The sequence below is a fragment of the Spea bombifrons genome, chromosome 4, assembly GCF_027358695.1.
Source record: "Spea bombifrons isolate aSpeBom1 chromosome 4, aSpeBom1.2.pri, whole genome shotgun sequence".
NCBI lineage: Eukaryota > Metazoa > Chordata > Amphibia > Anura > Pelobatidae > Spea > Spea bombifrons.
This window is the reverse complement of record NC_071090.1, coordinates 19,881,952-20,453,616: the sequence shown is the minus strand read 5'-3', so window position 1 is coordinate 20,453,616 and position 571,665 is coordinate 19,881,952. Positions and strand designations below refer to the sequence as shown.

Genomic DNA, 571,665 nt, shown 5'->3' with positions numbered 1-571,665 from the left:
CATTTCCACATAAGAGTGTAGCCTCTGTGAACCACCCGTGCAGCCTGTGTCCTGATTAGACACTACGTTGGCCTGGAATAAAGGTGCCCAGGACAGTTCCTCAAAATGTGTGATTGTCCCAAGGCATCCAGGACATGTGGACACCCTACCTAGTAGTTAGTTGCCATCCAAGTATAGGTTTCAGAGAGATTGCGGAACTATTTTGATAAGCTTTTTTTCCCTTTGTTTGACAGTCTACCTCGCTGCCTCAATATAAGCAGGCCCACCATTAGCTTAACTATAACGATTTATATACTAAATAGACCTATTGAATGTTGTTTACATTTTTTTTAAAAAAAATCAATATACACTACTGTTCAAAGGTTTGGGATCACTTAGCTGTTTTCATGGAAAACATAAAATGGTTTTCTAATGATCAATTAACCTTTTAAACTTAAACTAGGTTTAGCAAACACAATGTGCCATTGGAACAAAGGAGTGGTGGTTGCTGATAAAGGGCCATATGAAGATATTCCATTAAAATAATCATATTATTGTTAAGCAGCTGATTGGCTTTGCCAGACTCACCTCGCTTCCCTCTAAGGGGAGCAAGGTGAGGACTCCTGGACAAAAAGATAATGCTGGCCCAGTCACAGGCTGCTGCTGAGGTTAGTTCCATAAAGTTAACCTCCAAAACAATTACGCTGGTAAAGAAAATACATAAGCTCAAGGTAGTGTCAATTAATTAATTTAGTTGTTTCAAAAACTCTGATGCTTCACTGTAAAATCAACTGGAAATTACAAGTACTGTAAGTGACTGCGTTATAATATCTCACAACGATGACGTGAACAGACAAATTCTCAAAATAATCCGAAAGTCCAAAATAATAATGAGTATAATAAACATTTAATTAATGTGAAAAAAGAAACAGAACAGATAATTAGATTGTTCTAAACACATACATCAAAATATAATCTGATAATAACATAAAGGATATGTTACAGAGATGCCCATTCTGTGAATAAATATACACATATATTTCATGAAAATACTGTCCAATAATAAAAAAATAAATAACATTGAACTCGGCAGAAAAACACTCTCTGGATGAGGGTTAGGAAAGAGTAACTAAATAGTTATTTTATCCAACAGAATGTATTCCAAATATTACTCTATGCATAAAACAATATAATAAATTTAAATAATTTTTGCAATCCCAGATGTTTTTTATTGATAAATAAAGTTGATATCCTACTGTATTTTTTAACCAGACCTTTATCACAGAAATGATTAAAAATTATCTACAAATATGCAATGCTGAACACACTGAACTCAGCCAATGAAACCTCCACATTTTTAAGTTTGTTTTATAGTACAGTTGTGCAAACGAAAATTGCCAGTTCAGAAAATTCAGCATGATTCATCCATTCCTTGCCTTGTGTAGCTGCCACCGTTACAAGCCATTTTGGTGCCATTACAAGCTGTTTTGGCGCTCATTGATGAGGTAGGTGGGGGGGTAGATATCAATGACTGATAGGTACAAGTAGCCAAAATATGAGAGGTGGTCTAATTGATGGTAATTGCTTTGATCGGTGGGTCCAACAACCTGTGAGAGCTTTTCCTTATTTTTTTAAATCTGCATTTACAAGGGGAAGGGGCAAGCATTAGATATGTAAGTGTGCTGACGCCATTTTAACTTGTCAGAAGCAGCAGTTACAGACTGATGGGAGTTGGAGTGTGAGACAGTGATAGTTAGTTTAGCAGAGGCTGAGATTGAGTCTCATGGCTCACCTACCATACTGCCGGTTAATTAATAGTTTATTTTGGTGCAAAACATTTACTGTTGTAGGGTGCATTGGAGGAGATGTAGTGTCATCATCTGCCGGTGTCAGCCTGCCCAGGCCCTACTACTTCTGCAGCTCCTGCACCTCTTTGACAGCCCTAACTCTGGGGAAACCTTTTTTATTTATTTTTTTTAATCTATAATAAGACATGAGTCCAGGTATCAGGGACTTCCCCGTTTTGGAATACCCTTGAATATGAAAAAAGGCCCCCGAATTCTGTTCGAGCCTAATGGTCTGGAAACTAAATTCATTAGCTGAAAATGAACGCGGAAAAAAAGAAACAAAAATGCTTTATGGCATTTGTCTAGGGCCTTGCTTCTTTAAGATGATCAATTGGCAAACTGTTCTTCGAATGGGCATTGCACTACACTATTGCGTTGCCCCAGGGGGACAGGAACGCAGTGCATGGCTGGGTCCAAAATGATTTACAAAGGATTGCTCAGACTTGGACCAAGCTGTCCAGAAAGAAAACTGCAAGCGAGGTAAGGGAAGATAGTGGGAGGTAGTATTCATGAATGTATGTATGTTAGAATGAGGATGTATGTATAAGTGTGTTTGTGTGTTATCATGTATGTGTTAGTGTTTGTGTGTGAGCATGTATGTGTAAGGGTTTGTGTAAAAGCATGAATGTGTAAGTGTGTGAGCATAAATATGTAAGTGTGAGCATGCATGTGTATGTGTGTGATCCTGGGGAGGTTGGGTACCCTCTGGCCCAGAGGGCAAGTAAAGCCTTGTCCCCCCAACACACTCACGCTAACACAAACTTACACTAACATACAAAATGTGTATGTGAGCATGAATTTGTGTGTGTTTGTGTGTAAGCATGTATGTGTGTGAGCATGAATTTGTATGTGTGCTTGTGTGTGTGTGAGCATGAATGTGTTTGTGTGAGGAGGTGTGAGCATGAGTGTGTAAATGTGTGTTAAATAGGAGTACGTGTATGTTAACATAAACGTGAGTGTGTTGGGGTCCAAACAGCCCATGTGCTTTACTTGACCCCCGGGTCAGAGGGTGCCAGACCTACCCAGGATAAAAGTGCATAAATGTTATTAAGTCTAATACTGCTAGGGGACCCCAAATCACTACTTGGTATGTTTGTTACTGGGGTTGTCCCTGACATTTACTGGGGAGACATAGAAAACTTCAGCCTAAGTGGCACAGATCTCCCAAATGTACTATTCACCAATTTTTATGCTTCAACAATTACGCTTAATGGGTTATCGAATGGTTCACTCACCTCAGGGGACAAATACAAAGAGAACTGTGATGACAGTATATGGAAATCACAGAGGGTACATAAAGACCAGACTCTTGGAGCTTTACTACTGATTGCATCTGTACCTCCTGAGACCCCAGTAAACGAATTATGCAAAAGTCAATCTACACTTTAAGGTTCCTCTGAGCAACCATTACATGATGTTTAATTAACATGGCAAGAATTATTTTTCTCACTAGAATTTACATATAATATGAAACAAACCTTGCTGTTGAAGATGTCTTCCTCTCCATCTATTGCTAAACAAAATATCCCTAACTGTGAAACAAAAAAGTGTTACTTGGCATCTATTGTTGGAAGACTGTTACCAACGCTAAAGTACATACTAACATTAATACATAATATTGCTACAATGTTAAACATAAATTCCACTACCTCTCATTCCCACCTTCTAGGCTTCCACTTCCTCCTATCTTCCTATAATCAAATAAAGAATAAAGACCAAATCTTGCACCTCTTATACTTGTTTCTAATCTGTGATCTGGTATTTACGTAATACTGATAGACATACACTGGGTAGTAAAAATACGTACATTTAGTCTAGAAGAAAGGTATGCAATTTGTTGCGAAAAAAAAAGGTTATCCCATTCATCTTGCATGGGTTAGCTGCGAGGAATGAGAATGGTAGGGAAGTCTGATTTAGACAATTAGAGATCATGGCAGGATGAAGGCAGATAAAGTTAGAGCATTAGCAGAGCTGGACACTGCTATATCTGTCTGGAGCTGTCCACCCGGCAATTCTATCATGGAACCAGTCTGGACAGCTCCAAGGCATAATAGCTTTCTTCCAGTCTAAAGGAACTATGGAAATATGGGTGGGGTAACTACCTATGGTTCTGCTTCCAGCCTAGAAAAATATTTACCTGATAAAGCCCTTTGAAGTCATATGTTACATTCATATCACTAGGGACTGGTGCTTTTAAAAAAACCTCACCATGACTAAACATGAAGATGCAACAAAAAGGTCTATGACAAACATCTGCAAGTTATGTTTTGTAAAACTGGGTTAATTATTTGATCCCTATATCCGGACATTGTCTGTATTAAAAACTTTAGTAACACCATCAACACATTTGTGGTCACCTGTACTAATACATCCTAAAAAAGGACATTAAGGTAACAGGGGTTCACCCAAGCACAAAAACGTGTACACACAGAGTCACAAATTTTGTGACATTACCAAAATAGGACAACCACAAACCAAACAAAGAGCTACCAGGTGATAGCATGTTTTAATCTAAGACCTCTTTCTGGAGAGGCCAGGTTGGGCACATTACTAAGGATAGTTAGGTCCTTTGTATGGGAAGCATGATCCAGCCCTGGAGGGAGAGAGGCCTCATTATCTTACTGAGTTCCACTGCCTCACTCTTCAACATCACATCATGGATTCCTTTTCTATCTCTTTGTCAACTTCAATAGCTGTGTTCTCATAACTTGTTATTCCTCCATATTTCCGCATGTGGACCATCAGTGGTTTGGGTGACTGACTGCCAGCCAATGTGTTCACATACATGCCTGTCCTGTTTTCTTCAAGGGAAGGACCCCAGTCCATAGCTGGTCGGATGGCTTGTTGTATTCTCTGGGGGGAGAGGTCAACATAAATATGTTAATTATCTGAAACATTTATATATAACTTTGAAAGCATGCTGGGGGTTGTGGCCCAAAGAAATACACAAGCTACAGTTGCTCAATCTCCATAACGTTTATTAATATTTTTAAAATGTACATTTTGTGTGTCTCCTCTGTGTTCCTCGCTCTTTGTGCTTCTAATGCCTCTAGCTATAGAACCTACCACCCTCCTTACTTTTTCCAATGCTTTTTGCTTGTCACTAACAGAACAGTGCCCCAATGCTATATTCTGCCTTGGGATTTTTATGTTCCAAGTTCATTATTTTACATTTATCAGCATTAACTTGCAGCTAACACACCCCGACCATTCTTCTAACTCCAAAGTCTCTTAGAAGCTCTTCTACTGCTTGCAGCTGTGTGGTAAGTAATATAGTTATTTGTGAGGCCTTTAGCCCACCAAGAACTTGCATGAGAAGTGGTTAAGAGGTATAACAACTGTTTATAAGGGAACAACAGAGCCTTTTATCCAGTACAAATTAAAGGAGAGCAATAAAACACGCATAAAATAATTAATAGAAGGAATTCAGACAAGACAATAAAAATGAGGGTTTACAATAAATATAGGTGGGCCTATAGGGAGAGAGCCAGTTCTTTAAACAGCAACCAATCAGAGGGCCTCATACCTTTCCAATGTTATACTATTAGAATGGACTACCAATCATCTTGTGCTATTAAAGGGGGATGAGGCGACCAATTGGAGTAGCATCTACACTCTCCATATTACTCCTGGGGGCTCAGCACACACAGGCTGGCTTAAAGTTTATTTTATGCAGCTGCCTGATGCCAAAACTGTGGACCTGCTCACAAATGCTTTTGCTCCCATCACGCCTATTCTGCCATGCTATTTAAAGGTTTTGCTTGATTATTTTTCCTTGTTTCCCCTATTTTTTACCTTACTGCCCTTCTTTGGTGGCAGAGGAATTGCTCGATTTCCAATAACGATAGTATTATACATACAGCAAACTTTGCCTAATTTGAACAGTTTTGCAAATGCTAAATTACTATTTGACACTACTTAATTGTTCTATAAAACTATAATCTGTGCCCAGCTTTTGATAGGAACAGCAGTGCTTGGCCTCCCCCCTCCGTCTGCTTACAGCTTCTACAGAAGCTCATTAAAACCCGGCTACGTCAGTGTACAGACTCATTAGCCTCACTTACTGCTAAGTCCACCGAACATGTTACTGAACGTCCTGCTGTCTATTTATTGATTATCCCATTTAAAATAACGTTTCTGCGGAGGGATTCAGATGGAATTTTTCCAACAATGACAAAAGCTGAGAGTTAGCTGTGATAAGCTTCATCTATTCAAAAATATTATTTATTTTTTAATTCAACCTCCAAAAAATAATTTATTAAAATTACCTTTAGCTTGTGCTTTTTGTTTGTTAATCGGTGTAATTCTCCTCTACTTACTCATTCTAAAATCATCAACAATCAGCAATTTAACAATAAAGATTACATAATTTAATGAGGAGGAGTATTCAACCTAAGATTTCAAGGGCTGCTCTCATGATAAACACATGAGGTGGGTTTTTAACATTTAGGAACTGCTTACTGTAAATGTGATATTATTACAATTTTATATTACCTAAATAATAGTACAAAAGAATACTTTTTTCTGTTTTCACTGATGCTTTTTTTTTTTTTACGGACAAACTGACCATCCCTATGTAAAATTTTCCTAAGCTCTATATGATTGCATGTTATATGTTAGATTTCAAATATTTTAACCTGTGAACACCTTTACTTATGTTTTTTAGTAATCCATTGTTAGATGTACAAACCCCACAACATTTCAATTTGCCATTTTAGATTAGATGAGTGGCTAGAAATGTGGCTAGTCCAGGGCGCTGTTTTAAAGAATTGAAACTTGCTGGTTGTCCTGTGACATCATTGAGGCCTGTCTGTTTGCAATACACATCTTTACAGCTCTCAAAGTATTGGTGACCTAATGAAGCAGAATGCAAGGATATGATGTCATATCCTGGTGTTTTGCTTGAGTAGGTTGTGAAGTGACAAATTGGGATGAAAGGCCTGTGTTGCCGATGCAAAGACCCCAGTCATTTTTACAGATCAGTGGGCTGCTCGGGAGAAATCCTCGGACCTCCACAAGCAGCCCATTAACCACCACTGCAAATCAGGAAACCAAAATGGCTCGGCATAGAGGGCTGAAATACCTGGACTGTCCCACTTAAGATTAGACAGTCGGTATGAATATAAGATCCGCATTAACTTATCTAAAATCTTTCATAAAATGAAAAATGTTGCTAAAATAAAATAAAATAAAAAAAAGCATAAAAGTTAAATAAAGTTAATAAAGCACTAGTTATTTTCAGTGCCTTATTTATTAACAACAGGGCATACCATGATCACATATAAACCCATTTAACTGTGAAAGCCATGCTTGATGCGAACACATGGCTCTTGTACCAGCTCAAGAGGGGTACAAGACAGAACCTCACTCCTCCTTACAGTGATTACCTGCATCTCTCCAGGCTTTTGTAGACATGTCCATCCTTTATGGTTCCATTCATCAGCAAGCAGATTGCAAACTATTTTAAGAATACATATGTTGGTCTAGAAAAGCTATGCTTAGGATAGCAGGCCCAAGGGGGGGGTGCATATTAGGCAAAGAGGCTTCAGTTCAGATGTAGCTAGTGATTTTAATAGTATCTGGTCCATATACATAAGCCACAAACTCTTGAGAAGGCCTATGAGTCTCTATACATTCCAGGGGTCCTTGCTTCAGCTGGCGGTGATCTCAGTATTATCTGTCTCTCACACCACACAACCTTTTAAGGCACAGCCTCAGGATACAACAAATAAGTGCTAGATACTAGAGAAGCCCCTTCTCCAAGGTAAGTGCAGAGGGAGGAGTGGGGTACTAGCCTAGTGCAACTTGCTCCTATTAACATAAGACTGTATATACTGCTGAAACAGGTATTGGATACCACCAGAAAATACTCCTTTTTTACCAGTAACGAATATTTGATGTAGCCTTACACGTTTCATCTAATTTCAGAGCTGCATAGTGAATATCTGGTCCACTGGATTATTTCTGATCACAGATATTATACTATGGCTGTAACGTAGGAAATATATCCGGAGATACTGATCTGTCCGTAACATTGCGTGTATTGTGCTTTGAATAACAGGCAAATGATGACTCAAGACCTATTGGTGTTTGAGTCGCTCTGCATTCATGTGTTTCCAGAAATGCTCTTTAGATTAGACAGGGTTATATTTCAACGCTTCCTCTCTGAGTCTTGGTCCCCAGCGCAATAAGCAAGAAGCGATTAACTCTGTAAGTCACACTGTTATTATGATTCATAAATAACAAGAAATGGTAACAGAAGACTCACTAAATGTGTGGTTGCCATGGCAATGTAGCATGGAACAGCCTGCAGAAAAACGGTGTGTGATATATATCTATGGGGGGATGGAAATTAATTCTCCATATACAGGTAGTAAAAGGTGAATCAGCTGCTAAAACTCCATCTTATGTATATATACATGGCCCATATATCGGCATTCATTTTTACAGGGGAGGGATTTTCCTGTGCCCAATGCCCTTAAGTTATTTCAAATGATTAGCTTTTCTAAACGATTTAACCAAATTTACATACTTCTGCTCCAGTCTGTGGACCCTCAATTAACAGAATTCTGATTTTTTTACTGTTTATAATTGTCAAACCTTAATGTAATGATCATGAAAATAGAATTTTCGAGATTCTGACTTTAAAGGGACTCATTTTATCTTCTAAGCAGTATTTATATTTACAGCATTAATGTATAATATAAAAATGAATATGTGCAGAAAATGTAAAGATTAGTTAATAGAAAAATGTCATTATCATACAGATGGCATACACAACTTAATTGTTCAGATTTGTAGCATACATGGTGTTTCCTAATGAGGTACCATACAGGACAGTTAAAAACATGTAAGACTCATTCCATTCCCACAAGTTATACAAAACTGTGCTAGAATTAACATACATATGGGGAGATTACACCAGACAAAATTAACCAGATCTCTCGTCAGCCACCCAAATGCAAAAAGAGGCCCACAGTCCAAGAATAAGAACAAATCATGAAAAAACCTTGAAACTTACCTCCCAAAACGTTCCTTCTTCCTGTAGAACAGCAACCAACATCCCAATGGGGATCATCATGCAAGACATGAGCCCCATGAGAATACCCAGAGCTTCTGACCATAAAGGGAACTGGTAGCTTCCATACTGAGATGGTTGATATTTTATTATACTGTAAGCCAATAAGCCCTAAGGACACAAAACAGAATGTGCATTTCAAAACAAACAGAACTTAACTTTGTTTTCATGATTGTGTTTCGCAAGATAAGTAATGTTCTTCTTTGTTAATCTTGGCGGATTTTAACAGATCAAATGTGTCAACTACGTTGGTTAATAATGATGAGCTGCAACAGAAACTGCAGGTGTTCCAGGTAGGTGTAATAGAAAGAAAAAAGAAGGCCTTTTATGTTCCCAGTTAGACAATAATTTAAATAAATATTGTGGTGTGACCATCACTTTGCAATTATATAAAAGGCTTATGTAATTTTAGCCTGACACAGAATCATGTAGGTTGAGATGTACCTTATGGATCATTGCAATCAATGGAAGAGAGACACTGGTACAGAAAAGTAGAGCAAGAAGAAGAAGGCAGAGGTAAAACGGGGTTATATCAGGCGAGCGGGGGAAGGTGAGATTCTGTGTATGAGTCACAGTTGTTAATGCCCAAAAACAAAGTAAAATGATCTTAACACCCATTACCTGCTTTATGACATATTTAATCAATATTTGCAAAGATTATAAGACTCAATCTAGAACACCGAATCTAGGAGTCAGATGAGAAACCTGATCATATCCTAATGCTGGATATGGCACTTTTAGGTCAGAGAAGGGGATAAGTACTAATGTCCATAACATGACCTTATAGGTTCTATATTAAAAAAAAGGGATTAAAAATAAAGCTGTGCGTACAAAGCCAACAAAGTTTTTTTCAACCTTTACCTTTTCTAGAAATAAATCAATATTTGAAAGCAGTAATTTCTCTTTAAATATATTTTTGATGGAAAATTCTGCGCCACATACAAGCTGTTTTTTTTACATTTATTTACAATTCTATTGCACGGGGCAGGTTAAATGAGGACACAGATAATGTCAAAGCAAATCACTCTGCTCCACGTAAATATTTTCACAGAGAAGTGGTACAAAATAGGTAAATAAATGATAAAAATACAAATGATATTCACAAACACACATATTATTTCTCCAATACAGTAAATATAGACAGATGAAAGGCAAAGATTATATAAAATGCTGAGCAATGAATGAGCGCCTGCTGCTTTTCTGTAGATTATGATGTGTAAATGATGCAATTAACCAATCGTCCAAGGCAGAATGTATTTATAGATAGATATCGCAATGCGTTTGCCTATTCAGAGATGGGGAGTTCTTTGACCCAAGGCACAATGCAATCTGTCACACACACAGTTGAGGCTTTCCTAAACAGTCCTGCTACCTGCACACTTTTCTGCATCTGTCTCTCCGATTATATGGCATGTTCCAATCCGACTGTGTTTTTTGACCCTCCATCACTTGTGGATTCCATTCTCCATATATAGTCATATATCACCTCTGTATGAATTTATCAGATGTCTTTGTGGCCTCACAGACACCTAATGTGGGCCCGTAGCTTACCGCTGTGGAGTTTGCACACTGTACGAGTAAACACTATTTTCTCATCCAGGTTCCTGCTTCCCTTGGGCAATAAAAGAGAGTTTCCTCACACAGTGAGCGGGCACCACGACAGTAAGCTGTGGGCCTGTGTTATGTGGCTGTGATGGGGCAGAGGCCTACCATATCAATGTCTGGCTCAGTATATAGTGATGGGAGTTATGCTGTACCATATCTGTTCAGTAAATTTTATTTATTTAAACGTATTTAATTTATAAATATTTTTGCCAACATTATTTTCTCTTGTGGGTGTCTTTACATTTTAAAGTGTGTGGGGGGTGCCACATACAGGATCCACCCCAGGTGTGAAATACTGTGGGTGCGCCCCTGAATTTGGGTTCTAGGGCACTGGATGCACTCTGGGTGCAGGCGCAAGTCCTATGGGTGCCATCTGGATGTTGGGGCAAGCCTTATGTGTGCAATCAGAGTGCTGGGCATGTCCTGTGGGCAGTAGTATATTTATGTTTTGTGCTGCCATAGGCTTGACTAAATGTATGTGTCCCCTAATCTTAATTTGCCCAACCCTTTTCTAACTAGGACACACCTCTTCCAGTGTAAACCCCACCCCTTCCTCTATCTAGGTTTCAAGTATTCCTTGTTGTATATAAAGCATGGATACTGAGTATCTACTTGTATATTTTGTTGTTTTGTGCACCATTTCCAATGTTTATCTATTATTTTGGTAGATGATAATTTTTTATTAAACTATATAAGGAGTGCAATTTTTTATATTTGCACCAAGATCAATCATCCATGTCATCTATACTAGAAAGATCACAGATACCCAAATTAATGAGAATGTTTTTTTTATCAACAGTGTTGTTCCACCCACTCTGTTGAATGTTAAATATTGTGTCATTTTATTTTAATTTTTTAGCCACAAATAATAAATTGTCATGTAAAACAAAGGCAGCCACTGTTGCCATAGAAACACAGAAAGGCTTCTAAAAACGAAAAAAAATCTAAAATGACACATCTGCTAAGGTTATTTTGAATTCAAGATAGCATATCCAATGTTTTATCTTAAACAACCTTTTAAATATCAAATGGCCATATCTGAAGCTTACCAATAGTGTAACTGGTGATAGAAAGGTCCAACAAGCTTTGAAGTAGATTCCTGGCTTGAATCCAAGCATCATTTGGATATCTCTGCAAAAATTCTTCATTCCTGGAGGAAACACGTGAGCTGTTCAATTGCTTTTATTATAATAGAAGTTGTATAACTAGGCAATAATTGCATTGATTAATTGTACATATATGGATCCTAATATGGGTCTCCAAAAGGACTACAATCATAGAGAGTATATTTGACCAAAATCAAATCATTACAGCTCTTATAGTCAAATTAGTTATACCGGTATGTTTTTTTTTAATGGAATCCTCAAATCCATTTTATTGACTTCATTGTATTGACTACAACCATATATATAACACAGAGTTAATCTGAATTTCGCTGACAATAAATAAGCCTGTGGGTGACATTAAATGGAAAACAGAAAACTAAATTAAAGAGCTTGGGCAGATGGCTGTTCTAAGAAAGGAAACATGCAGGGGAAGGTGAAAATCAAGAAATATTCTTTCCGCGAAATGTGGGTGGATCAGTAAACCTGGGTCTCCCCCTTCTACGACTGTATTGCCTCGATGATGTTGGGCCCCAAGAAGTTTGACCAGTCAGTGGGTAAGGAATACACTAATATAGTGGCTTTGGAAAGTTGCGAAGTACGTCTGGAAATGTTTTTTCTCAAGGTTGTGTCCATTATCAATCGGCCGATACATACGGCTGGTGAATGCAGTAGCCTTTCAGTTATGAGAACTATCATTCATAGCCCTTTCTATCTTTAACCGCTTAATGACAAAGCCCGTACAAAATGCATTGTTTTCAATGGGTTTAGGGACCGCCCATTGTCCTTAAGGGGTTAATTCTGTATATAATCTTTTCTCACTGTCGGGCAAACGTGTCATGTGACAAGCAGGCATTGATAGATTGTTTTCATAGAAACTAGAAAGGCTTCTTAAGCGTTTCTGTGTTGATATTTTGAAATTATACCTTCAAGGGAAATAATACAGTGAGAGATCTGAAATATTTATTTGTTTAACCTACAGAGTGCAATAAATGAAACCACACATTTAAGTAAACATGAAATTAACATGAAGGGTTATGTTCTTACCATACACTCGAGAGACCACGAGACAGAAGGTGATTACTAATACCAGAAGGCCAAACCCGGCACTGTAGTCATCCAGCAACACCAACCAATACATTCCACCCTGAAGAGAGAAACAATTTAGAATCATGCTTCCATTCAGACAATGTACATTGTATAGTGTTACACTTTGTAATTTGACATCAAGTGGCTTGTTCAAGTAGAGGCCCTCTAAACACATATTAATTAATATGGAACTCTCAGCTTCTCTATGGCCTGTTATTAAAAAAGGCTTTTCTATAGAAGTAAAACTTACATCTGTTGTTAGAATTAGCCCTAGCAGGAACAAAATAATGCAGATAATAGCAGAAAAGAAAGCCTTCTTTGGTCTTAGGTAGTACGGAAATTCATCTGTGATGGCCGTTACAATGGTCTCCATGAATGCAAACTGCAAGGAGAACAAACAATTACATTGATGAATACAGCACATATATGATGAGATGTAGACGTGCATTTTCTATGAAGACTTACTTGGCTGTCCAAGCCGAGTGTTAGAAGCATGAAGAAGAAGAGGAAGGACCAGAAAGGAGAGAGAGGAAGCATTGTCATAGCCTGTGGATAAACAACAAAGGCAAGGCCAGGACCTACAAGATACAAAGTATTGCTTTCATTATGTTAAATAAATATCTCAGTGGGGAAGAGAACCATTAATAACATACACACGTATACAATTACACACACTTACTCATACTCACTAACACACATTCATTCTAACACGAATGCCATCTCACCCTACTTATACATATAAGCTGACACACAAACACTTACACATCTATGTTCGCTCACACACACACAATTACATATATCCATGCTCACACACACAATTACACATCCATGCTCACACACACAATTACACATCCATGCACACATACACACAATTACACATCCATGCTCACACACACACAGTTACATATCCATGCTCACACACACAATTACACATCTATACTTATACATATAATTAGACATCCTTGCTCACACAATTACACATTCATGCTCACACACATAATAACATATCCATGCTCACATACACATACACACAATTACACATACATACATACAAACACATATACATACATCCCCCCTCCCGCCGCTCACTCGGCTTTCTGTTTCCGCTGTGATCCAGATACATTCCCGTCTCCCCATGCCGATTCAAAATAGGTTAGATAGGGCCCTTCGACATGGACCACAATTTTCTAAAAAGTTTTGAACTGGTACGAGGAGACAGACACAAGGGGTCATAGGGGTCACACCCTGTAGTTTCAACACTGATTCTTCCATTTATGCATAATAACAAATACTTTTAGATTGGACCTCCGGGGAGGGGTAATGCAGATGTGGATCCCATGCTTACAGAGGCCGCAACAACAGCTGAACTGTACAAGGACCATATTCTTTTTAGGCGAGACAAAGCATTTGTAGAATATTAATATGTGTTAAATGAATTGTCTTTTGATATTTTTATTACATGTGGTATATGTATACCACCAGGTGGAGAACAAACTTACAAACTAATGGTTTTACAAAAGTTAAAAAGTTATTCAAGGCCAGTGGTACACAACTCCAGCCCTCAATGACCTTAAACAAGCCAATAACTATGTGTATACTTCCCTGAAAACTATTTGTTTAATAAATTTTTATTGAGATGCATGTGATCAAGCTGTGATATTAAAAAATGACAGCCTGTTTGTGACTGGTCTAGACCAGTCATTACAGGTTTATATAGTTTTTTTATTCTAGGTTAAAGTTTTACCATTTACCATTATTTCATCTACATATACATGAAAATTATAACTGTGGCTACACAATCCCAACATTTCAAATGGTCAAAGGGGGAAATGTTTCATAGTTTTGTAGCCTAATAATAGCTAACTAAAGTAATTTAGTAAGACATTATAGAAAAAAAGATGATGTGTTGTTTACGGTCATTTTTTTCTTCTTGTAAACATATTATTGCATGTCACTTTAAATTGGACAAGATGGAGATGAGGGCATGCAAGTTGAGCTCAACTCACATGCCCCCACTTGCAACTTGCACACATTTTTTAAGAAAAAATTACAATAATGAAAACATAATAAAAATTGATTATTTTAAGCAAGGGAGTCATTACTGGATGTCCTTCCTGGTGTCAACTTCTTTTATTGATTTTTATTTTTTGTAAATTGATTTTTCTTAATCAATAAACTCTCTCATTCGCATCTTACAATCATCTAGAAGGTACATGGATCTGCAAGTTGCCAACCTTTTTCAACTCAAATCAGCTTCACTCTCCTTCTAATCAGTGTATGCCAGCGAAGTGTTGTTTCTTTTGCCAGTACACATACACGTTTGCAATTGCAAAATTGCTAGATGGACGTCAATCCAACTTGTGAAACTTTGCTACAGTATACATCGTCTACAAACCCATATTTTAGTAAATAGACTTCACTATCACTGTGATTTTCATATTAAATGTGTTGTTATAATAGAACTCTAGTGATACCTATTTATTGAGTTTGTCCTTGCCGAAAATGATTCAAGATTCTTTTGTAAATGCATTGCTTTGATTTTGTACAAGTTTATGTGGGATATATTACACTATTGTTCCTAATATTATTTAATGTATTTATGAATGATGCTCTTATAAGAAATGGGTTTGTATATACCACCAGGTTACAGATTGCCCTTAAAAGTCCCTATGGAGAGACCCCCAAAATAACTATAATTCTATAAAATGTCAAATTTGATACATAGATATCAAATATCTTGATTTTATATATTTTAAAAAGTTGATAAAACAGGAACAAAACAAAGGTAGAATGATAATAAAAAGGAAGATGGAAATAAATCAGTGGGCTGTGTATTGGTGAGGTGTATATAATTTGTGTTGGCAGGCAATTAAACTGGGAAATAAGTTCTGTTTAAGTATGAAAGATTAGAATCTGTATGTACAGAATCTGTGTGTGATCATCAGTAAGTCAATCAAGGGCAAAAACATAATTAAGGATAATAATGGTTAAGGGAAACATAAGACACTTTTAAATCTTGTAAAATCTTGTAAAACTTGTAAAAGCCAAGACAAGAGTTGTCACGGTCAGGACTACTTGCCAAGCCGTGACTGTGTGGAGGGCATGGGCATGAAGGGGTTAATAGCACCAGGCCTCTGGATTTACTAACTAGACCCCTTAACAGGGCATAAGTTACACCAAATTAACCCCCAAATCCTGCCTGTATCCCCCCAGGTAGTCTGCCACCACTCACGATTTTGATACCGGATTCGTGAGAAATCCGAATTAGAGCCTTTATCTCTATATATATATCAACCCACCCCAGGCAACCAACATATATATATATATATATATCCTGTAGAACTCAATAACAATACGGTAACGTGTTATACTCTCTTAGGGTTCGTGGATATCGATACTAGAGCCCAAAGACAGACTTGGATTATGAATATTTTAATAACAAAAATACAAAGATTACACAGTGCCAGAATTACAAAAAACAAGACATACAAAATAAAAATAAAACAGCAAACAGTTCTTAAAAGCAAAAGGACTTAAACACAGGACCCTCACTCACGAGTTTCTCCAATAAGCAGGCCTGTGGGAACTACTTAAGTCCAGATGGTTTCTTACGATGTTGTTCTGATCAGAGTATATCGTGGAGTTCTGCTTTGAGGTCGCTGCATTGTCCCTAAATCAGACTTTTGCAAGCAAACGCCCCTCTGACCACATGACTGATTATATGACACCATCCCCAAGAATCGGGTCCCATCTTTGATGTGCCAATAAGTTATGGTGGGGTAAAGGTGATGGAAACCCCCCCACTTAAGAAAGGAATGGAATTCCTATAACTAAGGATCCTTATCAGTTGGGCCATGAATCACCACAGGGGTCCTTTGGGAAGATGACACCTCTAGCCAGAACAGATACAGAGGGCATTCACAAAGAAACACATTAAATCAACCTCAGATTAACTCATTGAATGTTTAAACAAAGAAACTAACCACCTCTGCTTGGTTACCCTTCCATGCATCCACTACATTATATGAGTTAATCATGACAAGAGTTATTTAATTAAATAGAAAAAAGATAATACAAAGGAAGGGATAGAACTATGAAAACATGGATTCAGTTTCCTCTGAAGTATAGTTATTCATCCAAATTATGTACAAGACAAAATTCTACACAATTAAATATTTGAAGTTTTTGACTATTTAGCAGTACTATGACTGATTCTCTCACTCTGCAGGTGTATATATTATAAAAGCACTAAATTCAGCAAAGTAGGTGGAAGGTTTAAGCCCAGATAAGCCAAATACAATGGAGGCCAAAATCCTAGGGCACCTTCCTACAGACCAATTGTATCTGGGGTTGACACCTTTTACCGTACCATTTCCTGGGCATTTATTGAAAAGGTATTTTGGGGGTAATCGGGTGTGTTAAGGGTGTGGTTAGCAGAGAGAAAGACAATATAGAAAAGAAAGAAAATAGATGGAACAAGGGAAAAGGAAGAGAAAAAAACGAGAGAGAAGACAGAAAAGTAGCAGAATGACAGAGAAAGGAGAGAGGAGGGAGAAGGAAGACAGAGAAAAATGATCCATATGATGAAATAGAAAAAAAACAGATGAAAGGAGAGAAAAAAGGAAGGGGAGGAGAGGAAAAACATTTAACTGGCAGATAGTGATGAGTTTTGGACACCCAGTAGTTTCATCAAAAAAATAATCTAGTCATTTTAACTTCCCGTTCCCTAGATTTCGTTGATTAATTATCCCCTTTAGTTCTTCTTTTAAGTTAAGTTACTGCTCCTCTTTGTTGGCAGTCTTTGCACACTTTCGTTGATAGTATTCTGTTTTTCTATGGAAAAACTAGAGTGATAAAAAAAAGTTATGCCTTGCCAGAACAGTGATGATAATAATGACATGTGGAACTCTAAATAATTAGAGCAAGAGCAGTGGAATTAACAGAAAGGAAATGTAGAGACTGCCAAAAAATGTGAATCCCAGCAGAATCCAGCATTAGAAGAAAGAAACCATCTGGCTAGTTGAATGTGTAACAACAACAGGCAACCCATGTGGGATGCAGACAGTTATAGTATTAAAGGGATAGTATAAGTATATGACAAGTGTTAGGAAATGGGTGATTAGGGGACTGGACCATGGTGCTGTAACATTAATGGTGCTCTGTAGCTAACTGGTGCAATCTGGCTCTTCAGGTAAGGTGGGCAGGTTGTTATTGTCCTGTTACCACACACTTTAGTCTAGGGCTCCACTCTTCGTGTCTCTTGTCACACACCACAACATAGGTGTCCCAATCTGTGTAAGAGGATACACTTAGAAGCTTCTGGACATCTAAGAGATCAAAACCTGTTCATAGTCCTTGGTTATAACTTGTATTACAAACCAAAGGTTCAGGCAGCTCTAAAGCAGGTAGATCCAAGCTGTGACACCGGCCTGGCTAGTTGAATCTGTACACCATCATACCTGCTAATGTTCATGAGGTCAAAGAGTAGCACTTGCATTCCAGGGCTTGTGGCTATGGGCAAGTGCTTTACAGAGACTTTTTGTCACGTGTGACCTATGTATTTAATTTAATAAGATATTTACATAAAAAATACCATATTTCATATTTAATTTCTCAACGCGTTTTGTGCTATTTCTTGGCTTTTATGTAGTGATATACTCATTTAAAAACCTTCAAAAAGATGTGGAAAAGGTATCTGGGTCCAAAAGATCTTTCCTCTATAGGAATGTATTACAGAATTTATACAGGCCTGTATATTGTTGTCCTGGGATCAGTTGTAACACATTTCCTTATTGCCAGAAAGATTTATGCATTTCACTGACTCTGCTGGCTTAATGGAACTACATATGGATTCCGCCTGAGGGCTCGAGAATCACGGTTATGAGAACTTCTGAACTTACAGTTATGAGAATGAGCTGAATGGCATTTATTGTGGAACAACAGAGCACTGTGGGAGGCTGCAGAGATAAACCACCTGCAGACAGCTTTAGCAACAAATGTGATGTTTGCTCAAGTGACAATAAAATATTCCTGTACAGAATAAAATGTCCCCACACCATGCACTCTCCTGTAGAGCCAGAAAGTAGGCTAGGTCCAGATATCAGCCAGGACATAGAATGGCAATTAAAGGTTAATTTCCTAAACCTGTGACTTTTTAAATTGCAATAAGTGCCTTTGTATAAATAGTCAATGAGTTTGTTTGCTCTCACGTGGATGCATTGAGTAGGCTATACACTGAGCCTTGGGGAGCAGAAAAGAACTGTCAAAAGACCTGCGTAACGGGTAATGGGACTTTATAAAGATGGAAAAGGATTTAAAAAGATATCCAAAGCCTTGAAATACCAGTCAGTACTGTTCAATAACTTAAGTAGAAAATTCTGGGATCTCTTGATACCAAGCCAAGGTCAGGTAGAGCAAGAAAGCTTTCAGCCACAACTGACAGAAGAATTGTTCGGGATACAAAGAAAAACCCACAGGTAACCTCCAGAGAAATACAGGCTGCTCTGGAAAAGGACAGTGTGGTTGTTTATAAAGGAGCACAATATGATGAGACCGGAACAAAAGTGAGCTGCATGGTCGAGTTGCCAGAAAGAAGCTTTTAGTGCGCCAATGCCACACAAAATCCCTGTTACAATAAGGCCGACAACACCTTGACACGCCTCACAGCTTCTGGCACAGTGTAATTTGGAGTGACGAGACCAAAATAGAGCTTTATGGTCACAACCGTAAGCGCTATGTTTGGAGAGGGGTCAACAAGGCCTATAGCAAAAATAATATCCATCCCCATTGTGAAGCAGGTGGTGGCTCACTGATGTTTTGGGGGGATGTGAGCTCTAAAGGCACAGGGAATCTTGTGAAAATTGATGGCAATATGAATGCAGCATGTTATCAGAAAACACTGGCAGACTATTTGCATTCTTCTGCACGAAAGATGCGCATGGGACAGTCTTGGACTTTCCAGCACAACAATGACCCTAAGCACAAGGCCAAGTTGACCCTCCAGTGGTTACAGCACAAAAAGATGAAGGTTCTGGAGTGGCCATCAGTCTCCTTAATATCATCGGCCAATCTGAGAGATCTGGGGCCTCAGACAACTATTACAAAAAACTGCACACTGAAAGATGTACCAAACATGAACTATTCCTGTGCTGAGTCATTTAGCATAGCTTAATAAGGAGTTACAATTACATCTATATTTTAAACTATTTATGCTAAATCAGTTGGCATACTGAGTTGGCATATGAGGTTAAAATTTAAGTTTAATACTCACAGTGCTGCCATGGCATCTTAAAATAATCTTATATATATTGTATGTATGTATACAATATATATCTATCTATCTATCTATCTATCTATCTATCTATATATATATATATATATATATATATATATATATATATCATGGCTACTAGATCTTTCTGATCTGTGGATACAAATGAATTTGTACGTCAGATGTTTGCTTTCCAAAGGATTTTATATAAACAAAAGAGCACAAGGTAAGCTAAGACAATTTCTATAATAACACTGGAAACCAGCATTTCTATTTTAGAGGAAACATATTGATCGAAGCTTCAATGAATACATTAGCTACTCCGAGCTTTGTAACATATTGTTCCATCACGTAAAGGCTCAAGATTTCTATTGTTCAGGCACTTCAGAAGACCACAGCCTATTTTTGGTAAATGAAGCTCAAGCAGGGAACATGCAATTTGTATTATTTACCGACAACAAATTTCCAATGTTCTAGTTGTATTACCGTATTTGCTTGATTATAAGAGGACCCCCCAAAATTTGAATAATACCGTATTTGCTCGATTATAAGACGACCCTGATTATAAGACGACCCCCCAAAATCTGAATATTAACTTAGGAAAAAAAGAAAAAGCCTGAATATAAGACGACCCTAAAGGAAAAAAGTTTTACCAGTAAATGTTAATTCATGTAAACTATTTTTTTTAATAAAAGCTATGATTGAGAAAAATATTTTTTTTGTTTTTATTTCCTTGTATTTTCCAACCTGCCCCCAGTTACGCACATCTGCCCCCAGGCTTGCCACACCAATATGGCACTGTGGCCCATGATATGCCTTTTAACCCTCTATATGCCACTGTGCCCCATGGTATGCCTTTTGACCCCCTATGTGCCACTCTGCCTCCAGAAATGCCTTATACCCCTATATCCCATTCTGGCATTTAGGGGGTTAAAATGCATATTATGGGGCAGAGTGGCATATAGGGAGGTATAAGGCATTCCAGGAGGCAGAGTGGCATTAAGGGAGTTAAAAGGCATTATATAGAGCACTCTGCCTCCAGAAATGCCTTATACCCCTATATGCCACTCTGGCATTTAGGGGGTTAAAAGGCATATTATGGGGCAGAGTGGCATATAGGGAGGTATAAGGCATTTCAGGAGGCAGAGTGCTCTATTAAATGCCCCCTTAACGCCACTCTGCCTCCTGAAATGCCTTATACCTCCCTATATGCCACTCTGCCCCATAATATGCCTATTAACCCCCTAAGTGCCAGAGTGGCATATAGGGGTGTAAGGCATTCCAGAAATGCCCTACACACACACACACACACACACACACACACACACACACACACACACACTTACTTACTTACCGGTGCTTCCAATTTCCTGCTGTATTGCCGGGGCAGCGGGTTGACGTCTCATTCCGCGGCAGCCGGGAGGAGGTGGAGTTGGCAGCGGGGGTTTGTATGCGTCCGTCGCAAATACCTTCCCCGGCTGTCAGCGATCAGGAACTCTGGAACTCTGATCTCTGACAGTCGGGGAAGGTATTTGCGACGGACGCATACAAACCCCCGCTGCCAACTTCACCTCCGGAAGCACCGGTAAGTGCGTGCGTGCGTGCGTGCGGGGGGGGGGGCGACGATAGGAGGATCCAGGTCCCCTGCAGCGGTGCGGGGGATCTGGATCTTAGTCTCCTAATCAGACCTCTATTTGAGGTCTGATTAGAAGACGACCCCGATTATAAGACGAGGGGTATTTTTCAGAGCATTTGCTCTGAAAAAAACCTCGTCTTATAATCGAGCAAATACGGTAATTTAGGAAAAAAAAGAAAAAGTCTGAATATAAGACTACCCTATAAGAAAAAAGTTTTACTAGTAAATATTAATTCACATGTAAACTATTTTTTCATATTTAATACTATGATTGAGAAAAATGCATTTTTTTATTTCCTTTTCTTTGCCAACCTGCCCTAAGTTATGTACATCTGCCCCCCGTATATGCCTTATACCCCCTTATATGCCAGTCTGCCTCACTGATATGCCGCTTTGCCACCAGATATTCCTTTTAACCCCTATATGCCATGCTGCCTCCCTGATATTCTTTTTAACCTCCCATATGTCATTCTGCCTCCCTGACATTCTTTTTAACCCCCTATATGCCACTCGGCCTCCAGATAACCCTTATATCCCCCCATATGCCACTCTTTCCCTCCCCCAACTCACCAGGGCTTCCCTAGACTTCTCCCCATGCTTCAGATTCCTTGGTGTCTAGCGGGAGCAGCCGGTGAAGGTCTGCGCGATGCGCACAGACAACCGCTGCTGCCGGCACTTCCGCCTGGGCTTCTATGAATGAGCACCAGAAGGTCATGTGACGCCGGTGCTACATCATAGAAGCCCCGGCAGAAGTGCCGGCAGCAGCGGAGGTTGTCTGCACACATCGCACAGACCTCTACCGCCTGCCGGAGAGGAGGAGCCAGGTGCCCTGCAGCGCTGCGGGGGATTTGGATCTTAGTCTCTCTCCACCTAATGTATCGGTTTTTCTTAGCGTAAATTGTTGGCGCTATATAAATAAAAGATAATAATAATAATAATAATAATAGTCTTGTAGTCAGACCTCTGTTTGAGGTCTGATTAGAAGGCGACCTCGAATATAAGACGATGGTTCTTTTTCAGAGCATTTGCTCTGAAAAAAACCTTGTCTTATAATCGAGCAAATACGGTAGTGCATGAACTTATAGGGGTTTTCTATACTAAGATCAAAACTAATGTAATATAGATTTCTGAGTAACAACCCATAACTTTCCCTAGACACACGACCATACTACAGAAGTCCTAAGTCATTGAGTCTCCCGAAAATGTGATTTTTTTCTCCCATCTCCCTGACGGACACAAGAATATCCCTGACGCACAGTGTCTCTCAATGTCTCCCTACCTTCTCTGCCAACCACTTGTCCCTGTCAACTTTTTCGCACCCCTCCCCCCGACCCCAAGAAGCCAGAATAATGCAGATGGATTTGCATTTGAGAAAGAGAGGTGGAAAAAAAGCTTCTATTTCTTCACTGATCCGTCTGTATTATTTTGGCCTTTTGGAGTAGTTCCGCAAAAGAGTGCAGCAACGGTGCCCCACGAGGACAGCCTCTCCCCGTTCTTTCAATGGGGAGAGGGTGTGCACGGAGGCTCCGCTCTTTTGAGGAAGCGTTCTCGGAAGCCTGGTTAACTGAGATGATAGCGGGGAGAAGCAAACTATGAAAGGTGATAGAAGAACAAGAAGTGAAAAGAGAAGAAGCAGAGCTTTTGAAGAGGACATGGAAGTGGTCGGCAGAGAAGGTAGGGAGACATTAAGAGAGAGTGTGAGAGAGAGTATCAGAAGGAGTAAGAGTGAAAAAAATTGTGAGACAGTGTGAGTAAAAAAGCAACACGCAAACAAAAATTCGTTCTCTGCTTCTTCTTCGTTTGTTTCTTTCGGGTTTCTCCTCGTTTTCAGATATTCGTACAAATTAATGAAATATACAAGTCTAATTTGGACTAAAAAATACCACATGCGATTCCATCAGGTTATAATATATAATACATATATTATATATACCATAATATACCATATATTCCATCAGGTTATAATATATAATATATATATTATATATACATAATATACCACGCTGTAACATGCAAACTTGTTATAACCACTACACATACAGTATGTAAATTTCTCTTCTCCATCCCCATACCTTCTACCAATCTCCCTAAAGCCAATTTTCCAAACTCTTGACATCTGATACTGGACTAAATACTCTACACTATTTTATTTAATTTAGAAATAAAAACATGATGCATGTGATAAAAGATGGTATTGCTTCTCCTTAATTAATCATTGCTATACACAGATCATCTTAAAGAGGCATAGTAAACAAGATGCACATTGTATTAACAAAATAAAAATGACTTAGTTAAGTTGTACAATTAATAAACTGTTGTAAATTAAAAGTTAAAGTAAAAATAAATACCTGCTTTTGCAACTTGATCAACAGGGACCCCAAGTTCCTTAGACATGTACCCCAACACTGAGAATATTGCAAATCCAGCTATTATACTTGTAAAGGCATTTCCAAGAGTAACAATGAACGTGTCTCTGTAATGTCAACACAAAAAAAAGCCCAGATTAGCGACCAGCACTATATAATTTTAGCACCACGTCAACACACAGGTGCTATCTGAAGGCAAATCTATTAATGTACTAGCGTAAAGAGCACATTGGATATTTTGCATAATGGAATAAATTACTCTGAATGTTAAAGACCTTAGAGAATTTGTTGAAAAATAATATTGCAATTCATTTAATCTACATTACTGCGTCTCCTGAGACAGAAATATCTTTAGTTATATTTGCCTGATTAAACATTAATTAGGGATTTTTTGTAAGCATTTTTTAAAATGATGAGCAAGTATTACCTCCCTTCTTCATCAATACATATCTGTAAACTTTTACATTGACTTTTGCTTTAAAATTCACTGGAATTCCATTAAATGTGAAGCAACTCTGAGCTTTGTAGTGTTCTACCTGTTCCAGTCATGATGGTACTCTCAGGATCAGTAGGGACATTTTGCTATCACTGAGCGATGAATAACTGTAATGTTCTGTAATTCGAGTGTTTTTCAGATTCTAAAAGAGCTTGGTACAGATGGAACACATTAGTAAATGATCCAGATGTTCAACTATACTACAAGTGATATCATATGTCACAACCATACCTGAAACTATCCAGTGAACCTCTGCCTTCTTGGGTCTCCCAATGACTTCCCCCCTACTTCACTTCCACTAAAGGGTGTCTGAGACTAGTCCTGCCCCAATATGTGAATAACTCATCCCTTGAGGTGGCTGGATGTGCCATTTCATGAAGGCACAGCCCCAAAGAGTAAAGAATTTATTCTTATGGAAGTTCCCATGTATGGTCAGAACATTTTACATAGATGTCCTGTATAATGATGGATACTGGGAAACTCCAGGCTATGATAGAGAGGCTGAGATAAGATTTTTGGACAGACAGGATTAGTCTCTATAATACATTGATATTACAGAGAATAACACCACACTTACCTGTAAATGTTCTGATGGAATGTGTTATATGAGGCAAACGTGAGAAGACCACCAAACCCGACTCCAAGGGAGTAAAAGATTTGTAGGGCTGCCTCTATCCACACCTATATCAATGACAATAAAATAAAAACCAGACCACTGAATTACAGACATCCTACCTTGGGAAAATGTTTAATTGGTTTAATGTCTCTCATTTACAGGACTGTATATTAAGTTCAAATATCTATAGATACTATAATCCTGCCTACTTCATTAAAAAAGAAATACTAGCGATAATAATCAGGACAGGCAGTTAATCCTTTATTTATAGATACATAGAAAAATATTCAAGCAACTTAACTTCTTTACTGACTTAGCCCTAAGGGATATTCTATCTGTTCCCAACGCACTCACAACAAGTACATTATTTATTTAGCTATATGAAATGGGATCTATCCATCACACCAATGTTTTTACCTTTGAAGACAAAAGGTGGTCAAACTGGGGGGTAAGGTAGAACTTAATTCCTATCCACGCACCATCTAATGTTGCTCCACGAATTAACAGCATGACCAGAATTAGGTAGGGAAAGGTGGCTGTAAAATAGACAACCTGCAAGAAGAAAAGGAATGAGCAAACTTCCACACTGTTCACAGCAATACATTTAGTACTATTTTGTATTATCTGTAAGGTGCCAGATATTCTGTGCCATATTGCAATGGAATGAAGGGAAATGCACACAGATACCATGATGACAACTGCAAGGCAATATCAGGAAGAAACTGTCTCAAGCCCATACGTGTAAACAGTGATCACTGCATAAAAAAACCCTTAGACATTAAGGTTAAAGGAGGCAATTATTTCATTTTGTAGCATTTGTTTGTTGATGTTTTGTACTGTTTTTACAACTACAGTCCTTAACAAACTTTGGAAAATTAAAAACTTAAATTATCCTTACCTTGCCAGATGATTTTACCCCCTTTAATATGCAGAGATACACAATGGTCCAGGATAGGAGAAGACACAGACACAATTTCCACCTAATCTGTCCTGGATCTCCAATTCCAGTGCTTCCTTGTATGTGAAGAACATAGCGACTGTAAAAAAAGCGATCACTGTAATGAGTATTAACAAAATACATAGGTAGATAGATCGATCTATCAAAAAATGGAAAGTAACATGCCACAACAAGGTTTGTGGAATCATTTGGTAATATTAGGCATTTACTGAAATGTCATTGCCAACAATGTCAATTGGTATCCACAATGGTTGATAGATAGATAGATAGATAGATAGATAGATAGATAGATAGATAGATAGATAGATAGATTGATAGATAGACAGACAGTATCCTCTGATTCCCATTAGGGGATATATCTATGATTATTCATGGTCTAGATTTCCAGGCAGAACCTCCTATCTCTCCACCACTCTCACCTCCAGTACTCCTCGCTGGGGCTTACTGTGCTGCTCATGTTGATTGGCAGCGCAGAGTTGCTGGCCCGGATTACATGGTGGTCCAGGCAGAGCTCAGTGTTCCACCAGTTGCCGCAGTGCTCCCAGGGTAGGCTGCTGGTCAGAGAGGCGAAGAGGTAGAATAGCACATAGGCTATTATCATGTTGTAGTAGATGGCCACCAGGGCCACAATTAGGAGCATTCCCATCCCAACACCTGTGAAGTACACAGGAAGATACAACAAAAGTTCACAAAATGTTCTTTTTTTACAAACTTTGTATAATTAAAGACATTTTGGAAATTATTACATTGTGCATGAAAATATAAATATATAGATTGAATATATGATTACATATCTATTTATAGCATGTACAATTATCAAAAATAGTCTAGAAATGTCTACAGTTGTATAAAGATCAGTATCCATTACCAATACCTATGCGGTTATGTGGTGAGGAAATACGAATTTTCACGAGCAAACTCACTAGTTTGACTCCAACGCACAAATTTACAAGCATACACTCTACTACAGGATAGTGAAGTTGATGCATATTAAAAAAGCAAGAAAATCAGGGATTCATTAACCTGCAAGTTGCAAAATCATACTGAAACCTCAAAAGGTACAGGAACAGGACAAGATTGGAGAGTTTTATAATATTTAATGATATTTAATGATATTTAAGTTACTATACCCTGAACCACCACACATGGGGGGGTCAGACCTTGTTTCATGTCAATGTTTTTGTGAGTTAAGAATAATTGAGTGCATTTACAATGATGCTTTAGTCCAACTCTTGTGAGTTGCTGACAGTTTAGTGAAAAGACCTGCCACCATGAGTCTCACCACAGCCCTTTGCTCAAGATGTGTGCCTATGAATAACTAAATTGGAAAATTGCATTTCTCTTTCATGGAGATTAATATATATATTTGGAAATTGAATATATTTGTGAAGTGCAAATCAATACTTAATATTGTTCTCCATGAAATTTTTTCCTGGGTATATAGAAGGAATGGATCAATTATGAGACTGCTTATCAATGAATTAGTGTATAATATAAACAAATGAGAGCAGAATAAGTCTCATTAACACACAAAACAGACTTATGAGCACCAATAAGAGGCTCTTCTTAATCAATTGTATTATTGTGTAGTTGGAAGCGGGCCAAATTTGATAGTCTGGTAATACAAATTTAAAGCCTTTTACTTAACTTTGATCATCATTCTAGAATGATGCATTAGATGCTCCTTGTGGAACTAAAACAGATAGGGTGGTGGCCAAAATGTTGAACAAATTTTTTGTCATTGTCTTTTCTTTACATGTGTACTATACAAATATTATCTAAATAGTTTACATAGTGTTCTTTTGCATGTTTTACTTTTTGTTTATTAACAGTTTTTTGGTATTTACTTTCATGGTTACATATACTATTTTAGTGCTTGCATCCAATTAATTACAAATTTTATTACATGTGTCACAGAAAATGTTCCTTCTACTATTACTGCAGCACACTTACCTTTGAAAAGTGGGCTTATCTTCCACACAGCCAGTGGCCCAAGACTCGAGAACTGCCCGAGAGACAGCTCCATGAAGAATAGAGGGATACCACAAACCGCCAGCATGATGAAGTATGGAATGAGGAAAGCCCCTGGAACATGAAGTAGACTTAGCAGGGATAATATTATAACATAGTAACTATGGAAGCCTTTTTGGCTTAACTAACAGGCTGTGGAACTTGTCTTTGTTTATACTTCAGCACAGCGGCATGAGGATACATAATACATTATCCAGCTATCTGCCTGTAATAGATAGTTTGTTAGCACAACTAAGTTGCTCCCATTCTCCAGGTTTGCCCATGTGGGGTCTCCCAAACCTAAGGCCCAACTGCAACAGCCCTTTTGCTCCACCAACTTCATATGTCACAACGAGGTATTTAATGCCTGGTATGTTTTCCTGATTACTCTTGCACACAGAAAAGCTTCACTGGTTGTACCATCAGATATACAATAACTGGTGTGAAATTATCTCATCTATTTATGCGTTTTCTACAAACAAACCTATGATAATTTTAAAATGTAATTGTACCAATGAAAGCTTAGAACTGTGAGGAGTTTAATTCAATCATCTGGAAATCTATAAGGAAAAATTAGAGCCATAATTGAAATTAAACTGCCTATGCCCAGTAATTACATGTTACGCATATGAATTTGTCTCATAGTCACATCTACTGTAGCATTGTCTGGTGGACAGTCAAGGCTTATTGTATTGGGTGGCATAGGTCCATAGCATTAGTACCTAGCAATAGAACAAGATCTATTGATTTTTCCAAGATTCTATATTTCATAGTTCTATATGTTTAAAAAATCTAAGTAGTGGCATTTACAGAGCAAAGCGAGAAATACATATGTATTAAAATGTGAATTACAAATGTACCCTGTATCGATATTCAATTGGGTCAGCCATCTTAACTTTCTGTTAACTGATTATTTCTCTCCAATAACTTATCCCATCTCTGTTTAGTTATTGTTGTTGGTTGGTTTAGGAATACTTTGTAAGGATGTGATAAGGAGAATCTTCTTATAGTGATTTTCAGGACAGCATACTGATTAGATACCATTAGTTGGGTGGCATTACCCCCAATGTGGTAACATTTAAATCTTTAAAATCACAGACTGGAGATTCTTTCAATAAAGGCTTTGATGGAGGCTACTTTTCTTTAAATATTAAGTTGCAAATTACATAAATATTACATTGCGACATTAGTACCATGCATTTCTGTCATTTTAATGTCTTGCTAAAAGGAAAATGCAACTCATTCAATGGTGGACAGAACTTCCTTATCAGAAGCAAAGCATTCAATACTGGCTACCAATTAGTTATCAGAGACTTAGTTCCACCAGGATCCAAGATGGCTGCTCATTGTCATGTTATGATTTATCAACTTAAATTGTCTAATTATTTAGGCAAAAAATCCTGTCATATGTCTGACAGCATCATTATATGAAATTAGTGGATGCCCTGATGTGGTGTAAAGATATATAAAATAATGTTTACCACTGAGGTATATTATCGCCTAGAAAAATCTCACAAACCAATAACTTGTGACTAAAGTGTATAGCCTTGTTGCTATCTGATTCACATATCCCTGCATGTTTTGCACACAATATGACACAGTCAGAGACAGAATTCAAGTATGATTTGACAGATAGTAAAACAAATTACAGTGGATAGCAATAAAATCATTATCGAAACTCTACACCCCTGGAGTAGAATCTAAGATCAGTTCCATGTAGATGCAATTTCCTAATAATCATATCACTGTGCCTGTACCACATTAGTAATAAATTATGTATTCAGGGAATAAGAACCATAGTTATTATGATTTTTCCTTCAGACTAAATACAAAAACTAATGTGTGTCACAAGGACATGGAAATTGTTTGATGGATATATTTTTTAGTCAATAGAAGGGAAACAGAATAATTATAAACTGTTTTCTTAATAGCTTTTAGTATAAATAAACTAATTCCTTTATTAAAACTACCTATTGGAGACTTCTGGGGTAGGACAGAATGGCGATGCCTGCATTTTGCAGAGCTCTTCCAAACCACAGGCAATCAATGATGATCTGTAGCTCTGCTGTCCTTTTTCCAGCTAACCCACCATCATGTCAGGCCCTACTGGGGATTGAACAAGCAGCCTTTCTTTTGGGAGGCACTATACCTAACCACTAGGCTAGCCGACCACTTTTGGGTTGCAGGTCTCTGCCTCTCCATTGACATTGGCTCATTGGCTGCAGGCCTGCCTCAGCTGCGACCTTCGCAAGAGCAAAATTGCAGCCAGAGGCCATCTTGGTCCAGGGACTCCCCTTCATCCTCTTGCTACAGCAACACTTCTCTCTGGTGCTGAACAAAAACCCTCAGCAAATCCTCTTTGATCCAGTGTACACAAAAACAGCGGAGACACAACTGTAAGGTCTGAGTAGAGTAACAACAGGCCTTGAGCCATGTGAAACACAACAGGGGATCACCTTCAGAACAGGATAAATACAGCTAGTCCCAAAGAACATCCCCTCCATATCATTAGTTGGAGCCTGCATTGTTTGGCCATATACATCTTATACAAGTAGTGCCAGAGACTTAACCTCCCTGGGGAACCCCCCACCCCATCTCTATCGGATCAGTGTATTCTGACTATCATTTCCTAACAACACTGAATAACTGCTAACATAAAGAATTGATACAATTACATGGAAACCGACCTCCAGATCTATATCATAAACTCAGAACTTGTTTCTGCAATAATAATCATCCAACAGAAATGCCAATACACTTTCACTTATTATATTAGTGAGCCACAGCTGATTTCACAGCTGATGTTCTGATTATACCTCCCTGACCTAATGTAAATGGTGCAACATATCTTACTGTGACAATCGTTTTGTTGTTTGTTTTGCAACATTGATCAGCATTCTAGGAATAAATGGTTAAAGACCACAATATTCACTACCATATCTGGCACCCCACGTAATGGTCCCACTCTGCTCCCGAAACTCTGAAACACGCTAAAACCCCTATGCTGCATAAACAAATACTTTCTAACATTACATCTAAACCTTTGACCAGTTCATTTTATTTTATGAACTTTATGATAGTTTTAGCAATTAGCTCTTCAAACAACATCCACTTACTATCCATTTTCCTACACATGCCTGTAAAGCATTTTATGTAAAAATACTTTTATAGTATTTGAATTAGGTACTGGTAGATTTTAAGCTTGGGGTGTAAATCCCTGAAGCCCTGACAAAAAAAATGTCTATACAGGTACTGTCAGTGATATGGCGGGTCACTTACCTCCTCCATTGGTATACGCTCTGTATGGAAATCTCCAAACATTTCCAAGGCCAACACAGTATCCAATGCAGGAGAGCAGAAAATCCAACTTTCCAGTCCAGTTCCCTCTCTCCTCTGGGTATTCCATGTCCAATTCATTCTCATCTCGATCACTTGGGCTTATCAGCAGATCTGGTGTAACCGGCTGTAAGGAAAGTAATAGCAATGGGAAAAAAGCATATTCGCAGCCATCTTTAAGGAAGAGCAAAAAGTTGGTCAGAACCCAAGCACTTCACTAAGGCCCACAGCAACTAGCTTGACAAAGGCCTAAATCACCCAAAGGCAAACTAATTCCAGAAACTGAGGCTTTAACAAGTAAGCATTGGTGGGAACAACTTAAAATTATAACATACAATACTCAAGAGCATCATTGTTCCCTTAACGTGTATATTTCCATTGTGGGATAAATGTCTTTGGTAGTCCCAGTCCTTGAGTAGAGGCATGAACAACATTACAGAGCGTGCTCATCCTCCTGGCACTCACAAGGTTACAACAGAGTCAACAACTACCTATAATTATTCTATTAAGAATCAAACAAATCCGTTTCCATAGCACTAAACAAGAGAGTCACATCAACAAAAACATGACATGCAATTTAATTCAAAAGTCAATTGAACCACAAGTGATACACAGGATAATTATGATGGCACACAAACTGCCGAAGACAAAATTGTGGGTGTATGATAAATAATTACAGCTGTTGATATTTTATGGAAATTCTGGGGGGGGGGTCTTTTATTGAGACTATGTTAATTAGCGTTTTTGTACAATGCATTATACCCTAGACAAACCCTGTAGAATACAACTGGCCTCGTGGCTAATGAACGCTGGGTGTTTTGATGTCTGTTTAAGGAAATGAAGGCTGTAGCTGGGACACCAGGAGAAAAAAATTGCTCTTGTCTTATTTCCTCTTTTTGATCGTTAGGCTGCCTTTTTAACAGCAGGTTGTGGTACAGCTGTGTCGGCTGCTCTGTTTCCATGGAAACACAGACATTTTCAAACAGCTGGTTACACACGTGTGTACGAGCAGTGTAACTGTATAAAATAAACCCGGACACTTATCTGTGCTAGATGACACAAAAACATAATTCCTGCCCTATTTGGCACATTTGATTCGTCCCCATTAAAAAATGAATCGTCTCCCCAGCCTGATAAAATTTTCACAAACAAAATAGTAGAGAAACAAAATCTTATCTAAAATGATTCCCTACTGCTTGCCTCAAAATCCTTTGTAAGGGTCTGTCATAACTATGCCCATTGCCATGGTCTAAATGACAAACAGTACCACATTTTCAAATGGAAGAGTTAGCAGCTCGGGTTGAGGATAATCAGGAAACGTTTTATGGATGCTGGGGAGGAGAAGCCGTGGTCTATGGCCAGAAGGAGATCTATAGCAAAGATGAGTTTGGGATGCTGTCGGTGAAGCTCAGTGTTTAGAGGACCATAGAACAACTGGTTGGTTGAGAGGTCTTTGATGTGGGTGGTTTGAAGTGTTTGAATGTATCTATAGTTCTCATCAAGTAAAGAGTGATTATTTCTGCTATCGGCAGGGCCGGCCTAAGACATTGTGCTGTCCGGGTTTGAGGATGAAATTATGCCTCCCACCACCACAAACACGCCCACCAAAATCACTCGCACAACAATTATATATACATGCTCATACACACTTAACATCCATGCTCTCACACACACACATCTATATCCATACATGCATGCATGCTTACATACTTTTTCACTCACCCCCTTACCTTAAATGCTGCTTTCCCTCCAGCTGTGAGCAGTCTCGCATTTAACCACAGGGTCATGTAACCTTGCGTTACGTGACCCCTCTATGTTCCTGGTTGCCCCGCAGTATTACTCTGCTCCTGCTGCAGTTATGCAAAAGGTAGAACTTCTGGGCGCAGCTTCTTCCCCCGTAGCTCTCACTTTTTGCAGAAGCGCATGAGATGCCAGAATAATACAGATAGATTCATGGCGAAAGAGAGATGTAGAAACTCTTCTCTTTCCCTACAAATCTATCTTCGTGCAGCAAATTACCACCCCTGTCAAAGTGCCAGATTCATTTTAAAATGAAGACATTTTACTCAGGACTGAGTAGATTATCCTCACACCTTGTTTACTTTTCCTTTAAAAATTTTTTTTAATTATTGCAAAAAAAAAACCTTTGTCAATCCCAACCTGCCAGGGGGACTTCCAGCTTTACAAATAAAATAAAGTGAGAAAGGTAATAAGGTCAAATAATCTTTCCCTCTTTTACATCATTGGTCTGCCCTGACCCATCGAGGCATGGACTCACTAGACCTCTGAAGATGTACTGTGGTATCTAGCAGCAAGACGCTAGCAACAGATCATTTAATTTCTGTAAATTGCGAGGTGGGGCCTCCATGTGTTCTCCAGGTAAGCGGCGTACATGTACCCGGCCATCCACTTGATGTAAAACAAAACGTATACAAAAAACAAAATACACTGTTTTTTGCAGCATGCTTACACCTGTTTGGTAGGCCTCGTATTATACATTTGTATTATTTGAGCCTGTGACTAGCTTAGCGCACCGACATTTTTTCTTTTCCCTGTAAAACAAAACGTGTTTATCAGACCAGGCCGCCCTCTTCCATTGCTCCGAGGTCCAGTTCTTATACTCATGTGCCCATTGTAGGAGCTTTCAGCAGTGGACAGGGCTCAGCATGGGCATCCTGACTACGCATGCCCCATGCGCAACAAACTGTGATGCACTGTGTTCTCACGCCTTTCCATCAGAACCAGCATTAACATTTTCAGCTGTTATGGCTGACCGATGTGAAAATAGGCCAATAAAGCCCTTCAAACTGTTCATTGTAAAATTGTCATATACAATTGTCCTAACAAACTTCTTTGGGAACCAAATCTCTCTGTCCCTCTTCACCTTTCTCTGATGTTCTGCGTCTGGCACTGAAACTGTTAAAGGACCGTTTGAGACAATTATAATTGTTTACATAACTAAACACATTTAATGGCATAGTAAGGTTTCAAGTCCATTACTCGATAATGAATGGCTTACATGTATCCCCGGAGCTAATCCTTCAAGCTGTGTTCTAACATATGATATAGGTTATCAGTGCTTTAACTTAGCTCCTCCTGTTGTACAAATGGGAGATAACATTTTACCCATGTAGTCTCTTTTTTAGTACTCGTCATGATATTTTCATAAACCTTTAAAAGATAAGTCTGTGCCAAATTTACTGGGTGCCTTAATATGATCTGTAATGGTAAGTGATCAATTTTCTTGGAATAGGTCTAGGTCTATGCTAAAACAGAGGTCCTTGTTTTTAGGAGACATCGAAACATAGAATTTGACAGTAGATAAGAACCATTTGGCCCATCTTGATACCCATCCCCCTGATGGAGACTTCTGTCTGTAATATTACTTTGCATCCCGAGTGGTCCATTAAGCCTAAATGTAAAATGTGTATTAATGCCATAAAATGTGTTTAGCATAATCAGTGCCATTATAAAAAACATATTACACAATATGTTCTGAATATTACAATTAAATTTGGGGTATATATCTAATTGAAACAAACATCCCCAAGTTCTAGTTAAACAATCTGGCCGATTAACTATGCTATACCAGGCCTGGAGTGGCCATCTGCAAACACCCAGTGGACCATTGATGAACAGAAATCCTAAACACTATCTTGGTAACATTTTTTTTCCCTTTCAGGTCATCGGAAATTAGAGTCGCCCAGGGTCATTGGAAGATATCAAAATGAGATAGAGCGCTGGTTTAAATATTCTCCACATTTGCATTAGCAACGCTTCCCTGATTAGCTACTGCAATAGCCAGATTGCAAATTTTGCTTTATTTTGACCCAAATGTCATCAAGCAACTCATATGGACATTACAGCAGATACACAGAAAAAATAGCATCCGTGCTAATTGGAAGATCTACTATCCTATGCAAATACCCCAAGGCTTGAACTATAACAGATTTGTAGAGGGACGGGAAGTATGATTAGGAGTGACATACTTGGGGCACACCTCTTAATTATTGAATTCAGGTGTTTCAATCAGACCCATTGCCACAGGTGTATAAAATCAAGCACATAGCCATGCAGTCTGCATTTACAAACGTGTGAAACAAATGGGTCGTCCTGAAGAATTCAAGCGTGGTACTGTGATAGGAGGCCACCTTTGCAATAAGTCAGTTTGTAAAATCCCATCCGCGGTCATATGGTATTATTGGAAAGTGGAAGTGTTTAGGAACAGCCGCAACTCCAAGCCACGAAGAGGGGTCACTGAGTGCTGAGGCGCATGGCAGATAAATCTTAGGTCTTCAGCATTCCAAGACATTTTGGACAATGCAATGCTTACAACGTTATGGGAAAAGTTTGGGGAAGACTTTTTTTTTATTTCGGTACGGCTGTGCCTCAGTTTACAAAGCAAGGTCCATAAAGACATGGTTAGATGAGTTTGGTGTGGAAGGACATGACGGACCCGTACCTCAACCCCATCGAACACCTTTGGGATGATCTGGAATGGAGTTTGTGATCCAGACCTTTTTGTCCTCATCAGTGCCTGACCTCACAAATGCTCTACTGGATGAATGGGCAAAAATCCCCATTGTAGACAGCCTTCCATGAAGAGTGGAAGCTGTTTTAGCTGCAAAAGGAGGACCAACTACATACTAATGTATATGTAGTTAGAATGAGATATCATCTATCTATCTATCTAGCCACAGAGGTGTGTTTACTTTGGGCGCTACCATAGGCCTTACCCACTATGGAGTGCCAGGATATAAAGTCATATCTGGGCACTCTGTGCCTTAATGGTACTCAGCACCTTTTTAAAGCAGTATATGGAGGCTGTGCCAACTCAGCACATCAGGAATCTCCCTTGTAACCACTCCATTGATCAGCTGCACCCTAAGGAGCCTGATAATTCAAGAGGGTACATGTTCCCCCTCGTTTTGAGGTGAGGGATTGTCATCCCTGGATCTCTCGGCCTAGGCCAAAATAAGTTGCTGGCTACCTACCTACAGTATCTATTAGTATCAGGAGCGTAAAGGAAAGAAAGAAAAAACATAGAGGGATGAAAACCTACCACTGCGCATGTGTGGAATTGATTCTCTCTCTTACGTGGCTATATTATAGAGCAAGTAAATGCCAGTTTTGTACTAAAATAAATGTGTTAATAAACACCTCTACTATTAACAGAAGTCCTTAGAAGATTGTGTCATTAGTGCCAAGATCAAGAAGCCTTGAGTCCTGCATAAATCAGGGACCCCTTGCAATACAGAAACTGCAAGGGTCTACATTACTGTGCAGGAGTAAAATAAATAAAAAGGAAATCAACAATCAGAACAATAGACAATACCAAATTTCCTTTTTAATTATTATTTTTTTATTTTTACAAAAACCTTTTATTTGTTTTGCCCCCTATGCTGGTATCATAGGCTCACATTTCACTAGTGTGTTGATTAACACTAGTGTGTTGATTAAATCACATTTAAGAACATGGCTAGTTAGTATCATGTGTTGTTCATTCACACACCTGAAATAACCCCCTTTCTGTTTCACTTCCAAAACAAGCCATAGGTTTTGTTATTGCTATTATGTATGTTTAATTACCTGTTGCCATGTTATAAATTGTTAGCCAATCTAAACATTCATAAAAAATCTATTCTCTTCAAATTGCACAAATATCTCACATGAGGATGCATGACTGACACACAAAATTGCTTCCTAACGAATACATAAATCAGAGTAATGGCTGTAAAATGAACATATAATATTCCTTACATTTTTATTCTAATCAATGCAGAACAGTTTCACACATGAATTTTAATAACCATGCATTGGTAATTGGATGTGTAGATATTTGGCTCGCGAATTATAGCGTCAATTGGCTTTTTAACTCTTTCAAACCAGATGGCTGAGCGACATAGCCTACTGAGAGCGTTAAACCAACTATCGGTCTACTGCAGATCCCCAATCTTACAATCCTAAACAAACCCAAATACAGGTTCGCTCTGTCAAGTATACTAACCACTCAATAGGCAATACAATTTCTGCTGATTTTACACGAAAAAAAGAACTATCAGTTCATATTTTTTCTTCCCCTATGACATCATTAGATTTCCAGTTTCCATACGTATATACGGTACATATATATATATATATATATATAAATATACAGTGTTGCAGTCATATGTTCATTTATACATGCATATCACATATGTATAAAGAGGTGTGTGGCTGAATATATGTATCTGTACGTGTATTAGTTGAATACAGAGGATCATCCCTTTGGGCTCATGCCTGTGATCAGATGAAGCTGTTTCTTCCCTACCTGCTGCAGATGGTCCTTGTACCTCTTCATCCTGTTGCTCTCTCCTTCGGATTCTGTCCCCGGCACTTGGAGATGCGAGAGCAGCTTGCCTGAAAGAACAGCTCCTGTTTCTTGTTCCTTGCTCTCTCTCTCTTTCTCTCTGTGTCTCTCTCACATTCAGGTGACTGACACAGAATGGGGATGAGCTTGTAATGTTAACCCCTCTTGTAATAGACTAAAAATATGCAGGCAGATGGATAGTGATAAGACAAGAGGCCTGTGCAGCAGGCACATCTAGAGAAGGATAGGGGGAGTCTGATCATTCACAGACCTATACTGAAGACTGAAGCACACTATGCACATGTATTCAGTTTTTAAAAGGATCATTGCATTCGCATTAATGCACCCTAAAAAGACATTCACTGCCAGAAATAGTAGGAACAACATAATTACATATGTAGATGTAAAATCAAAGGCAATCACAGGCTTACAGAGGTCATGTATTAGTAGCCACTTTGCGGATTTGCATACATATAACACCCAACAATGAGATTAAGTTATTCCAAACTCAAAGGCATTCAAATCTACAGTCTGAATCATAGAACCAAGGACATCCATTTATTCTTTGGCAAAACTGTAAGGGATGCTGGGGACTAAATATCCCACTTGCACAAATCTTATGTACAATTAACGTAAATATATAACTCACATTCCTGGAGTTACGTGCCACATAGATGATGCAAGTTAAAAACTGAGGGATTATTCTCGAGTATCTGGAGCTGACTTGAAAATGTGTTCCATATAGGACATGTAGTTGAGTTTATGCAACCTGGCAGTTGAGTTAACCAATTAACTCAACTTCTGACTTGACGTTTAATGAAAAGATCCCACTGGAAAACCATTAGACTGTTTATGTCCAAGGGCTGAGTTTGTTAGATGAGGATTTGTAGCAAGATTTTTTTGCTAGGGTGTGATTGTACTAACTTTTTCCACTCACTAACTCACTGTGTCCTGTGTAAGGCATTTACACAATTTAATTTATAAACCTGTTTTTGATTTAGACTTTTTGGATTGGATATGGACTGATGCAGTCTTCAGTCGAAGTTGATACCTATTATTGGGCCAACATAGAAAAATATCTAAAGTTACATAACTGCAAATTGTACGGCTGTAATAGACCGTGATAATACATTTTTTACACCCGCTAAAAAAATAAAAAATTTTAAAAGAGGGACATCAGTAGCAAAAAAGGATAAAGACTTTGTCCCAAAGAGAGACTGTATCTTCTAGTCAGGCATATTAATAAAGTAAAAATTATTTCCGAGGCTTGTGTTTAATTGCCAGAAACCCTTTTGAAAAAAATGCACTTTATCTGAATACACTTTTGTGCTCTATGTTATAACATTCTATTAGTGTATTCTATTTTAACCTGGTTCTTTGTGATCAATCCTGTGTACTTTGTCCATTCTGCATTTCTGTACTTGCTGCTTCTTTTACTCTCCTCCTTCATTCATTTGCAGCCACCTTGTATCAGCAATGTGCATGAAAAGTCTAATTAAAGAACTTGTGAATGACGTTATCTCTCGACACCTATACACGAAAGGCATTTGTGTGACAAATGGAATGCTGCCAAAGTGTACCCTCTGCTGGTGAAACACTGGTACTGCATGCAATCACATATTAGTAACAGTAGTTTGTCCTGCTTCAACAAAGGGCTTACAGACTTAACGTAATAAACACATATGATCTTTATAGGCACATTAAATGTTTAGAAGTGTGCCCCTTGAGCACTGCATGAAAATCAATTAAAATCTTTTATGTTTTGCATGGTCCATTCACAACTTTTGACAACTAAAATTAACGAAATTAATTTATTAAAATTACCTACAGTCTGGGATTTTTTGTTTTTCAATCAGTAAAACTGTTTTAGAGGTACTTGGGTTAAAGGGATGCGCCAGTCATCATATGGACTTTAATGCATATGATAGCTGTGTTCATCATTCATCAACTCCATAAAAACAAAAGGGGAGGAATCACATTTAAGCAAGGTATAATCACAATTGATTGGACCTTCCCAGTGTAGGCTACCTGGAACTTTCTTTCGCATTTGAGGGTCGCTTCTCGTGAAGAATGGGCTAACCAGATATGGAGGTGGGGCTAGCCACACATTGGGGGCTAGTCACAGATAGCCTTAGATTAGTTGGGTGTAGGAATGGAGTGGGTATGGCCAAACACCAATCCTCTGTTTAGGAAAAGAGTAAAGTGAGAAGGGGTCTGGGTAAGCAGGGTCAAACACAGGAAAGTTCTAAGGTATGATAATCCCAAATCCTAGGAAAATGAAATTAAGATTGCTCCACAGGTACGCAGAACATGCATTCTTACTAGACTTGCGCGCCGGCCAACTCTTCGTGTTCGTCTTCGTGGGGGGGGGTCTTCGTATTCCACGAATATTCGCCCGTTCCTGTCTTCTTCGTGTTCGTTTTCATGTTCGACCTAAGACGAATGCACAAGTCTAATTCTTACCACTATAGAGTTATTTTAATCTCCAAATATTTTACCTGGATTTATTTAATGTACTGAAATGTAAATGGTAGGATTTGGGAGTAGTACATCAGTGAAAAATCTAGCCTCGGTATCACCACTGGCCACATAGCTTGACACCCATCAAGTTAGCTTTACAACTTAACTATGGTTAGAAGATGTGGGACCCGAACAAAATCTGTTAAAGGGGCAGGATATTTTCACATCCAGAGCTCCTAAAGATGTAATATCAGGGGAGGAAAGAAATATAGAAAAAGGGTGTCCCAAACAGAGATACTTTGAAGCAACGCTAATATTCTTTAGGTAGGGGGAGTAGCAAGTTCCCTTTATGCATAAATAACATTTAAAATTGGTCCAGCTCCCTCAAAGGTCTGTTTTCAACTCTTTTGTAGCTAGATGTACAGATTAAATATTCAGCCATTAAAAAAAAATCCCTGATTGATCTACGTCAGACACATAATGTCATGTGTGCGGGAACATCAACTTTTCTTCCATTTCCTTCCTTATCGTAGATTTATTATACACTTGGCATCAAACAAACGTTAACTCTAAGCTATTACATACCGAACCTTAGCAATAAAAAACGTCCACCAATGTCTTTGCTTAAAAATAATCTAGATATCAAACAAAAAGGTTGTGGATCACTTCAGAAAAGTTTTGGATCCCAGGACAGTGGTAGTGTATTTAGTTGGCAGTTATCCAAACAAAGACAGTAAATATATAACCATAAGACAATATTTCTAAAGGTCTATATTTATAGTCAAGCAGTACTTTCCACTGTTCCTAGTTTTAGTCTAAGGGACACACTTTTTTTCTCAAGGTAACATTTTATGCTTTTATGCACTTGCTTCCTAGGGGACCACAATTAATAAAAACGTGGGCACCATTAGTGATCAGTAGATTACGGCTTTTTAAATATATATATTTATTGAGGGCAATCACTTCTGGTAGCATTTCAATGTCTATGTTTGATTAAATCAGAATAAAATACGGAGGAGTCAGCTCCAAAATATGTGGCTCTGAGTATCTGCTTATTGAGTGTATCGTTTTAACCTTTAAACTTGGGCTGAATCCCAGGGAGAATTCCCAGCACTGGCGTAACTTCAGGTTAAACCCCTTCTTCCTGTCTCCTCGTGCCTGTTCAAAATAGTTTAGGAGGACCCTCCTCTGACCTGGACCTCACCGATCCAGGTCAGAAGGGCCCTTTCTAAACTATTTTGAACAGGCACGAGGAGACAGTTGCATATCGTGGGTCACGTGACGTTACATCACTCCGCGGCAAAACTGAGACTGCTCACACAGCATGTGGTAAGCGGGGGCGGGATGTAGGCCGGTGGGATGTATGAATATAGCAATAACCTCAAACAAGCGTTTCTGGTAGCTGCAGATCACACCTGCACAATGTTCAGGAGGAATTTGAAACAATTCTTCCTTACAGAGCTGCCTCGCAAAAAAGTGGTGCCAATTAGAAACAAGTTCTTAAGAGGGACACTCTAGACAGGTATTGCATTTAACTATACAAGCAATGGAGCTCAGCTTACTAGTCGAAATGTGATTAATTAAAATTTTAAAAAAATACAAAAATAAGAAAAAAAATAGTTTAAAACAAAAAATTGATAAAATGTTAAAATAATTCCCCGCTGATGTCACCATCAGGGGAACTATCCAGTTTAAACATTTTTTTTTTTTTTTTTTAAAGTTTATTTGTAAACTTAGCACGAAATCAAGTCCTAAAATGAGCACTATATTTGAACAAAAAATCTTACATTTAAAGAGTTAAAATGCTCTCATTTTAAATGCCCAGTTAAAAAATATATTATTTGATGGGGTAAATCAAGTTGATAATTTTCAAAGATGTCCCAAATATACAACATGGGCAAAGTCTGACCAGATGTTGAAATAAAAAAAATATGCACACCTCGCTAAGGTGGCCTTTTACCTCCCAAAGAACCTGACAAACCTGTGCATGGGTACCATTGCACTCAGGAGATGATGCTGAACACACATTGGGGTGTTGTTTGACAGTGACATATACCAGGAATGGTAAATTCATACCTGAATTATGTGTATGAAAAAAAAATGACCACAAATTTGACAAAGGCTGGAGGTAAAATTAGTGCCTAGAAAGAGTTAAAATAGCAGCATTTGAAATACTCTGGGGTGTCCTGTTTTCAAACATATATGTTTGATGGGGTAAGCTGAATTGGCCAGCTTCAAAGATGTCCCAAATAGGACATGGAGGCTGAATCACCATATATGAAAAAAAGGTTTTGAAAAAGAAAGCCCTTTTTGTCCTGAAAAATCAATACATAACAGAAAATTATAGCTAAACACGAGCACCGCAGGAATGTTAAAACAGCCATTGTTACTAAGGGTAAAAAAATTAAATCAGCCATTCTCATGAAGGGGTTAAACACCTTTGTTCCTTCACGTTCCTGCTGGTCTTATAAAAATGGTAATACAAGCAGTGCCAGCCATACCCATATTAGAATCTTTTTTACTGACTAAAGGAAAAATATGTTGATCACGAATGCATCTCTGAAAAATATGAACTTTTAGTTCTTCCAATAAATAAAATTGATTTGCTCGTGGTTACTACCCTCATTTTATAGTTAGTTAGAAGTGTAGGTTAGGCGTGGGAATTTCCTTTTGGCTGTAACATATCTTTTGGTCAGCTAAGGTTCTACATTTCAATCTATAAATATATACAGAAGTACATTATAAATGCATAAACGGGTTAAACAAAGTACAGGACAGGAAGTATTTTTAAAAGGCTGATAATTGCTTGGATGAGGTCAAAGTCTAAAAGTACAGGGTTAGAGTCTTGTATGTAATATTAGTTCATTGATGGTGGATTAGTGGAATAGCTTTCTAGTAGAGGTGGTAAATGTTAAAACAGTCCAGGTGTTTAAGCCTAAACACCTAAAGTGTCCTAAAGATAGGCAGGACAATGGACTATTTTTTTAGGTTTACAAGAGATAAAATAACGGGCAAATTATTATCTGCCTTATATATTTCTATTGTTCTATGAAATCAATGGTATAGTATAATATGCTTTATTTGAGCAGCCATAGTGGAATTAATGCTCCCTAAAGTCAGTTAGAAGGAAGTAAGAATAGCAGTCATACCAATGGAACTAGAAAGACAAAGGAGTGGGAAGGGTCATTAAAATATAAAAGGAGGATAGGGGGAGTGCCACACATTCATGAGAGAATGTGGAAATTAAATAGGGATGGATTGAAAACACCGAAATGTCCACAGGGAATGAAGGCAGTAAAATGTGTAGTAAATGTACAGGACTAAAAAATGTTATCAGAAATAGTAATTATTAGACTTGTGCATTCGTATTCGGGCGAACATGAAAACGAACACGAAGGGTGCGTTTTCGTTGTACAGCCCGAATACCGAACATACAAACATGGCGGCGGCAAAATGTATACGAAGACAAAGACACACAACACGAAGAATCAATTGGCTGATGTTAGAGGAGGTCCCTGCGACCAATAAAGTCGTTCTTATGGCCCTTTAACTGCTGCCGAAAAACCTACGGATTTCCGCTCCCGTTAACCCCTGCCATGCTGCGTAGATAACGGCACCTTTAACTCTTGGAGCGGGGAGACAGGCCAAGTTCCCCATCAGGAATTAAAGGGCCGTGCAAGCGACTCTATTGGTCGACCATTGGTCTCCCCACTCAAAGAATTAAAGGTCCGTACGACCAATAGACTCGCTTGTACAGACCTTTAACTCCTGACGGTGAACCTCCGCCTGGGGAGTATGAGGGCACGGGTAAGCAGGTCAGGTAAGAGCCCAGTAGCAGGGGATATCAGAGGCTCAGTTTGTACTCCACGATGCATCATTACCAGGAGGTAGGTACAGACAGGCAAAATGAAACACACAGCAGGCTGGATCTTAATAAGAGATGGTCTGTATTGAAGAAGCCGGCATGACAGACAAGTACAGGCTGTAGACACGACTGACAGCCCTCAGGCAGGGCATACGGCGAGAAACCCTCAGGCCCCCAATATTCGGTGGGTCCTAGCACTAAACCCTGCCTACTGAATTTGTAATAGGCTAAAACTAAACATTAAATCTAAACACAGAACAGAGATAAAGACATACCTAGAGAGTGCAGACTGAGACAAACATAACAAATGGGTGTGGCACATATAAATATACAAACAAAAGAGGAGCAAAGAAACAAAGCAAGACCAGAAACACAGCAAGAAGGTAAACCTGGAGAAACCTCGCAGTAGACGTTACAGGGAGACCATTTGAGTTAAAGGTCTGTACGAGCGGACGGTTGATGGCAGAGGAGCACCCTACCGGCGACCAATAGAGGTGCTCCTACAGACTTTTAACTCCTGACGGTGAAACGCCACCTGGGCCTGCTCCAGGAGTTAAAGGTCCGTACGAGCGACCACATGAAAGACAGATCATGATTATTTCCCTTAGCAATAGGAAGATGTCGAGCAGTGCCACCATCTCAGCATTGGCAGACAACAGTGGGACCCTGGTTCACCCATCTACTATCTGGGGAAGACTTGCAGACAAAAAGCCATACCTCTGATGTGGAAACAAGGCAAAGTCACTGCAATGTTCATGAAAGACTATAAACTGGGTTCATATGCCCCCAAAGAGCCCAGATCTCAACAACATTGAGTGTGTCTAGGATTACATGAAGAGACAGAAGGTACTGAGGCTGCCCAAATCCACAGAATTGTGTTCTCCAAGATGTTTAGAACAACTTACCTGTGTGCAATTGTACCTAGAAAAATTGATGCTGTTTTGGAGCAATCCAATTTTATTTTGATGTTCATTCAATTTTGTAAATCATAGGAAAATAAACTATTAACATATATATATATTTTTTATTTTATAAAGAAACCCCTGGAGGCCTTAGAAGGAGCCTCAAATGTCCCTCATAGTCATAAGGGGTACATGGCATGGCCATGACTCCAAGCAGGTCATCTTTGGGTGGTGGGAAAAGAGGCCTATCAGGCCCTTGGAGACAAGTGAAGCGTGAAAAAGAGTGGATTTAAGTTTATTATAAATATTAGCCCTCTTCTAGTTAGCTGATTATTTTGAACTGTCCCCCTTCTCTATTTTATCAAGTTATTTATGAGGGTTGCAGGTGATGGTCTTGTTTTAAACATATGATTTTGGTAATTATAAAAAGTTTGGTGTTATAAGGGGCAGGTGAGCGTTTGAATAATAGAATATAGAATTGACCGACTCTGCTCTCTGCATGCCGCTCCGGCGGCGGCGGTACCCGCCGGCAAGGAGCAGCCTCCTTGACGGTTCGCTTACAGGAGTGACACGTATTTGTGACCTCGCATGACCCTGTCTGACCTCCTGTGCCTCATTCTCTGTCCCTACAGCCTATGTAAACACAAGACTTTCATTATTTTGTTACCTTTGGTTGGTGTAAGTTGTGCTTTGTGCTGCTGCTCTATTTTGATCTCATTAACCCGTTTTGACCCTCAGAGCTGTGGCAACTGGCATTTAATGTGGATAAATGCCAAGTACTGCATCTAGGGCATAAAAACCCAAGGACAGAGTATAGAATATTTGATAGTGTCCTAACCTCAACGTGCGAGGAAAGGGATTTAGGGGTAATTAGTTCTGAGGCTTTTAAGGTAATGCTAGCAGAATGCTTGGTTGGATAGCGAGAGGTATTAGCAGTAGAAAGAGGGAAGTGCTCATTGCCATTGTACAGATCACCGGTGAGACCTCACTTGGAGTATTGTGTACAGTACTGGAGAGCGTATCTCCAGAAGGATATGGATATGTTGGAGAAAGTTCAGAGAAGGGCTAATAAAATGGAGTGGCAAAGGTTTCAAGGTAACATCAGGAAAGGGTAGTGGATGCATGGAATAGCCGTCCAGTGGAAGTGGCAGATGTTAATACAGTGAAGAAATGTAAGCAAGCATGGGATAGGTATAAGGCTAAGCTAGATACAGGATAAGGCCAGATACTAAGGAAAGTATTCAGGGTTGGGCAGACTGGATGGCCCAAATGGTTCTTATCTGCCGTCACTTTCTGTGTTTCTATATTCAGTAGACCTAAATCAAGATGCATCTGTGGTGTAAAGAACAGAACAATAATGCAGGACACCTCAACTTATAATAAATGTAAATAATACGGTTATAATTGAGCAGTGGCGTCTCCAGCTTTCATATTTAGTGGGGCCCATGGGGGGACAGGGACCAAAGTGTGGAGGGGGGCAGCTATAAAACGCTACATATAAATATATATATATACGTTAGACATGCATTTTTAACTACATAATATGTACTTATCTCTTAGAAGTAAAGACCGTGACTGAAATACGATTTTTACAATAACAGCTGAACTGGCGGTTAGTTTTCATTCTTTAATATTACCCCCTGCTGCCAATCAGTGGCGTCTCCAGCTTTCATATTTAGGGGGGGCACATGGGGGGCCAGGGACCAAAGTAGGGGGGCCAATTATAAAACGGGACATATAATATATATATATATATATATATATATATATATATATGCGTTAGACATGCATTTTTAACTACATCATATGTACTTATCTCTTTGAAGTGATTGAAATATGATTTTAAAATAACAGCTGAACTTGCAGTTATTTTTCATTCTTTAATATTAGCCCCTGCTGCCAATATATATATATATATAAATATTAGACCCTGCTGCCGATATATAGAAATATTACACCCTGCTTCCGATATATATTAATATTAGCCCCTGCTGCGGATATATATTATTATTAGCCCCGCTGCGGATATATACTTATATTATACCCTGCTGCCGATATATATTAATATTAGACCCTGCTGCCAATATATATATATAAATATTAAACCCTGCTGCCAATATATATAAATATTAAACCCTGCTGCCAAAACATATATACATATTTGCCCCTGCCGCCAATAAAAATATATATATATATATATATATATAAATATCAGACCCTGTTGCCAATATATTTTATAGTGAAAAAATTGGACCCTACCCAAGCATTTCCTTGGGCCCCGCTCAATGCTCCCTTGCATGCAATCACTCCCTTCGCTACCACACCAAAAAAATATATTTGCCACACTGACTGCAGATCAGGGGAAGACAGTGAGAGTCAGTCCTTCTGACTGCACCATGACATTGAGAGGTCCTCTCCCCTGTAATCATCCCTTTGTCCCCTCATTCACTAAACCATTCCGCTCTTTTACTTACACCCTGTAGTTCAGGTATAGATCAAATAAACAACACAACAGAATAAGAAATACAAACCCTGTATTTGCAGGTATACATAAATAATGTATGGAAGCATAGCATAGCAGATACAGATCAACAGAATGACACACAAACCCAGCTATGCAGGTACAGATCAACTGGAAATCACATAACAACTAAGCATTAACAGTATAGATAAAACCCCCTAAATTACAGCATAGTTCACAGGATGCAGCTCACTAGCCCTGGTGTCCACACTGCCCACATAGAACCCGACCAGCACCAAGATAACATTAACAAATTACAGTCGAGAGTGAGTCAACTTTGTCCCCAAACAGCCCAGCGTGAGCCAATTTTGTCCCCAAACAGCCCGCCCTGACACCAGTACAGGCTCTGCAACACCGACACCCAAACACACACACCAGGACAGGCTCTGCCACACAGACACCCAAACACACACACCAGGACAGGCTCTGCCACACAGATACCAGGACAGGCACTGCCACGCTGACACCCAGACACACACACCAGGACAGGCTCTGCCACACCGACACCCAGACACACACACCAGTACAGGCTCTGCCACACCGACACCCAAACACACACACACACCAGGACAGGCTCTGCCACACAGACAGCCATACACACACACCAGAACAGGCTCTGCCAAATCAACACCCACACACACACACACCAGGACAGGCTCTGCCACACCAACACCCAAACACACACACACACACACACCAGGACAGGCTCTGCCACACAGACAGCCAAACACACACACACCAGGACAGGTTCTGTCACACCTACCCCCAAACACACACACACCAGGGCAGGCTCTGCCACACAGACACCCACACACACACACACACACACACACACACACCAGGACAAGCTCTGCCACACAGACAGCCAAACACACACACACCAGGACAGGTTCTGCCACACCTACCCCCAAACACACACACACCAGGACAAGCTCTGCCACACTGACACCCACACACACACACACCAGGACAGGCTCTGCCACACAGACAGCCAAACACACACACACCAAGAAAGGTCTTGCCACATCTACCCCCAATTACATCCAAAATGCTTTCCACACTGGTTTGCTGTTTGTTTGTTTTTCCCCCTTGTGTATTGATGCCCCAGCCAGCCCCCCCTTTGGTTTTAATGCATTTCCCCCCACACCCTTGTGTATTGCCGCATGTGGATTTGTGCCCCCAGCCAGCCCCCTTTGTACATTATGCCCCTTGTGTATTGCCCCATGTGGATTTGTGCCCCCAGCCAGCCCCCTTTGTACATTATGCCCCAACACCCTTGTGTATTGATTTATGTGATGTCCCCAGCCAGCCCCCCTCCCTTGTGTATTGATGCCCCCCTTTGCATTGTTAATGACCCATGTATATTGAACCCAGCCACCCACCCCCCACCTTTGTGTATTGATTTATGTGGTGCCCCAACCACCCTGTTGTGTACCCCCTAGCCACCCCCATTTTGTATTTAATTGTTGTCCCAATGCAGCCCCCCCTTTGAATATGGCTCCTATTACCCCAACTTTTTTTATTTTTTTTAATACTTACGTTTTTGCCGCATCCTTCACTGCTGCTGTCTTCCAACGTGCTCTTCTACCTGTCACGAGGAACTGTTCCTTGTGACTCTGCCCCCTTGAGCGGCCCATCACATTGACGATGTGACGTGCCGCTCAAGGGGACGGAGTCACACAGAACAGGACACCGGGCGGCACTGTGCAGGCACGCTGGCCGCTTAATGATTTTAAAGCGGCCAGCGTGTCTAACCGCCGCTTTAAGACTCGCAGCCACATCGGCTGCAATGGTGTGCCGGCATTAAATGGGCGGCTGCGCGGCCTTTTAATGTACTGCCTCCGCGTCTTAAAAAAAAAAAAAAAGATGGCGTTTCTATTGGGGGGGCACACGGGGGGCACAGCATGCTGTAGGGGGGGCCATGGCCCCCTCTGGCCCCCCCTGCCGACGCCACTGCTGCCAATATATATAAATATTTCACCCTGCTACCAATATATATTAATATTAGCCCCTGCTACTAATATATCTTAATATTAGCCCCTGCTGCCAATATATATATATATATATATATAAATATTAGACCCTGCTGCCGATATGTATCAATATTAGACCCTCTTGCCGATATATATATAAATATTAGATCATGCTGCCGATATGTATCCATATTAGACCCTCTTGCCAATATATATATATAAATATTAGCCCCTGCCACCAATATATATTAATATTAGCCCCTGCTGCCAATATATATATATATAAATATTAGATCATGCTGCCAATATATATATATATAAATATAAGATCCTGCTGCCAATATATATATATAAATATTAGACCCTGTTGCCAATATATTTTATATTGAAAAAATTGGACCCCAGGAAAGCATTTCCTTGGGCCCCGGTCCACTTTCCCTAGCATGCAATCACTCCCTCCGCTACCAAACCAAAAAAAAATATTTGCCACACTGACTGCAGGTTAGGGGAAGACTGTGAGTGTCAGTGCAGTCTCCCCTCCTTCTGTCACGACCCGAGTAAACAGTTCTGGCAGGAGCCCAGGTGCAGGGGATACAAGGGGTTCTGTCTTTACCCTGCGATGCATAATGACTTGAGGCTAGTTACAGACAGGCGCAAAGAAACAAACCACAGACAGAATACGCTGATATGATCTGTATTGAATATGCTAGCATGAAAAACAAGCACAGGTGGTAAGTCTCTTGGTAGGAAGCCCTCTGGTGGGGTGCACGGCAGGAAGCCCTCTGGATGGGGCGCATGACAGCAAGCCCTCTGGATGGGGCGCACGGCAGGAAGCCGTCTGGATGGGGCGCACGGCAGGTAGCCCTCTGGATAGGGCTCACGGCAGGTAGCCCACTGGACGGGGCGCTCGGCTTGGGAGCCCACTGGATGGGGCGCTCACTAATTCACACTTTCATTCACACAATTCATTCACACAAGCTTTTATTCTCTCACTCTTTCACACAAATTATTTACACATATTCATTAATGCATTCTCAGAAATTCATTATCTCACTCATCCACAGATTAATTCATACTCTCACACATTCAGACAATTAATCCACACCTTAATTCATACTCTCACTCATTTACACAATTCATACACACATTAATTCATTAATTCTCTCACTCATTCACACAATTCATCCACACATTAATTAATGTATTCTCTCACTCATTCACACAATGCATCCATACATTAATTCATTAATTCTCTCACTCATTCTAACTCTTTCTTTCAATATTCTTACTACCCTGCTTTCTCACTGTCTACCTTGTCCTACCTTGTCCTACCTTTTCTCACCATCTACCCCCCCTTCTCACTATCTACCCTTTCCCTCCCCCTTTGTTGTGGGAGTGCGAGTGCACGCTGCTTCATTGCTAAGCGCCGGAATTTGACATCATACGCGACCAAGACAGAGGCCTCGTGGAGGAGAGTGAGGGGCACTGAGCGGTTGCTGAAAATGTGTATATATATATATATGTTTTTTTGCTTAAAATACTAGAGTGGTTTCCATATGTACAGAGACTAAGGCAATGTAATAGGAAGATTTAAGTACATAAAGAGATTTAGCAAAGTTCAGGAAGGATGTTTATTTGAAAGGAGGAAAGGTGTTAGAACAAGAAGTCGTAACCTAAAACTAGATGGTCAGAGGCTTTCATGTGATGTAAGAAAGGTTTACTTCACCACAAGGGTGGCAGATAAATGGAATAGCCTTCCAGAGGCAGTGGTAGAGGCTCATACAGTGAGAGAATTTAAACACGGATGGGATAGGCATAAGGCAATCCTGAATCTAAGCTGAGACCTAAGACTGATTAAAGTTTGAGTCTTTACAGCAGGAAAAATGGTCAGAGTAGATGGGCCCAATGGTTCTTATTTGGCTCCAACTCCAGGCATCATTAACCCCTTAATGGCAAAGCCCGTACATGTATGGGCTCAAAATGCATTGTTTTCAATGGGTTTAGGGACCGCCCATTGTCCTTAAGGGGTTAAAAGACTCCTATCATCCACTCCTTCTATGTAGCACAGTTTCTGTAACTTGTACGTGCTTGCATGTGGGTGGAAAGGCAGAGAGAAAAACAAAATACATATTTATTGCTGTTTACATATCAGCCCATACAAGGGCACACACCTTGTGAGGATCTTGCCTATCGAAGGACCTTTGCCCTGGCTGTTCAAACATATTGTATCAGCAATACCAACTGCTTGCTATGATTTCTTGTTTACCCTAATGTTCTCCCAGACTAGTTCTAAGTGCTGAAGGCTTAACTAAGCAAATGTCTACCCAGAAGCCTTTTTGTAATGCAATGTTTAGCTACAATCCTTATTAATAGGCTGTGGAGGGATATTCCGTGGATCACCAGCCATGACTTGTGTTCAGCTGTTATCACCTCAGCAGCTTTAATGGTGTTACAAGGAAACCGAAAGCTGCAATGTTCTTGATGGTAAAGTGAGAAAATAAAGCAGATTCCAGATTACTTTAGCTCCTCAAGTTAGTGCTGCCTTCAGCAGTGTGAGGTGCATTTAATGAGTTGTTGATAAAAGGGTTGTCCCATGGAAACACATTTTTCCCAGCATAAAATGCAGTGTTCAATGTTCAGTAATGATGGTTATTATTGACAAAGGCCTGTTTTTATCTCACTTTATTCCAAATGCAGACCTGGAGGCTGCCATTGTTGTCAGTCATCTGATATTTTGGTTGACTTTCCCTGTTCAGGACAAGGACAGGTCCCAGAGGTGCCCCACATCTACCTCTACTAACCCATTGGTCTTCAAACGATGCTACATCCAATGCAACAGGGAAAACCATTCCAGGGCCTGCCAGCAGTATCTATGTGTGATACTCGCAGAGCTGCATCTCGGCATGGATATCACTGGCAGGCATCTGGGTTACTGTTGAAGCTGTATTGAAGGGATACAGCACATGAAACATGGAAAAAGAGAAAGAAGAAGTTTAGAAGGTCAGGAGATTACATAATACCCGCTTTATAAATGGTGAGCAAAGTGAGGGGGAAGCAGATTAAATTCAGTGTGGAAGAGTACAGATCTCCACTGCCCGGCAGATACAGGGTGATGCCGAGGCAGGGGTGCACGGGGTGCACAGCGCCCAGGCAGCAGGAAGCGGAGGAGGCAGAGGGGTGCAGAGCGGTCACAGAATGAGCGCCCCACTCTCTCCTGTGCTCTGTGCCGCCACCTGCCTCGGCAGACCCCTGACTGTGGTGGTGGGAGTGTGCATCTGTCTCACTGTTTCGTCTCGTTGTGAGAAGTGAGTTACATGTTACATGGTGAAGTCAGGGAGCCCAAAGAGGTGAAGTGGTAACCATAGGAAATGCTTGTGGTTAGAGGGGTTAAGTTTGTTAAGGGGAGGAGTTAGTAATAAAAAAATCAAGTCAGACCCATAGCCTTTGTCTATTTCTCTCGCTGGATGCGGAAAAAGCATTTGATCTCATACATTGGGGGTACATGAAAGAGGTCCTGGCGCAATACTAACCTATGTTTATAAATGCATGTATGGCTCTATATAAAAATCTGCCAGCGACATTAAATAATATGGGATTTCGATCACAGGAATTTGTAATATCTAATGGAATGAGACAAGGCTGCCCTCTGTCCCCTTCCCTATATGTCTTATCGTTCGAACTCTTATTGGCTAGCGTATGAGACAATGTCAACATTAAGGGACTTGCAGTGAGCGAGGGGGAAGCCCAGCAGTTAGCCTTATTTGTGGATTATGTATTGTTTACTCTTACAGAGCCAAGTACTTCACTGGATGGAATGAGACAAGGCTGCCCTCTGTTCCCTTTTCGAACTGGAGGTTGAGTTAGAACTCTCTCCCGAGGTAATGTTGCTGGACATGTTCTCTCCAGGCACTACTTTAAGTACCAGAAGGTTAATTACGCACATATTCTTGGCAGCCCTCACATGTACTGCTAGAGGTTGGAAGGATCCATCTCCTGCCACGGTATTAGCAGTCCAGAACACAAATAAGATTTATGAAGAGATGTCTTACAGACTAAGAGAAAGATGTGATCTCTTCTATCAGTCAGAAGGAGCTGTGCTGGGAGAGGCTGAAACTGATCGAGGGAAAGCTTTTAAATAATAATGGTCCAAAGCTGGGGGGGACTAACCAATTACCGTACTTAATGTTTGTGAGAACCAGTTTATTGGATATCCTCAACACAAGGACAACTGTCTCGGTTTCTGCTACAATTTTCTTTCCCTGTTGAGTCATTTTTTCCTTACTTGTTTTTAGTTAGCTTTATAAGGATGCATCTTCTGAACATGTATTTCTGATATATAATGTAATGTCTCACTTGCATTCATTAACAACGAAACATTTCCAGACATCTCATTTTTAACTTCGACGAAACACTCCAATGGAGCCACATCCATTTTTTCTATTCAATTACTTTATCAAATTGTAATTTTAGCCGCAGAAAGACACAAGTACAGAAACTTAAATAAATATATATTTATAGAAATAAAGTAAAACAGGAAAAAGAGATCCAGAAATCCAAGGATCATCCCTGAGTGGTCAATTTAAGAGCTGCCTTAAATGGGGTTCTTAGAATACTACAATTACACACTACTGTTCTACCTGTTCAAGTAAACTACTTCAGATCCATTCATAGAAGTACCACATATGGTGGTGACTGATCTACAATAGGGTATATACCGGATCATTTTTGGTCTAATGTAGAACAGTTAGAAATGCGGGTCTCCAGGCTTCAGAAATCCTTAATGATGACTGTTTAATTCCATATGTCTGTTACTTTACATCCTTGTGTTATGTCAACCCAATGAAAAGTATATACAATACACAATATACAATATACAAATACAGCAATATCCATTTTTCTTATTATGTTGACCGGTGAAATCCTAAAAGTGTGTTTGCAGTGCTTTATGTCACCATTGGAAAGCGATCAGATTGGTGGCACTCCAGAAGAATTTACAGCATTTATGGCCAATATAAGAAGCAGGGACGATTCTATTGTCCTCTTCTATTTTTATATGGATATTTTGAGCCTAATTTGAGATGATTGCTCTTTTAACATCTTGTTTGTGGTACTCTATAAACGTCCATAATCCAGTTTTTGCTATGGTGGGTTTAGTGCTGCATCTTCTTTCCATATTTGACCATTATTTATCATAAAACCCCAAGAAGCAAGCATGTAAAAAATTTATGTGGCTAGACAAATCTTAAGGACCATATTTTAAGGTTCCTGAGAGTTATTAACCTTTCTAAATTATATTGAATGGTAGTAGAATTGCGTGCGTTTCCACATAAAAATCGGAATTATGATGGAATTTGGTATTTTTGTTAGGCTTTTACAAAATAAATTCCTGGTATAGGAGACGTGTTATATTCATGTAATAAACACAATCCCTTAATTTTGATCTTATAATAAGTTTATAGATGTGTGTTTACCATAAGTCATGCCAAAGGAACAATTTATTTGCAATATATTTTGTGCTATGATCACAAAAAAAATAGGTTTGCTCACGGAATTGTGTGGTATGAGGTCAAACAGTTTCAACAAATATACTTTTTCAGTTTTAACTAATTATTTGACCAAAAAGAGAGAGTTTTATCATATTTGTGGCAGATCTTTTTCACTGGGCTCAAAAGTTGTGAGAGGGTACCTTTTATTCACTGAGTGTAGAAAATTATTTTTAAGTAGCATTTCTTAGTTGAATGTACTCTATGAAATATACCTGATATACTATTTTATTAAACAAATTCTAATACAACATAAACAATCAATCAATAGGAGAGCCTAAATTGCGCACACACTCACAAACCTTCTCCTTAATGCTCCATCGTATGTTCAAAATAATTCTCCATTTGGGTAGCGTTTTTTGATGATGTCACAAATGGGAAGTCACAGGTATATAAGCTATTTCTCTCTTTGTACTTTTATATCCAGGTTTTTGTTTGCTGTTCTACTGGAAAAGTCTATAATCTTTTACTTTAAGATATACATCCACTCAACATGTACTGGTCATCATCAGGGCAGGAGTTTAACTGTCTGATGATGGGCCTAACATTTCAAGTACATTCATTCCAACATTTCAAATAACCAAAGAAGAATGTGTTTGTTTTGGGTGTGTAAGTGATGTGGCCTGGCAGTTGACCAGTTGAGAGATATTTATGTGTAAGGTAATTACAGGCAAAACAAGGTTTTTTTAGATAGACAAGTTAGTTCATAAGAACATTTCTGCAGCGCAAATGTCCTGTGGGCAAGTGCCAAATGGCAAAGGTCCCTTTACTGCTGCTTGAACTGTGCGTCTGGTCCCTTGTTGTGCGAGATACATACAACTGCATACTGCAAGGATGTAAGAGCATAACATGCGGTCACACGTATCCAATGAAGGAAGGCCCTGCAAGTTGATGACATTGATGCGGTTTACGGCTGGATATGTGCAGCCACATGCTATATTTATGTGCTCACATAGCGTGCGGAGAGGGGGTCACCAGCCTGCCTGGTTCTAACAATATATATATATAATTCCAATCACATGAAAAATGATTGAACATACTTTTATTTGAGTATTAGAGAGTACAGTTGTATTAAGCATTATACTTGTGCATTTGGATTTGTACAATTTTGGTAAATTTGGCAATTCGTAGAAAGCCCCAAAAACGAGGCCAGATCCCCCACAAATCGATCGAATGAGGATTGTGTTCAGTACCATCAACCCACCAGCAGGGGTCACTACTCAGGGGGGAATGACCCAATAATAAATATGGTACGATGCAAACTCAGGGTCTTACTGACATTTTATGCGTGCATCCATAACACAGGTGCACTTTTTATAGAAGGCAGTCAGATGCAGGCGAGACTGGAACCCACTCAACTTTATTGCTGCTCATACATCAGATCCATTGCTTTAGTGCTTGGCTGTCTGTTGGATATTTGTGGACACACTGCAAGAGTAACAGGACCAAATACAGCTGCATGTTGTCATTTATCAGCCATTGCCTTAATCTGTCAGAGCCTATACACTACTTTGCTATGATTGGTCGGTATTTAATAGTGCACCTAGGTATGGCAATTTCTAGAAATGAGCTGTCAGTTACAGAGTATGAATAGTTGTTGTACTATTTCTAATACTTGGTTTTAGAGGTCAGTTTTTCTCCCTTCCAAGATTCACTCGTATAGGAAGCATACTCTTTAAATCATGATCCCACTGACCACATTCAGAGCTTGCACGATCCTCATCTGTCTGGTTAGTGCTGACACTGTCTAGAGACCAGGACACAATGCTCTTCCAAAGGGAACCCCACTGCCGTATTCCATCTGCACTCCTTGCCTTTCCTCTTCTCTTGTCCTTCATTTGTCCCTGACAGACCACCTGGAATCTAGCCACCTTTCTAAGGTAGACAAAACAGTAGAGAAGTACTGGTTCAACTCCAAAATAAAATACCACTGTGCCTTAGAGAGCCTACTAAATATTGTTCTACATGCTTCAACCTGAATATTTAAAGGAAAGCCCCCACTGAATTAAATACAGTGCTGTATACAGTAGGTTGGCACTAACAAAAAACTTTATATTTTATTTTGTTCAAATAAAAGTCTAAACGTCTAGATATCTTTAGACCTGGAGACTGCTATTGTTGCCAGTCATGTAGTGTTTTTGAGCACCACCTTGTCTGTCCCACTATAGACTTAGTCACCATGTCCAGCTGGGTAATTAACAATGAACCATTCTAATGCTTACCATAGGCAGTGAACTGAACTAAAACTGTTTATCAAAGAAAACATCACAATCATTTTGAAAATATATTTTTGCTTTGATAATAGTAATAATTTGGTGGGAGCTATACTTTAATTCACTCAATGGTGCTGAAATGTTATTATATATACAAAAGAAACCCTGCATACAACTTACTTGCAGAATGATATTAGCACCTGGATGCATCATCCAACCATCATGTATACTAGACTTTCGTTGTTCAGCCCAAATACCGAACATACGAACATGGTGGTGGCAAAACGTATACGAAGACGGAGAAACACAACATGAAGAGTCTTCGTGTTCGTCTTCGTTTACTAATCTCCCTGGTCCCTTCACCATCTAGCCTACCTTATCTACACAGCATCGCAGGGGTTATTGAGAGCGGAAATCTGTAAGTTCGCTGTCGGGAGTTAAAGGGCCTGGCGAACGACTCTATTGGTCGCCTGCAGGGGCCTCGAACGGACATTTAAAATCCTGGCACCAAAGCTGCTGTGTAGTGCATACCGCATTAACCCCGTATTAACCCCTTCTCCAAAAAAACCTGCAAAAAACGAAGAAAACAAAGAAACACGAAGAATGTACACGAATACAAAGATTTTTGGAATACAAAGATTTTGGCCGGCGCCCAAGTCTAATGTATACATAAAAGAAAGAGAGCCCACTTCAATTTACAAAACACTAGTAACACAGTCTCAACTCTCCCAGGATGTAACCTTAGTAACCACAGAAAAAACCATACGTATCCCCAATCATAATTGGGAATTGTGTGTTGATTGTGTGTTAAAAAAAAAGTTCAGGACGGGACACTGATCAGACAATGCTGGCCCTGCCACACACTGCCAGAAATCCTATATGTCCAGTGTCTTGGATGATTTGACCATTAGTAATATTTAAACATACATTAATATTTAAAAGAAACACGATACACCATGTAGACTAATGCTTATTCAGAAAAACTAGTTATGCTTTGTTGTTTATTGAAAGCATTTTTAAAGCAGCAAAATTCCCTCCATAAATGTGCTGTTTAAAGAATTATGAAGATGAGGCAGTGTTGAAACTTCCTGTTTCTTCTGTTCTAGGTTAAATACACAGAATGGTGGGGGGAAAAAGGAAGATATTCGTTTGCAACTGTAACAACTGCAATAAAACATTTTATTGTCGTGATTGGTGTGTTCATGTGATTTTACAAAATTCCCTTTTCATGAATAAATACTGTATATCTATCCTGATGCCAGCAGGTGCAATGTTGGATAATGAAAGGGGCGCTCCCTTAATGTTGCATACAGTTAGTAAGGAATTCCAAACATCGGGATGGAAATAAAATAGACACGCAATAGTACAGATAGTAATAATAAAAAAACTACTTGATGCTATTTATATATATCGCACTTACAGACGCAGTAGTGTTAAAGATCATGTCACGTGATCTTATGAGTCTACTAGTGCCTTCAAAATGAAACCATAGTGTAGCTGAATTGTGTGGCTTTCCTCCTTTTGCTGGTTTCATTTTGAAGGCACTAAAGGATCCATAAGATCATGTGGCCCATCCTTGAGCACTACTGTAAGCGCACTGTATTACGTTTTTTTTATCATTACTATTTGCGCTATTGTATTGCGCTATAGTGTTTCTGTTCTATTTTATTACCTTCGGTAACCGTGCTCCCTCCCATTGTTTGGAATTTTTATATTTGGAGTATGTAAAGGAAGTACAAACAGTGGCACCAAGGGAAAGCTTTTTATTTGAATTCATTTTTTTCTCCACATACTCACATTTTTGTTGTATCTATAGTCAGTAAGGAACCTAACAAAGTGTGCTAAGTAGGCTTTGTTACTTGAAGCAGTTACTTTGCACAGCCATTTTCCCAGTATATTCGGTGTTTGTACACTAAGGGGCAGTAACAGCCTGACCTGGCATCAAAAACGCTAAATGTGAATCCATATTATTGGAAATAAATATGCATTAAGATATTTGTCGGGACAATGGCAGGGGACCATGAGTAGATGAGTAATCATGTGAAACATTGGAATAAATAAAAACATTGCCCTTTATAAAACTTTTTGTAAATATTACATATATGTTCCTTACAACCATAGCAAAATATCATATCCATGGGATATTAAATTATGGTGGAAGGTCTTCTAAATCAGCCCCAGTGGCCTAGGCAGGGAGCTCTGGGGTAAAATGGACAGAGATAAAGTAAGATAAGGAAGCACAGGAAGACTTCGATGTTGACGTGAGAAACAGTAATTATGATATCTACCAATAAAACTTTGAGATAAGATGTAGATTGTAAGAAGTATAGTGAACCCTTGTTCATAAACACATAAGTGCTGTGATCCCGTCTCATTCTGAAGCATCAAAACTAGAACCTGACATGGAAATAGGGGACACTCCAGCAGATAAGTCACAATTCAGACAAAACGTTATTTAGTATAACTTACTGTAGGTATACTATAATTAATATACTATTATTAATTAATAATTAAAAATAATTATGAAAATTTGTCAGTTGGGCCAATTGGTTATTTTTTGCCATCCTAACATATATATATATATATATATATATATATATATATATATATATATATATAAACACTATATGGACAAGTGTATTGGGACACCTGACCACCAACAGTGACTATTATGACTTTGCATTCTAAACACATAGACGTTAATATGTAGTTGATGTCCCTCTTTGCAGCTATAACAGCTTCCACTCTTCTGGGAAGGCTTTCCACAAGATTTTGGAGGTTTCTGTGGGAATTTTTGCCCATTCATCCAGTAGAGCATTTGCAAGGTCAGGCACTGATGTTGGACGAGAAGGCCTGGATCGGAATCTACGTTCCACTTTATTATGATTTATTGTTGTATATTACAACAATATTAGGGGGATGTTCACAAAGGGTGGAAGTCCCTGACACCTGCTGGACTCACCTTTCACCAAGGGCAGCAGCATCTCAATGTTAAGGACGAGATCCACACTGGGTTTTGCACTGCAGGACCACCAGCAACAGCAGCACTGCACCACTGGACACACACATATAGCAGCATGCTATGGGACTCCAAAAATCGACTAGTTTGATTAATTGATCCCTCAGAGTAAGGGAGGTGATATAGCAGCAACAGCAGTAGCATGGCACTGAAAGGGGGTAGACACTGGCACATATCCAGCCCCACTGTACAGGACCCTGAATTTTCCCCAAATTTAGAAAACTATTTATTTATTCCTCAGCAGAAAAGCAGGGCATTGGCAGACGGACTGAAGCCCCCCCCCTCATATTAGAAAAAAGAACAATAAAGAAGGGCATTGAGGTGCAGGGGCAGGGTACAGGGCAGGGCAGGCCAAGCACTGGCAGACAGACACATCCATCCACAAGACTGATCCTACCTCCCATATTAGAAAATATAAGAATTGATCACCCAGAGTAAGGATGGTGAAAGAGAAGCAGCAGCAGAAGCAGAGCACTGGGCCTAGGCTGGCAGACACTGGCAGATGTAAGCCCTTGGAGCAGGACTTCCCCAATATTATATATAAAATATATTATAAGGCCTGTTTTTTGACCAATGTGTATTTATCAATGAAGAATAATATATGATAGAAAAATAATAATAATAAAAAAATTAGAGGTTTGGCTGGTATCGTAAATATATATATATATATATATTATATATAACACTCCCCTAATTATACCTCCGCAAATACTCCTTAGATCCCAAAGCGCACTGTAATAGAAAACAGACAATATCTACAAAGCTATTGGATGATAGGACTGGGTAGACATATGGAAGGAAAGCAGAAAAGACTCCATAACACAGTATAGTGTATCAAAACTCAGAATACAATTTATGATTAATTGTGATCAACTCACAAGAAACTTGGCACCAAGACCAGTTCAAGTGCTAAAAGCGCTTATAAAATTATACAGGTTACAAGTCTGGAGATGCTGCTCCAAATGGAAGCATGAAAAATCCCCTGGATGGCAGATAGGGTAATAGTACCACTGTAGTCACTTGTGGTCACACCAGACTGGAACATAACATCCATCAGCAACATGTTTTGTCTGCAGACTTCCTCAGGGATTTCTGTGGAAAGCTTCCATAAATGGAAATGGAAAAAACGCAAGGCCGGTAAATGCCTAGTTTTGTCATCAATATTTATCATTGAAGATGAAGAAAAATATATGATACCATAGAAATATAATACAAAATATTTTGTGTTCTCCACAAATTAGAGATTTGGCTGTTAGCGTAAATGGGCAACTAAACACTACTGAGGAATAGAACAGTATTTAATTTAATTTAATTTAATTTAACAACTAAAACCCACTGTGAGCAAGTCAAAGGCCTAATTTTGTCACAAATATTTTTTTTGTGTGTTGACCAAAAACTTGAGGTTTTCTCTTAAAATAACAGGGAGAAAAATGTCTGCTGCAGTCCCTGTGATTGGTATATAAGTTATATACATACACTACAGTAGTATACTACACCTTCTCCAATCCACCCCACAATCAATAATGAACTATTATTACTTTATCAATTAACTTTCAGTATTGTATATGAGAAATGAGCATCAATTTCAGCCCTGCTAAGCTATCACTGTCTTACACTCCACCTCTCATCAGTCTGCAACTGCTGACAAATCAAAATGGCGTCACCACACTTATATATCTAACGCTTGTCCCGCCCTCTTGTAAATGCTGAAAAAAGTAAGAAAAAACTCCCATATGTTGTTGGACCCATCACAGCCATAACCATCAGTAGGCCACCTCTCATTTTTGGCTACTTCTACCTCTCAGTTATTGTTATAACTGACAGGTAGAAGTCCCTTCCCACTTTACCTCACCAATGGCTTGTAATGCCGCCAAAAGGGCTTGTAATGGCAGCTACAGGTGGGAACAAATGGATGAATCCTAATGAAATTTTAAACATTAGAAATTCACGAAACATAGGACACGTTTCTTTGTGCGCACAGTATACAGCTGTCTTTCGCGTGGCAGAGGCAATAGGTAAATGAGTAATTATTCCCCTAATCTTGCATACTCCAGCGCCCCATGCAATGTTAGCGCCTTTCACCTTTAGTGACTTATCGTTCAGCTGTTATGTGATATCCCCTCTGCCAGCTGCTCCCACCGATATCTCAGAATGTTTAATGTTTATGGCAGTGGGATATTCAGTCTGTTAGCAGTCATAAACACTGATTAGGCTAGGCTCTGGGACACGAACTGAATCCAAAGAGTTTATAAGGGTTTGGCCTTGTTCTTTGCCCTTTTTCTGCTTTTTTTTTTTCTTTCAAAGCTACCTCTTCACACCTGTCTAACGCTTGTTTATATGCCTTTTGCTAGTTAATATTCTGCTCAGTCTTCAATACGCAGGTAAAGCACAAGTTCTAAAGTGAGACTAAAAACACCATAGTTTTCAGCAACAATGATTTAAAAGAATATGGGCATAAGGAGAAAGAACAGAGGTCTTCATAATGAACTTCATAGTGTAACACACACACACACTGTTTATACCTATAAAACCATGTACTCACAATAAGATTCATTTATATTTCATGTGTACCTGTAACAAAGTAACCCTGATATGTAGAGCTGATACCTGTAAGCAGGCAATAAGACATTTTTGCCCTGCTTGATTTTAATGGGCAATGCATTGGTTGCTTTTTCTCTTTTGTTCTTCCATCCTTCTATGTTGTTCTTTCTTCTTTCTTTCTCTCCTTCCTTTTCTTAGCTCTTAGAAGTGTCTTTCATGAGAATAGGACCTATTTTTGTATAATATTATTATTATTATTATACATTGTTTGACTACTTGCTTGCTCTGTGGTGAAAATGGGAATACAATATGACACTATATTTATGGTTTGGGTCCAGTCACAACTTCAACCCTTCTCCCTGGTGACCCAGTTTGGAGCAGGAATATATGGGTATTTGGAGCCATAGATCTACAAGTAGGTTTTTCCTTATTAAAGAAGAGGAGCAGAAAAAGACTTAGATCTTTGGTTTTCCGGTGTGATATACATATAGAAAATCCAGAGTTGGGTGTCACCTGCACACATTAAGAGCCGGTAGTACTGTTCACTGTTTTTGATACAATATGCAGCTTGCATTAGCTTGTTTAACACCATTTGTAACATAATATCCCGCGTAATATGTGGCACAATCAGACGTTCTTATTTCCAAGAGTTTTCCAGGTGGAATTGTTGGTAGGTGAGTACTTGCATGAAACAGAAATAAATCATTATGTTACTATCAATGTGACTTTCCACAACAAATATTGCATACATATTCCTTACACCCATAGCACAATAGCAAATATATTTAAGTGTGATGGGAGATTTCATTTAAGGATTAGTGAATAACCCAAAATGAGAGGACTACAGTAGAGAAGTTGGCAAAAGATCTATTGAGCAGCGCCGTAACTAAGGCTATTGGCACCTAGGGCAGAGGAGGAGGACCGTCACATCTGCTTCCAGAAGAGCAATGGGGTGAAGGACATTGCTGTTGGGCGGCTCAAAAGCGCCCTTTACCTTGTGGTACCTGGGGCAACTGTCCCTCTTGCTCCATAGAAGTTAGGGCCCTGTCAGTGAGGCATAGATTGTTCTTTAACCCCAGCTGAGTACCTAGAATAGCAGCCACATTCTTCCACCTGAGAAGGATAAAAGTGCGGACGAGGATTAGCAGCAAAGTTCTCGATTATGACCCAAAAAATAAAAATAATGTGAATTCACGGAACAACAGATATTAAACAAACGCACACAAATTAGTCTTTTTAGAAGTGAGATTTTATATATATATAGCAAACAACATACATTCTATGTAGTCTCCTCTGCCAGCAACATCGTATACATTATTATTTTAAGTCATTGGTGTATTTACTTGCATAGAAAAAAAAAAGACAAGGTTAAAATTTCTCAGATCCACAAGTGCAAGGAAAATGTTGCCACTGACATGCAGATCAGCAGCCTATTGGCAATAACGTCTACAGCCAAACATAGGTTGTCATTTTTACAACTTTCACCCACAATCCTCACCTTAACAAAGTCTTAAAAACCACTTCACATTTATATTTTGGAGCCCATTTTACATGAAAGCCAATGTAATTTTGCATGCGTATCAGTGTATGCATTCTGCTTTTGGAGTTAGTAAATTAGACTTATTTCTCATTTTCTCCTCCTCCTTTTTTATCTTCCAGCAGACAAAGTGGAGGAGAATAACACAAAAGGTACTTTTTTACCAAAAAAAGCAAGATCCTAACTGCAGAATTGAGGACTTTATTACAGGTTGTCCTGGCAAAGGGAAATCCGCAGTGATGGCTTTTTTTGGTTGGTTCGGGGAAATCTGATTTAGAGATACTTCAAAGATAATAATTGTATTACTAATAGTTATTAACATTTGTGCCCAAACAAATACAATGGCACTTCTTACCAAAAATAAGACATTTTAAGATTCTAGATTTACAACAAAAATAAATATATTTATTCTGTGACCTAACAAGGTCGAAGAGTAGTTAAAAACAATAAATGCAGAATTATAACTTGAATGTTCACTGGGGGTTTTTTTAAGATGAAACCAATATTGTTTTTTTACGGCAATAAATATACCTACAGAATTTAACTGTACTTTTCCATTCTTCACTGGTAATAGGGACATACCAAGCATTTTATTATGTGCTAAACAAGTTGGTAAATTTCTGAAGTTGTTGAACTGTGACAAATTTTGGCAATAAAAAAATGGATTCTAAAAATGTGAAAATATATGTCCCATAGGAGGGGGACAATCCTTCAATCCTTACTGGAGTCCAACTGGCTGAAAGAAACCTCCTTAAGTGTCCCAAGCGGGACATCCAAAAAAACTGGAAGTGGCATCAAAAAGACATCTTATTAACCCCATTCGTTTAGGTCTGGGGTGATCATGTTGCCAACTCCATAGACTGAAAGGTAGAAACTATAAAAATGGAAGATAGTCCACTATCAAGCCAAACTATAAAGACACTTAAACCTGTGAAATAGCAAACATATACACATAAAAGAGGATATCATATCGCTATGATTGACGCATTTAAAATCTATCACAAAAAAGGTGTTGCAGATGGGAGGATGTGGCTACATCTTTTACTCCTGTGGCACCGCTAAAAATGTGGGTCTCTCAGAAAGTGCCTATAGTACCTATATACAGCCCTATAGCCCTATATACAGCTCAACAAATTTGCTGGCTGTGTGAGTACCATCTGATTTTATAAACCAAGCTGCTATTTGATTCTAACTATATATTTTTCTCAGCTGCAAGGAAAATGAGATTTTACAATAATTTACAGAAAGAACTAGCCTTTTACCAAATTTAACCACAAATCTGCTCAATTCTAACCTCTGCGTAGACGCCATACTAGAGAAAATTATATAAAAAGGAATAGTTGAAATAGAAAAAATACCCCCTACTTTTAAGTACATAAAAAGATATTTTTTTACATGAAAAGTTTCCTTTTAAATATACAGTTACAAAAAATAGATAAGATAGTGTCCACTGATGGCCATTAAAACCAAAATACTAATCCAGATATTCTCTGTACGCATACATAAAATGGTATGACCAGTCCTCCAATGACTCCGTTTAAGGAGTGTTAAAATTGTGTTGAACATTTGAACCCCCTAAATGCTGCATAGACTTGAGATACAGTGGGCTCGTTCAGCAGAGAAGGTTTGATGGTTTACTCCGGAAAGAATCGGATACACTGAAGTTCCAAAGAGTTTTAGGGCTATACACTTAGCCAATGTCCCTTAAGAAAGATATTCCTCTTTAATAGTCAGTGCCGACGGAGATACCAAGTTACTGTTGCTGCTGCTGCTACTGCAAATCCCGCCCATTCCAGTGGTGGTGCCAACAGTCGGTGGGGTGGGAGTGGTGGTGCTGGCCTGCTGACTCTGCTGCTGCATCTTCTTCTTATTTACTTTCCTCTCTTTTGCCCTTCTGTTTTGAAACCAAATTTTTACCTACAAAAAACAGCAAATTGGAGAATTTTACATTGAATTGCCCATTATTTAGTCTAAGGCAGAGGAAGGGGTTTTTTACAGTAAGGACAATAAGGATGTGGAATTCTCTGCCTGCAGAGGTAGTTTTATCAGAGTGTGCAGACGTTTAAACTGCAACTGGATGGATACTTGGGAAAACATAATATTCGGGGATATAATCTTTAATTATGGGGAAACAGCTTATTGATCCAAGGAGAAATCTGACTGCCATTTTGGGGTCAAGAAGGAATTTTTTTCCCTGGTTAGTGCAAAATTGGAAAGAGCCAAACTGGGGGTTTTTGCCTTCTTTTTGATCAACAGCAACAAATAAGATATAGGAAAGGCTGAACTTGATGGACGCATGTCTTTTTTCAGCCTATGTAACTATGTAACTATTATAGTAGTTGAATTGGAGTAATGTGAACTTAACATACCATTTGTTTCATTTAAATCCTCCAAAGAGCACAATGCATATTTTTAATACATGAATTTAATTATACTTGAAGCTATGAGGGTTCTACTTATAGATTTCCACAGGTCAATTGTATTTTGCAGAATACCACTCCTAGTGGGCAGGGCTGGACTAGTGATGGTGGGGCAACACTGGCACTTTTAACTCCCCCTGTATCTGATGACGTTGACCAACGGCTAGATATGCATCGACATATGCTATGTTTTTATGTTCACTTATAGAGAACTTCACTGAAGAACCTGATCTGTCACTGAAGCGGCAAGTCAGGTAAGTGTGTGGCGCTGTTGCCTACAGGCCACTGAGCATTTGCCTGGTGCGACAGATGGCCAGTCTGGGCCTGCTAGTGGCTCTGTTTAACTGAAAGAAACCCCTGGTTTATGGGATTATATTTAAAGTTGAGGGGAGCACCACACTAATAGCTGCAGCCCACTGTGGGGGTGATAGATGATCATATATTTTATCACCACAGACATTGTCACAAACATAACAATTTTTCACCCCACGCATTGTAGATTACCTACCTGTCTCTCTGTTAATGCAAGTGTAGCCGCTAACTCAGCCTTCCTGCGGATTGTAATGTAGCGACTGTAGTGGAATTCTTTCTCCAGTTCAAGGCGTTGATGATCTGTGTACACAACTCTGTATTTATCTTTTGTTCTAGTTTTTCCTAGGAAGAAGAGGAGGTGCCATGTTAATTACATTTCTTTCCATACCCAAACCCAATAGCAACAATATGACAAAGAGTGAGTATTTTCTCTTCTCACTAGAACCAATAAGAAAACATGTATGTAATAATATTCAAGCTTTAATGCAGCCTCCTAAAGTGTAATATCATGTCATACCCCAAAACTTTGGCAAGCTCACAGGCTACAAAATTGTTTTTGTTCCACACAGAAGCCTAAGTAACCACGCTTACTTAAGTAGATACTCATCTGATCAGCTCAACCAGAGGGCAACCTTCCAGATCTACACTGGTGAGGGGCAATGTCAATGCTTACTTTTGTCGCAAGGTATCCTGTGGATTATAGACCTCAAACTCAGCCATTTTGGACACAAAATAGGTAAATGCTTAATGATATAATTCCCAGATTTCGATCCAAGATTTATACTTTCTCTTGTCCACTGGCCAACCCTTCCCTTGGGCCATACTCTTCCATTTAGAGTTTACAATGTTTATCTCCCAAAAAAAGTTTAAAATGGGCTCAGACATACAAAAGCATCTCAAACTTCTAAAGTAAGGCTATTGTTCCAATACAACAATGTTAATATAAATAAGCAATGATTTTATGTATAGTCTATTACATTTACCTGTAGGTAACTGCCTGGTTTAAAAATCATCGGGTAACAGATTGGGTACTTTACTCTCACTTACTCCAATTACTATCAATAGTACAGAATATGATTTTAAAAGGATCTTAACATTTCATTTATAATAAAACCATGGAGCATTCTACCTAAGTCCCTTTGTAATATAGCCCTGATTAAAATCTATTTTAAACTTTAGCATTATTTTACTATTGCAATGTATAAGTGTTCCCAAACTAAAAGAATCTTTATAATACCCACCAAGCACATAAAGCTTAGAGTATCTCCTGATTACTATGTAATAAATAGCTATCAATAGATGAAGGGAGATGCCAATCTCCATGATGTGATTTGTGTTATATGTGTTATTATTTTATCAAGAAGCTACATGCTATCAAAAGGAAGCTCCCCAGGCTGCCTTCTCAATGAAGAGTGATATTTATTTATTAAACATCCACCTTCCTTTAAGAGAGCTACAGTGAAATGCCTTTCTGTGGTCCCATTTGGGATTGTTTTTTCATTAGAACTGATCTGGAACCCACATTGGACCAGTGGTGACTACTGGTGGTGGTGAGTATACCACATGGGCACAACCAGCAGATGTGTTCAACTAGGCACATCACTTTCAGGAATAGGAGCTGAAACCAAGAAACAATTGTATATAAGGGAGTTCTAACACACTCAGCTATCATACGCATTAAAGTACATATGATGGTTGGAGGGCCCTTTTATGCAAGATATGCCTTTGTTATTTATTGTCAAAGATCGCTCCTTTTGAGTTCAATATCACAATGTAATTTGAAAAATGCTAATTAACATATTGAATAATTTCACAGATATTCCTGCACTTAAAATGAAATGTTCTTCTCTATGTATGCTTCTTTCCCGATAGGCGGTGATCAATCCGAAACATTATGAAACATGCTTGCACATTTGAAGAATCTTGTGGTTTAAAAGCATATGTATCATGAACATTAATGCGTGTTATATGCAGAATGTTTCGACAGTCTAATATGTGACACGATCACATGATGACCCGATGTGTTAACCACATTATAGTAATGTAACTATAACCCTCCGAAGTATATAAATGCTTTTGATATGTCAGATATGTCATGTTTGTCCGTGAAATTATTATTAAGTAAATTGTATATAGGTCTTAGAATAATTAGACTATTGACTGCGGTTATTAACAAATTAGTTTGCAGTCTGTTCATCACAGGTGAGGATTTACATGCTTGCTAAGTCGGAGGGTAAAAGGGGTTAACTGCCACCTTTTAAGATAAAAGCCTGTATTTTAACGTTTACCTAGCAATAAATTATGGATTTATCTTGTTTTAGCGGCATGTCCTGTCAGCTTACATCAGACTGTCCCTCTGAAACCTGGAGTCTACCTGTCTGAAAGGAGACTGTCATATACTATTAAACTTAAACAAACAACAAGACCAATCGATTAAGCTCTACTAATTATAGTGCCTTGGTAACGCTCTACCTGAAGCTGATTATTATAGGGTATTTTTACTATGTGTCACATTTCTGTTCTAAAAAAAAAAACATAGCTGTCAACACTCCCAAAGGTGCTGGGACAGTCCCAACAACAAAGCTTTCGTCCTGGGCATCAGCTGTTCCAGCAAGTGTCCCGTTTAGCAGGACTGCCCAAGGCTTAACATGATTTGGATACTATCAATGCTTGAGGCAGTGTTTTTGGGGACGTGGGTAAGTATAACAGGCATTTCAGTTAAGGCTCAATGGTTATCAAAAAATTATATGCTGGAACTTTGTGAACAATACAAACTTATACCTATATCTTAAGTTAGCGGATGTACTAGCAGATGCATAAGCCATGCTTTGCTCCAAAGAATGATATTTTGGCTTGGTTGGTATAGAGATAAAAAAAAAAAAAAACTGTCTGGTGGACACGGGTTGCACATGTTAGTGTCTACATGCCATGCCATTAACCTGGTAATTCTAGAACATGTTGCTAGTAATAACTATTATAAGTCATCCCTGAGGTGTACACACAATGCCATATCCTCTTTTTTAAATGATATACACACACATACATACATACACACGCACACACACATATATTCCATCCCATTTATGGTCAGTAGACTAATAATAATAATGAGTACATCAGGAGATTTGTGGTTCCAGGGCATATGGACAGCTGCATGTTGGTTGCCTCAGAACAAACAGTAAGAGAAACTTCACTCTGAATAGTTTTCAGGAGTGTCCAGGTAAGTGGTTTGTTAAACTCTACACATTAATAGGCCACTTTATTTCCAGTCCTCTGATGTTCTATGATTTACAACTATCCTCGTGATAAGCACATATATTAATTATCTGTACCAGCTGCAGACACCGGGCTAATCAGTGCAGGCTTTGGAGACCCACCTTTAATTGATTTACACAGAAGCTGTTAGAAATGAACTCATAAAAGAAAGTGGGCAATTAACCTCGTCGGTTAGGAGGTTACATTGTGCGAGGACACTAAAGAACTAGAGAAGCATACCTGAAACACCCAAATTCCAAAATAAACAAAATGTCAAATGGCCTCTTCTATTTTGGGACGGCCATATGGAATATAAATAATATATAAAACAATAAATAATATTCATAATGTAAAGCTTTGTGACATCCTCCAAAGTAGAGACATTGGGTAGGAAAATGATATGGTGGAACTGAAGTCCCAAAGAAGGATTAGCAAAAAGATAGAAAAACACTTTCTGGAATTTCACTAAATATCGTACGAAATCACTTGGGGCTATTTACATGTTTAGTGAATATAATGCCCCAAAATTGGTAACTATTGGTGATTATTTATTAATGCACTATGATAATTGTGAAGTCATATTTGCAACTTTTAGCACAGGAGAGTAGCCAATAAACTACATGACCAGGAAAACGCATTTGCATTAGTTATCTATACTGATTACTGCAACATCCTTAGCACAAGGTGACCTCACACTAGACTTTTTTAGTCATTTCCATACGGCAGACTAGACACTTGTGAAAAATGACACTTTAGTGGTGCCATGGTAGCGCTACTATTACATCATAGTGTGATTCCAAATCCCACTTAAAACCTCAACACCAAAGTCTTAAATACTTGTGAATGTCACATTTGGTGACAGTTTAGTCACTTCAGTTACCCATTACTTATTTGTACATATAGAAGACCTGGCAATAAATAAGAAAAACATATCTTGACAGAGAAGTATTCATAAGAAACCATGGGAAGAAACATGCAATTTTATGGCAGATAATAACCATTAGGGCCATCTGATGATTATTTCTGGTGTAAAGACCTTACTCAGTTGTTGGTTTCATATTAGATTCCGAATAGCCATATGTCTACCCCACGCATGTTTAAATTCCCCAACTATATTAAAATATATTACTGTATAGAAAGATTGGTAATATCTACATACGTGGATAGAGATGCCAAGTAGCTTATTCTCTATCTAGGCCTTTGGTCAAGACAAGCACCTTTCGTATATTATATTACTTTGCTCTACCATAGTTGCCAACCTTTTCATCAACAGGCAGCCATTCTCATCTAAAACGGAGGGATAACTCGCTTACTGCCAAATGTCGTAGCAGAACAAGCAGAGATAGAGCTTGCAGGCCCAACTCTGTATAAAGAGGCTCTAAATGAGAGCAGTTAGGGGTCTGTTTACTCAAAATCAACTTTTTCTGTCGTAACACCTCAAGAAGAATCACATCTGATATTCCCCTAAAATACAATAAGGCAAGCTGATATTGGTCTGCTTCAGCTTGGAAAAACTGAGTAGTAAGAACCAAAGCAGACACCATTCAAACGTCCCCTCTGGTTTTTGGTCCTTGTGTGTGTGTGTTAGTACAGACTTTTCTTGTCTCCCCCTGTTTTAGCTTTTGAGCTTGGACAACCCATCTCTAATGAAAAGGACCTAACCCAACTAGCCACCTGACATCAGCAGGATCCTTTGGCACTTGAGACTTAACTGGGTTAATGATATACTAGTGGCTGGATGCAAGATGAATTTGCTTCCAGTTATTAATAGCGGTTTTTCAAGGAGCGGCCAAGGGGATACAAGTTAGTTGAGTTAGTTAAAACCCCCTCTCCAAAGCTTGCCTGTAAGGTCTGCTTCTGTTTCTCTCTCCTGGCTCAGCCTGCCTCTGACATCTGCGCCTCCCCATCTGCCTGGCTCTCTTGGTCCTGGTGAGAGTCCGGGGAAGAAAAGTGAGATTTAAAGAACGATAGGTGGGTTCAGGCATACCTGTGAGTTAAGTAGAATTTACTGTAACAGCGCTGTGCTCCAAAATCGAAAGAGCACATGCACACATACAGGAAAATGCCTCGGAGTCCATGAAAAAATCAACTCCATTATGCATTACCAGCAAGCGTAATCCAGCACCCAGCGCCAAACAGCCACGCTTATCGCTATCCCGAATTAAGCTGACATTTACAGTGTAGAGGAATCTATGTACAACAAGAATCTACCACGAGAAGCACTGGAACCACTGCATGGCTAGCTGTTGTTGAACCCATCCAGGAACAGTTTTGCAACTTCCAGTCATGGCAAATTTAACCAAAAAGGCCAAAAACATCGGAACATATCAAACAAAATTCCCCAACAAGTTCACCACACACAGATCATTCTGAGGGAACACGTTAAAGAAAAAAGTTACAATGCGCTTTCGAAAAGAACTGGCCGCGGATCACATGCCGCTCACTTTAGGTAGCAAATTTCGCTTTAACTATGCATTGCGCAGGGCCAACTCTGTCTTAGCGCATGGCAATAATGCATGATTCGGGCAGATAGATGAACTATTTTAACTCGACTGTTATTTTATCTTATCTCCGAGACTCTATTGTCCGGTTGTATTTAGGGCAGATCCATACTACTTTCACATGCAATGCTTCTGTCTTTTCTTTAAGGAGCAGAAACCTCCCGATTTTAAAATTAAAGAATGGGACAACCAAAGATCAAAGCTTCTCCTTTCTCTGTTCCTCCGCCCTGGGACAGGTCAGAACAAAGCCTGGGTGCAATTAGATGTATCAATGTCCTTGTCTATCTCCTCCTCCTTCCTGGACAGGAGACTTCAGGAGATACCTAATTTACATTAGAAAAAAAAACCTTGTAACATTTAGAGTTCCCTAAAGGGGGGCACTTGTGCATCCTTTCATTAACTTTGTCCCTACTGACCTTACTTCTGTTGTTTCGGAGCTCATTGCTAATTTTTCTAGTAAATAATGGCAGCCGGTGAGCGCCATCATCTCTCTCTAAGAAACTTTGATCACATCTTCAAATTGTTATGTTATATACTACTTGTTATGGCCTGTCTACCTATTGTACAGCGCTATGGAATATGATGGTGCTATATAAAACAATAATAATAATAATTTGTCCTATGACATACGTCGTTAGTACAATGTGGAAGGGCAATGCAAGGTGTACGGTGTGGTTATATGAGAGCACAATAGGAGTAGAGAAAGAAAGGGTTAAGCTATCCTGTCCAACCCCAACATCCTTTGAACTACAATTTGCAAAACATGCTTATTTGGTTTTTCATGTGGAGCCACTTCCACTTTCTTAACATGTGAATAGATACCACCCGGCCTCGTTTGAATTCCCCACCCAAGTAGTGGGATTACGATCGCTCGGATACGGCGGGGAATAAGAAAAGTACTGTTTCTGTGGAAGCAGGTGGATGGCGTCAGGGTCCAAGATGCCCACGCAGATGACAGAATTATTGGTTAAAATGGCAAAAAAATGAAAACAAAAACTGCTTCTTACACCTTTGGCAGAAGCTACATTTAGATGTTTTGAGCTCTGGAAATGTGACACAAGACTCAGGAAAAGAAGCCAAGCAATGAGATACTCTTATTGGTAGAGTTTGGTTAGAGTGTAAGCTTTCAAGACAACTTAGGTCTCATCTTCACGTATGTCTTAAAAACTTGCACTATTATCATACTCAGCCTATAAAGGTATCTCATATATTGGAGTCAGCGTTGATACCGATAAAGATCTTCCAAGAAAATTATTTTAGCGTCTACATGACTATACCCTATATCCTGAATCCCAGAAATCTTTGGTAATGTTCTAATTCAGATTTACTGCAAAAACATACTAACTGAGCAACCACTCAGCATAAGAAGTCAAATAAGTATCACACTAAGTTTAAGTGACAGGATGTGTAAACCCATATTAAAAAAACTGATCATAAAAATCCTGAAGGACACTTAAAAAAAACCCCATACAAATTCAGATGAACTTCGTAAGGTCTCCCGATAGCTAAGTGGGAAATCTGAAAATAAAAGACACTCCTATTGCAGTAAAAGTGGACTCAACAAAGCACGGCATTTGCATGTTATTCGTATAAAATGGAAAATATAGAACTGGCACTCCTTTGTTTAGCCAACCTTTGCAAGTTCCGCATAAAGATTGTGGCGTAGAGCAACATGGCATGGAAGAACCCAACGAGGCTGCCTTTTTTCTACCGGCTGTAAAACCATATTTGCTCATGTCGCTGTATATTCACTCTTTTATTATTATTTCTTGTTTTGTATATAGCGCCAACAGATTCTGCAGCGCTGTACACAGGGTAGACGGGACACATGGACTTCTACCACTTCTGATCCAAAACGCTTCTACTTATCTACCGCTTCTGTTCAGCGATGGAATACTTTTTTGCATAACATAATTGCTTCATTTTACACTACGTCCTAGTGTGATTACGGGGACAGAAATATATCTAGCGGACTTGGTCTGTAAATCGCCTGGAAAAAAAGTGTGTCTTACTGTTCTAATCTAGCGGGTTTCTAAATCTTTATGTTTGACTTCATTAAATTCAAAATAAAATAAAAAAAAACCCTTAAAAAGTATAGATTGATCCACTGTGTTCCCAATGAAATCATGACAGATATTATATGGCTCATAAAATTACTCGATGGCAAATAGAGTGCAATATTCATTAGTGTGAACAAATGCTTTTACCGACATACCTACAATTAGTGTCTTCTTTTTACTCAGAAGGAAGCAGGGGTGTTGATTTTGTCACATTTATATGGCTATGAAACAACAAGTATTGTTTACTCTTTTTACAGAATAAACCAATATGCAGAATGTGTGTGTGTGAAATTATAAAAAAATATATTAGAAAAGTAGTAAAAACTATTATTTGTTATTAAATTATTGTAGTTGAATACCAGTTGTGAAGTCTGATAATTTTATTGCAATTTGAGAAAAAAAAAGTTTTTAAAGAAAATTTAAGGCAGCTTAACCAACGTACATCTAGATGAGCAACTTAGATTTCTTCGGGACTCTAAAGTTGACAAATACACACAACTTGTATCTGTAACTTGACCCCAAATTATATATATATATATATATATATATATATATATATATAATAATTAATAAGTACAATAATGTCAATACTTTAATAACAAGTAAATTTAAAGAAAAAAGTATTCCAAGACTTAACTCATTGAACCTCCATTGTAATCGCATTAAAAACTGCATTAAAGTGAATCATTAATACATAAAATTATATCATGATTATTTAATTTTTTTGTATTGCTGAAAATATAATAAAGTATTTTTTTTGTTTTTTAACTCATTATTGGCTTTTTCTTTTACTTCACTCGCATTTTTGTTTCAACTTATAAACTACGTATAAAATAAACAGATCAATACAAGTTATAGCGCCTTGCTATGTCGTTCTGTAGGGGGAAAAAAAGGACTAAATCCAGAACAGTATAGTTTATTAACTCGAGACAATCTCTGCGTGTAGATTATGTATTGGAAGGGAATTATGCATTAGTTCTTATCTAAATGAATAGCTGTATTTAAATATGGAGGAACCTTGCTTGTGGAGGGTATTACTAGATAGCACCAACAATTATACCATATCTCATTTTTAATTAGATTTTCTTCCTTGGTTATTCATACTATTTCTCCGAAACAGATATTATTGTCTTTGTTGACGGAACTATTGTTTTATCACAAAGGGGGCTTGTGGGTCAGAATAACAGTACATACTAAGCCGCAGCGGCTCCTTAAGTATTTTAGGATCTATGTATCATAGAAGGGTGGGTAGTTTCTTTTTCGATATAATTTACTGTAAGCCGTAAACATAACCAAAAATTGCAACGTTGCACAATGCATATGTGAATAAATAAAAGCAAAACTATGTAACGAGGCTATGTATTATCTACAGTCTCGTTACAAACCCTTACGGGTTTTCGTATGTTCTCACCTTTGTAAAACAATACGGAGAGTGCAATAAACATATTTATACACGGCATAACTCACTGGCGTGTATGTAGATACATACAACCATACACACATACACACATACAACCATACACACTTACACACATACAACCATACACACATACACACATACACACATACACACATACACACATACAACCATACACACTCGCTACTGACTATAAACAGTGGGGAAAATATTATAATACAGCATCATCAATAAAAAAAGAATTACAGAAGCTCTCACTCAAACTTGGCCGAAACATAAGACCCATAAATACACAATTTGACGGCTATAATGGCTCAAACCTTTATCATTCCTTGGTCTTGTTTTAGAATGTACCATTACTGTATTAACCACTACCATATCTGCCGGAAGATTATTCCACCTATCTACCACCCTCTCAGTAAAGTAAAACCTCCCTCCCGTGGTTCCATCCGTATATCTATTTAATGAAATAGTACCCCTGCAAGAAATGACATTTTCTGTCTTGATAACTAAAACTACTTAACATTTTTGTAATAAATCACAAGGATTCCATTGAGCGAATCTCTCGTGGTGTCAACCAAATGGTTCTACACCTGGTTCTGTATGAAAACCATCACTTGTCAGGAATGAAAGACGTTCTCAAATAAGTAACCTGTATTCAAGCAGGGTTTTCCGCTGTGATACCCCAATGAGATAAACAACACTTGGATGCTCAGATATCATTAAATCAGAATAGAATATGAAGGAGTCAGCTAGTTTTCCCCGGCACGCTCATAACTCGCGCAATAAGCATTAGTTGTTTTTTTTGTTTAAAAAAACTTTCACTTTAGGTCAACTACCATCACTGTTAATTGGGTTAATCAATCTGCTTTTACATGCTGTAATAAAAATAGTCAGAAAACTAGCCTGCTAAAACGCCTTCACATAACTCCTCAATAGTCCTTCTGCTAACCTTTTTGTAAAGTTTATATATATATATATATATATATATATATATATACAAAGAAATATCAATACACTGTGTTATCTGAAAACAACACTATCATAAACTTGTATTGTTATTAGGATCTGCAAACCTATAAAATCCTTATAATTATAAAAACTAAAAAGGCTGGCCCGTACGGGGATCGAACCCGCGACCTTGGCGTTATTAGCACCACGCTCTAACCAACTGAGCTAACCGGCCCTATACATGACTTCGCGCAAACAACTTTCCGATTGGCAACCTCATCTATTCATCTATCTATCTATTTATGTTAGTATCTACATATACAAATAAAGCATATTTGTTATCACAAATAAATGTATTTAAAATAAGCAACTCATACTTAGGGATACCGAGATATTTCAGACTCAAAAACCCTCCCTCTTGAATTTATGTTATGTATCCATTTCACACTGTTGAAACCTATATTAAAAAACTAATTATAATATATATATATATATATATATATATATATATCTGAACATGTGACTTAATAACGAGTTATATAATTGCATAACAATCATTTAGGTAACAAAGATATCAATAAAAATAAATGTATTTTAATAATTTGATAACACTACATTTTAAAACTATTAACAAGGTTATGTTAATTGAAATATGTACAGGTCTATTATATTACTTGAAATAATTAACATATTGTAGATGCGCTTTTAAAATTGTAATAGTGTAAGATAATATTACAATTATTCTAAGCATTGTTGGCATCACAAATAAAATTGAAAAAAAAAGTAAAAATAAATATTTAAATATAGCGTTTGATATCTGATATAAAAAGGAAAATACTATTTTTTTTAAGTACTATATGCATATAAATATATTTACTTATTGTTTTAAATATAAAGGCACTATATGAATGAGCGTTAATACCGCAGTATTTATATATATATTACAGGGGGGGTTCCCGACCTCCCATTGTGAGGATCCATCTACTTACCATTGTTTGGGTTGGCACTGGGTACCACCGAGCGCTTCATCCAATCATAGGGGTTGCGCCTTTGCGCATTTGGAGAAAGAGGGGGCACTGAGTTGTTCATGGGTGGTGGTAATAGTCCAGAACCTGGTGGCTGAACCGGATTAAAATCAGTGGGGCTGAATCCTATTTGACCCGGGTTATTTGAAGAGGCTGCAGGTCCTGGTCCATAGGAGTGCCAGTCTTCTCTGCTTGGAGCATAAGGAGAACTCCAGGTGCTACCAGGTTGTCCATGATGAGGGTCACTGTTAATCCCAGGGACATGATGATAGCTGGCAAAATCAGAATATTGAGGAGGTGCAGGGACATAGTTCTGATGGTTAAGGTTGAGTCCTGGATGCCTTACTGGGTTGGGGTACATGTTGCTGTCCTTATCCAAGAGATATCCCACGTACATCTTTCCCACAGAGCCTTGTGCACATAATGTGCTTGGGCAACTGTCTCTTCTGTCCTGGAGTTTCCCTCAACTCTGCTCTACTGCTTCTTCTTCCTGGATGACTGTTCACTTCACCTTGGCAGCTCTGTACTAGTGATATGAGAGGCACCTCCCTGTACAAAGCCTTTTATTGGGCCACCAGGCATACAATTTGCATTGAAAGGCAGCTTTTGCATTTCAAAGGGATACATACTCAAGTGCCATATCAAAGTGGAAGCCACAAGGTGAATTCAAATGGTACAAATTGCTCAACAGATAGCTCTGGTGTGTGTGAGTGTGTCTCCAGGAAAAAGAAGGCACCTAAGAGACAATACCATATACACTCAATTAGCAAACCAAAGCAATTGTAATGCAGACCACATACTAAAGGATTTGGTATGCTAGGCTTCCATGCCCTCTGTTCACCATGCCACTTGCTAAACAGGTGGATATCTTACCAACAGCAAAACATACTCTTGTCAAGGAAGTTGTCAAATTACTCACACAAGTATCTTAAACGTATATTGACATTGACATATTTCTGTTGCTTTATTACAATATCTATAGGTTAGTTTGGTTTAATTATTTATTTCTTCATATCTGCTAGTCACATCACCTTTGGTCTAACAAATACAAGTGTCTGTAGTGCATGTTCATTCGTTTACAATATGTAACGCTGCAATGATTGTAATATAATGGCAGGGACAAGTTAAAGGGGTAAACAAATAATAAAGAAAAATGCAAAATAAATTATTAGTCCAAATAAAGCTGTTGGTGATTTAGCTGAGTTGTTGCGTACTTATTCCAAGTGTCACATCGTTGCATTACATTTATTTATAAAGCGCCGGCAGATTCCGCATCAGATATGTATTTGGTAATAGACATATCACACTTAATTTTTGTAACGTCTACGGACATCCGTAATCATCCAGGATATAAAGAAATCCAGCTCTCTGTAATATGACTTACTATATACATATAGTTTATATAAGGGAAGCTATAGTAATCCAATGCAAGGATTCTTTCCTGGATTCAAGTCCTGTTATAGCTTGTGTCAGGCTCCACTCATTTCTGCTGTCCACACGCCGAAGAAATCCTGCTGAGTTCAATGCTTAAAATGCACTAAACAGTGTTTAGTAAATAACTCATTTGTGTACGCTAAAAGAAACTTCAGACCATATGGTACTTTATGTCACTGGGTGATACACTTGCTTTCATAGCAGATCCACTAATGAGACTGTAGAATCTCATAAAAAATAAACGTTATATTAAAGATAATGTCACATATGACAGCCCACCCCTGTCCAGAGTAGACAATGGATATATGTGATATACTATGCATTAAATATATGTATATATTTCTACGTATTCAATGCCCAATGCATGGAACTGAAGTGACCATATTTTATTAGGGTGCTAATATCGACACCTTTTCTCCCAAACAATGACTGAAGGTCTGAGAGAGGTTGTCCCATAGGAGACCAACAGGCATACTGGTACATTGGGCAAGAGCGACAGTCCAGGCTTCATCCCCTGAAACCTCTATGGTTGCTCCGCTGATTCCACTTAGTAGAACAAGGTCTTCAAAATGCAACGTGACCGCGGCTGATATAATTCACAATAGCCAGTAGCTAATTAGAGTACATCGGCCCATACATGAAATATAGCCAGCTATTATTCTAATTATCTTGCTTGTTTATCCTGATTCTCCAAAAGTCTGGTAAAGAAAGGAAGGGTCAGTGGGATCTAAGCCTATTTAGAAATTTGTGGTATCACTTTTTCGCAGTGAAAGGAAGTCATTCATTAGAGACCCAACGTGTAAAGAAAGGATTATGTTAGAACAAGACAATTAATTAGCTTTTGGCAGATTAACAAATTGTTTAAGACTAACAAAAAACAAAATTACTTCAAGATATTATTATTTCGTTTGTATACACAAATGACAATGCAAGCCCCACCAGTGAGTTAAGTGAATAGAAAAATATACCAGGATTATTGATCCAAAATCTATTGTTCTTTATTTAGATTCTTTGAAAAAAAAACCTCTAATGGTATTCCATTTTGTAGTTTCCTAATAAAAACATCTGTCTCAATAGTATATGAAGTCCTCTACTAGATAGTTCACGAAGATGCTGCTTGCAAAATATATGCAGTTAATTTTGGATATATTTGATTTTTTTTATTTTTTCCTATAATATTTAATATACTTGTATAGAAGGCTGTATTTGATTGCTTCAAAACAATCTGTTAGTGAATTTTTCAAAATGTTGATGAAGTGATATGGCTATGCAAAGTCGAGCGTCCCAGACCAGAACTTATAAAGATGAAAAGTATAAATATCGAACAGTGTTCAATCCACACAACATATTTGAGGATTTCCACATGTGGAATGTGATTTAACAGTCACCCAGCACCCCTAAAGAGGAATGGGGGCTTGCGGAGGCTATAAAGGTGCATGCCCCAGATACCTGCTCCACTGTTATAGGAAAGACGTCAGCAATGGCAGATCTTGGACCAGAATTAACAGCAAAGGCCTATCCAGCAACCGTCCTTGGCATGTTCTTCCAATGGCACTTTTGTTTGCCAGCAGGGGCCTGGCTGCACTTCCCCATTATAAGCCAGGCTTGGATTTGGTCTCTTACCAGTTTTCACCCGTCCGCCATTACCGTCAACGTTGGGTTGCCCAAACCAGTTTTAGTGTTAATGATCCTACCTGGGATCCTTGAAAATGAAGTAACGTTGGGGAAATATCACAAAATGTATAGCATGACCTTTGTGTATTATGAAACCAGTGCTGCTGGAAACTCCAATGGGTTTAGCTTAGGTCTCTCCAATGTTTTTAATAGATAGCTCCATAAGTAAATGTAAGTCCTAAGAGGCTAATATGGTGAATGGGCACATTTTCAGGCTCACACAATCCGGATGCCTTTTCCCATGCATTACAAAGATGTGTTTTTTTGTTTTACCAGGATATCATTGAAAATTTAGTTTGGACATTTGGAATTCTCTGTATACAATGTTGGTGTATGATTTTTGTAAAATCTGTTTCCACCTAGCACTGGACTGTGTATATTTCACTCTGTATTTCTAATACATTAGGTTTTTTTTACACCTTCTTATAAGGAGCCAGAATTTTTACAATGAAACTAATTTGGTATCTGTCACCGATAACCGTAGTGTAGTATTTTCACACTTTTTACAGGCTGGCAGACGTCTCTGATATATAGCTACTATATGGACTGTGGTTACTGAACCATAAGAACATAAAATGGCGCCATAACACAAGTGAATTGGCCATAAACTTTCAGAGTTAAGATATGACCAATTATGTGATTATAATAGAAAATATGTAAAAGGTTTAACCAGGACAGGTTTATGAGAGTCTTAAGCTATTGAAATGTCTGTCGCCTGTGACTGTCGCCTGTGTGTTTCATGAGTGTTTTGTGTTCTTCTTCAGAGCTGTGTAAATAAGTCACTGACAGAACATTTTATAACTTCATTGTGCCAACTGCCCAGTAAGTGGGAATAATGGGATATATATATATATATATATATATATATATATATATATATATCAATAGAGCACCAGCAGATTTTATAGCACTATTAGAACATTGAAATAGCTTATATAAAAACTAACAGTAAAACACTCAGAACACATGATGGCCCCCTCTTATAATTCTTATAAGAACTCAAGCAAACCTAATTTTTTTTGTGTTTTTTTTTTTTGCAAGGGCTGATATATACATCTAATTTTCATAATTTCCAAAAGAGTTCCTATTTAATACATTTTTAAATACATATAATTTAACAGCTGTGTCTTGTTACATAAAGTCTATAAATAGTTTTAATAATTGTTTTAAACTGGAGCTTCTAAAACAGACACTCTTAGATCATATTGAAGCACTTTTGGTTAGTATATGATTCTGGATTACTAGAGCCCCTCCACATTAAAAAATAATAATAAAAGTTAGACCACAACCATTGGTTTCCAAGCAATCTAGATCTCTAACTCTCACAAGGGCTTATATAATAGATGCTTGCTTTTTGGGTAAATGCCCCTATAGCCATTATCTCCTTGTCATGGTGATTTCCAATAAACAAATCAGATTGAATTCATAGTACATTAAAATAAAATGCTTTCAATAATACAGGGGGGGGGGTTTGACATATTATTATTTTCTGTGAAAAAATTGATAGTTAAAAATTAAAGGGTTAACTACAATAATGTAATGACTGTCTATAACTGTAAATAGGAGCAGTTTGTTTTAATCAATAATATGAAAGCAATATAGACCTTTAAATCAGATATAGAAAGAGCTGGTCAAAGCTTTATGAGCAAAGGGCTTATTAGTACAATTATCTTGTCTACGAAACTGTAGTGTGAACTGCATTGAATCCACTAAATAAAACATATTCAATAAAATTGTAAGGGTTTATTTTATTTGGATGAAGATGAGTGATATTAGTTAGATTGAATTTTATACCCATGCCCATGATCATTATTACATAAACTGACCTATTTTCATCTAAGATATTATTAGTTAATTTTGTAAGGTATTTGTTTTAAAGAGAAAGCACTAGGGCATGTTTAATTTCATGTTTTATATGCAATATTGTATATTTGTTTATTTGTGATATGTAATTATAAAATCATAGTGACTATATACATTGTTAAAACTGCTTACACCATTACTTATGTTTACTAAACAGTAAAGATCTTCAGAGCATCTTCCAAGTAATGGAGAAAGACCTTTATGGATATGGTGTCATCAGGACATGTCAATAATGAGCATGGAAAAGAAGAGGGTAGGAAGATCCTAAGATCGCATTGAGTGACCTGGCAGTGCCTTAACCTGCGACATTAAAATCAAAGACTTGGCATTCAGGTGTATCTGTCAATTGCCACTTTATAACCTTCAATACACCTTAGCCATCTGCTATGAGGGATCCATCTGTGTGTCATGTACATTTAAATGCATTTATTAATATGGGAAAATCTGGGACTTTCCCCAAGCCCAGAATTAACCCTGAAATGTATCGACTAAAACAAATATATTTCTATTATTCTAATATATAAATAATCAAAATATATTTTGAATTATACTGAAGATTAATAATTCATGTATTTATTAAAAAATACGGCATTTATTGTATCCCTTTTTACGAGTTCATTCCAAAAAACCTTTAGAATTAAAAATAGCTATTAATACTTAAAAAAGGGGCTAGACTGTAACAAAAAGTTAAGCAAATAAGGAAAGGCGTCCAAGTGATTATATTTCCCAAATGGTAATAGAGTTATATTAAGAAAACATCAAGCCTCAACTTCTTCATAGATACCCACCATGTAAGAATTTCATTTGTTGTGTGAATTTTATTAGCAGTAAAAAAAATCCGACCCAGGCTCAAATGAATTTAATTTTGGTTTCTTTGTCATTTATTAAAATCTTCTTGTATTTAAAAAGGATGATTAAACATCTCTAGCTGATCAACTTCAGCATGGGCTTCTACCTGAAATATCAAAAAAGACAGACGATTTGGAAAGATTTTTTTATTAATTGTATTTCTATTTTCCCTACATGGTGATAAAAAATATATAAGCCATTTAACCCCAAACGTACAGACCCAGCTTAATGCATCTAGGTATTATATTGAATAAAAAATATTTGTAACCCAAGTGTGTTTTTTTACAACACAATAATATATTTAAGCATTCAACTGGGAGAACGATGTTTGCGATTTTCTGATTAAGATTTATCTAAGATTGTGTGAAGCTCTAAACTGAAAAACGTTTAATTTTTACTAAGGGCAAGATAGAGGCGACCCCAGATTATGCTTTCCCAAAGGAATGGGAGGCTGGGGGCTGCCACGTGCCTTGTGTATACCTTTTTTCTGCCCCTCTTCTCCTCCCCCCCCCAGCCATTCTGTTGTCCATTTGACCCTCCTACACGCTTATTCTTTTCCACCTTCAGAGACTATCAGGCTCCTCTGTATCTGGATCCTGTCTTGAGACAATGGGACCCCTAACCTTTATTCCTTGGAGACATGCTTTCATCCTCTGGTTCCACCTCACACCTCTGTCCTGGGACCTGCTCCACTACTATTGTCCCAAAGTTGCCGAGAATTAAAAAAAAAAGGCAAAAAGAAAGAAAGACAAAAAAAATACAAAGAGCCAACAGAATCCCCCAAGACCATAAAATGCTAAAACCCAAAAAGTCTCATCCCCTTGTCTGGTTCACACTGATTTCATTCTTTCACAATGGCTTCAGTTATACAATGAATTAAACAGTCCCGTGGTATTTCTATCCCCTTGAAACCTGTGGAACACATACCTATATTTAACTAATTATTTCATAATTTATTTTTAATTCTATGTTAAATATGTGTATTATATTCACTGTTTGTCCGTCTCATTTCTTTCTTTCTCTCTTTCTTTCTTTCTTTCTTTCTTTCTTTCTTTCTTTCTTTCTTTCTTTCTTTCTTTCTTTCTTTCTTTTTCTTTCTTTCTTTCTTTCTTTCTTTCTTTCTTTCTTTCTTTCTTTCTTTCTTTCTTTCTTTCTTCAATTCTAATTGTATGACTGTAATGTAATATCTAAATATTTCATACACATTGTATGCATACGAATATAATATTTTTCATGAAAAAAAAGTGTGGGGGGGGGAGGGTATGATTACTTTGTTGCAATTGCAGCCTAGAAGACGAGAAGTAACAATTTAACCTTTCAGGTTCTGACACCGCAGCTAAAAAAGAGGTAATGTAAGTACACAGGGATTTCAGGGTTATTTTTTTTTGTGCAGAAGAAGCACATTTTTATCAGCTTACAGGGTGGTCAAAGTATCAAAGTGTGAAAAGAAAACCACTTAACCATTGCCTAGCCGGACTGGGCAGAGACAGAACATTGCAGACATTGAGAAATGCACATTGCAATATGGGGTAATTCTTGTAAATATATATTTATGTATATATATATATATATATATATATATATATATATATAATCATCTCATTCCTCCTCTTTTTATTATTGTGAAATTAACATGACACATAGCAAATGGTATCTTTTTTAGACACCTTTGGGCAAGAGCTGCGGCTGAATTTCCTTTAGTATGGGCTACTACTATAGATTGATAGATTTAAGTTACACAACCTGCACACAGTGTAGCAAGGATTGAATGATATATCAGTACAAAATGGATATACAAAACATATTATGAGTTAAACATTATAGCGATATGTTCATTAGATCTGTGTTTCTGCTATAACTTTAGAACTCCCACATATAATATGCATATTATAACTAGCCAAACGAAATGTATATACCGTATATTCTTTTTTTCACTTAGCAAATATGTTGGATTTAAGAAAAAATATGTGGCAAATGTAATTTACAATGAATCCTTTGAAAGTGAAATAAACATAGTTCCTGGTGAGTATAGCTAATAAACATGATTATACAAGGACATTTATTGTTTTACTTTCCACCGCATTTTGATATTTGAAAATAGTTCCTAAAATTTATATGATCATATTCTTTTCATTTTTAATGAATTTTCATTTATTTATTTATTTCATTGAAATCCAACTGAACCATTACAGATAAGACACAGCTTTATGATGTTATCAGATATATATATATATATACTATTTGTAATAAAATGTTTCCTTTGTAGTAATAAATGTTAGCAATAAATGTTTCCTTTTTTCACAACAAAAAGGTCAAGCAGATTTACCTTTAAATTCACTTTATTGTGTTAAAAGGATTGCTTGAGTAACCTGCATTTTTCATTTTTTTTTGTACCTTTAGTCACGTGATTCCGTTCTATACATTCAATATTAAAATAATCAATAAAACTGGCTGACCAGATTCTTCTTTTGATCTTATAGTGGAGACTGGAGATAAAATCAGTGATAAATGTATCACAGGAAAGTTCAGACAATAAGCAGAAACATAAATCATTAAAACATTGCACAGAAAAAACACATTATGTCTAAATAACAAGCAAAGCTCATTCTATATGAGATTTAGATTATGATAACATTTTGTTAAGATGTTTGGATTCTTAACTATTTATTAAGAATTATTTAGTTTTTGACAGTTTCAAAAATATTAGTAATTCAGTATTTTTTTTATTGTTTACTATTATTTATTGATTTATATAGCACCATCATATTCTGCCGGGCTGTATAATTAACTAGCTTAGGCATTAAAGTGCTGCCAATTATGGCTAAATATAGAGCGACATTATGCCAAAATACATTCTCAATGCATTGTATAATGTTTATGCTGCTATTATTATTTGGGTAACTGCAGGAGTTTTTAGTATGGGATATTATGCTTTACAATCAGAGGGGAAGAACTCTGCTGTGGTTCCCTAGTGAATCATATGTCACAATTTGAAACTAAAACCGTGTTGAGTGTGGAAGTAAAAAGTGTAAGAAACGTTAAGGCAAAATAACCAAAACTTTAAAAAATCAAATACAATTTAACAATGCGATGCTGTAAAATGGATGTTAAACATGTCACAAATGGTGGCCATGAATGACAAAGGTGTCACGGGCTATTTTATGGGTCAAGGGGGAAGGAAGGGTAAGGATCATGATGAAATAAGAAGACAGGGAAAAAAGCCAAGTGAATAGGTTACCTGCTACTTTATTATCCTTATATTTGCACCTTCTTCAAAATGGCTTTGCAAACAAGAGATCTGGTGAACTTTTACTGGTGTCAGATCCCATTGAACATCTAGGCCACCTGCTTTATTTTATTTAAAAACACAAATTATTTCTTTTACTGGAGAGCATCTTTCTAAAACATCAAATACAGCATGGGTACAAGCATCAGTAAGTAACACTTTTGCTAGTAAGGTATCAGCCAATATCAAGATTCAGATATAAAATCCCAATACTTCCAACAATGTCTTCGACTTTGCAAAGTTCTGTAGCAGATTATAGGGTCATCAAAAAACTCTTTTTTGTAAGCCCCAGGATGGCATTTCCTCTTCACAGAGAACATGCGCACTAAATACTTACCAAATTCTTCTCTATACCCTTTAATCTACTGTAGCGAGTTAATATCTAGATTCTCAGCTGATCCTAAACCATTGTATTAGGTTGCATTTTCTCTTGCCTAGAAATGGCAAAATAAGATTTCCCCCTTAGTTTTAATATAATATAGTATAATATTAAATTAAAAGCAGATAACAAGCAGCCATGATATAATACAATCATGGCTGCTTGTTATCTGATTAAAGTAGTAACATTAGTTGCATAAAAGTAACAAATAGTAGCTTAAATTAAGTATTTTATTTTCATGTTGCATTTTAAAAGTTATACACTTGTTCTTCATCTTGGATTGTTCATTTCATATTTATTTCATCTTAATCTCTTGTACGCAAAATTCAAGAGGCTCACTAGATATGCGCTGCAAGTGCCCATAGCATTGTCACTCCTATGGTTATTAAGGGCATATTGACCATTCTTCCATTTTAATTATAATTATTATATTTTATTTATATAGCGCCACTAACTTGTGCAGCATTTCTTACAGTGCATGCATTCAAATCATGAAAACAAACTGATACATTAGGTAAGGATGGCCCTGTTCACAGGATTACTATGTATTTTAAATAAACTCTTATCACAACATTTGTACCTTATTGTGTAAAAATGATTCAGTGGTGAGTTCATGCTAACAATTTAAAACTAAGAAATAAATTAAGCACTTTGCATGTTGTATGTTGCCAACCGAATTTACCCTGATCGCAATGTCTGCCTACTGTACTTATACGACTGGAATTGTCCCACCTCTTTATTATACTGTAAACTGTAAAGTGCTAAGTACATCTGTTAGTGTTGTATAAAAAAAATATGCGTGCATACATACATTTTCCATTTTGAACTTCTAATCTTCCCTTTTCTCATTTGTGCACCAACAGTATCTGATTATTGTAAGACAAATTGGCTTTGGCTGCTGAAAGTCTGATTTGACTGTGAAAAGAACAATGAGGTTCCAATATTCCAAAGGAAGTATTTTTTTTTTCTCTTTCATGAGAAGAAACTTGTATAACTGCTTGTATTAAAGGGCAAGGTAGTTGTGTCTATGGGAATAGCTACAGGGGTGGGATGGGTATAGGATGTGACAGGTGGGTTTGTTTGAAGTGGCCAATCTACATTAATTAGAGTCGTCAACCCCTGGGTGACCTTCGGTCAATAAAAGCAGGAATACAGGGTCAGGCTGTGCTGTATTTCCTTCAATGAACATGATGCCATGAACAGATAAGAGGAAACCAGGATATGAATGTACCTCTTGGTCAGAGAACACAAACAAACAAACAAACTAAAATTTTGTATCTAAGATATATAGGTATAACCCAGTTTTATTAGCAGTAGGTGAATAGACTTATTTAAATCTTCTGTCTCATGGATCTCCATAAAATTGCTATGTTCCGATGGCCTTCTTTCACTGAGATAGCAAGATCTTCAAATCTCTGGTATAAAATAAGCAGAAGAAGCCAATTTATCGCCATACATTCTTTACAGTCATTGGCAACAATTGGGTTTGTGAAGGGCATTTCAATAAGTACGCTACAGGAACAAAGTCCTCCATCTTGTCATGGACACTTTACCGGCCCCTGTTTCCCTACATTGTGGAATGTTTTACACATCTAGATAGACATCATTGAAAATGGTCAATGTGAAGGCATTATTATTGGAGCATACCAGCAGAACAACTATGGAGTAGCCAAAGCAGTTACATTTTTATTTTGTCAAACTTTCAGGACCTCAGTGGTCTTTTCTTCAGATTGAAGAAATGTCTTCAAAGGTCCTGAAAGTGGTCCTGAAAGTTTATGCAATTTGATAATTTCTCTATCATACTAAAAAGTAGTCACGTATCCTGGCCTTCCCTGACTAGGCCCAGGCCTAGGGTGGCAGCTCCAGGGGGGTCCACCACTCAATGGGCCAGTTACAGGAGAGATCTTTGATCTCCCCAACCAGCCCATTTACACTATGAAGGCTGAGCCGACTTAGCGCACCCTCCATAGACTTAGTTTACAGTGCAGACCAGATGCAGTGCAGCCATTAATGTAGGGGCAAAAGCGGCAACTGCTCTTGGCCCGTTACAAATAAACATCGCCCTTACCAGAAGCAGCCTAACACTTTTAAAGACCTGGTTGCTGTAACTTTCCTTTGTTTTACCTGACACAGCAGGTTTATTCACTAAAGTTCATGGGAGTTGCACTTTAAACTGAAAAAACTTCTTTATGCAGTGGGAAGGGTAAATAACAGCACTTACTGTGTACCGGGGCAAATGTACCAAGGCTCAAATTATACAAACTGTCACGTGGCAATGGGGCATCCTAGTGACTAGTGTAAAGTGTAAACTTTGGAGAGAGCAAAACTTCCCAAGTTAACAGGTAATGGGAAAGCCCACAGACTGCCTGCTCCCTGGGCAGCTATCCTTTTTACCTTACGGCTCACTTTACTGCTAGGGAGGAGACGTGATCAAAAACACTTATTACCGGTATTTAAAAAAGTAACCCCAATTGGTATAAGTAATATGAGACTGTTTTGGCACAATCACATTTTGTGTTAGCTGAGCAACAATCACATTTACACAATGTATTGCTACCTATTTACACTTAATCAGGAACAGTGTACATAATTTTTTATTATAATAATTCGTTATTTTATTCTTTCTTGGGAATAATGGTCACACTGTAATACTATGGCTACATGTTCAAGGCTTGAAAGAAAAAGTACATTTACAGCGTTCACCCGCTTCAGAAAAAGGAAACACAAGAAGGCTTTCAGTACAAAGAATGTGTCTTTGGAAGTCATAGAACATTCGGATAAATAGATAAGATGGGTGAAACAGATCCAGTGAAGGCCAAATACTTTAACACACGGTTCCAGGTGCCTCTTCCTGTTTTTGGAGGAGCTTAATTATTAGAGTCCGTTTACTCTAGGCCAAAAACAAAAAATGAGGCCTTCAGACAATGAAGCCATAAAGATCCAACTGATACACTTTATTTTTTCATGTTTTGTGCATTTTTATTGCAGCTCATATAAGTGCTTGACAAGAAAACATTTGAAACTCTATATTTGCTCTTGAAAAACAACATACACCTTCAAGATGTTAAAAAAGAGGAAACATTCTTGTATACATTTCTATTGTACCTGTCTATGTTGTTCTGTTACATAGCGTAGGGCATAATCAAGCCATAAACCCATACAAACCACCCTCCACAGCACTTTCTTAGCCAAAGGATTAACAGTGAGTGAGGTGTGTGTGGGGTAATTGCTTCTTCCAGGATGTTGAAAAAGACAATATAAATTCCATATACTGAAATGCTATAATTATAAAACGTATAGCTATCAAATGTACCAAGCTTAGAACGGTAAGTTGGGATCAGCGATTATCCCGGGACACATTTAAACATCCCACGTTAATGACCCATACATGTAAAGCTGTGCCCCATATTCATACCCGAGAACTCTCAGGGTCTGACCGTAAGTCTCAGGGTTTTTTCCCAGATTTCCGAGTGAAGGTACGCTCTTGGGGTCACAAATAATTACAAGGTTTCCACAACAAAGGATATTAGAGCCATTTAGTTAACTAAATTATAAATTATTAATATTTCTCAAGTCTAAAGGTCAGCTCATTAGAAAGTTCCCAGGCAGGGCCGGCCTTAGCGGTGTGCAAACTGTGCGGCCCCACAGAGTGCCATGGCAGCAAGGGCGCCTGCCCGGGACTTAAATTAAAACATCGTTGGTTTTTTTTCAACTTTATTTAACATCATTCATGTTAAATAAAGTTAAAAAACAAACAAAAAAAAAAAACCTGATGCTTTAATTTAAGTCCCGGGTTGGGGCGCCAAGCAGTTGCTTGTGAAGTTTTCAGCAACCGCTTGACTCCCCTCACTCTCCGTGATTCGGTCGCAGTGCTGGCATTTCATGTTGAGCGCCGGAATATGACATCATATTACCAAGGTATAGTCTTGTGCCTAATGCATTCTTCAATTAGAACACTACTGGGTTGAATTTAACATACATACTGTTGGGTGCAAATATTACAGAAACATCCCCCATCATCCCTGGAAATATTACAGGAATTGTGAGGTAGGCTGACACATAGATGGAATAGGACAGAGCCATCCCATCTCCAAGAACACGCAAAAAATGGCAAATCTCTGCTTTTCTCAGTTAAACACAAACCAACTAGTATACAACCACTGCAAGGATCACAATAGCTTGACACTAAGATGTGAGATATTTTGGGGACATTGTGAAAACTACTGCCAATGGAAGTGACGTTATTTTAATTTGTTAGGTGTGACCTACATATAATAAATTATTTGGAATGTTATCTCCCCATTTGTTGATAATGTATCTTCCTGTAACATCTCTCACTGAATGACAACTAAACAAAAGTACTGGTGCCGGGGCACAAATGTCTCTACATTGTCATAAGTGCGCACAAGCTGGGCACCTAATGATGTCAAGCAAATGCACACAACCCGACTTGAGCATTGTTCCTGTTGGCCAGTCTGGGATGGTCATCTCCTGGCTTCATGTTATCCTGTTGTTTGTTGCCATTGCATTAAAAGCACTCTGTCTAGCGCTACATAAATAACACGGTCAGTCTAGACACAAAGGAGAGAAGATTTTCTCTGTCCATCTCTAAATTTGTGTGGTTATCTCGGTGGGCTTGTCTTCCTGGATGTGTCTCAATGCAAGTTTGTTACAATAAAACAGCATCTACCCAAGTAATCCTGCCTAGAATCATGTTTGCACATAGGGGAATTCTGCTTAACAATATCACTGCAATTAGTTGACTCTGGCCCCAGGAGGGCATGTACTCCTTAGTAAATCTGTGTCCAAATACCTTATCTAACTCTATTCAAACCACTATCATCCCCCACCTGCTTGTTAGACTATCAACACTTTGTAAATCACGGTAGGAGGCAGGGTAAATAAGATGGGACTTGGATGTTTTATCTCTGCTGATTCCTTAATGCACACAGCACATATTTAAAAAACTATTAATTCAATTCATACTCATACTCTAATTATGTTATTTAGGAGAAGAACAAGTTCAGTAAAAGTTAGTCTAGCACGTCACAAAATATGGTTATTTATGCTAGTTTTTTATATCAAATTACATTTATGTATTTAGCGACAGCAGGTTCAATAGTGCTGTTACAATGGGGGCACTGAAAATATTTAACTATATTTTGGTGTGCAGTTCAACCATGGTTATGTTTAAAATTGTGAGGAACAATGTACAATAGACCCCTCTAGACTGTAAGCTCGTTTGAGTAGGGCCTCCTCACCAGTTGTCTCTGTAAGTCAATTTGTTATGTTACATACTACTTGTTATGTCTACCCATTGTACAGCGCTACGGACATTGATAGTGCTACATAAAACAATAGATAATAATAATAATAATACAATGCGTGTGGTTTGTCCACGCGTCCCTTCTCAAGCCTTGCACCTTACCGGGTGCACTATGGAACCCCCTGGGGGTGAGCTTTTGGGAACTCTCTGCTAAAAGCTTGCTTTGGTGGACTGGGATAGGCTAGATATCCTTGAACGAGAACTGTACATCTGGTAAAGCTAGCGCTACCTGCATGACTAGCTAATTTCGTATTGTTTCCTTGAATGTTGAGGGGCTAAACTCTTCCATCAAACAGAAGAAAATTCTTACACATCTAAAAAAGAATTAGCCCGGGATATCTTTTTTTACAAGAGACCCATTGGAACGACCCTTTAACTAATACACCTAAAGCCCCCTGGATCTCTGATTACCTGTCAGCTAGCAAGTCAAGAGGGGTTCCAATCATATTCAGGGCTGGATTTCAGAGCATCATGGGCCTGGTGCTGAGGATTTGTGTGGGCCTTTTTTATGGAAATAAATGAAATAGACAGAATAAACAGAATCTTAACTCTTCGGCATCCATGTGTACTAGAAAAAAGATGACATCAGTGCTACTCAGATAGTATAGGATATAATCTTATGTAAAGAAATTGGGAGTACATCGGTTCACTACAAAAAGTAATCATATTTTTTTGTGTGTTTTAGGCCCTTTGCTATTTCTCTTAGAACCCAAGCAATCAATCCATCCACATTTATAAATTCTTGAGAGATTCAGACAGGCTAGAGGTTTTGTGATTAATATGTTGAAAACCAAGGCACTTCCCATCTTTCCACAAGCAAAATTGGGCTGGGGATCTCCATTATCTTTTAAATGGGAAGCCAATCCATTTAAAATATGTGGATATCCAACCTATACAATCTATATAACTAAACATAGCGCCACTTTGCGCAAGAGTAGAAGAAACATTTTGGAGTTGGTCAAAATTGAACTTATCTTTTACAGGAAAATGTACAAAATGGTATGCTTTCTGAGATTGTTGTACCTCTAACATTTGCTTCCCGTAATCATGAATCGGAATGATATGAAAAGGCACAATAGGTTGCTGCATGATTTATCTGGCAGAACAAAAAAGAGTAGACTATTACAATTTAAGATACAGCAGCCCATCACTTATATGAGAGTAATCCGCCCAATATACAAGACTATAATTTAGCGGCTAATAATCGCATAGCTACAGATTGGATCTTAAATCATGGCAGATTTGCCTGGCCTAGACCAACAATTCTCCTTGGATATCCATTCGGCTGCCCTCCTGCATCTTGTGCAACCCTATGTTGTCGTCAGACTGGAAAGCTTGAAAAATAGTCAGGAAAAGAACATTCTTTAGATTTGTACCCTTGATTTGTAATCCCATGGTCCAACATGGCAAGGTAGACCACACCTTTTGGTGTCTGTATAATCAAGGGAGAAGATTAGAACCAGGAAATAGTAGCAGGTTTACGTTACTTCAGCTAATGAAACAGTCCCCATCCAGCTTCTGCATTCCTTGCACCTAACTAGCTACATTACCACAGTGACCTCCTCCCTGACAGGTACAGATCACAATACCATAGCACCTTCAAGAAGCGGAAAACAAAGCACGCAGTGCACTTGCATGTCCTGAACGAAGTTAGGACCCACACAGTTGAAGGTCCGCATGCATTAAGTAAGAACATTTTGAGGACCCCATGTAGAGAGACTCTGAACTACAAATAAGGACACTGTAGGGCTCTTTTACGTAAACAGATATATTTATTTTAAAATATAAGATATTAACCAGCTTTTAATATCATCAAGCATATAATTACAGACCGCGAGGGAAATCAATATACTTAATAACACAGGGGCAGTGGATTGCTTCTTTCTCAGGCAAGAGTCCACCTGCTTTTTATTACACATACCATTTCTGTGAAAATATTACACTATGACTTATTTCTGTGTGTTCATATTGTGAAAAGATACTAAAGATTTTACATGCCAATATCTCTAGGGGAAGTATATGCTTTATTATTGCCTGGGTGATTTACTACTCTTATATTTAACTATAGATCATAATAACCCGTCGGGCCGACTCACACTCCTCAAAAGAACATTGCCAACTTCCATGTCCCAAACAATCCTTGACCTGGAAAACCATACAAAGCGGCTTGTGGCCTGGGGAACAGAACTTCCTGGCCTGGGGGTAGAGAGGATTATTGTTGCACGTAATTGGCAACGTTGGTGTTAATATCCAGGTCATTCAGTGAAATGTTTTTTTTTAAATACTGCATAAAGTTTATGTGCCTACAGATTTAGGGCACCAAATGGGACTGGAGACCCACTATAAATGCCTGAAATGCCAATCTCCAAATGCTAATTTGATGCATGGTGGTTCTGACGATTCATAGTTTTGGCGAGAGGTCTGTCATTATATCACGCACATTTTGAGGCTTGGCTTCTAACTCTCGCCTACGTGGGAGCTTTTTGAAACTCCGTCTCCAAAAGTTGTAGCCTAAGGGCTGGAGATAAAACGCAATGTTGGTGCAATGGATCCAGAGACAATAACCTGTTGTGAACTAACTCCAGCTAACTCTTAATGTATCTCCCAGATGGACTGGATAGAGGCTTCCTTGCATTAAGAATGCAAAGCCAAGTCGTTATTTAGCAAGTGGTTGACCCATACTTCAGTATTGGGTGGGCCTTCTAAACGCCTTATATAGGATGGTGTTCTTTGCAGGTGTAGTGTAGTGTATTCCCCTGGAACGAAATGGCATGTACACTCTTGGCCGGGCGGATGCATGGCCACACAGTTTCCATTCTAATTATGCTCCAACACTATTGTACTGTGATAACATTGGTGACCCTTGTATTAAACAGATACATATTCATAGAAAACATGTTGGTAGTAGAAAGCCTATTGTTAGGCCACCAGCTCAAACATATTGTTTCCATTATTGATGCATTGTATGTATATTGTTGAAAGTTCAGCTGCTTGCTGATGTTCATAATCTGCACCACATCACGATACCTGTTGATACAATGTTACTGTGCAACAATGGCGCCCTGTGCGGTCGCACAGGTTGCACACCCCTAAGGCCGGCCCTGATGACAATATATCTGACTGACAGACGCACAAAGCAAGAACACAATGGCAGACCAGTGCAAGTGAGGTAAGGGGGTGCGAGAGAAAGCATGTATGTTAAAAATGAGAATGTATGCATAAGTGTGTGTTAACATAAATGTGTATATGTACTTGTGTAGGCATCTGTGAGTGTGATCATGGATGTGTAAGTGCTTGTGTGTTAGCATAGATATGTGTTCAGGGAGGGAAAGATGGAACAGACAGGCGGTTTGCAGGGAATGGCAAGCTGTTTGGTGGAAAACATCGCATAGACAATCTGTTTGGGGGAACTGAAAGGATGTTTGGGGACAAAGATGATGACATACAAAGGTGTTTGGGTGCACTAAAAAGCTGTTTGGCGCTAAATATGGCACAGACATGATGTTTGGTTGCAAAGATGGCAATGAAAAGCTGTTTGGGGTGAAGGTGGTACAGAGAATCTGCTTTGGAGCTAGGATGGCAGAGACAGGCTGCTTGAGGCCACGGTGGCACTCACAACTATTTGGCACAAATTTGTCACTGTGGGGGGGTCCTGTGGTGTGTTAAATTGTATGAATTTAGTGAAAATTTTTGTTGAATATTGTATAAATATGTAGAGTTCATGCTAAAGTCAGGGTATTAAGATGATGAGGAAATAAAGGATATATATATGATGAGAAGTTATGTTAGGGAGCATGAAGATGGATAGGGATGATTGTGGTGTAATGTGGGGTGATAATGGTAGGGGATGAAAATGATAGTGGGGAGGAATATGATGATAGGGATATGGATATGGTGGTTGGGGGATAATGATTGTGGTTGGGTATTGAAATGAATTAGGATGTTATGGGTATGATGTACCTACATACAACGATCAGACATAACATTATAACCACCTGCCTAATATAGTGTAGGTCCCCCTTTTACCGCCAAAACAGCCCTGACCTGTGGTAGCATGGACTCCACTAGACCTCTGAAGGTGTGCTGTGGTATCTGGCAGCAGATCCTTTAAGTCCTGTAAATTGGATGCATCCTGGTGCCATGTGTTCTCCATGTAAGCTACACACACGCAACCGGTCATCCAGGCAATGTAAAAGAAAACATGATTCATCAGACAAGGCCACCTTCTTCCATTGCTCTTTGGTCCAGTTCTTATGCTCACATTCCGTGCATCAATGAGCCTTGGCCGCACACGACCCTGTTGCCGGTTCAGCACTATTCCTTCCTTGAACCAATTTTGATAGGTACTGGCCACTGCAGACCGGGAACACCCCACAAGAGCTGCTGTTTTGGAGATGATTTGACCCAGTCATCTAGCCATCACAATTTGTCCCTTGTCAAAGTCGCTCAGATCCTTACCCCCTTAAGGACAATAGGCGGTCCCTAAACCCATTGAAAACAATGCATTTTGAGCCCGTACATGTACGGGCTTTGTCATTAAGGGGTTACTCTTGCCCATTATTCCTGCTTCTTACACGTCAACTTTGAGGATGAAATGCTCACTTGCTGCCTAATATATCGCACCCACTGACAAGTGCCATGATAACAAGATTATCATTGTTATTCGCTTCACCTGTCAGTGGTCATAATGTTATGGCTGATCGGTATACATTCATACCGCAACTCTAACCATAAACACACAAACATATACACATACCCACTAACACATACATGCATGCACACTCTTAAAACATTTACACAAAAATACACACACAGTCACTCTAACACCATAGATGTATACATACATACACACACACACAAAGCCCCTTCAACACTATATACTTATACATACATACACATAGCCGCTCTAACACCATGCACTTACACTTATAAACATACATCCATACACGCACACTCTTACACCATATACTTAAACATACATGCAGACACAATATAAAACCATACCCTTATGTATACACACAGCAAGCTTTACAATATACACTTACACATATATACAGTACATGCACACATTCACTTTCTGTGATACCCCATACAGCTCAAACACATCCCCCTTCCCCTTACATTTTATCTAATTTTTAAGGAGAGCTACAAGTTTAAATGCAATGTGTATTACTCACTGTGAAAGTAATTTCTCTGTTGTAAATATCACTGTGTTCAGTAATTTATTTAAATAAAGTTAAAAATGGTTAATTTCATACTTAAGATTTTTTTTCGCATTGTACAAACTATACTAATGCACTCTCAGTTGGTCCCAGCACATTACATGATGTCATGGGCCACTATGTGTTTTCATATGTATATTATTTAAGACTTATTTATTTATTTATTTAAGATTAACACGTTTTTCATATATATTTTAAAAAGCAGAGTTTGTACCTATTCTAAACAAAAAATATTTGGGCCAGAACCTGACATGTGCAATGTGTCCAAAAATGGCACCATGAAATATGGTGTTGGTATTCTATTATTTTAAGGGCTGTCTGTGTAGGAGGAATAAAGCCAGGTAAGGAACCGCCAAACTCACTAACAAAGTGAGGTTGCTGAAGAGGTTATCAAAGGTCATACACCATAGCATGACTGAGCACAGCAACTAGACATAATACTGCATCAGCAAGGTCTCTGCCAGGCGGAAATTTCAAGGTAGACAGGGGTTTCCAGGTACCAGGTAAAGGTTTTGTACAATCCCTTTTCTCCTTGGAGACTGTTCCATTTATCTATTACCCTCTGAGTAAAGTAGAACTTCCTTACATTATATCTAAACCTCTGATGCTCAAGTTCAGGGGCGCCCAACATGCGGCCCGCGGGCCAAATGCGGCCCACGGCACCTCGAGGTGCGGCCCGCATGAGATCGGCAGCCAGGGCAACAGAGATTACAAGAGCCCTGCTACTTACCTGTGGGAGGGTCTTCTGTACTGCACAGAGGAAGCGGAACCCAGCAGAGTTCACGTGACATCACATGACTCTGCTCCAGTCCTGGTTCCTCTGTGCAGTACCAGAGAACGCAGAGGGAGGCCGCGTCCCCTGCTGAAGTCTGTGAGCGGCATCGAGAGAGCTGCAGTGAAGGTAAGGGGGTGGGGAGGATGTTTGAATGAGTATGCATGATTGAGGGAATGAATCTGTGAATGAATGAGTATATGAATGAATGAGTGTGTGTGATAGCATGGATGTGTAAGTGCTGGAACCTAGGCATGATGGGACTGTGATTGCTGTTTGCAATCACACTCCTATCATGCCAAGTCAGCCAGTACATGCTGGTACAGGGTGGCTGTAAGTGATGTGCAGACCCCATACTGCTGGCAGCATCAATACACAAGGGGGCAGCTAGCCAGGTTTCAGCATGTACTGGCTGACTTGGCATGATAGGAGTGTGATTGCTAACAGCAATCACAGTCCCATCATGCCTAGGTTCCAGCATTTACTGGTTGCCTGGGTATAAAAGGAGTGTGATCGCTGTTAGCAATCACACTCCTATCATGCCAAGTCATATTGTTGAATTTTATGTCCAATTGTGGTGTGTTACTTACTTTTTATTAAAGTGTGGTTAACACACCACAATTGGACAAAAAATACAATAACAATATTAATTTATATATGATTGTTGACAGCAATCACACTCCTATCATGCCCAGCCAATCAGTACATGCTGCAATCTGGGTATGCCTGAGATTGCTGTTAACAATCATAAGATATATATATATATATATATATATATATATATATATATATATATATATATTAACATTGTTATTAATTTTTTGTACAATTTTGGTGTGTAACTTACTTTTATTAAAAGTGTGGGATTTTTTTATTATTTTTTGGGTTTCGGCTAAGTGAACCCTGAATTTTTGGTTTTGGTCCAGAATTTTCATATCCCTAAAATAAATAGAACTATTTCATTTTACTTTTCCAGAATCCTGAATTTGTAGTCACAAAACATTCTAGGCCCAGAAATCAGTGAGAGGAAAAGTAAAGGTTTTGTGTCATTTACTTTATTTTATTCTGCATATCTTGTTAAAGGCCATATTTTCTCACAGTGAAAAATGAGTGCGGCTCTCGCACATATACAATTCTGATGAAGTGGCCCACTTCAGAAAAAACTTGGACACTCCTGCTCTAGTTTAAGACCATGACCTCTTGTTCTAACATTGCTCCTCATTTCAACTAAGCTTGCTCCTTGCACTTTAAGTATTTAATTGTTTCTATTACACCCCCTTCCTTCCTGTAAGTTATACATATTAAGATCCTTTAATCTTTCCTGATAATTCTTGCAAACCACTTACAATTCTTGTAGCCCTACTCTGAACTCTCTCCAATGTGCCAATAGCCTTTTGGAGATGGGGTCTCCAGAACTGTACATCATACTTGAGCTGACGCCTGACCAGAGATCTATATTCTACCCCATCTGCATGCCCCCAAAACATTTTCTTTGCTTCAGTTTAGATGAATTATTTCAAACAAAAAGCCTTCACGGAAAAAATCCACCCACGTAGAACTGAAAAGATGTATGGCAACCATCTGCTAATAAGAAAAACACTGGTGACTAATGTCTTATAATTCAGACTGATACAAATATTTGTAAAAATAGACAACAGTAGACAAAGACATTATGATCAGAACACTTGTAAACAAAGGTTTTTATTAACAAAATTACCCTTAACCTCTGCAAATCTGGACTCTCTATGCCATCCTGGAAGCGGTGGTACTTAAAGACCATAAGAACAGCACATAAAGACTTTGTTTAAGCAAGTTTCTGGTTCCTAATTCATAGATCTGCTTTCCAATTGATGCAGACGTCTAATCACCACTAATCACTAATCAATTTGTGTTTGTGGTAGGTTATTTGAAAGAATTAATTACATTGGAGAAAAACATATATACAAATGTAGAGATAAACAATATGTAGGACAAAAACACTACATGGCCAAAAATCACAGCACCTGCCAGTGCCAGAACACAGGCAACATGACCATATCCAGTGTAACAGAATTTAACATGTAAATCCAAAACCAAAAACAACAACAGTCAAGCACTAAACGTATAGCCCACAGAGGTTGAAATTGCGACCGGGCCTGCTACTCTAGTGGGCCCGGCCGACCCCCACAATCACTTCTGCAGTCTATTGCTTCCACTGTAAGAACAACGTCCCTTGTACTGCCCAGGGAATGCAGGAACCCCGCAGAGCCACATTACATCATGTGACCCTGCTGCGTTCCTGCTTCTCCTGGGAGGTAAAAAAGAAGTTGTTTGCACAGTGTGCAAGCAACGTAGAGGTAAGCAGCGGGCCTGTGCGTAAGTGTGTAAACGCCACTGACAGGTCTGCAGTTGAGGTAAGGGGGTGTATGAATGAATATATGAATATGTGTGAATATATGCGGCTTGCCCAGGGTCCAATAAATATTAAAGGCGGCCCTGGGGGTCTCAAGGTGACATGTTCTACGACATGTAAGCTCAATTTACAGTAGTAGCGGCTCATTGCTATTTGCGGAGGATGCCTTCTCTCTTTCATATCCCAACTTTTATTGGAAGTGTTTAATACTACACACACACTCTGACACACACTGTCCATCAACCAGCATGTAAGTATCCCAGATTGCTTACCCGTTCAGGCTTGCTCAAAGGATTCAAAATAATGCACTAAATAGAAAATAAGAATTAGTGTTATATAGATAACAAAAACACAAAAAGCATCCACATTAATCCAAGATTCAAATATAATTAAAGATCCAAGTAATCAACATTTCTAAATGTTTAGTACATCTGGGGCTATTCAGATCCTAAGTGTTCTATTTGGCAATCATTATAACAACAAATTCATTATTTTTTGTTTTATTGCAGCCAAATGTGTATGGTATGTTTTTCCATATTAGAAAATTCCCTTTAACGCTAAGGTGATAAGACTACTTTTTTTTTTTTTTTTTTTACTTTTGTTCCAAAACACTTTTTAGACATGTTATCAAAATAAATAGTACCAACACAGCAAAAATAATTCCCAATCACGTGAATGCTATGTAATGTCCAACCTGACAAAACTCAACAAAATGTCTAGATACTATAAGTAGTAAAGTCAAATGTTTTTACATGCAGCCAAACTAGACCACAGGGCGATTCATCCATTCCAGATACATTTTCTAGAATCCATCCAAAATAATAAACTACAGCTTGATCAAATTCTCACATTTAATGCATTTTCAAGAATATATCAGTAAGTACATATTAAGTTGATTTTATTATCAGTTCATAATTAGCTCGAAAAGCTTTGTCGGGCAGTTCTGGGAATAATTTTAGGCTGTCTAAGTGATAATTGCCTTACATCGCCACCTAGTGGACGTATGCATGAAGTGACGTTTCATTTACCTAATGCTTTTGGTATTTGTTGTGTGTATAACATGTCTTATGTTCAAAGTTCTGCATGCAGAGATAAGCTTAAAAGTGTACACAAGATTGCAGCTTAATGCGATAATCTAATGTACACATTACAAAGAGGGCATATCTATATCTTGTGTCAAGCTCATTTATGTAATTGTGTGTTTCACTAATCTTCATATTTCTGGCACTGCAATGGATAAAAGTAATGAAAAAAGAGAGAGAAGGACTCTGCGTGCATGTCATAGCTTTTATATCTCTATTGATCCGCCTGTGTGTCCATTATTTCTTAAGATACACTAATTATTATCAAAAGCTGTATTTCTCTAATGGAATTAAAGGCACACTAAAGATAAAACCAATTAAAAGGAAGCATGATTCATATGAGGCAGTAACATGTACCTCTAATACAGATCACAGAGCTTAGTTGTTAAGATTTGTTTCCACATATTAAGTTGCGGGCAAAGGAAGTCGGTGGCTTTTAAATTGTCGCTCGTATAAATCTCAATGTGAGATCAAAGGATTGGGAGCAAAACCATAGGTTTTTGGAAATATTGCTTTCACTATTGTCCTGTCGCTTTTGATTTTCTTTCTTCATTTTAAGAAATGTTCTTTTTGTGTGTTTAAAAGTCTAAACTCCAGGTTAGGTGTACACTGTGCACCGCCTTGTTAACAATAGAGTAGAGTAAGTAGGAAAAGATTCAAGGCAGGGTTGGTCCTACTCAGGGCACTGAGCTGGGGAGGGACTTGCAGGAGTGCACCTGAGACAAAGTTTTTGTTGGCAGTGGCGTCGGTAGGGGGGCCATAGGGGGAGGAGAGAGAGAGGCACTGAGCGATCACTTCAGCAACCGTTCGGCGCCTCTTCCTCTCCTCCGCGACGTCATATTCCGGCGCTCAGCAGTGAGTACCGCGGCAGAGCAGGGAGACAGAGGCCTCGCACTCCCACCGCAGGACTTCCACAAGGTAAGAGAACTTCAAAGGGGAGAGAGGGTAGATAGTGAGACAGGGGAGAGAGGATAGATAGTTAGGAGGAGTAGATAGGGAGTAGATAGGGAGAAGGAAGTGAGAAGGGGTAGATAGGGCAGAAGGAAGTGAGAAGGGGTAGATAGGGCAGAAGGGAGTCAGAAGGGATAGATAGAGAGAAGGGAGTGAGACGAGGTAGATAGGGAGAAGGGAGGGAGAGGGGGTACATAGGGAGAAGGGAGGGAGAGGGGTAGATAGGGAGGAGGGAGAGGGGGTAGATAGGGAGAAAGTAGGGTAGCAAGAATATTGAAATAAAGAGTCAGAATGAGAGAGATAATTAATGGATTAATGTGTGGATGCATTGTGTGAATGAGTGAGAGAATAAATGAATTCATGTCTGGATGAATTGTGTGAATGAATGAGAGAATTAATGAATTTGTGAGAATGCATTAATGAATATGTGTAAATCATTTGTGTGAAAGAGTGAAAGAATAAATGATTGTGTGAATGAAAGTGAATTAGTGAGTGACTGTAAAAGTGTTTGTGTAAATCATAGGTGTATAATTGATTTGTCAAAAAGGCAAAGATGGTATAAGCAGGATGTTTATGGGACAAAGATGGCACAGGCCGGGTGTTTATGGTACAAAGATGGCGTACGCTCGGCTGTTTGGGGACAATGTTGACTCATGCTGCGCTGTTTGGGGGCAAAGATGGCACGTCCTATGTGTGTGTAATTTGGGTGCTGGTCAGGTTCTATGTGGGCAATGTGGACGCCAGGGCTGTCTTTGGGGTGTGCAACCTGTGATCTATGCCTGTAATTTAGGGGGTTTTATCTATACCTTTAATGCTGAGTTTGTCTTATTCAGTTGATCAATACCTGGAGTGCTGTTTCCATGTGTTGTTTATTTGATCTATACCTTCAGTGCTGAGTTTACATGTGATTTCCAGTTGATCTACACCTGCAATGTTGGGTTTGTGTGTTATGTTGATTTATACCTGCAATACTATGTTTCCATACATTATTTATGTATACCTGAAAATACAGGGTTTTTATGTCTTATTCAGTTGCACATGCTGTTTCCATTTGTTGTTTATTTGATCTATATCTGAACTACAGGGAGTAAGTAAAATAGAGGTGTGGTTTAGTGAATGAGGGGACAAAGGGACTCTGGGGATGATTACGGGGGAGAGGACCTCTCAAAGTCACAGTCAGGGTCAGAAGGAGGGAAGACTGCACTGACTCTCACAGTCTTCCCCTAACCTGCAGTCAGTGTGGCAACATTGTTTTTTTGGTGCGGGAGCAGAAGGAGTGATTGCATGCTAGGTGACCAAGGAAATGTTTGCCTAGGGTCAAATTTTCCAATATTAAAAAAAAATGTTTTTTGTTCTTTCCTATATTTAATGTATTACATGTACATTATTTTTACCAGCATTTCAAGTTATTTATTATTGTACGTGTATGCAAAAAGAGATGGGGAGAAAGTGGGGTAGGGGATAGTGAGGAAAGAGGTATCTGATGGGGAGAAAAAAGGGGGTATGCTTTCCCATGGGGGTGGGGGAGGGTGTATGAACGAGTATGCGTGATTGAGGGAATGAGTATCTGTGAATGAATGCTAACAGCAATCACACTCAGGCATACCCAGATTCCAGCATGTTCGGGCTGACTTAGCATGATAGGAGTGTGATTGTTGTTAACCACATTTTTATTAAAAGTAAGTTTTTGTGTGTGGGGGGGTCATTTTTGGTTTCGGCCAAGTGACTCCTGAATTTTCGGTCCAGAATTTTCATTTCGGTGCATCCCTAGTGTCAGTGCGGCAAAGCCTGTCCTGGTGTGTGTTTGTTTGGGTGTCGTGTGGCAGACCCAGTCATGGTGTGTGTGTATGTTTGGGTGTCGGTGTGGCAAAGCCTGTCCTGATGTGTGTGTTTGGGCATCGGTGTGGCAGAGCCTGTCCTGATGTGTGTTTTTTGGTGTCACTTTACTTACCGTAGGAATAAATAGAATTATTTAATATTTACTTATCTAGAGATAAAACGCCCTCCTTAATTTGTAGTCACTTCAGAGGACAAAACTTACTAGGCCCAGAAATCAGTGAGAGGAAAAGTAAACGTTTCGTGTTATTTCCTCTATTTCAAGCTGCATATTTTATTAAAAATGATTTGTGGCACTAAATTGTGGCTTCAGGCGTCCCGTGTATGATGACTTTTTTAATATGCAGAGTTCCTCGCAGTCCCATCACATAAGATTCTATCCTATATTATCTGCCTCACACTAGTGTCATCTTTATCTGGTATACATCGATGCAGAGGAGTTAAGATTCTGTCTATTTTAATCCTCAGCAACAGGCCCATGATGCTCTCAATCTGCCCAAAAGATTCTAACAAGTATTTTGTTGTTAGTATAGGTTGTTGTGTGAGAAACTGAGCAAAGCTTCTTAAGTGTGTATTTAATGTTTTTGTTTAGTGGGACAGCACATTCAAGGTGTTTACCATACAGACCATTCTAAAGTGTGGATATGTTAAAACAGTTGCATTACTTTAAAAAAAAAAATGAATACAGTATATTAACGCAAGAAACTTAAGTGGAAATTACCAACTTTTGTGTTTGTTTGTTTTTATTCCTTCATTGCAGGTTAATTCATAAAGAGATCATGCACACTGGTTATACACTGCAGATATAACCAAACTAGTTCTTTACTCTACAAGGTTTTATATACAGGGCTGCAGAGTATGCATTATGCACTAGGAGTGCTAGGAGTTTTAAGTTCATGAATTGTGGTGCAGAAAGAAAGAAATACAGCTTTCTTACTCTTAGATGCAGTGGTGGACCCCTACAGTAAAAAAAAAGTCTACCCTTCACCTCCTTGTGAAGCATTGGTCTAATAACAGGTACATGTTTATTAGCCTTAATATATGGCCATCTGAGTCCATAGCAACATGCAGGTTGGTTGGCAGTAGTTGAAGACCTAGGTGCTGTTCAGACAGATCTTCATGCTTTCTTGTTAGACCACCAGCTGCTGGGAAGTGGTGCTCTGGTTGCAGCTATGACCTGTGAGCAATGTTGTAATTTCATATTTTTATAGAGGACTTTTTGTTACATTGCTCTGTTTATGTTTTACCCTTCCTTCTTCCTAGTTGAGGAGGGTTTTTAGGGCTGTGTCGTTCTGGCCCAACAAGGGAAAAAACAATATAGATTTGCTGCAAACCTTACTAGCAAAGACTCACAAGATGAATTGTATCCATAGAAAAAAATCCAGAGTTTCCCTATTAAGCTATGCTCCAGACAATGAAATAATACAATACAATGAGGAATTGGTGCTTCTATGTGCGCCCACAAACTAGACCAGTAGTCAAAGTCTTGATAAATACCCTCCTATTTATTGAAGAGATATAACGTATGTAGATAAAGTAAGACATACCTTACATACTTACATACATACTTACATAGTATATTTAAGTCCCAAAGTTTCCCTGGCAAGGTACATTGTTTGCCTCTCCTTCCCTCTGTGTTGCCAAGAAAGTGCATGCAGCACAGGGTGTTCCTTCACTTTGAAAAATGATATTTAAAATATAGGCATTTGAAATACCCTAGGGTGTCTAGTTTTCACAAGTACATGGTTTGGTGGATTAGCCGGCTTCAAAGATGGCCCAATTAGGACATAGGAGCAGTAGGTTCCAAGTTGAAAAATGTGCACTTCCCAAATGTGGCATTTTACCTCCCAAACAACCCAACAAACCCATGCATGTATCACTGTACTAGGAAGATGTTGCTGAACACATATTGGAGTGTTGTTTGGCAGTCACCTATACCAGGAGCTATAACGTCATACCTGAAGTCAGGGGCGTACCTAGAGTATTTGGCACCTGGGGCGGATCCTGTATGTGGCACCCCCCACACACACTTTAAAACTGCATAGCTTCTACCGTTATATACCGGCGCAGACACTGAAGGTGGTACAGCATAACACTTATCACTATATACTGAGGCAGAAATTGACGGTGGTACAGCATGTAACGGGTTCACCAAGAGAGCTGTAGTAACTCCCAGAGATCACCCACATGTATCTTCCTCTTGTCCCCGGAATCACTTCCAGCACCAGCCAGCATGCGCACCTTGGAACCGTGCTATGTGTACCCAATAAGTAGACACAACTACCTTGAACTGAGTACAGCAGGGATGAACAGTTTATTGATGTAAAACATAGACTGATATAGCCACAGAACTCATTAACATAAATCAACATTGATAAACAGGTACATGTAGACAACCCAACCTTTAATCCACTTTAGCTACTGAATATCCCCCTGGCAGCCATCCTGTTAATGGGATTACTTTACACAATGGAGTTCCTGCCTGTTTGGCAGCCAGGCTGGAGCCATCTCTTGAGTACCTTGGGCCCCTGTATGACAGGTCATTCTGTCACATATCTCCCCTTTTAAAAAGAAGACTGAACTGGGGCCAGACCGGGTCTGCATCCAGTTCAGTCGGGGAGCACAGCTCCGTCGCTCCTAGAGTTGTAGATGTAGGGGGCTGGCAAAGGGCACCTGTCCCACTAACCAGTCCTGGGGTGCACTTAGAGACTGGGGAGTTCGGGTCCCAGACGAGGACAACAGTCCCACTCACCAGGGCAGGGAGACAGGGTCCATAATCTGCGGGTAGCAGGCATGCTTTCAGTCCTCTCCAGGGGCCCCAGTGATGGACAGTTCCGTCACACACTCCATCACATATCTCCTTTTTCTGGGGGAGACTGACGTCTGATAAGACCCCACACGGTTTGACTCCAAAGTCAGTCTGTATATCCGGACCACCACTGCCAGCCACAAATTGGTACCCCCCAAAACAATTTAACAAAGGACCAGTACTCACCTAGCCGCACTCTGCTTCTCTCAAATAGTGTAACTGCCTCTGGGGAGAAGGGCCAAATGTGCCTTCTCCCTGGAGTCCTCTCAGCCGCTGGGGAGAAAACAGAGAGGCTGGGGTCCCTTCCATGTGGGGTTCTGGGCTGACTGCTCGGCATCTCTGGGGACTGCAGGTGGCGACCGTAGTCCAATCCACCTGCATGGTACAAATGTTTGTATGATCCTCGGCGAGGGGAGGAAAGCCACATGCATCCCCTCCTGTATACTCCATCTGCTGGGGAGAGATGTTGATCTGCCTCTCTCCCATTGCCAACACTTCTGCTGGGGATACAGGATCCATAGAAATCACTGCCTCTGAGCAACATTGGAGGGGTAAAGCCAATGGAGCTGGGGTCACAGAGGGGAGCGGGCAGATGCCCGCTCCCCTCTGGACAGCCTGAATATAAGACGACCCTATAGGAAAAAAGTTTTACCAGTAAATGTTAATTCATGTAAACTATTACATTTTTTAATAAAAGCTCTGATTGAGAAAAATATTTTTTTGTTTTTATTTCCTTGTATTTTCCAACCTGTCCCCCAGTTACGCACATCTGCCCCCAGGCTTGCCACTCCAATATGGCACTGTGGCCCATGATATGCCTTTTAACCCTCTATATGCCACTGTGCCCCATGATATGCCTTTTAACCCCCTATGTGCCACTCTGCCTCCAGAAATGCCTTATACCCCTATATCCCATTCTGGCATTTAGGGGGTTAAAAGGCATATTATGGGGCACAGTGGCATATAGGGAGGTATAAGGCATTTCAGGAGGCAGAGTGGCGTTAAGGGGGTTAAAAGGCATTTCACAGAGCACTCTGCCTCCAGAAATGCCCTATGCCCGCATTTAACACCCAACCCCCCACACACACACACACACACTTACCGGTGCTTCCAATTTCCTGTTGTATTGCCGGAGCAGCGGGTTGACGTCCACGTGATTCGCTGCAGCCGGAAGGAGATAGAGTTGGCAGCGGGGGTTTGTCTGCGTCCATCGCGCAGACCTTCCCCGGCTGTCAGAGATCAGAGTTCCCCGCACCGGTGCGGGGAACTCTGATCTCTGACAGTCGGGGAAGGTCTGCGCGATGGACGCAGACAACCCCCGCTGCTAGCCACACCTCCTTCCAGCTGCAGCGTAAGTAGACGTCAACCCGCTGCCCCGGCAATACAGCAGGAAATTGGAAGCACCGGTAAGTGTGTGTGGGGTGGGGGGGGGTGTTAAATGGGGGGGAGACAGAAGGATCCAGGTCCCCTGCAGCGGTGCGGGGACCGCTTGCATAAAACCATTGGGTATTTCTAAACTATGGACAAATAGTAGAATCTAGAATTTAGCAGGTTTTTTTATTAGCTTTCTTTAGATGAGTAAAAAAACAATTTTTTGCTTTTTTTCACATTTTTCATCATATTTCCATTTATTTTCATAGATGATATGATAAAAAAAATCATATTCGAAGAAAACCCTTCTTGTCCTGAAAAAAGCAATATATAACTTGTGTGGGTACACGCAAAAGTGGTAAAACAGCCTTGGTCACGAAGGATACAAAAAAAAAAAAACTGCCCGATCTTTAAGAGTTTGATAATAAAAAACCCTACCACCACAACCTGCCTGGGCTTCCCTTCCTTCTGGATCCCCTCTACATAAGATGAGAATCTCTCTCCGAGCAATACCAATACCTTCCTATACGTTTCTGATACTAGTAAAAGTGATTGTACTAAGATAGAAAGAATGCGTCAAAAATTGATTTTTATATATAACCCTTGTCTCTAAGTCACTGTGAATTTCCCAGATATATTAACTGATTTATTTTCTCAGGGACTGTAAAATTCTAACCACTGGCCACGTGGCAGGCATTTTTTACAAATCTGGTCACGGGACACAAACAGGGACATGTACAGTGCCCTCTACTGGTCTTCCATCGCTTGGGCTGTGATATAGGACAGGGTTTTCTAATGTGAATTTAGTTGCTATGATGGATCCCTATCCCCTATCCTAGTCTCAAACTGCAAACGGATCTATCGTATAGTATAATATGCGTGTTAGAAGGAAATTCCAAGGGAATGCCAGGCCTGCTATCTGGGACCCGTAGATTCATCAGGCTTTGTGAAGCTGCCTTAGGTTTAGAAAGACTAGTGCCTCCATTTTCTGTTGCAATTCATGCAAATCTTCTGACCTCAAACTGGCTTTGCTTAAAAAATGTTTTTTTCCGTTTATGAAACACTGGCATATTCTGTGAAACTGCAAAACTGAAAAATGATTTTTTCTACCATTAAATGTCATTGATTTTCAACGTACTGCCAGCTATAGAGTATTCAACTATGTCATGTTCAGAGAGAAAAGGAAGACAATTAACTTTTCATTCCAACCAACATTGTTTAATATTGCCATTAGGTAGAATAGATTTGTACTGACCTAACGTCATTGGTTACAGTGGTAATGATTGGTTGAAGTAGTCCTGCAATATTTGACAGGGAACCACCAAGACCACTGTAACTTCCCAGAATAACTAAATACCCAAATAAGACAACGTTGGGATTAAGGTGTATATTACACAATCATACAATCACATACAACTAAATCATGATGTGGAAGTAGTCAACATTAAAAACATTGAATATAAACTGTAACCAACAGGCCCCGGTGGTGACTGTCTAGGCATGCTTGATCATTTAGTTTAACATACTTGTGTCCCCCTGCACAGTTTGTGTACTCCCCAGGGTCATAACTCACAAGAGAGGTCCAACACCAAGCTCTTCTCATAGTGCAACCCAGGCAAAGATAACTCATCCACTTGAACCCCCCCCAAAAAAAGGCCACTTACTTGTGCAGGTCCTAAAAAAAGGATGAGGCTCTGATCACAGAGGGATATATATAAAAAACTCCTTGGGTGACCACATCAGCCATGTTTTCCAGGCCATGTATAATTTTTACATATTGCTGTCCAGCTCAGTTAAAATGCTGCTCTGCAGTATAGGGGATGTCTAACTGACTAATTGGTTCCCTTCCATAAGTCTTTATATATATCCCACATACTGCAGGGCTGTTTGGAATGTTGGTCTGCCGGCCGCCAGGCCCACGGACCTGCCGGCTCACCGGGAAATAAGCGAGACGGCGGGACAGAGACCCAAAATCGGGACCGTCCCGCCTAAATCGTGACAGATGGGGGGCATGCAATAGCTTGCTACAGAGGAGATCTTTGATATCCCCAACCGACCCATTAACACAAAGGAGGCTGTGACATCTCAGCAATTTCCATAGACTACTTTAGAAGGTGATCTCATATCCTAGAGCTCCATATCTTTTTCTTTTTTTATGATCTTTATTTTCTTATATATAAAAAAAACCAAGGACATACAACATAAATACATACAGTCGGTACTTCGATAAAAGTTGAAATAGAAAGACCGTTAGCATATTGTTTCCCCTTATTATTATCGAGTAGCCGTTGAACAGTAACTATATAAAACGTATGATGACAGTATAGACTTCGAAGATGGAGCTGGAAAAAAAAAAAAGCTCCATATCTTAAAGGCACAGCGCATCTTTTAATGCAATGCAGGTGGCAACTTTGGAGAGGGAGGCTGGAGTCCTGGTCCTAGGTCAAGCATATGGCAGCTGGAAAGGTAAATATTTTGCTGGGCCTAGGGCAATGACCCCTATAAATAAGCCACTGGTTAGATGTAGTTTCCCTTTCCCAGTGTGTCACTGTTAACACTATTCGTTGATTGTAATATTTTTTATTTTTTAGACTATCTTGATCCACTTACATCTGTGAAGTACAAAAAAGTAAACACAAAATAAGCAAAGTAGTAGATGCCTGAATTATTTGGTCTACTGGATTTGTATGTTTAGCCCTTAGATCTCTCACTCCTAGAGTCTCACCTCCTGCATCTTCCCATATTTTCACTGCCCCCAGGCATCCTCAGTTCTCTTTGCTCTAAAGGTTATGTCTGGGTTTCTTCTTGCTAATTACTTTTTTTGTCTCTCTACATTCCAAGTCACCGTTATCTCTTCTGTGTCTCCTTAAAGAAAGGGGGGGAAAAAAGAAATAGTTACACTGGGATTGCTGGCACTTAGCTGGCTGAGGTTAACTGGTCGTACCATTAAATAGATCCAGATGTTCTGGGAGGACTGGTGAGACCGGAAGACACTGTTATTCTTATCCAGTGTGAAGTTTGCTGTGGAATAAAATTAAAAAAATGGTTCTCATGCACTTTGGAAGCTTGTTTCTCATGCATAGGTTCACGAATGACACTCAGGGGTTAGGACACTCAAAATATCTACTTGGGGATGGAGGAAATCTGCTCTTGTTTAAAGAAACAGTAGTATGTTACGTATAAGAGAGCATTTTTTAGTTCCCACTTTATAAACAGTGCTGTCCCTTCTACATGTTTTACCAGACCTATGCATCAGTGCAATTCTGACCCTGGACATATCTGTTTTGTATTGAAAAAGCGCTTAAATCTACCCCTCTTTCTTCCTACAAATGCTGTCCCTTGGAAACTTTTTCCATAGTTCCACTATGGCTGGCCAGGTGGTAGAGGCGTATTCCAATAATAGTCCATGCAGTAGGGGGCATTAGAAAAAAATAGAACTGCTGGGTCAGTTATTTAAAACATTTTTATTTAATATACCTCCTAATTCACGCAAAAAAATTGAATTTTGATCTTTAAGAAAGGGGCTAAAAATGAATTCAGCAGAAACCATCCATTAAAACCAATGGTTTTACATTTACAGAATTTCAATTTTGGGACAGTTTGAATAAAGGTTCTTGGAACTTTAGGAGGCCTATCATTCTGGCCAGCAAGCAAGTTCACGTCAGCTGAACATACCATGTAAAAATTCAAACATACATAACATGTGTGTAGGAAGTGGTATTGTACATCACATGGCCAGAACTGGCCATCTGGCAAACCGGGTCGCTTTCCTTTACGGACTCGCTTGCAGCAGACCTGTTCCCTTAGTTTGTAGCCATAGTCTGATTACACTATGAATAGTGCAAGAATATAAGAGTGTGGCTGGTGCGTCACTTATGGACCACGGGCCTTAAATAGCCAGGGTGACTTTATTCCCTAGTCAAACCCTGACTGTCACTGTAACCTGTATCATTGAAGTTATTCATGTCATCATGTTGTTCAAATAATAGGATGAGATTGGTGGGGTAGACATCAGAATAATGTGTGGAATAAGACAACTCAATTCAATAGGATCATTTAGGACAGATCAGAATGGCCAAACTGGCCTTGAAATATGGAGGAAAAGCTAAACTCTCGAGATCCATCATTCATGTCTGTATCCCTGGGACTTGGTAATTGCTTCCAGAGAGATTCCATCTATGGCTGTCACAGATGTGTTGCGAAACCACAATGCTGGAGACTGCATGACATCAGGGGAGGCAGCCAGGAAGCCCCATGGGTCCAACTCCCTGCAGTCACATACTAGGAAAAAGAACCATTGAAGATGCAAAAAAGCACGTATTAAAGTGGATATATATATATCTATATCTATATATATAGGGTAGTAGATATCTATCTATCTATCTATCTATCTATCTATCTATCTATCTATCTATCTATCTATCTGTATATGGCTACTAGGACCCCACCTAGGTCCAGTTCCACAGACCTGATGTGGCACAGTGTATAAATGACAATCAGAGAACAAATATATGCATGCTTATGTTTTATGTAAAAAAAAAATATTAAGCTGAATAAGAATTACATTATACTATCTTGGCATAATAATATGGATCGCACCAATCACATACCTGTCAATATGTTCAGAATCTTTAATTGTCTTAGGAACCAAATTATTCCAACTTTTGTACTTTCATTTAACCCTTGAGGACCCATTGCAACAAACACAGTTACCAGGATTTAATGAGTTAATGGGAAACCAGTTACAGGAACACATTAACATCCTTGGAGTGATATCTTGGCCTTAAGGTCATCATGTTCTAAATTCTAAATAAGGACATGTTTGTCCACAAGTGCTTTAATTGCTTATTTCCCACCTTTTGCTTATCACACAGGCAGTAATGATAAGGAAAATGTCTCCGGACTTTTGCTGTGAAAGAGCTTTGAAGAATACTCAGTGAGAAGAGGCAAATTGAATTAGCCAAACACTATCTACTGCCGTTTATGAAATGTAGACGACATCTGATATGGAAAAGGCAATAGAAGCACAATGTGAAAAAAGGGATCACTTGAAAATGTATCTCACCACCAAGTCCTGCACACTTTTTTCTCAACCAAGTCCTACACACTTTTTTCTCATAGATCGCTCAAGGAAACTACATTGACTTTACTGCCTTCTGTATCTGCAAATTCTAGAAAGTGTTTCACTGAAGTATTCTGCCCAAACTCTATTCTGTCCTAGGGAGGACTGTGTTCATTGTGTTCCTTCATTTACATGTTAAATATAGTGATTTGCAAGAAATCCTTATTTTTTTTCTCTCTTGTCTTTTGCTTCGGCAAATCAAGTTGGTTAGGAGGGCCCAAAGCAGGACACCATATCTTGTTGCTTATACATATGTCCATACATTCAATTTATGGCTCTCCTTTTGGAAGGTGGGTGGAGGTATGATGACCAAGGAGTGGAAAGCTGCATCTGGAAGCAGGGATAGCCCCAATATACAGTAAACTGGCAGGCAGAGCCAAACACCATTACTCCAGAATCAGTGGCTGTCCTGGAGGACTGAAAATCTGTTTTAGCACAATGTTGGAGCTGGGGGGGCTGAGGACAATACAATCAAGTCATTTAAATGACTGACTAAGAGTAACAGTCCCATAACAGATGGAGATCTCCAGTAAATGATCAACCTCGTATAAAACAGTCTGGAAAAGTATACATAAAAATCATGTGAACTCAACCGGCTGATATCCAAGCAAAGACTCACTGACTTCCTTTATCCTGCATTTTTTCCTACTTGGTCAATTAAATTTACTGCTTTGGGTAGAATCATTTCTCCTGAAAACTATGTTATTTTTTTTTACAGTATCTGATAATGTTTCCATACAATTCCTTTTTTCATTTAATTTCTCTATTTGGTCAACACTTGCTTTCTTTAAAACGATAAGAGTTAAGCCTTTTCACTTTATAGAGCCAAACATTATTGTGCTTCTAGGTCAAAGGCAACAAATCCAAGGTTGTCTATCGAGCATGAAACTCATGATCCTTTATAGCCTCGCAGGAGGTTGACATGGGGAAGGATCAAGAACACTGAGTGAATTTTAGTACTGTTGTGTTGAATGCCCAAACACTTTTCTGACATAATGTTTAATCATGTACAGTTATTTGCCATAAAAACTAAAAAAAAAGCTTTTTAAAAGCTTCTGTGTTGATGTATGTGAATAAACATTCATGGGAAATAATAACATGACCATGGCATGCATACATTACAAGAATTCACTTAAAAATGATCAGTTCTAGTAAATGATGTTACCTTCTTTCATGGATAACTGTCAATAATGCACAGCCAGGCTTGTTCCAGCTGGAAGTATCGTGAGAACTATTGTTCCACGACATCCAGACTCTTGGGAGATATCTGTTGGCTTTCGTTGGGTAGGCTGAAGCAGCAACCAGCGCCATCACCTCAAATAAAAAATGAAATTCATTGCTTGGTTCTGAAATGCAGGGAGAATAGGGCTTTTTTTGTCTTACAACTATAGATTTTTTTTCTTTTCATGTGGAAGAACACATTTTTCTCTCGTTGCGTGCTCTGAGAATATTTTTTTTTGTTTTCGGAAGGCTTGAAACAAACGTTCCCTATCACATGCCTAATTCTCATCACGTTTTTTCGCACACAATTGATATTTGAAATGTGAAATCACTGTACCAGTGTAAGCCACATTGTTCTCTGTGTCAAACAGAGGTTGGCTGGAACAGAAGAGCACTGAATCAGCATCACAATCGTGGCACTGCTCAAGACTTACAGTATCTACCGCTTTCTGCGAACTACAATGTTCCTTTGTTCTTCGCTATCAATAACAAGTGTGGCATAGCTCTGGAACTGAAAATACTTCAACACTCATCAGAAGATGAGTTGCCAATAAGCAGGCCTACCATTTACTCTTTCAGTTCCAGCTTCTACAGTAATGGGTTGAAAGAAGAGTTAGACCTCCCTTTCCAGTTATTAAGCATTACACATTGGCAAGTGCATCAAGAGTATCTTCCATTGAAGAATACCTGCAAAAGCTATATTGATGAAAAATACCCTGTAAAAATGCTTCAATTCAGTTCATAAAATGCCCTTAAGATCTATATTTCCCAAGTTTCATACAATAGCTGTATCCGTATATTTTCTTTTGAAATAACATGCCGGTCTTGGGCAATATTTTTTGTTTGGTCAGAGACTTGCATATAATAAATTAAAATAGTTTTTTTTAGGTCTTTTGGGCACCCTGAATGTCTTTAGTGAGGATTTTTTAAATCCTTGTGTGCAAGTTTACATTTTTTATTTCCCACAGTGGTCAGATTTAAAAACAAGTGCTTTAGTGCTGTAGTGATATAGTGCTTTTTTTTTTTAAGTTGGGAATTAAACAGTCCAATGTATTATTATTTTTATTATAATTTTTTTTATATAGCGCCTGTATGGGACATCAGTTCCTTAAGCTAAAGTTTGGCTGTTAGAAGCAATTGTTGTAACTTTAAAGTATGCTACAGGGGTAAACAAAGTCAAGACAGTAGTTTTAATGTTTCATAATCAATGTTAAAGATTAATTGCTAATATGAGTACCAGGGCCGATAACAGGATTATCACAACCAGATCATTATTCCGATTTCGTTTTAATTCTCTATGGCATTTTTCCATGTATATCTCCATGTTTTATGTGGCTGCCTAATAAATCGATCAAGATAATATTTATTTATCGCCAGGAACTCTGCACTATACATCGGTAAAAGTCGAACTGCGTTGCTATTGTTGTATGAATTTGTGGAGTCAGTTTAGCAAAGTCCCGTCTTTAATAAAACCATGACTCAGCTGCTGGCATTGGAAGTGAATTTTCTAAACATCCCCTCATATCCTGAGAAAGAAAAAAAAAAAAAGAACAAAAAAAAAAAAAAAAAAAGACACAGAAAATTCAGCCAGAATTGAAAACAGACTCCCAGTCACACTCACACAGAGGGGAGAGTATTGGGAGGGAGAGGGGGGAGATACGTACACAGAGCTGAAGAAAAATATTGGGAACAGAGTAAGTCAAGCTGGATAAGAGAAGGAAACATTCTTCTGGAGTCCCAAGTTAGATTTTCAGAGGATTTCCTACACCTCTCGCCTTCATTATGTATCTTCCAGCTCAAACATTTAAGGCCAGCCTCTAGATTGTGAAGGGAAACTAGAGAAAACGTAGCTGTTATCCAAAAAACGTTTCGAACATCTCAACATCAGTTCTAACTCCCAAGGTCATCGTCACTTACAAAGGGCAGAAGAAGATTTTTGGAAAAACAATTGCTTGAAGATGCTCATGTGGACAGTTGTGCAATATCTTGCCCTGTTTGAAGTCTCCTAACCTTTTGGCAAAAGGTGTCCCTCCCTCTTGCGTTTACTATTCCTGCCTTTTTTTCTCATCTTAAACCCAATGGAAAACTTTGTGAAACATTTCAACCTTTCAGAAATTTAACTGCAGGACTTCAGTAAGAAGAAATCCAGACAAGACAGAAAAAAAGTAACATCTGAAAACAGAACTGTGTATGTCTGCTGAAGGAGACATTGAATAAGGTAAATCAAAACATTTAACTTTTTTTGTTACGGGGGGTTGTTCAGTTAATGCGTTGTCAAAAGTTAAAACGAAAGGCTGCCAAAGTGATATTGTCATAATTTTGTTGGCAAGTGTCTTTTCAAAGTCTACCATGCCTCTACAACTCATACAGGAGGCTACGGATAAATTAGTAATTCTACTGCAAGAGTGTTGCAATTGCCACAGCAACCAATTAGATATCCGTGCTAATTGCCCCACTTTTGCAATGTCGCTCTAGAATTGTCCTTTACACGTGACGCCATGGCTTTAGCTCACATTGTATTCAATAACGGTTTGAAAAAAGACAAATAGCTGCCTATGAACAGTAAGAACAGAATTCAAACGTCAGACAGCTTTGGCTAAGTGCCAACTTAATACCATGGTTTGGTACGTCAAAACAAGTGATATCCTTAAAGACACAGCAGATATTATTGAGTCTTCGTGCACGACCAGAGGTCAGTAGTGGGTATTATACAGCATTCCAAAATGGAGATTTAAAAGAGAGAAGCAAGTTTTATTTGCAAATCTGCTTAATACTTGGTAGAACAACCTGGAAAGATTCAGTAGATAATCATAAGTTAGACAAAGTTCTTAAAATTGTTTTCAACTATGACGTAACATTGCAGTGGTCACCCCTTTTGGTATCTCTGACAATCTCTGTAAAGATCGTTTACTATGATTCTATTTACGGCATTTGAAGCTCATGTATTGTATGTGTTCAATGACAACATGTAAACTGTGTGTATCCTGGCAACAGACCACTAGGTCTACCTGACTGCCATTGGATGCTGGGAATCTCACGTGCCTGTTGGCAGTAAACTCGATTTAATCTACGGATGGTGGCGGAGATTTCTACGTATAAACTCTGGAGAAACCAGTCCAATGCATGTAACTGTAATTTCAAAAACAAACAAAAAAACAACAACCACAACGCAATGCTTTAAACAGATATATAAAAGTATCAAGGAGAATCTTCCTGGAAATGTAATGTGTTTTGCCAACCATTTCAGTGTATGATAGGGTTAAGGATAGGAATGCACCACAGTGGGCAACTTTGTGTGGGAGGGGTTAAAAATCAAAGCCATCAGTCTGTTTACTTTTAATCCCTTATTTTGTTTCACCCTTACATACTCTTTTTACTTTAAACTATTAATGCCCCCATAGAATTATTGAAGATGTAGGTGACAAATCAAAAGAAACAAATGTCTTCCTCTTGTGGACACTTATGCACAGTTCCTAAAGTTTTTTTTAGATATGATTTGTATAAAGGGTTAACTCATTTCTATTTTAAGGAGCTTAAGCCCCCTTGACAGCAAAGGGTTTAAAATGAATATCTTCTAAAATATGTTGGATAGCTTTCCAGAAACAGGTTTTGGAAGTACAAGTTTTGCTTTTATTTAAGCAGATTGTGCAATACCATCTTTCCTCAAATAGTTTGATTTCCAGAACCCTGGAGATCCCCTATTTGACTCATTAAAATATTGAGCCAAAATTTTAATTGTTAAGGGCTGTCTCTCTAAGAGGGGATTATGGCTACAATTACACATCCGTGCTCACACACACAATTACACATACGTGCTCACACACACAATTACACATACGTGCTCACACACAATTACACATCCATGCTCACACACACACAATTACACATCCGTGCTCACACACACAATTACACATCCATGCTCACACACACACAATTACACATCCATGCTCACACACACACAATTACACATCCATGCTCACACACACAAAATTACATATCCATGCTCTCACACAATTACACGTTCATGCTCTAACACACAATTACACATCCGTGCTCACACACACAATTACACATCCATGCTCACACACACACAATTACACATCCATGCTCACACAGACACAAACAATTACACATCTATGCTCACACACAATTACACATCCATGCTCACGCATACCTATACATAGATATGCATGCTCACATACACACATATATACAAACAAACATACATACATAACCACCTTGAGAGAGAGGTGCTCCCACTAGAAATTCAAAGAGGCAGCAGGGGAGGGAGAAAAAGTAGCCTGCTTAGAGTAGGTTAACTAGTCATAGAGAACAGAAACAAAAACCTAGTGAGTGTAGCAAAAAAGCTTTTATTTAATTCTGTATGCCCTTGCTGTCAGAGACGTTTGGTCTGCTCTTTTCCTCTCCCTCTAGCTGATTTCCTCCCCTTCACTCCAGCAGCTCCTTTACAGGCAGGGAGTACCCACCTTGGCAGAGACACAGTTTACATGCTGCAGACACAAGGTTTGTTTCAAATATGTAATATTACTGGCTGAACACCATAGGAATTGTAGTCCGGGGTAGTTGTGGCTAATCATTACCGGCCAAGCTACTGTAAACTAAAGTTCTCATGTTGCACAGGTACATGATGGTCTATTAGCTACTACCACCACGGTTATATAATTTTTCCTATTAATGAGTAACTAGCATTTGCCTCCCACCAGGAAACCTTTTCTCCTGAGCCAACAAAGATAGGCAATGGAGAGAAGGTAAGGAGGTATTGGGGAAAATCATGTGGACACCCATACAAATATGTTTAAGGTCTGAAACATAACAAGATCAGGGACCAAATATGGTTTGATATCTTAAAAAAGACATATGAATACAAGATGGATATTGTACTGAATTGGTACAATTGTTTCTATACATTAATCATTTTGTCTCATTCATAATTAGAGGCAAATTGTAAATTATTAAATACCTGTGTCTACATCTTGGAATTGTGGTTATTTAATACATGGATGAGTCCTTGAAGGATGCAAGTACAAACTGCATTCATGGGTCTAGACCATAGTTATTTTAGTGCTGGAGATAACAGATGCTGCAGCATAAATAGGACATAGGGCTTTGCTTATATCTTCACACAGTTGTCTGAGGCTTTGATGCTTTGGCTCAAGTTCAGTTGGAGACTTGTGCTCTTTCATGCCATTTGCTTCTCCATGGCTGGTGCTGACTCCATGTTATGTGGAAGACACACGTGCACAATGAATGATACTCTTAGTGGGTGTAGAATATGACATTTTTATTAAAACTGGGTAGCCATTGCAGGTAAAATATACCATTTATGTTCATATATTTATCTGTCTGTCTATTTATTGCTTTACATTTTATTTATAGAGCAACATAACATTCTGTAGCACTATAACAACATGGGAGAGTACAAGTTAACAATAACATTAAAACTGACAATATAGAAAACTGACAGTAACATTAACATATGCTTAGACATACTAGTACAGAAAGAGAAGAGGGCTCTGCTCTTGTGAGCTTCTATTATCTATCCATCTATTAGACATCTATATTTATTTCAATAAGGCTTTCTTTAATGCCAATAATCTTAACCGAGAACTTTTAGGGTTTGACAAGTTAAGGTTTCCATGAGGAACAAAGTTGATCCTTGCACAGAAGCTTCATGATGGGCTTTTAAAGGGTATTATTTCAAGAGTCTCAGGGTCAGCTGGTTTAGAAAGTTCCCAGGTATACTGATAAGCGTTCATGCTCACTTCCTGGACATGAAAAGGAGAGTGTAAATGGGAACATTGGGTGGTGGAAATATCTTGTTGATGTCTAAATGAACTCATCCTGAGGCTCTTCAAATAGTAACCCTTTAACAACCCATCTTTGGGTTTCACAAATGTTGGCAACCAAGGGGTTCTAATAACAGTTAACATATGAAAGTCATCAATTGCCAGGAAGTAAATATATTCTAAACCAAGTCACTTGTATTCACGTTGTCATATATATATATATATATATATATACCAGTGAGAAAAGAACCAGTTTGGATGCTCAGGTTTCATTAAATCAGAGTAGCTGTAGACTGTATGACCTTTGGAACCTGCACATTTACCCTGACCAAGACAGGTCTGTGTGTATGAAGTGCAAAGAACCTATCTTTGTTCGTTGGGGCATCTCTGTAACTCTGATGTGAATCCGGCAATCAAGTTATGCCTTTGATTTTGTGTTCGCCCCACTGGAAACATTTTTGTGGAAGGTCACGTGACCTGGAGTAGCAACTGAAGAAAGGTGAGCGCCAAGCCTTACATTCAATTAAAATGCTTCAGTGTGTGCAGTATGTACCTAAAAACAAACCGTAACCACAAAAACTACTGAGCACAGACGTTATTTCACATATGTGGTTGGAAACATAATCTAATAAACATCTTCACACATGCAGGACAAGAACTGAACCAGTAAACACAAGCACTACATAAGCAAGGCAAAGGCAGGCAACAACATACAGTTCTCTTCTCTTCTTCTTTCTCTCTCTCCCTTCTCTCTCTTTTTTTTTTTCATTCTACCGCAGCGCAGACCAAACCAGTACCAAACATACAGTATAAAGCCAAGAATCCAAATGATACTTGTTATGATAAAATGATAGCATCCATTGGTCGTGGTTAAACTTTTTCTGTATATTTTTAACTGTCTTGAGTGAGTGGAGAGTGAAATCCTAATACTGGTAAAACTCGGTAAACTGGCACTGGTAAATCGCTACATTCATGTATGAATTGTTTGAACTGGCGAGACACACTGTCTTATTTGTACTAAAAAAATATGTTTGCTTGTGGGTTTGTGTGAAATGAGGCCAGGAAAAAAAGTAAGAAACTATCATTTCCCTTCGCATTAGAAAATGTTGTACAAAAAAGCTGAGTTTGCAGGACTTTATGCTCAAAGTAAGGCTGGCAAATAATCGAGTTTTGGCTATGGACAAAGAAAGCAAATCTGAAAGATATTTTGTGCTGTAACAACCGTCAATTCAGTTAAGAAAAAAATGAAAGTATATATTATTGTACAGTATAGAAAATCAATGTACTGTGCCCTTGGAAAAGACACTGCCACAGTGTGCTTGGTGCTGGGCTGCCTCAAAGTTTAATTGGGTGGCTCTATGTTTACATACTGGGAGCACCCATGCACATATACCATTAAAGCTCCTCGACTAGTCATTTGCTAACAGTATTATGGGCTGGGTATAGCTGGGAAGTGAATTGACATTTGTGAGAATTAAACAAATATTTCTGACAGTCTTAAACAAATTGTGTGTTGCCTGACGAGCGGCTTGCCATAGCGACGGTCAACGTCATGCGGGGGTTTCAGGACTTTTTCCTCTACCTAAACACACTTCTGTTCTTTCTTCTGTAGCCTCATAGTGAACCAAGTGATCTACAGGGTGACATTCTACAGGGTGACATTCTACAGGGTGACATTCTACAGGGTGAAATTGCTCTGGCTTGTTTTTGGACTTTGCATGTATTCAGCCTGCCCAGCAGCTATGTTTTCATGGTCACGGTGCCTGGAGCAACCAAAGGGGGGGATCATAGACAGAGTACCTTGTTTCTAAAGCTATCCCCCTTTGACCAATGGTCCGGCATCTGAAAAACCCTACGTTAAAGGAATTACTATATTACTATTACTAATGATTGCCATCTTTTATTGGAATTAAAGCCAAATGTAACCTAAAAAGAGATTGATATCAAAACTGGTGAACGTAGTTCAATAATTATATGGCCTATCATACCTATCATCCTGTCAGATATTGTTTTGCTGCACAACCGTAATCTAAACATAATCAAAAAGCTGAAATCAAACACTTTTTTCATGGTCATAAATGTCACAAATCACTGTAAATAATGACATTCTAACCTATGGGCTACTTAGTAAATTATTACATAGCTCATAATTGTATCCAGAGGCCCACCAAGTTTTACACATGCCTGGTAAAGTTATAAGAGTGACCAGCAGTTAAGACAAGGACCAAGCAAGGTTGGAGGTCATAAAGCAGAGAGAGAGAGAGGACAGGGATATTAAATCAGTTTATTGGCTCTTATGCATTGTTAAGTTCTATGTGACTTTGGGAGTTATATATATAAAAAGTGATTCTGGTGCAAATTTTAAAAAGCAATTTTATCACCATAGCAACAAATGGAATGTTCTTGGTGATTGGAACACTCCACTAGTTGCACAAGGATCACTATCTATACATAGTCTTTATATCCACATGATATAGGTATTTATACATATTATACACCATCTTAATCAGTGCTTTCTCATGATCTACATCTTGTATTTTGCACCGTTTTCTATACGTCTTACAGCGTATTACAGCGTCAATTAAGATGGACCAGAATTGTAGGAAAAAAGCTATTATTGTTATTCTTCAGGATAGTAAACGCGCCTCCACTGTTAATGAAAGGTATTTTTCCATTCTAAAGGCAAACCAGCACATGAAATATTTTTGCTACTATATACAATCCTCTTATGTGGTTCATTGTACTTGGGCTATTTGCATTTTCCATTTTTGTTGCCGAGCAGCCTCAGAGATACGCCATAAAAATAGCCACTGTAATAGCGTAATTAAGGTTTCCGCAAATGTAACTGTAATGGAGCTACCCATGTTATTACAAACTACTGTCATATCTAGCCATGTAAAACATGTATTTGCCTTCCTAAGAATCCAAAGTGCTCTATCACAGCACCTACAGCATACAATGTGATTTTATGGAAACCTTGCTTAGGGTTGCATTAAGAGACCACTTTGTTTATTTTTAACATAATAAAAAAATACAACGCCAGTTAGCTTTAGAAGCTGCAGCTCTAGAGCTGCAGGGAAATGCCCCTTATATGGTCCTGTTTCCGCACACCACTGATTGGCTGCTTGAAATCAAGGGGCGTACTTTCTGGGCACGTGCTCACGGAGCCAGAGCTGGAGCTGACTGGTGGTAAGTTTCACATATGGGCACAGTCAACGTGTTTAGCCAAATATACCTCCTGCAAGCCTAGGAACTTGGAAATAAATGGTTTCACTTATAGCCCAAGGTTAACTGTAATTTTTAACATTGCTTTAAATGTCCATTTTTGTCTTCTTCTACTGAGGTTTAATGTGGCCAAGGAAAGCAAATAAATTGGCAAATGGTTTCAGAGACTGGGCCAATAAAATCCCAAATCTCTTACACGCGCATTTTATTTTCTTCTCTTGCATTAGGCCTGCCTGATGTGTGTGTCCAGAGGGAGATTTACGGCACACTTCTGACTGTATGTGATTTGGGGTGTTTACTTTTAAAATTAAATGAAGGTTTTATTCCAGAATACCATGAAGTGTTCCCTGTAGGATAACTGGGTCTCATTTTCATTTGCTAGTGCTCTTATTCCTTTGTAAAACGTTGAGTTAAGGCAGAAATTCTATCCAAGTGTGTGGAGGAGGACTGAAGGAAGATAATCTATCCTACGCTACAACATGTTTTCTTAATTGATGCAGTGAAGAATTCTCCTTTTCAAAGATTTGCAAAGCTGTTGATAGCAAATTTGACATATATACGGTATTTGAAAAACAAGAATCTTTTTGGTGAAAAGTAGATCTAAACTTTTGTTTTGTTGGTGGGGCTGGATTTCTAAGTGAGTTCACTCATGGTCCAAAAAAAAAGTTAATGTTTTGTAGGCACAGAATAGAGCAATCTAAATCAATGATCTATAAAGTGGCACCAGAACATTTTTTTCCTGCTATTGATACCACTTCCTCAACCTAGCAGCATACTTGGCTTTTTCTGATGCTTCACTACACTGACTACTCGCCTTCTTCTTCATTAAAATCAATCATAATAACTTCTAAGCAGGGCCATCCTTTGTAAAGGGCAAATGGTCCCACACTCACATGGGCCTGGCTCTCCCACAAGCCCTAGTAAAGGTACCACACAAGATAAGAGGCAGTTGGGAAGGATCGAGAGATGGAGATCTGTGAGAAGAGAACTATAGAAGCAAAAGAGATGGAGAGCTGTGAGACAGGGAGAGAAGGAAAGTGAATTTGTGTGTGTTGTTGTATGGCATTGGATAGTGTGTATGGATCTGAATGGTGTTTGAGTGTGTGTGTTAGCATATGGTGTTAGAGTGATTGTGTGTGCGGGTAAAGCCTCGGAGAGGAGAGTCAGAGCAAGTTTTTGATGCTAGTGTATGGCTTTAGAGTAACTAAGGTGTGGGGGGAGTATTTCACTGCCCCCGTCCAGCTAGATAGGACATTGCAGAGACAGGGATGCATGAGCACCTCTTTGATCGGAGGAGTGAAACAAGTAAATTGAAAAACAGCTAGGCAAATTGGGCATAGGAAATCTTTATTATGCTATTTAGCTAGCTTTAAAGTATGTATATATATATATATATATATATATATATTTAGAGATGAATTACAGAAAAGGCAGTAAATGGACAGCACACAGAGATAGTATAATTGATATGTATAGGGCAAGTATTGTTTGGACTAGCTCTATATTACTTGGTCACTACGCCTGGCTTGTCAACAAGGCTCTCCCTTGCCTCCTCAGCTGCATCTCACCATTACTGCACACATACAGCCAAGCAAAATGGTTGCTCTGCTAAACAGAACATGTTATAAGATAGAATCTATTTATACTCCAATTTTCACACAGTATATTTCCCAGAAATCTCATATGGAGGTTGAATAGGCCATATGGAAATGGCTTTCATCAGAACAGCATATTGCGTTTTTTCAGTTTCCTTTCTATTAAAAGAATCATCCCCCAAACCCAAAGGAATACTATTTTCCCACAGAAACACTCAATAGATTTAGTAATCTAATTCTTATTTTGTATGTTTTTAGGCATGTTGATTTGACAGTCTGAAAAATTAGGGGCTCTCTTAAAATCAGAGTTATTTATGTACCTGGCTTCATGCCAAACATGTGTTTCATTTTACAGCTACATTAGCAGGACATTTCCCCAGGGGTTTCAGCAGAAAGACATGGCCCACTTCTTTAAACCTTGTGAACTCGGCAAGCTATATTTCAGTGTTTCCTCTATGTTTTAGGTCTCAGTGACATTTAGCTACATCTTGGAATATGTTGCGCCATATAAAGTCATCTTAAAACTTTTCTCCAGATCCTCATTCCTTAAAAGAGCATTTTGAAAACATTCCAAGCATGCGTTTGTGCAGACTTTAATCATGAGAATCTAATTTTATTTACTTTTTGCACATTATTTTGGGGATCATCCCCCTGTAGTAGGGAATTTGTTTTATCTGAAACAGAAACATGGATTTGTGGTTCTAATAAAATGTTGCGTTGTTAATATCTTACTTAATTAATAGAGGTTAAAACAGATGCAAGAACGGAAATTCTAGATAGCATGGTTTCCTAAATTTAAAAGCTTGGTTCAACACTTGAGACCTTCTACACCGATCATCCATTATGACCACTGACAGGTGAAGTGAATAACACTGATAATCTGGTTATCATGGCTTCTGTCAGTGGGTGGGATATATTAGGAAGCAAGTGAACATTTTCTCCTCAAAGTTGATGTGTTAGAAGCAGGAGCAAGCTTAAGGATCATAGTGACTTTGACAAGGACCAAATTGTAATGGCTAGATGACTGGGTCAGAGCATCTCCAAAACGGCAGCTCTTGTGTGGTGTCCCTGGTCTGCAGTAGTCAGTACCTATTAAAAGGGGTCCAAGGAAGGAAAAACGGTGAGCCGGCAACAGGATCATGGGGGCAGCCAAGGCTCACTGATGGGCGTGGGGGGCGAAGGTTGGCCCGTGTGGTCAAATCCAACAGATGAGCTACTGTAGCTCAAATTGCTGAAAAGGTTAATAATGGTTCTGATAGAAAGGTGTCAGAACACACAGCGCATCACAATTTGGTGCGTATCCGACTGCGTCCATGAAGACCACACATTGTACCTTACAGGACTTAAAGTATCTGCTGCCAGATACCACAGCACACCTTCAGAGGTCTAGTGAGGTCCATGCCCCGATGGGTCAGGGCTGATGTGGGAAATACACAATATATGGCTGATCGGTGTAGGTTGACGGATGCTTGTAGGAAATAACAGGGGATAATTTCTTTCCACAGTCCCATGAAAAATAAAACAAGTATTAAAACAAGTACTACTGTGAGCATTTGAAATTGGAGAGGGAGATTGTTTGAACCATGCCTAGCAAGAGTGTGGCATTAGTCTGGGCCATGCTAGCTTAACCAGTCCACACCAGCTCACCCAGTGATGATATTTCTGGGTTATTCAGCTAGTATAAACTTAAACTAATTAAACTTAGGTAATTAGCATATTGAACAGCTTTGCCAAAATTCCCCTTTTCTACAAAACTGTTTATGAATACACATAGGAAATACTTACCCTTTTAGTTTCTTGATGAGATACAACATTATTACATACTTAAAAAAGTACAGAGTTAATGCAGAATTGTCTGTAATTCACTCAAAGTTTTTGGGAATTTAGTGAAGGATATATATATATATATATATATATATATATATATATACATATGCACACCAAGATGTGACCCAAAAAAAGTAACCTTATAGGCAGGGACTGTCTCGGTGTATTCTTCTCCTAATATTTTGTTCCAAGGTATTCATGAACTTTCTTCCAAGATATATTGTGCCATATCTTCACAGGTATTGCTGTTGCAATAGGAGCTAATTTTGTTGAAAGTCTATCTTGAAAATGTATGGTTTTGCCAATTAGGAAAAGTAGGATAATCAGTTTCCAAATGGGACAGTTGGGGGTATGATTAAGATCTTCCTGATGCACTGTGTAATTTAAGATAGTGTTCAGTTGTATATACGAGTAGAAGATACAAAGTCCATAATGTCGCTTCTGATTTAGCAAAATTACTGATTTTAGTGAAACTATTTTCCAATACAGAAGTTTGCATGCTTTAATGGTCAAGGCCTATCTATGTCTTCAGACAAAACTATCATAGATACATAACAACAGGATCTCTTTCCCATGCCACCATATTCTTATATCAAACCCAGTTAGTTCTAGACTTAACTCTTTAAGTGCAGAGGATATGAGTAATAGATTATTATCAGTATCTTACATAGTGTATGCGATTTAAACATGAAAGAAATCAAATTATTGGCTGCAGTTTCCACCACCAAGTATCATGATAACCCATCCTTCAAAGCGTCTGTTATCTTTATTGTATCAGTCACTGAATTAGAAATCAAAGTCTTATAGCATCATTCTTGGTACATCACAGGGTAAAATCAGGGCCTGCCCCTTGGGATTCTAATGGGCTAGGAAGACTACACTTTCTTCTCCTCTTCACAGCCATTCCAAGAGTTCCCCCTCATTTGGTGTTCTGCTATTAATTTACATCCCCATTCAAGCGCAGAAGTTGTTGGTGGTGACATTTTCAAGAAGCCTACACACAGCTTTACTGCTTGAGTGAGGTTTAACCAGGTAGATAGATGGAGAATGATACAACAACAACATACGTACACTTACTCCTCTAAGACAGGAGAGCACCTTGCAGCCTCATACATGGTAGGGTTGGTCCTCAATGTCCACACAAGCACTTTAAAATTGGAAATATAACACCTGGCAGTAGCAATTGAGTTACTATGCTGAATACTAGACTTGCTTTAAGAAGGTATCTCATATAACATGAAATAAGAAAAAAAATCCAAAATGTAATGTTTGCATGATACATTTTGAAACAGAAATACACATATTATTGTATAGTCATGGGAGGGAGAATGAAATAGTAATATAATTATATTGTGCACCCCATGATTTTTTCTTTTTATATGCAAATGTAAAATATTTTGAAGAAAATGTTTCATATAACATAAACATTTACGATTTTATATATTGTTAACAGCCTCAACCTCCACTTCAGCTTTCCACCTTTGCACTTTGGAACTTCAGACTTTTATTTTGCCTTTTTATTGCCTTGTTCCAAAAGGCTTTTTCATCAGAGCTCATTAACAAATGTTAATGCTAATGTTTTCTTTAGCATCAGGTTTTTTTATCAGGCTGTTCTGTTCCATCTCAATAATTACTCTGCAGAACATACCCCTGTTGCGCCTCATTACGTGGATGAGTTTCTGCCAAGTTCCTGGAAATATGTCAATCCTTTCTGAGCTGTTTGATGGAACTTTCACAATACTTTTTTAAGAAATATCCCCTAATGATCAAACTAAGGTAGAAGTACTCTTCATGTTTGTATATAATATCTCTTTCAAGCACAATTCTTGCAGTTATCCTGGTTTTTTAACATAAGAACATAGAACATGACAGCAGATAAGAACCACTGACCCATCTAATGTAAAAACCTCATCTAGTTGTATATAGTTGATATATCCTATCCCATGCTCTACCACTTCTACTGGTTGGCTGTTCCACTTATCTAACACCCTCTCAGTTAAGTAGCATTCTACAATTATGTGGCTTAACAATGCTGTGCTAAAAACACAAATGAAAAACACACATGAAAATGTTTTGTTACCAAGTTGGGGATCAGCCATGTATGTTGCCATTATTTGTTGCTTTATATAGTGCCATCCTATTCCACGTCGATGTACAATGAGTAAACAAGCCATAACAAGCAATGCATCACATACTAATAGAAACAAAATAGGATGGGGGCCCAATCTAGATTCAATGTTGCCTTAACAGGCTGGAATTTCTATGTCATTTTTCATTTGTATTTCTGTTTGACTTCTGCGTCTCTCCTGGGATTAAACTCCCTTCTGGTTTCATTTTCCATGACTCTGTTTTTTGTCCTTAGCTGTTTACGAGAGTCCGTAGGCTTTAAAGGTCCACCTATGTCTGGACATATGCGCCAGTCAGCCAGGATGGGAAAGAAAAACATGAAATAGTTGTGATGGTAATCAGCCCTGTGAATAAACTCCATGTCATGAGACTCTGGAGACCCCGAGGACTGGATGTTGCAATTTCAGGAAGATCCAGGCAAAGAAACTGTTTGGATTTAAGGAGATAAAAGTGTTTTGGAAACATATGGTAGTGTAGCGGGGAGGCAACGGCACAGGGCAGACAGTGAGATATGTCTAATGGGAATTAATTGCTGGGAAAAAAGCCATATGATAAGTAACTAGAAGACCTTGTAAATAAGTCATATTTACAGGAAGGCTCTTCACACAGCATGACACGCAATGTCTTCTTATTCAACTTTCATATACTATTTTATATTTAATCAATAACATACAGAAATTTCAGTTTACATGTAGCATTTTGGATTTGAGTTACCTTTAACGTATGCCAGAATGCATTCCATGTGCTCATATGTCATGAGCACCGAACATTTATTTTGTGGGACATTTATTCTGCGGGATCATCCAGTACAAGAAATCTTATCCAGCAACGTATTTATCTTCGGTCCTGCTCTAGGCTTGGTCAAAGGAAGCGCTCCCAGCCATCTCATTAGCAGCCTTTCCATTCCAGAGGGTTAAATTATACTTGAGTACATATATGCAAGGCTTTACTTATCTACAAAGAACTCTTTCCAGCAGTAGCTGATTAAAATGGCAACTACTTATTTTAGCATATTCATTGAGACTTTTGCTGCCTGATCACATTTCAAGCACTAGTCCATCTCACTTATGATCCTCAAGGTCCCTGCAGTGCACTTGAAACGCCTGTCAATTCAATATATGAAAGGGGCAGACTCACTTATACTCAAAGGGTTACATTAGAATCCATATCATCGCACTTTCCCCACTAATCTCCCGTCATTTACGGGAATGCTAAACTCTTCATCTGTATGACTCCACTCATTGAATGATTCAGTTCACGGATAATCAAGCTGCACCATACATCCTCACACGCACATATATGTATTCACACGGACATGTACTAAAAGAATCCACATTTTAAATCACTTGCCATTTTACTATGCAAGATCCTTAACCCCTTAACGACAATCCCCGTACATGTACGGGGTTGCCGTGCAAGGGGTTAACGACAATGCCCGTACATGTACGGGCTGCCGTTAAATAGCTGCATCGCCGCGATCGCGGCGTTTTCGCCGCGATCGGCGGCTTTGCAGCATCCACGGAAGCCTCACAAGTGAGGCTGACCGTGGATCCGGGGAGGGCAGCCCTTGGCAGCCCTCCCCGGAAGAAAAATGGCCGCCGCCGCACCGATCATCAAAGATCGCGGCGGCGCCCGGCTAAACCAGCTTAGGAAGCGATCGGAATCGCTTCCTAAGCATAAACTGTGTTGCTGACATGCCTCAGTATCGAGGCATGCAGCAACACAACCCCCCGACCCCCGATCGCCTTGTGATTGCTCCGAGGAGCAACCACAAGTGCCATCCTGTGAATGACGTTGCCGTCATTCACAGGATGGCATCAGCAATAGATATCAGTTCACAGAGGGTCTATTCAGACCCTCTTGAGAACTCTCGAGCTCCTCCTGCAGGTTGAATGCAGGTACTGCATCCAACCATGCAAGGTCAATGGAGCCCAGCTCACTAATGAGAGTGACTAGTAAGTAAAAAAAAAAAAAAAAAAAAAAAAAAAATTAAAAAATGTTTCAAAAAAAATGTCAAAAATATGGTAACATGTAAAAATCCCCACTGTCACCAAAAAAAAAAAAAATTTTTAACAAGCAAGTCCTAAAATTTTTTATCTTTACAAAAATTCCATTATGGAAAGAGTTAAAATATTGGCATTACAAATGCCCATAGGGTGTCTAGTATTAAAAAATATATGAGTTGATGGGGTAAATTGAATTGGCCGGGTTCAAAGATGTCCCAAATATGGGACATGGGGCAGATGTCTAAATGGCAAGAAAATACACACCTCACAAAGGCGGCCTTTTACCTCCCAAATAACCCTACAAACCCATGCATGGGGGGTATCGCTGCACTCAGGAGATGTTACTGAACACATATTGGGGTGTTGTGTGACACGGACATATACCAGGAGCCATAGATTTATACCTGAAGTACAACATGTGTGAAAAAAATACAAAAATAATTACTACCATAAAGTTTCACAAAGGGTAGTGGTAAAATTAGTGCATGGAAAGGGTTAAAATACCAGCATTTCAAATACCTTGGGGTGTCTAGTTTTTAAAAATATATGATTTGATGGGGTAAATTGCATTGGCCGGCTTCAAAGATACCCAAAATGGCACATGGGGGGAAGAATTACCAGATTTGGAAAAAAAAGGTTTTGAAATAGCAAAACTCTACCTGTAATTATTGCCCCATAACGTGCAGAAAAAAGCAAAAAAACATAAAAACATTGGGTATTTCTAAACTCAGGACAAATAGTAGAATCTATTTAGCAGGTTTTTTCATTAGTTTTTGCAGATGAGTAAAAGTTTTCTGTTTAAAAAGTGAGAAAAAGTAATTTTTTAAACAAAAAATCCCCATATTTTATCATTTTTTTAATAGTAAATTAGATGATATGATAAAATGAATGGTATCTAAAGAAAGCCCTGTTTGTCCTGAAAAAAACAATATATAATATGTGTGGGAGCATGAAATGAGAAAGAAGAAAATCACAGCTAAACAGCAACACCGAAAAACGTTAAAAGAGCCATTGTCCCACAATATACTACGAGTAAAAACCCCTATTGTCCTTAAGGGGTTAAAAACTAGCGCTTCGTGAAAGGAGCTGGGACTCATGCTGTAGGTATAGGATCTCTTCCACTTTCAAATTTTTTTTCTCACCTTTGTGTTATCTCAGGATTATCTAATTTAACCCCTTAATGACAAAGCCCGTACACGTACGGGCTCAAAATGCATTGTTTTTAATGGGTTTAGGGACTGCCCATTGTCCTTAAGGGGTTAAAAACTCCTGTATATGAACACCTATGCTATACATCAATGATCTCTACATGAAGAATTTTGTCTTTTGTGTAGTCCACATAAAATTCACAAAAACAGACCCTAAATTAGATTTTTTTCATTTCTTATTTAACGAAGACTCTAAACAACTTTTTCATCTTAAGAAGTCAAATTCTTTCAGCTACAACAATAAACAGTTTAGCCTAAAAACTCCCTCGATGGGCAGATCATTATTTTCTATAACTTACTGTTGCTTTAAACTCCAATGTTCATAAAGTAAGCTAGTCAATTTTTCAACACTCCTCTGCATATTCTTCGCCGTCCCCCACATGCTTATAATTATCTCTTCTTCCAAATCATTGACAGCACATTTCAGTCAAGGGAGGCTGAGACTCTACTGGAAGCTGACACTCATGTCTAAAAGCCGCATGTGTTATGTGAGAAAGAGGAAACATGATTTCTTTGTTACAATTAGAATGCCACTTAAGACAGGCTTCTCACATCATTTAATGTCTTCAAGTGTCTCAACCCACCAGAATCAATGGCATGTTTACAAACTGGGCAGTGTATTTAAGAGATAAATGACAGATAGACCAAAAGGTGGTAATCGTCGTGAATTATGACTTCAAATGTGTCCCTGTTCTTTGTTCAAGGGCCAAGGCCAATCTTCTGCAGCTATATGTGGATAAAAAAAAAACACTTTCTACAACTTTCTTTAACTAAGTACTACGTCCTTTGAGGCTAAACATGGTCACACCAAGGGTGGATACAGTGGATGAGGTTAAAATCAATGTCTTACTTGAGATGAGACTTCTGCATTCGTATTCGGGCGAACATGAAAACGAACACGAAGAGTGAACATGCGGTGACAAAACGGCAAAAGGCGCACAACACGAAGAATCTTTGTGTTCGTCTTTGTTACTGTCTCCTATCTAATCTCCCTGGTCCCTTCCCCCTCTAGCATCACAGGGGTTAACGAGAATCCGTAGGATCGCGCAAGGAGTTAAAGGTCCTTGTGAGGGACTCTATTGGTCGCTTGCAGGGGCCTCCTCTGGCATCAACCAATTAAGGACAGCTGCTGATGAAGGGCAGAGGGCAGAGGCCCCTGCTGACGACCAATAAAGTTGCTCGTATGGACCTTTAAAATCCTGGCACCAAAGCTGCTGCATACCGTTACCTCGTTTACCCCATATTGACCCCTTCTAAAAAAAAACAACAAAAAAACTAAGAAAAAAAAAAACACGAAGAATGTACACGAATATTCACCCGAACCGAACACAGGAACAGGCGAATATTCGCAGAATATTTTCCCCCATGAAGACGAACACGAAGAGTTGGCTGGCGCCCAAGTCTGCTTGAGATGTGATGTAAATCTGTCCCCAAAAAACATGATGTGGTAAGAAATTGGCCAGTAAATGCATAGGTGGCCTGTTATCTAAGCGTATAACAGCATGTAGGGGTCATAAAGATATAATCTATGTGGCTGTGGGAAGTATTCCATAGCATGAGTGCCTATATTTCCCTGGAACGTGTATGTTTGCCTGGAGCACTTGGCCTTTTGTATCTCACCCCATATCTTCTCTATGAGATTTGCTTTTATTTTGTTGTAAATCTCTCTGTGTGGTTTTACCCTTGTATGGCATTACAGAATATTTTGTTGCTGTATGAAAGATTATGATAATATTTACTGTTATTTTAGGAGCAAAAACTATTTTCTATTAAATACAATCTGGTTCATGGGTCAGTAATGTGTCCTCAGTAGCACCACGTAGCATATTCATATAACAGTATACGGTATATCGCTAACATGTCTTAGACCCTTCTATTTGGAAATAAAAGAACGCAAATATGTAGCTGTCTGGGTCAATTATTTGTTTATACTTTGTTTTCAAAAACAAAAAAAATCTGTGAAAATGTTTAATGTTTGATTTATATGATTCCAGTGAAGAATAGGCAAAGAAGTAGGACGTATAAAAACTAATTGGATGAATGAAATGTAAATGTGTTCGTAATAAAGAAAGTATAAATAAAAACAAATGTATCTGATATATACATAACATGAATACTTTTTATAATACTCAATATTGCTGATGTTATTTTTAATTTAAAGACAAAATAGGGTGAGACTAGCTCAGTCAAGAACAGACAACACTTAAACAGCCTGTCCTATGCTGTAGTGAATTTCTGCTAGGGAGAATCTTAATTTTTAGATTATTTGTGCCATTACAGCAGAAAAAGTGTCATCTGCATATTAGACTAATTTTGTCCGCAACATCAGTCTAGAACTGAAATGCAAGCCAAATGTCTTCTGCACAAGGGAACCAACAACCTCAGGCATCCATTTCAGCCTTAATGGGCCTCATACATAATGTATGGATAGATCCTTTTAGCAAATTTAGGAACTTCTCTGGTCAGGCTAGGCCTCCTGGAGCCCCCTCTTTAGAGGTAGTGACCTAGTGAGGGGGTTCGAGGCTCACCACGCACATTGCTTAAGTATGCTGCGTGAAGGAGAAAGCTAGACCCACATGGCATAGAATTTTATGGCACTAGGAGAGGAATTGTGCAGGATGTGGAGAGTTCTCCGGTGTTCCCTTTTAGCACAGTGAGCAAACAGCTCAATGCCTGGACCTCTACAGGTCACTATTTTTAAGTGTAGGGTTCAATACAATAAATTGGCTGGTGGGGATATGTATTGGCTATAGTCTAATAACAATTAAAGAAAGAACAAAGCAAAAATCGTAATTTTACTATACAAACACCATAACATGGGTTTATATAGTATATAGTATAGTATATTTTGTGTACATATAAATTTATAATGCGTTAAATGCCTTTCCCCAGCTTCCATCCAGAGGTACACCTGCTCCTCAAATGATGTTTGACTGTATGTCACCTTGTCTGTAACCGATCAATCATACCATGCTTTGGAACAAGGTTGCTTACCTTTGGTAAGCACTTATTCACAGATCTATATTTAAAACACAGGAATGTCTGCTTGGTTGACATTTGTTTCTTTGGAGAATAAAACATTTAATTCCTTTAACGTATTAGACATTAAAAATGAGTCAATAATCTAACGTTAATTAAGGTAAGTGACTTATCCCATACAAAAGGCTAGTACAGTACGTTCTGGTGTTCTTCAACCTGCAGCCCTCATCACCTTCCTAGCAGCTTTGCTGGTGGCCATATCCTAGATCTATAATATGTATACCGACACTGAGACGTATGTGGTAACGTCAGAGAAGTTGTAAACATTGTTTGTAGAGTCTTATCCCCCACTGTGTAGGAAAAACAAACCAATTGTTTGGAACCTTCCCCCCAGTTGTCCTACTGAAGCGTCCTGTGTTCCTCTACAAAACAGACCATGATCTTTTTACATTCCCGTTCTTTAACTACTTGTTTAGGCTCCATATAACTCTTTGTTAAATATTTGTGCATTCATCAGAGGGAATATTATGTAAAGAGGGAAAAACTCCTTAGAAAGAAAATGTGTGGGAACATTCCTTAAGTACATCATTGTGTTTCCTACGTGAAAAAAAAACATTACAAGAGGAATGTATTCTGTACATACAGTAACTCTATGGATAGAGGAAGGCAGTGAAACTTAAAAAAAGTAGAGTCAAGATTTATTGAAAATGATATTGAGGACAATAAAGATATTTGAAGATGTTGTAAATATGTAGACAAAGGGGAACATGGACAGGAAACGGGAGCTAAAAGCTACTGATTACATATAAAAATACAGCCAGTCCTTACTCTACTTGTAAATCATATTAACTTCAAAATGCAGTTATGTATTATCATAGCTACTTTAATATGTAACCACTAAACTAATGAATTATAAGGACTGTGTGAACAAAGTTTTAAATGAAAAAAACAAAAATTTTCACTGTGACATTTTGAGAAATATTGAAATACTTTGTATGACTTTTTCAGGCACCGGGCTCCCCAGTACCTCCTAAGTGTTCCTCTCTAGGCCTTGTTTCCCCTTCTAGTAGCTCCGAATATCTGCTGGGTATGAGTGAATCGCAGTGTTCTACAGCCCTTAAAGTCAAAATAATGTGTATAGAAACAGCGGGAAATGTATTGTCCTGTTTGTACTTTCTAGAAGTAACTCAGTAATTCGGGAAGACACCTCAAAAAATTACACTAAATCTCCTACCAGTGACCTCTTCAGCTAAACCAACTAAAACAAATATTAAAGTGATTGGGGTACAATGTGTTTACAGTGGTCTTAACACTATAACAATTCATGTTATGTTCCAGTCAGTAGGCATTACCACTTTTACTATAGTATTCCACACATTTTCCACAAGTATTTGCATGTGGAGCAATCTTACTACTTAGAATGGTATTAGAAATGACGTTTTCCATAGATATCTTTAATCGGACATTAGTCCATATAGAGTCTGTGAGGATATTGTATAATTTGAGAGCTTTAAAGTTCGATGGAAGCTTTGGACTCAAGGAACTGTGCGAGTCTAGTACTGTTCTTAAGTAGAATAGTTTCAACCTTTTTTGTAGGGGTGCAACACATTTAACACAGTGGGATTCTGGTACAGGAAACCAATCTAGCGAATGGAATTTTGGCACCCTGGCAGTGACATAAACAATTGCAAAATAATTGAGTTCTGTTAAACAACCACTGTCTGACCCACCGTTACTCATTCACTGATACCACTTATCTTGTCTGCAAACCCTTTAGACGTGAAGTAGAAAACCACAGATTTAGATACATTTTTATGCGAAAGTACTTCACATGGAAAATAAAGTCTCATGTATTCATTTTGTCCACCTTAAATGTTTAACTACCAAAGTCAGATTTCCTTGACCTGACTATAACGTCACAAAGGAAATAGATATATCTCAGATGAAGTGAAGAGATCATTAATGTGGTGTACTCAGGTCTGACATTTTTTAGATGTCGGTTCCTAATTCCCGTTTATTTTTATTGAGTTTCATTTGTACCATTGTCGTTGTTAGCAGTTTGTGTGGCGATGTCGTATTCTAGCACACTGCACCAGAAGTTGATGAGGTCCCGTAGGTGGAATCGTTTGTGGAGAGGTCTATGTCGGAGGTTGCACAGACCTCCAGGCTATGATGGCTGTCAAGGAAGAGCTGCCTTGGACTCCCTAATGTAAGCCTAGGTCTAGGGCAGCTGCTCCTTTTGCCCCTATGTTAAGGACGGACCTGCTTGAAACTTTCCACATGCTTCTCTAAAGCAGAAAAACTGGCCAATCACAGAAGTGCAAATGGAAAGTATTGGATAGAGGAAAATGCTGAGAATTGTGCTGGCCCTGACACAACCATTACTCCCTTAACAAGCCATCACAAAAGTTCTATTGTAGTGGCTCGCTGATGATAACAAAATGATCTTAATTACAGCCTTTATGAAAACCATTACTTGCCAGGAGACTACATTTTCTGAACGAGGTCACCTGCGCTCAAGCAGCCAAGCAGATACCATTAGAATAAAGAGTCAGCTCTAGAATGTGTGACTTATTCTCCCCATTAACCCCAAGACCCTAAACGTCAGAATTCCCAGTAGTCTTGCTTGTCTTTTGTCCCCCACTCAAAATTCTTTCCAGGGATACCAACATATGACATAATATGTACAGCTAATTTTAACATGTTTGTAACGCATAATATTGAACATATACGTCTTTTTTATTTTTTAAATGGCATATGTATTCGTTTAGTAAGGGAAACAATTAATTCTTAACAATTTCCTATTCAATAATGGTAGCTGTACAATTTCCCAGAGGCTCCCCCGTCCCAGATTTCTATTTTAATTGTCTTGGGCTACATGCAAGAAATATCACGCAATTTATTAAAAGCAGCCCAATCCTAGATAATATCAGCATCGGCATTCTTGCTGACGATTCTGCATTATATATATATATATATATATATATATATATATATATATATATATATAATTTATAAATGTCCAAGTTCACCTTAAAGCAAAAACTGACAATGCAACCAAAAATGTAACATCTGTGATTCAAAGAAAACAGCAGAAACGTATTTGTCTTTGATATCTTTCATATTTTCCCCAAAAGTATTTGTTTTTGTCTTTGATGTTTCCTTTTTTTTTACTCTAATGCTACAGAACATGGTTTTGGGTATGACTATTCTTATACTACAATATTTCAAATTGGTATTCAGCAGTAAATATGTTACAACAGAGATGTGGACTTTTATCTATCGCAATTATCAAAAAACTAAACACATTTTACCTTGAATTTCTCTTAACAGAATCCAACTTACCTACTTGGACTTTCAGAAGAATCATTGAAAATGTATTTGCAACTCCTAACAGGTAAATGTTTACTTTCTACTTCTTAGAGCCTTTCATATAAGGTTTAGATATATGTTGTCTTGAAACACTCAATTAGTGTAAATGCCAGGGAGATATTTACAAATTTTCAGTATTTTTTCAATATGTATGATGGGCGACTTGTAGGAGAAACTAAAATCCATCTTGATCTTTCCTTTTGTATATTAGGGTCCAATAGCTTGTTATTCTATTTATGCAAAGCTTTCTTGACATTATTATTAAATATAAAGTGGATATTCAATACATATATTTTTATGCTATTCTGTAAACACCAGTATTTATTTCACATGGCTGTACAATTTGAGATTTGAAAAAAAGATTTGCTTTAAATAATCTGAATTCTACTCATTTTATCTAAAGATAAAGAGCCAGGGCTGAAAGTGACAAGCACTCAATGGGGAGACTGAGGCTTGACCGATTGCCCCAGAAATTCTCGGTTTAATATATTAATAAAGGATCTGGGGAATGGATTTGCTCCACTAAGAGAAAAGGAATCTGACTTTAATGCTTCCAATCTACGTAGCTCGATTATGCCTTAGTCAGCCAGCATTCCACCTCCACCCATCACAGTTTAACCACTTGAGTGCTAAAGTAGAGTGTAGCTCATTGCAAAGCAATGCCGTACGCACCCCTTCGGCACGTATACAGTTACACCTACAAACCCCCATTCACCAAACTCCAAGGCAAACTATGCTGGCCCCATAAGACACCGTGTCTTGCTCATATAACACATTTCAATGTAAGCATCTGCGAGGGGCTCTGAGTCACTTACTTACTCAGAAGCTATGAGTAATGCTGCAGTTGCTGCTTATGAACGTCCTACTAATGAAATTTCAGATTTAATAATGTTTGAAAAAACAATGATTAGAAGATGAGAGGTGTTGTTTGAAGCTTTAAAATCCCCGTCTCTCCCATTGTGAGGTTGTGAGGTGTTAAAAAGCTAACTTAATTCAAAAACGCTGGATTTATTTACTGAAGCGGAGATTACAAGGAAGATGGACCAACCCCAGTGTTCTTCGACTTCAACCATAGCTTGGATGGCTCTGTATAAAACCTATTTAAATCATCATCATCATTTAAAATGGTTCCTATTACCATAGCAACCAACAGAATGGTCTAATAAATAGTATGAATTCATTGGTTACAGTAGTGGTAAAATCATATTTTTAAACCCGGGAATCTATTTTCATACATAGCACAATTAGTATAGCAATTATATCATCAATTATTTATAAGCATGCTGACTTATACTGATGTCTTATTGGAAGGCAGGGACCACATTTTGCAAAATGATTTGTACTGAGGCCAAGAAGGACCGACCATTCTGACAACAGCCAGGGACTGTTAATCTCTAAAACAGACTCCAAAACAATGTTGTCTTAGTGAATCGATGAACACTTATTGTGCTGTTTCTAAAACAACTATTTTGCTTTCCCAAGGTCTCTTAATGATCCTCTCCAAAAGCTTCTGTCTGAAGATCACACCACAGGACTCAGAGATTATCCTGAATATTGGCAGCAATTTCTTGCTAACCTGTACTGCCTCTGTAAAGACCGTGTGGGAGCATGAAGAACATTTCATTGACTCAACTCTGGAGAGTGAAGATGGGCTTTTCATTAATAAGCTCACCCTTTCTGACGTGACTGGCCATGACACAGGACTATATTCATGCTTATACAATCAAACCAATGGAGAAACAGAAAGGAAATCCGTCTACATCTTTGTACCAGGTTAGATTGCTTTGGCATAAAGTACATTGTAGCAGGATCTTTAATAATTATATGGAATAATGTTTTTGAACTTTGAGCCTCTGGCTACGTATGGAGGTTGGGGAGAGCAGAGCTGGGTCAAGGCAATCAGGGCTAGGGGGCAGAGCCAGTCCACCATATATTAAAATGGCATGTGGAGTAAGCCAATATCACTCAACCCACCTTGAGAATAAAGAGCTGCCAAGGAGGCCTAATGATCTTCTCTAATACCTAGAACCTAAAGGCAAACTTAGAGAGCTTCCAGGCATGTCTAGGAATTTCTTTATCAAATTTTGCACCTCAAAAAAACACACAGCAATATGTAGTCTGGTATCAAGATAGGTAAAACAAATGTAGAGTAGAGTGGTGACAAGATTTTTTGCAAATATATGAATTAAGACTGAATGGTCGAACAGATGGGTGAAACAGATGGTTTATTTCAGAATGATGGTTAAAAGAAGGCATATTGTATGCTTCTCTGAATATGTGGGTTGTAGAGAGAGTTTAAAGTTAGAATTGACGGGGAAGAGTCGGACATAATGAGGTAGGGAATTCCAGCATGGGTAATATCTTACAATTAGAGACTCCAAGCTAAGAACCGGTATGGTAATAATTCCTTCACAATAGTGTATCTAGGCTGGAGATTTTAGGTTTGTGTGGCATGAAGGTCTAACTAATAACAATCTAGACTCCCATCATAGACTTGGCTTTCCTGTCCCTCGGGCTAGAAGCTCCTAGCTGTCCTCTGGTAATAGATGAGACAGGATACTAAATGAAATGAAATTGGACCAGGAATATGAATAACTAAATGGGATGTGGCCACAACAGAGCTTGGTTAAAACTCACCTATCTCTAGTGACTTTGAGCTGTACTTAAAATGCATTACAAATAAAAGCAAAGACTAGTGTCTGATATTTCTTTTTTTTTCCTCCTGCCCATGAAAAAGATTCCATGTTGTTCCTACCAATCAAACAAGATGAGGAGTTTGTTTTCAAAACTTCCGACCGCGTGCCTACCATTCCATGCCGTGTCACCAACCCCGATGCCAACGTCACTTTGCATATAAGGAAAATGGACACAGAAATTGCTTCGGCCCACTATGACAGCAAAAAAGGTTTCACTGGACAGTTCGAGGACAACTCATACTATTGCAAAGCTTCTTTTAATGGAACTGAGGAGGTCTCCGATACATATCACGTATACACGCTGCATGGTAACATGGAATCACTGCTATTTTTATTTATCACAATTCTTATTGCAAAGAAAGCGAATGCAATAAATAAGTATTGCAACTTACAAAGTTAACAGTGATTAGTGATTAGTGATGTTGCATTTCCTAGTGATTAACGTAGAGTCATCCTATCCCGCAGTAATATACAATGTGTATGTATATATATCTATATATATATATATATATATAGATATATATATATAGATAGATAGATAGATAGATAGATATAGTTATAAATTCACTAACAAGCTTTTTCCCTCAGTTTCAATCCTTAATATGACCCTTGAAGCATCACAGACTCTAGTGAAAAAGGGTGAAACTATCAAAGTGATGTGCACTACTTACGGAAATGATGTTTTAACCTTTACGTGGGAATATCCTAATAGGGAGGTAAGTAACAATTCCAGGTTTGAAATTTCTAAATACTCAATAACCTTTAGACGCCAAACTTAATTTTCATTGCTCCACAAAAGCTGATACCTTAATAATTTGCCTTTATTTTGCACTATTCTGTCCATGCCAGGGTAATCGTATGCCTAGAACTTGAGGCATCTATACTACTATAAAAGTAATCTCCTTTACAACTTTGGTGGCCAATGCTTGCAATCTATGCTATTTCCTCTTCTTTTGCCCCCCCGTTATACGGCATTAATGTACTTTTATAAGGGGGGGAATTTCAGTGGCCTTTGGGGCAAACCTTGCTAAACTAATTATTCCATGCTGCCAGAACCAACCAAGGGAGGAAATCACTTGATTTTTAAGAAGGCTGCTCTGATTCACATACTTATATGGGGGTATGATAAATAGAGATTACTTTTGGGTGTCCATGATCAAACGTACTGCGGATTTGTTATGTATATGTTGTAAAATGTAAGATCTGGAATGGCGAAATTTTGACTGTAAAAATAGTTTTGCGCCAGACATCTCTTTTTTTTAATCCTCCAGAATAACAGAAGCTGTTAGTACCTTTGATGGTTTCCTGACTTCTGGAACAGTTTATCTGTTACCATGAAAGGACTAGACCGTCTGCACAAATTTATGTTTTGCTGTTATCCGTTTTTAAAGGTTTTAACTTTTCTGTGTTTAGAACATTCCAAGGCCATATACAGGGCAGTTTCACAGCAAAACAAATGATTTCCCATTAGCCATGAAAAGAATAGACTTCAATTCGGAGTGTTCCGTTACCACATACTGTGCTGCCCCCCTAACTGAATTTGCTTGGTGGGGTATTAAGGCATTAACATTATTAACCAGCTACTTGTATTTATTATTGACTTTTTTAAAGACATGTCCAGTTTCTTACACAAGTGGCCAGGTGGACCTCCATCTACTGTCCTAACCCTGTAATGAGCATTAGGTAAAACAGAACATCAATGCAATTGATAGCCCTAATGTACTGATAAAAACATATATTTGCAAAACTCTTTATCTCTTCCAAAAAAAAAAATAATAAACAAAACACGGGGTACATAAGAGCAACCGCATAACCGCATTATATAAAGACACAAAAAATCTAATCCAGTTACCCTAAAGTTTTTGTTCATGCTAATAGAGTGTAATTTATTAATGCAGTATAGTAGTGGAGAAAGGGGCATCTCTGCCTTGTCCCATATAAAATATATATCTTGGGTGATCGGTACCCTGTCATTTTAAGGCTTGTATAGGAAAAAGACTAAAGTCTATGCACCACATTAAGGAAACTGCCTTAAAAACAAAAAGCCTTTCTAAACAGTATTCAATTATAGTGCTAAAAGATCTGGAGTAACATTTAGGTTTAAAACCTCAGTTTTCGGCTTATTATAAAAAATAACCCATAAGATTGGATTATTTTTCTTTTTCTTTTTCCTGGAACACAATACATTGCTCTCTTGAGGCTATTCCTAGACATTATCAATGATTTCCTCACCTTGAACAACCAATCTTCTCTGTGGACATGTTCATTAACAGGGATCTGACTTAGCAACATAAAGTAAGAACAGTATACGTTTTCTTGTCTAGAGCCATTCAGATCTACCTATAACGTACTCTTTTTTTTCAGCCTCTGAAATTAATATCTGTTTTTATCATTTTTTGTTGTATAGGCTAGGTCATCGAGGGACCCTGATCTGTTATTTTTACCAAACAATGTCCTGCGTTCAATTTTGACAATTGAAAATGCCGAGACGGAAGACTCGGGAACTTATACATGCGATGCAAAAGAAATGTTTATTGGGGATTCTGTGGTAAAACACGTCAATATCACTGTTCTAGGTATTCAATTTTTCTGGTATCTTACAGCATTTAATTTGTCTTGTTTATTTAACCTGACGGCTGCTTACCTGTTAGTGAACAGCAAAAGTTTTGCAATTAATTTGAAGTGGCCAGAAATCTGCCCAAAATAACTAGTATTTAACCATACCAAAAATTTCTAGGGTAAGATTTCTTCTTGCCAACGACCATGTGACAAAAGCACACTGATAGGTTGAAATGGTTTGTTGCCATAGTAGAAGACAAAATTCTGAAAGGCTCCTGCGCTATGTTCATGTATTATTATTATTATTATTATTTATTGTTTTATATAGCGCCATCAAATTCCATAGTGCTGTACCATGTATCTAAAGGTATTGTGAGAAGAGTAAAATGGCAGGCCTGCTTAGCTTACTTTTCTGATATGACAGCTAAAGTTATCTTGCTAAACGCTTTTTTGTTGTATTGTTTATAGAACGAGGCTTTGTGACGCTCATTACAGAAGAAACTACCACTCAGTTTGCTGACCTGCACACAAGCAAATCCATTAAAGTGGTCATTGAAGCTTATCCAAAACCCACTGTCATATGGCTAAAAGACAATCTTACACTGGCAGAGGACAATACCAACCAATTAACAATTGTGAACAGAAATATAAGTGAAACCAGGTGATTATTTCAGTTTATTTATATTTTTTAATATGAACACTGCCCCCATGTGGTTATTAAGATAATGCAATCAGTAAATGACCCCAATGTATTTATACGGAAACACTTGAAACGATTGGGCCATATTTGTCAAAAAAGGTTTGGGGAAAGAAGATCACCCTTTGAGAAATAAAAATTGTGATGATAAACAGATTGAGAGGTCTGTGAAAAGACAAGCCACCTGCAGAGAATCCCATTTTTAGCGATAGATGATAGCACACAGGCTTACAGGGCCCTCTGCGGAGACTTCTTCTTTAAGGTAGGAGAACCATCGGTCACTGAAACTGTGGTCAGCAACGTGCGGAATGTGTATGTGCCCCTCAAAAAATGGCTTACATGGCAACCTTACTACCAAATGTGCAAAGGGTGACAGTATGTTACTCACCTGTGGCCTGTATGGCTTTGGGGTTCAGGGGTAGGCAGCAAGATTCTTTTAGGACATCCCATAACTCTAAATGCCACATAGACAAGCATGATTCTACCAACCTTCTCACATACACGTGTGTTCTGTAGGAAACTATGCCTGTAGGGCAGCACTGCTCATACACACGTGCTCTTCAATATAATCTGTAAATGTATGAGTACTTTAACTATCTTTGGTAGTGCTTCAAGACCATCAAATGATAGCACAAGCTGATGACTACTCTTTACAATTTATCTTACAGATACATCAGTGATCTTTCTATTGTACGAGTAAAAGAACAAGATTATGGGCTTTACACAATCAGAGTTTTTCACGAAGATGATTTTCAGGAGATGTCTTTTTACCTTCAGGTCAATGGTAGGTATTGAAAAAAAGGTATTAGAAAGCACAGTGACTAGCGATTTCAAGCGGATCCCTCCCTGTGCTGCGTACATCTAGTTCAGAAGTAATATGTCTGCTGGAAATATCTACCGTTTGGGTACACATAGCTTCATGCTACATTGTTACACTTTTGCAGTGTGGGGCGATGGACCTCAAGATAAAGGGCAGGATCGGCTGCATGATATTCAGTACATTTGTGTTGTTACAGCATAACTGACGCGCTCTTTCCCATTGGTACAGTGCCAGCAGAAATACTAGAGGTGGTTGACAGTCACCCAACGAGCGGTGGGCAGATAGTGACCTGCTTTGCCAAAGGATTTCCAGTGCCTGCAATAACATGGTACACCTGCAGTGAACTTAAAAGGTAATTGTGCGTGGTAATTTATTCCAATTTCAGCCATAAACCTCCAGGGCCTTTTGCCTTCATATTGCATCTCGCATTAAGGTGTTGCAGCAGTTCTTCACAAGTGCTAGAACATTGAGAGACAGATTTTGTTACCTTTGTGACAATACGTGGCTCACATAAGGGCATTTGGTGCCATTTGTGACATAAATACTTACAAAATTAGGCTGCACAATCGGTGTCATGTTCCAATCTCCAAGAGGCTTTAAAATTGTAGGAACTAGCTTTCTAGATGGAAGAGGATCATGGGTGGTTAAGTACTTGGGTGAAACATGGAAATACATGATAAGGTTACTATTAGATTTTACATATTACATGTACCGGTATATTCTTTACATCCACGGGACTATAATTAAATGATATAAAAGTATATCACAGCCTTGTAAAACAGTAATACTCATTAGCCATTTATTAATAGGCAACGAATATTATTTGCTCCCCATTACCTATAAGTAAATGGAAGCACATACCGTATTTGCTCGATTATAAGACGAGGTTTTTTTCAGAGCAAATGCTCTGAAAAATACCCCTCGTCTTCTAATCGGGGTCGTCTTCTAATCAGACCTCAAATAGAGGTCTGATTAGGAGACTAAGATCCAGATCCCCCGCACCGCTGCAGGGGACCTGGATCCTCCTGTCTCACCCGACCCCCCCCCATCATACACACACTTACCGGTGCTTCCTGCTGTGTTGCCGGGGCAGCGGGTTGACGTCTACGCGATCCGCGTAGACAACGTCCGCTGCAGCCGGAAGGAGGTGTGGCTAGCAGCGGGGGTTGTCTGCGTCCGTCGCGTAGACCTTCCCCGGCTGTCAGAGATCAGAGTTCCCCGCACCGGTGCGGGGAACTCTGATCTCTGACAGCCGGGGAAAGTATACGCAACGGACGCATACAAACCCCCGCTGCCAACTCCACTTCCTTCCGGCTGCAGCGGAAGGCGACGTCAACCCGCTGCCCCGGCTGGACGCACCGGTAAGAGAGGGCTGAGAGGGGAGAGAGGGGGGTGAGAGAGGGGGGGAGAGAGAGAGAGTGTGTGTGTGTGTGTGTTAAATGGGGGTATAGGGGGTGTGTGTGTTAAATGGGGGCATAGGGCATTTCTGGAGTGGCGTTAAGGGGGCATTTAATAGAACACTCTGCCTCCTGAAATGCCTTATACCTCCCTATATGCCACTCTGCCCCATAATATGCCTTTTAACCCCCTAAATGCCAGAGTGGCATATAGGGGTATAAGGCATTTCTGGAGGCAGAGTGGCACATAGGGGGTCAAAAGGCATACCATGGGGCACAGTGGAATATAGAGGGTTAAAAGGCATATCATGGGCCACAGTGCCATATTGGAGTGGCAAGCCTGGGGGCAGATGTGCGTAACTGGGGGACAGGTTGGAAAATACAAGAAATAAAAACAAAAAAAATATTTTTCTCAATCATAGCTTTTATTAAAAAAAATAGTTTACATGAATTAACATTTACTGGTAAAACTTTTTTCCTTTAGGGTCGTCTTATATTCAGGCTTTTTCTTTTTTTCCTAAGTTAATAATCAGATTTTGGGGGGTCGTCTTATTATCAGGGTCGTCTTATAATCGAGCAAATACGGTATTTATATCCAATACGGATAAGTTATCCGCATGTTTTAATTCTTTTACTTAGTTGAACAATGTTATAGCTGAATTCTGTATTTGAAACATCATCCCTAGTACTGTTGAATCTATCCTATTCCCAGAAATAATGATTTAATCAGTTAAGAAATTTACCTCGTTCCAATTTTTTGAGGAGAGAAAATCAGGAACTGATATGTTGTTGCCATAGAAATAAAAAATATAATTTTAATTGCCCTGTCTTTAACTCAGATGTAACAGTAAAGGTTGGGAGCCATGGATGCGTCTAGACAATGGTACCTCACAGCTGGATTTCGACACGAATTTGACTTCCACCCAGATTAAGGATCACGGCACTTACATCGTGAAGGGTGTGCTTCATTTCCGAAGTGTGGAAGACTCAATTGCGGTTCGCTGTTTGGGCCAGAATGCATTTGGTTCTTCCAATCGAGATGTCACACTTGTGCCAAATCGTAAGTAGACTTCATTTGATGAGAAATTGCTTAAAGGGATAGTAACGGCTCATTAAACCGGTAGATAGATAGACGGCACGTCAGAATATCTGTGTATTTTCAAGGAGAATGTGTTGCAATTATTAAAAAGATGATACAAGAGAATCTATACCGACCTCCTGAGGATTCATATTTATTGCTGATTTGTCCCAATAAAATAAATGACATACTGCAATAATAACCAACACCCATAGACATTTTTTCATAAGAGGCTCTGCACATTAAACCTGTTGAAGGAACTCAAAGATTGCAAAGTAAAAATGGCATGACTTACGGGCTTAAATTCATATTACAGGGAGACACACATAGGACAACGGAATAACCTTGTTTCTGCTTATATATGAATACTCTGATATATATCTTTCTTCTTATTGCAGATTTGCCCTTCAAAATTGTCCTTATATCGACCATACTTGCCTTAGGGGTGTTAGTTGTAATCTCCCTCATAATACTAATTGTTTTGTGGAAAAAGGTAAGCGATTTTTTTTTATCACAACCAATATTTGGAAGATAAATTAAATAAAAATGTATTTTAAGTATATAATGATCTTTTAATGACAATATGTTAAATTAGGCTACGTCTAGATCATCTACATTTGGACGCAAGAGTGGCCCATCTAACATTTTTCTCCAGCATGTCATAAAGTAACTGAAAGTACTTTTGCTCATTGTATATCTTTTTGGTTACTTCGTGAATAAACACAATTAAAGTAATGAAAACTTAAGACTACTAGTAACTATAATATTTACACATTAATTCTTGCTTAATATTGTCTTTTCTTATTATCTACAGAAACCTCGTTATGAGATTCGTTGGAAGGTTATTGAATCAGTCAGCTCGGACGGTCATGAATACATTTATGTAGACCCGCTCCAGCTTCCGTATGATTCTACATGGGAGTTTTCCAGAGACAAACTAGTTTTAGGTAAAATAAAAAGAAATAGGCTCTGTGGGTGTCCTTGTCAGAAGCCAAATCTCCATTAAAACAAGAATGACATGGCTGCAACATCACATTTACAGGCATAGTCACTTAGAGAACTATGGTGGCTAAGTTGTCCATAGTCCATCTTGCATGGACTGAAATGCATTTTACTTCATGTAAATTAGAGCAGGCGTGATTTCGTTATTGGGGTTAGAAAAGGAGATGTCCATCTCGTTAATGTCCTCCCTAGGCTGTGTCTACTGAAACCAGGAAGCATTGGCACATAAACATCATGCTCATGCTCCGTAGCTCTCCTATTGAAGTCCCAGAAGCAGCAGACAATCACATGTTTGCTCGCAAAACACCTGCGTTCAGATAGCAAATATGTCATTGACTGCTTCTTCTTTTATTGATTTCAAAGGAAAAATAATTTCCATGGACTGAATTTGGAGCCGTAACAAGCCTGTGCGATGGTAGTGAGATGGTAGTCTTCTAACGTCATTAACCAACGAAAGCCTGCACCTTTATTATAAGTTTAAAAAAAGTTTAAAAGCAAATATATAGCAAACATGCAATATCGCTCACTTTTTCCTAGGGTTACAGTGTGTATTTTTGCTATGTACGCAATAATTACAGCTTGCATAAAATATTGCTAAATGTTTCATGGCATTCAGTTGTTTATGGAACCTTTTGATTTCCATGCTTTCATATTCATGTAAAATGCTCTGCATATTTTAAACAATCTGTAAAAAGAGCATATGGCGTTGAAATTCTATACTTTACAAAAGTCACCCACCTAATAATGTGCCAAATCTTAATTTACTTAACATATGCCTGGCAAATGCTCATGAATTATGTTTCACATTAGTATAGTGGCAGGGCCGCCCATGATCAGATAAACCATGGGGCCGGTAGATTACATATAATCTCCATATACATACTGTATATTGTTTATATATATGCATGTGCATATAGATATACAGTACTGGGAAGATTAAATCGCCCCCTAAAAGCAACACTTGTTAACAATGTTAACATCTGTTATGATTTTTTTAAAAATCATGTGACCTCAATCATATTGATACAAATCAACACCCTGATAAATCTAAATAAGATTCCAATATTTTTGGCACTTTCGATGTTTTGTTCTTTCACTACTTGGCTTTGGTATTAGGAGTCAAACCAGACTGAATTATAATAGAAGAGAATTAGGGAACTAACCTGGATGAGACAGACTATCCAGGTGTATTAAGAGTTAACGTCACCACTATGTCTCCAAAGAAGTAATGAAATGTTTGTTTCCCCTTTATCTGGAATGACTGTATCCTACTGGCGGGAGTGAAATACTATCTGACTTTTGAACGAGGTATCCTATGTTGATCGTATAATTGATGAATACATACAAGTTATTTCTGCTCTAAGCTGCAATCATTAAAATCCACCACCTTTAGGCCAGTGGCGTATTCTGGCCTAGGCCTAGGTTGATAGATTGGGTGAAAGGAGGGCAACCATACTGCCTCAATATTCGGTCAGGTCACCATGTTTAGCTGATCCTCCTCCCATTCCTTTACTGAATGGGTCGCTTGGAGTGATCAATTATCTTTCTTGTAACCAGCTTATTTGCACTATGGTGGTCTGTGCCACAATAGCCTCCATTCACATCACCTCCATTTTCCTTCCGCCATATTAACCCCTTTGCCTTCCCTTCCATGTACCTTAGATGCATGCCTTCTCCCCATCTACTAGGGCTAGTAGCCATTGGCCCTGTGAAGCAATTGAACCCTGGGCATCTGCTTATTTGCCCTGTTGAGAAGCAATTGATGCCCTGTGGGAACTCATGCTTATCATTAGTGATTCTTGCAAGTAGCACGTGTTAATAATCCTCATGGGTATAAAGAATAACATTGTAGGGTCTATTTACTATACATTTACTATACTCTAATAATAATGATTATTGTATTTACTATTAAATGGTTTTATACAATTCAAAAAGTGTTTAAAACCTGAACGGATGGTAGCAATAACATGTTTCTAATAATGATTATGATGCCATTTGGCCAGATGGTGGCACTATAAAGCTTTTGATAATGATCATGATGCCAGAAAGGAAAGTTCCAGAACATTTGCCACAAATTATAGAAATGTAGGCTCACCTTAACATTCTACACTGATTTGATGTTAGCAAGCTTCCTCTCGTTGCATTTTTGTACTAGCAAGAGACCTAAAAATCCAACATGGTACTGTTTCATAGTGTATTGGTACAATCAGGATGCTACAACTCCTTGTGATGGGCTGTTAAAGGGTTAATATTTAAAAGAATCACAAGCCATTTTCTTTAGAAGAATCCTGGATAGTCACATACATTACATTTCCCTGTGCTTGGTGTAAGGAAAAACGCACGTAGGCTTGCAGGCACTTAAAATTCGACAAGCCATTTGAAAATACAGCCTATTGCCTAACTGCAGTGATGCGCTTACAGATAATTATAATTGACAATTACCTTTTTCTTTGAAAGCCATTAGTTTAAAGGCACATTTTAACAAGCAGTAAAGTTTGCTCGTTATACATTATGACACCTACTTCCAAACATAAATTAGGAGATTCTTTTTAACCAGTCTTTCATTGCACAGAGAAAGGGGATGAGTAGGCTTCACAAAAGTAACTGATTTTAGGCTTGTAGAAACATGAACAGGTAAATAGTGCCACCTAGTGGTCAGTATGTAGAACAACACTAATATACTAAATTACTCTTAACTTTCCATATCTGTCAATCTTTGCTACATCTTATGGCTGAGAAAATGTAGGGACCCTGATGTTGGCTTGCATATATAAACATACTGAAAAATCCTCAAACACGAGCAGATAAGCTTTATATAAATATATGACCCCTTATGAACAGATTATATATTTGCAATTTCTCCAAGACACGTATACATTTTACATGTTTCTGGCCAGTTACCCTGAAATATAAGGCATGTTTGAACTCACAGAAGTGGGTCAGTTACCAATGAAACATAGAACCATTCACTCCATTTAGCCTATTCATTCCTCTTGCTATTAAAGGTTTTACTTTACTTGTGCTTATCAGCAAGATGTGAACATATGTACATACAAATCTTGTGAGAGATGTATCTATGCATTACATAGGACCAGCACAGTCCTTGTATCAGACAAAGCTCACTGGGGATGGCCCTTCATACTTCCCAGTGAGGGAATTCACTCTACATGTCCTACATGCACTCCACAGCCAAAGCTCTCTTGGTAGGGAATCCGTCCTTGCATGATGCTTAGAGTGCAGTTAGTCTCTGATGTTGACTTAGCCAGACTATATCCATTTTATAGTGAAGAAGGATGGAAGGAACCAATGCCTCCCTTACTCCATGGAAAAGACAAAACTGTATAGACCCTAGCATTTTATAGCTAGGGCAATTTCTTAAAAATTAGCATATCAAATATGAACCTTCACAGACCCAAGGACGAGCTCCGTATATTGGAGATCCCTATAATTGACCATCAAAGCTCTTTTCAGTATTTCCTTCTTGTAATTTGTTGTTGTTTTTGTCCTTTAGGTCGTACCCTTGGATCAGGAGCATTTGGTAGGGTGGTTGAAGCTACAGCCCACGGATTAGGCCATGCCCAGTCAACCACAAAAGTAGCTGTGAAGATGCTTAAGTGTAAGTGGCTCCTTAAATGATTTTACATACTTGCTGTATCTAGTTGTGTTATATATGGTGTTGTCCTGGGCACCGCCTGTTTATTAGCTACAGTCATGAACAAATCCCCAATAATTAACCTTAAACAGAATATCAAAAATGTGCTGATCTTTAGCATAAAATTCATAAAATAAATCCCAAACCAAACAATTTATTTTGACGCATTGCGTCGGGGGTGTTTGGAAAAGCCAGATTTGCTAAACGTTCAAAGTTACTCGTCTGATTCCGCTTCTTTTGTTAACATTTCCATTGTTTTCACTGTAGCTACGGCACGGAGTAGTGAGAAGCAGGCTCTCATGTCGGAACTGAAGATAATGAGCCACCTGGGTCCTCATATAAACATTGTCAACTTGCTCGCAGCCTGTACTAAAGGAGGTAACCGTTTTAACGCAATACATTTGAGAACTACGTGTAAAGATGTCTCAAGTGCAAGAAATTTGCAGCGCCTAGAATCATTCTTGCATCATAAATATGTGTAATAGCAAAACTATGACTTTATACATAAAACAACAAAGTACTTGTGATCAGTGACCTATAGTGTCATTAATTATTAACCAGATAACAATTTCCTAGATAAAAAATATTGTAAAATAAAAATTCTGTAAATTGGCGTTTAGCGGTACAAGTTTAGGCCGCAGACGTTGATCAGGGAATCTGACCAATAATCGGTGGCCTAAAATGTCACTAATCAGGGATCCGATAGTAATCAGTCATGTAAGAAAATGTCAAAATAATAATAAAATATTACACTTTACTTAAAAGCTGAACTGACTGTTACTGTTACATTTTGATTGGTAGATACATATATAATATGTACATTTTTTCAGGCCCGGTGTACATCATAACTGAATACTGTCGCTTTGGAGACCTTGTGGATTACCTGCATCGTAATAAGCATACATTTCTTCAATATTATGCGGATAAAGGGAGAAAAGACGCAGAGTTGTATAACAATACATCTACTGGCGAAAGGATGCAGAGGTACCTGTTCTTTTATTTTACTTCTGTTCTACTCCTTGATGGTCACATGGATAGGAGCACGGAGAGCTATGTTTCTATGTCACATGTGTCCTTTACCTACTCCCGCTCATAGTCATTCTCAAAGTGGCATAAGAGATAAGACATTATAGGTCTTATTATAAGAATTAAATTCATCTAAAGTAATACTCAGCACTATGATACCTGTCTTTATCAGAGCTGGCGGTAAGTAGATGCGGAAGGGAACTCATATAATTACATCATTGAGGTTAGTTGGTAAGGGTTAGATTGGCTCAGATCTTGGGGTAACTCTCCCTTGACTACTCAGCTGTAACTCTGTATACCCTGTCGAATTGACACTGCTGTGTCCCTCAGCACCAGGGACCTTGCTAATTTTGATTGCAAGTATATTGTAAGGTCCCCAGAATAACCAATTTTATTATGATCTTGCCCATGAATGACTGCTAATTCTGCTTCCTTCCCATCTTTCTACTGATGCATCTATCTAGTTCTTGTTGACCTTATGGGTCTGTAATGGCAACCAAGATCACATTAAAACTCTGATTAACTGCTCACACAATAACATACCCTGACAAACACATGCACACACAAACGTACCCAGACACATAGACTAACATAACCAGACACACACACATACTAACGTATCCAGACACACACATACACATTATGTACACAGACACACATACCAGCATACCCAGACACACACATACATACTAGCATACCAGACACACAGATACACATACTAACATACCAGACACACAGATACACATACTAACATACCAGACACACAGATACACATGCTAACATACCAGACACACAGATACACATGCTAACATACACAGACAAACACACAAGCTAACATACCCAGACACACATGCTACTTACATACCATGCGAAGCTTCATCTTGTATGTGCTGTGGGGTCAAGCATCATTACGTGATCCTGCTGAGCCCGGTCTCCTATGTGAAATTAAGGCGATACAGAGATAAGTCTGGGACCCAGGACTAACCTCTTTTTCCGAACTCCCCTAGCACACCTCCATCTTTCTTGGGTGGCGGGTGCCCCAGCCTGCATACACGCATTGTATGGGGAAATCTGAACTTTCATCTTATTTAATTAGCTAAATTTACCTTTTTTCAACAAAATAATTGCTATAAACATAGAAATATATTTCTAGATGGAAACAGTAGATAAATTAGATCTCCAAATTGTTCACACGTTGTGTTAATGTTAAATGTGTTCTTTTCTGGCTGAAAAAAAAATAGGAATTAAAGATTTATCCCTCTTTTGTTTATTTCTCATGATATTCCTAAACTTCTTTGGAAAATCTGCTATTTTTTTCTCTTCTATAACTTTTGCAATCTGTTTTCTTTTGCTTTCATAAGCTTCGATTTACACCACTCCGACCAAGGAACATAAATTGAATCCTTGGAGTACTGTGCAATCGGGTATTTTCAACTAGATTATTGCAGCAAAATTTTATTTACGAAATGCAATGTATTGTGACGTAAATTCACCCCCCTAAGGCATTCTCAGGATGAGACGTATTCTGGGCATCTGCCTTACAGCATAATAGCTTTTATCTGGGAGAAAAAAAGATCTCTAACAATCATCAAGTACGTTGTTTTTCCTCGTCCTCAAAAGAGGTAACATAACCATGGCTTTCAGAAAGTTTTAGTTCTACTGATAGCAAAAGACGGTATGGGTTACTGAGGGTTCTACTGATTATGGATTTAAATGGGCTGGTTATCCCCAAATGCCATGGCTAGGAACCTGCGGTCCTTAGCAAAGAATAAGATTAGCTGTAGGGTATATATTTCCTATCCAAAATGGGACAGATTTTAATGATGTGGATTGGCTTCCTTGCAAACATGATTGACCTCCTGGTCAGTGCCCTCTTTTTGGAGTGGCTCTTTTTCTGTGGCATACCACCACCCCCTTTTTCAACCAAGATTAGTCCCCTCTCTGGCTGCATCAACTTGACTCAAGATTTCAAAGTACACTTTTATTTCAGATTAGGCCAAATGTGCTAAATTCAATTTTGATGATCATTTTCAGCCTCAAGTAAACAATAAGCATATCTGAGTGGAGTTATTAAGCCACTAGCTGCCTCAACATGTTTCCATTTTTTCCCCCCAGTCTTAACTCCTTCTCCATAGAGAGCGATGGAGGGTACATGGATATGAGTAAGGATGACCTCTATTACGTGCCAATGTTAAACCTACAAGATGAAATCAAATATGCTGACATTGAACCTTCTAACTATGGCACTACATATGAATTGGAGAATTATTCCCCATCAAGTGAGTATCCTTTTATAAGATTAACAAGACAGTCAGTATTGGAAGATGTTAAGTGATGGGGAATCTGCCTTTTCTGTTCGCTATTGCAAGAATTCTACAAAAAGAATGATAATTATTCAAGACCGATAAGACGAACAAAAGGAGGGCTCATTTTCTTTGAAATAATTGGCGCCACAAAATCAAATAAAAAGTGTAAGGCCTACTATTCATTGATTTAACCTAATATTAGTTATTATTAATGCTGCCTGATCTTGGGTTGGGTTGTTTTGTATGAAATGGACCGTCGTTTGGCTCCCTGTGCGACCCCATAAACTGTCAGACATAATTACCATCACAATTTACTTACACAATTACAATCATTTATAACCATGCTGGTTTTACATTAACAAAGGATCCTGTGGTTTATATATTGTCGGTTTACGTACTTTTGACTGTTTACAGTTTTGCCATTGGTTTATTTACTGGAGGTAAAGAAATAATGTGCATTTTTGGCCAACTATGTCCATTCGTATTGTATCAAAATAAATTGTCTCTGAAACCGGGCCTATGTTTAAGCTGGACATTCGTCTGTAAGTAAACACAGGGAAGGATTTATTTGTACTTTGTCACTAGACTGTGAGTGATGTTGGATTTGGCTAGACAACAGTTTTGAATTTGTTTAAAGTACATAAAAGTAGTTCTTTGAAAGACTGGGAAAGCTTAATGTGAGGAGCGGCTACGAGCTTCTCATGCTTCTCCTCTGGAACCTGCCAGATGAGCGTAGTTTTAATTGTCCGATAATCACTCTGTAATATCACGGTAGCCATCGGTAAGAGCGCCGCCGTCTGACTGAGGCTGATTTTTATCAGGGATTAAGCCAGATTAATGGCCGTGTTCCTTTAGGGGATGACTTTTTCCAGGAATAGGAAATGAGTACCCATTCTCAGTATTCCGAGCTACCCAAGTTTTATTATAGATCCCTCGCAATGTGTTATCCCCTGTCTCAATCAGTCATTTCGTTATTCAATATACCATCTCCACCTTTCCCATTGCCCGATGTCCCTTATACAAAATGGACCACATCTAGATTTGTTTCTTTTTGCATATTTGCACAACTAACAGAATCCTGGCTCTAGTTAATGGGATGGCTGAGAGTTATGGGAATGACAGCTGTGACACTATACCTTTTTTCAGGTCCTTCATTTTATTGACAACTTGAGATTTTATTGCATAATAATATATATTTTTTTTCTTAAGCTCCAGAGAGGACAAATAATTCCACGCTTATAAATGAATCACCAGTGCTAAGCTTTACTGATTTAATCGGCTTTAGCTACCAAGTGGCGAACGGGATGGAATTTCTGGCGTCTAAGAATGTAAGTAGATTTTTCCATGATTCCTCTGGTAGAAGGACATTAGATTCCTGTGGTCCTTTCTTGTAGGAAGTGGAAACCTGCATCCTAAACTACACCTGGTTGTTTTAGTAGCCTTCGGGGCTACTGACTGTAATCAGCCATGCATTTTCTCTGTAAAGTTATTACCAAATAATCGATCATCTATCTATCAATCTATCTATCTATCTATCTATCTATCTATCTATCTATCTATCTATCTATCTATCTATCTGAATATTCCCTTTTTGATTTAAAAAATATCATTTTTTAACTCAAATATATTTCCTGTTTGCCACATTTCTCTGACATTTGCTTAAAATGTTTCAGGAATTATTTTTAAACATGTTTTCCATTCGTTTTCGTTATTATTGAGTGATGCGGCTGAGAGAGGTGTAGCTGTTTTAGCAAGACTGGAAAAATATACCTGCCACTTAGGGAACATTTTTATTAACAAGTAGGAAAAACATTACTAGTCCACACAATGTTAGTAACAGAAACACAAAAATGTTTCCTCCTATGTTATATATCGTCACTTGGTTTCTATGTTAAGGTACCGAAGTAGCTGGCTATAGAGATGCATGGTTAACCCGTTTTAATTCACAGTGTGTTCATCGTGACTTGGCTGCAAGAAATGTGCTGATCTGTGATGGGAAACTAGTGAAAATTTGTGACTTTGGATTAGCCAGAGACATCATGAGAGACTCCAACTACATTTCCAAAGGCAATGTAAGTCCTTTTTCTAAATACAAGGTGCATGCCTGTCTTGAAAGGCTCCGTCTTGAAAGAATTAGGGGTTACGCTTGTGGAAGTAGGTGATGGGTCCTTTGACCATGTGGTGGTACCAACTGTGTTGCTGTTAGAAAAATTGCGGATTTTAAAGCACATGCCATGTCTCAACTGGAAAGCACGGGTGAAGTTGCTGATACATACAATTAAGTGAATATGTCAGTAAAAAAAAATGACATTAAGGGGCTTAATATCTGAGGTTTGCATTTTTCCATGAAAAGTGCCAGCGGTACTCCTTAAAGTGCCTAATGACTTTCACAGCCTTTTCCATGGAGAAAACTCATCGAGGTTCCTTCCAACCTCAGAACCAGACAAGCTGCGGGTAAACCGTCTGAAGTGTTTTAACGATGCCCAACTAATGTCAGCTTGAGACAGCTCACAGAATGTGGGTCCAGCGCAAAGTTAATTCACAGAACAGTAACAGCTGTTATTTCCCCCACACATTATTGCTAAGTTTTAATTAACATGAAACTAGAAATTAGCAAATAAACTAAATCATACTATAAATCATACTATTTACTGCACCTTTTCTATTTCTTCTACTTTGCCAATTGTCCCCAACCCAAAGTCAAAATCTTTATCTAGCACAGCAGCAGGCTCTCTTGAACATGATGTGTAGACAGTGTCTCTCTTGCAAATGCATGACGGGATTCTGCTAAATCCTCACCATATGCATTTGACACCAATCCACACACACATACACACACATACACATATATACACACATACACACATATATACACACACATATACACACACACATACACATACACACACACACAAATATACACACACACACACATTCTATTTTCTGTGCAGAAGGCATTTTCTACCAAACAGATATCCTGACATGTGATATCCTTACTGACAGTCAGTACATATGTGGAACGTACTCTTATTGATTACAGTAGAAGCACTTTCCTGTCACTGAGTGGCTGTCTCAAGCGGCCAATCAGTGGCAAGAATCATCAGAATATGCAGGTGGATGGGGAGCTGCAGCTTCACCCTAAGTACCCCTTTTCCTCTCTGTAAAGAATGCATATTAACTCATAGTATACTCTTTTTTTCGATGGTGCTGTCAGGGACTGTATCCTGTCCCTTTGAGAATCTTGGCAGTTCTAGGAAAAACATTTACAATAACGGCTGTGATATACAGTATTCTATACAGTTGGACAAGAATGTTGTAAAATGACTCTCCCTACAACAGAAAACTTGTTGGGAAGAAACTGTATAAATATTTACACCTACAATTAGGTGTTGGTGTGACTTTAATATCTCTAAATGAGAGCCTGTTTCCATGATACAATTAAAAGATGGAATATTGAGTTAACTTGTATGAATTCTATCATCATAATTCCATTTTGGGCTCTTTTTGTCCTCAGCATCTGGAAAGCCCCACTAATACATGTCTGAAAGCCAAATTACAACATGCAAACCAGGAAGTATCCATATTTAACATCAGAATTAAAGCAGAAGTAGAATTGCACAATCAGCATCCCCATGTACCTAACAGATTTTAAACAATTGTTCTTGAGACATCTGCAACTAGAGCTGAGTATTAAAAGGGCCAAATCTACAGTGATATAGTTGGAGATATGAAATGAGATATTCTTACAGACGCCAAGACTTGTAGACATAAGTATTCTGCTTTGTTAATAATCACAACATTTGGATTATGTTAAATTAAAATGAATTATAGATTATACAGGAACATACAGAAAGTTTAAATGGTATAGAGAAAAAATTCACATGGTTTGGACCTTCATAATGTACAGCTAATGGGGTAAGAAGATATTTTTACCATGAATCACATGACTCTCGCTGTCTGCCAGACAAAGCCTCAAAGAGGCAGGTATCAGTGAACGGACCATATGGAACATTCTTATACTGGTATCTGCTGCCTGTGTTTCGACTGGCACCATTAATTTATGACTACTTAGATTTTCTTTTTGTAACTATACCCATTATATACAGTTTCAAATTAATCTGAATTGTAATTTATATGAAAAAATGTAACTTGTGTGATGTTTCCATTGTAGACTTTCCTGCCTCTTAAGTGGATGGCGCCAGAGAGCATTTTCAACAATTTGTACACAACACTGAGTGATGTCTGGTCATTTGGAATCCTACTCTGGGAAATATTTACTTTAGGTAGGTTTAAACAAAGTTAAAGAGGTGTGTACGGTGGGTTCTTTTATTTAAGCAGTGTGTATGGACATGCTCACTACCTCCAAAAATTTCCTGCCACTAGTCCAGTTTCTGCCCACTAAAGGCTATCTCCGACTAGAACTGTCCCTACATGAAGGTAGCCTACCCCAGGAAAGCCCCATGTACTAGCATTGTATTATACTGAAGACTTGAGGTGTCTCCCATTGCAGATAAAATGGATTGAAGGGATTTCACTATATCTTAATTTTTTTCATTGTTCATTAAAGTTTTGTCAGTGTATAACAGAGAACCTTTAAACTCGTGTTAACGTAGGTATGTGCAGATCAGTTCCATATGGGATAGAAATATGTTTGTGTTTTTATTTTTTTCAATTTTTAAAATCATAGGTGGGACTCCGTATCCTGAGCTACCGATGAACGAGCAGTTCTACAATGCCATAAAACGCGGTTATAGAATGTCAAAGCCTTCTTATGCGTCTGATGAAATGTAAGTTTGAGCTACTTGAAGGACCAATTATAAATTTGGACCTGTAACTGACCATCCGACCCATATACTAGTAAATAGGTATGAGGGTCACCCAGTTTTGGCCATCACTTAGCATTGCAGATGCTTAGGTTTTTTGTTTGCTCACTTGTATCTGATCGGTGCTAAGGTCTGATAGATGACAAAGAGCGTATGTGAATCTCTAGCCAAAATACTAAGAAAGAAACTCAGATCCTTCAAACGCAATGCTCGCCATGTTCTTCCTAAGAGAAACAACGTTGTCAACCTAGAGTGACCCTGCTAGACAATCAGTACTGATTTGCACCGAGGTGGAGAACTTTTCTCCGGTGACAAGAGTCTCCCAAATGCCTTCTGTGAAATGTATTTTATTTATTGAGATCACTGGCTGCAGTGCAGAGTTCAGTGGTGAACAAACCCAGTCTCGAGGGCCATAAATAGGAATATCTTAGCCTGAAAACAAGCAGTTTTTCTGTTCTGAAGCTTGGATAGCCAATAATTATGTCTGATGTGTGGTCCTCAAAGCCTAAAGCACCTCTGTCTTTGTGACTAGTGCTAAAAAAAAGCACCAAGGTTTAGAAGTTTAAAACGGGAGGCTCTCAAGTTAATAATTGTTACAGTATCCAAGCTTTTGATTTTGAGATCCCATACAACCAGGGTCGGCCCTACAATGGAGCCGAGTGGGGCAATTGCCCCAGGGGGCACTTTTGAAGGGGCGGCACTTTGCCAGCATTACAGGCCGGCACCGTGGTAGAGCAGGCAGACTCGCAGCAGGACTGTTTAAAGGTAAGTACAAAGGGAGAGGATAGGCTAGATAATAGGGAGGGTGGGTAGATAATGGCATCGGCGAAGTTTAAAATGCCGCCCCCCTGGCGTCGGCAGGGGGGGGGCAATTTAAACTTCGCCCCAGGCGGCATTAAGTCTTGGGCCGGCCCTGCATACAACATCACTCTGCCGAAGTAAAAATGTTGTAGAAAGAGCAATAGTAATTGCTTCCCATAGATAGACCAATACTACTGTTGTTATTATTAATTGTATTATTATTATTCGTGTCAAGTGGCTACTTATTTTATACTTATGTTAATGAGTTCATCACTCCATATTAGAATGAATTCTACTACAGGTATACATTTGTGTATGTTTTATGTTCCCTTTAGTTATGAAATTATGCAAAAATGTTGGGATGAAAAGTATGAAAAGAGGCCTTCTTTTACTCAATTAGTGTCTCTCACCGGAAACCTACTAAGTGACACTTACAAGCAGGTATGGTAAACTTTCTACGTCTTTACATTATTTAGCATTATTCTTTATAAGCTATAAAGAGATTTGATGGAAGTGATAGAAAATCATATCTGCATCTGTTTTACTCCTAGTTTCTTTTTAACTATATTTTTCAGAGATACAAAAATGTGAATGAAGAATTTTTACAGAGCGATCACCCTGCTGTGGTTCGTGTGATGCCCAGAATAACTAAAACCAACAGCTTTGTACACGGGAGAGGCTCTGAAATTATAGCAAATAATATTCTGTATTCAGTAGTGGAGCCAATTGACAGCAACGACTATATTATTCCTCTGCCGGATCCCAAACCTGAGGATTCAGATAATGTTCTGAATGAGACTTCAGAAAGTCGACCAAGGTAAAAGCATATTTTTTTTAACTCGTAGGTCCTTTTCAATGATTCGTTTGATTTGTTTAGGTTATTTGAGGGGTATGGTGTTTAAAACTCCTATACATGCACAGTACTTGATTTTCAGTGAAGTTAAGCATCAGCCTTGGATGACAGGGCTCCCTAACTGTCTGTAGATTGTAAGGTTGGAAGCAGGGCCCTTTTTACCTAATGTACCGGTTTGTCCTGGACTGGTGTATGTATTGTAAGAAAGGCTGCGTAGATTGTTGGTGCTATATAAATAAACAATTATAAAAAATTACAGGTCTGCAGACTCTAGAATGTAGCAAGCTATGGATCTATACATTTAGGTGAAATAATGAAAATTCTAGTTGTGTAAAAAAGAATCATGAGAAGGTCACCAAAATGTATTTAATAGGTTCCCCGAAAGCTAAACACAGGGTTTCCTGGAACAATGATACATTTTTAAGAATCAGCGAAGCAAACATTGTTTAGGATATTTGCAACCTCACTCACCTCACTAAACAATGATTTCAGTTTAATAAATCCCTAATCAGATCACTGAACACCAGGTCAAGTCAGATTACACATGTAGTTGTAAGGGATATTGTAACCAATTATTGTATCCACCATGTATCTATTAAAAATAAAGACATGACACTCAACTTGGAATAAAACAGGCCGTGTACTTTTATTTAGCTTAACACCTTACAAATTAAAGAAACTCTTGGCCCAAACCCAGAGTTTACCTCCACATAACTCAACACCATAAACATATATATATACCGAGCCATCCGCCCTAGAAGCCAGAAGGCCGACACCATACCACCAGTTCATCCCAATAAGGGACAACTTTCACCCTGATAAAAGCACACGACAAAATAATAAAATTTGTATAACACATAAAATTAGGAAGGGGGGGTTGGGAGTTTCTCCAGCAGCAGCTCCATTCTTCTGCCCGTGGCTCTCCTGCACAGTCGAAAATACAAAAGCGAAAATGCGCGAGACGTCCTCGAGGCAAAGGCGGCAAACAGCTAAGCGGCGCGCGCAGCTTTTAGTTAAATAACTCAGCTATTTTCCCTATTTTTTTTTTTTTTAATACCCTACCTTACCTTTTTTTTTTGTACCCTACCTTACAGTCAATAGCTGACCTTTACATGAACCCAACCTCCTATCCCCACAACTACATGCCGCCCCGCGCTATTTAGGCGGCAGGGCTCTTCACTTTTCATCTAGATGTGTATTGTTATGTGTTTGCTGTGTGCTATAAAACAAAAAACAGGGCAAGGCTTCATGGTTCTGCGGAGTATTTCACAAAAAAACACCCTGCAGAGCTTACATATTTACTATAAAGTAGAAGTAATATTAAAAAAGTAAATCCTCATGACTGTTCCAGCCACTAAACCATCTCTAGAGCTATGCTTCTGGCTACCCCCGATTTTGTCCCGATCCTGGAGAGCTGACCCAGTATTCCTGCGCCCCACATTCCACAGACCGGCCTAATGACCTGTAGACGCTCACTCAAAGCTCCGACATTAACACTTCATTACCCATGACTATTTTTTATTACAAATCTACTATTGCAACTTTATTTTTATAGGAAGAAAGAAAAAAGCATTTCTCTTCATATTACAAAAAAATAGAAGTGGAAGTGTGGTTTCATTTTCCTGAACTTGATGTTTTACCCACAATAATGAAATAAATAATGAAAGAACACTTAAATGGCTCAAAAAAAAGTATGCAACATGAATTTGGAAACATAGGTCCATAAACTGGGAAAATAAAACCTTTTCTAAATAGGGCAACATTTATTCACCTTAATTTCACTCTAGTTATACTCATTTTGTTCAGTATCTAACAACTGTATCAAACGTATTTGGATACAAGCGGCTCCAATTTCTGTTTATGAGTGTGAAATATGGAAAAAAAAGGTTCAAAACTATACAGTTCTTGACTTTTTACACACATACTTCTTTGTAGTATACAATTATTATTGCTTGTTTTTGACTTCTTTGTAAGTTTATTTCAACAGAAGTTGATAACATTTTCATTACATATGTTTTGTTTTTGTTTTCTAGCTCTGTGTTACATGAAGGTAATACATCTTCAACAATATCGTGTGACAGCCCTCTGGAACAGCATGGCCAAGACATAGAAGGCGAAGTCTGCCAAGAAGATCAGCAGCAAGATACAGAGGAGAGCTTTTTGTAACCTCCATCATCATAAAGACTTTCAACGACAGCTCAGCTTTACAGCAAGCGATATGTTTCATTCCAGAGAAAAAGATGCTGAGAATATAGAAGCTAAATGATAAATTAGTATGCAAAGAAGTAACTGAGCGCCAATATTGAAGACAGACCAAAGGAAATACCAGCTGAATAGATACTATTCTATAGGCAACGGTTGATAACTATAGTTCTTTATTATTAAAGAGAGATGCATTTTCTATATGAAAAATAGATTGTAAGATGCCCGATTTGAATGACCCTATGCACACAAAAGGCAACAAATATGATGAAGAGTTGGGGGCAGATGTGGTACAAAAGTTTGGCTGATTCTTGGACTGGGTCGGAATGGACAAATCAAGTTCAGGTCCAACATATACATCAAGTTCATTGTCTTTATAATGCCCCTATCCTTTGATGCAGAACCCGACTGACATTATTTCCAAGGTATTTTGTATGGGTAAAATATCCATCCTTGTTTCAGAAGACATGGTCATTTTTTTCAGACCTGAAGGATATCACTATGGTCCACAGCCTATTGAGCATGAAGGGAATTTTGGTCCTGTGCAAAGCTGTAGATCCAAATTTTTACAAAGTGGTACTTTTGTTGAATACGTTTTTTATTCAAATTTTGTTCAGTTAATGCACAAAATCAAGTTGGTCTGAAGTGGCCATTCATGGATTTGTTGGGTACAGTATGTAAGATTGAGAGGATAAAGAGCTAACTTTAAAATGAAAGAAAGGTTGTTTGACATGGTATTAAAAATGGAACAGTCAATCTGTCACATTAAGTACTCAGTAAATCTAAAGTCATTTATGACATTTTGGAGATATTTGATAGTATAAGGCTAGTTTAACACAGCAAAGCTGAATTCATTTCAAATGGTGGCAATTACTGAATAACTAATTACTTTATGTGACAAATCTTCTTTTTCCATTTTTTTTAAATATTTTTTTAACCATAAATCTGGCTTAAGGTTAGCAGGTTCTTAACGCCTAACCTACTGAATACAACCACATTATTTTGCAATCAAATATTCATTTTAAACGTATTTTATTTTTGAGCTTGTTCTATTTTTAGAGCTACTTATGATTTTGTTCATTTAAGATGAACCTATGTGCAATATATATATATATGAATGAATTCTTATTATGTAGATTTAGAGAAAAATATGTTATGCACAAAGTATTAAGAGATGCACTACCACTTTCCTGCATATTATCTTTTTCCACATCCGTTTCTAATCTTACTAAGGAATACATCATTTCAAAAACAGAGTAGAAACTCCAGGTACCACATAAATTTGCCACAGATAGCAATTTATTTAAGAATATTTAAAAAGGGCCTTATTTCCTTTTTATCTAGGTTTATCTATAACAAGCACCGCGGCATTGATGTATACCGTACATATATTATGCAGAAACAAGTATAATAATTGCTTACAAAATAATTAGCCTTTTTAGTAATATAGTAGCATTTAGAATTTTTACTTAAATACACAATAAGGTATCTGGTTAAATACTTTTTCATACTCTCTAAATTAGCTGCTGTCACTGAAGGTGATAAGAGCTGTAATGTTTGTATGATGTGGAGAAACTATTTTCCCGCTTTAATACTTAGTCTATGTAGATCACTGCCTTTGCACCACATTATCAAATTATAAAGAGAAATGTATAATAATTTTTGCAACAGATAACCAGTTAACAGTAAAGACAGCTAACACATTTAATTGTACTAATACGCATTTAACTACAGAGAAAATTATGATTTTTTTCCAGCAAACAAGCAGAAAACATATTTTCAATTATACTATGATAATTATTGAATGTTCACATTTGGCATTTTCGAAAGCTTAATGCAAATCCTAAATCCCACATTTTACAGTTCCACACAATAAATAAACCTATTTAATGACGTTTACAGATAAAAATAAGTATTATGTATATGAATAATAATGTTATGTGCATACTATGTGGAAAAATTGCTCCCTGTTAGGTTATCTCTTCCCTGGTGTAGATTGGTACAGGCAGTCTTGTTAAAGATAGAATGTAATATAATATTTCTGCTACCGAACATACAGAAGATGGTATCATAAACCTTAAGAAAACCCTTTTTTAAAAAACATTTTTGTAATGAAAAAAAGCCTAAATCTTGTTTTCCCGCCATATATAAATATGTGCAGTGGTACAGAATTTGAAATTGTATATATTTGACTGAATCAAATGCATGAATACATTTTATACTATATCTATATTTTTTTAATAATCATCGTCTTTTAACATTATGTAGTATTTTGTATGTTACAGAAATCATGTTTGTATAAAGTTATATACTTGTACAAAAAGTTGCATGGAATCATGATGGCATTGCTGAATTTGGCTGAAAATTATTTTACCACAATCTATGTTCACTAAGATATACGAGCTTGTGGCAATAATATCTATTTCACAAGTACTATGACCCGAGCCAAAAATACATATGTTTCTACATTTTACCACAGCTGGCTTCATAAAGTTCCATGCATGTGTGATTCTCATTCACAAAATGGCCACCTTACTCAAGCATCTTTCTTTATATACAAGCTCAACAAGGAAAGTTTCTGTTCCTGGACAATAGTGTCCACGTTCATCACAAAGCCTAATGTCGCCTTTCCTGAGTCTACATGGACCTCACTAAGGTAGAGTAAGCATATAACGGCAAGAGGTTTTGTGAAGTATTAGTAGGGACTGAAGAAAAATACTACATGTCTTAAGACACGTGGTATATGGATAGCTTTCCAATAGAAGAGGACAGCACTTCGTTGAATACAATTGTGAAAGTATTTTGTAAAAAGCAATGATATATTGATATGAAAATGGGAACTTTAAAAAAAAAAATCAGAGCCTGCGGTAACTGGATTTAAAAAAACAAACAAAAAAACAGCTGGTTGCACAATTCTTACAACGACCAAAATATTGTGTAATTCTCAATTACCACAAGCCCAGCTCACTCCTTGCAACCATGTTACTGTCTAGTCGACCTTCGAATGATCAAACTGTGCTAAAAAAAAAATTTGGATACATTTATTGTGAATACAATTTCATTTTCATAACGTGGGCATTATAGCCCTTTCTGTGCCACAGGGTGCCAGAGGATAGAGGCCACAGATTATTCCTTTACAAAGCGACATTCTTCTTTTAATGATCTACTTTCTCCTGGGATGTCAACATGTTCTTATATAAACTGCACAAAGGAACTTTGTAAATGTGGGCACTATTTGTATGTTTTATATATATATATATATGCAGCATTTCACTGCCATAATTATACTAAAGCGGTACATTTATTGTTTCAAAATATTGTGGTTATTATCGAGGACTTGTTTAATGTTGTAATAGACCATATCTGATTGTCGGAATTATTGTCTATACCTTCACTAAGTCTAAAATTATGTTTGGTTACTGCCACACTTGAGTATTGAAAAGAAAGCTTTTTTTATACAATGCTTAGTTCCACCTATTTACTATTTCAGTTTGGGATCTCTAATGCAATTAGAAAGTTCTCACCTAAATAATTGCTATGTTTAAGTATAATGTAATTTCTATATATGATTCTATCTGTGACTGATCTCCGAAATATAATATAAGAGGAAGTAGATTTGAATTTACACCCTAATCACACACTAACCCCTTTTTACACACTAACCACGCATGAGTTATGGGACCTGCTAGCGCTCTATAGATGTAATGTAATACAATATTAATGTAATTTGTATATATACATACTAATCACAACAGCTGGATTTTGCAATAGATAATCAGAGCAGTATAGAAATTTACAAAATAAAATTCTAAGCTCTAGTCTGGATATAGTGAACATTTTAAAATTTGTATTGTAAAACCAGTTTCTCCAGAAATGTTATGGTTTATGCACAAATTGTAAAGATTGATAGACAGAAATAATATCCACACTTTTTGCTGTACGTGTGTGTAGCAAGGTGTTTGTTCCAATATTTATAAAAAAAATCCCATAAACTACAATATATGTATGATTTAAGGTATTAAAAAGAATGACAGTAAGGCATTTACCATTTACCATTGCTGAAGTTTTGACAAGTACTAAGATAAGTTGACATCATCAAGTTGACCTCATCAAACTGACCTGAGTTTATCAACCTCAGCAAGTTCATGGCTATTTAGGTCAGAGGAAGTCTGAATCTACACCTTGCAGATAAGTAAGTCCTATTTGGCAGTGGAACCAGTAATTACAACTTAAGATATTTGAATTTTAAAGTTAAAACCTTTGCAAGGGGGGCAGCTCTGGCTGTTCACTAAGGTGAAACAGTGCCGTATAATGATTCCAGTCTTTCATTCTTCTAAGCTTCTAGAATGGGGAGTCTATGGACGCTAGCAAACATTTTTTTGGCTCTGTGAATTATCCAATTAGTTTGCTGAGGATTACAAAACATGTTGCATTATGATGGCCTTGTGGTATAATGAATGGAACATTCCAGAACTTTGTGTAAAATATATTTTTAGAATGCATTTTAAATAAGAATTCACTATGGATGGATTACCATGATATACTATTATCTGAAAATGCATTAAATACCATTTAATTTGAATTAATGGAATTACATATATCCACAAAGTAATTAAACCAAGTGTCAAATATATCCTTTGACTGTGACAATGTTACGTAATTGTTACCTTTCATGGATATTGACCATGCCTGCACTTTAAGTAACAAATGCAACATTTCTGAAAATAATACAATACATAATAGTAAATTTTTCTGATATACATTTTGCTTTTGTTTTAATAAATTTGAAGTTAAGATGAAGTAAGGCTCTTAGTTAAATCATATTTTACCGGCTGGCCGGTGAATGCATAACTTGGGGCCAGCAATAATTGTTTTGAATCATTAGCGTGGCTCTAATTTCGTCCAGATGAGGCGGCGACCCAAGCCTGTCTGAAGGGTGATATGTCACATACAACTCATGGCCAAGCTACTGGTCGAGCGTTGAGTCATAAGTGGCTAACATTCAAATGTGGACTAGTGAATTGATTGAGGGACCACAAAGAAGATCCACTGTTTTCAATTCTGTTTAATACATGTAATGGACCCAATAACAAAAAATGATACCAAAGAAGCAAATTTTTGTTGCATCATGATTTTATTTATGATGGATATATGTCTTTTGTAATACTGCATACTTTTTATAAATGAAAGATTTTAATAAAATATTTTATACCGGTGATTACAGTTTCTGGTTCTAACTAAACGCAGGTTAAATATTTCAAATAAAGAGTCCTTCGGGCTGGCTGGGCAAGACTTTATTCTCTAGGATATGTGTAAAAGCCTCTTGTACTTATTTTAGAATGCTTGTGAGGTCTAAACTAGTTCACCTATACAATCTGCATTACTATTTACCTCTTAACTGTGAAGGTAACTAAACAGATTTAAAAGGCTTAGTCTTTCTCAAGTGTTTGTGTCAGTCTTAAGGGTCAGTTTGGAAAGATAAGCCCACTGCTAAAAGGTGGAAAACTAATTTTATATCATGTTAATACTTAGCCGGAACAGAAGAAAGTGTACAATTTTCGTAATGACGAGACTTCTTCACACATCTTACATGCCTCACACTTGTATAGTTTTTCACATTTCCATGCATGTTCCTGGAAATGTCACTATTTCAAAACGAGATGTATGAAATATGGTTTCCTTTTTTACCTAGAATAATTCTACAATGTACTAAGAACATTGAGATTCCTGTAATTATTTAGACTTTCAATAAGCATAGCACAGGGTTTCACTGCAATCACAAGCTGTCATGGAGGATGACCTCAATCATGGTATACACACAACTATGTTATCTGCACCTAACTGATAATACTTGGGTTGATCCGCTTTTCTTATAAAGACCTTATTGTTTAGTTACGAAATCACAAAAACAAGCAGGATTCTGAAAACTCTTAGATAAACAATGTAATGAATAAGGACCTTGGCATTTTTTTAACGTGCTAGGGTTGTAACAAAAAGTGTACCAGTTCTTTGTTAAATGTAGTTTTATTAAGCTAACTACAATACGTTGGGTAATGTATAAGACAAACCCAAATGAAACTTTCTAAAAATGTTTCGAAATGCTTGTGTATACTAATTTGCTTGCTTAGTTCATTTATAATCTTTCAATGCCAAATATGATAGCTCAATATTGAAATTTCAATAAATAAAACTGGCATATACAGCATCATCATGGAGTGGATGATCCAAGAACAGATGCACTTCATCAAAGGATGTCTACAACAAGTGTTCTACCACTTGCAGGACAGGTTAGACTGTAAGCCCACATGTTGACTGTTTTCCTTGTGTTTTCCTTGTGTATGGACTGTTTTTTTCTTTCTGGAACAGCGCTATCTGAAGCTCATCATCACAGAGATATCAACTGGTTTGTGGCACATTGGAAGAGGTTTATTTATTGTGATATACTTTATGCATAGATTCAGAACAAATTACACATTGACAGACAAAAACATAGGATATAGAATTTAATGGCGGATCTAACCCATTTGGTCCATCCAGTCTGCCTGTTTTTCCCGAAGCAAAGACTTAACTCTTAATCAGTCCTTGGTCCAATTTTAGATGTAAGTCATGCGCCTGCCCCATGCATGTTCACTCAGCGTATTAACCGCTACCAATGATGTTGTTATATGCCTTTGTAAAATCACTAAACTCTAGGTTTGTCTTAATATTCCAGATTACTGGCTGACATGTTATTTCTTTTGATTAATGGATGTGAGTGGATAACCTTATTTCTACAGATATCTATGGCAGAGCATATACTACAGACAGGCTAATAGTATATAATTATATATTTATATACTGCGGTCGTAGTCTCATTCACTCCTGCCATCATTCCATTCAATCTCATTATATTTAACATAGATTCCCTTTTCTTTTTCTAATATTGTCAAAATGTACAGATATTTTGCATTAGTAAATAATGCTAGTTTTTGCATTAAGTTTTGCATTAAGCAGTTTTGCTTTGTTAAGAGGCACTTAAACACATTTCATAAGATTTATTTCTATCTTCACCTAATGTATCGGTTAGTCTGTCAATTCTCGTCTTGTCATACCGTTTGAATATATGTATTGTATTAATCGCTGCGTAAATTGTTGGCGCTAGATAAATAAAATATAATAATAATATTAATAATAATAGTAATAATCCTGTCTACTACAGCATGCTAAAGTGCTGCTTTCTTTTTGGCTCATTTGGATAAGATAAATTGATGTTTCCATTGTGCCCAAGATAAAGTAGAGTCTTTACACACATTGAAAACTTTTATTGGGCCAACAAAAAAAAAAGGTGTTGAGTTAAAGTATGTTTGCTTTCAGAGCCTCAGAGGTCTCTTCTTCAGATGGAAGGTTCATTTGCACAATTTCCACATTTGTGGGGTGAAATCTTTAGAAAACAGAAGTTCCTAATCAGGACTGTTGCATCTGCAAAGTTACTCTCAGAACTTCCTAATCTCTCTAGCAAACAGGAGCTATCTGCAGAAGTCCAAGAGAAGAAGACAGGAGGGTGCGCAATTCAGAAAGGGCTAAAAATGGGAATAGCAGCGCTGGCCCTGCTAATCACAATAAACATTGGATATGGTAGGTTCCAAAATGTATATTATTTTTCTATTATTATATAATACGATATAGCTGTAACAGCAAACTTCTGTCTTTTACAAGAATGTTAATCTATATTAATTATCCTATAATATATATATAATATATATATTATATATATATATTATATATATTATATTATAGTATATTATATATATTATATATATAATATATATTATATCAGGATATTCTGTCTAATAATAATTGCTGTTTTTGATCTGTCATAAATGCAGATTTATTATTATTATCATTATTATTATTATTATTATTATTATTATTATTATACTACTGGTTTGACATTTAAAAATTACAATTATAATCTGATTTACAACAAAAGCAAGACATGCTATGCAAGAGAATTATGACCTGTAACTGATACAAGATACATAATAGTTCTGTGTGCTCGTAGAAATCTTTTTTTAAACCTAAATAGATGAAATTTACCTCTAATTCAATTAGTTGTCTCTGAAGACGAGAGAGGGTTTTCAGTGGAGAAATGAAGTTGAATCTTGATCCTTCTAATATAAGGCACCTGATTAGATCAAAGCAATAATTCAGAAACATTTCTCTTGCCAAGCTATTGAAAGTGTGGTCATGCATTAGTGACTCGTATATTAACCGAATAACAATTAGTACATCGCATGTGATATTACAACTGCTTTGCTTTCCAAAGGTAATGATCTTGGGTTTTTTTCTGCATCTCATCATTTAAGGGGGATAATTTTGTTTTAGGTTAGCTCTGTTTTAGCTGCCTATATTCCCATAAGCGTCCTTTATCTGCTGACCTGAAGGCAGCCATTGTTGGCCGTCATGTTGTTCTTTGGATGACACCCTGCTCCAAAACACCACACGGAGGGGACTTTCTTTAGTAAGAGCGTCATGCTGGGTAATTAATAATGAGCCGTTGTATTGTCTACCATAGGAAGTATTATAATTAGTCAGGGTGTTTACCTCTTAGATTGAGCTGAGAATACAGAGCTAGAACACTTACAAATGGCTAATATGCAGCTGTCTAAAACAACTATATTATACAAAAATTACAAGTAAAAGAGCACAATATTTTACATTTTTAATTGGATGCTAGTAAAAAAAAAAACAGTACAAGTTTCCCATAAAAATATATGTTTTAGAACAAGCTACATAACTTTACAAGCTGTGCTTAGTAGAGACGTGTGTTATCAAAGAAGGCATTTAGGAGAATAAAACGTTTGTTTTATCATCAAATTCATCTTATTTTTGTATCAATGTATCCCGCTTTAATTATGATTTGGTACAAGTGAAACTTGTTTTTTTTTGTTATTTAAATGTCGGTAACAGGTCGAATCATGTGCCTTAATGTAGATAACAGCTGGTTCCTGTACTGTTATGTAATGAGACGGACTGATCCCGCAACAAAGCGTTTTGGCAGGGCATGGATTTATTCAACACAATCTGGTTTACTCTATAGTAACTTTTCTGTACAAATAGTATCATCCTGCCTAAATTGTTACTGTTTGGCGAAATCATGAAGCTTGCTGACAACAGAACTCTTTTTGTCACGTTATTGAAAGAATTGTGTGGAAATTGTTAATCTTTTATTGAATGACTCAAGTTTGAGTTTGTTACGTAGTTAAAAACAAAATAATTATTCAATAATTATTTGAAAACCTAGAAAAAAAAAATCACGGACAATATTTACAATTTAACTTCTTAAAGGAGTAATTTACTAAATCTACATTGCAATATAAAAAAGAAGCATTTGTGCCACCCGTGCCTTTGTTTTCTTTGAATCATATATATATATGTATATATATATATATATATATATATATATATATATATATATATATATATATATATATATATATATATATGTAAGGAGTGCATGTTTACACATACTATAGGGATTCTTAAATGTTTACTATAATTATTATACCCCAATTTTTTTTTTTAAATGCACTTTTAGGTTGTTCTGATTGCATGGTTTGGAGCAGTACCAGAAACTGTTCATTTGTTCTAGTAATTTACTATATTGGTCCCAGAGAATGTAATCCAGTTGGGTTTCTGAAGCCTTTTAGCGGAGCAACATTCATAAAGTAAGATGTAAAATCACATAAACTTTCAAACCCTTTTTTTGGTGGAGTGAGGTTTGAGGAAGCTTAGTCTATTCGAGATCTTTCTCTGAGGACATTGGTGCCCTTGATGGACACCTCCAGGAGTTTTGCATGCTTCTGCAAAGTTTTCTTCTCTATCAAATCCAGTGGGTTTTCTGGAAGCGTTTTGGTTCACCAGGTGAACTAAGTTTGTTTCTAAGCAATTATGAAATAAGTGCTGTATGTTAAAACAAGTATACTAAAATCACGTCTTACAGTAGTTTGTGATACTTTTAGACTGTAAGCTTTACCTAATGTATCAGTTCTAGTTTTGTCATATACCCTTTGAATGTATGTACTGTAAGAAGCGCAGCGTAAATTGTTGGAGCCGTATAAATAAAAGATAAATTTTTTAGTAAAGAGGGAGTTTGAAGGTAGATAGACGTTCAAGTTCCCTGACTTCAGTAGGCATTACAGATTCAACCATTTATTTTGCAGGGCCAGCTCAGTCCTCATTACATGAAAAGCTTACTGGAGTTGGCCCTTCATAATGCATTATGAAGTTAGAGTTGAAAAATCCTAGCTCAGTGACTAACCCTTAAGTGTGTCTGATGAAAAAGGTACCTCAGAGGTCTAGAAGGTTCAGGTGATGCCACATCTTGTTATATAAACATGCAAGCCTACTAAAAGGTACTGGAAACTGCTAAAGATACCCAGGGACAAATTACAATCCCAGGTGTGTTTGGGCACAGTGATTAATGATGCCCCCACACTTATAATTGCTTTATACAAGGGACTTGTACACAAAATAGACAGGGTCTGGTCACATGAAAGGAGATGGGGTACAGGCTGGAATGGGCTACCTTTAAGCCTTCTTTGTCCTTCTGCCACCAGAAGTTCATGCCTAGTTTGCCTAGCAGGGGATACAGTCATGGGGACACTGCCAGGGCATGCACGTGTTCAGTGGGGCATGTATCCGTTCTGGGTTACTTTTATTCATTTTCAATGAAGCCGTTCAGACAGGACGTGATGGACTGGATAATGTACAGAGAAACCCTATTACTGGGCCACATGCTTGTGATTGCCAACTTCCCTTCCCAAACCCTTACCAGATACTCAGATACTACCTTCACCTATAAGGTTTAAACAAGTATAGTATACAGGTACAGAGTTATACCGTGTTAGCCGCAGAAGGAGAGAGCAAATTGGGTAAAGATAAGCTTCCGAGAGTAAATAGGTCTCTTCTTCAGACATTGCATACAGGAAATTGTAAAGATTATTAACAATCAAATTGGTTAGTATATTCTGGTTGTACAGCACCACATATAATACATAGTTATATTTGGCACTGGAGCCCTTAAAATAACTTGATTTTGGGGGCAACATAAATTATTGTTCATATGTCACAATATCGAAGCAGGAGAAACGTGGAAAATAAGGGCTGTGTAAATGTTTAAATGGCTGACAACACAAATAATCTCCAGGAGACCATGGAGCAAAGTTACACAACAAAGATATTGGCAAAATGACCAAATATTACCATAAATAGAGGAAGCGTGGCTTCTCCATTTTCCCCCCAAAACACAATTCTTTCCATGATGCAACCGCATGTCACGGCTGTGAGCGACATTTGTAAAAAGGATTAATAAGCTGGGCCATTCTAGTAGCTCTTGAGAAAACCAGAAATTTTATGACAAATACTGGCAAATATTGTAGTGATTTTTTGATCATTTCTGTAGCAGCTGCTGTTTAATCACAAACTGAATGTACTGTAGATTGTGTTTTCAGGAGAGATTCAGTTTGATAAAGAAATACCACGTGGTCTTATTGTTTTATTTATTTAATAGAAAGCAATCGTCCATGGCAACTCTGGGATTGCCTTTGTGTAACACCAGTCTGAAGGTCTCAGGGCAAATGGGGAAATGTATATATGGTATATATCATATATGATATATATATATATTAAATGGAATCGCTTTTGGCAATCGCTTATCCCTACAGCTAGACATACTGGATGAGGTTGAACACATGGGCCCACTCTTTGCTATGGATGGTTGGCACTCTATTACTTGTTGATTATAGAAATCCCAAACTGTGGAAGCATTACATACACTGAGGTCTGGATTACGTCTTGTACAGTAGTGTCTTTACATTAAAAGCGACTTGACAGGCTACTTTATTTGGCTGTGCATTTATGCTTGATGTATTGAATTACTACAACAATAACAATTGTAGGGTACGCTAAAAAATCAAGCAAAATAATATCCAGAGAACACATTCTTTTATCATACTAGAAATAGTTTATTACACAAAATGATTAGGTCCAATATTCTAGTACAGCGTACCGTGTTTATAAAATGAATCTCGCACAAAAAGCATCATAATGATTTCAGAAACAAAAATACAGCTCATGTACCATGAATCTGCCAAGTAAACACACCAGCAAAAGCGGAGACCCGACATATATCAACATTTCAGCCTTTATCAATTCAGTATCTGGGTAAGAGAAACAAATAAGCCTCATAGAAATACCCAAACACTTAACATCCCACATTCCCATTAGTCTTTCTCTGATGGCTGCCAGTCTAAGATGTAATGATGTAAAATGATGCATAGCGTCGCTGTGTCATCATTACTTACTGCTCAATTGTATTTGACGACTCAAATATAACCAAGCAACCTGAAAATAAATTAAAAATCTAATAAGGAAAATGACCTTCATATTTACAAAATAACATTTTGGTATTTAATAACATACCAAAAAAAACTAAATGTTTTACTATTCTCCATGATACTCCAGTATAATAGCAATAATACAAACAAAAACACATGTTTTGCTTTTTGAACCACTTAAGGACCAGGATTTTTTTTTCCTTCACAGGATCACAGCAATTTTTATGTTTTCTGATATGTCTTTCTTCAACTATTATTTCCCTCTTTCTTATTTAGGTTACGAACACATATTACATCAAATTATAATATCTTTGCAAGTATAAAAATTATACACAGCTAGTATAAGTGTTATAAAAATATTAAAAGTATATTCATTAAATTACCCTGATTTGAAAACCACCCATATTCCTTAATAATTTCATTTATTTTATGGTGTTTTCTTACACGTTTAGCATTATATTATGTATAATAATATGAGTAGCATAACTAGAACAAAACTACAAAAAATTGCCTTGTTTCCTGGGATGAAAATGTGTCCGAACCCCAGGCACTCAAAAGGTTAATTTATGTGCTTCCAAATAAACAACCTTACCACTTCCTTTTTATGAAACATTTCACCTGGAAAATTGTTTTAGCTTCTTAAGGAATATATTAAAGTGACTGGCCGTGGTGGTTAATGGAACAGATTAAAGAGCAATCTATTCAGTCATCATGGTGGAAAGAATGGTCTTAATCTTACACTGGCTCCAAGTTTTTTTTTAATGGAATTTTACACTTCTATAAAGAGATACATCAGTTCCACCGAGCAGAGACTAAGAATAAGTACATTATTTTCCCAGATGCTATTATCTTGGTATTTTAGGTACACTCAGGAAACTCATGATTTACAAAAATTCCTTTTGTAAACGGTCAGTACGGCCTGGTGACAAGGGGGTGGTTTAAACCTTTGATGTCTAACTAGCTGTACATCAGCACAATGGATTATTTAGCCCCATTCTGCCTTAAAATCTCACACGCTTTATTATATCACGTTGCTAATACACTATTGTTGAGGCAACCACGCTATACTAAAATAGTTAATAGTTGGACAAATACTGAATGAAACCCTGACATGTCAGCATATTTATGCCCATAGTATATTGTGCTTTTGACTGCCTATATAGGCAAAACCTCTTTTTGCTGCCCCCTTGACTCTACCTCTTGCATCCCACCCACTATCTGCCCTGCCCTTGGGGACAGATTCATGTGAGCACATCATACACATGACCTCCCCCAAGGCTCCCTTTGTCCTTTCCTTCACTGTGCTACACATTCCCCCATGTAGTTCAGGTATAGCTCAACACATGTAAATGCAGCATGGCAGGTATAGATCAACTGAAATACCACAAGAAAACTCAGCACTGAAGGTATAGATCAAATAAATCATCCATGGAAAAATAATTGCAGGCATAGTTCATGGGTCACACACCCCAAAGGCCAGCCCTGGCACCCAGATTGCACACATAGGACTTACCCAGCACGAGGCATTCTCTGGGAGTAGAGATAAAGAGGCAATTCGCAACACCTGGCCTTTCCTCTTTGTACTCCTAACTTTCTGGAGTAGGTGGGGTAATGCAACATCGCTTTGAGTGACCCCGCAGGGCAAGCTGGATCAAACACAGGCTGACGCTTTGTGGGGTGAGCTGCATGTATGCTGGTGACTGTTTGGGTATGTATGTTAGTGTGTGTTGGCCTGAGTATGTATGTGCATCTGGTTATGTTATTGTGTGTCTGCCTGGCATGTATGTGTGTGTCTCTCTGGGTATGTACACGTGTTGGGGTATGTTAGTATGTGTGTCTGCCACACACACACACACTTGCCCATAAACACATACATAGAAGCACTTTTATGCTTATCCCTACAAATAAATATCATGACTTACAGTTGACCTTGCATGCAAACACTTGTTTGTTGTAGCATACAAACACTTTCAAAACACACACCCTCACTCCCCTTTTTCATAATTTATCCCCTATATCATTATCTCTCCCTTTCAGTCAATTTCTCCCCATTCTCCTTATCCCCTTTTATCTCCCCATTTTCTCTTTAGCTGTAAAACCTCCATTTAGTCATAAAATTCACACCTGATATGTGTGAAAAAACTACACAACAAATTACCATCACAAACATTGATAAAAGCTGGTTTCACAATTAGTGCATGGAACCTGTATGTCAATTGGATTTCCTTTTGGACACAACAAATGATTATCACGTTTTTCATGTTTTTAGTCAACCTTTAAAAAAGTACAGTTTCAAAAACCAATGAGGGGGTCCCTTTGAATACAGAGCTGCGTAAGCCAGTGTAACTTTGAGGCCAATATCTGTCTATTCTCAGTTTGTGCAATGTGAAGCCAAGTCCACTAAACCACCTCCACCCAATCAATGTCCATGTCGTCACGTACATCCAGAAGAATACTCGTGAAATAAGAGTCTGGCCAACTCATCCATCACTATATCCATTGTTTATGGGGACAATAACAGAGGAGTGTGTGAAAGCAGAAGTCAAGAGGAGAGCTGCGTGTATTATTGTTAGGGAGAACGAGAACAAATGTCCTTAAGCAATATGTTTCCTGAGCCTTACGAAGTCTATATGTCACTAGTAGGTAACTTCCCCTCAATCCTCATATGGTTCTTAAAGTCTCAGTTCTCTGTCTCACAAAAAATAGATTTTTGCTGAATTATCAAAATATAAAAAAGTAGTGTTGTAGAAACTGTGGTTTTGTATTCTTGCTATTATTGCAAAATACAGTTCTGCATGCACGTTAATTGTTAATATGAGTCAAAGATTAGGCAATAATTATATACATAACAGTGTTTAATATATGTACTGTCAGGTTTCCAATTTCATATACGGTAATTCCTCTGTTTTAGCAAATCTGCTCAAATTATATGTTAACAGAGAAAAGAAAAAATGTCGGTGCGCTAAGCTAGTCACAGGCTCAAATAATACAAATGTATAATACGAGCAGGGCCGGCCTTAGGGGTGTGCGACCTGTGCGACCGCACAGGGCGCCATGGTTGCAGGGGCGCCTGACCGGGACTTAGATTAAAGCATCGTTTTTTTTTTTTGTTTTTTTTTTAAACTTTATTTAACATCATTGATGTTAAATAAAGTTTAAAAAAAAAAAAACGATGCTTTAATCTAAGTCCCGGTCAGGGGCGCCGAGCGGTTGCTCGTGAAGTTCTCGGCAACCGCTCGGCGCCCCTTACTCTCCGTGACTCCGTCGCGGTGCCAGCATCTCATGTTGAGCGCCGGACTATACCGGCGCTCAACATGAAATGCCGGCAGAGCGAGAAGACGGATGCCTCCCGCTCTTACCGCAGGAATCCGGCAACAAGGTAAGTGGGGGGGGTAGTTTGAAGGGGCAGAGGGGGGGGTAGTTTGAAGGGGCAGAGGGGGGGTAGTTTGAAGGGGCAGAGGGGGGGTAGTTTGAAGGGGCAGAGGGGGGGGTAGTTTGAAGGGGCAGAGGGGGGGGTAGTTTGAAGGGGCAGAGGGGGGGTAGTTTGAAGGGGTAGAGGGGAGGGGTAGTTTGAGGGGGGTAGTTTAAAGGGGCAGAGAGGGCGGGTAAGAAGCGCAGACAGTTTTTGTTTTTTGTATACATTGTACAGCCAATACACTGTTTCTTGCAGCATGCTTACACCTGTTTGGTAGGCCTCGTATTACACATTTGTATTATTTGAGCCTGTGACTAGCTTAGCGCACCGACATTTTTTCTTTTCCCTGTTTGCACATATTTGAGGTTGTTGGCTCCTCATCAGTCTGGTTGCAGCTTGCTGTCCAGGGGTTAATAGGGAGGAGGTTTAATTGCACCTCCCCCAACACATTAATAAGGTTTTGGTAGCAGTATAAACTGCTTTGTGTCCCACTATGTAGGAGGTGAGAGTAGGTTCTCACCCTATTGAGAGTGTGCCTTGACGTGGCGGGTGAGCTTAATTATGCTTTGGCCAATTCATATAACCAAAACCTCTCATTTATATTATGTTTATTTATTTGTTGCCAACTTTATTAGGGTAAGAAGCGCAGACAGTTTTTGTTTTTTGTATATATGTTAACAGATTTTGCTTTAGTTAATACAGGAAATGATTGAACACTTGTTATTAATATTTGCTATTCTTATTATTCTTATTATTGATTATATAATAGGCTATGCTTAAAAATGTGATATAGGTTCTGCATGTAGAATTATTGAACATGCAATATCCCTCCAACATTTAGCAAAATGCCTATTGGGTTTTAAGGGTCTATTTTTCATAGTCAGATGAAATTCACTTTTGTAAAAACAAAATTATTAGATACATAATGTTATTATATATATATATATATACACATATATGTATACCATATTTACTCAATTATAAGACAACCCCTCAAATTCTAAATATAAGACTACCCTATGAGAAAAAAGTTTTACTAATAAATATGAATTCCCATGTAAACTATTTTTTCATATTTTGTTTTCATTTCCTTTTATTTGCCAACCTGCCCCCAGATATGCCTTATACCCCTATATGCCACTCTGCCTCCCAGATATGCCTCTTGACCCCCTATATGCCACTCTGCCCCCAGATATGCCTTATACCCCCTATATGCCACTCTGCCTCCCAGATATTCCCTTTAACCCTCTATATGCCAGTCTGCCTCCCTGATATTCCTTTTAACCCCCTAAATGCCAGTCTGCCTCCCTGATATTACTTTTAACCCCCTATATGCGACTCTGCCTCACTGATATTCCTTTTAAACCCTATATGCCACTTTGCCTCCCTGATATGTTTTTTTAACATCCACTCTGCCTCCAGAAAGCCATTAACCCCCCTCCCCCATATGCCACTTTTACCCTACCCCTACTTACTAGGATCTGAGCACCTTCCTCACACTCATTGACACTTTACTGGTCAGGCTGAATTAGACATTAGGCTGCAGCCCACATTGGCTCTCCCACCTATAATTTAACCTATACTACGTACCTGGAATACTGAAGTTAGCTAATCATATCATTTTGGTAGGGATTTACCATCATAAAATGACTGAGGTTTTAGTGCACCCACTATATATAAAGCAGTAAAGAAAAATATATAAGGTAATAAATACTATGATAAAATAATTTTTTGCATTTTAAAACTTAATTGTTTACACATACTGTGTTTCAATCTTAAAATATTTACATATGTTTTTTCCCCCTAGGCCAGAGTACTCCAGTTATTGAACCTGCAGGAAATGAAATTGTTATTAAAGCAGGACAGTCTATAATTTTAACCTGTTCTGGGAATGACACCGTGAAATGGGACATTCAGAATTTACCAAAACGGTCAACTGTTATCCAAGGAGGCGTCAAAGCTGTGCTGACTATTACCAAAGCAAAACATACAGATACGAAAACCTACAAATGCCTCTACAGCAAAGCAAACTCGTCTGATAATGCATCGGTGCACTTATATGTGAAAGGTAAAGTGTAAAAAATCAATTTTGGCGATTACAATTGAAATGGTATCAAGAACTCAGTAGAAAAACAATATCTAATCTGGCTATAATTTTCAACCGCTTTGAAATTCCCAGCTACCTACACTGTTTCTCAATTCTTAATTGTAATAAATAATCAATTAATTAGTTCAAATTGCAAGATTAAGTCACTAGTGGCTGTCATTAAAATAATGTTACACAAAGGTAACGTTTGGTCATGTAACCAAACTCCTGCCAGAGATCATTATGGACACTTTGTTTTGTGATTATCAAGAACTGCACAATATGAGGATGCTAAATATAGATTATTATTATTTTTATGATTATTAATAATAAGAATAATAATATACTGGTACTAATACATAAATATGTTCTCAGATTTTTTTTTTTTTAGATTTCATCAAAATGACTAATATTTTCATAATTACCACATGTTTTAAATAAAATATTTGTATGATAATAGTTCACTTGAATACCTTTATAAAAATCAAACAGGTATTAAAATTGCAATATGCTGTATTTGCTGCTGAAGGCACATCCATCCTATTAATTACAGTATTTAGAGATGGTTCATTTTCTTAAAATGGTAAAAAACATATATATTTAAAATTCCAAATTTCTGTTTGTAATACCATGCTACAAGATGTTACCAATTGTCTGCACTCCCGAAAAGTAAAATACGCATATTAATTGCAATATATTACATACAAATTCTGACAATCAGTTTTTGGATTTTTTTAATTAGCCATGATGAAACACAATATGTTGTTTTGTTTGGCCAAACTCAACAGGAGAGCGATGTTCTCGCATCGGATGAAAGTTCCAATGTAACCCAGCATACTAATTAAAAAAAACAATTAGTGTGTTTATAAGGCTAGGTTTCCACTTGGGTTTTTGTCCTGCGTTTTTTTCTTGATGAAAAACGCCAGGAAAAACGCCAAGAAAACTGCCACTGCATTTACCTGCGTTTTGGCGTTTTTCTGGAGTTTTTTCTGGCGTTTTAGCCTTTCTGTGGAAATTGCTTTTTTTGACCTTAGGCAGTTTTTCCAGCCTTTACAAGTTAGAAGTTTCACCCAGCTAAAAGGGATTAGGATAAATGGCAAGTATCTGCCCTCTCCTGATGTCATTTACTTGGTATACCCTTTTGTCTCTTTTCTGTGGTTTGTAAGGCATGCTTTATTTCGAATGTCTGCTCCTCTGGGAAGATTGGCCCCAAATGATGGTGCAAATTGTTTGTTGTTGCTTTTGGCACGCAGGATCCAGTTGATGTGTCGCGTATGTTTGTTTGTAATGGCATGTTTGTTCCAAATGGTGTAAAATTCAATATGAACCAGTCCAGGACTTTGTTTTGTGTGAAACTGTTTGTTTTCAGCCTATTTCTCGTAGGACACACAGATACTGGGTCCATCCTCTGCATTGTAACTGTGGAAAAAAGCCATAAAAAACGCCAAGGCAATAAACCCACATGGCTTTTTCAGGCTAGGTTTCCATTTGTTTTTTTTTGCTAAAAACGCCTATAAAAACGCCAATAGCGCCACCTGGCGTTTTTTTTGTGAAAAACGGCTGCAGCCAGATGTTAGCTGTAATTCAATAGGAAATCGCAAAATGCCATTTCCATTTGGCGTTTTTCTGTTTGGCGTTTTTTCAGTCCTCTTTGGCGTTTTTCTGCTTTTTTGGGCTCTGTGGCAGTTTTTCAAAATCGCAGCATGTTGACACTCTGGCGTTTTTTGCAAGAAATCTTGGCTTTTTTTCTCCAATAGAAGTCTATGGGAGAGAAAAAACGCCATGAAAAAGCCATGTGGGTTTATTGCCTTGGCGTTTTTTATGGCGTTTTTTCCACAGTTACAATGCAGAGGATGGACCCAGTATCTGTGTGTCCTACGAGAAATAGGCTGAAAACAAACAGTTTCACACAAAACAAAGTCCTGGACTGGTTCATATTGAATTTTACACCATTTGGAACAAACTTGCCATTACAAACAAACATACGCGACCGGATTTTGCGTGCCATAAGCAACAGCAAACAATTTGCACCATCATTTGCGGCCAATCTTCCCAGAGGAGCAGACATTCGAAATAAAGCATGCCTTACAAACCACAGAAAAGAGACAAAAGGGTCTACCAAGTAAATGACATCAGGAGAGGGCAGATACTTGCCATTTATCCTAATCCCTTTTAGCTGGGTGAAACTTCTAACTTGTAAAGGCTGGAAAAACTGCCTAAGGTCAAAAAAAGCAATTTCCACAGAAACGCTAAAACGCCAGAAAAAAATGCAGAAAAAACGCCAAAACGCAGGTAAATGCAGTGGCAGTTTTCTTGGCAGTTTTCCTGGCGTTTTTCATCAAGAAAAAAACGCCGGACAAAAACCCAAGTGGAAACCTAGCCTCACTGTGAAAACCACCATCATGTTTTCTACATATTGTAAACAGAATAGGTAGCTCAACAATATAGAGGGTAGGACCAAACGAGAGACATTACCTCTTGATGTTATAATCAACTGCCTTGAGCATATTGTGTTATTTTAATAACCAGTTTTTTGTTTGTTTGTTTGTTTTTCCTCCCCATTTTATACCTATTTTATCATAACAAGATACCCTTATAGATCTTATAGGAAAGCTATTTTATGCAATTTATTTTAGAGTCTAGCTGCAAGGGCCCTGCAGCTGACCCTATTTTTTGTATTTATTTTTTGTATTTGTTTTAATAAATGTATCTATGTTTCTAAACCACTACACACAGTTTTACTGATTGGATACTTTTAAACATTCTATATCATCACACACACAACACCAGCTGTATTCTAACATACCATTCAGGGACCTTATTAGAGAACAGTAATAGTTTTTATACTCATTTTCTACATATTGACTGTTTATATGTTTAGGCAGTCAATACTGGCATACCCAAGAAGAGAGAGTACCAGCTGATGAAGGCACCGATGCTGTTTTACCATGTCTCATAACGGATCCCTCAATCCCAACATCTCAGATCTCTCTGCAACCCTCAAAGACCAGAGACAACCAACCAATATCTGCAAAGTTTAATGCCCAAAAAGGATTTATTATTCATAATGTGCAAATGGCATATGATACTATTTATACCTGCCAAGCAAATGTGTATGGGGTAATCCATAAGTCTGACGAAATTACTTTATCTGTAAGACAAGGTAGGTTCACCATGTTTGCCACCATAGAAATCCATCTTATGTGATTCATCCAATTATATATATATATATATATAATATATAAATATATTTAGCTTTCATGCACATGGGTACTGACAGAAAAAAATATTATATTTTCGGGGTATACAATTTACCAGGCAAACAAGGTAGCTTGGTGGATTTTTGCCCAGTTGGGTTAGGACAAATCATTTAAAGGGTTGGGAAGAGTGAAAAGTAGTTAGGGCCTACGTGGGGTTTATGAACACTTCTCCAACTGAGAGTTTGAAACAGTGACTTACAATTACTGATACTTACAAGAAATGAGAAAACAGATTTAGGGAAAATAAAAATCTGAAACAAAGAGGTTAGTGTGGAGCAGGCCCACTTGCTTTTGTAGCACAAGGACTCTAAATCACAGAATAAGTAGGAAAGCACCAATCCCAAGAAGCCTTTCCCACTGATTTCAATACAATGCAGGTCAGGATCTGAAAATAGTAGGTGCGACCTATTTAATAATGAGTTCAATGAACCCCCACAGTATAACTTTTTATTACAATACTAATAATATTATGAACTGTTCATTTTTACATTATTTTCATTTGTATTTGATTTTGGGAAATAGTGGAAAAAAGTCCACCTTCAGTTGTCCTGGATCATGAACATTATATCCGAACAGAAGGAGAAGAATTCAAGATCACATGCCGTGCAACTAGTTCCACCAGTTCTTTAAAAACAGATTGGGAGTATCCAGCAAAAAATGTAAATATTTGAACTTTGTACTGAGATTCATATATATGCAACTTTGAAATAATCAGGGATAGTCTGATATTCCAGTGTGCAATTTTTTGGACTTTGCCAGGGTCCACCATTAAAGGGGACCACAACTGTTGGGTTTATTATTGTCAACCAACACGTAGCGTCCATTAAACTTGGTATTATCAAAGTAGTTGATGTTGACAACCCGAAATGTTGAAATATTGTTGTAAACCTTAAATAAAATGCTTTGATTTTTATACCATAAAAGACCCATGATCCTTGCACTCCGGACTGAAGGAGGTCTGGTGCAGACCCGGCAGACTAACAGAAATGAAGAAAAGGTGCACTCTAGGGACTTGTAAAAAATGCTGAAGTTTAAAGGTTTTCACAGATGGACATTTCAGTCCCACACAGGAGGCTTGTATCTTTTTTTATAATTTCAGTTTTGGATATTTTTTATGAAATAGGTCTCACTAACATCTGATCTGAAATATGATGGGAAATGGACCGAAGTCTCTATTTTGAATGTCCCAGCTGTTAAAATAAAAGACACTGGAAATTATACGTGCATTGGGAAGAACAGAGTGGGTTCCAGTAGAAGTGTTACATTTCTACAGGTTGTAGGTAAGAAGAAATGAATAAGATATTATTTACTGATAATAATCTATCACAGATATCCATTTTATCTTTTATGTTTATTTTATAGTTCTTCTTATACATTGTTTATATTATTTTCAGAAAAGGGCTTTGTTGATCTGTCAACTTCACAGAACAGCAGCGTTACGTTGAGTCTGGGCGACTGCATAGATTTGGCTGTACAAATTGATGCCTATCCGACTAACCTATCATGGAAGTGGATCCATGTCCATAATAACATGACAAAAGATGTGTCATCCCTAGGAAAAATGCATTCCAACGGACGTTACAGGTTTTTAAAATTTGTTTAATATAGTGTTATAAGTGCTTTTGGATTTTGATATTTATTTTAATAGAATTAAATACAGCTGGTAATAAACATGGCAAATAAGCTAAAAATGTAAGAGGGAGGATGAGGGAGGGGGACATGTGTAATCATCATACAACATCCTAATTCATTTCAATATCCAACCACAGTCATTATCCCCCAATGACCATATTCATCCCCACATCATCATATTCTTCGCCACCATCATTTCCACCCCCTACCATTATCACCCCATATTGCACCACAATCAACCCCCCATCTTTATGCTCCCTAACATAATTTCTCATTATCTCTATACCCATCCCTTGCCTTAGCATACAATATTCAACAATAATTTTCATTAATTCATACAATTTAACACAGCGGCGCAGCTAGAAACCACAGGGCCCCGGTCGAAAATTGCCCTGGGCACCCTGACTTCACAAGGAACATGTCTCACATGTCTTCAGTGGAAGCGACAACCACAGCCACACATTTACTAATTAAGTGGCTGGCCTCAAGACTGCCCCCTTTTGGAGGCAGTCTACCCGTAAGTCTTACTCACACGCTCTTTGTCAGTGTCTCCCTACCCTCTCAGATTCTCCATCGCTCCGCTTCTTGTTCTCTGTTTCTGTCTCTTGTAGCTTCTTTATTCTGCCTTCTCTGGAATCTGCTTGCCCTGTAGTAGTTCGGCAATAGGTTCTGGAAGTATACCAGGCCAGAAAAATGCAGACAGATCTGTGGAGTAAGAGAAGTTTTGAAACACTAAGTTTCAGAATGGGAAAAGCCCTTTTAATAGAAAGGGGCAGGAAACAAAATCAGCCCATAACAAATAGATCAAATAGATACCATACCTGGGAATTTCCTGGGGTAGGCTATCTGGAACGCTCAATTCTGTGTGAGCGGCTTTGTGTAAGGACAGGGCTAGTCCAAGACACCCTTAAGTAGGTGAGGAGTGGGCATGACCAAACACTGCTGCCCTACCAGATTGCAGCAGAATAGATTCTATATATACAATGCGACTAGGTTCTGTTTGTTATAGTCACATCTCTGACCATAGAAAAATCCCTTACATGCAGTAAACACTTAGCCCCACACTGTCCTGGGGGTGGACTCTTAATAATCACTGTCAAATACTTTATGTTAGCCTTGTCAACAACCATCATTGTTTCCAATCATATTTCATGGACCTTGAGGTTCCATACCTTAGAAATGCACTCTTATCAATGTAAAATCTCCTTCAGTATATCGTTGCAAGTCCGTTTCTTAGCTTGACATTATAGTAAAAAAAGGGATCCCCAACTGTGGAAGAAAAGCAGCCATGGTTCTTTAAAGCTAGAAGCTACTAAATGATTCAGATTTGGCTGTTGTTTGCATATACGTGGCTACATGTTAAGCTCAAACTTACACTCACTGGCCACTTTATTAGGTACACCTTGCTAGTACCGGGTTGGACCCCCTGGAAATTATTATATTTATATTAGTCCAAATGGACATGATGGCATCACGCAGTTGGCTGCACATACATGATGCGAATCTCCCGTTCCACCACATCCCAAAGGTGCTCTATTGGATTGAGACCTGATGACTGTGGAGGCCATTGGAGTTCAGTGAACTCAATGTAATCTTCAAGAAACCAGTTTGTGATGATGTGAGGTTTGTGACATGGTGCCTTATCTTGCTGGAAGTAGCCATCAGAAGATGGGTACCCTGTAGTCATAAAGGGATGGACATTGTCAGCAATAATACTCAGGTAGGCTGTCACATTTACACAATGCTCAATTGGTACTAAGAGGCCCAAAGTGTGCCAAGAAAGAACCGTTGATACAATGGATCCATGCTTTTATGTTGTTTACACCAAATTCTGACCCTGCCATCTGAATGTTGCAACTTGAATCGAGACTCATCAGACCAGGCAACGTTCTTCCAGTCTTCCATTGTCCAGTTTTGGTGAGCCTGTGCAAATTGTAGCCTCAGTTTCCTGTTCTTAGCTGACAGGAGTGTCACCCGATGTGGTCTTCTGCTGCTGTAGCCCATCTGCTTCAAGGTTCGGCGTGTTGTGGATTTAGAGATGGTATTCTGCATACCTTGGTTGTAACGAGTGGTTATTTGAGTTATCTGTCATCTCGAGCCAGTCTGCCCATTCCCTTCTGGTGTCTGACATTAACAAGGGGTTTTCGTCCACACAACTGCTGACACCAACAACCCTACCACGTTCAAAGTCAAATTCTGAGGCTCGGTTTGAACTTCAGCAAGTTGTCTTCACCATGTCTACATGCCTAAATGCATTGAGTTGCTGCCAGGTGTGTGGCTGATTAGCTATTAATGTTAACAACCAATTGAGCAGGTGTACCTAATAGAATGGCTAGTGAGTGTACATGGCTGTTTGTATCCAACCAGTGGTTGCACATTAAAGCAAGAAATCTGCCTTGGGATTGGTAGAAAGAGCTACAACCTGCGCCATCATCTCACTGGGCATTTGCCTGGTTTGCCAGATGGTCAGTCTGGGCCTGACCTGAGATTTTCAAAGGTTACATGACTCTTCACCTTACTCACTGATGATCTGGGCCACTAAAAGGTTTTAGAAACTTCTAAAGAGTATCTTCTCTCGGACTAAAATAGTGTTATCTGCATTCTACCCCCAAAGGTTGTTTTCCCTTACCATAATTTGGTCCATCATAATGTTCCTTGAAATCATTTTATTTAAAAAAAAAAAGTTCACCTTTTTCATTTTGTAAAGTACATTTGCATGATCACGCAACATAATACATAAATACACCAGGCTGCCTGACTAACAACCTCTCTCATATTATGAGTGAGTGAGTGGTGAGATCTCATTTTCACTAAAGTATAGTGCTCCAAAACATCTTAATTGTTTAAAAATAATAAAATGTTTAATTCAGTTCAAATCTTTGTCTTTTAGGAACTTTAACAACTTGACGTTGAATCGTATGAAGGAACGCGAGAGCGGGACCTACTCTCTCTATGTAGAAAACTCAGAAGCCACTAATAATATTTCCTTTGAAATCATCTTTCTCAGTGAGTTGTGCCGTAAATGTTAAGGGGAAGTCCCAGGCAAAAACAAATCTTTTGATGGAAAAAACTTTCTCTATCCTCAGACTTGGAGGCTGCCATTGTTATCAGTTACAATATTTTAGTTTACTGGACATATCTGATTCTTTATAGCAATGCCATGACGTCTGTCTCCCCATGTACTATCATTATTCAGAGTGCCCGGCTGGGTGATAAAGACTGAGTCATTCACAAGGCAGTATGATAAGCCGTCAGGATGTTTGTCTAGTAGATTGGGCTAAATTAATCTACACATGGCTAATATGCAGCTGCCTGAAGATATTATATTATATATAGACAATAACTGTTCTTAAAAAAAGAAAACCTGATCCTAGTAATGGCGGGATTTTCCCTTTAACAATCAAAGTGTTTTTTGTAATGCCATGAAAAAGTAAAAATGTATGTTCTACCAACCTGTGTTGACATCTATGAGCCCAATGGCGTACCCCAAAATACTTAATGCCATCTCTGATGTGTTAGTATACTGTATTTAGTTAATATCTTTCCGATGTATCCTTTATATTCCAGGGCCCCCTGTGGTTGAAATAAGTACCTTTAAATTTAATGGCACCATAATACTCAATTGCTCAGCGTGGGGAAATCCTCTACCGTCCATTAAATGGCTCCAGTGCCTGGACGACAGGTGAGAAAATCAAATATTCATAATTTACACAATAAAAAATATATATGATTTAAGGAGCTGGCCCAGCCATCCATCCACTGCATTGTAAATTGAAGATGTTCATGTGGTCCAAATTGGGACCAATTTCGTTCGTACAATATATGTTATTTATGTACTAACAATTACATTCAGATAACTGAATCAATTTAAGAGATTTTAATTTGGCCAGCAAAGGGGGGGCAGTTTTACTGCTCAGTTAATTCAATCTGGCATACGTATTTCAGTATTTTTAACTTTTAACTATAGTAACTTTTTTTTGATGTCGCAATAGTTACTCAACGAAGCTTAAAATTCCCATTCAGCTAGCATTCGATTGGCTGCCGCTACTCCCATTGATTTCAGTGGGAGCTCTGCAGCGCATGTGCAGGATCATTCGTAGGTATGAGTCTTACTTTCACTAGACTCAGCCAGGGGTGAAGTAAATTCAAGCAAATGTTCCATTTTCGAACTCTAATAGCAAATAAATGCAGGCTATAAAATGGTCTCCAATAGGCATTTTAGTGAAGTGTACCTGTAAGAGGTGCTGCCAAAATACTAAAATACCATGAACTTTACTTTTTTTTTTTTAACTGCTTTTAGTTGCGAAGAAAATGGACAAAAGGTCATATCTGACAGCAAAACCAGAGTCATTGAGACCAGAGTGGAAAGTATCTTAGCTGTTGACCAAATCCAGTTTAACTATAGCACCGTCTGTATAGCTTCCAACAGCGAGGGGATCGATAGGAAACTCACTCCATTAGCAACTGCTGCACTGGAAGGTGAGCAAACATACGCTAACGTTCAAACGTTTGGGGACACTTATAAAATATCCTTGTTTTTCAAAGAAAAGCACATTTTCTCTATGAAAATATCATAAAATGGATCAGAATTACAGCATAGATGTTGTTAAAGTTGTAAATGACTATTGTAGCTGGAAACAGCTGAATTTTAATGGAATATTTTACCAGGTGTACTGAGGCTGTTTATAACTCCTGTGTTCCAAAGGCATGCTGTGTTTAAACTTAAGATGGCTAATTGATCATTAAGACATTTTGTAATTATGTTAGCAACATCTTCTGCAACTCAGCCATTGAGTTATCTGTTCAACTATTTAACATCCAAACTTTAATACTGCAATTTATTCATGGGTCTTCTATAAGGGACGGTGGCAAATGCTTTACCGAAATCTACATAGATTATATCTACTGCTCTTCCCTTCCTTAAACATCTTCCCATCATGTTTACTTGCTTTCCTTACAGTGAAGAAGATTGTCCAACATGAGCTCTTCAGCCCATTGTTGGTGGTCCTTACTGCAATGGGAATATTTTTTTTCCTTCTGACCATATTCCTGTATTACAAATATAAACAGGTTAGTATTAATAACATTTTTAGGTTCCTTGCTTCTGTAATGTTGCACAGGATGAATTCCATTAGGGTTTCAAGGATCAGCTGCTTAAAACAATTGGTAATACGCTAACCTGCCACATCATGGCGTCCCAGGGAAGGTGAGTCCTAACGACAAAAACAGTTTTAGGCATCCAAGCCAAGTAAGTGTCTCTTATAAGAAAGACAGTAGGCTTTATTTGCCTTAATAGGGAGGTGACACCAAAGAAGCTAGGGACACATTATATCTGTGTTCACTTGGCATACCCCATCAACATTTTAGTTCTTTAAATCAGGACACTTGTGTAGAGGGTGGGGAGGGAGAGACTAGAAACAAAAGTGATGGAGATAGATGTGAGTGTGGCCAAAAAGACACCCTGTAATGCTCAGCTGCAGAACATTATGAAGAGGCCATCTACTGATTTCCCAGCTGCTTGGACTGGTCAGGGTAGATCAGACAATGTCCTATTCGGCCCTTGGGCTCCACGGCCTGCAAAAGCTTAGCAGTAGGAATGTTGGTAGGTATGCTGGGGGCATCAATGACTTGAAATGTAGCCATAGTTCAAAACAAATGACCTGTGTGCAAAACTATATATGCAAACATACTAAATTAAGATGAGGCTTTGTACCCCATGGGGCTTTGTACATCACCTTCAATGAATACATGGACGCTTAGATATGTTACAGTGTGATGGATTTTAGGAATGCTCTATTTTGCAAAACTTAAACGTAACGATGGGTCAAATTCATGAGAAAATCTGAAAGAGGTAATTTCCATCAAATCAATGAGTTTCAAAGATGCCTACAAGAGTTACAACATGATACCGTTGAGATAATTGACTCCAGAGAAACAATTCTACCAAAAAGAGGATGCAGCTTGAGAAACCAGGACACAGTGTCCCGGCTCTTGAGAAAACTCGGCAAAAGTGGTGATGTTGAGGATATGCAAAACTAGGCATTACAAAAATGGTTAAGAAAATGGGAACAGAAAGAAAAGATGTGTAATTCGCTTTTTTTTTAGAAATGTAAAAAGACAGTGATTATATCTTTACATTTCCTGATCTTCTTGAATCAATGGATAATGGGCTAGTGGTAGGAAGATGCACTATTTTTGAGATTGTACTCGTCCTCTTGCTCACAGAACATATTGCGTACCTCTTTGACACCAGACTGATCTTGTATGCGGGACCAATATAATGAACTCATTTATCTCTATCTGTTACTGTAGAATTGTTGTAAAGCATGTCTGTAATGTTCCATGTTGGTATGATACCAAATAACAAATAAACTTGTTTTCCTCTCGTATTTGCATATCAGAAACCAAGATATGAAGTTCGCTGGCAGATTGTGAAAGTCTCTGAAGGAAATAACTATACTTGCATTGATCCGACTCAGCTGCCATACAATGAGAAATGGGAATTCCCAAGGAATAACCTACATTTTGGTAATAGCCAAGTCCATCTGCTTTCATTTCAATGAGCTGCATTGTTGTTTATGGGGAAAATGGAATTTGCTCTGTTTCCCGGATGATTACTGTCTAATAATCATGGGCATATCTCTGGGTGTGAATCAACTCTTTGTGTTGATAGAGGAATTTGGGCCACTATCATCAAATCGTATTGTCTTGTCAGTTTATTTGTAACTTAGCATGTAGTTGCAGTGGCTTCTTCAGAAGAGGTAACACAATGGGCCGTTAACCATGGATGCTGGCAAAAATATACATCATATATCATTTTTGGAGTTTTGTATAGATAAATGTATTGTAGAACTTGGCTTTGTTTATCCAAAGATTGGTAGATTGCCAAAACACTGAGGTCATTCTTTATGGCAACACTAATGAAGTCTTGGTTATGTTAATAAAGTCCTTTTTTCTCGTAGACCTTAACTGTCCTTCTGGGTGATTAAGATTGAAATATTCTTTTATCACAAGCCAGTATGACTAAAGTTACATTAAGTTTTTCGGATTGTTATCTTGGCCCAATCTACTAGACAAAGACATTCAAAAAACCCCTATACAGCTAATACTGTATTTAAAAAAACAAACTTTGAACACAATGGTGGAGTTAGGGTGTAGCAATTTTAATACCAACCTTGAGAATACGTTTTCTGTAAGCAACCCATTTAAAAGGTCACCCTGGTCTAGAGTAGCACACAGACGAGGCGGCATTTTTACCATTACTGGATCATTTATTTCTTATTTGTATAAAGATAGTACACAGACCATTTTGAACTTGACTTTAAATGGTAGGTAATCTGTATGTCAGATGCATGACACCTCACATTGGTCATATGATTGGAATGAAGCGTGTGCTCCAAACCTACACTTCTACAAAACGACTCCTCCTTAATCTACAAATGATATTGGAGATTGATTGTAAAGAACTAAATTAGAGCTAAAACGTATCTTTGCTATTGCAGGAAAAACTCTAGGAGCAGGTGCGTTTGGGAAGGTTATTGAAGCAAAAGCCTTTGGAATGGGGAAAGATGACACCGCACTCAGAGTTGCTGTAAAGATGCTGAAACGTAGGTGGTTTTTGTGGCTAGCGGTTATCACTGGGATTTGGGATATAAATACAGTGCAATATTTCATGCACTTCAATGCACATTACAACTTCAACCTGCAACAGGCCTACAAAGAGTCCCAAGTATTTGGCTGTCCAGGTCAGCTGCTTATCATAATATAATGAATGGGGATAATAAATATCATTTGTAAATGACTTGGATGAATCTGAAATCCATTTTGGTTGTTGTGGGTGTTTGTTGCTTTACCCAATTTTTTACTAGTAGACATTTGATATTATCAGAAAAACAATTATCATTAATACTGCTGAAAAATATACAATGTAGGTCCACAGTATATGTGGCTAGATTATGATTTGTATGCATTCATATTCTTTTTTTCTTTTCTTTTAGCCAGTGCCCATACAGATGAAATGGAAGCTTTATTGTCAGAACTTAAGATTCTTAGCCACTTGGGGCACCATCAGAATATTGTCAACCTACTGGGAGCATGTACCCATGGGGGTAAGGTTGGGGTATTATCAGGGCCAGCCAAAGACATTGCGCTGCCTGGGTCTAAGAATGAAATGCTGGCCCCCGCAAAACCATACCCACCAAAAGCACGCCCACATCCATTATCTGACACCCACACTAGGACACACACAGACACTCACACCAACACAACCAGGCACTTAACACTAACACACACAGCCACATTAACATGCATGTACACAGTAACATACCCAGACACACACACTAGCATACACACACACACAGTCACAAACACTTACATACCCAGACACACACAAGCAGAAACGTACCCACACACACGCTGACAAACACACAAACTAACATACCCAGACACACTCACACTAACACATGGACCCACTTTGACCCATGCAAAGGCTCTCTCTGGGTATTATGTACGATTTATATGTCTGGGAAACAGACTAGTAATAAAGAAGCACAAACGGAAATTAGCCAGTGCTGACGGAATTGATAGGAAATCCATAAAAGCAGCACAAGGAGCCAGATAACATTTAAATGCCGTCTTTTTTTACACTAGATAATGGCAACATGTGGAATGGTGGTAAAATATTTAAAAACATGTATATGTAGACATGTAGAAAAAAGAAAAACACAAAATAGATATAGACTATTTGGTATCAATACATAAGAAAAACATATAGTGTTAAAATTGTAACAACAATAATTCCAGCTTTTTGTTAAATGCTCTTTTCTTTAAAAAAAAACAAAACACAACATTGATTGAATTCAACCATGAGAGCTAATATTTCCAAAGTTTAGCAAGTCATTATGTATTTTTTCCAGATTAATTAGGGATGTTTTTTTTTCTTAGACATTTGTCTGACTTTGTGTGGTTAAGTGATTATAAAACTTTTGGGTTTAGAGAAAGTCTACGATTCATTTAGTAATCCTCTTTTACTTAATGATCATAAATGTGTTCTGCCTTGATTAGAATATCACGAGGTAACCAGCGCTCTTTAAAATAAATAAATAAATTGTTGAACAAAATATGTTTTAAAAATATATTAGACACACATACCCAAGCAAATCTGTATGTTTTGTATGAATAATTGGGTGTTGCCAATAACTCTTTTGTTTGTGTGTTTTATTGTGTTAAAATCACCTTTTCTAATTATCTTATTTATTCCCATAACCTGTATTTACTATAATATATATGGCTGCTCTCAGGGTTTGGCAGGGTCGGGAGCAGGAAGAATATGCGGGCTCCTTGCTGAGTGTGTTTCTGCAACTGATCCAAATTATGCCAATTATCTGGCCCAAAGCTGTTTGTATTTCTCCAACAGGCCCAATCTTGGTAATCACTGAGTACTGTCAGCACGGAGACTTGTTGAACTTCTTGAGGAACAAGGCAGAGGCCATGAACAAAATGTTCACTGCATCTCTGGCTTACGGCAACAGTGACTACAAAAATGTGTCTGTGGAGCAGAAGTACACGGCAAGGTAAACAAAACTTGATTCATCTACTGTTATCACTGCGTAAGCGATGACTTGATGGTGATGGACTATGTTTGCACCCTGTTCCCCAGAATCAGTTAGCTGTGTGTTAATTTCAATATTTTCCATTCTACCCTTCAGTGACACCGGATTTTCAAGCCAAGGAACTTCCAACTACCTTGAAATGAAGCCTGTCTCATCTAACACAAATTCTGAGCAAGGTATGTTGAATGTTCATTATATATATTGAGAAGAGAAACTGAAAGGGTAGGGTTGTTGTGTAACATATGGCTATACTAAATCTTAGATGAGACCAAAGACTGATCAACGCTCAAGTCTTTACATCAGGTAAACAGGCACACTAGATGAACGAAAGATTCTGTAAAATTTTATGTTTCTATGTTTTTTATTAAACATATTCTAACTCTGATTATTATTTTTTATATGGGGCATTCAGAAGTTCGTCCTCTTGAAGATTCTATATGACTTTGTTAGAGTGCTCCCAGAAGGGCAGATTAGATTGGCCTTTATCTAAATTCTATGCTTATATTAGACAATATAATGTATATGGGCTAACTTTTGTATATTACCATTACTATAACACTTCTTTTTAAGGCAATTCTAACACTGAAGTAGAAGAAGACACAGATGACCATCTGCCCTTGGATCTGTATGACCTTCTGAATTTCTCATTGCAAATTGCCCAGGGAATGAACTTCCTGGCAGCCAAGAGCGTGAGTTCTGATTGTCTCCATTTCTTCCCTGTTAGTATAGAGAAAACCCAATTAAGTCTGTTAAGGCATTTCCAATTAGTCACCATTATTATCCTTTGTTTGTAGTGTATTCACCGTGACGTTGCGGCCAGGAACGTGCTTGTTGCACAGGGTCGGGTTGCAAAGATTTGTGACTTTGGTCTGGCCAGGGACATCGAGAATGACGCAAACTATGTTGTCAAGGGAAATGTAAGTATCAAATGTTCTTTGAAACAGTAAAGTATTAGATTTCAACCCTAAAATATTCATTTTTTATCTAAAATCTAATATTATAGTCAATATTAGATTTCATCATAATGGAAGTCTACAATATCTTATGCTGGGCACATGTGAAGCGATTTGTTTTTAGTGTTTAACAGAGTTTACATAGTAGTTTTAAGTCCTACTCATCTCATGTTATTGAGGTTTATGGATTATAAGTGGCCTGTGATTAACAATAACCTTCTTCCCTGACTTGATCCTAGAGCTTTAATTGTCCATGATACAGATTCAACAGATGTCCTAGGAAAATAAAGCCAGATGAGGGTGCAAAATACTTAATTAGACAATCAGTGTCACTCAAGTCATTGTTAGTATCCCAAATATTTCAACATTTTATACATTAAATAAACCCATGTATAAAGCAATATTAGAAACTCACATTATGTATATACCATGGGAACAGACCCCTTCCAATGCCTAGGCAGCTGCCCCTCCTGCCCCGTAGAAGTTACAACCCTGCTTTGAAAAGCTGTGAAGGCTACAATATCCATTTGTTCGATTTTATCTTTTTGGCCTAATCCATTGTAAACACTGTTTTTACAAACAATTCACTGTAACAGGCATTCACGAAGGCCACAGCAGCCTCCAAGCTCCCCTGTTTTCTTGATTTCAGGAAAGCTGACAGGAAATACATCATTTTCCAATACAAGCAAAAAAAATATAATATATTTACTGGTTGTCATACGTTTCTATTAAAATCAGTGTTTATTTTTTTGGTGGAAAAATAAATTTCTTGATTACTTGGTAATTTCATAGCATAAGCTGTTTTTTTGCGCAATTGCAAAAGCTGACATAGTGCTGATAGAGTAAATACAGGAACATTTTAGTTATTTATAGAGTGACTTTCAAAAACATATGTTAACCCACAAAAAATATTTGCGTTCTCATCAGTTGTGTTGTGTCCTAACCATGCTCTGCTGTATGAAGTCAAATTAAGATCACAAATGTGGTCCTTTAAAAATGTTCTGCTAAATAATGTACTTTTATTACAGGAAACACTATAATAAAACTGCTTTTATATACATCTCTAATTTAAAAAAATGGCCAATGGAAAAATGTTCTGGATTTTCTAACCTTCACATACTTATGACTCTAGGCTCGTCTGCCGGTAAAATGGATGGCTCCAGAGAGTATCTTTGACTGTATCTACACAGTGCAGAGTGACGTCTGGTCTTATGGAATCCTTCTGTGGGAAATCTTCTCCCTTGGTAAGCAAGGAAAATGGCGTGTGACCTCGTATGTGTGTTGTATGTGTTATTGCAAAAGTAAGGTCCTAGCGAGGACCTTCAAACAAATGGCAAGAACGGACTGAATCAATGAATTATTTAAGAGAATCCGGCTTTCTAAAAGCTGTGGAAAGAGCACACGTCTAATTGAAGTACTACATTGCTGTGGATCCAGAGATGAGGATGATGGTGTTTTAGAAGAACCAACGCAGATTAGCATATTTAGCAAAAAAGGGCTGAGATGGCCTTTGGTAGTGATGTCAGGGTATGGAAATGTTCAAATATCATGCAAACCTCTATCTTTGCTCTCTCTCGACCTCTCTTTTTTTTTTTTATTCGTCTTTTTTAAATTCCTCCCCAAAGACTATGATCCAGCCCCATACTCCCCAACACTATCTGGCAGCCCCTATCCTCCCAACATACCACAGTATCTGACAGCCCCCCGTCAGTGTGCAACTTCTCTGTCACACTGGGCTTGGCGTACAACAAAGATCCAACCATAGTGCTCTTTATTTCAACCTTGGCCAGAATGCCTAAAAATTCCCAAAGTGACAAGACTTTTATATGTATAGAGGTACGCAAACTTTCCAAATGAGATATGTCTTCATGTAACCAATATTAACATAAGATATAAGCCATTGTCAAGCTGAGCGTAATGTTTTCTTTAATAAATTGGCGACAATAATAGTAATAATACTAATAATACTAATTCGTATAGTCTGTTGACTCATTTTAGGCAGAAGTCCCTATCCTGGCATTCTTATAAATCGCAAGTTTTATAAAATGATAAAGGATGGATACAAGATGGATTGTCCAGAGTATGCTCCTTTGGAAATGTAAGTGTAATAACATTTTAAGAGAAAATAACAGATTGTTTTTCCTTTACCTATGTTTCACCCAGGATACTCCTTGGGTATTTAAAGCGTTCTTTATGTCAAATGTTATATCATAGAGAATAGTGATTAGGAGTACATATGGAGTGATGCAATGATATATATATATTTATGCCATTATTGACCTAGCTGCTGCTGACCTTTAGGTAACAAAATGATCTCTTTATAGAAAATACACAGAAATGTTATGTAAATGGATATGTAATTTGAAGCAGAAGTTGTTCAAAAATAACATGAATCACAATCTACCTGGGTGAAGCAATAATTCTGCCATCTGGTAATTTACTTGTAATTTAAGTATGTCTTTTCCTTTTTTTAGATATCACATTATGAAGGCCTGTTGGGACTTGGAGCCAACTCAGCGTCCGACATTTAACCAAATCAGTGATCTCATCAACAAGCAGATGAGTCATATCCAAGAACAGGTGAGGCAATAAAACCAATCCTTTTGTATGGGTGAAAGTAAAAGTGAACATATATCTTTTCAAATCCTTTTCAGTACACCAAATAAACATGTAGCTATGTTAACAAGTTTATATATTCATGTTATATTTTATTATGTATTAGAAAAACCACTTTATGTGAATAAAAAAAAACCCAGACTGGGTAGTTATTCCTCCCATTATGTTAGTACCGTATTTGCTCGATTATAAGACAAGGTTTTTTCCAGAGCAAATGCTCTGAAAAATACCCCTCATCTTATAATCGGGGTCGTCTTATAATCAGACCTCAAATAGGTCTGACTGAGACTAAGATCCAGATCCCCCGCAGCAATGCAGGGGACCTGTATCCTCCTGTGTTATGCTCCCCCCCAACTTACCGGTGCTTCTGAGTCCACAGTGCTTAGTCCAGGCAGCGTGTAGAGCTCTACGCGATTCGCGTAGACAACTTCCACTCAAGCATTTAGAGGGTTAAAAGGCATATCATGGGGCACAGTGGCATATAGGGGGTATAAGGCATTTCTGGGGCAGAGTGGCAAGCCTGGGGGCAGATTTGCATAACTGGGGGGCAGGTTGTAAAAAAAGGAAATAAAAACAAAATATTTTTCTCAATCATAGCTTTTATTAACAAACAATTGTTCACATAGTTTACATGAATTAACATTTACTGGTAAAACTTTTTTCCTATAGGGTCGTCTTATATTCAGGCTTTTTTTTTTTTCCTAAATTAATATTCAGATTTTGGGGGGTCGTCTTATAATCAGGGTCGTCTTATAATTGAGCAAATACGGTACTCTCCTTTTGCTAAAATCCCAGGTAGACCTCTGTACGGGTGAGTGAGCAGAAGACAGATAACTCCAAGACAAGACATTGATTTTATAGTAACTCTGCCACCCTGGGGTAAAATAGTCGTCTAAACGTATATACTGTATCTCCAAAATAAATAGCATTGAAGAGTAATGAATACACAAGCTTTTGGTTTCTGTAAATTAGTATGTATGATATAGGCATGTGGCTATTCTGCACCAAGGTTTTCAGCCACAATGGACAGACTTGATGGGCCTAATGGCTCTCAATATTTTTGTTGAACTTTTTAAGATATTTACTAGATTGTGTTTCAACACCACTGATAAGTATTGATGTGTGAAGGGAAGACTAAGGGATCTTTATATGTATAGCTTGGAGGATAGAACGGAGAGGGAAGATGTAAAAGAAACATTTGAATGCTAATAGGGATTTAGTCCAAGAGGGAACCTTGGTTGAAAGGAGGAAAATGTTAGAACAAGAGTCCAAAACTAGAGGGTTAGGTGTAATGTAGGGATGTTCTACTTTACAGAGGGTGATCGATCAATAGAACAGTCTCCCAGCAGAAGTGGTGGAGGCTAATACAGCGAGGGAATTTAAACATGCGTGGATTAGGCATAAATCTACCCTTAGACTAGACCAAGGACTGATTGGGGTTTGAGTCCTTACATCAAAAAAAACCAGGCAGACTATATGGACAGAATTGTTCTTATCTGCTGTCAAATTCTACAACAATAATATAATCATCACTATTCGATTTATTTTTCTAATGCCTGCAATATTCCCCAAAAAAGGATGCAAACGTTTTCAAAATCATGCATTGTGCAGTTAGAAGGACCTGGCTTGGCACATGACTGGAAAGAGTACAATCTCATCATGAGAGATAAAAACATCCAAAGGAAAATGATTTCACACACTAATTTTAAGAAAAAATAAAAAAACGAGCTGAAATACAAATCCAGTGCGTAATTTGGTACATGTATGAGAAGAGATTTTCCTTTACATTTTTTTCCTTTTTTAAGGATTATGCTAACATCTCCCAAGTACACCAAGAGGAAGAATGCTTGGACACAAAATGTGACCCAGAAGAGTCATTTATTAAAGGAAACAATTACCAGTTCTGTTAGCTTTGGAAACTTTTACAGCATCAAGGAGTCACATAAACCTGATGTTTGTCACCTGTGCAAGTTTAATGTTCCTACAAGAAGAAAGAAAAATCCTACAAGAAAAAAGATGGAACAGGGCATTTTACATATTAAGCTAAACTAGGTATTACACAATACCCTGTTATCCAGACAGGTGTAAAAAATGAAGTGGCATTAATAATAATAATAGTTATTTAATTTCTCAACATAAACTTTAAAGTCTTGCACTGACCACCATTATACTACTGACTTGTTGTTTGTATTTTTTATTGTTACAGAACCAGTCTAGTCCGAAACCTTTTTAATACATACTGAAGCCCACTGTGCATAATGTATTTTACTGCATATAAAATCGATGCAGGCATTCCTTAGTTTTTGGGATAGAAAATTATATTTACGTCTCATTCATCGTCTGCTTGCCTTTACTGAAACCCTGAAATGTAAGCAATGTAAGCACTTGCACGGTAGCAGTCCCAAATCCCAATAGTCAAAGGGAAAAGTGGTAGCCCACCATATGTATGCTACTCGTACATCAGCTAGCACTTGTGATTGGCTGCCAATACTGCAGTTGACTTCAATGGGAGTTATACTGAGCATGTGCGGGGAACGTTCTTGTATCTTGCGTTCAGAAGGCTAAAATTACAGAAGTTCCATTTACTAACTCCGGTAACTTAAAGAATTCATGTCCTGATTTGCATGCAGTAAAACGCACTAGAGCCCACACAAAATATTTAACTGCTTGTGTATGAGGTACATATATCCAAACGACGATGCCCAAAAGCCATGTATGGGGTTTTAAGACTAGGCTGAGGGCCAGGTAATGTTTATTTAAGTATATAATCAAACAATAGTATTTGAGGCCATATGATGGCCATATAAAAACCCTTGATGGTTGCATTTAACCAACCAATCCCAAACCTGCCATAAGACTTTATTAGACAATAGGCTAAGTGTTGCTTAACAAGTCGTGTGACGTTCCACCATATCATGACTCCATCCCGCCATCTTTTCATTCATTTTTGGTGGTGGCGGGTGGATCCACAAAGTATATTTTTTGTATTTTTACTATCCTTTTAATAAAACAAGTTAAGTATTTTCTTTGTTCAACATCCATGCATGGAAGCCGTTTACTTTTCTAATAAACTGTAGCATCATTTGTCTCTTGGGCGCATTCCAATTTCTATTTCAGTTAATATCTGCGAAGGCTCCAAAAACATCCAGCATGTATAAGCTTATTCTGTAAACTTGGGTGCGTAGCTCTGTGATTTAAACAGTGCTAACAGGTCAGAGATAAATGTATTATTTTGAAATATGTTCTATAGGTCTGCTGTTCTGAGGCTAAAGTGCATTAGTGATTCAAGTAATTCTAAGAACTATTGGGGACAGGGGGCCTTAACTAAATATCCACTAACACAGATGAACATAAACTTAAAAAATAGATAAAACAAAGAAATAAGCGAGGAAGCGAGCAGGATTGTAACAGTAGCTCCATGTCCGCACGCACACACACACCTATATATATATATATATATATATATATATATATATACATATAGTATACATATATACTATATGTATTGGGACACCTGACCATTACACCAACAGGGACTTTTATGACATTACATTCTAAATACATAAACATTAATATGAGGTTGGTCCCCCATATGCCCCATAGCAACGTCCACTCCGATTTCTGCCCCTTCACCCAGTAGAGCATTTGTGAGATCAGACACTGATGTTGGATGAGAAGGCCCGGCTCACAATCTCCTTAGCAGTTCATACCAAAGGTGTTCAATGGGGTGGAGGTCAGGGCTCTATGCGGGTCACTCAAGTTCTTCCACACCAAACTCATCCAACCATGTCTTTATAGGTGTTGCTTTGTGCACAACCATGCAGGAATAGAAAAGGGCCTTCCTCAAACTGTTCCCACAAAGTTGGAAGCACAGTATTGCCCAACATGTCCTGGTTTGTCCTTTTGGCTACCAAGACACTCCAAAATCTTGTGAAAAGCCTTAACAGTGGAAGCAGGGGACCATTTACAAACCGATGTCTGTATTTAGATTGCGATGTCATAAAAGTAAATTTTGGTGTATTGTCCCAATGCTTTTGTCCATGTAGTGTATATTATATATGTTCCAGTTTCTGGCCATTTTAGCAGGATAGGTCGATGTTGGCTCAGGTTGGCTCCTCTTGTGAAGTATAGAAGATCACAAGGTGGTGCTAATCAAAAAGCGCATTCTTTTTAATTTTGTTGAAATGTTTACGCAAAGTATTACTCTATATTATATAAAGTGATTCTTAATTTTTAATTCTTTACTAAATTGTATAATTTCCTAAAATCATTCATTGTATTACAGTGATTATGATAATGACATACATTATTCAAATTGCCAAAAGATTTTTTATTGATTATTGCAGTTTATGCTTTATTATTTCGGAATATTATGTAATCACTTAGTTACTTGGCAGCTATAAAATATTGGGTAAGGATCCGAAAGTATTTTTTATGAACGTAATATTAAATTATTATAAATGATAAAACTATCCCTATCTATCACAGAATTTTGCTTTGGTTTTTTGGGGATTTTTTATTTGGCATTTCTTATGGCATTAGCTTGGAAAGCCCTCCTGATTTTTGCATTATATTTTAAATGTCTTACAAAATTAAAAAAATCACGCAAGATACATAGTGTAACTGGAAATGTGTTACCAACATTATGTTAACATATAAAATATTTTCATGCTAAATTTACATATTAAGAATGTATTAAGAAGCCCTACAGTAAGAACATATATCCAAAATTCTCCAACCTAATCCTGAGAGTATCCAGAGAATATGTCTACAGATTAATTTAATGCTTTGGGTTTATGGATATACTGTAGTGAATTTATATTTTACATGTTTCACCAAATTTGTAAATCAAAAAAGCTTGCTTTGAAATAAATATAAATCATGGTTTGAACGTGTTCCTTATTACATAACACTAAATCAATACCTTGTGTGTTATTAATTAAAATAGATCATATTTGTTAATCATTGTTACATTGTAGATCAGACCATATTTTAAGACAGATTTATACAAAAATGCTGGTAATTTCAAAGGGGCTTACCCTTTTTTTTCTTGCCACTTTTTATGGGGTTACCTGACTCCTTCATTAAAGGCGACGGTAAATGGCATGGGTACAATTTTACATATCCCTGTTTAATTCAGCTCAGACATGTTGTGGCACGCTTATGTGGTGTCACCTTTAGATACAAAGATGGGGGATTATTTTAACACCAACCTTAGTACAACATACATAAAATATATTTGTGGCATTTACCAGCAGCATAATATGATGGCTTTTTTTGTGATTTGCATGATTATTCCTCCCACTAACGTTATAGTGTTCTTAAAACGTTGATTTCTGTTGATCAGACAGTGGATGAGAATGGACAATAATCTGCTACTGAATATGAATCGATCCTAATTCTGGAAGACATACCACTTCACACAAACAATAAGCATGTAACTGAAATGTTAAAACAATAATATATTAGGTGTGCATTATTTCATTAGTGTAACTATTGCTTTAAATTGTGTTCTTTTTTCAGCATAGACAAAAATAGGCAGTGTTTACACAATAGTTTTAGAAATATATTTCTTTATTCAGTAGATTTGTTACATCTTCTTTTTCATCCAATATTAATTTAAGTTCTGTGTAACAACAATTTGGGGCATTTCCCTTTGAGGGTTAATCACTCCAGAGGGCTCAGAAACAATGTATTACCAAACATTATTTAAAACTAAGAATAAGGGTGGAGAAAGTGATGAGAAGTGGATAATCACTTCACAGGTAGGGCAACACAGCAAAGTTGAGTGATTGTTCCAGGTGGATGAATGATTATGGCATGGCAAGGGTGACTTTAGCAACAGAAAGAGGTGATTGGGGGGGGGGGAGAGGTCACCGGCTGGGAGAAGAAAAACAGTTAAAGGTTGCGTACGGGTGTTGACTGTGAGGAGGTAAAAGTCATTGTGTGCATACCTGGGAACTTCCTAGAGTAGGCTACCCAGAGCTCTTCCACTTCTGGCCGAGTAGCTTTGTAGGCTAGCCAGTCATGGAGGCAGGGATAGCCATGTATGTAGCGGGGATAGCTGTGCATAGGGGTGGCAATGAATAGGCGATGCATTAAGAGATTGGGTGTGGTGAAATGGAGAAAGAGGACAATGATCCAGACACCCTGGGAAGCAGTTCTTCACCCAGGGACTCTGGATCGAACCAAGAGACTTCTCAGGTATGATCATGAGGAAGAGAGATGGTTCCCCTTTAACTAAATCTATGCTCAGACAAAACTTTATTATACGAAAAAAAAAATCCATGCATGCTTCTGACATTGACACAGATTTGATACGATATGTAACAAAACCTAAACATAACTGTATTAAGTTCTCCATATTCAATGACTGGCATGACACCCAAGGCCAAACTTTTTTTTAAAAAGGGAGCTTAGGTTCATGAAAATGGAAACTTGGGGACTACTGAAAATTTGTAATTGATGAATCTAAACTTTCAAACAATAGTGATTATGTGCAGAATTATTCAGTGTGAAGTACAGTACATTAAAGAGCAATAACATAACTTAAATATTAAACATTTCCTTCACAGAAGGTAAGACAATAACATTTTTGCATTGGTTCCTAATATATATATATATATATATATATATATATATATATATATATACACAACATAGCGCATAGAAATCATCGCATACCCCATAAATACTATTTTGGGGAGTCTGTCCCACTATATGGCCATATCTTTCTTAGCTCGCAGATATGTACCATATCGTTCATATATAGGGTTACTTAACACATCAATATCCAACATTTTATTAAACTCTTTTTTTAAGAGACAGGAATTCATTGGCTGAGATGAGACTATATAAAATAGCCTTTCTTCAGATATGTATTTAAAAATAATAACGTGACCATCCTCAATACTATTATTAGTGAATTTTCCGCGCAGAGAACATCATCATTCTGATTGGCTGAAAACCAAAAGGACACTAAAAAGGCAATGGTTTCATAGTTCTTCTATCCTTCTCTCCGAAACTAATGCTACCTGTGTTTCTTAAACACAGACAATTCAAACAAAGCATGCAAGCTTCGGAGTTTTGACATCAATAACTGAACTTTAATTTATATTTAGGTGTACCCATCGCCTTAAAAAAATCATAGCCCTAAGTCCAATGACACTCCAAGTTGAATAGTTATTTTGTTAACATATGGTGATAAAATAAATCAACATAAATAATGCTTCTAAAAATGTTTAAATTAAAAAAAAAAAAACATATTGTTTGGAAGTGAACCTTAAATGGAAGACACAAAATAAACAGACATTGGGGCGGTTTTAGATCATTAGAAACTGGCATTTTCTACACAATATAATACACAGTTATTAGATAACATGGCAAATGTGTCAGCTGTGTCATTTAACATTACTTTGTAAAAAATTAATTCTTTAGACAATTAAATGGAGTAATGCAATGGTAATAATAATAATCATCTTGTATTGAACTCATTTACAAATCCATGTGCAGAACATTAGTAAGTAAAACGCTTTGGTCAGAGAGTATAACTTGGTAATCATTATCTTGTGGTCTTAAAAAGTTCCATTCAGAATGGATATAGTGAAACCCAATGACTGTTAGATCTTGAAGGAGTGTTACACTGCAAAGTGTTGTTGGGTCTACATATAGTAAGTGTATTCAAAGGTTTTGGAGAAACGTATCAACTCTATGTATGAAAAAACTTTCAGACCCTATGGAAGTGTGTTTTAATCCTTTGTCCACACGCTTTCACCGTGAGAAAGGTAAGGTCACAGTTTGAAATATTTTTAAGTTACCCATAAACATTTCTGGCATTGTAAGCCATGGGGCTTCCTACGAAACAACAGCAACTTTTGATATCTGATGAAGCTATGCCTTATTGTAGGTGCAAAATACTCAATCACAACAGCCTATCGTTGACCCTATGAGTAAATGTAGACAGTCAAACGGCTAATGCCACCAAGAAACAAATACATCAACCAAAACAACTGCACTATGGTGATATATAGAAATGAAAAAGTACAGTTCTTCCTTATTTTTTTCACAATAAAAGTTCATTGTTACATCTTCCTGCTAGTATGCATATGATCATGGATATTTCTATCTCCAGAAGTGGTCGATAAAGCAAAGAAGATGAGCCAGCATTATAGAGACGTTTATTCAACTGCAGATTCATTCAGTTTTGATTGTCTGTATTATCTTTTAATTAATAAATATTTTGTCAAATGAGTGCAGGGTCACCCTAGATTCTCCTGTGCCACTTCCTCCTCAGCTTCATTGTCCAGGATTTCTGTTTTTATCTGTGCCACTCCCAGTCGGTACAGAGTGTCTCTGATGACCACCTCTCCTGGCTGACAGCTTTGTACAATGTCGTGGATTTGTCTGTTGACAATATCACGGCTTGTTAGGAAGTCAATGAGCCTGTTGTAGAGGAAATAGTGTGTGGGGTTCTCAAAATGAATAGGGAAGTTTCGGACGTTACTGGTCTTGCTGTCTCCGATGGCTGTAATGATTGCACTGTATGGTTCCAGCTCACGGCACAGAGTCAACGAGTGGTGTCTCGATGTGGGGTCACACGTCCCATTCTGCTCTGCCACAGCATGCACCACTCTTCTCGAAGCAGATTTGGTGACTGGGTGCTGAATAGACTGTTCATTGCCCATTATGTCCACATTGTAATGTCGGTCAAGCAGCTCTGGGCAGGACACATACTGAAATAAATAATTATTCATTAAAAATGTGTCTGAAATATGAAAAGATGCAATCAAATTTGGAGTCAATATTTTTACCCCCCCTTTTTGATATCCCACTCGTCACTGATATTCATACCATCTGTGTGGGAGTAGCATTTCATGGACTCTACAGAAGCTATGACAACCAGCTTCAACATTTTCAACTGCATCCATTTTAAATGATATGACAACAATTGAATAGTTTCAATAAACTGCTGACCTATAATACGAATGGATACTGGTACAAACCTTTGGTGGTTCTGAGGGATCAGAGAAACAGCCCTGATTCTTTCCCCACATCTGCTGGGTTAAGTTTGGGTAACACAGATCAGCACATAGAGATACTTGGGTTGCCATATCTACAACATATACAGGAGGCCAGTGACGGGAAGAGGCCAAGAGGTCCACATGATCACGCGGACTCTCTCCACGAACAATGTACTTGGATCCACAGACAACCTAAATTTGAAGAAAAAATGCAAAAAAAAAAATTAACTAGATATAGCTTCATGGATTCAATGACAAAAACTAAGAAGCATGGGGTTAGGCATAAGGGGGTGAAAAAAAAATATCTTCATGGCAGAAAATTGATTAGCTTGAACTGCCACAGCCTGCTGCATTAACCTCCATTAAGTGAACCCTTAAGTCCCTTACACGGCTGTTACTGTTTAGACCCTAGTGTCCGTGTCCACAAAAGATTCCCTTTCAATGGAACTGCTTTCCTTCCACTAATTGACTGCTTGTAAGAATTGTTGGATCAAGGTGAAGGAGGGCAGCTGCTGGTGCATGGTTGCAGCTTCTGCTCTAGGCTTTTAACATTTTGTGAAGCATGAATATAAAAGTGCTCACAGATTTATATATGCTTTCCTCTTTCGTGGGGGGTCAGGGACAGTAAACCATCCATTTAAGCAATAGCTAACTTTAGTTGGCTTAAAACACTAGTTCAAAAACATAGTTCCTATAGGAGGAGAACACAAATTAAGAATCAACCAAAATATTTTTTTCTTACCTGGTGGGGACACACTTTGTAGAGCTTGCCACCTGTCAAATTAGGTGGGGGTTGTTTAGCCTGAGTTCCATTTTGTACAAACTCAGAAAGAGCTAAGATGGAATAACACATTTGATCCTAAAGAAAAGACATATAACAAATTAATCATATTTGGAAAAATATGATAGCTCAATTAACAGCAAACTTCTTTTCTACAAAAATAAGATGCCTGAAAATATTGTTAAAATGTAATCCATGCCAAAGTTTTACAGATTGATTAATAACAAATGTTTTTTATCATTATTATTTTTATTAGTTGAGTCTGTCCACTAACAATTAGAATAGGTCGTATCTGAAGGCAAGCCTTAGACTACCTGTTGGGCACACCAGGCAAATGCCTATGGGCCAGTTCTCAACAGTGCCTCTGATATACCTTTCGTGTGCTGCTGCATATCAGTGATTTATTGGCCACTGACATTAAAGAACTATGGCCAACTGTACCCCTACAGTGTGAACCTGTCTGGAGCTAACTGTGAATATTTCCAAGTAGAAGTATTTGGGAAACAATAAGTTGCAAGGTAATACCCAAAGTGAATCAACCCAAGAAATTATATATAAATGGAAGACATATGGCAATGGAGGTGCTTACTTTTGTGTCTGTATCATCCCATGGAATTCCACAAAGTGTCAGGATGTTCTGCAACTCCTGTTTGGTTTTCAGATTAATCTCATCCAACTTGAGGGACCCTTCCTGAAACAATCTCACAAGGGTACTGCCGTTACCTAAAATCCCAAAATACGTCAAGTGTGATACCCGGTTATGGGATCATAAGAGGAAGCCTATGCTAAAGACAGTTGTTACTGAACATAAACGCAGGCCAACAAATCTATGATCATTAGACAAATGCTAAATACCAAAGAGTTGGAGAGCTGTAGAGAAGGATGTGGTTTAAATGTGCTAAATTTGAAAAGAGGAAAAACTATCCAGCACTGAGAACCACCTATAATTTGCATTATCTTTCTCCTCTTGTAGCTTTCCTGCATCAAAACAAACAGCCTGCTTAATACCATGTCAAGCCAAGCTCATTCAAGATAGCGAAGTTTTCCTGCATCATAACCATCAGCCTGCGTATTACCATCTCAAGCCAAGCTCTTGCAAACGTATTCAAAGTCATTTGGACCACTATGGCAGATCTGCAAGCAAGCTTCTTAATTCATATTTTGTAAAATGTAGCATGTTTTCCTGTGTATGTACCAGATGTATTTTGGGGATATGGTTTTTCTTCTTTTTTGGCCAAAGTTTGGTATTTACCTATTTGCACATATTTGATCCCCTCCCCCCTCCGGCCTCCTACAGCCATAACTCCTCCCTTTTTACTTTAAACTTTATCTCTTTTCATTATCTCTCTTTCTTCCCTTGTAGCTTTTTCTGAATCGTAACAAACAGCCTGCTTGGTACCATCTCAACCCAAGCTGTAACCCAACCTCGTCCCCTCTGTTCCTTGTATTTATACATCATCTTTTCCATGCTGAAACCGTTTAGCACTTATTGCTGCTACGAGAGCTACTTTTCCCTCATTTCACCCCCCTTTTTGTTCAATTGCCCGTACTATTCCTTTAGATTGAGTGGGGCCCTCAAAACCCTACAAGATAAGGGCCAGGAGGTCAAAATAAGGCAGACAAGATTGGCTGAGTGGTTCTTATCTATATTCTAGGATTCTATCAATGACCACATCCAGACATCTTTCTAAACTAGTAAACAAATGCAGAAAAGAGCAATACACAAAGATGTATTTAACTGTAAGTTAACAAGAAAACCAGAAATAGAAAATGTGACATGGTTTTGCAAATACATTGGATTTTCTTGTAACTGGCAAAAGCAGAATGGCAAAACAAGACAGAATCCAGCAAGGCTCACCTGGAACTTTCTGCACTTCCAGGTTCTTGAAGCTCTCACTGTTTACCACCACTGATGCACGCATAAGCGGCGGGAAAAATGGAGAAAGGATAGAGGCATCAAACTTGGTGATGGGAATACTGGAAGGGAAGGCAGCTTGTTCTAATACTTCATTCTCTAGGGTGGTCCAGAAATCCTCCATGCTCACTTCATTGGACGTTAGGAATTCTGGCCAAGTGAACTGGTGTGAGGACAAAAAGGAAGTTAATAAAAGTTCTAGATTTCTGTGGTATCCGATCATCTGAATTATGCAGATCTCTACTCATTCTGGTATTAACAAACTGTAAATTATGTGTGGTAAGAAAACCCACAAACAGAACACCAAAAACAAATTGTTCAGATTAAGTTTCCATCGAGAATTTGTCAAGGCAATCATTTATTCAGGTTCATTCAGCAGACCAAACAACGACCTCTGAAGGGGGAAGATACAAGAGCGATAACGTTTTACCTCAACATTTGTCAGCGTGAGGGTATTTTGTGTATTTCTTTGAGCTATCTCAACTTTGGGTGCAACCCCACACACTCCACAGATCATATCGTTATAGTCTCGGATGGTGAGGCATTCAAATGCCCAATAGCCACAGCTCATAAGCTCATAGAGTGATGTCAGTTCCTCTGGATTCAAAACTTTCTCTAAGAAAAAAAAAAGGCGATAAACATAAAACTAACTTCCCGCCTAATTTACATTATGATATATAATAATATGAATGGTCTTGACAGTCACTTTAAAGATAACCAGCGAGCCAGCAATGGAGCGGACTGGCAGAAAGTATATGATGCGCGAGACAATGTGTTCAACCAAACACAGAAAATAGCCAAGGAAAAAGGGCAAGCGCTAACTGGCATTTGCAAAGGAGACCATTTACGTTAGATGGTTATAGAGTACTATATAGACCAGCATACTGTAAAGGTTTGTTTTTCCAAGCGTTACCAAACTTCACCAAAATTGGAACTTTATTTGTAGGCACAGCTACATTTATGGGTGCAGCTTATAGCTACGGAACATGTATTTAGACTAATATAAAGAGAACTTAAAAATGATATGTTCATATTTAAGACATAAACCTTGTTGTGTGAAACTCAAAGATCTCTGGAAATGTAGGACTGCAAGAGAACTCAAATCTGTTCTTTTAATAAAAACACAATTTTGTTTGAAATGCAGTTTAATTGAAATGTAATATTCTATCCTTTTAACATGACCTGTACTATTAATTAGAAATATTTTTTGGGGGCTAATTATCTAGAGCTATAGCCTCCCATATCACGTTACCTGCTTGCTGCTGCACAGACTCCAAGATTCTGCTGATGGACCCTTTGGGGTCTTCTCCTAATCTAATTTGGTTCCGGATAGAGAAAAGGAGGTCCAGACTAACAAGAAGTTTGTTTCCTACGTTAAAGAGACCTTTATGAAACAGAAACAGATTTTGATCAGTTGTGGCATATCAGTTTGACTCTGTTAGCTATAACCTTGAACCAGCAATCATATTCTTCACGCTCTGGGCATTTCATAAATGTAACAGGCCACCTATGTCCCAATTCATACCATTTATAACACAACTTACACAGTAGACAATCAAAGAATTTCAAATGCAAGCTATGAAATATACAAAGGCTTTATTAAACATGTATTTAAGACATGTTAAACCATTTAAAAAAAACTAAGATAACAAGCATTTGTAATGTTTTACTGAATAATGTACAGATCTGTCCACAGGCTGGTCCAATTTCAAAGTGTCACGATGCTGGTATGCTTGCCAAGTGCTCTGTGTCTTATGGAACACAAGCTGTGCATTGGGCCGGCAATTTCCAAAGCAATTCATTTCACATAGTGTGAGATTTTGCCATCAAGGTTTGGAGTATATGCAATTAATCAAGCAACAGACAGCTGGGGTTAATCAATATACCAAGCCATATTCTGCAATTCAATTTTCTCTTTAAGATAAGGGTGGGTATAATCACTTGCTAAGTACCCCTTCAACCAGATCTGGATTTCATTAAATTGGAAAACCTTGTTAAATTAGAGCCTTTAAAAAGTCTATTCCTGGAGCAAATAATAAACCACATTTCCCCACAGCAGATCTGTTACTGAAGATTAGCCTGCAAATCATGTACTACAAGTCAAAGTGTACAAAACGACACAGCTCATTTCTGCTAATTTATGAGCAGTTTACACAAAGAAAACAACTGTTTATTTTATTATTCAACGTTTGTTAACATACTCCCCAAATTAAAAATATTTTTCACATATTGTTAGTGACAGGTGGGTAGGAGTGAACATATAAAATAGAAGTAAAATTTGTGATAAACAGAATGTTGTCACCATGTTGATTTTGAAAAACTGGTGTTCGTACCCAGGAGCTACTCAGAGCTCCTTCTCACCTTAGTGTATGGCTTCAACCAGGAGGTGAGACCACCGCTAGCTAGATTTATATAGGCAGTGAGAGAGTGGCAAAATGGTGGTAGTGGGCAGGGGATGGGTATTACGTGGATAGGGATTAAGCAGAGGGTAAGTAGAGGGTGTTGATATTGCTTCCTCCCTAGATATTGAACACATTGACACACAGTTCCAGGAATGCAATTCTTCACTGAAGACTCTGGGTCAAACCCAAATAGTTTCCAATTACGCCACTCCACATGGAGTGAGTGCCAGATGGAATAATGGGGTATTAAGCTGGGGTTAGTGACTACAGCAAGAGATATGACAATGATGGAAAATCCAAAGGTAGTGGGATACTAAGGAAACCAGGGGCTGGGGAGCCAAGGCTGTTAATAAGCAGTCTTCATCAGACCTTTCATGGACAGCAGGTGTGTATGGATTAATTAGGCAATGGGAAAGAGGATGTAGAATATTACGGTGTAAACAATCTAGTGGATGGTTGAGTGATTTCTGTTACTGAAAACATGTAGCAAGTGTTAGTGTGAGTGTTGCATGTCGGATGTATATCCAGACCCTGTGAGATGAGTAAGCCACTGCAGGGCACGAAGAAGAGCTTCATGGGCGCTTTTCTATAAACAGTGTTTAAAAAAAGATGCAGAAAGAGTGAACACTGAGCTGGTAACAACTCTATGGCTTACCAGTGTAAATATCATTAAAACTGTGCAAGGCCAGACACTCGGGGTTCAAGCACATCTTTATCTGGGCAGTCACTAATTGCAGACGAGTAGATGTTAATAGCCAGCAATCTTGAGGTCCAGCCAAGGAGCTATGAAACAGATGTGAATAAAGTAAAAATCAATTCTGGCAAGAGTCACAATGCAGAGCAGCAAGGTTTACTTGATGTATATTTGCATAAATGTGTATCCGCAGAATTTAGTTGGTATAAATTCAAACTAACACCAATGAGTCTTCACCTACTGTCACGTTACTGAAGTCAGAACAGTGATCGGCAAAAACTAAAGCTGAACCGTGCACTAATCTGAGCCATTATTTCATTTGCCTTTATAAACAAAGAGCAAATGGCCCTTTGCGGAAGTGATTTTTAACATACCCATGGACAGGTGAAAGAATAAGGTCAACGGAATGATTACAAGGAGGAATGGCTTATTCCACTGAATGATATACAAGAAGGCACAACCCATAGGCAGTTTCAACAAATTAGTTATGGTAAAAAAATGTCCCCTGTTAAATACTACACCCCCCCCTGTGCTCAACAGCAGGTTTCACATTTATGACACTTGTTTTCAATTTCAAAATGTAGTGATTTAAACAATTTAAAAAGGTAAATTAAGCTGATGAAGTACTAGTCAAATTGGTTGACAGAATCGAAAAGCACAAAATCAGCATATCAGTGTTACATTGTTCTCTAAAGACAAAGGAAGTCTCCAAATCAATGTTGAATTTGCTTTAGACATCTTTCCTGGCAAAAAAAAAAACATAACCAGAAAATCGTAGCTGGCAAAAACATAAAAAAGCAGAACTGATATTTACTCACTTCTTGTCACCTTTAAATAAGGTCGTTCCACATAGGAGACACCGAGTAGCTTGTGACTCATAAAAACTGGCCCATGAGGTTTGCTCAATAGTTACGGTGCCATCACAGACGTTGGAAAGGACAAGTCGAGAGCTGTTGAGTTCCTGTATTAGGGTGAACGTTTCTGAGAGGTCACACTCATTTTCAGGAATCTGCATGGTTTTACGGAGCAGCAAGAGTGTTGACTGGCGCTGGGTTTCCTTTTGAGATTGACTAAGGGAGTCGCCAATTCTGTGAATATTCTGGAAACAAATCTGGGTCTCCTGGAAAAATGGTCGACAAAAAGGAAACTGAGTTAACGCTATGGCATTTATAATAATTCTTCATATTTTCCGCCCCATTCTCTGCACAATGTGCCTTTACGGCACGGAGTCTAATGCAGACTGTGGGGTGTCTGTGTTGAGTGGGCACAGCCCCCATAGTGTAAATGGGCCCATTGAAGATATCAAACATCTCCTGTAACAGCCCCATTGAGCAGCAGGAAACCGGTTGGCCTGATCATCTGGTTGGCCTACGCCAGAATGCAAAAATGCTGCTAGGTCCATCCCCTATCTAGAATGCTGCCGTGCTGATGGCATGATGGGGTTCTGTTGGGATAAATCCAGAATCAATCCCAAAAGATCAAAGGGGGCACATGAAAGGTCACTACTACCTAACTGATCAGCGACCACTTTAGAACCATTCTGTAGTTGCAGGAGAGCACCTTCTAGCAGACCACTAAATGACTGCATGTGTTTTGCACATTATAATGACTAAATATGTACCTTCATAATATCAATCACGTTCTACACACTTACTGGGAGTCTGGATCCTTTTTCCACTTTATCTTTTGATAGGCTAGAACCACAAGTGGGGCAGGTTTTTGGCTTATGCCGGTTTGTATACATGAAACTGCACATTGGGTTCTTGCACCTTCCCCTGCCTCTTTGAGTAGCCAAGCCTAGGTCCTGGGGAAAGAGAAGAGTTGAATTAAACATTCTAAAATAGATATAAAAAGAAGGACTTTCTTTTTATTTTACTATTTTAATATTAAAATGCAAGGGACGCCAGATAACTGTAAAGCTTGGGAAATATGCTAAAAGTAGATGATGATAGAACTGTGCCAGATATCTAATATTAGAGATTTCATCAATTCAATGTGTTTATGGGTAGACCTCTATGTCTACAAGGGCAAAAGAACATGTTTACCTCATTAAAAGACCAAGCACCACAAGCATTGAGCACTTAAGTCTAAGCATGGAATAAAAAATTAGGGTGACCAGATCACGTTAGCCAGCAATCATTTGAGAATAGAGGGAGAAGTTGATGCAGAAGCAAAGAAGAGAAACATACTATGTTAAGGAATGAGGACAAAAAAAATGGAATCTCAGGGGCTAAGATGTAAAGAAGCCAAGCCCCAGGGGGTTGCAAAGAAGGCGAGTTCCGAAGGAAAATAATGCAATAAACCCAGATTTACAGGGCCTGAAAGTTTAATATCAACAGTACATCTGCTCTAGTGAGCCCTATGGATTTGTAGAGCTAATTCAGTCACACTTTCATGTCATTAGCTATGTAAGCTTTATAACTGCATACTGGTTTATTATTACTATACTTGTATGATAAACACACATTGGGGTTGGAAGAACATGTATGACAACGACACTAACACAGCCAAAACATCAAATTCTACATTTCTATGTTTACATTATACATCCAGAATCACCAATTTCATTAAAAGGTTTGTGTTATCTGATGAAATATGTTAATATATATATGCGGTAAATGTATCAATAAACACAGCAAAGTGCGACTCTAAGCCTACTTGCTCATGGTGTATACTGGACACTTTAAGATCTAATGGATGCACTTCTCTTTTTTGGCAAACACAAATGCTTAGTGCTTCTTACGTGGACATCATAGATTTGACCAAGGAATTAATAATTCTCTGCAGGATGGACAAAACGAATTATGGAATCCATACCAATTTCAGCAATCCCATCCAGTTTTATTTGTACGATGAGATAAGCAGGCAACATTTTGGTTAGGTGCAACTTGTCCAAGTAAGCTCTGGGCACTAGTTACAAGACGGCCTCTAGGTCCCTATAGTGTCACATAACAGCTGTATCTACCAATCTACAACCCTACCAGAAAATGTAATTTTCTGTATGCATTTCGCTTTAAAACAGAGATACGTACCAAGGTCATGAGGCTGCTGTATTTGAAAGACGGGAAAGCTTCAGACACCAATTTTAGTGGTGGCTGTGAAACAGGACCTTGGGGATCACTTCTTACCTGTATGCCCAAAGAAAGAACAAAGAAAGAACAGTCAGATAAATACAATACTGTCCCAACCTACTCAGAAAGGAGAGAGATAACTTCATGGGCAAGTTGAGGTGGCTACTTCTATTATAGGGCATATTTTAATCTCTAAATACTATGACGTTTATGTGCACTACATGTGCGTTTTAGGAAGAGTTACAAATCTTCAAGATACCGAAGCACTATGAATACATCTGAAACGAGGGGTACAGCTTGCCCTTGGGACATGCAATGCTCATAATCAAGCAGATCGTGATGTTTGTATATATTACCATTATTTCTTGAGTTATTGGCTGTGGCAGGACTGAGTGGCCAAGCTGTTTCAATGTGCTGGGCTTCAGACAGGAGGCTATGATGGGATTGTGTGTCTCTGTAGAAAACAAGAGTAAAGAGTGTGAAATGGTATAGAATTATTTGGTGTGTATTTGGAACAGTATATAACATGTCCTCGGTGTTCGGTATCCTTAGAATTGCAAGATTGTTTCTTTGTTCTTTTGAAGAATCAAAAGTATAACAGTCACTATGGTTTACGAAGGTAACTACACTACATGACCAAAAGTATGTGGACGCTCTTCCTAATTATAGAGTTTTGGGGTTTCGTCCACAGCCATTGCTTACAAGTTTTTAAAATCAAGGACATAGGTATCTCCATAGACAAGCATTTGCAGTAGGATAGGTCATCCTGAAGAGATCAGTGACTTTAAATATAGGACATTCATACGAAGCCACCTTTACCACAAGTCAGTTCATTCCATTTGTCTGCTAGATCTGCCCCGGTCAAATGTTGCACTATTATTGTAAAGTAGAAGCATCTAGGTGTAACAACAAGGCAGCCATGAAGCAGTAGACCACACACACTCACAGAGCACACATGTAAAATCGTCTTCTGTAGCATCACTTTCTACAGAGTTCTAACATCAGCACAAGCGCTGTGCGTCTGGATCTTCATTAAATAGATTTCCATGGCCAAGCAGCTGTACACAAGCCAAAGATCACTATGTACAATAGCCAAGCACCGGCTAGAGAGGTATAAAGCACGCCGCGCCGACACCGACTCACTGGACTGGAGTAGTGTAAACATGTTCTCTGGAGTGATGACCCAAGCTTCACTTTCTAGAAAACCGATGGACAAATCTGGGTTTGGCGGATACCAAGAGAACAATACCTACAGAAAGCATAGTTTGGTCTGGGGCTGTTTTTCAGGGTTTGGGCCTCTTAGTTCCAATGAAGGGAGATGTTAATACTACAGCATACACAGACATGTCAGACAAAGGTATGCTTCTAACTTTTTGGGGCCATTTTGGGGAAGGCCCTTTTCCATTTCAGCATGGCTGTGCCCATGTGCACAAAGGTCGATAAACAAGCTTTAGAGGCCCGCACAGAGCCATGACATTAAAGCACTTTTGGCTGAATGGGCACAAATTCCCACAAACACACTCCATAATCTTGTGGAAAGCTTCCCCATTAGGGTGGTGGCTGTTATAGTTGAAAAGGGGAGGGGGGCTCGATATTAATGCCCATGGTTTTTTAATGGGATGTCCAGCAAGCTCAAATAGGTGTGATGGTCAGGTGGCAACATATTTTTGATCATATAATGCATATTTTTGGGGGACCCACAATTTAAGTATAACCCCTCTCTCTTTGCATGAGATATGCTTGGTCAGAGCCTCTAATTTGTGGTGGTCCAAAAAGGCATCTACGATACTAATGCACTGGATGATGGCATTGGATACCAGGTTCTCGATCCACAGTAATCTATGTAGTGTCAATGAACAGGTTAAGAGACGTGTTCAGACAAGACACGTCTCTCGGCTCCCTTGCCATAGCATCAGGTAAGTGGGCTGCTTAGTGGCAGAATCACCATGAGACCTGTGCCCTAGATTTGGTTGATCCACCAGCAACATTAACCTCATCCTACTAACTGCTGTGTATATTTGACTATTCCATATTGGAAGAAGGTACTCTTGGTACATTACATTTAACACATTAAAGGAACACAATTCACATGCGAGTTTAAAAACATTACATTACCTAATTTAATGCAAAATCATTTGGCAGTACAATTCTTATAAAGGAACCGCTACATTTCATCTGGTTAGTGTAGACGCAAAGTTATTTTTATAGCATTTTTTGTACATCTCAGCACCTAAGAGTACATACATATACACTTCCACTGTATCTTCAGAAAATGCTAGATTGACATGTATACAGAACAATTTCTCATGGTGCACTGCAAATGTTTACACAGATGGTACTTAAAATTCTAGCTGTACAAATAAGGCAGTCGTACCAATCTCTGCAGATGGATGGCAGCAAACGGTAATCCTCTCCATTTATTTTTTGATGGGGACTTACCAGTTTTTATAATGGCCAGTCTGCTGCCAGCGCATTCCACACTGGCATTTCTGTTTGTATTAGCTGGGGCAGGCAGGATTGCCCGTATTGGCCTGGCAGCTGCCTGAGAGGTAGCCCGAGATTTCGCTGTAGGCTTTGCTTCCTGCCCTTTATGGGATGTTGATGGAGCTTGCGAGTCTACCCTGGAGAAATAGTATATATTTTATGAATATTTTTCTACTAAAAAAAAAATTCTACTTCTCAATACAAATTAAATTTTAGGTGGTTTATAGATTTTATTACAATTTTTTTTTATCATTTTATTGGCCTGTTTGCTTTCTCAGCAGCTATTTTACTTTTAAAAAAGACAGAAGCTCTAAGGATTTCTGACTAAGAAGATGGCTTCTATCAATTACATTTTGTACATGTACGTGTTACACAAATTGCATGAGGTGATGAACTAAGTGTTTGTAAACCTAAGAGAGCTGCTTGAGGTACGCTAGACCAGTGGTTCTCAACTCATGGGTTGCAACCCAAAAGTGGGTCGCGACCCTGTCTTCAGTGGGTCGCAGAGGGTCAGGGCCGGACTGGAGGCATACCGGGAAAATTTCAGTTTCTTGGGGCTGCCTAACATATTCTGGCGGCAATCCGCGAGCAGCAGGCTGTCAGGACCACGGCCGCAACGATCAGGGCCATCAGGCAGCCTCCGGTCCGCCATGTACTTTAGCATTTCTCCCCGACAGCAAAGCAAGTTGCTTGATTGGTTTGCGGTTGCTGTCTGCTCCTAGTGGGAGCTGAATAAAGTTATTCTCTGATTTCTCCTCCCCTCTTCCTGTTGCAGCCCACGGATAGCCTTTCCACGCCCTCATCTTTTCTGAGGTTATTTTTGGGTCGCGACTTAATGACCAAAGACAAATGTGGGTCCTGAGGATAAACGGGTTGAGAACCACTGTGCTAGACCATCTAAGACCATCTAAGGTTTCAGTGCTCCCTCATGGTGCAGCTTCAGTGATGAACACCAAGATATTGTACGCCATCATATCCCAGCATTAAGCACCATCAGCCGGCACATATGGAGTACTGAAAAAAAGATATGTATGAACAGAGCTCATGCTCTCTTTGTTTTGGGCTGGTTTGAACAGTTCAGTGTGATTGAGAGAATCGTCAGGGTGACCGACACCACAAATTGTATGGACACCTTGCCGACTCCTGCATAGAAGGTCACATATGCAAGTTGCTCAACGTTTTCCACCAAGGCAAACAGAACCTGACAAAGAAAACACATACTTACTGAATTCCACTCATTTTACTAGGTGCTTTGCCAGGCTGCTTCAACATAGTTTAACAAGTTAAATAGACAAGATGAGATAACAAGCTTACTTACGACATTAAGAACACTTTTTCTACCAACTATCCAGATGTGGCCTATCAGTGCTAATCTAGTGCATTGTCGAACAGTGCAATAACAAAATGTTACAAGACTGAACTTACTTTGAGCTGCTTAGCTGACGAGCTGTGTTCACAGGCTCATCTGCAGACTGCGTTTTACTGTTAGGGTCAACACTTTCCACCATTTCTCCGCTCTCAGCATCCAAAGACTTGTACTGTTCCTTGCTAATCACTGTATCTTCACAGATGTCCTCTACATTTTTATGCGTAACATGTATATCTGATATTATGACCTCTTCCCACTCCTGCTCATGCACTGATGAAGAGGCATGGAGCAGCTGGCTAACCGCCTCATTATTCTCTGTTGATTTGGGTCCACAGGTAATGGGACATTGATCTTGAGAGCTTGGATCAGGCTGCTGTGTTACAGTTTTGGTAATAGTAGAATGTTTCTCTTTTGCTTGCTTTGCCTAAACATAATTGAACTTGTGTTAATAATGATATGTCACACCTTACGACAAAAACACATGTTGTGGTTAACAGTCATAAGAACTACCCTTGCTTTTTCACAGACCAATTGTACCAATTGTACGGTTTTCCAAGTTCAGTTCTATTATGAAAATAAAATGTTGATCTTTACATAGAAATAGATATGGGAAACAAGACATATATGTGTATAGCAAACCTTTCTATGCAAATGAACACCTCCAAGTGTTGGTGTTTATGAAGATGGGTCCAGACCTTCTTTCTTCTTTCCTCCCTTGATGTCCCTCTCACAAAATTATTATTTTCAGTTTTATATTTTCTTTTACAGTATTTCATGTGGCCAACTTTGTAAACCTTATTCCTATATGCATACCTGGGAACTTCTGGGCTCCGGCTACCCAGAGCCTTCCCTTGCGGGACACGGCCAGGACTGCACACTGACGTCAGGGGACAGTCCTGTGATGTCGGTGGGAGGTCCCACCGACGTCAGCGGGAAACACCCCCATTTCAAGGGGAAATGGGCGGGGAGCGGGGCGTGTCAAGACCCCGCTCCCGCAACCCGGAGGATTTGGTTCTTGACCTGGCGAACCAGTGCTTCACCCGGCAATCTCCAGGTCAAACCCGGAGAGTTCTCAGGTATGCCTGTATGGACTGTATTTCCACACAGCTATTTTGTAAAGATTATCCATTTCTATGCATAATCAAGAAATATGCGTGCTGCATCTACTTGCCAGACCTTAACTATACAAGGCAGAAACAGATAACATTCCATATTCGTTTTTTCTGTGCAAATGCCAAGTAGCAACGTGAATCCTCACCTTTGGAATCCATTTCCCCCCAAGGAAATTGTTGCAAAGGGGACACGTGGGAGGCTTGTGCCTGGTAACGTAGGTATATGTGCAGCCGGGGTTGGTGCAGCTTCCACGTCCCCTCCTGGTGTAAGTGCTGGCCTGTTAGGACAATGTAAAATATTTTTTTTTTACATCCCCTAAATCAAAAACATGTTAGTTACAAAATATATATAAAAAAACACCTATAGAGAGATGGTACACAAACTGGTTGTGTCCATATCACTCAATTGGAGCCTCACTAAATGACTTTGCTACTGTTAATTCTATTGTGCTGTCCTAAATATATGTCAGGTTTATTTGAGGACTTCATGTATATTATTTACAAAGAATGATTCTGGTGTCAGATTTTAAAAGTAATTGTCCAATCAGCAGGAACATTATACTGGTTACTTTGGTGATCATACCATGTTTAAAACATAAAACAGAACTGTTTTATTATAAATAAACCCCTTATGTTCTAAACATTTACTCAGCGAAACATATGATTATTTATTAGTAAGCAGATTTGGCAGGTTTCTGTTTTGGTATATTTTGAACACTATCATCTTTCACCCAAAAGTATTTTTAACAACATTTCTCTAAAGGACACAGCTATGAATGAATGCATCTATCACCACTACAGAAATATGGCACCATAATGATAATTTCAGGATGGAAAATTAAGCATGAATGATCAAAGCAGAAAATTACCAAATCAAATTCCCATATACCATAAACAATTAGAATGGTTGGTTGAAAGCAAATATACATAGGCATCAAGTTAGCGCTCTTTTTGTTTACCAGTTTAACAGGTCGTGATGGCTCCAGTGAAGGGCAACTAGCCATGGGGACCATAAAATACTGAGAGGTGGAGGATGAAGTGCTGCTATCCTCTGAGTCCTATGAGACAAACACAAAGTTGTAAGAATAAACAGTGATAGCAAAGTACAATTAACATATTAATTAGCTGATCATTTTGACATTAATTGGCTAATTATGTTGTCTGAGTAGCTGTAGGAACCTTAAAAGGATTTCTTCTAAAAAGGTCAAAGTCAAGTCAAGTACAAGGTATACTCGCTAAATCAGTTCCAATATTCCACTAAGGACACATGCTAAGACATATATTGCCTACCGAAGGCAGTAAATCTACTATTGATTTCTGCTGTGGCATTCAGTACCTGTTTATGACATGGTTGGATGAGTATGGTGTTGAAGAACTTGAGTGGCCCACACAGATCCCTGGTCCACAATCCCACTGAATACCTTTAAGATGAACTAGAATGGAGATTGCGAGCCAGGTCTTCTTGTCCTACATCAGTGCCTGAGCTCACAAATGCTCTACTGGATGAATGGGCAAAAATTCCCACAGAAACACTCGAAAATCTTGCGGAAAGCCTTCCCAGAAGAGTGGAAGCCAGTATAGCTCCAAGGGGGGGGGGGGCAACTTCATATGAATGTCTACGTACAAGGGATGTCTGAAAAGTTTCCGCACTTTAATATATATATTTTATATTAAAAAAGTGCGGAAACATTTCAAACGTTCCTTTGTATTTAGAATGCAATGTCCTAAAAACAAACCAATCCCGTTCCCGGGATCAAAAATACCCTTATTATAACCCCACCCTAAAACATAACTTTTATTAATATGTTTGTTAAAAGGTTTAACCAAAAAAAGATTTTTAAAAACACCAGTGTCACCAGTCCTACCATGAAAGGTATACGTCACTGTAACATAAGGGCATATGCCCACAGTTGTGTAACACTAATAATATCAGATCATATATACTGTTGATGGCTGCAGTCCTAACAACAGAAATAATTGAATTATGACCAGTGACCCAGGCTTATTAAAAACTCAGACGAATAGCCCCCCTGACATGTTTCGCTCCTCAGAGCTTCATCAGAGGTCTGGGCTAATGTCCTAAAAGTCACTGTTGGTGGAATGGTCAGGTGACGCAATACTTTTGTCCATATAGTGTATATCCTATTTATGACATGAGTAAGTTACACACGCACCTGTATTGCCATAACTGTGAGCACTGACATGGCTGCTGGTATGTCAGAACGTGTAACAGCTATTCCACTGCTCTCTTCAATCACCATACTTGTTGCCTGAAAAGGACTTGTGGGCCCTATTTCCAGAGTTGCATCATCAAGTATAATATCACCACTTAGCTTATCACCCAACGGCCCTGTATAGTGAGAGAGAACTCCACCAGGAAGAAGTTCTTGCACTACATCTGTTGAACTGAAGTTTGTTCCATCTTCTGCTAGTCCCTCCATGTCAATGCACTGCTCTGATAGGGTGACCTGTCCAGCATCCAAAGACAAGAATTTATGTTCCCCATTTTGAGACACACCGACTGATGAAGCGACAACCCGCTGAGGTTGAGTCACACACAACTCCACCTGCTGTCGACCCATTCTATCTTCGCTCGGTGACCTCTTGGGTATCAGAATGTACTCTGAACGTGGAAGGATCTTTCTGAAGCCAGGAACATCTGAAACCATGGTTGGTGAGCTAGACTTAATATTCTAAACGGAAAAAGAGATAAAGTATTGGATGAAATATCATACAAAGGTTTTACATTTCCCAGTGGTCACAGAAGCCCAAGGACCCATAAGGGTCTATAGTCATAGGTGAACTTTTCTAGTCTACAGGAGTCCAAGCAGTAATCTTTGCACTATAAAGGCTATTAAAAAATGTCCCAAGTCATAGTCTCAGGTCTTAAAGCAATTCCACTAAACTACCAAACATTCACCATATTCAGAGAATAGAAAATGTATGATTTTTTTCATACAGGAAGCAATTTCACTGTCAAAAAGAAGTCAGTTGGCAATTTTAAGAGCTAAGTACGGAAATCAGCAGAACATGAGATCCGCAGCTGGTATTTTTTTAAGAAGATAAGAAAACACAAAACGCGGATTCCAAACAGCTGACCAATTACACCATTTCAGAACTTCTTTGATTGCAATTTTTAGATGGAACATAGCAAGCATTTCATTGTGTCAGCTGATGAATCAGCCATGTTTTAAAGGAAGAAAGGCATGTTTTGTAAGACACTATACATAAATATACACATCCTGAAAGGTGTCAGGTTAAAGTTTATACATCCTAGCGACATAGTCTGAAGCAGGTCAATGTGTCTGATGTCAATGCTGGCAAACTCTGTGATGATCTCCATTGCCAGTGTGATGGAAATGGAATAGTGTTTAAGGGTAATAGCGGGACTTTGGATATGAACGTAAACAAAGGTGGGCATAAGCAAACTAGAAGTATTGATGTGGTTTTTGGATAAGAAAAATGAATATAGTCATATTAGCCCAAGGGAAAATGTAGTCTTTAGTTAATATTGATATATTTCATTAGGCCAACAAGATAGGCCAATGTGGCATTGCATAAGCTTTTATGACCTCAAAGGTCTCTTGTTTAGATGAGGTATCAAAAGCGTATTTAAAGTTACTGTATATTTTTTATATATTTGCCTAAATAAAAGATAACGACTTTACCTAAAGACTTCAGTTATTTTTAAATTGCATCCAAGACAAACTAGAAAACAAAAAGCAGAGCGTTGAAGAAAGGAGATGGAAGAAAGAAAAAAAAAGAGAGAAAGACAGGAAGAGCAAATCAGAGCAAATCAGAGCAAATCAGATCAATCCGAAGGGAGAATGTGAATTATTATAAGGTAGAAAAAATACTGACATTTCACCTTTTTAATCACTTAATGCATGTGTTATTTACTTATGAATTACAATGTTTTCTAAGCAGGATTTACAATGGTTTTAGGTGCATTTGTGCTGTGAGAATGAACAGAGATTAAAAAAAGCTTGAAATTAGTTTTGGTGTATCATATATCTTTTACCTTCTCTTTCTTCACAGCAAATTCAATGAAAGCAAAACAAAAAACACAAAATACAAAAAAGCACAGCACAGAAAAGAGTTGAATAGATCTCATCTGGGAGAAAATGTATTACGTTGCCTTTAGTCTTCAGATCTCCCAGGCGGCCCATATTTTGCAATGCAATGGAACTTTTTATTTATTAGGAAAAATACTTCCATACTTTGTTGATCATTTACTTCATTAAACATATATTGCCATAGTGGTGTTACAATATGCTTCTATTTCCTATACATATTTTAACTGCTAATAAAACATTAATAGCCAGGTTCACATCTTTTCATTTGTCTTTAGCAAAAGTTCAATATAGAATAGGAAAGCTTAAGGTGTAAGATTCCATTCAAGTCTAAACATTCTCTTAAAATATCTATTTCCATCTTTAAAGGTAAATGTAAGCTTGTCACTAGGGCTGAAACAACTAATCGATAAAATCGATAATAATCGATAATGAAAATCGTTGTCAACGATTTTCATTATCGATTAGTCGAATCGATTTTATCCTTATATAATCCGACCTCAAACAGAGATCGGATTATAACACTAGAATCCAGATCCCCCGCAACGCTGCAGGGGACCTGGATTCCCCTCACCGCCGGTCGGTCTCTCACTTCCGTCTCTCTCCCCCCTCCCATACACTGCTCTGCCTCTCTCTCCCGACTCCCTGGTATTTTGTGAGCCTCCATTTCTGACAGGCACTTTCACTGCAGCTTCATAGAAGCCTCAGCGTAAGTGAAGGTGAGTAACGGAGGCTGTGCGGATCGTGCAGACCCCCACCGGCTGACAGAGAATCGAGGTCTTCTGCAGAGGATCATCCTCTCTGTCAGCTGGTGGGGGTCTGCATCGCACAGACAGCCTCCCTTACTGCCCTTCACTTATACTGCAGCTTCATAGAAGCCTCAGCGTAAGTGCATGCCAGCAACGGAGGTTCACAAAGCACCAGGGAGTCGGGAGAGAGGCAGAGTGGTGTATGGGAGGGGGGAGGAGTCAGAGGGGTGTATGGGAGCCACCCTCCCATACACCACTCTGGCTCCTCCCCCTCCCATACGCCACTCTGCTTCTCTACCCGGCTCCCTTGTGTCTTGTGAACCTCTGTTGCTGACAGGAGGCAGAGTGGAGTATGGGAGGGGGGGATGAGGCAGAGTGGAGTATGGGAGGGGGAGGAGGCAGAGTGGTGTATGGGAGGGGGGAGGAGGCAGAGTGGTGTATGGGAGGGGGAGGAGCCAGAGTGGTGTATGGGAGGGGGAGGAGCCAGAGTGGTGTATGGGAGGGGGAGGAGCCAGAGTGGTGTATGGGAGGTGGAGGAGCCAGAGTGGTGTATGGGAGGGGGAGGAGCCAGAGTGGTGTATGGGAGGGGGAGGAGCCAGAGTGGTGTATGGGAGGGGGTTGTCAGGATTCCACCCTACTAGCCCGGACCATGGATGATTTATTTTGCTGTAATGTCCTGTTGCTACCACTAGTGGCCACCCTCCCCCTCCCTCTGGAGTGCTCAGGATCAGATTACCAGGTCAGCTGAGTCTGATCACCTGAGTGAAGCCCTGCCTTTATTAACTTGCCCTGCCCTTTAGTCAGGGCCTTTGCATTCTGTCACGACCCAGGTAATCTAGTCCATCTAGGATGTCCAGAAGACTTTTGCATCTGGACTGGTTTTAACTAAATTTGCCAAATTACTGCAATTTGTACGAATCCTGAAAAACCAGGAGGGACCACATAACAGAACTGAAACTGTAAGGTTCTAAAATGGGCGCTCTGTTCAGGAATAGTAGTTAAAGATTCAAATGGCTACTCACAGAATCTAATCCCTCCTTCTCCAGTTTTGCTCGTTCCAGATAATAGCTTTTCTCAGCCACACTCAGAAGCTTCCAACTCTCACTTATCCTCTTGTTAATCTCAGACTGGGGCAGGTGCGGTACCTCCTGCTGGACCTTCAAGTAGATATCATAGTAATACAAAAGGTAGGCAGACCTAGAACACAGAACTAGAACTTAGTGTAAAGCAGTTACATAGTTAGATAGGCTGAAAAAGACATAGGTCCATCAAGTTCAGCCTTTCCCATATGTTTATTCCTTGCTGTTGATCCAAAAGAAGGCAAAAAAAAAAAAACAGTTTCCCCATAATTGAAAAAGTATATCTCTAAATATTGTGTTTTTGCAAGTATTCATCCAATTGTTGTTTAAATGTCTGCTATTGATATCCAGACAAAACAGTTAACAACACTATACCTCTGAGTAATGACCTCAACAGAATAGATACTCTCAGGGTTAACTTATAGCGCAGGGTCGCAGGTCGGACACCCCTGATATAGCGCCTTGGGTTTAAAAGATTAGTTTTCTTGCCATTGATGATTTAAAATCCAGCTTTGTTGGATGGGCTTGTTTTATTGTAACAAAAGGTATATTTTTCAAAATTATTTTTCCTAAAAAATAATTTCAAAATACTAGCGTATTCTTTATTGTTTAGTGTATATAGCTTAATACAACTTTCAAATGATGTCTAAAAAGTCCAGCAAATCTTTTGTTTATATTTGTTATCCTAGTCCATCATCATCAATCACCAGTTGTTGACCATCTTGCAACTGGTTGACGCGATGTCTAGATTCTCATACAAATAAACCTGGTCATTTCTGCGGTTCAAAGATTTCTCTTGGTTTACCTGGGTTTCTTTACCGTGTCCCCTTGTTCAATGCTGCCTTTGTATCGCTTTTTCTTTATAGGAGGTTTGGAAGTCATGTAGCTTCCCTCTGTCTCCTCGGAGACCACAGTCACCTCAGTGCCATCAAATGGAGCATCCATTTCTAAATGTAAAAAAAATCTTTATTATATCTATCTTTCAGAAACATGGCTACAAAACTAAGAAAACAAAACTTATATATTAAGAATAATAAGAATAATAAGAAATCCTAGAAATCGTTGCGGCCCTGTATTCCATATAAAACAGTGTAGTGATCCAATTGCATAAACTAAAAGTTTGAGGGAGGAGGACTCTTACCATTAAAAGGTACTCAATCTTACAGTTATCTGATATTCAGTTCCTTTAAACAATTAATCTCCAAACGGAAGAAGAAATGCATCCCTAACATTTTATTTGCCACTGAGAGGGTTAATGAGTGAATTTTGATAAGACGAGACAAATGTATCATTCAGCACATATCTGAGATGACTTTGATTCAGGTCATTATTGCTAATGCCTCAAAATTACCATAAATACAAAAAGTCTGTCATTTATCTCCTAATTTCATGCAAATAATATTAAAATAAGATGCATGATTACAAAAATAATGAAAGCTAATTTACTAAACGCTTCACTAGCATGAGATATGTATCTTAATAAAAAATACAAGTTTTCTTGTTTGATTGCTCTATTTTCATTCTGCTCTGACCATCCCCCTTAAAACAAACACACACCTGTCATACTGTCTTTCTCTGCTAAAAACATAGTAATTACGATCTCTATTTAATCCCTAAACAACTTCTAATAAAGCGAAGCTGGCTTCTCTATTTTTCTCTTCATCTTCCCTACTTGTCATGTCGAGTAAGCTAAGACACTGCATTCACTTTCATTGGTAGGTTTCAGCGGGAAAGACTTTCCTGTCCAAAAAGTCTAACTTGTCCTTACTCAGTTCTACCAACTTAACTTAACAGAGCCCCATAATCAACAAAATGAGATGCACGGTGAGTTCTGACACCTTTCTATCAGAACCAGCATTAACGTTTTCAGCTATTTGATCTACAGTAGCTCATCTGTTGGATTTGACCACACAGTCCAGCCCCCCCCCCCCCATCTTGCATCTATTTTCCTTCCTTGGACCACTTTTGATACTAACCACCCCACAAGAGCTGCAGTTTTGGAGATGCTCCAACCCAGTTGTCTAGCCATCACAACTTGGCCCTTGTCAAGGTCACTCAGATCCTTACACTTACCCATTTTTCCTGCTTCTAACACATCAACTTTGGGGATAACATGTTTACTTGCTGCCTAAGATATCCCACTCACTGGCAGGTGACACGATTCTCAGTGTTGTTCACTTCATCTCTCAGTGGTCATAATGTTATGGCTGATATTACACACGCACACATGAAAGACAACTGAAAAGCTCTGATCTGAGAGAGGAACAGACACAAACCCTGGGTTTATATAAAAAAAAAAGCATTACGTAAAATGCATGGAGTAAATCATAGCAGAGCCACAACGTTAGCATTCTGTACAATTAACATAAGAAAGGATAAACCATCATTAATTATGTCTTCCTACAAAGGCTGTAACTAGCAAACGTTCCTCATGATTGCTTAGAACTACAACGCAGAGCTGGATCTCCTTTCAAATACAAATAAATTGTTACATCTGCCACTGAAAGTTCATCCCTCATATTAACATTATATGTCGGAAGTGCTGTGAAACATCAGGGGATTTGGAATTTTAAGACACTCAGTGATGTTTCCAGCCTTGGAAAAATGGGATATGGTAGATAAAATTAAACTATTTAGAACAGAAAAATGGATATTGCTCTCTTAGATTCTTTTTAGTTGAAGTTGATGCTTCATAGAAAAATATATGCAAGCTTTCAGGATGTTCGGGCATTTCAATCCATGTAATGTGAAAACACTCACCTTGAGCCCTGTTACATTATATCATTCAACTTGGGGCCATACATTTTAGCTATAGCTAGCAGAGGGGACAGCAGGCCCTGTTTAAAGCCTGTTATCCAGTGCACAAGCAAGCATTTAGCCCTGCAGATCCTTAAAGAAACAAGACGTAATATAATGTCATTCAACTTCAACTGTCGGAATTATGTGACATGCTATTACGCCCACTGTCACAAGAAGTTAATACATAAATATTGCTTACATTAATATGTAACTATGACTGCTTGGGTTAGTGTATAGAGGTGTGAAATGTGGGAAAATATGTGAAATATAATGTAGGGCTGCAACAACTTATCGATAAAATCGATATTAATCAATAATGAAAATCGTTGCCAACGAATTTCAATATCGATTAGCTGAATCGATTTTCATCGATTATAAAATGAGGGTTTTTTCAGAGCAAACGCTCTGAAAAATACCCCTCGTTTTATAATCCGTTTCAGTGTGACTCACAGCAGCAGTTCCTACTTACCAGTCCCTCCCTGCAGTCACTGCCGATTGGCTGCAAGGAGGGACAGGGAGAAAGAAAGGGGCGGGGCCACGCCCATTTCCTATACATTTCCTATATTGTCCACATGGCTCAGGAACTCATCTAACAGCGAGTATAAAATTGATATTTGGGCTGCTGAAAGTTAAGGGAGGTGGGAGTTAATTTAGGGGTGGTTATAGTTAATGGGGTGTTTAGGGTTAATTTAGGGGCAGTTATTGTTAATGGGGTGTTTAGGGTTAGTTTAGGGGCAGTTATGGTTGATGGGGTCGTTAGGGTTAATTTAGGGGCAGTTGTAGTTGATGGGGTCGTTAGGGTTAATTTAGGGGCAGTTGTGGTTGATGGGGTCTTTAGGGTTAATTTAGGGGCAGTTATGGTTAATGGGGTCTTCTCTTCAGGATTAATTTAATGCTGAGGACTGAGGGTTAATTTAATTAATTTAATAAGGTTAACTTAAGGTGCAGTTAGAGGTAAAGGGGGGCAAACTGAGGGGGATCTAAATCCTGGGGGCAGTGAAGATTTATTTATAAAAGTATTGTGTCTGTGAACAGGTCTGTAAACCTCTGAGGGCACTATGACATATCAGGGGGTATACGGCATACCTGGGGAGGACAGAGTGACATATCTGGGGGTATAAGGCATATATGGTATATAAGGCATATGTGGGGAGGGTGGAATGGCATGTCTGGGAGGCAGTGTGGCACATCTGGGAGGCAGTGTGGCATATCTGGGAGGGAGTGTGGCATATCTGGGAGGGAGTGTGGCATATCTGGGAGGCAGTGTGGCGAGCCTGGGCTCAGATGTGCATAACTGGGGGGCAGGCTGGGAAATAAAAACAAGAAATGCATTTTTATCAAAGTTTTTTTATTCTGCCGTTTGTTTTTAACATTCTACGTTACTTTATTAAATTATTTTAAATAAATAAAAAATGTACATTTTTTTATCCGATTAATTGTTTAATTGAAAAAATAAATCGGCCAACTAATCGATTATGAAAATAATCGTTAGTTGCAGCCCTAATATAATGATGCTTACTTGGTTGCCCAGCTTCAAATAAGTACATTCAGCCTTACTGAATACATGGATAAATAAGAGCTTAAACTATTCACAAGAAAAAAATAAACTCTGGTTATTTTTTATATGCCTATTATAGAAGCATGCCTGCTTTGGATTCATAGACCACCACCCCTATATATAAAATCTCAAAGATTTCTCCAGCCATCACATGCTCTTTTATGCAAATGATAGAAGAGCGGTCTCTTTAAATTAACTCAGTGTCTCCTTTTCAAATTCATGGGAAGTAAAAAGGAAAAGTTTTTAAAAGGGAGAAGGGTCTATCCAAATGTCCTATATGTATGGGGCCAACCAGTAGCGTGACTTCTCGACCATGGAGTGGACATCTGCAGTTTCTTATTAACGTAGGTGTTTTGTTGTTTTTTTTTTTTAACAAAAATAAATATATAAAAAATAATGTGCATTCTTCTTTGCATAGGACATTAAACTTTCCCTTTAAGTAACTAAAAAATGATGGTGGTGGTTTATATAAAGCAAGCACAGAATTCACAATTTAAGACAATGAAGAAGGAAGGATCAAACTCCAACAATATAATATTTTTAGACCGTAATTTATTTGAAACTTTTACGTAAAGTAGCATGACAATACAGGTGATAATTTGAGGAGCCATCGTTTGTATGCAGTTACACGCATCTTGGTGTGTAATTATAGGCTGATGATTGTGAAGCGTAAATGTGCTGAAATAACTTGTACAATTATTTCCCATAATTATATAGCAGGAGAACACAGCTCTTATACATATTACATGAAGATACACAGAGTGAGAACATTTTATCATGTAGCCTTTTAAAATGCTCTCATTTTCAACCTTTTTAACTAGAGATTCAGGTACACTTCTAATTAGAGATCAGATTATGTGGTTTTAAATGGCATCACGTTGAGCTTTTGCCAAGCGGTCAAGAAGAAAAGATGTACTGCTCATTGTATCTTGGGCAACGCTACATTATAAATCATTAAATTCTGTCTAAAGTTAAAGTTTAAAAAAAAAAACACCACAATTGTTCCTTTATGGTAAATTGATCAATCCTTTGCTGCCCAGCTTTCAGCAAGGTTCTTGCCACTAGGGTATAAAGAACCTGAGCACAGACCTCGACGCCCGCGTAGTGTTGCGCGCACATCTTATTATTACTTATTGTTTTATATAGATCCATCATATTCCCTAGCGCTGTACAATGGGTAGGCAGGAGAAAACAAGTAGTATGTAACATAATAACTTGACTCACAGAAAGTACAGGTGAGGAGAATCCTGCTAAAACAAGCTTACAATCTACATCTTAAGGATATCTGAGGGTGTTGCCTGGCAAGAAGCACTCTCTGGTCCGGTGAACAGGCAGTGTTTCCGAGCGAACACTGCTCATGTCACTGAAAGAAAAGTCATCAGTGAGTCAAACACCGTAAAAAATGCATGGAAGGATGCTGCTGAATACCTCACCACCTCTCGCTATGCATTTTGCCTTACAGATGGGCTACGCCAAACACATATGCTGCCGCCTGCGCCCCCCACATGTACTCACAGCAGTAAGCGTCACAGCTGGTTCAGTGAGAGTTCTAGGGGGTCTATTTGGAAAAGCTGAGGAATGCATATTAAAGTACGTACACGTAATTACTTAAGTATTGTCTATGGAGGAATATGGCATTTAATTAGCTTTCTTTATATACACGGATCAGCCATAACATTATGACCAGTGACAAGTGAAGTGAATAACACTGATAATCTTGTTATCATGGCTTCTGTCAGTGTGTGGGTTACATTAGGCAGCAAGTGAACATTTTGCCCTTGAATTTGATTTGCTAAAAGCAGGGAAAACGGGCAAACTGTGATGGCTAGACGACCGGGTCAGAGCATCTCCAAAACCGCAGCTATTGTGGGGTGTTCCCGGTCTGCAGTGGTCAGTACCTATCTAAAGCGGTCCAAGGAAGGAAAAGCGGTGAACCAACGACAGAGTCATGGGCGGCAAAGGCTCATTGATGCACATCGGGGGCAAAGGCTGACCCGGGTGCTTAAAGCCAACAGACAAGCTATTGTAGCTCAGATTGCTGAAAAAGTTAATGCTGGTTCTGATAGAAAGGTGTCGAAACACGCACTACATCGCAGTTTGTTGCGTATGGGGCTGCGCAGACCAGTCAGGGTGCCCATGCTGACCCCCGTCCACTGCAGAGATCAACTACAATGGGAATGTGAGCATAAGAACTGGACCAAGGAGCAATGGAAGAAGGTGGCCTGGTCTGATGAATCATGTTTTTCTTTTACATCACATGGATGGCCGGATACCACAGCACACCTTCAGTGGTCTAGTGGCGTCCATGCCTCCACAGGTCAGGGCTGTTTTAGTGGCGAAAGGGGGACCTAAACAATATCAGGCAGGTGGCCATAATGTTATGACTGATAATTTCGTGAGTTCCCTTTAATGAATATTTGATTTTCTATTTATAAATATACATGGTAAAAACAAAAATAGCGAAACTGTTTTACAAATACGTTTTAAAAGCCGTTTAGGAAAACCAATATTTATGCTAAACATGGTGATCTGAAAATGTATTTTGCAGTAAAGCGCAGGGGGTGCTGATAACACTCCGCTAAGGCAAAAATTGCTTTTCACGATAAAGCATTTCTTGTGATTCTTGGTTATCAGGCTCTAAACAGTATGATAAATGTACAATCATTAATCAGTATGATAGAAGCGAAGGTGGAGATAAAAGCATACTATTCAAGGAAGGAAATAAATGATTATCACAAAGGACTGAAGCTTCTGTTCTGTGCGTGAGACTGGTGTTTTTCCACAGCACTCTACTTTGTATATCTTATATTCTACATTTTGAATATCTTATATTACATAGTTACATAGTTTCTAAGGTTGAAAAAAGACCCAAGTCCATCAAGTTCAACCCTTCTACCTAACCTTCCTATTCTTGGCTCGGTGTGTACATAAATACTGGTAATTATATCTATATATATATATAGTTGAGGCTTACCATTACATAAGTTATGGTGGGTAAAGGTGATGGAAACCCTTTCATTGAAATAATTTATGTAATGGTGTTTCTTAGCTACCCCAAGCCTCAACTATTAAGCCAGTATCACAACCTCATGCTGACGAGTCCCATGAAGGACGAAACAGCTGTCCATGAGTTGTGATCCGCCTATTGCACCTCTTCCCGAGTTTTGTCTAAAGGCTGTCCTGTACAGCGGGCAATTACTCTCAAGGGATCCATGTATAAAGTGGATAAAGCGGCAAAGGTGATAATTGTTAACCTTATCTGCATGCGCCTACCCAGAATCCCTTGTGGTTGTCAGCACCATGAGATTTCTGAGGGAAAAGCAAATTATATTATATATATAATATTTATTGTATTTTCAAACAACGAAGGGAGGGATACAGAAAGGAAAAAAGGGGAGGGGGGAGCACAGATAGCATCACAGTAGATTACAGAAATGGTTTCCAACATGTCATCGCGTAACAAAAGACGGTCCATGATGAGATACAAGAACAGTACCACACGGAATGACACATGCGAAACCAACGGAACAAGGGACCAGGTGCGCGTCCCCCAAAAAGAGGATACTGCATGGAGGGAACCAAAAGCACGTAGGCGAATGGTAACACAGGTCCCAGAACAGCAGGGCAGGTGGACACCATGTAGAAGTGGAACATGTGTGAGGCGTAGGAAAATGAAGGCAGTAACCGCAGGGTGGCAGAAGCAGCACAACCGGACCATGAGACAAGGTCCAGGACCAGCAGGTCAAGTAGAGGAGTGTTTAATACTACTTCTACTACCCCTTAAATGTAAGTGGAAGGGTCTCCATCATCTTTACTCACCATAACTTAAGTAATGGAATATATACATATATAGACACATATATATATATATATATATATATATATATACATACATATACATACACATACACATACACACACGACAAGGGACTCAATAATAATGCACGTATAAACAGCTGGAATTTCTACATAAAACAGTGTATATATATAAAAAAAAAATTACATAAATAGTTATCAGGAGGTCTTTATAAAGTGCCATCTCCTCTCAGCTCTGCCTCTAACCGCACCAGTAAAGCCTAACAGGTACCTCTTCGATCAATTTTTCAATAAAGCCATATATCTGATTATTCTCTCCAAACCGTTTAAGTGTGGCAACAATGCTTTGCAAATACCCCAGTCATGTAATCAATATACATAAAACGTGGAACATTTGCATGAAATATGTATATAGTAATTATTCCAACACGACCTATAAATCATAAACATTCTAAATTTGCTTATCAGTGTAAATTGTAAGCTCTTCTGCATAGACTCTTTTTTCACTTATCACATAAATATGGATGCCCTTTGACCCCAACCCCCCTCAACTGCCCCGTCCGCAAGACTATTTAACCCCATCTGTACCCAACTATCTATGTCTGATCTTTGTTAAGCCTTCCTCATCTCCCTGCATTCTCTCTTCCCCTCCCCCTCTGCCTATTCATGTGCTTGTATACTGAGTCTGGCACTCCCCAACGTCCAATGAGCGGCCTTCTTATTACTTCACTACCGGGCATTGCCTTTCTAAGCGCTTCTTGGCCCCATATATCAACTATGACAGATGCCCCCGCTCCGAGATGCCACCTGGATTCAGAAACCCAATAAACCTGCAGCTTACCTATCATCCAGGCGAAGCGCCGATGTTAAAGCCTCGACAGCTCCTCCATGCCCTCTCCAAGATGGCGGACCCGTTGCAAGGGCGGAGCAACCAATGGGAGCGAGGAATGAAAACAGGAGCGCCAATGAGTGCCGACGTTTTAGCCACGTGTGTCCTCGGGCACGGGTCTGTGATGTCGATTACATTAGCCATTGATGATGTAGTCGGAGCGCGTCTATTTAGCTGTGTAAATAGATGGATAAAAAGTAACAATATTTTGTTGTACGACAATAAATAAGCCCCCTGGGTCACGTGTGGCTTCAAAGATTCACAAAGCGAAGGTGTTAATGTTTGTTTGAAACGCCAAGTGTTTGAAGAGCAAAACTGTAATATGGAGGGTGATATTTCTAAGGAGGAGAGTAGTTGGTGCTGTCACCGTGGATTGTAGTGGTTCATAGATGTATTTTTTTTTCCTTTTTTTTCTTAAACCATGATTCTTCTTTGTCTGTATTTGATGATCGTGCACAAATTATACATTATTTTGATCAGAAGATGTAGGGCCTCCTGTTAAAATCATAGAAATGTGTTATAAAATGATATAATTATTATTGGTAATAGAATAACAAAACGTATGCTAAAATAGAAAACTTTTTTGTTTGCAGTTTTGCTTAAAATTTCTTTGCTGTGTAAGCGCCGCAGCTGAGCAGTGACCCCCTGAATGTTAAGCAACTTCCCCTGATTACCCCCCCTTTTTTTTTGTTGTTTTCGAGGGTCACATCCATCTTTTACATATAACACTATATTACATTTTTTTTTTTTTTTTTAGAATATTGGCTTACTTAAGAATATATATTTAATTTATTTTCACTTATTTTTTTTACTGCATTTTTTGGACCTCATGTGTTTTTTGATGCCAGTCATGGTGACATCACTGGCCTCCCAATAAATTGTATTTATTTATATTTCATTTTTACCCTATTGTATTATTTGTATTTTTTTTTTGGAAGAAGAAACTTTTTCTCTCCACTTCCTCTGATCGTCTGTGCTGATCACCCTGTTATCCGCAAACAGGGCTCCCTGCATTGCTGATCGCATTATCTGGGATCAGCCAGCAGGGGAGCGATTGGAGAGCAAAGCCGGTTGTGCTCCCCTTGGAAATTCATGGAGGCTGATTCACCCTATATATTTTTCCCTCTCCCATGCCCCCTTTCTGTTTGCAGTGCAGGAGAAGTGTCCAGCCAAACTCATCTGTTGACTCATGATATACTTACTGCCAATCAGAGCTGACTCTGCAAGCTTTCCCGAGGGGGTCTGATGAAACCTCACATGCACAGAAACCGCTTCATTTCAATGAGAGCAGTTTTCTGACATTCGTTACGTGTCGCAAACATAGGGCCACAGATGAGGTGTCCTGCTGCAGTTCTGAAGATAAGCAATTTTATTATTTTTAATGTTATACTAAAGTGCACCGGTCATTGAAAAATGGCAAGGTGTTACTTTTTACCTATACTTTGTGTTGACCAAATAATAAGCACATGTATGAGCGAAAAGTAGGGCTGCATCTAATGACTATTTTCATAATCGATTAGTTGGCAGATTATTAATTAATCAGATTAAAAAAAAAACTGGGTGTTAAAATAGCAGAATAAAAAACTTACATTTTACATTAACGTGTCATTGTAAGCAACACTTTTATCTCTTTATAACAATGGAATTTCTCTAATCGCCTTCTAATTTTACTGACATAAAAGCTATTAAACTAAATAAACTATTTTGTCATATTTAATAAAAACTATGAGGAAAAAGTTTTTATTTATTTTTATTTGCCAACCTGCCCCCAAGCTATGCACATCTGACCCTAGGCTTGCCACTCTGCCACCAGATATGCCTTATACCCCCCTATATGCCACGCTGCCCCCGGAAATGCTTATACCCCCCTATATGCCACTGATATGCCTTATACCCCCTATATGCAACTATGCCCCTGAAATGCCTTATACCCCCTGAAACGCCACTGTGCCCCCTCGGATATGCTACTCCAAATCTGTTGAAAATTTGAGAATGGCTGAGAAATCTTTCACTCTAACTGTTCTGTCCTGCAAAGGCTTAGAGGATGGTCTGTGGATGGGACCTCTAAGAATAAATTATTAATAACTTTTTGGGCCAGAACTTGAAGCTATATTTGGACGCGTTACTGGAGACGCGTTTCGGGTACCACAAAGAGGAAGTTTCCTAAGCAGAATGTCTCCTTTTGTGGCTTTAAGGCCCAACACTGGTCCAGAACTGCTTGCAGTTTGGAAAGCCTTGAGATTCTCGATGTACATTGTCAAGAAACAGAATGCGCACATTTCCTCAGACAACAGTACGGTAGTTGCTTGCCTAAACCGACAAGGGATCAAGAGTTTACATGCCTTGACCACAACCTTCCTCTTTATCACTACTACTTTTTCTTTACCTCACCTTTTTCCTATCTCTCACTCCTTTCTGTATATCTCACCTCCTCTTTTTCTTTCCTCCCCCTCTTTCTTTTTCCTTGTTCTCCCTGCTTCTCTTTCTCGTTCTCTTTCCTCATTGATCACCTTTCTCATATCTTCTTTTTTTTTATCTCATGTTGTGTCTTCTATTTTTCTTTCTCTTATGATTTCACTTTATCTCTCCCTTTTCTCCCTATCTTCCCTAATTCTTATTATTTCGCCCCTTCTCATTATCCCTTCTACTTATTATCTCTCTGCTTTCTCTTCATCTGTCTCGTTTCTCCTCATCTCTCATTATCTCTCTCCTCTTTATCTCAATCTCTCTTCTTTTTCTCTCCCTATTTATTTGTCCCCATTTCTCCTTTTCCCTTTCTCTACTCTTATTCATTATTATGTTTGGCATCTTTTCCCCATCTTTCCCTTGCCTCTCCCCCAGTAACTTACATACGCAGTGCCACACGTTTTCACGCACACTCTAACATTTGGACTTACACAGTCACGCCAACACACATGCACAAATACTCACTGGCATGCACTTACATATATACATTCATGGTCACACACACACACACACACATACATGCTCACACATAGATATCTATGCACACATACATTCATGCATGCTCACAAACACTTGCTGCCCTCTGGAAAAAATTGGAATTTTTTTATTATTTTGCTGCATATCTTTTGAACATCAGGATTTATTTTTTTACTTTTAATTTTTTCACAGTCCTTTTGAATTAAATACCAGAAGCAAATGATAGTTTTAAAAAATAATTCTAGCTATGCAAAAATGTGTAAATACAGCTGTTTCCTTATAATGTTCCAGAAAGCACTTCAGTACTGGCATAAATGAATTTTCTTTTCTGTTTTAGGGGTATGAGCTGTGCTAGTATCCAGCTGTTAGTATCCATTCGTAGTGTGATGTGCAAGTGTGCTGCTTCATCTAAGCTTTTGAACTACAGCATTAAGAAGCTCTTAAGTATACAGCATGTCTGTATATGTCTCAAAAGGAAATTTGTAACTCCGATAAGCACATTAAATCGTGCACAAACACATCCTGATGCCTTATGGATATCAAGGTCACTTGAATCAAGATATTCTATGTATTGGGACTATATATTCTAGAAAACAACACAAATTCCATAACTTTTCATTTTATTCCTTATTTGTACGGCATTTAAGTTAACAGAACAGTTAAATATTATTTTTTCATAAGGGACTTTATCGTTATTCATTTCTTATTACAGATCAGCTGTAAATGGTTAATATGAAGGTGTTTGGAAAAAATAGACTTTTATACATTAGGTGGCAACGTATCATTCTTTTGTAGACTAAGATGAAGTAGATATTTACTTTGTCCAAAAACATTCTAAGAGTCTCTCAATGCTAATTTTAAAATGGCACCAGTAAGGATTTAAGCAACAAAGTGATATAGTTAGGTATTTGCTATTGTAAACACAATGAAGTATTTATGTCAAGAACAAAGAATGTACTATGAAGAATATAAACAGTCTAAGAAATGCTCTCAGAAAAGCTTCTGTTTATTCCACTTTTAAATTACCATTTTTTTCTGTTTGTGTATGAAGATGTGACAATTTATTGTACCGTAAAGAGAGAAATACAACACAGGCCTTCATTCTGAGCCTCCTGCAATGAGTGACAGCTCATGGCGAGAAGCATTGAAGTCACTGCCTACGAAGCAGGAGATGATATTGATAATTACACAAGCGACTAGAGGGATCCACGATGTGCGTCAGATCGGAAGAATGGGCATCTCAGCCTTTCAGTTGTACTGGACTGCCGGACATTTGAGGCATATAGTGGAGTGGTCTCAAAATGCTCCTAAGCAGTGGGTCAAAATTGAAAGTACCCTTTTCCCTAACATATTTTATCTGTTCCGTGGTTACTGGAACAGTATAGTAGTCCTGTCAGCCATCCCACTATAGTTCCCACTCTCAAAATTCTTAAAAGACTCTTCTCCAAAAATGTCTTATTCGCTCCCCTTGTCCTATTCTCCCAATCACAAATAACACAGACTTCAATCCTGGCTTGGATGTGAGCCAGATGAAAACTCTTACTTCCAAATCTACTTTCACTGAGAATTTACCAGGTTCCACAGGGTGATGCCCTTAAACCCCTTTCGGGAACAATAGAATAACATTTTATTGAAAACACACAGGTGCAATATGCAGTAAAATCCAAGAATCTGCTTTTAAGTTGTTAACTCCTTGGTACAAAGTCCCTGCAGATCTTCATCCCTTTTACCGCAAATTCCTCCTAAATTTTGAAGATGCGGCTCTGATGTGGGATTCTATAACCACCTGTGGTGGACGTGCCTTCTCATACACCCATTTTGGCATAAGGTCATGGCGGTAATTCATCAGGTAGATGAACCCCTATTTCCAGGCCTTACTTCATCAGCCTTTGGCAGATATAGAAGATCTCTTTCTATACATTTCATTAATGCAGCATGAATTTTGTCCATGATCCCAAAATTTTGGAAACTTGCTGACACACTACCTATTTGTTGTGTATATTCAGTAAGATAAGAAGTCAGTGTGTTTGTGTAGTGTATTGGGCTGAGACAAGAACTATACCTGGGTCCTCTCTGTGTTTTACCTGAAGTCTCCGGGTGAAGCCAATTTCGTCTTTCTACAGGTAAGGGAGCGGCTTAAGGCAGTACCTACTCCCAACCACTAGAAATAGCTGGCCCACTCCCCACATAAGTGTGAGCTCCTGGTAGCCTACCCTGGAAAGCTCCCAGGAAAGACAACCTTTCAAAGCCTGCTTTTTATGTCAAATTGTGAATTTCTGGAATGGGCTGTTGCATATAACAGTACTAGGTGATAATGCTTCATTTAGTTACAAAAGTGCTTAATTCAGCAGAATAGGTGGAATAGTGCATTAGTTATCAAGGAGGACCTGGGCAAACCTTTGCTTGTAGACCACCCCAATAACACCAGGTTTCCATGCCCTGCCATCTGAAGACATCTCAATGACAACATCCCTTGTTTTTTAATCCATCTTCTGTTCTACCTATCTACAGGTGAAATGCTCTGGGTTGGTGCTACATACGCTATAGTTAAGAGGTTGGATTTGTCATCTCCCAGCAACTATCTGCTCAGTGAACAAAACCCTCTTGGAAGCTTTTTTTTTTATAATTGAGAGTTGTCGATTTTAGTATTAAACAATGATTCAAATTAAAATGTATGTCCTTTGCTATTTGTATTTCAGATATTAGTCTGTTCCCTGCTGTGAAGAGACGTGGCCTGCAGGTCCTACAACAACTTGCTTTATATTTTATAATTACTGCAATCTCCTGATAAATGGTGAAAAACGCATTTAGATTCACTATTAATATCATGCGGAGAGGCAAGTAAAATTAAAGCTGTGTTGTTTCGATTCTGATTATAATTTCCATTGCTGTGTCTGTAGCTAAAAAATAAGACATTGCTCTCACAGTATTAATTAAATTGAGTTTAAAAACACATTTGGGGGCAGTTCTGGATTTTGGATTATATGAAGAAGATTAAACTCCAGTTGATTTCTGTACGGGATAGTAAAGTCTCTAAGTTATTGATAAAACTTTGGGTTATTGGACAGATCATCTCTGACAGAGTTTAATGTGACATTTCAGTTATTATTATTATTATCTTTTATTTATATAGCGCCAACAATTTACGCAGCGCTTAATACAATACATAAGTTCAAGGGGTATGACAAGGCGAGAATTGACAGACTAAGACAAATCGATACATTAGGTGGTAATGTTTTGCGTGGAGGTAGGGCCAGATATGGCTATTAGGAAGGTGACAGTTTGCCTGTAGTATTAAGAAGGGGTTCACGCTGCGGGTGATTTGATGTACCAAGTGACCCACCGAGTGTACACATAACTACTCCCATAAAATGAATCTGCCATCTGCCACTCCATGCTGGAAATGTATCTTTGAAGTTTCTGATATGAGGTTAACTTCTGCCAAGCCTGAATGGTACTATACATCAGCGGGTTTGTTCTACAATGCACTGGTATTTGCCTATTTGTGGCATGTAACAGGTTATGTTATCATATGGCACAAATTGCTGGTCCCTCAATAATTCACTATTTCACTTTCGACAATCCAAAAACTCCCTTCTCCTTCGGAAGCATAAATTTGGGTAGACTTATTCTGGGTTTTCCTCCCTTCTATATGAATCTAGCCATATCTATGTTTAATCCATTAAGGACAATGGGCAGTCCCTAAACCCACTGAAAAATGCATTTTGAGTCCGTACATGTACGGCTTTGTCATTAAGGGGTTAATTATTAAAGAAAGGAATCTTGTGCCGTCTTTGGTAAATAATTGTTTAACAGATATTGGAATTTAACCCTTTCACCATCAGAACCAAGTCATGTGCACGCTTGGACCAAACCTTAGGGTTGAGGAGCCCCACCTGCCACACAGGTGCCTCATTAATGTTCAGAGGTGTCTAGAGAAGCCTTTAAATTAACTGTGAGGAGGAGCGAGATAATGAGAGATGAGGAGAAAGGAGAGAGATAGGCAGACATGTGAGAAATAATGAGCATAAGGGATAATGAGAAGCGGAGAAATAATGAGAAGTGGAAGATAGGGAGAAAAGGGAGAGATAAAGTGGGATCAGAGGAGAGATAAAGAAAAATGGAAGAGAGATAACAAGAGGCGATATCATGAGAAAGGAGGATCGAATGAAAGAGGGATCGATAAAAGAGAAAAGGTAGAGGTAGGGAGAAAAAGGAGAGAAATAGAGAAGGAATGATAAAGAGGTAAAGAGAAAGGAGAGAGAATGAGAGATAAAGAAAAAGGCAGGATGATAAAGAAAAGCAAAGAGAGATAAAAAAAGAAAGGGAAGAAAGAGGAGGAGAAACAATGAGAAGGGGAAACAGAGAGAAGTGGAGAGCAAAAAGGGAGAGCTTGGGAACATATGGAGATAAAGGGAAAGAAGAGTAACGCAAAAGTGCAGAGGGATAGCTAAGATCATGACAAAGGGGAGGATCAAGAGTCAACCTTAGGCTCTGAGAGGAGATCACTGTGAGTGCGATCTGGATGTGAGGTAAGTCCTGTGGGTTCAATCTGCATGCATTGGTCTACGTCTTGGAAGGAACTGGAGGTGTATCTGAGTTCCAGTGTGCTACAAGGTGGGCTGGTAGGAGAGATTAATTTTGGGAATCCGTTAGAAGTATATTCTGTTTTATTTTATACTGGAAACCAGCTTAGCTGACCAGTTCTTTGTTTGTTAGTCAGGGAAGACTACTGTACAGTAAGCCTCCTAAATAGGAGTAGGTTTTCCTTTGCGTGTTTGATTTGGTACAATAAAAGCCTGGAAACATATTGGCTCTCCTGCTGTCCCCACTGCTCTAGAAGTGTCCTAAGAGGTACCTTACTACAGTGTATGCATGTGTGTGTGTATGTATGTATGTATGTATGTACGTATATAATGTGCAGGAAGGAGAGGGGTTAGAAAGTGATAAGGGAAGGAGGGGGGGGATATAAGTAAAGAGTGTGAATTAATGTGTGGATGTATTAAGTAAATGAGGGAGAGCATGAGTTAATATGTGAATGTATTGTCTGAATGAGGGATAGCATGAGTTGTCTGAATGAGGATGAGTTGTCTGTATGAGGGAGAGCATGAGTTAATATGTGGATGAGTTGTCTGAATGAGGGAGAGCATGAGTTGTCTGAATGAGGGAGAGCATGTGTTAATATGTGGATGAGTTGTCTGAATGAGGGAGAGCATGAGTTAATATGTGGATGAATTGTCTGAATGAGGGAGAGCATGAGTTGTCTGAATGAGGGAGAGCATGAGTTAATATGGGGATGAGTTGTCTGAATGAGGGAGAGCATGAGTTAATATGTGGATGAATTGTCTGAATGAGGGAGAGCATGAGTTAATGTGTGGATGAGTTGTCTGATTGAAAGTGTGAATTAGTGAGTGACTGTAAAAGCGTTTGTGTGTATCATAGATATATAATTGTGGAAGGGCAAAGATGGCACTAGCAGGAGGTTTGAGCCTTGGGGACCAAGATGGCACAGGCAGGGTGTATATTTGACAAAGATGGCACAGGCCGGACTGTTTGGGGACAAAGTTGACTTGCATTCGGCTATTTGGGGACAAAGATGCCAAATCTTATGTGTGTTATCTGGGTGCAGCAGGGACTAATATTTATATATATATATCGGCAGCAGGGGCTAATAAATGGGTTTTAGATATTAGGACAGGGGCGCAATTGCAGTGCTTGCCATAGGCACTATTTTCAGTACATACGCCTCTGGCTCCCACCCCTGGACTCTGGATAGCACGTATATAGTGATTGCAGTATATGTGTAACAGTTCAAAATCTAATCTAGTGGACACACGCTGGGCTTGACCAGGCATATTCCCTTGAAGAATGTCATTATGATTTTCTGTTACTTGTGAGAATTCGATTAGATTCAATAACTGAAGAGGAGATTGGAATGAAAATAGCAACGTTTCACATTAATCTCCATAGCAATAAAGCTATGTCGCTAATACAGAAGCAGAAAGTAAGAGTAAGAGAAACAGAAACGTTTATCATGGGTTTAGAGGCCCCTTCCAGATTGCTCTAGTATTGGTACTACCAGGCTCGTTATATTAAGAGGTGAATGGAGGGAATGTACATACCTGGGAACTTCCTGGCCACCCGGAGTGTAGGGTATAAACCAAATGAAGAGAGCCTTTACACGTGTGCCGAAGAACATGTTTATCAAATTAATTCTCAGTAAAGGATTTGTTTTTATGAATTTACCCAATTAAGATGACTCTCTTCTTTTGGTTTGTAATTTCAAATACCTGTTTGGCCAAGCTCCTGGATGCAGCTGTTGGATATCCTGGATGTGGATGCTTGATGCTCCAGTACATTGTTTCTGGAGGTGCGTAGACCCTCAAACAGACTTTTAAAGCCCAAGCTAAACTAAAGTAGTTGGGGAATAGCTGAGAAGTAAGCAGGACCTGGGCAAGCAGTGAGTGTGACCAAATACCACTCTCTTCCAGGATACTGGGGTTGCCACCTTTCACAGACACTTTTTTAAAGCTTGCACCTGGTCAAATGGTAAGGCATGGTCATATGTGTGGTTTTACTGGGGACATTAAAATGTTTAGGTTATTGGAGGCACAAAAAAGAAAGGGAAGAAAGGAGAGAATGGGCTTGAGCTACAAGAAAGGAGAGAAGAATTAAGAAGGAGAGATGGGGAAGGAAGAGGAAGACATGAGAGACAACAGAAAAGTGAAACACGAGAGAAAGGGTAAATAGAGATTTGTGTAAGGATTTCAACAGCTAGCAAAAATTACATGCTATGTCCACATTAAATTTTTATTATTATTATTTTGATTATGTTTTATGCTTCTGCACATTTGAGAAAGGTAGTGTAACGTTTACAGTAAAAAAAAAAGTCACATTTCTCAGCAACACCGCAGTAATTACTAGAAAAAATAGGCATAGCACACATACATAGAAAAATAAAAATATATGTATGTGTATAACAGCTCATTCATCATAGAGATATTTTGCAACAGGAAAAGCTCTTCTAGGGAATAAAAAATCATGGTGGGTCTTGTCCACTTGTTCTCCCTTAGCAGCAGCCGGTGAGATCATTTAGAGCAGCAGGAACAGTGAAAGGTGTTCTCAACAGATAACATAGTTTGTACATTCCATATCTTGCGTTTTCGTAGGCTTGGGTGTAGAGTGTGTTTAAACGCCATGAAATCATTACTTGCAGTCCACATGAGCACAGATGTATTAGAGCAAGGAGAATGTCTACAGCACCAAGATAAAACCCATTTGTTTATGAATTCATTATTCTTTCAAGCCTGTTACATACGCTGTAATAAAATTGTATTTTAAAGGACATTAGCTCAGTTTGCGTTATTAATAATAATAATAATGTTATACCTACTTTGCTGAATTTTACACTTTTGTATCTAAATGCAGTCAAGGCACATCAAGAAACTGCTGGGCCCGGTGTGAAACTTGCCCTAGGGCCAGTGGCGTCTCCAGCTTTCATATTTAGGGGGGGCACATGGGGGGCCAGGGACCAAAGTAGGGGGGCCAATTATAAAATGGTACATATACACTATATATATATATATATATATATATATATATATATATATATATATATATATATATACACGTTAGACGTGCATTTTTAACTACATAATATGCACTTATTACCCCCTGCTTCCGATATATATTAATATTAGCTCCTGCTGCCTGTATATATTATTAGTCCCGGCTTCCGATATATATTAATATTAGCCCCTGCTGCCAATATATATAAATATTAGACCCTGCTGCCAATATATAAATAAATATTAGCCCCTGCTGCCAATACATATATATACATATATATAAACATTAGACCCTGTTGCCAATATATTTTATAGTGAAAAAATTGGACCCTACCCAAGCATTTCCTTGGGTCCTGCTCAGCGCTCCCTTGCATGCAATCACTCCCTCCGCTACCACACCGAAAAAAATATATTTGCCACACTGACTGCAGATCGGGAGAAGACAGTGAGAGTCAGTCCTGCACCGTGACAGTGAGAGGTCCTCTCTCCTGTAATCATCCCCAGAGTCCCTTTGTCCCCTCATTCACTAAACCATACCGCTCTTTTACTTACACCCTGTAGTTCAGGTATAGATCAAATAAACAACACATGGAAACAACACATGCAACTGAATTAGACAAAAAAAAACCTGTATTTGCATGTATACATAAATAATGTATGGAAACATAGCAGATACAGATCAACAGAATTATACACACTATTTGACATCCAAACAACTATAAATCATTTTTATCACATTATTAAAATCCCAGAAATCAAAAAAGTTAAAAGGCCCAAATAAATTAAGATTAGACATAATGGAATCAAACCAAATGAACAAATGAACACCTCATTACAGATAACACAATGCATGCAGCTGCATATAACTAAGCTGAGTAGCACTTGGTCTGAGAAGGCCTGTGAAACCAAAGGGGAATAGCGTCCTGTATAATGAAATCAAGAACTGAGTTTCACAAACTCTGAACCAACATCTACGTTTCCTTTTAATAATATATTCAGATTGAAATAAGAGTAAATAACACAAAACCTTTACTTTTCCTCTCACTGATTTCTAGGCCTAGAAAGTTTTGTCCTCTGAAGTGACCACATAATCTGGATAAATACAAATTACAAAGTTCTATTTAACCCTCTACAGCAAGTAAAGTGCCAGGAAACAGATGACCAAACACATATCAGGACAGGCTCTGCCACACTGACACCCAAATACACACCCCCAGGGCAGGCTCTGCTGCCACATGGACCCCCACACCAGGATGGGATAACCTACTAATATTACTAAGTATATACTACTACTAGTATAAAAATGCTTTCCACATTGCTCTGTTTGTGTGTATTGCCCCTTGTGTATTTGTGCCCCCCCAGCCACCCTCCTTTGTGCATTTTTGCTATACACCCTTGTGTATTGATTTATTTGATGCCCCCAGCCAGCCCCCCTCCCTTGTGTATTGATTTATTTGATGCCCCCAGCCAGCCCCCCTCCCTTGTGTATTGATTTATTTGATGCCCCAAGCCTGCCCCCCTCCCTTGTGTATTGATGCACCAACCCCTTGTAATGGTTATTATAATGGCCCCCATACAAATGTGTATTAACCCCCCCTGATGTGTAATTATGTCCCCAGCCTGCCAGCCACCATCTTTATGTATTTTATTTTCCCAAGGCAGCCCCCCCCCTTGTTAATGTGCCACCTCCAGTGAGATCTGGTGTACTTGCTCTAGTGCACTGCTCCTTGCTCTGACTTAGAGCAAATAACACAAATATTAAATAATGGCATTTTTAACCCAAACATATTTAATGGGGGTTCTCCTTTTAATTTCAAATTACATTTGAAGACCCTCAACTATTTTTATAAAATGAAATAATTACTTTTTTGAAGTCTTCGTTTTTCCGCCTTAACACCGCTGCTCTTGCTCTCCTACCGCGTGCTCCCTGTCATAGAGCATCAGTTCCGAAAGTGCCCGCCCCCTTGAGCATCACGGTGCATCTTCAAATGGGCGGGACGAAGAGCCTCAGCGATTGGCAAGCCATTAAACGGCCGGCTGCTGACAGTTTCAAAGCGGCTGTAAAACCGCTTCGGTTTTAAAACCGCTTCGGTTTTACAACCGCTTTGAAACTGTCTGAGCTGAAATTGCAGCCGATGCGGCTGACAGTTTCAAAGCGGTTTTAAAACCGAAGCGGTTTTAAAACCGAAGCGGTTTTACAGCCGCTTTGAAACTGTCTGAGCTGAAATTGCAGCCGATGCGGCTGACAGTTTCAAAGCGGCTGTAAAACCGAAGCGGTTTTAAAACCGCTTCGGTTTTAAAACCGCTTTGAAACTGTCAGCCGCATCGGCTGCAATTTCAGCTCAATCTGCCGGCACACCGGGAAATGTCCCGGTCTCCCGGCGGTGGGCCGGGTCAAAGCGGCATCGCATTTCAATTGGGGGGGCACACTGGGGGGCACAGCATAATGTAGGGGGGGCCATGGCCCCCTCTGGCCCCCCCCTGCCGACGCCACTGCCTAGGGCCCCCCAAGTTCACCAAGCAACATGTCCCACAGTGTCACATTTGCACCCAAACAGCTTGTGAGTGCCACATTTGCCCTAAGCAGCTTATCAGTGCCCCAAACAGCCTGCCTGTGCAATCTTTGCTCCAGCTGTCAGTGCCCCCAAATAGCTTATCTGTGCCATCCTTGCCCCCAAACAGCTTCTTTGTGCCATCACTGCCCCTTGCCCCCTTAAACATACATCATGGCACACATACAGTATAACACAATTACACAAATTTACACATACTTATTCTAACACACACTCAAGCCCTCTCATACTATTCATGCTAACACACGCTGCATCACACACATATCTATGCTCACACTTACACATCCATGCTCACACACTCTTATACTTCTACATCCATGGTAACATAAATGTATTCATAGACATCCCTTCCCACATTATTATTCTTATTATACTTTATTTATAAAGTGCCAACAGATTCCGCAGCGCTGTACAAGATGAAAAATTTACAGATAACAACAAGTACAATACAGCAATTGACATACAGATACAAGAGGAATGGAGGGCCCTGTTCCCATGGGAACTTACAATCTAGGTGGATAATACATAACCTTGACATCCATGCTCACATACACTTATACATATACATCCATGCTCACATACAAACATACATACCTCCTGCCTCCCATACCTCCTTACCTTGCATCTTGCATCTTTCAATTCAGTGAGCTTTACCGTGGGGTTACTAGAAGCATTAGGCATCTAAAGCTGCCCTTCACACTACCATACCTGGAAGAGTGTATACACTATATAATATATTCTGTGCACACAGTGTGGAATAGGGGTAAGTCCTTCCCTTTACTACAGGGCATTTAAAGATTCATTTTGCACCTGTTTAATTGCTTGTCCTGATGAAAGTCCACATGTTGGACTGAAACGTCGATATTTTAGCGTCTTGCAATAAAAGCTAAGTACTATTGAAGACCGTGAGTGCAGGCTTTATTACTGTTTGATTATATGTCTATTTCTATATATATATATATATATATTATAAGTGGCAATGTTTGCACTCATATATAGTGATGGATTTTTCTTCAGTCAACCTGAAGAGTGTGGAACCATAAAAAACAGAAAACATACTGTGTACTCCACCAAAAATAAAAACCTTATATAGTGTAAAGGTTCAATATAAGAAGGGCTATATAATTAAAGTATTGCACTCGTGTAGATGAAGACGATAAAAGCTCAAACATCATCTCATCAATCTTCTTCCTTTGTCAAATCAGGAAATTTAAAACCAATGTGTAGAAAATGATTTTCTTTCTTATTGAAGAAAGCAGCAAACTTAAAAAATGGGGCAGTTACCAAGAAATTCCAATAAATATCACCAATACTGAAAATAAAAGAATATACAACAGAATAAAATTGACGCTTAAAAATCCAAAAATTCCTTTTGGATTTAACAAATATGTTTATTATATTGTACACACTGGAGTAAGCAAAAAATAAAGTAATACCGTCAGATCAGCCTACTGCTACTGAACTATACCATAATTCAAATGAAGAATAAAAGCAAAGTGGTATGTATACGTATGCAGAAGATTCGTTGTCATATTTATTAACCTCTTAATGACAAAGTACATGTACGGGCTCAAAATGCATTGTTTTCAATGGGTTTAGGGACCGCCCATTGTCCTTAAGGGGTTAAGTCTGTAGAGCAAGGCTCCAGCCCTTCCTATATAAGGTAAAACCTTCCTAAATAAGGTAAAACCTTCATTTATTTATTGATTTATATACAGTATCTCACAAAAATGCGTACACCCTCACATTTTTGTAAATATTTTATTATATCTTTTCATGTGACAGCAGTGAAGAAATGACACTCTGCTACAATGTAAAGTAGTGAGTGTACAGCCTGTATAACAGTGTAAATGTACTGTCCCCTCAAAATAACTCAACACACAGCCATTAATGTCTAAACCTTGGCAAAAAAAGTGGAACTTTCCACACTCCTAAGTGGAAATGTCCAAATTGGGCCCAATTAGCAATTTCGTCTCCCCGGTTTCATGTGACTCGTTAGTGTTACAAGGTCTCAGGTGTGAATGGGGAGCAGGTGTGTTAAATTTGGTGTTATCATACTGCTCACTGGAAGTTCAACATGGCACCTCATGGCAAAGAACTCTCTGAGGATCTGAAAAAATTATTGTTGCTCTACATAAAGATGGCCTAGGCTATAAGAAGATTGCCGAGACCCTGAAACTGAGCTGCAGCACGGTGGACAAGACCATACAGCGGTTTCACAGGACAGGTTCCACTCATGGTCGACCAAAGAAGTTGAGTACACGCGCTCAGCGTCATATCCAGAAGTTGTTTTTGGGAAATAGACGTATGAGTGCTGCCAGCATTGTTGCAGAGGTTGAAGGGGTGGGGGGGTCAGCCTGTCAGTGTTTAGACCATACGCCACACACTGTATCAAATGATGCAGCACTGTACAAGAGGGAAAGCAGAACATATCAACTACAGCAAAACAAGAGGGAAGCCCTACTCAAACAAGCTTATGTTTAACAATGTGCTAACTGTATATTAATGCATACCACTAACATTTCAGGTGTCCACATTAGACACCTATGTTGGGGGGTTTGGCAAGGGGAGGGGAAGGCCTGTGTTGAAAGTCAAGGGACCAGAGGCATGGCCACTTTCCCGCCTTACCCAAAGAGACAACTTGTTGCACTCAGCTGCACAGCATTGCAAGATGTCCACATGAGAGCTACAATACCACCAACTTGTTGCAGCCCAGACCTCCATTGGTTTTACAGCTCTCCTCAGCTGATTAGAGGATCTCCCCAACCAGCCCATGGTCCCCTCTGGCTTCAAAAGTGAGGCAGCTATCTGGTACCACCTGGGAAAACAATGACTTTAGGAATGCATAATGTTTGTTTGAAGTGATAGCATTTCTATTGTTCAACAGTAGAAAGCACAATAAAAGCTTTGGTAAAAAGTGATAATATGGTAATACTGTCTTAAAACTTTGGGTTTCGGTAGCATCGAAACTTATGGGAAATCAGTATGTTCATATTGCACTAGCACTTTGGAAATATCCTTTAGCAAATTCAGAACTTCCCCACCTCTCCAAAACTTAAAGACAAGGCAGCACAGTGCCATTCCTTAAGGGTAACAGGCTTGGAATTTTGTCTATCCTCAGCTGTTGAGGGCAATCTCCGCACTAACACATGTCTGGTCACACCCTCTCAGCTAAAACCCATGCTTCCTCCCCACCAGTGAGACCTATGGGGACCAGCACTGGAAAGTTCCACGGTTTGCTAGTGAGAGGATGCATAGTTCCATCCGCAACATTGAGGTAGAAGGTGGTTTAGTTGGTTCGGGCTCCTAACTGACCAGGCCAATTCAGAAGATAAGTTTGAGCCTGCCCCAAGCCCACACCAGCTTGTTCTGCTTGTTCATTTATTTTGGGGCTTTGCATAATGAAACGGTAACCTTTATCTCATATTCATTGTCAGGTAAAGCATGAAAGTTCTAAAACGACATCACCAAAGGATGGGTTATCTGTGACCTGGCAGTCCTGTATAAACCTAAATAATCAATATAGGGTGAGCAATTCAAAATACATAGTAATCATTTTTAATTTTTTTTAAGATAAAGCTGTGTTGTGTTTGCAATACAGGTTTATCCATGAGATCAGAGTATTTTTGTGTATCTTTAGAAGAAAATATCAAAAGGGTAAACTATAAAGACAATTTTCACATTGCTCATATTTACCAAGGGGGCAGTATTAGTGGAGGACATTGTATAGTGATATTGATGTTGGGATCTGTATTTTGAATTGCTCACCCAATATTAATTATTTGGGTTTATTATTTGTGTTTGACAAGTAGGTGCAATCTCTGTTTTTATGAGCACTTTTTTCTGCACAGCACTTTTTTCTTCTTTTTCATTATTATGAAACTTAATACTGTATTAGAATGATGTTATTTACAGGTGTCTAAACTATTTTACAATGTTTCAGTTTTGATTTCACACAAGCCATGGATTCGTTTTTTTTCCTAATAATGCTCTTTTAATTGGCTAATTTGTCTATCAAAACAATACTTTGTCACGTACCACTTTCTTAAAAAACATTCATAACTTCTTAAAGAACATACGTCTCTCATTTATTAAGTACAGTCACAAAACAGCAAAAAAAAAAAACCATGGCCTCTTGTTACAGTTAGACCTCTGTGGGTGGCTGTCCATTTTCACCAGCATTGCGGAAGCTTCCATGAAACGTTGTAGCGCGGAAAGTATAGGAATGTCCTCGGAGTGATCCCTCGGCTTGGCAGTTCTTCAGTTTGTTCTTACAACCAAAAACCATTAGGAATCCATTCCTGTAGTTTTTATTCATCCAACCGTAAAGCAAAGGATTGGCAAACGTTGAGCACATTGCAATCACGTGAAAAATAGTGTAAAGAAGCTTATATTCATGAAAGACCAATGCCCAATCCAGGTCAATTGCCAACTGGAAGACATGAAATGGAAGCCAGCAAACTGCAAACACGACCACCATCATTACCAGCATCTTGGTAGTGTTCCTTCTTCTCTGGTGGTTGTCACTTCTGGGTGTTGGGCTGATGTGATTCTTCAGCTTCAACCAAATTCTGACATAGGCATAACAGATGACAGCAAGGGGCAAAACATACTGAAGAACAAGCATGGATAAACTATAAATAATTGCATCCCTACTGTTGTTTGAGGGCCACTTTTCAGTGCATACTGCAATCTTTAAATTGATGGATGGCAAGTCCTCATACCTATATTCTCGAAAAACAGCCAATGGAATAGCAAAGATGGCAGCTGCCAACCAAGTAACTGTTATAATTAAAACACTGAAATTCTTAGAGATCCGGCTGTTTAGGTGGAAGACAATACACCAATATCTATCTAAGGCAATTACTATTAAGGTAAGTGTGGAGACATTGACACTCATAGCCTGAGCGTAAGGAAACAAATGGCATAAGACCAATCCAAATTTCCACTCGTCTTGTAGTGTGTAGACTAGAGTAAATGGCAAACAGAGGCTGTCTACCATAAGATCGGCAACTGCTAGATTGGCAATGAAAAGGTTAGTAACAGTCCTCATGTTTTTGTATTTCACGATCATGTAAATAACCAGGGAGTTGCCAATTAGACCAAGAAGTATAATCAAAGAGTAAGCAGCAATGAGGATGACTTGGACTCCAAGTATCTTGGTACTGTCCATCATAAGACTACTGGAGCCAGGATTCAGAATTGGTTGGGTAATACTTTTTGAATGCCATCCTCTTAAGACCAGGTCTTCTGTTATGTTGCTTTGCTTTAAAGTTCCCATCATATACTTAATATTCAGACGTCACTTTTATTATACCTAAGGATAGAAGAAAATACAGTCTAAAAATTGGCATAAAATATAACAGTACATGGAATATATATAATTACATAGATCATAATGTCAACTTTCTTCATCGCCTAATTATTTTCAAACTTCAAAACCTGTTTTTAAACTAAAGACTAAGGATTAAGTAGCAGACAGGGCTTTGCCGAGGAGGGAGAGTGGCGGCGAGCGGATGCTCATGAAAAAGATGTCACTGACAAGCAGTTTGGGGGTAAATATGACACTGATGAACTGTTTACGTGCAAAACCGGCACTGTGGGAAGTGAGTGACATGTTACATGGTGGAGTCGGGGGGCCCAAAGAGGTGGAGTGGTTGCCATAGAAAATAGGTGTGGTTAAAGAGGTGTTATATTTATTAAGGGGAGGGATTAGCAATATTGCCACACCCACCTGGGGCACCACAATAATTTTTGCACCTAGGTATCAGTGACCCTAGGCTTGGCCCTGGTAACAGGAAAAAATCAATTTCGCTAAATTATCAACCACCCATTTATGTTATTAGTATTTGTTTAGAAAACCCCAGTGTGGGTTATTTATAAAAAGCAATGCTTATGCAAAGTTTTAAAGTATTGTTATCCACATACCCACCAAGAGAATTGTCCAATTTATCAAAAACATACTGTCAGGTCTGCAATTGGTGTCTTCAGAGCTGGATTTTATACTAGGTACATGCATACATACATCCTAAGCTTTTGGGGGGTCCAGTGCTTTAGTGAGCAGCACGACTTGTACAGTGTCCCATCCACAACATTAGCAGTCACTCACACAGACGTTGGATAAATATGGGGTGTTTTTTAGTGGGGTCAAAATCCATTTGCCTAGTGGCCCCGAAAGGTTAATCAAACCTTACCAGCAATTTATTGTTGGGGCACCTTAATTACATTTGTTTTGACCATCAATTTAGACATAATGACATGACCTCGTTTATATATCTCCTACTCTCATACACCAGGAGCCTGTAGAAACATATAGGTCTTATCTTACATATAAGCTAAATCCTAGGAGTGCTATATTAGGATGAGACTTCTTGTAATCAGAATTGGTTAAAAAAAAAGATGAAAGGAAATTACAGATACCTGCAGGGAATATTGCATCTGCACTAATACTACTGTATTTAATTATCTTCAGTGGATGTGATAACACACACAAACACCTTTATGAGAAGGTGTGAAAAGATTTTAGATTCATTTACAGAATAAGTGTAGGATATCAGCAGGGGAAGCCTCAAAGGGCTCTAGGAAAATTAGTTTCACTGGTTTACTGTTACAATGTCTCAAAGATTAATAAATGCTAGCCTCTGGCATCCTGTGAGTTGTAAATCCCAGAAAACACATTTGAATGTACCCCAAGCAAGAACACGGACATGCGGACATTTATAAAGGATTTTTATGGATGAGTTTAAACGATCCTGTTCATATCTCATAAACTATTTGATTTTTCTTTACAGGGTTATATTATGGCTGGGTTCCCCCAGCTTTCACATATCGAGAATTTACAGAACAGTCAACAAAACCCAACGGAGAGGCACAAACCTTACGACACGAATGAAGCCTGGAAAAAGAACCTCTGAGGCAGAATATTGATTTCTGTGTATGGTATAACTAAATAGCTGTTACACATCATCAGACTGCCAGACCGTCTGAACTTGTAAATGTTTTAAGTGAAATTGGCAGGTTAAATGGTTAATACTCAACAATCTTGGCTTTACTAAATGTCCCAAATATAATAATGACTTTCACAAGCCTCAGTATACATATCACCTTTTTTTACAGATCTAATGCATCACCATACCAGAGAATTTCCCAGTGTAGATTTTGGAGGTTACTCATAGTTTTACCTCTTCACAAGGAGTGGATTCATGGTGTTGGTTAACTGGATGTGGTGGCAAGGGCCAGACCCAGGCAGCCTTAAGTGAATTGGGAAGGGGCATGACCAAAAGGGGCATGACCTGCACTTGAGTGACCTGCACAAAGCCATAACCATAACCCCATTGAATGCCTTTGTGATGAATTGGAACGCCAATTGCGTGCCAAGCATTATTTTCCAACATCACAAATACTCTTTTGGCTGATTGGGCAAAAATTTTATTAGACAGAATCCAAAATCTTTTGGAAAGCCTTTCCATTAGAGTGGAGGGTGTTTTAGCTGCAAACAACTCCATATAAATACCCATGGTTTTGGAATTGGATGTCCAACAAACTCGTATAGGCATAAGGTCCACATACCTTTTGTGATATTGTGTACTTTTATATCTTTTTCGTTATTGTCCTATGGCTGTAAGACATATGTATGTAATATTTTCCACAAAAAAGTTCAATAGTAACTTTAGAATGTATTCCTGTTTCCTATGAATATGCACCTATGCATGATCGTCTGCTATTTTTTCAAGCTAGCCCTGGAAGACTCTTGTAGATGAAAGCACGGTCATACCAATCACATTAGTGTCCACCTAGGAAAGGCAACATTGAACTGTAGCAAACATTGAATTCACTGAAGATAAATCATACTGGGAAAATTGGAACTAAGGAACACCCATGATCTTCTGCTTTAGTTTTGGTCTTATGTAAAAAAAAATACCAGTTGCGACCCCTGGGACCCCTTGATTCTGTCTCCTCATACTGATTCAAAATAGTTTGAAACAGTTTAGAAAGGGCCCTTCCGACATTATCCTGCAATGATAACTCAGTTAGCAGACATTGTAAAATCAAACATTAGAGTCCTTTTTGGGTACAAAGGGTGCTTTGCCACATTGTAGTATTGAGCTGCAGTGGGGCAGCTGTAATCTCATATACGTTGCGTAAAGTACATGGATGTAGTAAGTTTATTTACCTGCACAGCCACACACCCTCAGGTTTATGTGGGGACAGCCAAAAATGGAAGTCCGGGATTGTCTGTTGAGCTCCCTGACCATTGGTGTTACATTCCTATGTAAGACTTAATTCATTAAGAAGGGACCATCAGTGGCCGGAAACTGCAAACTTTTACTTATCCTGGATCTATCTCAGGCTATTCAGCAAGATGTATTGATTAAGCTTGGGCCAAACCAATTAAATGCTGCAGGATATATTGGTTATTTATGAACAAGTAACATAACATAAGTCCGTCCTGCTTTTGCAACTGTTTGACACATGACATTTTCCATAGGTGGTAGACCCCTTGTCTTGCTCCTCCTGGCTTTGCTCAGCCAAGAGAATGTTATATTAGAAAAGGAACTGGCTGCTCACTTAGCCATAGTGAAAGATGGCATTTTTCTGACATTTGTGACCTCGTGGGAGAGGTAGCATAGTTTGGAAGGTGTGGGTTAGAGCAGTGATTTTTAAAATAGACACTGTGGGGGTCCAGCCACATGCTGTGAATGAGTGAACGTTGTGGTTAATGAAACAGATCATATAAATTAACACAAATATACTTAACCCATGCATATATGGTATACTACCACATCATCCTTCTCATACGTTGGAGCGACATAAGTTCACTGAGATTTTTACATCATTTTTTGCATTACTCACACTTCACCTATTATTCACATGATTTCATCTTACTCTGTTCAGAAACAAACTTTGAGCGCTTGGCAGGAAGCTTAGCTACAGTTTTCTCCATGCCCTCTTTCAATCATATTGGATATTGGCAGGACCGGGTGGCTTCTCGTGTTTAGAGACCTTAATCTAAAAAGATACATTATATGTATAACATTATGGGAAATGTGTGTCTCATTCCTCTCAAATGACCAATGGTGGACTTAACCAGCTCCTGCTTAAATTGTAGTACCCACACCTGGGAACCTCCCAGGCTAAGCTACCTGGAGCTCTCCTTCTACTGGTGGAGTGGCTTTGTGAGGGGCAGGGCCCCAGATAGCATTTAATGGGTTAGGTGTTGGAGGGGAAGAAGGAGCACCTCACCCCGAGACTCCATTTCAAAGATGGACAGTTCCCAGATATGGTAGTGCCCCTCTCAGATACATATTGACGCCTTGCGATCCTGTGACGCAGGTGTCATCTTTGCTTTGCGTTCATCTTCTACTGATAACTGCTATAAAGCTGTTGGCATTCACTGTTGCAGACAGTAACCAATTAAGGGACAATTGGAACAACAATGGTTCCAGTATGGTTTTCAGTTCCCTCTTACCCAAAGGATAGACCTATAACAAGTCATCCTTTACTTTGCTGTACTTTGAATGTTGTCAAAGATTTACCAAAATTCTTAATCTAAGAAAATGACCCGGAAATTATACCATATTCAAAGTGATGTCTGTTATGTATAGGGTTTCCAATCATTGACATCCCTTTTATTAGGAAGGATAAATACAGAATATGGCTCTTGCTGATTTTTAAAATATTGGTTTAAGTTCACAGTGAAAATCAAAGTTAATATTCTCCACGTCAAAATAAATATCCATTTTTCATCTCTCTAGTGATGAGATCAAAATTCTGATTCATATACTTATTGGCCTATCAAATTAAAAATAATGTGTACTGAAAAAAATGAGAAGTTCATAGAACTTGTAGTAACTAATAGACATGTACACGGTGAGCAGAATCGATTCGGACGAAATTCTCATTTGTTTTAGCTGTGTTCGTTTCCTGGCAACCAATTTCGTTTCCTGGCCGTTCAGCTGAGATGAAATTCGGGGGCTTTTTTTGATTCGAAATGACATTCGGGGGGGCGTTCCCAAAGGAGGACATCCCTTACACCATTTGGACTCACCTTTCATTATATAAACAAGTTCCCCCAGAGTTAGGATGGTCAAAGAGGAGCAGCAGAAGTAGGGCACTGGGCCTAGGCAGGCAGACTCATGCAGCCCTGTGGAGCAGGACTGAATTTCCCCAATATTATACACATAATATATTGTCACCAATATTTATTGTCCCCAATATTTACTTATCAATTAAGAATAATAGATGATGTGATAGATAATAAAAAAAATACAGGTTTGGCTTGTAGCATAAATGGCTAACTGTGTTCAACTCAATTCAGGAACAGGTTGTTGGACCCATCAGTCACAGCCATTATCATCAATGAGACCACCCCTCATTTTTTTTTGGTTACTTCTACCCATCAGTCATTGTATGTATCCTCCTACACACAGTTTCTCCCACTTTACCTCATCAACAAGAGCCAAATGCTTGTAATGGCCGCAAAAAAAGGCTTGTAATGGCCCCAAAATGGCTTGTAATGGCGGCTGCTATATGTGGCAACAAATGGACGAACCATGAGAAATTTTTGGAACTTTTGCAATTGGTCAGAGATACCACTCGTTTTTGTTGATTCGTACAAACGCACGGCAATTTTCATTAAAAATTTGTACGAAAATGAATGCACAATTCTTGTAACTAATGCAATTGTCCCACCAGATTGCCATTATAATTTGACATGCTGGTTAAGATAATGCTCCCCCTATATATATATATATATATATGTGACAACTTTGTCTTTTAAAACATAAACCTGTATTTACTAGAGAATATATTAAAAATAGCATTATGTAGAAGGAGTAATGAGCGGGGCTTACAGCTCTGATTTTGGATATTGAAATGTCACCAGAAACAGCAACAGGTTTATCACAATATATAAGATTAACAGGTAGATGTTATTCTAATATCAACGTGGTCCTTCCAGGAACTTGAGGGTGTTCATCTTACTCCTCCATTATATGACATTTGAGAAATGAGTATGCACAACATGTTATTAAATATTCAAGCAATGCTTGCAATTATTATTATTCACGTGGCAAAGAGGAATATCTGTATAGTATGGGAGTGTAAGAGTTACCCAGTTCTCTGCCACCCTAGACGCGAGCAACAGTACCTCCTGCTTGTGCGTCTCTTTCAGAGCCCGCTTTTTCTGTTCCTCACCTGCATGCTCTGTCAAGAGAGCTGATTTCTCTCATTAGTTCTATTGTCCTCGGATTCAATGAGCTGTTCTTGTAGTGCAATTACATAAAAGAGTGAATCCGCTGCAGCTTATATGTGGAGCCTTCATGTGCACTCTCTCCACTTGCCTATTATCTGCTGTGCCCAGGGTGCTACAGCAAACATAGCACATATATTTCTATATATTAACTTATCGCAGTAAATCTATTTACACCCTGGAGCCAAAACACTTTAAGAACGAAATAGAAAGAACAAAAAAGAAAAACGAAAAGACTACGAGGATGGATTTGGTTTTAACTCTTTGGGAATCATAAGATATGTTCGATGCATTGAAAAACAAGGTTTCTTATTCCTCAGGCAATAGAACTGGGTTAATACTTATATCTGATGCAGCTGTTACAATTTGTGCACTCTTTTTATCGTACATCTGTTTACATTCTAGAACAGACTAACACTAAATTCACAGGGAACCAGGCACAGATACTTGCGTTATTAAGCAACACAAGTAATCAAGCATGGCTCCAATAATACTGTACAGCACTTAAGCAATGTATAGCATGCTTGCGTGGAATGATATTTTTTTTTATTAAGAATACTAAATATTGATTTCTTTATAAAATAAGGGATTTTCAGCCTAATGATGTAGACCTTTAGCCAGTGGCACAGAAGTCCCACTGAGCATGGTAGCTCCATAAAACCCCATCATAATGAAAGGCCATATCAGCCTCGACTTGTCTACTCCCGCGTTCTCCATGGTCCTTGCACTAGTAAACATTAAAGGCACCATTAGTATGATGTCATGATACCTTAACACTTTTATTATACCAGTTGACTAACAATCCGCTATGTCATAGTACTTTATATCAAGGGACACTTGTTTCAGGCCAAATGGTTATTGATGTGGAAGGAGGCTTTTATGTGTCTTGAACCATCAATTGGAATTTTTTGTAACTGAGTAAAATAGCTAGAAATAGAATGTGTTTTATTAAAACTGCTTAATTTATAAATAGTTTTTTTTTCTGGTTTTTCTATATTTATACATTTTGAGACCTTTGGGAATGTAGAAATTAAAAGAAAAAAATTACACCCAGCAAACATTCCGAGCTCCTATTAAAAAGGAATATCGGGGGGGGGGGGTGTAGGACGGACAGAAGGACGCAAGGCACATGGACTCATTTCCTGACCGAGGCTTTGGTCAGCAATGAATGTGGAATGATTTGTATCATATGTTCAGTTCAGTTCTTCTGCAGGAGAATTATATGCCACCTGTAAGGTTTCACATAAATTATATGTTACTACAAACAAGGGATAGTCTTAGAAATAAAAAGAAAATTAAACTTGCCATAGTATAGAAATAAATAGTACTAGTAAATTGCTAGGCGTCTTTTTTCATAGGAACACTGTGTTACTAAAGCAGCACTTCTGTTCCTCTGCATCTCTTCCTTTGTTTAAATTGATCTCAAAGCATACTTGCTGTGATTTTGTTAACCATGGCACTTACAGTATTCTTCATTCCAATGTTATTTTTTCTGCTTATTATTTTCTGTGTGTATTAAAGATAATGGTTAAAAAAAGAACATGGAGAAGATGTATGAAGTGCACAGAAACACCTCTGATATGTACAGACTTGAGTAGTCATTAAAGATGAGGGTCATAAACCATCAAGTTTGAATTACAAGTCAATGACTGATGTCATACCTGGGAACTACCAGGAGCTATCCTTCTTCTGGGGGAGCAACTTCATTATGGGGTGGGGTAGTTAAATAAGGGAGTAGTATTAGCCCCAGACATGGCAGGGAGTGAGAGGGAACTGGGCAAGGAGCAGGTGCCAAGTGGGCAGCGAATGGGTGTGACCAAATACTGCCCCCTGCCCAGAGTAAGAAGAAACTGACCCCAAGACCATGGGAAATAGGGCATCCAAAAAAATTCCTGGTCAAACTGAGAGAGTTTCTAGGCATGATTGATGATACAGCATGATTTAATGAGTGGACGGGCAATGGGCAATTACTAGACCATGTCATCTTCTAAAAATAGAATTCCATTAGATGTTAGGGACGGCAGTATATGTCAGTTACAGAGACAAGTCCTCTGTAAACATTGGCCGCCATACAAATATCTACTTCATGGTTTCAAAGCCTATAAGCTCACCTATTTTTGTGTCAACAATAGTGATCATTCGCTGGACACCAACTGCTCTTACAACTGTCCTAGTCCAGAAATGGAGTCGAGGTGCCCGGAATGCACTGCCTTGCAAAATATAAGTATCCGAAAATCACAGTCTGTGTAAGTAGTCACAGAGCCAGGTCCAGAAGCACAGTATAGGAGGATAAACTAGAAGTGCAGTCAGGCGGTGCAGCTTGACAAGTGCCAGGCAGGGCTAAGAACCTACTTGTAGTTGTGAGATCGTATGCCAGGCACGACAGTAGTACCACCCTTGGTATCTGCCCAGTTTGCCTGCATGATAGGGTTGGCCATGGTTAGTGCATGATTTCACTTAGCATTAGGAATAACCTAGGATGCACTGAGAAGCAAAGCTAAATTATGTAACATACACCTGAAGCAGGACCACAAAGAATTACATTATTTAAATATGGCAGCATCATTTCTGTATGGGGTCTGCGTGATACTTTTTTTTAAAAAGCTTACAATTGGCAGTGGAAAGAATATATCTAATAATACACTTACATTATATTTTATTATTTTAAGCTCTTGATTTTACCACCATTGTTTGTCTTTTAAAATATCCTAATAAATTGTCGAATTAAAAATGAAGTCGTCGAACGTTATGTTGAAGATTGAAGCAATTTGTTGAAATAGCTAAGTTTCATTTGCTGCTCTAATTGCTTCCCTGCAGCAACAAGTAAGCTACCAATTCAACTGTGATGATTACGATCTCAAAGGTGGCCAAGGGTTTGATGTAATTCCAATAAAGGGAACCATTAACGTTACTTTACCATTATCAGTACTTTTTCTAAATGCATTTATATTGTGCTCACAACAAGCTTCTTAACATCTATACCATGTTTATTCGGGGCTGATTGAAACCCATAGGCAAAGTAGTCATGGTTTCGACAATTTAACGTCTAGTGCCAAATTTCTACTCCTAATGTATGCAGTACTTTCTCACAGAGATGAAAAGTGAGATCTTTCTTCGTCTTCGGGGAACTGTGAAAGCAACGCGCGCAACGTTCTGAAACTTTGTGACACAAACATGGAATTCTGCAGAAATTGCTACTTTCTGCCATTTTTAGAGCACGAAAGAACATTTTCACCAACCTCTGGTTCTTAGCTCCTAAGAAATGAGCTAGCTCCACCGTAAAATAAAAAAAGTATTTTGTATTTTAACCATTGTTCACCGCACCTCAAAAATAGTATGCAAGAACTGAACATTGTTAACAGAGGCAGTGGGGTGAATTTTATTTCAAAAGTTACCCTAGGGGTGGGCTTCCATTGTGTATTCATATCATCCAAAGTAGAGCCCTGCGCGGGACGGCTTTTTTAATCCCGCTCCCGCAGATTTTTTGCCCGCTCCCGCAATGTGGGTGTTCCACTCCCGCCCACTCTCGCCATTTGTGGCCAATCCCGCCCGCTCCCACCACATTTGTGGCCAATCCCGCCCGCTCCCACCACATTTGTGGCCAATTATGCCCACCTCCTTACCTGAACTGCAGAGTTCCGGCGCAGTCCTGCAAGGCTGCCTTCTCGTTGCTCCCTCACAGCGTCTCCTCTCTTGCTCTGCCCAGGAACAAGGCGGAGTCACGGGAAGTGACATCACATCACGCGACTCCGTTTTGTTCCTGGGCGGAGCAAGAAAGGAGACACTGCAAGGGAGCAGAGAGAAGGCAGCCTTGCGGGACTGCGCGGGATTACCGGGACCTGCAGGTACAGTGCCTGACCACCCGCTCCCCCCCGCAGCACCAGCAAGACCGCCCGCGCCCGCAAGTTTTTTGGCGGGTCTCGCGGGAGCCGCCTCCCAATGCAGTCCTCTAATACAAAGTACTGGTTATAGCTAAAGGATTGGTAGCAATGGCCACATCCTAGTGCTAAGAAAAGTTCATATATACCCCGTCAATTCATAGCATAAATCACCACGGATATAGACCAGGAAGGAAGAGAGAAAAAGAAAATGAGCTAAAGTAGGAAATTGTATACCAATATCACTAAGCATGCCAGTCGTTTCTTTGCTATAACATACACAAAGGTGTTAGAATATACAATGGCAGCAGCCATAAATAAATTAATCATTGTCTAATAAGAGGAAATATAATTGCATACTATCATTAATTGTCTCCTTTACTCATAATATTATTCTGTGACGATGCACAAGGAATAATTGCAGCTTTCAATTAGCTTCTTAGCACTGACTAGAGTGACACCTGAATAAGTGACAGGAGAAAGTTGTGTGAAATATACAGCAAGACGAAATATTTTTTCAGACAGATAAATGAAGGTATGCTGCCAGGCTAACTAGAAGAACATTTGGATAGTATGTTAAAGGAATGTTGCCCTAAACAAACCCTACCGAAGAATGGGAATTAAAGCACTGTGTAGGAAAAACATTATTCACCTCCCTTTCCGCTGTTTGAGTTTGGTACCTGTTTGAGCTGCTAGAACCTCCACTCACACTTTAATCAATGGGCGCACTTTCTGTGGATGGGCGGGGAGGAATCACATTAGATATCTCATGAGAAATCTCATGTAAGCCACCAATGAGGCTGGCTGGCATTGAGTATACTGTGCATGTCTGGTAAGCAGGAGATTTGGCCGGACACATCTCATGCAAGTCAAGGATCCTGGTGGGCAGGAAAGGCACAGAGGGGATCTGAGGAATCCATCCATGTGTTTACACTGTAAAAAATATTTAAAGGTGACTCCCACCTATCATATGCGTTAGAGCACATTATGGGTGGAGTGTTCCTTTAATTACTTCAGCTCTATATATTCTCTCAAGCACAAGGCCAAGCAAATCACAAATAATATTCCCTTCTGGACCAAGGTGGAACTACAAGCTATACGTTGTATCAAGGTGGTCAAGCCCTCCTTGCTCCATCTTAACGACTTGAAGGTAGTATAAGTATAAGTAGTAATATTATAATTGGTGTTGAATATTAATTGTTATTATGATGGCAGTGACATCATGGATGTGAAAGAAATTAATTAACACATCTGGATCAGTGGCACAGCTGGGTCTGTCTATCTGCTAGTGTATGTGTTTAGTGGTCATCTCATTATACATACAATCTGCATGAATGTCATGCTTAAAGCTTTGTGTCTGTTCTCATTTTATTAACCACATATAATAACCCCTAGCCTTCAAGAATGTGTGAATTAGAGCATGCGTTGTTCAATATGGGGCGGAACAAGAATAGAAGTAGGCGGATCATAGCAGGGAAAGGGTGGGGTTATTTAAGCCCCTGGCTTTTTGCTGGTCCAAGCCCATCTACAATACAATTTATAGGAAATCCAGGTCTGGATTACCTGCCATAAGGAGATGATGATCACTTAAGTGAAACAAATATATGGCAGCTTAGGGACCACTCCAAAGCCTGTAGCAAATGGGCAGCCCAGGAGTATTTGTGCAAATCAGGAAGGCCAGGTCACCATCTGCTTAGAAAGAGTCAGTTTTCCGAAGGAGGAGACCCGCGCTAGACGAATTTAAGCATAGACAAATTAAGTGGTTGAAAAAAGGATGGTGGAACATAGATGGGGATTGTCTGGAAAAGATGCAGAATTTAGGGCAACAGGTTCATTGTCGCTGTTTGTAAAAGAAACCCCTAGTTTTGCTAGATGATTCCAGACATCAGATGGGAAAACCAGCAGCAGAGCTGCTTATGGGTCTGGTCAATGGTGGTTATCTGTTGGGATAGCACAGAAATCTCTGCAGAATGGATCTTTTTTTTAGTGGAAAGATCTTTGTATAAAAAAGAAAAACCTTAAGATGCATTTATGGGCCTCCCATACATTAGTGGGGCCATATTCAGAGAGACCATTCTCATGGAAATAGTGGTCCAAGAGCTGTCTCGCTTCCGTGACCACCACCGAGTCCCACAGGAGCAACTCATTGAGCCTCCAAGTTGTTCCAGAAGACCAGGGAGTTACTGGCCCGCTGCCTACTCTGCCGACTCAATGGCTGCACTCAATGAGATCCAGGTGGTAGTGCTCTATAAAAAAAGGTGTCTATCTGCGAGTAAACCTTACGCCGCGAGGAATAGAATGTGTACCCCCTCTCCTACCGGTGCGATGCCCCAGCCCATTCGTTTTATCACTGGTCCTTTGGTATTGTATATGGAGCTACCAGAAAGTTCCTATCCTGCTTCTGGCTGTCAACTCTGTTCTTCCAAAGTCTATATCACAATCTATTAGTCTTCTCGAAAGCTAAATGATAACTACCCCAGTCCAACAATGAACATAACAACTGACGGATAGCAGGTAAACAGCCACTTGTGCAAGACAGCAAAGTTTTTTTTTTCTAATTATCCAACGCTACAAAATGTAATTGTAGATATTTATTTTTGGAATAATGACATTAAAGCAATTTAGTGTATTGTCCTTAACAATGTATACAGGCAATATATAATTATGTAGCATGCAGAGAAACCACTCAGTAGCTGTAACCTTCATAACCCATCTCTACCTAAATCAATAATACAAAGACAGCAGGAGCTCACTGGCGGCTCTCATTGAGACAGGTGTATGGAAAATATTACATGGATTATTAGTAAACACTGGAAGGCATTTTTTAAATGCTCTACAGCGTACACTGTATTTACGGCTTAAAAGCAGAGCATAAAACCATTGATCAATTCTGCTAGAAAAATGAATTGGAGAAAAATATTGTGGACTCCAGACACTTTGCGATATCAACCTGGTGCAAAGGCTAAATAATTATCTGTATATATATATATATATATATATATATATATATATATACACGGTCTACTGGTCTAATATGGTTAAACCCATTTACATACATATGTATATATCTATATATATATCTATATATATATGTGGGTAAGTATATGTATTGTGTGTAGTTTTATACATAGGTTAAGTACTATTCCAAGCATTGAGGCATCTAAAAGGTTAAAAAGTGATGATGACACATGTGCTTTTAATCAACTTAAAGCAAAACGCATCTTTTTTGCCATAGCTTATCAAACTATGCTCCCATAAGACTATTTTTCTATCTGCTCCTATAGCTGGATGTACACACCGATGCATATGACAAGCTGAGCGGGTATCAATCACTTATCCTACGTTCTGTACCACGGGCATGTGCAGTGGTTTGTAAGCCAGCGTGTAAATCAACTCCTCTGTACCGTTATACAGTTTATTGAAATTGTGTTGAAAAGGGGATGCAGCCTTATCTATCCTTTCAAAATAATAGAAACAGAATTTGACGGCAGATTAGTACCATATAACCTGACCATTTTTCTTGCTGTAAAGACTTAAACCATAATCAGTCCTTGGTCTCGATTTAGATTCATGATAGTTCCATGTCTGTCCCCTGCATGTTTAAATCTCCCTGCTTTATTAGCCTCTACCGCTTCTGCTGGGAGGCTGTTGCACTGGTCTACTAACCTCTTAATAAAGCAAAAATAAATAAAGGTTAAGCAAAAATCCAATACAAAGGAAAAATACAAACACAACAGCAACACTTTTATTTTGCGTGAAATTATTTTCCAGTACTGCCACAATGAAACATGTTTAGGCTCTCCTTAAAAATTAGCTACAAAGTGTACTACGTTATTGGCCATTTTCAATGAAGCCTCTTAATAAATAGTTAAATGTTTCCGGGTCCAGTGAGTGTTAACTAAAAATAAGTATTTATCTGTCTATTCAATTATGTCAAAATAGCTCATATGCCATAGATTTTATATTAAAGAGTAATCTTTGTTAAGTGGCTATTACTTCACTATTGTTGACTACTGAGCACAAGAAAAATCATCAGCACCCCTGAATATATTGGTAAACTTAAGACAATCAACTGCTAATGTTACAGTGTGGTTACTTGTTATGTATAGGATTAGTTACCGCCTATATTAGAACTAGAAGCTTTAAAATTGGATTTGCTTAGATCCAAAACCCAGTTGCCATTAAGCACTCCTTTAACAAATATGTTTAAGGACATCAAATCAATACATTCTGAAACCATGTAATGTGTTACCTTCACTTTGTCTGCTCATAATGTGCTGGGAAATCCTCTACTGTTCTCTTGCCCCCACATCCATTGAGTGATCTCAAGTAGAAGAGCCTCAATAAAACAAGACAAAGGTTACCTTCCGGATTGCATCCTTGCCTGTCTGAGCTACAGCAAAGAATAGTTCCACTCTGCTTTTCAAGAGGCACAAAGCACATCATCAGGATGCACACATGTGGATGCTTAGTAAAGGAGAAGGAGGTGGAATCTCTCCTGATGCTGTCTGTATACTCTATGACCACACCAAGCAGTTAATCCTGCAGGGAACACATTCAAATGCTTATCTTCTGTACAACCCTCAGGATATGCAGTTGGTGACAGGTATGAGAATGACAGGGATTAGTGGAGCAGAAAGCACAGCTCTTAGGCGAATGTATAACATAAATTTTATGCAGTCAGGTTCCTTACAGGAGGTGTCATCAGGAATTGGCAACCTTTAGTGGTCCAGCTTAGCTATGGGGCAATTGCCGCTCTATTGAACTGAAATGAGAATGGCACCATTTGGAGGTCTAATAACAAAACAGGGAGAAAGGTGAGACAACTCCAGAATGCTGCCCATCTGTGTGCTGGGAAAGCTCTGAATTTAAACAGGGACTCAGTTTAGGGTCTACATACACTTTAGGAGAATTGAACAATGTTTCAAGGCAGCTCCAATCAGACTTGGTTGGTGGGGTCAGAAGATGAAAGGGACCTTGCATATCTTTCATCCCTGTGAAATCTGGAGTAGGCAAAACAAACTTCAAGACCTCAAGACATTTCTAATATTAAATCTTGGGGCAATTACCAGCCATTTCCCATTCTGCAGAATGTAAAAGGTTGCTTATTCCTACTCGGTTCCTACACTTGGTTCTCTACTGTACAAACTTAAATGCTAATGTTTAAAGGATCAAGTCTTTAAAGCGCTAATCATATGTTAAAGGGTTTCATTTTTGAATGCTATTTCCTTAGTTGTCGCTTAAGAATGAAAGATGTAGCAATACCATCTCACCAAAAAAAAAGGCTGTTTAATTTACTGTATATGGTTAATGTTTCTATAGTAACCACATGATTTGGAAATACCATGTAATAATTATAAATGTGTACATGTACACTTGTATATATTTTGCCAAGTAAACTCAATCATAGGAGTATGCAAGGGAGGGCTGCATCTTTTGGGCCAGGGGGTACATAAAGCAAAGTGGCCCCATTGACCCTTTGCCTCCATTTACATAAACACTGGCACAAATACTTACTCAAACATGCTACACATATACATACATTAACACACACTCCAACACACATGCTTATACAAACATACACACTCATGCTAACACACACCTACATATACGCAATCATGCCAGCATATACACTTACGCATATGCACTCATGCAAACACACACTCCCTCTAACATACACACTTTGGGTTCATATTAACACACATACATACTTATACTAACGCACACTCCTTTTAACACACACTTCCACACCAATGCTACCACACTTACATATATACACTCATGCTAACACACACACTTATGCATACTCACTCATTGTCAGGATTGGGATTGGGAGCGTAAGAGCAGAGGGTAGTCCAAAACAATGTCAGGAACAGTCCAATAGGTCAGGGGCCATCGGCGATCAGAGAAAATCGTAGTCCAAGCTACGGCCAGGAAACAGACAAGCAGGGTAGTCCAATAGGAAAGCCAAAGGTCAAGTAATGGAGAATCCAATAGAGGGTCTGTAGCAAGGCAAGCAGAGAAGAACGGGAATCTGGAGTCCACAAACATACAGGAACCAAAGTTCTGGAACACTGGAGTGCCATGGTCACAGTCTGAGGGGTTTTTATAGTGCTCCGGGTATCTACTCCTCCCCTGTGTTGAACAAGCTCCTCACTGGATTGATTCCACAGCACCTGGTTCACTGTTTCTGTGTGTGAACATTATTGGTGGATAGTTAATGGTGGAGACAGGCTTCACCTCCCCTCCACAGGTGTGCAACATTATGCTGATGTCTGGGCATCACCTGAGGTTTGCTGAAACTTTAGGCCGCGGTTTTGGCCTACTGTGCTACTACAGACAGCGGAGCTTTTGGAAGGCCTTCAGAGACCGAGGACAGCTGGGGAGAGCAGGTAAGGGTGAGAGGGGAATGACACTCATGCTAACACCTACACATTCACTCTAACATACATACATAATCAATCACTTCCTTCCTAACTCCCTTATCGTATCTATACCTCCATTGCCTTCCTGGAGGCTTCTTTCTAGTTGCATGTACAATGTGTGTTAGTAGCCGCCCATTCACAGCACGGTTACACAACATTGCTTCATGTCCGTGCGTCACGCCGCTGCATCCACGCCTCGACACAGGGTCGGCACAAGGTAGGTGCAGCCTACTGTGCCGATCCACTGGGGCCCACCACGCTCTGCTAGACTCACACCCTGGTGGCTGCTGTGTCCCAACACAGCGAAGAGAGGTGACGCTCTGAATGAGTGTGTGCCTAGAAAGCCATATGCCGCCCCAAATGAGCAATGCAGCGGTTAGCTAGTGTGCTGGACTGTTGCCTTTTCATTTAAATACGTTCTCCGAGTTCCTGGCTCTAGTTCCTCCATTTTGTAAAGGAGGAGGACTGGAGACTTAAGCACCATCAACCCATGGGGGGGGCGGGTCACGTGAATGATGTACTCATATGACTCCTCCCCCAAGTTTAATTTTTGAAATCTGGTAGAGGACAATCTGCTTCTCCCAGCACCTCCACTCTCCATGTATTAGGAAGAGTAGCAAATCCTCTTCCTGCTGATGACCTAGCTAGACCCTGCACAATCCCAGTAGGAGACAAATCTGGAAGTGCTGGATCAACAAGGTACCTAGTTTTTTATACATAGGCTGTCCCCCAGCTCTCTAAATAAAAATGATGTTGCCTCCCAAAGGTGATGCTGCCCCCCCTGACCTCTACATAAAGTTGATGCTGTCTCCCTAACCTCATACTGAAATGTATTCTGTCCTCAAACCTCAGAATTAAATTTATGCTGCCCCCCTCATCTTAGAATTAAATTGATACTGTCTCCTGACCTCAAAATAAAGCGTATGCTGTCTCCCTAAGCGGCAAATAAAGTTTATGCAGTCACCTAGCCTCAAAATAAAGAATGAAGAAATAAAGTGCTGCGCAAAATTTACAAACGACACCACAATATGTGCGGAAATTAAATAATACTTAAATTCATTAAAATGGATTCTTCAATAGGTTCCTCTGTTGAGAAGCCCATAGAGCCCCTTCTGGGGAATGGAGTTTCTTATATAAGAACACTTTAACGCTCCCGTGGGAAGGACCGGAATAATGCTGTGTTATAGCAGGAACAGCTTGGTTCTCTCAGGATTCCTCTGTGTCCACTTCCTCAATGGGCGTATTCAGCACAACGCGTTTCACCAATCGGCTTCCTCAGGTGCATTGCTCATGAGATTGACTTGGAAACATTGCTGAAGGACTTTGCTTATACTAAAGCAAGAAAAATAATTTTTTGTAGACCAAAAAGCCTTTGTGAAACAATGCTTGAACAGCTCAGAGATTAACTATTGGCGCTTGCATTATTGATTGCAATTAGCTTTGCACTGTTATATGTTGTGTTGCACTGTAATGTTATGATAATTTGCTCTGTTGTATTTTATTGATTCATACTTATTTTATTTTTCTTGTACTGTATTCATTGAGAGATGTTATATTGTAATAATATATATATATACCGTATTTGCTCGATTATAAGACGAGGTTTTTTCCAGAGCAAATGCTCTGAAAAATACCCCTCGTCTTATAATCGGGGTCGTCTTCTAATCAGACCCCAAAAAAATGGCTGGGGCCATGCTGCTTACCGGTCGCGAGCAGCGTCTCTTCCGTTAGAAGCAGGAGGACAGGAAGCTTGTAGCTTCCTCACAGAACTCTATCTCCCCCTCCCTCCTCTGGGGGCGGGGCCAGAGAAGTTGCTGGTACAGCCGGTCCCCTGCAGAAGTCTTCGAGTGAGAGATCTGCAGTTCAGGTAAGGGGGTGGGGGAGGGTTTTTGGGTAAGTATGTGTGATTAATGTGTGAAGTATGTGTGATTAATGGAATGAATGAGTATTTAAATGTTTGTGAATGTGTGTTTGTGTGTGATAGCATGGATGTGTAAGGGGGGTGGGGGTTGTAGCATGGCATAGGGAGGCTGTAATCCCACTACTATCATCCCCAGGTTCCAGCATGTACTGGCTGCCTTGGCTTGATAGGAGTGTGATTGCTGTTAGCAGCAATCACACTCCTATCAAGCCAAGGCAGCCAGTACATGCTGGGTTAAAAGGCATATCATGGGGCTGAGTGGCATATAGGGGGTTAAAATGCATTTCTGGACCTCCAGAAATGCATTTTAACCCCCTATATGCCACTCAGCCCCATGATATGCATATATACCTCCAGAAATGCATTTTAACCCCCTATATGCCACTCAGCCCCATGATATGCCTTTTAACCCCCTATATGCCAGAGTGGCATATAGGGGTATAAGGCATATCATGGGGCAGAGTGGCAAATAGGGGGGGTATAAAGCATTTCTGGGGGCAGAGTGGCATAACTGGGGGGGGGGCAGGTTGGCAAATAAAAGGAAATTTAAAAAATATATTTACATGAATTAATATTTACTGGTAAAACTTTTTTTCCTATAGGGTCGTCTTATATTCAGGCTTTTTGTTTTTTTCCTAAATTAATATTTTGATTTTGGGGGGTCGTCTTATAATCGGGGTCGTCTTATAATCGAGCAAATACGGTATATATATATATATATATATTGTTACAATATATATAATGTTTCTGCTTTTTTAAAAACAATTTTCACCATTTGATATAATGTTTTATATAATTTGTTTATATTGTATTTTATTTTTGGGAATATTGTTGATATATGTGCAATGCTGCTATGTTATGTTTTGCATATGAAAAATGTCTACAATTTAAATCTACTACTTAACCTTTTTGAATTATTTGATCCAAAAGCTTAATGGGAGAGGGCTGTAAAATATCCAAAATTAGCTACTCTAGTAAAGGTAACAATCATTAAAAGAGGTGGGGTATAGCTGAGGGAGGCACAAAGGGGGGGTACAAGGGGTAGAGGCAAGGGGGGCAGCAAAATAATGTTTTGCCTAAGGTGGTAAAATCTGTGCACCAGCCCTGTCTCCACAAGTGGGCCAGACTGGCCCTTTTTTAAGATGTTTGGAGGTTTGGGCCCTGGAGTAATAACGCAGGAAGGGACCCTTATTTACATTTCCCGCCTTTAGCAAGGTCTTTTCTCTCCTTAATCTTGCGTTTACTTTTTTTAAGTTTTTCTCTTTAACATCTGCAATAATGTTTTATGCCATACAAGCCCTTAACTATTCCCATGACTTATTGTACTTATTTCTATCATTGCTATTCCACATTTCTCATTTTATTTATCATACTTCATCTGAGTAAGCTAGTAACACTTATCTAAATTTTACAAATTGGAGACTGTTTATTACTATGCCTAGAATAATGTAAAAACAATCATCTATAAATATACATTTCAATCTGCACAGTTAAAATGAATTTTAAAAATACCTTTGGCCAACATAAATCACATTTTTCCAATATTTAATTTTTTACAGCCCCTTGAATGATTTCAACACAAGAGTATAATAACTGCATGTGTATCATCTGTAACGATATTATACTGCATACAATTTGGAATGTTTTATAATGAACACATAAGAGCATTCGAGTCCTTGGCTTGCAGGAGATGGTTTTAGCTGAACATGTCTTCTGTTTACGTTCTCACCCCCAGCCAGCTCCAATGCCGTCTCTCACAAGAGTTGCAGGTGGTCTAACGAGACCCCTCTGGACTTTCCTGCCTGTGTTTGACTCTTTTTAAAAGTGCAGAAGCGGTGGTGTGGATTGTTTTATGAAGGTATGTACCTTTTTTCCTTTTCTCATAGATAAATAATGCATATCAACATACATATGTTTTTTTTTTTTTACAAATGATCAGATGAAAGCAAAATATACTCAAATTTTACAAACTGCTGAAATGCGCTGTTTTTTTTAAATCAAAAATATACCATAAAATAGGAGTTTATGGTATAGAGACTTTCTTTAAGGGGAGGTCCTATGAAATAATATTTTTCTCCTTGAGCATAAAATATAGTGTTGCGGTGATATAGGTTAACACGAGACTTTTTCTTCTTTTTGTTCCAATAAACTTTCCTTATCTGCAGACCTGGAGGTTGCCATTGTTGGCAGTCCTGCTAATCAAAAGGACAGTTTAATATCCCAGACGGCCTCGCCAAAGAATAATGTATATTGTATTTTAACATCTTTAAAATGTTGAAAAAAATCTAAACACAAAAAAAACACTTACCTTATGATAAATCTGCAGCTCCCTGTCTCCTAAGTGGTCTGACGATTTAGCCAATCAGTGTCTGAAACGAGTTTGCATGGAAAGTGTGCGAGTTTGCGGGAGCCACACAAGTGGGGTCTAAAGAGAAACCCCCAGAGCTGGAGCTAACAGGTACTAAGTATATCAGGTGTCAAGAGATGTCTTTGGCCAAACACATCCGCTGCCCAGCAAATAGCTTGGAGGTGGGGAAAGGGGCAAATGCATAAGGCAGATTCTGCAGAATCCCCCCCATGTATCTGCGGGGGGGCATCACATACATTTAAAGGAACCACTCAACCATCGTATGCATTAAAGCGCATGGTGGCTGAGGCATCCCTTTAACACTGAGTCACTGTATTCTTCACCACAGGCAGCATCATAAGGGGTCCGGGTGTTTGTGTAGTAGACTGGGCTTAGATAATAGAACTAGAACACATGCAAATGCTGCCTAAAAGGCACTGTATTTAATGAAATATCTTCCTCAAGGACTTAAATGTAAATATATTTCTGAAGCAATCACTTTGAATCGGTTGTTCTTGGAAGGTTATTGAATATAAGGATACAGTATACGTTTCTGCAGTAGCCTTGGTAAACTCACCCCTTTGAATAATTCATTATGGCGCTTTGTTCTTAAGTACAACTACAGTAGCTATCATTATGATGTATTAAACTGAACCGGAAAACATTTAAATCCAGACTAACTGCCACCTATCTTGCCTCGTTTATAAACATTTTTATAAAAAATGTCAACCTACCTAGACAGTATGTCTCCAGCTCTCCACAATTCCAGAAATCTCCGGCCCACTTCCAATTATTTAATTCTTATTCCATAAAAGCATAAAAGAAAGTGGATCTAAATAACGTTGTTGCTTTTATCTTATTGTTATCTTTTCTTTGTGTATTCATGTTTCATTTTTTGAATTCTGTATTGTAAATGCTCTCTAGGATCCTACTAAAAATAGAGAAACATGCTAATTTTATAAATAAATAAATTATAAACAACCTTTAATTATTATTAGCAGTCTTATTTCTTGTGCATATTGTTATTTCAACAATTCCGTAAAGATCTTAAAGGGACACTCTACCTATCCTATGCACATACGATAGCTTAAAATGTTCGTGTTTTAACAAAGCACTCAGGGATTCTGTATCCAGCAAATGGCAAGAAATGTCAGAACATGGAGGTGGAAGAAGTTGCTTCGGCAGAATTTGAAACCTCGAGGCTAGGTAAGGGATTTTTGTATATTTTCATTTTGGGCTTAGTAAAGTCCCCCTAGGACGTACCTATACCTCCTTAAAACCTGTGGCAAGAAGCCCATTAGGACGCAAGCATTGCATTCCACAATGCACGTCTATGGAGACTTGCTTGGTGATCACAGTGTGATCAGTGCAGGGGGATTGCAGGGAGGGAAGTGAGAAATAAAATATAAAGTGTAAAAAGTAAAACGTTTTATTTTCTATTGTTTACAGAAAAATCACTAAAAATAAAAACATTAAAAAAAAACAAACAAACAAACAATGCATATGAAAGCACTTTTGAAATACTTTAATATGTATTGTCCAAATTGGGGAGGAAAAAGAAAACCAGGTACCAGAAGGGGGAAGTACAGATGCAGAGCTGCAGCTGCCCTCCTCATCTGTCCGATGATTCTTGGAGTCAAAGGGAGCGCTTTCCACACATGCATTCATCGAGCCAGCGATGGAGCTGACTGGTGGAAGGTATATCAACTGCAGAGAGATGTGTTCAGCTGAACACATCTCCTGGATGGAATATAGCTGGAGGGGGCAGGGAGGGGGCAAATGCATTTGCAAAAGCAACACTACATCAATTTAAAGGGAGCTCAGCTATTATATGCATTAAAGTACATTTAATGGCTGGAGTATCCCTTTAAAAAGTAGGATCTGAAAAAAGTAGGATCACCTTTTCCCCTCATCCTACATTTTATAGTTCTAGAAATCTATGTCATTGTGTTTATATAGTAAACTAAGCAATTTTTATACATCAAAAACCTACCACATGTGTATACCATGAGGAAAAGGATCTTTTTTTAGGATCTGTATATTCCTCCTCATTTTGTTATCACTGCCGTATTCTGAAGCTGCTGATTGTTGTTGATTGGTTCAGGCAGTTTTTGTAAGATGGTTGAAGAGTAGGGAGAAAACTCCAGGACAGGAAATCCACTGAATAATGTTGGTCGGACCACAAGCTGATTTCAGCCTCAACAATGTGAATACTGAATCATTTATGTTAAAAGCTGATGGTAACAGTTCTCCTTTAAGAGCTATAGAAACCTTACACTTACCTTTTGGCCGGGAAGTTAAATATAACCAAGTGGCCCCTCGGTTCCCCACCACTCACAATTAGTGCTTGCGTTTCTGTGCCTGGTGCCTGGATTGCTTCTTCTTACACACTGTGCGAGCTGCTCTACTACCACCATGGGGCCGCATTCAATCACACTACCTGACCCTACTGAGTGCCTGCCTACTACAGTGTACTGGCACAGTGTTACGGTCATGTTGGCACGGCTCTGCTTGAATAACTTGGACCAGGTGACCAGTCCTGTGTGGCCAGCATGTCCCTAGATAGGCAGATGTGGGTTGCAAAGAGGGACTGGTCTCTTGTGAGGAATGGGGTAGCATTTTTAAATACATGTTTCCTTTTTTCCGTTATCTTTTATAAAGCCTCTGACCAAATATCTACACAGAATTAAATTACCTGAAAAAGCATATCCTACAGGCATTTTTCCCAATTTGTAATTTTTATTATAAGGTCTTGAGATGGAACTCCTGGTGGCTCCTTGAAACTTAACTGGTTCTCAAAAACTTCTCCTGACAGTAATGCAAAGCCCTAAAGTCTCATGGGTTCATTTTTACTAAGTGTTTCCCCCTCAGACAGGAAACATAGTAAGGTCTCCATTTTTCTAAGTCGAGCTTCAGTTGTCTTATAAGGAAAGAGTTGGTTTATCCTGGGAGGATGCCCACTTAAACTTAACATTCTCACCATGTGTGTGTTGATAAAGGAAAGTTTATGGCTTCGCTCTTGGATTCATTTATTTTACAGCCAGGGAGCCCAGCAATTTCATCTTGGACTTTGTCACTGTGAGGAGCACATCATTGGGAAATAAGCTCAACTTGTAAGTCAGTTGTTATACATTTGATGTCTTGGTGCAAGCATTCTTTCTGTGCAAGGTTTTCAATACATAAAGGGAATAGCAAAGGTGATAGGGACATCCCAGGCGAGTGCCATTACTTTATGGGAAATCCTTATTGGAATCCTTATACCAAGATCCAAGGCTCTTGCCCGGGATTCCTTCCCAGGAACTCCTGGGATCCTGTATCTGTGAAAGGGCGCCCACATATAATCCCACCCAACCCTATCAAATTCTTTTTTTCTGTGTTGAAAGAGAGCAGCATAGACTCCATTGACAATACCTGACTATGCAAAATCAGGTGCAGCTCCAGATATTGTCTGCTGCCTCCCAGCGCAGAACGAACCTAACTTTGTACGGATGGCCATTGGGGCCAGACGATTAGCTAAAATATTGGCAACCATTTGAATTCTCATTTACTGTACCAACACAAGTTATATATTGTTTATTCAGGACAAAAAGGGCTTTTTTAGATATAATTTATTTGATCAAATATAATTTACTATAACAATATGGTGAAAAATTGAAAAAAGGACTTTTTCTGACTTTTATTTGAAAAATATTTTAAGCTACAAAAGCTAATGAAAAACATACAAATAGATTCTAATATTCATCTTGTGTGGCATCCTACCACAGTACCATATTTGAATTCACTGGGCTCTTCGGAATGACCCAATTTATTTCACACATCTTTGTAAATGCAGACTACATGGCTTTATACACCTGTGGCAATGGATCTGCTTGAAACACCTTAACTCAATAATTAAGAGTTGTCTCCCAATACTTTTGTCCATATAGTGTTTATATATATTGACCATACATATAAAGTACGGTCAAAATATTAAATATTGTAAAAAAAAATATATAATTCAATGATCAAAATCAATAACTGTTAAGACATTATTGGCTTTTAATCAGAAAATTAGTTTGATAGGATATATATGGTGTAAAAATCTTTTCTAGAACCAGGGATACTCCGTGTGGAGAGATTAGAAACAGTTGCTAGCAATATATGCGTAAACACAATATTTAACAATGGAATCTGCCCCTGACTAATAATAGATAATTAAACAGGGTTTGAAAACTTCTAACTCAAGAGAAGTGACAGTCTTTTGACAGATAATAAAGGTATTCCAATTAGGAGCTGCTAAGATTTTTGTAAGAATCTCAGTTCATTTGTCTCCACAGCGATATGCTTATTAGCGATTAATGCAAAGTATAGCAGTCGTTCTTTTGTTTTTTTTTTCTTTTTAATTAGGTTTCAGAGCACGGTTAAGACAATGTCACTGTACTAATGTCGACTTTAGGCGACTGATTTATTAAACCAGTAAATTTGTATCAGCTGACCCTTTATAGCATGGCCTGTCTTTCCTATCATGCGCAGAACATGAAAGAAAGCAACTTAACATTTTGAGTTTGGGGAGAAGGGCATACCACCCAAGTGTCCCTTTGAAGTAGGAACAGTCCTTACTTAGGACCCATATCTCTCTATCACCTGACATAATTGGATACCCCACTACATTTTTATAGAGGTTATATTGAGGAAAATAGAAAAATAAATAACATCTTAATAATTATATTATAAATACAGAAAATTAAAGAATAATAGTAAAACAAAATTCCCCAAATCCAGTGGTTTACTCACATTTTGTGCTGGTCAGGCCTGAGTTTTTTGCATGAGTTTAATGGAACATAAGGGGCAACGTCCAGTAAAATAACCTTTGGCATTCTAGAGGTTTTTGTACTATAATCTGTGCATAGTGCATAATGCATGTACAGGTGTTAAAGCATAACCCTCATCATCAGTTAGCCAGACATAGATATGATACAGTGCAGCTCACAGTGAGCCTGACATATGTGGTACAGCATAACTCCCCTTGCTATACATTTAGCCAGAGCTGAGGGTTTCACTGCATAACTTGCATCACTATGTACTGAGCCAGAGAATGACAGTGTTACAGCATAACTCCAATCATTGAACAGTACGCTGTATACTGGAAGTAGTACAGTATAACTACCATCATTATGCAATGATCCAGATACAAACGGTGGTACAGCATAACTCCCATCACAATATACTGAGACAGACATTGATAGTGGTACAGCATAACTCCCATTACTATAAAATGTGCTAAATTGTGCAGTATAGCTGTCAATATATACTGCTGCTGAGAACTGATGCTCAGCAAGTATGACAAAATACTTTTTGTTGGATGTGTTCTTTCACACTCTCACACACTCCCAGAGAGCATAAGTTGAAGTAGGGAGTTCTTTGCCCACTGCTTCCACATTCCTGTCTGCTTTCCCGCAGTTCCACTTGTCCACATGGTGCACACTGTGGCTTTTTCAGTAGTAAGTTTCATTCTCTTTATATGCGCAATTGATGCTCAGTTGATGTTATGGACATAGAGCTATTCTAAGGTGATAGCAACACTCTTTATATTTTGCACCAGAACCGTTATTTATAAATACCCCAAATATTTTGTATATCTTTGGTAAATTATCCCAAAACATCATCAAATTAACACATCCTTTAAGCTGGACATGTCCATGAAAAGCTGCAACTGTGTTCCGTTACCTGCCTATTGAGACAGCCTATGTACAGACAAAGGTTTTTTTTTGAACTGCGCAACATTTTTGCTGTTAAGGGGTTAGCATTGACCTGAATAGAAAATCAAAACCTAAAACGTCCTTGTTTTTTTTAAAAAAAATGCCTAATTTTGTCCATTAAAATAACATAAAATCGATCAGAAATACAGTGTAGATGTTGTTAATGTTGTAAATGACAATTGTTGGTCGAAACATCTGACTTTTAATAGAATATCTTCATAGGCGTACAGAAGCCCTTTATCAACAACCATCACTCCTATTTCCAAAAGCACACTGTATTTGCTAATCCAAGTTTAAGTTTAATTGATCATTAGAAAACCCTTTTGCAATTATGTTACACAGCTAGAAATATCCTTGTTTTCCATGAAAACAGTTAAGTGACCCCAAACCTTTGAACAGTAATGTATATATATATAAAATACACATTTTATGAAATAAATGTCTCCTAACAAGCAATAAGGAGAATACCCTCCCAGCAGAAGTGATTAATATCATGTGGGAACTTAAAGGTGCATGGGATAGGTATATGGCTATTCTGAATCTAAGACGAGACTAAGGTCTGGTTAAGGATTGATTGTTTATAGCAGAATAAAATACTGGATGGGTGAATATTTCATATGCAATTCTATGTTTCTCCTTAGAAATGATGGAGAATGAATAAATGGCAGATCTTTTTAATTAACCTTGTCTGTATGCTAAAGAAATTTTTTTTCCTCTGTAAAAAAAAACCTTTAAATGGCAAGGAAATATGTTTACAACCCTCCAATCTAAGGGTGGATAAGCAGATCACTGAATGTATGGATCAATCTACAACAACTAATCTATATATACTATATGGAGAAAAGTATTGGGATACCTGACCATTACACCAACAAGGGCTTTAATGACATTGCATTCTAAATACATAGACATTTATATGAAGTTGGTTCCTCCTTTGCAGCTATAACAGCTTACACTCTTCTGAGAAGGCTTTCAACAAGATTTTGGATGTTTCTGTGGGAATTTTAATTTATCCAGTAGAGCATTTGTGAGGTCAGGCACTGATGTTAGACAAGAAGGCCAAAGGTGTTCGATGGGGTTGAAGTCTCGTCTCTGTGTGGGTTAGTGAAGTTCTTTGGCACCAAACTTATCCAACCATGTTTTTATGAACCTTGTATGCACTGGGGCACATGTTGAAGTAGAAAATGGTCTTCCCCAAACTATTCGCATAAAGTTGGAAGCATAGCATTGTCTTGGTATGCTAAAGCATTAAGGTTTTACCTTCACTGGGTCTAGCCCAAGCCCCGATTAAAAAAATTAAGAGATACTTTTGTCCATATAGTGGTGCACAACGTAAGGTCCGTAAAGACATGGTTGGATGGGTTTGGTGTGGTATGTGGACAGCACTCCTAATTATTGAGTTTAGGTGTTTCGGCCAGACCCATTGTTAACAGATATATAAAATCAAGTATATAGGAATGCCATCTCCATAGCCAAACATTGACAGAAGAATCGGTCATACTAAAGAGTTCAGTGACTTAAAATGTGGCAAAGTGATAAGATGCCACATTTAACACAAGTCAGTACGTGCATTTTTTGCTCTTCTACATCTGCCCTGGTCTACTGTATAAGTGCTATTAATGTGAAGTGTAAGCGTCTATCAGTAACAACAGCTTAGCCACGAAGCAGTAGACCACCCTCACAGAGCATGACTGGCTAGTGCCAAAGTGCGTATTGAGTAAAAATGGTTTATGCTTTGTAGCATCACCCACTACAGAGTTCCAAACAGCCTCTGGTAGCAACATCAGCACCCCCACTCGACTCTGGGTGGAAACATATTCCTAAATCTCGTGGAAAGCCTGCTCATGCCCTTGCCTGCAAACACTAACCTCTCTCCAGCCCTTTGGTGAACAAACTGCCATCTGCTACAGCAAACAATTTGACATTTCGACTAATCAGTCAAGAGCACCTGCTGGCATGTTTACGCACCCTAGTTTGTGTGTTTTTGTGAATAGTTGAGTTGCTTGGCCTTGTTTCCACATCAGAGATATTGCTTTTTGGCTGCAAGTCTTCTATGAAAACCACTTCTGACCAGACTTCTTCAGGCAGAAGATGTGTTTACTCGGGCCCCACTGTTTTCTACCAATGCTGAGCTGATGGCACTGCTGGGCATCCTCTGATTGCAAAGGGAAGTAAGCATGACGTGTCTTTCATTTGCTGCATTAAGTTTCCTTGGCCGACCACTACATCTACGGTCCTCAACATTGTCAGTTTTTGGGCTTTTTCAAAAGAGCTTAGACAAAACATCTAGAAAACCCTGTCTGCCCTGTCTTGACTAGATAATGAACAGGTATTATCAGCACTGACCAAGTATATTTCTTCCTTAAGTATAAAGTAAAGCTTTAATTGGTCTTATTATATAATCTTGTAGTAACTTAAACAGAGGACCTAAAGAAGTTAATATATAAAATATACTTTTAGTCACAATTTGACTCCCTGTGTATTTTAAGAGGTGAGCATCACATTGATTTGAGCCCCTCTGGTGCTTTGAAGGTTAATTGGTTTCTTTTGTTGTAATGTCTTTTACAGACTTCAATATTTTCTCAGTTCATTGGAAAAGTTGCATTGGGAGTATCCACCGTAATTAGTAATGAAGTGTTTTACGGCTGTTCCAGGAGGTTGAGCACAGACATCATGCCCGTACCTTCAACATAACATTATAACAGTGTATTCCTTAGTCATACACTTGTTACTTACTGTGAAAATTCCCTCTGGCAATGAAATGATTCATTGCTTTGGGAAATGAGAACAAGTGCACTGCATGTCCTTCAGGAATAAAGAGGGTTAATCATCCGTGAAAGTAAAAAAGTAAATTACAGACGGTCCTTACTACATCCAAACCAACATGCCAGGCCTCCAGTGATAATCATCAAGAGTCTCAGCGGGGTCTTTGTATTACAGCAATTACAAGTCATACCATGTTTTGGTTTTTAGTTGATTCAGTGCGAGTTGTTAAGCGGTTTTCCTCATGGCGCCATTAATTGTTTATTGCACCAGTAAGAATAATCATTCCACCTTATAAACAAGCAATATACACAGATCAAGTCTATTTTTTTAACTATACAAGTGAATCCAATACAAATTCAATTGTTTGGGAGAGCAATTTTATCAAGAACAGTAAGCCAGATTTCTTTTTTTAACTTCAATCTACAACATTAAGATTTTAATCTCAATTTATTTTTTAGAATAACTTTCAAATGCAGTTTTAAAGGGCCAGTTCTCCACGCGACCCAACATTTCGAATTACCAAACCTTTGGTTTAGGGTGTGTGGTTAGAAGTGTGGCTAATGAGCATATCGCTACTGAGACTTTTGCATAAGACTTTGTGACCTATTGGTAGATATTTATGTAGCTGACAAGCTCCTAGAAAAGCGGGATGTACCAGAATGGAAAGAGGGATTTTGGTCCTAACGGAGGACAGCTACAAATAACATGTATACCAAAGAAACAGGGCGGTAGGAAGGGTGAGGCGAGAGAGGCAAATCACCTCGTGGGCAACTGCGAGCAGCTTCAGTCTGCATGACTGGTTGGGGAGATCACAATCCACCTCTAACCAGCTAAACATTAGGGAGTGCAAGGTCCGTCACTTCAGACCTCAGCTTCCGTGCTCCCTAATCACTATGCGCCGGGATATGACATTATACACCCGCGCTCTGCATCAATAGCTGGCGCATAGTGATGAGGGCGCACGGAAGCCAAGGTCTGAAGTGACAGAATTCGTGCTCCGACAACAGGGTGGAGGATGAGAAAGGTAAGAAATGGGGAGAAGGGGGTGTAAGGGCAGTGTATGTGTATATGTGTGTTTGTAAGCTGGTGTGTGTAAAGGCGGATGTGTATAAGGGCAGTGTATGCGTATATGCATGTTAATGGGCAAGTGTGCGTAAAGGCAGCGTGTATGGGCAGGAGTGTGTAAGAGCAGTGTTGGTATTTGTGTGTTTGTAAACTGGTGTGTGTATGTGTATTTGTGTGTAAAGGCAGGCGTGTGTAAAGCCAGTGTGTAAGCGCAGTGTGTCACAGAACTAGGGCTGCAGGAGACTGTTTATCCCGTTTGTAGTTGTTTTCCCCCGTTTCTTCATTACCCCTAGGAGTTTAATCACACTTTGATGTTACCAACCCGCTGGATCACTATTTCCTGTACCCTGCGCTTGACCAGGACCTAGCTGCAAATTCATGGAACTGTACAACAGCTCGGACCCGCGGCGATACCAGGGTCCCAAAGTCGGATCACATCTCTCTGTTGGTACCCCGGGATTGACGCCTCTGGATCACCCCAAAGTGGTGACTTGGTCGGGTGGGAATTGCTGGCCATAGAACTATATGAAGGTATTGTTTTGGTTGATAGAGTTCGGTATATAAGGCTGCGTGTTTTCTCAATAAACAGCTCCATTGGATTGGGGTCCTGTTTCATCTTGTCAGGGCTAGACTTGTGCAGCCCTGAAAGGGTTAACCGCAGGTACATGATCTGATGGGTGTACCCAGTCGGGGTACAGGTTGTCAAGACACACAGTGTAAATAAAATAACCTATATAAAAATAGCTCTCATATGGTTGGAAACAATCCAATCATACCGCTCAAACAGGTTCAATGAAAACACATGACAAAATAAATGTTTTACATTTTTTATTTTTTTATACTAATATCATTTTCCAGTCCTTGGTCAAGGGGATAAGCAAATTACATGTGAATATGTTCCCTGGGATTTTTTTTTTACAGAATAGACCAGAAACATGGATAAAAAAGGTTACAGTATGTTACAAAATGTATCTCAGGAAAAGAAGACAGCTTTTGGAGGAAACCTCTGGGGGACTGTGGCTTGATGACCTTCCCTATGGGCTTTAAGAAGCAAATGCATGGACTTCAGTGATATTTATTGTTAAGATACAAAACCATATGATACTTATCTCAGCCAACATTGTAACTAAAACATAAATTCCTCTCAATCCATACCAAATCCATACCACCTAAGTTGAACCCCATACCAAAGCCACACAAGCAGGTGATGGTTATCCCCTTGTGGAAGCAACGATCTCTGATAAGGTAGCTAGCTGGAGTTACCAGCAGAAACTTGCTAGAACCTCCAAAGCTCAGATTTGTGTGGGCCCACTTTATCTAATGTGTTGGCTTGTCTTCTCTACTACATTCAGGGAAAAGAAAAAATGTCGGTGCGCTAAGCTAGTCTCAGGCTCAAATAATACAAATGTATAATGTGAGGCCAATTCATATAACCAAACCTCTCATTTATATTATGTTTATATATTTGTTGCCAACTTTATTAGGGTGAGAAGCGCAGACAGTATTTTGTTTTTTGTCTACTACATTCAGAAATATCTGCAACTGTGGAGCAATTCCTCATGTCCGAGATATGAGATATATTACAAACGAAAACATAGGCAACTATTCCATTATGTTATGCTTGCTACATCAAATTCAGTAAAAGCATTTATTGTAGTACTTGTTCATGGAACTTGTGCTCTCAACATGCAAATCAATGCATTGCAAACCTTTATAGGACTAAAAAGTGGTTAATTTCCTGTAAATATCCTGGCTCTATAGCATATTCTGTCCCTTATATGGTTAATAAACGCATGAGATTTTCTGGGTGCGTGATCAGACTGAGATGAGTCCAGAAGCAGGCAGAATGAGATAAGGGCCGAGTGTAATTATAATGGAAATCAGCCAGAGACCCTTTGACATACGGGGGAAAAGAAAGACTTTGTTCTCCACAGCATGAGAGGCATATCTCTGAGGGTCTCTTAAAAAGACGTGGGTTGTCACACTCAATTAACAGATGTTAATAAACAAGCTAGAATTGTAATTTTGATTTTTTTTTAAAAAAAACACTTTAATGGAAAAATACTGAAGATTTTCACTAAAAATGCCTTTGAAATCTATGATACTCAGAATTCTTACATTGAGATTCAGTGCATGTTAGTGATAATAAAAGAAAAAAACATTGTGTAATTATATCACATATCATACTATTTGAAACGTATGTCTTCAGATTAAATCAATACTTGCAAATCTAACAGTTTTTCGGAGAAAAGATAAATGTGGCAGGCAAGAACACATTTTCAGGCAACATGCTTAGGGTACATAATTTAGTCCGGTTCAATACGCATTCAGCAAAAGGGACTGCATAGAAAACCAATTATAGGAGCACAGAAAGTACATTTTGCCAACATTCTGTAAGCCCTGGTAGTTTTATATGTAACTGCAAGCAAAGCACACAAGGCTTCTGATAGTGGCCCAAACTCTTCATACCAGAGCAACCCAGGTACTTCTGCAGGCAGTGGGCATCAGAAGATCTTCCCTAATCATCCCACCAAGCTATGAAATTGATTGAGGACTGAGCTGAATTAACTTTGATTCAAAGAATAGGCATGTCCTCCATATTTTTTTTCCTTTCTTTCTCTTTCTAAGAGTGCAGTTTGCTATTAAACATACTATGAAACTCGTGGGTGGTATGATATGCTTTATTCGACTATATTAAATATAAACCAATTAATAGTTATATATATATACATAGGTAACACATCAGATGCAGAATGATTTAAGTCAATATAACGTTGATTAAATCCTATGTAATGTTGCACGATAAGAAATTTGGATCGAAGCTGCAATTTAAGTTGGTAAATAATGAAACCGCTATTAGGACTATGGAGAAAACAAAGGGGCAAATTTAAAAATAAATATGGACTGAATAATATGTATTGTCCTGTTTTGTGTATTTATGTAATGTATAATATATGTATTTATTTATTGTGCAAAATAAAAAAAATATAAAAAAATAAAGAAGAAACGTGCTATTATGGGCACAGGGTACCAGTTTACATGTGTTAGTCTGCAGTATGTGAAATGTATATGTGGTCACCCCATATGGCATGTATAGTCCTCAAAGCTGCAACACAGGGTGGAGCAGTATCAAGTAGAAACTGCTCTACTGGTTGTGTTGGCCATGAAGAGCTGTTCATAGCCTCTGGGTATAGCTTTTTTGAGTAGGAGGTTAGTTAGGAGAGGCATGGCTTCAGTGTGTTCCAAGGTGGCCACTTGTTACTGGCAATAGAGGTCTGTCCTGCAACATCAGAAATGAGGACCAGAGTGAAACCATAAAAAACCCAAATCAAACTTACCTGTTTGCAGCCACCTCGTAAATTACTGAAGCAAAGTACATATGATGTCATATTGCAGCTCTCCCCTTCAAGGGGTTGAAGTCCTCAATTGTTTAGTGAGCCAGTCTCCTGAGATCAGGGGATTCTCTGATCTCCTTAAATGACTCATGGTCACAACCGCCTTAAAAACAAGGATAGATAAAGTGTCCGTACGAGGAGACCATGTTCCATAAGAGGAGACCAGTGTCCGTACAAGGAGACCAGGTTCCATACGAGGAGACCAGTGTCCATAGCAGGGTCTGTGAAGGTCCATAGAACATCATTAAACTGTCCACCACAGACACCAGTAAATGTCCACTATGAGCAATGCCGGTGCCTACCCCTGCTTCAAAAGCGGCTAGCAACACACCTCATGCATCACTCTTTACCAACATACAAAAAATATTAGGAGCAATGCAGGTTTTTTCATAGTACTCTTCATAGTAGCCCTTTTGTGTCAAAAAGAATAAAGATATGTAGTAATCACAGGGAAAAGGACTGCAAGCCTCTGAGCCACCCATTTTCTCAGGTATATAAAATTTAATGATGTCCTACAACTTACTCTTTGTTGGCAGTCTCGTATTTAAAGTGCATTAGCAGGGGAGCGGTGTTGGTTTAACACTAGAAATCTCAATATATATCAAGCACTGGAAGTTCTGATATTAATACGCAAAATTATCAACTTTTTTAAGGTTATTTCACAGTGTGTCAGATTGTTTGCAGTACTCATATATATTGTGCAGCTCTTGGATACTTGGATTCATTCTAAATGAGCTAACGTTGGGCTTTAAATATTAACCCTTTAATAGGCCACAAAGATTCTCTTATAGTGACTTTCTAATCAAATGCTTAATATAACAGCCCATATGAAACCATTACTTTTCAGGAGGTAAATATATTCAACCTGTATTAAAGCAGGGATATCAAAAGTGATATACCAGTATGAAGACCCCCAACTGGGTTGCCAAATCGTATTGCGTGACTCTAGGATTTTTAGATTGACGTAAAAACGCTGAGTTCTCAGATGAAGCTGCAGGGCTTGTTGATGCTACAGTGAAAATAATGCATTTGCCCCTTTTCCCCACCTCAGCCTTTTCTATTTGCTGTGCCTGAGATGCGTTTGGCCGGACACTGAAAGAGTTAAAATGTAGAAAACACATTTTCTAGAATACTCGCTGCAACATACAGAACGTCGTCACATGATCTGAATTGCAGATCTTCCTTTAAGCTCTACACAAACAGCTCTCATATGATTTCCCTTTCAAGAGAGAAAGTCTCTTATTTGGCAAGTTTTACACTCTATCCCATAAGGAGTTAAAAAAAACCTTGTTTATAATGAAAACACCCAGACACGTGATCCAGGAAAGTTGTAGCGAAAGTGGAGTCATGTGAGGTGTGATCAGCCAATAACACTGAGTCTTGAAATACAAAGGGTAGTTTTGATTGGTCATGGTTTTGTCAATCACCTCCAAGTTGTTTCTGATTTCCAGCTCCTGGGAAGGATACTGCAGTCTGGAGGGAGGTTGGTGAGAACTGTTTTCAGGGGGAGGCGAGGGTCTACATGCTATGTGTGGGTGCATTATACACAGGAAGTATCTATTAACCCTTTCAGACTGACATGTTATAGGCTAGGTACCTGTGTCCTTATATGTATATATATAGAGAGAGAGAGAGCGCGAGCGAGCAGATGCTGTGGATGTGGATGTTATGAAACGTAATTTACAGAAGAAATCACTTGATGTGGGGAACATCTCCTATCCCACTACGTTGGGATTTATACCAATTCTAAAACCGACTCCTTGATATTCTGCAGGGATTCAACAATATTTTAGAATCCCAGCTATAATCCCTACTTGAATACAGGTGATTCACAATAGCCTTTGCTCATCATGGTGTTTTTTTTTATTTTTTATAAGGGCCATAGATAGTGAGTCGCTTTAACACAATTGTGATTGGCTCTTAAAGGGTTAATGTTTTGAAATGTTTCAGGGTGGTTTTTCTTTGGAGTTTCACCAGCAATGCTCGTCGTCCTCAGTCATCCTACTGCAGCGTTATTAAAGTATGAGCAGCAGTGGAAAGATTAACGTGTAAACTTATATTTCTGCTCAACGATTAACCTGAATGTACATCTTAAGAATGTGCAATGTAGAGGTATTCTAGATAAGAACGTACTTGTCATCGTTTACAAAGGCTGATCGAGGGTCAAAGAGTGGCATGTGACTTGGGAATCTCTTGACGTCAGGTCCTGTTTAATCATAAGACTGAAAGCGGCGGCAGGGAGCATATTATCATAATTTGTATGTTTACTAAATTTTCTATTAATATACATTTTTATGATGGGGTACTTTACAAATACATCACATTTAAGGACCATGTCCAGGAGCTTACAATCTGTCGATCTGACATTGATTCAAGGCTTACACAATAAAGGAAATCATTGGGACCTTTGTAGAAAGTGAATGCTCGACTAGCTTCTTTTGATTGATCTGGCCCCCGAGGTGTTATGGATCAAGGCATCAGTTGGTGCTTTGAACCTCTGCACATGGAAGAGTTAGCGTAGCAGCGTGGCCTGGATGAATATGAATACATAATACACTAGGTGGGCAGACTGACACAGATGGGCAAGTCTCAAAACACAGAAGTCCAGGTAGACTTCGAGCTGGCTCAAAATCAAACTCCTTCGATGGTGACTAACAAGTCTTGGTGGTTCCTTATGAATCCATAAGTACCATGTAGCAATGAATATCAATTGGTTCCTTCACATCTAGATGATGCTTCAAGTACAAAAAGCGCAAGACATGATGGGAATGTTATGATGCTTTTTCAACAAAGTATCCAAACTGAGTGCCTAGACATTGTGTCCATGTGCACGGTTATTGGTTTTGGACACGGATTGCCGTGATGGTCCTAAATCTTTCCGAAATCAATGGCATAGTTTTTAGGCGGCTGGATTGTTTGCTGTTTCTTCTCTCCCCATTAATTCTAAAGAAATTTATATATACATAAATATATAATTAGTGTTATTTTTTTTTCTTGGCCCCTTCTGGTTTCAAGTTTCCATCGGTGCTGGACTTTTATAATGTGGCCGCGTATGGTGCTATAAACACATGGCTGGATTCTATCAAGAATTATTGACAGCTATGAAATATAGCTATTTATTTAGAAAATGTTTTATCAGGTAGAATACAGACGTTTCCATCACTTGCAAGTATGTCCTACAGAGCATTTAGAAATATAGCAGTGTCGTTACAAGGTTTACGTGTGAAAGCAAATATTTACAAAGCAATAAAAAAGCATTCCGTTATTGCAGTGGGATTTTGGCACTAAGTACAAAGCGGTGTATATTTGCAGGCATCTGAAACTGGTAGAAGACTTGAGGTCTACTGGAAGGTAATTCTACATTTTAGGAGCTCTGTAGGAGAAGGTGGCCTGAGCTGCCTCCTCATAACCAAAACTAAGTTGTTGGGAGGCAGCCCAGAGGTTATAGGAAGTGTGGAGAACTGGGGTAAACTGCGCAGTTTACCTAGGGGTGAAGCGTACATCTGGATTTAAGCAGTATCCAGGTTAGTTATTTTACCCTATCATAGTGATGGCTTCTGTAATCACACTGGAGAACCAAGAGGAATGGAGAGTTTCCTCAGTGTCAGGTTTTTCAAGGTTAAGTTATTAGATTTCCCTTTAGAAGCATTATGTTCCTGTTTTGAATACTGTTAATTTCTATATGCCTGCCTGCCTGCCTGCCGGATTTTGCTCCCTAAACAAATGCGTTGTATGATACCGACCATGATAAAAATGGTAAAAGTGGCTTGTTTGTGATTCCAGGGTGATAGAACACAACAGTAATTCTGTTCTTTTCCAAATTGTGTTTTTTTTGCTAATCTACAGTGTCTGCTTCTTCATAGAATTCAGTGGTAAGTTTATTATGGTACACAAGCCGTATTTATCTTAATCCTCTTTGTTTATATTGGAGCCACTTCCTCATAATGGAGTTGTTTGTCCTGCTTACTGTCACAGAGCAGGAAAACGGTTCAAATAAACCAGTTACAGGGTTGCTTAACGTTTTTTAAACAGAATGAAAGTTTGAATTAATTTTAATGCATATTGAGGAAGAAAAACTAAACCACAGAAATATGCATATTACAGCACAGGCCGATAGAATAACAAAGTTTCGGTTTTCTTAACCCCTTAAGGACAATGGGTGGTCCCTAAACCCATTGAAAATTATGCATTTTGAGCACGTACATGTACGGGCTTTGTCATTAAGGGGTTAATAATCTCCAATAGTTAATGTATCGTAGAAGCAGTCATATGGGGCGGTCGGTGCATATATAGTGTGGTAGAGTAATGCAATAGGAGGAAGGTACAGGTGTGCCAGAGCTCTTGAAAGTACTATAAAGACCTTCCTATTTGCCATATGACGATATACATTTTTGTACTTCAAGAGATTATTAAGGCATGAGTATTAACTTAAAACAAGACCTTTGGGACAGAAAGGTGCTAAGGACATGTATCTTCCTTGTGATAGCAGACAATGGGTTCGCATCACACAGTGTTCACGTAAGACTAAACAATTCTAACAATTTCACTACAGTCCATCTGTTGGGACTGTCTCTACAAATTAGGGATATTTAGAAACTATATTTAAGGGTCATAAAAAAAGTCATACGCGAAACTCAACAAAATTGCAGACCGTAACGTATTCTGTTAACTCCTATTCTTTTTCCCAATTACGGTCTTCTGTGCTAACTATCAACAGACATGGCTACTGCATTTCCCTCCGAGGCTAGCCTTTCCGAGGAGCTGACGTGTTCTGTGTGTTGTGAGCTGATGACTGACCCTGTGATGCTGGATTGCATGCACCACTTCTGCAGGGGATGCATCATGCGCTTCTGGAACACCTCACCAAGAGAACCTAGTTGCCCGCACTGCCGCAGGACAATACCCAACAAGTTTGTAAAGACTAACCATCTCCTGAAAAAGGTGGTTGATCTGGTCAAGAAGTGTAGCACCTCAGAGTATTACAATAAAATTCAGGTAGGTTTCTGTAGTGATGGGCCAGAGTCTTCACAAATGTACCGTATTTGCTCAATTATAAGATGATCCTGATTATAAGACGACCCCTCCAAAACTTGAATGTAAGACTACCCTATGAGAAGTTTTGCTAGTAAATATTAATTCTCACGTAAACTAGTTTTTCATATTTAATAAAAACTATGATTGAGAAAAATTATTTTTTTGTTTTTATTTTTTTATTATATTTTTATTTCTTGCTATAATGACCCACTTTTCTAGAAGCCCAATGACCCTTAACTAAATGAATTTAGTTAAGGTTTGCAATATCTGTGAAAAGTGGATATTTTATATTTTTTGTATCTTTGAATACTTGTGGTTCCTTTGTATTTTTCTAAATGGCCTATTTAAAAAAAATAATGTTCACTGATAAAATTTATCTGCTTTATACAGAATGATTTAAAGGAGATGTTAATGTCTCAGGAGGGTCAAGTGGAAACTTTGGTTCTGAAGAAAGAAGAGACAGAGAGGAAAATATGCCGTGTACAGGTAGTCGGGGGTGCCGTTTATTTTGTACCATAGGATACTTAAAAACATAGAATTTGATGGCAGGATGATTACCCCACCAAGTCTGCCCATTTTCCCTGCTTTAAAGTCTGGAACCAGTAGCTCTTTTGTTGCTGTTGAATTACATTTCCCATAACTAATAGCCTACATATCCCAGTCAAATATTGCATCAGTGGAAGGATGTTGTAGCCCCTCAACAACTGTTAAAGGCCTCCTATTCCTTATACTCTTCATGTATGAAATGTATGCGCAATAATATGGCCTTTGGACATGCCTCACAGCAGATATTTAGGTTTTTATAATTAAATTACCATTACACAGGAAACCGGCAATGACATTCGGCACCATATTGTTTCTGAATTCCGACACCTTCATGAAATTCTACGGAAAGAAGAAAAACAGTTATTGTCTTCCGTAGACGAGGAACAGGAGAAGACTCTAACCCAGCTGAGAGATATCGTGCACAAGCTGGAGAAGCAGATTGAAGCTCGAGCTGGAGAGATTTCTTTCATACAGGAAACTCTCACCAAGTCAGGCGACGCTTTCTTTGTCGAGGTACGTTGGTCACATGGTGAAATTAAGTGGCTGCGGCAGGAAATCTTCACATGCTGACATATATGTAATATTTTTTTTTCTGTTTGCAGGCAGAAGCTGTGAAGAGACGGTAGGTATCATATACAAATGCTGAAATCAAATATTTTTTTAGGAGGAAATTCTATCTGACACCCAACTTTTATGCTGTTTTATTATAATATTTAGGGAATTCTACCAAGCTGAAGTTTAATGAATTCACCCTGTCTGTATTCATTTATAAAGTAATGTTTCAATATTTATATTCCATATACCCAATACTGCTTGCTCTACATGGAAATCCTGGAGGGGGGCTGAATTGGTCAAATGGTTCTGATCTGCAATCAAATTTTATGTATGTTTCTATAATAGCTTCTATTCTGCTAAAATTGTTAGCTCTCTCATAGTATAGTTTGATTTTTTCATAGTGTTTTCAGTGGAGACATTGCTGGCCCAAGCATTGTATTGCTTATAGCAAGATAAACTAGAGATCTAATCTTTTTTAATGTATATTGACATATAGCGGTGTTACAACAATTTTAGGCTTTTATGTAAGCTTATACAAACAAATAAAACATTGTTTTTCATGTAAATTCTGCACATATGTTAATATACTATTCATTTAGTATACATGGTACTGGAAACCTAGTGCAGGCAACTGGTCCATAATTACCAATGTCTTTACATATTAGACAAACATGTCATGTTCAGTGACTTTAAAATGAGGCACTGTCACAGGATGCCACCTTTTGCCACAAGTCAGTTCATGAAATTTCTGTCCTGCTAGATCTGCCCAAGTCCACCGTAAGTGCTATTATGGTGAAGAGGAAGCTGCTCCAGCATGACTGTGCACCAGTACACAAATCAAACTCATCCAAAATCGGTGCCTGACCTCACAAATGCTCTTTTGGCTGAATGAGCACAAATCCCCACAGACACACTCCAAATTCTTGTGGAAGAAGTGGCGACTGGTATAAAAGGGGTGCTAACTCCATGTCAATGCCCATGGTTTTGGAATGGGATGTCTAACAAGCTTATATAGGTGTGGTGGTCAGGTGTCCACATTCTTTTGGTCATATAGTATATACATAATTTATGTTATGGATGCCCCCCAATATTTTTTTTGCCAGTATGGGTAGGCAATTTACTGTCCTTTGGTGAAATCTGATGGGTATTGGCAGAGGACGGAGACAACAGGAATATTTTTAATCATGTCTGTCTTGGCACTGATATTTCCTCTGTTAAAGTTTTTAATACCAGCTCTTAAACCAAATAAATCTAAAGCAAGGTTAGGACTATATTAAAACTATTTTGTCACATGCAGTGCTGGTCTTCTTAAGTGCAAATATTGTCAGTGGTTTTCATCTCCTGGCAACTACCCAATGTTTTCTTTACCGCTTACAACAAATCTTATTGTTTTGTGCTTTATCTTTTGTACCTTCTCTGTGCTTATGGGTGGCACAACTTGCTAGGTTTTTACCATCTGCTCAATTTAGGCCAGCTGTGAGTTTAGACTGTCCAGTCCTGGACAACTGTGACCTGTTCTACCACAAGCACAAAGGCCCCTTTCAATACATGGTGTGGAGAAGGATGCTTAAATCTATCCACCTTGGTGAGTTTTTATTCTGACTCAATATAGGTCATTCCGGCTTAACGCTACAAAATTGTCTTGTACAACTGACATTCTTCCCGTAGTGTTCCAGAGAGACAAAGTGTGAAGTAATGAAAGTGTATGATTTTGTTCAGTTCCAGAAGCTGTCACTTATGATAAATCCACAGCCCACCCAAGCCTTGTATTCTCTAGCGACCTGAGAAGCGTAACTGATGGAGACAAAACGAATGCTCTTCTGATAGGGGACAAATCTCGGAGGTTCCTGCAGTGCATCAATGTCCTTGGGTCTCAGGTTTACCACGGCGGAAACCATTATTGGGAGGTCTGGGTGGGAAACAAGACAAAGTGGGATTTGGGAGTGGCTTCAGATAATGTGGATCGTAAAGTCCGTGTCAAGCTGAATCCAAAGAATGGCTATTGGACAATACGCATGATTGACGTTTGCCACTATGTGGCAGCCACCGACCCATGGACTACTCTTAAAATAAATGGTCGTCTCAGGAAAATTGGGATATATTTGGATTGTGGGGGACAGGAAGTGATCTTTTATGATGCTGATAACATGGCACATTTGTTTACCTTCACTGATGTAAAGGCTGAGGCCTTCTGCCCTTTCTTTAGCACAGGTTTTCACGATGGTGATAGAAATTCTGAACCAATGAGGATATGCCACATAATACGATGAGCCTGTTAAAACTATTGGAAAGTCGATATTTTGTAGGTAACTAGATTAGGTTCCAACACTCTTCTAGCGTTCAGCTACACAACCAGAAGTCTTAGAAGAATTCTATAGTCGTATCTTTTAATCAGGATAGAGATGGTTGTTTCCATTCACTTATCAGAGATTTGGCACATCGTTTCTAATTCGGTTTGGTAGAAGCGCAGGTCTTGAGGTGGATTATTTGACCGCTTTGCAGCAGTATACAATCATGTCTGTAATTGTTTGTTATGGTATATGATACTTTCCTACTTTACCTTTTTGTAAAGTGACATTATTTTGCTTAAAAGGCAGGATCTTAAACCAAAATGCAGTATTGCTAGTTTATAAATGATAAATTGTAATCTCTGTATTTTATTTCCCCGTATCGTTATTTGGAGGAGTAATTTAAAGCAGAAATTTCCTAGAATCATATTTGCAGTACTGTTTCTTTTTCTTTATTTTTTTTTGTGGTCTGATATGTAATTTCAGTATTTTCTACCCATTACAATTGCACCGGTTAATATAAGAAATGATGGTTGTACTGTAATTTAAAAAAATATATTTTTAATTTAAAGAGGTGTTTATGGAGGAGGAGACAGAATGCACCGTGCACAGACTCTAAGACATGGGATATACGGTGTATGTGTGTATATAATATATACCGGTATGTGATTCTGGACCAATGTTTGTAGAGGAGTCTTGATTTTGTTTTTAAGGAGGTTAAAGTATGGGGAAATGGAATGAGATGAGTTGTCTGTTGTTCATTTCTTAATGTCTTATCCTTCTAAATTTCATCCCTAAAGATTATATTTTATTTGTTTATTTTTGTAGTGTATAGTGTGCTTTTGTTTAACACACTTTATGGTTTCTTTCTTATCATTTCACTTATTTAGTGTTTATATGATGTTTGAAATATTCCAGGTCAACAGGTTTCCATGAACCGTGAACAAATGTTTGCTTCTTATATAATATAATATACCTCTAGTTCTAATACTTTATATTCTATTATTGATCGATTTATTTTGTCCTAGAATAGGAGAAATGTACAATCTTTTTGTATTTCTTTTTTGTAATTAACATTTATAGATTAATCATATGAAACTTTAATAAACTGTATTTTTGTGTAATTTTATATTAAAATGATTTAAGGAATAAATGTTTGGCATTTTTATCACTGCTTTGGCAATACAAGGGTTACTAGTTTTACTTGGAATCTTGACACATAAAGTCAATCTGTCCCAACATTTTACCGTTCCATACAGGTTAAAATAGGCGATTTATATACACAATAACAAAACTCGCCTTAAATGAATTACACAGGGAAAGATACCTCAAATTCTCAAGATTTGTGCGAGCACAGACCTCTGTTATTTCCACTGAGGTATAGGAGTGAGGTATCACGCCACATCCTGGTGCTCAGAACACAGAATGCATGGGGCAAAGAACAATGCTAGCTCTTCAAAGTACGGTAGGTGCTCTGGGTCCTACTGCAAGGTACCAGTTTAAATTATTGAGGGCACCTGCTTACCAGTCAAGAGAGAAATTGATATGGTTTCAAAAGGAATCCTTACTTGTCCCCACAAAAAAACAAAAAGAACACACAACATATAATGTGTCTGTGTGTATGTACACTAAATGAAAAAGAGGAAAACAAAAGTTGAATAACCACACACAGAAAAAATACAAAAATTACTTTGGCCCAGTATGGCGTATAAAAATGTGTATCCCTTGGAAAAACAACACTCATGTATTGCTTTTTTTGTCGAATTTGAGACCTCTCTGTTATTGAAGCATATCACCAACAGAGGGAGATGTTGGCTTACAAGAGATTATAAAAGAAAGTCAGTCTATACATGAGCACACATATGACACAGGGCAGCATGTTCCCTTTCATAGCGTGTGTTTCCAGTATAAGTAACATGCTATGTAAATGCTACCCGATTCAAGGCATTAACAGCCTGAATATTCTTACCTGTCATTAAGGCAAGGATTAAGATATGTTTAAAAAAAGTTCTATTAATTTAAATCCAGTTTACATTTTTTTTTTTCGTTATTAGTTGAATGCTTGGCGGTGTTATTCTGTGCTGTTCATTAGGTTTGTTGGTTTTAAAATGCTGTTAAATGATATCAATTGATCACGTTTATATACATATGGCTGATCTGGAGATGCCAAAATGTGGATGCTTTTCTGTTTAGTTTAACCATTTAACCAAATGTGGATTTTTAGGTGTAAAAATAACCTTTTTTTGCAATATTAGCTCAGCTGTGTGATTTATAAAGGCAGACACTTAATAAAGGCAGACACTTGTCAGTAATGTAAAGTGGCGATACTTTTTACCGGGGCAAGATGCATTGCGTAGGAGTCTCACAAGCTTTTAAGAGCTTAGAGGCCCTTTCGGCCATTGCTCTCAGTCCTGCTTTTCTTTGTTATTCAAAATATATAATTTGCCTGTTCTTTAGGTATTTACATTTTGGTCTATACATTTTGGTAGTTCTTGTCGACTATGACCTCTTCCTCTGCTGAAATAAACTGCAATATTCCCTCTTCCCTGATAACGTTTATGCTGCAAACCATTAACCATATTATAAGTCCTTCTCTGAACCCTCTCTGGAATATTATCTATATCCTTCTGGAGATGGTCTATCCAGAACTGTACAAAGTCATAGCCACATCTGTCTTTGTCCTACTAATGATTCAAGGGTTTTGTGCAGTTGCTTGAAAATGTACTTGTTTAAATGCAGGGAGAAAGGTGCAGTTTTGTTAACTGTTTTTTTGGAATGTTTGGCGTTAAGGGCAGGTACCTCTGTTATCAATTCTTCAAAGTCTGGTCGGGGTTTCAGTACACGGAATGGTATCGCAGGCAAGCAATAATGGATAACACCCCAAGGAGGCATCGGTCATGCACATATACAGGATGTAGGGTCAGGAGACGGTAGAACAGGACAAATGACGGGAGATGCTGAGTTAATAGGTTTTGTTGGGTTTCATGTATTAAAAATTTCTATCACTGAAGCTATAAGCCAAAAGTTGCAACCACACATGACCAGCCTTGGCATCTGTTCCTTTGCTTGGATTGAAGAAGATCTGTAGGTGAAAGGAAAAGGACAGTAAATTATATGAGATCATTGAATCACTCTAGTCCACAACTTGTCCTTTTCTGTAAGTGACACGATGTGAAGAGACATAATGCTCGATCTGCATTTAATATATGAGACTTTCTTTGATGTATTCTTTTCCCAGTTGCGTGTGTAACAACCATTGTCCTAAATAAAAAGAATTTTTAAAAATACACTTGTATAGCTTAATTAAATGCTTGGGTGGAAAATGGAACCCTGCTTAAATCATGATTTTAACCAGAAATGTAATACACTAGAGCCATGCTGACTTTGACCATTAAAATCCAGCATTTGCATGAGAACTCTGGCACTTCGCTGTTATTTATACTGACATATCTGTAGCCAATTTTGCTCATGTTTATAATGCAAGCGTTGACATTTCCATGCCTTTAATTCTAATAAACATCGGAAAGGATGCAGGTTTTCTGTGAAGCATCAGGAGAAACCAATTGTCAGCTTCCTGCCCGCAGGACATGCAGGAGAAGAGGAAATGGCTGAGTGTCTTTTAGGTACTGAGTAAGCATTATACAGGAATTTCTTCACTTGGGAGGTCTAAAGGCCTACACGCACTGCATGTCCAACATATTGTATTGTTCGCGACTGAATTTATTCATCTTTATGGTTATTCTCCTAAATGCAAATCTAACAGAAATCACAATGGACAACATTTAAAAAAAATACAGTAATTCTGGTACAATCATAGCAATGAACAGAATGCACCCGGCGACTGCTCCACATTACTGCATGCTGTTTTACAGGAGTTAGAAAATTAAGAAGAAACAATAAAATGACAGGTGCTAAGGTTTGTTTGTTCATCATACTTAAGAGTGAAATTAATGTTTTGTGTAACTGGAAGAGGACCTTTAAAACAGCAACATGATCTTATGTAGTCAAGGTCCTAGATCCGCCTGATGTCAAAGGTTGCTTGTCTTGTATCTCCAGATGAACAAAGTATGTGAGAGAGCACAGTGCTGTTGAAAATCATTCAGCAAAACCATAAGATAAGGCACACTGGTGCATGTTGGCACAGAGGCGTTTTTTGTAATTTTTCAAGTCTTCATACACATAGGTGATTTTTGACAGAACTGAACATGTTTATAATGCCATAGTGAGATTTTCAATAGTAAAGGTCATCCTACATGTTTTACAAATGGATTTCATTTCTGACGGCAAAAAGCACCAATCATAAGTATTAATATGTTAACAACATAAAACCTAACGATGCCAACACACTGATAAAATGGCTTTTTAATAAAATAGCATTTTATAATTTATTCAGAGTTTATAAAAAAAACATATTTATTATTATAATTCATGCCTTATTCATGTTCTGTGTTAGGGAAATAGAATTGGTTGACGTAGTATGAGTTTTGCCTACAAGATTGAATGTACTACAAATTATCCCCCCTCTTTCTGCTGTAGTCCACAGCACATGCCTCTTCATATCATATGCACTTCTTATACTCTCCCTGTCTGATTCTCAACTTGAAAATTGAGGGGAATTATGAGGCCACTGTCAACCACAAGAAAGGTCTGACCCCCTAGTTGCAATTTTGGCAGAACTTCAGACTCTTCTTCACTAGTGAGTACCTGTGAGGGAAGGAAAGCTTGGTCCTCTGGCCTTGAGGTCAGGTTGCAAGGACCTCCGAGGTCGCTAAATGCCCCATGTCTGGGTGCAGTGCGGCCCCCAAAGAAAAGAAGAAGAGGACCTGGTGTCTATTGTGGCCTTATCTTCACGTTTTTGGCACTAGGAGCATCTTTTTTTAGTGGAGTCACTGAACTTTGGATTTCAAGATAAAAAAAACTTCAGACTTTTACACGAGGCCATTTACACGAGGCCATTTTTTCCATAAAACCTATACATTTCACATATTGCCAATCAACTCAACTAAAGTGCCGACTTCCACTAAAAGTATTCTGTCTTATCTGCCAAAATATCTACAAGTACAATGAAGCTATGGGCAAGCAAATCAAGCGAGATCATGATATGCCATTTTAAGACACATGGTGGTCTGAAGTAAAAGAACAAAGAACGAATGTAAAGTTATAAGGCGAGAATCAGTTGAAGCAAAGGAAATCATACAGATAGGGGAGTTGAAAGGCTTATCATCTAGAATATTTGTGCCCATCATTGGAAACATTTCTATAGAATTGTTGCCTCACACTACTTAAAAAAAGATCAAGAAAGCTGTCCATTTATATTCTTTATATATATATTCCTATACGGTCGCCAAAGATATAAAATAACCAAGGATATCAAGCAAACCATGTGATTTTTGCTATATGGGTCAAAATATCTATTTGGACCATAAACCAAAATCTTCAAACAGCAAAATGCTTCTCATTAAATACAGTGGATGTCCCTTATTTTACTGGATAAACATGTAATCTTGAAATTGTTTTTATTAGATGAAATGTTTTCAAAAATATTGTGCTATTTTCTTTTTTTTAAAACACAGTTTAGCATAATATAATATTCTCGGGCATATTAACGATGTGTGTGTGTTCTATCACTTGGTTTGACCCCGAGCCCCAGGGTAAAGCACCGCTTGCCTGAATCTCCGGGACACCTACCACTTTCCATGAGAAAGGGAGCATGTTGGGCCATGCCTACTCCATGCTCATTTCCTCCTCCTACTCCTTGATAATTTAAGGGTGTCCATGCCTAGTCCTACCTCCATGTTAAACCTCTGACTTTGGCCTTTGCTTTGAAGTATGCTTATCATGGTGTTTGCACCAAATATCACATGACAACTGTAGCCTCCAGGTTGGCAGATATGGCACTATATTTTATGCTCAAGGTCATTTTCTTACATGGGATTTCACCTTTAAGATTTTTTGGTACCTCAGTTGAAAGCACATGTTAGCAGCCATAGTGAGCCCATTGTCAGAAAACAGAGATATTTTATTTTAAAAAAAAACTACTGTGACACATAACATGTTTTCAAGAAGAAGAAGAAACCCATAAAAATGACATCTATATTTGTCATACTCAAAATTGACATATCCTCTGTTTTACGGAGACCTTTTCACATTAACTTCCTCTTTTCCCCGCGCATACTTCCTTCTTTGCATATTTTTACTGCCATTTCTCTTTTCTGATTCACCATCTTTATAGACTAACAAACATGGAGATTTGAGATTCTATTCACTAAACTTTAACTGAATTGAGAATTCCAGGGTGTCACGGTCTCTCTCTTCCTTGCATTTAACGTTTTCAGTGCCGCAGTGTGTGTGGTCATTTAACGTTTTAAGTACTGTGTGTGTGTGATCTCTTAACCTTTTCAGTGTCCCCGTGAAATACAACCATGTATGTGATATTTTTACCTTTTCAGTACTGCAGTGAAAAATGTACATGTGTGTGATCATTTAACCTTTTCAGTGCTGGAGTGCAAAGTTTCCATGTGGGGAGCTTTTACCACATAGATTAAGTGAAGTCTAGTCAGGAAAGAGTGTTTCTTACGGGTGGTAAAGTATGTTGAAGAGAAATGCATTGCTCACACCATTTACATAATAAATACACGCTAGATTTGTAAAATGTGCTTTTGGCATATGAATTCAGATGCAATTTTACAGAAGGAAGGTCAGATGAGAGGTAATACAGTTTAGTGTGTGTGTGTGTGTGGCTGAGTTGCACCAGTGTAGGTGAGAGTGGTCCATATGAGTATGTGTGAGTGTGGCTGAGAGAGGTCAGTGTGAGTGTGTGTCCTATTAAGAGGTTGTAGGGTATTATGACGATGTTGGGGCCAAGATGGTTGTGGGGTATTTATTTGAGGCAGAAAAACTTTTTTTGTGGAGCTTAACACCATATTTATGTGCTCCACTTTAAAGGAACTATAAAAGTTGGGGTTGATGTTCAATTGTTTCCAATTGTCTGGTCCTGCTACATATTAAAATCAGTTATAGATGAATACATTAGAAACACACACATATATGCAAATATACATCTTACTCAGTTAATCACTAAAATCTATTTAGAGGTTAGAAAAAATGTATATACCGTGTATACTCTCAGAAAAGCTCATTCACAGATAAGCTTTCCACGAAATGTCAACCAAAATACCATGAAAAATGTGTTACACACAATACCAGCTCAGGAACATTATAAGCAATGTTATTACCATGTTTTATTTATATAGATTTTTAACCTTTTTCTGTTTAATTGTTACAGTGATATTTAGAATCCTGTGGTTTTAGTCTTTGGTTAAAATAAACTGACTTTCAGTAGTGATTCACCCTGAACTAGTCTCCATGACAGTGATTTAGGAAATTATTATTATTTTTTTTATTATTATCTTTTATTTATATAGCGCCAACTATTTACGTAGTGTTTCTTACAATACATGTATTCAAGGGGTATGACAAGACGAGAATTGACAGACTAAGACAAACCAATACATTTGAAAAGCTATTAAGTCAGAGTCAGTAATATGAGACAAATAGACTGCAATTCATTGACACTAGACACTAACACACAAACACACACTCACACTTACTTACCCAGGCACTCACACTAACACAGCCAGTCACTCTCATAAGCACTCAGACACTAACACACACCCAGACACACACTAGCATACCCAAACACACACACTCGCTTACATACCATCTGAAGCCCTTGGCCTGTCTTCCATGCAACACATAGTGTGAGGAACCATGTTACTACTGCAAGGTCATGTAACCTTGCTCAACCATAACTACTCCTATAGCATACCTCTGCCTTTCCCATTGCCCCCCATCACAGATCTGGCCATGTAAGCCAAGTTTTCGAACCGTGAGTATATATGGTATATAACATGTGACATATGACTATATATATTGTCACCCCCTGCCATGGACAGAGCATGAAAGGGATCCAATGAACTTATTTGCAATTTTATTCTTAATCTTTCTTCTGGCAACACTTGGAATTACACAAAATCTGGTGATACAATGGTTCAGCTTTTTTTTTTTAAAGCAAGCAGCTGTCAGCGCTCTGACACATTTACCAATCCGCTCTGTCGTTCTTTTGTCCAAGGACCTTGGCTCAGATGACTGCGTAAGTCATCCACAGACATGCAGATGATCTACAGAGAAAAGAATGCTCAACAAGGTTAATTGTGCATAACAAAACTATCTTTTCAAAGAATAGTACAATAAGCCCAAAGTAATATTTATTCAGGATATCTGGGGTGATAAGAATAACAATGTTATTGGCGTTTGACTTCAATGAATAGTCAACATGTAGCTTTGAATTCTAGCACTACTAGGAAAGAAAATATAGCAGTATGATACTTAAAGGAGCACTCCAGTAATCATGTAGACTTTAAGTCATGTGAAAGCTGAATGTCCCTTTTAAATAACCATTTTGTTCACCTCAAACATGCACCAAGGGATTCTGCAGAATCCACCATACCCATCCCCAGCTTCTTAGCGTGCGGGGGGGGGGTTTGTTCTGCTTGCCCATGCACATGTGTGCTGTGCTCACTGACAGACATTTACAGCTGTGCATCGTGCAAGGGGACCCCTCCACGTGCAAACAAAGGGATCCCATTTATTTAAATGGCTTTCCTGCCACTGATTTTCTGCTATAATTAGCCACAATTGGTGAGAAATCACCATGAAGGGGGTGGTGCGCTACAATAGACGAGGGACTGTAGCTTAAATTGCTGAAACAATTAATGGTGATTCTGATAGAAATGTGTCAGAATGCACAGCGCATCACAGGTTTTTGTGTCAGTCAGGGTGACAATGATGAGCCCTGTCCATTGCTGAAAGTAGCTACAAAGGCACATGAGCATAAGAACTAGACCACAGAGCAATGGAAGAAGGTGGCCTGGTCTGATGAATCACGTTTTCTTTTACATCAAGTGGATGTATCCATTGAGGCCCCACCTCGCAACTTATAGGACCGAAAACAATATTAGGCAGGTGGTCATAATATTATGGCTGATCGGTGTATATGGCCATATATTGCTTAGCCCGCCACTACATCAAAGTACCCCAAGTTCGAAGATTCCTTTCTCTAATTTTTCATGGCTATATTTCTTACCAAGGAGCTCAATCAGTGGGACTACACTGCATTTTTACCCACATAAGACTGGTTGCTGCTAGAATAGTAATGACCAATAAGTACACAAAACAAAGCAAGAATTCACCGTACCCAGTAAATACCATCTAATGCATACATTTTGGGGATTCCGTCACACTATATGGCCATATATTGCTTAGCTCACCAAAGTCAAAGTACCCCAAATTTGGTGACAAGTATATTTCTTACCGATGGATTGATAATTGGTGGGGCTTCATGGATCACAATACTGTCCCTTTAAATAGAAAGTATCACTGTCACAGCTATAGTTTGTGTTTTTTGTTTATCAATAAGAGTAATTTTTGTTTTAACGTAGAAAGCTAAATATATCAAAACTAGTATTATATGATCAGTTTCCTATGTTGAAGTTCTCTACCTTCTCCTCATCCAGCCATTACAAAGACTACCAGAACCAATCAACAGCAATCAGCAACTTCACAACAGGGGAGCAAAAACTTAATGTGGAGGAATGAACAATCAAAAGTCAGATTTCGAAAATGTACTTTAAGTGCCTTTAACCATAAATATTATTATATGAGCATTGAATAATACATTTCCTTTAAACCTGCAGCTACAGCACAAAAATATGCAATATGTGCTTTTCTATGTACTATGCACAACTAAACTAAAGGCACGATTCCTTAGCAAACCCCTAAGCTCCAATCACAAAAAGTGGAGCTGCAGAGAACTGCTTCCTGATAAGTTAAACAAAACAACAAAAATATGAAATCATAAGAGTACCCTATACTTACAAAAGAAATATCTCGGGCTTACAAAGACCCCACGCAAAATTGTAATAAATCTAAATGTACCCTACCCTGTAGAAATCTTGAATTTAAAAAGCCCCTTTGCTGCCCACCAATCAAAACGCATTAAAACATTAATATAAATTGTACATTGTGTAAGGGAGTGGATATTGCTTAACTGGGTTTCTTATTAGCAAAGGAAAAAGATAAAGATAATATGCAAAATGAAAAAGTTCCCAATTGGATATTTTATTCTTAATATTTGTGTTTTATGTATAAATATGTTTTCAAAAGAAAGCCCTGCTTGTCCTGAAAACAAATATCGTTTGTGTGTGTCCACAATAATTGTTCTGGTCCTGGAAGTGTAAAATAACCCTGGTACGTTATGGGTTAGTACCGTACAGTAAAATATAGGGTGGCCCTCGTTGTGGTTACTTTGCAAAATAGTATGCATAGCTCACTTCATAAAATGAAAATATTACTCCAAATTATTTTATAAATTGTTCCAGATTTGGGATAAGAGCTTTACCCATCTGTGAAATTTGCAAACCATTATAAAGTCATATATATATATAGCCTGGTTATTTTCTCCCTGACTACACAATAATTTATCATGTATATTTCTTAGATCAAAGGCTATCATTTTAACTTTAATTATGTACAAAATCACAAAAGGGACAGTTATTGATTGATTTTGCATGTACTTTATAAAAAAAATCCTTATAATTTCCTTATGTTTCTATGTCGTGTTTGCTTGGAAAGTGGTTTTAAAACTATGCAGAGCTGCCAATGGTTTTACCAATGTGGGTACCATTGATGGCTGACATAGACGGGGCCAACAGGATGGTCAAGGTACCCAAAGGTTTGCTGTGCATATACTTACACCCAGAACAGCTGTCATTGTAAAAGGCGAAGCCTTCCTTGTGATCCCCATTGTAGTGCTTGTTTATTCAGTACCAATCAAGCCATATTAATGAAATGTGTTATTTCGGAATGAAGACTCTTTAAGTAAGTAGCCTCCCCTGGGAAGTTCCCAGGTATGCATATGTGGATGTTGTGTATTTCTGTGTCACTCTTTGCCCACATTCTATTAATCTTTTTCTCAATTTTTTATATAACAACAGTTTAGGAATTTTTTATTAACGTAATACTAGGCTGACAATTCAATAATTATCTATATTGCATTTGATTGAATTTGAGCATGTTAAAGCTAAATACCGGGTTCATTTTTTATTATGAATATTATCTTTTATTTATATAGCTCCAACGATTTATGCAGCACTTAATACAATACATATATTCAAGGGGTATGACGAGATGAGAATTGGCAGACTAAGACAAACCGATACATTAGGTGGAGAGAGCCCTGCTCGCAAGCTTACAATCTTTGGGGAATGGGGTGAAGACAAACATAAGGCACAGAGAAACATATAACATACATTTAGGCTGGAGAAGAAATCAGGGGCAAAACTCCCAGTACGGGGACTGTCTCCTGAAAACAGGGAAATTAGGTCACCGTATCAGTGGCATTGTATCATTTCTCATTGTGGCCCAAACCACCAGACTCCCCACTAAACTACTAGTCTCTTTCTCACATTTCCCCCTTCTCGTTACTGCCCTAAACATATGCACCAGTACACTTAAGTGAAAACAATGGCGATCCCCGACAAAACTAATGAAAAGGAATGCCAAAAGTTTCTAAAATTTATTAGGATTTGTTCATTCATTGCCACGTGTAGCTGCCACCATTATGAGCCATTTTGGCGCCATTGCAAGCCGTTTTGGTACTCCTTTATGAATTAAAGTGGGGAGACAGGGGGCGATCTCATTGATTGTTATGGCTGTGACTGATGGGTCCAACAACCTGTGGGAGTTTTTCACTCTGGCCAAACAGCATTTACAAGGATAAGGGTCAAGCATTAGATATATAGTGTTGCCCATTTGCATTACTAGCCAAACCTCTAATTTATGGACATGTAACTTTTTAAATGTTTTTATCATATTATATATTATTCTTCTTTAATAACTAAATATTGTTGACAAAACCTGGCATTGGGGAAAGTCAGTCCTAATCTACCGAGCAGCATGTGCCTATCATCAGCCAGTGTCTGCCTGCCCAGGTCCAGTACCTTACTACTACTGCTGCTGATGCACCCCTTTGACCGTCCTTACTTTGGGGAACCTATTTTTTAAAATTTCTATAATGAAAGGTGAGTCCAGAACGTGTCAGGGATATCCCCCTTTGAGAAGCCCCCCCCCCGAATGTCATTCTGAATCAAAAAAGGCCCCCTAATTTCGTCTGACCCTAAAAGCCAGAAAATAAATTTGTTGCACAAAATGAAACAAAAATGTCTTCCGAATCGATTTTGCTTCCCGTGCACAAGTCCAATGATTAGTTTTACTTAACTTTCTCTGCCTCTAGTGGAGTACTGAGCAGCCTTTTTATACCATTACCAATGTATGGCTAAATAGATTGCAAGCTGTTTGAGCCAGATTGCATGCAATTTCTTATGAAAAGGCTAAGTAATAATTTCCTGTTGTTTCCTGAAATATGAAATTGATGAGAGAGGCATCTGTAAGCTCCTGATGGTGGTTTACCCATTATACCCTGTTTAGACCTGGTGATTATTGTCCACAACTTATATATATTTTAGATAAGTGCAAACTTCAAGGCGTGTATGAGATTTAAAGTAGCCTTCTGTGCTGCAGTATTTCAGTTTTTGTTTCTGATTCACATTCCTTCCTATACTCTCTGCGCTGACCTGATACATAATCTCTGGCCTTTTACCACCCACATACAAGTGACTGTCTGTCTTTAACTTCAAAACTCCTTTTATAAGTTTAACAATTGAATAAAACCCCATCTCCTGGGCTCTTTCCACTTTCTCACCTCTGAGATCCCACTAAATCTTTAAGACTTTTATTGCAAAGCTAAAACAGCTTTAAAAACATTGGTCCTTTCACAAACACATAGAAAAATATGCAAAACCCTAATAAATAAAAGAATCTCAAAGGAGTCTCCTTCGTAGGAATAATTAAATGCACATTAAATCACGCTGCCGCTATTTCGCAAAACCTTTGTTTAACAAAGAGTCAGTAACATCAACATTCCATAAATCATTATCCCAGTTTATCCAGTAAGTCTGTCTAATTCTATATACTTTAGTGATAGTTCATGCCATTGTAGCCAATATACCAGGTTTTATGAATGAACCCGACTAAGCCATTATCTACTTTTTTCAAACAGGAATTGATTCAGAATCTGGGGACATGATAGGACAGCGTTGTCAGTCCACTAGTGTACAGTATTGCTTTGCTGTGCATTTCATGATACGAGGCTGCCCTAGGTCAGGGGCAGCACCCCCAGCCTTCTCCACTGCACCACCATCATATCTCTGAATACCTGGATATGATGTAATCTTTGCCTTTTAAGCATACTGTGCAGAATTACACTACAGTACTGTGCAAACGTTTTAGGCGGGTGAGGTCGTTGTCATGCTGCAGAATACATTTGGGGAAATCAGAAGCCTCCTTGATGGTATTGCATGATGGATAATTAGCTGCCTGTACCTCTCAGCATTGAGGAGATCAATCATTTTGACCAAATCCCCAACTCCATTTGCAGAAATGCAGCCCCAAACTTGTAAGGAACTTCACCCATGCTTCACTGTTGCCAGAAAACACTAATTTTCATACAGCTCTACAGACTTTCGGCAAAGAAACTGCCTTTTGCTACAGCCAAATATTTAAAATGTTCACTCATTAGTCCAGAGCACCCGCTGCCATTTTCTGCACCACAGTTACTGTTTTTGGTGAAGAGTTGAGTTGCTTAGCATTGTTTTCACATCAGAGGTATGGCTTTTTGTCCACAAGTCTTCCATGAAGACCACTTCTGATCAGACTTCTACGTACAGTAGATGGGTGTATTAGGGTCCCGCTGTTTTCTGCCAATGCGGAGCTGATGGCGCTGATGGACATTTGATTGTTAAGGGAGGTAAGCCTGATGTATCTTTAATCTGCTGCAGTGTTTCCTTGGCCGACCACTGTGTTTACAGTCCTCAACATTGCCAGTTTCTTTGTGCTTCTTCAAAAGTGCTTGAACAGAACTCCTGGAAACCCCTGCCTGCCTTGAAATTTCTGCCTGGGATATTGCTGATGCAGTATAACTACCTTATGTCTTGCCATGGTGGAGGCCTTCTGCAACCTCATCTTGTTAGTGAACTTGGCAGTTCCTCATCCAGTTTTATTCCTCCTACACAGCTGTTTCTGTTTCAGTTGATGGTTGTGTTTCAGCCTACATATTAAACTGATGATCGTTGGCCAAACCTAACTATATGCCTACAAAATCCCTGACTTTCTGCACGTCAGAAACAATTCACAACTATTTTTGAAAGCATTGTTACTTTACAGTAAAGTTCACACCTGCCTAAAACATTTGTACAGTACTATAGGTAGGCTGTGCCAACTTAGCACAGTACTCCATAGTCTCAATGGATCAGTTGGCGTGATCGGTGATCTCCCGTTTAACAGGCCCATTAAGCAGTACCACTACAGGGAGCCTGATATAGCTTATGGTTATGCAGCAGAGGAGGTTCTCATCCACCTGGACCTGCTGCTCTAGGACTACTTTACCAGATGTGGAGGCAAATGACAATATCGACATAAATACACCACTTTAGATTGGTTTTCTAACTCCAGTTTCTCTTACGTCTTGTCATTACTGCTCCTTTCAGCTAGCTTGTGAAGGTGTCTGACATGCTAAAGTTTTCTTGACATTTTCTTTAATGTGGATACTAAATGTAAACTAACTTTTACTCGTTATTGTATTGTTGAGCCTTTAGGATAAGAGAAATTGGGGATATTAACATTGGAGACAGGAGAATAATGGCTTCTACAGATTTTCCAGTAAGAAGTTATTTATTACAGAAACTTCCATTTCCTTTCTGGCTGATGTTCGCTTATCATGCTTGAACACAGATGATGTCCTGAGAGATATTTGGACTGAAGACCATGTAGTATGTGCAGCACAAACTATGTTTAATTAATTTCATTCAAGTGGTGTGTCCATCATCCAGAGGCTGCTTCCATACGGAATCCGGACAGCAGATTAGGTGGGGGAACTTGTTGCAATTTTAATAGAGGAGAGGCTGGCAAAATTCTTTCACAAACCATTTTTGCCAGGTTACTTGCTGGGTCTAAAGGGAAGTGGGGCTAATTGCAGTGACATCTAAGGGAACGCACAGCAATGAACTGCTGAAAACGCTGGTCATTCCCACAATCATAAAACAGTTGGGAACCTAACATGTAGAGAGCCAAACTATACTGTAATAGACCTTAGGAAGGGTAGCATGTGTGGTAGCATAGCTGTAGCCAGAGATATTGGTGCCTGGGACAAGGTCAGGTGTTGCCCCCCAGGCTGATGTCACATCTGTTTTTAGGAGGGAAGGAGATGAAGGAGCATAGCTGCCAGGCACCTCAAACCTGTCCCTCACTTAGCGGCACTTAGTGAAGTTATGGTAGTATGCGTTAGTGTTTAGTCTTTGCAGGGCTCTACAATACATGTTAATGCCATTGATTTTTTGATTGGATGACTAAAATAATCGATCAAAGTGGTGCAGTAGACATTGCATTTCTAGATTTCAGTAAGGCTTTTCACGCTGTCCCCACATAGAATGCTTATTAATAAACTGCAATCTCTGAATATACAGTAGATCCCAATATCGTTGAATGGATTAGGCAGTAACAGACAACAGAGGATTGTAGTCAATTTCGTATATTCGGCGTAAGGTCTTGTTACTATTGGGGTACCTCTCTTTTATATTTTTATTAGAGATATTGCAGAAGGTCTTGATGGAAAGATATGTCTTTTTGCTGATAGCATAAAGATTTGCAACATGGTTGATGTTCCTGGAGGGAAAAGCCAAATGGCAAATGATTTAGGTAAACTGGAAAAATGGACAGAGCTGTGGCAACTGACGTTAAATTTGGATTAGTGTAAAATAATGCATCTAGGGCATAAACTATTTAAAACTATGCTAACCTCAACATCTGAGGAAAGGGATTTAAGGGTGTAATTATTTCAGAGAACTTAAGGGTAGGTAGACAATGCAATAGATCAGCAGGAAATGTTAGCAGAATGCTTGGTTGTATAGGGAGATGCATTAGCAGTAGATAGAGGAAAATGCTCATGCCGTTGCACAGAGCAAACAGAAAGATATAGACATGTGAGAGAGAGTTCAGAGAAGGTCTACTAAAATGGTCCATGGGTTGCAGGATAAAACTTTCCAGGGAAGGTTTAAGGATCTTAACATATATAACCTGGAAGAAAGACGTGACAGGGGGGGCATGATAAAAACTTTTAAATACTTAAAGGAAATCAACATGATAAAGGAAGAGAGTTTATTTAAAAGAAGAAATACTACCACAACAAGAGGGCATAGTCTTAAGCTAGGGGTGCAAATGTTTAAAAGAACTATCAGGAAATATTACTTTACTGAAGTGGTAGCGGATGCGTTGAATAGGCTTCTACTTTAATATAGTGAAGAAGTGTAAGCAAGCATGGGATAGACAAAAGGATAACCTGGATATAAATTAAAGAACCATTCAGATGGGCTGAATGGTTCTTATCTGCAGTCAATTTCTATATTTCTATGTTTAGAGTAGTTGATTGGTAACCACGACTGCTTTGAGATTTTTCACAGCATGTTTTTCAACTATCGAACCACAGACGAACAGGATGTCGCCGATCAAAGAACTGTTTGTTGTAATTGGTTTGTCTATATACCCAACGAAATACTTTATCATACAACTAATTACATATATCTGTATTTCATCTAGAATTTCCTGATACTGTGGCCAAGCTGAAAAATGAAAGATATCTCCTTGCTGAAAATTATTTTTTATGTTCCAAACAGCCGGCTCATTCTTTACAATCTATTTCTGTGGCAGCTAATGTCCTTTGTTACAAGAACATTTACTTTTGGCAGCAATAAGTACTTCAGATCATATTCTGGATTAGGTGATGTTTCACAAACGCCTAGTAATGCTTAGTATCCAACCACCTCCCCTTTTAAAGTATTGTTTAACATTGCAGTAGAGACCTCCTTTAAAATATTTTTCTTATAAAGATTCAATTCAAATGTTTACTTATCAGGTGGTGTCCAGTAGCAGATGACCAGGAACCCCTAGGCAGAGGCGGAGGCACAAGGGTGCAAAATAGAGATTGAGCAATAGCAGGGGCGTACCTAGAGTACTTGGCACCTGGGGCGGATCCTGTATGTGCCCACCCCACACACACTTTAAAACTGCATAGCTTCTATCATTATATACTGGCGCAGGCATTGATGGTGGTACAGCATAACTGTTATAATTATATATTGAGGCAGACATTGACGGTGGTACAGCAAAACTGTTATAATTATATACTGAGGCAGACATTGACGGTGGTACAGCAAAACTGTTATAATTATATACTGAGGCAGACATTGACGGGGGTACAGGATAACTACTATCATTATATACTGAGGCAAACATTGACGGTGGTCAATCCCTATCACTATACATTTAGCCAGACATTGACAATAATGCAGCATAACCCCTATCACTATATACTAAGCCAAACATTGATGTGGTGTAGGCCTACCACTTCAGTGTCTGGCTTAGTATATAGTAGGGATGCACCAAAATGAAAATTCTGGACCGAAACCGAAAATTCAGCATTCACTTGGCCAGAAAAAAGAAAAAATAACCACACTTTTATCAAAAGTAAGTAACAGACCAAAATTGGACAAAAAAAATCAATAACAATATTAATATATATATAGAGTAGAGGTTGTAGCCGTATTAGTCCAGTGGTGACAATATCAAATAACAGATGAAATAAGTATCTTGTGATAATACCTTTTTTATTGGACTAACAGAATTTTGGAACTACAAGCTTTTGGGAGCTCTTCTCCCTTTCTCAAGTCTAAAACATTTCTGAGCAAAATGACACATAGAATTCAATGTTGTGCGGCAGGGGAGGGGGCTTACTCCCAAGTAGTACCCTTGTAGGTACTCTAGATTGCTCTGATCAGTGTATATTGTGACTGGATGGTGAGCTCCCTCCAAGAAATGCCATTTTAATGGCTAGCAGCTGCCTGTCCCCCACGGCAAGTAAGCTCGCTGGCATATAAAAAGATAGATCCAGAATATAATACCTCACTATCACCTTTCTGTTGTGATAATGTAGCTTTTTAGATTGTGCACTCACCTTTTTTGATCTGCATATTTACAGGTTATGATCAAACCTTAGGGTTGAGCAGCCCCTCTTGTCACGCAGGTGCCTCATTAATGGTATCCAGGGAAGGGTTTTTTTTATTGCTTGAGAGTCTCTTTTGGGTTAAAAAGCAAAGCAGTCCCACTGATTCAGCTACTTGGCTATATAGTAACAGAGTCCTCAATATTTTCACCTTAGATATGTGTTTTTTGAATGCCATTTGCTGGGTATGCACTGAATTCTTGCTTCACCAGGAAGCAGATCTATTGGGCAGTCTTAAGAGTGATTGTGGTGGTAGTTTGTTAGATATGAAAGGGTAATATCCTTATAGTTAGGATTTATGATTTGTATCAATACATTAATGCATTTTCAATATTAGTCTCGCAGTGTACAAAATGTGTATGCACACTATGGCCACATTTATAAAATTCATAGCTGAAGTTAAGAATTTATTTTAAAAAATGTGGTGTGTGTATTGGTATTTAACATAATTGCATTACTTAATATACAGAAAGCCTTCATATAGGTTCCTGCCGTTAGACACATGCAATAATCATGTTCTATAGTCTACCTACCCAGAGCCTACCTTCTCAGGCTCATCATAATGATGTGTATCTAGTAGCTATCTGTGCAATTCCCTGCCTCTCTCAATCACACTTCCCAAATACTTGTGTTTTCTGAATCTTCAAGCCTTCATGGACAGTCTGCAACTAATTAGTTTGTCTCCAATCCTAGCACGCTAAGACTGATGGTAACTGGGCTGCCTTTCTGCAAATGCTTATCTAGAAGATTGCATTTTACCCTACAGGTGGTGCTACCATTTATTTGATTAATCTTCAGGAACCTTAATGTAGCACATTTGCATCCTCAGATGGAGGGTGACAGTGGTCCATTGGGTCAGTGGGAGCACTAAGCACCTACTTAACTTGCATATGTGGCTGAGCAATCTATGCCTTCGAGCAGCGTGAGTCACACTGGATGTAAAATAAATGGATTCCTGTTTTTGGAGCCTGTGTAAGTATACCATTACCAGAAGTAAAAAAAAAAAAAACAGTCAAACTGTTTAAAATTATTGATAACATTGTGTTTATTTCTCTTGTTGAGCCTACATTTCTAGACTGACATTATAAACACACGTTCTTGGGTAAGGATACACAAAGTGCACAGTGGAATGAATGTTCAGCATTTTTTTCACTAGCCAACAATGACCTTCAAAATTCTTAAAATGCCTCAATCCGACAAGTACTGGAAGGACACAAAACTTATTGAAAGTGTTAATCAGTGGCATGCACACCATAGGGAATTTATTTTGAGAGTCCAAGGGATTAAACAAGGTTTGATGGAAGACATCAGAATGACATCATTGACATTCTGTGGACTTCAAGAAATACCTTGATTACATTTATACAAACAAAATAACACATTAAATGCACAATGTTCATTATATACCTACATCTACAATGTTAAATAAACTCATTTTGTTCTTCAGTGTTTTATTTTCCTTCCTAAGTTCTTTGGGGATTATAATGCCCAGAGAGAACATGAATCCCTTTTCTAAGTGCACTATTCTATATGAGAAATAAAGCAGATCTGATTGTTTTCGTTAGTTAACTCCCAAATCAAATGAAAATAACAGATGAAAAAGGCCAGATTTATTTCACTCTTCAGAGTCTACACTGAACTTAAAGTGGACCTGTCACCTTTATCCAATGTTTTGTTTATTCAAATATTTTTTATATATAAAAATTATTTTAAAAATATTTAATATATATTAAAAATATTTTTTATATATATATATATGTATATATATATATGTATCTAATTTCTTTGAAATATTTAAATTATGTCCACACATTTTTAATGTATGCACAACTACATTAATAAAATACATATAACACCATTGAATGGCCAGAAAGTAGGAACCATGATTAAGGTTGGATGTAAACTTTGTACAAACTTTGGAACAGATATCGCAGACTGTTCAAAAGAACTGGCAAGCCACAGCCTGGTACCTTTCTTTTCAACCATCTCATGATATTGTCTCGTAACCTTGTCTGTTATGCACAGATGATGTAGAGCAGGGTTAACCTCCAACCAGGTCAACTTCTTAGTGTCTAATCAATTAACCAGCTAATCCGATAGGACTACCTTGTTAAGTATGAAAGTGTGTGGCTTGTACTGAAGCCTGTAGTCTTTATGGCAACACACTGTGTATAGTTTAAGCACATACAGTAATACAATACAATGTAGTGGGAGCCTTCTTGGCCACAAGGAATTGAATGGTCACGGAAATGATTCCTTTTAGCTATCAAAACCAAGAATGTCTACCTTTAGCTTAAAGTATCTCATTCTGTCCTCCTTCTGCTATGATTATTCTTCCTTTGGGAGTCCCATAGATACAGTTTAGGATTAAGATAGGAATGCTATTTATTTCTAAGTAGTACATCTTGCCATCATCCATACAAATTTCGACATTCCCTTTTGAAAATGATCATTCTATTTAACGACTTATGGATGTGACATCTCCCTAATGCGTTAAAAATGTTTTAATACTTGAGGTAACTAATTTGTTGCAGAACACACACAACAGAGGTCTCTCTCTAACTTGACTCCCTATTATCTCATGAAGCAGGTATTTACTGACCTGTCACTGGCTTCCAAAGGGACGATCACTGCAAGTGCTGGAGTCATCAAAGGTTCAACATCACTTCTATAGTGATGTTAACTGGAGGACATTGTTTTGTGTGGCATTGATAGATCGGTACTTTGTTAATAAATATATACATTTGTTTTAATTATGCAATGCCTCTTAAGATAGCTTGTGCTATGTGTAAAAGCGGAAATCAATGCGTTGATTGTGTCGATTTAACCAATTTAGTATATGGCTTGTAGAATATATTAGAATGTAAGCAGTTAAGTCAGGTAATCCGTTCATCATCAAAGGTTTAAATGCCATTCTATCCAGCCTTGACTTAAAGTCTTCTCTTTTCGTGTGGGGCGGTGTGTGAGGGTAAAAGAGAATTCCACTTCCACCTCAGGAATCTCAGGCGACAGTTCAAATATAATGAGCGTTCTCATAAGTAAATCTTGTACCTTAAAATACCCAGATTTACATGCTTTGGTGAAATAGCATAAACATGGATGCACATCTACAAATATCCACATGTATGCAAATCCAACATATAGGGACATACTGTACGTCCAAACAAAAAACCCCCAATTATTAACAGATCCATTTTTTCATTTTCCATGATGGGTCCTGTCTTCGTAAAATAACTATAAATTCAATTTCTTGGAGACTAAATGACTGCGAAAGCAATGCACCTTTTAAATATAGCGTGCAGTTAAGGTGTGGTCCATAGGCCCGCGTCCAACCTACACTATTTTTCAGAAACTGTATTTTTTTAATATTTGTTTTAAGAGGAAGAATCAGATCAATAAATCATGGACAGTATATGACATAAAAAATGTCTGGCACCATTTTATGCTGAGCTGATACTTATTTAATTCTGTGTATAATGAACAGCTAAACTTTTCCTACCATAAATCAAATTACAAACATGAGAAGCTCTTCTGAAAACAAATGACTCCTCTTAAAAGGGCAGAGCAATGGCGGACTTCTGATTTGTAGTGAATTAAAAGCCCCTGCATACTAGCCATTTGTTCTAGATGTGTAATTTTAGTCCAATGTATTAGACAAACACTCTGATTCCATATCTTACTGCCCGTGGTAAATAATAGAATGCCTTGGTCTCTATCACCCAACTCTACACTCTGACCAATGAAAGTCAATGGGGGGAATGAACTTTATTAGCATTTCCACAAAGAATCACTCGAGTGTAGTGTTTGAGCAGGAATGGTCACCCAAAATATCACATGACCGACAACGAAGTCAGGCTCCAGGTCTGCAAATAAAGGAAGTTAATTGAAAAAAATGATTTTATGCTCAGGGAGAAAAATATTTTTTGGAACTTTCCCTTTAAAGATTTGCATTCTAAGAGAAATTGTAACAGAGAAAAAAACACAGCTGTCAATGATTTGAGATCATAAATTCTTAAACTTTCTGCAGCAACAATGCGATCAAAATGAAGGAATATAGACTGCAATATTAAAATTGTAAATTATGTTGATTTATAAATACATGGTTTTTTTTAATAGGAATATCAAACTAAAACAACACGAACGATATATCACTCCAGACATGACATTGGGTCATGACATTTAAACACTTGGAAATTTGGATTTAAATCAGTTTTAAATTATTGCCAAATCTACATGAATCATGTTGAAGGACACTACATTGTCTTTGAAATATAACATAATTTTGTATACACTTCCAAATAACTGTCCAAAGAATAGATTCATCACTTTCCATAGAGTAAGGTCTTCTGGAAAGTTACAATTTCTTCTGTTTTATGACAAATAAAAAATGTATGTAAAGTGCATGGATTTATCAATTATTTAATATTGTTTATTAACAAAAAAATCCAACATGACTGCAGAACTAATAGATAAAATATTTAAAAATATATTAAAAATGTAAAAGTAGACTTGTCACAAAAAACGTTTTATTGTACATCCATCAGTAAACATTTACAATGTCCTCTTTAAAGTTTTTTCAACAGTTGAACAGTTTTAAGATGTATATTAAAAGTACACATGGGTGCCATGTTTGGTATGTATTACCCTAATTGTTCATAATGCCTTCTTCTAAACATGTTAAGCGAGCTAAAAATCTATAAATACATGTTTCGCTATACTATTCCACTCTCTCTGTCAGCTTATTGTCACCGCATACTCTTTATAGCTTATTTTTCTATTTATGAATTTTTTCCCTTCTGACACTCCCCCGCCCCATCAGTCCCTCTCCATCTGAATGTATCTGTCACTGTGTCAGGATTTATTCCCCTCTCTCAGCACCCCTACTGTTAGTGCCTCTCCCTCTCACCCTGTTTATCTGCTCTTTGATTTATGGAAGCCTCACATACACTTCCTCCAGCTCTTTCCTCTGTCCCTCACACTCTCATTCTTCTTCCCTTTCTCTCTGTATATCTGTCATTTGTTACGCTGCCTCTCCCTCCTCTCTGCCTTTGTCTTTTTAATCTGACTTCCTCTTCCCTTCACATCACCTTGTTGTTTGATGAGTTTATATCTGTGATGCTCTGCCAATATACTAGAAAAAAAACCTACACAATGTATCCCATGTTGTATCGGTGCTAAACAAAATACACTTGTGCTGAAATTGAGCAAAACGAAACATCGATTTCTCTTTTTCAATGGAGCAATTATTCGAAGGTACAAAGGCAACCAAGAAATAGCTGTTAGCTCTCGGGATCTCAGAGTTCTCTTCTTTCAATGCAAAAACATCTTCTAGAAATGTATTTGACGTCATTAAAAGTTGTTTCTTTTTCCATACCTGAAAACTCTGAGGTTTTAAAAGATTCTCGGGGGTTAAACAGTCCGAAGGGGACTACTTCATATTCTACTCTGATTTGATGCTTCTTCTGCTTGAATACAGGTGACAAAATACAATATAATGACACATATTGGTTTTATTAAGAATTGGCTGCGACCATTAGCGAGTCTCTAGGTACTTTATAGTATACATCCGAACACCTTTTTGGAGCCTCGTAGGTGGCTGCATATCCACTGATCCATGGAAACTCCAAGCAACACAATATGTTAAGATTAGGAAGGACTCGCCAAAATTGGGATACTTTGTTGTGGTGGCGGACTAAGAAATATATGGTCATATAATGGGATCAAAATTGCCAATTGCTTGGGACCAGTAATCTTGTCCCGTGCCACTTGGATGCACTTTTGTCAAAAACGTTAACTTTGGACATTACAGCCACTGGTATATGAACAGTACCGCAAAGATTTCTCTTCATTTCTACTGCCTACAACACAAGAGATGTCTTCCCAACATTTTCAAGAAAAAACAAGCAAATTATATACAGTAAGCTCAATGTTCCTGTGTAGAAGTCAGCTGCAGACACAACAATTCTCATTGACTACGTCACTGTAACAGGAATAGACCTAATGAGGTGTGGGCCCTTTCACTCTCAATGTCGCTGCTGGAAGGACAGACACAATGACTCATTGACCCTTTGTTTCAGTGCTGCTGTCGGAAAAAAGACACAATGTGACATAGGTTTCGTAACGCTATTCCCTGCATCTCTTGTTTCTCTACTACTTTTTTTCTGTCCCTTTCAATCTGGGTGCAGCCCTGAAGTGGTTTCCTGTTTGAGAGGCCACTCAGTCACATGACTGACCTACAAGTGATGTCACCCATGTGTTATTTGTTCAGTTTGACGGTACTAACACCCCTTGACAAAATATGATATTTCTCCCTTGGGGGGGTGTGAGGGGGGTACTCGTCTAATTGAATGTAAATAAAAATGAAGAATTAATTCATTTACAACAAACTCTTGTAACTGTCAGATCCAGGAACCAGCGCTGAGAGGAAAAATAATCCTTGTTTTCCTGTGACTGCCATATGCAGTGGCATTGAGAGTGACATCACTTCCTGCTGTAGAGAAACTAGCTAAACAGGAAACAAGTACAAATCTGTCATTTTAACCTTTGTATTCTTTTCTTGGGAGATTTTTAACTCTTATGGTACCGGTCAGGCATGTTCTGCCTCAACTTCAAAATGATAAAAATTAAACATATAGAAAACCAAGAATGAGAATGAAATACAGGGCATGTAAGTGTGTCGCTGACTGGACCATTCCATTGGTTGCTATGGTGATAATTCCACTTTTACGTTCCACTTTTTAATACTTTTAAAACAAATGCTGTTTCCGTTCTAGGGCCAGTTTGGAACAATGATTATTGCTACTTTAAGCATTAAGCATTTTCAGACAGTTTCAGACACGTACCTTCTGATTGGGATTTTAGAAATAAAATCAATGATGTATAAGAAATTATTCAAAAGCTTAAAGTGGTGTTATCACCATAGCAACCAATAGTGAGTTGGGCCATTGCTTTTTTATCATAACAAGACCTCGTTTCAAACTATTTGCTAGAGTCGGTTTTTATATATAACCACTAGTACTTTCTACACACAGTAAATTTGATAGTTTTTAATTTAATAGATTTAATAGTTTCCAAAATATAAATGCATACACATTTACACATTTTATTTTGCCAACCCGTATTTATTTCATTCCACTTTAGCTTTAATAAAACATGGCTGAAAACCATATGCACTACATTGTCTTTCCAAACTTTTACACAGAACAAGAAGCACCTTCTAATTCGACAATCCAGCACACATTAGAAGTAGGAATTCTTAGTATGGTTTGAATTAAATCTATTTACTTACACTTTATTTAAACTGCTTTTACATTTTTGTATGTTTTGTGTGAGCCATTCAAATGCCAATAAGGATGAGAAAAATGCTCATTAGTTAGCACCAAAAAAGGTTATATTCTATTTTTTCTTATTTTGTGTTAGAATTAGAAGATACCAAAGCCACATCTGGGGCGGGGGTTGGCTTGTGAACCATCTATGGTCTCCCAGTAGGGGTCCTTATGGAAAATGTTACTAAAATATACATAGTCAAAGTTTGTAAGCTCCTTTGAGCAGGGCCCTGCTCGCCATATTGTTATGTTACATAGCACTTGTTATGTCCTGTCTACCCATTGTACAGCGCTACAGAATTATATGGCGCTATATGAAACAATAATAATATAATAATCTCAATAAATACTGTATGTCCATAAGCTCATTTAAAAACACTACAGTTATGTAACATTATGTTGGAGGTTTCTCTCCCCCCATCTTCTGATGGACCACCTGTAGATCAATAGGAACCCTATGGAGTGCTTTAATCTGCTTATGTGATAGCACCAACTATACCAGCATGATATGATATAGCTATATGATATATATGATATGATATAGCTATCATACAATAAACATTCAGCTCTTAATCAACCTTTAACTATGTTTAAAATCTTAATTCTTCTAATTTTCAAACACTAGGCTTTAATGTGGGTTTTACTGGATTTTGCTGGGTTTGGTAGGATCTGAAGGTAATATTGGATCTGAAGGTAGATAATATTTGAAATAAAACATTGTTTAGGTCATAAATTTGGTTATTTAGTAATTTAATATTAAATTGTGTGATTTTATGATTTCTCTTACTAAATAACATATTTGGAAAATGTGTAAAAATTCCACAAGTGTTTTTTTCACCAATCTCCAATCTCTCCAGAATGATGCTAGGTTTATATACTGTATATGACTTTTATGCAGTAGCACTGCACTGATACTATTGAAATTCTAAAATTCTACCCCCCCCCCCATACATAGACACTTTCAGGAAGATGGAGGAGATGGAAGATACAAAATATAAAAAAGTATTCACACTTACTGTGTATTTGACAGCAACAACAAAAAGCCATAGGTGTTACATTTCACTAGTTTTACTTAGGAGAAAAGATACGATCAAATGAGGTCATGTGGTTTAGGAGTAAAGATAAAATCAGGGTAGGTGGTCCAAGTGGTTCTAATTTCTTATATCATTTTCTGTATAAGCCATTGTTATGTTTTATTAGTTTATCTTTAATATTGTTTATGAGTCTCCTAAGTTTTGTTTCTAACACACATCACAAATAGTAACCATATGGCCAAGAGGCTGACTATATTTCCACCAACTGGGCTTGCATCTATTAAAAAGAATAGAACTACTGTGGTATAGCACTATATCAAGGTGATGACAGACATCAAAGTGATGGCAGACAAAATATGCTTAAATTAATAGTAATGTTTAAGGCAGTACAGGATATTCATTTTACTAGAAAAGACCCCATTTACTGCCTATGGGGGGAAGATAATTATTTTAAAATGTTCTTATTAACTATGGAGGCAACAAATTGGCAAATTTATTTCCATCAAGTTGTTCAGTGTTGGTGAGTTGTGCAGACCAGAGTGGCCATTGACTTGACCAACCTTTGAGTTCTTATTGCGTTCCATCCTTCTGGGAGTTGTTAAAATACTTTTTTAAGAAATCCATCAGGCTCCTTATTGTTGAAATACTTCAATATCAGCTGTCTTGAGTTGCTTCTAGATTCAATTAAGCAATAACTAAAATGATAAAAGTTTTACTCCTGGGGAAACTCATCATTTTCCTCTCAGTTTGTGTTTTAGGTCTACTTCATCTTGAATACTTTTTCCTAGTTATGGAGATATGAAAAAACATTATAAAACCAGTTAGATCAAGTCTAGTAATCAATAATTTGAACACTCATGGAATATAAAATTAGCCTGTAGTAGGAACTCTACAAATCCAATGTAAAATAGTCCTATATGCCACACGTAAGATAAACAGTAAACAACAATGTATTTTATGACAACAGCAGACTCATGTCTGGAACCTAATGTGACTCTACTCTCCCCGGAAATGTGAATGTGGATTCAGAGACAAAGACATATGTGTATGATAGGAGATTGTTTAAAATTAGACTTCATGGCATACGGAGAGAAGATTTATTTAAAAAAAATTGGAGATGCTAGGATTGCCATTTTAACTACACTTAGGTTGTATCCAACAATAAAACAATGAAAAATTTAATGAATATTGGCACCTTTGCAAAACAGGAAATTATACAACCATGTGGCTTCATTTGAGCATAAATATGGTTGTACAAAAATTAAGACGGATTACCGTCCTTTACAACCATCTTGGCTTGGTGCAAGTCTTAGTCAACCCAACAGGGAAATACTACATCTTCTATTTCACCTTTTATTGTGCATTTAATCCCTAATGCTTTATCCTTTATGGAAGAGAGCCTCTCCCAAATTATAATTTATTGCTTTCATTCCTGGAACACCTTCAGTAGGCATCTGGGAGAGAGAGAGAGACTTAAGCCTATAGGAACTGCAAATTCATCTAGGCACAGAGTTCCTGCTAAAAGTTTTGTAAATCACATTCAAAACAGTTGAACTATAGGTTTGAATATACCAAAATGCATACAATAAGATGTATGTCTTATACATTTTCATCACAGCATTTGACATGAATTCTCTAGGATCTCATTGAATTCAGCTCCAATCAGGGTTCTCCAATGCAGATTCTCCATATGGGAATCCAGACACTTGCGTAGTTTTAAAGGGGTACCACAGAGAGAAAAAATCTAGTTCCCCATATCTTGTCTAATTTGCCTAATTTGCTTCCATTTTGATCTTGCACAGCCTCATCCATACCTGTATCACTGACTGTAGTATGTGTGCCTACAGGAGGCCTGGAGATCCAACCCTAACACTGTCAATGAAGTTTACCTCCTGAATATCTATTAAAATCTCCCACCTGTTTCTATATCATAATAGACTGTCTAAGCGCACATGTTTAAAAAGAGTATGGCAAAACAAATCTGCAACATTTATGGTTTATTAATGCAGAATAGATTGTCGCACCTCTGCATGGCTACTAAAACGCATTGTCCTCTTTTGTATTCTAAATCATCTTCTCCACCACTGCTCCTATCTATCTAAAAGAACATATTACATCACTTAAAATCAAACTTCTGCACCCGCAGACTATTCCGTGGAGGTGTAAAGGTGTAATTCATACTTCAAGGGTCATTTTGCGTAATTTCCAAAATTTGGATATGCAACCAGTTTGCAAAAGTCCTCAGATTCAGATTTCAGGCTCCCCATGAGTCACCCCCCCTCCTCTCTTCTCCTCCCCAGCTGAGCAGAGACAGAGGGATCGGGGAGGTGGGGGATTCATATCCCAGTCTGTAGCAAGCAACATAGATTAGAACAATAATAAATACATTCACACAGGAACCTCTCCACTCCCCCCCATCCTTCTTCGCAAAAGTGCTGTTCTTTAAAGTTTTTTTTTTTCCTGGCAGCTTGATGGAAATAAGGAGAGCCCTTTCTAATAGCAGGGATAGGAAGAGGAAACTGCTGCAAATGCATCCTCATCCCTGTACACAAAAAGTTTTCCCACTTCTCATTTAACACACCCTCGGCTACAGGATAGAGGAGAAAAGAGAGGGCATTTCTGGATGAAGTTCTGCCACCTGTGTTCCGAGGCTAGAGCCGGACTGAGGTCACTACAGCGTGGCGACGTGGGTGACAGTTTTTCGTACGCTGGTGGCGCTGTTTTTATTTGTTTCTTTCTTTTTTATATTTTGCGAATATTTTGAATTTTCGTTTCTTTTTTGACTTTTATTTTCCTTGGGAATAAAATTGTCTCAAAAGATCCTTTTTTTTTTTTCCCTGCGGTGAAAATACAATCTCTACGGAGGGGAAATCTGGAAATGAAGAGAGTTCTCTGTGTGTTTTTCTGTGTTTGGCTGGCTGCTCTTGAAAGGACAGGTAAGAATACGAGGTCGTTCTTTTCTTTGGGGGGGGGGGACTGTAAGCTGGATATCTTGTTGAAATGTTCCAGGACATCATATTTTAAGATTTTTTTTATATAAGCGGCTTCAGTCTTTATTGGCTTTTTGGGACAAATTGCTTTTGCTTAATTTTGCAACAAAAGTACAACGTCTCGAGCAATCACTATAAAAAAAGAAATGTTAGCTCCCATTCACCAGACCTTCTCAATAAATCTCTCGCCGTTTTCTCTTCAATGCATAATAGTAACGGCATCTGTGTTATCATTAATCAGCCAGCTGGTTCTAAGAAATATTCAGTTTTTCTTAAGTGTATGTGCTTTATGTACACGAGAGAGGGCATAATCTGCAAATATGTGTTTTAATGATGGGTTAGCAGAATAACTGATACATGTCGCAGACATAGCAAACCCAAGTAAATTAAAAACATTATAAATTTGCTATTAAAGGGAACACTAGAATCCATTTAAACCTAGAAAAATAAAACAAGAAGACTTTGCTGTTATCAGGAATAGGCAGATACTTGCTGCAGACTACAACTCCAATCAGGGTCAGCCAACCTAAGAAAATTGTTCCATCAAAAGTTGACTTACTCCTGGTCATAATACAGTATAAATTAAATATACATATACAAAATCAGCAACATGTTTTCCTGTGTATAATAGGAGTGGTAGCCAACAGAAGATTGAAGGCTAATGTTTGCCATCCTCTGGCCATGCAATTCCAGAATTGTAGATTACAGAAGGAAACCTGCTTGTCATGTGTTTCATGTTTAAAAGTTTTGTAAGAAAACTTTTTAGCGTGTACTTTGGGGTAAGCACATACTACATATGACTGCGAAATTATAGCACACATCTATGTGTTACACCCAATATATAAACAAAGACGCTGTCTGCCAGAAGCATGACTTAATACTCCAACTGCATGTAATAATATGTTAATAAATGGAATATTCTTTGGTCTTAACATCTGTTGGTGCACTCGTCTATCAATTAACGATGTGCAATATGGAAACATACCATCTGACGGCAAAGTGGACAGCACTTATTGTCAATCTTATCTAGCGTTCTTGACAATAACTCCCCGGCTGGAAGGCAAATCCATCAAGACAATACTGTTTCTGTAAATGTAAAAAAAACCCTTATTGTAACTTAAAAAAAGGTAAAACGGGCGCAGGCACAGTTTAGATGTGTTAAAGAGGCTGTAACCAGACCTTAGTTATGAACATACTTTTCACGATATATATATATATATATATATATATAGCTATACACTTTTCCTAAAATTTCGGCTTAATGTAAAGTGATTCATGTCACAGTGTTCATGTAACATTCATATGGAGAGAGTTAACACAATTGTTTCATAACATGCATTCTGCCTAATTCTTCGCTATCACTCCATCTGACCTTTTCGTCTACTTAATGTTATCCTGTCTAACCTTTCCAGCCCCCCTATCAATCTGAATGGCATTTCCCATCTACCTTCTATAATTCCACTGCACCTTCCTAACTTGTCATTGTCACTTAACCTGACCTCCTTAACATCTACTATCACTCTCACTAATCTATTCTTCTTCCTGCTGCCACTATTCCAGACCCTTTTTACACTGATCTGTAAAACGTTTTACTGTTGTATTCCACCTCCTGCTGCTTGTCAAATGTACTTTCATAACTATCACTATTCTACTCCCCCACAGTTATTATCTATGGATTTTCCAACCGTTGGATTCTACCTAACCTCTATCACATCACACAGCCTTCCTAGATATCCATTATCATCCCACCTTATGCTCCAAACATCCCTCTATAAATTTTTAGGTCCCCTTTATCATTAACCGACACACCCAGATTTCCATTATCACATTATCCGTTCTCTTTTCATTGTTGGAGTCATCAAGATAAGACCCTCCTGTGGGGAAGAGCACCTTGCTGGGAGGACTCAACTGGAAGCCATTATCAATGTAATATAGTCTAATTATCATTCACAATGTCTCCAGTTTCATTTCATCTGATTTAATCACCTCCAATACTGTAAACTCTCCATTTCATTCCTCTTGAAACCCCACTCACTCTAATATTTCCCTAGACATTCCCAACTCTCCACTGCCAATTTACTTGACCTAACCAACTTTCCAATGATAGCTATAACCAAATTACTATTTATCATTCTCTGCAAACTCATTTTTAGATAAACGTCCAAATCCTCTTTAGGCAATCTACTTAATCATCTACTCTAAATGTCAGTCTACCAAATCTTGGAAATTGTCCTCCGTCATCCTAACACGGCCTTCCAAACTCTTCCTTCTACTCTCCTCAGTCTTCAAATGTATCTGCATATTCTATCTGACATTCTACTCTCTTTATTATCATTCTCTCTGAACCTTCACACTCCCCATTATTATTATTACTTTTTGCATTGATTATGCCATATCCCGGCATAGGAATTACACTTGTGGTATGGAGCAATGTCTTTTTATTTTAGTGTACCTCAGAAAGGTATAATCTTTCTTTACTTGACTATCCTAACTCACCTCTTCCATTCTACCTGACCTTGACTTCCCAATAAGCCCTTGACATCCCATTTTACCCTTATTCCTAAACGTCAACTCCTATTCTCCATTATCATTCCTATTTATCTACATGCCAGATATAAATCTGGTTTTCAGGGCAAGGTCAGTATCCAGGGCTCCTTTGTCCTTAGAAAGGCACAAGCAAGGCTGCTGCTCTGCCTTGTACTCTTGGCTTTGGTTTCACTGGGAGAAATAGATCACTGAGATGTGAGATCATCTCTCTGCTGTGTTTCACTCACAACCGGAGAGACCACATGCGTGATGGAGAGCGGTAAACTGCTTAACTGTTGACGCTCCTCAGTGCGAGGCCCAGAGTGAGAGACCTACTTCCCCCTTCCTAAGGCTGCTTGATTTCATCACCAATTCTACATGAGAAAAACACTTAGAATTTGGACTGTTTTTCTATCTTTTCCCATTGCAGAATTTCACCTGATCTTTATATTTTCTTGTACATCCTTTCATGGTATTAAGGCAACTGATCCTGACAACTTGACCTTACCATCTCCTTTTTCATGCTATCTGAACATCATTCTGAACACCATCTAAACTTTACAAGGTTTGGTCCATCTGCCTATTTTGCAAGCATAAATCTTTTTGAATTCCTATATCCATGCAAAATTTCACATAATTGATGCGGAACTCTTTCCTTTCTTTCAGTAGGGTTCTTGGACACACCATAAAAATATCCTCGATGTCACAGAGGTGCTGTTCCACCTACTTTGCTGAATATAATAATTTTATAACTAATCACATAATTAGAAACATCATCCCTGGTACTGTTCAAAACTTTCCCCGAAATTATTCTTTAATCCTGTTACGTTTCGCTTCATTAATATTTGTTGCCAGGAGTACTTGTCATGTGACACACAACTAAAAAGTCTCCATATTGTGTTTACTTGATTAACTCTTCAGAAGAAGTGATAAAATAACAGATCTGTCAAGGTGAATTTGTTTGGCATACTGGAGAGTGCAATGAATGTTTACGGAGCTTTAGAGGACATGTTGTTTGTACAATCCTTGCTGCTTGCAGAAATATAGGCTGACGAGTATTTTACCAGACTATGTTACCCAATGCAAGGAATCCATCTCTATAAGAGCCCGACAGCTTGCATCTATATTGACATATGAAGTATGTGGATACTTACATCTTCTATACTGTAGGTTGGATGATCCAAAATTTTAATCTCCGTGGTCAGCATTATACAGATTTTGAATAATGGTCCACAAAGGGGACCGCAAACTTTCTTCTGGTAGCACAAAACACATAAAGTTATTCAGGAGTTATAAATCTTCCCATTGCTTCTGAGTAGTATATTTGACCCTTGATAACATTATAACCCACTGAGTCAGCGACACAGAAGATCCATCCGTGTATTGCACATTATACATATGTTTAATCAGTCTTTTAAAGTGTTTTAAAGAGGCATTTTGGTGTTTTTGTAGAATTGTAAAAGGACATAAAGGAACACCTGGCTCTTAACTCTGGGAGTTAGGATTCATTTATGGATGGGGAAATCGTTCACGATATCTGTAATTCATTAGACGCGTAATAGCTTAAAATACTATTTAAAAATAAACTAAAGAGGTAAAATCCTCTTAATACCCCACATCTGGAGAGGATTTCTTATAAAAGTGACTTTTAGGATACATGAAAAAATATCAGCGCTAATAAGTATGAAAAATAAACTTAATTTAAACATCAAACAAACTTCAAACTCAGTCTCCAGATGTTCACATGACAATCCTTGTGAGGGCAGGAACTTCAAATTTAGATACAAAATGATAATTGTGCCTTTTAACAATATTACTTATTTATAGCATAACTAAAGGAATATGGCTTATTATGAATGTAACTGACATGCTTGCCTAAAGATATAACAAAAAACAAGAACAATTACCATTAATGCTCACATTTAATGTAGAGACATAGTTATATATATATATATATATATATATATATATATATATATATATATATATATAACACATAATGTTCTCTTCTCTTAATGTATCTATTTGTAGTAATGTATATTTGTGATGTGTGTTAACTGTACAGTGCTGCAATATTGGTTGGCCCTTAATAAATAAAAAAGATAATAATAATCACACTAAACAGGCTAACTACAAGTTTTATTTTTCCCTGAATTCAGCTCTAATGTAAGAACTGATTGTAACAAGCCAGACGGATGTATTTCTGTCAGCGGCTAAGACTCGCTATATTAAATATCCCTCATTGAAACTTATTTTCTACAATGCGCCCGAGTTTCAGCTGTTATTATAAGGAAGGGTTATTAAGTGATTAAGAAAGCCATGTCGTTAGCTTCAGAGACACTGCTGGAAGAGAAACAACCTCTATGTAATTGGTATGTAAATGGTATGAAAAAAGAGAGTCAATGCTATTACTAAAACAGAAGAAAGGCCTGCTTATAACTGAAAAATGATTTGAAATATAAAACATTCTGAGCGGACAGGGCAGTCTTTATACCCCAGACGGGTCAGGACAATATTTGTATCCCAGAGTATGATAGAAAGGGACAAGGCAGTCTTTAGACCCCCAGAATATGAAGTGAGGCGACAGGGAGGTATTTATACCCCAGAATGTTATGTGGGGGGGGAGCAGTCTTTATAACCCCATAATGTGAGGAGACGGGACAGGGCAGTCTTTATACCCCAGGGGATGGACTGCAACTGGGAAAGGAAGGCCCATGCCCCTTTCCCTGTTCTGCTTGCAATTCCACATATTGACAGATATACCTTTATTTTGGCCATTTGGCTGGATTTGCCCCTCCTGTGCCAAATACTGTTATTCCTCACCACCCACAGAACATGAGGTGACACAATATTTGTTAGAATTTGTCATCTGCATGACATCACCCAATACAATAGGCTGGTTTCATGAAGTGCCAGCACGGATATAGGCACTCTTTGGCACCCCATCTACTGGGGATAACGACTCCCATGATGATTGGCCGACCAAGAATGCTGGCAAGAGGCATGCCAGACTCATGTGATAAATAATCCACCACAGCTGGAATGCCAGAGGTTGCCTGTGTGCCAGACATTCCTCCAACCACATAAAGCAGAATTACTAGCAATTTGGCTAGCAGAACGCAAAATCCATTTCTCCTTCGCTATTACAGTCTCTACTATAATTGTTGAGTGACATGATCCCTTTAACCTTTGTTGTGCCAGGCTCACCATTTAACATTCTATTTCCAATACATTTTCAGACGACTACTTACGTAAGTGACAAAAATCTAAAAGCTATTTTATATCTCTTGTCCAGGAAACGACAACTTTGCTTTTTTTTTGCACATGCTCTCCGTTTGTGTTTTTGAATTCTGAGCATTTAAATTTAAGTTACAATATACAAAATCCAAAAAAAGGTTATTCCCATGTGTCTCATTAACTCCAGTACAATTGTAAGCCATATATTTTTTACTGTGGCACAGTAAACATGAAGCATTGATTACAGGCTTCCAGCTGGAATGCTACTAAAGCCATCATTCAGGACTATATAAAAGAATAGGGCTTTTGTGAATTTCTACCAAACAAATGTCATTGTATGTACTTTCGATGAAGCCTTGGAAAAAGAGTACATGGGATGTTGGGGTATATTTTCAGCAATTCAGTGGTACAAAAGAAAAGAAAAACGTAGTCTATGATACAAATTTGAAAGCCATATAGTGATAAAGTTGGTTTGATTGGTGATTTTTGGCTGTATTAAATTCACTGTACATGACTTTTGCATTTGAAAGTAATTTTGTGCTGGAAAAATTTGTATTTGTTACTGTTTATGACAATTGTTGCCATACCAAAGGCGTATGTGATACCTTAAAGTGTACCAGCTGTCATAGCTTAAGATATGGAATCACGTAATCTTTCAAGGACCTCAAAGGTTTATCTGATGAAGGGGCCTTTGATCTCCTGATTGTTTGGGGCAGAGTGGCATCACATACTTACTGGATAATATATCTGACAAGCCCCAATTTTTGGGTACGTTCTGAAACCTGAACATCAGTTCATTGATATTATGAATTTGACAAAAGACAAATTGGCCAGGTAGAGAAGATCCTGCCAACAAGCCTATTAATGATGTTTATGGGTTGACTAATGTGTTTGTACATGGGGTGTACACAGAGTATGGTGTTAATCTAGTAGTTACATACATTGGAACTCCAAGGATATACACAGAATTTTTGACCACCCACTGTCCCCTTACTCCCCACCCAACAAAGGTTGTCTGGGACTTGCCTGTCTCTATGTATAGCAAGCCCCATTCCTTTAGGAATCCACTCCCCAAGAAGAAAGAGAGTTGTAGGTAACCTACTCTGGGTTTCCGGGTATGCTCATGTGAGGTACATAGGAGATTTGTTTCCAGTGCATGTATATGTCAAAAGATCAGTTGAAACATGCTATACGCAAATTTGTATGAAATGAGGTTTGCCTTGTTCTATATACTATATATTTACAGTACATATATGGCTTTTCAGTAAGCAGGGAAACACTATTTTACATCAAATTCTTTAGCACTTCCTGTATTCTCTGAGCAGGATACTGATATGACCCATTAGGAAGTGTATAGTGCAAACGATAATTGCTTCCCCCAGATGCCTTCAATTTGTGTTTTTGAATGTGTGAAAAATTTCATATGCATACTTACATTTAAATATATATATATATATATATATATATATATATATATATACACACACATATATATGTGAATGAGAAGCTTTAGTCAATTTCCATTTCTTGTTAATTACTTGAAAGTCAAATATTTTTGGAGTTATCTGAACAGAACAAAGACCTTTTGGTTTACGTTAAAAATATATTTATGCAGCATTGTAACATTTGTGATTAATACCTATGTGCAACATCATGTGTTACAAAACTGTGCCAATGTGACACGTAAATGCATCTAGAATAACTGCATTAAATTCAGTCCCAATCCCTGCTGTCAGAGCTCAAAGCACAATGTAGTGTGATATACTCCATAATTCCCTGCGCTTCTCAGCAAGTATTGTATTGCAGAGCACTGTGAGTCACATCATGTACTTTATAATGCATACACCCTGGACTGCAATGTGTTCTGAGTCATTTGCGGCCATATGGATTACAAAGATTCCTTTTGTCAGTATGGTGCATTCCACATCGCAGACTTGATAGTGTAATGCGATGAATAATTTTAAATGCCATATTTTCTTCTCACATAATAAAAGTTTAAACTGCAAGATATAATTTAATTTATTTGTTGGTTATACACTTTAGTCTGTAGGGAATGATATTAACTAAACCCTATTTGAAAAGTTTGCAATTATACTTAAATATGCCATTACGTACTAATCATAATTCCATGTGTCAATATTTTAGGTCATTGTGACCCTTTGTGGTCCCAGAGGGCATAACTAGAAACCACAGGGCCCTGGTGCGGAAATTCTCCCGTGGCCCCCCGACTTCACAAGGAACATGTCCTGCAGTTCCACCTTTGCCCCAAACAGTTGTGAGTGCCACATTTTCCCCAAAAGATCTTATCAGTGCCATCCTTGCCCAAAACAGCATTTCTGTGCCTTCTCTTGCCCTAAACAACATGTCTGTGCCATCTTAGACCCCAAACAGCTTGTCTGTGCCATCTTTTCCCCAAAACAGATTGTCAGTGCCCTAAACAGGTTATCTAAGCCACTTTTCCCACCAAACAACTTATCAGTGCCCCAAACTGCCTACCTGAGCCATCTTTGCCACCAAACAGCCTGTCTGTGCTATATTGGCCCCTAAACACATCCATACTAACACACAAACACTTTATGCTGACGAGGCAGCAAGCAACTGATTCGTAAACTGCGGTGCCTTGGCATGCAGGGAGAGCATTTTTAACTGGGGAAAGTGGTGCAACCGTGGTGGTTACACCACTGGTGATCCTTCTGTTTCTGATCTTCTCCCCTGATGCTTCTCTTTTCTGCTCTGAATGTCTGCTGGGTATGTGTCTATCCCAATATTCTACAGCCCTAAAAGCTACAATAATGTGCAGTGGTGTATTCTGGTCTAGGGCGGCAGATCCATTCAGTGGCAGCACTTCTGCGGCTTAGCAGGGAGCCTGATTGCACTATTTTGTCGTGGGGGAGGCTGAGGGCAATATGTAAAAATCTAAACAAATACCTCAATCTACTTCTAAATCCCACAGTTACAAAATTAATAATTCACAAAAATTTAGTAAAGACTTGTCTCTATCTCGAACCCCATCAAACAAAAGTGTCCCTTTTTTGTTCATTAGAAATGCAGGGAGCCATGCTAATTCCATATCTGTGATGTATTTTTGGAGGACCATTTTCAGGTTACGTGGTAGAGCTAATAAACCATTATGCCAGCATTGTGGTTCCTAGACTCCTTAACACATATACAGTGGATATAAGAGAGCTGCTAACAACTGTTTAATTGTGTCTGTAAGACTGATTTACTTTTTTTCCAAGACATAGCTTGTGTTGATCCTGTGTTGTTGTTTATTCCATTGTAATATATTTTCTTCCAGTTATATTCAGGGGCTTTCCTGCTATCAGCTGTTTTGTTGAATAGAAACAAAGCAAATATTTAGTTTCCAGTTTGAAGTCATTTGTGAAAACAGTATGTACCTACGGATATATTTTTAGAAGGTACATAACTGTATCTTTTGTTCAATAACAAGGTATTAGTCAATTATTTCATGAGTCAGAATGTGGTATGGGTCGTCATGTGTTAATAATAATTATCCATTTTACTTTATATGCTTCAAAAGCACTCGTATATTTTGTTGTGCTTTCCAAGTTTGTAGTACACCGTGGCCTTTCCTGGGGTTTTGCGAGGAATAATTCTGCATGTAAATGTGGTCTCCATCTAGAATGCAGTCTTTTGGTAACAAGGGGTTAAATGATGTTGCAGGTAATGCAGAGGGGCTGCAATGCCATCCTTAATTTTTATTGGTGGAGGTCAGACCTGGTGCATGGGAAAAGAAAAATTGGCAGCTGGAGCGGATGTCCTGACCCCCTCCCCCCTTTCTTCCTGCCACCTCTTCATCACCATTCTTTATTTAGCCCTCCTAATGGACAGGAGGAATCAGACAGCGGAATCTGTCACTGGCTGATAACAGATCAGGGGACCCTTTATTATAGACAGGGCAAAGGAAGACTCTTTCAGTTTTGGATTTTTTTCTAGGATCTGTATTGTCGTCAATGACATTTGTTGTAATAGCACAATAATATTTGACCTAATAGTATTGTAATCACTGGAACTGTTTTAGATTAGACCGTTCATGTTGCAAGGCTATATAACTCCTGCTAGTGATGCTGCTGGAAGCTGCATCTTGGTACCAATTATTATGTTCGATTGTCTTTTACTGGAGTGTGGCCCCTCCTGTCCTCCATGCTTCACGCAGCCTGCTGTTGTTGTGCATGCACACAGCAATATAGGGTTCAAAGGACAAACGCTGTCCATCAAGATTGATAAGCCTGGGCCCAGAGCATTAGTCCATTTTTGCCCCACATTAAATATGGCCCTGAAAACTGTATAAGTGGAGAATTCTGCATGAATGTCCCTTTTGAATGCAATGGTGATTGGACCAGTGTTTTTACCTTTTTGTATTGGTGTCGTCCTTGCCTCATTTATTGTAGGCTAAGTGTTAGTTCTGTCCTTGGTGCTTCTAGCCATACTTCCCTGATTCTTCCCTTTCCACTTCAGTAATTCTTTGACGGAGGTGCTCGGTGAGTAGGTTGGAAAACCAGGACAGTGGGGTAGCTCAGCAGGACATCAGGACTGTGCCCAAAAATTGGGACTCTCCTGCTAAAAACATAGACACATGGGAGAAATGATGTCACATCCATGGAAATGTGTGAGCTAACAGAATAGTGTGGGGTTCAGCTGAATAAAATAAACGGTTCTACCAGCTAGCACCAGTCTGTAGCTTTAATACAGCCCATTTTTATAACAGTTGATGTTTATTCAAAGAACAAAAAAACTTACTAGTTTTCAAGAAACAAATTTGTTTGGATTTGTTTCCTTTCAAAGACACACACATACAAAAATAATAATACATAAAGACACTTTTATATATTTCCAAGCACTTTGTAATAAAAATGTTTAAAAGTATATTATCTATACCTTTTTATTATCGTTTCAAGGAATTTATGAAAACACCAGATACCTTGCTCTGTAACTCCCTTTTTTTGGTGATAAATGATGTAAAAAGGCCTAATTTATTCATTTAGACCCTATAAAGAGCCAGGTACTTTCACATCCTCTTGAATGTTTTATTTCTGTCTTGTATTGCGAAGGGTTTCTGTCATTTTTATAACCAGGGTAATTATGATGTGCATCTGGTTTATATACTGCTCTGGAATAAGCCTAGCGCACCCGTGAAATAGGTTACAGACAGCAGTTGAGATCTAAACTCACCTCCCCTGTGTTCTGGCAGATTCACGCAAAACGCTGGCTTCCAAAATGTAATTGATCTTTATTAAAGTGGAGAAATGTGCTTCCCTTGGTTCCTGGGGCAGATTGGCTGGCACTGTGCGATTTCATCATTAGACTCTGGTTTCTGAAAATAAGGTTCCTGAAATAAGATCCTATGGGTACTAGAAATGAAGTGAATGTGAATTCCAGATTTAAGCAGCTGCTTGCATCCAGGGAATCAAAGATGTTGTCTTTATTATCAGATCATTCAGGTTCTGGTAACTACACATGGTATATTAGGGTAGGGGTGCACACAGCATTAGTTAACCTTAAAGTTGTGATATACTCAATGTGAAGGCAGCCGAATACTATGGAGGTTCTATACATACAGACAGGGCCGGCCCTATAATGGGGCAGACTGGGGCAATTGCCCCAGGCGACGCTTTTTTCTGTTTGTTTTTTTGAAGCGGAGGAGAGAGAGGGGCACCGAGTGGTTTTCGCTTACCTGCTCGGCGCCCCTCTCTCTCTCTCCTCTGCGACGAATCTCCCTGTTCGGTCCCGGTGCCGGCTTGTAATGCAGAGCGCCGGAAGTGACGTCAATTTCCGGCGCTCAGCATTACAAGCCGGCACCGTGGCAGAGCAGGGAGACTCGCCGCAGGACTGTTTAAAGGTAAGTACCGGGGGGGGATCGTAGATTATGGCGTCGGCGAAGTTTAAAATGCCGCCCCCCCGGCGTCGGCGGGGGGGGGCGGCGTTTTAAACTTCGCCCCAGGCGGCGTTAAGTCTTCGGCCGGCCCTGCATACAGACGTGGAGCCAGCAGTATTAAAAACATGCCTGCCATCTGTCCTCAGTTTTCATGACTCAAATGAAATTTTGTTGATTCTCGTTTAAATTGATAATATTCACTAAGGGCTTTGGACAAACTCAGTAATTCTCTAGGAAAAACATGATGTGTCCCTCTCCACCTGAGACCGTAGTGCATCTCGATGAAACCATGAAAAGGATTTTTATTTTCTTCACCAAGTGTAATTTACGGAATATCAGGGCAATCTGACGGCTGCAGAATTCCATCAAGCTGTTCTTCTGAATCTATTTTTGTATTTATACAATGAGTACTAAACCTGCAGCTATTTCTGGAGGCAAGTAGTTAGTAAGTGGGTGGTGAATTCAACAAGAACTCCCATCTTCACCAATAGTGATTTTCTGCAAGCTTGCTACAATTTTTCAATGGATTCAATTTAGGTTAAACAAGGAGATTAGTATATTCAGACCTTAAAGATCAAAAGCTCCAGGCTGGGCCAGGGCACACTGCGTTTTGTGGAGCATTTCTAAATCTGGACTTCAAAGGGTATTTGGTTCTAGATGTTGACTTGGGAGAAGTCCATAGCAGATGTGCTTAACTTCTGCTGAGGTTTCATTAGAAACTCACAGCTCCAGATGTTATAATATTTTGGGACAAAAGGTTGTCTTATCACCTTAAAATATACAGTCTGGCTTTAGAGTCTTTGGGTCATTTCAAGTTAACAACCTGGCTTCTCTAAGGGACAACAAACCAATGGTTGAAGCTGAAAGAGATCAGTGTCCTTGCAACGCAGCAAGATATTTACTTGTGTTCACCAGCATGCATTAGAGTCCATCGGTGATCAATCACATGGTGGTACTATGCATATGCAGCACTGTGTAACATCCAAACTGAGAAGACCTAGTGCCTTCACAACATTCATGGGACCCATCACAATGCAGTATGACATATTCAGTTGTGGAAAAGTTGTTCTGCATTTTATCCCTTAAAATTCTAAAACAAAAATATATTATATCAAGTTAGAAGTTTGTAAAAGTATACAAGTGAAGTAATTACCTAAAATTCCCTTCTAGAAGCAGAATTCCCATGTATAATGCTCTTAATGAATTTAATGTTCTGCAAATTAAATAATAACTACTAGTCAGCTGGTTGTTATGTCTTTTTTCCTTTAATTATGCAGAAAGCCACATAAACTTTTGAGAACCCTTTTCAGATTTTTGGCAACAACCTATCTGTACCTGCTTTTATGCCACATGACAATTAAGTGTTCTTTACACAATTTTACATGAAAAAAAAAAATCAACTTCACTAATGGGAAATTGACATTTATAGCTTCATGTAATCTGGTGCATTCTGTATAATAGAATCTCTACGCGGTCCGTAGGTCTACAGTAATGTGGGTCTTTTTTTATGTTTTGTGTAGACTGGACCAAGCTGTTTGGCTTCTCAATGTACCCTATGAAGCCTCAATAAACATTAGAAGCCACTCCTCGTCCTTCCTTTTGCAGTCCTTGTATTTACTAGACGGAGCAGCAGCATACCTCCCAAACGTCCTTTTGAAAGCATGGTCTGTGTTTGGGACTTGAATCCTCCTGTCCCTTCCTGATGTGCTCCTTTTCTAGTAGTACGTTAAAATGTTTGAAATATGTATGAACATATCACCAGGAGCAGTTTTTGAGTGAGATTTGTGCATATTGTTCTGGAACATGCAGGAGTAAGCCAGTTTAGAATGTTTTACAAAAATAAAGAAAGGTCGGAAAAACAGCAATTTGTCTCATCAAACACTTTGGCCTGCCTGCGAATTTGGAAAATATGTTTAGCGCTCATGCCTAAGGATTTTAGGATGCAAATTGTTCCCTGTCTGCGGTAACTGAACTTCGCAGAAATGCAATGAAAGTTTATGTGAAAAATTAAATATATGAAAATATATGAAAACTTGATATGTAACTTATTGCATTCAGCAACATAAATCATTCTAGATATAGTTATAGAGTAATATTAAGGAATAAAAATATTAAACCAGACAGCAGGCTAGGCTGTACTGAAATCCAAATTGATTAATTTTGGTGACATGTTCAACTGATGAAATCTATGTGATTGACGTATTTTTAAGTTAGTTTATTATCAACATGAGATGAAACATCTGAGAAGGGGTTGATTTCCTAAATCCCCTTTGTTTTATGTGACAGGGAGCACCAAGGCTAGAGGAAACAGCTAGTTAACGACATGCGTCCACCATTGTCATTGAAATCAAAACAGTCAAGTGTTGGCTTTAAGCGTGATTGCCTGCAATTAGGTCAGCCAAATACATTGTAAAAATTGTTTACAAAATCAATTTCTGAAAGGGATTTGGAAGTAGCTCATCAGATCTTTTAATTAAATCCATTAACAAGACTGAGATAAACATCAAACAACTTAATGGAATTATCAGTGGTTTTTCGGAGATGCTTGCTTCCCTTGTTCTGTTTCCTTCAAAAAGATTTTGGAGGCAGTAACTAACCACAAAGCAAAGTGCAGTGTCCCTAACTAAACATTCTCCAATCTTATTCAGTACAATAAAGTCTTCTGAAGTCTGATGTCAGTTTGAGCTATCATTAATTCCACATCGTTTATAAATCATATTGTTATTTCTAAGACAAGATCAAGGACACAATGTTTAAAGTGGCTCCCATAAAGGCATTGTTAATGCTGATGAAGCTCTCCCTTTTGCCAACATCTGCTAGAGCAAAGCTCTAAAAAATAGACAAGGAATGGCTTGAGTTTTGGACTCTAACTTAGCACTGTGTAAGATTAGGTTCCTTGCCTGCTCAGGCACAGTAAAGTCTGATGTTTGCTGTGGGGAATATCTACCTGGCTCACATAAACAGGAAGTATTCCCCTTCAACTCCAACACCTGCCAGGTTCTTCCTAAAGATACCATCGCCAACCTTGTGTCCACCTGCTGGAAATCAGCACTGACTATATACTTACACATAAGAAGGTGCACGTTTTTTAATCAAATTGGCCTGCATCTTTTTAACCATTATTATCCCTCAAGTTCCTAAAGATCTTTCAAACTTTTTTTTGGTTGATTAAAATACAATCGACTCCCCCCGTATTTCCATCTGTATGGGGCGGAGAGCCATTGGACAGTGGATTTGCTAAGAGTGATTTTGTCCAGTATAATAGGACACCTGGCAATACTTTATGGTGTCCCCCACCCATCACGTTAATGCAAAAACAACAATATACCTGCCGGTATTTCCTGCATTGTATCGGTGCTATCAAATACAATGGATGCCTTCAAAAAGGGTGTGGAAAGCAGAACGTACAAGGCTATAAATGATAGACTATAACCTTAATATTTCACAGCTTCTTGATCACAGGAGACATCTGATTGCCTTTTGGAGTCAAGAAGAATGTTTCTCCATAAGTGGCAAAAATTTGAAAAATAGCTTAATTGGGGTTTTTTTTTGCCTTCTTTTGCATCAAAAGCACGAAGGATATATTGAAGATTTGGGTCTTTTTCAACCTGAATTACCATGTTACTAAAAATGACTAATACATATTGTGTTGATCTTGCAAAAGAACATCAGGTTAAAATATATATTTTTATACAGTGTCAATATACATAAAAAAAATCCAATTATTGTTTGTGTTTTAGTTAATAATTTTATCCTCATCTCTTTCAGCTTTTAGTAGAATGTAACCAACATCTGGTGTTCCCTAGCATTGAACCCCGTGGCTCTGCCTTTTATTTATTATAAATTTGCGATGGGACACCACATGTGGTTGGCTACCATCACATAGAGCGCCTCACATATAGCAGTGTTTATGAAAACTGCATATAATAATTTAATTTTAAGTAATATTATTTTTATAATACAGAATTTTTGTTTCATCATGCCAAAGTTTTTGATTATAGTTACATAACTTCAGTTATAAACTATTTCTAAATCCAGTACAGTGGCTTTTAGTGCTGTAGAACACTGTGATTCATTCAAACCCAACAAACCTCCTACAAAAGAAAGAGGAGAGGAATGAGGGACAGAAGGATTAGGGTCCAAAAAGAGGGACGGTGTCTGCAAAAAAGACACTTGGAAGGTATGAATAAAATGTCATGGACATTTTCAAGGATAAAATAATATTTATCTTTTTTAATGTTTGTGTATTTCATGTGTGACTAGATTTAGAGCTGCCAGATTCCTCCCAAGTTCTATGTCAGAACAATAATGCCGACAAAAAAGAAAATCACAATGTTTGCTGCCTCCAACTGTTTAGACAAAACCGGAATAACACTTTCAGGACAGATCTTAGTGTTATTCCCCTGGGTTTCCATTTGTCTTGGCATTTCCCCAAGCCAGGCTTCCCCAAACTAATAAAAATATTTTCTCATCTTGTCAGCTGCCATCAACCCCATGCTAAGCACAACCTACAAAGTCATATCATTGATATTCAACCAGTTGATAGCTGGGTTCTGTATTAGAAACTGGAATAGACATGGCTGGATTGAATTATGCAAATTATATAGCAGGTTACTTGCCAATGCATACAAGATGTAGGAATTGATTACTTGTCCAATTTGTTCAACAAGGAAAGCAACGTCTAAACTATCCATTTTCTTACTTTGTCCAATTATTAAATTTTTTTGGGGGGTGTACATTAAAATTACACGTTTTGAGCCTGCCAATATCTAGATGCATGAGGTAAATCAGGGCAGTCTGCCATCTTGTTATGTTTTTCAATCATCCAATATTAAAATCCATCAGCTGAATGAAAACCTGAAATTTCCAAGGTAGCAGCCATCTTTACTTAATAATAAGTGTTTGTTTAAAGATGCCAAAATATGTTACATTGGGTCATTTTACCAGCTACAATTTTGCTGATTCTAATGTATATTGCTAACTCCAAAACATATTTAAAAATGGTGACTTAAGCCTTAAGTCATGAGATTGCATTTGATATACAATAAGGAAAATGTAACATATTATTACCAACCAATTTGCAGTTTTTAGTACTTTTTTAACTAAATGTCACATTCTAAACATTATTCCTAGTACTCTGGAATACCCAAACCTTTTCCAGAAATAATTATTTAATTATGTAATTTTGGGTTGTTGCCATAGAAACTGAAATGGCTTTTTAACATTTTCTGTGTTGTTTGTGGTGATTAAACCTTCAAAGGAGAGAATGAAATATCAGATCGTATTTGCTTAGTATACCAGAGACTACAATTAATGTTTGGCTAATTTGCAAGCTATGATTTATGCGCTGGCGTTATGTGTGACATCACTGGAGAACATGCTTTCACACAGGAGGAACCAGAGCAGCCAGGAGCTGCAGAAGTATCCATCCAGTTTATGGACAGTTGTCATATACTTATGGTTTTATACAAATATTTTTAAATAATCTCAATTTTAAGTTTTCTGTCTAGAATTTTCGGTTTTTGGTCACTTTTTTGTGCCGTTGGGTTGATTTTGGTTTAGGATGACATGTGCACACCTCTCTGCCTAGTTTTTCATCTTCTTCGCATTGAGGTGGCGTATACTTCATGGCCTTGGGATGGACCTACATTGTTGTCATTGTGTTCCAGGGTTTTGTGAAGCTTGATCAAGGTTCTGATAAAGTATTCCTAGGGTAATATATAAGTCAATTACAATTAAAATAGATTTTTTAAAACATTAGGCTTTAAGTACACCAAAAAACCTATATAATAATACTTTTAAATAAAATATAGATTTGTATCAGAGACCTAAGGGAGCAGCAGTCGGCCCACTCTCAGGATCTGCATGATTAGTCCTCAATGTCAAGTTTGTCCCTTGTTAAGTTGCTGGTTGTTGTCAATTGGTTCAGGCAGCCTTTTTAAGGAAGGACTGAACACCAGGACAACAAAAAGTACTGATTTGCTTCTTTTTCCACCTTTTGTCAGTTTCCAAGAGGTAAAATACTACATTATGGTAACTAAATATCTCAAAACCAAAAAAATAATTAAATTAAAGTACGTGTTAAATGTGCACGCCCCCTATAGCTTTTTATTAGTGGTGTTTTACTTAAAACCATACACCAAGCTAACCCACATTGTGTACTGCCTTGGGTGCTGAGTTGGTGAGGGGCACTGTTATGATGTCATTTTCCTATGTTAGCAGACACGAGGCGATAGAAACTTCACCTAGAGCATAAAAAAGTAGCTACAATATACAAATATTTCAGGCAAACACATATTTTACATTGGGTTTTAATGCAACATATTAACTAAGATTTTGTAAAATTGTCTTATTATTATTATTTTTTATTTATATAGCGCCAACAGTTTACGCAGCGCTTAATACAATACATAAATTCAAGGGGTATGACAAGACAAGAATTGACAGACTAAGACAAACTGATACATTAGGTGGAGAGAGCCCTGCTCACAAATTTACAATCTTAATGTATTCTTATCTTTTTGAGAAAAAAAGTTGCATGCTGTTAGTTTTGAATTGCTTAGTAAAAGACCTTCATGTACTTAGCTGGAGGATACAAATTGGTTGACTATTGCTACATCCGTGTTCATGCATGCTGTGAAAACATGGTAATTTGTTGTGACATCCATAACGTTAGTTGGAGCTTTAGTCATTGTAATATACGTAAATCTGCTGAGATAGAGATATGTCTGTATAAGTCAAAAAAAAAGCATATGGATGTATTTATCATCCAGCTTTGTTTCTTTCATAAATATGGTGTGCTTTTGACTCTAAATGTGCTACAGTTGTAAAGCAGACTGGTGATAAGTACGATTTTGTGTTATTTATGTGTTTCTTAACGTGTACGATGGCACGTACAGGAATCTCTGCCTGTGTTCTACAGTGACCAGAATAGAAGAGAATGCTCCAGATTCACATCTTAAAGACCTTTGATGTAATTATGGTTGACGAGATAAGAAAAACAAATTAATGTAAAAACAACATTCACCCGGCATGTCCGTAAAACCTAAATATATGATGATGGGAGACAAAATGATCACTAGACTATTAATCAAGATTTAGCAAATTGCCTAGACTGAATATCATATGATGTTTTTATCCCTCCATCATATAATACCCATGAAACATTTGAAAAAAAACTATAATATACCAGCTGTTGGTTTATACAGTTTTTGGAATAAAAGAAAAAACTTATGATGGTAGTGATGACGATGACGATGATGGAGATAATGAATTGGAGTCACTTTTTATTTATATTTCCCATTCTAGGCTAAAATCCTCTTTAAAGATCTTTTTCAACTTCAATGTGAAATACAGTGTTGTATACAGCGATGTAGGTTAACTGTGGCCAAAAAAATGGTTTTATCTCTGCAAACCATTGTTGTTAGTCACGTGTGATTGTTAGGTGCCTTTCCCTGTACAATCACCACATGAGCTAATTCTTTATAGCGGTGCTATGAAGTCTTTTCCAACCTTTAATTAGTAATAGTGTTTGTTTAGTAGATTGTGCTACGATAACAGAGCTAGAACACATACACGTGGATAATACGCAGCTGCCTGAAGATATTCTAGAATGCAAAAACCAGAACTATTTTAAAATAGAAAACTTAATAGAAAAATTGGAAATGTGTTGCTGAATATAGATATGATAGGATAACATGAAACTATGTGGAGATAAAGTCAAATGTGTTTCTGGATATGGTTTGCACCGCGTCCAATGTACATACCTGGGAACTTCTGGGCTCCGGCTACCTGGAGCCTTCCCTTGCAGGACATGGCCAGGACTGCCCACTGATGTCAGGGGGCGGTACCATGATGTTCGTGGGAGGTCCTGCTGACGTTGGGGGTGTCGGGAACGGGAAACACCGCCATTTAAAGGGAAAATAGGCGGGGAGCAGGGCGTGTTAAGACCCGCAGGATTTGGGTCTTGAACCGGAGAAGCGGTGCTTCACCCGGTAATATCCGGGTCAAACCCGGAGAGTTCCCAGGTATGATTATGTAATTTGTAATCATAGTATTCTACGAATATTCGCCCGTTCCTGTGTTCGGTTCGGGCGAGTACTCGTGTACATTCTTTGTGTTCATTTTTTGTAGAAGGGGTATATTTTCATCGGACAATATGACTCGGTAACAATTGAAAGTATCAATGCTCATGAAAGCAATATAAACTTATTCCAATAACAAATTATAGGGCTTTTGTTTATGAGGGTTATATGACATTTAATACTTTATGTTAATCTGATAAAACCAGATATATTATTATTATTTTTATCTCATGTCAAAATGTGTTTAGAAAAGATTATGTAATATTCAATATATAACCGTCATGGTCATGGTGAAGCTGCTCTGCTTAAAAAATGCCTCCTACAGGCCATTGTGAAAGGTTGTAGAAATAATTGTATTGCCCATGTGTGAAATGTGGATACAGTGACGCTTGGCATTTTACTTGGTGATGCGAGGCTTGCATGCAGCTGCTCAGCCATGGAAATCCATTCCATGAAGCTCCTACCACATAGTTTTTGTGCTGATATTAGTGCCAGTGGAAGCTTGAAACTCATCAGCTATGGAATTAGCAGAGCGTTGGCGAGGTGCACCATGAACCTCAGCACTTGGTGACCGTTGTCTGTGACTTTACATGGTCTTCTGCTTTGTAGCTGAGTTAATGATGCTCCTAAATGCTTCCACTTTCCAATATACCACTTACAGTTGATCGTTGAATATCTAGAAGGGATGAAATTTCACAAACTGACTGCAAAGGTGACATCCTATCACAGAACCACCCTTAAACACATATAAAATCAGGCCACTGGTGGAGATTCCCTTAAAGTGAACTTACCGTGACCCTCAGCATAAGGAGAGATTTATTCTTCAAGAGAATAAATAAATAGATCAACATTTAAAGGAATGTATCCATAATACTTCAGTGGGGAAAGGTGAAAGATCTTTGACCTGTGCTTAAGAAACCTAATTTATTAGCAAATTCTTCTCCACTCCCTGAGAGATGGGCATTAATCACACAAGATGGATGAAAATCGTGATCATAAAGGGAAAGGAGAAAATGTACAGTACAGAGGAGATTCTAAGAACAAAGCGTTTACTGTTATTTCTAAATGAAAAAACATAAAAACAATTCTGCTGTACATTTATTATAATATGTGAAATAGTTTATAGTTCTATACCTTCTTAGACATATGTTATGTTTTTTTGCAGATTAAACTCACTTTTTTAGTATACTATTATAGCTAGCTTGGCTCTGTCTTAAACATCTCTTCTCTCCACAAGCCAGGCTGAGATAGACACTGGGCTTAAACGAACACAGTTATATTTTGGGTTAGGGCTGGGAACATAAGGGGAAAAAACACTGTGTCAAGAAATTAATTGACATGCTTGTTCTGCTGCTTTCACAGCTCTCCAAATAATGGTGTAAAACAGACCCTTCATTTTAAACAAATAACCAAAGCTATTGTTCTGAAGAAAAAAAAAAATGTAAGCTACATGTAGTTTTAATAAATACATTTGTGCAAAAAAGCTATGAAGATTAGAGTTACTGTTTAAAATCGTTTTTTTTTATTTGCTTAGACCAAATTCCCTCTATTTCCCCTGCACTTGTAGCTTTATGCATGTTAGGCCTGCTTTCCAAATCCATAATCCTGTGACCTCTTCCTCCCACAACATGGCTTTCCAGGCAGTGTTGGCCTATTGAGGTCTTCCACTTCCTGCTCTTGAGACAGAGGATGCTTCAGCCATCTGTGTTCCCGGTTTCCTCAGAGAAACTAACAAGCTAAGGATTGCTTCCGCTCACTGCTTATGGACCACAGGCTGTTGTTAGAGACGTGCTATAGACTAGAATCAGGGAGACAGTACCTCTCTTTTATATACCTCTGGAAGCCTCCTTAATGCTGTCATAGTGCTTATACAATTAGGGTTTATACAAATGACTGGCATTCTTAGAGTGATCAGAGTCATTGGACTAGCAAGATATATTACACTAGTTCTTGCTTTGCTAAGGTTTACCCTTTTTTGTGGGGGGTCCTTTTTTTAGAATGATAGGTTTCTAAAAAAAAGTTTCTGTTTTTATTTGATTAACCTTTGAGACAAAGACAAGATTTTCTGAAGGCTCTTAGGGCTCTTTGTAAAAATCAAAAATGTACCAACCAAGGAGGCCACTAAGGGCAAAACGTACCTGGGTTTTGGCTCTCTCAGGAATGAGACCTCACATTTTGGATCTGGTTTTCCCTTATGGGATTAGTTTGAAACGTATTCGTCTATAGTGGCACAATGCATGCACTGCCAAAGAAATGTATGTTTTTGTTAGTTTTTATCTTAGTAGATTTAACTTACTCACACGGTTGCATTAATAGATATTGTGTATTTCCTGGATGTGACGCAAAAGATAGAATATGTAAAGGTATATGGTTTCTGTAAGATTATTAGGAAATCCTACTGTATATGCATGAAGTTTATAAGACCAAAATAAAGCCTTCTAATTTGAAGCCAATAACTGTACTAGATTGCTGTATTCTGTTTAGATTACAATGTATAACTGTGTGAATTCAACCAACATCATTGAAATAAAAAACTTCTAAAACTATAGTATATTAACAAACAAACGAGATCAGATCCCAGTGCACGTCCCAGTTTAAGTGGACGCTCTAGGCTAAAGGGTTCTAATTTGTAATGTGATGTGCTACTTATTTCTCCGTTGTACAATGCTCCGGAATATGACTATATCAATCGATAAATAATAATGATCTGTCATAAGAAAAGCCCAAATCAAAGTTAAGGTTACAGAACAAATGAGCAGAGAAAATGGGCCAAGGAATGGTTTGTGTTTGCCATCAAATTCCTATCCTTTAATGATATTCATTATATTTGTGCTTGAGTATTTAAATAGTATCCCATGTTCTGAAACCAGTTTAGATTTGAGCTGCCAGCTGAGCCTTTATTCCAGGGGCGTCCAACCTGCGGCCCTCCAGCTGCTGCAGGACTACATCTCCCATAATGCTCTTTCAGCTAAGGGGCTGGCTAAGGAGGATGGGAGATGTAGTCCTGCAGCAGCTGGAGGGCCGCAGGTTGGACGCCCCTGCTTTATTCACATGTGTATAACTATGTAAAATGTGGCGCTAGACATAACTTAATAGAAAACTAAAGGTTAACAACCCTGTTGCTCAAGTCCTGGTTACAGGGCTATGTATATTGGCGTGGTAGTGAAGGGCAGGGCAGAATTGGCTCATCATTATGGAAGGGAAATGAGCAGGCCCCTGAGATGCGCATCCTTGTTTTTAAATGCCCGGGGGTGCTGGCAGATGTTGCTGAAAGAAGGTCTGCAAAGCGGCCCAGTGACCTCTTCAATGAGCTTTAGACACGTGAAACGCTGCCTAAATTTGGCACCCATTGCCTCTCTTTTTCATTTTTAGTGAGTATGGGGGGTAGATGGGAGCGTGTATATGTAAAGCTTGCAGTACAAGAAGGGAAGGAAGGAAGGACACAAAGCTAAACACACAATGTCCGTCTGGCAATTGTAGTGTATATAGGGGGATACAGAAAGGGAGGCTTGGCGGGGAATGGGGGATAGTTCAGGGAGGGTGCGGAAGAAGAGCAAATCTGAAAAAGAAAAACAGGAAGCAAGATCAGTGGAGGACAGTAAATATCTGACAGTTCCTGGGCAGGGAAAGTGGGAAGCATCATGAGGATGGTCCTACAGGAAAAATCAATAGTTACTTTATTAGAGGTTATCTCTTGTATGGACATACCTGTCAAGCCCAAGGTTGTATTCCATGTTTTTTTTAGGTTATTTTTGCTGTAATGGTTTATGTGATTTACTGGGGAATATTCATTCAATGTATTTCTGGGGCAAAGTGGTACAATAATCAACAAATGGAATGTTATTACTGACTGCACTTTAGCACTTTACTAGAATTATCTTTCTAAAGATTATGTGCACTGCTTCAATTGTTTCCATTCTGGTCTGCTTTGATTTTATTCTCTCTCAGCTAGTTTTTCTCACATCCAACACAAACAAGTACACTGCATATGAATGTTTTGAGGACCCAATTATTACATTTTTTGACATGTGATGGGTGTTCAGCATGTGAGCGAGAGCGAGGGAGGGGAGTGCACCTAGTGGTCCTAAAAGGTTTCTGGCTCTGCACTGCCCCTAGGACTTTTCCAACAGAGTTAAAACTGGAAAAGGTTTTGCATTACACAGGGACAGCTCAGCATGTGCCCAAGGTGGCTTTCGAGCACGCTGGACTAGTAGAGGGTATTGTCAGCTGCTTTTTCCTATGTAAGTGAGAAAGTACATCTAGGTGACCTCAGAGACACAGGGCATATGAACACAAAGGAGATCATTTTCTGCCTCCCCCAACACATTAATAAGGTTTTGGTAGCAGTATAAACTGCTTTGTGTGCCCACTATGTAGGAGGTGAGAGTAGGTTCTCACCCTATTGAGAGTGTGCCTTGACGTGGCGGGTGAGCTTAATTATGCTTTGGCCAATTCATATAACCAAAACCTCTCATTTATATTATGTTTATATATTTGTTGCCAACTTTATTAGGGTAAGAAGCGCAGACAGTTTTTTGTATACAAAGAAGATCATGGAAAATGGTCTAGTAATCTAAGGTAGTTTTGTTATGCCGATGTTGACATAAGTGTTGTTTTTGCTAGATACAAATACAGTAATAGGCATGTTCCATTACAGAACTATTCCCTAAGGGTCTTTAGCCATTGTTCCAAAACACTTTCTCAACACATTATCACTTATATTGTTTTCAGTATATAATTGAATGTTTCATGCATTTTACTCCTGTGACAGCAAAATTTAGATCACATTACTGCGTCACCAAATATTCAACTCCTTAAAATAAGGATTAGCTTTTTCCCTGTAAGAAAAAAAGTATAAATATCACTTTCATAGCAGATAATCCTGCACATCATCTATCAATCTAGTCTGTCAGTGTTGCATACTCGTCCATTAGTGCAAGTTTTGAGGATATCCACATGTGTGTCATTCATTCTGCCATAAGTGAAAGTGATTGAGTAGCTGATTATCCCACCTGTGCTCTATGCGGATATCCTGAAACCTGTGTTATGTGATGGAGGCCTGATGACAGGAGGTATGGGCAGGGGGGAAACGTATTATTGAACAGTACTAAAAGAAACATCCTGCAGATGAGCACTCGTTTCAGTGCATATTTTCCATATGGGTCCCCTGAGTATGATCCAGCTGCCCTATGAACTCATAGTTTGCCACAGAAAATGTTGTTAAAGAAGATATGTCATCTACAATTGCATTGGTGACAAGATCCAGTTCAAGTCGGGAACAAAATGGGATACGCTGCGCTAATAAGCTTCCCTTCCAGTAAATGCTCTGTTCTTCTTCTGCAAATCCACTATGACCAACAATTTATGCCCTCTCCCTGTTCATTTAATTTAATGACCAGCAGGAAGAAGGACTGGGAAGTTTTTAGTTAAATACTTTGTAATAGATTAGGACCAGCCCATTTGCTTTTTTCCCCAATGTAACTACAGCAACATAAGGATTTAGTACGTTTTTTCCCAGTAGACAGAGCCAGTTATACACAAATATATTAATCAAATAATGTTTGTGACATTAAAATGTAATGGATGTTATCATTTGAAGTTAAAAAAATATAATGTACAAAAAGCGGCAATAAAAATATAGTATAACAGCCTATATAGTATAACATAGAGCAAAAGCTCTCAAATATCATGTTAGTATATATCCCAACGTTGGGCTCTAAAAGACACGTATTAACTAAATTAATTACTTAATGAATTAAAAAGGTGATTTTTCAAACCCCATCTCTTGTGACTCCCTAAAAACCTTGGTAATCATAACCCCAGGCTGGTATTTGTTTCTAAAGATGCCGCTGTGATTTTAAAATAGGGTAGAGCTTGTATATTGAAGAAACACGGTCATAAAACCCATCAGTGGTACATAGTTACAAAGTGACGACGCAAAACTCTTAGCAATCTGTCTGTTCTTCTGCACCTATTTACTTGGTGAAAATACCTATAAATGTTGTTTTTATTGGATGTAAAATCGGCATCTGATGTTAGATACATATGCGATTATTGCCTCCTGGCACTGAACATATTTCTGGCAGACCTTTTTTCAGATATACGCACATTCCTCAATAAACTATAGTTTCACATAGAGCTTTTAAGCTGCCAGATGGCCTTTTGCTGCCAGTTTGTAAGGGGACGCTGCCCTTAACGCTCACACAGTCATACTTATAGGCAGACTGTGAGTAAGTTTAGGGGGGGTTACATAAAGCATCCATTATTTGATTTACCCGTATAAAAAGTGTATTTGAAATATGTCATAAAAAAAGTGGCGCTATGGAGAAAGTATGGAGGTACGTCCAAAAAAGAAAATCAAAATCTAAGCACTTAGGATGCTGCAACAGTCCAAGCTGCCAGCTTTGTCTGTATGACAATTTGTGTTTGTAGGAATGCTCTGGGCCAGACTGAATATGACCAAGGGGCTCTAGCAACTTAAGGCCAGCAGCCGCCAAATGACTCATGTTTGACCACCATTGAAGCAAAAAAAATTAAAATAATTTGCTGAATAGAAGACCTTTAGTCAAAGGTGAATCTTGTTATTGAGCCTACATAGAAAAAGCTAGTTTAAGAAATAATAACCAATATATATAGTATATACTAGTGTAGCACAGAACAGAAGAATATTCTTTTTATTATTATGACATAAAAATGTTTTGTTGACCTGAGGGTTTGTGTTTTAGGTGTTCATGTGATACGGTATATGGGACCTTAAATCATTTTCCTAATGGGTTGGGACCCAAACAAACGTTGTTGGGTCTTCATCAGTTAGGTGTCTTTTACAATAATGTTTCACAGAAGCGTTGGAAATTGATTACATTTTGTACACCACATGTATGAGACCTTAACTTTTATATGCTTAATCTGAAAGCAAAATAGCTTGCGAGATCTTGTGTTACCGCACAGCACATTTGGGGTTGCAGATTGCCAAATAGTTAGGATAATGTCTGAGAGGCATTTTTTGCCAAAAAATCTATGGTTGAGCACCACTGGGACACATGAGCCAAAGCAGACTCATATAGACTTTAGCCAAATGGCTGGTGGTTAGCCACTCCATCATTCCTAGGCTTTGCAGACCATGTCAAGATATTAGTGTTATGCCAAAGGACCTATTGATGAATGACCTAGCACCAGTCTGAGAAATAATACCAGTATGAAGTTGAAGAAGCATGGTCAAGTCATGCACAGAATGTTATTTAAAATATACCGTTTAATTCAATATATAATCACTTCAATATACTTTAGATATTGTAAAGAGTAAGTTAGTATTTCTGAACGTTTAGTGATAACCCCACATATTGATTGCATGCAGTCATCTAATCTGTAGTTCCTCTATTAAGGGCTAAGGACTCTATTTGCAGTGGTCCATGGTGAGTGAGTTCATAAATGAGTAAATACAATTCCATTTTAGAGCAGGTCCAAGTTACCTTATTCTATAGTTATAATGTTTATTGAACAGACACAAAGGAACACTATTTAAAAGATTTGAGTTTTTTATCCTAGAATTGTTCATGGAGAATAGAGCTGCACCAGTTAACCCAACATCCTCAACAACAGCAGAATTCGAGATTAAGGGCAGAAACATGTTAAATCTCACATTTATCATCTGCACTGGGTCCCTCAAGGCACTGCACCTCTGCAATGAATCATACTTGCATCTTTGAACTGTTGAATTGTAAACCCCTGAGATTACGTAAAGCCCTGTGACCTGGTATTAAAGTTAGGGGTATAGATCGGAGGGGTCCCTCAATGCTTTAAGCCATTGAGAGCCTTATAGACAAACAACACAGTGATATAATGTATTGGATAACTAGAAAAAACTCTACAAATTACTGTAAGCTGTTCTTCTGGGTTGAGTCCGTGCCGACCTCAATGGGGACTCAACTCTGGGCAATTCATGGAAGCCATGTGGTGAATTTGCAAAGCACTCACATTTGAGGCATCTGAGGTTTGAAATAAGATACATCCAGATTTTCAGGTCTTATTGAATAAATATAGTGAATGGATTTATCGTGCTGGTCAGTCTGGGTTAACAGTAAATGTTAGCATACAGCCTCGTATCCTATTCCCAGATCCGCAATCCCATTATCCCTCTACCACACCCACAGCTGTTTTCCTTCATTCTGTTCCACGCTATTATTTTCTTGCTCTCTGCAGCCAAAAGCGTCTTTATCATTTTTCATCTCATGAGCATTTACTTTTAGATTCATATCATACAAATATTCAGCTTTTGTGTGGCACATATTGTACTTAACACGTGCATTTACAGTTTTCTTTGTTGAGTGAAACAGGCTTAGGATACCACTTAAAGCATGTTTTATCAACGTATTTGGTTTACCCCATCCCCACATCACGAGAGAAATGATATAGTTCCGGGACTGTACATGTCACTTCAAAGCCAATGGCAACATGACTGGTCTGGTGGCCACACCTTAGAAATAGTGTTCTGTAGACCATGAATATAGTCATATTTTGATCATTTTGTTTAAATTACCATTTTCCCATTTTAAATGCATGGAGGGAGGCAAGCCCCAACTTCTTCATTAATCAGGAACCCCATAATTATGTCATCTACAGTACTGGCATCTCCTTTTAGTACTATGAGAAGCAACACAAAGGAACACATACAAGTTAAGTCTATAGATCTATCAGTGCCTCTTATTATTATTATTTATTGTTTTATAGAGGGCCATCATATTCTGTAAGCACTGTACAATGGGTAAACAGGACATGTCAAGTAGTATATAACATAACAATTAGACTTACAGAAACAACAGGTGAGGAGGGCCTTGCCCTTGCGGAAAGAATTACCATGCAGTAGTAGCAATGTTCCAATAGAGTCCCCATATTTCTACCACTGTTTGCAGCTATAATAAATATGCCCACTTGTGTTTTGGGGTATTTTTTTGTAAATATAGAAGCAACTCTGTTCAGCTATCTGTTCTCACCTAGTTAAAGCCGTTTTAGCTGCACTCCTTGTTACACCTCTTAAGTCTATGACTCCTGCATCAATCCAGATTTATTTCATGTGGTGGGTTGGAAGGGGAGAGCTTATGGTCGGTCACGATGGATAACAGGACCATGGAGACCCTGTGATTTAATGAAACCATGTGGAAGTAAAACATGAGGCTAATATCATCATTGGATTTCCTCCTTTAAAGTTAAAAATGTATTGATGTCTTGAGGTCCCATGAATATATTTAGTAGTTACTGGTCCCTTTTAGTGACCCACCATATTTATATAACGCAATGTAGTAACTCATTAGTGTTCATCAAAATCTCAGAGGTCTCTTCTGTGAATATTTTAGTCTGAGTGACCTCTGAGGCACCGAATGCCTGTTTTATGAATATCTATGAGAGACAGCGTTGGTTTATTGGAGCTAATGAGTCAGGGTCCTTTTGGAATCAATTTTAAGTCTTTATAGGTGGGCTGTAAGCGGTAAATGGAATTAGTATTTTCAAAAATGGGAACAGCATGGTGTAAAATGTTTCTTACAAAATGGTCATAGCCACAGGAAACTACGTAGATTTTCTTGTAGAAATTCCCACCACCATCCAGTACCCTATGCTTGTGAAACGTGTATGTTAACTAAATTATTAACTGCCTCCACCTTAAATGAGAATGGTTAAAGTCTCAATTTTTACCCAAATTAAATAAACACAAACGAGTAAACTATGTATGCATATTTTTTAATTTTGTTTTCCAATCAGTGTAATAGTTTTGGTAAATGTTTTGTTTATCCCACTGCCGGCTATGTATATGGTACATGGTAGGCATGTTCCTGCATACGTTTAACGTGTTCATTAAAGCATGGGGGATGTCGGAGGCTCCATCAGGCTGCAGTCCTCCAGGCATTAGCCAGATGCGCTCAAAAGCCAGTCCGGATCTTAACTTAATTGTACTTCCATAATAAATGTCTATTACAAACCCACTTTATGTGGGTGCATCTGTCTTCTTGTCCCCAACATTTTTATTATTAATTTTGTGGTTAAGATACTGATAATAAGATAATAAGATCTATATGCAAAAAAAAAAAAATTAAAAGCCCACTTTAAAAGCCTTCATCTTGATCAATACAGTTAGGAATATCCTGGAAAGGAGTAATTGAATGACCTTACTGTATTTATTCTTTCAACCGAAGTGTATTCAATTTAATATAGTGCATTTATGTAATACTATGCTGTTTTTCCGATAATTCCTTAAAGAAGTAACCTGATCGAGGGGGAATTCTATTTTAAAGCACTGATTTAAAAAAATATATTTTTAACATGGCTGTGTCTTTAAAGTGCTATGTATTTCAAACATTTACTTTGATGGATAGAAGCAGTTATTTAAGAGAGATTAAAGAATAAAATAACTTTTAATTGCAAATACATTTCAAAATGTAAAATATTATGTAAATCTTAGTAATAGCCAATCATTGAATAAAAACTTCAGCAACTCTATTTAAGCTGTTCTCTTAAAAGCTGTGGCATTGCTCTTAAAGAAATAGTCACGTCAGTTTTTAAATGACTTTCCTGTTATCCTTAATCCCCTTGCCTCCGCACGCTTCTGTAGTTACGCCGTCAGGCTACTTGGCCATGCCACTTTTCATTTGATGGCATATTAGCTTGCTCAGCAGTTTAGTTTGCCAGTGGTATGAATGGGTCACTCTGGATTAAGTTCCTTTGCCCGTAAGCACGGCAAGCTGGAATTTTTTTTAAAAAGCATTGTTTTAAGTAAAATACCATATGTTTACCTCTGTTTGCTTAAGACAATGGGCGGTCCCTAAACCCATTGAAAACAATGCATTTTTGTCATTAAGGGGTTAAATAGTGCCAGAGAATTACTGCCCCTTTAAACCTCATTCTTTTGGTTTATCAGTAGAGATGTCAAACAAAGGAGTTGGAATGATGTCACAGTGCTGTAATCTAATTAATAATTACTATATGCCTTTCTGTCTATTGGTTTAGTTCCTGGAAATAAGATATATTATCTCAGTGCAAATACATCATTTAAAGTTTCCATTTTAAGACTAATAATGTTTTCTCAGTAAAGTAGGTGACACTATAAAGACCACTTTGTAATCTAGAGTTTTTTCAGCATTATGGACTAGAACAAAAAAAATATTTGTTAATGTCTCCATTGTTCCAAGAGAGGAGCCCCTCTTTCGGGTACAGTGTCTCAAACTAACAATTCTGTTGCTCAGGTCCAGACATGGACATGAAATTGGTCTAGATATTACCATCATTACCGTGTGCATGAGTCGCATCGTTCAGAAGGACATCTCAGTCCTTCCCTGACCACAGTTAGTCTCAGTTAAGATGAACTAGAGCTTCTGAATGGTGTTCATCTTGTAGATGTGAGAAAATACAACAGTTTCTACTTATTTTTCCTCTTTCCACAACTTATAGTTAATAATTATTCCTTTAGTAGTAAATCAAATAGCGACACTTGCAAAGTGAAAGAAGTTCATGGTTTGTAAATATCAAAATGTTTATTTGTTATCAGAATAAAGGGTAGTGCTTAATATAAAGCAATGCATGAATTCAATCCCAATTTTGTGCCAATATTGGGGATCCCTTTCAGGGGAGAACAGATGACTCTTTATGCCACACATAGATCCATATGCTAAACGTGAGGAACATCATGTCATCGCTATACATTAGTTCCATGTTATGTGAAATATTTTTGGAAGAGAACGTCCCCTTTTCACAGGTACCGCTTTCAATATTGGCCATCGTGAATACACAGCTGTTAGCCACCCAGATAATCAGAGTAATGGCTGGGACAGTCAGACACTATACTTTACAGCAGTATACTTGAGACCGATGTCTCAGGGATGGATTGACTGCTCCCAGAGCTCATGGAAAGTGACGTTCCTCTACTACTAGTTTCACTAACCTCGTATTATCCTGCCTAAAGCCTACACTTGTATCCGTGAAAGGGTAAATCGTGCATAGAGGATCGTCTTGTGTGTTATGACACTACTGAGTATACCTGCCAGAGGCCTCTGATGAAAAATAATAAGAAACAGGAAATCCCTCCCCACAATACAGTGTTTCCTATTTTTGTTTAGAAGGCATTAGTCGTAAGCCTCTTAGGTCAGCCGATCTACTTTTTGGCAACAAGTACAATTTTTTTTTTAATTTCTTCTGTAAACAAGCATTCTTGTGCCATCATATAATTATATTTTAGTCTTCTTGTTGTCACATGGGAATTTTTAAAAATGAAGTCCGCTCTACCTCCAGAGATTCTTTCAGCCTTTGCACCAGAATAGTTTTTTTTTTTTTTTATATATTAGCCCTATGGAGTTCTGTGTTATGACCACACCTGTCAGCCTAAACATGAAAACAGTCAGTATGGCTCATTAGAAGAGTCTCATTAATACGTGAGTAATTTTAACCCCTTAATGACAAAGCCCATACATGTATGGGCTCAAAATGCATTGTTTTCAGTGGGTTTAGGGACCGCTCATTGTCCTTAAGGGGTTAAAGGAGTTCAGCTCCAAAAGTTACTTTTAAGTTTTAGCTTCCCTTTAAGAGAGCGGGAGAGATAAATAGAAAGATGAGGCAATAAACAGAAAGGGGAGAGATAGGGAAAAGGGTGAGGTGAAGAGAAAGAGGAGGAGAGATAAAGAGAAAAGGTGGGGAATAAGAGGAGCAAAGAGAGATTAAAAAAGAAAAGAGACATAGGAGAGGGAGAATCAAAGCGAAAGGAGAAATAAATAGAACAGAGAGATAAGGGGTAAGAAAGGAGAGAGATGTGCAGAAAGAGAAGAGATAAAAAGACCGGGGAGAAATTATGTAAAAGAGCGGAGAGAAAGTGTGTTTTTGTTTTGAAAGTGTTTTGTAAGGGCAAGTGTGAATGTGCATGTATGTATGTGTGCATGGGTAGGCGTATTTGTATATTGGCAGGCATTGGCAGGGTAGATTATACGTGTGTATCCATCACCGTCACTGGTTTGGGCCTAGGATATAGAATGAATAAAGGGTGTGGGTGAGCCTGATTGAGAGGAGTCCTGACTGAGAGGAGACCTGACACTATGAGAAGAGTCCACTGTTGGTGTAATCTGGGTCCTGTGGATGCAATCTGGCCAAGTACCGTGTCTATGTGTAATCTGGGTAATGGGTCCAGTCTGAGTGGTTAGTAAATCCCATGCCTGTGTGTAATCTGGGTGATGGGGCAAATATTGTGGGTGCACTCTAGGTGCTAGGCTAAATCCTGCGGGTACAATCTGGGTGCTGGGGCAAATCCTTATGTGCATATTACATAGTTAAAACGGGATAACTAAAGCAGCTAGACATATGCATATTTCACAGAGGTTGTTAATTTATAAATGTTATTCAAATATTTGTATGTGTAAATATATATGTATGTACATGTGTGTGTGTGTGTGTATGTGAGTATAAATATATATATATATATATATATATATATTAGACCTGAAACAACGAATCGATAAAATCGATAATAATCGATAACGGGAATCGTTGTCGACGATTTCCGTTATCGATTAATCGAGTGATGGATTCGTCGTTGGAGCGCTCGGCTCCTTTCACTTACCTCCGCCAGCGTTCCCCCGTTTCTGCTGCAGAGCTCTGTAGTGTCCGTCTGCTTGAAGTTACGTAATGACGGATGTGACGCGCGTGAACGATGAAGATTTGAATAAAGTTTTGCGGTTGAACGTTGGAAGTGGAACGATGCGGTAGCGGAGGTACGGAGAGAGAGAGAGAGAGAGAGAGAGAGAGAGAGAGAGAGAGAGAGAGAGAGAGAGAGAGAGAGAGAGAGAGAGAGAGAGAGAGAGAGAGAGAGAGAGAGAGAGAGAGAGAGAGAGAGAGAGAGAGAGAGAGAGAGAGAGAGAGAGAGAGAGAGAGAGAGAGAGAGAGAGAGAGAGAGAGAGATTGCCGGGTGGGAAACTGATGGGGCAGAGTGTGGGTGGGTGCAGGGCATTTCATTAAATTATTAAATATTGTTTTTTTTTTATCCGATTAATCGATTAATCGAAAAAATAATCGGCCGATTAATCGATTATTAAAATAATCGTTAGTTGCAGCCCTAATATATATATATATATATATATATATATATATATATATAAACTGTACGCTTTACATGCATATGGTGGTATCGCCATTGTCATGGGAGCAGGCCTGCTAATAAAGTTACAATGAGTGGGAGGAGTCACATTGGTAACTGACTCCAGAGAGAGAGTAACTGACAGCAGCCATGACAGACACTGCCTGTGAGTTATGCTAGATGTTTCATGAATAAAGCAGTTAACAGAAGATCTACTGGAGTGTTTATTTCATGACATGGTGTCAGAAGTGCTGTTTACCCTACATTAACAGTCTGCAAGTTTGCCAACATGTCCAAGTTTCAGCCTCCTGAACCCTTTGATTTCTCTCAGCCTGCAGCATGGCCAGCATGGCGTCAGAGGTTCTCCCGGTTTCGCATCGCTTCAAAATTGGATAAGGAGAGTGGAGAGGTACAGGTTAACTCACTCTTGTATGCCATGGGGAAGGATGTAGAGCCCATATATAATGCATTCATTTTCCAGGAAGGGGAAGAATATAACTTTGATATTGTCATGGACAAACTGAGTGCCCATTTTGTCCCACGGAGAAATGTAATCCATGAAAGGGCCTGTTTCTATAAACGCAGTCAGCTAGCAGGAGAGTCTGTGGAGTCCTTTGTACGCAGTTTATTTGAAATGGCAGAGTACTGTGAATTTGGTCCTGCTAAGGAGGAACACATCCGTGACCGAATTGTTATTGGTGTAGCTGATGCTGATGTGTCGCAGAAGTTGCAGCTGGAGCCTGAACTGACACTAGATGTGGCTATCAGAATGGCACGCCAAAGCGAGATGGTAAAAGCACAGAATGTGACCATGAGGTCTGAATGCATGGTGAATGAAATGCAGACTACCACACGTTCTATTAGAGAGAAGCATAGTACGGGCAGTAGGCTGCAGACTGCAGAAGGGCTGAAATCACGCTGCTCTCGCTGTAACCGCATTCATGGACCGAAAACCCCCTGCCCTGCTAAGAATAAGAGATGTAGAAAATGCAATCGCATGGGTCATTTTGAAGTTACATGTAAAACAGAGATGGTAAAGGAAATTGAAGTTGGATGTGAATCTGAATGTACAGATGAACTATTCCTTGGATCAGTATCACAGTGGCTGGACACCGATGACTGTTGGAGTGTGGAACTCCCTGTGATGGGGGCATGCATCAAATTCAAGATTGACACAGGGGCAGATATCTCTGTTATGTCTGAGAAAAGCTTTAAATCATTACCACAATGCCCCATCTTGGAAGCTAGCAGAGCATGTGTCCGCAGCCCAGGAGGGCGTGTAGACTGTGTGGGCAGATTCCTCGCACGCAGTGTGTATAAATCAAGGCACTTCACCTTCTGGATCTATGTCATAAGAGGTCGGTGTGGTAACAACCTCCTTAGCCGCACAGTGGCTTGTAGATTAGGCCTTGTCTCTAGAATTAATGAAATACAGAGTGACATGTTTGGAGACATAGGACTATTAAACTGTGAACCGGTACGGATTCAACTGAGACCCGATGCTGTTCCTTACAGTTTGTCTACTCCTCGCAGGATACCATTTCCTATTTTGCCCAAGGTAGAGGCTGAACTGAAGCGTATGCAGGCTCTAGGGATAATTGAGGTGGTGACGGAAGCAACCGACTGGTGTGCACCCATGGTGCCGGTAACAAAGAAAAATGGAAAAATCAGAATTTGCGTGGATTTAAAACGTCTGAATGCGGCAGTAAAAAGAGAACGGTATGTCTTGCCTACACTTGAGGATATTGCACCTAAGCTGGCGGGGGCACGATTCTTTTCCACACTAGATGCCTCTAGTGGATTTTGGCAGATCCCCTTAGATCCAGGTAGCCAGAAATTAACTACTTTTATCACCCCTGTCGGGCGGTTCTGCTTCCGCCGCCTCCCTTTTGGCATCTCCTCGGCTCCAGAGATCTTCCAGCGAGAGATGAGTGCTCTCTTGAGGGACCATGAAGGCGCAGTAGTTGTCATGGATGATATTCTGGTCTATGGCTCTACAGCAGAGGAACATGATCACCGTTTGGAAAAAGTGCTACAGACTATCAGACAGTCTGGACTTAAGCTGAACAAAGATAAATGTTGCTTTAAACAATCTGAATTGCGCTATTTTGGACATCTTGTAAGCAGTCAGGGCATAAGGCCCGATGAAAGCAAAGTACATGCCGTCACAGAAATGAAAAGCCCTGCGACAGTGCAAGAACTTAGGCAGATTCTGGGTCTTATTAATTTTCTGGGCAAATTCTTGCCAGATCTATCAACAGTTTTGCACCCGGTGACCGAACTGTTAAAAAATGATGTTGCCTGGTACTGGGGTGAGCCCCAAGAGAAGGCTTTGGCTCAGGTGAAGAAGATGTTGGTGTCAGCACCAGTATTAAAATTCTATGAGTCTACCAGGACAACAGTGGTGAGTGCAGATGCAAGTTGTTATGGGCTTGGCGCCGCACTGCTACAGGAACATGATGGGGAATTGTGTCCAGTGGCCTTCTGTTCACGGACCCTAACAGATACTGAAAAGCGGTATGCCCAAATTGAGAAAGAGTGTCTGGCGGGTGTGTGGGCCTGCGAGAGATTTCAACGATATCTAGTGGGCCTGGATTTCTTCAGCCTGGAAACAGATCATAAGCCCCTGGTGCCTCTGATTAACTCATTTGATCTGGATAAGGCCCCAATTCGCTGCCAACGGCTACTAATGCGCCTTCTGAGGTTCAATGTCAAAGCCATACATGTTCCTGGGAAGAGGATGGTGGTAGCTGATACTCTGTCAAGACTTCCCTTAGAAGACAGTGACTTCTCTGACTCTGACTATGAGGTCCAAATGTTTGTGGACTCTGTTATGTCTTCACGTCCAGTTTCAGAAGCAAGACTAGAAAAAATCAAACAAGAAACCTTGCAGGATGCTGATCTCCAGGATGTTATCCGGTTCATTCGGGAGGGTTGGCCAAGCTGCCGATCCGCCTGTGTGTCCCTAAGCAGGTATTATACTGAGAGGGCTCACCTCTCTGAGGTGGATGGCCTTATTCTTTTCCAGGATAGGATTGTCATCCCAACAAGCTTAAGGCGCGAGGTGCTACAACAGCTACACCATGGCCACCAGGGCATCACAAAGTGCAGAGAAAGGGCTGCGCTATCAGTTTGGTGGCCTGGCATCAATGTGGATATAGCAGAACTGATCTTAAGGTGTGCTTTCTGTCGTGATAATCGGCCTACTCAGAGGAAGGAGCCCCTGGTAACATCCCCACTGCCTGGGGGCCCCTGGCAAAGGATTGCTGCTGACCTATGTGAGATGAGGGGTAGGAGATACCTGATTGTGGTAGACTACTACTCAAGATACATTGAAATAGCACCTCTCACTGCAATGACTAGCCGAAGTGTCATCTCCCATCTCAAAAGCATGTTTGCTAGATGGGGCATTCCACTGGAGTTTGTGAGTGATAATGGCATGCAGTTTGCCTCTGATGAGTTCAAAAAGTTCAGTGAGGAATATGATTTTCGGCACACCACGTCTAGCCCACACTACCCGCAGTCCAATGGGGCTGCTGAGAGGGCCGTCCAGACTGCTAAGCATATTCTGAAACAGCAGGATCCGTACCTAGCCCTCATGGCTTATAGGGCCACACCGCTGCAGGCAACCGGTACAAGTCCAGCTCACCTCATGTTGGGCCGCCACATGCGTACCACTGTCCCTCAGTGGAATCTCAGTGTACCGGCAAGTGATGACCTTCCATGGGCAGTGAAGGAGAGAGACGAAAAGATGAAGACGTCTTATCAATTCTTCTACAACAGAAGACATTCAGCACGCCCTCTGTCTAAATTGTCCCCTGGCCAGAGTGTTAGGGTGAAGCTAGACCAGGAGACAAGCTGGAAGACCCCTGCTACTGTTATATGTCACTCTCAAGACCCACGTTCCTATGTAGTACAGACCAACACAGGTGCTGTGCGCAGGAACCGCAGGCATCTCCAAGCTATTCCAGATTTAGACTGCGGAGAACAACCTGGGGAACACTGCACTGATACTCCACTGGCAGATAGTGGACCATGCCCAGTTTCGCAACCAGAGCGTAATACAGTTGTTCCAGGAGGTTCCCAGGTCTCTGCTGCCTCCAATAACTTCAAGACAACTTCCAGCGGCAGAGTGGTGAAACCTCCAATCCGTTACAGGGACACAAACTGTATAATGTTTAGTTAGTACAGTAACATGAAGAATGGGCAGAATAATCCCTATGTTACTGGGGGCTAGGGTAGTCTACCCCGATGCCCAAGTCAGGAATATGTTGTTGTTTAGTTTAAAATATATGCATATTACCTACCTCCCTGCTGATGGTACCTTTTATATTGTTATGTATTGCTGGTGTTTGTTCTTATTTCTTTAAGGAGGAAGATGTCATGGGAGCAGGCCTGCTAATAAAGTTACAATGAGTGGGAGGAGTCACATTGGTAACTGACTCCAGAGAGAGAGTAACTGACAGCAGCCATGACAGACACTGCCTGTGAGTTATGCTAGATGTTTCATGAATAAAGCAGTTAACAGAAGATCTACTGGAGTGTTTATTTCATGACAGCCATCTCCCTGATTTAATTTGACTGCTGATTTAAGCAAATACATTTTGGAAAAACCAAAAGTGGCCCTGTTCCCTTTCCTGTAAATTGTGTCTGTTCACAGCGAGGAGGCCTAAGCGTGCCGTGACTGCTCATTACCAGAATATTTAGTTGCTTTTTCCTGTTCTGCTCAACCCCATGTGCGGGAACAGGACACACCTGCAGGAATCATCCTGGCGGAACCAACTTTCACATACACTCGACCTCTTATCTTCTCCCTTATTTCCATTAACCCTGTCAATTCACCCATCTCTTCTGCTTATAGTTATGCTTGTTATATACAGACGTTCTATCACTGCAGATTAGCAGACATACTGATCCTATTCGATTGGAAAAGCTTTGTGCATTCCCACTGCAAACAAACAGTTAAAAGACTGTGCTGTTTATGCCACAAAATATCTAGCACACAAATTGTGTAATATCCTTGAAATGTTTACTGCTAAAGGCATGACGCCCTAGATTTTACATATAAACGAGTAATGAAACTATCAGCATGATATCATACTAAGAATTGTGGATAAATATAATAATGGGGCACATGGCCTTTGTAGGCACAACTCATCTTGCTTTTTTTGGTAGTCCTGTTTATTAAATTATATATACAAACGGATGAAGTGCAAAAGTGACAGCTGCCCCTGGGCCCAGGCCAATCAGGCCCCCATTGTTGTCCCCATGTGCAATATTAGTGTGCTGCATTGAGAAAGGAGGTAGGAAGTGGTTACTGAGTGTCACAACAGGTACAACTAACGTGGGGGGCACTCGGTAGAGGAAGGTGGACCAGGGCCCCATTATCAGATGGCCTTAGATTAATATAACTATAGCTCTGCTTTGGTAAAACTAACCATACTTCATGCAAAACATACCTGGGAACTTCTGGGCTCTGGCTAACGGGAGTTTCCCCTGATGTTGGTGGGAAGTCCACCCCCATTTAAAGGGAACATTGGCAGGGGAGCGTGGCATTCAGGACCCCGCTTCTGCAACCCGGCAATCTCCGGGCAAACCCGGAGAGTTCACAGGTATGCATATGGGATACAAAGTTGGCCATGAGGACCCATGAAGCCAGTCACATAACCCTTTTGTGTTGTGTACTCTAAGCCTTCCTCTATGCAAAAATGCTTTCTGTAGGGCAGGGCGACTGGATCCTGAGCTGATCAGCAGCGCTTCTACCATCTTTTAATACACTGAAGCCTTGCGTGTATAAGGTCCCTGCATGTTGGCATTTGATCATCATTAGATCACCTTGCCAGCAGGCAGAAACAGTTACCTGATCACTGTTAAACACTGTGATGTTACTGCTGACCCCAAATAATAAATAATAATAATAAAAAAAAGTAAACATGGCGTACACGTGCAATCTTCATGTATGTACAACTACATATATTTGATAATTGTACTAAGGGAGCTGAGTCAATGATTTTAAGAAACATTTCATTTTTGTTATTGTTATTATTAGGTTTGGCATTTACAGCAAAATAATGAGGGGAATCATATTTTTGTTTGCATTGTTACTACTATATCATGCAATGTAATGAAGGATTTGCTTTAAACTTTTATACATTTATAAATAGCTTAACTTGTAAAATGAAAGCAATTCATAATGTTGTCTCCAAAATGTCATTATAGCAAAACTACATAAATTGTCTTGCAATTGTCTCGCAGCCTAAAAAGTATGCAATGAATAGCAGTTATGTGCCGGGATAGTAGAGAATGTGCATCTCTGATACAATAGTACATGAATGATGCTTCTAAGGATGTATTCGGTTACATTAGTGTAGGTGGAACAGCAGCTTTAATGTTCCTCACATGTTCTCTTGACTTCCCTTCCACAGCTGGGCAATCTGTGTCCCTTTTTACCCCTTGACAATACAAATACACACAATACATACACAAAATATGAGTAGCAAGTCTGTACAGTTCTGTCAAGTGCGTGTTAGAAAATATTATTGGCTGGGTGAATGTTTCAATAATGTCTTGAATATGAAACACCTACATTTTAGTGCGGTGGAGGAGAGGGTTTTTTTAAAGAAATTAATTGACTTATGGACCATCTGTGGTATTAGTATAACAGATTCCAGTACAGCTGTATTGCAGTATGTTTTCACAGATATCGTAAAAGCATCTGTATAAAAACTCTAATAATAATAATAATAATGTTTAATATTCCATTGACAGGCATTGTAAAGCTCTCTTGCCCGTTTCTACAACAAATGAGTTATTTCACTTTTTAAAAGCTGTTCTTGGTCAGGGGGCCTGTGGGGTTATTAAGCACTGATTGTGTATACAGTGGACGTGTGAGCACTATTGATGACCTGTTATTTGAGATATTAAGATTTACTTACATTTAAAGTGTTCAGAATTCCTCTTTGCGTACAGCGTAAAGTTTTAAGAGAGGCAAGAGAGGTTTATCTGCAATGCGCACAATCCCCCATTAGCTATGGGAATTAAGGAATCAAAATTTCAGGACGTCACCATCAGCTACATAAAGCACTCATTGTTCCTGTAATGTATGTTTAATCTTTGATCGTGCTAATGATTTTTCATCTTGGATGGTTTAATGGCCCCTAAGAGGCAAAATGTCTGGCTGCAATCCAACTTCTGTAACTTTTGGAATTTACAAAGGGGTAAAAAAAAAAATTGCTTATTTTCACATGATTCGAGTCCAGAATTCAGAATGAGCAGGTTGCAGATTTTATCACTTTTCCTCTGGTCCCTGAGTTTGGCTTTCTAAAGTTTCATCATTTCCAAAAAGCTTTACAAAGATAACACACCTCAGATTTCCAACGTTCTCCAGCATGGAACATGCCTTAACTCGCCACACCGATGTTTTAAAATGTGCTACGACTGACAGATGTCATTACGTTTATGATGAAAGAGGGTGGTGGGGCGAGTAGATCATTTTTAGGAATTGTCGAGGGTGCTATCTATGACTTCATTGTCCCTATTGGCTTCGTTGTGAACAATAGTGATGGATATTTCATGATGTGTTTGATGAGTACATCGTTTCTAGGGGTTCTTTATGGAATCGCGTTGAAACCTGCGGGAATATGAAAAATTTGTCTACAAATTGGTCGTTTAAAAGCCTTAAACCCTAACAACCTACTATGTTAAGCCCTGTTCAAATAGAATAGTACAGTAGAATTGGTATATTGGAGTCATATTTTAACCACTTAATGAAAAAGCCTGTACATGTACGGGCTCAAAATGCATTGTTTTCAATGGGTTTAGGGACCGCCCATTATCCTTAAGGGGTTAAAAATAAGGTTTATATTATTCATTATGGCTAATTCAATTACATTTTCCAATTCAGTTAAGTACCTAGACTAATTAAATTAAAATACCGCCTATCTAAACAAGAGGTCACCCAGTCCAGGTTATGATGAAGTGACAAGCGGGTAAACTACCCCGTAGGCTGCTTTGATTTGGATATGTTTGGGCCACTACCATATGCATCTTGGTTTTATTTGTTATTTTGCTTTTTACTTGATTCTACTATCTTGAATAGACAGCACGGCCGGTTCTGCTTTTATAGGAGAAAATGTTTTAATGCGATTTAACTATAGTTATGGGGGTATGAGTTGGTGCGTATTTTTAGACATAAATTAGAAAGGATAGAAGGAACCAGAACTTTTTGATTAGTATATTGTAACATTATCAATATCATTGAAATAAACCTCATGCTGAATTACCGTCTTAAAACCCAATTTGGATTCAAATGAACTAGTAGAATAACTCCATAAGAACCGTTTTCTACAAACAGTCAGACCCAGGCACAAATCCATGGTTACGCTTTTGCCGTTCAGATTTAGACACAAGTATATTTTCATAATTAAGCCCTAATGATCAAATCTAGGCTCAAATGTACCCTGTTTAACCCTCTAGTTGTTATTAATTTACAAACTCTGGCAACCATGAGCAAAACATTTTTTTCATTTAGTAAATTTCAGTGTTCGCGACAACTGACCCGTCCAAGGAGGAGGCTATACTGAGCTGAATAAAGTAGTTGAATGAGACAGAACTGTAATTTTCTGACTCCAATAACTAAAAATTGCTGCCACCAATTTGCATGCAGTGATATGCATTGGAGGATTTGCACAATGGAATCCAATGAGCATTTAACATGAAAATAGGGCTGGAATGCTCCTTTAATTGAATGCCGGGCACAGAAGGTCTCTAAACACTGGATTCTTCTCTATATATATAATGGCAAACAAAAATATATCGTCAGAATTAGGGTTACCTTAGAATAACCTCAAAAGAAAAAATGTTGCATATTTGTGTTCTAATCAGCTTGCACCCAAGGATCTGAAAATATTTTGTTTTAATAAATGTTATTACATCAGAGAGGGATTTCACTAAAAATGCTTTCATTTAGTTTTATATCCACAGGGCACATATTTCTCCTTGTCCTCCGAGGTCAACTTTTACAAATAGTAGTTAGTACTCAGATACTATTGGCCCATGGATACTTTCTTAATGCTGATGGAACACACACAAGAATTTAGCAACCCCGTAGTCTACTTCATCTCCGGCCCATCAAGTTTGGATCTCCTGCAAAATCTCTTTATTAGTGTTTTTTTACCTTATTGTTGAAAATATTCTCTACTCTATCGCAATGTTTTGTTTTCTCTGTAAGCAATGGAATAATGATTGCAGTACTAGAAGTAAGATGACTCTCCATATGAACACTTTATCTTTCTGTAGTCCATAGTATGGCTGTGGGGCAGGATTGAAAGCCAAAATGTAATAGGGTATATTCACAAATGCTTCAGCTTGCATCAATTTGGAGATTGTGTCAAGTTGATCCGGTCAATTCGACTGATCGGGCTAAAGTCGGCTAAATTGCCAACTTAACCCCAATTGAATTTGTCTTGACTCCACTTGACTGGTAATGCATAGTGGGTTGTTAAGAAAAAGATCTCAGCATCAATCATTGTATCAGTAATGGGACAGTTGTTGAGTGCAAATCTATAGCAATTTGACAGAGACTCCCAATGTCTAACTTGACAACTACTCTGTAACCTGTCTGACAACATGAATCTTAGTGAATAGACCTGCCAAGTGTTGGCACAATATTAGACACAAATATTTTCTAATAAGTATAGTATATGAACTGAGATGCAAGCAATAAAAGTCAAGTTCTCAAGAAAGTTGTGTTACCTTCAACACCTATTATATTTCCATTGGTTATAGTATACCTGCTAATTTGCTCCTCTAAGCGGTGGTACTATATATAGTAAACACCCACCTAATACTTTTAGTATTTGGTAAATACCTAAAAAAAAACAATATATTGTGTCTTTTGTAGTAAGCTAGCCAGGTTACATGAAGTATGTCTCAGATAAACAAAAGTAACATAAATTATTGGAAAGTTAGGAAACAAAAACAGAAGTGTATATCAGCACCCCACTTAAATATCCTTGTATGTATCATAAGGAACAAATGAGGCCAACTGGGAACTCTCCTGGTGAAGATCTGCTTTGCAGGGTCTCCAGAACAATGCACAAAGTCTTCGGGTTGTATTTAGGCACGACCCACACCCCTCCACCCCTTCCCTCTTACCCCTTATAAATGCAATGCATTTGGGGTTAGCCCCGCCTGCAACACCATCACCCCGCCCACTGATTGGAGCAGTTCCGCCCACTGACATTAACAGGCCCATCAACCCTTAGAGGGATGGCTCCGGGTTCTAAAATCTAAGAACCCAAAGAGATTATTATGGGAGCCAGATATTATCTTGATGAGCAAGTGTAGATACATATCATGACAGAGTTGTGAGATTATTTTCTGCTCCTAATTTTTTAAGATGCTAAATAGCCAAATCAGTGGTTTTAAAAACATTTCAGAAATGTATGTAAAAGTACTAGTTAGCAGTTGTTAGGAGAAATACTTCATCCTGTCTATTAAATATCAATCATCTACTATTTCTATTTTAATTAAGAAAAATAAATATACATGGCCATCTCCCTATTTATTTGGAAGTGGCACGAACTGATTGTTTTTTCAACACATTTTTCATGAAATGTAGATGGTAAAACTCATTACACATGTTTGCGAGTCAAAACATATCATTCCATTTTAAATTAACATTTAAAGAAATGCATTATAAAAATCATAACATATGTGAATTCATCCATAGTACGTTTTGCATAAAGACAATATATTTTTCTGATCATGTGCTATACATCTGTTAAAGATGGAGTGACGGGATCTGACATAATATATCCGCAGTGACAGTGGGTTAGCCCTTGGGTAGCGCCGAAGATAAATACAACACTGGTTTGAAAAAGATTGTCTATTTTACCAGGCACCATCAAACTTCTGCTTACATTTAAAATAAAACTCCAAAATGTATTAAACCACTTTACAACGTACAACCTGTGAATGAAAATAATGCAGCGTCAAATTTTCTGCCAAACATGTCAAGGCAGAATCATGTTGCACAAAGCAATAAACCGTATGTCTGTACTTGAGATGTCTTTCTTTGTGTTTGTCTATCACCTCAAAAATAATCAAGCTGTGAAGCATTCTTCATGTCAAGGTGACTGAATTCTGTTACTTACCATTAAACTTAATTCAAGATTCCTTGAATGTCAGCTCACAAGAAAAAACATAAAAATATTTATTGAAATTGAGTACAGAAACAGAGCCCCTTGATTGAAGTTGTCTGTCCAGATGAAATAAGTCTCCAACTTAAAAAAAAACAACTCAACTCAACTTGAAGGTGATGACCATACCTGGGAATTCCTGGTGCCTTAGTAACATCTCCAGGTCAATTCTTGCATAAAGAATATTGTCAATTATTTATGCAAAGCCTTTGACTCCCAGATCCACTTCCTGCCTACTGAACCCACTTCCCACCCACCAAAGCCTGTTTAGAGCTAGTCCTGCTCATACTCACAGCAAATCACACCCATATGTGTGGCTTGCTCCTCCACTGTCCTTGAAGAAGGAGAGCTCCAGGTAGGCTATCCAAGGAAGTTTCCAGATATGGTGATAAACCAGAATTCCATTAAACTCAATAGGACTGATAGCCTTGATGAGCGACTCAACTGTCAGCTTAACTCAGTAACCAACTGGCAGACTCAATTACAACCTGTGCTATTGACAGACTCGAGAGACAACTCAACAGTAGTGATCGTAAATTCAATCGTGACCTAGGACAACTCAACCATGTGGTTTTGACTAACGTAATTCAAGATAATTCTATGATTCAACTTACAACTTTATGGTTTGTTAATAGATTGGTCAACTGTCTACCTGTTCTGTGTGTTGACCATCAACTATATTACTATTTTCAGTTACACTTTCATATATGTCCACTGATTGTAGGCCACTAATCACCATGACTGGATTCTTTCAGTATAGTGTTTCTAATGTGTTTAGTTGGTCAGTGAAGATTCATCTTAGACTAAATTTGCTTTTGGTCGCCTTGGTTGGGCCTGCTACATGATTGTTACTCTGATTTAGTATTTTTCTGACAAACAGTTTCTGTAATTATTTTGTCAAACAACTATGGCATTCTACATTCAGTGTGACACTTATTTGATGAATGTATACGATCTTGTAGAAACGGTGATCCTAAAGGGAATTTTGTTATTAGTGGGAAATTCAGTCTGACAAGATAGCTGCACAAATTGCCCTAAAATGAAAGAAAGTATGATTTTGCTTTGTAAGTGGGTTTTTAGAAGAATTTGAAATGCTTTTATATGGATAACTAAAATTCCTTTTCTAACCTAGGAAATAGCATTAGGGAAATAGCATCAATGCTAGTTTAGCTTCAACTTTAAATAAACATTTTAAACTTTTCAAGTGTCAAATGAAAAAATGAATTTAGGAAACCCTTTTCTACTCAATTAATTATATGGACATAGCTAAAGAAGAATATCTCAAATGCTTTCAAATGCCTGTAGATATGTAATATCCAGGGATATGACTGAGCACTGCCATCTAAATAATATCTTAATTATAGGTTGGACTAATACTCGAAAAGTTAGAATTTTTGTTGACATGATTTAATTTTAATCATGTGACATAAAAACTGTCCCTGATCATTATATTGCTACAGAAATCTCTTTGTTTTTATGTGAATAAACCTTCAGATGAAAGGCTAAAATGAAAGATCAGCTTACCCTGAATTGGTATGAAACAATATTACATAATATCATCAAAAACACGTCACCAGTCAGTGCTGGTAGAGCTTTAATAACCCCAATATTAGATAAAGAGCAGACTTATTACCTAGTTTGGAGTATATCTGAACGCATAATTCTTGTAACACTTGTTTTCACCATTGCAAATAAAAATGTCTCCATGGTTTCATGCCAAACAGTCTGGTCATCACATAACCAAAGGCAAGAAAAGTAGGATTTAGGTCCAAATGTGTGTCAGTTCTGAAGATCGCGGGACACTTTGCATTTGTTCTTTAAAAAAAATGTTGTTCTTTTGATTATTTTTGATTAAAAGCATTAGCGGGGATGTAGGGTGTTATATTGTGTCTTTGTGTCCTCAGCTGTTTAGTATACGTTTTTGTTGAAGAAAAACTCCCTTTTATTTATTTATTTTTTTTTTTACATTGTACTAGTTCAAGGCACAAAAACAACATTGTTTTTTTTTCTTTTCTAAAGTAGGCGAATACGCCCATGAATAAAGCCTCATTAATCACTATTACCTACACAAATGTCACCGCCAAATAATTTGCATGTAATGTGGATCTCTATTTAATAAAATACCATAAAATTAGGTCATTTTTAGTATTGATATACAGTGCCACCTTGAAAATGTCACTGACACTCTATTTTGTTTCACTTGTGTCAGCTTTTCAGTAACGGACACACTGTTTGTACAACGTGTACTGAACGATTTGTGTCAAACGCACAGTTTATAAATCAACTGCAAGGAGCATAGATACAATTTATGGAAGCTGCTACAAATGTCAGCTTGCTTATCAGCCTTGTTACTAAACATTTAACAAAATACCATCTTAAATGTAATTTACATTAAGGGTTTTTTCCTGGGGTACTGACCAGACCAGATAATAGCCCCCCATTTCAGAAGTCAGGATAAATAGTATAGCACTAGAACATTTTTTGTCCCTGGTTAGTGATGTCGTCATGGAGGAGTGGAAGAGGACTCCAGTGGCAACCTGTGAAGCTCTGGTGAACTCCATGCCCAAGAGGGTTAAGGCAGTGCTGAAAAATAATGGCGACCACACAAAACATATTGACACTTTGGGCCCAATTTGGACATTAGGGGTGTGCTCACTTTTGTTGCCAAGGTTTAGACATTAATGGCTGTGTGTTGAGTTATTTCGAGGGGACAGTACATTTACACTGTTATACAGACTGTACACTCACTACTTTACATTGTAGCAGAGTGTCATTTCTTCAGTGCTGTCACATGAAAAGATATAATAACATATTTACAAAAATGTGAGGGGTGTACGCACTTCTGTGAGATACTGTATATATATAGCCAGATTAGCAGGCAGAAAGCCTGTAGGTAATGTGAAATATCCCTGTGGGTGATTTTAGGGATTGGGAGCAATGGTGTCAAAATGTCTGTGGCTTTTAGCTCCTTGTAGCCAATACAAAGATGCATTGTAGAAATGAGAGGTCTTGTGGTGACATCTCTGTTGAGGTTAAGTTATCGCAAAGACTATTATTATCTTGTCTGGATTAAGATGGCATGGGGATTGCTGGAATGGGGTAGTGCTAAAAACAACATGGAGTCAATTAGGGGGAAGCTAAAATACTGCCTTTGGATTGGCTTATGTTTCTATATTCAACCAATAGTCCTGCCTAAGACTGGTGGTACCTTTTAAACAGAGGACATTTGAAAGAGGAGCCCTTATTGAGTTCTAATAATTCCAGCTGTAATTAATTAACTTTTAAGTGTCTCAATTATGACAAATCTCATCTGATGTGGTCACATCAGCAAACGTAATCCTTTTACCACCCGCTGTCAAGGAATAAATCTGTATTTTGAATATAAATGTCATCGGATACTCGTTCCCTCTGCTCTTTGTCAAAAGATACAGAGTTACCTAGTGTTGAAATTCTGCCAAGCTTTCTGTTTTGGTTCATTTAGTCCTAATTGTCTTAAATGGTATATTTTCAAAGCCAACTTGGAAAAGAAAAAAACAAACGACCAGGATTTTTAAATAAGTAAGCTAGTCAATTATTTCAGGGGTTTGTGTAGCAATCAAATACAACACATGGAATAATTAAGGTCCCACCATTGACACAACGAACGTGATCATAAATGCTTCCAAGAAAGGTTATTAGAAGCTGCCTCGGCTTTACTATGAAGTCCAGAGCCCATGCCACATTGAGTTTGACATAACACATTCCCCAGAGTTTCTGCCTGAATATGAATAGAACATTGTTTTGCTTTCTTGAAGATGTTGACACAGGTGGGAGGTGGGTCATTTGCCAACTAAATGGCCGGGACTTCATCTTCAATTAACTACAGTGATTTGGGATGTGAAACAAGACTCTGACTTTGCTTCTCGTTTTCTTCTCAGATCTGGTGTGTGGATATTCTATGATCCCACCTACTCTTAACATCTCAGAGGAAGAACTTGTCATCAACTCCAATGACACATTAACCATTAGCTGCAGGTAAGAAATATTTAAAAAGCATAAAACCTGAATATCTGCTAAAAATGCCAATATCATAATACCAACCAAGTATTATTTTAATGTATTGCTTAATAATATATTTAGTTATATATAGATGCATACACATGTATGTAGAACATTTATATATTATTATTATAAATTTTTTAAAGATATTTCTGCAGGGCTATGGATCAAAATAAAATGCATAGTTTATTTTATTTTGTTTTGCTTCAGTGTACCCAAAATCCAACATTTGCTTTAACTGGCATCTAGTATATATATATATTATATATATATATATATATATATATATATATATATATATATATATATATATACATATATACACACACACACAAAATACAGAAGGGGAAGCAAACCCTAACATTTTTTAACCGCCACTACGTCTAAGTACCCCAATATATACTGTACTGTAGTTGTGGGATTATTTCCATAAAAAACTTGATGACTGGTAAAACTTTATAACAATGACTCTATAATAAAACTGGGTATAGCCATCTTTGAACCATGTCTGCTTGTCTACATTGGCATTGGAAAATACTAGTGCTCAATATATGCGCTAACTCAGCGGTATGGCAATCCGGTTGTTTTAGAAGCAGATGATTCCAGACAGTTATTGATAAATGTTATATTTTACTTGTTTTGGAGGATCTGAACTTTGGAATTCCAATCCTATTATTTCTGTGTGCAGGACAAATAACAAAAAAGCAAGGTACACTAGCAAATATGAACTTTCTGTGCTCCAAGTCGTCTTTTAAGATGCACGCCTTGATGTCTATCTGTTGATCCTAGCCCCAGGATTTAATATTTGAGAAGCAGAGGAAAAATGTCTTTGCTAATCACATATGCCTGTCCAAGATCCAAAATGCAGGGCACTGTTTTTCTAGCTCTATAATGAATTGAATTTGAAAATGTTCCCAGTTTTCTTTGGAAATGGAGCACTGGATGCATAAGTATTGAAAAGCTGAATTTGTAGAATTCATCGAGCTGGAGAATTAGGTCAGAATTCTTAGCCTGACTTTTAAAAGAATATTAACAGCTTTATATCACACTATGTCTAACTAGAGGTGACAACAATAACTAAAATGGCAATTAAGAATACGTTTAGAATATAGTGTTTCTTGATTTGCATAATTGCAGAGGAACGATTACATTCCAAATGATCTGTGATCGGAACTTGTTATCCCCATTTACTGTCCAGCATAGTAATCACATTTAACATTCCTTTGTTCTTAATTAATAATATAAGAAATATTTTTTAAGAAGCAGCAAATACTTTTCTTACACTTGTAGAACTAAAATGTTGTGTCTCGTGCAGTTTATAGCATCCCCAACGTAGTGTTTATTTGTCATCGATCCAGTAGACAGTGGCGTATTTATCCAGCCTCCCTCTTCATGCCGCAGTCCTTACTACTGGACATTGAGATATAACATCAAATCACAACGTTTTTTTAGGACTTACTGGGCTGGGCGAAAAGAAACTATGGAAGACTGTGTCCACTGGGCACAGTCCTCCATAGTGTTAATGGGCCCATTGAGTGGCGACAATTGGCTCCTTATACAACAGACCTGCCGCTATAGCCCTGGGCTAGAATACGCCACTGACATTAGGGTGACCAGAATGTTTTTTAACAGAATAGCTTATAAGACTGCATTGTGCAGGACACAATGTTTTTAAAGGTATACTCTAGTCCCCCTCTGCACTTTAATGTAAATGATAGTTGAGTATTAATCAGAACTCTCTGTATACATTTGGCATGTTTCCCTGCACCTCACCAGTCCCTTGAAGGAGATCCGTTTGGTGGAACACATTTCTTACACATAACTACACTTGTGTGCGTTACTCACCTCCATCCAGTTCTAGCACCCAGCCAAAACTGTCTAAAATCATGGAGAGCAGAAGGGACGTTACCATACCCTGGACATTTCAGGCGCCCAAAAGTGGATACCTTTGTTGGGGTGCGTGATTAGATGCAGGGGGCGTGTGGCTAGGAGCTGGGCCGGGACCTGACACCTTAACAAATTGAGATGCATTGGAGAACGACAGGATATGATGTCACATTTTAGCACATGGCTCAAGGGTGAGACCGCATGGGAGCATGAGGTCTGTATTCCAAAAGCATAGACTTCGATCGATTTCACAACCGAAGGCCAGTTAGGGGACAGCGGGGCAGCTCAGCAAGACCGGGCAATAGTACCCAAATCAGGACTTCACACGTAACTTTCTATACTTGAAGTAAAGATGCTAATGCAGAACTCAAAGAAAAATGGATAGAGAGGAGTACAAATCAGTGTCTGAATCTTCACTCCTTTATGAAAAAGAAATAGTTTGAGGGAGTATTTAGACTTTTCCCCCATATGTAGTAAAGCTGAACTTCACCTTTAAGTAGGATTACGTCTTGTGTTCATATTATGAGTCCCAGGCACCCACACTCTAACTGCAACATCAAAACAATGAAAGTCATTGACACCAGACTAATGACCACAATATAAAAAGTTTAACGTGCTTTTCTGGGGGTTTAACATATGCTTTTAGACTCCGAGGGGCAATATTCCAAAACCTTAGCTAGTTAAAGGGATAGTAAAGTCTTGAAACAAATAAACCTCATTTGAAGTGCAATGTTAATGCATATTTGCTTAATGAGACTAACCTTGTTTCACCTCATCCTTCAGACTCCTTTTTTTTTATACAAAACGCTCAAAAGACCTTACAATTTAGAGGATAGAGATTAGATGCAGTAGGATGTGGCAAGTGGCTGGATATGCCCGGACGCACTACCATAAAAGCATAGCGGTTGTGTATATGAAGCCATCTGCCCCATCCAGGTCATCAGGTGGCCACTGGCCTTAACGTATCAGGGCCGCCACAACATCGACAGTCCAGTCATGGTCTACAACGAAGGATAAACAGAGGGGTTTATTCACTTAACATTTAAGTTGCGGCTGAAGAAAATGACGCCAAAGTATACCCATCTAATATTTTGTAAATACTGGCAAATATTACAAGGTAGACATTACCAAGGCAACCAAGGTAACGGCATATTCCCACCATATTCCCGAAACCTTATGTAACTTTAATTTCCTTTTTTTGTATGTGCCCATGAAAAGGTATTAATTTTGGGTAAGGACACAGAAGCAGTTTTCACGCAGTATGCCTTATGAAGCCGTTTTTCCATTTTTTTAACTAAAGGAATCCTTTGTAGAAGAGAAGAATTGTTCTTAAGTGAACTTCTAAAAACTGGCAAAAATACAGTAAAAACCCCTGGGTTCAAATTGTTTCACCTTTTTTTTCTCTTAACAATCTGTCAGTCACTAAGCCTATTATTCACGCAACCTCTAATATCCACATGTAGCTAGTTCCAACACATTGTTTGGAATTAAAGAGAGCCGAAGCTGGGGCTAAGGACCCTATTAAATTTACTCATAATCGGTGGGGTCAAGTGATATTGCCTTTCTCTCCCTCTAAGGACCTTTAGTGGAAATACATCCAAACCTTTTCATCTCTCCCCTTAGAGTCCTTATTCATTCCCGTCTTCAATTCTTGAGTTTCCCCTGCTTTTATAATTAAGTCCAGCTGTGTCATAGAATAACATAACTGTGGACCACCATGAAAAAAAGTACATAAAATTAACCGGCTTTACCACTAAATCAGCGTATTGCAGGTGCCTCCTGGAGATTAGGTTGTCATCAGGCAGTGTGTTACTTTGAAAAGTACATTTTATGATAAGATACACAATCGTAATTGATTAATATGTCTAGAATAAAGAACTAATGATTCAACACACATCTCTCCATGAACTTGGTTCCAGCCTCGGAAACATCCTCTAACTGAATTGTTTTTATTTATTTTTTTTGCTGAGTAAACTCTGCAGTAGTTCACACCACAAACAACTTTTGATTTTCATTACGCTCTATTACAAAAGGAGATGTTCAATCAGACTCAGATCTCAGGGAAAGAGCTCTTCGGTTATCTTTACATGCAAGCAAACTATAACTTGTCATACACCAAGGTCTGATCCAGAGTCTCCGGCTGAAGCCCTGCTTCCTCAGGTCTCCATGTCAGTGTAATTTTTCTTTGGGCAGGGTAGCAACATTTGACCACCCCCTGCCTACTCCCATCCTCAACTATGTTCAGGTAGCTCCACACCTGTGCATGGGTAGCCAGTCCCCTAGAAGAGAGAGCTCTGGGTAGCCTACCTTGGGGAGTTCCAGGTATGCAAATTATACAGCAATATGTTATATTATGACAATACAATTATAATGCCTATACTTTTTTTAAATATACATATTCAATATTGGTGTATGACAAGACATATTTTGCTTACATGTAAATGACAAAATTATAACTTATAACTTTTATCTTGTCCTTGGTAGGGGACAGCGGCCCCTGCAGTGGTCGTGGCCCGGGGGCTCTAAAGACACAGATATCGACACAAAATATAAAGACGCTGGGGTGGTTGTAAATACCGGCAACGGACGCACGGTGACAGAGGAAGAGTGTGACGGTGTCGCAGGCAAGCCTTACTGCAAGGTGTTTAAGCTGGTTGGTGCTCGAGCTAATGACACCGGCTCTTACTGCTGCCACTACAAATTCATCGATGCCAAGATCAAAGGGACCACTGCTGCCAGCATCCATGTATTTGTGAGAGGTAAGAGGACCAGGGTCATCACAGGCTGTGTTGACTAAGTCAGCTAAAATGTTTGCACAATGTGGGCCTGGAAATACAGTATATATAGACGTTTCTATCAAGTTCATCTAAAAGAAGAAACATATGTGCGTACCAAGGAACTTGCTGAGTTTTACTTGGATTCTCAGGGTGAAGCCCTGCTTCCCTAGAGCTCAAGGTTAGCATATTCAAGCTCCAGGTAAGGAAATAGTGCTTGGTCATGCCTATTCCTGCTCACACACACCTACCCCCATCCACTCTCCACCCCTCCAAAGGGTACCTAGGCTGGACCCACCCCTATATGATGTTACCCCTGCCCACTAATCATAGCATGTATCGCATGCATACATTTTGAGTATCATGGAGACTCTCCCTTGATTGGCTACTTGACAGGATTAGAGTGCTGTTGCCAGTTTCTTATTTTCTGTGCCATGTCCAAGAGAGGGAGTCCCCCATGCCTTGGAGTCCTGTGGGTGCAGGATAAACATTCTAAGGAAACAGTAGCTTGGAGAACAGAGGGAGAGTATGCGTAACAAAGTACAAGAGGGAAGGATATTTAAAAGGATTAGAAATGCTAGAACAATGCTAGAACAGGAGACCGTAGTCTAACACTGTGAGAATACCAGAAGAAGTGGTAGAAGTTAAAAGGTAGATTTAACCATGCATTACATAGCCATAAGGTTACCTAAATCTGAGACAGGGCAGAAGACCAAATAAGTTTTGAGGTTTTTGCAGGAGTACAAAATGAGTGGACTAGATGGGCTAAATTGATTTTATATGTTGTCAAATTCTATGTTTTTAATTTGTTCCCCCATAATACACCACAGCTCAACTACAAAGGGGTCTTCGGCCAACGTGCTATAGGTGTAGTGCTTGTGCAGACCTTGTGGCACTGTCCTGCCTGCTCCATTGTGACCAATCAAACTCGGACTAACTCTGTTTTATGAATGCAGTAGATGTCTTCTTCAGGCCTTTTGTTATCTCCTCAGATTGGGAGCAGCCTTTTATAAACAATCTCGGGACGCTACTAATTACTAAGGAAAGCACCAGAGTTCCATGCCTCGTATCAATTCCAGACCTTAATGTAACACTGTACACGGTAAGGGCCGAAAATTGCTTTTATTTCTCAGAAGCTTTAGTGATATTTTCAACATAGCACATCTGTTAATTTACAAAATAATATTTTATATTTTACAAAACAATATGTAACTATTTTTTTTATTTAAATAAATTAACACTTTACAGCTCAAAGTAAACATTGTTCCAGGTTTAGTTTGTATACGGATTTAATAACCAACATGAGCTCCTTAAAAGCCTAAAATATGTGATTAAAGCTGATAGAGTAATCAAGGACTGTCTTCCTTTAGCCAAATTCAGTCATTAAACCAGATGGAAAGAGTGTTACATGGGACAATAAAGAAGGAATGCTGGTTCCTACAGAAAGGATAAGAGATGCCCTCCTACTGCGGTGTAGAACTGTCATTGACAGAAAAGAGTTTCTATCCAATTACTTTTTTGTCCACTTTACAGGTAAGAAAGTAAACATCAATATATTTGACTGCAAAATTTGCACATCATTTAGTAATTTAGTACAAGAGGGAAGTGTATTCGAAACAAGGAGAAATGTTAGAATCAGAGGTCATGGTCTAAAACTTTGAGAGTCGAAGGCTTAGATTTAATGTAAGGAGGTTTTACTTCACTTAAAGGGTGGCATAGAAGTGGTATAATATTACAGCAGAAGTGGTAGTAGATGACAATTGCAATGGCTTGTACACCTGTTATTGTTTGTGAATTATTAAATGAATGTGGATTGATTCCCTGCGGTGTTCTCTTTGCATTTTAATACACAGCTAACATGGATCAGAAAATCTAACATATCGGAAGGCTTTAGCTGCATGCGTCAAAAACAGTGCATTTATGGATAGGAAAAAAATCCCAAAGTGCTGAATGTATAATTCCTTTTTAATTCAAGTATTGAAGCTTTGTCGTGTATATTTTGTGTGCTCATCGCAGGAATCCAGTTCTATGATATGCAACTGATTCCAAAGAACACTGTGGAGTTATTGGTCGGAGACCAGTTAGTTTTGAACTGCACCGTGACAGCTGAATTCAATACCCCAGTCAACTTTAACTGGGACTATCCTGGTAAAATGGTAATGATTTTCTTAGCATTTCTAGACATGTGTACAGCGCTTTACAGGTTACTTATAATAATTATTATTGTTATTATTTTATAGAAATTTGCCAGAAATTTCGGAAACCCCTGGAAGCTAGAAACATAGGGACTACCCTGCCAAATAAACTTATAAACATTTGTTTTAGTATAGCAATATCCTGCCAAGCTGGTTCTTGGAGCAATGTTTTGAAGACCTCTAGATCTTCCCCTCTGCCCATCCCATGTATTACAGCAGAATTTGCCAATTAAAGTGAGCCATGACACATTAGAATCTGTAACTCGCATCCAATGTAACAGCTTGTCTGTTGAAGGCCGTGTCCTGCTCCTCTCTGGTAGGTTCTCAAGGTCCGTCATAGGTGTAGCAATGGTACAAATTCATGGGTGAATCAGCTCAACCCTAGTCCGGCTTATTTAGAGGAGTATGTGGTGTGACCTGCACTTAGTAGGCTATCTGGCACACTGGGCAAATGCCTGGCTGGCTGGAGTCCAATTGGATCAAGTACTTACTGATAATGCCATTCCAGCAGATGAGGTCCTGGAGTGTGCAATACACATTTGGATACATCTGATAATGGGCATCTGCCTCTTTCTAGCCAGGGGCCTCATTTGGAAGCTGCTGTCATTAATGTACAGGTCCATTTAGACATCCCCAGTCCGGCCCTCCTTTGCTGCATTCATTTCCATATAGATGAGGACTTTCCAATATATTTATGCTTATAAGATGTCATGCAGCTGAGCTGAACAAGTCATAAACAGTCAACTGCTAAACCACCATGCAAGTATCATCTTAACAGTTAATATTAAAATATCTTCCCCCCTAAGCCACTGCTTCACCAGTGCTATCACTATGGCCAGGAAACCGTATCTGTGCATTGTAGCTTACTGCTCAATTTCTTTTTGTAGACTGATCGCTATGTGATCGAGAACTCCGATCGACGGCCACAGCAGGACCACACCGAGATGTACAGTACACTGACTGTGCCTGACGTAAGCCAGGCAGACCTGGGGAAGTACGTTTGCCATGCTATCAGCGAGACGTGGCAATACCAGGAGAGCTGCGAGGTCATTGTACATGGTACAGAATGGTAGAGAATTGGGAAGGGTTAGGATTTGATGATACGTTTTTTCTGGATTCACTGTTTCTTATGCCAAACAGTTAAATGGATTTTGATAAATCTCAACAAGTGCCTGCTTTGTGGCTATAACAATACAAGCGTTTATCAATTTTCCCCTTGCAAGACCACATAAAGCACCTAAAATGTTATGATTAATGTTTAATTAATAATGCTATTATTAGCTATTTAGTTTATTTTGGCTCCTTATTTTTAGCTAATCATAGTCTATTGTCTTAGTAATAAGTAATGTGATAATTCATTATAATAAATGTCATATTCTTCCACCCTTCTATACTTTTGCTGTTTGTATTTGCTTGAAATCCCCATCTAATTGGTGTTGCCGTCTTTTTTCTCTTTTCCTAGAAAAACCTTTCATCAGTGTAGAGAACAAGGAGAAGAAGGTGATAGAGGCCACAGCTGGAGAAAAGATAGTAAAGCTGTCGGTTAAAGTCTCGGCATACCCACCTCCCTCATTCCAGTGGTATGATGTGTATTCTGTTTGTTATTGTAGTGCATTAACTCCAAGATTTTGAAGCCATGTGTTGGGAGCAGCTTAGAACATGAGCTCTATTGTTACTTTAGATCAGGGATCTGATGCCTTTTATTTCGTGAAAGCTACTGGATTAATGATTAATAAACTATTTTCTATGAAAATATTGAAAAACAAATGGCACTTTAACCCCTTAAGGACAATAGGGGTTATTACTCGTAGTATATTGTGGGACAATGGCTATTTTAACATTTTTCGGTGTTCCTGTTTAGCTGTGATTTTCTTCTTTCTCATTTCATGCTCCCACACATATTATATATTGTTTTTTTCAGGACAAACAGGGCTTTCTTTAGATACCATTAATTTTATCATATCATCTAATTTACTATAAAAAAAATGATAAAATATGGGGATTTTTTGTTAAAAAATTACTTTTTCTCACTTTTTAAACAAAAAACTTTTACTCATCTGCAAAAACGAATGAAAAAACCTGCTAAATAGATTCTACTATTTGTCCTGAGTTTAGAAATACCCAATGTTTTTATGTTTTTTTGCTTTTTTCTGCACGTTATGGGGCAATAAGTACAGGTAGCGTTTTGCTATTTCAAAACCTTTTTTTCCAAATCTGGTAATTCTTCCCCCCATGTGCCATTTCGGGTATCTTTGAAGCCGGCCAATGCAATTTACCCCATCAAGTCATATATTTTTAAAAACTAGACACCCCAAGGTATTTCACATGCTGGTAATTTAACCCTTTCCATGCACTAATTTTACCACCAGCCTTTGTGAAACTTTATGGTAGTAAATTTTTTTGTATTTTTTTCCACACACGTTGTACTTCAGGTATAAAATTATCGCTCCTGGTATATGTCCGTGTCAAACAACACCCCAATATGTGTTCAGTAACATCTCCTGAGCGCAGTGATACCCCACATGCATGGGTTTGTTGGGTTATTTGGGAGGTAAAAGGCCGCCTTTGTGAGGTGTGTATTTTTTGGCCATTTAGACATCTGATCCTACTGCCCCCATGTCCCATATTTGGGACACCTTTGAACCCGGCCAATTCAATTTATCCCATCCACTCATGCATTTTTTAATACGAGACACCCTATGGGCATTTGTAATGCCAATATTTTAACTCTTTCCATGCTGGAATTTTTGTAAAGATAAAGAATTTTAGGACTTGCTTATTAATTTTTTTTTTTTTTTTTGGTGACAGTGGGGATTTTTATATGTTACCATATTATTTTTATTTTTTTAAACATTTTTTAAAAAAATTTCTTTAAATTTTTTTTTTTACTAATCACTCATTAGTGAGCTGGGCTCCATTGACCTTGCATGGTTGGATGCAGTACCTGCATTCAACCTGCAGGAGGAGCTCGAGAGTTCACAAGAGGGTCTGGATAGACCCTCTGTGAACTAAGATCTATTGTTAATTCCATCCTGTGAATGACGGCAACGTCATTCACAGGATGGCACTTGTGGTTGCTCTTCGGAGCAATCACAAGGTGATCGGGGGCTAGTGTTGCTGATATGCCTCGATATCGAGGCATGTCAGTAACACCATTTATGCTTAGGAAGCGATTCAGATCGCTTCCTAAGCTGTTTTAGCCGGGCGCCGCCGCGATCTTTCATGATCGGTGCGGCGGCGGCCATTTTTCTTCCGGGGAGGGCTGCCGAGGGCTGCCCTCCCCGGATCCACGGTCAGCCTCACTTGGGAGGCTTCCGTGGATGCTGCAAAGCCGCCGATCGCGGCGAAAACGCCGCGATCGCGGCGATGCAGCTGTTTAACGGCAGCCCGTACATGTACGGGCATTGTCGTTAACCCGTTGCACGGCAACCCCGTACATGTACGTGGATTGTCGTTAAGGGGTTAAGGGTACATGTTAAGCATTCCATTCAAGTTATTAAAATTTTTTATGTTTTGTATTTTTTTTTCCTTTCTTCCTGTGGCTTAGATGTTCTAGAGTAGATATACTTCCTTTTCCAGTTTAGTGATCATTCAAGCCCTACTCAGCAGTAACCTGAAGCCCACCAGGCGCTTAACTGTAATTGTCCTGTGGCTATTCATACAGTTGCAAGTGTCCTAGGGTCTTTCAATCAGAGTAGCTCAGTGGACAGTCACCCTTATGTCCACTTTGCCAGTCGTCCTCTGGCAAATGCCTTTTACTCCGACTACCTACGCCGAGCTAATGTAAATTTCTATAAAGTGTAACAGGAGACCAGTCCCCTACTCTTGACACTTCATTGTTGCTCATTCATTGACTCAGCTGGGACTGACATTATACTCAACCTAAAATAAAAGACCAATAATCATGTTTCATTTGGGGATTTAAATTAGTGTTTGGTTAGCCAAGTATTTTTATATGCTATGAATTGATATGTCTATCAAACAACTCTCTTAGCTTTAGCGTATTCCACAAAGGCTTTAATATTTGCTACTTTAGGAGAAAATTGAATTTTCTCACTATTTTCTTAACTTGTATTTCATGAACCATTCCAAGCTATTGGCCATATTCCCCATAGTGAAAAAGCTGAAGCCAGACAAAATATTACCTTTTATCAGACACTTTGACTGCTGTAATATGGATAACATTTAAATTGATTAAAGATATTGGCAGCCCCCTGCCCCTTACAAGTCTCTTTATTATGAATATTCATGACCAAGGGATCCTTTATCTTGAACACAAGACAAGGCCAAAAACCAGATGAGGTTTGATGATTTACAATAGTTAGAAACATTGGCAGACTAATTGGGCTGGACACTGTCGGGCATTTTTTCCCTTTATTTTCTAAATAATGAGTGCATTTTAATATTTTTGCCTCGTGTATCCATTCAAATATAATATAATTCCATCTGAACTGCACTAGGTTGGGCCCTGGCTCCTGGCTCTCTCTCTATAGTTTTGTTGTTAGATTACTTTCAAATAGAAGTCAGAAGGGCGTTTGGCTTGGGTGAGATTTTCCCCATGGAGCTTTTTGAGTCATAGCCAACATTAGTCAGGCTGCAAATGAAGACTAAACTGATAACTGAGACACTAATTTTGGTTATTAGACCTTAATATATATTATCAGCTGAGCCAAGACATAACAAAAGGCTTATTGGCTACTAGCCAAAAGGGGCCTTGGTTTAATTTTGACATCTGTTTTTCCAAATGGTTCACCCGCTTCTCCTGAACACCTTACCTATAAAATGTTCTATTCACAAAGTTACATGTAGTTATTGTGCCTAGGAACACCTGCAATGCTAATAAAACTCCTACAGTTAGTGCCAAGTTGCTCCTATGCATTACAAATATTTTGATATGTTCTGCTTCTCTGTCTTAGGTTTAAAGATGGGAAGCTGATACCATTTAGTAGCATCTACAGCAAGTACCGTCAGGCCCAGCATGCTTTGCAGATCCGGGATGTGGTGGAGCTGGACGCAGCAACATACACGCTGGTGCTAAGGAATGAGCAAGCTAGTCTAGAAGAAAGAATAAGCTTGCAGCTGGTGGTGAATGGTAAGAGGAATACATGATAGAGTTATATTGGATTCCATTTACAAAATTGCCTTTTATAAGTTATTGAAATATTGATGTTATTACGCCATTTGTAATTGCATTGCTGGGTTTCAGCAAAATACTAGACCCCAATTCATTTTACAGCTCCCCGGGCCGGTCAGGGGAGAACAGAGGGTTCTTAATGCCTTCAAAAGCAGTTACTCTGGAAAGTGCCAGAAAATTAGGACTGTCGTGCAAAAACGTAGTGTGCTTCATGTCAGTGTCAGAGAGATCCGCCTTAAAGAGGGACGTGAGCATTTGGTAGGATTCTCTAAAACCAGAAACTTTTGCGTACCTCCTTGAAGAGTTGACAGCCAGTGATTTCAAGCGTTGGTGGTCCTTTTACACGCTTTAGCAATTAATTGCCATGGAACACCAAATTCATACGCACAAGGGTCATTGGCGGTGAACATTTTCAAGGTAACATACGCAAAACATTCCCCATAATGACATAACTGCAAACTTAGTGAATCAATTATATATTATTAAGACAAATTCAACTTTCATTGACCCTGTGGAAAGTTGTAATGTACACGTTTTTTCATGCTTCTAGCTGATCATAATAGGTAATTCTAGAGTCTATTATTTGTAAGGCTGATAATAATTTGAAACATTGTGTAAAATATCTACTATTCTTACTATATATTGCATATACATCGATGTGTGTGCCATTGTTTAAAAAGTTGGATAAGTAACACTGATTTTTCCGGTGTCTCGTAGTCCCACCCCAGATCCATGAGAAGGAAGCTTCGTCACCTGGTATTTATGCTCAAGGTAGTCGTCAAGCCCTTACCTGCACTGTGTTTGGGGTTCCAGCTCCAACATCTATCCAGTGGCAGTGGAGGCCGTGGACTCCATGCAAAATGTATTCTCGCCGCAGTGTGTATGTTCTAATAATAATCATAATGCCTTTTTTTTTAACATTTAATTACTCAACTCCATTCTCTTACAAAAAGTATGTTAACATTTATACCCCAGACCAGGAATTTGCAGCTCAGTGAAAACCATGGTGTACTTATGTATATGTTTCCTCCTAAGATTTTTTCTAGACCTAGTAATTATTAACAAATTTAAAACATTAAAAATAATCTGAAATGATTAGTTAATTAAAATGTATTAAATAATAAGCCATCAGTGTGTCCTCTTGTATTTCCAAATGTAAGGATCATGTATCACCATTATTGTTGAATAGATTGAAGATGTATTATACAACAGTTCATCAGAGACATAAAAAAGCGGCCTAACGCCTTCTTTTCCATCTTGCAGAGCAAGGCAGAGGTCCTCTCGCAGACATCAGCGTGACCGAATGCCCGAGTGCAAGGACTGGAAAGACGTAACCCCGGATGGGGCGGTAAACAACATTGAAAGCATTGAGACTTGGAGCGAGTTTGTGGAGGGGCGGAATAAGGTATCCATGTGGTCTCTGGGTGATATTCCCTGATTGCATTGCACTTCCTAAAGTCATCCTGCCAGGAACAATCATGAATTATTGGGGAAGTCAATTATCTACAGTGCAACAACAGCAACTGCCTGCAACTCAATCTATTTTCCAATCAAGGAAGTACCCAAAAAAAACTATACTAGGAAGAAATATCAGTCAGCTGATTATCCTAGGTTAAAAGTTCATCCATAGTTAAAGTATATGAGTTTTAACTTTCCCAGTGCTAGAGGAGAGAATAACTCATAGAAAGATTGTACTGCTCAGCTGAAAGAGTTAATATTTTCAGTACAATGCAGTATTTTTATGTCACCATTCAACAGTAAAATATGTATGGCAGTAATTACATATGGTCATATTACATCATTTGTATCATTTTGCTCACAAGAACCAAAACACAAGCATAGGGCGTAAGAGTCTGACTGACTAATGGGTGTCCCAGGTGGCCGTAGAGGCCACAAGTAAAAAATATTTTTTTTTGTTTTGATTTTACGTAATGGTGATTGCATTACCACAATTTTATGGTCTAATTGCTTTATCCTCATCACTGCCCTATGAGTCAGGGGGATACTAATCAGCTTATTAATCAGCCAACATGGTAGCCCAACCCATGTGGGATCCTCCATGCCAAAAGCTATCCCTTTATAGAACTTCAAATGTTTTCACTATACTAATTATACGTCTTTCTGAATTGTAAATGAATTCTGATTTTTTTTCTGAATTTCTGGATTATAAATCATTCTGAATTGATGGATGACATCACAATCAGGCATCTCTTTTATCAGAATCAATAACAATAATATTAAATAACAGTAGGTCTGTAGGGAAGCATGCTTCCTCAAATATCCTTACCTTTATTTAAAATTTAGGGCAGTCTATTGACAGTTCAACAAAGTATACGGAATATTTAAAGTGATTATTGATTACACATTTATAAAAACGCTGGTAATCATTTAACTAGGAATTTATTGATTTATCTTTGACGATTTCAAGTACTAACGTGGGAGGAGATCCTTGATGCCCATTGCATTTATAAAATATTTCTAGGCGAAAAAAAGAAAGTTACACTGTTTTTGTTGACATCTACTCTATAAAGGTGCTGTTCCACTTACACACAACATTAAACAGATATGGCATTTTATTATTTTTCTCTGATGACGGAATCACCTAAAAACATCATGGGAAACTTTTAAGGACTATATTTAACTCCTACAGAAAAAATCTCTGCATGCTTTTGTGTAACGTGACAATTAAGTGTAATTTTACATGATGAAATCGTTTCCTATGTGCTAGGACTGTTGCTTTCAATGTTGAATATAACTACAAAAAAAAAAAAACAGACTCAGTTAGTAAATCTCATCCACAATATATATACCAAATAACAAAGAACATGTGGCATATAAAATAAAAAAGCAAATGTACCGTATTCTTTCAATACAATAAGTTTAATATGAATGTACATTATATTATGTATTAATTTATTATTTATTAATATTATTAAATTAATCAGTACATAGCTACACAGCATCCATTTCCCTAGGGAGGAATCTAACGTTCCTAATGGTCGAAATACCTGCTAAGACATGTGACTAAAACACTAACCAACTTCCTGTTTCCTAAAAAAAAAAAAAAACACCTTTTTATTTATTTATTTTTAATTATGTTGAAATTCTGTTATATGTCACTTTGCAGACAGTTAGCAGGCTGGTGATCCAACAAGCCAACATCTCCATCATGTACAAATGTTCTGCTTCCAACAAAGCTGGGAGAGACGAAAGACTCGTATACTTCTATGTTACAAGTAAGTGACAGTATGAACGGGATGGAGCCTATTATGGAAAATTGGCACATGGGGGCCAACAGACAAAAATGGAATTGCATGCATGTAAAGATGCTGTTCCACTAAGACAAGGCATAAATGGCACCCACCACTATGTTAAACAAAATTACTTTAACAGATGTGTCATTTTATTCTTTCTTCTTAAGGTTTAATCACATGAAAATAATGCATTTTTTGAATGTTTTTTAAGCAACATTTAGTTCTTAAGAGTGTAAACTTCTAATTTCATATATAAACATTACACATAAAATCGTTTGACGGCAAATTCTATACTTCCATGTTTTAAAGATCATATGTGTAATGCTTGTATGTGAAATTGGAAGTTTACACTTTCTAGAACTAAATGAACATGATGACCACATAGCCCTTCTCTTCTTCTTTTTTTTGAGCAGGAATTGTAGTTAGTAGGATTGATAGATGGCTTATACTGTTGAGCCTTATGGAAGCTGGAGTCAAATTAGCTGACCTGCCAACCTTGCCTATCACTGATTAATATATCTTTAAAGTTTTGTCTGCTCAGTTATCTAGATTTTGCCTTTAGAATGCTGAATTAAACTTAAAAACCTACAAACATAAACATAAAAAAAATTCTGATTACATAGAAATAGAATGTAGTTACTTCCATAGGTGTCCATTTGCCTAGTATGATTATTATTTATTGTTTTATATAGCATAACATGTAAATACCAAGGTAGATTGGTATGTCGCCCCCTAGTGGTAAAAATGACACGAACTTCTATTCCTAACATTTGTTATATTGTTATTACCTAATAACTTGTAGTTAGAATTTGTTATTTTGTATCTCAAAATGAAAACAATTCATTAAAATGGCAGAAACAAGTTAAAATACCTAATATAACATTCTGAACGATCAGGTTTGACATTTGACGAGAATGTGCCTTCCAGGCTGGTTTTCACATACCAAGACAAATCAAGAATAACCAACAGTTTTAACATCTGTTTTAAAATCATACCAAAGAATTCAAGTGCTAAAAAATGTAGGGCTTGTATGGATAGTGCATGTACTGTGGGAGAAACTAAGCTAAGGAGATGGCAGTAATAGGTCAAAATTCTTTGTTGCTATAGCAAAAGAAAACCGTTCCTATTTTGCAGTGGAATTGCTGGATACATTAACCTTATGGGTTATGAACTTTCATTAACATACAGGTCAACTTGTCAATAACTTCGCTCTTTTCCATAGCAATCCCAGATGGTTTCCGAATTGAGCCTCAGCCTTCAGAAGAGCCAATTGAAGGCCAAAATGTCAGCTTGAGTTGCCACGCGGACAGCTATACCTATGAGAACCTTCAATGGTATCGCCTGAACCTCCTGACCCTGGATGATGCAGAAGGAAACCCACTTATGCTGGACTGTAAAAACATTCATCAGTATGCAGCCAAAATACAGGGAGAGCTCCAGCACAAATCAGGCTCTAATAGTGCCGTCCTGGTCCTCAACATTCCAAATATTTCCCTGGATGATGAAGGGGACTATGTGTGCGAAGTGCAGAATCGCAAGACCCAAGAGAAGCACTGCCACAAAAAGTATATCTCCGTACTGGGTGAGTTAAATAGCGCTCTCATTCCATCATTATACCTTGAAACACTGAGATTTAGATTACCCCCAACATTTCAGATGGTCAATGAGAGGGAGTAGGTTGTAGTGTGAATATGGAGCAAGATTTCATGTTGACCTCTTGATGCCTGCCTTTTTGGGGGATGCCAGTGTCACGGACAGGGCTATCGGCCGAGCCGCGACGTGGGAGTACGGGCGTAACAAGGGTCAAACGCCAACCAGACTTCCGGCGCGTTCGGTCACTTTCCCCGCAGGGCACCAAGCAACCACCACCAACCCCAACCAGTCACCCCAAAACTCCCAGTGTAAAACACGCTGCCACCACCAAGAACTTTAAAACCGGGCGTCTTAGGTTACCCAAAAACAATCAGACTGCGATAACTACACAATCCCCAAACTGATATCTATATAGTTAAGCGCTTAGTAACGTGACTTATATGTATACAAAAGGCTATCTCTAGGCTGAGTTCGATTAGAGAACAAAGACAGAACTGATTAAAAATGTTTAATCTGAGCATAAAATGGGTCACAGTGCTGTTATACAAAAATGCATATAAAAAGAGACATAGACTAAAATAGTACAAGTACAAACAGTATAAAATAAAAGGGATAAAACAGAGTATCATACCACACTTCCTTGGAACCTTGATGTTGTCTCTCTGATGGTAAAAACAGGCTCTCCTCCATTACCAATTGCCCACCTTTTTATCCCCCCCCCAAGACCGCCCTTTTCCTGTTACCTGAGCAAGGGGATGGGAGTAGGGGGTTCAGAACTATGACCTTCTGAAGGCGGGGTTATATCTTCTCAACTTTGGTCTGGGATCAGAAAATATGTAATATGACGCCGGCCGAGCTTGGCATAATTATGACACCAGGATCATCATAATTCTCTGGGCCTAGTGATCATTTTCATACCAAACTCCACACCTGTATCAGTTGGCACAAGGACACATTCGCATAACACTTGCTATGGACATGCCTGCATGGCGTGTTTGGTCTCCCTGAAACCAGCACATCACAGACATAAGGATGCAATGTACGATAGGGCCCAAAGGTTATGTACTCATCATATTTTGGACATTATACATTTAATAATTTTACCCTGTGTCTATTGATACCCTGTCTCCACACCCCAGGGAGATGTAGCCAGCATGTCTGGCCCTTCACTCTTCCACAGGAATCCTTTCCTGTCCAAGGTGACAATACCCAGCATGGGGTAATCAAGTTTTATTTTGGGTTCTGGCTCCAAAAGGAAAGGTGTGAACAAATGTTACTGGACCTAGCATCAGTCAAATCCCTTAACCCATTCAGTGCCAAGCTCCAGTTACTCATGCCATGGCATGACACCTCCCCCTTTAAGAGGGTGGCCCAGAGATTAAGCCACAAGCTTATCTCTGCGCCAACCTACTCTTTCCCTGGGTAACAGTTTCCGGCTTAGATAAAGTATTTCTTTGGGAAAACCCACCCTGCGGAATATACTGAGCAAAGCATCAGCTACCTTATCTGCTCTGCTACAGGATAAGGCCATTGTCTCAGGGTACCCAGGGGCATAGTCCACCCCCTTAATAACAGATTGTTTCTTCATGCAGCTCGGTATAGCTACAAGCCCCAACAAATCTACTTGATGGGTAGCTAGGGTGTCCCGCCCTGCCTTTCCAAACCAAGTAGGCCCTACGTAAGGGATAACAGAATGGTTACCAGTTTCACCCTCTCCCTTGTGTCCTGACTTTGTAGTCCCACAGAATACGGGCACAGGTGCACCAAAGCCCTCTCTCTGTCCCCTATTATGGGAAGACTGCTGCCAGGTTACCACAGTTATGGTTGAAACATCTGTCACTCCACCTGTTCCACTCAAAGGAGGCATACATACAGGACCCCGGGAACCAGCTAATCCTGACACAGAGGAACACTCACTCACCCTCTGCCCTTCTCCACAGTCAGGTGGCCTCCTCACATCTTCACATAGCACCTCAAACATCCCTGGCTCTGGCACAGATTCACTCTGCCCTCCCTCCCAGTGATGCAAAGCCTTCAAATTCTCACACGACACCTCCAACATTCTGGGTTCTGGCACAGACGGACATTCACTCGTTCCCTGCCCTTCTGCACAGTCGGGTGGTCCTCTCACACTTTCACAAAGCCCCTCAGACATCCCTGGTTCTGGCACAGATTCGATCTGCCCTCCCTCCCAGTGATGCAAAACCTCCACATTCTCACACGGTACCTCAGACACCCCTGGTTCTGGCACAGATTCGGTCTGCCCTCCCTCCCAGTGATGCAAAACCTCCACATTCTCACACGGTACCTCAGACACCCCTGGTTCTGGCACAGATTCGCTCTGCCCTCCCTCCCAGTGATGTGAAACCTCCACATTCTCACACGGCACCTCAGACACCCCTGGTTCTGGCACAGATTTGCTCTGCCCTCCCTCCCAGTGATGCAAAACCTCCACCTTCTCACATGGCACCTCAGAGACCCCTGGTTCTGGTACAGATTCGCTCTGCCCTCCCTCCCAGTGATGTGAAACCTCCACATTCTCACACGGCACCTCAGACACCCCTGGTTCTGGCACAGATTCGCTCTGCCCTCCCTCCCAGTGATGCAAAACCTCCACATTCTCACACGGTACCTCAGACACCCCTGGTTCTGGCACAGATTCGCTCTGCCCTCCCTCCCAGTGATGCGAAACCTCCACCTTCTCACATGGCACCTCAGAGACCCCTGGTTCTGGCACAGATTCGCTCTGCCCTCCCTCCCAGTGATCACATTTCACAATGTCCCCCAAAGTTTCACACAGAACTTCAGGTGAAGCAGGGCTGTCAGTCAGCCCTTCTGGCTCGCAAGCAGTGTCCTCTGGAGCATAGTGACAGAGCATCCGGCCCAAATCATTCCCCAAAAGAACATTAACAGGGATATCCTCTGAAACACCCACTTCCCGCAAACCTTTCCCCACACCCCAATCCAGGTACACACGTGCCATGGGCACAGCAGGGCGCACACCCCCAATTCCTTTGATGGACATGGTTCTTCCAGGGATTATGTCCTCCGTATTCACCACTTCAGGGCGCACCAAGGTGAATGAAGCTCCAGAATCTCTCAGTCCCATGGTCACCCGGTCACCCACAGTTACACTCTGCAGGTTATCCTCCTTTCTCCCCACAGGCCCACCCACAAGCAAAACTGATGGTGCCCCTTCAGGGGCGCTCCCACCCCCACGAGCAGGTTGGGGTGAATTTCTAGTGGGGCAATTAAAGCTCAGATGCCCAATCTGGTTGCATTGAAAACAACGGCGGGCATGTGATTCACCAGACCTAGCCCTTACCCCATTGGCAGTTGGTGGTGCAGTCCTCACTGCTGATCTTGTGGACGATGATGGAACTGTAGCCCCTCTCCAGGTGGAAGTGCCAGCTGACACAACTCCACGCCTAGATGCACGAATGTCGGCGTAGTCATCTGCCAGCTCTGCGGCATCCCTAGCTGTTTTCGGCTTTCTTTCTAAAATCCATTCGCGTACATCGGGGCTCCGGGTCTGTAAGAACTGTTCCAGGATCATTAAGTCATTAACAGCTTCATAGGTAGTAACTTGTACCCCAGTAACCCACTGCTTGTACGCGGTTTCCAATTGTGCAACATATAGAATGCAGCTGGATGACGCACTCTGCTGCATGCTCCTAAACTTTTTCCTGTAAGCCTCAGGAGTAAGGTTGAAAGTTTTTTGCAAGGCAGATTTGATTGCTTCATAATCGTTATCAGTCTCTGAGGGAAGGGACACAAACACATCCAAGGCTTTTCCTTTCAGTTGGGGGGTTAGATATCTCCCCCACTGGTCTGAGGGTATTTGGTGCTGCCTGCACACTTTTTCAAAACTTTTTAGGAACACATCCAAATCAGTCCCTTCTTCCAGGGAGGGAAAATCATCCTTGCGGAGCCTACGTGTGCTGGGATCGGATGCATTACTGTTCAGAGAGGACTGAACAGTGGACTGCAGCTTGGCCATTTCCAGTTCATGTCTCCTTTGTGCCTCTCTTTCTGCCTGCCTTTCCGCAGCTTCTCTTTCTGCCTGCCTTTCCGCAGCTTCTCTTTCTGCCTGCCTTTCCGCAGCTTCTCTTTCTGCAGCTTGCTGTTGAATCATCACCTGCATGGCCTCCCGAGGATTTGAAGCCATTAGTTGCCGAAATAAATCCGTTGTGCAAACGTCCATAGCACCTTGAGGGGTACAACCACTGGGCATTCCAACAAGTAGCGCTCCTGCAGTAGTAGGGAGTTCTGTAACGCTTTCGATGTCCGTCTCTGGCTCTACAGTGTGCCTGTCGGTCTCCATAAGGTCAGCAATAAGTTGTTCCTTGCTCTTGCCAAAAGTTTGTAAATTCCTTGCTTGGCACATCAATTCCAGGGCCTCTTTGCGTTGTTTCCGATAGGCCTCCATATTCGGAAATGGTATAGAGAAAGAAAAACAAGAGTAGGGAGGGGAAACTGTTTTGTACTTTGTATGTCTTTTTAAATCAGCACTGAGCTCTGTCTTTGGAAATTACACAAAAAGGTATGCAATTTCTTCTAGTGCTTCAGGCAAATCCAGTCAGCACTAAAAACCTCTAAAAAATATATATATCCATATATCTATCTATCTATCAATCAATAGATCTATCAATATATATCTATCTATCCCACCGCTATGCCACCAGTTTGTCACAGGCAGGCTATCGGCCGAGCCGCGACGTGGGAGTACGGGCGTAACAAGGGTCAAACGCCAACCAGACTTCCGGCGCGTTCGGTCACTTTCCCCGCAGGGCACCAAGCAACCACCACCAACCCCAACCAGTCACCCCAAAACTCCCAGTGTAAAACACGCTGCCACCACCAAGAACTTTAAAACCGGGCGTCTTAGGTTACCCAAAAACAATCAGACTGCGATAACTACACAATCCCCAAACTGATATCTATATAGTTAAGCGCTTAGTAACGTGACTTATATGTATACAAAAGGCTATCTCTAGGCTGAGTTCGATTAGAGAACAAAGACAGAACTGATTAAAAATGTTTAATCTGAGCATAAAATGGGTCACAGTGCTGTTATACAAAAATGCATATAAAAAGAGACATAGACTAAAATAGTACAAGTACAAACAGTATAAAATAAAAGGGATAAAACAGAGTATCATACCACACTTCCTTGGAACCTTGATGTTGTCTCTCTGATGGTAAAAACAGGCTCTCCTCCATTACCAATTGCCCACCTTTTTATCCCCCCCCCAAGACCGCCCTTTTCCTGTTACCTGAGCAAGGGGATGGGAGTAGGGGGTTCAGAACTATGACCTTCTGAAGGCGGGGTTATATCTTCTCAACTTTGGTCTGGGATCAGAAAATATGTAATATGACGCCGGCCGAGCTTGGCATAATTATGACACCAGGATCATCATAATTCTCTGGGCCTAGTGATCATTTTCATACCAAACTCCACACCTGTATCAGTTGGCACAAGGACACATTCGCATAACACTTGCTATGGACATGCCTGCATGGCGTGTTTGGTCTCCCTGAAACCAGCACATCACAGACATAAGGATGCAATGTACGATAGGGCCCAAAGGTTATGTACTCATCATATTTTGGACATTATACATTTAATAATTTTACCCTGTGTCTATTGATACCCTGTCTCCACACCCCAGGGAGATGTAGCCAGCATGTCTGGCCCTTCACTCTTCCACAGGAATCCTTTCCTGTCCAAGGTGACAATACCCAGCATGGGGTAATCAAGTTTTATTTTGGGTTCTGGCTCCAAAAGGAAAGGTGTGAACAAATGTTACTGGACCTAGCATCAGTCAAATCCCTTAACCCATTCAGTGCCAAGCTCCAGTTACTCATGCCATGGCATGACAGCCAGTAAGCCTACATCTGGCCTACATATTTCCTTTTCTAGCACAAGAAGCCCCGCATCTGAGACAGGACCTGACTGACAAGATGGTGAACGTGAGTGATTCCATGGTGATGCACTGTAGAGCTGATGGAACCCCAAGTCCCAACATCCTTTGGTACAAGGACAACAAGCTTGTTGAAGAGGTCTCAGGTACACAAAATTCTGTGATGTTCTTTAAACGAAAAACATTTTTATGTATGTATTTATTGAATGCTTAAAGTAGTCATGTCACTTATGTAGCATTTAGCTGTAAATGCATTTTAAGTGTAAATAATACTGTTTTATCTGAGTGTTGTTCTTCTGCATCAGAGATAAAAAATCTTTGTTTTACTAGGCATTGTTCTAGAAGAGCTGAACCAGACGCTGAGCATCCAACGAGTCAGAGAGGAGGATGCCGGGTTGTATCTTTGCAGAGCCTGTAATGGAAAGGGTTGCGTGAACTCTTCAGCTAGTGTGTCAGTGGAAGGTATCAACAAACAAGCCGGTTCTTTAGTGCCTGTTCTTAAGGGCAATTAAAGTGGAAAGAAGTATTTGGAACATCAAAAAGTTTGATTTTAGATAATGGGGATGTCTTACTGTTGAACGTAGATATATTATTTTACCATTAGCTTAAAAAAATAGGGTATTCATTCAGGTAATATATACAATAGGGGTATATCAGCTGTTCCCACTGAATGAACCATTGCCAGTAAATGCCACTTTATGCAGATTATACTTAAGGATTTTATATTAAATATCTATATATATATATATTGTATATTCGACTTTAACATCTTAAACTCATATAGTGTAATGCCATTGTTGTCAATATTCCTTTTTAACGTTTATCTTGTTCACCTTGCTCAGGAATGGATGACAAAACAAATGTCGAGATTGTCATACTCATTGGAACTGGTGTCATTGCTGTTTTCTTCTGGATCCTACTTATTCTTATATTCTGCAACATCAAAAGGGTACGCATATAAGCCTGTTCATAGACTATATTAAATTGTGTAAGCAATAAGCATCTTATAGGACTACTTGATAAAGTCTTCTAAGCATGGGAGTAGACAGGCAAGGGCTTCTGAAAATATTTCTTTTTCACAATTATACATTTGTCACTGTAGCCTAACCACAGTGAAATAAAGACTGGATATCTATCAATCATCATGGACCCTGGTGAGGTACCTCTTGAGGACCAGTGTGAATATCTCCCGTATGACTCCTCCAAGTGGGAGTTTCCAAGAGACAGACTAAGGCTCGGTAAGACAACCTTTTATCCAGGATTTGGACAATAATAGCAATACGCAAATCATTTCTAGTAATCCTCCATGTGATTTTGGTCTGAGACCTTTTGCTTCCCAGAGTTCTAGAGTGTTATCAATACAAAATGTGCGTAAACTGTTCCACTGGCTGGTGTGATGATTGACCCAGAATTGCTCAAGAATTTCCCATGGTTAATGGAACCTCTTAGGGAGTAGGTTTTGTATGGTTAATAGGAATGTATATTTTACATTATTTGCCATAGGCTTATGGAATCTGTCACTAAAGTAGGCATGGTCTGCGGTGGATTAAGGTGGCGCATGAACAACTTGATGTATAGCCATCTTTCCTATTGCAAATTATAACATCTACCTTTTAGGGCACCCACCAAAGAGGAGATTTAGACACAGTGTGGGATCCCTTGTGAAATGGCCATGCCTTTTCATACAAAATAAATTCTAGGCCTAATATAATTGTATGTCAAAGGTGAATAAGATGTAACGATGTGAGTTACCTGTGGAGAGAAGTGTTTTTATCATTTTTCTACCCTAGGCAAAGTGCTGGGTCATGGAGCATTCGGTAAAGTGGTAGAAGCTGCAGCTTTCGGAATAAGTAAATCCAGCAGCTGTGAGACGGTGGCAGTAAAAATGTTAAAAGGTATGTGTTTTGAAGATCTTAACCTGTTTTTAGGAAGAATGGTTTAGGAAGAAAGTCTACAGTTCTTTGTCTTAGATAACTGGATGAGTTGTAGTCCAACTGAGCTGTGCATGAATCTTATTTATAATTCTTTATATATTTTCAAGCTTTGTCCTTGAAGGCAAAAGTCGTGTTAGATAGACACAGCATTTCACCGTATGGGTCAGACGCACTAATCTCTCTAGTAAGGTTATTAGCTGGACATGTCGGAAACATTGTGTGGTTCATTTTATGTCTTTCAGAGGGAGCCACCGCCAGCGAACATAAGGCATTGATGTCTGAGCTGAAAATACTCATTCACATTGGACACCACCTCAATGTAGTAAACCTCTTAGGGGCATGTACCAAGTCCAATGGTGAGTGTGGTGGAGGTGGTTATCTCTGCATCTGTTAAATAGTGTGACTGTATTTGTATGCATGGGTGGTGACGGTAGCTCAGGAGGCAGGAGGTCAATTTCCTCCAAGGCTGCTCTGAATTCTTCAAGAAGAAGAATTTTTCTCTGGATAATGAGTGCTGACGTGGGGGTTCACATAATGCAATGCTATGTAGCCCATCAGTAGTAGATTGTAGTAGTAGTAGTATAGTTGTTTGTGTGTGTTTGCACATATTTCGGTGTATTGGGAGTGACAGGTAAACTCATATAGTGTGGGGTCAGAGTGAAGGGACAGGAGTTCACTTCGCTGTAATAGACTATTTGACTGTACTTGTCCCCCTACCCGCAACTCTAAAGATCAGTAACATGTTAAATCTTGTACAAAAAAAACAGCAAAATGCAGTAGAACAATATGGTATATCACTTTAATTTAAACACATTTTCAACACAAACAAAGACATTGTGTGACCAAAATGTAGTTTATATTGTTGTTTATACTATATATTGCCTCACTAACAAAACGAAAGATCATTTTTTTTAAAGGAAGGCCTTTTAAATTAAGTGGCTTTTTATGTTAGCTTATAAAGGGATCAAAGGAGATGTATTGGCAAATCTGGCCACATCACCACTAATGGCTTTCTGCAAACCAAGTAGTAAAAATGTGAAAAGCTGCATCTTTTCCAGCTTGTTATCAGCTCCAAGGTTCTAGTGTAGCAGGGGCTTGCATTTCAGCTACAGTTCTTTTTTAAAGCAAAGTTCTCACGTTTCCCCTTCCACCTCCCCCAGTAAATCATCTCTGACTTCTTAAATCACCCTATCTTCCCAGTGTTATGGGGCTTGGACTCTCATTTTAACCATGTCCTCAAAAACATTCATTGCTTGCCTGTCTAGTTTGGCTTTCCTTTAATTTCTTAAAACCCAGCTTGCCCTTTGTGTAATATTTGACACTTTTAAATCATGGGATTCTTCATGTGACATCATTACTAATTTGTAATACATTCACAGGAGCTACATTCCATGCATTGCTTAGATAATTTAGATACAACACAGAATTGCAAGGTTATCAAACATATAATGATTTATATATGACCCTGTTCTAATTCTTTTGCTGGGAGAAATATGATAGCTATTTCAGAAATTGGAGGGGGCATTCTCTCTTTATTCAAACCAAAACAAAATTGATTTATTAAAAAATAATAGTAGTGATATACTGAAAAAAGACAGACTCTTCAGCCAAAAAGCCTTCTAAATCTCCTGATGTTTTTTCATCAAGTCTGAAAAAGTCTGAAAACATTTTGTTCTGTAGGGTTGCCACCTTTTCCTCAAAAAAAATACCGGCCATGGCTGTGGGTTGCCTGGGGCGGAGCTATAAAAGGGTGAGGTCAGGAAGGGTGGAGCCATAGTGCAATGGGTAGTGAAGGTTTACCTGGAAGACTGGAGCGCTGGCACATATGCACACAGCACACCATCCAAATATGCATTTGCATATTCTGCTAGCTTGTCGCTCGCTAGATGACCCCCTCTCCGCACCACTAGAATTTTCTCTTCTACTTATCTTTTTTTTGGTGGCAAAGATGACTCAGACAAGCCATTTGGGTGCAAATATGACGCACACAAGCCGGTTTGGGAGCACAGACGTCATGGAGGCTTTGCGGGAGACTAGTGACACCTCAGTGAGGGTGAACACGTTATATTTCAGGCCTTTTTTTAATCGGAAACATGTTGCACAAAAAATGCCTCTCTCTCTGTCCCATCAGTCCTGCACTCTGTTTTCTGATCTCCTCTGATCTCTCTCTCTCTCTGCATAAGCACCTCTCTATGATAGGTTAGTGTTTTGGTTGAGATTTTTAAAGAAAATATTAATAAGTTTAGTTTTAGAGTGGAATTTTTCAGCATAGAAATCTCTGGCCTTGCAATGGTTAACTATAGCCTTTTTTTCTTTTTCTCTATGTAACCTCTTGCACCTTGCTTTGCCTGTTTCCTTGCTGTACCTGTGACATTTATTGGACTCCTGGACACTTTAAATCTTAAACATATTTTCTGGGAATGCTGCCAAAAATGCTAATCACAGCTTATTTAAGCCTCTATGACCCATCTTGTAATTACTGGCAACCATCCCAGAAAATGTGTTAGAGGGAGAGATGACTCTGCCTAGTGTCCCCACTGCACAAAAGAACCCACTTTTGCATTGCCAATGTTTCACGTGCTCCAAGGGTTGAGCAGTCTAGCCCTCATTTGGTTTCTCTTGTCAAGGCAGGAAGGGGTTACATATCCTTTTGGTGAGTGTGGCCCTAGAATATATATATATATTATTCCTTTAAACTTCTATTAATACTTTTTACAAAGTGATAGAATGTTTGTTTCTACATTTATCTAAAAAATTATCAGTAAAGATGGAGTATTCTTCTAAAGGAATTCATCTGTTGATGGTCTGAAAATTAAATTCTATACATATTTAGGCTTTAAGTCATCACCAACATTTGAGGTAGAGAGAGTCCCACTAAGAACCAGAGTTATAGAAGAAGTTATACTCACAACAACATTATGTGTTATTATTAACGTATTGAAAAAGTAGCAAAATCATTTGAATGGAATTCTTGGAATACAAGCTATATTGCCTGTTTCATGAAACTGAAGACTTTTATAAGGTTACAGATCTAGACATTATCTAACATAATTTGTTTTTCTAATAGCTAATGGAAAAAAAACATGTAAGTACTTTATTGGAATAAATAACGGCCGTACCTTTAACACTTGTGTGTATGAACGATGGGTGAAAAAAAAGCAAACGTCATTATAGCACATTTATTTCAAAAATAAACCTATATCATTTAAACAAACTATTTCCACGATCATTCCATGATCAGATTAAAAAATAATGGAATACAGTGTTTAATAAAATAAAAGAAGTGAGAAATCTAGAAAGAAAAACTACACCACAAAATGTGTTACAAAAACATGAAACCACATGGTTACACGTATTTTATTTGGCAGCAAAAATAACATTAGCAAGAAACTGGAAACAGTAGGATATTATATGTAAAAATATTTTATCTCAAATATACAATCAATATGGAATGGAAAAAGGAATTTATTTCAATAATGACAGCATATCTCTATTAATGAAATCTGGCATGGAGTAGATGCTGATTAATGTTAAGTCACTGTATTATAGACAAATAAAAAGTAATACAAGTAGAAGCTACTGGTGTTCTATGTATTTTCATGTTCTTGTTTTGTTTCTATGTATGCTTTTTCTTGTGTTTTTGTTTGTATGTACTAAAAAACACACACTTATACTTCTATCGCTTCTTTAGCAATGTTATATAATATTTAGGATGTTTAGGATTCCAAAGTGCAATAATATTTTGGGTCATTTTGTGTGTAAAATGCTTTTTACTTTTGTATAAGGTCTGTAAAATAAACAGGGGGAGTCTTTTAGCAAATGGTTCTTCCTGCCAGGATGCTATGGAGATCTTCCAGCCAAGTTGCCATTGGATTTTACATAGTCACAACTGCATTAGAGATGGATTTGCATTCTAGGAGCCCCTATGTGGATGAAACACAAAAAGGATTGAGGAGCATGGGCAAAATAGGCTGGACACATGCTATAAAAATGGTGCTCTTTCTACGTATTTGGTGTAACTCGTCGGCAGTCCAACTCAGTGGACCTTGTTGACTTCTAGAGTACGGCCAAGATTATAGGGACAGGGAACCACTCAGAGTAGGTACACAACAACATTTATTGCAGATTGGATTACTAATGTAGTAATTAATATTTCATTTATAGGACCCCTGATGGTTATTGTGGAATTCTGCAAATATGGAAACCTTTCAAACTATCTGCGGACCAAACGAGATGGATTTATTCCTTACCGGGTATTTCAAACATACGTCTTCCCTCTACCAATCTATCCTTCCATTATCTGTCATTACTTTTTCAGTATTTCTTCCTTCCCAAATGTTAACATCTGCTTTTAATTGAAGAAGTGGGAAATAAACTTGAAACGGGTGAAGGAAGTGTGATTCAAGAGTAAGATAATTACGTCTCTGTCCCAAATTGCAAGACCAATAGAATTTTTACATTGCTGTGCTGCACTTTTCTTAACATTGTCTGTTAGAAATGCCTAATTTTAATATTTTATGATAAACAGACTTCAAACAGATGTTGCAGATGAATATTTAACACTATCTACTTTGAATTCAGCTAGAAAACAGGGATCTTAATATCAAAATGTATCCATCAAGCTGCCAATGTGCAAAAGAACTAAGACATTTCTACTAGTTTTTGTTTTTTTTATAATTTAACTGTTAAGTTACCTTCCGAATCCTGACAAACCATTTATAATACTGAATGTATGAAAGAAATCTGAATGAATTTGGACCTCACAGGTGACCTTGATCTGTGACCCTTCAAAAAAACAGATTTTTAACTTAACTTAGAAAGGGGGTTTCAAGAAAAGAAAAGTAAGCAGGTTTGTCATGTTTTCCCCCTCACAAAATGGTTAAACATGTAAAATGGCATAAAAATGTAAAAGTTTTTTTTTGTAAAGTTCAATGATTGGAAAGCCTTACATCTGTTAGTGCCACATCACTACCTCCTGGAATTTGTCAGACCCATATACTATATGAATGGTCAAAATTGCTGAATTATTTCTAGACATCTTTATGGAATTTAGAAATTAAAAGTCTAATGTTCCTCATATTATCTGTAATGTAAGCACAAAACTTCTATATTCAGTACCGTTGGTGACATAGCTTCTTTGAGATGTTTTAGGTTACCACATATTACCACGTACGATATTAAAGAATTGGCACAATAAGATTACATAAAATACATTTTTTAACCCATCCAACCTCCACCAGGCCCAACTATCCTGACCCTGTGAGTAAAAATTCCAGAGCATACTCTAAAGATGTGAGTCCTCCATATATATAACTGGGCACAAGTAGAGTTCTACCTGCCACCAGTACCTGTTGGGTTTGTTTGTTTTTTTTAAGTTAAGGGGTGTTTAGTGAAAGATCTTTTTAGCACATTTTCAGTAATCTCCATAAGCATTCCTGAAAGGAGGCTTTGGTTATCACTGTCTGGGCCTAAAAGGCAGCTCTTTATTTTCTGCTCACTACTCGCCTCAGTTATGATTTAATGCATGCCAGCCATGCCCAGCCGCAAGGGAGAGCTATGAATAAGCCTAACCAAAAGTTCACTGCTATTTACATTTGCAAAAATGTATTAATATTGGTGCCTATAATTTTGCATTTCAAGATAACACAATATATGTACATATTGTGTGTGCATATTTTACATTTGGTGAAGCACATGCTGTAAAAAAAAATCCCTTTTTTAAAAACAGGAAAGATCACCTCGGGCTCAGAGTCAGGTTCGCTCACTGGTCGAGGCAGTAATAGCAGATCGGAGGAGCCGAGAAGGGTTGAATGAAGGAGTTGTGTTCAATAAGCTGATGACAACCAAGAACCAGAGAACACCAGAATGTGAGTATACACAGCATACAGGTATACCTCCTAACATATATAATACTCCCTGATATACAAAGATATGCTACCTATAACTCATCAACAGATGGACTAAGGGTCACAAAACATCAGTCATAAAGGTTTATCTTTAATTATATACAAAAATCTGTACGCTTTTATCTACCTTTAGCTAAGAATATACCTGAGCATTTTAGGAAATTTAGCCCTCGGCAGCTGGAGTATCAAGTTGTCTATCCCTGCTGAGCATGTTACTATCATATTGTTGCGATAACCATAATTGTATAAGATGAAGAACGTTTATTGAATAGCCTTAATACGAAACACCCCATAAAGAGATGATAACGCTTCCTGAGGGGTGCTGTAAAATGAATGGCTTGGGCAAAAAGTTGGATACTTGCTCAGGTAACCTTCATACAATAAGCTTTATAGGATTTTCCTTCTTAATTATGAGGGCTTGTAAAATGTAATTTTTATGAAATTAGCCAACATATCTCATCATTTTGCTGACCAGATGGCTCCTTTAACCGGGGACGCCAACAATAAAGTCCCATCCTTTGGCAGTAAAGGGATGCAGTTTCCTGGGCATACTACATTGTCTTTTACATTTTACTTGCAGTGAAAGATTTGTGGCAGAGCCCTTTAACGATGGAAGATCTCATCTGCTACAGCTTTCAGGTGGCTCGAGGAATGGAATTCTTGTCTTCCAGGAAGGTAACGTTCCTCCATTTATCAAGACAAATAAAAACTAGTCATGAGTATTCCACCTAGTTGAGAAGATCCACCAAAATGCCGTGCTTTCAATATCTACTCAAGTGCTTTAACCTTATATTCCTTCCATATATGTTAGTAAATGCATCTTTTTATTGCTGATGGAGATCTAGTTAGAACAGATTCTAGATATCCAGGTAGTTAGCCAAAAATGTCATGAAAAATCATATGACGTTTAGACGCATACGATTTATTTGGCCTAATAAGACTTCCAGAGAGAAACAACTTTCTGGGTACATTATTGAGTTTTGTTTCCAAAAAAACATTCTAAAAGTCAGCACAGTTTTCTACAATTTTGTTTGAAGACTGAAAAAAACACAAAAATGCATAGACCAAGTAACATGACCATTTCACTTAGGAAGAACAAATAATAAGTATAATAATGCAGTCTGTCTTAGTCACTGTTATTAGGGTTTCTCTGTCCTCAGATGACATTTCTAGATTAATATATTATTTTTCTTGCCATTTACTATTAGGGTCCTCTGCTGGTCTACAATAATATCATTTGTAGATAAGGATCTTTATTTTGTTTTCTTAACTTATGGTAAAAATTAAGAAAACTTGGCCTTTACCAAAGAAATGAGCAGTGACATCTTGTGGCCAAACTTCAAACCTTATATGGGAATTAATTTGTGGTTTTAACAGTTTAAAAAAAAAAATCTAAATTAGTGTAATCCTGGCAAACATCAAATAAACAAAGATAATGTTATACTCCAAGTTTTACAATAGAGTGTTCTAATATAATGTAAATATTATCAATGGATGTATTATTTATTATTTAATTTATTATTAGCAATTTATTTCATATAAAATGATTTAGCAAACATACTTTATTTACAGGGAGGTGACACTAAAATGTGAATGCATGCAAGTTGTCAGAAACTGTGCCGTAGCAAACTTGCTCGGGTAGCACTAAAGGAGAGTCTAGTTGATGCTAGTTGAAGAAATCAAGCAACTCGCAGAATTATTAAAACTAAACTTCAATTGACATCCCCAATGGCATGCCTTTGCAAACAACTTAAATGCCTCTTTTTTAGATTAGGTTTATTTTTGTATCCTTCTGCGATAGGCTACAATTACCCCAATGCTTTGGCGATCTCGTGGTTGGCAATGCCTAAAGGGAATACTGGTGGACAGCTCCTGTAGCGTTAGATGTTCTGTCCAAGAATTTGTCCGTTGTATGTTCTAAAGTATTGACTAAAACTGGTTTGTTTCGTGTAGTGCATTCACAGAGACCTGGCTGCAAGGAACATTCTACTGTCAGAGAACAATGTTGTGAAAATCTGTGATTTTGGGCTGGCCAGAGACATTTATAAAGACCCGGATTACGTCAGAAAAGGCAGTGTAAGTAGGCATAAATTGTGTTTTATTTACTATCCCTAAGTGAAATGTGTTTGCCTTTAACTTTAGAATTTAGAATGATAGATTATTTGTATATTCTCAGAATGGATAAAGCTTTAAAGAAAGAGGATTTTGTAACATGGCACCCTCTAAACTTCAGAGGCAGGGGTGAGCCTAGGGTTAGTGGTGGCTAGGTGCAGTATTTCTCCAGTGCCCCCTTAACTAAAACATGCTAACTAACATGCAAACTCACACCATAGACTTTTTTTATACATACAGACAAAATCTTCCTCCCCACTCTCCCTCGCTAACCCCACACTATAGCACCATACACTGACACACGTACACACACTCTCATGCTAGTTTCTAATGCAATCTCTAACAGCATATGCTGACACATACATCCATGCTAACACCCAACCACACACGCGTGCTAACAGCAAATACTAACACACACTCACGCTTACAAACACTTTAACACCACACACACATGCTAACAGCATCCGCTCATACAAATGCTCACACGCAAATGCTAACATGATATACTAACACACACACACTACCATCATACGCTCACACACACATGCTATCACCATATCATAACATACTCTACCACCACAAACATTCTCACTCTCTCCCGTCATCCATACGGCTCACTCAATATTCCCTCCCTCTCTCCCTTACTTCACACAGAGCCATGTCTACATTGCAGCTTGCACTAGGCTGCTGCTTTCATACTACCACGGGGGTAACATGCGTGACCAGGGCCGGCCCTACAATGGAGCCGACTGGGGCAATTGCCCCAGGCGGCACTTTAGAAGGGGCGGCACTTTGCCGCCCCAAGCGCTTTTTTTTTGTTGTTTTTTTTTGAAGCGGAGGAGAGAGAGAGAGAGGGGCACCGAGTGGTTTTCGTTTACCCGCTCGGCGCCCCTCTCTCTCTCTCTCTCCTCTGCGGCGAGTCTCCCTGTTCGGTGTCGGTGGCGGCTTTTAAACTTCGCTCCAGGCGGCGTTAAGTCTTTGGCCGGCCCTGTGCGTGACATGACCCTTGGTCACACTAGGTGCCTCTGTTACTAGGGTGCCTGGGTGACATGCACTCCCCTGATCAGAGGTATTAACTGAGGCTAGATGGCAAATTGGAAAATGTGTTATTTTTATTCAAACTGTCTATTTTGCCCAACCTGGTAATTGCTCAGTTGGTGATTTTCTGTTTACTAGTATGAGATTATCTTTTAGAAGTGTCTACTCATTGATGAGGGAGTTTCTGGTAGAATTAAACTTTCCAACTCCCTACAATCCAGGCAAATGCCGGTGGGCTGCTGGTAGTTAGCACCACACATTCATGAGATCTGCAGCTAGGCATCCATCTCGGCCCTTCTTACAGGAGAAGCTAACACTTTTTTCCCGTGTTCTTAATGTACTGTATAGTGATACGGGAAGCTGAAATACTCAACTCTCCTGCAAACTCAACTCTTTAGTGAACACAGTCTGCAGGTGGAAGTGTGTAAGACCGCCGGCACAAACCTCTTTAGTAACGCTTCCGTGTGCTTGCCCATCGTATAGGCAGTTGTATAGACCTCCACCTCAGGTGTTATTGGGCTTTAGGGGCAAGTAAAGCTTACCGCAATAAGTATAAAGATGGCCCTGACCTTACTAGCACGTGTTACTGAAATGTTCAAGGTCTGATAAAGTTTTGGGAGTGCTGGGGTAATCTATCTATGCCAAGATCTAAGCAATCAGTGTTGTTATTATCTACAATTACTTGATTGTAGAAAAAGATCAGCCTTGTATGTTAGAGTCTGCCTGAAACTGCAGAATCTCAAGCTTCACAGACATTTTGGCAAAGTCTACAGGACAAAAAAACTGATGTTGCAGATGTGTGTGCGCGATTTAGATGTTCGATTACAAACAAAACACTTTGGCTTGTTAAAAAAATGCACAAACCATTAATCAACATGCTAAAACACGCCATCATTAAGATTCGGTCTAAGAGATGCAAGACACGGGACATAATACGCTGATTATGGGGTCAGAATGCCTGGTTCTCATGATGATTTATGTTTTTTAATGCTTATCTATAATTTATAATTACGGTCATTCAACATTTGTATCAATTTGTGACGGATCACTTTCTGGGGAGATTAAATTGTGTTGTTTCATACTTAGCAGCTTTTGGTGTGCCTTTCCCAGGACAACCAGAGCATATATCACATCACACATGCCGGCGTCTGTCCCAGTATGTCTAAGACTGTTGGAACCTATATTATTTCACTGTAATTCAGAACAGGTGACCGTAGTTTTACAAAAAATGTTTAGTACCTCTTTACTAAGTGATGACATTATGAATATTGCATTAAAGTGTGACATATTTGACATAATTGACAGAGAGGGACTGACTGATACTTAAGGTAAAGAAAGACCTTCTTGCAATAGTACCATCTAAATTCTACTGCTTGATCTCTTCTTTATTGGAGCTTCATAGAAGTCAATAATCTAAAAGGTATTCACAGTTTCCATTCATAGTGATGCCTGGATATGCTCCGCAAAACAAAATTAATAGAAAGGGGCCCACACAAAAAAATAAAGACTGCTGAACTTTCAAGACAAACAATTGGGTCTTTATTTTAGTAAGGAATAGGTCCATTTTACCATAAAAAATTCTCAGAAGCCATGTCCACAATACTCTGTGTGCAGTTTGACATTTTGTTCTTCGCCTAAATGATAATATATTCTTTTCATAACACTGTTGCAATAATATTAATCATAATCTTTATAAAATAACAATATTACAGGCCCGTTTGCCACTGAAGTGGATGGCACCAGAAAGCATTTTTGACAAAGTCTACACCACCCAGAGCGATGTTTGGTCATTTGGGGTACTGCTTTGGGAAATCTTTTCACTTGGTGAGTTTATTAGCAGCTTGTGTATGAGAGTTTTTGCCAGTAAGTCTATTTTATTTTATTTGCCTCCTTGGGTTAAGACTGTCACAGAACTGTCTCAGTTGACTTCAGTGGAAACGTGGAACAGGATATCAATTGTAGGTTCTTTCTGGAGACTTCAGCTGCCGGCAAGATTATTTGCTGTGTTGACCTTGGAATCATCTGAGATGACTCCTGTACATTTTTTACTTTAGGAGCATCACCTTACCCTGGGGTTCAGATCAATGAGGAGTTTTGCCAGCGCTTGAAAGACGGGACACGCATGAGGGCTCCAGAATATGCTACAACGGAAATGTAAGTGAATGCATTTTTTCTTAGGTTAATTTAAACTTCACATGTTCTCATTCTGAAATACAGTACTGGCACCCACATTGCACACATAGGACTTGCCCAGCACCTGTGTAGTCTCTGTCCCCAAACAGCTTGCCTGTGCCATTTTTGTTCCGAACAACCTACCTGTGCCATATTTATCCCTAAACAGCCTGCCTGTGCCATATTTGAACCCACGTACACTTCCAAAGCCATACGCATACATACAGTCTTACATAAATACACACTCACTCACCCAGACCTATTCATTCACTCATTCACACATATTCATTCACACATATCATCTATTATACACATATTATTCACATATATCCAAAAACTGTTACTTGTTTACAGCCCTCAAAGACAGGAGTTGTGCAACACTGGTTTAAACCTTTCTGGTTCATTTTGTTTATTGCTTGCACAACCATGTAATAACCGCACTTTTTGCGCAGTTATCGCATTATGCTGAGCTGCTGGCATGGAGATCCCAAGGAGAGGCCGACCTTCACAGATCTGGTGGAGATACTAGGAGATCTTCTGCAGGAGAATGTGCAACAGGTGAGCTGGACATTAAAAGGGCTTCCGATGTTCATGAGGGCATTAGTGGCACATAATCATTTTACGTGCATCTTTAAAATACAGCACTCCAGGATATAACGTCATATCCCAGCGCTCAGCATAAAGGACAGCGGCCCGGGAGGTAGTGATGGGACAACTGACGCAAAGCCTTGGGTAATCCCTTACCGGCATCAAGAAGGTGTCTGGCTTCTGTTCCCTGAGGATTTTTCAATATGTAGCATTTTTTAACAATGACACTTATGCCATGGAGACATGATGGTTCTGTTGCTCACTGTGACCCCGAAATCAATAATGCATAGCAAAGTTTATATGTGTTGTTAAATATATTCTTCATATCTCTGTTTCCTCTCCGGTGTAGGAAGGAAAAGACTATATCCCTCTGAATGACTCCCAGAGTTCTGAGGACATGGAGTTCTCCCAAACAGCTATCTGCCCGCAGCACAACTCAGATGAGGAAGAATGTGGCATGAGGCTGCACTGTCATGATATGGCTGTAAGGTAAGAGTAGTTGGATAGCAATCCATTCAATTGTTAAGTGATGCATTGCATTATCTACACCTATATTAGAGATGATAGAATCTACAAAATCTAACACTAACTATTCGCTATCCAATTATATTGGATGGCTCATATCACACGTCACCTAAAAAATGACAATCTATTATAATGTTCTATATTTGATAACACATACCAACTAAATTCTACTTAAATTACGTCACATGCTTACTTTATGACATACTAAACCCCAAAAATAGAAAGAGTTGGAAGAATTTTAGCCAACTCAACTAGATCCTCCTGATGAGATGGATGGATGGGCCAAACCACACATAATGCTTGAACTCAAGCATTCTCAGCAAATCTGTTAATCCTGAATAAAGAACACTGATGTATTTTGGAACTACATACCTGTGATTTGTTACATTTGCAATAGTTACGGAACTGTATAACTCTGCACAGAACAGGTATATGTACATTTAATATGTATAAATTAATCGGAACTTCTTTTTCATGTTAAAACAGATACTATAATTGTGTTTCATTTCCCGGCTGCTTCACTGGTGGAAACCAGATTCGCTGCCCATCAAGACTGAAGACCTTCGAAGAGTTTTCTATGGCACACGTGTCATATAAAAATCACCCGGTAGGTTGGTTTTAAAGAACGTTTAGTACTTGGGTGTGAGGAATGGGGAAAATAGTTCCATTGGCTTTTCTCATCTAAAGATCTTACAGATTCTGTTTTTTTTCTTCTTGTGATTGCTTGTGATGTAAAAAAAATGTTATGAGCATGTTTCGGATTCTTCTTTGTCTAAATAAAAAGGTAGTTCCCACTTGCACTTGCAAACCCTTGCATATATATCATTTTATTACTCTATGTGACGATTAAATCAAATAAACAAAACAAAGCTCTTAAGAAACTGCTTAGGATTCTATGTCAAGAAGCTATCAGTGCCCGCTCTTGTGTCAGATGATGTTTAAGTTTCCTGGCAAAAATGCAAATGAGGCAAAATTGTACTTATCTAAATAATTTTTTTTCTATATTAAAAAGTAGTATTATTGGTAAATTGGAGTTTTCCTTATAGATTGTATATCAATGTACGCTTAGGAGAGTATATTAATGAACACGTCTCTTTTTCCTGCGACAGGACAATCAGACAGACAGTGGTATGGTACTGGCATCAGAAGAACTGGAGAGGATAGAAAACAGACACAGGACAGAGGAACAATTCAGGTATTTGTGAAAGAATATTAGTATGATATACCCCTCATAGGGTGACCACATCTGCCATGCTTTCCCCGACAGTATGGAGGATTTATAGATGACTAATTGGTTCCCTTCCATAAGTCTATACATCCAACATACTGCAGGAATTATCTCTAGAATTATCACTATTAAATTCTTTTTCAAGTTATCCATTGCTTTCAAATGCCACTAGATTATTTTTGAGACACTGATTAGACACTTAACAGGACAAAGTATTCAAATTAGTTTCCTTCCTCGAAATTCAGGACATGGTCATCACACCTATGGCATCTGATTCTATAATACTGGATCAGCTGTGGGGCATTGAGAGACCCATGTAGTGCCAGAGGTTTCTGGAGCCTACTGCTCCGAAGATAGGAATTTTAATTTTATTTTTAATGTGCTTTCTCAATGGTCTTCTCCACCATCTCCAGCCACATCCATGTGAATATTCTCTCCTCCCCTCTTCACTATAATACAATCCTAAAATATTTTACATCTGTTTCTTCTCCAGCAGTAAAGGTTCCCGTCGGAATAAGGAGCTGACACCAGCACACTCCTCGCCTCAACAAAGGAGTCAGTCATCATACGCGCCGTGCACCGGAGGCCAGACGTTTTACAACAGTGAATATGGAGAGTTATCAGAACACTCAGAGGGGGACAGCTACACACCTCCTGCGGGGTGCACCGTACCAGGTCTCAACCATGATTCCTTCTTCTCTGATGAAAACTGAGGATACTGCTGATGGGAAAAAAGGCTTACGCAACTCCACAGCAACATATACTCCTACGGTTTAACATCTATTGGAAAACAAAAAACACTGCACAAATAATACAGATGGGATGGTGAGGATCCCACAGACTGGCTGATAGAGAGATATTTTGGACTTCTCTTCTTCTGCAGCCAAAGAGTATCTAATGGAGTCAAAAGGCTACATATGGACAACACTGAATTTATAATTAAGACTACAATAAAAAGACAATCGTAATGAAGAAATTGAATCAACCATCTCATTGGCAATACCTAATGGGCCGCGAAAAGGGGTCATGTTGTGATATTGGATAACAGAACCTCTATGTTATGTGAAAAATGTTAGGTTATATAATGTTAGGTTATAATAATAATATAAAAGCACATACATAGTTTATAAACAGTTCTAATTAATTAGAAACAAAAACATGTAATTTCTAAGCAAATATTTTAAATGTCCCTGTCCTATACACCATTCAAGCATCTGAAGCTTTTATTTTGGTAATCAAAATACTGGGTATATTCTGGGAGGAAAAAACACCTTGTTTCACCCATATACGATGCTGGCTCTCACAATAAATAAGAAAACTTTGGCTGAAACAGTCAACCAGTGGAACTTATATGCCACCGACATGACTGAGCTTTCCAATGGCTTGCTATGAATATTTAAATGTATTCCCATGTTGTATATTGTCCTATTACTGGCTAAATATGCAACATTAACATAAAAAAGGAATTTCTTTCGAAATAACCACTTCCATTAAACTCAGACAAAATACAAATATCTACCTACTTGTAGGGGACAGGTTTGTCTGAAAGCCAATAAAAAACAATATTGACCCGACTGCTCACATTTTTCCATTAGTGCAAAATTAACTATATATCTTGTTTTAATGTATTGACATCATGAAAAAGCATACATCTCTGACTGGCAAGAGAACAATGGGGAGTAAATACCCCCTGGACTGCTCTTGTTTAACATTTTTTTTTCTTTTGATGACCAGGTTATTCCCAATATAGGTACTCTTGTAAATTAGGATCATTCTATTGATGGGTAACATCGAACACATGTTATGTAAATCATAATTTCCTGTTGGCTGGAGCAGCATCATGGGAGTTATAGTCCTCAGCAAAAAAATGAAGAGCATTTATAGAGGATTAAGCCATGTATACATGAAAACATTTAACTTGTTAGAAAACATTGTCCAAAAGCTGCAATACTTATCATGCACCCACTAGATGGCGCAATTGTCCTTATTACAATTCTAAGCTAAAGTGAAGGCAATTTATATTACACTGGGTATGCATTTTGCTGTTGTTTATATCTTTCTTTATCATGTTGTAAGAAACTAATTTTAGGAAGTATGCTTTCATCAGCTATTATTGTAAAGTCATTGTTATACAATAAGATGATGCAGAGTTGTTGTTTTTTTCAGAATACACATACAATGTTATCTTGATAAGGGACACACTTGTGCATTGTCCACTGATATATTTTTTCAAGCTAGCCATGGCCAAGCACAAATGAGCCATCTCTCTTCTTGTTTCTGAGGGCATTCTTTTTTTATATATAGACTAAAACATTTTTACAACCTTACCTGCCCTTTTAAATTCACCATGGCTAAGCATTGCCAAGGCAAGAAGGGCAAGTCTCTTGTCTATGCCCTGTGCCTTGGATAGGGCTAATATTTCTGTGGATGTTCATAAGCATAGCTCAGAATCTCTCTGCAATAACATTTAAGCCTTTAGTAAAGGGAATCCAGTTAGCCACAACAGGGGCAGTCATCAAATATTTCTGCTATTGAACTACAACTCCCATTACACTTAGTCACCAGCAACAGCCAAGATGTTTAATCTCGTCAGCCTTGTCTGCGGCTATTATTTTGGCAAATTTCTGTGTTCTCCTTTTTATATAATATAGCTTTATATATAAATATATATTAGTTTGCATACATATATTTTTCTATTGAATGTTCCATGTCTTTTTGTTTTATACAGCCAGCCCCTGTCCCATGGATCAAAATATCATCAGGATTTTATGTATGCTTTTAAACCAGTTTCTCTGAGCCCTTCTGATAAGTTTGTAAAAATGTATGTATGATGTCCTTAAATTATATGAAGTCATTTGTGTTTTTGATCGGTTGTTAGCTAAACAGCTTCCATAAAACATTAGTAGATGCTCCAGATAATGAAAAAAATCTAAAGGATCAGTTAGCAGGTCCCAGGAAGTATTTATTTATTAAGCACACCACCTTTATTTTAATTTCCCGTTGTTCGTTATATTATCCAGGAATATTCTTCTGATATTAAACTTTATTTTTAAAGGGTTAATAAAACCTTACAGCAAATAAACATGTTATTAAATGCAGTGTTCGTGTGCCTATGTGTTCAAAAATAAGCTTATTTACGCAAAGCAGCTTTATTGCTTACCACTTGGGCAATCTCATCGACTGAAACACAGTGAGCCGGGGGGTGGGCAGCGTCGCGAGCCAGGACAGGACTATCCCTAGGCATTGCTCAGCAGTTGTGAATGAACCAAGTTAGACCAATCAACACAATGGACTGTGCTGAGCAAAGTAAAGAATACAAGCTTCTCTTTGCAAGCACTGCTCTTGCCAGTGCTGGCTTGCCAAGCTCCAACCAATCCTGGTCTGCCAAGCTCTAGCCAATCCTGGCTTTCCAAGCTCCAACCAATCCTGGCCTGCCCTGCTCTAGCCAATGGCGGCATGCACAATGCCATCTCGTCCAACTCGTCTCGTCAGCTTGCCCGGCTCCAACCAATCATGGTCTGCCAAGCTCTGCCTAATCCTGCTCTAGCCAATCCTGACCTGTGTCGCTGTAGCCAATGCCGGCTTGTCCTGCTCTAGCCAATGCCAGCTTGCACAATGCCAGCTCTCCCAACTTTAGCCGATTCAACTTGCCCAGCTGCAACCAATCCTGGCCTGCCCAGCTCTAGCCTATAGTGGCCTGCTCAGCTGTAGCCAATGCCAGCGCGGCCTGCTTTAGCTAACTCCAGTTCAACGAGCTATAGTGGAAAATATTAAAGGGGAGCTATCACCAATATCATATGGCCTGAAAGAACCTCCTGCGCCAGCGAACAAACCCAAGAAATGTTTTGTATTTTAGTAACGGCCAGTGTTTTTACACTAGTCATAGCCTGACTAAAAGTACTTCCAGTGTATGGTATAGAACAGGAAGCTACGATGGCTGCTCCCTTGGTATATATACAGTATAAGAGTATTTTTTAGTGCTTATATAATGATTAATGAAATCTGTAAAAACGAATGAATGTGTAAAACTGTTAGGTGATCTCCTTTCATGTACTATCCTGTTTCTGTTTAATTGTTAAAGATTTCTTTAAATGTTAACCCCCAGTTACATCAAACAAACAGCCCTTGGTAGTAATTAAGTCTTTGTGATTAACATACAGTAACATATCCGGTATAATGATAACATATATAAAGGTTACTTTCAAACACTGACCTTCAGAATACCCTAGTGTTGAGGGCTCGGTATTCTCAGCGTGTCATTCCAATGTACCTATTACACAAATCACAAAGCACTGAGACAGCTGGTCCTAATTTAGGGTGATCGGATGGCCCTTTAACCAAGGAGACATAACAAAGCGTGTAAGGGGATCATTGACGTTAAGCCGTGTTATGTATATTTTCCATAAGTGGAAATCTAGTGGCAATACTAGAAGAGCATCACAGGGAGTGCATATAGTCAGAATGAGGCAGATTATAGAAGAAACATATAAACTGATACAGAATTATAGGACTAACTTAGAAAACGTATAACTACGGCTACCTAATTAAAAGAGCAGTCAGAGCCAAGGAGCCAAGTTTTCCAAGGAGACAAAGAAAACCAACTGTGCTCACTATTCTTCTGATATTAAACTTTATTTTTAAAGAGTTAAAAAAACCTTATAGCAAATAAACATTTTATTAAATGCAGTGTTGGTGTGCCTATGTGTTCAAAAATGATGGCCATGATTGCTGATCCTCTTAGCAGGTCCCCCCCTCGTTTTGTGCACACGCGCCGGTTCATTAACACAGGATGGGTTTGGATGCTATAGAGAAGCGCTTTTTATAGAAACCATTTACACGACACAGAAACCCTGTGAACAGTTATGTAAACAAACTGATATGTGTATTCCTGTAAATAAGCAATTATGGAAGATGACCTTGACTGATAGAAGATAGAGAGAAGACAGAAAGTTTAGCGGAGCTTGGGTTCCAACAATTGCCCATGTCTTGGGCGTTCTCTCGCCGTTCTGTAATCACTCCCTTAATATTTATTTAGTTATATAGCACCATCATATTCTGCAGTGCTCTACAATAAACAAGACATAACAAGTAGTCCATAACATTCTGACTTACAGAAACAAAAGGTAAGGAGGGCCCTGCTTAAGGAGCTTATGATTTAGAATGAAAGAATTATCCTAAAAATTATTGCTGACATTTTACAGTGTCGTGTTGTACCTCTAGATGGCACTGTATACTTAACAGTGTAAGCAAATCATCTGCCCTAAACAGTTTGCATGTAATACAGTGGCGTAACTACAGGGGGCGCAACAGTTTCAGCTGCGGCAGGGCACGTGCCTCTAGGGGGCCCGGTGTGACCCCTGCGACCTCTTGTTCCTCTCGCCTCATACTGATTCTAAATAGTTTAGAAAGGGCCCTTTCTCAACTATTATGAACTGGCAGGGGGAGACAGGAGCGTCTCGGGGTCATTGGGGTCACATTGCACCACGTGACCCCGCGTGAAACTGAGGCTACTCGCACAGTGTGTGAGCGGCTGGACAGCTAGCCACATGAGAAGTGAGGTAAGAGGGGGCAGGGGCTGTTCGTATATGTATGCATCCATGTATGCATAGATGTGTAATTGTGTATGTGTGTGTGAGTATGGATGTGTAATTGTGCGTGCGTGTGTGTGTGAGCATGAATGTGTAATTGTGTATGTGTGAGCATGCATGTGTAAGTGGGGTGAGAGAGGGGTGTGTGTTAGAATGAATGTGTACCTTCTGTATATATACAGAAGGAACTGTATTTTATTTTTGGCAGTAAAGGATTTACATTTCATATTAAATGTTCTTGATCCAATGATTATTCTAACAGCACGTGAAATAATTTTTGGGTTTGTGTTGGCCTCCATCTGGATCAATGAAAATAGGGATATCTGGAGTGACTTATGTTTTCTTCAGCCTTACTACGTTTTAACATAGCATATAATTTTTCATACACATACAATTCATCAGTCTTTGTAGATAAAATAGTTCAATTAGCAACTCTGTAGAACAAACATCAGATTTATTTCTTTATCCCTGCATGAAACACTCTGATCCACAATACACATGAATGCACAAGGGCTTTTGATGAAGCCTCTTCCTTCACTTCCTATTATCACTGGCTCATCATACTTTTTATTAAAAAATAATTACTTATGCTACCCAAAGAATAAATGAGAACACTAGTATTGTATCACACATGCAGTATCTCACAGAAGTGCGTACACCCCTCACATTTTTGTAAATATTTTATTATATCTTTTCATGTCCCAACACTGAAGAAATGACACTCTGCTACAATGTACAAAGTGAGTGTACAGCCTGTATAACAGTGTAAATTTGCTGGCCCCTCAAAATAACTCAGCACACAGCTATTAATGTCTAAACCTTGGCAACAAAAGTGAGTACACCCCTAAGTGGAAAATGTCCAAATTGGGCCCAAAGCGTCAATATTTGACGGCACAGTGAGCAGCACAGTAGAGTCATGTGTGTCTATCATGGAGACCAACGTTACGCTGAAGACTACAGTCTTACCCTTAAAAGTAGAACTCTGCAGAGTCTTTGACGATTGGATATGGTTTCTGGGTGACACAGAACTAATCAGTGATGTAGCACAGTTTGAACTGTTTGATTACCACCAAGTTCAATCCATTTATACTACTGTACCTCACCTATAAAAAGAGATGTGTTCACTACCCTGACTCTACAGTAAACTGCAGAATATAGCCAGAAGCCATTCGTTAGACAAACCGCTAAATCCTTACCGCCCGTTATTTATTCTTTGTGGGCCTTTATTTATTTTTCATTTACTTAAATGAAAGGAGGGGGTTCTTATTAATCTTTTTTCTGCTTGGACTTAGCAATAGGAACAGGGTATATTCACTAACTCAAGGCTGTGATAAAATGATAATGGGGCCCTAGACAAGCTTAGTGTCCAGAACAATAGATAATTTTGTAAAGATCCAAGCATTCAAAGTCTTTTAACTATTTTTTTGTCACAAACAAATCCAGAAATTAATTTCTAGATTGACACCAATGTATTTCTTATACTTTTTACAGCTTGCTAAAGAATCAAGAGAAAAACTGACTGTAGTATTAAAATGCTAGATAATAGGAAAGAAGTCTGGAAAGAAGGCCAATGGACCCTGCAGTGCAGTTAAGTGACCCGATTCTTCCTCGAGAAAGGCTGGGATGTATGTCAGGCTATTTTCAGAACATTATTTACCTATGTTTTTCTTATGTGACTCTCCTGCTTTTTACCAGGGTGTTAAACAGCAATAAATTATCTCCACAATCTCCTCCCTGTGGCTGCCAGACAGGTCTGGACCGAGTACCTTGTTCAGATTAGACATGTTTCAAGATTCTGGAGGGGAGATAAGATCTAGAAAGGCATGCTGCTCTGCAGAAAGCAAGATAGAGGCTGTGGCTGCCATTAGTATTCTTATTGTCTTATTTATTCTTATAAACCGGTTGCAGGGGTCTATCACTGTAGGTACGCCACTGATTATGAGTCTACGATTGAGTTTTGGATAGGACAAAGAGCGTCGGATTTTCTCCTACGCTTAGCTTTATACTTCTGTGCTTCAGAAACTAAATAAATCTTTACGGATTGTAAACTATACTCGCAGTAGAGCATGTTTTTTTCACTTGATTTCTATTGGACTTTGGTCTCATGGTTTGAGAAGCTTTTTTATGCACCTGTATACTGGGGGTGAGTCACGTATGCACTATACGCCTTTAGCACTACAGCTGTCTATATTTTGTATTATGGTATAAATTCAGCGGGTTTTGTAAGGTTTTCACTGATGATGGCGTAGATGACCCAAACTTCAATTTGGACAGGAGAAATGAAGTGTGGTTAAAATTAGTTAACCTGAGCCCCCTCTGCCAAAAAGCCCTTCAGCCAGATGTTTCTGGGGTCACCTATCTGCTTATAGAGGTTTGATAAATTTTACATGACCCTACTGAACTTAAATAAATGGGAACGCTATTGTTCAGGTGTGTCTTGTGTATAATTGAGGAGACAGCGGGAAAGCGCTTGAGTGACGCACGGACAGAGCATGAGAGACGCACGGACAAAGTGAAAAAAGCAATTGACGCACAGACAGCGGGAAAGCGCGCAAGAGACACACAGACAGTGGGAAGACACGCGATAGACGCGCGGACAGCAGGAAAACACGCGATAGACGTACGGACAGCGAGAAAGTGCTTGAGAGACGCAGACAGCAGGAAAGCGCGCAAGACACATACAGCGGGAAAGACACACACAGTGGGGATGTGTGAGTAGTTAAAGTGAGACACACAATTGGTAAGTGTAAATGAGGCAATGGGGAAGAGGTCTGTGAGACTGACAGTGGTACAAGTATGCACTATGGTTCTTCCTTGAAATGTGTGTGACACAGAGACACACAGTGGGAAAGTGCATGAGACAGACACACACAGTGGGAAAGTAAGTATGAGACACACACAGCAGTGGGAATGTGTGTGAGACAGACACACAACAGTAGGAAAGTAAGTATGAGACACACACACAGTGGTAAAGTGCGTGTGAGACGCAGTGGGAAAGCGTCAGAATACACGAGTGGGTGCATTTATTTGTCTTCTCATCAATGGCCGCCACACAAGGGATTGCAGCTGCACCGACCGTTCTCTCCTACTGACTTGAGTCGCCTGCACGGCTGCTTCCTACAGCTCAGTACCACGTGACCCCCGGAGTCACATGACCCGCTGACATCAGACAGCTCCATCAGCAGGAGGGCTGGAAGCCGTCAGTACGGCAGCAGCAGCCCCGGAGTGCGGGGAGCTGTCAGTCATCTGCGTCTGACTTCGCCTTCTGTTACCGCGACAGGAAGCACAGATAATAGCCGTGCCTTGGAAACAAAGCATTGCAGCAGGGGCTGGGAGGTCCCGAGAGAAGCGACCCCTTTAGCGTTCCAGCTCTGCAGCCCAGCTGTCCGGGATACAGGACGGCAGCTGTCTGCCTGCATTAAGTGTGGGCGCCCCGGAACACCCGCTCTGCCCTCCGCTTACATCTGCATTGTGCTGCTGGACCTGTTTGGAAAGATGCCACCCTGTGTCATTTTGAATCCCGACCATCGTCTTCTTCCAAGACCCCATTAGGTGATTAGGATGCCCACCTCCTACTGCACACAGGCAGACCCCCTCCAAAGCGTCCATGCCTAATGCTTGCTGTGGATGTGGTGCAAAAACGCACAGGAACCAGTGGAGATGAGCGAGGGGCTTGTGTTCTCAGTGTGTGGCTAGTGCTTAACCCATTAATAGGATTATGAAGATGCATTAAGCAACATTCCAAATGTATATTTAACACAGACCTGCTTTTACGTCATCAGTGCCAATATCTCACTTTTGTCTTATTTCTTGTTGATTTGGGACTTTGGATTTAAGATCGAATAACGCAATAGTCTTGTACATTGGTAAAGAAGATATAGCATTTTTGCACTTTTTTTGGTTATATAGAAAAACATTGTTTTATTGATTCGTACAGGCCGGTCGAAGATGACCCACAGACGTTCCCTGAGATATCTGAACTGTTTGCCTATTCTGGTCCTTTTGCCCTGTTCTCTTGTCCAGAGTGGGTCAGATACCACCAACGTGGATTATGTCAATGCCGCGGTCAACATCACCATTCATGATCCCAGCAGCAACTCTGTCCTCCAGAGAATTGACAGTGGACGCTATGGTCTGGACTCCCCCAAAACGGAAGCTAAAGGAATCCTTCTTACCCCATTGCCCATCCATGGAGGTAATTATAAACCAATACTTTCTCAGCCTCATCTTCATTGTTATTTTGTGTCGACCGCCTGCGAGAAACATGTCGGTAAACGTTATCATATTTGAGAAATAATTCTATAGTCAAATCATATACTGTCTGACAGGTGTATAGGATACATAGTTAAAATAATAAGTACAGCTGGTAGACCGGTTTAGATATCTAGGATCCCGAAACCCGACTGTTTTATTATCCATTGTTCTAAACAACAGAAAAGGATAACGTATTGTTTTGTCCAATGTCACATGGATCTAACAACACACGCCTTTTAGATATGTTTTATATATGTTTGCATGTAGCTCTGCATTACATATAAAAGCTGATAATACAAAGGCAAGGAGGTTTTTTTGTGCCAAAGCTCAAATGGCATATACTTCTATGTCCTTTTTTGTGTGTTTTGCACCATTTCTTTACTAATTTGCTATCCATGTAAACACTTCTGTCTGTCCTCCATGGTGAATAACTCTTTTCTGTCTTAGCTCTCTATAGCAAGACCCCTTTTTTATGTCTATAGAAGACCACCCAAGTTCTATAATTCATACCTGCCACATTTGCTGTGGTAGACTTGGCCACCTGTGCAGATACTGCCCTCCCCACACCCCGGAAACACACTACTACCTCCACAATTTGCAACACCAGGCCTTACCACCCACATCCATTATATCACTTTTACGTCGTATCAATAGAAAAAAAGAGGCAAAGCCCTGGTGTGTATATGAATGTTTGCTTCTATCGGGGTTCCACGACAGATTGATAACGTAAGCTGATAAAAACCACCTGCGCTGAGAGACAATGGGAGCAGAGACCTGCTAAGCTTACACATTGAGAAATAAGTGGTGGGTGGGCTGTCGAAATGTTTACGTCAAGTAAATGTACTTGGTGCTGCTCTTGGTTTTGGAACAAGAAACTGTACAGGGCGTAACAAACCGTATCGTGTAGCTACGGCCTATTTGTGTCATCCAGGAAAAATCTGGATACCGTGTACGTATCAGTTACATATCCGATGGCTCCTGATGAGGGTGGCTGCTTGTTCTACAAATATCATGGAGGAACAAGGCTAGCCAACTGGTAGCCCTCACTTCATGTAAAATGGTTTACTGGCCAAGCTAGTCATCATCGAAGCTGTAGCTCCTCAGTGGCGGGACAGCTCCGTGGAGGTTCTGAAGCACTTCATGGGGCTTAATGCAGGTAATTATTATTGCTACTTTATTGGCCCTGACATACAAACTGCGTAGTTCCCCTCTAGCAATATATTTTTGTGTATACAGAACGTGAGTTAAAATGGCTTATGTATAAAAATAAATCACTTGGTCTTATCACCATAGCAACCAATGCAATCTCTGCAGCTACTTGACGATTACATTGGTTGCTATGATGGTTGCCACTTTTGAAAACTTTGCACAAGATTCTCTTGTATACCCCGTTGTGTCTTGCTTCCCTCTGAGATGTTGGGGTGTGCATCAGATGAACTTCTGTGATCGGCAGACGTTGCAAATAAACAAGTTAATCATTTCCCGTACAATCCATGTAACGAGTTTAAACATGGATGTGAGGCAGGGGTAGCTCTTGTTGTTAATCAGTGACTCCGAGACTAACACCAATCCAACACCTTTCAGGTTATATCACCTTAGACGCAAGCAATAATTAGTTATTTTGGGGTTGATCCAGAAGAAGACAAAATTGCAGAAAGAAAAAAAAAATATTCTGGGGATAATCACCCCAAATTAGAAAAAAAAAATGTTCTCAAGCTTTAGCTTGTCCTGCTTCCGTTTTCACAAAACTTCCAGCTTATTTAGTGTGGAGGCTTGGATAACTTTCAGCCCCCATCAAATTGGCTGAGGCTGGATGAAATTGTGAAAATATGTCGGTCGCTGGTCGAATCTCCCAGCCTATACCTAATTAGCATGTCGGATTGTTGCTGTATTTCTATTTCTATGTATTTGTTTTGCTGCATAATTTGTTGGCTCTTATTAAATAAAAGGTAGTAATGATAATAGCAGCAGCTTAGTTTTTTTTTGTTTTTTTTGCACCAGTCATTTCAATTATGTAAGTGTATATTTTAACATGTTTTTTGGAGAAAATATTTTTGTAATGTTAAGCGCTATGTGGCACCTTCACACCTTTTAGTATAACTTAGATGCGTTTCTGCAAACCACTTATAGCTTGTTTTTTTGTGTTTTTTATTTTTAAGAGTAAGAGATTATTTTACCCCAAGGCAATGGTGACCTACGGCAAATGTTGCATTTTCCTGAGTGTTTTGCCCTGTAATGTCTGTCCTTCTCCTCAACCCACCTTTGCAAGGCACAGTTAAGAAATCGCTAGATCGTACAGGTTTTTGGGATTCTTAGAATTCACAGAATGTTCGTAGAAAAAGAGGAAAAGCCGGCCAGAATCCAATGTTCCATCAGTTCCATCTGCTGTGGTTTTGTTTGTATTGTGAAGCCGCACGTAACCTGTTCTGTGAACTTTCCTGATTCCAACAGCCTCATTGGAAATCTGTGTGTTTCTCTTCTACATAACAAGGTCAAACTGAAATACTGTTTAACGAAGCACGCCAGTCATCATATGCTCTATAATGGTGTGCTTCTCCTTGTTTACGCATGGGGGATTCTGCAGCCCCGGCTCGGTGATGGTTGCAAGGGTCAATAAGCAGCCAATCACTCAGTGGTACAAACAGGGTATGGGGCTGCAGCTTCTCTAAAGTTAAGAGGTTTAGAGGTTAAGAGGTTTTTAAGAGGTATAACGAATGCATGTAAAGTACTTGCAAAGTACTTCAGTCTGCATTATAGGTTGCCGATGCTGCGTTTTGGGTTGATGACGCTGCATGGTGGGTGCTGTCCTGTCCAGTGCTATGTGAAACCAGTAACAATGAAACCAGAAAGCCCGCTGCAACTGTTTCCCAGTCCACGGATGCCGAGAAACTAACAGACTTTCGTGCTATGAAAAATGTTTGTGCTGTAATGAAGCTGCTATGTTAAGCATGACTGACACCATTGACACCATGAGATAGCATGCATGTGTAAAATACTGTGTGGTATAAAGTGGTGATAAATAACTAGACAGCTCCCCATTGCATGTTTGGCTACGTCCGTCCAAGAATTCACAAGTCCGAGACCCATAGGCAGACAAACGTAGGATTTGTTGTTGGCGAACATCTGGAAAGCAAAGTGTTGCCTACCACCTTTTCGGGATTTCCACTGAAGAACCTATTGAAAAACGCTAGTTTTTAAAGTGCCAGCCCTTTGCCCTTTCCATTGCTTAGTGGAGTCCATTTCTCCAATCGACTCACTAACTCAGGAATTTGTGAAATTATTATATATTTTAATCGCCTGGCAATCCACTCCAGGCACTGCTTTAAGTAAAATTCACATTGGAGGCTATTCTAAGTCCCCAGTGCATTTTGCTGCGGATGCGTGCAAATTATCTCATTTTCTTCCTCCCTTGCCTGCTTTTACTGAACTCCTGCTGTTTTGTACCGAACTTAAGTTATGTTTATGTTGCTTAGGTTGATACTGATTAATCAAATATTGTATAGTTTATGAAAGATCTGTGAGTTTGTGCTTCATGGTAGTACGCAGAATTTCAGAATGAGTTAATGGGGCAGCCAATGCGAAATGGAATGCAGATGCGTATTAAAAAAAGAAAATGTCACTTTAAATGGTTACCTTAAGAAAGAGCCTGAAGCTAAACATCTCTTGGAGCTCTGCTATACTGCTCCAGATTCATTACAGCATTTAACAGAGCCATATATAGAAACCATTCTGGATTTGTTTAGTCTGGAGGTCTACGTAGCAAAGCACCTATACTTGCAGCTCATGTACTTTATAATTTAATAGCGAAGTGTCCGGAAAAATTAAGAATTACCTAATAAACTCTCTGCAGAAATCTTTTCAGGGGTGGGAGGGTGGTGGATAAATGGACCAGTCTCCAATTAGAAATGGTAGAAATTCTATGTGTCTATTTGTGAAAGAAAAAAGCCTTGCATTTAGTTGTCTAGTGTTTTCATGAAATATATATCCTATAGTTAACTTTGTGTCTTTTAAATTTCTTACATAAAATCTTTTTTTCACTTTTTTTAATTGATCAAATAGCATTAAGTAATAATAATAATTTTTATGTTCACTGTTTTTTGAAGAATGGTAAAACAAGATACTGATGACCACCCAAGGTCATGAGGTGAGGCCTAAAATCATAGGGCTCCCACAAGAACCCCATACAGAAACTGCTTATTAATACAAACCGGTTTTATAGAACGCTGAGGATTTAGTCAGGTCTCTATTTCAAACTTTTTTCATTATTAGGAAGGCCTTGCTTATGATATCTACTTGCCATTGTATGAGACATCATGTCCATAGTTTGCATATGGACCTCACTGTCATGTCTGCTTTGCCGCTGTCAACATGCACCCTGGTAATTCAATCATGGGGGTCTCACAGGTAATGAACATTCAAGAAGGTTCATCATTTCGAACACTTTGAGCCAATACAGCCTTGTTTCATATTTTGGCATTTCTCATAAATTCCAAAACAAAAAAAGCTTCTTTTCCTGTCATTAAAACCACATTGCAGTCTTGTAACACTACTGCCCGCACAACGAGTGTAGGGAAAATGTTTTTCAATGCAATAACAAATATGGTTTGACTGTTCTCTCTTGAATGTCTGCGAAGAACTTTAGAGCAGATGATTGTCTTCTTCTTTTATTCATCTATATCTGAAAAGTCTCCAAGCCCACCATGTAATATCAAAAAAGACCTTTAAGCATTTCTTCAACATTTTGTTTTCCAGCTAGAAGATGTAATCTTCTTATCAATAGGCACTGAAACCTATGGGATAAAATATTCTTTACCTTAAGATAAAAAGAATGTGAACAATTATATATGTTGTGTTTTTTTGCATTATAATATGTGTTCTAGCTCTGTTATCTTTGCCCAATCTGCTAGATCTGCTAGACAAACACGGTGACTCCGTATCCAGGGCCGGCCTTTGGGGTGTGCGACCTGTGCGACCGCACAGGGCGCCACACTCCAGGGGGCGCCGCCGCGCGGTCCGCCGCCGCGGGGTACGCTGCCGCCAGTAGCGTACCTAGCGGGGGGGGCGGTCCGCACCGGGTGCCGCTCATCAGGGGGGCACCCGGCACCCCTCCAGAGACGGACAGTAATGTCCGCCGCTGGAGGAGCAGGCTCGCAAGGGAGCGGTGTCGGAGGTCTTTAACAGACCTCCGGCTCCCTTGAGTGATTTGAAGCCGCGCCCACCGCTGTCTGTGCCCTCTGACCCGGAAGAAGACAGAAGAACTGAAGAAGAGGAGCGAAGAGAAGGAAGAGGAGCTGTAAGGAGAAAAGAGGAAAGGTAGGAAAACATTCAGTAAGAGTGGATTGGTATATATGTGTGTGGATTAGTATATATGTGTGGATTAGTATATATGTGTGGATTGGTATATATGTGTGGATTGGTATATATGTGTGGATTGGTATATATGTGTGGATTGGTATATGTGTGGATTGGTATATTTGTGTGGATTGGTATATATGTGTGGATTGGTATGTGTGTGGATTGGTATGTGTGTGGATTAGTATATATATGTGTGGATTGGTGTATACGTGTGGATTGGTGTATACGTGTGGATTGGTAAGTGTGTAAGAGTGATGGGTGTTATGCTGTACCATTTCCAATGTCTTTTTCATGCTCTAAAAGTACATCATAACTCCCATCACTCTATACTGTTCCATACAGTGGCAGAGCTGGGAGGCAGAGGCCTTGCACCCCCACCACAGGACTCCTGAAAGGTAAGTGAACTTCAAAGAGGGAAAGGGTAGATAGTTAGGAGGGGGTAGATAGGGAGAAGGGAGTGAGACAGGGGAAAGGGGGTAGATAGGGAGAAGGGAGTGAGAAGGGGTAGATAGGGCAGAAGGGAGTGAGAAGGGGTAGATAGGGCAATCATATTCCTATCATGCCAAGTCTGTGAGTACATCCTGGAATCTGGGTATGCCTGGGCATGATAGGAATGTGATTGCTGTTAATTATATATATATATATAATATTGTTATTTAATTGTTTTGTCCTATTTTGGTGTGTTACTTTAAATAAAAGTGTTAGATTTTTTTTATGGTGTGGGGGGTCATATTCGGTTTTGGCCAGGTAAATGCTGCACTTTCGGTTACAGTCCAGAATTCGTTTCGGTGCATCCCTACTACTAAGCCAGACAATGAAGTGGTAGGCCTACACCACATCAATGTTTGGCGTAGTATATAGTGATTGGGGTTTTGTTACAAGTTTTGTTACAAGTTTTTATTCCTTTCTTTTTTTGGGATGGGGGGGCGCCAGAGGAGTAGTCCGCACAGGGCGCCAGAACACCTAAGGCCGGCTCTGTCCGTATCATATTCCCTTGTGGTAAACAGCAGGTTTTGTTATGTGTGTGATTTTTAGGGGACTTCCAAAGACACCTTTTAAATCACAATTCTGTCGCAATTGGTGTCACATAAGTACCTCGCGGTAACAGTTTGTGGAATTATTCGTGTGTTGTCGAAATGTTGTCAAGGTCTTTCGGGTATATGTAGGAAGTATGATTTTCAAGGCAACATGATCAGTTATTATTCAACTGAGACAGAAAGGTATAGATATAACACATCAAGGTTCACGCAAACCTATTAAGGAGATAAGAAAAAGTGCTGTTTAACCCATTCTAACATGTTTTGAAAAATGAAAAATCACTCCTACTGTTGGATGCTTAAACCTTTCTAAGAAATAATTCTTCAATTGAGTAAAATGTTGAGTAAAATGCCACATTCACAGTGTTTTGTCCTATGACATAAAAGCAGGCAGTGATTGGTTGTTGCCATATGTTGTTTATAATGAGGAGAAAGAACATGCAGAACCATAGAACAGGAAGTTAACATGGCCGCCCCCACGGCATACAAATTAGGTGGGTTTCCATTACATATCTCATTTATTTAATCTGTAAACACTGTGTGTATACGGAAAAGGTTTCAAAGATATATCCCCAACATTTTCTGTTATTTTCCTACTGGTTTCTTAGTTTTTTCCTTAGTTTATGCTTTTGTTTTTATAAATATAATGAAAAATCTCCATTCTGTCAGTTCCCCCTCCCATACAATGACACACGTGTATATAAGTGTGAGACACGGATGTGCAGTGAGGAAGGAAGACCATAATCTGAAAAGCATATGTGTCTAGGGAACCCATAATTTGATTTCCTTAAATCGCATGTGTATCTCTGCAGAAGGCTTTGTTTTGACACAGGGTAATCATGCATGGGAGACAGGCATTGGTAAGCGTACGGTGCATTCTCTGTGATCTGCTTACTAGAAAAAATAGCTTCGTTGTCGACCCCTGAAAGCTAATGCTTAAAATGTCTTTGACACTAAGCAGGGCCTCGAGCAGGTCTGGATTTTTGGATGTCTTGACTGGAGCAGAGACAGCTCAATCAATATGTTTCAAATGGATTACAACACGTGTGTTCAAACAGGGAGACACAGAACTCCTGGTCTGCTTGCAGACCTAAGATGGAATTGAACATCCCTGCACCAGAGGAACATGGTCTGGATCATTTCTCCTCTGGAATCCGGAACGGATAATATACTGTAACAGAAATTTTATTATCGCAAGAACAGTTTTGTAATTTATTTTGGGAGAAAATTGCACATTCAAATTAAGTTAATATAACCAAAGAATCAAAATAATTACATCGGGGCCACCTCAAGCACTATTGGACAGCAAATGTCAAGAGTGAGGCAAGAACATGCCCCAAGTACCAGCGTGTCTTAATGTGTGTTAATGTCACTGGCAATTGTATGTGTTATTGATACGTTTATATTGTTTTAATGGTATTGTTAACTTTGACTCTCCAATATTGTATAAGGACTATGGAATCTGCTTCTGCTCTATCGATAAAATGCTTGTTGTTCTTACCTGTTTCTGCCTTAAATACACTTATAGCTGCTTGGTTGAATATTTCTGTTGGGTTCTTTAGGAGGTCATTTTCTTAAGATCTTCCTCAGGACAGCAGTTCATATTTTGCTTGTTTGCGTGTATCCTGTTGGGCTTCTATTTTCCTTTATTGGCTCCATTGCAACGCCAAGGGCTCTCGTGTTGATAGATATATCACGTACTAATTTTGGCTAAAGTATGATTGTTAGATGCAGACTCTGGTAAGATACACTGTATGTTTAGGCTTTCTGTTTTTCATATTACATTGACTCCTGTGAATGACCAGATTTTTTATCTTTTTTTAAATGTTTAGTCAGATTTTCAACTACCCTTTTTTAGATTTGGCTCAAATCTCTCTACTAACCTTGTTCCTTCAAAGAAGGCCTTTCACTTTTCCTAAAGCCTATGCTTCATGGTCTTATACATAAAAAATCCTACTTAATGGTGCTTATAGATTGATATAACCAGTATCAAAAAACTGATTTTTGTGTGTGCATCGGGAACAGACAATTCCTGTTTTCAGTAACCCTATTAAGTGAGATCCTCACCTGGGAATTCTCTGGGTTTGGCCTGGAGAACTCTTCTTACAAGTCATTGTCAGAAGGAAGCCATAAGATATAATTATATAGCAACACAGCATTGTACCAGTCGCATAGTCTAATAAAGAAGATTCATGAATGTCTATTTGGTAAATGTCTGCTTCCTAGCTAAGTCCTGCACCTCTATGACACCATTATCGTGGAGAAAAGGATTCTAGGTAGTTGACCCATTAATATCCACACCAATGTGGACCTTTCTAGACTGCATTTATTTGGGGCACATTTTATTGCTCCTGCATAAACAAAAACAAGATCCTACGCCAGAATATCTTTCTTGAAACTTGTTTGTTGACACGATGACTGTACGACTGCACCATTTTAGTTTATTCGAACGACGTAATGCCGCTCCCTGGGTTTTCCTCCTGGGTTCTTGGTATTTGGCATGTTCAGTGCGGTCCAAGAATGTGATCTTACCTAAGCAGATGCACTTCTGGTTATAGCAAGTCATTTCCCTGTATCATGTTTTGCAGCTTCCTTTGTAAATACTGTACAATATACATTTGTTGTGTTCAAGTCCATTGAATGGAACAGCCTCCGATCCGGAGTGGTAGAGGTTAATGACACCCAAATGTCATAAATATAATTAATGATATGTTTGGATGCCAACCCTTTGTAGTGCACTACGTAGACTTCTGGACTGACATCAGTAATATAAAGTAACGGAAAGGTGGCACAAATTTTGAAATGTAGCAACCAATATATATATATATATATATATACTGACTGCAACATTCCTTTGGTTACTATGAATCATGTTTTATGCTTCTATTCCTCTTTTGACCCGCAAAGTTGATATCTAAAATGCTCTCCAAAACATCTTATTAAAGATGCAGTGCCACCTATCCTACTGAATTAAATACTTTTTGTAACTAAATGTAGCATTAGAAACAGCATTCCTATTGCCTTTCCCAGAAATAATTCTTTGTATCATGTAACATTTTACGTCATTGATATTTTTGGCTGGTAAAAACAAATATGGTGTGATGCTAATGTGGGCACCGGTAGATTCTTGCCATGGAAGCTGAAAGGCTCATTAACCGTTTCAGCATTTTCTTTAAGCGATTAAACCTTTAGAGTTCAAAACAAGTTTAACAATTGAGTATTGTTTGTCTAAGAGGAATAGCACCTTTAAGAGTAATGAAGCTCAGTTTATTTAGCTCGTCCCACAAAAACATTGGGGATTTTTTGTTCCGTGAAGGGATAAGCCTGCGTGTCCTGAGTAACTGGTTTTCTATTTGCGTGGTTAAAGTGTACATAAGTCAGAAGGGTTATGTAAGTATATTAGCAAATAAGAGATAAGACTGTTTAGCAGTGATACCATCAAAAGTATATAATGTCTTTGAGATTGGAACCCTGATCTGGTGCTCACATAAACCTGTAGCGGTGACACCCTTTAAACACCTAGTCTCATAAATGGAACCCCATTATACCAAATTGCATAAATAATATTGTTAATCATTAATACATATCCATCTGACCCAAATAGTTGCTTCTTAAAAGCTTATGCATTCTTTAATCAAGACGGCTCATCACTTGCACAGCTGCAAACTCCACGGTTCGAAAAGAGAAATGGAAAGCCAATGGCGCAGTATCGCAATCCAAAGGTGCAAACATGGAAAGAAACACAAGAAGTGATGGCACAATATGAAAATGAGAGTGCCAAAGCGCTAATGATTCCATTACAAGACACGGACTTTAGGTATTGGACAAGTGCAATATAAATCTTTATATAGAAGCGAAACGCGTAGTGGATTTGTTTTGGCAGCTACACCGTTTGCTGGGCTTACATGAACGTTTTGGAAGCCAGTGGCTTTTTATTTCTGTTTTAGAATCGTGGATATTGAAGTTGTACAATTGATGACCCTTCTTGATGAAATATTTTTGTGAGTGCATAAATATACTCCCATATTGCTCCTTTTTTTAAATTGTATTACACTATTTGTTTGTTCTTTTATTATATACTGTACCTTACATTACCAGTTTGTTCCGTAAATTCAGTACAGTTTTTGCGCATGTTGGAATTTTTTTTACATAACGCTAGACCGTATGTTGAAACTACTTAAGTCGGTCCATCTGTGACTTAACATCGAAGACAAAGTAAAAAGTACCCTCTCTGTGGATACTCAAAAGCTCAAACATCTCTGAAATTGATTGCGAACTATTGTGCACACTCCCACAATGTATCTACATTATTTTTTATTAATCTCTATGCTTATTGTAACCAATGTATAATAAAAGAAGTGATATAATGGTTTTCTGTCCCATCTAAAAATGCATGCTTGATATTCATTAAATTTAAAATAAATCTGCCAATTTTATCAATGCTACATTTTGCAGGAACCTATGTCATGATATTTCTATATTAAAATAAACCATCTTTATGTGTTAAGGCATTCAAGAACAGGAGAATCATTAATATTCAAGTCCTGTCATCTTTTGCCACAGATCCCAACTTCCCTGAGATACAATTATTCTTTTATGTTAAACCTAGTGTCCCCAAAACAATTTCAATGGTTTGCGTACTTACACATAATGCATATATATACACATGCTCACACAAATACACGCACAGACTTACACATTTACACTAATTCTTATACTGCTGGTTGTCGCAGGGAGCGAAAGAATTCATGGCCTCCAGTTTGACCACCCTGCTATAGGGTAAGCATGTTTCCCTTTAAATGGGGGTGCATACGTATATTTCAGGAATGCCTTAACGTATAGCAGCCAAGCAGGCTTTATCTGTTTTTCTTTATGAACCATCTGGCTACCTAAATTCATAAACAAATGTTTAGAAAACTTATTTGGCTTCCTCTTGCAGACGTGCGAAAACACATTTTATATGCCAAAGCCAAGGTGTTCAGTTTATTTTTGGGTTGCGAATACAGCCTAAAACATGAGATCAGTGTCATGTAGCAGCTTCTGTTAAAAGCGATACCAGTTCAGCATTTGCTGCTAAATTATTCAGTAATACAGTGAATCTTCAGTGGATTTGCATGCCATAAAACCATGTATGTGCAGATTATGTTTGTCCTCTTCTCGGTTCTTTTTGTTTTCGGTGGGGAAAAATATGAATAAAGTGTTCCCTGCATAATATTTCTTGTTTGATGTTACATCAAAGTTTAAAGGTACTGTCCAATTTAGGCTAACTACTAAATGTTCTAGGATGTTTAAGGTATACCCCAGCCACCATATACACATTAATGCACGGTCCTTATACATTTGTGGGTTGTCCATTTTGCAAATGCATTTGCCCGTTTCCAGGAACCCCTGCTAAATACCCTTCACATCGGCCTGCACGGAGTTGGTGGTGTCCCTGAAAAGCAACGCTTCACCCAGAGTCTCTGGCCAAAACCAGGAGAGTTCCCAGCTATGCATTTATATCCAGCTGGCGGCCACACCGAAGGACCATATCTGTAGTGTAGGTGCTTTATCGTAATGGCATGGACCCCATTATAATAAATGTTTCACCATACCCAAGTCCAGTCCTCCACCCTCTACTCTCTACCATCAATCAAATAAATATTTACAAAGGTACAGAATAAATAAAGATTTTTTTTAACAAGTAGATATTTTGTTAGGGCATAAAATAGCTGAACTGTTTCCAAAAATGAGTATTTAGTAACTAGGACCGCGATGGTGTTGCTTAGGATGTGCGAGCTGGTAATTAAGGTAATAGAGTAGGAAAGTAGATTTTTTTTTCATCCTAAGAAAATTATAGTGGATGTTTATTGCACCTGAATAAGCACTTAATGACTTGTTCTCTCCACCCTTAAGTGTTTATAAATCCTCCTAACAGAATAGGTGGTGCTGCTACACCTGAGTTAAATGGGCTTTAAATAGGATTAAATGGGTTACAATCAATTGCTTGTGCATGCAAGTCTGCAGCAGGAATGTCATTCTGGGTTAAGCTATGTCTCAGACGAGGCAGATTTCATCTCCACCTTGTTGGCATTGTACTTTGGCTAATCCTACGTAGATGATGAGTTACCCCATAGTGGTCCAGATGTTCATCGCCTCTTGGTTATCTCAAGTGTAACCACAACTGCTGAAATGCAGGTTGTCTCCTTTACTTAGCTTTGTACACTTGCTAAGTAAAGGAGACACTTGCCAGTTCCTGATGATGATGATGATGATAACAACATCGCCTAACATTTGGGTGTTGTTAGATGTATGCCCAGGGGGCAAAGCTTTTCCAAGACTTTTAGAGAATTGTTGGCCTCTATATACCGATAAATGAAACAGAATATAGCATTTAGAAGAGGAATAATGTAATTTATTTACAAACACATTTTTAGACATAGACATTATTTTAGGGCTGTAGAACACTGGGATACTCAACAAACATTTTGAGATTATAGGAAAGAGGGACATTAGGGAAGAACAAGAATGTGGAGGGTGAAGATAGCATTACAAGGGTAGGTAGAGAGTAGGTTCTGGGCAGGGCTTGGCTTTGGGAAGTTGGGAAAGGGATGGTGGGTTTAACATAGATACAGGAAAAGCTAAACCACAACATGACATATGGGTTGAAAAATAGCTTGGCGGTAATGTGTGCGAACACTTATCAATTAGAGAATAAGATCACTGCACTTACTGCATTTTAACAAGTGACAATGTGAATTAAGAGGTTACTGAGACCTGGTACAGCCACTATCTGAAGAGGCTCCCTTATCTGTCCCAGTTTGCACGTTAAATCATTCTACCTTCACGGAAAGCCCAGTAGTCTACATCTTGCTAAATCTAAGTGCTTAGCAAAACATTTGGTCAAGCAGAGGCTTACGGGAATTTCCAGCATTCACCATTAACATGCAGTTTTAGTTCAACTACTCTTACATGTTAACTTTTGCTGTGTTACGATAAATACATTCTGAACATCATGTCCCATTTAAATAATTATATGAAATTGATTTTGATAAAAAAGCAACTTTTTCACTTTTATTTGAAAAATCATCTACAAAACATTAATAAAAAAACCTGCTAAATAGATTGTACTATTTGTCCTGAGTTTAGAAATACCCAATCTTTTTATGTTTTTTTTTTTTTTTTGCAAGTTCTAGGGCAATAAGTACAAGTAGTGTTTTGCTATTTCTAAACCATTTTTTCAAAATTTGGTAATCCTGTCCCCATGTTCTACTTGGAACATCGTTGAAGCGGACAGGTGGAAGGGTCACGGTGCATCCGGTTTTCCGGTGTCGCTGAATCCTTCGCTATGGAGGCATTTGAGTGTTACCGTTTAAGCTTAGGAGGCATATATTGTCCATATTGGAGACCTTACTGGGTAGCTCATCCTTCTCTTTTTTCCTGTTCACAATTGTTTTAATTCAGCTTCATTGGAGGGTTTCGAGCATGAACTGCTTTTTTTAAGGTCGTACCACAGCATCTAAATTAAATTAAAATCAGGACAAATTAAAGCCACTTCAAAACATTAATTCTGTTTCTTTTGAGCCATTTAGTGGCATGCTTCACATCATTGTCCTTCTTCATAACACAGCTGCGATTGAGCTTTAGCTCACAAATTGATGGCCAGACATTATCATTCAGGGTTTTTCGGTAGTGACCAGAATGCATGCTTCCATCAATTATGGCAAGCAACCCCCAACCATCACACTCCCATCACCGTGTTTGACTGTTTGTATGATGTTGTTATCATAGAATGCTGTGTTGTTGACCCATGTCTTCCAAAAAGTTTCACTTTTGGCTCAACAGTTTACATAATATTATCTAAAATGTCTTGGGAGTCACTAAGATGTACCAATGTGAGAAGACACTTTGTTCTCTTTTTGGGCAGCAGTGGTTTTTGCCTTGCAGCTCTCCCACGGGGCTCATTTTTCCATAGCCTCTTTCTTATTGTGGAATCACTGACCTTAACTTAGGCAATAGAGGCCTGCAGTTCTTTATATGTTAGTCTGGTTCTTTTGTCCTGGATGAGTTGTCAGGCAGCCACTCATGGGAAGGTTTTCCACTGTTCCAAGGTTTCTCCATTTGTATATAATGGCTCTCACCGTTGTTCACAAGAATCCCAGAGCCTTAGAAATTACACTGTTACGCTTTCCAAACGGAGAGATCTCAATGAATTTGTTTCTTATCTGTTTTTGAATTTCTTTAGTCTTCCATTTCCACTTAGGGATGTACTCACTTTTGTTGCCAAGGTTTAGACATTAATGACTGTGTGTTGCGTTATTTTGAGAGAAAAAACAAATTTATACTGTTATACAGGCTTTAGACTGACTACTTTACATTGTAGCAGAGTGTCATTTCTTCAATGCCTATGGTGAAGGGCATGTAAAACACTATGATGAGTCCCTTCTTTGTTCAGTGGGATCTGCTTGTGATCCTAGTTAAGAAGAACTTGTAAGGATCTTTCCGTAACATGGATTTTTAAGGCTGTCAGTCCCTGCATTAGCTTGAGTTTTTACTATATCAGCCCTGGTCCTTGTTCTGGCTGACATTCATTGTGCTTTATTCTTTTGGACTATATAGTTTCTCAATAAAGCAGGCCATTGAATAAACGATCTGATATTACAATTTTACAATAAAATATAAATGTATAAAAGGGTTTTAATGGTAGTTGAATAGGTTTTCTAGCTTTGTTTGTGAACTCGTATATTTCAAAGAAACCTGTGTGTTCTTATTGAGATGGAACCACTTTTTTGTAATACTTGGCTGTCCTTTGGGCATGAAAACTTTGTGTAATTTCCTGACAGAATGGAGACATTTCCTTGTGAACACTGTAATGCAGTCTGCAAGACTTTTAAAATCAAAACCACAAGGTATACACAGAAAAAAAGTAGGGGGGGGGGACATGTCCAACATATATAATGAATATATAGCAACAGGGCTGGACAGGGGACGATGGCCCTGGCACTTTAAGGTCAGCAGCAACCTAATCCAATAAGTGCAGCCACCGTCTGAATATGCATAGTTACGTTTTAATGCTTGTGTAGCGTGCGGCCAGGCATACCCAGCCAGCACTTCCGCACCCAATCTGCATGTCAAGATTCCCATTGCATTATATGAAATCAATATATTTCTTTGCAGTCATTACATACCTTGTGCTTTAAAAGGTACTAATGATTTCTTTGCCTATTAGCTTATTTCTGCATTTTCTGTATGTGTATATATATATATATATATATATATATATATATATATATACAGCAAATGTGGTTTTTCTAGATTTTAAAAAAGCAAGTAAACCCTTTGGAATTACCAAATGGTATTTATGTATAAATCTGTTCATCTTACGCACAACATTATTTACTCTGTCTAGTAAACAAACCATGGAAGATCTGTCATTTTTCTTTCTTGTTCATGTAAGGTTTGAGGCATGAGATTTTGAAAAAGGCAGACTGGTTTGAGCAAATGATCATCGTCATCATCTAGATACCATTCCTGTATCTTCTACAGGAGCTTACAGTTAGCAATGAATGAAATTGGGTGGTTTGCTCAGGTAAGGAAGAGTTTTGAAATGGCTGCGATTTTAATAAATTGCATGTTGACCATCAGTGAAGGAAATAATATCGTATTTGCTCAATTATAAGACGACCTTGATAATAAGACAACCCCACAAAATTTCAATAGTCATTTAGGAAAAAAGAAAAAGCCTGAATATAATACGATCCTATAGGAAAAAAAGTTTTACCAGTAAATATTAATTCACATGTAAACTATTTTGTCTGTGATTGAGAGACAATATAGGGGTTAAAAGGAATATCAGGAAGTCAGAGTGACATATAAGGGGTTAAAATGAATATCAGTGAGGCAGAGTGGCATATAAGGGGTTAAAATTAATATCTGGGAGGCAAAGTGGCATATAGGGGGGGTATAAGGCATTTCTGGGGAACTGTAAAGAGGCCTGAAGTTCTGTAGAGAACTTCAGGCCTCGCTTGCCTCAGTTAAGGTCAGTGTTCTCAATTCCACAATAAGAAAGAGGCTGTGAAACAATGTCATCTGTGGGAGAGTTGCAAGGTGAAAACCACTGCTGACCAAAAAGAACACAAAGGTTTGTCTCACATTAGCCAAAAAAACATCTTGATGACCCCCAAGAGTTTTGGGATAATATTCTGTGGACTATTGAACTTGAAGGTGAACTTTTTGGAAGACATGGGGCACGTTACCTTCTGGTGTGAATTGTACACACAGTCATACACAGTGGGTGGTGGTAGTAGGATGGTTCCGATTGAGATGCTGTGGCATGGCTTTAACAAGGCAGTTCATGCTCAAAAACCCTCCAATGTGGCTGAATTAAAACAATTCTGCAAAGAAGAGTCACCAAAATTCCTCCACAGCGATGGAAAAGACTCATTGGCAGTTATTGTAGACATTTAATTGCAGTTGTCGCCGTCAAGGGTTGCACAACCAGTTATTAGGTTTAGGGGGGCAATTACTTTTTCACATGAGTGATACAGGTTTTGATTCAATAAATGAATTAATGATTTTAAAGCTTCATCTTGTGTCTACTCACATTGTCTTTAATATATCACAATTAGATTGATGATGTGAATGAATCTGATGTCAAATATGCAAAAGTAGAAGAAATCGGAAAGGGAGCAAATTTAAAAAGCAAATTTATGAAGTGTCAGAGATGCAGGTAATTTTAGTGTGGTTAGCTTCCTTTGAAAAATAAAAGTGTTTTTTTGTACAGATTTTCAGCTTTTCCGAATCTGGTATAGTTAAACGCATAACAGCTCTGCTTATCCCTGTGATCCCTCATTGTAATTAGTTAACAAAGAACATTTTATCTTTGCTGAAAGACTGAGAAGTCTTATCTCTAGAGAACATCATTTTTCTTTTTTGCTTTTCTTATAGGCGTAAATCTTTATTCCCAGAACCTTGGCAGAAAAAAAAGAAACAACTGTTTAAATCAATCAACTTGTATCAGAAAATAATTGAATTCTGTTTAAAGATACATCTTTGAGGTCTATCTATCTTTGCTAGATACAAATTTAATGGGGCTGTTTATCATTCACTGTGGTCAGATAAATTTAACTATCTTGACACTCTTATTTAAGAGGCTCTCACATTCTGCCTATATAAAAATTAAATATATACAATTACTGATGATGATGTTATGGTGTGATTACCATCTACCATTTTGTAATATTAATAAAAGAATAAAAATATATTTTAACCAATTTAATTTTTAAAAAAAAAAAAACATTTTGCATAAAATGTTTTCATGCAACAACAAAAGCCATTTGTAGGTTATCTTAGCCCAGTCTACTAGACAAACACCCTGTTTCTTTAGCACACTGCCTTGTGGTGAACGATAGAATGGCTCAGTCTTTATCACCCAGCTGGACTTTGTCACTAATGAAATTCTATTAAGGAGCAGACTTCATTAGCATTATCAGCTCATTGGTGTTTAAGAAGAAAAATCACCCAAAATATCACAACATAGGTAAAACCAGGTATTTCTCTATACTACCCTACATTACAATATATAGCACTGCATGTTATGCTCAAGAAGAATATTTCTTTCCATGTGGCTGCTCCTTTAAACTTACCCTAAATTATTTGTGGCTTTAGAGAGAACTGTATGAATGTGGTTATATACCATGCCTGGCACTAAACGCTAGGGAACCATTATTATCTTATGTTGGCTAGTGTGCTTATCTGTATATTGACCATAGGAGGCTAGGTTTTTCATCTCTACATCTCTAAACCTTTCATTATTTCAGATAGATATTGTACTCATCATATTACAGATTCTAACCCCCCCCTGTCAATATGACAGGGAAACAACACACAAAACAGACAAGGTTGTTCTTAAAATAGCTGTTTTACTGGATATGGAATGACCACATGATGGAATTGGTTTCTAATGTTAGGGCACAGAAATAACAATCCACTTTCAGGATATATATATATATATCCCGGATATATCAACCAATCTCCCAGCAAATTAAAAGCATACGAAACCACTGATATATCAGCTATCTGTACCAAGCAAACAATCTGAACTCCTACATGTGCTGCATCCGGGGATACAGGAAGGATATAGGGATTGGGACTTTTCCACCTAACACCGTGACTCTTGAGAAGTCACATTTCTCTTGACATGTCCTTTGGCACGTTGGTTCACTGAATGTTATGTATCACGTGTGTAATATTAAAGCAGATTGCCTGTGCCTTTTACTCTGTTCGAAGGCTTAGTCATTCCAGTCACTGGGAGCTCTCGCTTATCTCTATTGGCAAAACACCCTTGTTTACTGACTCCCAAGTATGTGATGACTCTGCTAATTACAGGGCTTGAAGCAGAAATCAAAAGTCCTCTGCATTGAAAGTGCATATTTAACGACATGTACATATGTTGTCATACACACACGAAATAAATGTTTCAAATCGTGTAAATGTTAAAAACCTATTATTTAAAACTGTCTTATGACAAGGTAGTGCTTACCAATGTGAATGCTGGCACTCAGATTCTTGTGCTATACATTGTACAGGGTACACTTATTATTTATTATATATAGCGCCATTATATTCTGCAGCGCTGTACAGTGGGACTTCTGGAACACTGTTGTGAGCCGGCTATGGAGCTGGCTGGCGGTGAGCGTAACATGCGTGTGCTTTGGCAAGTAGATGTGTTCCAGCGAACATATCTCCCGCAACCCTAGAAGCTGGTGGAGGGAGTGCATAGGAGGTGGGAGTATCTGCAGAATCCCTCCATAAATTTGCAAGGGGGGGGTGTTTTGGCTCCTGAGACATTGGAGATATATAGTGTAGATAATACATTTATATAGACAGTGCGGTATGTAATAAATTGACTAGTTGGGATTGCTATAATGGCAATAACTATACTACATACTCTTTGATGATTGAGAAAGCAGAATACCATGTTCATTTTGAATTAGGTTCCAAATGGCTTCTTAGGGCAAATAATTGCTAGGGGCAGATGTCTTCATGAGATCACTCTCCTCTTATGATGGACATTTGGGTACTGTACAAAACTAAGATTTAGCGTTAATTGAAAAAGTTCACAAACGGCATTGCCTTCACCTTTCCCCACACATCAAAATTAACATTATCCGTATACCATGCAGTAACAGCTCAGGAGTAAGATGATGGAAGGCGTGCGTTTTCTGAGCTGTGCACGTTGAGTACCCAATATGTGTTTTCCTTCCTGCTGTTCTGTAGAAAGATCATTTGACATAAAGAAGTCTAGCAGGTTTAGCAATTTCTCATGTTCCCAAAATAATCTATCTACAAGAACTAAGGTTTTTTTAAGTTTACTGGTGTTGGAAATATATGTTCATAATCAAAATAACATAAATAATTGTAATAAATTAACGTAATTATCCTATAATCTTTATCATTGTTAGTCCCCTTAAGCACATTGGGGGTTATGTATGGAAAGTAATTTGTACGGTGATGAGACCTCTTTTAAAATCTGCACCAGAATCCTTATATATATATCTATATATCTATATATATAACCTCCATTGTATTCTGTGCTGGAAATTCAATATAAGGTGTAACAATCCCAGTTTAAAACCTGACAGACTGCAATATTGTATAGTACTGATCACATACCCAGGCAGTGCGTGTAGTATTTAAACATGAAGCAACTTGCCTTGGCTGTTCATTTACATCTTGACATGTTTATCTAGTTTCCCTTATGGCAAAACAAAGAAGAGTTTCAAGACTCTCTCAACCGGTTCCTCATCTTGTGGAAAATGTAGAATGCTCCAAACAGTTTAAATAAGTAATTATATATGTGCTACGTCGAATTTTCTAATAGTTTAATGGTATATTTCTGAAATCAATCCAAAACAATGAAGGCCAGTCTCATTTAATGTTTTCTTCTCCTTTTTAACAAAAAAGCATGTTAACTTAATGGGGCGTGATGATCTCTAGAGGAAGTTGACATGGTTCCTCTCATGGAATACACATAGTATATACATTATATACTGGTGGGTTTCTTCTTTCATAAGTCAGATACAATCTGTTCCCTTTCTTCGCCATTTGCTGCCTATCACCAGTGGGTCTACTAAATGTGTGCAAGCAATACCCTCAGCTCAATAATTAATTCATACAAGGCATAGTCCATCCCTCATATACTCTTGCATAAACAGCCCATTCTTTAAGGGGGTCAGACCTTTAAACAAACAATGAGGAAACCCAACTGGATTTGATCCAGCAAACACTAGTTTTGCAAGGTCAAACATCCATGTCATGTGTAAGGACAGTCGCCCTGTGAACCTTTAACATGATAGAGTGTTATTGCCATGCTGCCGAGGGTTAGAGCACATTACTGTCACTCCAGGCACCATTTCATCTGTGCAAACAGGGAAAAGAAAAAATGTCGGTGCACTAAGCTAGTCACAGGCTCAAATAATACAAATGTGTAATATGAGGCCTACCAAACAGGTGTAAGCATGCTGCAAGAAACAGTGTATTGGCTGTGCAATGTATACAAAAAAACAAAAACTGTCTGCGCTTCTTACCCTAATAAAGTTGGCAACAAATATATAAACATAATATAAACGAGAGGTTTTGGTTATATGAATTGGCCAAAGCATAATTAAGCTCAGCCGCCACGTCAAGGCACACTCTCAATAGGGTGAGAACCTACTCTCACCTCCTACATAGTGGGCACACAAAGCAGTTTATACTGCTACCAAAACCTTATTAATGTGTTGGGGGAGGTGCAATTAAACCTCCTCCCTATTAACCCCTGGACAGCAAGCTGCAACCAGACTGATGAGGAGCCAACAACCTCAAATATGTGCAAACAGGGAAAAGAAAAAATGTCGGTGCGCTAAGCTAGTCACAGGCTCAAATAATACAAATGTGTAATATGAGGCCTACCAAACAGGTGTAAGCATGCTGCAAGAAACAGTGTATTGGCTGTGCAATGTATACAAAAAAAAAAAACTGTAGGAGATGAGAGTAGGTTCTCACCCTATTGAGAGTGTGCCTTGACGTGGCGGGTGAGCTTAATTATGCTTTGGCCAATTCATATAACCAAAACCTCTCGTTTATATTATGTTTATATATTTGTTGCCAACTTTATTAGGGTAAGAAGCGCAGACAGTTTTTGTTTTTTGTATACATTGCACAGCCAATACACTGTTTCTTGCAGCATGCTTACACCTGTTTGGTAGGCCTCATATTACACATTTGTATTATTTGAGCCTGTGACTAGCTTAGCGCACCGACATTTTTTCTTTTCCCTGTTTGCACATATTTGAGGTTGTTGGCTCCTCATCAGTCTGGTTGCAGCTTGCTGTCCAGGGGTTAATAGGGAGGAGGTTTAATTGCACCTCCCCCAACACATTAATAAGGTTTTGGTAGCAGTATAAACTGCTTTGTGTGCCCACTATGTAGGAGGTGAGAGTAGGTTCTCACCCTATTGAGAGTGTGCCTTGACGTGGCGGGTGAGCTTAATTATGCTTTGGCCAATTCATATAACCAAAACCTCTCGTTTATATTATGTTTATATATTTGTTGCCAACTTTATTAGGGTAAGAAGCGCAGACAGTTTTTGTTTTTTGTATACCATTTCATCTGTGGACAGGGGGTGTTGGCAGTAGTACCCACCTCACCTCTGTTCTGTCAAGTCCCCATCCCTTTTATGTCTCAAATGGGTAGCCCACCACACTATCTCTTCCTGCCTTCGATATAGTGCAGAAGAGTAATAGCTCCTAGACTAAGTCTTATGGTTACAGTACGCTCTCCGGTTAATCAGTTGCACTGATCACATACATCTGAAGGTTCTCAGAAGAGAACATGGTTAAACAATTACAAGGGTAGAGGAATCATTCCTGTATAAATATTTAATGTAATAATCTTTTTTCATCAGTTAAACTTTAAATGACCAGTATAATTTTCCACTCCATAGAAAATTGGTGCAAAAATGAAATATCAAATGCCATAGCTAATGTGTATTTCATAACTACATACAATTTTTAAATTACTTGCTATACACTAGTGCCAGTGATGCATTTACTTTTGGCGCTGAGCAGCACCCCCAGCTGCCCATTCGGCAGCCTCCATCCTCACTGCCTTTTATCGCATCCTCCACAGCATCAGCTTGACACACTCCTTCAAAGTAATAGGGGAACCTGGTTGTAGGTTGGGGGTAATATGACGTCATGTTGGTCACTCAGCCCAATGACCAGCAGGATGGACATCTGTCATGTTTGAAAGGAAAACGCAGCAAATTAGTATGTATATGTCAATACAGATTAAAGGGACACTCCAGCCATCATGTTTACTTTAATTCCTAAATTGCGTGGTCCCTTTTGGGTGGTCTATTTTGGAAATGTGTTGTGGGATTTTTTACAATCACTCCAAATGCATTTGTCCTTTTCCCACCCAACCCCCAGCTAAATACATCTCCATGCATGTGATGTGCATGTGATGTGACTTGGATACGCCGTGCCAGATGGTGCCAACAAGTGTGCCATAGTGATAAGAAGTTTAAATACCGGCAAAAGTCACCAGGCTGCCAGGGTTGGGATACCTTTTGGCGGTAACTAGGTCTGGATGGTATTCCCGACATCCTGGCCCTATGACACTCACATAATCCTGGGTACTTGACAGTCCGCCAGAATTAATCCAAAGGATTGTAGAAATCCCAAATTCCTGGTCCATGAGCCCCTCTGCAACCCAACCTGTCACATGGTGAGCTCTGCGTGCAGATTTCAATGGGAGCAGTTTCCTGCCACTGACTGACAGCTTCAAAAGCCAATCAGTGGCAAGAAATGTTGAACCATGGAGGAAAAAGACAATTCTTGTAGCATGGTTGCAGCTTCTGTGCCAGTAATTGCTTTATTATTTATTTTCATTTTGGAAAATGTTCACAGAATACTTAAATATGCATTCTTCTATAGTATGAGTGTCCGGGACATCAGAGCTGAGAAGTATTCCTTTAACAACTGGTGCATGGTTGCTAACATTCAAGCGTTGCCCACCTATTCCGCAGGCTTACTTATTACACAGCAATGAACAGCCCTCTGAAAGGTTATATGGGAAGAATGGCCCGTTTGTATAAATATTTACCGGGTATCATGCAGCCTCTAGCAAATTCTTACGTGTAGATCCACCCAGCCTGTGCTAAACATTACCTGTCTAACAGCCCTCTTAGGGGGTAAAAAGTAATGAAGGCTCTGCTTGCGGGGTCACTACCAGCACGCTTACAAGTCAAGGGCAGACGTATTATTGACGGGTATCTGGTGCCTATTAAAATGTAGTATGCATTGATCTTAATTACGTCAAGTTCTGCTTAACATTTTAACGTTCATGCATTCCAGAACTGATAGTAATCAGCAAACTTAACGCCATTTAAAATAGCAAATTCTCATGCTTCGTTCGTACACACGCTCCTTAAAGAGGAAGTCCCATGAAAAATTATATTTATTTTTTTTTGAGCCTTACAGTTCTGACTGTAAAGTAGTTAAGATTTAAATGAATTATTTAGTAGTCAATTTAGTTTCCTACTATTCCTTATCTGCAAGCCTGGAAGCCTCCATTGTAGGCAGTCATATTTGTTGATGCTTAAACACCATGCTGAGCTGTTTTTTTTTTATGGCAAAGCTAAAGGAGTCCTGTTAACTCTTTACACTGTAGACTTTCACTGGTCAGATTGTCCAGCTGGATGATTAAGACTAAGCCATTCAATTGTTTACCACAAGGCAGTATGCGTGTCTAGAACATGGTTCCACGATAACAAACATATACACTACTGTCTGAAAGTATGGTGTTAGCTAAAAGCTAGAGTCATCTTAAAATAGAAAATACAATGTTTTTGAAATCTGATTTTTTATCTGATATTAGAAATAAAAAAAATCGTGGACATTCTACTTTAAAGAGACTATAGTAGGGACTAACGGGTTTTAAAAAGGGACAGGGGCTGTTCTTCCTAAAGAGGCGCACATTTGGGTCCTATATATGAGTTACACATGATAATGATGAATTTAACATATACACATTATAAATATTTGTATAAATATACATGTGTGTTTAGACTGTATTCTGAAATTCCTAATACGTGGTAACTTTCTGAGCAAACTGGCCCCTGAGACTCTTGAAGTATTAACCCCTTAATAGATCACATTCTAGTGATGCAATAATGCTGACATCCAAATGTCGAGCATGGGTTTCAAATGTGGTATGACAGTGAGAAAAGTATCCGTCGTTAGTTCCCGGATATCATTAACTCAGAGGAGAATACAAAGGCGTCAGCTTCAAAATGTATGACCTCGGATATTTGCCCAATTCGCCCTGTCATTGCATAAAAACCATTAGAATCTGGGGCAAAACTGACAGATATGCTAATACTGGTCTGAGAACAAATTAGCAGATAATATGTTGGTCTGCGGATTTTGATTTTAGTCTTCCTAAAAAAACATGAAAAGGAAAACAACCGGTATCCTGACTGGAACACCTTCCCTTAGGGGTAATCGGGACACTCGCCAAATCAGCTTCTTCAGTATAAGTGGCTCATGTGCTTAGAACATTTGCCAGCATGCACTTGACCTCCTCATGCCGATCGATTGCAAGATAACTTTTTTGTCTAACGTTTTACAGCCTCTCCTAAAAGAAGGAAAGAAGGAGGGTCAGATATGGCCCAGAACATCCCTGCATACCTTCGCAGGCATCTATGGCCGTGATTTCCCTGACCGGGGCATTTTTAAAAACATTCTTAAAATGTAGAAACTGCATTTTTAAACTTGTCATTTAATGTAAAATGCACAAAAAGTGCTAATATATATAGGTATATAGGGCTATACCACACTACCTTTGTCATCTCCAACCCCAGTATCATTCAGCTGCTGGATTTGAACATGGTGCCCTCCAGGAATTAACGGCTCAAGGGCACTGAATGGGTCACTTAAATGTTACATGTACTTTCCAACCCATAGTGATGTGGTTGTGATGAAATGCATTGCGTGAGGTCATAACGTCCAATTATGATGGCTGCTAATTAACATCGATGTCTGATTGCTCGGTTTATATATGGATCTCTCACGCTATATCGCTCTCTTGAACCCTCTGTCTTTCTTTTCTTGATCTGTATGTAATAATGTAATATATGTAATAATGTTTATAGAATTACATTCTGTAAATACATTATTGTGTGTCTAATTACATCAGCAGGTGACAAAGACACGTAGTCTTGATAAAGCTCTGTCCCCCAGTAAACATTTGGATTATATGTTCAAAATATTTAATGGATACCTATTAATACATATTATTTAATAAACACTGTTTATCATATGTTTATAGAGTAGGTTAACGGGATTGAGAGCTGCCTTATAACTCTTAGGGATATTTTTCCAAGTTATTTGCATTTACATTTCACAGCCTCGCTTCAAGTCTAAAAATCTAAAAATGGTGCAAGAACTGTGGAAAGAACAAAGTGTGCTCATACATTGAACAACGCAAATAACGAAGTGACAATGAAGATAAAGTAACCTAGAAAAATCCACAAGTAGTTTCTCAGATAATTTAAAGAAGTGAAGCAAGACAGATACGTTGGCAGCGAGGAAGTGAAAGGGGAGCTACGAGGTTTGTAACGTGAAGAATTAAGAATATTTTGATATAATTAACCACCAGTATTTTTGTATTATTTAATTTAGTCATGTGCATGGAAGCTACTTCTGTAGTTGATAATGATGGTCCACAGATTGTTTGTGGTCCCCAGAATAATTCAAGGTGGTCTTCAGGATCATATGACGCACTCAAAAGGTAGATCATAGGTCTTCAGAGCCTTTTACACACGTTGTAAAACCAATGGTTTAAAACATACGTTGCATTTAAACGAGTGAGGATGTGGGTGGGAGGAAGGGAGATTTTTATCATTTATATTAAAATGGGAACTAGTAAACATACCACAACCGACTGTGGGAAAAGAGACGTGAAGGAATTCCCTGTCAAGTCTTCTAAATGCTTGTAAATCACCCATATTATATATCTGTAGAGTATAAGCTTGTAAACTTAATGTATTGGTTTGTCTTAGACAATTCTACTTTATATATGTATATATGTATATATGTATATATATATATATATATATATATATATATATATATTGTGGTAAAGTGTATGGGAGAGTGGTTGATGGGATATATATCTCACCTGGTTACCTCAGCCAGGCACGGTAGTAAACCCAGGTGCTCTCAGGTGAGGCTTCCTAAGCTCATTACTGGGGAGGAAGCCTTAAAAGAGAGGGCTGTTGGGTTTGCAGAGGAAGGAGGGACTGAGGCAGGGAGCAGCTACAGCCAGCGCTGCAGCCCACCAGGTATGAAGCTTTACCCATGCAAAACCTGTTACTTTGCTTTGTGCCAGACCTTAGGCTTGTAGAGAGGTATCCGGATGTTTAGTTAGAGCTGGACAGGCTTAGAGTTTGTTTTCAAGGTGCTCTGTGCCTACATCTTCTAAATAAACACGCTTGACTTTTGAAACCTGTGTGAATACAGTCATTGCCGCCCCATATGTGAGCTGTCCCCTAAAATATATATATATATATATATATATATATATATATATATTATATATTTATTGTAAAAAGTGTTGTGTAAATGGGTGGTACTAAATAAATAAAAGATAATAATAAAAATAATAATAATAATAATAAGCATGTGGCCAAGAAGAAATCCCTTTAGAATCCAAATTTGTGGATTTTCCATACCCTGTTGCACCCAACATTTAAAACGATATGTTGATATTTAACTTTTAGAAACAAAATAATGTATTTATTTACACAGTTTAAGTTATCAACACATTCTCTGCCGTTTCTATGCCCATTATTGCATTCCTATAAATTTTGGACATGTGGTCACAAAAGATATAAGAGGGTCAATTTCTCCTGCCGAAAATCTCTTAAGCATCAAACTAAAAATAGAGTTACTACCAGGAATACAAGCTGAGCATCCCTTTCTAATTCGTTTTGCAATTTCAGTTTTTCCGCAGGAACAATAATATTTTTAAAAGCGCACGCAAAAACAAAGGGAAAGAAATGGGTACCTTACAGGCCAGGAATAATTTGTTTCGCAGAAATGCTGAGAGAAAACAAGCAGAATCAGTGCGTGTTAACTCCAGCGTTCAGCCTGAAAATGAGAAATTACGTGGTGAGAGAGAACAAGCAGCAGCCATAGGCTGAGCATGATCCGGGTCTTAATGTGTTTCTTTTAGTCTTATCTGTCCCGACGCGCTTCGCGTGTGAGATCTAGACTAGAAGAATTGCTTGCATGGAATTCCTAATTTATTTCTTTTCATTTTTATGCTGTGCTGCTCAGTCACTTTTGGCAAACACAAAATGTTACAGTATAAACTAAACGAAACCTATGGCATGGTGTTTTAAGACTAAAATAATCATTCTCGTATTAGATTCAGGACAGTCATATGCCTATCCCATGTTACGTTACATTACATTACTATATTAACCTCTGCCGCCTCTTCCACTAATCTATCAACCTCTCAATAAAGTAAACCTCCTTACATTACTTCTAAGCCTCTGATCCTCTAGTTTTAGATGATGAGCTCTTTTGAGCTCTCTTCCATCTCCCAGCTATACATATTGAGATCCCTAATAAATAATGAGGAGCTAGAGGAGTACTGAACATCTGTCAGTAGAATTCAAAACCATTGAACGGTGGTCCAGAAGGATAATTCATCTTCGTCAAGATCATTCACATCATTCACTGACGTTGGTGTTACATGGGTTGGATTTACATCCCAGGCAACACTATTCACTAGGATCAACATCAGCCATTTCTTCCGGGGCACAAATAATTTTCACATGTGGCTGACCTGCATGAATAAAGTGCTGCCCTAGTGGCGGTTTTTAGGCACACAAAAGATGATCAGTTAGTGAATAATAATACCGGTGGGTCTGATCTCAGCAGTCCTGTTGTCCAAGGCATAGTTGACCTAAGCCTGAATACACCACTGTACCACATACTGCATGGTAGTACGATATATGTGCTGCTTAGCAGTGGCCACCATAATATAGGCATAATTACTACTGTCAACCCCCACTGTGGCCCAATAAAACATGTCTGTTACCCTGCTTTGTCTGCTGCAAGACCCCTTAAGCATCATGCCCAGTCTGGGGAACCGGGTCCTAGGTAATACCGATAACATACCTAGAAAGAGAATATTTCTGGCTCTCAAAAGAACTGAAGGGGGCTGAGCGGGGTATGGTTAGTCCAATCCCCTGTTTTCCCACATTATATACATTGACCTGAAGACCTGCAGCCTCTGGACAACATTTGGTGAGTCCCGGGTGTTAACTCCCTAAACGCAAAAAGAAGATTTTTTAAAAACGCTTTTATATTTCAGCTATTATTGAACTTTGTATTTTCTGATGAGACTATGCTATTCTGTTTCATATTCTATTACAGTGATTTACAGTTGTTTTTCTCAAACATGGTTCATTTTACCCTCTTTCCATGATCTGTAGTAAATAATTGATAGGTGCCTTTTCATATATTCTATGTTGTATACAAATGTAAGTAGAAAAGCCATAAACATAAATAATACAAGTTGATTTTTTTTAAATGTATAAAGAATAAATCAGCTGAATTGCAATAGATCATTAAAAGCGGCAGTTATATTGTACCATGGGAGCAGTTGCCTCTTCTGATCACATTCTTATAGAATAACAGATGCATAATAATGTCAGCTTCTGTTTCCTCTATGAAGGGGAGTCATGGTTTATCTGGTCTGTGGAGCCAATTCCTAACCTAAAAGAAACCATAGAGGAGTAACTTCAAAACGGTGACGTACCGTATTGGCTCGTATAGGCCGCACCCTTAAAGTTTGGTGCTATTTTAAAGAAAAAAATATTTTTAAAGAAAAAATACACATTAGTGGAATGGTAAAACAGTATTTTGTCTAATGAATGAACAGGAATACATGTATTTTAGCATTTTTGAGATCTATCAGTTTGTCAGCATATGTTATATACAGACAGAAAACCAACAGCCATTTTAAGGTCCCCTCCTTAATTCATAATGCACCTTACTTATAGATAGGCCCTTCTGCCACCCCAGATATGCAACTCTGCCCCCCTGAAATGCTTTATGCCCCCTAGAAATGCCCACCTGCCCCCCCCAGATATGCTTTATGACCACTAGAAATGGCCACCTGCCCCCTAGATGTGCCGCTCTGCCCCCCTGATATCCATGCATGTATCGGGCGACACGAACTGCGCATTCCTGCGCAAAACCCCGAATATAGGCCGCACCCCCACTTTAAAGACCTAAAATGGGGGTGGCCTATGTTTGGGCCAATACGGTAGATAAGAACCGTTCGGCCCATCTAGCCTGTCCATTTGTTTTCCTCCTGTAAAAACCTCAAACCTGGATCCTTGGTCGTGTCTTATATTCAGGATAGCCTTATGTCAATCCCATTCATGCGTAAATTCCCTCAATGAAATGTAGCTGCCACACTCTTGACAATTCTTCTAATTTACTTAAATCGTTAGTCATTCGGCTTATTTGACCAGGAATGTCTTCCCGTTTGCACACTTTTGGATGATTGATGAATATACATACCTCACCTTCCAGACCGTTTGTAATATGGCTAATAAAAATAGTAAAAAGAAAGTGTCCAAATACAAATCCCTGAGGTACCCCACAGGTAACAAGACTTTCCTTTGAATATACCGTTAGATACAACCTCCTGTCTCTCTTGTCATTAATGGGCGACAAACATCTTACTGAAATCTTAATATAGGCTGTAAGCTCATCAGTGGGGCCCTCATAAGCCCACCATCCCTGCCTAGAACAAAAGTACCATAAGGCTAGATGGCAAGCTCCTCATCTCCTGATGTGTCTATGTATTAATGTATATTTGTAATGCATGCGGTAATCAAAAAATGAAGTAGGTTAGTTAGACAAAAACTAAAACCTTGCTGTTAATCCTTTCCTTTAACTTGGTTTCCTTCTAATGATGTCAGGCTTGCTGGTCTGTAGTTAGCAGAGTCTTCACGGCTACCATAAAGATTACTTTATTTTTCACTGAAGCTTACTGTATGGTATTTCTGTACTCGTATAAGTCAAGGACACTTTCTTCCAAACACCTAGGGAGTCGACGCACAAGAGAGTTTTAAGTTCTCAGCTACAGCGGCAAGAATTCTTAGAACACTAAGTCTTTATAAAATAGCAAAGCCATCAGAAAAAATGAATTCTTTTTTTGGAGGGAGAGACACAGCTCTATATCGTGAAACCAAGTCATATGTAAGTCTGTAATCAAACATTTCGGATCACTAAAACATTTTTTTATTTGCTAATTTAATAGCCTTGCATGTTAATTTCCTTTTTTTCTCATTACATTTAATATGAGATAAATGTTCAATGAAGGTACAGAACTTTCATTTCAGTAGTGAATATGCTGTCATTTGACAGTTAGCTGAATATCCGCATGTCAAATCACAAACAAGTGTTCTCTTTGTCGCCGCTGCCCCAAACATCGAATTAATTTAATCACTATAAAAGCACTGCTACAAAGGGAGAAAGAAAGCCTTTCTTCTCTTTTATTTTGTTCATTTTACGTAAGACGATGGAGCGTTGGCAGGTTGTAGGAACAAAAAGGGTTTCCATACTTGCGGTGAAGTGTTTATTTATGTTCGCGGGGATGGAATTAGTTTTCAGATAAATCTATTGCTTTAATAACGCACAAATGGGGCCTTCGATTCACAGCGTTGGATAGTTTATTGGTGCGCAGAAGTCTGACTTGAAACCACTCTGCCGGTAGCTGTCTCATGCCGTGATTTTTAGCCAGGGGCTAATATGTGTTTTCAAACATCGTTCCTGAGTATCTCATTAATATGTTTGTGTATACAAACCACAGAATGTGTGCAGCGAGTGCACTGGTACACTAGCAGATGGCTTTTCAGATCTCTGTGGCGAGAAGACTTTCAGCTCACCCAGGACCAGACTGGGATGTAAAATTGTCCCCATCACTTTTAAGCCATTTGACTGCATGCTACACTTTTATATTGCCTAGAAGTGCAGTGTGTGGCTGCCAGAGGGGCAATAATAATGGGTTGGAGGCTAATGGGCACCACCTCAATAGGCAACCACCCAGTGTGCCTGATGGCCAGTCTGAGTTCATCGTCCCATACTGAAGTATTCCACATTTGACTTAATTGACTTACTTTTACCTGGTATGTATGAAGCAGCCTGTATAGGTAACTTTATATTCTAAAATGCTATTTTTAGTTGTATTTTTATTGTATAATGAAGGGCCAATTCTGGTGAGCATCTTCAAGAATTGTATATATCGTTATAATGCACAGTTAAATTAGTAAGATTCTTTAAAGAGAGCTCACTAGTTAGATTATCCATTATTCAAGGCCAATCAACCTTCTAACAGGAGAAACCTGTTTGGTGTCACTGGTGGGGCTGAGGAGTTGACCCACAACTCTTCTGCAAACTCACTTTGAGTTGCCCTAAATTTCATGGATTTTGAAAATATCTCAGTTAATGTTCATTTCTCTCTCTTGTCTTCTAGTGATAGATCGACAAGGCTGTGACCCTCAAACCCGTTTCCACGTGCCCCCAAACACTAAGCACTGGATCGCATTTCTACAGCGAGGGAATTGTACGTTCAAGGAAAAGATCCTACGTGCTGCCTCTCACAATGCTTCGGCAGTTGTCATCTATAACAACAATTCCAAGGAAGAACACGTGACAATGACCCATGCAGGTAAGTTGTGTAGGGAATTGCATTTATCATCAGGAAGACACCAAGCCTGAAAACTGTTGTAGAATTTTGAGGTTTATGCACTAAAGCTGTGGTGAATAAACATTTCCACCACCTTAACCACGTATTATGAAGAGCTTCCTACAGAGAAACCCCCAGGTGTCGGCCCTTTATAATGCATAGCTGATACCTGGAGATAGACTTCTTCCTCTAGAACTGCAGGTATGGAGGAAACAATGAAGATTTTTATTTGAAGCATTACATTGATATACAGCAGTAGTTATTCATCCAGTGTCACAGCAAAATGACTTGTAACCATGTTATCGGCATCATGTAGATTGTTGCTATTCGGTTTGAAGGTTTTGCAAGTCTGTGTTACGGTTCCTGCATTTGCTTAGTACTGCAAGAAAAAAAAATTAAAGAAAAGTAAAATCTCTTTGCGACATAAAAAAAAATTGTTGAACATAATTTTGGGTAAAATCACAAAGGAATAAGTGATTTATATTGACTGTTCAGAAGTTACTAACTTGGAGTCTGCAGGTTAAGAGGCAGCTCTGTAGGATGCCTTTCATTTCTGAATCAGAGTACCTCTCTAGGCGTGAAATTTAATTGAAGATTTCTTTATCCCCAAAAGGGGCATTCAAAAAGAAGGCAGTTATTTTCAGGAAATAATGTTAAAATGGGAGGTATTTTTATAATTTGCTACATTGAATCTTTTATGTCCCTCTTTTCATTTTAAATATAATTGCTCATCAGTATACTTGTCTACATGCTCTATGAATTTGGGCATTAAAGTTAAAAAAGGTGAACAAAAATAAAAAAACAAATGAAAGATGCTATTCGGCATTCTTAATCTGCACTCTAAACACTTTTTTTTGCCTAATCTCACTTCAAACAGCTAGTGCTATATTATGCTGGATTTACAATCTACAGTAGTAGAATCTTAGTCTTGCTTTGCTTCTTTGATTGATACTTGGTAAAAGCGGTGTGGCTGGCCCTTTAAAAAAACAATAGTGTGAACATGTGCACTGTAATGTGAATGAATGTAGCAATCGATAAGGTGCAAGAGTATAGACAAATGAATCAATATTCAGTGAGATATTGTTGTGGGCTTGGGTTTGACTTCCGTACCACACGTAATAATAGGAGGCCCCAGGTGTTATACCATGGGCCCAATTTGGAGAATATAATGAGTTACTCACTGACAAAGGTCTGAATTAATAATGATTTAGCTCTCCTTCACTGGGCACCATATGTAGGGATCAGCTTTTAATTCCTGATGGAGTAAAGCAGTAGGAGGGATTTTGCATGCTGAGTCCCACATATGCTGCTGGAAAACAATGCAATTCTTATGACTTCCTTGGGTTAACAATAAAACCATCAGTTTCCAAAAGGGTTAATGTGAACCATTATACGAGGGAGGCCTTCTATCAGTACCATGGACAGCAGTGGGGACAAAGCATGGCTGCTGGCTATCAACTGGCCAGCCTACTAATTGCCCCAAAGCATAGCAATAAAACTGTCGATTTGAAGGAGTGATGCACTTTACCTCAACACAAGGCATCTGACCTCTCCTGACACTCTTTTTTTTAAGAATCCCCAGAAAGACCTATTTCAAAAGTTTTTTTTTTAGTGTTTACACTTGAGGTTGGTGCCCCATGTTTAACCTTAAAGCTTCTATAGGCACCTGCCTTTTTAGGGAATAGAAAGAACTCCTGGTTATGACATACAAACCAAAATAAAATTATAAACATATAATATATTCTTTGTGATGTCTAAAAGACTAAAGGAAAAACGATTAGTCTGAAAATGTGTACAACCGCAGAAGTAAAAAAAATTCAGCCATGACCCGCAGACAAGACCTTGGACATAGAAGCTAGGTTGGTTAACGATTAAACAAATGACTTTATGTCTGTTAAAAAGTATCAAATGCGTTAGTTATTTAGCTAACATGTTTTCTCTTTAATTTCCCCAAGAGCGGTCTGGGAAGTAAAGGTGCTGTTCCACCTACTCTACCCGAATTTAACACATTTATAAATATGGCATTCGAAACACTACTCTCGGGGCTGTGGAATCCCCAAAACCTTTACAGAATGAATCCCTTAATCATGTCAAATGTACTCTCATTTATCATTTTTCATGGAATGTTTGAATTGTCATGTGACAGAAAAGCTGGCACAGATACAGTGTTGCCATAGGAACTGAACCAGATTCGGATTTTAACCGATTAAACCTATAGAGCAAGAATGAAAATGACAGATCTGCTAGGGTGTGTTCACTGAACATACTGCGACACACGATACTTTGGTGTAAGTGATGCGTTTTTTATACAAGGGTTAATCTATCTTCTGGTGGCATGGAGCATAATTCGCAACCTCAGCACAACATGAATTTATATTAACCCTAATCTTGTCTGCTACTAGGATCTAAACACATGGAGACCATACCTTTTTATCAATCTTTAAGTGCGACGGATCATCTTACACGGTGGGATGCGGAGAGTACTAAAAAAATGTATAACTTTTTTTGGTAAAGCGGTTTTAAAGAGCTTTTAGACGGCTCCCTGTGGAGTTGTGTATTTGTTGTGCAACGGCACAAAGACTAAAGGGAGCCCACGACGGGGGTAGGATTTTCATGGTTTTTCTGCACGTGACCTCTGGCAGACCTTGAATCTGGAAGGGCTACACACTTAATGTGAGCTGGGAAAAGGGAAGGCTCTCTGGAGGTCTTCATATCTGACTTTCACTATGTCATCGGCGGCTCTTTACCAGTCGATTCTAGATCCAGGTTATAGTAATGCCATATCTAGAAATGTAGAGGCTATGTATGACCTTGTCGCGACATAATGATTTCTATACAGATCTACCAGCCTTTATGCAGGTTCAGTCATGTGAAGAATGTGGTAACGTCTCTTAGAATATGAAAGTTAATTAGGGAGAAAAAAAACCCAATTAATATCTATACTTAATGTGCTCTGCATTTAAGGTGGGATTTTGTATCTTTTTCTTTCACAGATCTAATCTTTTGACATGTTTTGCAAAAAAGTGCTTTATAAAGTAACAGTTGCAAAATTCCTACACGTTGGTCTTGAGGAACCTTTATACATTGCATCTGATAGCAGATAAGAACTATCTGGCCATCTTAGCATGATTATTTTTCTTCGTGTTGTAAAAAATGTAACCTTATTAAAGTGTCAAATTTTTTCCCCAAAATCTTGTGTTATTGTTCTGTTTAGTGATAGTTTTATATATTAAATAAACCAATGTAATGGTTCTGCTGCCCCATCCTTGGGGAACTGTCTCACTCTTTAGCTAAGACTAGCTCTTGGTGAAGGGGTGATGATATTTAAGCTCTCATCAAATTGTTTTACAACTAGTATCAGAAAACATCTTCTTGCTTTTAAATAACAATTGTAGGTTTTGCATGATGTAATGTTTCCAGACAGCAGCAGATTAGCATAATCCCTTGTGGTAAACAACAGAATTGTTCATTGTTAATACACAGGCCGGACATTGTGTGATGAATGTCCAAGGGGGGACGGACTTCATTAGCATTGCCATAAAGAAACAGCTCAGTGTGGTGTTTAAGCAGGAAAAGATATCATATATTTTTCGTCAACGCCAGTGATGTATCCAGGCTAGGAGGGCAGATCTAGCTTGGCGGCAGTCCTTCTATTACAAAACTCTGTGGCAGATCAAAAAAATGGTATCTGAAGAAAGTCCTTCTTGTTCTGAGAAAATTTTTTTAAAACTCGCGTGGGTAGTGGCATCGATTCTTAAATCTGGGGCTATTCTATGTGCGTGTGTGCACAGAAGGGTATTCCATTCACCCGGAACACTCTCCGAGCCAGCGCTGGAGCTGCAATAATTGCATCATGCAAGTAAGTATAATTAATGCCAAATAGCTGGAGCATGGGGGAACTGCCAAATGCTTATGGGGATTTCTGCAGAAACCTTGTGTGCAATTCCAACGGGGACTACATGAAAATTTAAAGCGACTGTTAAAGTCCATGATGATGGCTGGAGTGTCCCTTTATAGGTGGACTACCACCGCTTTTAACCTAAATAAATTACATAATTAAATCTATTTATAGTTTTGTAGTGTTTTCTGTCAATCAGTGTTTTGGAGATATTTAGGTACTTAAGATATTAAATGTTAATATCTTAATATTAATTGTGGTTCTAAATTAAGTAATACAAAGTGAAGTAAGAAATACTTAATGTTATCAATGCAGGGTTTTAACTCTGACACAAAAGTGTTACTAACAAAATAATTATATTACTTTACACTAGTCATTTATTAGATCTTTATGTATATAGCATGGGCGCAGCCACTATAACTTCCTGCTGTGAGGATCTGCATGATTATTCCTCCCTGTTGTATTTCCTGTGCCCTTACACTCACACTAACACAACTAGGCATTCGACACTAACACACACGCAGACACTCACTCAGACATAATAACACACAGACACTCAATACTAACAATAATGCACATTCTGATGTTTCCACATAATTGCCACAGAGATTCCACATAAACATTATCGCGACTGTGGCCTATGTTCACTGCAGATTTTGGATCTAGAACATATTTATTTTCCCAGGAAACGGTATTAATGAGAAGACGTCTTCCAAAATGCAATTCAATTGTTCTTGTTTGGTAAACATTTCGCCGCAATGTTTGACATTTCTGACAGAAATTAGAAGACTCATTTCAATAGCAAAAGTTATTTTTTTCTCGCAGCTTTGTCGGCTTTCCAGCGATGGTGGCAACCACCCAGAATTCTCTCTTTGGCCAGAAAACAAGACAGCAAGAACAAATGAAGATAACGTTTTAAAAAGCATCTTATGAGACGCTTGGCAAATTTCAGCTTGTACTTCAGTAGCGTTTTTCCCAGTACATGGACGTGCATATGTTTTTTCTTAGCTGCTCATGCAGTTTATTTGCACAACTGAAAATAAACGGGAATACATTGATCTTGAAGCTGTTCCAAGGCCTACATGTTATTTGCAAAAGTGATTATGTATTTTAGATTCACAGTAGCTGGCAGAATAAAAGCGCTCCTGAAAAGGAACATCCGGCAAGCGTTACATGGCTACCCATTAATAGTGCATAAAATAGTTTTAAAGGTACAGTAGAAGTATGATTCCCTAGATTAGTCCCAAGGAAATATTAACTATAAACCTAAAGCCTCCAACCAGGATTTCGTTCTGAAAAATACAATGTATTAAAAGGGATGTTCCAATACCAGCATTTTAATGTTGTAGCAGCTGTGTCAGGGTCCTATTTAGAAAATGTCCTAGGGAGCTATTCCAAAGAATAATACATCTTAAAGTTTGTTTTTTAAAGAGAGAATTCTGAGTAGTTACCAGCAGAGCTGGAAAGCCAACAGAGCTGTGAGAAAAATAACTTTCGCTATGAGTCTTCTAATTTCTGTTAGAAATGTCAAACAGAAATGGCAGCTCCCAGCCTCCCCCATGGTCCGATGATTTTGGCATGGAAGCGCTTCTCTTGAAATCAAACGCTCACAGGGGGTCACCCTCCCCACACTGGAGCTGGTTGATTCTAAGTATATTACGTGCCAGGAGATGTGTCTGGTTGACTAGCCCGGAGGACATCACAAAAATTGAATGGAACGACTCATACGCCTTAAAGTGCATATAATGGCTGGAGTGTCCATACCACTCAGCTGCCCCATTTGCCACATTGTCCTGATGATCTTCTCCACAATGGGGATTCACAGTTTACAGCGAGCTGTAACATCAGTGGAAGTTTGTTCTATAGTCTCCGGTTACACTGGCAACAGAGGTGTTTGGACACCTACATTTTTTGTGATATGATTAGGGTTAACCCAGCTGACATAACTTACGTTGCATGCAACAACTCGTAAAACAGCTAGCATGTTCATTAATAAAGCAGTTAGTTTTGAGTTGACATGAGTTAATGGAAACTTCTGAGTTGCTGACAAGTTGACGCAAGTCAAGTTTTGATTGATCTGAATGTAATTGCAAGTTGGACTAAGAGACTATACTAGTTGCAAATGTTGTTCAATGTGTACGAATTTTCTGCTCAAGCTCATCGTGACTGCCAACTTGCATACACTCGCCTTTTATTTATCAGACTGGTATATGTGAGGAAAGCAAAGCATGTGAACACTGGGCGAAACAGAAATGCAGACAATTCACCCCTAAATTCAAAATAATTCCAATGGCGTCAGTATCATGAACATGATGTCGTCAAACATTGCAGTTACCGTCCTGTCACATAAACAAATAAAAACTTTTAAGATAGAATACAATTTATGAAACATTCTATTACTGATGCTTCATCTTTAAGATGATGCTGTTCTTTCTTCCTATTTGCATCTGCATAATTGGCGCAGTCATCTCACCGAATTTAATGTCCCTCTGATTTTTCCAGAAGTATCAACTGTAATCACTCCCAAATATCCACTGACGTCAAAAGGATCAAAGGTCTATTGACACAGAGTAAAGGTCTGAAGACAGTGTTCCAGAATTTCTACTATTTAATCAAAAACCTTAAAGGCAAAGTTCCATTGGAAAAATAATTCAATTGAGCTTAAAATACAGGAAATTTGGTTTTATTCCATTTTGTTACAAAAAATGTAATCTTCAAACCTGGAGGCTGTCGTTGTCAGTCAGATGAAACTTTTGACAAATTTCTTGCTCAAACAACACACTGAACTGATTCTATATGGCTTTGCTAATGAAGTGTGTTCCTCCATAGTCTTTCATTATTCAGAGTGTCCAGCTGGGTGATTAAGACTGAGCTATTCTTTAGTTTACCACAAGGCAGTATGATAAGGGGCCCGGGTATCTAGTAGCTTGGGCTAAGATACAGAGCTAGAACATGTACAAATATTCAGCTGTCTGAAAACATTACATAACACAAAAAAACTAGTTTGACAGTATTTTTAAAACCATTTTTAATCTAATACTAGTAAAAAGAAATTGGGTGGGAGCTCCCCTTTACCCACATTGTTTGCTTTATGACCACAAAGCTCATAAATGTCCTTTAACATAAATTCTCTGGAATGAAAGCTCAGAAAAATACATAAATGTATACATGCATTAATGGTAGTCATAAAAAAACAAGTTTTCTAAAGGAACAGTCACGTCAGATTTTTGGCTTCACTACACCATGGGCCTAATTACAGAAATTCCCCACCCGCCACCTTGCTGCTGCATCGCATTGAAATTGCACTAAGGCACAGTGCTGAATGTGGAAAAGTCACTATAGAAACCAGTGGAATGTTCATGCTGGTAGATAGTCCTGGGATTGTTTTAAATAAATATGACCCATTATATATATATAGCATTTTTTTAATTAAAAAACGCAAAAAGAAGAAGAAAACACAATTCACCATTCTACTTCATGTTGCTAAGATACTCACCTTGTGGGTCTTTGTGATAATGAATAATTACAAAAAAGTCAAAGTCAAGAACCACTTATTGATGCTGAGGAGCATGTGAGAAGACAACAAGCCCGCTCTTGGGAATTATTTTGTGTTTAATGTGTTTTACTTCTAACATGCAAAGATCTGGGATATAGAAGATCATGTGATGGAGGCAGCCACTACCGGGTCATCATTTCTTAATACATACCTCCCAACAGTCTTTGTTTTCATAGGACTGTCCCAATTTTCAGGTAGCTCATGGTTGAAAGGATTTCTGATCTCCCCTGACTGGCCCAAGGAACTGAAAAATCAACGGAGGCTGTGCTGTCTCGTGGGGGCTATAAGGCCAGCAGTGGTCATTCTCATCTGCTTCCAGGGCTGGTGCCCACCCTCTCCACTTCTTGTCACACCGCCCCAGCACATGTGTCTTGATTTGGACACATACGTTGGGCACATATGTTGAGACGTGTGCTAATATGACTGTGGGACGCAACATTTCATTTTCAGACTCCTTCAGATTAATTTTCTGTTACAGCAAAATGACAAGTGATTACTTAATACAGCTAAAAGCTTCCAAGGTCTGCATCCACAACATGAACAATCTCTCCAGCTTTCACAAATATCCATCAGTTGAGGGGCACAATAACGTTACATAGAGAACAATACAGTGCAGTACACTCCAAAAAGTGCTAGCGCTGTATAAATGCAAACACTTCTACCGTGTCTGGCGCATCTTCCCACAGCCATCGCTATTATTTCTCATCTATTGATGCATTTTCTCTCACATCAGGACCCCCGAATGGTTTGGGCACTTTGCAGAGTATATCTTGTAACATTTTAACATTTTAGTATTATTGTTATTATCTTTCATTTATATAGCAGCAACAATTTACTCAGTGCTTTAGGGCTCAACAACTAATCGATGGAATCGATAATAATTCATAATGAAAATAGTTCTCATTGATTTTCATTATCTATTAGTTAATAGTTTGATTAGTTGGTCTGGGTGTAGCACGCACTATTAATGTTAAAGTTGAACTCACTTCAGACAGATGTTACTTTGGAGCTGAGTGGAGAAGATGTGCCAGACTGCAGGCTGCTGTAAGGTATATATGCCTCCCATACTTTGGTCTGATCTGGTCCCCAGTCTTTCTGACTCTTATCCCATCATTAACTCCCCTGGTCCCCTCATTAACCCCCTCACACCATTTGGTCTGCAAATTAACCCCTTAAGGACAATGGGCGGTCCCTAAACCCATTGGAAACAATGCATTTGGAACCCGTACATGTACGGGCTTTGTCATTAAGGGGTTAAATAAACTCTCTCTCACCCTTTGATCTGATCCGGTCCCCAGATCCCATCATTAACTTCCCCGGTCCCCTCATGAACCCCCTCACACCATTTGGTCTGCAAATAAAATAAACCCCCTCCCTCTGACCCCTCGGTCTGATCTGGCCCCCAGTCTCTCTCTCTTGTACCATCATTAACTCCCCCGGTCCCTTCATTAACCCCCTCCCACCTTCCGGTCTGCAAATTAAATAAACTCCCTCTCACCCTTATTTCTGATCCCATTCCCAGTTTCCATCATTAACATCCCCAGTACCCTCATTAAATTATTTTGAATAAACCAAAAAATTTTTTTTATCTGATTAATAAAAAAAATATTAAAATAATCGTTAGTTGCAGCCTTACAGCCCTTCGTTACAATATCTACATTGAAAGGGTATGACAAAGCTTGGCAGAATAAGACAAACATTTGGCAAATGGGATCCCATTTAAAGCTCTCAACTATCATATGAATTAAAGTGTCTGCCTTTTACACTTGTGTCAGGGTCCACAGCAGAGACCCCGACGGAGCTACTCACCCGACTACCCGCTGACCGTGGGTAACAGCTCCCAGTCCACTGTTGCCGCTCCTACTCCACCGGCTGTCCTCCCGGTGGAATCTATGAGCGTGCGCGCCCCCGCCTCTCTTTATTCATCCCTGAGTGGAGAAGGCGGGGTATGCCATGCATGGGGGTGGGGCAACACATGGCGATAGATTTAAAAACCAGCACTGAGTACCACTATTCTACGTTTGCTATTGCTACTTATCTGACTCCTGTTACCAACCCCTGGCTATTGATTATTGACTATGTTGCTCTCTCCAATCGTGACCCCTGGCGATTGAGTATTGGACTTCGTTGCTCTCTCCAATCCTGACCCCTGGTGATTGATAACTGGATTTTGCTGCTCTCTCTACCGTGACCTGCTTGGTTTTCGGTATCAGACACCGCTCTATTTAGCTGATCGGTCCTTGTCTGTTTGTGAAGCATCCTCCATACCGGGTTCCTCATCCCATCTCCTGAAAACCTGCCTCTATACACCATGTAGACCTCAGAACACCTAATCAACACGTAATCAACAAGCAACCCAACTCTAGCAAGTGTCTTCAAAAAAATTTTTAAGGTTATGAAGAAGACCTTATACCATATCTTCCAACATTTCAAATAACCAGAGACACTTTTTAGAACATGTGGTTAGAGATGTGACCAGGGAACACAGCTTACATAGACTTTTTATGTGCCACTGTGACCTATTAAGAGCTGTTTATGCACTTTCATTTTCATACAATTTCCTATACATACATACATATATCATTTTGGCTTTTGTGGTTGTAGAACACTGTAATACACCCATACCCACATTCTGAGCTCCTAGAATGGGGCATTCAGTATAGCAGAAGTTTGTTTTTTTTATTATTATTACCTAATGGTTTACATATATTTCAATAGCGTTTGCATTATTGTTACTTGTGCATAGAATGCCCATTCTTCTTGATTGGCTGCCTGTTTTGTTTGGCTTGCTTTAAACATTATTAGTGAAGTTGTTGAAATAGAACTCTTTCCCGACCTCTGGGTTATAAATTAGATTGCGTTACGTTAAGCAAATAGAACTGGTTACCTTTGCAGTTTGCTGGCTCCACAAGTAATCGCTGGTCATCCTGTAACTTGCGTGGACATTTTACCGCGCCTTAAATCCTGCATGCCTATCCATGGACTCCAGCTGGGACTATAATAAGATGACATTAATTGAATTTGGTTCTTTTGTTTCCAGATGTAGAGGAGGAGTGTGGGAGGGAATGTGCGCTGGAAATAGAAAGAGGCCGACATGATGTAGATAAAAATATACTGTACACGAGAGGGATTTCAGCCATGCCTCAGACAAGAACCCTTTTCATATTTTAAAATAAAATGTGAGCTACAGGGAAGAAAATAAGCACAAGTAATAACACCGTACAGTTCCATGCATCCATCTTGTGTCAACGACGCGGCACATAGCCTAAATAAAATGTTATGTGAAAGAAGGTCACTTTATGGACCTTCAGCATCCCTTAGAAAATATACTGCAACGACAGTTAAAAAAATAAGTGAATAATTAAAATAAAATGTATTCTTTTCTCTGTTTTTGCCATTTGGTAATTTCCAAACGGGTTGGTGGCATACCTTGGTAGTATTCACAACCTGTTATATACAAGGTAAGGAGTAGGGACCTAAGTTTTTTGACAATGAAATGTAGTTTTTAATAAGACAGTTGCACTCCCGTATTTGTTTTTGAATCCACATTTTATGTGGACAAAGCAGGACTCGTGTTCTAGGGGTACGGTTACAGGTCTGGACCATGATGTGGTATACGGATGAATGAACCTGTCTAGAGGATGTATAAGTCCATAAAGCACGTGGAATGTGTATCTCGGAGAGGAACAGAAAATGTTTCTTTACACCCAGGCCCCGAGATCTCCAGATTACAGGTCTACCTCTACCCTGATGATTTGGAACCAATAATTGGTGGAGCGTAACAAATATCTTCAGGTTGCCCCAAACGATTTAAGAACTGAAATAAACCTAAACTAAAGATATTAACCAGTAGCCTGGGAAAAGCAGTGCTTATCTTGGAGACTCCAAGTGAAGCTCGTTCATTTATGAACATTAGAACCATCAGCTTAGAGTTGACATATGTTTTTGCTATTTTATTTATTTATTTCTTCTGCAACATTTTCATTGTAGGTATGATGATTCATGGGATTGTTAACTTGCTTTTATACTCTAACCATGAGGAAGCTTTTCTTTTAATAACATGACAGCTTCATATCAAGGCTGACCTACCTCTTAGAGCATCTTGAGAAGTCTTTAGTGTATGTCAACATATTTCACAATATAATACACAAGCCATAAATCAGTCATGGATTGAATACAATGCTTTAGATTTTCTTGTTCTGTTTTGAAGCTTGTCAGGGCTGCATTTCAGACACAGTATAGCTTTGTTCCTACCTGCTACATGGTTTTAGTTTTACGTTATTATTATTCAAACCATTAAGCACCAGAGAAACAGTATCAATAATGTGTAAGTATGTATGCATACAGGTTGTTAAAGGGTCACCAGCTAATAGAAATCGTCAGATCACTGACTCCTGGGAGAAACCAATGTTCCAAACATTGTCACTGGGGAGAAGCTACTTGAAACACACAAATACATAAGACTTTGTCTTTATAATGATGATGCTTACACGAATGCGCACACAAACATTTTGTTCTTCTTGAATATATGTAAAGTAGAACTGGCAAGTTCCAAAAATCCATGATCCTAACTACGATCGCTGACCCCTCCATACCTTTTTGTTTTAGTTGGTTGTTCTGTGATGCAGTAATTGCTATATCTTGTTTACCCATTGTGCATATAAATCAGTGTTGTTAATTATTAATAATAATGGTTTTACATAGGAACTATATATTTGTAAACAATGTCTACTACTTCACTCTCATGTGCAGTTTACTGCTTCCTACTTGGGATGTTTCTAGGAGTCTAATGCAGTTGGCTCCAGGGCATCATGGGAAATGAGGGGACATTTGAATAAAAAGCCCTACTTGCCTACTGTTCCTTGGTTTGGGAGCTTGTCCCTGTACTTCAGTGTCCTGGAACATATCCTGGGAAACAGGCAGTTGAAGGTGGTGGGAGCAGGGCCAGTTGGGGAGATCACGAATATCTCTCTTACCTGCCCAAAATTAAGGGAGCCTGAGGTCTGTTCTCCTTAACAATGTGTGCCGACGATTGATCATGAGCGCTGGGATATGACGTCATGTACTTCAGCACATAAATATTTCACTGTCTAGGCTTGTCCTTGGTGGACCTTTAAGAACTCTGTGATGCAATGTGGTGTTTATCCAGGGGGCATTAATAGAGATCTGTTCTCAATAATGCCCAATTTTTCTGAAGGAGTATGATTCTGATGCCACAAATTACACATTTTATGGTTTCCCCATGATTTATGATCTTGGCAGATAATGGCATCTCTAAAAAGGCTGCATGGATGTTTTGATTTTCACAATTTGTGAGATGTAAACACATATAGAAGGAATAGAGCATTAAATAAATAACACCATTTTAAATATTAAAAACGTCTAAAGAGCAGATTAACTGAATAAGAACCCTTGAGTAATAATATCATTTACTTACCCTGCACTTTCTCCTGGAGGGAGTCAAGCACTTTACAGAATATATAATATCTACTTTAAAAAGAACAATTGCACAGCCATATCAAATGACTTTGGAACAACAGGAAGGTATGGTTCAAGAACCCACAATAATGATAATTTCATTAAACACTTGGTTGAACACATAAGTTTTACTTTCTTAAAATATGTAAGACATTGTAACACTCATGGGAATTTTTAAGCCACGGACCGGTAAATTTTGAGAAAGCTTAACATGCAGATTTTGATATTAAAACACAGGCCGGCAGCCAAAAATTTCCCCTATAGCCAGGATTACAGATCAGCTGTTATGTGGCTTTGGGCATGGACGCTACAGCATATACTGGCCCTATTCGTCAAGGCCTAGGGCAGAGGGTCATATGGGGCAATCAGGTTCCGCAGTCCACCTCTAAACCATAGGCCAATCGAAAAGCTCTGGGATCCCCTTATAACTATTATTGTATTTAAATATCACCTTCCAGAAAATATTACAACATATCTCACATTGAAAATGTAGTAGTTAAGCAATAGACGCACCTCAAGTTTTACTAATCATGATTAAATATGATATTGCCGTTGCAGAATGAGTATATTCCAGGTCTGCTGCATTTAATCTAGCAAGCTACTTTGTGTAATAAAATGGCTGCCTTGAGATGAAACGTACTAATTATGTTTCTCGGCATCACTCAAGTAATCAATGTCCAGAAGTTGACTTCTCTGCAAGAGTCACCCTAATGGCTGCCCACAAACTCATCATGGTGCGGCCTCTTCTTGCCGTCACCACAGCACACAAGACAACGTCTGTCTGTTTCCTCTTACATTTACAGAACAAGCCTTTGTAATGATTTACTGATAATAATACGGGACAAGACAATTACTGTAATAGAATATCAAGTCACATGGGGAAAAATAGGGTCCTTTAATACTTACTTCCTGCAAGGGATTTAAGAAAAACTATATTCCTAGCATCCAATTACTTATATCTACTAAATTATAAATAGACAATCTTAAGCCGTTCAGGATGGGAGCATACCTAAACTTGTGTCTCCAATTCAGAATTATAAAATATTATTGTCCACAGAATGTTCAGGTAATGGAAATGTAATATAAAAATACAGAGTACTTGGAGATAAATATAACTATTGGCATTAATGCAGAATTGTATGTGTTGTTATACTTTACCTAAATTGTTAATGTTATTTAAAAAAATATATAAATTTTTTTTTTATTATTATTATTTTTTTTTTCAAAACGTACATTGAATGTACAATTAATGGCAATTAATCATTCTAAAAATACATTTAAACTGCCAAAATTCCATACAGAGTTTTTGAGTACTTAGAGATAAATATAACTATTGAAAGAAATTTAAAATTAACAAATATGTCATGCCTGAGAAGAAACTGAAACTAACCTATTGTTTGTGTTATTATTATCTTTATTTAATATTAATATTGTTATTATTATATTTTATTTATGCAGCGCTAAACAATTCACACAGCGCTTCTTACAGTACATACATACAGAGGCGATGACAAAACTAGAATAGACAGACTAAGACAAACCAGCGGATTGGGTAAACACTCAATTGTTCTAGTTATTCACATTTGTATTATCCAGCTCTGACATCAGTTTTGGCCCTTTTACCCTTGCCCCAGATTTTCTTGGACTTCAACCAACAGTCAATATACTCTAGTTACATTTTCTTGGATGTCGTCCAACAGTCACTTAACTATTGTTACATTTTATTGGAGTCATACTTCTCAGGGCATTACTGAGGAGAACCCCTTTGGAGTTGTCTAAGCATAAAGAGGGCATAATCTAGCCTGTGGTGGGGCAAAAATAGAGAGGGCTGGCTTGTGGGCTTGGCTGGTTTGGAATTTAATAGTTAGCTAGCCAGGGGCTACTTCCTTTTAATTTATTATTCACTAATAGAGTTATTGCACCCACCCTCCCAATTTATTGGCTTCAGTTAGGAGCAAGCGTTGGGCTCCTGCCTTTGTAAGAAGGCGTTTTGGGGGGCCATGTTTACCCACCTGGGCTGGAGGGAACCTAGATCTGAGGTTGATTGGAGCAGGTACTATGGAGAGGGACGATAGTTGTGAAATTCTGGTGGGTAGTGCTCGACCTACCTGTTGGGGTTTGGTTACGGCCAGTGGTGTTTGGCGAGTTACTACTATGGAGGCTGCTCAAGGAAGGGTTATTTTTAATGTTCAGATTGTTGTGTTTTAGATTAACCTTTTAAGGATAAGGTCTATAGAATGTTATCATTTTTAGTACATTTATACATGTCTCAAAGTTTCATAAAACCCTGCAACCTTTAAAATCCCCGTTTTTTTTTTACCGTCAGTTTTGCCAATTAAACAGATGTGAAGTCAAGTTTGCAGAGGTATCATTGAGAGAGACTAAAACGCTAACGAATCATTCACAAATTTACATTTTGATTATGCGAGCCACGTGTCCACATTCCTGTCTAGTCCCGTTATACTTATTAGCAAAACTGTCAAATGCAGAGTAAGACTAAAGTAGACTAAAAAGAGGGCTGCGCAGCGCATAAAACATACAAGTAACAGCACATGCGCTAGCATTGCCATAAAGAATGAACTCAGCGTGGAACGCCCTTAATTTTTTAGGGCTCATTGCAATGTACTCATATCCAACATGCGTCTATGCACAGTTAGGTCCGGAAATATTTGGACACTGACAGAAGTTTTGGTATTTCGGCTTTTTACCAAAATAAATTCAAGTTACAGTTAAATAATGAATATGGGCTTAACGTGTGTTATCTCAGTCTTAATTTGAAGGTATTCACATCCAAATTGGAGGAAGGGTTTAGGAATTACAGCGCTTTAATATGCAGCCCTCTCTTTTTAAAGGGACCAAAAGTAATTGGACTTTTTTTGTTATTTATTCATCAATTTAGCAAGTAAAAGGTTTGGAGTTGATTCGAGGTGTGACATTAGTATATGGAAGCTGTTGCTGTGAACCCACAACATGCGGTCCAAGGAGCTCTCAATGCAAGTGAATCAGGCCATCCTTAGGCTGCAAAAAAAGAAAAAATGCACTTCCATTGCATCTCGGTTGTTTCATTTCAAATCCATTGTGGGGCCGTACAGAGCCAAAATTATGAAAATTGTGTCAGTGTCCAAATATTTCCAGACCGATCTGTATATATTTACGTTCCACCCAATATAGTGCACGTTTCCTGTTCCGTTGCTTGTAACTTCATGGAAACATATAATTATACAATTAAAAATATCCTTGGTTAGTTTATTTTAGGGATCAACCGTCAAAAGGTAAAAAAAAAAAACACAGGCCACATCTCAAATTTGTGGAAGAATGAATTTGGTTCTTCCGGTTCTTTAAGAATAGTTTTGGCCAGCATAGAGAAAAATGAATCCATTTTAAATGCTACACTAAAACCCATGTCTTTGTGGAAAACTTATCAGTGATGCATGCAAATCACACAGTTATCCATATTGATCTAAATAGGATTAAGTGTGCAATATTCATGCCTGGCATGCACTGCACTTAGGCGGTTTCTGGCAGATGATATATGTTTATGCACACTATCTTAATTGGTGAAATAGAATTTTGTATGGGTTGTAAAAATCTATGAGAGGACTCCTTAATTCGCAATGAAGATATTTTCTTTTCAGCGATTTTGTGTGCAGCAATCATCTGCCATAATAATTGTGATGCAAAGATTCATTTTCTTAATTAAGAATTTACTCCCCCCGACATACTGTATGGGTAAGGCTGGGGGGAGGTTGATTAGGTCTGCTGCTGATTGGAAGAACTTTCACTTTATATATTATTTAGCCACTATGCATCCAAGTTAATTTTAAAACCCATCCCCAGGATCACGAATGGTCCTGGATTACAGAATTGCTCAGTTTTGCCTTGAGGGGATGTGTATAACGCCTTGTTTTAGAATTACTGATCTAGATTGTAAGCCTCAGTTTCATAAGGTTTATTTTTGAGCTATGTCTGTAGGACCACACGCTGATCCAGTCTCTCAAGGCATGTCGTTGACTGATTATCGAAACCGTTGGGTCCAGAGAGTCAGAAGTAAGGTAGGGAAGATTGTTGGCCCTTTACCAGTTTGCAGAATGGGAGAAGTAGGGGCACTTGCGCCCTTGGAAGTTAACCGACAGGGTCACCCTCCTCGTCCTTTGGCAAGGCTTATATTTTGTCATCTCCAACATCCGGAAAGATTACTGTGGATACTTCTACACCATTTACCATCAAACTCTGTGTGTCTGTCACCATAACAGCTCTTGGCATGAGTACGTTCGTCTGTTGGACCTACCTGTAGCTTGTGTTTTTTGCTTGTCAGTAAGTGTAAATGTTTTTTGGGATATAATAGTCCACCTCATGGAAACTGAAATAAGTGGCAGTCTGTGGCAGGACCAGTATTATCTAATGAAATCAAATGAATCAAGTTATTACCCTTCTCACTCGCCCTTACAAAGGCTGCCTGAATTAACAATAATCAGCAACAGTAGGGTAGAGATAATTTAATGTGGAAGAAAAATCACATAATTACTATTGTGTTTACTGTTGAAACACATGGTTTACATGGTTTATTTAGAGTGTGAATCTCTACATTGTAGGATTTTGGTAAAAAATGACACATCCTCTTTAATGTTGAATACAGTGTGAGTGCGGACGTTGGTTCACAGTATAGGGCTCTCATTTTATATTACACAGAGAATAGCTTCAAGGTCACCTTTCATGCACAGTACATCTCTGTTCCTGCTCATCGTCTGTATTTTGTGCTCTCGCATCTTTGTGGATCACAATGTGAAATTGGTACTCACTTGTGAAAGGTTATATTGAGCAAAGATATAGACGGACCAGATGTTTACAGCAACAATAACTCAGTGGCACGATAACACAGATGCCTGGTAATAATTCCGTAAGTCTTCAGCGGCAGATTAGTGCAAGCTCTGGAGATCTGTGACCTCATGTTCACTTAGTAAAAAAACACCCCATCAATTCATCAACTAATCCCTACCAAGTAGTATAACGTCAGCTGCACTTACGATCGCAGTAGAACGCCTTTCTTATGTCGATACTTGCCTTATGTTGGCTAAAGAAAAGGAAATTAATTTTTGGAAGATGTTTTTGGAAAAGTTAACCTTCATAAACTTGGTAGGGCTGATGAGATGGGGTCATCAACAGGCATTTCTGTAAAATACAAATACTGTAGGGACGCCAAGCCGTTTCTTTCATAATGAAAACAGTATATTAAGCAAGATGATAAAAGATGAGAGAAAACTTTTTTTAAGGAGAAAGCATTCAAGATTTATTTTAGAAATGAGTAGGTATTTGACTAAAATATTTTTGAAGATATATTTGTCTTCATAGCGTAAATGGTCCTATCTTTTTTTATATATATTGTGAGCAGGGTAATTTACTATATTCTAAGCCGAGTTAAAGCTGCGTGGCCACCAAACCCCAAGGACTCGACCATATCTGTTATATTCGCATATCTGTCACTTTTTTCCATGAAAGGATTAAATATTTTTTAAAAAACTTGCATAAGAAACCTTTTGCAGCTTCTTTCTGCTGCTATGGCGACGGGGCCTTTCCTTTATAAGCTTGATTTTCACATGAATACAGACTAGTGAATTATCAGCTCTTAAGCATAAATACGAATTAAATAGAAACCGGACACCGTTAAAGAGCCTGAACATGAAACAGAAATAATGTGTCTCTGTATTAGAATTTCCTTACTAATGTGTGCAGAGAGAGAAAAAGGAATAACATAACTTTTACATAATAAAAGGATAACTAAATGCCAAATTCCCCAAACTCTATATGCAATGTTTCTATGTATAAAATTATGCACATTTACAGTTTTTTCCGAATATGACACTAAAATGATTACGAGATACATCAAATGTGTGAAAGAAAAAAAATCCATGCATTTAGGAGATATATTGTTTTTAAAATATATCCCAACTCATTGCTTCAATTTTAAAGTGAGAATGACCCCTTTGTATGTGTTAAAAAAAATGGCGTTTTTGCATCCATAAAATGTTGGTATATTATTTGTCTTCTTCATCAGAAATGTTTTCATTTTTTTTAAGGAACGGGAGATATAGTTGCCATAATAATCTCCGAGTCAACAGGTCGAGATATCTTGAGCTATGTCGAGAGGAATATATCTGTTCTTATGGCCATCGCAGTTGGGCCACGTAATCCTCCTAAGAATTTCAGCCGAGGATCGCTGGTCTTCGTTTCCATCTCTTTCATAGTCCTTATGATTATTTCATCGGCCTGGTTGATATTTTACTTTATACAGAAGATCAGGTACACAAGTGCTCGTGATCGGAACCAGGTAAGCCATTAACGCTTTATAAGCCACCTCTCCATAGAAGTACTTATGTGAAAGAAACACAACATTCGCCCTACTAAAGTAGACCTGCCAAAAAAAATATATTGTTCAAAATGTTATGAAAACATTGTTTAAATGTCATTGTATATGTTTATAGAGGTTTCTGCTGGATACCTGTATGTATATGGATGCAGAAAGTTTAGCAAAAAGCTTTCATATGCATTAAAGTACATACGATGGCTTGAATGTCCCTTTAAGGCCTTGTGCTACAGGAAGGCTGCGGATTGCACCTCACATATGTTCTTACACTGTTTTATGTTACCATTAATGATTGTGTACTATGGCTGGCATGGATATTGTTAAGCGGACATAGAGATCTGTCATGGGCCGCTTGGGTCATACAGTTTGACATGAGTATAAAATGGCAGGTGGGAGCAGCTGCTGGTGGTTGGACTGTTGTGGTGTAATATATATGGGAAGCATTAGATAAACGTGTTTTTTTTTTAAACATTTAAACATTTCTGGGACCAAAGAGCAATCAAGACCACAACTTCTATGTCTCCATAAATAGGTTTATCTGTTAGAACAAAGTAATATACATATAGCACTAAAGCACTAATTGAAGAAAGTAGTGAGACAATTGTTGTAGGTACTGTAGGTTCTGTATTCTTGAGAAGAAGGAGACCTTGCCCTTCTAAGCGTGAGTTTTTATACCCCTTTACGTTAACAGTTAGGGTACAAGTTCTACTTTATATGGGCAATATGTGAATTTTAGGAATCCTATTGGACCTTTCATATGATACACTGGCATTCCAAAGAGCGCCCTCTGACAGTTACGTCACGTGATCCTGGCACTCGTTGATGCCTAAAGTGTGTATATTTCTAGGTAAGGATGGCTTTAGAGGAATGACAGGACTCTAAAGACAGTTTCTAGGCAACTGTAGTATTTCAATACATTTTAATCACAGCTTTTAAGAGACATTAAAAGAGAAAAACAAAATGACAGACAGCTTTCTTTTACTTCTCTCTACATGATGAAAAACTTATGTGGCTGATATTTTATGAGGCTCCCTATGTGGAACAGCTATTAACAATCCCCTTTTGGGAGCATTGCATCTTCTAAGTAAAATAAAAAAAAGTAGAGATGCTCCAATATGTCTATGATTCTTAAAGTAAACTGACATGGTCACAAGTTTTGATTTTGGTCTTCTACTTAACATAAATAGTTTGGAGAAATTTACCTAAAAACATGGGGATATTGTACGTTATGGAATCTTAGATTGGTGGCTTTGGATTTCCTGCGATGTCCGGCCCTGACCGGAGGTATTATCTCTGCCCTGTCATGGGGAGAAATAGTCATCAAGTTCCTGTGATTAGGAAGTTACAGTTGCCACTCTCACAAACTTTTGTTCTATAAACAAGATCACACAGGATTATGAGGTGTATTGAGCTGTAAAACGTAATATTTGGGAAACGTAACATTTCCAAGTTAAGTTACAACTACCTATTCAGGCCCCCCTTTCATATAGAGCTCAACTAAAATGCATGCTTAAAGATAAGAGCAAAATAATTGTTATACATCAAATTTCATTTGTTATAATTATGCTTGATTTTGCAGAAAATATATTAAAAGCATTTCTATACATTTGCACTTTTTTTAAAAAGGGAAATCAGTCCTGTAGATGCATTATTATTATTTCTTGTTTCCATCAGATGGAAAATCTCAAAAGAACAGCAGGGAAATTGCAACATATGTACAACACAACACAAAGAAACACTCTGGCGCACACACACACACACCAACCCTCAAGAAATGAAATAAGTCTCACACATTAGACGAATTGCCATGTAAGAAACGACCTTTCTTTTTTCTGACTGTTTTCTAAAGGTCAGGCGAAACTTGATGAAATTTTTATGTGCTGAAAAAGCTTCAGCCAATGAATGTTTAATGAGAAGGTGACAGTGCTTAAAAATCTCTGTTTGAAATTCTCAGATGTTGTAAAGGAGAAGACGGAGCTATTAGCTATGAGAGCTCCATTTGGCGTATTTAAAACCTGATCCCGGCAAACAATTTTTTTTCTTTTCCTTTCATTTTTTTTTATCTGTGTGTAAATAGAAACTGTGCTTTTCAGAAAGCTTTTCTCTAAAAGTACTCTGTAAAGCATTTTACTGCCATGTCTATTGGAGGGCCGGTACATCAAGCATTCACCGGCATCATTACTTAATGCCTATTGCCACTGTTGATTTTTTTTAAATACATTTACATTACATTACATTTATTTATAAAGCGCCGTCAGATTCCGCAGCGCTGAACAAAAAAACCTTTCTTCCGCCTTTATTCTTCCCAAAATAAATACATTGAGATTTTAAAGTGTATTAAAAGATGCACATGCAAGTTATTGAGCTGATGACATTAAAAGTATAAAGCATGTAAGTTGACCCTTTAGAATTACCAGCATTTATGTATGAATTTGTCTTAGAATATGATATGATCTACATTTAAGTCACAATAATGAACATAATCTGTTTTAACTAATAACACACACATTATTATATTGTTATTGACTACTTTGAATACATCATTCAAATATTCACAGTGTGGGTTAGTAAAAAGTATGTGAACTCCTAGGCTATCACTTCAACAAAAGCTAGTTGCAGTCAGGAGTTAGCAAACCTGGAATCCAATCAATGAAACAGAATTGGAGGTGTGTTTTAGAGCTACTTTGACATAAAAAACATTCAAACATTTTAATTTTGCTATTCTAAAGAAGCATCTTCTGATGTAAACCATGCCTCGCAAAAAAGAAATCTCTACCTACAATCAAGATTTGTTGATTTGCATAAAGCTGGAAAAGGTTACAAAGTAATCTCAAAGAGTTTACATACTCATCAGTCCATAGTTAGACAACTTGTTTATAAATGAAGACGATATAGTAACTCTTCCAAGAAGTGAGCGCCCAGATAATTCCAAGGGCACAATAGAGCTAAAGGTTTGAAGGAATCATTGGAACTGGTTAACAATTCTGTACATGAGCCTGCCATACACAAAATGCATGGAGTCCATGGCAGGACACCACAGAGGAAGCAGCTGCTCTCCAAAAAAAATTGCTGCATGTCTGAAGTTTGCCAAAGAGCACCTTGACAGTACACAATGCTACTGGGAAAATGTTTTGTGGACTGATGAAACTAAATTAGAATTTTCCGGGAAGAACACTCAGTACTATATAAGTCGTAAAATGGGCACCACATACCCACATGAAAACATCATCCCAACGGTAAAATACGGGGGAAGAGAACATGGTATCATGCAATATAATGTCAGGGTGGCTGTCTGGCAGCTGAAGTTGGGTGATGCATTAGGACAATGACCCTAAACACCGAAGTAGATCTACAACCATGGTAATAGGAAAAATCTCTAGTATTGTGAAGAATTGTGTACAATACACCTTTTATACCTATTTCCATTATAACCATGTTCATACGCATTAGGCCTGGAACACTTACATCACTTATTAATTGAACCTAAACCCAATCCAAGTGTGAAGTTCACCTGCTTAGGACTTTTTCAAAGCAGAAATCCGAACCTCTCTTTCCTTATTGATCCTTACCGTTGGCTGCCAAGGAACCGTTCCTTAACCTTCGTGATTCTTCATAGTCTGTTTTTTGCAGTATTGACAAAACAATAGGACACAGTAAGCAGGAAAAGGAAATTGTAGCCCAGTCCAATGCACAGAGGGGGCCTGGTTTCCATCAACTTGCTAACGAGCATAGAATGTGTCTTAGAAATAACTTATGTATCCTTAACTCACTTAAGGAAAAAGCTTGTAACAGATCGGGATTCTATTCTGTTGCGTGCAAACCTCTTAAAGGGGAACTTTTCAGTACTTCACAGCATTTACCATGACTTAATTGATTTATCAAAACTATCTGTAGCTAGTTGCAAATTTTTTTGGAGCAATTTCGTTTAAAAGGCACACAGAAATCCCTGTGCTTCTTTGCGCTCCACCCTTATCAAGGCGGTCAAAACCTAAAGTCCATTTTTGCCTAATGAAAAAAAATATATATGAAATACAATAAATAAGAATAACCATACTAATCCTGGGCTGCTGCCTTGATATATACATAAGCTCAGTTTTTAATGCATTTATGGTTTAATTGGTAAACAACACAGGTTAACATAAGGCGCCGAGCTACAAAACGTAGCGTTTGGGAAAGGGCTAATTGATGTAAATTAAGTAGGATTTCACTAAAAGAAGAATGTTTCCTTCTTTAAGGGACTGGAGGCAACAAGCTAATTAAAGGCTGACCTTCATCAGTTTTGATGGGAAACATTAGGCTTGACCTTTTCTCTCCTGTTGTGTGCAGCTTGGACTGGATTGATATCTGGACTCGGGATTGATCTTTTTTGGCTCTTTTTAAATGGTGCAACTCTTTTTATTTAAAATATATTTTTCAAAGGAATAGGACATTTCTACTTTGTTCTGTGCACCCTGGGGTCTACTGCTCTTGGTCTGAATGTCAGGGTGATATAATATGCTACCTTCGTATATATAGTAACTTGTTATTTATTAAAGAGAGGCACTTAAAAGTCTTGCTCTCCAGATCTTTATTTAACCTGTTTTTTATACTGTAGAATGGGATAAAAGTAAAAGTGGTACATTCACTGCAACTGGTCTGTTAGTGAGTATACCCCGCACATAGTTACATAAAGATTTATTAAAAGACACTTTAAGAAGGTTAGAGACAAGAGAGGGAGACATCAAGCTAATTTGATATTTCTACAACCTTCCAGCTTACATGATGCAGAATAGCCCCTTACTTTTAAACCCAATATGTCTAAAACAAATAAACTGACAAACAAGTGCTGGCTATGGGTTCAGCAAATAAACACGGTTACACTAGAAGCATCAGTAATAGTGACAAGAAACTAGTCCCAGCTAGTATTATTAAATGTCCTCAGCAGCAGAGGCCCGACCCAGGGCAGCGCCCATAGCCTCCCCGTCCATGGCCACCATCCTTACTGCTCCAGGACATGACGTCATATCACGGCACTCTGTGTTAGTGAGGGGGACATCTCCTTTTGATGCAGTCTATCCATAGTGTAAATTAGCCACTTGGGGAGATCAGAGATCTCTCCTGTAACCGGCCCATTGAGCATCAGCACACAGGGGGCCTGATCACACAAGAGGGCCACATGCTTATCAAATGTCTCCTCGTAATGCCTGGTAGGCTAATGAAAGCTAATAGAGCCATTGCCTAAGGTGTGGCTGCAATCAGGGGGTGGAGCTAGACCCAGAGGGACCCTAAACACCACTCCCCTCTCTGGCTTCGAACCTGGTGGCCCGCGAAACCAGACAATCCGGGTGAAACCATTTACTGTTCTGTTCTCATATTCTGTTTCAATTTGTGATTCAGTTACTAGTACAACACTACTAAAATCCCTAATAAATACAGGCGACCTAAATCACAATGACTACCTTTTCAGAAACTATTATTATATGAAGAAAATTGTCCACTGCTAACAGTGAGTTAATACATACAGTATTTATGATGGGTTGCTATATGAAGCATCTCTGGATCATCTCATTTAGAATGCCCCCAAGTATACTTGTTAGTGTAAGTGACCATGCCTATTAGATACAAAGTGGTCTAGATAGCAGTCCAGTGGGACTGCCTTTCCTATGAGTCCTAGCACATTTAATTGATGCAACTTCCATTAAGATAATATTTCCTCCTTAAAAATCCCATTATTGCAATCATTTTCAAAGCTGCGACAATCCACGTGATCTAAAATTACAAGTACAGCTAAGTACTCATCAAAGAAATTAAGATGTGCTTTTGTATGAAGTTAATATATGAATTAACACAATGTTTCTCTTTGATAAAGTGTGTCCTTCAATTAGGATGTGAAGAGGTTTCCTTATAAGAAATGCTTCTCCATATTAGTTCTGTGATGTCATTACATCATATGAAGAATTTCTATTCCAGTTTTTACTGCACTCTGTTTCACATTAATCTATATCCAGGAACATTTCATGCTGTCAAACGAGATCCATGTTTTCTTTTTGTCATTTTGAACTTGTCCAGTTTCTTCTGCCTAGTCTTCCATATTATTTATTTTTCTGATTTTATGTTTTTTCCTACAGCGTCGCCTCGGGGACGCAGCTAAGAAAGCCATCGGGAAACTGACAACAAGAACAGTCAAGAAGGGAGATAAGGTAACTGCCTTCAAAACTACATAGAACTTATGATTCAGTTTATTGAGATGGTCATACTTCATAACTATGCCTGAGTTCAAGTGCTATGTTGACAAGATTGTGGCTGCTTACCAGTAGTGTTCTTTTAGACAAAACATTAATTGCACTCGAACTGAGGAAGGTTTAATCACATAAAAACAGAAACGCTGACTGTCATGCAAACTAATATGTTAGGTAGGGGTTAAAAAATATATAAAAGATTAGAATGAATTTTTCCCATTTGTAATAACAATATACTGTAATTTAAATATAAGTAGAAGTATGAATAAATGTTTTATCATTTTATTTTATTTTATTTTATTGGGGCAAAATAATGTCTTACATATATGAATATGGTTTTTAAAAAGCCCTAGTTTTCCTGAAAAAAAAAATATAATTTGTGTGGGTAAACTAAATGTGAAAGAGGTAAATAATGGTTGGAAAGGACATAACAAAAATTGCTCTGGTCCTGTACGTCTGTGTTACTGATATAACACATCAACTTTGCTTAGGTTGCATTATCTTTTCTAGGGAATGTATATTATGTGTAATTCTTCACTAGTAGCTAGTGTTGATTTTTAAACATGACACGTGCATGTGCGGTAAGCCGCTGACTGTATCCCGCAGCCCTTTTGGATGCAGCACAATACTGAGAAGATGGCAGAGCGTAGTTCCACTTCTGCTACCAGAAGGGGTCCCTTTGAGGGCTGCTGTGACCTAGAGGTCACAGCAGCAGAGGATGAAGGTGAGGGGGTGACAGGTTGGACAGGTTGGCTATCCTGAGTATAGGAAAAGACCAACAACCAAAAAAAAGGGCAGACTAGATGGACCAGTTTTTTTTATGGGAAGAGCTATAGCCAATGTATTCCATCTGAAACATGTAAAAAACATACCTAGCTGTGAAATCACTTGTGTGGGGCATGAGGTGAAGTACTCCAAACATATAGCTCTGTGCAAACCTTCTTTATGTAGAAATAAATAACTTGCATATGCTTCTATAAGTATTCAAGAGTTAATGCTTAAGGAGAGAAACACGTAAACTGGTCAATAGGGATCATTTCCTAGAAGTAGTTCTCAAATAAAAAATCAGATCTTTAGCAGTCTTTCTAAGGCACGCTGTGAAAGGGACACCTGGTGTGCATCTTATATTTGTGCCAAATCTCCCTTTGCCTCAGGCACTAAACGAACGCTAGATGCTCTACAGGACTGTGGCAGCCATATCACAACAACAGAAATGTAAATAACGAGTGTTACTTCCACCAAAGCCAAGTTTATGTCAGATGTTTTAAAGGGAAATCTGGTCACTGTAGCTTTTAGTAGCAAGGTAAACCAGAAACACTGTATATTTAAATACGATCAGATGATGCTACTAACTAGCAGCTGGACAGACTTCTGGAATATGTTTTATGTAGCAAACGCCATTTGAAAAGCTATAGAATATTGTTGTCTACCTGGAGGCCTGTGGATTGGATGTAGTTCTCATGGAAATTTGTATGCACCCCACTCCTTTCCAGAACAAGTAGAATCTAGAAACTGGGGTGGCTTTCCAGTGGCATTAAAACCTTTACTAGGGTTATCAGGCAGACATGAATTATACACCCTTTGACAAGTACAAGCCCATAAGTTTGTGGAATTTATATACAGGCCTAATTTAATTCATTTAGTGTATGATTTCATCTTACTACCTGTCACGGGAACCAGGGGTCTTAAGCCGTGGTCCTTCTCAGGTCCTGTGGGAATGGCCCTACAAAGCTACCAGAGCCAATGTTGGTAAGCTTTTCCTAAAATCTAAGATTACAGTGTGTGTGGAACCAAAAAAGTAACTGTTTACGTGACAGGAGTGGACATCCACAAAGCCCTATTTATAATCCTAGAAAGCATCGAGTGTAATGTATTTTGATCCGTGCTTGTTTTCAGCAATTTCGCTAAATCCATTCAAGCAAACTTGAAAAAACATCGTAGCTCACACCCATCATTCATCCCTACAGACACATCAGACATGTCTACATGTGATATTGACCGCCTGCTAATTTAGTTCCTGCTGTGGTTTCTAATGCCCTTGCCTTTTGTACTTCACATTTGTCAATAACGCCACCTAATTTCAATGGAGAGCTTTTAGTTACGATTCAGAGATCATGTCTGATGCGCACGTGCAATCAGCTACTGTAAGTTGCAGTCTTGCAGCGTTGTATCACGAAATAGCCAACGTTTACTCAGCAGGTTGCATTTCACGTGGAGCGATAATATCTCTTTAGGAGCTATATCTGTCCGACTCTCTTTCCTACCCTAGTTAGACAGATTAAAGCATTTGGCTTAAGCTTTAGTTCTCTAGCTTGAAGATTTTTGTTGCGGTGAAGTCAGAAGTGATGCCAGCACAACTCTCAAGTGTCTGTTTGTTTCACAGGACAGTTACGATGTTGTGCACCTCAAAGTGGCTCTTTGGCCATAGTGGGTGGTCCTTCCCCTGACTATGACCCCTGCTGGGTGCAGTTACCAACCTCCCTGCCTCTGACCTCACCCCAACACATATTTAGAGTATGTAACATATAAAGCATCTCTCATTTAGAAAGTTCCAGTGTATGATGAGTAAATCAGATGAGAATATGAAATACCGTATTCAGTTCCAGACTATGTGGGCTCGTACGCGGTCTGCTAAAATAATGCTGATAGAATTGAAGGATCGTAGCAATGATGGAATATGTGAATGATCAGTGAAAAGCCTAAACATGTAAAACATAAAGTTGGAACAATAAATAAAACTGATACATTCAGTGCTGGGTCGAATTATTACTTTACTTTTAATTACATTCTTCATCATTACTGTAGATTATGAGGTCATCCATACATGGAAGGTAAGGTTTTTCCCTGTGTAGCATTTAAAAACTCTTAGATTTCAACAATATTTCAAAATAAGTGGATATAAAAAAGCACAAGAAAGGTATACAAGTGTTTTAAATGATGCAAATAAATAATGAGCTTATTTGGGAGAGATGATTAGGTCCATATTGGAAGTGCTAAGTGATTTTTGAAATTCTTATTGACGTTTTCCCTTTAATCATTTTCAGCCATGGGTAAACAACTAGATGTTAAAAGAAATTTGAGAATTTACATTCTAAACAGAAAAAAAAAATCCACAGTGCATAAAGATAGAAAGGCAATGCTAGCAGAATAATGGCACACTGAACTTGTGAATTAACTGCATATATGTTATTTTTTCCTCTGTTTAGGAAACAGACCCGGACTTTGACCACTGTGCCGTCTGCATCGAGAGCTACAAACACAATGACATTGTTCGCGTCCTGCCATGCAAGTAAGTTGCAACATAGATAAAGATAAAGCTGTACTGTGTGCCCCATGGGCTGTTTTTGGACATTCAAACCGGTAGATGCTGGTAGCATCTGTTATTCATTAAAGGAACACAGCTTCCCAAAATAGTGAGACCATTAAACACAGTTACTTACCCCAATATTTGGGGATCCTTTGATCCATGAGTGGAGGGAGAGGTACTTTTTCTACTCTATCCTGTCTATTGTATAACATACACAGAGTCAGCCTGACCCTGCAGGCACGATGGATCAGTGTTACCAAAAGCCAGCGTGCCATCTGAAGAAAAGTCCTCTGATGGCCTCAATGCTTATTTTTTACATCTATGTTGGCCCAATAAAAGGTGTCAGCTTTGACTAAAAGTTCTACTCTTGGATCAATACGGCTCATTTCCATTTTTCTTTATTTAGTGGAAATGCATTAATGATCACACAGAATACACGCTAATGGTAGCTGAATTAACACTCAGGAAAGAAGACTTCTTTTAGCAAGAATTATATATATATATATATATATATATATAAATATATATATATTTATTATTATTATTATTATTTTAACGCTTTAATATACTTGTGATCTTTATAAGCATAAATGCAGAAGTACTTTATACAGTGTTTATGCCATACCATGCTTCATTCTTTTCCTTCTGTTTTAAAATATTGGAATGCATGTTCTCAACTCTTACCTGTTTACGCCAGCTGTACTGTAATAGGATTGCAGATAATACCCAAGCATTATAAATCAGTGTAACGGGATCTGCTATGAAATTTCAGAATCTTCCACCTCCTGCTCATAAATCTGCTTGAAACATGAGAATTCTTCCATTATATGACTCATTTTTTCCCCTGCATAATATATTTTTAGATAGGTTTTTTAAAAGAAAAAAACAGGAAAAAGGCAAATGCCCGGTTGGCCAGTGGCCATTAGGCCTAAATACTTGTCTACCGGGAAGTAGTATTTAAGATAGAAATACTTTTTATTGAATGAACAGCATCAAGAGGGCAAACCCTGCTTGTCTTACTCATTCTAGGCCGCCTAGTCACGCCATACGCTTTTGAACTTCTCTCTCTCATATATAAACCCATTTATATTAAACAACTGTTGAGTATAAAATAAATTTGTACATAAAATTCTTGCTTGATAAATTGGTTGAAAATAGACTTACACAATGAAAGGATTTGGAGGGATTTTCTAAACTATGTCGAGACATAGGAGCTGCTATGATTGTGAAATAATCTGAGTTCTTTGAATTGTAAAAATAATACATCACAGGTATCTGTTTTGAAGCTGTAACTCTGATATGGGATGAATGAGAAGATTAAAATAAGCTGGGATTTTGCAAACAGTAGGAGACAAAGTAAATGCACTACAATACAATCTATTCTCACTGTTCCATTGTTTGGGTCAGCATGTGTGTGTGTGTTATATAGCAAGCGTTAGCGTACAGGTATTAAAGGGGAAGTCCCATAGAAAAATACATATTTTTTCTTTACGCGATACATACAGTGCAGCATCCAGTAATGTAGTTTAGAACTGAAGAAAATGCTGTTTTCTACCATATTTGTCACTTATGTGATATTTTCCTGCTCATACACCATACTTTGCTGATTCTTTATGGCAATGCTGATAAAGTCCATTCCTCTATAGACTCTTTCATTAGTTAGAGTGTCAGGTTTGATGGTAATGACTGAGCCATTCTCATACCTCCCAACTGTCCCAACAGTCTGGTTTCTGCAGGACAGTCCTGATTGTTGTCCAGGGTAGCTTGGGCCAGTTGGGGAGATCCTATGATCTCCCCTTACCAACACAAGAAGATAAAATGTCTATGAAGCTCTGTGCTGTTGCAGCACAGACCTCCTTTTCGGTTTCCATACAGTTTCTGAGGCCGGCTCCATCCTCCCTGCTTCTTATCACAGCCCTTAACACGGGTTCCTGATTCGGACACCTGAAATGTTGGGGGTATGCATTTCGTTGTTTACTTCAGGCAGTGTGATAAGGAATCAGGGGCCAAGATGACAGAGCTACAACACATGACAAATACACAGCTTTCTGAAAATATTGCCTTGTATATTGCATATTACTGACTTAATGGGTTAGGATGCTCAGTGCCCAGTGTCAGGAATTATGTGACACAGTATGATTATTCCACATTCCGCTAATGAAATTCTCAGGCATGGTTTTATACGCTCTCCTAATGATTGCTTCCAGATATTTTACAGTATCGCCAATGAATTTCAGTCAATCAATAAACAGATCTCATCTCTGCAAGAGAGAATTGAAAATCAATGCCTAATGGGATGAGTTGCAACTTGGAAATATATTTTCTGTGAAAGGCGGTATAGTTAAATTTTAATCTGGGTCTCGCATGTGGCCATGTTCCTCCCCACCAAACCAACCTTGATGAACCTACAGTAAAATGAGTACATTCCAACAGCTCAGAACTAGATATAGCTTATTGCTTCCTTTTGGTGCTAAGTTATTATTCACCTTTGAATAGCATTGCTATGCCACTGTGAGTAATGTCATCTTGTGAATGATAAAATCTAAGAGATGTTTATTAAATCTGCTCTTGATTAAATCCAAATCCAAATTTGTTTCTGTTATGTGCAGCTCCATAGCTTATAAATGCAGTTAGTGCTGGTAATTAAATTAAGTGGTAGATGCCCATAGTATGGTAAGATGCCACATCCCAAAATAGTTTTTTTACATTAGTTTAAAGATTACTGTTCTACTTTAGGCAACACATTATATAGACTCTAGTATGATACGCAAGTAAACCTTATTAGCTGTTTCATTTTATTATTTCCTTTGGTTGTTTAACCACATACAAATACTACATGATTTGAGCATCATTTACAGTTTATATGTCAACAGGCTTATGATTAGAGAATAATTTCTGGGAACGTTTCGAGCATTCAACAGTACTTGTTTCTAATACTGCATTTAGTTATAAAAGTGTTAAATTCAACAGAGTAGGAGGAACAGCAGCTTTAAATACTGAAGTCCCTTTAGGTAATCAGTGCTCTGCAGTGTGTTACAGTGGGAGCTAGACAAAAAAGTTGCAGACCCTTGCAGCACCCGAGTTGCCACATGGTGCACATTTCACAGTGAGACTTACAGTGCTCTGAAAAAGTATTTGCCCCTTTCTCGATTTCTCCTATTTTTGCACATTTGCCATACTTAAATAGACTTTGAAAGCAAATGGTCTATCTATAAGTCTGGAAAGGGTTACAAAGCCATTTTAAAAGCTCTGGGACAAACTACAGTAAGGTTTATCTACAAATGGAGAAAACATGGAACAGTGGTGAACCTACCCAGGAGTGGCTGGCCTACCAAAAAAGGCCAAGAGGAATCGACTACCCGACCAGGAGATCACAAAAGAACCCAGACTAACATGTAAGGAATTGCAGGCCTCACTTGCCTCAGTTAACATCAGTGTTCACGGTTCCACAATTAGAAAGAGGCTATGCAAAAACGGCATCCATGGGAGGGTTGCAAGGCAAAATCCACTGCTGCTGACCAAAACAGAAAAAAAGATTTGCCTCATATTTGTGAAAAAAAACCTCACAATGACCCCCATTGATGACCCCCAAGACTTTTGACATAATATTCTGTGGACTGATGAGTGAAAAGTGTCACTTTTTGGAAGACATGGGTTCCATTATATCTGGCATCAAGATAGAACAGAACATCATATCAACAGTCAGACACAGTCGTGTTGGTGTGATGGACTGGGACTGCTTGCCATAATTGATGGACACATGAATTCTGCTATCAGAAAACCCTCTCAGTTCACGAGCTAAAGCTCAAGTGCAGTTGGGTTTAGCAGCAGGACAATGATCCGAAGCACCCACGCAAGTCTACCTCTGAATGGCTCAAAAGAAATGAAAGTTTTGGAGTGGCCCAGTCAAAGTCCTAACTTTAATTTGATTGTGATGCTGAGGTATGACCTTAAAAGGGCAGTTCATTCTCGAAAACCCTCCAGTGTGGCTGAATTAAAACAGTTCTGCCAAGAAGAGCGGGACACCCACAGTGATGTAAAAGACTCATTGCCGGTTATCGCAAATCTTTGATTGCAGGTGTTCCCAACCAGCTATTAGTTATAGGGGACAATTGCTTTTTCACATGGGTGATATAGGTTTTGATTAACTCTTTACCTTCGATAAATGAAATGCATTTTGTGTTAACTCACATTGTGACAAATAAGCAAAAACAGTAATTGGAAAGGGGCAAATACTCAAAGCACTAGGTCAGATTAGGTAACCATTACCAGCAGTCAACATTCCAACATTTGTGTTTTTCAAGAATAAATTTAGGTCTAATTTTGTCTAAAAATATAGTTGGGATTTGTATGACGGGGGAAGGTTTATCAAAACCTACCAATGTGATAAAGAAGCCCTGGTGACACATTTTCTCATTTAGTCATATAGTATTATATTGTTCTTTCTGTCTCCTTGTCTAGTTTACTCCTTCCTCTTTTCTCTCTCTGGTTTTCTATTTCCATTTTGTTCTTTTTTCTTTTCTACAAAATACTTGTTCTAGCTTCAAATAAACTCATCAGCCAGTCTGCACATTCTGTGCCGTCGTATGAACAAAGCTTGTGTGTACCGAAGTCTAAGCCTCTCTCCGAGCGTTCAGTAATGGGGTTCGGAGATGCTGTGCTCTCCACAGTAATGATTTTATGCCTGGTTCTATTCAATTATCTGTGGATACTGAAACACTAAGACAGCAGCACTGCTGAAATGGATGTCAATGATGAATGCTGTGTCTGTATCTGTCCATCACTTGAGGCATGGTATCAGGCAATTATGAGATCTATAGGAGAACGCCCCATCAATCCTTAATTCCTTTAGTTTATTTCAAGAGTAATCATAACAGTCATTTGGTACTTGTTGTTGTCACTGTGAGGGGATCTTCCCTTGGCACAAAATTATCGACATCAGGCCTGGAATGGATTTTTCAAACAAGCCGAGAAAATCTATAAGAAAAAAAACAGAATTTTTAACACTAAAAGTTCCATCATCTGTAGCAAGCTCGTGGTAATTAAGCATGACATGAGTTGAATAGCTGTAACAAAGTGTGGAAAGGGTGTTTTAACATTAATTTGTCTGTCTGAGGCTAGGTTTCCACTTGGGTTTTTGTCCGGCGTTTTTTTCTTGATGAAAAACGCCAGGAAAACTGCCAAGAAAACTGCCGCTGCATTTACCTGCGTTTTGGCGTTTTTTCTGCAGTTTTTTCTGGCGTTTTAGCCTTTCTGTGGAAATTGCTTTTTTTGACCTTAGGCAGTTTTTCCAGCCTTTACAAGTTAGAAGTTTCACCCAGCTAAAAGGGATTAGGATAAATGGCAAGTATCTGCCCTCTCCTGATGTCATTTACTTGGTAGACCCTTTTGTCTCTTTTCTGTGGTTTGTAAGGCATGCTTTATTCCGAATGTCTGCTCCTCTGGGAAGATTGGCCCCAAATGATGGTGCAAATTGTTTGCTGTTGCTTTTGGCACGCAGGATCTGGTCGCGTATGTTTGTTTGTAATGGCATGTTTGTTCCAAATGGTGTAAAATTCAATATGAACCAGTCCAGGACTTTGTTTTGTGTGAAACTGTTTGTTTTCAGCCTATTTCTCGTAGGACACACAGATACTGGGTCCATCCTCTGCATTGTAACTGTGGAAAAAACGCCATAAAAAACGCCAAGGCAATAAACCCACATGGCTTTTTCATGGCGTTTTTTCTCTCCCATAGACTTCTATTGGAGAAAAAAAGCCAAGATTTCTTGCAAAAAACGCCGGAGTGTCAACATGCTGCAGTTTTGAAAAACTGCCACAGAGCCCAAAAAAGCAGAAAAACGCCAAAGAGGACTGAAAAAACGCCAAACAGAAAAACGCCAAGTGGAAATGGCATTTTGCGATTTCCCATTGAATTACAGCTAACATCTGGCTGCATGCGTTTTTCACAAAAAAACGCCAGGTGGCACTATTGGCGTTTTTATAGGCGTTTTTAGCTAAAAAAACCCAAGTGGAAACCTAGCCTAAGAGTGTAATATGAAACAGCTAAAGCATTTTTGCTTTGATCCATACTTTGTTATGATATCATGGTAATGACAGACTGGGAGGCATTGAATTGAAGTTCAGACAAAATAATACAGACACAACGGGCTATATTCAATGCTCGAGATAAATCTGTCACTAGTATTTGAATGGCAATTCATGCATATATTGCAATGGGAAAAAATGAGATCAAAACAGTGATATGTTTATCTGAGTTAGTGGGTTGGATTTAATGCCGTAGACAAATCTATTACAAGTAACATAATAGAAAAATCCCAAGCGACTGTAACAAAACAAAAAAACGATTTATATATTTGCCTGGATTAATTGAGAGCAAATGTATTACTGGTTTTATCATTTGTGTTCCATTGTGCTCTATGGATTGTTGTTAAGCTAATTGTAATAGAGTTGTCACGGGCATTAAATCCAGCCGATAATTTTTTTTTTCCATTGCAACCTACTTTAGGATTGCTATTCGATTACTTGTGATATATTTATCTCAGACATTGTATGTAGCCCAATAGTTAATAATTAGCAGAGCAGTGATCATGCAGAAGTAATGATCGTATGTGGAGTGAACTTAGTTTTGCATTATGCTGATAGCTATTACTTTCTCATACACATCAATAATTATGCACAGTGCACATGTGTATGACACCCACAGGAACCTTTGCGATTGGCATGTCAAAAGTTCTTGCCAATAGAAAAATGCCATTCTTGTCTAACCACTACATACCGTATTTTCCCAAGTATAAGACACTCCTTAATTTTGGGGGACGAAATTTAAAAAAATATATATTGCATAAAGTTATTGTACTGGCTGCCTGGGCATGATATGAGTGTGATTGATGTTAGCTGCTAGCAATTGTTAGCAATCACACTCCTATCATGCTCAGACAGCCAGTACTTGCACTTCACTTTCAGCTTCCCTGCGCCCCCTCCCTGTGCCCCCTACACACGCATCCATGTTATCACACACACATATTCATTCATTTACTCCCCCACCTTACCTGAACTGAAGATCGCAGACTTCCATGGGGGCCGCTGTTTCCCTCTGCGTTGTTCGAACAGGAACAGGAACGGAGCGGAGTCATGTGATGCAATGTGCATTCACGTGACTCCACTGGGTTCCTGTGCTGAGACGCTGATTAGCAACACAGGTAAGCAGCAGGTACCCTTTCCGGTAAAAAAAAATATTATATATAAAAAATCTACCACCACTGTATAAAACGCACCCAATTTTTAGACCCCAAACTTTTCTAAAAAAAAAAAAAAGGTGCGTCTTATACATGGGGAAATACGGTATATGGTTTGACATAAATCATACCTTCCAAGTATCCTAGTTTTTGCAGGACAAACACAATTTTCAGACAGTGTCCTGCTGCCCCATGTAGCTGCACAACTGTTGCACTTTTGCAGGTAGTAGGGATCAAGAACCAGTGGAGGAAATCTCCATTGACCAGCCTAGGGATCAGTAAAATAAACAGACACGTGACCATGTCGCAACACTCTGAAGGTAAGTGCCATGAGACGGCTTTCCAGATTAGGTGAGAAGGTTATCTCATCCTTACCTTGCCCCGTACCCGGTCTGGCCATCACCATGGGTCCAACTACACATCCTGTCCATCTCTATCCAAATACCCCGACACAGATATCCCGTTAGGATAGCTGGTTAAATGCCAGACTCTCTACTTATTACATTTTATTTATAGCGTGCCATCTGTTTTGTATGTTTTATGCAACCATGTCAAATAATCTAGTAAAAAGAAATTTGCAAAGTTTAGTGATGGCAACATGATGTTTTTTTCAGAGGGGGTACTTTGTAACACAACTGGTTTGACTGCAAATAAAAATTTGGAGTGTAAAAATAGGAAACTATTTTTATAAACACTGAACTAGAAGCACAAGTAAACCATTTTTTTTATTTTCATGATAGTGTATTTTTAAATTCCAGTAATTTGAAATGGTTTTATTTTATGAATTGATGCCATTCTGTTCTTGTTTGGGTCATCTAGCTGTGCAAAGTCCATCTGCAAAGTCCATTTATAAATTATATATTAGATCTCTTTATTTACTCTTGTTTACACTTTGTTAGAGAGTTTATGGTTTAGAAGAATGTGAAAAATCTTTGTTCTTCAGGCTAAAGTTTTAGTAGTATATAATCCAGTGTAGCCACTCCATCTCCTACAGTACTTGCCTGCAACTCCACTCCGTGGTCCATGTGGCAAAGCTGATCAGGGGTCCGCACTGGCCACTGAGTGGAGGGGGAGTTTATTTGTGCATAAAGTTTTAGCATCTCTACTAACACACCACAGCGCAGTCATACCAATCATTAAATGTTCAACATTCTTTCAAAGAAACTATTTAAATGTGTCTTGAATAGTTTATTGGGTCATTGTGTGTGCAGCTCTGTAGGTCTGTAGGTACCAAAGTAGCCCACTCTTTTTAACAAGGAACTTTGGGTGGTCCCCATGACCTTGGAGCCGACCTGGATGGAAGCGATTGGTTTAATGGTAACATCATTGATGTTAAATGAACATTGACATTTGGCTCATCATTCGTAGAGCAAGAGTAGTGATCTTTCACATTGAGTTCATTCTGCTGAAAATCAAAACTGTTAATAGAAAAGTATTAAAATATTACAAACTGGAAATGTGGGGAGTCTGTTGGAACTATGTTTCATATCTCTTTGTGGGTATCCCATTGCGTAGATAGTTACCCCTCCCCTCTGTACAATACATCAAAAGCACCATTTGGTTGCGTTTGACATCATGTACCAAGCTCTCATTTAAATCATACTGCTTTTGCTGTCAGAACATTCCCACGACCCAGGATTGGATTATTGGCAGCAATCTTAATGTTCCCAAGATAAATAAATGCAATAGACAAGACTGTGTTGAAGTGGAATAGAAGCTGTGTTAATCATGTCCTCTTACAAACTAAACGGGTTGCCAACATTAAATACACAGACAGAGAAAGGTCTGTGTCAGAGCAGCTCACATGGGAAGGAAAACATGTTGTGTCAAAAAATTCTTGTGTCTGAAATCCAGCTATGGCGCGAGTATAAAAGGAGAGCTGAATTGGTTCACATCAAGTAAATATTTGAATAACTCAATGTGCCTTTTATTTACTAGCAGCGTATACATGTGTTTGGATGGATGGATGAATGGATGGATAGATATTGGATGATAATTACATCTCACAGTTATGAATTGTCGTTGCTATTGTTTTATTTTTAAGGCATGTTTTCCACAAGCTGTGTGTGGATCCGTGGTTAAGTGAGCACTGCACCTGTCCCATGTGCAAACTGAATATTTTGAAGGCCTTGGGAATTGCGGTAAGTTATAAAACTCTGATAATATCCTGCAGCTGCCTATGACCAATCTAACCCAACTAACGTCTTCTGGCTGAAATACAAATTGTGTACATATCAATTTTAGAGTGTTCCGGACCCAGTGTTATGATATCAAACACAATTCATGACCTCACAGGATGTTCTACCCACACGATACAGAGCATTAGCCAAGTTGTTAAAGCAATCCCCACAAATTTGAAATTGCTTGTTGGTTGCTATGATGTTGCCTGTAGTCTGTAAAGTAAAGGAGGTTGTAGACTGCACCAAATAGGGTGCAGGTTACCCATCAAATGCCTTGAAAGAATGACCTGTCCAACCTGTTTTTGTCATATGTATTGTCAGACCTTGGAACCGGGGAACACTATCTCCCACTCTCTACAAAGTGTAGGCTGTGTGTCATTCCCTTGTAATTTTACATTTATTTTGGGATTCAAGCATGCTTTGTGTGCCAGACAGAGAACACAGGTTGGGTTCCAGTGTTCTTCACCTTATCAGGGCACCAAACAGTCAACACCCTACAGGATCTGTTATCGCTCTGTTTTTTCTCCCCATGACAAATTGCAGCTGCCACCGATGCTGTGAACTGTTTGCTGGCTCACAGCTGAATACCCAGTCCCTGCGTCTGCCTCTAGACAGCTCTGTTCCTACAAAACCACTGGCAGCTTGGCATGTCCTGAGACTCGGTATCTTTTAAAAGAAAATCGAAGAAGTTTGACAGCGGCTTTGTGCAATAGTTTGTCTTGTTTTGTTAGTGTAACTTTATCCAGTGACAAAACAAATGAAACTGAATTGTGTTGTCATGGAAACACCTATATATTTTAAGGAAATAAATATGCTAAAGTAAGAAAGGATGATCGCCATCCTTACCCTGCAGAAAGCTTATTATCTTAATTACCCCACCAACTCCCTTCTCCCAACCCCTCCCCCCGGGGCTTGCCCTCCATCACACTATTTCCCCCCACCATATAAATAACCTGGCCTTTTTCATGTAAGCTTGTCTGCTAGATTAGCTGTTTTTTCTGTTAATTTATCATTCAGAAATCTTGCTTTTTCCAGTAATTAGATACCTGCCGCAGGCGATATATTGATCTAATTGATGGGACAAATCCTGGCTCAGTCCTTAGACTATCACAGCTACGTGTCTGGCATCGGGCATGTTAATGTATTATTTGAGTTCATGTAAAAGTATGCCAAAGTGAACTAATATGCACAGGACCCTTATTCAAAATCGGAACTGGCCGTATCAGCAAGGCATCTTGATAAAATAAATATTCTGATAAAATAAATGCCCATAGATTCTGTTGCAATGATATTTTTTTATTTAAACTTTTCTCTCTTGGTGGTTAAGAAGACAGAGGGGTCTTAGATGCCCATCCATAGCTCAGAGAACTGCCTCTAGAAAGACAATTGGGGGAACCCTGTGTATAGGTTGGGTGAGTCTGGGTCCGCTTGCCGCAGAGCAGGCTCTCGAGGATGGGATCTGGCTCATCCGCCATCTCTAGTTTTATCATGCTCGAAAGCAGCTTAGCAATTCTTGAATCACATTTAGAATTAAAATATTATCAGCCACTTACAGCTATTGATTTTTTCTGAAGTAAACAACTTTCAAATCCAGTATAAAGTTGCTATCCTCCTACTACCAAATCTAGAGAATCTGGATTATTTGAAAGATAAGAGTACTTAAGCTATCCTAAACATCAAAGCTGGCGAAGGCAGCAGGAATGTATTAGTGCCGGGTACCACAATGAGGGAAATTAGTCTATGGGGACAGCACAACTAAAAAAAAATGTTTAAAACATTATAAAAGCCATTAAGCACACATTACTTATATTATTATTAATATATTATATTTCCTTTAAAGTTTACAGATGTGTTTTTGCACATGTAATATTTCTGTATCCACATACAGCTATCCTGTTCCATGAATTAGAAGGCCATACCTCCCATTGCACCAAATGGCCCAAGAGGGCCTTCAGAGGGACTTCAGATAGACAAAAACAATTTCTAAACTAATTTTCTACAATTGAAACAAACATATTAGGGCTAGTGTTATAAACTCACACACAAAATATTCTGCACTAGTACAAAAGGGGGACACCTGGGCTGGACAGAAGATCATTTGAGGTCCAGAGTGGGAGAGTTCTCCCAGACAAATGTGCTTTATTTTCATATTTGGAACCCAAAGCATTCTAAAACCGATCTATCTCTTTCTGAATGCCTTATTGTACATTTCTGTGATTTGCACACTTCCCATTACAATCAGTTTGGTTCGAGAAATATACCAAAGGTTTTTCCATCTGCCAATTTCTCATGACCATAGCATAAGCCCAGCCATCCTAACTCCAAGCTGACTAAAATGTGCAACAAATAAAGGATATTTTTCTGTGCACGTTTGGAAGAATGATTGTGCATTTTATTTATACAATTTGATTTACAAATACATTTTCTGATGTTTCTATGCACATATTTATTGTGACTATTAGGGCTGTAGAACACTTTGATACACTCATACCCAGCTAGAAGACTTTGTTTGCCTTCCCTGTTGGGATGTCACAGCCTTTATATATGCTCACAGATCACCTGGCAGAAAGGTTCCGTTCTCAATCCAGTAGAATCCTATCCAATAGACAGGCAACATATTAGGTTCTGGCTACCAACGTGTCACATTAAAAAAAGCTATTGTTCAGTTTTGTTTTATTGAGTTGTATTGTTTTTTATATCCACTAAAATGATTTATATTAAGAAAAGACTGGCTAAATGCATATATTAAGTTGAGTTCCCCATTATGAATTAAATTGAGAAATGTTTCCTTCTGTGCATCGCACATTATGGTTTAAATTGAGAAATGTTTCCTTCTGTGCATGTATTTCCAGACTAACGTGCCATGCACAGACAATGTAGCATTCGACATGGAAAGACTCACCAGGGGGCAGTCCACGACCCGCCGATCAGCACCCAGCGATCCAACGGAAGAAGGAACTCTGATCTTGGAATCTCTAAGGTCCTCCGTAGTGCTTCCTCAGGATGGAGAGGTCACTCCAAGGACAGGAGAAATTAACATCGCTGTGACAAGTGAGTCTGGTAACAGAAGAGATCACATAATTATATAGAATTTCACCCGTTCACACGCTTCTAAAGATGGCTACTTCCCTAAATGTGATTTTGAGAAATATTTTTTCACAAACAAAAAAAAAACATTTTCAGACCTACATTGTCAATGCTTTATATTTGATTAAATGGGAGCCCACACGATTCTGCCAGACAGAGTGACTCTACTTTCTCTCGCTTGTATCTTGTAGCTAAAATAATGAAAGCTATTCCTCAATGTTCTAAGTTATTTAATAGCATTTCACTCAGTGGATTCTTTTGTCTACCAACCTGCTTCCGAACTCAAGAAAGGTAAAACATGCAGAGACCACCTCTCTTTTCTCTGATTAAAAGGATTCAACACCACCTTGATGTCGGCCCACGATACGTTTTATTTATAATGGACCTAGAACAATTTGGCCATAATTTTGTTATTTAAAGCAAATTGCAATTTTATTGGTAGCTGATAAGTTTACGCGCGTTGGATGTTTACTATTGTCAGTACACACGGTTTTGACTATGCCAAAGTTTATAGCACATGTAAGTGAAAGATGAAAAGTTACATGGAAACTAATTAAAATATTTTCTTGTATGTAAAATAATATTGTTTTATGTCCAGGCTGTCATGTTTTAACAGTACCCGAGCTGTGTAAACCATATGACGTGAAAGATCAGGCCTTGGCCTCCCCTGGCCGGCCAAATAACAGAACACGCTTGCGAAAAAGGGGGGCTGTCACGTACTGGATTATTTCTGGTCCCAATTCTGACATTTATATATTTTTTTTCCATTAAGTATTAATATAACATGAATGTCTGTTACCTTCTGTTGTTTTGTACGTCGTCTTCTGTATGTTAGCTGCCATCATGCTGCTCTAACTTAGGTTGACCTAAGATAATTCTGGTAATAGCTTTACAGAGGTTATAAACAGATTTATACACAGCCTGTTCAATAGGATTCAGATATAAGTGAACTGAGGAATTTGGGGAAATCATGGGAAATTTGCATACTAATACAGAGCAAGATCATTTAAACTAAACTCGCGCGTTCTGAGATGATTTGTGGTTTTATCTAGGATGTGACAGCTCCTCTTTAAATATACACATTGCTCACACAATCCGTAAGGATCAGCACATGATAACTCACAATACATTTACCAAATATGTATGTATGTATGTGCGTGATGTATATATACATGTATGTGTCTGCGTATGAATGCTGAAAAAATACACTTTTTATACAGACCTTTAGTTACAGTTTACCTTTAACTAGCTTAAATAGTTGCATTACAAGAACAATAAAAAAAAATAGTTACATGTTCAATGTTGTGTTTTTATTTATAAAATTTACCTCTAGTTAGTGGAATTTGTTCTTTAAAAAATATATATATATTTCAAGAGCCTTAACATATTTACTCATGAATTAAATTTGTGCAACCATAGTACACAGCCTAACACAATCCCAAATGCCAGGGCACCATGATTTAGGAGATGTGGGTTAAATGTGTGAAACTCAAAGTGCCCCATGGGGTTCTCGTTGTGCAGCACATTTCAGATATATGGACTGAATTAATTGCATCGCTGCAGTGTCACAAAGTAATGTGTGTTTTAAAAAAAACCTGGATGACCCATGGGTAACAGAACAGTGGGATTCGCCCTTCCAGATTCACCAGCTGACGGCCGAGCTTCTGAGGCTTTTTAGACCACCTATCAGACCGTCAACTTCTCCCATTTGGCTTTTCATCACCCTTTGTCCTCTCCAAATACTCTCCACTGGGAGAAAGGTAAAGATGCCACCCCAGTGAACCACCAGTGATCAACACTTAAAAGGATCTGCCAGCTTCAAAGAATTTACCATAACTAAATTATTTACTACATCTACCTGTGGGTTCTGTAATTAAATCCATTGCTGAAATCATCTACTATTTGTGTTCTAATTATGTTATTAATGTTTGATGATTATGATATTTAACAGATATTCAAATTACCCAGCATCACATTGTGAGTTCCCAGGCTAGCAAACTGCGCAAATGCCAAATGGGCCGTGACCAATGGTGTCGGTACAGTTGAATAAGCCGTGAACGTCAGAAGCCCAATGGTGCAGACCCTTCTTCTAAACGATGGGGGTTAATCACACATTAATTCACTTGTAAACCGCTTTGAGTATCACATGAGTGTGCAGTAACTGCAGTTAATTTGTCTCATGTGCCCCCTAGCACTCAATGCATTATGGCTGAAGGACTAGTGAGCCATTCTTCATTCTACTTCACAATCAAATTTCTAAGCCTTCTAGAACACCTCAACACCCCCCTCTTGATGACATGGCTCCCATACATCTGTGCGGAAATCAAACATGCGCACATGTTTTCTCTAAATTCAATGCCCTGGTATCACTGTATAGTACTTAGGTGCGGGAGGACGTGAAAACCAAATATTAATACCAAAAAACTGAAACATTTGACTACTAAAAGACGTAAGGATAATTGCTACATATTGTTTGTGCAGCAGAGCTGTTCATATATGATCTTCCGAGTGGTTACATATAAATAAATTCTAAATTCAGTTAATGAGTGATTCTTCCAGAATTAAGTCAATTCAGTTCCTGGTTTGGATCTTTTATAATAGTAAGGAAATAAAAGGCTAGTAGTTCACAGGATTTATGTGATATTGTTGAATTTATTTTGTTTGTGAAGGAACAATAAACTGTGATTTAAAGGTTCGATGTCTTCTTTATATTTCCTTCATGGCACCTAACTTAATAAGAGCTAAATGGAAGGCTTTAGCATTGTTTGTGGTTAACAGAGCAGTGACATCCATTTTTCAGGAATTAAAGCTAGCTACATTTGTTAAATAATGTTCGGGAACTTATTTGGAGACTGATATCAGCAAATATATGCACTTATTGCTTTTCTCCTTCGAGACTAGTTTTATACCTGCTTAATGCAAGCAATATGTGTCTAGGGGCAACTAGGTTGTAGCATGCCTCCCTAGTGTCCATGGAGGTAAGTCTTCCAGACTTATACGCCTTTGTCCTTCCACATCAAACAAACGACAATACATATATTAATATTTGTTCTAATAAACTTAATGCTTCTACATAAACAAGTCCCTTAGAGGATAAACATGCAGGGGCAGATCAAGGTGGGTTCCCAAGGGTTGTCTCCAACATAAGGTTGACCAAAAACATCAGCCCTTTTTTCCACCACTAAAAGACAAAAGCAGATGTAAAGTGTTATCTGTGGAATACATGTAATGGATCAACTCAAAGGGAAAAAGATCCCACATGCATGTATGTGCTAGTCACCAACATGTGTATGTATCCTGGGAAAAAATGGCTGATGTGGTCAAGACCCAAGTAGGCTGGAAATGCCACCTAAACCTTTACAATAAAAATCTGGACCTCATAGGGCCATAGAAAAAGCATTCCATGCTGGAAAAGGCAAGCAATAGAGGAAAACATTGTTTATAAAGCTATCAAGACCTTAATTCACAGCTGCGCCTGCATCAGTATAGAGCTATACCATACCAATATCCACAATGGCACAATTCTCCTCTCTACCTACGCCAGAATTTCAATATTAAACGCTAACTTTGGGGTCTAGGTACGTTCATTCAAAAATCCTTATACAACCTTATTTTAGCAATTAGAACTTTTATAAGTAAAAGCACCTGTAACATACTTTGTAAAACAATTAACCCTAGAAAAACTGTCAGATATGTGCATTATACGTGGTTGTTACACACTAATCATCAGATTTGAATTATATTTGCATTTATTTTGAGTTTTTTTGCAGCTATTTATAAACAGCAGTTCTTTTGCAAAGTTTTAAAAGCATCACTATAGAAACCAATTGAAGGTTCATGCTAATTGGGCCGTTCCATGTGTTGCTGTGGTGATGAAGCTACTTTTTAAATCTTGCACCCCCAGTTGCTCTTTATACCCTTTCCTTCTTAAATCAAACTTACTTAATTTGTAGAATGTCAGTCCATACGCAGCCAATGGGAGATGGAATCTGTGTGCTGGTTTCTCATTGGTTGCATGTTTGGTGAATAGGGAACACTTATGACACTGACTTGACATATTGATCGTAGGTTGATTGATCTGTTAGCAACTGGACAATTTGTTTATGGAAGCATAACTTGTTCTTGTTTATGACATACATTATGAATATAAATGTTTAATTAGCGAATGATGAATGCGTATTTAATCTTATGACAGCTGAATCTGTAACCTACTCTTCCATGTTCTCTGCGGCACCACTTCATCCTTCCAAGTTGCTAACTCTTTGACGTGCCTTAGAGTTCTGCCTCAGCTCCTATTGCTTCTCCTTGACGTGTATATTATCATCTTCTCTCTAATTTTCTTGTTCTCTTTCTCCGACAAGTAAAGCTACTAATCTTTGCTTTCCATCCTGGTCGATCAGGCCAGGTCTGTGAGTGCGGCCCTTTCTGCCACCTTGTTCTTTGCCCCTTCATCTCTTGGGCATGCGAGTGAAAAAAATTGTTGGCTTCGCTGCTGAAATTGCTACAGAGTGTGACTTCCCCCCATTTCCTTTGTCAACAGAAGAATGGTTTATTATTGCCAGCTTCGGCCTTCTCAGTGCCCTTACACTGTGCTACATGGTCATCAAAGCCACCGCCAGCTTGTATGCCACAGAGTAAGTAACAATGCCTTTTCTGTTCCATCACCTCCTTGTTTATTTCAGTGGGATCTACGCTTTTACAGCATGTAATAGAAAGTTTACTTTGCGGAACTTATTTCAGGAATCCCGATGTTGTATTGTTCCATTATAGGAAAGTCTAATTACTGTTGGAAGCTTAGTCAAGGGAAAAAATACTGCAATACCCTGTAATAGGTGAAATGAAATGTGGCGCATATATAGAAAACATTCTCCAAATACTTTGAGTGGCTTATTTCAGCATATAAACATGTAATAAAAAAATAATAAACCCCCACACACAGACAAATGTGTGATTTTAAATGCAATAATGTATATGGAAGCCATTGAGATTACACTCACATGTGCTAGAGCCACTGAAAAACCGGCACATCTCCCAATATAAAAACCATCAAAAGATAATCTAGCAATGGCTATTAAAAACAAACGTCAGGATAAACAGACGTAACGGATATCATTTACTGGCCCCTAATAGTAGTAGTCAAAATAGTGTAAACGGAGCATATCTGTAGAAAAATTTGCTTGTGGATCATAGTTGTAAACTTAACTCTCCATAAGCGGACATCCGAGATTCCATATACCGGCAAAGTTTCTAAGTATTTGGGAGAGTGTTTTCTATATATGTGCAACATTTTATTTAACTTTATTTGACTTTTGGTTTTTTTATATTCTTTACTATAATAGATTTTGTGTAAATGAGTGTGATCCCTGACCTTTAATTCTATATTCTTGAGACAACTCAGTATTGTATAGCTATGTTTATGTTGTCGGCTATACTTACGTTTGCATCTTGTCTGTATTGTATAATTTAATAATATTTTGATATCAAAATATTTAAATGTGGGGGAGTCTGCCAGTGGAAATGTGGGGGAGTCTGCCAGTGGCCTTGGTAAACAACATATGGCCATGAACACTTGTTGTGATCCCCCAGTGATTGTAAGGGCGCAAAGTTGGGGGTCACTTATTCATCCTATATGGACCCATGAGTGCAGCTGTTAAGATGTTAGTCGATATGATACTGTGTACTAGTCGACACATAGATTTACCTATATATATATATATAACTATATGTCATGTATATATAATATATACTGTATTTAACGTAGCGTGCAGTGAGACTAGACTGCTAGAAGACCTTTTTAGACCAGCTGTTTGAGAGTAAGTAAGAGGAGCTGTCATTACCCATTCAAATGAATGCACATACGTTGTCTATAACAGTGCACTTTCTGTAGTGTCAGCCATGTGGCTTCACTTACCAGAGTTTGTCATTTATGAATTATAACCCATGCTGTCCATACGCTTTAATGATAAACTAAAGCAAGTCCATCAGAGTTATTATATTAGAGGATCAATAAGCTGTACTGAACGAGTCCTTGTTCTGAGTGCATATACACTAATGAAATGAGCTGTCCATGGAGATAAAAGCCATTTGGTCAGTTTTTCAAAATAACATCATGGACCTTAAAGATCGTGAATAGCACTGGGCCTAATGTGCATGTTCCTTGCATCGTCGCAATAAATGTCACAGGTTATTTTAAGGTGCATTTACTCCTGTGTACAAACGCAAGAGGCTCGTGCTCTGAACAGATATAACACTGCTATGTAATAAAGCCAGGCTTTAACTGCACTGATGTAGTTACAGGCTTAAATAATACACATTTAATTTATAAGAAAAAAAAGGACTGTAAGATTAGCAAAAATGTGCAAAATAATAGTCTAAATTACATGTGCCTATTATCTACTGGTGGTATTATAATACCTGGAATACCCTGAGAATCCCGAAGCAGTAACCTTCTAATGGAACGTATTCTATGTAGTTATACCACAACAGCAGCAATAACAGTCCAACAAGAAATGTTTGTTTTGTCAAAGATATTGTGAATTAACTCACTTTATATAAGAAGGGATTTCAAAGGTGATATACCAGTAAATAAATCACAAGATGAGATGCTTAGTTAGGGGCTTGGTTAGGCTGCATGGCACCCAGGTGCCAAGAGGGGGGGTTAGTTAACATGCATTATGTGACCCTGTGGTAGTAGGGTGGCTCACATGGAAAGTGGGAGCTGCAGTGAAGACAGGGCTCCTCACAAGGTTAGAGGGGGAGAGTGTGTATAAGTATATATGTGTAAGTATATATGTGTAGTTGTACGGTGTTAGAGTGAGTTTGTGTGTTAGTGTATGGTGTTGGAAAGTGTATGGTGTATGTTATGGAATTGTGTTACCAACTTTTTGTGTGAATGTATGGTGTTAGCATTAATGTGTGTTACTCTTTAGTGTTAGAACATCTGTATTAGTGTATGTTGTGAGTGTGTGTCAGCATATAATGTTAGGAATGTTATGTTAGTGTATGGTGGTAGCATGTGTGTGTGTGTCAGGGTGTGATTCTAGGGGTTTAGGGGTGAGCCCAGGGTTAGTGGTGGGAGGAAGAGGAAGTAAGGAGATGGGGGAGGCAGAAGAAATACTGTACCCAGGAGCCACCCCTGCAGAGTAGAATATGGAGGACTCAGCATGTACTTCTAGTAAAAAATATAGATTTTTCCCCATGTATTCATATTATACTTAACATTTTTTCTTGTAATAGACATTAAGGGTTCTGTTTCCATAATTTGGTCAAAATCTTATCAAATAGGTCTACAACGTAACCATACCTCAGAGCCGGCCTTAGGTGTTCTGGCGCCCTGTGCGGACTACTCCTCTGGCGCCCCCCCATCCCAAAAAAAGAAAGGAATAAAAACTTGTAACAAAACCCCAATCACTATATACTACGCCAAACATTGATGTGGTGTAGGCCTACCACTTCATTGTCTGGCTTAGTAGTAGGGATGCACCAAAACGAATTCTGGACTGAAACCGAAAGTGCATTTACCTGGCCAAAACCGAATATGACGCCCCCCACACCATAAAAAAAATCTAACACTTTTATTTAAAGTAAGTGACACACCAAAATAGGACAAAACTATTAAATAACAATATTATATATATATATATATATATATATATATATATATATAATTAACAGCAATCACATTCCTATCATGCCCAGGCATACCCAGATTCCAGGATGTACTCGCAGACTTAGCATGATAGGAGTATGATTGCCCTATATACCCCTTCTCACTCTCTTCTGTCCTATCTACCCCCTTTCCCCTGTCTCACTCCCTTCTCCCTATCTACCCCCTCCTAACTATCTACCCTTTCCCTCTTTGAAGTTCACTTACCTTTCAGGAGTCCTGCGGTGGGGGTGCAAGGCCTCTGCCTCCCAGCTGTGCCACTGTATGGAACAGTATAGAGTGATGGGAGTTATGATGTACTTTTAGAGCATAATTAGATCATGAAAAAGACATTGGAAATGGTACAGCATAACACCCATCACTCTCACACACTTACCAATCCACACATATACTAATCCACACGCATACCAATCCACACGCATACCAATCCACACGCATACCAATCCACACGCATACCAATCCACACATATACACCAATCCACACACATACCAATCCACACACATATACCAATCCACACATATACCAATCCACACGTATACCAATCCACACGTATACCAATCCACACATATATACCAATCCACACATATACACTAATCCACACATATATACCAATCCACACTTACCAATCCACACACATACCAATCCACACACATACCAATCCACACATATACCAATCCACACATATACCAATCCACACATATACCAATCCACACATACACTAATCCACACATATACCAATCCACACATATACACTAATCCACACATATACCAATCCACACATATACACTAATCCACACATATATACCAATCCACACTAACCAATTCACACATATACACTAATCCACACATATATACCAATCCACACACATACCAATCCACACATACACTAATCCACACATATACCAATCCACACATACACTAATCCACACATACACCAATCCACACATATACCAATCCACTCTCACTCTCACTGAATGCTTTCCTACCTTTCCTCTTTTCTCCTTACAGCTCCTTTTCCTTCTCTTCGCTCCTCTTCTTCAGTTCTTCTGTCTTCTTCCGGGTCAGAGGCCACGGACAGCGGTGGGCGCGGCTTCAGTGTTGTGCGCCGGGATCTGACAACAAACCCCGGCGCACAGCAGCTGTTGCCGCGCGGATCACAAGGGAGCGGTATCGGAGGTCTTTAACAGACCTCCGGCTCCCTTGAGTGATTTTAAGCCGGGTTCAAGGGAGATCCTTGAACCGGCTTAAAATCACTCAAGGGAGCCGGAGGTCTGTTAAAGACCTCCGATACCGCTCCCTTGCGAGCCTGCTCCTCCAGCGGCGGACATTACTGTCCGTCTCTGGAGGGGTGCCGGGTGCCCCCCTGATGAGCGGCACCCGGTGCGGACCGCCCCCCCCCCACCCGCTAGGTACGCTGCTGGCGGCAGCGGTAGCTATGGTGGCGTCGGACTCCGCGGCGTCGGCGGCGTCGGACCCCGCGGCGGACCCCGCGGCGGACCCCGCGGCGGCGGCGGACCCCGCGGCGGCGCCCCCTGGAGGGTGGCGCCCTGTGCGGACGCACAGGTCGCACACCCCAAAGGCCGGCCCTGCCATACCTGATATTGTATATAAGTCAGCCAATATAACCAAACATGTTATATTTCTGTGGGGAGCAGAGGGGTGTATTGTTTATCATAACCCATCTTACTTAATTATGAAACCAAAAAAACTTTTAGACAGAAAAATCACTAATAAGCCCTCGTGAATTTATTCAGAAAAGTTAGACTATTGTCATCGAAGATGAGCGTCTATGGGCCGAGTCATTAAATGGATTAGATTTGTCTATTATGCATCTTTTTTTTCTTATGTGTTTTTCTGCTTATTTTATAGAGTGGAATGGTCCTGAAGTGGCTTTACCTGAAACGAGAAGATAAGGAAAATTATTTTTACAAGTTGCTTAAATACGTCTATTTTTCTTAATTTGCACGCCAATAGTGCCAAAGCACCAATAAATATGTAAATCTATAATTAAAGGAATTTCCTGTAAATGGTGTTTGGGTGGATTTTTTCCTGATACAAATTTTGAATGCATGCCTCTTTGCATTAGACTCCAAGTGGTGTGATTTGGAAATAAGTGTTACACTTGGACTAGGGTCATGATTTGTCCCTAGTTGATAAGTTTAAACAAAGAGGCGAGAATCCCCCTCATGCATTTGCAAGGGGGAACTTCACAAAAATGTAATGGGACGTCTCAGCTATCATGAGAACATATGATGGCAGGAGTGTTCATGCCATATATACTTTTTATGTCTCAGATATATGTGTAACTTTGAGGTTAGGATCCCGTTGTTGAAGGAAACACCTCTGAGGTCTACCATAGTGATAAAGAAGCCCTGGTGGAAAGTGACACCGTAACATAGAAAAATATTAAGAGTCACGTACATTTTTGACACCACTTAGGTCGGTTCTTCAGATTGAATGACACACTAAAGTGTGATTAAATTGCACTAATGAATAGATTTTTAATCCAGTCCATATCTGTGGAGTATGGCTTGGGTAGCCTCTATTGATAGATGACATGCAGACTCTGGAGAAGAGGCCTCTGACTTGAAAGCTTGTGTGACTTAACATATTTTTCTTTGTTGGCTAACTAAAAGATATCAACATTTTCTCTTGGGCTAATACCTTTTTTTGAAGAGGGAACCTCGAACTAATGACAAAAATGTACAAAATATCACACAGCAGGGATTTAATACAGGGAGCCCATATATTTCCTAAAATCTAGACTTAAGCATTCCTCTCATTATAGCACTAATGACATTACAAATTATAAGAAAAACACCGCAGAACAATTTTCTAATTAAATTCCCGATGACACAGTGTGAGAATGCGCCACAGAAATTAACTTCTCTACAGTGCGAGTTGGTAATGGTAACGGTGGATATATTTTTAAAGCAAAAGTTTTAATTGTTTTATAGCTAAAATGTTATGTGAATAATGTGCAGTTTCCACCAAAATAAGGCATGATATTAGAAAGAAAGCTATGTTATTTGAGGTGAATGAGACATAATGTACCACTGTTATATATTTTGGGACACAGCCACCAGATTCACATCAACTGTACATCCCTGTCCACCAGGGGCTTCAAGACCTCTGCTCCCAACTAGCAATAGTCACACATATTGGAGTAGTAGTTGTACTATCCGCCCTCCTCGCTGTGATCTGTAATATTCTAAAGAATGTGCTAGAGGAGACCCTGCCCATACATGATCTACCGGACATAAGGGATTTTTAATATATGATAAAGTTGCTCCCAAAATGTGATTTTCCCTTTGGCCATGCATCCTCAAAACCTTGGGTGCAAGGGCCCTTAACATATAACACAGGTGGATATACAGCAGGCATGTCCAAACTTTTTTCGAAGAGTGCCAGATTTGATGAAGTGAACATGTGCGAGGGCCGACCATTTTGCCTGACATTCTTTGAACCATTAAAATTAAATGCAAATTAACTATTTTATGCAACGTTTATTGAAAACGGCATACTTTTCATTTTGTGACTTGGATGACAAATCTAAACAGGTGTTAAATCACTCTGCCTTTAATATAAAAAAAACTGATCTATATTTCGGCAACTTATCTGTGGGGCCTTATCAGTCCAGAACGCGGGCCGCAATTGGCCCTCGGGCCGGACTTTGGACATGCCTGATATACAGGATGAGGCGTTGCCTTGTTCTGTTTCACATAATTCTGGCAAATTGATGACGGTTGTATAGTTCCAAACTGACAGAGCGTCCCTGGTTTCTTGCCCTGTTCTAGACATCTGAATAGCATTAGGGACATGTACGCAATTTATGTACAGATGACATACTTAGCTGATGGTTTTAATTCCTATGATCTCTAATGGAAGTGTAATGATGTAATGGAGTGAACAATATCCAGCTTAAATATTACTGCATTAAGATCCTGATCAAATAAATGCTGATGGGTTTGTAATCCAATCTTTTATAGCCTTGTACTGTGTAACGAGAGCTCCCTCTGTGGAATTAAAGGTTACTTGTCACAGACTTTTTTCTGCCTGGGTTTCTCTAGTGTTCTTGTTCTTTTACAGACTGTAAGTTACAAAACATATGAGGTTACGTTTAAGGAAAACCCACAAATGATCTATGTTTTAAAGGTGCTGTTCCAATAACAAACAAAAAAATACAGTTGCAATATGTATTACCTTAAGGAAGTAAACGTTGGCAGGTGTATTTCTCCTTTACTGTTAGGGTTTAATCACATAAAAACAAAATCTAGGAAGCTTATTAAGTTTCTATTGTAACAATCTAAAAATGCCTGCTTTTGTGTCTCAGCAATAAAGCATTTTAAGCAGAAAAATTGTGGATGAGGCTTAATTTTACATGACTAAAGTATTATGTCTGGGAAGGGCAGTTTGGGCGTTCAGTGATACTGGGGATGATTTTTCTGATGCCACTCTTACACAAGCCAGGACTGGAGCTGGCAGGTGGTCAGTATAATGTATGTGTGCAGTGGCAAGCAGGAAGACATCTTCTGCAAGCCAAGGAGCTGGGGGTGAGGAAAGTGGCTCGAGGAGGTTCTGCTGTATCCCTCTATGCCTTTGTAAGTGGGAAAAAGGGCAGACAAGGTCTATCCTTTTATGTATGTATTAACGTGCATATGATGACTGGAGTGTCCCTCGTTCTAATGTTCAACACTTGTCAAATATTGTAATAATTTCCATGACAGGTAGGATGTATGGTAGTGTTAAAAGCATATTCAAAATAACTAAACAGAAAAAAAAAAAAAAAAAAAAAGGTTAATGTATTTATTTTGCAAGCCCACTTGGATATGTGTATAGATAGTACTGTGAAAAAGCTTAAGGCAGATGTGGAAAAAATGCTGTAAAGTAATGTTTTTTTTTATGATTTAACAAAATCCAAAGTAAGTGAACAGAAAAAGAATCTAAAGGTGTGACCACCTTTTCCCTTCAAAAACAGCAGAGTTCCCAGCTTCTCCTGTGTGCCAGGGCTTCATGGAATGGGTTTCCATTTCTGAGCAGCTGCATGCAATCCTCACATCACCGAGAACAATTTTAAGCGTCGGATCGAGTCAGGGCCGGACTGGCCCACCGGGATACCGGGAAATTTCCCGGTGGGCCGGCAGGTCCGTGGGCTGGGACCAGGGGCGGGCTGGGACCTGAGCGGCCGCTGGGTGCTGATGCGGCCGGCCGGCGCTACTATAATACTTTTTTCTTAATTTAATATGCTAAGCTGGTATATATGGCATATATGGGTATAAGGCATTTCTGGATGCAGAGTGACATATAGGGGATTAAAAGGCATATGATGGGACAGAGTGGCATATAGGGGAACATAAGGCTTTTTTGGAGGCAGAGTGCCCCATGATATGCCTTTTAACCCCCTTTATGCCACTCTGCCTCCAGAAATGCCTTATACCCATATATGCCACTCTGTCCCATGATATGCCTTCTAACCCCCTATATGCCACTCTGCCATATAGGGGGTTAAAAGGCATATCATGGGACAGAGTGGCATATAGGGGTATAAGGCATTTCTGGATGCAGAGTGACATATAGGAGGTCAAAAGGCATATCTGGAGGTATAGTGGCAAAAAGGGGGTTAAAGGCATATCACGGGGCAGAGGGGCATATAGGAGGGTTGAGGCATATCAGGGAGGCAGAGTGGCATATGGGGGTTAAAAGGCATATCATGGGACAGAGTTGCATATAGGGGGGCATAAGGCTTTTCTGGAGACAGAGTGCCCCATGATATGCCTTTTAACCCCCTTTATGCCACTCTGCCTCCAGAAATGCCTTATACCCCCCTATATGCCACTCTGTCCCATGATATGCCTTTTAACCCCCTATATGGCAGAGTGGCATATAGGGGTATAAAGCATTTCTGGATGCAGAGTGACATATAGGGGATTAAAAGGCATATGATGGGGCAGAGTGGCATATAGGGAACATAAGGCTTTTCTGGAGGCAGAGTGCCCCATGATATGCCTTCTAACCCCCTTTATGCCACTCTGCCTCCAGAAATGCCTATACCCCCCTATATGCCACTCTGTCCCATGATATGCCTTTTAACCCCCTATATGGCAGAGTGGCATATAGAAGGTTAGAAGGCATATCATGAGACAGAGTGGCATATAGGGGTATAAGCCATTTCTGGATGCAGAGTGACATATAGGAGGTCAAAAGGCATATCTGGAGGTATAGTGGCAAAAGGGGGGTTAAAAGGCATATCACGGGGCAGAGGGGCATATAGGAGGATTGAGGCATATCAGGGAGGCAGAGTGGCATATAGGGGATTAAAAGGCATATCATGGGGCAGAGTGGCATATAGGAGGGTACAAAGCATATCGGGGAGGCAGAGTGGCATATAGGGGGGCATAAGGCTTTTCTGGAGGCAGAGTGCCCCATGATATTCCTTTTAACCCCCTTTATGCCACTCTGCCTCCAGAAATGCCTTATACCCCTATATGCCGCTCTGTCCCATGATATGCCTTTTGACCCCTATATGGCAGAGTGGCATATAGGGGGTTAGAAGGCATATCATGGGACAGAGTGGCATATAGGGGGTATAAGGCATTTCTGGAGGCAGAGTGGCATATAGGGGGTTAGAAGGCATATCAGGGGGGCAGAGTGGCAAGCCTGGGGGCAGATGTGCATAACTCGGGGGTAGGTTGGCAAATAAAAGGAAAAAAAAACATGTCTCAATCATAGCTTATATTAAATATGAAAAAATAGTCTACATGAATTAATAAAGAAACAAAAGTTTCTTACCAGAATATCGTGAAGAATAATGTGATCAGTGTTTTGTTCCACTGAACTTTTTCATCTAAAATGTTCGCAGTAGTAAATGTTTTGATCCCATTATGTGTAATGTATTTAATTTATTAGGGCCTTTTAACACTTTTGCTTTCTGGCATTTTAATACAAATAATGAGATAAAAAGAATGGCGAATAGTGTGAGTCGGGTGTGTATAAGGGGTGCGTGTGGTTAAAGAGCGCGACCGTGAGATAAACTATATGGGGCTGGTCTCCAAATTTTTCCAGGGCTGCTTTTCAGTCCCAGTCCGGCCCTGGATCGAGTGATATAAAGCACACCGCAACTGGACTCTGGAGCAGTGGAAACGTGTTCTGTGGAGTAAGGAATCCCACTTCTTTGTTCAGGAGTCTGGGTTTGGTGGATGCCAGGAGAACATTACCTGCCTGATTGTATTGTGCCAAATGTAAAGCTTGGTGAAGGAGGGATAATGGTATGGGGCCGTTACTTCCAGTGAAGGGAAATCTTAATGCTTTAGCATGCCAAGACAATTTGGACAATGCTATATTTTGTGGGAACAGTTTGGGAGGACCATTTTCCATTCCAGCATGTGCTCCAGTGCACAAAGCAAGGCCCATAAAGACATGGTTGGATGAGACTGGTGTGGACGAACTTGACTGGCCCGCACAGAGCCCTGACCTCAACCCCATCAAGCACCTTTGGAATGAATTGGAGCAGAGATTGCGAGCCCAGCCCTTCTCGTCCAACATCAGTGCCTGACCTCATAAATGCTCTAATGGATAAATGGGCAAAAACTCCCACAGAAACATATTTTGAAAAGCCTTCCCAGAAGAGTGGAAACTGTTGTAGCAAAGGGGGGACCAACTACATATTAGTGTCTGTGTATTTAGAATGGAATGTCATAAAAGTCCTTGTTAGTGTAATAGTCAGGTATCCCAATACTTTTGTTCATATAGTGTATACAGTTGAGTGAAAAAGAAAGTACACCCTCTTTGAATTCTGTGGTTTAACATTTCACAACATAACAATGATCTTTTCCTTAGCAGGTAAAAAAAAAGGTTAATACAACCTCAGATGATCAAGAATGCGTCATGGTTTATTCAACAAAAATAAAGCCAATATGGAGAAGCCATGTGTGAAAAACTAAGTACACCCTATGGTTCAATAGATTGTAGAACCACCTTTAGCAGCAACAACTGTTTTACTGTAGTAATCATTTTCTGTATGACTTAGGAATGTCATGTATGTAGGAATGTTGGCCCATTCTTCTTTGCAATGTTGCTTCAGTTCACTGAAGTTTTTGGGCATTGGTTTATGCACATCTCTGTTAAGGTCCTGCCACAGCATTTCAATGGGGTTGAGGCCTGGACAATACCTTGATTATTTTCCTTTTGAGCCATTCTGTTGTAGATTTGCTGGTGTGCTTGGAATCATTGGCTCAGAATCAACCATTCTGTTGCATGACCCAACTTTGGCCAAGGTTTAGCTGTCGTAAAGATAGCCTCATATTTGACTCTAAAATTCTTTAGTATACTCAGGTGTTCATGGTCGACTCAAGTAAGGCTGCAAAACAATCCCAAATCATCACCCCCTCCACCACCTTGGTTCACAATTGGTATGAGGTGTTTGTGTTGAAATGCTGTGTTTGGTTTTCGACAAACGTGGCTCTGTGCATTATGGCCAAAGCTTGGTCTCATCTGTCCAAAGGACATTGTTCCAGAAGTCTTGTAGTTTGTTCAGATGCAACTTTGCAAACCGTGCTGCTATGTCTTTTTTTTTAGAGAGAAGATGCTTGCTCCTGGCGACCCTTCCAAAGAGTTCTTGTTCAGTCCTTTTCTAATTGTACTGTCATGAACTTTCACACTTAACATGGTAACTGAGGCCTGTAGAGTCTGAGATGTAACTTGGGTTTTTTGCAATGTTGTAGGTGTGGCTGACAGCTGCAAATGCGCAGCCACACACAACACTTTAGCTCTTAAAGTCTGAGATATTCTGTTTTGTCTCATAGTCATCACTAAATCTATAATCACCTTTACTCTGAACCAGGATCGTATATCAGTGTTAAGTTTAGACGGAGCTGTCACTGAATGTGGGAAAAGCAATGTACATTTCTTCAGTGGCTGACACTGTGCTTAATAAAGCACTGCCTTTTTCACACTTAGATTACATCCTTTTAGAGGTTTTTAATATGTCTGTATTTTTTTTTATTTTAAAATTAACTGTTACAATACGTAAGTGGTTTATTAATACAGTTCAGCCTGACTTTGGGGGTGTAAAAAATGTAATTCTGGTGCAAGCTTTATAAATTATGTCTTATCACCAAAGCAACCAATGGAATTGTCACTGGTTCCTAGCGACAAATTTGGTTTGGCTGTAATTGGAGCCAACTATTTCCCTACTCGATTTTATTGTGAAAGCAACTCACCTTACTATTGAGGGAAAAAAAAACATGTCTCAATCATAGCTTTTATTAAATATGAAAAAAATAGTCTACATGAATTAATAAAGAAACAAAAGTTTCTTACCAGAATATCGTGAAGAATAATGTGATCAGTGTTTTGTTCCACTGAACTTTTTCATCTAAAATGTTCGCAGTAGTAAATGTTTTGATCCCATTATGTGTAATGTATTTAATTTATTAGGGCCTTTTAACACTTTTGCTTTCTGGCATTTTAATACAAATAATGAGATAAAAAGAATGGCGAATAGTGTGAGTCGGGTGTGTATAAGGGGTGCGTGTGGTTAAAGAGTGCGACCGTGAGATAAACTATATGGGGCTGGTCTCCAAATTTTTCCAGGGCTGCTTTTCAGTCCCAGTCCGGCCCTGGATCGAGTGATATAAAGCACACCGCAACTGGACTCTGGAGCAGTGGAAACGTGTTCTGTGGAGTAAGGAATCCCACTTCTTTGTTCAGGAGTCTGGGTTTGGTGGATGCCAGGAGAACATTACCTGCCTGATTGTATTGTGCCAAATGTAAAGCTTGGTGAAGGAGGGATAATGGTATGGGGCCGTTACTTCCAGTGAAGGGAAATCTTAATGCTTTAGCATGCCAAGACAATTTGGACAATGCTATATTTTGTGGGAACAGTTTGGGAGGACCATTTTCCATTCCAGCATGTGCTCCAGTGCACAAAGCAAGGCCCATAAAGACATGGTTGGATGAGACTGGTGTGGACGAACTTGACTGGCCCGCACAGAGCCCTGACCTCAACCCCATCAAGCACCTTTGGAATGAATTGGAGCAGAGATTGCGAGCCCAGCCCTTCTCGTCCAACATCAGTGCCTGACCTCATAAATGCTCTAATGGATAAATGGGCAAAAACTCCCACAGAAACATATTTTGAAAAGCCTTCCCAGAAGAGTGGAAACTGTTGTAGCAAAGGGGGGACCAACTACATATTAGTGTCTGTGTATTTAGAATGGAATGTCATAAAAGTCCTTGTTAGTGTAATAGTCAGGTATCCCAATACTTTTGTTCATATAGTGTATACAGTTGAGTGAAAAAGAAAGTACACCCTCTTTGAATTCTGTGGTTTAACATTTCACAACATAACAATGATCTTTTCCTTAGCAGGTAAAAAAAAAAGGTTAATACAACCTCAGATGATCAAGAATGCGTCATGGTTTATTCAACAAAAATAAAGCCAATATGGAGAAGCCATGTGTGAAAAACTAAGTACACCCTATGGTTCAATAGATTGTAGAACCACCTTTAGCAGCAATAACTGTTTTACTGTAGTAATCATTTTCTGTATGACTTAGGAATGTCATGTATGTAGGAATGTTGGCCCATTCTTCTTTGCAATGTTGCTTCAGTTCACTGAAGTTTTTGGGCATTGGTTTATGCACATCTCTGTTAAGGTCCTGCCACAGCATTTCAATGGGGTTGAGGCCTGGACAATACCTTGATTATTTTCCTTTTGAGCCATTCTGTTGTAGATTTGCTGGTGTGCTTGGAATCATTGGCTCAGAATCAACCATTCTGTTGCATGACCCAACTTTGGCCAAGTTTTAGCTGTCGTAAAGATAGCCTCATATTTGACTCTAAAATTCTTTAGTATACTCAGGTGTTCATGGTCGACTCAAGTAAGGCTGCAAAACAATCCCAAATCATCACCCCCTCCACCACCTTGGTTCACAATTGGTATGAGGTGTTTGTGTTGAAATGCTGTGTTTGGTTTTCGACAAACGTGGCTCTGTGCATTATGGCCAAAGCTTGGTCTCATCTGTCCAAAGGACATTGTTCCAGAAGTCTTGTAGTTTGTTCAGATGCAACTTTGCAAACCGTGCTGCTATGTCTTTTTTTTTAGAGAGAAGATGCTTGCTCCTGGCGACCCTTCCAAAGAGTTCTTGTTCAGTCCTTTTCTAATTGTACTGTCATGAACTTTCACACTTAACATGGTAACTGAGGCCTGTAGAGTCTGAGATGTAACTTGGGTTTTTTGCAATGTTGTAGGTGTGGCTGACAGCTGCAAATGCGCAGCCACACACAACACTTTAGTTCTTAAAGTCTGAGATATTCTGTTTTGTCTCATAGTCATCACTAAATCTATAATCACCTTTACTCTGAACCAGGATCACATATCAGTGTTAAGTTTAGACGGAGCTGTCACTGAGTGTGGGAAAAGCAATGTACATTTCTTCAGTGGCTGACACTGTGCTTAATAAAGCACTGCCTTTTTCAAACTAAGATTACATCCTTTTAGAGGTTTTTAATATGTCTGTATTTTTTTTTATTTTAAAATTAACTGTTACAATACGTAAGTGGTTTATTAATACAGTTCAGCCTGACTTTGGGGGTGTAAAAAATGTAATTCTGGTGCAAGCTTTATAAATTATGTCTTATCACCAAAGCAACCAATGGAATTGTCACTGGTTCCTAGCGACAAATTTGGTTTGGCTGTAATTGGAGCCAACTATTTCCCTACTCGATTTTATTGTGAAAGCAACTCACCTTACTATTGAGGGCTGAGCGTCTGCTTCTTTATTTTGGATTTATTGAAGGACTTGGTGGTACCCTGGCTCGTGCACCATTTCACAACTGAGTGCTGTATTCCAACCTTTGTTTCTTTGTCAATTTTAGTCTTCACTTTAGATTATCTGGATACTGACTGGTACATGTGCATTTTTACTCTGACACTTGCAGAGGCTTTTGACATTTTAAAATGTTATTAGTATTGTATAGCATCTTCCCTATAGAAGTGCTAGCATTCTACTGGCAGTGGTGACCTGAGGCATTTTGATGGCTTTGGAAATGTATATTTGATTAGGCATTGCAATGGGAAATTCATAAGCTAATTATATTTTCATTTTTGGTTGTTCCAGGTAGCCTCTTCTTTCATCGCAATTCTCTATCTCCGAGGAGCCTTGGTTATGAGACAGAACTATCAACCATCGAACCTTCACTTGACATGTTCGAAGAGAACAAAACTTGAGTTGTCTTCAGCCCACAGATCCTTACTCTTATAGTCAGTTCCTTTCTCTCAACACTTCATTAATCATTTTTAACGCCCTGTTGTGTGTTTTGTGTATTAAACGAAGAACTTAACAGAATATGAAAGCACAGTATCCCATCTCTCCCATCAACATTTTGGATGCTTCAAAACAACAACAGTGGAAGGTCTGGAGTTTTTATTCATATGCTACATGAAGAAGCACAACAACACAGAAGACATCCCTAGTTTTGTTACATCAGTTACATTTACAGAAACAATATCAATCTCAATTAAAAAATAAACACCATCCGGAATAATAACACTTTAAGACCTAATGTATGTGGAACTGGGAATCCTCTGAAGCAGAAAATGTGGTGGTTCTTGGAAACACTAATATAGAATGACAATTTATACAAAAAAAGGAAAGAGAGTTAGAAATCATGGAAAACTTTTATGGACTATTAACAAACATGCTGTTTCGTCAGTTTTAAATGGATGTATTAACACTGTTTTTTGGATTTACACAGTACTAGTGCTGGAAATGGGGGGAGATGTTATCTACATAGTTCTACCTGCGATGTAAGAATTCCCTTTATAACCAGGGCTTCAGCATCCTTGTAGCTAGTTTAAAAACAAATCTAATCCTGGGAGTCAAATGCTTCTGCTTTTGCCCTTATGACTGTGATGTGGTGGCAACACTGGAAATATAGAATATGTGGGCAAGCTGTGATACATTCTAGGGCAATTCAGACTGTGGACATTATTAGAATTGATCATTTGGCTTGTGTCTAGGTGTAAGCTTTGCCTAAAGATTCTTTTGTGGTATAGCGCAGCAACGATTTAGATTTATTGTATATGTTTTTTTAATTTCATGCTCTCCAAACTTAGCAATATTTTCTTTGCAGCCAGCTAGTGATTAGTCACTAATTATAAAGACATTGTCATTGTCCAGTGCAATCCAAAATATTGTAATATCATTCCTGCAGACACAAATATTCCTGTTTATGTACCTGTACTCTTCACATTCTGGTTTACATGCTAAGAATTCAATCACCCACATCTGACACTATGAATCTGCTAATTTTAGAACATGGAAAATATACGCTGACAATGCATTGTTTTTCTTGTGTTGATTTTGAATATTTAACGCCACAATGGCTCAATTTTTTACATACCCTGGAACATTTGTGATTATAGATGAACACAGCATAATAACTTACCAACTTCTGAGTTTTCCTTTACTAGGACACATGAGGGCTTTTGACATCATGCACAGATCCACCCATAGTTCATTGGTTACAGGGGACTGTATTTAGGAATGTAGGCAGCTATTAGTTGGCTAAGGCGACTTCCAGCTTTTCTATGGGTGCCATTGCAATATATCTTAATTGCTACAGGATACCTAAACCCAGTGAATAAACCTTAGTTAAGTTCTACAGCTCTAATTACCAGTCTGCCTGGTGGCGATTGAAGCAACTTTCTCAAAATGCCTGGAGATAAGGAGATTTGGCGGCTTGTAAATAGCTGGACTATCTTGTATCATTGGTAGCTCCAATTAGGTGATATGATACAGGATCATTGGTAGGGGAAAAAGCTGGTAAATTGCCCTCTAGGCTGCACTTGGATTATCTATGAAGTTTTGAAGCATTATGCTGACTAATTGTACTTTGAGATGATATATAATTGGGCCATTTGTCTTGCTTTTCCATATGGGGTGAAATTTGCCAGCCTTCATTGATACACTTCATTGATGAATTGTCATTTATTGCAGAGAAAATATATAAGGATTGATTAGGGAATAATAATTGTGGGTGTTTAGGATATACTTCAACAGACTACAGGAGCCATGTGGTTTACTGCTATCAATTTCCATAACTGACACACTTATGTCTTCAACTCACCTCAGCCAATCCAATGCCTGCTGAAGTTGATGAATACTACACTAACAATATTGGGGATAAAAATTACCATTTTTGTTCTCTTCTTACTTGAGAGGAAGGAAGTTTTGCCAACATGGCCCAACTTGAGTCGTGCTGTTATTAGTGAAAAATTAAGAAGCTGATACAATTACTGGGTTTGATAATGGAAGGGCGATATTATTATTAATTTCATATTAACACTGAAATTGGTAACAACTGTGAGAAAGATACAGGCCTGAATAATTACAGGTCTAAACTTTTCTGACCTGCTTTTCAAAATCACCCAGAAAGGATTCTTGCAATTTGCAGCACAGCCTGTAAGCTGTTAGATAGATTCGAGAGATGGGTGGGAGTCTTTACTTGCACAGGCAAGCAAGATCAATTCGGACAAAAGTTTTGTTTTTGCTGCATTCGTTTTCAGGGAATGAATTGCATTTTCCAACAGTTTGGTTCAGACGAAAATCGAAGGCCTTTTTTATTTAGAAAAGGAATTCACAGGGCGTTGTCAAAGGGTGATGTCCCTGTCACTCTTCTTTAATCATCTTTAATCAAGTTTAGGAAGAGATCCAGACTGGATTTTGCACATCCAGCAGCATGCTATATGATTTTTTTCAAAAATGTTACCATTTTGATGACGATCCCTCAGAGTAAGGAAGGTAAGAAGGCAGCAGCAGCAGTAGAAGTGAGGTATCGGGTAGACACTGGCAGATACACACATCCAGACCCATAGTACAGGACACTGAATTTCCCCCAAAATTAGAAATATATTGAAAACATTGATCTCTCAGAGTAAGAAGGAGATTGAGCCACAGCAGCAAGGCCAAGCGGGGGGCAGGCACTGGCTGACGTATCCAGCCATATTGTACAACACTGAATTTTCTTCAATATTAGAAAAAAAAACAAGAATTTACCACCCCGGAGTGAGTAAATAGAAGAGCTGTAGTAGTGAGCCATGTGACTTGGGCAGGCACTGTCAGATGCTCGGTGTAGGACGTAACTTCCACAAGAACTTTCCCTAGAGGAGACTGAGGAGCAGCCACATTAGGACACTAAGCCTGGGCAGGCACTCCCAGACTGATCATCCAATCACATGGGACAGGACTGAATTTCCACAGTATTTCCCTCCTATCATTATACAGTGATCCAGACAAAGATGGTGGTGCAGCATGACTTCTTTCATTATGTAGTGAGCCAGACACAGACAGTGGTATAGCATGACTCATATAATTATATAGCAAGCCAGACACAGAAGGTTGTACAGCATAACTTCCATAACTATATACTGACCCAGGCACTGACGGTGGTACAGCATAACTTCCATCACTCTATACTGAGCCAGATATTGAAGGTGGTACAGCATAACTCCCATTACTATACACTGAGCCAGACATTGATGGTTGCACAGTAAACTCCCATCTCCCATCATAATTTTCGTTTGTATTTCATTGCTTTTTCACTCTCACACACTCTTACTCACAGTCTCTCACACTCACTCTTACGCTCTCTAACACACTCTCACACTTATGCTTTCTCACACTTTTTCTTGCTCTCTCAAATGCTCTCACCCTTTCAATGTCTCGATACCTTCTCTGCTGACCGCTTCCGTCTCCCTGTCTTGTTTCCTGCAGCCCTGCTTTTCTCCTCTTTGAGCTCTGTTGACCAGGTCTTCCAGAGAGCTTCTGCATATGGGCAGAGCCTCTCCTTCCTAAGAGCTGCCAAAATTGTGAGATGATGTGTGCTGCTCATCCATAACCTCAGCATGGAGTAGAAAAGACCTCTCTGCTGCCCTTCTGCCCCATTTCCACCCCTCCTGTCATTCTCTGTGCCTACACAGCTACAGTGATCCTGTCCTACAAATACTTGGGCAGCCACCAGTGTGCCGTTAGAGAAAGAAAGGCATGCTTTGCACTAGTGGCGCCAAGGACTCCAGGGGCCACTAGACTGGTAAAGGGAGAGCACTACAGTCCTGTTGAAGGTGGTGTGATAGAGGAGGTGGTAGACAGGGGTGAAGGCCTTTAGCAAATGCCTTAAGGGCTCCCCCTCAATCATAGAGAACGAAGCAGTGCAGTATGGTAGATGAGGACCAATCTCAGCTTCGACAATGTAACTGCTTCTGTCTCACACTCCAACTCTCATCCGTCTGTAACTGCTACAAGTTAAAATGGCGTCTGTACACTTATGTATCGCATGCTTGTCCCTTCCTCTTGTAAATGCTGATTGGCCATTCCCACTTTACCTCATCAAAGAGCGCCAAAGCGGGTCATAATGGTGGCAAAATGTAGCAAATGAATTAACAGATCTTAACAAAATTTCAGAGACCTTGCCATTCACTTTCTTTGGTTTGGCAGATTTTGTTAAAAAATAACATTTGCACGAATCCGAATACACAAATCTAGTGTTTACCAGAGACAGCTGCTGCAGGTCACACATTCAGCAATTACCTGTCAGTTATTCAATAGTCTCATTATAAAGGTATTCTGGAAAAGGCAGAAAGCTTTCAATTATGTCAGCAACATTGTGTAATGTGTTCTATAATTGAAAGAATTTTTCCTTTTTGTTAAATGTCATCATGGGAAAAAAAAAAAGCAATACAATATATGTGCACAGAATTTCAGTGCAGGGGCTGGTAAAGCATTAAGCCTTACTCGTTTTTTTTTTCTTCTCATTCTTGACCCCTGTTATCATATCCACCTACAGAAAGAAATATTATTGAAAGTAAAAAAAGGGAAAGCCTCAGTGTTAATACTTAAATTATCTACTGGTTTATGAAATAGTTGAGATTTCACAGTTACCAGAGGTTCCATGTAGTTTGAGACTATGCTGAAAATGCTTGTTAAATGTTGATGATTTAGGGATGGCCAAGGGGCTCTAAGTGTGGTACATACACTGTGGTTTCGCCGAATACACAATGTAATGTCTGCCAATATTCTGTCCCATGTTCTCATCAGTGGTTGGGGTTGTAGTATTATATCAGGTACCTCATTACCACAGTACCAACAGGCTTTGTACTCTGCTGATTCAGCCAAGAAACAGGACAGTTGTCTCATACACAATACCCTTCATTACACTCCTTTCTTTTTGATATTCATATTACTCGAGAGTATGTGTAAACTATGGGTAGAAAACCAAAAAGAGTATGTCTTAAACAAGTCCATATTGGCATACAGTGTATTTATTTTGCTTTCTGAAAGTGATATGTAATACAAAATCAAACCCTGAAATTATCCTAATTTCAATATACAGTCTCTCACAAAAGTGAGTACACCCCTCACATTTTTGTAAATATTTCATTATATATTTTCATGTGACAACACTGAGGAAATGACACTCTGCTACAATGTAAAGTAGTGAGTGTACAGCCTGTATAACAGTGTAAATTTGCTGTTCCCTTAAATATAACTCAATACACAGCCATTAATGTCTAAACCTTGGCAACAAAAGTGAGTACACCCCTAAGTGGAAATGTCCAAATTGGGCCCAAAGTGTCAATATTTTGTGTTGCCACCATTATTTTCCAGCACTGCCTTAACTCATTGGGCATGGAGTTCACCAGACCTTCACAGGTTGCCACTGGAGTCCTCTTCCACTCCTCCATCATGACATCACAGAGCTGGTGGAGCTTCCTACAGATGCTCAAGAGGGTTTAGGTCTGGAGACATGCTTGGCCAGTCCATCACCTTTACCCTCAGCTTCTTTAGCAAGGCAGTGGTCATCCTGGAGGTGTGTTTGGGAGCGTTATCATGTTGGAATACTTTCTTGTGCATCATCTTTAGAAAAGGCTTCCTTCTGGAACGACAGCCATGCAGACCAAATTGATGCAGTGTGCGGCGTATGGTCTGAGCACTGACAGACTGATCCCCCATCCCTTCAACCTCTGCAGCAATGCTGGCAGCACGCATTCATCTGACGCTGAGCACATGCATTCAAGCCCGGCAAAGCCTGTTCTGAGTGGAACTTGCCCTTTGAAACCGCTGTATGGTCTTGTCCACCATGCTGCAGCTCAGTTTCAGGGTCTTGGCAATCTTCTTATAGCCTAGGCCATCTTTATGTAGAGCAACAATTATTTTTTTTCAGATCCTCAGAGAGTTCTTTGCCATGAGGTGCCATGTTGAACTTCCACTGACCAGTATGAGACAGTGTGAGAGCGATAACACCAAATTTAACACACCTGCTCCCCATTCACACCTGAGATCTTGTAACACTAATGAGTCACATGACACTGGGGAGGGGAAATGGATAATTGGGCCCAATTTGGACATTTCCTTACGGGTGTACTCACTTTTGTTGCCAAGGTTTAAACATTAGTAACTGTGTATTGAGTTATTTTGATGGGAAAACCAAATTTATACAGAATGTATACTCACTATTTTACATTGAACATAGTTATTGATTAACTAGTTCCAAAAATACATTTCTCCAGAGTTGTATACTGGCCCAAGACAACAAGGCCTAGAGTGTCAGGCCTGGGGAGATGGTAGCCCTATATTACAAAACTTGGGACAATTTCCTTACCTGGTTAGCTGTTGCCCAGTCGGCCAGTTCTAAGATTAATTTCTGGAAATTTGAGCCTTGCTAGCATAGCCTCCTGAGTATTAAATAACAAACACTAAAGATCTTTCAAAAGCACAGCACTGAGATTTAAGGAAGAAGGCCCTGGGTGGCTATTAAATGCACTGCTCTGGGTCAGGCCTAGACTGATGGCCAAATTAAATAAACTACTGACCAAGAGAACAGTTGTCTTAGCTGTCTGTTAACAGGATCGGCAAAATTATTCTCATTATTGTTCCCCTGTTATTAAATTACTGATTGTTCTTTATTGGCACAATATTTTACAAAAGGAAATTGATTAGATAATATAAACTAAACAAACAAGAAAATTAATTCTACTCCAGTTTAACATTCAGAGGACTAAATTTTCTCCCTAATTTCAGCACCAGACGCGTTCAGAGGCTGCACTTTATACCTGGCCGGGTAGGGTAATTAGTCTCACCTTCAAAATGATACATCTAGGCTATTAACCCCATCATGCTAGGGACAGATGGTGTTCCAACCTACAACTAACATGTCTCCCTAAGTTTGCCATATGCCACTGAACTAGAACACAACTTGGGATATTCACAAAGATGACATAGCCCCAGACAGAACCACGGGGCACTCAGGCATGGACTGAGGGCAAAGGAGAATCAGGCGCCCATCCACCAGTGGTGTAGTTAGTGGTGGTGTTGCACTCCAAGTGCCACTAATCAATTGAGGGTCAGTAGGGCCCTGTGGATGAGCCCCTCCAGAGACGGACTATACTGCCCACCACTGAAGGAGCAGGGCCAGAATGGGAAATCATGAATCTCCCTCTGATATACTTTATGCCCCCCCCTGATATGCTGTATGCTCCCCAGATATGCCACTCTGCCCCCCAGATATGCCACTCTGCCTCCTGATATCCTTTATGCCCCTTGCCCCACTAGATATGCCACTCTGCCTCTTCATATGCCACTCTGCTCCCCTGATATGCCACTCTGCCCCCTGATATGTTTTACAAACAAATGCACCCCCAGACTCCCTGGTGCCTTGTGGGGGCAGCCGATGTAGTCTGCGCGATCCGCGTAGACAAACTCTGCTGCTGCTCGTCACATCCACCAGGCTTCTATGCCGACGCTCCGTCATAAAAACCCCAGCGGAAGTGCCGGCAGCATAGGAAGTTGTCTGCGGGCATCGCTCAGACCTTCCCCGGTTGCCAGAGAGGAGGATACAGGTCCCCTGCAGGGGGATCCTCATCTCTGGCAGCTGGGGGAAGTCTTTGCGATGCGCTCAGACAACTTCGGGCTTGTATGGTGGAGCACCGGAAGGTCATGTAACACCGACGCTCCTTCATAGAAGCCCCGGCAGCAGTGCCGACAGCAGCAGGGTTGTCTGCATCGCACAGAAGTCCACAGCTGCCGGAAAGGAGGATCCAGGTCCCCTGCAGCGCTGCGGGCGATCTGGATCCTCATCCTGCTGTTTGCCTGCAGCATGGGCTAAATCAAAAAGAAAAAAAAACACCGGCCGGCGCCCGGAACTGTCGCGTGGCCTAGTAGCTTATAGGTCCGCGGCTCAGTGGTTGGGGACCCCTGGTCTAAAGAATGTTTCATTGATTTGTCTGTATGCAAACGGTAATATCCAAAAACTGTGACTTTTACTTAATTACAGCTCAACTGAAATAGAACTCACACACTAAAGGAGACAAAGCAACATTAGTGTTTCTTTTACAGATCGAACGGTAAGATTTTGTAAACAATATTGACTTGTTTTAAAGCTAATGTAATTGCTCTGAAAGCAAATTATCCATTATTGCTCTAGTTCATCAGGGATTCACAATCTGCCTGTGACGCAGGTATTAACCCTGCAAATGCCAGGTTTTCAGAAAGTGGGGGTGTGGACGAGCAGTGCCCCCAAGAACACTTTGAGTTCAATGGGAGGATGCTGCACCTTTTTCTTTTGCTAAAAAGCATTTTAAATAATTTAAGAAAAATACTAAACAGATTTCTATGTTGAAAATCGATATGCTTTATCATAGTGCATTTCTTAATGGGAATCTGTCATTAAAATGCTGAATATTCTGGATTTATGTTTCAATGTTGATGCAGAGCAATTTTCGGTATTATACACTTCCATTTTGCATGATATTTAAAAAAGTCTCAATAAATAAATGTATAATATAATAAATCTGAAAAGGTACAAATGAGGAGGTCTAAATGTACTATGACCATTCATAGAGAATGTACCGCTAGGATGTTCTTAGGGACTAATGATAGCGTCTAACTAATAAGCTTTGTTACAAAAAGGTAATTAGTCACATGATTATTTATTACTATGCTATAGTTCATCACAATGCAAAATATTTCAATGCTGGAATGGAACCTTGCAGAAATGACAGTTTAATTTAACAAACACAAATCAATGTAGATTTTAAATGTCCTAATATAAGAGACACAATTCAGATCTACAAACGGGATACATACAGAAACATAGGCACTTATATTGTGGTATAAGCATCCCACAGACCAGAAGGAGTGCAGAGCATTCATTAATAACGACTTTCATCCAAGCTTTTTTTTTTAATATAGAAATGCATTTTAAATAAAAACATATCTTATATAACTTATATTATATTTACATTTATTTAACAAAATGAGGGTATGTTATATTAAACATGAGTTTGTTCCAAAAAAGACCCGTCTTAAATATCAAGGTGTGTTCCAGACCCCATTAAGCAATATTTAGAGAATGTTCAATCACTTTGTAAACTCCAATCTCAATTATAGAAACTCTTTCGCTCTACAAAATATTGCCAGTATATAGTCCCAATGCTTATACAGTATATGTAATGATATTAATCCAGACCTTCCATGTTTATTTTATAACTGATATAGGTCTTTAGTTTGGAGCCTCCTTTATAGTCAAGCAAGAGTCAATTCCTTTTTTCATCATTTAATTAATTAATGTTATTACCGAGAGGAACGTTTGGTGCTTTTCAAGGGAGTGGTCCAACGTGAGTTGTGCTTTGTGTGTCAGGAGTCTCAGGTTTTATACAGTTTGGAGTCCCTTCTGCACACCAGCCAAGTAGAAAAAGTTCCTCATTGTGTCCTAAATCTCCCTGTCTCTCTTTCATCTCCTGATGTCCCTCTTTTCTAGGGCCCTGTAACATTTGATGGGTATGAGTGTATTGCAGTGTTCTCCAGCCCTAATACTTGTAAATTAAATTATGGAAATAAAATACATTATGCTCCTCCTAAATACCTTAATTAGCAAGATAAAAAGTCTGACAACTATTCCAAGCATCCTAAAACAAAGGTTTCTTTGGCAATGAGAAAATGTTAAAATGTATGCACGCCAACCATCATAGGAGTAAACTTCCACATCCCCTGGAGTGATACCTGTTGATACACCCAGGCCTGACAGTAAGAGTAAGAGTTAGTTAGACCATTGCATACTGTGGCAGCTCAATAACAGTGCTAAAAAACTAATAGGCAGACAGACCCACGTGCAAGTTTGGCTACTGGAGCCATTTTGTCCAGAAACATGACTGACCTAAACAATACGCAGAACATTGAGGTTAACTCTCTGGAAAAGGAGATTCATAGTTGGGTGAAGTGCCTTTTCCTATAACAGGAAAAACAAACAAAGAATCCCACTGAAACCCAGGTGTTACACATGTAAATCACAAACAGGATGAATTGGGTTTGATCGCAAGGGCAGTTTTCCATAATGTGAATTCTGCATTTGCAGTTCTTTCCAAGATTGTGAAGAGCTTATGAAAGGCTCCCGTTGCTCAAATGTAATTATACTAGGCTCAGATCCAGACCCGGACAGATGGGCAGACCGTCCGAGACTTTGCCAAAAACTGCTCCTTTCTCATGCCAAAGCTCTGCTGTCCATGAAGTCATTATTCTTCTCAGCAGGGCCCAATATTTTTTAAAATGAACCTGGCCTTACTGCTTGAACATAATTCATTTTCCAATTTAGTTACACCTGGGAAAGAATGAGTTTTTCAAACTAATTTGAGATTGATTTTCTTACACCAATAATTAATAATCTAGAAAGGACAGTTTCATGTGAATAACCTTTTACTTTGGTCTACTAGTTGTAGCCAAACAGCTACCAAATCTATAAATTCAAGGATAACTATTATTTTTTCATGCCTTTATTGCATAACTCAGCACTGCTGCTGAAATGCATTCCGTTCAACGCATGGAGAATGCTTTGAGTGAGTCCTTTCCATTGCATGCTGGCAAGAGCTCAGAAAACAGAGCTCCTCTTACCCTGTGCTTTCTATTTTTGTGATAAAACATAGAAGGAGAAATCCGATTGCCTCTTGGAGTCGAGAAGGAATTTTTTCCCCTGATGGCAGAATTCGAAGTACCTTTTTTAGGGATTTTTTTGTCTTCTTTTGGATCAAGAGTAGGAAGCTTAGGTAGAAGGGTTGAACTTGATGGACTTAGGTCTTTTTTCAACCTTATGAACTATGTAACTATATATAACGATGTGTAGTAGAAGCCTGGAGTCTTTCGTAAGTAAAAATGATACTGTAGTTTCAATAATTCTGCTACTGTGGATATTTTTCTTGAACCCTGCATGATTTTGTGTGATGCACTTTAGAAGGTATATGTTCAAAAGATGAGATCAACGAGTTCTTCCAAAACTTCACGTGTGCAGTTCTGTCATAGATCAGGACCCTCTGGAGGCTATTAGGGCAGGGTCATAAAACATTTACTTTAATTGACCTCGCTGACAACCAGAAACAGGAGACCCTGCGGTAAGGTTACTGCCAGTGTCTTACTGGTGACTGGCTTATTCACCAAAGAACCAGGGGCCCACAGAACTAAGGGGAACCTAGGTATATGCCCAGTGGGCCTAACAGATAACCCATCTCTGGTGTGACAAAATCTTATTGGCTCACCACATGTACCCTTAACAAGGGCTATCTAAGTGTTAATATTCTTCATGCATTCATGGTCATCTCATTTTTTTTTTTTTTTTTAAAGTCCCTGATATCCCTATTAGTAACTCAATATTGGCATCCAGACCACCTATTAAATTACTCCTTTCACCTCACATATGGTGGTTTCAAAGATTAGTATGTGTTAAACCCTTTGTCTAAAACTAGGTCATCGCTTTTATCACACTAATTAAAAGCGCGACCATTAAAGGCAACATGAAAGAAAGGAACGCTGTGACATTTAAGTTTTTGCCTTAAAACCGTTAATAATACCTCTAATTAAAATATGAAATAGAAAGGCAGGTCTTTTAAATGCAATGTTGTTTTTAACTGTATTTTAGTCATTTCTTGAGTTAAGCAGCAGCTGTATATAAACAGGGGTTAGAGTACCCTCTGTTGGTGTAAAGGGATCATTCTTAAATGCAGACATACGTCCTCATATCTTCTTGTGCTTTTGTACAAATTGGAAATATGTCAGTTCACTGAGAGTACAGGGCACATGATAAAAACAGGTGCTAATCATCAATGTAATATGTAGGTTGGAACACAATCATTAATTGAAACTGAAACAGATGTGTAGGAAGAATAAAACTGGGTAAGGAACAGCCAAATACACTAACAAGGTGAAGCTATCCCAGCCTCTTACTTTCGCAATGGGAAGATGTCCAGCAGCGCCATCAGCTCAGCATTGGCAGAAAACAGTGGGACCCTGATACACCCATCTACTGTCCAGAAAATCTGGTCAGAAGTGGTCTTCATGGAAGACTTTTGGCCTAAGAGCCATACCTCCAAAATGGACACAAGGCCAAGCAATTCAACTATTCACAAAAACACAGGAATATATTGGCCATGATCTGATCCTTGCCAGACATTCACACTTTGGACGGATTCTTACTAGGTCCATCGTATTTTGAAAGACCTAGACACATCTGTAGAGAACAGTCTGAAGAGATACCGTCTCCTCTAGTTTCCTGACGGTATGGTACTGCAGATGGTTCACCACCAGGTTCATCATCACTGAACCCATTTGCAAGGAAGCATTAGCATGCAAAGGAGGAGGGAGGCAATATGGAAAAATCTTCCCATCTGTTTCATACATTCTTCCCCACACATATATTTATGCATTGCATCACCTAAAGACATTGGACTGGGTACACTGAATCATGATCAGTTCAGTAACTAACATATATCCGGAAGGATAAGGACTGGCACTAATAGTAGAGTTCTGGGCGTCTTGGCGGATATTATATTTTACTAACTAAATGTGCTCTTTGTTTCCAAATGCAAAAAAAACACAGAAGAACAGAGAAAGCTGCTCCAGGGTGCAGTACAGTTTACCAATGCAGAAACCCATCTTCCACACAAAGCTGTGACCTTCACCATCTCTGTCCACATGCAGCTTGGCAGCTCGCCCTGCATCAGCCGATATTTTGGTTCACTGCAGTAACTGGTGGGGAGGGGGAGATGGCAGAGCATTACCATATCACAACATCATTAGCCAAATGACTTTGCATTTTTTGTGATCAACAAATTAAATATTTTGAAACTATATTAACTGATCTAGATGTTCACTAAAGAATGGCGCTAAACAAATAGGACAGTATCAGACCACATGGAGATATAAACAGAAATATTACGGTAATAATAAAAATAATCCCATGTACTATTCATGTTATAAGGCAATTCAAAGAATCTTGTTGCATTTTCTGTTTTATTGATTACATCTACCATAGGCATACTTGCCAACGTTTGCTCCTGGTGTCCCAGGTCATAAAGGGAATTGATGGAACACTACCCCAAAAAACACACAGCAAAACACAGTAAATGCGCAGCAAATACAGGACTTTGGTGGGTATGACCGTAGGACACTGCGATACACTTATACCCAGCAAACATTCTTAGCTCCTAGAAAAAAGGGACAGACAGGTAGGGGCGGGCTGGGCCGTGGGGCAATTGCCCCCAGGTTGCCCTAAATCTAAACTAAACAGCCATTACACAGGGCCGGATTAATTTAGGGGCTGCAGCTCCAGGCCCCTACCTGAAAATCGGCCCAGCCAGGGCCGGGGTAGCCCACTGGGTAATTTCCTGGTGGGCAATGTACTGAAGTCGTCGTTGCAGCCGCACGACCGCCAGGGCCCTCCTCAATGCGATCGCAGGGGTCCTTCTACTTACCTGTGCATTGCTCGCACAGTGTCCCTTGTTCTGCTCAGGGGAAGCAGGAACCCAGTGGAGTTACGTGAATTTACGTCATGTCACATGACCCTGCTCCGTTCCTGCCTTCCCTGGGCAGGACTAGAGAAGCTGTTCGCACAGAATGCAAGCAACGTAGAGGGAAGCAGTGGCCCCTGCAGAAGTCTGTGAGCGGCACCGAGAGTCCTGCAGTTCAAGTAAGGGGGTGGAGGAGGGTGTATGAACGAGTATGCGTGATTGAGGGAATGAATGAGTATCTGTTAATGAGTGAATGAATGAGTATCTGTAAATGAATGAGTATCTGTAAATGAGTGAATTAAATATGTTAGCTCGTAGTTGTGCAGATTGGACACAAATGTCATGTGTATCTGCTAGACTTGTGCATTCAGATTGATACGAATTGCAAATTTAACAAAATGTGCCAATTGCATCAATTCGGCCGAACAATGCATCTTCTTGTTCTTCGTTAACTTGTTCTTCTCTCACCTTTCTTTGTCCACATCTCTTTGTACAAACCCCCCAGCGAACGTCTGCCTCATGGAGAGATTGTGCAGCAGGGGAGGATCGGGGACCAAAGATAACATTAGCCTCATCGCTGAAACTGCCTATGGAGCAGTTGTGAAGCTTTTATTCCAGGGGAAAAAATCCCCTGCTATGTAAGCAAGCATTTTCAGTGGCTAAGAGCTGCTTATCGGCTGGGGAGAGTGAAAAGGGTCTCTGTGTACAACACACATTGCTGGCCGTGGAGGTCCACTTACATAGCTGGCACTCTAAGGGTTAAAGGCAGAAAGTAAATTGCAGTATTAGGATAAAGAATAAGAGAATTAAGAAACCAAGCTGTTTCTTTAATATTCTTACAGACTAGACTGAAAAGACAACCAAAATTTTAGCTACTTCTGGACCCAGAAAGTTATTCCAAAGCACTTAGGAGAGGAAAACCCCCTTTAGAGGAAACCTCTGGGGGACCACGACTTGAAGCACTGTCCTTCCAGCTGGGCTTTAAGAAGCAAATGCATTGACTTACTGTTAAGATACGAAATGATGTGATACTTACTTTAACCACCATTGTTCACAAAGTGTATATTCTCATATTCTGTTAATTGCAAGGTTTTCACAATTGTCGGAAAGCACAAACGTACTCTTTGGAATGAGCATTACAGTAAAAGGTTGTGTCAATGCCGTTGTTGCCTATGCACAGTGAAATCATCCAACAATTTCAATGGGGTAGGGTTACATCCCCATACGTTTTCATCAAAATATGGGTTTTTGTGAATACACATGAAAAGGAAAACAAATTGAAAAAAAGGGCGTCCAAGTATACCCGACTATTCCTACTACTTATGACCATATCATGGGCTTGTTTTTGTGTAAAAGTGACACCCTGAATATATTTGTTCCATATAATATAATACCAGTTTGAACACGTGCAGTAACATTACACAGCACACAGCTATGTGGGTCCACAACATGTTACATACATGGAGACATTAACCACTTATTAACACACCTTATTGTTTTTGTCTTTATTGTAAGTTCTGCTATAAAATCTATGAGAAGGAGATGCTTGTAGTCGTCGCGTTTCTCCAGCAGGTGGCGCTGTTTGTGATGAGCGGCGTCCGAGGCCTGCGGTTTATGCAGTACAGTCAGGGGCGGCAGCCGCGGCCGGTGCCTGATCCGCGGGCCTCATAGGCGCTGTTGGCCGGCCGTCATCCAGCTGTTCTCACCCGCTGACCCCCGGGGGGTCCCTGGGTCCGCTCAGGATGTGGCTGAACCCGGAAGAGGTGCTCTTGGCGAACGCGCTATGGGTGACCGAGCGAGCCAACCCTTTCTTCATTCTGCAGCGACGGAGGGGCCACGGCAAAGGCGGCGGCCTGACAGGTGACAGGGGCCACAATCCGAGGGGGGAACACACATCACGGAGCAGTGAACCGGACTGGGGGCCACGGGCACCTCCTGTTATTGTCTACGGAACTGCTCACGTTGTGTTATTGTTTACACAGCTGCGCTTTTGTGTCATTGTTGTGCACGCCTCGCCTTAGTGTATTGCGCTGTAAGGTAGTGTGGGTGAGATTGCTTTTGTGTTAGTGTGTTGCTCTGCTGGTGTTGTGGTTTTGTTTGTTTGGTGTGTTATACATGTGTCAGTGTGTGCCGCTGTCATGGTAGTCTGTATAGAGCTGGCTGTAGTGTCTCTGGGTAGATATTCCCTTATGGCAGGATTTATAGATATATTTATATTATATCTTTAATCTGTTACCCCGCTGATTGGGGATCATCAATTCTGTTCCACAGCAACAAAATTCAGCTTGTGGTCCCTTTTTTAAAATTTCATGGCGTCCCCCTTTCAAATACACGGGGGCTTTTGGCCCCATGGGGAATTTTACGTTTAGGGGCCGAACACCTCTCTATGCATGTGATATACTTCCCTCCGGCCAGCCCCCCATCAACAGAAAGAGCTCCCGCTGCTTTCAATGGGAGCGCTTTCCTGCCGCTGATTGTCTGCTTCAGGCAGCCAATCGTTTCCAAGAGGGGGAGGGTATCTGCGGCTCACGGAATTCTTTATTTTTTTTATGGATATTAAGGTACTCGCAGAGCCAGTTTCATCTTCAATATTACCCACTCTAGGACTCTTTTAAAGGGATACCCCCTTAACAAATAACGCATATGGAAGTATTTTGTGAGGAGGGGCGCTATGTAAACATAAAGGCACCTCTGAGCTGGCACATGCATTAAAGTGCTTCAGATGTCCCTTTACGTTAAACTGAATAAGGGATTTGAAGAAGCAGCGTGAATACATGAAGCATAGGATTGAGATGAGAGCACACAGGATATCTATTCTTCCCTACCTTTATGTCTAGTTTTGTTGCAATTTTTTCAGTGATTACAATAAACAAAGTATTACAATAAAACAAACCCCTCCTCTGTGTTTCTGGTGGCTAGGGAATGGCGCGGGGTGATTATTAAACTGGCTCCCGTTTGTGACTAGTTCACATACGCTGTTCTTGGATTACCGGGCGTTACAAACACGTCACATGATCCGCTGAGTAGGGAGCGTGCTGTAGATTACTAATTGTTCTATATGTCTTGCGAGTTTTAGGTTTCCCCGAGTATTAAGTACAGCCCGAGGATGTAGTGTATTCAGTAGATTAGTCTGAGTGACCCGTGGCATGGACAGAGACAAAATTCCTGAGATTCTGCATTAAGCAGCATGTTTTCCACAGCACTTTGTCACACATGTGTGACTCGGTCACGTGCCTATGATATATTCAAAAGCAGAAGTCCCTAGGATTTAAAGAACGTGTTTGTACTTTATTTTGTATCACAGATTGATTGCAAAATGGGACAGTAACAAAATGCACTACTGTGTATAGAATTGTGGATACACTCTACAATGAGATGTGTAACTAGCAATTTTAGTAGAAAACGTAAAACAAAAAATGTACTGTTATATTTTTTACATGCCCGTTTATCAACATATCTATTGTGGGGTTTTTTTTTCTTTTTCTAATATTTGAATTCCTTCCTATGAGCAAAGTAACCACTCATGGATCTGGCATCATTTATATACATTTATATATCATTTATATGTTCCGATAAGAGGTTATCAAAATCGGTTACAATAGGCAGAAGAAAAGACCTCTGAGGGTCTAAAAGCTTATTTTTTGTGTTAACCCATTGATCACCTTGAGGACTAGCAGGTCTTTGTATGGTATCTAACAGTGTAAGATATGAGTCCTTTATACACGGTAAAGCAGTTGGATTTAGCCTGTACTTCAACTAAATAAGGTATAAATACGGTAAATATTGGATCACTTTGCACATTTTGTTCCCCGTTTTAATAATGGCTTGTTGTTTCTATACCCTGTAGGTCTGTTAGTGGGAACGCTGGATGTTGTGTTGGACTCGAGTGCTCGAGTGGCTCCATACAGAATACTGCATCAAACCCAGGAATCTCAAATATACTGGACAGTAGCTTGTGGTAAGTGAGGCCAGAAACACAGCGGATGTTATGTATATTAAAAAAAAAATGCCCCTCCTCCCACCTCTGTGCCCAACAGGATGGTGGTTTTAGAAACCTTCAGAATCGATATAACTTTAATTCAGTAGAAATGTGCAGATTGTAAATACTCTGATTACTTGCATTTTGTTATTATTCAACAATATATCAATATTTTAATGAAAGACATCTTTTCAACCCCTTCTATACATCGTAACACGCACCTCCGTTGGCATTTACCCCTTTCCCCAACTCCCAGCTGCTATTTCTGAAGTCGATGTGTTTGGCCGAACATATGTCCTTGCTCGTGATATACTTGCCTCCAGTCTTGACTCGGAGAACACTGCGGACGGGGGATCTGTTCAGACCCCCGTGTGCCGAACGAGCTCCCGCCGCTTTCAGTGCATACTTGCCTAGCATCATTAGACCTGTTTTCCTCTCGCACCCCCCCCCGTCCCACCTCACCTTTAATATTTGCACAGTCATTTCAGCTGTCACTTTTCTAGAGATATGAAGTTATTGTATGTATATTTTTCCCCTTCTTCAGGATCCACCCGGAAGGAGATCACAGGGCACTGGGAGTGGCTGGAAAGTAATCTGCTTCAGACTCTATCTATATTCGACAATGAGGAAGATATCACCACTTTTGTCAAAGGCAAAATTCATGTAAGACATTAAAACAACACAAAGTTTATCTGCCTCTGTCCGTTTTTATATTTCAGTTCTTCGTTTCTGTCATTGTTGCTTTGGAAATATTCCTTACAATTCTCTAAACGGAATGATGATCAGCGATTTAAATGTTCAAATCATAACAAGTAGTATGCGTTCCTAGGTCAGGTCTCGGTTATATATTTTAGGTACGTGTTATTATGTAGGATAGAACTAATGTTCAGGAAGCTGCTGCTTCTGCTGTTTATTGTATTTTTATGATACCTCAATCTGCTAAACAGGATATTTCACAATATCCTTAATAAATTTCTCTCAGAGTTCCAAGGGAAGCCATAGCCATCATGTAACACGGGACCTGTTTACTATTTAAGAATGTTTTTTGTTATCTGTATGGTTCTTTAAAAGTAATGTTGCATACAAGTGGCGTGAGTCACCGTGCAGGAGGATCTTGTGTTTATAGATTTTATGTCTCGGTTTACATTGTGTTTATTTAGTGTCCATTTTATAGGAAGCAAAGGTCTTCATCACTCTGTTCCTATTCTTGGCTGCGCCTCGCTCATGTGTTCCAGATGCAGAAATATACCTCGAATGGTGTTTTCATGAACACTAACCCTGCCCCAGGTGGCCTTACATAGACACACTATACTGTTACAGCTGCACACGGCCAAACAAGGGGGCTTCTAAAGTCATTATCCATACACATCCTGTAATCGTTTCCCTTCTTGGACAATTCTACTGTCAAATGCTCTGTATAGTTAACTGCTTCGAGAACTTTAAAACTAAGGTCAGTTGGTCCCAAATTTGTTAGGTAAGGTAATAACCCTTCCTATAGCGCTTCATAACGTCTGCCTATGACTATAAAACTTGTCAACTTTTCATCATTCATAGGGAATCATTGCAGAAGAAAACAAGAGCTTACAGCCTAAAGATGAGGAGGACCCGGGCAAGTTTAAAGAGGCCGAGCTGAAGATGAGGAAGCAGTTTGGAATGCCAGAGGTTGAGAAGCTGGTCAACTATTACTCTTGCAGCTACTGGAAGGGGCGAGTTCCCAGGCAAGGCTGGCTGTACCTTACTGTCAATCACCTCTGCTTCTACTCGTTCTTGCTGGGCAAAGAAGGTATGACCCTGTGATACAGGCATATATGTTAACTTGTGTCAGTCCCTTGTGTTCCCAGATGTATATGTGTTTCTGAGCATTCTATTCACAAACCCCATTTTCATCCGGCAGTTACCTTGGTTATCCAGTGGCTCGATGTTACCCAGCTTGAGAAAAATGCTACACTGCTGTTTCCGGAATGCATTAAGGTCAGCACACGGGACAGTGAATATTTCTTCTCAATGTTCCTCAACATCAACGAGACCTTCAAACTCATGGAACAGCTGGCAAATATCGCAATGAGGCAGCTCCTGGACAACGAGGGTTTCTCGGAGGATAGAAATCTTCCAAAACCTACCCGTTCCCTCAAAAACATCTCTGCCCTCAAAAGGTCTGAATTATCTATATGCTTGTTTTGTTGTTGAACAATTTTTTTTTTTTTTTTTAGCGCATTCAGAAATCATTTGCATTTTTAGCTTCAAATTCAAGGGGAACATACAATACAGCTGTATTTAATCAGTGCCAGTTGTCAGATTTTGTCATGTTGTTTAACTGCTACTTTTTCATTCCCTGTCTACCATTTTAAGAGCCTTACTTTGATGCATTCCAAAAATGTGTGTGTGTGTGTATTATTATTATTATTATTATTATTATTATTTATTTATATATATATATATATATATATATATATATATATATATATATATATATATATATATAATCACACTTCAGTGGATTGCTCTTTTGAAAAGTTTTTTTTCAAAACATCCACACTTCATTTTAAAGCGGATAACCGGTTTTATCTATAATCTTGTTGGACCTTTTTTTTTATGAAGTAGGTCTACAGTAGCTAACTGATCACTTTAGCCTGGAAATAGACTGACAATAGCAGGTAGATTTTTAAATTGAGACCTGATGAAACTGTTTGGATCATGTGCATGTCCTCTCCGCTTGATGAAGATCTTACCCAACTTTCCTTCATTTCTCGGTGTCACCAGAGACCTAGATGCCCGAGCAAAGAATGAACGGTACAGAGCAACTTTCCGACTACCCAAAGATGAACGGCTGGATGGGCACACAGACTGCACGTTATGGATTCCGTTTGCCAAGATGCACATCCCTGGTCAGATGTTTGTCTCCAATAACTACATATGCTTTGCTAGCAAAGAAGAGGAAGCTTGCCTGCTGATTATTCCCCTCCGTGAGGTAAGTGTTGAGTTTGTAAGCATACAAGGACCACCTAATTGGCCCCCTTTTCTGCCGGTTTCAAAACCCCAAACATTATTTGGTCTCTGGCTTTGTCATATAATCTGGATTGAGTGTATGTATGTGTACATTTCATCACATTAACCAAATTTCCCTACTTGTCATCATTCTTGTACTCCATAGAACATAATTTCATGTTCTAAAATGCACTCATCACAAAAAACATAGGAATACACCTTACTTCAGGTGATATTAATATATTTTCTGTGACATATTTCAAACTACAAAACAAACCAATCTCGCCTCAATGAAGCAAAAGTTTTAAAATTAAATGTAAAAGAGGGATCATCATAGAGACAAATTGTCCTTGTGTTATTGAGGTATGGAAGTCGTTGCCTACACTTTATGGAGTCTTGCTGCATTAACTGTGATTGCTGTGGTCTGAGAAGGTCAAGGTGCATTTGAACACAATCAACATGGTTAGTCGTGGTCATTTTATATAGTAAATTCAGATTGATCTAATCCATACTAAACGATCGGGAGAAAGTATTGGTTCGGTGATAATGCACAATATCGAGGTGTGATTTAGTCATTGGTTTTTGCAGTGAAATAATGATCTCTTTTGTATCTTGTCCCCATTCTGCACTCCACCGGTTCCATTGGGTCAGGTTTTCAGTAGCATGATCAATCTTTGTGCTATCGCAGTTGTGCTGGTTGGTATACACCAATGTGGTCTTTTGTGGGCCACAAGCAGGCCACGGTTTTTGGATATCCTACCTTTGAGCACCGACAATTACAAAGTCATGAAATCAGACGAATGTACGGACAATTCCTGGCTTGTTTGGGGCCCTCTGGAATTAGAATTGAACATTGTTGTCTCTATTCTATCTTCAGGTTACCATAGTTGAAAGGGCCGATAGTTCCAGTGTGCTCCCCAGCCCACTGTCAATCAGCACAAAGGGCAAAATGACCTTCCTTTTTGCTAATCTCAAAGATCGGAACTTCCTGGTTCAGCGCATTTCTGACTTCCTGCAGATGACTTCCTCAAAAAGGGCTGGAGGGGACAATGGTGGGGAGCAGAAGGCCCCTGGCCGTAAAGAAAGCAGTGGAGACAATGGATATGAGGTGAGCCAGTACCTTCTAATATGGAAAGGTTCCAAACATGAATCCAACAGCCTGTGATATTCCAAATAGCAAATGTCTTTTTACGTATTTAGGTGACATTATTTAATTGGATGTTCTGAAATTTGTTCTTTGCAAGAGCAGTTATCCGTTTATGATTTTTGATCCTGACCCTTGTTTCTCCCTATTACCCAGGGTATAATCCAGGCATCCTACACTGACTTCAGACCTTTGACAATAGGATTTATCTGTAATTAAAACACCTTGTTTACCTTACATTTATTAGGACGCTACAAAGCTCTCTCCGAGCAGTCCAACTGCTGTTGGTTCTACCCACTTCATTCCCCAAAGCTATGTCACCATGAATGCTCCCACCACTTCTCAAGGCCTCCTGAAGTTGTTTCCCCGAGAATGTACAGAAGAAATGGGTCCAAAGTGGGTAGGTGCTGTTCAGTGCAGTATTTGTGATATGCCTAAAAAAACATGTTTTACTTCCTCATTCAATACTTTTCTTTTTAAAGAAAGGTGATCAGTGGCTATGACAGCCATGGCGGTGTCAGACTGAGATAGACTTGGCTGCCAACTATTCCTTGCTCATCCTACTGGTCATAAAGTAACTGCTAATTGTACAACTGATGATGTTATTAGAAACCTATAAATCTAGAATTTGATGGCCGTTTAGAACGGCTAATCTAGTCTGCCCATTTTTGCTGATGGTAAAGACTTAATCCTAAATCAGTCCCTGGTCTCATCTTCAGGATAGTCATATTCTCCCATGCATATTCCCTCACTGTATTAGTCTCTACCACTGCAGCTGGGAGCCTGTTCCACTTATTTATCATGCTGTCTGTCAAGTGAAAATGCCCAAAAATAATATGTATCATATAATTCTTTTGTATGTTTTACTTAAATGCTGTACTAACTCTTGTCTGTGAAATTATGTGGAACATAGGAATTCATAATTTTACCTATAATAGCAGGTTGAATGGCACTTAAAGACATAACTGCTCCAATACAGTATTTGACTTTGGAGTTTATTTATTGTAGGGTTGTACTCTCCATGTATGCAATCTCAGCTTTTTGTATTCTTTTTAGGCAAAGGAGAAAATGAAGGAGGAGTCTTGGAATATTCATTTCTTTGAGTATGGACGCGGCATGTGCATGTATCGCACGTCGAAGACGCGGGAGCTGGTGTTAAAGGGCATTCCAGAGAATCTGAGGGGAGAACTCTGGCTCTTGTTCTCAGGTGGGCTTCTCGTAGTTAATGGTCTGTTAATCTACATTGGTAGGTTTTGCAATTGTGTTTATAATAACCAATAGTAAATAATGAATCATATCTTGAGAACCAGCTGTGTAAGTTAAACTCCTATAACTTGTAAAACAGGATCTAGGTGGCCAGTAGCAGCAGATCTGGACACAAGCACACCGTGTTCCTGTCATTTCCCTAGGAAGGTTGGCAGATGTGGTCCTTCCCTGTTTTTGTCGTGTGCTGTTTCAGATGTCCAGCTATTTATTAAATAAGGCAGAGTTAATAACCTGGCCAAGCGCCCAATAATGTTTATATGTGTTGATCTGCACCCCTCTGTTGGATGGTACTAGAGGATGGAATGGTAGGTTGTGCCTGGTAGTTTTGGGGAAATTTCATCAAAGTGAAAATGCATTTAAGAATTTTTGTTTTTCCAGGGGCATCAAATGAGATGGTGACTCATCCTGGTTATTATGCTGACTTGGTGGAGAAGTCCATGGGAAAATGTAACCTTGCAACAGACGAGATAGAAAGAGATCTCCACCGCTCTATGCCAGAACACCCAGCCTTTCAAAATGAGTTGGGCATAGCTGCCCTGAGACGGGTTCTTACAGCATATGCTTTCCGAAACCCCAACATTGGGTACTGCCAGGTAACAGTTGCATATGTTGGCGTAAAAACTGATAAACATGCAGGCTTTGCATTAACTTGCAGATTGAGACCATATTATCTAGCTCAGTGAAGTTTGTTGTTGTGACCAGGTTGTTGTTGTGATTACGTTGAGGTCTGTGATCTGAAACAGATTATTGCCTTGCTTCTTTTGTAGGCCATGAATATCGTAACCTCAGTCCTGCTACTCTACTGCAATGAGGAGGAAGCGTTTTGGCTTTTGGTGGCACTGTGTGAGCGCATGCTCCCTGACTACTACAATACAAGGGTGGTGGGTAAGTTCACGTAAAAAACCATGTGCAGTGAATTTTAACTGGTGTAAGCAAGATAGGATGTCCTAAGGCATTCATTGACTTGACTGGCATGCTGAAATGCGGCTGGTGTAGCTTTGACGCCAATCTGGACATGTTAGAACTCTGTGTTTCATTTATGAGGAATGCCTTGTAGCATCACTGTTTTTACAAAGAAACAACTGGCAGATCAGTTACTTTTAAAGCATGAGATTATGCCTTTTACTTTCACAATATGAATGTGATGGGATGTAACTTTTTTTTTTTCTATGGTTTGTGCAGGAGCCCTAGTAGATCAAGGCGTGTTTGAGGAATTGACTCGGGAATGCCTGCCCCAGCTGTCAGAAAAGATGCAAGAGCTAGGAGTGATCTCTACAATTTCTCTCTCCTGGTTTCTCACCTTGTTTCTGAGTGTCATGCCATTTGAGAGTGCAGTGGTGGCGGTGGACTGCTTTTTCTATGAAGGAATCAAACTGGTTTTGCAATTGTCATTAGCCGTCTTAGAAGCCAACATGGAGAGCCTGCTAAACGCCAGTGATGAAGGGGAAGCCATGACTATCCTTGGGAGGTACAATGGTTGTTGAGACTCATTTCATTCATGACTGTGTGCTAGGATGTGGTGGTTATGATACTCTGTAGCAAACAAATATAGACCTTGACTACAAAATATTTTGGCAAGATGCCCCCTCCTATTTTACTCTACATGTTTTCATATGTCTGAAAATGAATAACCTACCATTTCCATGTGTCCCTAGATTGCTACAGGGCTTTCACCAAGTCTCAACTTTGCCCAGTCCCTTATACTTTTGACACTTGACACAGTCTTACATTTTTTTTTGTCAGGTACTTGGACAATGTGGTAAACAGGCAGAGTGTGTCTCCTCCGATTCCACACTTGCATGCGTTGCTGACTAACGGGGATGAACCCCCTGTTGAGGTTGATATATTTGATCTCATCAAAGCATCATATGAGGTAATATACTATAACATTTAATTTGCTTCTTTGAGAATGTATTGAAGAGCTGTATATAGAATCTGTCTGAAAACAGGCTCTAAAAAGAGCATTGTATACAGCACATAGTAATTCCATACATTGTTTCTTTAAGGACATGCATACATTTTACATGTTGCTGATCAGCGAATGTAAAGTGCTGCCAAGGTGTATGGCCAGTAGGACAAATCCTAGCCTGTGTTGTGAAAGTACATTTAAAATGTTACAAATTATTTTTTAATAATACCTTTTCAGCTATTTTGTTGTGTGTAATAATGTTTTATCTGTTTTGCTATTTCACAATTCTACTACAAATTTGGATATTTAGCACATATACCAATTCCTGTTACATTCCTAAATGACTGCACAGATGTTCACTCTTTAATTTGTTTATTATAAAATATATTTATTATATTTTATTACATTTCTTAAATCTTCTGTTTTAGAAATTTGTTAACCTGAAAGCTGATGACATTGAGCAGATGCGATTTAAGCAGAGACTGAAAGTAATCCAGTCTTTGGAGGATACAGCGAAAAGGAGTGTGGTAAGAAACTGGAGATGCTGTTAGTTAGTAGCAAAATTATATATTGTATTTTTCCCCCATATTAGAGGATCGTGGATCACCGGCCATTTTCTTATAGACTTGGAAACATCTATCTCAAGGATTTGTAAAATATTTAAGGCTCCACTGAAACACTTAACATCACAATGTAGTTTTAAAGATGTCCATTTACACAGGTAAACATTGTCACATTGGTGACCCTAGTAAGTAACTACTGTGTAAACACACAGTTTAGCAATCTTTCCATTGTTACCCTACGCAGTGGATGATGGAGCCTGCACGTGTCTGTGTTTTTATTTTTTTATTTTATTTATCGTTAGGTCAGAGCTGTCGCCACTGATCTTGGCTTTTCTATGGAAGAACTTGAGGATTTATATGTGTTGTTTAAGGTTGGTATGTTTTATGGTATAATGTTCTATATAACTTTTTTTTATTATTATTTTTATGCATCTTTAACAGTTAAAATTACACCAGTATTGAGTTGTAAAGGATCTCTACAGGTGATGATGTATTTTATCTTCCCATGAATAAAGACAACATATGGTGATTTATTCATTGATAGCAGCACATAAATGCCTGTAACGGTGAGCGATGCACAATTGTATGCTCCAGCAACAATGTTCTTTTCCCTACTTGTTTCTATTTATTTTCCTTTTAAACAATCTGAGTATGGACTGTGACTATAATGGTGACACGAATTCTGTTTAGTGCGATTATCCATACTGGAACTGCAGGTTCATTCAGATCCCAGGATTGTGTGACTTATTTATTTATTTTTCTCATTGTTAATAATGCTGATTATTTTCCGTGAACTTCTTAGACACAACATTTAATGAGCTGTTACTGGGGAGGGAACAGAACTTCCAGCAGTCGGCATGACCCCAGTCTGCCTTATCTGGAGCAATATCGTATCGACTTGGAACAATTTCAGGAGCTTTTTATTCAACTGACCCCGTGGTCCTGTGGCCAACACTCCACCATCCTAGCAGCCCGAATCTTCCGCTTGCTAGACAGCAACAAGGACTCTCTGATAAACTTCAAGGAGTTTGTAACAGGACTTGGTAGGTTTTACACTGATGATTTGCATCAGTCTCTCACCGTAACATATTTGATAGGTACTATACACACGTTGCCGTTGCTGGCTTATCTAACCCTCCATACGTTTGATGCATTGGCTGAGATTATTACAGTGGCATTTTTAGCTGCAAATGTAAGTATTTCAGAAGCTCAATATTTTTGTTTTATTACTTTGATCTTCTCAACATAATTTGGCAAATGTATGGTCTCCACAATACAGAAGCAACTATGTCCATAAAGCAGTAAAAGAAAATAGTTTTAGTGGCACTTTAATAAGCACTAGTCTCATGAGCATGCATTATTATCCGGATTATTCAAAGTCTGAATTCTTTTTGTCAGGGGGAATGTATCATGGAGACATGACGGAGAAACTCAAATTTCTCTATAAGCTGCATCTTACCCCAGGTGAGTAGGGAATTATTTAATAATCATGTCTGCTTAAACTATTCATCCAATAAAGTAGAAGCTTACCTAATTGCTACATAAAGTATGTGGACGCCTGACCATCACACCTACATGAGCTTGCTGAACATCCCACTCCAATTAATATGAAGTTGCACCCCCTCCCTTTGTGCAGCTACAACAGCCTCCACTCATCTAGAAAGGCTTTCCACAAGGTGGATTGCTTCTGTGGAAAATTGTTCCTGTTCAGTGGGGTAAAGTTTGGGACAGTCAAGTTCGTCCACACCGAACTCATCCAACCTTGTTTTGTGTATGGGGGCAAAGACATGCTGGAACAAGAAAGGGTCTTCCCCATACTGGTGCCACAAAGTTGGAAGCATATAATTGTCAAAAATGTATTTTTATGCTGTAGCATTTACCTTATCCTTCACTGGAACTCAGGGGCTTACCCCAAAACCTGAAAAACAGTCCTAGACTTTTATCCCTCCTCCACCAAACTTTACCTACCGGACTGCATAGTGCCTTCTGTAGAGTTCTGGCATTCGCTAAACACAAATTCGTCCATCAAACTTTCAGAAAGTAAAGTGGACTTTGTCAACCCAGAAAACATGTTTCCACTGCTCCGTAGTCCAGTGGCGGTGCCCTTTACGCCTCTCCAGCCAGTGCTTCCCATTGCACATAGCGGTCTTTGGCTTGTGTGCAGCTGCTCAGCCATGGAAACCCATTTCATGAAGTTCCCGGCGCACAGTGATTGTGGCGATTGTTGCGTGTGCGTGTTTTACTAGCACATACCTTACGTTGTTTCCTTTTTTATTTTACTATAGCTCTTGGCCCTGAAGAAACAGAATCTGCTCTGGAAGCAACAAATTATTTCACTGAGGACCTAACCCCTGAAGGTAAATTGATTCTTTCTTGGGCGGGCTCCTTGACTGTTTTTTAAAATGAGGAAAAACAAACGATTTTGCAAACAGTGTGAATAGCATCTACTTTGTATCGGTAGTATTTTGTTAAATTTGAAATGTATATATTGCTTTTCTTAGAGCTTTTTAAATACAATGTGTGATAAAAGATAATAGAGTCAGCCTTTTAGATAGATATATATGTGTTTTATTTAGCCTGCATGGATAGGTTTAAGACTTGGCAGCTCCCTTTGAGTTCTCGATTCAGGGCTACGTAAACTGCCGCTTTCTGGCAGATGAACTGCGACTGTTATGATCATCCTCGTTTATTGATGGGAGGAGGATCATGAGGACTTTTTCATCAATCACAAGAGAGCTGCAAGTTGCCTACCTCTGCCTCAAATAAAGGCATCCCTCTCCTTTGCACGGACCTTTAACTCCTACCTGTTCTCTACTTTCTTTCTGCATCTTGTCTTCTTTTCTTTCTTTCTTTCTTGCATCTTCAACTTTTTCCCCCTTTTTTCTGACTGCAGTATCTCCTTTTCTGTCCGAACTGGATCTTATTCTGCAGTGTGAGTTCCCAGGTCAGTTTAAAATATGTGTTGAAATAGTTGGGTTTCGGTGAATACATAAACCAACCTACCAAACATATCCTCACACTTTATTATTTTTTAGACATTTGTACTAGGTTTCAGAATCAAACGGGTACAACACTACATTGACATATAATTATGTTACTTTGTCTGGAATGTTTTTGTGAAAAATGTTAAGTACATATTTTCCTAATAGATTCTGAAGGCCAAGGAAATGGATCCACAGCTGTTCCTGGGGACTCCCAAGATAAGAAAGGTATTGGCCACTGGTCTGTTTTAAAATGGCATTTCCCTTAAAGGTCTAGCTTTTTAAAGCCCAACGTTACAAACATTTGTAAATAAGTATAATAACATTCATCCTTTTAAATGTTTTCAAATAAGGACAACTGTGAATAATATACACAGTATCCTGCGTGTATCCAGGTGAGTTTATTCTGTAATAATATATTTCCATTGGAGTACTTTTTTCAGGGACGAACACAATAAATACATTTATCAGAGAGGCTGTTTTGACTTGCATTTTATTTCTTGAGCTTCAGTGGATTTTGAGGTACTATTATGAGAATGGAAAAAAATAAAATCCACAGTAACTTTAACCCATACTGGTACAGAAGGAGAAGAGGGCCCTGCCCTTGAGAGTTTACAGACTATTAACCAATATGACCACTCTATTTTAAACCTAATCGCTTATTATGCCATACCATGTCTAAATACTAACTTTATGATGTTGCATTTCTGTAACAATCACACTGCATTATGGTTGGGCTTTCGATAATAATGATTGTTTTATAATATTAATTGTATATGTATAATGATGTCTACAAATGTTAATCTATCTTTTGCGTAACAAATAGTCCAGGTTTTTCTGCGACAGGGTGGGGAGAAATCTTAAAAGCAATTGAAAAGTCCACAAATGCCTTTACATTCCAGATGAGAAAACAAGCACTGCTCCAGACTACAAGTACTACCTGCGGATGTGGGCTAGTGAGAAAGAGCAGAAGAAGGAGACTATTAAGGACTTGCCAAAAATGAATCAGGTAAAAGCAGATCATTACAGGCTTCTGAGACCATTCCTTCTAGGGTCAGCAGCAGTTGAAGATCGCTTCAATGTCACAAATTACTTACAAAGACCACCAAATAATTAATACATGTGATGCCTTCCCATGCAATTCAGCCTTTCTTACACAAACTTATTTTTGATTAACTTCTTTCAATTATCAAAGTGTATATACAGCGATGCATTTACTTTCAGTGCTGCCCTTGCACAGTACCTTCTAATGCAGACTATGGGGTCTGTGTTGAGTCGGCACAGCCTTCATAGTTGAAATGGGCCAGTTGAGGATATATAACATCTTCTTTGTAACTGGCCCATTGAGCAGCGGGAAACTGGGGGCCTGATCACCCACGGGTTTGGCAGCAGGACTGTCGCTTCCTTGGACCTGCCACCCTAGGCCATGCCTAGTCGACCTAGGCTAGAATACATATATGTGTTGATACAGAGAATGGTGTTTACAAGTTTAAATAATCGTTTTATGTGTATGAGAAATCCACCATATATTTAGTGATAGCAGCCACTAAAATGTGAAAGTGGTAGTTCCTCCTTAAAACGGACATCATTTCTTTGTAATGCTTTCCTAAAAGTTTTCTTCTAAATTAAACATGGGTGGTGTACGTGAGTGCATATTATGCCTGGGGGTTTGCTTTATGTGGCCCATATTGGTGTCAATAATCTCCAACCTTTTGAGGAGTACAATTAACAGGATCAACATTGATGAACTTGCAACTCACCCCTGTTGTTTTTCCTTCTCAAAGGAGCAGTTTATTGAGTTGTGCAAGACACTCTATAATATGTTCAGCGAAGACCCTGTTGAACAAGAGCTATATCACGCTATTGCCACAGTTGCCAGCCTCCTGTTGCGTATCGGAGAGGTGGGCAAAAAGTTCAGCAACCCTCCCCTCAGAAACGCGGAGAACAAGCAAGCAGATATGAACAGGGAGCCGTCTAGTGAAGAAGAAGAAGAGCAGAGCTTAGGACTGGAGACGGTGCAGCAGGTGACCGTGGAGCAGCTAGAGCAGGCCGAGGGAGGCATCCCAGTGCCAAACACACACACAGCACTCTCCCAAGAGGAGATTCAAAAACTCCGAGACAAAACACGAGGAGCAGAAGGAAGCAGCCCCCCTACTCAACCAGGCTCGGATGACGAAACTAAGGATGACACATCGGTATCCTCGTATTCCATGGTCAGTGCCAGCTCGCTGCAATGCGAGGATATAGCGGATGATACTGTTTTAGTTGGTAGTGATGTTGCCAACGCAGTACCTAAATATGGTAGCACCATTGACACAGAATGGTCAATCTCCTTCGAACAGATTCTGGCCTCCATGCTGACAGAGGCCGCCCTGGTCAGCTACTTTGAGAAGAAGGTAGATATTATTCAAAAGATCAAGCAGAAGAAAATTGAAAGGCAGATTAGCTCTTCGAGCGAACATGAGCTTTCCTCCGTCTCTGGCTGATGATGTGGCAAAGGAAGATTGGAGGGCAAATAAAAGCCATCTGGCCTAGCCTCCTTTTGAAGAAATCAAAGTTTTCATAAACCATTTCTTCCCTGTCCTCTTTACGGAGCTCAGTGTATTATGTGTTTACCAATATCTAATTCATGCTGATAACGTGAGGAAGGCAAATTGGAATCATCTTGCACTTTGAAGAAACTACTTTAAATTGAAATGTTATCTCAAGCTTTTAATCACGTCCGCCAACGATGCATGCGTTTCTTCTGATTATATTCTTTTTAATGGACCTTTTTATATGTATATGCACCTGCACCTTGTCCAGCCGTATATGTATCACTGGGCACTTGCTTTGGCTATTGATTGGGAGAAATGATTCTTCTTCTTCTTCTCTCAGCCACCCCGCATTAAACCCTGTGAGTGTCATAGAAGTGAGTGACAGCCTCAGAATATTAAAACTGAGTATTAGTTGCCTTTTTCTATCAGGTTTCTGGTAGCTCCTAGCCTATCGGTGTTAGTCTTGTGCCCAAGCGATGTAGAATCCCAGGACACTAGCATCGCTTAACAAATACTGTAATAGGCTTGTTGCTTATGTGCAATATTTTGGTATACATAGTAGTACCCATGCAATTTGTCATTCGTTTTTCTCTCTGTTCATTGTCGTACATCTCTTCATTCATCTCGCACTTTGGAATATACTATTTTGTTACTGGTACCCAGAACCAGTTAGAATTTTGATTGTGAAAAATATTACCATGAGTACACTAGACAACCTTATCCTTGGTATATAACAGTATGCTGCTGCCTCTGACCATTTCAACTACTAAACTTCCAGCGTGTTTTTATTTTCACTGCATTCCAGCTTCATAGAATAGCCCCTGACACATTGAATCTGATAGACATAACAGGTCCCAGAAGATCTGTGACACTGGGCTTACGGTGTTTGTAATCGACTACAAAACAGTGAACATGGAAAGTGACCTGGATAAGGAGAACGTTTCTTCACAATAGTGCATTAATAAATGTATCATTGAAGGAGCCGGGTAAGAAAAAGATCTTTGTGCACTTCAATAGTTTAGTATATAGTGAATTATGTGTGTAGGTTCTCTCTCTTCTCTCTCACCTCTCTCACCTCTCTTTCATTATATGTATATATATATATTATACACAAATACAAGGAAATAACTACTAGGAGGAGGGGGTGGCTCTAACCAAAGCTGTTGCTGCCACATTGTGTTATAAGTGTGGTGGTTGCTTCAGGTTCAAGAACCTCCACGACTACTAGGTTAACCCTTACATTAGCTGTGCCTATTACAGATTCCACGGACACCGTGTTCTGCCTGTTTCAGCCAAGGGAATCACTATTGTTACACGGGGCTCACCTGGGTAACCAAAACTGTGGTTGTAATCACAGGTTACGAAACTACAGTACCACGATAATTGTTACCCTGGTGGCACCGGTCATTGTACCAGAGGTGTTTACCCGAGCTGCAGAATTATTACTGTAAACGCGCTTCGGTTGAGAGCCGGTGCGCACGAACCCAATGGGCTAAGCCAGCATTGCCCAGTTTCTGGTATGTACTGGTCGAGTCGATATTTCTCTGGAGGTAGACCCCAGATTGAAGGTATTATATTTTAAAGATGCCCTGTAACCATTTACCATGGGGCAGTTATTAGGTTTAACCGTTCATTGTAAATTTACCAATATATTTATTTTTTGTTGTGCTTTATCCCATTTCTCTACTGCCATAAAATATATCTGGAAAGTATTACAACTACATTTTACGAGTAACCTGTATTATGCATTTAAACATAACGTGCTATTAAAAAAACAATGTCCCTGTACTCTTCTAGTGAGCTGCTGGTTTCAAGAATAACGTAATTTACTGTAGGTTTCTCACCTCTTAAATCTAAAATAACTTATGTGCAGTTTCCTGATGGCCAATTGTGTACAAGGACCCCGGCGTTTCCTTTTGTGTTAATGTTACCGTAGGATGTATCAAAGCCCCCATTGGTTTGCACTTGTGTACGCTGCCGATGGCCCGCGCTGATCGTACCATAATTTATTTCATTTTTTTAAATCTTAAACATGATAAAACATATGGTTTTAGTCATCCTTTTGATTTGTTTGTGTATTCAATAAAAAAAAAAACAATGATTAACAGTTGTAATTATTTATTTTTTTACTCTGCCCTCTGTTACCATTTCATTAAATGCTGGCCCATGCATTGGCTAATTAATGTTAATTGACGAACACGTTGAAATAATTTAGCGATCTCCTTGTGTAAAAGTCTTGCTCGCTTGTTGCGCCCATCATTCTCCCAGCACTGATCAAGTCCCCCCCTCACAATACATGAAAGAAGAGGGACGGGCGGTATAGCTAAAGGTACAAAGATAATAGTAATAGATCCTCCATTGGCTTGAATGTACAGCTATAATGAACATCATAGGGCGTATATACAGTATATTTTGCTCCAAAGGGTTAAGCTAAGTTTTACAACATTTTCCCCACAAGTTGCACCATTTGAGTGCCAAGAGGATGCACAATGATTTTCACTGCCCATACTCTAAGCACCCTACAGATGCTTACATACGTCTCATCACATGAATCTCTTGCATTCCAAAGGATGTTGGGGTAAACGCCCAGCTCACCCCAATAAGTTTTATGCCTTAGTGAATATTTACTGTGGTGTGAGATGGGGGAATGAGGGGTAAGGGATTGGCATGAGAGCGTGGGACCTGTATAGTTGAAACCTATGCCCCAAAAGCATTTTATTCACCCACAACGGTGTGGGGGGTTTGAGGTATGAATGTTTTCTTTTTTTTTTGTAAATATAACACTGATGCACACCTTAGAAAGAAAAAGGGCACAGGTGGATTTGAGTCCTTAAGAGGAACTGTTCCTTCCTTCCAGACAGCTCATTAAATTACACTGTAACAGTGTGTAAGGAATTCTATTGATTGGGGGGGCGTGGCATAATCCTAAAATCCGTGGTAGTTAAGTATTTTATAACAATAGCCAGCTTCATTTAACCTATTCGCCAGTCTTTCATGCGCACTAGGGAGTGAAAAGGCGGGAAGAATTAATCGGAAGCCTCACAATACCGCAGCCAATCAGCAGAAGTATGTTTGAACTACATATCCCGTGACGCTCCGTAGGCTTTACGATTGAAGAGGCTCATGGAACTTGTAGTTCTGCGACATCCGGGGAATTAAATCGCGATCAATATTTGATTCTAGTTTGTGAATTAGTCTCTCTCCGTCTCTGCCACGGAGTCTGCGGACATTGTACATGTCCTAAAAAGCATGGTGCAGGAATTCCAGGTTCTTAGGTGCTTCTCCTGCCAAACTTTTCAAGTGCATCAGGTAACATCTCATAACGTCCCTCCATAATAATATGTAAAAAAACAAACACGTATTATTTTATTATTCCCGGACATAAAACGGTAGACCGGGACTTAACTGCGTTTTCATATTTTATGAAGGTTCTATTTTTAGGTAAAAAAGAGCAAAACATGGAATTGCAAACTGTGTGGAGAGAAGCAGTCGCTGCTAAAGGTGGGTGATTATGGGAGAAGGTGGAAGTATGAGGAAGACTGTTATTATTATTATTATTATGAATAATAATATATGTACCTATTTTATTGCAATGAGATGTAAAGTATCATAGTCATGTTTGAATACAAACAATCTACATTAGAATATGCACTGTTTAGATAAATTAATATAATAATAATAATAATAATATGCTTTTAGGGCTGGGTAATATGTGTAGAATTTCGGAGCCAGGTAGAAAATATTGTTTAGCACCTAGAGGTATACTAATAAACATCCATATAGGATACATACTGACCAATGATACGGTTTGCTTTCTGGGGGACCCAGGACCAAATGAAGTCATCAACAACATACCCACATTACATAGACAGCAGTATGACATTGTGGCATGTTCTGTCCCCTCATGTACATGTGTGGTGTATACCTCCCAAGAGTCCAGATTGTCTTGTTATGCACTACCTGGCATGCCATTGTACAATACTACAGACTATGGTGCTATATAAATCAATTATAATATGTTTTTGCCTCTGGTTATTTGACCTGTTGGGAGGAATAGTGTAGGAATTGTGTCTCTGTGTATGCCCACCTGCTGGCAGCGCTGCCGTATTTATTTGTGCCCAGTACAAACCTAAAGTCCATGATCCTACCACTGCCTCGCCCCATAGTCTGCCATAAGGGGCCAGTGGGAAGATCTGCAACAGATCAGGACCTGGGCCACACGAATACTGGTTGTATCTCCTGATGATGTCCCTGATCTGTTGTCATGACTGTCCAGAGAAATTCAGTGTGGTCGGCTGCTGTGTAAGATACTGAAATACCTAGGTGCCAGCAGTTACATTTTAAGAGCCATGCATTGTGTTCAAAATGTAATGTTTTAAACCAGAATATGTCGTCGTTGGCAGTGAAAACCACATTCTGTGTGACAATCTGGTGATGGAAAGTAATAGAGTTAAATCTTTTATTAATATAGGTGTATGGACAAGGTTCTGGAGCAGACTGCAGACAGCATGTGCAGAAACTGAACCTCCTTCAAGGTGAAGTGCAGCAGGCAGCTGAGAAAGCTGTCAGGTAAGAACTTTGTTTTCATTTATAATAACATTATAGTATGGGCTTGACTTCAGATTACCTCCCAAATTATCTCTAATTAGTTACTCTGCAGTCTTCCTTCCGTGCACAGCTGAAATGTACAGCACGTCTGTGTGGTCATTGGATGAGTAAACAAAGACAAGGTATCTCAGAGAGAATATATTCTTATACTTGTTATAAATTGTTCCCCTTAAAATTCCAATACCTCCCACTGAAGGTTTGATGGGCAAGAAGAAATCAAAGAAGAATATAAACCTGTTGAAGATACACCAGTAGGAACAAGTTTTTCTCAGGTGAGCTATTGGTCTTTAAACCGAGCACATGTATCTTAGTATGAAAAAAATAAATGCATAATTTCAAGTGTTCCTTAAAAAAGCCAGTGATGTGTGTGTGTTTTTGGTGTCAGTGTGACAGAGCCTGTCCTGGTGTGTGTGTGTTTGGGTGTCAGTGTGGCAGAGCCTGTCCTGATGTGTGTGTGTGTGTGTGTGTGTTTGGTGTGTCAGTGTGGCAGAGCCTTTCCTGATGTGTGTGTGTGTGTGTGTGTGTGTGTTTGGGTGTTGGTGGGGCAGAGCCTGTCCTGGTGTGTGTGTTTGGGTCTGAGTGTGGCAGAGCCTGTCCTGGTGTTTGTGTTTGGGTGTCGGTGGGGCAGAGCCTGTCCTGGTGTGTGTGTTTGGGTGTCAGTATGACAGAGCCTGCCCTGGTGTGTGTCAGTGTGACAGAACCTGTCCTGGTGTGTGTTTGGGTGTCAGTGTGACAGAGCCTGTCCTGGTGTGTCAGTGTGACAGAGCCTGTCCTGGTGTATCAGTGTGACAGAGCCTGTCCTGGTGTGTGTGTTTGGGTGTCAGCGTGGGAGAGCCTTTCCTGATGTGTTTGGGTGTTGGTGGGGCAGAGCCTCTCTTGGTGTGTGTGTTTGGGTGTCAGTGGGGCAGAGCCTGTCCTGGTGTGTGTGTTTGGGTGTTGGTGGGGCAGAGCCTGTCCTGGTGTGTGTGTTTGGGTGCCAGTGTGACAGAGCCTGTCCTGGTGTGTGTGTGTTTGGGTGTCAGTGTGACAGAGCCTGTCCTGGTGTGTCAGTGTGACAGAGCCTGTCCTGTGTGTGTGTGTCAGTGTGGGAGAGCCTGTCCTGGTGTGTGTTTGGGTGTCAGTGTGGGAGAGCCTGTCCTGGTGTGTTGGTGTGGCAGAGCCTGTCCTGGTGTGTGTGTGTTTGGGTGTCGGTGTAGCAGAACCTGTCCTGGTGTCTGTGTGTGTTTGGGTGTCGGTGTGGCAGAGCCTGTCCTGGTGTGTGTGTTTGGGTGTCTGGCCCTGCCGCCAGTGTGCATCAGCCATCTTAAATCCAGCTTGTACCCACAATGTGCTCCAGCCTTGTGCAGTTTAATTTGGCTAAACTTCTTTTAAATGGTTTGGGAACTGACTTTGTTTTACTGTTTAAGTAATTCGGTATTGATAGAATGACATATAAAAGTTGATCAAAAAACTTTTCCACTGCTTTTTTCATTATCGCCAAATTAACCCTGTGTTAATATGCAGTATAAAGCTAAAAGGCCATATTTTCTCAGTGAAAAATGAGTGCGGTCCACGCACATATACATTTCTGATGAAGTGGCCCACTGGTCACCCCTGGGCTAGCATAAACACACACCTAAATATGGATCTGTCATTTTCCCCACATTTTGCTCTGCGCAATGCATAGACAGAGCGTTTATATTTTAGTAATGTTGTCTTGCAGGTATAGTTATGTATAATTCTGGACCAACTTAGCCCTTCTTACAGGAGAAACTCACCAGGCTGGGCCACATGATGCACAGTGAAGTCAGTGAGTTGACATGTATAAGTGCATATATATTTTTTACAAATTGATTGCATTGATTTGGTTCCTGCAGGAAAAAGGAAATTCTGTGAGCCGCTGGAGTAAATATCTGGTTCAACATGAAGAGGAACGAGAGTATGTGACGCAAGAAAGTGAAGAAAAGAACCACACTTACACAGACGAAGAGTTGTTTTTATCTCAGACAGAAATGGCATTAAAGCCCAGGTTTGTGGTTCTTCCTAAGTTTTTCTTGGATAAGAAAATGGGAACCAACCAAATATAACTATTAGATCAATAATCATGTTTTATCAGGATTAATAAATTCACTATGTTGTGCTCTTTCGCACTCACTCGTGCTCTCACACTGTCTCACAATACCTTTATACCATCTCCACCAACTGCTTCTGCGTCCTGTCTCCTTTAGCACAGCTCTGCTTCTTCTCTTGCCTCTTGTTATTTTGTTTTCTGTCTTCTTTCTTTGCCCGCTTTTCCCCATGTCTTTCTTAATCCTCTGTGTGGCACCCCCATCGACCCTTTGCGTGCCCCCCACACACAATTTTACACACTCAGGCTAACACACATACTCCCTTTCACACACACACACACTTAGACATACACAGTCATGCTCACACATAAACCCTGGTAACTGACACACATTTGCACAGACGTTACATGACCCCGCTACCTTCCTGCCTCCTTGGTTCCCCAGCAGTGTGCCTCTTCTTCTGGTGCACTTCTGCAAAAGGGTGGAGATTCTGGGCACCCCCTCTTCCCCCGATTGGAAGAACAGGTTAGAGGCTGTCCCTGTGGCTCCGCCTTTTTTGCAGAAGTGACCGAGAGGCCAAATAATACAGATTCAGAAAGAACATGTCTTGTGGTTGCAAATTTCCTCCCCTATCAAAGAACCGCCTTGTTCCCATAGACCCACTGGGACCCATGTAAGGGCCAGCACTGGGCAGTGTAATATTCCCGGTTAATACTAATGCTTGGAGAAATTAAATGTGGATACCCATATAATTTCTGACAGCACCATTCCTTTTTTTCATCTGCTAAAATACAATTTATGATGATTTAGAAGTAATTTTTTTTTTACTATTAGAATTACTTCTAAATCATCACAAATTGTATTTTAGCAGATGAAAAAAAAGAATGGTGCTGTCAGAAATTGTATGGGTATCCACATTTAATTTCTCCGACAGCACCATTCTTCTAGTAAAAAAAAAAATCTGCGTCTTTTATTTTAGAAAACAAAAAGAAAGTGTGTCCAAGGGCTGTGGATTTGAGGACCAAGAACAAATATACTCCACAAACAAAGCAAAAAGATTCAAAATGTGTGAGGTTTGTATTGTCAAAAAATATGTCTTGGAGATTTTGTGTAGGTTCCCTGGATGGTTTGTATAGCTGCTTCTTATTTTCCGTGAGCTCCTGGACTGGAACTGGTTCTGTAACTGTGTAGAAAGTAGGGTATATTTGCTGTAGAGTACCCAAAATACTTCTTATTGCTATATTTTTGAGCTACCTTGATACAAACCTACTTGGAACCTGCTAGAGTTTCACTAAGGGAAAAATAACACTACTTTTTTGTATCCATTTATAAATGAGCTTTTTTTCATGGTTTAGTATCATATGCAGCGACACGTGAAAATGTTTAGAAAATGTGCAAACACGGCTGTCCAATAATAGTAATATAAATCACATGTACGAAAATGTCTGATATTGAATGCCATTAAATACATTTTCGTTTAGGACTGTATAGTTTTTGTATTGTGAAAACTGATTTCTAAAGATATGATACAATGCTAGCTAAGAAAAGAACACGGGGAAAGAACACTTTGGTGCACCAAGTAAAATAACTTCTAATTTCTCTTTCATAGGGCAGGGGAAGGTCCACATCCATAGAAAACCAACATTCTGCCTCCGCAAACCAGTTTGTCTCTGGTAAGTCTAAATGGGGGAAGTTTCTTTCTACCTCTCCTGCCGCCGAAATAAATGAAGGTGGTACCTGCAGGTTGGCAAACGTTGACAAGGAAGAATCTAGTGTGTCAAAGTTATGGCAAAAAGAGGAGGAAACCGAAGAGCTTGTTGAAGCACGATTACCCATCCCTAAAACTAGAACGGATGGGACTGTGCTTAGCAAAGCCTCAACTACATCCCGTCTAAACACCCAGAGTGATTTACAAGGTGCGTGGAAGACTCATGGAGATAACAGGTCACTGGATGCCCACACAGGAGAACATTGTGCCAAGCAACTGACCCGATTCAACATCTCCCCATCTCTCACCAAGACTTCTGCCTCTACTAACATGTTTCAGACTGACGAAGACTTTGATGATAATTATTGAGTACCATTCTGTATTGTTCTTTGCTTTCTCTGCATAGGGAAAAATAAAACTTTCTAATGAGTATTTATCTTAAAGGATTAAAAACCACATTGGTATGGTATGCTAAATTATTACTGCAACCTGTCAGCAGAACACCTGCAGACTCCAAATTGGTTTTGATTGTCATGTCTGCTCACCAAAACAAATGCCCTGGCTTTCTGTGATGCCTCCTTGGGTAATCCCTATAAAGTATGGGGGTTAGACACCGCTTTTCCTTTGCGGGGAAAGTATGCTGAACTTCCCTAGTTAAGTTGAATCGCAATGTTTAACTGTAGAGCAGCCATTGTTCATATAGAAGTCTCCCACAAGTCTAGCACTGTAGCACAAACTGGTGTTTTAGTGAATATGTTCTATCACTGCACTGTAACCATACAAACTATTCTGCTTCCACCGTCCTCTGTTTGTTGTAATCTCACACTCTGCGACACTTCTGCATTCCTGTTCAGTCATCCAAAGGAAGTTTGCAGCTTTATATATAATATGTGTGTAATACGGTGCTATTCCATACTTGGGTCTACATGAGTGTGTGAAATCATTATAGCTGCCTCCATCTGTGATAAATGCTCGCATGCAGGGAGCGCAATAAAGATATTGTATCTCGAGGAACCCGTTTCCCATTTTTCATACATATTACTTTACATTTTCCACTCATCATTGTACTGTATTTGAAGCCAGACTCAAAGAAGAGTCCTCAGGTATAACATTGATATGGAAGTAACATTTATGTGGTTATCTCTGATTTGTTGAATTAGTGATGCTTCAAAAACAGTATTTAATTAGATTAGATTAGATAATGCTGGATAGAACTGTAGCAAGCATGCCCCATTAATACATAATGTTAAATGTGTGATATTCTGCTCTTCTTTCTATCCTGTCATCTTATATCCTTTTAATTTGGCATTTTATGTTGTCGATGGACACGAAAAGGACCTGCACCATTGACATTAAAATACCTGATAATATACTTTGAAACTTACTGGCCATTGATATTTAGAGATTTTTATTTCTCTTTAGAAATGTGATATACTGCGAGTAAATCATTGTGGCTGCTTGCTTGATCTTAATTTGTACCAGAGATACCAGCTCTGCGTTTTCTTTGGATTATAAACCAACAGAGCCTGTTCCAGAATGAATGGATGGAGGTGGGATGGCTGCCCTCATCCCTCAACTAGAGTCTTGTTTAAAGGACAGAGATGGCCCATCAGTAGCTTTCCGGCTCTTGAGGAACTACCTATCCCAAAAGCACTATGCCTGTTAGTAATGCGGGCGTAGAAATCCTTAGACAGCCCGCATGTGGTTGCGTGCTTCTGGAACTCTGCCACAATTGACCCTTTAAGACCAGAAATTAGGATAGTGTGTACATTTAAGGTTTACATAAATAAAATTAGAACATAAAACCAAGCAGGATTATAATATTTTATTGTCCCTGCAATAATAACATCAGGAGGGACATGGCTTGCTACAAGATGCGCCTCAAAAGTGCGTAGTTAGAATACATCATAAATGTGTTTGCCAAGCAATATGACGTGAAAATAAAGGATGAAAGGTTATCTAAAATAAAATAAAAAAAGAAAAATAGTGCAGATGTTAGGGGCGAGGAATATGCCGCACAGACTGCATGGTATCCAGGGCAGACCCTATGTCGTACTGTTTGGCCTGCAGGAGCCGAGTAAGCCAGCCACCCTCATCTGTAAAGCCCATCGAAAGCATCTGGGACAAGGATTCTATGAGACGAGGATCCGCATCTATAAGAGAAGCATATTGATAGCTGTGTAAGTAACAGTTACTACATACATCAGTTCTGTCTACATTTATCTATTTAAAAATATTGCTTGTATGTATGCATGTATATACATAATAAAAAACTCCCAATGTAATATACAGACAGGACTGTTTATGCGGCGTGTTTTGCTGTAGTTTACTTCTCATTTACTGTACCCACGCGTATATATCGAATTTGGCAGTTTAAAAAAAAAAAAAAATTGTGCTGTTTTGCATGTTATATGGCAAGAAGTACAAGCAGTTTATTGCTATTTCAAAACCAATTGCCTAGCTTGCAATATCTGTTCCAGTACATCCTAAAAGTGTACGATGGGGGTCGAGGTCAGAGCTCTGTGGAAGTCAGTCAAGTTCTTCCACACCAAACTCATCCAACCATGTCTTTATGGGCCTTGCTTTGTGCACAGTCATGATGGAATAGAAAAGGAGCTTCCCCAAACTGTTCCTACAAAGTTGGAAGCATAGCATTGTCCAAAATGTCTTGGTATGCCAAGCGCGGAAGGGGCCCAAATGCTGGAAAACCAGCCACATACCGTATTGGCTCGAATATAGGCCGCACTTTTTTCCCCCACTTTAAGTTTTTAAAGTGGGGGTGCGGCCTATATTCGGGCTCTAGCGCCCGACGCCCGGGACATGCAGCGGGGTTAAGATACAGATCCCCCGCAGCGGTGCAGGGGACCTGCATCCTTATCCCCGATACGCTCAGACAGCCTCCCCTGCCAGCACTTCCCACGGGGGGGGGGGGTGCCGGCACGGGAGGTTATCTAAGCGTTTTACCTCTGCCCCCCCCTCCTCGACTTACCGGAGCAGACTCCCGGGTGTCTTGCGGGGCCGGCGGGAGACATTTACTCAATACGCTCATGCAACTTCCGGTACCGGAAGTTGCATACGCGTATTGCGTACATGTCCCTCGCCGGCCCCGCAAGACACCCGGGAGTCTGCTCCGGTAAGTCGAGGAGGGGGGGGCAGAGGAGGACAGCGGCAGCGGATCGCGGGGAGGGAGGACAGCGGCAGCGGATCGCGGGGAGGGAGGACAGCGGCAGCGGATCGCGGGGAGGGAGGACAGCGGCAGCGGATCGCGGGGAGGGAGGACAGCGGCAGCGGATCTGGGGGAGGGAGGACAGCGGCAGCGGATCTCGGGGAGGGAGGACAGCGGCAGCGGATCGCGGGGAGGGAGGACAGCGGCAGCGGATCTGGGGGAGGGAGGACAGCGGCAGCGGATCTCGGGGAGGGAGGACAGCGGCAGCGGATCTCGGGGAGGGAGGACAGCGGCAGCGGATCTCGGGGAGGGAGGACAGCGGCAGCGGATCTCGGGGAGGGAGGACAGCGGCAGCGGATCTCGGGGAGGGAGAACAGTGGCAGCGTATCTCGGGGAGGGAGGACAGAGTGGCAGCATGTTTTTTGGTGCTTTTTTAAAGAAAAAAAACTTTTTCTTTAAAAAAGCACCAAACTTTTAGGGTGCGGCCTATATACGGGGGCGGCCTATATCCGAGCCAATACGGTACTTCTCCCCAAAAGTTACAGTTGACACAATTCAGGTAACATTCTCCTGGCATCCGCCAATGGCAACGTGCTTTACAGAACTCAATCCGACGCCTGACATTGTACTTGGTGATGTGAGGCTTGCATGCAGCTGCCAGGCCATGGAAACCCATTGCATTAAGCTCCTGACACACAGTTTTTGTGGCGATATTAATTTTTGGAACTCCTCAGCCACGGAATCGGTAGAGCGTTAGCGACTTTCACACACCATGCGCCTCAGCACTCGGTTACCCCCCCTCTGTGACTTTATGTGGTCTTCCATGTCATGGTTGAGTTGAAACTTCCTAACCTGACTTATTGCAAAGGTGTTATCCCATCATGGTACCACACTTGATTTTTTCACAAATGTTTGTAAATGCATACTGGATTCTGGTATGAATTAACAGCTCCTGGCACATGTTACAGCCACACATCACCCCAATATGTGTTCAACATTTGCTAAATACAGCGATACCACCCATGCATGGGATTGACAGGTTGCGTGGGAGCTAAAAGGCCACTTTTGAGACACGTGTAATTCTGTTCTTCAACATAGAGTTCTGAGGTTACCCTGAGCCCATGACATCTTTGAGGGTGGTCAATTAAATTTCATTTTATTTTTTTAATGGTGAAACTCTTTATGTCAAGTTTCATTTAATTTCCAGTATTCTTTTAGGTTTTCTTGGCACTGGATGTTTTCCCTTATGGTAACATTATTACCTATTTAATTTTTTTAACTTTACTGCTCACAAAGATTAGTAACCTGGGCTCCACTGGCTGCGGTACCATTTTCAGGAGTGTCTTGAGAGACCCTCTGTTGAGGCATTGCAGCAACACCAGCTGAGCGAAGAAAACTCATCGCTTGTTTAACCTCATGACGTGCCTGGCACATCAATTGTCATCAAGGGGTTAAAGAAGGCAGACCTCGAAAAGGGGATTTTCTTGAAAAGATGATGGATACAGTAAAGTTAAGCATTGAGGAAAACCTGGTTTTACAGGATTGCCACTGTTAACCAAGCATTGCTTACCTGCTGGAAGATGTGGGTACAGAGCGGCCTCCCTAAGCCCTGTAGGTGCATGTATGGCTTGACTTTGGTCCAGGGAGAGCGGCTCATCTGTCTCAAGATGTTGAAGCGACTGAAGTTCACCAGTGGATGGGTCGACCTCTTTAGAGGAGACATGAGTCCAGTCGTCATCACCCACTGAAGCACTGCCACTGCTCTCACCTTGTTCCTTTTGGTAAAAGAAGAACCAATTTAAAAACCTTTCATAAAATCTGTTAAAGAAACATACATTAAATTGCGCTCCCATGACAATGATAGGACTATTTTACCTGTACCTCGTTTTCGAGAAAAGTCTAAATCCTTTTTATCTAAAAATTTAAAATTACATCTGTAGATCTATGTAATGGGTGTTGAGTAGACGCTGTATTCTGTTACTGTTGTATTCAGAATACACACTAGGAAGAGCATTACAATATATTAACTAATTCATGTTGTAGGCAGGTAACTAGAGCTGAAATTCCAGAAGAATTTGTAGATAAATACAGTGCTTACGCGTTCTTGAGAATTTAAAGCAATGTCTTTCATCCGTTCTGCAATATTGTCAGTTTCCATGTGGTCAGATTGCTGGCTGTCATCTTTGGCCTGAGGATTCTGAGGAGAGGAGGAGGTACTCGGCTGGGAGTCTTTGTTCAGAGAACTAGGTTCTGAAACTTTGCTTCGTTTGCCACCATGCTCAACATCAATGTCTACATCAATACCTAGAGAAATACAAGAGAAAGTTAAATTGACTCTTATATGCAGTATAAAGGGTCATAGCGCCAAGACATGTCTTCTGGGCAAAACAGTGGATGTCCTTTCTTATAAATGTTATACAGCAAATGAATGTCTGTCTATGAATGTCTGCTTGACTGTCTATCCAAAAACTGACTGTTGGAATAGAAAATCCGAATTTGTGTCTTATGCCTTTTGTTTCGGCGCTCCATTATTTTTGTGTATTTATGGTGCTATGCATATTTACAGGTTCTGACCAAACCTTAGAGTTGAGCAGCCCCTCCTGTCACACAGGTGCCTCATTGTGTCCAGAAAAGACTTTAAATTGCTTGAGAGTTTCCTTTGGGTTAAAATGCAGTGTAGTCCCACTGATTCCGCTCTTTGGTAAGCAATATAACCATTAAAAATTACATAGGACTCACCAAACTTGGGGTGCTTTGATGTAGTTGGGACGCTAAGCAATATATCGCCATATAGGGTGACAGAAGCCCCAATAGTTATGCCTTAGATAGGGCGTTTTGAACGCTATTCACTGGGGATGTGCGGAATTCTGGTTTTGTTTTTAGGACCGTGCCTATCTTTTCCTGCCCTTTCAGTATTCTAGGCACCATGTTGTAGACTGCATCTTCTGTAATGCAATCGGCCACTGAAGTAACCCGCTGTCACATTTTGAATGTATTGCCCCTATCTCTCCTTTTTAGGTTTGCTACTCGGGCATGTTAACACAATGAAGTGTGTATGCAAGGTAATGTACTATTAAGGGACCTTACTACGATCAGAGGAACCATAGTTCCATTTCAAGCAGAGAAAGGCATTCTTCACTGTAAACCTTTGGAATCCACCGCTTATGGCACCGGCGACTAAAGATACTGTAGGTGCTTCAAAATATGAAATGTATTCCTTTGTGTGGAATGAAAGGAATACTTTACCCTCTTCTAGAAAAAAAACTCGCATGACATCGATAGAATAAAAAGTATAATACAAAGGCTGAACTTATGTCCTTTTTCAGCTTCACTATGGAACATGTTTAAAAAGGTGACAGAGGGAGCTCTGGGCACATGTAGAACGACGGAAGGAGGTTGCCCATCAAGCACCACCGCTAAGAAGTATAACAACTCACCCAGGGGACTCAACATAGCCGCAACACTCTCTCCCACAGACTTCAGGAAGTTCACATTGGAATCTTGGGATGGCTGTGAGGGACTTGAATCAGCAGCTTTATTTGGTTAAGGAAAAAAAAAACATGGCATCAAGTAAATATTTTAGAAACATTCTGGAAAGTGCCACACTAGAAAAAGGTGAGGTTCATAAAGACGAAGGTACACCATCCTTAACATTAACCCTGCCTCTCAAATACATCCGATTCTCAATGGCAGTCTTTGTAAGAAGAATGCAAGTATAGTTCTGTTTGCCATCTGAGTTTCTCAGTCATGTGTGATGGAGATGCACCCATTCTTTGAGACAGCCACCATTTGTATTAGTATTTGGGTATGCAGAACAATCTTGCACTTTAGCCTTTAAATGTCCAATAATGAACCTGAACTATGGCTTTTTGAGTGGAATTTCTACTGAAACACAATCTCACCTTTTTCTGCCCCAGAAGCAGGCGGATTCTGAGAAGGTGCGCTTCCATGAGCTTGCTGGGAGTTTGGGCAGGTGAAGGCCCTGCCAGGAAAACCCCAGCCAGGCATCCATGAACAGGGTGGAACCCCATGGTGCATTTTTCGGAACCATCGATTACGTGGGAAAGCCTGCAAAACATTTTTTTTTATTCCTCAAAACACATGTAAAAAAAATAAAAACCCAACCAAGTTTGTGCTTTGCAGTCTAACCGAACCTTACCAAAGGAGTAGAGAACATTATCATATTGTGCTCCTTATGGATTCCCTTTGCCTCGCAGGTGCTGCACAGGTCATAATCTGGACAAACCAGGCACTTGTACCTGTTCCCCACCACAGGTCCATCACATCCATCACAAGTCACATTTGGATGAACCAAGTTTGGCATGTTTTCCTGTCCAGCATGTGAACGATGCTCACGCTTGCCATCTTTCTTCTCTGGAGGAGAAAATGAGGGGGAACAAATACATTTACAAAATTAAATTTTGTCACTAACAAAAATTGGGCCTTTCATAATGCGCAATGAAGCTAGGAGTTGAAACTGCAACCGTAGAGTTAGCCTTGCTACTCTCTAGTACACATTTGATTTAAGGGGGTTTTTATCACCAAAAAACATGTTTAACTTTTAGCTATTGGATGTATGAGGTTCTCTTCAGAGAACTATATAACTCAAAACACAAACAGTCATCTGCTCCGTCCACGGACAGCGTCAGACCATAAACCCGAAACACACTGTATACCTTTCAGGTAGATACGGAAGACATCTTCTTTCAGCCCCGACAAGGCCATATTCAGTTCTTCATCAGTGGAGAAAGCAACCAGATCACCTTCTTCATCTAAACAAAATAATAAAATTTAAAAAATGGCCACAATTTCAGATGCGAGGGGTTTCTAATGGGTGTCAATCATTCTTATGACTATCGTTTCTTGCTGAGAAAGATAACATTTTGGAAACGGTTATTCCTGTTCTGGAGAAGATGTCACATTACTTCTGCATCTGCCTGATACATGGCTAAGCCAGAGACATCCCTATATAGTCCCCATTATAGATTCTGAGCAGATACACACCTCGACAACCTTTGTTGTGATGCAGGCAAGCAATAAACGCATCTGTCTGCGCTAAATGAACTAATATTTTTACAGTAACCCAGCTGCTTTCCTCGCTGCTGATCACCGGATATGACGCTGGCTTCAGCTCCGTAGAGACCGGCACGGATAGGGACAGGCCTCCGCTGTGTAAACGGGCATCAGGCCCCCAGTTTTGTGGCCCCTGTCTCAAACTTGCCCCACTAAGGCTTAGGCATCGACTGCAGCTACCTACTAAGAAACGTAGCGGGCAAATGCCAACGTGGCATTCTGATGACCCACAACCAGAGATTAGTTGAAGCTGGCGATGGGCATTAAGGTTGCGTTGTTTGCATTCCTGGCAACTTACAATTAACCCTTAACTGTCTGGGGATGCAATTAACTACTGTACTAATCAGGAATGAACTGGCCTATTTCTCAGTAATCCAAAGGGGAGGGGAAAAAAAATAAAGAAAAAAAAACTGACTCGACCTTCCCAAAGGTCACAACAGCTATGCCGTAACATTAAACTTGTTGAAAAGAGAACATTTTGTTTTTATGGCACTTGAGAGGAAATTTCCACTTGTCCTGTCCAGGCAAACTGCAATTTGGGTAGGAATTTTATCGAGTTAACGTTATCTGCGTGTAATCTTAAAGATGTCGAGTTTTTCACTGTGAATAAAATATTCAGATATCAAAGCATATGACGGGCTACGTATACAAAAAAAAAAAGTCACTGCGATGCAAACTTTGAAAAGTGGTCTCATCGCCATCAGCATGAATATTCTATGGGTTGCTATAACGATAGCACCAATTATACGAAATTACTACAGGCCCTAACGAAGGGGTATATGACACTAGCACAAGAGCGGATACTGAAGACATACAACTAACTACACCCCCATACCACTAAATACCGCTGATGTCATTAGCTGCCATTCATTGGACCTAGATGTAATGTTTCGTAAGCTTTCAGGACCTCGGAGGTCTCTTCTTCAGATCTCCATTACGAGACTGTACATTGTCAGAAATGTTATTTTGACAGTCTAACCCAGCAGCAAGAATTTAGCCATATTATGGAAGCGACAGGCTGCGCCTTCTATCTGCAGGCTGTATTAGAAGGTTTGTGGAGAGACACCGACATTCTACGAATTACCCTGAAACACTTATGCTTCTCTAGAACACTTCTTCATGGCACTTAAATAGTTAGACAGACCGGGTCTTAATAAACGCGGTGCCAATCAGGACCATCCTGAGACAAGAAGTCAGCTCCCAAGACACAGTAGCTCAGTTTCAGCACAAGAGGTTGTGCAGCAGCCGCTAAGACACAGCCAATTAAAATACGTCAAATACAATCAGTGGCGGTCTAGTAACCGCATGCCATTCGATTTATTGCTCAGTGGCAACTACCATCACCCTCAGCCAAACAGCAACGCCCACAACCCTCAGCTGAGAATATTGGCAGTTAAAGAGTTACACCTGGGTCACCCTTGGTTACAGATGAAAATATTGCTTTATTATTTATGAATGACAGATTTTGATGATCAGGCCCAGGAAGGTGCTGCTGTCATTAAGAAGAATGGTCCCGGCTCACCTCTGTAGAACATCTGGAAAGGCCCTCCTCTGAGCCCCTGGAACATCTCTGTCACCTTTCTGGACAGGTCGTCACACATAGAGGTGGCATTAGCCGGTGCCCTCCCCGTGCCCGCCGGTAAGGGAAAGGCAAAGCGGCGGATCTCCTTGTGGCTGTCATCCTTTCCCAGGAGATAAGCCTTCACCGTCACCGACATGGCTGTTACAGGCGAGAGTACAACAACAGCTCACTTCCTGATACAATGACGCAGCTACAGCCCCTCAGCGCACACACAGCAAAACAACGCAGACACTTTGTATCCCGTGACTGGCGCTTCTCAGCGGCAGCCCCTGTATATATACGGGAGTCCTGGGAAAGTCCCCACCCCCTCACAAGGTACAGCCAAACCCCGCCCCTTCTCAGACATCTGATGTGCGAGCCAAAGAACGCTCCTTGATCCCTGAACCCTGTAACCGCGCCTCCATGAAGTGTGATGTCACAATGAAAAAGCAAAACAAAGGACCTTTCCGAAAACAGATAGGGGGTTAAGGAGGGTTCTAGAAATATATATATAAAAAAAAAAGTGTCTGGGCTAAGTTTTTTCTCTCTTAAATACATATATGCGATATATTGTGTACCAACAATTATAACATGTACATGCATACCTTCTGCTGTGTTGACCAGAGATGTCATTAGCCTAACGCAACACCCCAGCTGTCCCCAACAACCCAGACCACCATCCTCTCTACTGAGTTATGATGTCATATTGTAAACGGTCAGGTTGGGGACATCATAGAACTCCCTTGTATGTGGTACATTCAGCAGTTGCTCACCAACAGGGCAATCAGCCCCTGTTTTACAGTAGAAGGCGTGCATTCCTAGGCCTAGTCAGTCTAGACCAGTGTCTGCAAAATCACAGTCACAATAACCTTCTTCTCAGAAGACCATGGATGATATCATTACCTAAAACCAGGCTAAGCTGTCACCACCAACAATTTCCTTTATCGTTACCAATGCCAGTATCATTATTCCAACTCTCTGCTGATTTCTGTATGTTTCTAAGATAATTGAAGACATTGGGGAATTAGCAGGACCATATCATTGGATGTTGCTCCACACTACAAATGTACTCTTCAATTGCTTTCTGTAAATAAGGCATTCTGACGACCACATCAAAATATCACCCTAATATATATATATATCACAAAGATTCTACCAGATTGTAGCAACAGCATGAGTCTCATACCGGGTTCCTCATGGAAAACCCTAATCAATCTGGCCATTAATATATCCTTAACCGGTTCACCTATATTCAATCATTAATGTTTGCCACAAGATAGCAAGAAAGGCACCCATTTAGACACTCAACATATCCATGTTTCATGTTAAGAAAAGTACAAATATTTTAGATTCTTACAAAGAGCATCTGTGATCTACATGAGGTCCATGCTGCCCACCTGTGAAGCACTCTCAGTAAACTGAATGACCAATGTACTAAATTGGAGGAGGCTTTAAAACCAACTGTACCCTGTATTACTCTCGCCTTTTGATAAGCTGAAAAGAGGCAAATGTTTAGATTAAGCCGATGTTAACTTGCCCAGCTATAGGTGGAAAGGGTTTACGGTTATGGAAAACATTGGCCAACAAACATCACCTTCAGCAAAAGACTCCATCTGCTCTTGGGCCAATACAACAACATCAATTGCCCTAATCCAGGTATGAATAAGAAAGAATAATCTTAAAACTGGATGCCCTGCTTATCTTCTAGTTCACACCAAGGCCCGAGGACAAAAATAATTTCAATATTTAGAAATCCTTAGAAGATGCAAATACTGATGTTGTGCCATTGAATGCCACAGTTATGTATGTGCTAAAATAGCCAGGAGGCATTCTCTGCTGAGTCACGTCACTCCATGGCTATAACACGCAACTACGCAAGTTCATGCAAGAACCCCCCTTGCAGGGCCCTTTTAGAAATGTTAAAGTCAGCTGACAGGTCACATGATGCTTCAGACAGTGAAGATAGAGCAGTAGCTGGCCTTATGGGTGTGAGAGGCTCAGTACTCTTATATTCCATTAGTCATGCCTCTGACATTACATACTGTGCTGAGTCACAACCAACATGATCGCTGAATGTAAATGAGCCGGGTCTCTCGATTTGATTGGAAAGTACAAAATAATAATAATGCGGTCACTGAAACCATGTGACCCTTAACAATATTAAAAAATATTAACTAAATTAAAAACATTTTTCTATTATAACATTTATATACACATTTAAGGTTATCAGTATTTTCTAATACACATTCTTCTGTCAATTTCCAAATCAATAGCAATTCTGGGAAAAAAGATTATTTTATATCTTATTTTTCTCTAACCAAGCTGCAATTTGGAGTGGCTTTGAGATCTAAAAAATAAATGCAGGTGAACTTATATCTTTAAAAATACATGTGGGCTTTTTTGTCCT

At 39.0% G+C, this 571,665-nt stretch overlaps 12 protein-coding genes across 18 annotated transcripts; 7 read left to right on the top strand and 5 right to left on the bottom strand.

Moving 5' to 3' along the window:
• Positions 1–3,741: 3,741 nt before the first annotated feature.
• Positions 3,742–37,877, bottom strand: SLC6A7 (solute carrier family 6 member 7). Its single transcript, XM_053464548.1, has 14 exons — positions 37,700–37,877; positions 31,333–31,516; positions 27,997–28,128; positions 26,463–26,697; positions 25,984–26,122; positions 25,503–25,637; positions 25,047–25,150; positions 23,956–24,080; positions 13,167–13,279; positions 12,952–13,083; positions 12,660–12,759; positions 11,559–11,659; positions 8,848–9,015; positions 3,742–4,679 (listed from the first exon to the last, which is right to left on the bottom strand). Exons 1-14 carry the CDS (start codon positions 37,727–37,729, stop codon positions 4,476–4,478), a joined length of 1,902 nt encoding a protein of 633 aa, XP_053320523.1. The 5' UTR covers positions 37,730–37,877; the 3' UTR covers positions 3,742–4,475.
• Positions 37,878–65,411: 27,534 nt separating this feature from the next.
• CDX1 (caudal type homeobox 1) lies at positions 65,412–78,764 on the bottom strand. 2 transcript variants are annotated; one of them, XM_053463212.1, is made up of 4 exons: positions 78,218–78,764; positions 72,142–72,225; positions 67,241–67,386; positions 65,412–66,229 (listed from the first exon to the last, which is right to left on the bottom strand). In XM_053463212.1, exons 1-4 carry the CDS (start codon positions 78,648–78,650, stop codon positions 66,017–66,019), a joined length of 876 nt encoding a protein of 291 aa, XP_053319187.1. In that variant the 5' UTR covers positions 78,651–78,764; the 3' UTR covers positions 65,412–66,016. The 2 variants fall into 2 exon arrangements, with proteins under 2 accessions (XP_053319187.1, XP_053319188.1); XM_053463213.1 differs by lacking the exon at positions 72,142–72,225.
• Positions 78,765–117,087: 38,323 nt separating this feature from the next.
• On the top strand, positions 117,088–166,163 carry PDGFRB (platelet derived growth factor receptor beta). Its single transcript, XM_053463612.1, has 23 exons — positions 117,088–118,060; positions 139,950–140,013; positions 141,471–141,761; positions 142,726–142,992; positions 143,273–143,400; positions 145,092–145,260; positions 145,712–145,904; positions 146,609–146,724; positions 146,989–147,112; positions 148,997–149,217; positions 149,634–149,728; positions 150,050–150,182; positions 153,749–153,853; positions 154,157–154,267; positions 154,720–154,873; positions 157,031–157,194; positions 158,431–158,549; positions 159,171–159,293; positions 161,393–161,504; positions 161,909–162,008; positions 163,181–163,286; positions 163,421–163,662; positions 165,732–166,163. Exons 2-23 carry the CDS (start codon positions 139,992–139,994, stop codon positions 165,862–165,864), a joined length of 3,228 nt encoding a protein of 1,075 aa, XP_053319587.1. The 5' UTR covers positions 117,088–118,060; positions 139,950–139,991; the 3' UTR covers positions 165,865–166,163.
• A 6,979-nt stretch (positions 166,164–173,142) lies between these two features.
• On the top strand, positions 173,143–382,766 carry CSF1R (colony stimulating factor 1 receptor). The gene is made up of 22 exons (XM_053463613.1): positions 173,143–173,514; positions 183,500–183,760; positions 186,660–186,941; positions 187,561–187,697; positions 188,162–188,318; positions 188,433–188,622; positions 191,561–191,676; positions 192,238–192,352; positions 192,971–193,149; positions 193,631–193,740; positions 195,072–195,198; positions 196,173–196,277; positions 196,668–196,778; positions 198,086–198,242; positions 198,378–198,457; positions 198,852–198,970; positions 199,076–199,198; positions 200,367–200,478; positions 201,233–201,332; positions 201,709–201,814; positions 203,656–203,814; positions 382,752–382,766. Exons 1-21 carry the CDS (start codon positions 173,277–173,279, stop codon positions 203,758–203,760), a joined length of 3,030 nt encoding a protein of 1,009 aa, XP_053319588.1. The 5' UTR covers positions 173,143–173,276; the 3' UTR covers positions 203,761–203,814; positions 382,752–382,766.
• On the bottom strand, positions 210,014–239,701 carry HMGXB3 (HMG-box containing 3). Its single transcript, XM_053463611.1, has 20 exons — positions 239,614–239,701; positions 231,405–231,546; positions 230,543–230,717; positions 226,873–227,391; positions 225,658–225,756; positions 224,845–224,976; positions 223,643–224,010; positions 222,173–222,354; positions 220,090–220,187; positions 219,695–219,790; positions 218,317–218,466; positions 217,481–217,782; positions 216,624–216,751; positions 214,819–214,950; positions 213,997–214,181; positions 213,510–213,729; positions 212,241–212,374; positions 211,613–211,729; positions 210,853–211,062; positions 210,014–210,582 (listed from the first exon to the last, which is right to left on the bottom strand). The coding sequence occupies exons 1-20, from the start codon at positions 239,618–239,620 to the stop codon at positions 210,109–210,111; spliced, it is 3,870 nt and encodes a 1,289-aa protein (XP_053319586.1). The 5' UTR covers positions 239,621–239,701; the 3' UTR covers positions 210,014–210,108.
• On the bottom strand, positions 256,752–258,026 carry LOC128491306 (neuropeptide Y receptor type 2-like). Its single transcript, XM_053463619.1, has one exon. It carries the CDS (start codon positions 258,024–258,026, stop codon positions 256,890–256,892), a length of 1,137 nt encoding a protein of 378 aa, XP_053319594.1. The 3' UTR covers positions 256,752–256,889.
• Positions 295,930–297,824, top strand: LOC128491307 (E3 ubiquitin-protein ligase TRIM11-like). 2 transcript variants are annotated; one of them, XM_053463621.1, is made up of 4 exons: positions 295,930–296,526; positions 296,956–297,051; positions 297,391–297,624; positions 297,714–297,824. In XM_053463621.1, the coding sequence occupies exons 1-4, from the start codon at positions 296,251–296,253 to the stop codon at positions 297,735–297,737; spliced, it is 630 nt and encodes a 209-aa protein (XP_053319596.1). In that variant the 5' UTR covers positions 295,930–296,250; the 3' UTR covers positions 297,738–297,824. The 2 variants fall into 2 exon arrangements, with proteins under 2 accessions (XP_053319596.1, XP_053319595.1); XM_053463620.1 differs by lacking the exon at positions 297,714–297,824 and having other exon boundaries at positions 297,391–297,690.
• On the top strand, positions 329,324–417,658 carry FLT4 (fms related receptor tyrosine kinase 4). 2 transcript variants are annotated; one of them, XM_053463610.1, is made up of 30 exons: positions 329,324–329,478; positions 378,495–378,591; positions 382,987–383,261; positions 384,269–384,378; positions 384,647–384,809; positions 385,293–385,432; positions 386,359–386,530; positions 386,934–387,051; positions 390,388–390,563; positions 391,323–391,485; positions 391,869–392,010; positions 393,733–393,841; positions 395,082–395,441; positions 401,376–401,522; positions 401,707–401,838; positions 402,219–402,325; positions 402,479–402,614; positions 403,167–403,271; positions 403,553–403,666; positions 407,475–407,563; positions 409,039–409,177; positions 409,797–409,891; positions 411,170–411,292; positions 414,079–414,190; positions 414,421–414,520; positions 414,991–415,096; positions 415,476–415,615; positions 416,138–416,258; positions 416,761–416,846; positions 417,376–417,658. In XM_053463610.1, the coding sequence occupies exons 1-30, from the start codon at positions 329,421–329,423 to the stop codon at positions 417,590–417,592; spliced, it is 4,152 nt and encodes a 1,383-aa protein (XP_053319585.1). In that variant the 5' UTR covers positions 329,324–329,420; the 3' UTR covers positions 417,593–417,658. The 2 variants fall into 2 exon arrangements, with proteins under 2 accessions (XP_053319585.1, XP_053319584.1); XM_053463609.1 differs by having other exon boundaries at positions 417,373–417,658.
• Positions 417,659–425,643: 7,985 nt separating this feature from the next.
• On the top strand, positions 425,644–521,251 carry RNF130 (ring finger protein 130). 3 transcript variants are annotated; one of them, XM_053463616.1, is made up of 10 exons: positions 425,651–426,019; positions 426,405–426,662; positions 458,701–458,895; positions 477,920–478,170; positions 484,314–484,385; positions 487,631–487,713; positions 497,013–497,109; positions 500,001–500,199; positions 504,776–504,869; positions 509,772–509,929. In XM_053463616.1, exons 2-10 carry the CDS (start codon positions 426,416–426,418, stop codon positions 509,785–509,787), a joined length of 1,254 nt encoding a protein of 417 aa, XP_053319591.1. In that variant the 5' UTR covers positions 425,651–426,019; positions 426,405–426,415; the 3' UTR covers positions 509,788–509,929. The 3 variants fall into 3 exon arrangements, with proteins under 3 accessions (XP_053319590.1, XP_053319591.1, XP_053319589.1); XM_053463614.1 differs by having other exon boundaries at positions 425,651–426,662; XM_053463615.1 differs by lacking the exons at positions 504,776–504,869; positions 509,772–509,929 and adding an exon at positions 520,022–521,251 and having other exon boundaries at positions 425,644–426,662.
• A 14,071-nt stretch (positions 521,252–535,322) lies between these two features.
• On the top strand, positions 535,323–551,770 carry TBC1D9B (TBC1 domain family member 9B). Of its 2 annotated transcripts, XM_053464177.1 has the most exons (22): positions 535,323–535,590; positions 537,578–537,688; positions 538,254–538,372; positions 539,264–539,492; positions 539,604–539,862; positions 540,470–540,677; positions 541,572–541,802; positions 542,086–542,238; positions 542,895–543,045; positions 543,483–543,697; positions 543,872–543,989; positions 544,287–544,572; positions 544,848–544,977; positions 545,442–545,540; positions 545,879–545,947; positions 546,379–546,619; positions 546,975–547,040; positions 547,862–547,933; positions 548,470–548,520; positions 548,726–548,785; positions 549,460–549,566; positions 550,342–551,770. In XM_053464177.1, exons 1-22 carry the CDS (start codon positions 535,473–535,475, stop codon positions 551,041–551,043), a joined length of 3,795 nt encoding a protein of 1,264 aa, XP_053320152.1. In that variant the 5' UTR covers positions 535,323–535,472; the 3' UTR covers positions 551,044–551,770. The 2 variants fall into 2 exon arrangements, with proteins under 2 accessions (XP_053320152.1, XP_053320153.1); XM_053464178.1 differs by lacking the exon at positions 548,470–548,520.
• A 2,561-nt stretch (positions 551,771–554,331) lies between these two features.
• On the top strand, positions 554,332–559,827 carry MRNIP (MRN complex interacting protein). The gene is made up of 7 exons (XM_053463634.1): positions 554,332–554,403; positions 554,536–554,595; positions 555,566–555,663; positions 555,899–555,974; positions 557,559–557,710; positions 558,730–558,823; positions 559,360–559,827. The coding sequence occupies exons 1-7, from the start codon at positions 554,344–554,346 to the stop codon at positions 559,825–559,827; spliced, it is 1,008 nt and encodes a 335-aa protein (XP_053319609.1). The 5' UTR covers positions 554,332–554,343.
• Positions 559,828–561,268: 1,441 nt separating this feature from the next.
• Positions 561,269–569,528, bottom strand: SQSTM1 (sequestosome 1). Its single transcript, XM_053463237.1, has 8 exons — positions 569,220–569,528; positions 567,301–567,396; positions 566,784–566,998; positions 566,527–566,692; positions 566,062–566,157; positions 564,723–564,928; positions 564,195–564,399; positions 561,269–561,611 (listed from the first exon to the last, which is right to left on the bottom strand). The coding sequence occupies exons 1-8, from the start codon at positions 569,413–569,415 to the stop codon at positions 561,454–561,456; spliced, it is 1,338 nt and encodes a 445-aa protein (XP_053319212.1). The 5' UTR covers positions 569,416–569,528; the 3' UTR covers positions 561,269–561,453.
• Positions 569,529–571,665: the final 2,137 nt, after the last annotated feature.

Bases quoted from the DNA above. Each gene is read 5' to 3' on its own strand.
- SLC6A7 (XM_053464548.1), bottom strand. From the start codon at position 37,729: ATGAAGAGGTACAAGGACCATCTGCAGCAG. The intron at 25,638-25,983 runs GTAAGGATAATT...TTCTTCTTGCAG, and splicing joins GGGTAAAATCATCTGGCAAG to GTTGTCTATTTTACAGCCAC. The intron at 12,760-12,951 runs GTAAGTTTTACT...TTCTCTCTTCAG, and splicing joins GGCTAATTCTAACAACAGAT to GGTGGAATGTATTGGTTGGT.
- CDX1 (XM_053463212.1), bottom strand. From the start codon at position 78,650: ATGTACGTGGGATATCTCTTGGATAAGGACAGCAACATGTACCCCAAC. The intron at 67,387-72,141 runs GCAAGCTTTGGA...TCTTCTTCCTAG, and splicing joins AACAGAAGCAGACCTTACAG to GAAAAACTAGAACAAAAGAT. The intron at 66,230-67,240 runs GTAGGTAATCTA...TGTTTTTTGTAG, and splicing joins TTGCATTAACAGAGAGACAG to GTAAAAATTTGGTTTCAAAA.
- PDGFRB (XM_053463612.1), top strand. From the start codon at position 139,992: ATGTATTTGCAACTCCTAACAG. The intron at 153,854-154,156 runs GTAAGTGGCTCC...TTTTCACTGTAG, and splicing joins AGCTGTGAAGATGCTTAAGT to CTACGGCACGGAGTAGTGAG. The intron at 154,874-157,030 runs GTACCTGTTCTT...TTTTCCCCCCAG, and splicing joins ACTGGCGAAAGGATGCAGAG to TCTTAACTCCTTCTCCATAG.
- CSF1R (XM_053463613.1), top strand. From the start codon at position 173,277: ATGGAAGGTTCATTTGCACAATTTCCACATTTGTGGGGTGAAATCTTT. The intron at 173,515-183,499 runs GTAGGTTCCAAA...TTTTCCCCCTAG, and splicing joins CACAATAAACATTGGATATG to GCCAGAGTACTCCAGTTATT. The intron at 192,353-192,970 runs GTGAGAAAATCA...AACTGCTTTTAG, and splicing joins CTCCAGTGCCTGGACGACAG to TTGCGAAGAAAATGGACAAA.
- HMGXB3 (XM_053463611.1), bottom strand. The intron at 224,011-224,844 runs GTGAGGATTCAC...AATTATGTTTAG, and splicing joins GGGGGAAATGGATTCCAAAG to GCAAAGCAAGCAAAAGAGAA. The intron at 222,355-223,642 runs GTAAGTTCAGTC...CTATTTCTCCAG, and splicing joins CGTCAGCTAAGCAGCTCAAA to GGTAGACTCGCAAGCTCCAT.
- LOC128491306 (XM_053463619.1), bottom strand. From the start codon at position 258,026: ATGGGAACTTTAAAGCAAAGCAACATAACAGAAGACCTGGTCTTAAGA.
- LOC128491307 (XM_053463620.1), top strand. From the start codon at position 296,251: ATGGCTACTGCATTTCCCTCCGAGGCTAGCCTTTCCGAGGAGCTGACG. The intron at 296,527-296,955 runs GTAGGTTTCTGT...TGCTTTATACAG, and splicing joins AGTATTACAATAAAATTCAG to AATGATTTAAAGGAGATGTT. The intron at 297,052-297,390 runs GTAGTCGGGGGT...ACCATTACACAG, and splicing joins GGAAAATATGCCGTGTACAG to GAAACCGGCAATGACATTCG.
- FLT4 (XM_053463609.1), top strand. From the start codon at position 329,421: ATGAAGAGAGTTCTCTGTGTGTTTTTCTGTGTTTGGCTGGCTGCTCTT. The intron at 403,667-407,474 runs GTGAGTGTGGTG...TTTCATTTATAG, and splicing joins GGCATGTACCAAGTCCAATG to GACCCCTGATGGTTATTGTG. The intron at 411,293-414,078 runs GTAAGTAGGCAT...ACAATATTACAG, and splicing joins ATTACGTCAGAAAAGGCAGT to GCCCGTTTGCCACTGAAGTG.
- RNF130 (XM_053463615.1), top strand. From the start codon at position 426,416: ATGACCCACAGACGTTCCCTGAGATATCTGAACTGTTTGCCTATTCTG. The intron at 487,714-497,012 runs GTAAGTTGCAAC...TTTATTTTTAAG, and splicing joins GTTCGCGTCCTGCCATGCAA to GCATGTTTTCCACAAGCTGT. The intron at 500,200-520,021 runs GTGAGTCTGGTA...TGGTTGTTCCAG, and splicing joins AATTAACATCGCTGTGACAA to GTAGCCTCTTCTTTCATCGC.
- TBC1D9B (XM_053464177.1), top strand. From the start codon at position 535,473: ATGTGGCTGAACCCGGAAGAGGTGCTCTTGGCGAACGCGCTATGGGTG. The intron at 543,046-543,482 runs GTGGGCTTCTCG...TTGTTTTTCCAG, and splicing joins ACTCTGGCTCTTGTTCTCAG to GGGCATCAAATGAGATGGTG. The intron at 549,567-550,341 runs GTAAAAGCAGAT...TCCTTCTCAAAG, and splicing joins ACTTGCCAAAAATGAATCAG to GAGCAGTTTATTGAGTTGTG.
- MRNIP (XM_053463634.1), top strand. From the start codon at position 554,344: ATGGTGCAGGAATTCCAGGTTCTTAGGTGCTTCTCCTGCCAAACTTTT. The intron at 554,404-554,535 runs GTAACATCTCAT...TTCTATTTTTAG, and splicing joins AAACTTTTCAAGTGCATCAG to GTAAAAAAGAGCAAAACATG. The intron at 554,596-555,565 runs GTGGGTGATTAT...TTATTAATATAG, and splicing joins AGAAGCAGTCGCTGCTAAAG to GTGTATGGACAAGGTTCTGG.
- SQSTM1 (XM_053463237.1), bottom strand. From the start codon at position 569,415: ATGTCGGTGACGGTGAAGGCTTATCTCCTGGGAAAGGATGACAGCCAC. The intron at 566,999-567,300 runs GTATACAGTGTG...TTTCTCCTCCAG, and splicing joins CTTCCGTATCTACCTGAAAG to AGAAGAAAGATGGCAAGCGT. The intron at 564,400-564,722 runs GTAAGCACTGTA...TTTTACCAAAAG, and splicing joins CTTTAAATTCTCAAGAACGC to GAACAAGGTGAGAGCAGTGG.